Source organism: Phyllobates terribilis, unplaced genomic scaffold, assembly GCF_046119375.1.
Source record: "Phyllobates terribilis strain yellow unplaced genomic scaffold, ASM4611937v1 Scaffold_1__5_contigs__length_1240528914, whole genome shotgun sequence".
NCBI lineage: Eukaryota > Metazoa > Chordata > Amphibia > Anura > Dendrobatidae > Phyllobates > Phyllobates terribilis.
Genome location: NW_027362761.1, coordinates 1,195,877,939 through 1,196,454,654, shown reverse-complemented (window position 1 = coordinate 1,196,454,654; position 576,716 = coordinate 1,195,877,939).

Sequence of the window (576,716 nt, the reverse complement as noted above, 5' to 3'; positions counted from 1 at the left end):
AACTGTAACTCCTGTTGGTGGAGACAATGAGGAAGACGATGATAAGACTCAAATACCTGATTGGAGCGACAACTTTAGTTTTTTGTCAGGGCAGGAACAGGTTGGCTCTGAGGACGACAGGTGTGATAACGCACAGGGTGATGATGATGAGGTCGGAGATCCCACTTACTGTCAACCCACAGTCAGCCAAGAGATGAGGTCAGCAGAGGAGGTGGAGGAAGATGCTAGTGACGACGAGGTCAGGTTGCGCCTTCCTGGACAGAGACGTAGTACTGGAAGCACGTCAACAACTGCATCCTCAAACACAACTCTGCCTCTCACCACAAGTCGTGGTGGCTCTTCAGGTCGCATGGGTGCTAAGCCTTGCATAGCCTGGGCATTTTTTCAGATCGATAAAGATGACCCAACTCGTGTTATCTGTAACATTTGTCAGCAAAAGCTAAGTAGAGGCCAAAAAATACATAGTTTGAGTACTTCATGCATGAACCGGCACATGGACATGAAGCATAAGTTGCAGTGGGAAGCTCAGTGTGCTACAATGCGGCCTAGCCGGCCGGGCCAATCACCGTCTGCCATATCTTGTGCATCCGCGGCCTCTTCATCCTCTGTGACTGGGGGGACAGCAGTCACACCTGTTTTGGGGCGCAGACCTGCCACCTCTTTACCCGCAACAGCCAGCGTGATTGGCAGGTCATCATTTTCTTTGGAGGTGGTAACACCAGCTGGTGTTGAGCGCTGTCCGACATCGATAGCACCACCTTTGGATCAAGGCAACCTAACATGTCCGCCTGCATCTTCCTCACAGACCGGCAGTTTGCCGGGGACACCCTTATCAACCCCGTCTAAGCACAATAGCCAGCCCTCGGTCCCTCAGATGTGGACAAGTAAAAGACCATTTCCTCCTAGCCATGAGAAAGCTAAGAGGTTGAATTTCACCATCTGCAAGCTCTTGGCTACAGAAATTCTGCCTTTCCGCCTGGTGGACACAGAGGATTTTCGAGACCTTATGTCCGTCGCAGTGCCCCAGTACCAGATGCCCAGTCGGCACTACTTCTCAAAGAAAGGTGTGCCTGCGCTCCACCAGCATGTCGCACACAACATCACCGCTTCTTTGAGAAACTCTGTGTGTGACAGGGTGCATTTCACCACAGACACTTGGACGAGTAGGCATGGACAGGGGCGTTACATGTCGCTGACTGGGCACTGGGTAACTATGGTGACAGCAGGACAAGGGGCTGCTGTCCAAGTCTTGCCGTCCCCACGAGTTGTGCGTCAATCCTCTTTATGTCAAAGTTCCTCCACTGCTTCTGCCTCCTCAACCTCCTCTCGGTCTTCCACCTGCACCCAAAGCCTGTCTGGTCATGCCACAAGCTTTCTAACTGCGCAGAAGGGATCCTGCACACCTCCTTACTATGCTGGCAGTAGGGCTCAACGTCATCAGGCGGTTTTTACATTGAAATGTCTGGGAAATGTGAGTCACACAGCTGAGGAGTTGTGGTCAGCTCTGGAGAACCAATTTCATGAATGGTTGTCTCCACTGGACCTGAAACCAGGGAAGGCCGTGTGCGACAATGCTGCAAACCTGGGTGCGGCCCTTCGCCGGGGCAATGTCACACACGTGCATTGTATGGCTCACGTGTTGAACCTGGTTGTCCAGCAATTTTTAGCCCACTATCCCAGACTAGATGGCCTTCTGCAGAGGGCACGGTCGCTGTGTGCTCACTTCCGCCGTTCGCATCCCGCAGCTCAGCGACTTACATCTCTACAGAAGTCGTTGGGCCTGCCACTTCACCGGCTAAAATGCGATGTGCCTACCCGGTGGAATTCAACTCTGCACATGTTGCAGCGACTGTGGCAGCACCGACAAGCCCTGGTGCAATACGTTCTGACGTATAGCCTGGGCCAACGAGATTCAGAGGTGGGGCAAATCACGCTGGAGGAGTGGTCTCAGATCAGGAACCTATGCACCCTTCTGCACAGTTTTGAAATGGCGACGAAGATGTTTAGTGCTGACGATGCCATTATCAGCATGACTATTCCGGTGATTTACATGCTGGAGCACATGTTAAACAGAATTCGGAGTCAGGTGGTGGCACAAGAGGAGGTGGAGGAAGTAGAGGAGGAGGAGTTGTATGCGGAAGGGCTAACATCTGCAAGGTCCAGACGGTCGGCAGCACCAAGGCGGCAGGCATGTGAGGGTGGGGGAGATGGTTTTACCAGGGCGCATGGTAGCAGCCAAACTAGTGAGGAAGGTGCAGGAGCCCAGGAAGAAGTGGAGGACGAACTGATGGAAGACTCATCAGATGAGGGAGACCTTGATCACATTTCTGTTGTGCGAGGTTGGGGGGAGAGGACAGAGGAAGGAAGCATGATTGTTACCTCGCCACCAACACAACAGGGACTTGGTGCTCCTGGATGCGCAACACACATGAGTGCCTTCTTGCTGCACTACCTGCAACATGACCCTCGAATTGTGAGAATTAGAAATAATCCTGACTACTGGGTTGCCACACTGTTAGATCCCCGGTACAAAAGTAAATTTGCAGAAATTATTCCTGCCATAGAAAGGGATGCACGCATGCAGGAGTATCAGCAGAGACTGTTGCAGAATCTTACATGTGCTTTTCCACAAAATACCAGTGGTGCACGTAGTGAATCTCACAGTTCCAACTTGCCAACCGTGGGACCGTCAAGTGTTCAGCACTCAAACCGTAACAGAACCACAGTATCTGCTGGTAACATCAATTTTGCGGAATCATTTCACCACTTTTTTAGCCCATCCTTTGCAAGGCCACAGGAGACAAGAAGTCTGACACATAGTCAACGCCTAGAGACGATGGTACAGGAGTATCTCCAAGTAAACATTGAAGCCACGACTGTGTCACTGGACCCTTGCTCTTTTTGGGCTTCCAATCTGGATAAATGGCCGGAGCTAGCCACTTACGCCTTGGAGATCTTGTCATGCCCCGCAGCCAGCGTTCTGTCTGAACGTGTGTTCAGCGCTGCTGGTGGTGTGCTGACAGATAAGCGCACGCGGCTCTCCACTGATAATGTAGACAGACTCACGTTCATAAAGATGAACAAATCATGGATCCGAAACGACTTTTCTACCCCTGTGTCATCCTGGGGAGAGTAAAAGCTTGATGATTGGTTAAAATCACCCTACCAACCGTTTTAAGCTTTCAAATTACTAATCATGTTTATCTGTATCTTGACTGGAAAATAATTTGGGCTTTGTAGCAGTGTGCAGCACTGATCCTATTAGGCCATCTATAATAAGCTTCACCAGATTTAAAATTAAAAATAATTTTTAGCTGCATCTAGCCCGGAAAATAATTTTGGGGCTCCGAGATGCGCAAGACACATAAGTGCCTTCTTGCTGCACTACCTGCAGCATGACCCTCATATTGTCAGAATTCGAAGTAATCATGACTACTGGGTTGCCACACTCTTAGATCCCCCAAACTTTTCGATCAACCTTTTCATTTTAATAAAGACCAAAAAAATGGTCATTTTTGAAATTATAAGCATTAGCAGGTTGTTAGAAACTGAAATCAAACAGTTTTCAACTCAAAACTTTATTCTAGGTGATGTTACATTTTCACATAGGACCCCTTGTTCGAAAGGAGCTTCTGAACTCTCTCGTCCATTGAATTTGTCAGGTTTTGGATGGTTTCTGCTTCAATTGTTTTGCATGAGGACAGAATACCCTCCCAGAGCTGTTGCTTAGATGTGAACTGCCTCCCGCCATCATAGACACTCCTTTTAATGATGCTCCAAAGGTTCTGAATGGGGTAGAGGTCAGGGGAGCATGGGGGTCACACCATAAGTTTGTCCCCTTTTATGCCCATATCAGCCAGAGATGCAGATGTTTTATGTGCAGCATGAGATGGTGCATTATCATGCAGAAAAATGATCTTGCTGTGAAATACACGGTTCTTCTTCTTGAACCATGGCAGGAAGTGCTGTTTGAGAAAATCCACATACATTATGGAGTTCATCTTTAGCGCCTTCAGGGATCCTAAAGGGGCCGACAATCTCTCTCCCCATGATTCCAGCCCAAAACATTACTCCACCTCCTCCTTGTTGGCGCTGTAGCCGTGTTTGCGTGGGGTGTCCATCAACCAGCCATCCTCCACTCCATCCATCTGGACCATCGAGCGCTGCACAGCACTCATCCGTGAACAAAACAGTTTTGAAATCAGTCTTCATGTAATGTTTGGCCCACTGGAGCCGTTTCTGCTTGTGTGAAGTGGATAGAGGAGGTCGACAGGATGGCATATGCACAGCTGCAAACCTCTGAAGGACCCTGCATCTTGTTGTTCGGGGGACGTTGGAGGCACAAGCAGCTTCAAAAACTTGTCTGCTGCTATGACAAGGCTTTTTTGCCGCTGCTGTTTCAACCTGACGTAATTGCCTGTAGGAAAGAGTCCTCAATTTGCCCTTATCAGCACGCACACGTGTGTACTGTGAATCAGCTACATACTTCTTGATTGCCAAGACACTTCATCCTGATCATCGCACAATGTTGATTGTATTCATGCCTTGACCTAAACACTCCACAATTTGTTGCTTCTCAGCAGCCGACACATCCTTTTTCTTTCCCATTTTGGCAGAAAATGTAGGCTGCTTAATAATGTGAGAGAGCCTTCTTAAGTAGTCTTGCCTTTCATTGGACACACCTGCCAAACTAATTAGCACAGGTGTCTGCAATTGCTTACAGTGATATAAAGAGCCCTGACACACATCACCATCAATGAGTTTAACTGACAAACAAACAAATTCTTCCCTTATCACTCCTAAACACTTTTTGCATAATAATTTGGAACGCGGTGTACATGTGCTTTTCCACAAAACACCAGTGGTTCACGTAGTGAATCTTACAGTTCTAACTTGCCAACCGTGGTCTGTATGGAATTGTTCAATAAAGGGCCCAAAATTAAGATAACATAGATGGGAGAGGTCTCTATGAATAGGAATTCCTAAGTATTTGATACCCTGTGAGGGCCAGGCAAAGGGAAAGTTGGACTGGATGGAATCCTATATGGATTTAGGGAGGGAGACATCGAGGGCCTCAGACTTCGCTGCATTGATTTTAAAATTTGACCATGTAACAAAGTGATCTATTTCAGCCATAACAGCAGGGATGGATATATGTGATTGAGTGATATATACTAGGACATCATCAGCAAATAGAGAGCACTTGTACTCGGTGCCTCCCACCTCAATCCACCTAATATTGGGGTTATGGCGAATTGATGAGAGCAGGTGCTCCGTCACTAGGATGTATAAGAGAGGGGACAGAGGACATCCCTGCCTTGCCCCATTGGTGATTGTGAAAGGTGATGAAAATGTTCTGACGCACCCCCTGGGCCTTGGGACACCCGGAGCCGGACCCTTTTTGGTGGATGCTGGTGGTTGTAGTCTTCGTGGCGGCGATCCGGTTCCGTGGCTCAGGGCGGTCAAACCAGTGGCGGAACTATTTATGTGGTTTTGATGTTTAAATGTCCGACTACGCCACCCGTGGATTGCGGTCAGAGTGAACCGCCGCTACAGGGCAGACCGCTAAGGCTGTTGTTGTGGGTGCAGCAGAGCGTAGCATAACTCCCCACGGGAGGAGTATAGCCTCAGGGCAGTGTATGCGGAGGATGGGGGTGATGGTGCAGGGCAGCAGCAGTAACGACAAGGAGTCAGTGATGCAGTTCAGGGCCTTTACTCACAGTTCTTATTATCCAGACCACGTCTGCAGGTAACGGCTGCCCACGTCGTACTGTGCTCACCAGGTGAGGGGCTCAGACAACTCCCAGATAACTTTGGAGCGCTTCACAGGACCCCCTTTGTGTGTCCTTTGTCTGGCCTTTCTTACCAACACTTCTGTCCGGCTGCCTCGGGCCTCCTCTTGGTAAACTTGGCGCCAGTTTCCCTGACCCTATGTGGTGCCTTCCTAGCGGGTGGAGCAAGGGGCTGCGCCACATAAAATGTCAGAGCCTCCGGTTTCTAGCTGAGGGTCGTTTCCTGCCTCCACTAGTTCGGGGACTGGTCTCCCCCTTTGGCCTGACCCCTCCACGCAGGTGGATTCGGGCGTGCGGTGGCGACTCGCCCGTCCGCACCCCTGGGATCCCTTCATTCCTCGTTCCTGGAGCCTTCTCCGCTCCTCTTCCTTCCTTCTCCCTCTTGCAGGCCTGGGCCTCTGTTACTAGGCCCGCCTCCGGAGCAGAGCTCATGCAGAGCCCCTGCTCCCTGCCACTTCTGCTCAGACTTCTCTGCACTGAACTAAGATGGTGCCCACCTTTTATACTCCCTTCTCAATGCACCCAGGAACTGCTTCCTCCCTGCTCCTGCACTGCAGGGTTCCCCTTCCTCAGTGTTCCCTCCCCCCACTCCAGCCAGGGACAGGGACTGTCGTGCCCATCTCAGGGGCATATTGGTCGCCCTGCCCCACGGCAATGTGGTGTAATGCATGCAGGTGTCGGGTCCTGATCCACACTCCATCCTTATCTGAGAGTGAGATATCACACCTCTGGGTGAGGTGCAATACGTCTGTAGCAACCGAGCCCTCGGTGCTACAGTTCCATTTATCTTCAGCCTAGGTGACGTATTGTGATACAGGGCCGTGATTTTGGCTATAAAAGGGTCCCCTAGACCCCTACCCCAAGCTTTTTAAGAGAATCATATATGGCGTGCCAGGAGACTCTATGGAATGCTTTCTCAGCATCCAACGAGAGTATCTACTTACAAATTTTTAACTGCATCTAGCCCAGGAAATACTTTGTGCCTAGTAGCAGTGTCTGCTAGTCAGCGGATTATCCCGGCTGTTAAGCAAGCTACACCACCTGTAGTTTGGACACTTAATTTTTTCAAAGGAAATGCTTCGGGACCACGGGATACTTAGTGAAGAGCATCAGGAGGCACCCCAAGGCATAGGGGCTGGGACTGGCACTAGGATGCCTTGCGGTGGACAGCCAAGCTCGATCCTTATAAAAGCTTTTTAACTGCAGCAGCTTTAGTGGACGCTACTGGAGCTGGAATTACGCGGCTGCTGGCATGAGACTTGCCCTCCAATAGATCCTTGTAAATGGATTTAAAGTGTATTCATTCAAATTAGAGGGACAATTTAAATTAAAAAGCTTAGAGCTGCCTCCACCACAGGGGGGCTCTCTCGACCCACCAGCGGACAGGCACCAGTATTGGGAGAGGGGGGCTGGCCGTCAGGGTTCACCGCGGCTCTGGCACAAACCCGGCGACACGGAGGTGGCACGGGCAGGAGCGGACTGGCCGTCTCGGCTTCTCACTTTTTGGATTTTAGAAGGGCATGACATGCCTATATCTGTGTCTCCCCCTCCTTTTACTCCTCCACCTCTTTTCTTTTCGCATGACTATATGTACTTGTCACTTTTCCATGTGTTAGTTGTGTCTTCTGAGCAGTTTGTCAGCTTTTGGACACCTTTGAAGGTGTTTTCTATGTGTTTCTATGTGTTTTTGTTTGCCTGCCATTGGTTTTAACGGTGTTCGAAGGTGTTCGACGAACAGTTCGACGAACAGTTCGGCGAACACACGGGTGTTCGACGAACCGAACCGAACTCGAACACTACGGGGGTGGCTCAACACTAATCATCATCATCATTGTCATCATCCTTGACTTAGTTGAAAGATGTCTCAGTTTGGGAAATGTCTTAACCTCCTCTATCTCCTGAGTCCCATCTCTAGATTTGCTGTGACTCAGATTGTCAGTACCACTGCAACTGCCAACACCCCTATCATCACAGCTGACAGTCAACAACACAGATAGGGGTTCGAATTATGTACTCCATTTACTTATTCCCCATTTCATCTGGGCACAAACACTAACTGTTTGTCTCATTCAATAAGTATACTGGAAGAAGTTATTATTGTGAAATATCGTCCTTAGCTCCCATAATGCTGTGGCTTTAAGGACTAAGAGGCAAAAAGAAAGAGGTGAAATTGCCCAATCAACAAGAGTAATTGTTAAGGCAGTGGAGTAAGAGGACTGTGCAGAACAGAATTCAAGCTGAAGGTGTCACTGTCAGAGGTAACATCATCCTGCTTTGATTGCAATGAGTGATGCATTTGCATATATTCCATAAACTTAGTCATCACTAAAGGCAAAAAGAGGCCAATTATGACCTGCATTTGGTAGTATTACTGGCATGTTTTTTTCTCTAATATTATTTTGTCCATTGACACTTTTTCTTTTACCATACATTTTTTGCAATGCAATAATTATTCTTTGTCACTGTTTTCAACCATAATTTTCCATTCCCAAAAAGGACTAAACAAGAAATGCTAAAACTCAGTAAAGTAGCTTGAGACAGACACACTTTATCATGATAGACACTGAGCATAAACTATTTTTCTTCAAGTAATATTGTTGCCTTGCTGCTTCCTTCTGCTTGAAAATTAAAAAATAAATGTGTAATTAATAGCTAGTGGCTGCCAGCTGCACTGTGTTACTGTGTGATCAATCAGCACTTTTACTCCTGCCACTCTTCTCTGTTTCTCACCCAGTTCTATGATTCTCTGTATTATTCTCAGAGTTCTATACTAATCTTCTTTGCTACTTTTCTACAGTTTTATGACTTTTTCTCCCTATTTACATCCCTCTCCCATGGGTTGTAGTGAATATCCATAGTCTTTAATAGCAGGCACACTGACCGCAGAGTGGCAGCAGGAGCCGCGCTGCGGTACAGTGTGCCGGCTATTGAATCGACTGAATTGTCACTGCTCCTCACGCACAGAATCCCGGCGCGGGGAGCAGTGACTATTCCAGCACAGAGTCTCACACTGTGTGAGGGCCATGCATGCCCTGCCATGCGCGGCTCACACAGTGAGAGTGTCGGCAGCAGAGCCAGACAGCGCTGGAGGAGAGAGGAGTTGAGTATGATTGTTTATTTCTTTTGTGGGCAGCATGATGGGGGCTGAGGGGTGACATACATACCAGGATGGGGGATCAAGGGGTGCCATGCATACCAGGATGGGGGATCAAGGGGTGCCATGCATACCAGGATGGGGGTTCAAGGAGTGCCATGCATACTATGATTGAGTATCAAGGGGTGCCATGCATAGCAGGATGGGGGCTCAGAGGGTACCATGCATACCATGATGGGGTATCAAGGGGTGCCATGCATACCAGGATGGGAGTTCAAGGGGTTCCATGCATACCAAGATGGGGGATAAAGGGGTGCCATGCATACTAGAATGGGGATCAGGGGGTGCTATGCATACCAGGAAGGGGTATCAAGGGGTGCCAGGTATGCCAGGATGGGGGACCAAGGGGTGCCATGCATACCAGGATGAGGGACCAACGGGTGCCATGCATACCAGGATGGAGGTTCAAAGGGTACCATGCATGCCAGGATGGGGATGAGGGCCAGGTATACCATGATGGGATGGGGGCCATGTATACCAGGAAGGAGGGGCCATACATACCAAGGTGGAGGATATTAACAGAATTGGGGGATATTACCCCAATGCCAGTGTCAGCAGCAGACCCCTTCCGCATAACAGAGCAAGATGACCACATTTTTTGCTTCAATTTTCTTTCCTATTTTCCTCCTCTAAAACCTATATGCATCTTATGGTCCAGTGCGTTTTATAGTCTGAAAAATACGGTAAATATGTGCGTATATATGTGTGTGTGTGGCACCCCTGAGGGTTCAGTCGCCACAGAGGTACTGCATCTCACCCAGAGGAGTGGTATCTCACTCTCTGGTAAGGATGGAGTACTGCCTGGGACCCAAACACCTGCATCCAACACTACACCACCCCAGACCAGCGGGAGGGGCAAGATGCACTGCTGCACTGCTGAGCCCTGTCCCTAGCTGGAGTGGGGGGAACCATGTAGTGGGTGTGGGTGGAGGAAGAGGCTCAGGGGAGCACTGGAGAAGGAGGATATATAAAGGGAAGCCATCTGGGGAGTTCAGTCAGTTCAGTCAGAGGAGGAGAGTGAAAGGAGCAGGAGCTCTGCAGGATTTCTGCTCAGAAAGAAGAGAGAGACTGAAGAGAGGAGAGGAGCAGGGGGAAGGCTCCAAGAAAGGAAGAGTGGATCCTAGGGGTACGGGAAGTGCTGGAGGCCACCCATATGCCCGAATCTACCAGGAGTGGAAGGATCAGGCCACAAAGGCGGCTGGCCCCTAACTAGTGAGAATTGCAATATTCAACTAGAAACCGGAGGCTTCTACATTTCCAGGGTGTAGTTGCCACAGCCACAATTAATCGCCAAAAAAGTAGCCACATAAGATCCAGGGAACTCCAGGTCGCCCGCCAAGATCTGAGGTTACCGCCTTGGGACACTGTTTGCGAGGCGCAGGTCAGGAGGGTGAGAGCCAGCGCAGGAAGACGACCAGGAGAGGCACACGGAAAGGGGTCCCGCTAAGTGCTCTTGAATTACCAGAGGGTTTGCTGAACCCCTCCCTGAGTAAACACCGGACGATGTGGGTGGTTATGATTAGAGATGAGCGGTGTTCGAATCGAACTGTTCGCCAATCTCAAATTCGAACTGTTCGAGCGGTGTTCGAGCCGTTGGGCGAACACGAACGATTTGAAAAAAATTCGGCTGTTCGAGGTTATGTTCGATAACTGTTCGTGCACCAAAATCATAACTGGATTTTTTCTCAGTAATGCTGAAAATTAATGTTAATACGCAGTTTGAGTGTACAGCGGGGCGGAGGGGGGGCAGGGGATGGATCTCTGCAGAAATAATGAAGATCTCCATTTTTTTTTCTCTTTCCCGCATTTACTGTGGGGAGGTGCAATCTGTCAGCCTATCAGCAGCGCACACACGGAGCGAACTGCTTTTTTTCACACAAGCAAGGGCATGTGTCATTGGCAGTGTATGTCACATGTCCTTGCCCTATAAGACCCAGCCATTTTCCCAGTCGCCACCATTTTCTCACTGCTGCAGTTGCGTGTTAGACGGCACCGCTGTTGCTGTGTGCTCTACACTTTGTTAATTTCAAGTCAATTTTCGCACAAATCTACAGATAGCTTGGGAGTAGGGAATAGTTGTGATTGCAGTCCTTTTAAGGACTAGGTTACATCATTTCCTATGACTTTTATCAGGCAGGTCTGTGCTCTTAAATAGATAGGTTGGGAGTAAAGACTAATTGCAATTGCAGTCCTTTTGAGGGCTAGGTTACATCAGTTCCTATCACTTTTTGCCAGCCAGGTCTGTGCCAGTGCTGTGCAAGTTTTTTTCACAGCATTTGGCTAAATCTAGCAAAGCAAATCCTTTTTGGCCTCTTGCAGTGTGTGTTAGTCAGTGGAGTAGCCTATCTGTGTTGCAAGATATACCACCTGTGTATAGAATACCATTTTTTTTACTGCACCTAGTGAAGTAAAACCTTTTGGGCACAGCATCATTCTATTAGTCCATCTATACTAACCTCCACCAGGCTGCAAATTCAATATAATTTTTTTCTGCATCTAGCTCTGAAAAAATATTTCGTCTTGTAGCAGTGTGTGGGACTTGTTCTATTAATCCATCTATACTAACCTCCACCAGGTTGCAAATTCAATATAATTTTTATCTGCATCTAACCCCGCCAATACTTTTGGGCTAATACCAAAGTTTGGCCACTCAGCTTTGCTCGGTTCCCATCCATTGTTTTTTGTGCAAACAACTCCAGAGTTGTGAATTAGTTAACCACCAAAATGAGTGGAAAAAGGCCTGCTGCTTGTGGAAAGGGGAATAGGCGTGTTGGGAAGGGAAAAAAAGGTGGTGTCCGTGGGGTAGGTGTTAAAGCAACAGTAACATCTGCAGAAGAAAGACCATCTTCCAGCCAAACTAAGATGTCTACTTCTTTTAGCGGACAATGTGATAAGATCCCTTTCTTACGGCCACGCCAATCGCTACAAATTCCAGATGAGGCACAAAAACAGCAGGTGCTTCAACGGATATCAAGTGCTCCTTTAAGTGGGCTCTCCTCCACCTCAACTTCAACATCACAAATACTCCAGTCCTCAGAGGTGTCACCCCAATCACACTTGCTTCCTCACAGCTCCCAAGTCTCCAGCTGCCCGTCTGAGTATGGGGTAGAACAGATGGTTGAGTCTGCAGAGCTGTTTACTCAAACTATAGCCTGGGAATCAGAGGTCGGCTCCAGCGCTTCTGTGAAATCCAGACGAGGAAATGATCTGCACTGATGCCCAGAATCTTTATGAGTCGGATCCAGGACCAGACGCAGAAGGTTATGACCATAATGTTGACCCAAGTTCCCAAACTGTAACTCCTGTTGGTGGAGACAATGAGGAAGACAATGATGAGACTCAAATACCTGAATGGAGCGACAACTTTAGTTTTTTGTCAGGGCAGGAAGAGGTTGGCTCTGAGGACGACGGGTGTGATAACACACAGGGTGATGATGACGAGGTTGGAGATCCCACTTACTGTCAACCCACAGTCAGCCAGTCGATGAGGTCAGCAGAGGAGGTGGAGGAGTATGCTAGTGACGACGAGGTCAGGTTGCGCCTTCCTGGACAGAGACGTAGTACTGGAAGCACGTCAACAACTGCATCCTCAAACAAAACTCTGTCTCTGACCACAAGTCGTGGTGGCTCTTCAGGTCGCATGGGTGCTAAGCCTTGAATAGCCTGGGCATTTTTTCAGATCGATAAAGATGACCCAACTCGTGTTATCTGTAACATTTGTCAGCAAAACCTTAGTAGAGGCCAAAAAATCCATAGTTTGAGTACTTCATGCATGAACCGGCACATGGATATGAAGCATAAGTTGCAGTGGGAAGCTCACTGTGCTACAATGCGGCCTAGCCGTCCGGGCCAACCACCGTCTGCCACATCTAGTGCATCCGAGGCCTCTTCATCCTCTGTGACTGGGGGGACAGCAGTCACACCTGTTTTGGGGCGCAGACCTGCCACCTCTTTACCCGCAACAGCCAGCGTGATTGGCAGGTTATCATTTTCTTTGGAGGTGGAAACACCAGCTGGTGTTCAGCACTGTCCGACATCGATAGCACCACCTTTGGATCAAGGCAACCTAACATGTCCGCCTGCATCTTCCTCACAGACCGGCAGTTTGCCGGGGACACCCTTCTCAACCCCGTCTAAGCACAACAGCCAGCCCTCGGTCCCTCAGATGTGGACAAGTAAAAGACCATTTCCTCCTAGCCATGAGAAAGCTAAGAGGTTGAATTTCACCATCTGCAAGCTCTTGGCTACAGAAATGCTGCCTTTCCGCCTGGTGGACACAGAGGATTTTCGAGACCTTATGTCCGTCGCAGTGCCCCAGTACCAGATGCCCAGTCGGCACTACTTCTCAAAGAAAGGTGTGCCTGCGCTCCACCAGCATGTCGCACACAACATCACCGCTTCTTTGAGAAACTCTGTGTGTGACAGGGTGCATTTCACCACAGACACTTGGACGAGTAGGCATGGACAGGGGCGTTACATGTCGCTGACTGGGCACTGGGTAACTATGGTGACAGCAGGACAAGGGGCTGCTGTCCAAGTCTTGCCGTCCCCACAAGTTGTGCGTCAATCCTCTTTATCTCAAAGTTCCTCCACTGCTTCTGCCTCTTCAACCTCCTCTCGGTCCTCCACCTGCACCCAAATCCTGTCTGGTCATGCCACAAGCTTTCTAACTGCGCAGAAGGGATCCTGCACACTTCCTTACTATGCTGGCAGCAGGGCTCAATGTCATCAGGCGGTTTTTACTTTGAAATGTCTGGGAAATGTGATTCACACAGCTGAGGAGTTGTGGTCAGCTCTGGAGAACCAGTTTCATGAATGGTTGTCTCCACTGGACCTGAAACCAGGGAAGGCTGTGTGCGACAATGCTGCAAACCTGGGTGCGGCCCTTCGCCGGGGCAATGTCACACACGTGCCTTGTATGGCTCACGTGTTGAACCTGGTTGTCCAGCAATTTTTAGCCCACTATCCCGGACTAGATAGCCTTCTGCAGAGGGCACGGTCGCTGTGTGCTCACTTCCGCTGTTCGCATCCCGCAGCTCAGCGACTTACATCTCTACAGAAGTCGTTGGGCCTGCCACTTCACCGGCTAAAATGCGATGTGCCTACCCGGTGGAATTCAACTCTGCACATGTTGCAGCGACTGTCGCAGCACCGACAAGTCCTGGTGCAATACGTTCTGACGTATAGCCTGGGCCAACGAGATCCAGAGGTGGGGCAAATCACGCTGGAGGAGTGGACTCAGATCAGGGACCTATGCACCCTTCTGCACAGTTTTGAAATGGCGACGAAGATGTTTAGTGCTGACACTGCCATTATCAGCATGACTATTCCGGTGATTTACATGCTGGAGCACATGTTAAACAGAATTCGGAGTCAGGTGGTGACACAAGAGGAGGTGGAGGAAGTAGTGGAGGAGGAGTTGTATGCGGAAGGGCTAACATCTGCAAGGTCCAGACGGTCGGCAGCACCAAGGCGGCAGGCATGTGAGGGTGGGGGAGATGGTTTTACCAGGGCGCATGGTAGAGCCAAACTAGTGAGGAAGGTGCAGGAGCCCAGGACGAAGTAGAGGACGAACTGATGGAAGACTCTTCAGATGAGGGAGACCTTGATCACATTTCTGTTGTGCGAGGTTGGGGCGAGAGACAGAGGAAGGAAGCATGATTGTTACCTCGCCACCAACACAACAGGGACTTGGTGCTCCTGGATGCGCAAGACACATGAGTGCCTTCTTGCTGCACTACCTGCAACATGACCCTCGAATTGTGAGAATTAGAAATAATCCTGACTACTGGGTTGCCACACTGTTAGATCCCCGGTACAAAAGTAAATTTGCAGAAATTATTCCTGCCATAGAAAGGGATGCACGCATGCAGGAGTATCAGCAGAGACTGTTGCAGAATCTTACATGTGCTTTTCCACAAAATACCAGTGGTACACGTAGTGAATCTCACAGTTCTAACTTGCCAACCGTGGGACCGTCGAGTGTTCAGCACTCAAAACGTAACAGAAACACAGTATCTGCTGGTAACATCAATTTTGCGGAATCATTTCACCACTTTTTTAGCCCATCCTTTGCAAGGCCACAGGAGACAAGAAGTCTGACACATAGTCAACGCCTAGAGACGATGGTACAGGAGTATCTCCAAGTAAGCATTGAAGCCATGACTGTGTCACTGGACCCTTGCTCTTTTTGGGCTTCCAATCAGTATAAATGGCCGGAGCTCGCCACTTATGCCTTGGAGATCTTGTCATGCCCCGCAGACAGCGTTCTGTCTGAACGTGTGTTCAGCGCTGCTGGTGGTGTGCTGACAGATAAGCGCACGCGGCTCTCCACTGATAATGTAGACAGACTCACGTTCATAAAGATGAACAAATCATGGATCCGAAACGACTTTTCTACCCCTGTGTCATCCTGGGGAGAGTAAAAGCTTGATGATTTGTTAAAATCACCTCACCAACTGTTTTAAGCTTTCAAATTACTAATCATGTTTATCTGTATCTTGGCTGGAAAATAATTTGGGCCTTGTAGCAGTTTGCAGTACTGATTCTATTAGGCCATCTATACTAAGCTCCACCAACTTTCAAATTAATAATAATTTTTAGCTGCATCTAGCCCGGAAAAAAATTTTGGGGCTCCTAGATGCGCAAGACACATGAGTGCCTTCTTGCTGCACTACCTGCAACATGACCCTCAGATTGTCAGAATTCAAAATAATCCTGACTACTGGGTTGCCACACTCTTAGATCCCCCACACTCTCCGATCAACCTTTTCATTTTAATAAAGAACAAAAAAATGGTCATTTTTGAAATTATAAGCATTAGCAGTAGTGTTGAGCCACCCCCGTAGTGTTCGAGTTCGGTTCGGTTTGTCGAACACCCGTGTGTTCGCCGAACAGTTCGTCGAACTGTTCGTCGAACACCTTCGAACACCGTTAAAACCAATGGCAGGCAAACAAAAACACATAGAAACACATAGAAAACACCTTCAAAGGTGTCCAAAAGCTGACAAACTGCTCAGAAGACACAACTAACACATGGAAAAGTGACAAGTACATATAGTCATGCGAAAATAAAAGAGGTGGAGGAGTAAAAGGAGGGGGAGACACAGATATAGGCATGTCATGCCCTTCTAAAATCCAAAAAGTGAGAAGCCGAGACGGCCAGTCCGCTCCTGCCCGTGCCACCTCCGTGTCGCCGGGTTTGTGCCAGAGCCGCGGTGAACCCTGACGGCCAGCCCCCCTCTCCCAATACTGGTGCCTGTCCGCTGGTGGGTCGAGAGAGCCCCCCTGTGGTGGAGGCAGCTCTAAGCTTTTTAATTTAAATTGTCCCTCTAATTTGAATGAATACACTTTAAATCCATTTACAAGGATCTATTGGAGGGCAAGTCTCATGCCAGCAGCCGCGTAATTCCAGCTCCAGTAGCGTCCACTAAAGCTGCTGCAGTTAAAAAGCTTTTATAAGGATCGAGCTCGGCTGTCCACCGCAAGGCATCCTAGTGCCAGTCCCAGCCCCTATGCCTTGGGGTGCCTCCTGATGCTCTTCACTAAGTATCCCGTGGTCCCGAAGCATTTCCTTTGAAAAAATTAAGTGTCCAAACTACAGGTGGTGTAGCTTGCTTAACAGCCGGGATAATCCGCTGACTAGCAGACACTGCTACTAGGCACAAAGTATTTCCTGGGCTAGATGCAGTTAAAAATTTGTAAGTAGATACTCTCGTTGGATGCTGAGAAAGCATTCCATAGAGTCTCCTGGCACGCCATATATGATTCTCTTAAAAAGCTTGGGGTAGGGGTCTAGGGGACCCTTTTATAGCCAAAATCACGGCCCTGTATCACAATACGTCACCTAGGCTGAAGATAAATGGAACTGTAGCACCGAGGGCTCGGTTGCTACAGACGTATTGCACCTCACCCAGAGGTGTGATATCTCACTCTCAGATAAGGATGGAGTGTGGATCAGGACCCGACACCTGCATGCATTACACCACATTGCCGTGGGGCAGGGCGACCAATATGCCCCTGAGATGGGCACGACAGTCCCTGTCCCTGGCTGGAGTGGGGGGAGGGAACACTGAGGAAGGGGAACCCTGTAGTGCAGGAGCAGGGAGGAAGCAGTTCCTGGGTGCATTGAGAAGGGAGTATAAAAGGTGGGCACCATCTTAGTTCAGTGCAGAGAAGTCTGAGCAGAAGTGGCAGGGAGCAGGGGCTCTGCATGAGCTCTGCTCCGGAGGCGGGCCTAGTAACAGAGGCCCAGGCCTGCAAGAGGGAGAAGGAAGGAAGAGGAGCGGAGAAGGCTCCAGGAACGAGGAATGAAGGGATCCCAGGGGTGCGGACGGGCGAGTCGCCACCGCACGCCCGAATCCACCTGCGTGGAGGGGTCAGGCCAAAGGGGGAGACCAGTCCCCGAACTAGTGGAGGCAGGAAACGACCCTCAGCTAGAAACCGGAGGCTCTGACATTTTATGTGGCGCAGCCCCTTGCTCCACCCGCTAGGAAGGCACCACATAGGGTCAGGGAAACTGGCGCCAAGTTTACCAAGAGGAGGCCCGAGGCAGCCGGACAGAAGGGTTGGTAAGAAAGGCCAGACAAAGGACACACAAAGGGGGTCCTGTGAAGCGCTCCAAAGTTATCTGGGAGTTGTCTGAGCCCCTCACCTGGTGAGCACAGTACGACGTGGGCAGCCGTTACCTGCAGACGTGGTCTGGATAATAAGAACTGTGAGTAAAGGCCCTGAACTGCATCACTGACTCCGTGTCGTTACTGCTGCTGCCCTGCACCATCACCCCCATCCTCCGCATACACTGCCCTGAGGCTATACTCCTCCCGTGGGGAGTTATGCTACGCTCTGCTGCACCCACAACACCAGCCTTAGCGGTCTGCCCTGTAGCGGCGGTTCACTCTGACCGCAATCCACGGGTGGCGTAGTCGGACATTTAAACATCAAAACCACATAAATAGTTCCGCCACTGGTTTGACCGCCCTGAGCCACGGAACCGGATCGCCGCCACGAAGACTACAACCACCAGCATCCACCAAAAAGGGTCCGGCTCCGGGTGTCCCAAGGCCCAGGGGGTGCGTCAGAACATTTTCATCACCTTTCACAATCACCAATGGGACAAGGCAGGGATGTCCTCTGTCCCCTCTCTTATACATCCTAGTGACGGAGCACCTGCTCTCATCAATTCGCCATAACCCCAATATTAGGTGGATTGAGGTGGGAGGCACCGAGTACAAGTGCTCTCTATTTGCTGATGATGTCCTAGTATATATCACTCAATCACATATATCCATCCCTGCTGTTATGGCTGAAATAGATCACTTTGTTACATGGTAAAATTTTAAAATCAATGCAGCGAAGTCTGAGGCCCTCGATGTCTCCCTCCCTAAATCCATATAGGATTCCATCCAGTCCAACTTTCCTTTTGCCTGGCCCTCACAGGGTATCAAATACTTAGGAATTCCTATTCATAGAGACCTCTCCCATCTATGTTATCTTAATTTTGGGCCCTTTATTGAACAATTCCATACAGACCACGGTTGGCAAGTTAGAACTGTAAGATTCACTACGTGAACCACTGGTGTTTTGTGGAAAAGCACATGTACACCGCGTTCCAAATTATTATGCAAAAAGTGTTTAGGAGTGATAAGGGAAGAATTTGTTTCTTTGTCAGTTAAACTCATTGATGGTGATGTGTGTCAGGGCTCTTTATATCACTGTAAGCAATTGCAGACACCTGTGCTAATTAGTTTGGCAGGTGTGTCCAATAAAGGCAAGACTACTTAAGAAGGCTCTCTCACATTATTAAGCAGCCTACATTTTCTGCCAAAATGGGAAAGAAAAAGGATGTGTCGGCTGCTGAGAAGCAACAAATTGTGGAGTGTTTAGGTCAAGGCATGACTACAATCAACATTGTGCGATGATCAGGATGAAGTGTCTTGGCAATCAAGAAGTATGTAGCTGATTCACAGTACACACGTGTGCGTGCTGATAAGGGCAAATTGAGGACTCTTTCCTACAGGCAATTACGTCAGGTTGAAAGAGCAGCGGCAAAAAAGCCTTGTCATAGCAGCAGACAAGTTTTTGAAGCTGCTTGTGCCTCCAACGTCCCCCGAACAACAAGATGCAGGGTCCTTCAGAGGTTTGCAGCTGTGCATACGCCATCCTGTCGACCTCCTCTATCCACTTCACACAAGCAGAAACGGCTCCAGTGGGCCAAACATTACATGAAGACTGATTTCAAAACTGTTTAGTTCACGGATGAGTGCCGTGCAGCGCTCGATGGTCCAGATGAATGGAGTGGAGGATGGCTGGTTGATGGACACCCCACGCAAACACGGCTACAGCGCCAACAAGGAGGAGGTGGAGTAATGTTTTGGGCTGGAATCATGGGGAGAGAGATTGTCGGCCCCTTTAGGATCCCTGAAGGCGCTAAAGATGAACTCCGTAATGTATGTGGATTTTCTCAAACAGCACTTCCTGCCATGGTTCAAGAAGAAGAACCGTGTATTTCACAGCAAGATCATTTTTCTGCATGATAATGCACCATCTCATGCTGCACATAAAACATCTGCATCTCTGGCTGATATGGGCATAAAAGGGGACAAACTTATGGTGTGACCCCCATGCTCCCCTGACCTCTACCCCATTCAGAACCTTTGGAGCATCATTAAAAGGAGTGTCTATGATGGCGGGAGGCAGTTCACATCTAAGCAACAGCTCTGGGAGGGTATTCTGTCCTCATGCAAAACAATTGAAGCAGAAACCATCCAAAACCTGACAAATTCAATGGACGAGAGAGTTCAGATGCTCCTTTCGAACAAGGGGTCCTATGTGAAAATGTAACATCACCTAGAATAAAGTTTTGAGTTGAAAACTGTTTGATTTCAGTTTCTAACAACCTGCTAATGCTTATAATTTCAAAAATGACCATTTTTTTGGTCTTTATTAAAATGAAAAGGTTGATCGAAAAGTTTGGGGGATCTAAGAGTGTGGCAACCCAGTAGTCATGATTACTTCGAATTCTGACAATATGAGGGTCATGCTGCAGGTAGTGCAGCAAGAAGGCACTTATGTGTCTTGCGCATCTCGGAGCCCCAAAATTATTTTCCGGGCTAGATGCAGCTAAAAATTATTTTTAATTTTAAATCTGGTGAAGCTTATTATAGATGGCCTAATAGGATCAGTGCTGCACACTGCTACAAAGCCCAAATTATTTTCCAGTCAAGATACAGATAAACATGATTAGTAATTTGAAAGCTTAAAACGGTTGGTAGGGTGATTTTAACCAATCATCAAGCTTTTACTCTCCCCAGGATGACACAGGGGTAGAAAAGTCGTTTCGGATCCATGATTTGTTCATCTTTATGAACGTGAGTCTGTCTACATTATCAGTGGAGAGCCGCGTGCGCTTATCTGTCAGCACACCACCAGCAGCGCTGAACACACGTTCAGACAGAACGCTGGCTGCGGGGCATGAAAAGATCTCCAAGGCGTAAGTGGCTAGCTCCGGCCATTTATCCAGATTGGAAGCCCAAAAAGAGCAAGGGTCCAGTGACACAGTCGTGGCTTCAATGTTTACTTGGAGATACTCCTGTACCATCTTCTCTAGGCGTTGACTATGTGTCAGACTTCTTGTCTCCTGTGGCCTTGCAAAGGATGGGCTAAAAAAGTGGTGAAATGATTCCGCAAAATTGATGTTACCAGCAGATACTGTGGTTCTGTTACGGTTTGAGTGCTGAACACTTGACGGTCCCACGGTTGGCAAGTTGGAACTGTGAGATTCACTACGTGCACCACTGGTATTTTGTGGAAAAGCACATGTAAGATTCTGCAACAGTCTCTGCTGATACTCCTGCATGCGTGCATCCCTTTCTATGGCAGGAATAATTTCTGCAAATTTACTTTTGTACCGGGGATCTAACAGTGTGGCAACCCAGTAGTCAGGATTATTTCTAATTCTCACAATTCGAGGGTCATGTTGCAGGTAGTGCAGCAAGAAGGCACTCATGTGTGTTGCGCATCCAGGAGCACCAAGTCCCTGTTGTGTTGGTGGCGAGGTAACAATCATGCTTCCTTCCTCTGTCCTCTCCCCCCAACCTCGCACAACAGAAATGTGATCAAGGTCTCCCTCATCTGATGAGTCTTCCATCAGTTCGTCCTCCACTTCTTCCTGGGCTCCTGCACCTTCCTCACTAGTTTGGCTGCTACCATGCGCCCTGGTTAAACCATCTCCCCCACCCTCACATGCCTGCCGCCTTGGTGCTGCCGACCGTCTGGACCTTGCAGATGTTAGCCCTTCCGCATACAACTCCTCCTCCTCTACTTCCTCCACCTCCTCTTGTGCCACCACCTGACTCCGAATTCTGTTTAACATGTGCTCCAGCATGTAAATCACCGGAATAGTCATGCTGATAATGGCATCGTCAGCATTAAACATCTTCGTCGCCATTTCAAAACTGTGCAGAAGGGTGCATAGGTCCCTGATCTGAGACCACTCCTCCAGCGTGATTTGCCCCACCTCTGAATCTCGTTGGCCCAGGCTATACGTCAGAACGTATTGCACCAGGGCTTGTCGGTGCTGCCACAGTCGCTGCAACATGTGCAGAGTTGAATTCCACCGGGTAGGCACATCGCATTTTAGCCGGTGAAGTGGCAGGCCCAACGACTTCTGTAGAGATGTAAGTCGCTGAGCTGCGGGATGCGAACGGCGGAAATGAGCACACAGCGACCGTGCCCTCTGCAGAAGGCCATCTAGTCTGGGATAGTGGGCTAAAAATTGCTGGACAACCAGGTTCAACACGTGAGCCATACAAGGCACGTGTGTGACATTGCCCCGGCGAAGGGCCGCACCCAGGTTTGCAGCATTGTCGCACACGGCCTTCCCTGGTTTCAGGTCCAGTGGAGACAACCATTCATGAAATTGGTTCTCCAGAGCTGACCACAACTCCTCAGCTGTGTGACTCACATTTCCCAGACATTTCAATGTAAAAACCGCCTGATGACATTGAGCCCTACTGCCAGCATAGTAAGGAGGTGTGCAGGATCCCTTCTGCGCAGTTAGAAAGCTTGTGGCATGACCAGACAGGCTTTGGGTGCAGGTGGAAGACCGAGAGGAGGTTGAGGAGGCAGAAGCAGTGGAGGAAAAATGACATAAAGAGGATTGACGCACAACTCGTGGGGACGGCAAGACTTGGACAGCAGCCCCTTGTCCTGCTGTCACCATAGTTACCCAGTGCCCAGTCAGCGACATGTAACGCCCCTGTCCATGCCTACTCGTCCAAGTGTCTGTGGTGAAATGCACCCTGTCACACACAGAGTTTCTCAAAGAAGTGGTGATGTTGTGTGCGACATGCTGGTGGAGCGCAGGCACACCTTTCTTTGAGAAGTAGTGCCGACTGGGCATCTGGTACTGGGGCACTGCGACGGACATAAGGTCTCGAAAATCCTCTGTGTCCACCAGGCGGAAAGGCAGCATTTCTGTAGCCAAGAGCTTGCAGATGGTGAAATTCAACCTCTTAGCTTTCTCATGGCTAGGAGGAAATGGTCTTTTACTTGTCCACATCTGAGGGACCGAGGGCTGGCTATTGTGCTTAGACGGGGTTGATAAGGGTGTCCCCGGCAAACTGCCGGTCTGTGAGGAAGATGCAGGCGGACATGTTAGGTTGCCTTGATCCAAAGGTGGTGCTATCGATGTCGGACAGCGCTCAAGACCAGCTGGTGTTACCACCTCCAAAGAAAATGATGACCTGCCAATCACGCTGGCTGTTGCGGGTAAAGAGGTGGCAGGTCTGCGCCCCAAAACAGGTGTGACTGCTGTCCCCCCAGTCACAGAGGATGAAGAGGCCGCGGATGCACAAGATATGGCAGACGGTGGTTGGCCCGGCCGGCTAGACCGCATTGTAGCACACTGAGCTTCCCACTGCAACTTATGCTTCATGTCCATGTGCCGGTTCATGCATGAAGTACTCAAACTATGTATTTTTTGGCCTCTACTTAGCTTTTGCTGACAAATGTTACAGATAACACGAGTTGGGTCATCTTTATCGATCTGAAAAAATGCCCAGGCTATGCAAGGCTTAGCACCCATGCGACCTGAAGAGCCACCACGACTTGTGGTGAGAGGCAGAGTTGTGTTTGAGGATGCAGTTGTTGACGTGCTTCCAGTACTACGTCTCTGTCCAGGAAGGCGCAACCTGACCTCGTCGTCACTAGCATCTTCCTCCACCTCCTCTGCTGACCTCATCTCTTGGCTGACTGTGGGTTGACAGTAAGTGGGATCTCCGACCTCATCATCATCACCCTGTGCGTTATCACACCCGTCGTCCTCAGAGCCAACCTGTTCCTGCCCTGACAAAAAACTAAAGTTGTCGCTCCAATCAGGTATTTGAGTCTTATCATCGTCTTCCTCATTGTCTCCACCAACAGGAGTTACAGTTTGAGAATGAGGGTCTACATTATGGTCAGAACCTTCTGCGTCTGGTCCTGGATCCGACTCATAAAGATTCTGGGCATCAGTGCAGATCATTTCCTCGTCTGGATTCACAGAAGCGCTGGAGTCGAACTCTGATTCCCAGGCTATAGTATGAGTAAACAGCTCTGCAGACTCAACCATCTGTTCTACCTCATACTCAGACGGGCAGCTGGAGATTTGGGAGCTGTGAGGAAGCAAGTGCGATTTGGGTGACACCTTTGAGGACTGGAGTATTTGTGATGTTGAAGTTGATGTGGAGGAGAGCCCACTTAAAGGAGCACTTGATATCCATTGAAGCACCTGCTGTTTTTGTGCCTCATCTGGAATTTGTAGCGATTGGCGTGGCCGTAAGAAAGGGATCTTATCACATTGTCCGCTAAAAGAAGTAGACATTTTAGTTTGGCTGGAAGATGGTCTTTCTTCTGCACCTACCCCACGGACACAACCTTTTTTCCCCTTCCCAACACGCCTATTCCCCTTTCCACCAGCAGCAGGCCTTTTTCCACTCATTTTGGTGGTTAACTAATTCACAACTCTGGAGTTGTTTGCACAAAAAAACAATGGATGGTAACCGAGCAGAGCTGAGTGGCCAAACTGTGGTATTAGGCCAAAACTATTGGCTGGGTTAGATGCAGAAAAAAATTATTTTTAATTTGCAACCTGATGGAGGTCAGTATAGATGGACTAATAGACCAAGTCCCACACACCGCTAGAAGCCCAAATATTTTTTCAGAGCTAGATGCAGAAATTTTTTTTATTCAATTTGCAACCTGATGGAGGTCAGTATAGATGGACTAATAGACCAAGTCCCACACACTGCTAGAAGCCCAAATATTTTTTCAGAGCTAGATGCAGAAAAAAATTATTTTTAATTTGCAACCTGATGGAGGTCAGTATAGATGGACTAATAGACCAAGTCCCACACACTGCTAGAAGCCCAAATATTTTTTCAGAGCTAGATGCAGAAAAAAATTATTTTTAATTTGCAACCTGATGGAGGTCAGTATAGATGGACTAATAGACCAAGTCCCACACACTGCTAGAAGCCCAAATATTTTTTCAGAGCTAGATGCAGAAAAAAATTATTTTTAATTTGCAACCTGATGGAGGTCAGTATAGATGGACTAATAGACCAAGTCCCACACACTGCTAGAAGCCCAAATATGTTTTCAGAGCTAGATGCAGAAAAAAATTATTTTTAATTTGCAACCTGATGGAGGTCAGTATAGATGGACTAATAGACCAAGTCCCACACACTGCTAGAAGCCCAAATATTTTTTCAGAGCTAGATGCAGAAAAAAATTATTTTTAATTTGCAACCTGATGGAGGTCAGTATAGATGGACTAATAGACCAAGTCCCACACACCGCTAGAAGCCCAAATATTTTTTCAGAGCTAGATGCAGAAAAAAATTATATTCAATTTGCAACCTGCTGGACGTCAGTATAGAAGGACTAATAGAACAAGTCCCACACACTGCTAGAAGCCCAAATATTTTTTCAGAGCTAAATGAAGAAAAAAATTATTTTTAATTTGCAACCTGATGGAGGTCAGTATAGATGGACTAATAGACCAAGTCCCACACACTGCTAGAAGCCCAAATATTTTTTCAGAGCTAGATGCAGAAAAAAAATATTTTTAATTTGCAACCTGATGGAGGTCAGTATAGATGGACTAATAGACCAAGTCCCACACACCGCTAGAAGCCCAAATATTTTTTCAGAGCTAGATGCAGAAAATTTTTTTATTCAATTTGCAACCTGATGGAGGTCAGTATAGATGGACTAATAGACCAAGTCCCACACACTGCTAGAAGCCCAAATATTTTTTCAGAGCTAGATGCAGAAAAAAATTATTTTTAATTTGCAACCTGATGGAGGTCAGTATAGATGGACTAATAGACCAAGTCCCACACACCGCTAGAAGCCCAAATATTTTTTCAGAGCTAGATGCAGAAAAAAATTATATTCAGTTTGCAACCTGATGGAGGTCAGTATAGATGGACTAATAGAATGATGCTATGCCCAAAAGATTTTACTTCACTAGGTGCAGTAAAAAAATTGGTATTCTATACACAGGTGGTATATCTTGCAACACAGATAGGCTACTCCACTGACTAACACACTCTGCAATAGGCCAAAAAGGATTAGCTTTGCTAGATTCAGCCAAATGCTGTGAAAAAAACTTGCACAGCACTGGCACAGACCTGCCTGGCAAAAACTGATAGGAACTGATGTAACCTAGTCCTGAAAAGGACTCCAATTACAATTAGTCTTTACTCCCACAATCTATCTATTTAAGAGCACAGACCTGCCTGATAAAAGTCGTAGGAAATGCTGTAACCTAGTCCTTAAAAGGACTGCAATCACAACTATTCCCTACTCCCAAGCTATCTGTATATTTGTGCGAAAATTGGCTTGAAATTAACAAGGTATAGCGCACACAGCAACAGCGGTGCCGTCTAACACGCAGCTGCAGCAGTGAGAAAATGGTGGCGACGGGGAAAATGGCTTGGTCTTATAGGGCAAGGACATGTGACATACACTGCCAATCACACATGCCCTTGCTTGTGTGAAAAAAAGCACTTCGCTCCGTGTGTGCGCTGCTGATAGGCTGACAGATTGCACCTCCCCACTGCAAATGCGGGAAAGAGAAAAAAAAATGGAGATCTTCATTGTTCCTGCAGAGATCCATCCCCTGCCCCTCCCCCCGCCCCGCTGTACACTCAAACTGCGTATTAACATTAATTTTCATCATTACTGAGAAAAAATCCAGTTATGATTTTGGTGCACGAACAGTTATCGAACATAACCTCGAACAGCCGAATTTTTCTCAAATTGTTCGTGTTCGCCGACCGGCTCGAACACCGCCCAAAACAGCTCGAATTTGAGATTGGCGAACAGTTCGAGTAGAACAACGCTCATCTCTAATTAGCAGGTTATTAGAAACTGAAATCAAACAGTTTTCAACTCAAAACTTTATTCTAGGTGATGTTACATTTGCACATAGGACCCCTTGTTCGAAAGGAGCTTCTGAACTCTCTCGTCCATTGAATTTGTCAGGTTTTGGATGGTTTCTGCTACAATTGTTTTGCATGAGGACAGAATACCCTCCCAGAGCTGTTGCTTAGATGTGAACTGCCTCCTGCCATCATAGACTCTCCTTTTGATGATGCTCCAGAGGTTCTCAATGGAGTTGAGGTCATGGCAGCATGGGGGTCACACCATAAGTTTGTCCCCTTCTATGCCCATATCAGCCAGAGATGCAGATGTGTTATGTGCAGCATGAGACGGTGCATTATCATGCATGAAAATGATCTTGCTGCGGAATACACGGTTCTTCTTCTTGAACCATGGCAGGAAGTGCTGTTTGAGAAACTCCACATACATTATGGAGTTCATCTTTACCCCTTCAGGGATCCTAAAGGGGCCGACAATCTCTCTTCCCATGATTCCAGCCCAAAACATTACTCCACCTCCTCCTTGTTGGCGCTGTAGCCGTGTTTGCATGGGGTGTCCATCAACCAGCCATCCTCCACTCCATCCATCTGGACCATCGAGCGTTGCACGGCACTCATCGGTGAACAAAACAGTTTTGAAGTCAGTCTTCATGTATTGTTTGGCCCACTGGAGCCGTTTCTGCTCTTGTATAGTGGATAGAGGAGGTCAACAGGATGGCTTACGCACAGCTGCAAACCTCTGAAGGACCCTGCATCTTGTTGTTCGGGGGACGTTGGAGGCACCAGCAGCTTCAAAAACTTGTCTGCTGCTATGACAAGGCTTTTTGCCGCTGCTCTTTTAACCTGACATAATTGCCTGTAGGAAAGAGTCCTCAATTTTCCCTTATCAGCACGCACACGTGTGTACTGTGAATCAGCTACATACTTCTTGATTGTGCGATGATCAGGATGAAGTGTCTTGGCAATGTTGATTGTAGTCATGCCTTGACCTAAACACTCCACAATTTGTTGCTTCTCAGCAGCCGACACATCCTTTTTCTTTCCCATTTTGGCAGAAAATGTAGGCTGCTTAATAATGTGGGACAGACTTCTTAAGTAGTCTTGCCTTTCATTGAACACACCTGCCAAACTAATTAGCACAGGTGTCTGCAATTACTTACAGTGATATAAAGAGCCCTGACACACATCACCATCAATGAGTTTAACTGACAAACAAAAAAATTCTTACCTTATCACTCCTAAACACTTTTTGCATAATAATTTGGAACACAGTGTACATGTGCTTTTCCACAAAACACCAGTGGTTCACGTAGTGAATCTTACAGTTCTAACTTGCCAACCGTGGTCTGTATGGAGTTGTTCAATAAAGGGCCCAAAATTAAGATAACATAGATGGGAGAGGTCTCTATGAATAGGAATTCCTAAGTATTTGATACCCTGTGAGGGCCAGGAAAAGGGAAAGTTGTACTGGATGGATTACTGTATGGATTTGGGGAGGGAGACATCGAGGGCCTCAGACTTCGCTGCACTGATTTTAAAATTTGACCATGTAACAAAGTGATCTATTTCAGCCATAACAGCATGGATGGATATATGTGATTGAGTGATATATACTAGGACATCATCAGCAAATGCAGAGCACTTGTACTCGGTGCCTCCCACCTCAATCCACCTAATATTGGGGTTCTGGCGAATTGATGAGAGCAGGTGCTTCGTCACTAGGATGTATAAGAGAGGGGACAGAGGACATCCCTGCCTTGTCCCATTGGTGATTATGAAAGGTGATGAAAATGTTCTGACGCGTCCGCTGGGCCTTGGGACACCCGGAGCCGGACCCTTTTTGGTGGATGCTGGGGGTTGTAGTCTCCGTGGCGGTGACCCGGTTCCGTGGCTCAGGGCGGTCAAACCAGTGTCGGAACTATTTATGTGGTTTTGATATTTAAATGTCCGACTACGCCACCCATGGATTGCGGTCAGAGTGAACCGCCGCTGCAGGGCAGACCGCTGAGGCTGGTGTTGTGGATGCAGCAGAGCGTAGTATAACTCCACATGGGAGGAGTATAGCCTCAGGGCCGTGTATGCGGAGGATGGGGGTGATGGTGCAGGGCAGCAGCAGTAACGACACGGAGTCAGTGATGCAGTCCAGGGCCTTTACTCACAGTTCTTATTATCCAGACCACTTCTGCAGGTAACGGCTCCCCACGTCGTACTGTGCTCACCAGGTGAGGGGCTTGGCCAACTCCCAGATAACTTTGGAGCGCTTCACAGGACCCCCTTTGTGTGTCCTTTCTCTGGCCTTTCTTACCCCACCAGTGACCACGCTTCTGTCCGGCTGCCTCGGGCCTTCTCCTGGTAAACTTGGCGCCAGTTTCCCTGACCCTATGTGGTGCCTTCCTAGTGGGTGTAGCGAGGGGCTGCGCCACATAAAATGTCACAGCCTCCGGTTTCTAGCTGAGGGTCGTTTCCCGCCTCCACTAGTTTCGGGGACCGGTCTCCCCCTTTGGCCTGACCCCTCCACACAGGTGGATTCGGGCGTGCTGTGGAGACTTGCCCGTCCGCACCCCTGGGATCCCTTCGCTCCTTGTTCCTGGAGCCTTCTCCACTCCCCTTCCTTCCTTCTCCCTCTTCCAGGCCTGGGCCTCTGTTACTAGGCCCGCCTCCGGAGCAGAGCTCATGCAGAGCCCCTGCTCCCTGTCACTTCTGCTCAGACTTCTCTGCACTGAACTAAGATGGTGCCCACCTTTTATACTCCCTTCTCAATGCACCCAGGAACTGCTTCCTCCATGCTCCTGCACTACAGGGTTCCCTTTCCTCGGTGTTCGCTCCCCCCACTCCAGCCAGGGACAGGGACTGTCTTGCCCATCTCAGGGGCATATTGGTCGCCCTGCCCCATGGCAATGTGGTGTAATGCATGCAGGTGTCGGGGTCCTGATCCACACTCCATCCTTACCTGAGAGTGAGATATCACACCTCTGGGTGAGGTGCAATATCTCTGTAGCAACCGAGCCCTCGGGGTGCTACAGTTCCATTTATCTTCAGCCTAGGTGACGTATTGTGATACAGGGCCATGATTTTGGCTATAAAAGGGTCCCCTAGACCTCTACCCCAAGTTTTTTAAGAGAATAATATATGGCGTGCCAGAAGACTCTATGGAATGCTTTCTCAGCATCCAACGAGAGTATCTAATTACAAATTTTTATCTGCATCTAGCCCAGGAAATACTTTGTGCCTAGTAGCAGTGTCTGCTAGTCAGTGGATTATCCCAGCTGTTAAGCAAGCTACACCACCTGTGAAGAGCATCGGGAGGCACCCCAAGGCACAGGGGCTGGGACTGGCGGTAGGACGCCTTGCACTGGACCGCCAAGCTCGATCCTTATAAAAGCTTTTTAACTGCAGCAGCTTTAGTGGACGCTACTGGAGCTGGTATTACCGTGGCTGCTGGCATCAGACTTGCCCTCCAATAGATCCTTGTAAAAGGATTTAAAGTGTACTCATTCAAATTAGAGAGACAATTTGAATGAAAAAGCTTATACCTGCCTGCACCGGAGGGGGGCTCGCTCGACCCACCAGCGGACAGGCACCAGTATTGGGAGAGGGGGGCTGGCCGGCAGGGTCCACCGCAGCTCTGGCACAAACACGGCGACACGTTGGTTGCACGGGCAGGAACGGACTGGCCGTGTCGGCTTCGCACTTTTTCGGTTTTAGAAGGGCATGACATGCCTATATCTGTGTCTCCCCCTCCTTTTACTCCTCCACCTCTTTTCTTTTCGCATGACTACATGTACTTGTCACTTTTCCATGTGTTAGTTGTGTCTTCTGAGCAGTTTGTCAGCTTTTGGACACCTTTGAAGTGTTTTCTATGTGTTTTCTATGTGTTGCTATGTGTTTTTGTTTGCCTGCCATTGGTTTTAACGGTGTTCGAAGGTGTTCGTCGAACAGTTCAACGAACAGTTCGTCGAACATACGTGTGTTCGACGAACCGAACCGAACTCGAACACTACGGGGGTGATTCAACACTAGTTATGATCTGCAGTTGTGACCAGGAGCAATGTGATAATCGTGAGTAAACCCTGAAGACTGCACCCCACTATCTCTGTGAATTATTGCTGCACCATCATCCCCTGCACCACACTGCACAACAACATGTACCTCATCTATAATCACCACTATTTCCTGCCCTGGAGCTTAGCTCTACCTGTGGAGAGCTGAATCAACTCTGCTGCATTACCAACAGCTCCAGAGGATCTGCTCCACAGCGGCGGCTCCATATAGCTGCATACCACAGGTGGCGTCATGAACATTAAATACAAAAAAACTATAAAATCCCCTTTTATTGACCGCCCTGGTTCACGGACTGGGTCACCGCCACTGTGACATCTCCCCTAGCAACGACAGGCCCGGCCGCCGAGTACCCCACGGCCCAGGGGGCGCGTCATGTGTGTCACATACTCTGTGTATGTAGCATCCACATTTATTAAAACCAGCAGTGCAGACGAGAGTTAATAAAGTGTATACATGTCAGCAATAACCCAATGAACAAGCAAAATGCTGTTCATTCATTAGGCGATTAGATTTTTTATGGCGGAACAAAAATCATTGTTCTCAGCAGATCACCCATGTAAACTGTCGATCTGCTGCTGATTTCATGATTCTGTAGGGGGACTGATTGATCTGTTAGTGATTTTTCTGTCCCAAAATTCTTCATCATTCCATATAAAGAGGCCGGGAAACAAGAGCTGAACAACTTCAATATTGTCGATCACACTCATTGAACTACCCTAACTTAGTTCATGCAAATGCAACCTAAATTTTTGTGTTTGATGATGCAATATGTTACCATTTGGCGTCCCACTTTAAACTTTTGACCAGGAACTCACTTTGTCTAAAACTGGCCCTGCTCACTATCCATATTCACCACACAATGGCTGCAGCATTCCTTGCCTCGGCTTTTATACAGGCTCTAATGATTCCTCCTGATCCGGATTTGTTGTGCTATACCATGTGATGTGATAATGGCTAGTTAAAATGAGGAAGCCTGCCTAGCAGCATTCAAGGTCATAAGATTTTTCTTTAGCTTATGCAATCTTTCACATTATCTAAAATATTATTCAATTTTGGTGATGCTCATCAATTGAATTGCAAATTGTGCAAATTCATTGGGCAGAGCAAATTTAATTCTCATTTAATGGATTCAATCATCTCTAGTATGTACTGTTCAAAAAGGAAATTTATACTTCTCGTTTCAGATTTTCTTCTAGCCATTGTCCAACATAAAGATTTTGCATCCACCTCCTTGCTCCATAAAGTTTCAAAAAGACCTGCACTTTTTAGTAGTTATTGGTGGTTCTTGACCCCTCAGAATAAGTGCCTGCAGCACCCCCTGTTCTGACCTCTACCTCATTTATGTGTATCTCAATAAATTAGGACTAATAATCTACTTAGCGCAACTAAGAATTGTTAGAACCCTCCTGTTTGTTTTTTCCATCTTGTGTTTTGTGGTCACGTGACCATTTGCCTTTATATTCCAGCTCCGCCCTTTTGGCTGTGCTGGACTTCAGTGTTTTACTGTCTCTCTAGCCAGGTGCTTCGGTGCCTTTCTCTGTCAGTTTGCTTGGTCCTTCTGGGACCTCTAGTATCTTTTGTCAGTATGTCTTTTTGTGTTCTGCAACAATTTCTCTGTTTAGGAGGTGTCCCATTTTTGTCCCAGTCCTTAGTTCTTTTAGGGACCCCTCCCCTTATGCTATAGGTCTTCGTTCAGTCTAGCCGAGGACTAAGGCGGGTTTATTCGCTAGGAACAGGCAGCCCGCTACATCACAGGGATTCAGCTTAGTCTTACTGTAGGGACAGCTTTCCCCTATCTTTCCTTAGTACATGTTGCGGATCATAACAAATATATGCTAAACAGACATCATTTACATGAATACAAATAGGAAACCTCCAGGTAAATGAACCCCATAAAATGTATAGTTCTCCTTTCTTCCCATCTAGTTCAGGAATGCTGTGGATAAACATGCCTCTTACAACCCGTACTGGCATAATTGAGAACTACACATGGGTCCACCAGCATGGCTCCAACAAATTCAACTTACATGTTGCACATACATCATTCGTGTGTTTACGCATGGACACCCTCCGCGACCTAACTCTCATCTATTTTATAGTGCTCCCCTTTACCCACCTGGTGCAGTAAATGCTACTCAACAGCAATCCTAACACATCCCATATTGGTATAGTGAAGAACTACACTTGCACCCACCAACATGGCTCCCAAAGCTTGTGTTCCTCAATTCCATTTTATAAGAAACAGGAACATCCTAGAAAGATAGAAAAACACCATTCCTCAAACGGACCTGCCAGCCTGAGGGAAGTTGTTTCCACATGTCACAGAATTCCCAGGTCACCAAAATATTCAACAATTTGTGTTGTGTACTTTGCTAAGAACAGTTCAGAAGCAAAGCCAAGAACAGCCATGATTAAGATATTGAGTCATCACTGACTGTCGAGCCATTAAGATGCTATAATCGAGATGATGATGAGATAATGTAATTGTTAGAACCCTCCTGTTAGTTTTTCTCTATTTTGTGGTCACGTGACCTGCTGCCTATTTATTCCAGCTCTGCCCTCCTGGCTTTGCTGGACTTCAGTGTTACTTTGACTCTTAATCTAGCCAGGTGCTTTGTACCTATCTCTTTAGTTTGCTTGGTCCTTGGACCTCTAAGTACTTTTTGTCTGTTTGTCTTTTTGCTCCGCTACAACTTCTGCTAGGAGGTGTCCAATTTTGTCCCAGTCCTTAGTACTTTTAGGGACCCCTCCCTTATATCTATAGGTCTGCATTCAGACAAGCTGAAGACGAAGGCGGGTCTGTTCACAAGGAACAGGTTGCGCGCTGCATCGTAGGGAATCAGCTTAGTCCTATTGTAGGGACAGTTTTCCTTTCTTTCCTTAGTTCTTGTAGCAGATTATAACAGTAAGTCCAGCCCAATACAAAAGAAACTCTAAGGAAAGAAATCCGGAGATCAGCATGGTGTCTGTTCAGGAATTGGCTCAACGCCTGCAGGGATTGGCTCTTGAGGTGGCCGAGCTCCAGCAACACGTGAGTAGCAGTCCTGGAGCGCATTTTGTGGAACCCAAGGTAGGACTGCCTGATTTTTTTTATGGTAAGCAACAAGATTTTTTTTCATTTAAAAATGCTTGTTTATTATATTTTCGTTTGAGACCCAGGTCCTCTGGGAATGAATCACAGCGCATTGGGTTTATCATGTCACTTTTGCGCAAGGAACCACAGGGATGGGCCTTTTCTCTCCAACTTAATGATCCGTGTTTTAGATCAGTGGAGGATTTTTTTTCTGCTGAGACAGAACTGAGACGTTTGAAGCAGGGGTCAGGTGATGTTGAAAATTATTGTACACACTTCAGAAGGTGGTCTTCTGAAGTGGAATGGAATGATTCGGCGTTAAAATGTTCGTTTCTTGCTGGTCTAAGTGAAAGGGTTAAGGATCTGCTGATTGCTTTTCCTGCACCTGGAACCTTGCAAGAAGCCATGCAATTAGCTATACGTGTGGACAGGAGACTGCGTGCCAGGGTTAATGAGGAGAAAACTCCTGCTATAGCAGCTCCTAGTCATCAGAGGGTCTGCTCGGACGGCGGAGAACCGATGGAGATTGGGGCGATGTAACTCCGCTCTCAGGAAAAAGACCGCAGGTTTTCCAAGGGATTGTGTTTTTATTGTGGTAAATCTGACCATTTTATTAAGAACTGTGAGCTTCGGTTAAACAAAGAAAAAAAAAAAGGTCAGTTACGCCCGTATTGCTTGTTTAAACTCTAAGGGAGTATTTCTTTCAGGGAGTACCTCAGTGCAGGAGGAGTTGATTGAATTTCAGGTATTTGTGGATTGTGGTTCAACACTGAATGTGATTGTTAAGGGATTTTTGGAAAAACTTAAATTAGAATCCAAATCTTTGTCATCTCCTATTTCTGTGGTTGCTGTTAATAACACTCCTTTGAAATGTATTACTCACAAGGTTGCTGAATTTCCCCTCACTATTAATGGTATACACCAAGAGAATTTGGATTTGGTGGTATTGGATAATTTACCTTCTCCAGTAGTTTTAGGTTTGCTTTGGTTAAAACTGCACAATCCTTTACTACTAATGAGATTAAGTCTTGGAGTCCTAAGTGTTATGATAAATGTTGTAACGGTCGCATTGCTGCTGTGGAAAAAGGGGAATTACCTGTACCCATTCAGGATTTTTGGAAGGTTTTTTCAGAGCAGAAGTCGCAAATTTTACCTCCTCATAGGGATTATGATTGCACCATTGAGTTTATTCCGGGAGCTACTCTTCCCAAGAGTCGTTTATTTAATCTGACTATCCCTGAAAGAAAGGCCTTGGAGGAATATATACAGGCTGCTGGTCACATTAGACCTTCTAAGTCACCTGTGGCTGTTGGATTTTTTTTTGTAAAAAAAAAGGACGGCGGTTTACGTCCATGTCTGCACTTTCGTGAAATTAATAAAATTACCGTACGCAATTCCTACCCACTGCCGTTAATTCCAGACTTGTTTAACCAGTTAGTGGGGGCCAAGTGGTTCTCTAAAATTGATCTCCGGGGGGCATACAATTTGTTGCGAATGAAGGAAGGGTTATGAATGGAAAACTGCTTTTAACAGTCCGGTGGGTCATTTTGAGAATCTGGTTATGTCTTTTGGTCTTACTAATGCACCAGCGTTTTTTCAGAACCTTATTAATGACCTCCTGAGACCTTTGATTGGTAAGAATGTGGTGGTGTATTTGGATGACATTTTAATTTATTCGCCGGATCTGGAGTCTCATTGGCAGAGTGTACGTGAGGTATTGCAGTTATTAAGTGACAATTCACTTTTGCTAAGCTGGAGAAATGCGAGTTCGCTGTGCAGAGGATTAGTTTTTTGGGCTACATTATCTCCAGCGAGGGCTTTGAGATGGACCCGGTGAAGGTTCAGGCTGTGCAGGAATGGCCTAGGCCTATTGGTTTGAAATCGATACAGAGATTTTTGGGTTTCGACAATTATTACAGAAAATTCATTAAGAATTTTTCTATAATTGTTAAGCCACTGACCAATCTCACCAGAAAAGGTGCGAATACGGTCCAGTGGACTACTGAGGCCATTGAAGCTTTTGTGTATCTCAAGGAGAGGTTCAGTTCTGCCCCCATCCTTATGCAGCCTGATGAGACCAAGCCTTTTTTGGTCGAGGTCGATGCTTCATCGGTGGGGGTCGGTGCAGTTTTGTCTCAGGAGAACAAGGATTGAGTTCATCCCTGTGCCTTTTTTTCGAAAAAAAATTCTGAAACCAAACTTAATTACGATGTTGGTAATTGGGAATTGCTGGCTATAAAACTCGCATTTGAACATTGGCGTCATTTCTTGGAAGGCGCTAAATTTCCCATTCAGGTCTTCACTGATCATAAGAATTTGATCTATCTAGATGCTGCCAAGCGCTTGAATGCCCGTCAGGCTAGGTGGGCACTTTTTTTTTCGCGGTTTAATTTTTCTGTTACTTACATCCCGGGTACTAAGAATGTTAAAGCCAATGCTTTATCTCGCAGCTTTTCTCCCATGGTTGGTACCGAGGAGGAGGAGAGCATTTTACAGGAAGGAGTTGTGATAGCAGCATTGGACTCCGTTTTGGAAGATGGGATTCTGAAAGCCCAGGAGGATGCCCCATCTAACACTCCCCATGGGAGGTTGTTTGTGCCTAGAACCTTTAGGAAAGATTTGTTTGTTGAGTATCATGAGTCTCAGTTGGCAGGTCATCCAGGAATTTCTGAGACTAAGAGACTTGTAGGTCATAGTTTTTGGTGGCCTGGGTGGCAGAAGGAAGTCATTAAGTGGGTGCGTCAGTGTACTGTGTGTGCTAGATCAAAGGCTTCACATGCTCCTGCTGCGGGGTTGCTTTGCCCTCTGGAGATTCCTAGTGCTCCTTGGACGCATCTTGCAATGGATTTTATTACTGACCTTCCTGTATCCGAGGGTTTCACTGTCATCTGGGTGGTCATGGACCGTTTTAGCAAGATGTGTCACTTGGTTCCTTTCATTAAACTACCCTGCGCTAAGACACTCGCTAAGGCTTTTGTTAAGGAAATTGTCAGGCTCCATGGCGTTCCCACGGACATTGTTTCTGATAGGGGACCTCAGTTTGTGGCTTGTTTTTGGCGTTCCTTTTATGACAGGCAGGGAGTCCATTTGTCATTTTCATCTGGGTATCATCCTGAGTCTAATGGACAGACAGAAAGAAAGAACCAGGATGTTGAACAGTTTTTGCGTTGTTTTGTGGCAGACAATCAAGAGGGGTGGTCTGAGTTTCTGCCACTTGCTGAATTTGCTCTTAACAACTATACATCCTCTTCTGCTGGGTGTTCTCCGTTTTTTTGTTGTACTGGGAGACATCCGTCATTTGGTTCGTTCTCCAAATTGGTGTCGGCTGTGCCGGAGGAGGAGAATTTTTCCGGTGATTTGGAGAGAGTTTGGACTGATGTACGTTGTACCCTTCAAGAGGCTAAAAAAAAGTCCAAGAAGTATTTTAACAGGAAACGTCAAGAGATTTTGTTTACGGTTGGTGACATGGTTTGGTTGTCCTCAAAGAATCTGCGGTTGAGGATTCCTTCAAAGAAATTGGGTCCGAAGTTTGTGGGACCACTTAAGGTGCTTCAGGTGGTGAACCAGTCTGCTGTTAGGTTGGAGGTTCCCACCTCCTGGAAGATTAATCCGGTGTTTCATGTTTCCTTGTTGAAAAAAGCTGATGTATCGGATAGGGATGCCACTGTCACAGTTCCTCCGGTGGTGGAAGACGGTGAATACGAAATTTCTCGTATCCTGAATTCTAGGTGGCATAGAGGGAGATTGCAGTATCTCGTCGCTTGGAAAGGTTTTGGTCCTGAGGATAACTCCTGGGTAAGGGTGGATGATGTCTCTGCTCCTAGACTTATCAGAGCGTTCCACAGGAGGTTTCCTGATAGGCCTGGGCCTGGAGGATCCAGAGGATCCTCATAGAAGAGGGGATACTGTTAGAACCCTCCTGTTAGTTTTTCTCTATTTTGTGGTCACGTGACCTGCTGCCTATTTATTCCAGCTGCGCCCTCCTGGCTTTGCTGGACTTCAGTGTTACTTTGACTCTTAATCTAGCCAGGTGCTTTGTACCTATCTCTTTAGTTTGCTTGGTCCTTGGACCTCTAAGTACTTTTTGTCTGTTTGTCTTTTTGCTCCGCTACAACTTCTGCTAGGAGGTGTCCAATTTTGTCCCAGTCCTTAGTACTTTTAGGGACCCCTCCCTTATATCTATAGGTCTGCGTTCAGACTAGCTGAGGACGAAGGCGGGTCTGTTCACAAGGAACAGGTTGCCCGCTGCATCGTAGGGAATCAGCTTAGTCCTATTGTAGGGACAGTTTTCCTTTCTTTCCTTAGTTCTTGTAGCAGATCATAACAGTAATCAGAAAATGGCACGTGGGTCAAAAATACGACGTATGGCTCCAAGTACCAGATAAAAAATGTAGCGGCAAGGCTAAGCTTTGGTTCAGCAACACAGCCATGGTATTCTCATTCAATAGAGCTAGGCTGAATGAGATGGACTCCTGCTATTCTCATTCTCATGCCATTAAATGAGTTGTCCAGGTCTGTAATATTGATATACCTTTTTACAGGGCTCTTGACTCCTGTCTAATAAATTATTAACTTTTGCAGATAATGGATATAAACAGTATATGGAGCCATAGCAAGATGGCCCCAAACAATGTGTGAGGGTCTTTCTCGAGTACTGCAGGTCAACTTCTTCTGAGATGAATGGTAGCTGACCTTCACTACCCTGAAACAACCAATACTCAATATTTGGAGCCATGCTGTTATGGCTCTGTACATGGTTAGCATCCTTCCACCGCTGTAACCACAATCAATCTAAAATTGATGATCTATCCTAAGGTCAAAAACAAGTTAATCCTGGAAAACCCCTTTAAAACAAGGCTGACCACTGGAAACAGAGAGAATGTCACCCCTTGGGATGGGTGAGTAACAATCTGGATACATGGAAGCTCTTCAACAGACAGCTTCTTTGAGAAAACAATCGCCCTATTTCTGATTGGAATTTTAGCATCTCATTTTGATATTCATTATTGACTTATTTCATGCAGTTTTGGGTTGTCATTATATTATTTTTTAGAGTCGTAATTATTGTCCAATTTCCTGTCATGTTGCTCTCCGTAAAAGTTTTGGAGCCCTGTAAAAGATCTTAAGAATTCATCAGCTCTTCGGTGAACACTTCCTTCGTCTCTGTGGTTCTCGGCCCTGAAGGGTATCTATTTGCATTCTGTGCATTTATCTGACATGCCCTCATTGTCGGCAATGTTACTTGTAAACTATGCTAATTACTGTTCTGATTTCCTCTCCAAATTCAGACACTTTAGTAAATGAGCAAAACTCCGGAATTTAATTCTAATTTGTTTCAGAAGAAAATGCCTACGACGTTCCATCCCCCACTGTGATCTTAAAAGCGAAGCATTGAGGACCAAGCCTTATTTAAAAAAATATATTTGTTCAAGTAAAGACTTTCAAATGTTTTAATAACAGATATTACGAGACTTTTTCTGTGGATATTGCCTGCTGGCTTTTCAAGCTGTGCCTATATTTATGGCACAGTAAAATACAATGAAGTCAAGAGTGCTCTGAATACTAATGGTCTCCAGTTTATTACACCAAGGCTGAGTGCTTCATTTTAATTGCTTAGAAACATTTAATTTGTTAGATGAGGACTCATGTCATTTTCCTCAGGCGCCACTAACTCATATCCACATTGGGACAATCTCACAGCCTCTTGGTAGAATGGAAAACAAATAGTAATATTTCCTTTTTAGTTTTTGTTAAGAATTACTAGAGTCTAGCTGATCGTGTAGTGGAACATTACAGAAATATGTTGGGTCAACCCAAGGCTTTGGCAAGAGCCTTCACCATTTGGGAGGTAAGGAAGAAAAAAGTCAAAAACTTCTGTCCATCTGCCAAATGTTGCAGATTTTTTTTATACTGGAGACCTGACAAAAAGTCATTATAAGTTTCTTCCAATATTTATGGGGGAGAATACTCTATAATATGGCATCTATTGGATTGTTGGCTGTCGATACAAAGTTCTAGAGAGGAACAGTGTGAGTCCACAGACTCCATCGGATGTTGTATAATGGCACCACAAAATTCCAAGGCTGTAATGAGCCATAATATCTCCTTGTTCATGAGCTCTTGAAGCCAACCTCCACCCATGATCTAAATGTGGTCTCTGAGGACTTTATTGAACCCCTTTCAAGTTCTTTAATGCCAACACAATCTCAGAAATGTCAAAGTTCCCTCACTATATAAACAGATGGTAACTTGGAAGTAACCGACTGCTTGTTTAGCAACACGGCACACTGTTAGACTTCTCATGCTTTTTAAAATTGAAAAACGTTCCAAAAATTATCCCGCTCAGGTCCTCATTCATCAAAGCAATATCACTAGAATTCTGGCGTCAGTTGCTTTAAAAAGTCGCAGAATTTTGGCTCAGCATGGAGTTGCTCAAAAACGTTGTCACTTTTGAAGTTTTCATGCCAATGCTTCACCAAAACAGGTGGATCTGGGGTATGATGGGGGGCATGTATTAGATGAGCTGTGGCATTCCCTACAACAGAAATTTTATTTCAGTCACTAACTGGCATACGATTTGTGTTGTGGCATACGGAGGTGCATGGCACTCGTCATATGCTCCTGATTCATGAAGAGTCACCTCTTCTTGTAGAGTCACCTCTTCATGAATCAAGAGCATCTGACTCCAACTCACCCCCCCTCTTGATGAATCGAGGCCTTAGTGTTTTGTGATCAAACACACCATTCGGTCACTTCCTGAAAGTTCATGAGAATGACTGATATTCCTTGCAAACTCAGAATTCACCTGCCTAAGCCTGTGGTCTATGCCAAACCTGATTGACCAAGCATTTAATAAGGTATGCATGCAGGGTCTAGAATTGATGTTGACCTTCCATTTTCAGTTCCATTCTTGTCGCAATGAAAATATGTCTGTGTGTCCTATTAACTTTGGAGGATTCTTTCTGTGGGTAAAATGGTGTCCAGGCCTCGGTAAACAGGGAATCAAGGTCATATTCCTCGAGAAATCACCCTCTTTATCTATGCGAGGATGGAGAGGGTGACGCAATGGAAGAATTAACCATTACAAATAAACTTCTGTTGAAACTAAAACCTTGAAGAAGTGATACCTTCTCAAGATAAGTATTTAAGTGTCACCATCTCTTGAAGATGTGTTCAACAGCACTGAGAAAGATCCACATAACATTGGTGCAGCCTGCGTAACTGAGCAGGAGCCCAATAAGTTAAGGGGCACAATGTCATTTTTTAAACAATTTTTTGCTACCAAGGGCATAAAGCTACTGGTGGATAGCTTGAAATGAATAATTTGGTGTTTTATGATGAGCTATGTGAGGAGGGAACCCATATACAGTCCTTGCACAGAAGCCCTCTACTGTCTGTGTCCATCTCTGTCAAGATCCATCTGTCTGCAAAGCTACCTGATATTTTTTGGCAGTAAATACACTGATTATAAGTAAAGAAACAATACCAGAGAAACAATTCCCAGTTGTGGGCATGAGGACAATCCTGCTCAGGGTTCTACAAGGGAACTTTGCAAGACCCAAAAAGTGATATATTTTGCCCAAAATGAGAACTACATTTAAGAAAACTACAGCCACAAAAGACTAAGATTATTTGTTAACAACAATTTTTTCTTTGTGTCTGGTCCTTCTCAGGGGCTCAATCCTGTACATTGTCCTACTAGGGGATTTCAAACCAAATGATGGATATAAAATTAAATAAACACAAAAAAATAGGTAAAGCTGAGACAAAAACATGTTTTATTCTTTAGAAAAAATCTTTGCTTTTTTTACCCAGCCCTGTGGAAAGTTGGAAATCACCTTAGTTGATGCCCCAGAAAACATAATTTTGTTAATAATAATAGCGTGAGACATAAAGACTTAAAGAAAATTGGAGTCATAATATTGAATCCCATTACCTTTTTTTTGTAGAATTTTTTTCCATTTATTTAAAGCACTATGCACTAAGTCCAATCCTGCACAGGGTCCTCTTGAAGGAATTCACTCCAGTTGATGCTCAAAAACTTAATTTCCTAGAAAATGAAAGAGAAGCCGAGATCAGGTGATTAGGTATCGCCACTGGAGACCTTAGAGTGAAATTAGATGTGATTTGGGTTTCTACACAAAGGGATGAAAGTGTTTCCGGGTGTCCCACAAGGTATGGGAAAGACTTAGTGCAACACAAAGGGAAGAGGGAAAGGGAGCCCAGACTCTAGGGAAAGGGGGGAAGTGGAGACCTCCAAGTCTGGTTTAGCGTCACCTTGTCTCCCTTAACGTCCATGTATTGGCTCTTCACCATTCGCCGCACGTGTGTCTCACCCTGTTTTTCCCTGGTGTATGGCTAAGGGTAGGGAAGGGAGGAGATGAGCACTAGTCGATCTCCACTAAACACTATAGACAATAAGGTTACACAAACAGGGGGAAATTGCTTAGCTTTAGGTGACTCCAGACAAATGTGCACACGTCCTCAAGCTCCAGAGAGGACAAAGTACTTCTCTTGCAAAAGCCTTCACAAGTAGTAATGAATATCGCCAGCACCTACCTTTGAAACACAGCAGGTATTTATACACCCAGGCAGGGTGTTAATTAACCAGAGGAAGGTAGTCATTGGGTGCTAGAGACAGCCTCTAAGATGTCTGTAATGCCAAATGTAGAGATCTCCTGCAACCAACTGCAGGGCGAATGTCTGTCACTTCTGACACACCCATGACACCTGGGCACACATATGGGTAGAGGAAGAACACAGAACTCAATAGATGAGGATGATAATTGTGATGATGATATACACCTGGCACTAATTAAGGATTTGGTTTGACTTCTGGAAAGACAATTGAACTTAATGTTTGAATTTAATTCTACCACTTTAATATTCCTATTTCCAGCTCTGATTTAGTATTTTGTTACCAGAAAGACCAAGGAGTACATGGTACATAGGCAGTTCTTGTATAAGGACATTCTGAAGGGTTGATCTCAGGGTCTACTATTAAGATCAGTCCAATGTTTTGCAAAAGACTTCAACAATACTAGGGCCATCTCATAAGGTTTCAAGGTTATAAAAGGTAGGGGTTACACAAAGGATCGGAATCCAACAGAAAACTGCAACATGAAAAGTCTATTCTCATATACCTCTCCCTCAGATGTGGAGGTTGAACATAATATGAGTTTATTGTTATTGCATGGTACGATTGACGTTATACATCTTTTGATCTGCTCTATGTTCTTTTCTTTTTCACACTGCCACATCCATTTCCACTGCAGCTTTTCTTTTACGGTATATATACTGTATATTTGTAATGTTATTTCATTCATTGTGTGTAAATCCATTTATCTTGCATTTTTGAATCCATTATGAAACAAAAGAATAGCTTGAGTTTTACTCACCTTGCTGGTCAGTTTGCTTTTCCTACAAGAACAGGTGATGCAGGGGCGTATGTAGAAATCATAGGGAACAATAGCAGAAATCCTAATTGCCCTCTCCACCTTAAGAAAAGTAAATAAAGTTAAACGGGGTCACAACTTTACAGCCTTTACAAAGTAATTTTACCCCTATTGAAGCCTCTTAGTGTTCCCACAAGCTATGATGCCTCTTTCATGGCCCCCATGAAGTATGATGCCATCAAATATGCCCAACAAGCACAGTAAGATACCCTCCAGTGAACTATGCCGTAATACCCACAACATGCACAGTATGATGACCCTACAGTACCCCCAAACAAAGTATGATGGCCCCTATAGTCCCCCACACAAAGTATGATGGGCCCGATGCAACCCTATACACAATATGATGGTTCCCACACAGCCCTCTAGACAGTATGATGTCCATCCATACAATATAGGGGCCCTCCATACAGTATAGTGGCCTCCACACAACCCCCCGCACTGTATAATGTGCAAAAAAAGAAGCATGGACCGCACCTCCAAAAAATCATACATTTAATCTAATGCCTCTCGGCAAAAATATATATATAACTGAACACGAGGTTCTTAGTTTAACATTCTGATCAGACTGTATGAAGCCCACTGCCACGTCACGGCAAACCTCGTAGTGGGTCCTAACATTTCCTGCCAGAATGGGAGCATGCGCCAATCACCGCCACTGCATCAATGCACCAGCAGGACGGGCAGCCTGGTGCCTCACAGCACCCATGCTGCAAGACCGAGTCCCCATGACTCCAGGCCACGCCGCCCCACAAGCACTAAACCACAACAACAGGTGCCCCTCCATGCAGTATAATGAACCCTGCACAACCCTGCACACAGTATAATACATCCCAAAAAGCTTACACAAAGTATAATGGACCCCACTCAACCCTGCAAACAATAATATTGGCCCCCCACACAGCCCTCTAAACAGTATAATTGTCCCTCACTTAGCCCTCCAAACAGTATAATGGCCACCACACAGGCCTCTAAACAGTATAGATCCCGATCTGACCACCTTAGACTTTTATCTTTGGGGTCATCTGAAGGCAATTGTCTATGCTGTAAAGATACGAGATGTGCAGAATCTGAAGCAACAGATACTGGAAGCCTGTGCTAGCATTTCTTCTGCGGTGTTGCTATCAGTGTGTCAAGAGTGGGAGAAGACAATCCAACACAATGGGCAGCACTTTGAACACATTTTATAAGTGGTCATAAACTTGTAAATAACTCATGAAAGAATAAAGTTACTTTAAAACCAAGCACACCATTGTTTTTCTTATGAAATTCTCAATAAGTTTTGATGACCCTCTTCCCATTGAAAAAAATAAAGTTGGATCCAAAATGGCCGACTTCAAAATGGCCACCATGGTCACCACCCATCAGGAAAAGTTTTCCCCTCCCATATACTAATGTGCCACAAACAGGAAGTTGATATCACCAACCATTCCCATTTTATTTAGGTGTATCCAAATAAATGGCCCACCCTGTATATCTGCATCTACAGTAACTGTCCTGAAGACTAATCCTTCTGCATATATTCAGTGGTGATAGCAGGAGTAAGGCAGGCAGGCAGTGTATATAGTGCAAGAGGGTCCATAGCACGTTACTGCTCCTACTCTTCTTACATATACTGTATTTGTAGACAAAGCCCCATATATCAGGGGTCAGGGCAAATTTTATTTTTTATCTTAATTCTGGTTATTTGCTTAAAAAGCAATCCAGAGTACACCATTTTTCTGCTCCATTTGTTTGTTAGCACTGCAGAATACAGCCAGATCTGTTCCATATTTCAGCGATAAAAATCCAGAAATTTGAACTGAACGTGGAAAATATTTGCCACCTTTTTCATTCTGTTGCAGTGTGTCGGTCAAGCTATTCACGCTAGGTCTCTGTGAAGAATAGTATTAGTAAATTACAGGCCTGCTATTTAAAACCGTGTTTTTTTTGTCAGACATATCACATATAGCAGTGTTCCAAAATCAGCCATTTCTGCCTTCCATTTCGTTGCAGTGTGTCGGTCAAGCTATTCACACTAGGTCACTGAGAAGAATAATATTATTAAGTTACAGGCCTGCTATTTAAAACCGTGGTTCTCTGTCAGACATGTCACATATATCAACGTTCCAAAATCAGTCATTTCTTGTGAAGGTGGAAAATATTGTCATCCATTTAAAATGCGCCAGGTGTGTGGCAAGGGACGGGGAAGTGGACATGATGGTGCATACAGAGGTCGAGGACGTGGCAGTGGGCAAGCTGAAATTGCGCCACAACAAACACCCACATCTTGTCGCTCAATCTTCCGGTCCAAATTACTAGGGGACCACAGCACACCACTATTTATACCGATACTGAAGAGTCGTGGACAGCTCTGAAAGATCAGGCAGATCTGTGGCTGACACCGCTGATCCTACAGCCAGGCATGATTGTGTGTGACAATTGCCGGAGCCTAGTGGTGGCTTTTGAGGCGAGATGAGCTCTCACACGTACCATGCCTGGCCCATGTGTTTAACCTCGTGGTTCAGTGGTTTCTCAAAACCTACCCGGATCTGCTGGATCTGCTTGTCAAAGTACACCGCATGTGTGCCCACTTTAGAAAGTCAGATACAGCTTCCACCGCCCTTGCTGTGCTTCAGCAGCGTTTGCAGCTTCCAGCTCACTACTGATCTGCGATGTACCCACGCGTTGGAACTCTACATTGCAGATGTTGGGTAGGATTTTTGAGCAGAAGAGGGCAGCTGTTGACCATCAGCATCAACAAGTCCATCGGTATTAAGGTCAGACTCCATACATAAGACCTCAGGAGTGGACATGGATGTCAGACATCTGTCAGACTCCACCAAGATGGTGAGTGGCTACGATGCCATAATAAGTGTCACCATCCCGCTCCTCTGTCTTCTGAAATGCTCTCTGCTCACAATTAAAGAGGATGCATTGCATGCGAAGCACGATGAGATGGAACAAGGAACCATTCAGGGTGATTCTACACAGCCCAACCTCATCTCATCCCAATGTGGATTGGGTGACAATGAGGAAGGGGAGGAGGAGGAAGAAGAACAGGAGCTAGTTTCCTTCACTATAGACGGTACTACTTGCACAACTGTCATACCGTCTGTTCAGTGTGGATGGCCTGAGGACAGGGAGGAGAAGTATGAGGAGAAGAGCATGGTCAGTAATCCTCTTGGTGAGGACATGGAAGTCTTGCTTCTTTGCAGTCTGGCACGCTTGGCTGAGTTTATGTTTCGCTGCCTTTCCCGTGACCCTCGTGTTGTCCAAATTTTGGGTGACAGCCATTACTGGTTGGTGACACTTCTAGACCCACGCTACAAGGAGAACTTTCTGGCTCTTATTCCCGTGCCGGACAGGGCTAATAACATGGGGCAGTACGAGAAGGCACTTGATGTGGAATTTTTTAAAAAATTGGACAACCAAGGAGTACAGGTGAGAGAGACAAAAATACAGTCCAACAGAGGCAGGGGAACACTGTCAAAGTTCTGGGACAGCTTTCTCAGACCCTCCCATCACACAGGCCCTGATGCACGTGGAACTCTCACAAGGAGGGACAAGTTTCGGAAGATGCTGAAGGAGTACCTTGCTGTCCGTACCAACGTCCTCCGTGATTCCTCTGTGCCTTATAATTATTGGGTATCCAAGCAGGACACGTGGCATGAACTGGTTCTCTATGTCTTGGAGGTCCTGGCCTGCCCTGCCGCTAGCATTTTGTCAAAGCGGGTTTTTAGTGCCGCTGGTGGATTTATAACCGATAGGTGCATTCGCCTGTCAACTGAAAATGCTGACAGGCTGACTCTTGTAAAAATGAACTGGATTGGGTCAGACTTCTCAACACCACCGAATGATAGAAGTGTAAAAAAAACCTCAAATACAGTGTCTTTTTTTTGGGAGGTCTAACTCTTCCCATTTACCTCTGTCACGCCCAGACATGGGTATACGCTTCCTGATTTTATCTATTTGTTCTTGTTCTCCTCCTTTTCCTTAAGGCCCTGTCACACTTAGCGACGCTGCAACGATCCCGACAACGATACGACCTGTCAGGGATCGTTGCTGCGTCGCTATGTGGTCGCTGGTGAGCTGTCAAACAGGCAGGCTCACCAACGATCAGGGGAGCAGCGTCATCGTCATCGTGGAAAGAATCTTTCCACGATGCCCTGCTCCTGGTTACGAGCCTGCTGAAGCAGGAGCAGGCTGGTAACTATGGTAAACATCGGGTTACTAGGGGCACACGCGCACCTAGTAACCCGTTGTTTATCATGGTTACCACTCTGCTTACGGTGAGCGGGAGGTTACCGCTCACTTTAGCAGGCTCGTAACCATGATAAATAGCGGGTTACTAAGTGCGCGTGTGCCCCTAGTAACCCGATGTTTACCATAGTTACCAGCCTGATCGCTGCTCCCGCTGGTCACACACAGGGATGTGTGCTGACCAGCGGGAGAGCAACGACCAAAAAATGGTCCAGGACACTTAGCAGCAAACAGCGACCTCACAGCAGTGGCCTGATCATTGCAAAGTGTCACACATAGCGACATCGCTGGTGAGGTCGCTGTTGCGTCACCAAAACCGTGACACAGCAGCGATCTCGCTAGAGATCTCGCTATGTGGGACGGGGGCTTTATACTCATCCTCCACCACAGTATCACCACGATATCTACCATATCACCATATCTATGTCTCTTGCAAAGGACATTGGAGTTCCTCCTAATTTTTGGCAGCCATTGCATTCATTGCATAGGCAAACAGTATGGGAGACCTACTTCCTACTAATGGGAACATTGTTTTCAGGAGGCCCTCTGACCTCTACGTCTCTTGCAAGGGGCATTGGAGTGCCTCCAAATTTTTGGCAGTCGCTGCATTTACTCCATAGGCAAGAAGTATGGGAGAGCCACTCCTTTTTAATGAAAACATTTCGTACTCGTTACTGTAGTTCTATGTGTCTTTAAATTGATAGTGGGGTTTTTCCTAAATTTTGGCAGCCGTTGGACTCGCTGCATACCCTATAACTGTATAGCAGACCCTCTCCTTTCTAATGGGAACATGTCATTACTGTGGTCCTGCTCTATGTGTGTTTAAATTGTTAGTGGGGTTTTTCCTAAATGTTGGCAGCCGTTGGACTCACTGCATACCCTATAACTGTATAGCAGACTCTCTCCTTTCTAATGGGAACATGTCGTTACTGTGGTCCTGCTCTATGTGTCTTTACATTGTTAGTGGGGTTTCTCCCAAATTTTGGCAGCCCTTTCAGTCACAGCATGGGCATTACCACTATAGGAGACTCACTCCTTTATAATGGGAATTTATTTTTTACTGAGACCGTCCTCTATGTCTCTTCAAAGGGGTTTTGGGATGCATCCAAATTTTTGACAGCCCTTGCAGTCACTGCATACGCAATAACAGTATAGGAGACCCACTCATTAATAATGGTAACAACAAAGCATAGCCGACTGCTAGCCCTTTAAGAATAATAAGGCTGTAAAAATAGTGTTTGTGACTTTCTCAATCCCTCCTTCATAGATTAAACAGGATGTGTCTGATGATGTGTCACACACCACTTGGCCAGATAAGGTTGTAAAATGTTAAAATGACATTTCCCAGTGAATGCATTTGTCACGGTTGAAAGCAATACAAAAGTGCAAAAACGCATAAAAAATGCTACTTGTCAACATAGCCCAAGGTGTGGAGGAGTATTTTTGTTTTTGGTTATTTATTTTGCTTTATATACAAGTCATTATCCTGGAATGAATGTTCCTTAACATATTTCCCAGGAAAATCCATTTTGGTTTAGTTTTTGTATGTTTTATTGTGAGTCCGTAAAAGTGGCGTAATACTATGACAACATTGTTGACAGCAGTGACCTGGGAGTCAGGAATGCTTCCAGGGGTCTCCCCATGCTGTTCCCATGTCATTTGAGCACTGTTCCCATCGCTTTGGACAATTTTTAGGCCCTATGCAGACCGCCGGGGGGAGACGCCGGAAAAATGCTCGAGTTTCCCATAGACTTACATTGGGATCGTTACTTGGACTGAGCACCCGAGTATTCCAATGTGCTCGACCCAAGCAACGAGAACTCAAACATTTTAGTGCTCGTTCATCAATAGTGCTCTCTAGTGATGAATGAGCATGTTCACTACTGCTCAGTGCTCGCCCGAGCATCTCACTGCTCGACATGCTCGGCGCTCGCTGAGTATTTCAAGGGGTTGCTAGGCGGGAGCTCGGGTCTCCTCCCAGCATGTTTGGCGCTCTTTAGAGCGCCAATGAACATGCAGGAATTGCCTGCCACTAATTGTAATGCCGCAGCCATGTTGGTTGTGACAGTACAGTGATAGGCTGGCCGCACAGCTTCATCAGGTCTATATAAGACCTGGCACCGCCATGCTCTTCACAGTCACTCCGGATCAGACAGTGTAGGGAGAGCTGCTGCTGTGTCAGGGAGAGATTTGATTGTGTATTAGGTAGTGTAGGGAGAAAAACTGTACATTACACATATCCATCTTAACAAACAGTCCTTCTGAGGACTAATCCATCTGCAGAGATATCAGGCAGGCAGTGTACATAGGCAGGCAATGTATATAGCAGACTGCAGTGCATATAGCACAAGAGGCTCCATTCCAGTTCTGTCTGCTGCTGCTGTTATATTTCTAGAAATAGGCCCAGGTCTCAGGGGCCAGGAATAATTTTTTTGGGGATCTTAATCCTCATTATTTGCTTAAAAAGCAATCCAGAGAACACCGTTTTTCTGCGCCATTTGCTTGTTGGCACTGCAGAATAAAGCCAGGTCCTTTCCATATTAGAGCGCTAGAAATCCAGTTATTTCAAACAGTGTTTTCTCCGTCACATGGATCACATATACGTTTTCAGAAAATACTGCCATTTCTGGCCTCCATTTATTTATTTATTTTTTCAGTGTGTCAGTGAAGTTTTTGACACCGGTTTGCTGTTCAAAATAGTTACCTACAGGCCAGGTATTTAAAACAGTGTTTTCTCGCCGTCACACGGATCACATATACGTTTTTTTTAGAAAATACTGCCATTTCTGGCTTCCATTAAATTTTTATTTCAGTGTGTCAGGAAAGTTTTTGACACCGGTTTGCTGTTCAAAATAGTTACCTACAGGTCAGGTATTTAAAACTGTGTTTTCTCTGTCACACGGATCACATATGCGTTTTCAGAAAATATTGCCATTTCTGGCCTTCATTAAAAATTTGTTGCAGTGAGTCAGTGAAGTAATTGACACCATATTGCTGTTCAAAATAGTTACCTACAGGCCAGATATTTAAAACTGTGTTTTCTCTGTCACACGGATCATATATACGTTTTCAGAAAATATTGCCATTTCTAGCCTCCATGAAATTTTTTTTTCAGTGTGTTAGCAAAGTTTTTGACACTGGTTTGCTGTTCAAAATAGTTACCTACAGGCCAGGTATTTAAAACTGTGCTTTCTCCGTCAAACAGATCACATATACGTTTTCAGAAAATACTGCCATTTCTGGCCTCCATTAAAAATTTGTTTCAGTGTGTCAGTGAAGCAATTGACACCAGAATGCTGTTCAAAATAGTTACCTACAGGCCAGGTATTTAAACCTGTGGTTTGTCCGTTACACGGATCACATATAAGTTCTCTCCAAATTGAGTCATTTGTTGTGAGCGTGGAAGATATTGTCCTCCATTTAAAATGGGCAAGGCACGTGGCAAGGGACGGGGAACTGCACGTGATGGTGATGATGGTGCATGCAGAGGCCGAGGCTGTGGGCAAGCTGAAATTGTGCCACAACAAACACCCACATCTTCTCACTCGGCCTTCCTGTCCCAATTAATGGGGGACTGCAGAACACCACTATTGAACACAGAGCAGTGTGAAAAGGTTATAGGTTGGATAGCAGATAATGCTTCCAGTCACTTAGCCACCACCACCACCTTGTCTTCCATATGGTCAAGTCTCAGTAGCTGTGAGTCTGGACCGCATATTCCTCACCCTGAACCTCCTTCCTCCCACAATGCCGAGTGCCCAGAGACAACTGATCCCACACTTGGACACTCCGAAGAGCTGTTCACTTTCCCATTTAGAGATTCGGGCATCTCGCCTGCTCCACTTGAAGCGGGGGAAGAGGAGATTGCATGTAGCAATGCCCAAATATTTGAGTAGCCACGGTCACACGAAGGCGACGGTGGGAAAGTGTCACAAGAGGTGGACGATGATGAGACACAATTGCCAGAAAGTCAGGAGGAGGACCAGAGAGCGGAAGTGGAAGACGAGGTGGTAGATGATATAGTAACTGACCCAACCTGGCAGGAGGACATGCAGAGTAAGGACAGCAGCACACGGGGGGGAGACAGAGCACCCCAACAGGCAGGAAGAAGCAGTGTGTTGGCTGCAGAAAGAAGGCAGGCAACTTTTCCCCGTAACACCAACACAAAGGAAGTTGCCAGTACAACTGTTAGGTCTTCCCGAGTCTGGTTGTTTTTTAAAGACTCTACCAATAACCCCAAAAAGGAAATTTGCACCACCTGCCAGGCCAGCATCAGCAGGGGTGGCAAAACAACCAGCCTGACCACTACCAGCATGATCAGGCAAATGGCAGCAAAGCATCCGACTTTGTGGGCCGAACCCCAGGGTGCAGGAACAATGTCTGCGGGTGGCATCATTGCTTCTTCCATTGTTGTGCATCAAGCCAATCCCCTGTCCATGGTGCCTGCGAAGATGTCTCCTGCCCTGCACCTGTCATGTCACACTCTCAAGTAGCAGCATCAGGAAGCACGTCCACGTCCTTGTCCCAGCTCAGGGTTCAGTTGTCCATACCCCAGTCCTTAGAACGCAAGCGCAAATACGCAGCCAACGCCCCACAGGCCACACTACTAAATGCCCACATTTCACGACTGCTTGCTCTCGAATTGTTGCCTTTTAGGCGTGTGGAGATGGAAGCATTCCGCAACCAAATTGCAGCGGCCGTCCCTCTGTACTCGGTCCCCAGCCGCCACTATTTCTCCCAGTGTGCCGTCCCTGCATTACACAAGCAGGTGTCCCAAAACATTAGCCGTGCCCTCAACAATGCAGTTACCGGGAAATTCCACCTAACCACGGACACGTGAACAAGTGCTTGAGGGCAGGGACGGTACATCTCGCTGACGGCATGCTGGATTAACATAGTGGAATCCGGGACCCAGTCGAAACTTCGAATGGAACACGTCCTCCGGACGCCGAAGTTTGTGGGCCCTAGGTCAATCAGGCTAGCCCCCACAGTCTACAGCTTCTGTACCTCATGTTCCTCAGCCTCCTCCTCCTCTTCAGCCTCCATCTCCGAAATGACCACATCAGTCACAAGCTTGAAGCACTGCAGCACTGCCTCGGCCAAGCGGCAACAGGCTGTGCTGAAGCTAACATGCTTAGGTGACAAACCGCACAATGCTGAAGAGTTGTGAACAGCTCTGAAAGAGCAGGCAGATCTGTGGCTCACACCGCTGAACCTACAGCCAGGCATGGTCGTGTGTGACAATGGCAGGAACCGGGTGGAGGCTCTGAAGCTAGGTGAGCTCACACACGGACATTGCCTGGCCCATGTGCTTAACCCCATGGTTCAGCGGTTTCCCAAATCCTACCCGGAGCTGCCGGATCTGCTTGTTAAAGTACGCCGCCTGTGTGCCCATTTAGAAAGTCAGCTACAGCATCCGAGGCCCTTCCCGTGTTTCAGCAGAGTTTGCAGCTTCCGGCTCACAGACTGGTATGTGATGTCCCCATGCGTTGGATCTCTACACTGCAGATGTTGGGAAGGATTTGTGAGCAGAAGAGAGCAGTTGTTGAGTACCAGCATCAACAAGGCCGTCGGTATTCAGTTCAGACTTCACACATAAGACCTCAGGTGTGTACATGGATGTCAGACATATGTACCATCCTCCAAAACTTTGAGGGCTCCACCAAGATGGTGAGCGGCGATGACACCATAATTAGTGTCACAATCCCGCTCCCCTGTCTTCTGAAACGGTCTCTGTTCACAATCAAAGAGGACGCATTTCATGTGGAGCACGATGAAATGGAGCAAGGAACCATACAGGGTGATTACACACAGCCCAGCCTCTTCTCATCCCAACGTGGATTGAGTGACAATGAGGAAGAGGAGGAGGAGGAAGAACAGGAGCTAGTTTCATGCGCTATAGATGGTACTAACTGCACAACTGTCATACCGTCTGTTCAGCATGGATGGCCAGAGGACAGAGAGGAGGAGGAGAGCATGGTCAGTCACCGTCTTGGTGAGGACATGGAAGTCTTGCCTGTTAGCAGTCTGGCACACATGGTTGAGTTTATGTTACACTGCCTTTCCCATGACCCTCACGTTCACAACATTTTGGGTGACAGTCATTACTGGGTGGTGACACTTCTAGACCCACGCTACAAGGAGAACTTTATATCTCTTATTCCTGAGGCAGACAGCTCCCCCACTCAAGAGCCACATAGCAGCTGCAAAGTTAGCGCTATCATGAACTCTCCTGAGGTAGAAGCCAGGGCACACCGGAGGATTCTCTGGTGGGACCGTCCAACCCTGCTGAGAAGCAGTCCTGGCTAAGAAAAGTATGGGGGAAGGTTCCCGGACACTCTATGGCTGCTTTTTTAATGCGGATCGTATGTGCTTATGCATGTTACTTCTCAAACCGCATTGTAGATCAGGCCATTGTCCAACTCTGTATTCAAGAAATTAAATGCCCAAAGAAAGATGTGTGTGTGTCAAAGCACCACCGACAAGTGCGAGTTGATGTTGGACGGGCTGCCATTGCTTCTGCAACAAGCTGCATTACAGGACTTCCTGTGAGAAATGACATGCAGGGTAGATTAGGTTTCCCTCTATGCCAGTCCTTTCACCGAGCTAAATACAACTGTCAGCTAAAAAAGTTGTGGACTGGCTCCATACTGTCCCTGGCCACATTCACCTGTCCACATGTTTGTGGTTAGGTGGTCCTTCCCAGTAAGTGCACTGGGGAGGGCACTGGTAATGTTGTGGGACCCGTGCTTGTGGAAGGCGCAGACGATACCGGGAAAAATAGTGGCGGCTGGGGATCGAGTATGGACACCCGGTCACCACCGGCATAAGATTGTGGACAGCTTCCTCCTCCACGAGCCTAAAAGGCCACATTTCAAGTGCAGGCAGCTTTCAAAAATTTGGCAGTATAGTATTGCAGCCTGTGGGAGGGTGAGGGTGGCTGGCTGCATACTTGCGCTTGCATTCCAAGGAAAGGGGTAGGGACAACTGAACGCTGCACGTGGACGGTGATTGTTGCAAGTCTGCAATGACAGGTGCCTAGCTGGAGGCATCTTCGCATGCGCCAAGGATCACTTATGATGGGCACACTTTTAGGCAGTGACCTGGGAGTCAGAAATGCTTCCAGAGGTCTTCCCCATGCTGTTCCCATGTCATTTGAGCACTGTTACCGTAGATTTGGGCAATTTTTAGGCTCTGCAGACCGCCGGGGGGAGCCGCCTGAAAACTGCTCGAGTTTCCCATAGACTTACATTGGGCTTGTTGCTCGGGTCGAGCACCCAAGTATTCCAATTTGTTTGACCCGAGCATCGAGCACCCGAGCATTTTAGTGCTCGCTCATCACTTGTTCTCGCTCATCGCTAATGTTTACCTGAATCTACTGAATCTAGGTGGGTGTTATAAAAAAAAACAACTCATAGCAGGAAGAAGTACAGTGAAAGGTATCTATCACTTAGGCTTACCAAAAGTTAACTCATTAGGTGCCAAATACTTTAAAGCTAAAATCTCCACAACGAAAAGGCAAAATTAAAAAACAAACAAAAAAAAAGCAAACATTGTGGTTCCAGCTCAACATGTAAAATTTGGTGAAAGTTCCCCTTTAATTTATTTATGAATCACCAGTCACTGCATTGTATGGGTTGTTAAAGATACAATGATAACAATTATTTCTTTGTTATTGTCACGATTCCTCATATCAAAGTGTCAGGATACAGTGAATGACAGTTCTTCTGCCCAATCTGGGAATATGGTATGCTGAGTTGTCAGTGTCTTATGTGACAATTTAGCCATCCAATCAGGACCAAGGCGTGCCAGGCCTTTATCCATATGTCTCCTGTTCAGAGTATTTGAATGGCTATTTAGCCAGCTCTCTGCCTTTGATTGCTTCCATTTGTAGCTTTGCTCAAGAGGTGTGCACTTCTTCTGTACTCTTTGTCTGGTATTCTGATTTTTTCTTCTTGACCTTGGATTTGTCTTGACCATCCGTTTGCTTGCCCTTTTTTCGTGATCCTCTACCTTCTTGGAATTCTGACCTCGGACTGTTTCCTGACTATGCCTCTGTCTCACAGCCCTGTTTCTGACATACTCTCTTAGATTTTGATCTCGGACCTCTTGACTACTCAGCCTCACGGTGTGTCCATGAGTTGTGACTAGCATCATAGTTACATACTGCTTTGTGATTTTTGTGCAATAAAATATTAAAAAAACATTTATTGTGATTTTATTTTTTGTTCCACTTTTGGGTAACTTTACTAAAAATTAGTTTGTGTACTATAATTTTGTCTAAAAATAGTAATATTGAGGTTTTATGGGGAAAAAAATCCTCCCATGGACAAAATTCCACTTTCATACATGGAGTACTGGTTTTAAGTTCTAAAAGAGACCTGCTCATAGAAAACGTATAAAATCTTCCCATCAGAACTATGTTTCATTCTTCGTTCTTTCATTTTTTTCCTCTTCTTCTTCTTCCAAATACCCCAACTTTTTTTTATTTTTATGTCAACATAGTAGTATAAGGGCTTTTTTAGAACTTAATGATGACAAGTTGTAGTTTTGAAAGACACCTTTTTGCCATATAATATACTGACAAAATGGGAAACAAATTTCCAAATGTGGTGAAATGGTGCAAAAAAAAACAATTTTGCCATTACTTTGGGAGTTTTGCTTTTATGGCATTCAATTGAGAAGTTAAAATTTCCTGGCAATATGATTCTTCATATCAGTATGATTATGGCAACATCAAACTGGTTTTATTATATTTTGCTAGTTTTAAAAAATTCAGAAACATGTAAAGGAAACTTTTTGTTTGTGTTGCCATTTGGGAGACCAGTAACTTTTATATTTTTTCATCGCTGGAGCTGTTTGAAGGATTGTATTTTGCATGGCAAGCCTTCATTTTTTTATTCCTTTTAATGTACATACACTGTGTTCCAAATTATTATGCAAATAATATTTTCTCAGATTTTCCCAAATTACCTATATGAATTGCAGTCATTGTAATTTTCCAGTCAAATAACTATTAGAGTACAATTGAAAGGTTTTTGTACAAACTGCCTATGATAACAGTATATTTAAAAAAAAATAAAAAACTCAAACTGCACTCAAAATGCATGTTCCAAATTATTATGCACAGCAGAGTTTTCAACCTTTTCATTTTAATAAAGAACAAAAAAATGGTCATTTTTGAAATTATAAGCATTAGCAGGTTATTACAAACTGAAATCAAACAGTTTTCAACTCAAAACTTTATTCTAGGTGATGTTACATTTGCACATAGGACCCCATGTTAGAAAGGAGCTTCTGAATAGTGTTGAGCCACCCCCGTAGTGTTCGAGTTCGGTTCGGTTCGTCGAACACCCGTGTGTTCGCCGAACTGTTCGTCGAACTGTTCGTCGAACACCTTCGAACACCGCTAAAACCAATGGCAGGCAAACAAAAACACATAGAAACACATAGAAAACACCTTCAAAGGTGTCCAAAAGCTGACAAACTGCTCAGAAGACACAACTAACACATGGAAAAGTGACAAGTACATATAGTCATGCGAAAAGAAAAGAGGTGGAGGAGTAAAAGGAGGGGGAGACACAGATATAGGCATGTCATGCCCTTCTAAAATCCAAAAAGTGAGAAGCCGACACGTTCAGTCCGCTCCTGCCCGTGCCACCTCCGCGTCGCCGGGTTTGTGCCAGAGCCGCGGTGAACCCTGACGGCCAGCCTCCCTCTCCCAATACTGGTGCCTGTCCGCTGGTGGGTCGAGCGAGCCCCCCTGTGGTGGAGGCAGCTCTAAGCTTTTTAATTTAAATTGTCTCTCTAATTTGAATGAATACACTTTAAATCCATTTACAAGGATCTATTGGAGGGCAAGTCTCATGCCAGCAGCCGCGTAATTCCAGCTCCAGTAGCGTCCACTAAAGCTGCTGCAGTTAAAAAGCTTTTATAAGGATCGAGCTCGGCTGTCCACCGCAAGGCATCCTACTGCCAGTCCCAGCCCCTATGCCTTGGGGTGCCTCCTGATGCTCTTCACTGAGTATCCCGTGGTCCCGAAGCATTTCCTTTGAAAAAATTAAGTGTCCAAACTACAGGTGGTGTAGCTTGCTTAACAGCCGGGATAATCCGCTGACTAGCAGACACTGCTACTAGGCACAAAGTATTTCCTGGGCTAGATGCAGTTAAAAATTTGTAATTAGATACTCTCGTTGGATGCTGAGAAAGCATTCCATAGAGTCTCCTGGCACGCCATATATGATTCTCTTAAAAAGCTTGGGGTAGGGGTCTAGGGGACCCTTTTATAGCCAAAATCACGGCCCTGTATCACAATACGTCACCTAGGCTGAAGATAAATGGAACTGTAGCACCCTGAGGGCTCGGTTGCTACAGAGGTATTGCACCTCACCCAGAGGTGTGATATCTCACTCTCAGGTAAGGATGTAGTGTGGATCAGGACTCGACACCTGCATGCATTACACCACATTGCCGTGGGGCAGGGCGACCAATATGCCACTGAGATGGGCATGACAGTCCCTGTCCCTGGCTGGAGTGGGGGGAGGGAACACTGAGGAAGGGGAACCCTGTAGTGCAGGAGCAGGGAGGAAGCAGTTCCTGGGTGCATTGAGAAGGGAGTATAAAAGGTGGGCACCATCTTAGTTCAGTGCAGAGAAGTCTGAGCAGAAGTGGCAGGGAGCAGGGGCTCTGCATGAGCTCTGCTCCGGAGGCGGGCCTAGTAACAGAGGCCCAGGCCTGGAAGAGGGAGAAGGAAGGAAGAGGAGCGGAGAAGGCTCCAGGAACGAGGAACGAAGGGATCCCAGGGGTGCGGATGGGCGAGTCGCCACCGCACGCCCGAATCTACCTGCGTGGAGGGGTCAGGCCAAAGGGGGAGACCGGTCCCCGAAACTAGTGGAGGCAGGAAACGACCCTCAGCTAGAAACAGGAGGCTGTGACATTTTATGTGGCGCAGCCCCTTGCTACACCTGCTAGGAAGGCACCACATAGGGTCAGGGAAACTGGCGCCAAGTTTACCAAGAGGAGGCCCGAGGCAGCCGGACAGAAGGGTTGGTAAGAAAGGCCAGACAAAGGACACACAAAGGGGGTCCTGTGAAGCGCTCCAAAGTTATCTGGGAGTTGTCTGAGCCCCTCACCTGGTGAGCACAGTACGACGTGGGCAGCCGTTACCTGCAGACGTGGTCTGGATAATAAGAACTGTGAGTACAGGCCCTGGACTGCATCACTGACTCCGTGTCGTTACTGCTGCTGCCCTGCACCATCACCCCCATCCTCCGCATACACTGCCCTGAGGCTATACTCCTCCCGTGGGGAGTTATGCTACGCTCTGCTGCACCCACAACACCAGCCTCAGCGGTCTGCCCTGGAGCGGCGGTTCACTCTGACCGCAATCCACGGGTGGCGTAGTCGGACATTTAAACATCAAAACCACATAAATAGTTCCGCCACTGGTTTGACCGCCCTGAGCCACGGAACCGGGTCGCCGCCACGGAGACTACAACCACCAGCATCCACCAAAAAGGGTCCGGCTCCGGGTGTCCCAAGGCCCAGGGGGCGCGTCAGAACATTTTCATCACCTTTCACAATCACCAATGGGACAAGGCAGGGATGTTCTCTGTCCCCTCTCTTATACATCCTAGTGACGGAGCACCTGCTCTCATCAATTCGCCATAACCCCAATATTAGGTGGATTGAGGTGGGAGGCACCGAGTACAAGTGCTCTCTATTTGCTGATGATGTCCTAGTATATATCACTCAATCACATATATCCATCCATGCTGTTATGGCTGAAATAGATCACTTTGTTACATGGTCAAATTTTAAAATCAATGCAGCGAAGTCTGAGGCCCTCGATGTCTCCCTCCCCAAATCCATATAGGATTCCATCCAGTCCAACTTTCCCTTTGCCTGGCCCTCACAGGGTATCAAATACTTAGGAATTCCTATTCATAGAGACCTCTCCCATCTATGTTATCTTAATTTTGGGCCCTTTATTGAACAACTCCATACAGACCACGGTTGGCAAGTTAGAGCTGTAAGATTCACTACGTGAACCACTGGTGTTTTGTGGAAAAGCACATGTACACTGTGTTCCAAATTATTATGCAAAAAGTGTTTAGGAGTGATAAGGGAAGAATTTGTTTGTTTTTCAGTTAAACTCATTGATGGTGATATGTGTCAGGGCTCTTTATATCACTGTAAGCAATTGCAGACACCTGTGCTAATTAGTTTGGCAGGTGTGTCCAATGAAAGGCAAGACTACTTAAGAAGGCTGTCTCACATTATTAAGCAGCCTACATTTTCTGCCAAAATGGGAAAGAAAAAGGATGTGTCGGCTGCTGAGAAGCAACAAATTGTGGAGTGTTTAGATCAAGGCATGACTACAATCAACATTGTGCGATGATCAGGATGACGTGTCTTGGCAATCAAGAAGTATGTAGCTGATTCACAGTACACACGTGTGCGTGCTGATAAGGGGAAATTGAGGACTCTTTCCTACAGGCAATTACGTCAGGTTGAAAGAGCAGCGGCAAAAAAGCCTTGTCATAGCAGCAGACAAGTTTTTGAAGCTGCTGGTGCCTCCAACGTCCCCCGAACAACAAGATGCAGGGTCCTTCAGAGGTTTGCAGCTGTGCATACGCCATCCTGTCGACCTCCTCTATCCACTTCACACAAGCAGAAACGGCTCCAGTGGGCCAAACATTACATGAAGACTGATTTCAAAACTGTTTTGTTCACGGATGAGTGCCGTGCAGCGCTCGATGGTCCAGATGGATGGAGTGGAGGATGGCTGGTTGATGGACACCCCACGCAAACACGGCTACAGCGCCAACAAGGAGGAGGTGGAGTAATGTTTTGGGCTGGAATCATGGGGAGAGAGATTGTCGGCCCCTTTAGGATCCCTGAAGGCGCTAAAGATGAACTCCATAATGTATGTGGATTTTCTCAAACAGCACTTCCTGCCATGGTTCAAGAAGAAGAACCGTGTATTTCACAGCAAGATCATTTTTTTGCATGATAATGCACCATCTCATGCTGCACATAAAACATCTGCATCTCTGGCTGATATGGGCATAAAAGGGGACAAACTTATGGTGTGACCCCCATGCTCCCCTGACCTCTACCCCATTCAGAACCTTTGGAGCATCATTAAAAGGAGTGTCTATGATGGCGGGAGGCAGTTCACATCTAAGCAACAGCTCTGGGAGGGTATTCTGTCCTCATGCAAAACAATTGAAGCAGAAACCATCCAAAACCTGACAAATTCAATGGACGAGAGAGTTCAGAAGCTACTTTCGAACAAGGGGTCCTATGTGAAAATGTAACATCACCTAGAATAAAGTTTTGAGTTGAAAATTGTTTGATTTCTGTTTCTAACGACCTGCTAATGCTTATAATTTCAAAAATGACCATTTTTTTGGTCTTTATTAAAATGAAAAGGTTGATCGAAAAGTTTGGGGGATCTAAGAGTGTGGCAACCCAGTAGTCATGATTACTTCGAATTCTGACAATATGAGGGTCATGCTGCAGGTAGTGCAGCAAGAAGGCACTTATGTGTCTTGCGCATCTCGGAGCCCCAAAATTATTTTCCGGGCTAGATGCAGCTAAAAATTATTATTAATTTTAAATCTGGTGAAGCTTTAGTATAGATGGCCTAATAGGATCAGTGCTGCACACTGCTACAAAGCCCAAATTATTTTCCAGTCTAGATACAGATAAACATGATTAGTAATTTTAAATCTGGTGGAGCTTATTATAGATGGCCTAATAGAATCAGTGCTGCACACTGCTACAAAGCCCAAATTATTTTCCAGCCAAGATACAGATAAACATGATTAGTAATTTGAAAGCTTAAAACGGTTAGTAGGGTGATTTTAACCAATCATCAAGCTTTTACTCTCCCCAGGATGACACAGGGGTAGAAAAGTCGTTTCGGATCCATGATTTGTTCATCTTTATGAACGTGAGTCTGTCTACATTATCAGTGGAGAGCCGCGTGCGCTTATCTGTCAGCACACCACCAGCAGCGCTGAACACACGTTCAGACAGAACGCTGGCTGCGGGGCATGACAAGATCTCCAAGGCGTAAGTGGCTAGCTCTGGCCATTTATCCAGATTGGAAGCCCAAAAAGAGCAAGGGTCCAGTGACACAGTCATGGCTTCAATGTTTACTTGGAGATACTCCTGTACCATCGTCTCTAGGCGTTGACTATGTGTCAGACTTCTTGTCTCCTGTGGCCTTGCAAAGGATGGGCTAAAAAAGTGGTGAAATGATTCCACAAAATTGATGTTACCAGCAGATACTGTGGTTCTGTTACGGTTTGAGTGCTGAACACTTGACGGTCCCACGGTTGGCAAGTTGGAACTGTGAGATTCACTACGTGCACCACTGGTATTTTGTGGAAAAGCACATGTAAGATTCTGCAACAGTCTCTGCTGATACTCCTGCATGCGTGCATCCCTTTCTATGGCAGGAATAATTTCTGCAAATTTACTTTTGTACCGGGGATCTAACAGTGTGGCAACCCAGTAGTCAGGATTATTTCTAATTCTCACAATTCGAGGGTCATGTTGCAGGTAGTGCAGCAAGAAGGCACTCATGTGTGTTGCGCATCCAGGAGCACCAAGTCCCTGTTGTGTTGGTGGCGAGGTAACAATCATGCTTCTTTCCTCTGTCCTCTCCCCCCAACCTCGCACAACAGAAATGTGATCAATAGTTTTGAGCCACCCCCGTTGTGTTCGAGTTCGGTTCGGTTCGTCGAACACCCGTGTGTTCGCCGAACTGTTCGTCGAACTGTTCGTCGAACACCTTCGAACACCGTTAAAACCAATGGCAGGCAAACAAAAACACATAGAAACACATAGAAAACACCATGAAAGGTGTCCAAAAGCTGACAAACTGCTCAGAAGACACAACTAACACATGGAAAAGTGACAAGTACATATAGTCATGCGAAAAGAAAAGAGGTGGAGGAGTAAAAGGAGGGGGAGACACAGATATAGGCATGTCATGCCCTTCTAAAATCCAAAAAGTGAGAAGCCGGCACGTTCAGTCCGCTCCTGCCCGTGCCACCTCCGCGTCGCCGGGTTTGTGCCAGAGCCGTGGTGAACCCTGACGGCCAGCCCCCCTCTCCCAATACTGGTGCCTGTCCGCTCTTGGGTCGAGCGAGCCCCCCTGTGGTGGAGGCAGCTCTAAGCTTTTTAATTTAAATTGTCTCTCTAATTTGAATGAATACACTTTAAATCCATTTACAAGGATCTATTTCAGGGCAAGTTTCATGCCAGCAGCCGCGTAATTCCAGCTCCAGTAGCGTCCACTAAAGCTGCTGCAGTTAAAAAGCTTTTATAAGGATCGAGCTCGGCTGTCCACCGCAAGGCATCCTACTGCCAGTCCCAGCCCCTATGCCTTGGGGTGCCTCCTGATGCTCTTCACTGAGTATCCCGTGGTCCCGAAGCATTTCCTTTGAAAAAATTAAGTGTCCAAACTACAGGTGGTGTAGCTTGCTTAACAGCCGGGATAATCCGCTGACTAGCAGACACTGCTACTAGCCACAAAGTATTTCCTGGGCTAGATGCAGTTAAAAATTTGTAATTAGATACTCTCGTTGGATGCTGAGAAAGCATTCCATAGAGTCTCCTGGCACGCCATATATGATTCTCTTAAAAAGCTTGGGGTAGGGGTCTAGGGGACCCTTTTATAGCCAAAATCATGGCCCTGTATCGCAATACGTCACCTAGGCTGAAGATAAATGGAACTGTAGCACCCTGAGGGCTCGGTTGCTACAGAGGTATTGCACCTCACCCAGAGGTGTGATATCTCACTCTCAGGTAAGGATGTAGTGTGGATCAGGACCCGACACCTGCATGCATTACACCACATTGCCGTGGGGCAGGGCGACCAATATGCCCCTGAGATGGGCACGACAGTCGCTGTCCCTGGCTGGAGTGGGGGGAGGGAACACTGAGGAAGGGGAACCCTGTAGTGCAGGAGCAGGGATGAAGCAGGTCCTGGGTGCATTGAGAAGGGAGTATAAAAGGTGGGCACCATCTTAGTTCAGTGCAGAGAAGTCTGAGCAGAAGTGGCAGGGAGCAGGGGCTCTGCATGAGCTCTGCTCCGGAGGCGGGCCTAGTAACAGAGGCCCAGGCCTGGAAGAGGGAGAAGGAAGGAAGAGGAGCGGAGAAGGCTCCAGGAACAAGGAACGAAGGGATCCAAGGGGTGCGGACGGGCGAGTCGCCACCGCACGCCCGAATCCACCTGCGTGGAGGGGTCAGGCCAAAGGGGGAGACCGGTCCCCGAAACTAGTGGAGGCAGGAAACGACCCTCAGCTAGAAACAGGAGGCTGTGACATTTTATGTGGCGCAGCCCCTCGCTACACCCGCTAGGAAGGCACCACATAGGGTCAGGGAAACTGGCGCCAAGTTTACCAAGAGGAGGCCCGAGGCAGCCGGACAGAAGGGTTGGTAAGAAAGGCCAGACAAAGGACACACAAAGGGGGTCCTGTGAAGCGCTCCAAAGTTATCTGGGAGTTGTCTGAGCCCCTCACCTGGTGAGCACAGTACGACGTGGGCAGCCGTTACCTGCAGACGTGGTCTGGATAATAAGAACTGTGAGTAAAGGCCCTGGACTGCATCACTGACTCCGTGTCATTACTGCTGCTGCCCTGCACCATCACCCCCATCCTCCGCATACACTGCCCTGAGGCTATACTCCTCCCGTGGGGAGTTATGCTACGCTCTGCTGCACCCACAACACCAGCCTCAGTGGTCTGCCCTGGAGCGGCGGTTCACTCTGACCGCAATCCACGGGTGGCGTAGTCGGACATTTAAACATCAAAACCACATAAATAGTTCCGCCACTGGTTTGACCGCCCTGAGCCACGGAACCGGGTCGCCGCCACGGAGACTACAACCACCAGCATCCACCAAAAAGGGTCCGGCTCCGGGTGTCCCAAGGCCCAGGGGGCGCGTCAGAACATTTTCATCACCTTTCACAATCACCAATGGGACAAGGCAGGGATGTTCTCTGTCCCCTCTCTTATACATCCTAGTGACGGAGCACCTGCTCTCATCAATTCGCCATAACCCCAATATTAGGTGGATTGAGGTGGGAGGCACCGAGTACAAGTGCTCTCTATTTGCTGATGATGTCCTAGTATATATCACTCAATCACATATATCCATCCATGCTGTTATGGCTGAAATAGATCACTTTGTTACATGGTCAAATTTTAAAATCAATGCAGCGAAGTCTGAGGCCCTCGATGTCTCCCTCCCCAAATCCATATAGGATTCCATCCAGTCCAACTTTCCCTTTGCCTGGCCCTCACAGGGTATCAAATACTTAGGAATTCCTATTCATAGAGACCTCTCCCATCTATGTTATCTTAATTTGGGCCCTTTATTGAACAACTCCATACAGACCACGGTTGGCAAGTTAGAACTGTAAGATTCACTACGTGAACCACTGGTGTTTTGTGGAAAAGCACATGTACACTGTGTTCCAAATTATTATGCAAAAAGTGTTTAGGAGTGATAAGGGAAGAATTTGTTTGTTTGTCAGTTAAACTCATTGATGGTGATGTGTGTCAGGGCTCTTTATATCACTGTAAGCAATTGCAGACACCTGTGCTAATTAGTTTGGCAGGTGTGTCCAATGAAAGGCAAGACTACTTAAGAAGGCTGTCTCACATTATTAAGCAGCCTACATTTTCTGCCAAAATGGGAAAGAAAAAGGATGTGTCGGCTGCTGAGAAGCAACAAATTGTGGAGTGTTTAGGTCAAGGCATGACTACAATCAACATTGTGCGATGATCAGGATGAAGTGTCTTTTCAATCAAGAAGTATGTAGCTGATTCACAGTACACACGTGTGCGTGCTGATAAGGGCAAATTGAGGACTCTTTCCTACAGGCAATTACGTCAGGTTGAAAGAGCAGCGGCAAAAAATCCTTGTCATAGCAGCAGACAAGTTTTTGAAGCTGCTGGTGCCTCCAACGTCCCCCGAACAACAAGATGCAGGGTCCTTCAGAGGTTTGCAGCTGTGCATACGCCATCCTGTCGACCTTCTCTATCCACTTCACACAAGCAGAAACGGCTCCAGTGGGCCAAACATTACATGAAGACTGATTTCAAAACTGTTTTGTTCACGGATGAGTGCCGTGCAGCGCTCGATGGTCCAGATGGATGGAGTGGAGGATGGCTGGTTGATGGACACCCCACGCAAACACGGCTACAGCGCCAACAAGGAGGAGGTGGAGTAATGTTTTGGGCTGGAATCATGGGGAGAGAGATTGTCGGCCCCTTTAGGATCCCTGAAGGCGCTAAAGATGAACTCCATAATGTATGTGGATTTTCTCAAACAGCACTTCCTGCCATGGTTCAAGAAGAAGAACCATGTATTTCACAGCAAGATCATTTTTTTGCATGATAATGCACCATCTCATGCTACACATAAAACATCTGCATCTCTGGCTGATATGGGCATAAAAGGGGACAAACTTATGGTGTGACCCCCATGCTCCCCTGACCTCTACCCCATTCAGAACCTTTGGAGCATCATTAAAAGGAGTGTCTATGATGGCGGGAGGCAGTTCACATCTAAGCAACAGCTCTGGGAGGGTATTCTGTCCTCATGCAAAACAATTGAAGCAGAAACCATCCAAAACCTGACAAATTCAATGGACGAGAGAGTTCAGAAGCTCCTTTCGAACAAGGGGTCCTATGTGAAAATGTAACATCACCTAGAATAAAGTTTTGAGTTGAAAACTGTTTGATTTCAGTTTCTAACAACCTGCTAATGCTTATAATTTCAAAAATGACCATTTTTTTGGTCTTTATTAAAATGAAAAGGTTGATCGAAAAGTTTGGGGGATCTAAGAGTGTGGCAACCCAGTAGTCATGAATATTTCGAATTCTGACAATATGAGGGTCATGTTGCAGGTAGTGCAGCAAGAAGGCACTTATGTGTCTTGCGCATCTCGGAACCCCAAAATTATTTTCCGGGCTAGATGCAGCTAAAAATTATTATTAATTTTAAATCTGGTGAAGCTTTAGTATAGATGGCCTAATAGGATCAGTGCTCCACACTGCTACAAAGCCCAAAATATTTTCCAGTCAAGATACAGATAAACATGATTAGTAATTTTAAATCTGGTGGAGCTTATTATAGATGGCCTAATAGAATCAGTGCTGCACACTGCTACAAAGCCCAAATTATTTTCCAGCCAAGATACAGATAAACATGATTAGTAATTTGAAAGCTTAAAACGGTTGGTAGGGTGATTTTAACCAATCATCAAACTTTTACTCTCCCCAGGATGACACAGGGGTAGAAAAGTCGTTTCGGATCCATGATTTGTTCATCTTTATGAACGTGAGTCTGTCTACATTATCAGTGGAGAGCCGCGTGCGCTTATCTGTCAGCACACCACCAGCAGCGCTGAACACACGTTCAGACAGAACGCTGGCTGCGGGGCATGACAAGATCTCCAAGGCGTAAGTGGCTAGCTCCGGCCATTTATCCAGATTGGAAGCCCAAAAAGAGCAAGGGTCCAGTGACACAGTCATGGCTTCAATGTTTACTTGGAGATACTCCTGTACCATCGTCTCTAGGCGTTGACTATGTGTCAGACTTCTTGTCTCCTGTGGCCTTGCAAAGGATGGGCTAAAAAAGTGATGAAATGATTCCGCAAAATAGATGTTACCAGCAGATACTGTGGTTCTGTTACGGTTTGAGTGCTGAACACTTGACGGTCCCACGGTTGGCAAGTTGGAACTGTGAGATTCACTTCGTGCACCACTGGTATTTTGTGGAAAAGCACATGTAAGATTCTGCAACAGTCTCTGCTGATACTCCTGCATGCGTGCATCCCTTTCTATGGCAGGAATAATTTCTGCAAATTTACTTTTGTACCGGGGATCTAACAGTGTGGCAACCCAGTAGTCAGGATTATTTCTAATTCTCACAATTCGAGGGTCATGTTGCAGGTAGTGCAGCAAGAAGGCACTCATGTGTGTTGCGCATCCAGGAGCACCAAGTCCCTGTTGTGTTGGTGGCGAGGTAACAATCATGCTTCCTTCCTCTGTCCTCTCCCCCCAACCTCGCACAACAGAAATGTGATCAAGGTCTCCCTCATCTGATGAGTCTTCCATCAGTTCGTCCTCCATTTCTTCCTGGGCTCCTGCACCTTCCTCACTAGTTTGGCTGCTACCATGTGCCCTGGTAAAACCATCTCCCCCACCCTCACATGCCTGCCGCCTTGGTGCTGCCGACCGTCTGGACCTTGCAGATGTTAGCCCTTCCGCATACAACTCCTCCTCCTCTACTTCCTCCACCTCCTCTTGTGCCACCACCTGACTCCGAATTCTGTTTAACATGTGCTCCAGCATGTAAATCACCGGAATAGTCATGCTGATAATGGCATTGTCAGCACTAAACATCTTCGTCGCCATTTCAAAACTGTGCAGAAGGGTGCATAGGTCCCTGATCTGAGACCACTCCTCCAGCGTGATTTGCCCCACCTCTGGATCTCGTTGGCACAGGCTATACATCAGAACGTATTGCACCAGGGCTTGTCGGTGCTGCCACAGTCGCTGCAACATGTGCAGAGTTGAATTCCACCGGGTAGGCACATCGCATTTTAGCCGGTGAAGTGGCAGGCCCAACAACTTCTGTAGAGATGTAAGTCGCTGAGCTGCGGGATGCGAACGGCGGAAGTGAGCACACAGCGACCGTGCCCTCTGCAGAAGGCTATCTAGTCTGGGATAGTGGGCTAAAAATTGCTGGACAACCAGGTTCAACACGTGAGCCATACAAGGCACGTGTGTGACATTGCCCCGGCGAAGGGCCGCACCCAGGTTTGCAGCATTGTCGCACACGGCCTTCCCCGGTTTCAGGTCCAGTGGAGACAACCATTCATGAAATTGGTTCTCCAGAGCTGACCACAACTCCTCAGCTGTGTGACTCACATTTCCCAGACATTTCAATGTAAAAACCGCCTGATGACGTTGAGCCCTACTGCCAGCATAGTAAGGAGGTGTGCAGGATCCCTTCTGCGCAGTTAGAAAGCTTGTGGCATGACCAGACAGGCTTTGGTAGCAGGTGGAAGACCGATAGGAGGTTGAGGAGGCAGAAGCAGTGGAGGAACTTTGACATAAAGAGGATTGACGCACAACTCGTGGGGACGGCAAGACTTGGACAGCAGACCCTTGTCCTGCTGTCACCATAGTTACCCAGTGCCCAGTCAGCGACATGTAACGCCCCTGTCCATGCCTACTCGTCCAAGTGTCTGTGGTGAAATGCACCCTGTCACACACAGAGTTTCTCAAAGAAGCGGTGATGTTGTGTGCAACATGCTGGAGGAGCGCAGGCACACCTTTCTTTGAGAAGTAGTGCCGACTGGGCATCTGGTACTGGGGCACTGCGACGGACATAAGGTCTCGAAAATCCTCTGTGTCCACCAGGCGGAAAGGCAGCATTTCTGTAGCCAAGAGCTTGCAGATGGTGAAATTCAACCTCTTAGCTTTCTCATGGCTAGGAGGAAATGGTCTTTTACTTGTCCACATCTGAGGGACCGAGGGCTGGCTATTGTGCTTAGACGGGGTTGATAAGGGTGTCCCCGGCAAACTGCCGGTCTGTGAGGAAGATGCAGGCGGACATGTTAGGTTGCCTTGATCCAAAGGTGGTGCTATCGATGTCGGACAGCGCTCAACACCAGCTGGTGTTACCACCTCCAAAGAAAATGATGACCTGTCAATCACGCTGGCTGTTGCGGGTAAAGAGGTGGCAGGTCTGTGCCCCAAAACAGGTGTGACTGCTGTCCCCCCAGTCACAGAGGATGAAGAGGCCGCGGATGCACAAGATATGGCAGACGGTGGTTGGCCCGGCCGGCTAGGCCGCATTGTAGCACACTGAGCTTCCCACTGTAACTTATGCTTCATGTCCATGTGCCGGTTCATGCATGAAGTACTCAAACTATGTATTTTTTGGCCTCTACTTAGCTTTTGCTGACAAATGATACAGATAACACGAGTTGGGTCATCTTTATCGATCTGAAAAAATGCCCAGGCTATGCAAGGCTTAGCACCCATGCGACCTGAAGAGCCACCACGACTTGTGGTGAGAGGCAGAGTTGTGTTTGAGGATGCAGTTGTTGACGTGCTTCCAGTACTACGTCTCTGTCCAGGAAGGCGCAACCTGACCTCGTCGTCACTAGCATCTTCCTCCACCTCCTCTGCTGACCTCATCTCTTGGCTGACTGTGGGTTGACAGTAAGTGGGATCTCCAACCTCATCATCATCACCCTGTGCGTTATCACACCCGTCGTCCTCAGAGCCAACCTGTTCCTGCCCTGACAAAAAACTAAAGTTGTCGCTCCAATCAGGTATTTCAGTCTTATCATCGTCTTCCTCATTGTCTCCACCAACAGGAGTTACAGTTTGGGAATGAGGGTCTACATTATGGTCAGAACCTTCTGCGTCTGGTGATGGAACCGACTCATAAAGATTCTGGGCATCAGTGCAGATCATTTCCTCGTCTGGATTCACAGAAGTGCTGGAGTCGACCTCTGATTCCCAGGCTATAGTATGAGTAAACAGCTGTGCAGACTCAACCATCTGTTCTACCTCATACTCAGACGGGCAGCTGGAGATTTGGGAGCTGTGAGGAAGCAAGTGCGATTTGGGTGACACCTTTGAGGACTGGAGTATTTGTGATGTTGAAGTTGATGTGGAGGAGAGCCCACTTAAAGGAGCACTTGATATCCGTTGAAGCACCTGCTGTTTTTGTGCCTCATCTGGAATTTGTAGCGATTGGCGTGGCCGTAAGAAAGAGATCTTATCACATTGTCCGCTAAAAGAAGTAGACATTTTAGTTTGGCTGGAAGATGGTCTTTCTTCTGCAGATGTTACTGTTGCTTTAACGCCTACCCCACGGACACAAAATTTTTTCCCCTTCCCAACACACCTATTCCCCTTTCCACCAGCAGCAGGCCTTTTTCCACTCATTTTGGTGGTTAACTAATTCACAACTCTGGAGTTGTTTGCACAAAAAAACAATGGATGGGAACCGAGCAGAGCTGAGTGGCCAAACTGTGGTATTAGGCCAAAACTATTGGCTGGGTTAGATGCAGAAAAAAATTATATTCAATTTGCAACCTGATGGAGGTCAGTATAGATGGACTAATAGAACAATTCCCACACACAGCTAGAAGCCCAAATATTTTTTCAGAGGTAGATACAGAAAAAATTGTTATTCAGTTTGCAACCTGATGGAGGTCTGTATAGATGGATTAATAGAACAAGTCCCACACACAGCTACAAGCCCAATATTTTTTCAGAGGTAGATGCAGAAAAAACATATATTCAGTTTGCAACCTGATGGAGGTCAGTATAGATGGACTAATAGAGAAAGTCCCACACACTGCTAGAAGGCCAAATATTTTTTCAGAGCTAGATGCAGACAAAAAATTATTTTGAATTTGCAACCTGATGGAGGTCAGTATAGGTGGACTAATAGAACAAGTCCCACACACTGCTAGAAGGCCAAATATTTTTTCAGAGCTAGATGCAGAAAAAAATTATATTCAGTTTGCAACCTGATGGAGGTCTGTATAGATGGATTAATAGAACAAGTCCCACACACAGCTAGAAGCCCAAATATTTTTTCAGAGGTAGCTGCAGATAAAAATTATTTTTAATTTGCAACCTGATGGAGGTCAGTATAGATGGACTAATAGAGAAAGTCCCACACACTGTTAGAAGGCCAAATATTTTTTCAGAGCTAGATGCAGATAAAAATTATTTTTAATTTGCAACCTGATGGAGGTCAGTATAGATGGACTAATAGAGAAAGTCCCACACACTGCTAGAAGGCCAAATATTTTTTCAGAGCTAGATGCAGATAAAAATTATATTCAATTTGCAACCTGATGGAGGTCAGTATAGATGGACTAATAGAACAAGTCCCACACACAGCTAGAAGCCCAAATATTTTTTCAGAGGTAGATGCAGATAAAAATTATTTTTAATTTGCAACCTGATGGAGGTCAGTATAGATGGACTAATACAACAAGTCCCACACACAGCTAGAAGCCCAATATTTTTTCAGAGGTAGATGCAGAAAAAAATATATTCAGTTTGCAACCTGATGGAGGTCAGTATAGATGGAGTAATAGAACAAGTCCCACACACAGCTAGAAGCCCAAATATTTTTTCAGAGGAAGATGCAGATAAAAATTATTTTTAATTTGCAACCTGATGGAGGTCAGTATAGATGGACTAATAGAGAAAGTCCCACAAACTGCTAGAAGGCCAAATATTTTTTCAGAGCTAGATGCAGATAAAAATTATATTCAATTTGCAACCTGATGGAGGTCAGTATAGATGGACTAATAGAGAAAGTCCCACACACTGCTAGAAGCCCAAATATTTTTTCAGAGGTAGATGTAGAAAAATTTTTTATTCAGTTTGCAACCTGATGGAGGTCTGTATAGATGGATTAATAGAACAAGTCCCACACACAGCTACAAGCCCAATATTTTTTCAGAGGTAGATGTAGAAAAAAAATATATTCAGTTTGCAACCTGATGGAGGTCAGTATAGATGGACTAAAAGAGAAAGTCCCACACACTGCTAGAAGGCCAAATATTTTTTCAGAGCTAGATGCAGACAAAAAATCATTTTGAATTTGCAACCTGATGGAGGTCAGTATAGATGGACTAATAGAACAAGTCCCACACACTGCTAGAAGGCCAAATATTATTTCAGAGCTAGATGCAGAAAAAATTATATTCAGTTTGCAACCTGATGGAGGTCTGTATAGATGGATTAATAGAACAAGTCCCACACACAGCTAGAAGCCCAAATATTTTTTCAGAGGTAGATGCAGATAAAAATTATTTTTAATTTGCAACCTGATGGAGGTCAGTATAGATGGACTAATAGAGAAAATCCCACACACTGCTAGAAGGCCAAATATTTTTTCAGAGCTAGATGCAGATAAAAATTATTTTTAATTTGCAACCTGATGGAGGTCAGTATAGATGGACTAATAGAGAAAGTCCCACACACTGCTAGAAGGCCAAATATTTTTTCAGAGCTAGATGCAGATAAAAATTATATTCAATTTGCAACCTGATGGAGGTCAGTATAGATGGACTAATAGAGAAAGTCCCACACACTGCTAGAAGGCCAAATATTTTTCAGAGCTAGATGTAGATAAAAATTATATTCAATTTGCAACCTGATGGAGGTCAGTATAGATGGACTAATAGAACAAGTCCCACACACAGCTAGAAGCCCAAATATTTTTTCAGGGGTACTGTAGATACAGATAAAAATTATTTTTAATTTGCAACCTGATGGAGGTCAGTATAGATGGACTAATAGAGAAAGTCCCACACACTGCTAGAAGGCCACATATTTTTTCAGAGGTAGATGCAGAAAAAAATATATTCAGTTTGCAACCTGATGGAGGTCTGTATAGATGGATTAATAGAACAAGTCCCACACACAGCTAGAAGCCCAATATTTTTTCAGAGGTAGATGCAGAAAAAAATATATTCAGTTTGCAACCTGATGGAGGTCAGTATAGATGGACTAATATAACAAGTCCCACATACAGCTAGAAGCCCAATATTTTTTCAGAGGTAGATGCAGAAAAAAATATATTCAGTTTGCAACCTGATGGAGGTCTGTATAGATGGATTAATAGAACAAGTCCCACACACAGCTAGAAGCTCAATATTTTTTCAGAGGTAGATGCAGAAAAAAATATATTCAGTTTGCAACCTGATGGAGGTCAGTATAGATGGACTAATACAACAAGTCCCACACACAGCTAGAAGCCCAATATTTTTTCAGAGGTAGATGCAGAAAAAAATATATTCAGTTTGCAACCTGATGGAGGTCTGTATAGATGGATTAATAGAACAAGTCCCACACACAGCTAGAAGCCCAATATTTTTTCAGAGGTAGATGCAGAAAAAAATATATTCAGTTTGCAACCTGATGGAGGTCAGTATAGATCGACTAATACAACAAGTCCCACACACAGCTAGAAGCCCAATATTTTTTCAGAGCTAGATGCAGAAAAAAATTATATTCAATTTGCAACCTGATGGAGGTCAGTATAGATGGACTAATAGAATGATGCTATGCCCAAAAGATTTTACTTCACTAGGTGCAGTAAAAAAATTGGTATTCTATACACAGGTGGTATATCTTGCAACACAGATAGGCTACTCCACTGACTAACACACTCTGCAATAGGCCAAAAAGGATTAGCTTTGCTAGATTCAGCCAAATGCTGTGAAAAAAACTTGCACAGCACTGGCACAGACCTGCCTGGCAACAACTGATAGGAACTGATGTAACCTAGTCCTGAAAAGGACTCCAATTACAATTAGTCTTTACTCCCACAATCTATCTATTTAAGAGCACAGACCTGCCTGATAAAAGTCGTAGGAAATGCTGTAACCTAGTCCTTAAAAGGACTGCAATCACAACTATTCCCTACTCCCAAGCTATCTGTAGATTTGTGCGAAAATTGGCTTGAAATTAACAAGGTATAGCGCACACAGCAACAGCGGTGCCATCTAACACGCAGCTGCAGCAGTGAGAAAATGGTGGCGACGGGGAAAATGGCTTGGTCTTATAGGGCAAGGACATGTGACATACACTGCCAATGACACATGCCCTTGCTTGTGTGAAAAAAAGCACTTCGCTCCGTGTGTGCGCTGCTGATAGGCTGACAGATTGCACCTCCCCACTGTAAATACGGGAAAGAGAAAAAAAAAATGGAGGATCTTCATTGTTCCTGCAGAGATCCATCCCCTGCCCCTCCCCCCACCCCGCTGTACACTCAAACTGCGTATTAACATTAATTTTCATCATTACTGAGAAAAAATCCAGTTATGATTTTGGTGCACGAACAGTTATCGAACATAACCTCGAACAGCCGAATTTTTCTCAAATTGTTCGTGTTCGCCGAACGGCTCGAACACCGCCCAAAACAGCTCGAATTTGAGATTGGCGAACAGTTCGAGTAGAACAACGCTCATCTCTACTTCTGAACTCTCTCGTCCATTGAATTTGTCAGGTTTTGGATGGTTTCTGCTTTAATTGTTTTGCATGAGGACAGAATACCCTCCCAGAGCTGTTGCTTAGATGTGAACTGCCTCCCGCCATCATAGACACTCCTTTTGATGATGCTCTAGAGGTTCTCAATGGGGTTGAGGTCAGGGGAGCATGGGTGCCACACCATAAGTTTGTCCCCTTTTATGCCCATAGCAGCCAGAGATGCAGATGTGTTATGTGCAGCATGAGATGGGGCATTATCATACATGAAAATGATCTCGATGTCCAGATGGATGGAGTGGAGGATGGCTGGTTGATGGACACCCTATGCAAATACGGCTACGGCGCTAACAAGGAGGAGGTGGAGTAATGTTTTGGGCTGGAATCATAGGGAGAGAGATTGTCAGCCCTTTTAGGATCTCTGAAGGGGTAAAGATGAACTCCATAATGTATGTTGAGTTTCCCAAACAGCACTTCCTGCCATGGTTCAAGAAGAAGAACCGTGCATTCCGCAGCAAGATCATTTTCATGCATGATAATGCCCCGTCTCATGCTGCACATACACAGTTAGTAATGGTGGCATCTTATAGACGCCCTCCATTACTAACCTGGGCTTCATGTCAGCCGTCAATACAGGGCTGACTTGAACCCCCACCCCATTATCCCACTAGCCAGTGCTACAGGGCAGTGGGAAGAGCGAGGCTAAAACGCTAGATTTGGCGCATTTCATGGATGCGCCATTTTTTGGGACTGCTGAGGGTGATATTAATAGCCGCGGAGGGGGTCAGGATCCATTTTTCTGGGGTCCCCCTGTAATCTAGTCAGAAAAGGCTAAACAAACAGCTTTGGGCTGATATTAATAGCCAGGGAACATTGTTGGCTAATGGCTCCTTCCCTAGCTACTAATATCAGCCCCCAGTGGTCGGCTTTCCCTCTGCTGGTTATAAAAATGATGCCGTAGTCCACGCCATTTTTTTTTTAAATTTTAGGCTCTGTGCCCACGATCTGGACGTAGCAGCGCTTTGAAAGCATATTTTTTGCTGCATCCAAAACGTTGCATTCTATTGAATGGAGGTAAATCCACATATATTCACTGAACCATGCGTGTTTACCGCATTCAATACATTCTAGTGGTCAAATTACCGTTGCGGACACTAGCGACTCCGCAAGAGAATTTGACATGCCTCAGTCCTGAAAGACGCGCCACATGCCAGTGTCCACGGGTGATCCGCAGCCTCTGATGCATGCATAGTGGACATGGGATTTCTAGAGATCCCATCCACTATGCTGTAACTTCTGGACGCTGCGGGTTTGACGCTGTATAAACAAGCAGCGGCTCCTGATCTTGGTCACGTACCCAAACTCACCTGCAGAATGTCAATTTCTGTAGCGGACATGCTAGCCTCCACTGCAGATTTTGACCGATTGAAGTGTCATTATATGCGGTGGATCCGCAAATATTAACAACAAAAGTGCGGCATTAGAACACAGCATTTTGGACGCAACAAAAATATTCTGCATCCAAAGCGCTGCTGGTTGCTGTTCATGGGACATAACAGCTAACGAACCAGCTGTGAGATGTTAATTATGGCCAGGGAAAATGTTTGCAGATGGCACCTTCCCAGGCTAAAAATAGCTCACAGCTGCAGCATAAATTACATGAATAAAAATGCTAATGAAGACTGGGTGAATGGGATTAGTTGACACCTAGTTCTTTTGTTTAGTGATGACAAGGTGTCAATCAGACCTTTTCATGACCAAAACAAATTAAAGTAAAGTAAAGAGTTAAATTAGCACACAGACAAAGAGCAAACACTTTATTTGAAATACAGCAGACACATTCTTTAATCATTCAAATTAACCAATATACTCACCCCGGTTCTGATGGTAATCCAAGGTTTAAGCAATATCCTACCAAATAACTTTATTTAGCTCCAAAAAGCATTTATTGATGTACAAAAACGCTTTTAATACGCTTCAAGAAACGCATATAAAAAACGCATCAAGACACGTCAAAAACGCGCCAAAAATGCATAAAAAACGCATGCGTTTTTCCTGCGAAGGAGATCCAGAAACGCTCAGGAAATTTCTGCTTCAAATACGCACCGTGCGCACATAGCCTGAAACACAGTGGATGTGTGGCTGGCATGGCTGTGCAATGACAGTGGCAGCAGAAGTCACACTTTAGAGCGAACTTCTATAGCCAGATCCTGAATGACTGTCAAACCTGACACACCCATGACAATAGCTGTCTCTGTGTTGGAAATAGCCCTCTTCACCTCACCCCCCAGCATGATTCTTCCCTCAAAATGTGCCCTGTCTTATAGTGCTATTACCTTACCAGTGCCCCTACCACCATGGCTTGCTGAGCCAGCAACACAGATTGGGGTGAGAATAGGTTCCTCCATTTCCTCCAATCCCACATTTTCCGAGTACAAACACTGGCTGTTCATCTTTTCCAATAAATCAATTAGAAAACATTTTTTTCTGCTGCAGTTAAAAAGCTTTTATAAGGATCGAGCTCGGCTGTCCACCGCAAGGCATCCTACTGCCAGTCCCAGCCCCTATGCCTTGGGGTGCCTCCTGATGCTCTTCACTGAGTATCCCGTGGTCCCGAAGCATTTCCTTTGAAAAAATTAAGTGTCCAAACTACAGGTGGTGTAGCTTGCTTAACAGCCGGGATAATCCGCTGACTAGCAGACACTGCTACTAGCCACAAAGTATTTCCTGGGCTAGATGCAGTTAAAAATTTGTAATTAGATACTTTCGTTGGATGCTGAGAAAGCATTCCATAGAGTCTCCTGGCACGCCATATATGATTCTCTTAAAAAGCTTGGGGTAGGGGTCTAGGGGACCCTTTTATAGCCAAAATCATGGCCCTGTATCGCAATACGTCACCTAGGCTGAAGATAAATGGAACTGTAGCACCCTGAGGGCTCGGTTGCTACAGAGGTATTGCACCTCACCCAGAGGTGTGATATCTCACTCTCAGGTAAGGATGTAGTGTGGATCAGGACCCGACACCTGCATGCATTACACCACATTGCCGTGGGGCAGGGCGACCAATATGCCCCTGAGATGGGCACGACAGTCGCTGTCCCTGGCTGGAGTGGGGGGAGGGAACACTGAGGAAGGGGAACCCTGTAGTGCAGGAGCAGGGATGAAGCAGGTCCTGGGTGCATTGAGAAGGGAGTATAAAAGGTGGGCACCATCTTAGTTCAGTGCAGAGAAGTCTGAGCAGAAGTGGCAGGGAGCAGGGGCTCTGCATGAGCTCTGCTCCGGAGGCGGGCCTAGTAACAGAGGCCCAGGCCTGGAAGAGGGAGAAGGAAGGAAGAGGAGCGGAGAAGGCTCCAGGAACAAGGAACGAAGGGATCCAAGGGGTGCGGACGGGCGAGTCGCCACCGCACGCCCGAATCCACCTGCGTGGAGGGGTCAGGCCAAAGGGGGAGACCGGTCCCCGAAACTAGTGGAGGCAGGAAACGACCCTCAGCTAGAAACAGGAGGCTGTGACATTTTATGTGGCGCAGCCCCTCGCTACACCCGCTAGGAAGGCAACACATAGGGTCAGGGAAACTGGCGCCAAGTTTACCAAGAGGAGGCCCAAGGCAGCCGGACAGAAGGGTTGGTAAGAAAGGCCAGACAAAGGACACACAAAGGGGGTCCTGTGAAGCGCTCCAAAGTTATCTGGGAGTTGTCTGAGCCCCTCACCTGGTGAGCACAGTACGACGTGGGCAGCCGTTACCTGCAGACGTGGTCTGGATAATAAGAACTGTGAGTAAAGGCCCTGGACTGCATCACTGACTCCGTGTCATTACTGCTGCTGCCCTGCACCATCACCCCCATCCTCCGCATACACTGCCCTGAGGCTATACTCCTCCCGTGGGGAGTTATGCTACGCTCTGCTGCACCCACAACACCAGCCTCAGCGGTCTGCCCTGGAGCGGCGGTTCACTCTGACCGCAATCCACGGGTGGCGTAGTCGGACATTTAAACATCAAAACCACATAAATAGTTCCGCCACTGGTTTGACCGCCCTGAGCCACGGAACCGGGTCGCCGCCACGGAGACTACAACCACCAGCATCCACCAAAAAGGGTCCGGCTCCGGGTGTCCCAAGGCCCAGGGGGCGCGTCAGAACATTTTCATCACCTTTCACAATCACCAATGGGACAAGGCAGGGATGTTCTCTGTCCCCTCTCTTATACATCCTAGTGACGGAGCACCTGCTCTCATCAATTCGCCATAACCCCAATATTAGGTGGATTGAGGTGGGAGGCACCGAGTACAAGTGCTCTCTATTTGCTGATGATGTCCTAGTATATATCACTCAATCACATATATCCATCCATGCTGTTATGGCTGAAATAGATCACTTTGTTACATGGTCAAATTTTAAAATCAATGCAGCGAAGTCTGAGGCCCTCGATGTCTCCCTCCCCAAATCCATATAGGATTCCATCCAGTCCAACTTTCCCTTTGCCTGGCCCTCACAGGGTATCAAATACTTAGGAATTCCTATTCATAGAGACCTCTCCCATCTATGTTATCTTAATTTGGGCCCTTTATTGAACAACTCCATACAGACCACGGTTGGCAAGTTAGAACTGTAAGATTCACTACGTGAACCACTGGTGTTTTGTGGAAAAGCACATGTACACTGTGTTCCAAATTATTATGCAAAAAGTGTTTAGGAGTGATAAGGGAAGAATTTGTTTGTTTGTCAGTTAAACTCATTGATGGTGATGTGTGTCAGGGCTCTTTATATCACTGTAAGCAATTGCAGACACCTGTGCTAATTAGTTTGGCAGGTGTGTCCAATGAAAGGCAAGACTACTTAAGAAGGCTGTCTCACATTATTAAGCAGCCTACATTTTCTGCCAAAATGGGAAAGAAAAAGGATGTGTCGGCTGCTGAGAAGCAACAAATTGTGGAGTGTTTAGGTCAAGGCATGACTACAATCAACATTGTGCGATGATCAGGATGAAGTGTCTTTTCAATCAAGAAGCATGTAGCTGATTCACAGTACACACGTGTGCGTGCTGATAAGGGCAAATTGAGGACTCTTTCCTACAGGCAATTACGTCAGGTTGAAAGAGCAGCGGCAAAAAATCCTTGTCATAGCAGCAGACAAGTTTTTGAAGCTGCTGGTGCCTCCAACGTCCCCCGAACAACAAGATGCAGGGTCCTTCAGAGGTTTGCAGCTGTGCATACGCCATCCTGTCGACCTCCTCTATCCACTTCACACAAGCAGAAACGGCTCCAGTGGGCCAAACATTACATGAAGACTGATTTCAAAACTGTTTTGTTCACGGATGAGTGCCGTGCAGCGCTCGATGGTCCAGATGGATGGAGTGGAGGATGGCTGGTTGATGGACACCCCACGCAAACACGGCTACAGCGCCAACAAGGAGGAGGTGGAGTAATGTTTTGGGCTGGAATCATGGGGAGAGAGATTGTCGGCCCCTTTAGGATCCCTGAAGGCGCTAAAGATGAACTCCATAATGTATGTGGATTTTCTCAAACAGCACTTCCTGCCATGGTTCAAGAAGAAGAACCATGTATTTCACAGCAAGATCATTTTTTTGCATGATAATGCACCATCTCATGCTACACATAAAACATCTGCATCTCTGGCTGATATGGGCATAAAAGGGGACAAACTTATGGTGTGACCCCCATGCTCCCCTGACCTCTACCCCATTCAGAACCTTTGGAGCATCATTAAAAGGAGTGTCTATGATGGCGGGAGGCAGTTCACATCTAAGTAACAGCTCTGGGAGGGTATTCTGTCCTCATGCAAAACAATTGAAGCAGAAACCATCCAAAACCTGACAAATTCAATGGACGAGAGAGTTCAGAAGCTCCTTTCGAACAAGGGGTCCTATGTGAAAATGTAACATCACCTAGAATAAAGTTTTGAGTTGAAAACTGTTTGATTTCAGTTTCTAACAACCTGCTAATGCTTATAATTTCAAAAATGACCATTTTTTTGGTCTTTATTAAAATGAAAAGGTTGATCGAAAAGTTTGGGGGATCTAAGAGTGTGGCAACCCAGTAGTCATGAATATTTCGAATTCTGACAATATGAGGGTCATGTTGCAGGTAGTGCAGCAAGAAGGCACTTATGTGTCTTGCGCATCTCGGAACCCCAAAATTATTTTCCGGGCTAGATGCAGCTAAAAATTATTATTAATTTTAAATCTGGTGAAGCTTTAGTATAGATGGCCTAATAGGATCAGTGCTCCACACTGCTACAAAGCCCAAAATATTTTCCAGTCAAGATACAGATAAACATGATTAGTAATTTTAAATCTGGTGGAGCTTATTATAGATGGCCTAATAGAATCAGTGCTGCACACTGCTACAAAGCCCAAATTATTTTCCAGCCAAGATACAGATAAACATGATTAGTAATTTGAAAGCTTAAAACGGTTGGTAGGGTGATTTTAACCAATCATCAAACTTTTACTCTCCCCAGGATGACACAGGGGTAGAAAAGTCGTTTCGGATCCATGATTTGTTCATCTTTATGAACGTGAGTCTGTCTACATTATCAGTGGAGAGCCGCGTGCGCTTATCTGTCAGCACACCACCAGCAGCGCTGAACACACGTTCAGACAGAACGCTGGCTGCGGGGCATGACAAGATCTCCAAGGCGTAAGTGGCTAGCTCCGGCCATTTATCCAGATTGGAAGCCCAAAAAGAGCAAGGGTCCAGTGACACAGTCATGGCTTCAATGTTTACTTGGAGATACTCCTGTACCATCGTCTCTAGGCGTTGACTATGTGTCAGACTTCTTGTCTCCTGTGGCCTTGCAAAGGATGGGCTAAAAAAGTGATGAAATGATTCCGCAAAATAGATGTTACCAGCAGATACTGTGGTTCTGTTACGGTTTGAGTGCTGAACACTTGACGGTCCCACGGTTGGCAAGTTGGAACTGTGAGATTCACTTCGTGCACCACTGGTATTTTGTGGAAAAGCACATGTAAGATTCTGCAACAGTCTCTGCTGATACTCCTGCATGCGTGCATCCCTTTCTATGGCAGGAATAATTTCTGCAAATTTACTTTTGTACCGGGGATCTAACAGTGTGGCAACCCAGTAGTCAGGATTATTTCTAATTCTCACAATTCGAGGGTCATGTTGCAGGTAGTGCAGCAAGAAGGCACTCATGTGTGTTGCGCATCCAGGAGCACCAAGTCCCTGTTGTGTTGGTGGCGAGGTAACAATCATGCTTCCTTCCTCTGTCCTCTCCCCCCAACCTCGCACAACAGAAATGTGATCAAGGTCTCCCTCATCTGATGAGTCTTCCATCAGTTCGTCCTCCATTTCTTCCTGGGCTCCTGCACCTTCCTCACTAGTTTGGCTGCTACCATGCGCCCTGGTAAAACCATCTCCCCCACCCTCACATGCCTGCCGCCTTGGTGCTGCCGACCGTCTGGACCTTGCAGATGTTAGCCCTTCCGCATACAACTCCTCCTCCTCTACTTCCTCCACCTCCTCTTGTGCCACCACCTGACTCCGAATTCTGTTTAACATGTGCTCCAGCATGTAAATCACCGGAATAGTCATGCTGATAATGGCATTGTCAGCACTAAACATCTTCGTCGCCATTTCAAAACTGTGCAGAAGGGTGCATAGGTCCCTGATCTGAGACCACTCCTCCAGCGTGATTTGCCCCACCTCTGGATCTCGTTGGCACAGGCTATACGTCAGAACGTATTGCACCAGGGCTTGTCGGTGCTGCCACAGTCGCTGCAACATGTGCAGAGTTGAATTCCACCGGGTAGGCACATCGCATTTTAGCCGGTGAAGTGGCAGGCCCAACAACTTCTGTAGAGATGTAAGTCGCTGAGCTGCGGGATGCGAACGGCGGAAGTGAGCACACAGCGACCGTGCCCTCTGCAGAAGGCTATCTAGTCTGGGATAGTGGGCTAAAAATTGCTGGACAACCAGGTTCAACACGTGAGCCATACAAGGCACGTGTGTGACATTGCCCCGGTGAAGGGCCGCACCCAGGTTTGCAGTATTGTCGCACACGGCCTTCCCCGGTTTCAGGTCCAGTGGAGACAACCATTCATGAAATTGGTTCTCCAGAGCTGACCACAACTCCTCAGCTGTGTGACTCACATTTCCCAGACATTTCAATGTAAAAACCGCCTGATGACGTTGAGCCCTACTGCCAGCATAGTAAGGAGGTGTGCAGGATCCCTTCTGCGCAGTTAGAAAGCTTGTGGCATGACCAGACAGGCTTTGGTAGCAGGTGGAAGACCGATAGGAGGTTGAGGAGGCAGAAGCAGTGGAGGAACTTTGACATAAAGAGGATTGACGCACAACTCGTGGGGACGGCAAGACTTGGACAGCAGACCCTTGTCCTGCTGTCACCATAGTTACCCAGTGCCCAGTCAGCGACATGTAACGCCCCTGTCCATGCCTACTCGTCCAAGTGTCTGTGGTGAAATGCACCCTGTCACACACAGAGTTTCTCAAAGAAGCGGTGATGTTGTGTGCAACATGCTGGAGGAGCGCAGGCACACCTTTCTTTGAGAAGTAGTGCCGACTGGGCATCTGGTACTGGGGCACTGCGACGGACATAAGGTCTCGAAAATCCTCTGTGTCCACCAGGCGGAAAGGCAGCATTTCTGTAGCCAAGAGCTTGCAGATGGTGAAATTCAACCTCTTAGCTTTCTCATGGCTAGGAGGAAATGGTCTTTTACTTGTCCACATCTGAGGGACCGAGGGCTGGCTATTGTGCTTAGACGGGGTTGATAAGGGTGTCCCCGGCAAACTGCCGGTCTGTGAGGAAGATGCAGGCGGACATGTTAGGTTGCCTTGATCCAAAGGTGGTGCTATCGATGTCGGACAGCGCTCAACACCAGCTGGTGTTACCACCTCCAAAGAAAATGATGACCTGTCAATCACGCTGGCTGTTGCGGGTAAAGAGGTGGCAGGTCTGTGCCCCAAAACAGGTGTGACTGCTGTCCCCCCAGTCACAGAGGATGAAGAGGCCGCGGATGCACAAGATATGGCAGACGGTGGTTGGCCCGGCCGGCTAGGCCGCATTGTAGCACACTGAGCTTCCCACTGTAACTTATGCTTCATGTCCATGTGCCGGTTCATGCATGAAGTACTCAAACTATGTATTTTTTGGCCTCTACTTAGCTTTTGCTGACAAATGATACAGATAACACGAGTTGGGTCATCTTTATCGATCTGAAAAAATGCCCAGGCTATGCAAGGCTTAGCACCCATGCGACCTGAAGAGCCACCACGACTTGTGGTGAGAGGCAGAGTTGTGTTTGAGGATGCAGTTGTTGACGTGCTTCCAGTACTACGTCTCTGTCCAGGAAGGCGCAACCTGACCTCGTCGTCACTAGCATCTTCCTCCACCTCCTCTGCTGACCTCATCTCTTGGCTGACTGTGGGTTGACAGTAAGTGGGATCTCCAACCTCATCATCATCACCCTGTGCGTTATCACACCCGTCGTTCTCAGAGCCAACCTGTTCCTGCCCTGACAAAAAACTAAAGTTGTCGCTCCAATCAGGTATTTGAGTCTTATCATCGTCTTCCTCATTGTCTCCACCAACAGGAGTTACAGTTTGGGAATGAGGGTCTACATTATGGTCAGAACCTTCTGCGTCTGGTGATGGATCCGACTCATAAAGATTCTGGGCATCAGTGCAGATCATTTCCTCGTCTGGATTCACAGAAGTGCTGGAGTCGACCTCTGATTCCCAGGCTATAGTATGAGTAAACAGCTGTGCAGACTCAACCATCTGTTCTACCTCATACTCAGACGGGCAGCTGGAGATTTGGGAGCTGTGAGGAAGCAAGTGTGATTGGGGTGACACCTTTGAGGACTGGAGTATTTGTGATGTTGAAGTTGATGTGGAGGAGAGCCCACTTAAAGGAGCACTTGATATCCGTTGAAGCACCTGCTGTTTTTGTGCCTCATCTGGAATTTGTAGCGATTGGCGTGGCCGTAAGAAAGGGATCTTATCACATTGTCCGCTAAAAGAAGTAGACATTTTAGTTTGGCTGGAAGATGGTCTTTCTTCTGCAGATGTTACTGTTGCTTTAACGCCTACCCCACGGACACAACCTTTTTTCCCCTTCCCAACACACCTATTCCCCTTTCCACCAGCAGCAGGCCTTTTTCCACTCATTTTGGTGGTTAACTAATTCACAACTCTGGAGTTGTTTGCACAAAAAAACAATAGATGGGAACCGAGCAGAGCTGAGTGGCCAAACTGTGGTATTAGGCCAAAACTATTGGCTGGGTTAGATGCAGAAAAAAATTATATTCAATTTGCAACCTGATGGAGGTCAGTATAGATGGACTAATAGAACAATTCCCACACACAGCTAGAAGCCCAAATATTTTTTCAGAGGTAGATACAGAAAAAATTGTTATTCAGTTTGCAACCTGATGGAGGTCTGTATAGATGGATTAATAGAACAAGCCCCACACACAGCTACAAGCCCAATATTTTTTCAGAGGTAGATGCAGAAAAAACATATATTCAGTTTGCAACCTGATGGAGGTCAGTATAGATGGACTAATAGAGAAAGTCCCACACACTGCTAGAAGGCCAAATATTTTTTCAGAGCTAGATGCAGACAAAAAATTATTTTGAATTTGCAACCTGATGGAGGTCAGTATAGGTGGACTAATAGAACAAGTCCCACACACTGCTAGAAGGCCAAATATTTTTTCAGAGCTAGATGCAGAAAAAAATTATATTCAGTTTGCAACCTGATGGAGGTCTGTATAGATGGATTAATAGAACAAGTCCCACACACAGCTAGAAGCCCAAATATTTTTTCAGAGGTAGCTGCAGATAAAAATTATTTTTAATTTGCAACCTGATGGAGGTCAGTATAGATGGACTAATAGAGAAAGTCCCACACACTGTTAGAAGGCCAAATATTTTTTCAGAGCTAGATGCAGATAAAAATTATTTTTAATTTGCAACCTGATGGAGGTCAGTATAGATGGACTAATAGAGAAAGTCCCACACACTGCTAGAAGGCCAAATATTTTTTCAGAGCTAGATGCAGATAAAAATTATATTCAATTTGCAACCTGATGGAGGTCAGTATAGATGGACTAATAGAACAAGTCCCACACACAGCTAGAAGCCCAAATATTTTTTCAGAGGTACTGTAGATGCAGATAAAAATTATTTTTAATTTGCAACCTGATGGAGGTCAGTATAGATGGACTAATACAACAAGTCCCACACACAGCTAGAAGCCCAATATTTTTTCAGAGGTAGATGCAGAAAAAAATATATTCAGTTTGCAACCTGATGGAGGTCAGTATAGATGGAGTAATAGAACAAGTCCCACACACAGCTAGAAGCCCAAATATTTTTTCAGAGGTAGATGCAGATAAAAATTATTTTTAATTTGCAACCTGATGGAGGTCAGTATAGATGGACTAATAGAGAAAGTCCCACACACTGCTAGAAGGCCAAATATTTTTTCAGAGCTAGATGCAGATAAAAATTATATTCAATTTGCAACCTGATGGAGGTCAGTATAGATGGACTAATAGAGAAAGTCCCACACACTGCTAGAAGCCCAAATATTTTTTCAGAGGTAGATGCAGAAAATTTTTTTATTCAGTTTGCAAACTGATGGAGGTCTGTATAGATGGATTAATAGAACAAGTCCCACACACAGCTACAAGCCCAATATTTTTTCAGAGGTAGATGCAGAAAAAAAATATATTCAGTTTGCAACCTGATGGAGGTCAGTATAGATGGACTAATAGAGAAAGTCCCACACACTGCTAGAAGGCCAAATATTTTTTCAGAGCTAGATGGAGACAAAAAATCATTTTGAATTTGCAACCTGATGGAGCTCAGTATAGATGGACTAATAGAACAAGTCCCACACACTGCTAGAAGGCCAAATATTATTTCAGAGCTAGATGCAGAAAAAAATTATATTCAGTTTGCAACCTGATGGAGGTCTGTATAGATGGAGTAATAGAACAAGTCCCACACACAGCTAGAAGCCCAAATATTTTTTCAGAGGTAGATGCAGATAAAAATTATTTTTAATTTGCAACCTGATGGAGGTCAGTATAGATGGACTAATACAACAAGTCCCACACACAGCTAGAAGCCCAATATTTTTTCAGAGGTAGATGCAGAAAAAAATATATTCAGTTTGCAACCTGATGGAGGTCAGTATAGATGGAGTAATAGAACAAGTCCCACACACAGCTAGAAGCCCAAATATTTTTTCAGAGGTAGATGCAGATAAAAATTATTTTTAATTTGCAACCTGATGGAGGTCAGTATAGATGGACTAATAGAGAAAGTCCCACACACTGCTAGAAGGCCAAATATTTTTTCAGAGCTAGATGCAGATAAAAATTATATTCAATTTGCAACCTGATGGAGGTCAGTATAGATGGACTAATAGAGAAAGTCCCACACACTGCTAGAAGCCCAAATATTTTTTCAGAGGTAGATGCAGAAAAATTTTTTATTCAGTTTGCAACCTGATGGAGGTCTGTATAGATGGATTAATAGAACAAGTCCCACACACAGCTACAAGCCCAATATTTTTTCAGAGGTAGATGTAGAAAAAAAATATATTCAGTTTGCAACCTGATGGAGGTCAGTATAGATGGACTAAAAGAGAAAGTCCCACACACTTCTAGAAGGCCAAATATTTTTTCAGAGCTAGATGCAGACAAAAAATCATTTTGAATTTGCAACCTGATGGAGGTCAGTATAGATGGACTAATAGAACAAGTCCCACACACTGCTAGAAGGCCAAATATTATTTCAGAGCTAGATGCAGAAAAAATTATATTCAGTTTGCAACCTGATGGAGGTCTGTATAGATGGATTAATAGAACAAGTCCCACACACAGCTAGAAGCCCAAATATTTTTTCAGAGGTAGATGCAGATAAAAATTATTTTTAATTTGCAACCTGATGGAGGTCAGTATAGATGGACTAATAGAGAAAGTCCCACACACTGCTAGAAGGCCAAATATTTTTTCAGAGCTAGATGCAGATAAAAATTATTTTTAATTTGCAACCTGATGGAGGTCAGTATAGATGGACTAATAGAGAAAGTCCCACACACTGCTAGAAGGCCAAATATTTTTTCAGAGCTAGATGCAGATAAAAATTATATTCAATTTGCAACCTGATGGAGGTCAGTATAGATGGACTAATAGAGAAAGTCCCACACACTGCTAGAAGGCCAAATATTTTTCAGAGCTAGATGTAGATAAAAATTATATTCAATTTGCAACCTGATGGAGGTCAGTATAGATGGACTAATAGAACAAGTCCCACACACAGCTAGAAGCCCAAATATTTTTTCAGGGGTACTGTAGATGCAGATAAAAATTATTTTTAATTTGCAACCTGATGGAGGTCAGTATAGATGGACTAATAGAGAAAGTCCCACACACTGCTAGAAGGCCACATATTTTTTCAGAGGTAGATGCAGAAAAAAATATATTCAGTTTGCAACCTGATGGAGGTCTGTATAGATGGATTAATAGAACAAGTCCCACACACAGCTAGAAGCCCAATATTTTTTCAGAGGTAGATGCAGAAAAAAATATATTCAGTTTGCAACCTGATGGAGGTCAGTATAGATGGACTAATATAACAAGTCCCACACACAGCTAGAAGCCCAATATTTTTTCAGAGGTAGATGCAGAAAAAAATATATTCAGTTTGCAACCTGATGGAGGTCTGTATAGATGGATTAATAGAACAAGTCCCACACACAGCTAGAAGCTCAATATTTTTTCAGAGGTAGATGCAGAAAAAAATATATTCAGTTTGCAACCTGATGGAGGTCAGTATAGATGGACTAATACAACAAGTCCCACACACAGCTAGAAGCCCAATATTTTTTCAGAGGTAGATGCAGAAAAAAATATATTCAGTTTGCAACCTGATGGAGGTCTGTATAGATGGATTAATAGAACAAGTCCCACACACAGCTAGAAGCCCAATATTTTTTCAGAGGTAGATGCAGAAAAAAATATATTCAGTTTGCAACCTGATGGAGGTCAGTATAGATCGACTAATACAACAAGTCCCACACACAGCTAGAAGCCCAATATTTTTTCAGAGCTAGATGCAGAAAAAAATTATATTCAATTTGCAACCTGATGGAGGTCAGTATAGATGGACTAATAGAATGATGCTATGCCCAAAAGATTTTACTTCACTAGGTGCAGTAAAAAAATTGGTATTCTATACACAGGTGGTATATCTTGCAACACAGATAGGCTACTCCACTGACTAACACACTCTGCAATAGGCCAAAAAGGATTAGCTTTGCTAGATTCAGCCAAATGCTGTGAAAAAAACTTGCACAGCACTGGCACAGACCTGCCTGGCAACAACTGATAGGAACTGATGTAACCTAGTCCTGAAAAGGACTCCAATTACAATTAGTCTTTACTCCCACAATCTATCTATTTAAGAGCACAGACCTGCCTGATAAAAGTCGTAGGAAATGCTGTAACCTAGTCCTTAAAAGGACTGCAATCACAACTATTCCCTACTCCCAAGCTATCTGTAGATTTGTGCGAAAATTGGCTTGAAATTAACAAGGTATAGCGCACACAGCAACAGCGGTGCCATCTAACACGCAGCTGCAGCAGTGAGAAAATGGTGGCGACGGGGAAAATGGCTTGGTCTTATAGGGCAAGGACATGTGACATACACTGCCAATGACACATGCCCTTGCTTGTGTGAAAAAAAGCACTTCGCTCCGTGTGTGCGCTGCTGATAGGCTGACAGATTGCACCTCCCCACTGTAAATGCGGGAAAGAGAAAAAGAAAATGGAGGATCTTCATTGTTCCTGCAGAGATCCATCCCCTGCCCCTCCCCCCACCCCGCTGTACACTCAAACTGCGTATTAACATTAATTTTCATCATTACTGAGAAAAAATCCAGTTATGATTTTGGTGCACGAACAGTTATCGAACATAACCTCGAACAGCCGAATTTTTCTCAAATTGTTCGTGTTCGCCGAACGGCTCGAACACCGCCCAAAACAGCTCGAATTTGAGATTGGCGAACAGTTCGAGTAGAACAACGCTCATCTCTACTTCTGAACTCTCTCGTCCATTGAATTTGTCAGGTTTTGGATGGTTTCTGCTTTAATTGTTTTGCATGAGGACAGAATACCCTCCCAGAGCTGTTGCTTAGATGTGAACTGCCTCCCGCCATCATAGACACTCCTTTTGATGATGCTCTAGAGGTTCTCAATGGGGTTGAGGTCAGGGGAGCATGGGTGCCACACCATAAGTTTGTCCCCTTTTATGCCCATAGCAGCCAGAGATGCAGATGTGTTATGTGCAGCATGAGATGGGGCATTATCATACATGAAAATGATCTCGATGTCCAGATGGATGGAGTGGAGGATGGCTGGTTGATGGACACCCTATGCAAATACGGCTACGGCGCTAACAAGGAGGAGGTGGAGTAATGTTTTGGGCTGGAATCATAGGGAGAGAGATTGTCAGCCCTTTTAGGATCTCTGAAGGGGTAAAGATGAACTCCATAATGTATGTTGAGTTTCCCAAACAGCACTTCCTGCCATGGTTCAAGAAGAAGAACCGTGCATTCCGCAGCAAGATCATTTTCATGCATGATAATGCCCCGTCTCATGCTGCACATACACAGTTAGTAATGGTGGCATCTTATAGACGCCCTCCATTACTAACCTGGGCTTCATGTCAGCCGTCAATACAGGGCTGACTTGAACCCCCACCCCATTATCCCACTAGCCAGTGCTACAGGGCAGTGGGAAGAGCGAGGCTAAAACGCTAGATTTGGCGCATTTCATGGATGCGCCATTTTTTGGGACTGCTGAGGGTGATATTAATAGCCGCGGAGGGGGTCAGGATCCATTTTTCTGGGGTCCCCCTGTAATCTAGTCAGAAAAGGCTAAACAAACAGCTTTGGGCTGATATTAATAGCCAGGGAACATTGTTGGCTAATGGCTCCTTCCCTAGCTACTAATATCAGCCCCCAGTGGTCGGCTTTCCCTCTGCTGGTTATAAAAATGATGCCGTAGTCCACGCCATTTTTTTTTTAAATTTTAGGCTCTGTGCCCACGATCTGGACGTAGCAGCGCTTTGAAAGCATATTTTTTGCTGCATCCAAAACGTTGCATTCTATTGAATGGAGGTAAATCCACATATATTCACTGAACCATGCGTGTTTACCGCATTCAATACATTCTAGTGGTCAAATTACCGTTGCGGACACTAGCGACTCCGCAAGAGAATTTGACATGCCTCAGTCCTGAAAGACGCGCCACATGCCAGTGTCCACGGGTGATCCGCAGCCTCTGATGCATGCATAGTGGACATGGGATTTCTAGAGATCCCATCCACTATGCTGTAACTTCTGGACGCTGCGGGTTTGACGCTGTATAAACAAGCAGCGGCTCCTGATCTTGGTCACGTACCCAAACTCACCTGCAGAATGTCAATTTCTGTAGCGGACATGCTAGCCTCCACTGCAGATTTTGACCGATTGAAGTGTCATTATATGCGGTGGATCCGCAAATATTAACAACAAAAGTGCGGCATTAGAACACAGCATTTTGGACGCAACAAAAATATTCTGCATCCAAAGCGCTGCTGGTTGCTGTTCATGGGACATAACAGCTAACGAACCAGCTGTGAGATGTTAATTATGGCCAGGGAAAATGTTTGCAGATGGCACCTTCCCAGGCTAAAAATAGCTCACAGCTGCAGCATAAATTACATGAATAAAAATGCTAATGAAGACTGGGTGAATGGGATTAGTTGACACCTAGTTCTTTTGTTTAGTGATGACAAGGTGTCAATCAGACCTTTTCATGATCAAAACAAATTAAAGTAAAGTAAAGAGTTAAATTAGCACACAGACAAAGAGCAAACACTTTATTTGAAATACAGCAGACACATTCTTTAATCATTCAAATTAACCAATATACTCACCCCGGTTCTGATGGTAATCCAAGGTTTAAGCAATATCCTACCAAATAACTTTATTTAGCTCCAAAAAGCATTTATTGATGTACAAAAACGCTTTTAATACGCTTCAAGAAACGCATATAAAAAACGCATCAAGACACGTCAAAAACGCGCCAAAAATGCATAAAAAACGCATGCGTTTTTCCTGCGAAGGAGATCCAGAAACGCTCAGGAAATTTCTGCTTCAAATACGCACCGTGCGCACATAGCCTGAAACACAGTGGATGTGTGGCTGGCATGGCTGTGCAATGACAGTGGCAGCAGAAGTCACACTTTAGAGCGAACTTCTATAGCCAGATCCTGAATGACTGTCAAACCTGACACACCCATGACAATAGCTGTCTCTGTGTTGGAAATAGCCCTCTTCACCTCACCCCCCAGCATGATTCTTCCCTCAAAATGTGCCCTGTCTTATAGTGCTATTACCTTACCAGTGCCCCTACCACCATGGCTTGCTGAGCCAGCAACACAGATTGGGGTGAGAATAGGTTCCTCCATTTCCTCCAATCCCACATTTTCCGAGTACAAACACTGGCTGTTCATCTTTTCCAATAAATCAATTAGAAAACATTTTTTTCTGCTGTAGTATCTTCCCTCCTGGGTGATGTGGGTTAGGGGAGTATGGTTCACTCTTTTTACCTGCCACCGGCTCGTGCTAATATCATCATTCTGTATCTTCTCATTCTTAGATGGATATCACAGTGGCTTATGGAGTAGAGAAGTCTAAACCAATTTTCCCCTGCTTTTCCTGTGTTGCGGGGTAGAAAAGGCAGAGGTAGCATGGCTCAGACTTACAACTTTGCTTTCCATACCAGTGCAGCGACTATCCTAGAAGCAAGAGGAAAAGAGCACTAATCTGAGCAGAGTAAGCAGTGGTGGAGAAATTGAGGGCATCAGGAATGGTGACTATTCCTAAGAAATAATTAGTCTATTTTTAGTCCCAGGGTGGAGGGTCACTTTAAATATGTAGAACTCACCCGCTAGCACAGTAAGAGTGCAGCGACATACTGTGTGGTTTTTGCTATTTTATTCAGTAGAGAAACTTATGAGTGATCTGCTTATCAGAACAATCTTCTGCAGCAGCTTTTCCACAGAGTTAGTGAGACACAGGTGATGAGCTGATCCATCACTGCCATCGTTAGTACTCCAAATGAGGTCTGATATTAATGCTGCTAAAGGCATGTAAATAGACTAAGAGTAAATTCTTAAGCCACTTAGATGCAATTTTATACATGAATGAAGGCAAATCCCCTAATAGAGTGATATGCAAATTTTATTAACTTTAAACATGGGCCAAAATTATTATTATTTTTTTTTTTTAAAAGTTTAATTAATCTTGAGGTTTTGTTGTTTCTGAATCAAAATAATATTTTTTTTTTCAAAATTTCAACTTATAACTATAGGCGACTGATTTCAATTGGAAGCAACATGCTGGAATTTCACATATAACGATAGGTAGTGGTCACACATATGATCAATCCTGGTCATTAATGCCAATTAAAAGTCTCAGAGTATGTGGTTTACTTTCCAAAGCCAATTATATTCTTTCTCAATCTAGGCCAGGTGATGAAAATTTCCCAGCTTTACAAAAACCCAGCCTCCTCTAACCTTGTGCTAAAAAACAGCAGCCATTGGTTCCTGTAAGCAGCTGCCTAGCACTCTGAAAATGGTGGAGGCAGAAGAAGGCTGTAAGAAGATAGCAAAGCATTTTCGAGTTGCCCTTTCCTCATTTCAAAATGAAATTATGAAATGGCAGTTAACAGGAACAGTGGAGGTCAAGATAAGGTCTGGAAGACCAAGCAAAATGTCAGTGAGAGCTGCTCGTAGGATTGCTAGAGAGGCAAATAGGAACCCCCACTTAACTGCAAAACACCTTCAGAAACAATTAGAAGACTCTGGAGTTGTGGTACATTGTTCTACTGTTCAGAGACACCTGCACAAATATAGCCTTCACGGAAGAGTCATCAGAAGAAAACCTCTCCTGCATCTTCACCATAAAATTCAGCATCAGAAGTGCAAAAGAAGATCTAAACAAGACTGATACATTTTGAAAACAAGTCCTGTGTGCTGATGAGGTTAAAATAGAACTCTTTGAAAGGTATGTGTGGAGAAAAAAGGGCACAGAATTTCAGGAAAAGAACATCTCACCAACCATTAAGCAATGGAATAGATCAATCATGCTTTGGGGTTGTGTTGCAGCCAATGGCACGGGGAACATTTCACGGGTAGAGGGAAGAATGGATTAATTGAAATTTCATCAAATTCTTGATGCAAACATAACACCATCTGTAAAAAAGCTGAAGTTGAAAAGAGGATGGCTTCTACAAATGGATAATGACCCTAAATGCACATCAAAATCCACAATAGACGACCTCAAAAGGCGCAAGCTGAAGGTTTTACAATGGCCCTCACAGTCCCCTAATGTGAACATCATTGAAGATCTGTGGCTAGACCTCAAAATAGCAGTGCATGCAAGACGCCCCAGGAATCCCACAGACCTGGAAGAATTTTCCAAGGAAGAATGGATGAAAATCCCTCAAACAAGAATTGAAAGAGTCTTGTCTGGCTACAAAAAGCGTTTACAAGCTGTGATACTTTCAAAAGAGGGCGCTACTAGGTACTATCCATGCAGAGTGCCCAAACTTTTAAATCTGCCCATTTTCATTTTCGAAATTTTTAAAATGTAAAATATGATAATATATCATTATTATTTTTTTTGCCTAAAATACAAAGGAAATTTCATCTTTAATTTTAAGCTTTTTAGAGATCATTTCGTCTTCAACTTGCTTAACTGTTCACAATAACATTAAATTTGACCAGGGGTGCCCAAACTTTTACATGCCACTGTAGTAGTTACATTTTTGTACATACAAGTTGTATTATAGTAGTTATATTCTTGTACATAGGAGCAATATTATACAGTGGGGAAAATAAGTATTTGATACACTGCCGATATTGCAAGTTTTCCCACCTACAAAGAATGGAGAAGTCTGTAATTTTTATCGTAGGTATATTTCACCTGTGAGAGACAAAATCTAAAAATAAAAACAAGAAATAAGTATTTGATACAGTAGAAAAACAGAACTTAATATTTAGTACAAAAACCTTTGTTTGCAAGTACAGAGGTCAGACGTTTCCTGTAGTTCTTGACCAAGTTTGCACACACAGCAGAGGGATTTTGTCTCACTCCTCCATACAGATCTTCTCCAGATCTTTCAGGTTTCACTCCTTAGTTGTCTTTGCTGTGTGTTTAGGATCATTTTCATGCTGGAAGACCGAGTCACAACCCTTCTTCAATGCTCTTACTGAGGGAAGGCGTTTGTTGGACCAAATATTGCGATACATGATCCCATTCGTCCGTCCCTCCTTTGTAGAGAAGCACCCCCAAAGTATGATGTTTCCCCCACCATGCTTCACGGTTTGGAAGGTGTTCTTGGGGTTGTACTTGTTATTCTTCTTCCTCCAACTATGGCGAGTGGAATTGTTACCAAAAAGTTCTATATTGGTCTCATCTGACCACACGATCTTCTCCCATGCCTACTCTTGATAATCCAGATGGTCATTGGCGAACTTCAAATGGGTCTGGACATGTGCAGGCATGAGCAGGGGCAATTGCGTGCCCTGCAGGATTTTAATTCATGATGGCGTAGTGTGTTACTAACAGTAATGTTTGAGACTGTGGTCGCAGATCTCTACAGGTCATTGACCAGGTTCTGTGTAGTTCTGGGCTGATTCCTGACCTTTCTCAGAATTATCCTTACCCCACGAGGTGAGATCTTGCAAGAAACCCCAGATGGGGGAAGATTGACAGTCATCAAGCTGCTTGCCTGTTGTCCTGTAGCCCATCCCAGCCTTGTGCAGGTCTACAATTTTGTCCTTGGTGTCCTTAGACAGCTCTTTCGTCTTGGCCATGGTGGAGAGGCTGGAGTGTGATTGAGTGTGTGGACAGGTGTCTTTTATACAGGTAACGAGTTCAAACAGGTGCAACTAGTACAGGTAATGAGTGCAGACTAGGAGGGCTTCTTAAAGAAAACTAACAGGTCTGTGAGAACCAGAATTCTTGTTGGTTGGTAGGTGATCAAATATTTACTTCATGCAATAAAATGCAATTTAATTAATTAAAAATCATACAATGTGATTTTCTGGTTTTTATTTTTAGATTCTGTCTTTCACAGGTGAAGTGCACCTACGATAAAAATTATAGACCTCTCCATTCTCTGTAGGTGGGAAAACTTGCAAAATCAGCAGTGTATCAAATACTTATTTTCCCCACGGTATATTATTGTCCAATCAAGAATAACAATCAAGTTTGTGTTCATCTTCAGGAAATTCACACCATTTGTGATTACATTTGCATCAATCGACAAAACAATGCCCTTTTTTTACATTGCAGAAAAAATGGCACAAGCCACAGAAGACTCACATGACCTCGTGGATGCACAGGCATTCTTTTGTAGAATGACTTGTGTGCATTAAGTTGTTATTTTGCTGCATGATCAACGTTCTCCTGAGATTTAACACATTGACAGATGTCCTGACAATCTCCTTTGGAATTTGTTGGAAGAATTCACAATTTATTGTTCCATCAATTATGGCAAGCCATCTTAGTGCAGATGTAGCAAAACAAGCCCACAACATGATACTATTACAGCCGTGTTTTACAGATATACTGTATGAGGTTTGCATTATTTTTCATTCTCCATACATAGCACTTCTCACTTAAACCAAAAAGCTCTAGTTGGGTCTTGTCCATCCAAAAACATTGTTTCAATAGCTACTGGCTTATCTTGGTGATCTTTATTAAACTGCAGGCTGGCAGCAATGTACAGTACAGACCAAAAGTTTGGACACAGCTTCTCATTTGAAGATTTTTCTGCATTTTCATGACTATGAAAATTGTACATTCACAGTGAAGGCATCAAAACTATGAATTAACACATGTGGAATTATATACTTAACAAAAAAGTGTGAAACAACTGAAAATATGTCTTATATTCTAGGTTCTTCAAAGTAGCCACCTTTTGCTTTGATGACTGCTTTGCATACTCTTGGCATTCTCTTGATGAGCTTCAAGAGGTAGCCACCGAAAATGGGCTTCCAACAATCTTGAAGAAGTTCCCAGAGATGCTTAGCACTTGTTGGCCCTTTTGCCTTCACTCTGCGGTCCAGCTCACCCCAAACCATCTCGATTGAGTTCAGGTCTGGTGACTGTGGAGGCCAGGTCATCTGGCGTAGCACCCCATCACTCTCCTTCTTGTTCAAATAGCCCTTACACAGCCTGGAGGTGTGTTTGGGGTCATTGTCCTGTTGAAAAAAAAATGATGGTCCAACTAAACGCAAACCGGATGGAATAGCATGCCGCTGCAAGATGCTGTGGTAGCCATGCTGGTTCAGTATGCTTTCAATTTTGAATAAATCCCCAACAGTGTCACCAGCAAAGCACCCCCACACCATCACACCTCCTCCTCCATGCTTCACGGTGGGAACCAGGCATGTAGAGTCCATCCATTCACCTTTTCTGCGTCACCCAAAGATACGGTGGTTAGAACCAAAGATCTCAAATTTGGACTCATCAGACCAAAGCACAGATTTCCACTGGTCTAATGTCCATTTCTTGTGTTCTTTAGCCCAAACAAGTCTTTTCTGCTTGTTGCCTGTCCTTAGCAGTGGTTTCCTAGCAGCTATTTTACCATGAAGGCCTGCTGCACAAAGTCTCCTCTTAACAGTTGTTGAAGAGATGTGTCTGCTGCTAGAACTCTGTGTGGCATTGACCTGGTCTCTAATCTGAGCTGCTGTTAACTTGCGATTTCTGAGGCTGGTGACTTGGATAAACTTATCCTCAGAAGCAGAGGTGACTCTTGGTCTTCCTTTCCTGGGGTGGTCCACATGTGAGCCAGTTTCTTTGTAGCGCTTGATGGTTTTTGCAACTGCACTTGGGGACACTTTAAAAGTTTTCCCAATTTTTCGGACTGACTGACCTTTATTTCTTAAAGTAATGATGGCTACTCGTTTTTCTTTACTTTTTTCTCTGCTTTTTTCTTGCCATAATACAAATTCTAACAGTCTATTCAGTAGGACTATCAGCTGTGTATCCACCAGACTTCTGCACAACACAACTGATGGTCCCAACCCCATTTATAAGGCAAGAAATCCCACTTATTAAACCTGACAGGGCACACCTGTGAAGTGAAAACCATTTCCGGTGACTACCTCTTGAAGCTCATCAAGAGAATGCCAAGAGTGTGCAAAGCTGTCATCAAAGCAAAAGGTGGCTACTTTGAAGAACCTAGAATATAAGACATATTTTCAGTTGTTTCACACTTTTTTGTTAAGTATATAATTCCACATGTGTTAATTCATAGTTTTGATGCCTTCAGTGTGAATGTACAATTTTCATAGTCATGAAAATACAGTAAAATCTTTAAATGAGAAGGTGTGTCCTAACTTTTGGTCTGTACTGTACTTTATGGAAAGCAGTAGCTTTCTCCTTGCGACCCTGAAATAATCACCATTGTTGTTCAGTGTCCTTCTGATGTTGAACTTATGAACATTAAAGGGGTTGTCTGATACTTATAAAGCCCTTCATAAATACCACTTTTGTAATTCACTTCATTATTAAATTCACTACTCTTCCCCCTATCCTATTTAATATTGTGCTGTTTTACTTTACTTCCTTTGATGTTTTGGCCTGCACTTCTCTGTAGCATCTATCACACCCCCTGAATCAGAATAGGGGGTGGCGCTAAGCTCACTTACCACAGCTCCTGTCACAGCCATCTCTTGATGACATCCTGGTTCAGTAGAGGTAATCAAGAAGTCGCAGCTGTCACTGTCACTGCTTCTATTAGCACTGCAATTTCTTTCTCTGAACGTCATGAGGGGACGGTGATAGAAGCAATGTGAGTGACACTAGTGTTATCCTCTGATAATGATTTGTTTGAAGGTGGTGAAGCTCACTCCATTTAGTAGATTAGAAACAAACATTGGCCTTCACCTTTCAGCCCCAATACAGGGATCTGCATTTACACAGACCCACCTGAATTATGTCCAGGGAAAAACTGCTGACCGGTGGGGTGAACTGGCAGAGAGAAGAGACATAAAGCCGGGTCATTATTAGAAAAGGCAATAATGGAAACAATTTGGAATACAGGGTTGAGGATAGGAAACAGCAAAAGTCAAAGCCTGGAAGTTAGAGTCAGTATCTAGAAGCAACAATGAAATTATCACCTGAGTATCAGGAAAAGCAGAGTAATTAAGAGATAAACTATAACTGTCAGCTTGCTTCAGATTGCTAAGGGCTTAAATCGGGTGTGGCACTGCCATGGCATCCAGCAGTGAGCTAATTGGAACCTTTCTGAGGATGAACTCACAAGTCCAAGCAATGCTAACGTTTCACTGGAGTATGACCAAGTTGTTCAGCAACGTTTAACCCCTTTAACCCCGTGGGTGGTTTGCACGTTAATGACCAGGCCAATTTTTAAAATTCTGACCACTGTTACTTTATGAGGTAATAACTCTGGAACGCTTCAATGGATCCCACTGATTCTGAGATTGTTTTTTCATGACATATTGTACTTCCTGACAGTGGTAAAATTTCTTCAATATGATTTGTGTTTATTTGTGAAAAAATCGGAAATTTGGCACAACTTTGAATTTTCATGCCCTTAAATCAGAGAGATATGTCACACAAGATAGTTAATAAATAACATTTACCACATGTCTACTTTACATCACCACAACTTTGGAACCAAATTTTTTTTATAAGTTATAAGGGTTAAAAGTTGACCAACGATTTCTAATTTTTCCAACAAAATTTAGAAAACCATATTTTTAGGGACCACATTTGAGGTGACTTTGAGGGGACTTTATGACAGAAAATACCCAAAAGTGACACCATTCTAAAAACTGCACCCCTCAAGGTGCTCAAAACCACATTCAATAAGTTTATTAACCCTTCAGGTGCTTCACAGGAATTTTTGGAAAGTGGAAGAAAAAAAATGAACATTTTACTTTTTTCACAAAAATGTTACTTTAGACCCCAATTTTTTATTTTTGTAAGGGTAACAGGAAAAAGTGGACCACAAATTTTTTTTTTAAATTTCTCCTGAGTAAGATAATACCACATATGTGGTGACAAACCACTGTTTGGGCACACGGCAGGGTTCGAAAGGGAAGGAGCGCCATTTGATTTTTTGAATGTAAAATTTGCTTGAATAATTAGCGGACGCCATTTAGCGTTTGGAGAGCCCCTGATGTGCCTAAACAGTGGAAACCCCCCACATGTGACACTATTTTGGAAACTAGACCGCTCAGGTAACTTATCTAGATGCATGATGAGCACCTTGAACCCCCAGGTGCTTCACAGGAGTTTATAACATTGAGCCGTAAAAATAAAATTTTCACATTTTTCCCACAAAAATGTTTTTCAGCCCCAAATTTTGCATTTTCATAAGTGTAACAGGAGAAATTGTGCCATGCAGTTTGTTGTGCAATTTCTCCTAAGTGAGCTGATACACTATATGTGGGAGGAAACCACTGTCTGGGCGCACGGCAGGGTTCAGAAGGGAAGGAGCGCCATTTGACTTTTTGAATGTAAAATTAGCTTGAATACTTAGCGGGCGGCATGTAGCGTTTGGAGAGCTACTTATGTGCCTAAACAGTGGAAATCCCCCACAAGTGATACCATTTTGGAAACTAGACCCCTCAGGTAACTTATCTAGATGTGTGGTGAGCACCCTGAACCCTCAGGTGCTTCACACAAGTTTATAACATTGAGCCGTAAAAATTAAAAAAATCAAACTTTTTTCACAAAATGATGTTTTAGCCCCAAATTTTTTATTTTCACAAAGGTAAGAGGAGAAAATGGACACCAAAAACTTTTTTACAATTTCCCCTGAGAATGCCGATACCCCATATGTGGGGAAAATACACTGTTTGGATGCACTGCAGGGTTCAGAAGGGAAGGAGGACTGTGTGACTTTTTGGACGCAAAATTGGCTGGAATTGAGAGCGGACGCCATGTCATATTTGGAGAGCCCCTGATGTGCCTAAATTGTGGAAACCCCCCACAAGTGACCCCATTTTGGAAACTAGACCTCTCAAGGATTTTATCAAGGGGTATAGTGAACATTTTGAACCCAGAGGTATGACACAAAAATTGATAACATTAGGTCATCATATTGAATAAGTTGTCATTAGTCTTGAGCGCAAGTGCTCGCTACTTGAGTTTGCATCGGGTACTCGGGTATGCACAAAGTATCGCGGATGCTCGAGTGACATGCTCGAGTCCCCACCCTGCATGTTTCACGGGTGTTAGACACCCAAAAAATCGTGCATGGCAGGTGTAGCACCCTGAGGACTCGGCTGCTACAGGGGTATTGCACCTCAAGCCAGAGGTGTGGTATTCCACTCCCGGGTAAGGATGGAGTGTGGAACTGAGCTAGTAGGCTGCATGCACTACATACATCCCATTTCCGGGGGACAGATCGACGGTACTCTCACCAATATATGTGCAGGTACGATAGTGTCTGTCCCTGGCTGGAGTGGGAGGGGGGTGGAACATCCCAGTAGTGTAGGGGCAGATAGGGGGAGCAGTCTGGGTAATGCTAGGAGCTCATTGGGTGCTGGTCACCTGAGCTCACACATAGAGGGAGTATATAAGGTGGGCACCATCTTAGGACAGGGTCTTTTGTAGAGAGAGTTCAGTCAGGCAAGAGGAGCAGAGCAGAGAAGCTCAGCCAGAAGGGCTGACAGGGAGTTGTGGTTCCGGCTGGGCCCAGCTCCAAGGCCAAGTCTGAGAGAGAGAGAGAGGAGTCAGAAGGACCCAGAGAGAAGAAGAAGGAACCCCAAGACCCCAGAATACAAACAGCAGGGTGAAGGGTTGGCACCCAGGGTACCGGATCCCAAGCTGGCAGAGAGAAAAGCACACCTTAGCCAGAGACCGGCGGTCGTGGGCAGGATCTGCCACGACCCTCACTAAATCCACTAGGAAGGCATACCAAGTATAGGGTCAGGGAACCCAGAGGAGGTGTACCCACCAAGAGACCCGAGGGAGCCGGACATAAGTGGATCCCTAGTGAGAACGGCCAGAAGAGAGGGAAAGTCAGACAGGAGCTCAGGACCACGCTCCAGAATTGCTTGGGGGTTGGCCGAGTCCAGGACCTGGTGGACGCAGCACGGCTCGGGTGGTCGCTTCAGGCCAGAGTGACCATAAGAACACCCGTAAGTAAAAAACCCCTGAACTGCACAGCCCGACTCTGAGTCTTCTTGCTGGATCATCCTGCACCTTCACAACCACCATCCTCTACATCTGACCCCCTGAGGCTATACCCCTCCCGTTGGGGGTTATACTATCACAGCTGCACACACACCACCAGCCTCAGCGGACCCTTCAGCAGCGGCGGCCTTTTGACCGCAAATCAACGGGTGGCGTAGTCGACACTAAAGAACATTTAACAACATCTGTAAAGACTGCCACACACTGAGTTTGACACCCTGGGCACGGACCGGGTCGCCGCCACTCGGAGACTACAACCCCCATCTGATCCGGCTCCGGGTAATCCCCAAACAGCACTGGCCCAGGGGGCGCGTCAACTTTGGCGTAGTCGGCAGGGTCACGTGCCCGCAACAACCGGGTACTGCGTGCCTGAAGAAAAGTTCACATATACCTCAAAAAGAAGTCTCCCGCCAATTCCAGAGGGTCCCCGCCATCGGACGCCATCTCGGATCAGTTCCCGCCATTTGCCCGTCATCTGCAGTCTTTTCCCGCCATCCACAGAGTTTCCCGCCACTGGGAGAAGATTCCCGCCATTTCAGAAGATTTCCCGCCTTGGCAGAGCGGACGCCATTATGGGCGTGCCAGAGGATGGCAAGAGGCCACCTCCCATCGTGGGCCAGGATCGGAAATGGCGCCAAAAGTGGAAACCGCCCCCACCAGCAGAGACTGTGATGATTGATATGTCCATCAGCGTGAAGGAACTGCCCCTGGAACTGGCAATCACAAAGTTGCCCCAGGACCACCCCCAATGTGGGCGGAGACGGAACAAAAGAGCGAAGATGGGAGCAGCCTGGAGGAGTCTGGAGAGAGCGCACCCGGAGATGAGGAGTCTGGAGAGGAGTCCAGAGAGAACGCACCCGGAGAAGGAGGGAGAGTCAGGCAGCACCGACCCTGTGGTCAGGAGCCTGTTGCAAGCCGCCACTCCGGAGGGCCTGCTGGAGATCCTGGCACAGCTTCCCCGAGACCGGGAGCGTGCACAGACCGCGCTGGAGGGCCTCGCACGAAGGATGGCCCGGGTGCAGCAGGAAACGCTGGCGGAGTGGACCCGAGAGATGGCCCTGCAGGCTGGAGCCTGCCAGCGAAGCATGCCACCCGCAGCGAGGAGCAAGTCCACCTCTGAGGACGGCGAAGGAGGGACGACGGCCGGAGATGACGCCGCGGAGGGAGCCGAAGAGATGAAGGCAGGTAATGGGGACGACAATATCCCGTGCCCAGAAGCCGTAAACCTGCCCCAGCTCCCCGTCGCAGAGCCCGAAGCCCCACTCACTGTTCCAGTAGCCGCTGCGTCATCGCTCCAAGCTAGGCCTCAAGCAGCCAGAGCCGCGGCCACGCCCCCTGTGACGTCACGCGCCTCGATCCAGAGCACGGCCAAGCAGGAGACGCCACCGGCCTGGTCGCAAGGCCGAGTGCCCCCGGGCGCCGCAGTACCAACAGCGCCCTCTACCTCCACTGAGCCACCGGCCTGGTTACTGGGCCAAGTAACCCCGGGCGCCGCCGTCTTCACGGTGCCCTTTACGTTCAGGGTGCCCCAAGCCTGGTCGCAAGGCCTGGTAAACCTGGGCGCCGCTACCACCACCGCACCCTCAACTTCCACTGTGCCGCACCTGGGTGAGGACTTGTTTGCCCAGCACACTTGCCCGGATGGGCAGCCCTTTGTGTGGCCACCGGAGTACCACCATCCCCGACTCCGGAAGGAAAGACCCCTGGATGAGCCCCTGATCCCGGCTCCGGCGCCCGCCAAGATCACCCCGCTCTCGTTGGAGGAGACACAGTTTGAGTGGGACCCCGCAGGAGGACGTCGCCACTGATGTACAGTAGGAGCACTGTATATAGTTACCCGTCGGGGTATGAGAACTGTTATAAGTACTGCTGCTAGTTAAAATATAGTCCCCGTTGGGACCAGTGAACTGTTCCCGTGTGTCCCTATCCCCACAGGCTGAGGACTGTGAACAGCCATTCCTTTTCCCCACTGGCCGAGGACTGAGAGCGGCCATATTCCCCTTGTATATAGTTGCGCTTCTTAAAGTGCCCCCTACCGGTTTTATAGGAAACTGTTGTTATTACTACAAGAGACTGTTGCACTTTACCCGGTCACAAGTTGCACCGTGGCCGGAGGAACAAGAATGTTTTATATGAAAAGTTTTATGATATATATATAATGTTTTATATGTTTATGATGTTTTTGAAAAAAAAATTTTTGTATGTTTTTGGATGTTTTTATTCTTTTACAGCCCGAGGACGTGCTGTGATTTAACAGGGGGGAATGTAGCACCCTGAGGACTCGGCTGCTACAGGGGTATTGCACCTCAAGCCAGAGGTGTGGTATTCCACTCCCGGGTAAGGATGGAGTGTGGAACTGAGCTAGTAGGCTGCATGCACTACATACATCCCATTTCCGGGGGACAGATCGACGGTACTCCCACCAATATATGTGCAGGTACGATAGTGTCTGTCCTTGGCTGGAGTGGGAGGGGGGTGGAACATCCCAGTAGTGTAGGGGCAGATAGGGGGAGCAGTCTGGGTAATGCTAGGAGCTCATTGGGTGCTGGTCACCTGAGCTCACACATAGAGGGAGTATATAAGGTGGGCACCATCTTAGGACAGGGTCTTTTGTAGAGAGAGTTCAGTCAGGCAAGAGGAGCAGAGCAGAGAAGCTCAGCCAGAAGGGCTGACAGGGAGTTGTGGTTCCGGCTGGGCCCAGCTCCAAGGCCAAGTCTGAGAGAGAGAGAGAGGAGTCAGAAGGACCCAGAGAGAAGAAGAAGGAACCCCAAGACCCCAGAATACAAACGGCAGGGTGAAGGGTTGGCACCCAGGGTACCGGATCCCAAGCTGGCAGAGAGAAAAGCACACCTTAGCCAAAGACCGGAGGTCGTGGGCAGGATCTGCCACGACCCTCACTAAATCCACTAGGAAGGCATACCAAGTATAGGGTCAGGGAACCCAGAGGAGGTGTACCCACCAAGAGACCCGAGGGAGCCGGACATAAGTGGATCCCTAGTGAGAACGGCCAGAAGAGAGGGAAAGTCAGACAGGAGCTCAGGACCACGCTCCAGAATTGCTTGGGGGTTGGCCGAGTCCAGGACCTGGTGGACGCAGCACGGCTCGGGTGGTCGCTTCAGGCCAGAGTGACCATAAGAACACCCGTAAGTAAAAAACCCCTGAACTGCACAGCCCGACTCTGAGTCTTCTTGCTGGATCATCCTGCACCTTCACAACCACCATCCTCTACATCTGACCCCCTGAGGCTATACCCCTCCCGTTGGGGGTTATACTATCACAGCTGCACACACACCACCAGCCTCAGCGGACCCTTCAGCAGCGGCGGCCTTTTGACCGCAAATCAACGGGTGGCGTAGTCGACACTAAAGAACATTTAACAACATCTGTAAAGACTGCCACACACTGAGTTTGACACCCTGGGCACGGACCGGGTCGCCGCCACTCGGAGACTACAACCCCCATCTGATCCGGCTCCGGGTAATCCCCAAACAGCACTGGCCCAGGGGGCGCGTCACAGGCGATACTCAGTGAATACCCAAGCACCCGATGCAAACTCAAGTAGCGAGTACTTGCGCTCAACACTAGTCACCATATCGTCATTTTTTTTCTTTACTTTTGAAAAAATCTCAACCCCAACACAACCCTAACCCTAGCACAACCCTAACCCTAACCCAACCATAACCCTAGCACAATGCTAACCCTAGCACAACCCTAACTCAAACACAACCCTAACTCTAACACAACCCTAACTCTAGCACAGCCCTAACTCTAGCACAACCCTAACCCTAGAGTTTATTTTTTACACCTTTCCTTGTGCCGTTTAAATGATTAGATGACTTTATTCTTCGGGTCGGTGCGATTACAGCGATACCAGATTTATAGCGAGCTTTTATTATTGACAGCTGTGACACACCAAAAGACCCTTTTTTTTTAGCAAAGACTAGTTTTTGCATTGCCATATTTTGAACACAGGCAGAAGATACTGTTATCGTGCACTGCACATGATCAAAGTATCTGCCTGCTGTCTAATGACCCGGATGTTGTCATGACGACACCCGGGTCACATGACAACCACGGGACCCGGCCACAGGCAGTGCGAGATGACTTTGATCTCATCATTTCGGGGGTTAATGTGCTGGGAGCCGTGCGGAACCGCTCCCAGCACACAGCACTGGCGATTCCGCCCACACAGCCTGTGTGAGGGCGGAATCGCCGATGGGTACCAATACCTATTTGGTCCATAAGGCCCAGGGCGCAGATATGTATTAGTATGTGTCATGTCAGAAAGGGGTTAACTGACAGTAGCAGAAGTAGTAGATGCATGTTGTAACATACCTGGCGGCGTCTTTGCATAGTGGTCCATCTCCCACTGTGCAAGAGCGCGCACTTGATCTCCAGTCCAGTCTGCTAGCCTGGCTTCCCTACATGCTGTCTGCTTGCCTCTGTTTCTGCTGCTTAAGGGCAGCGCCCGATCACTTCCTGCTTCTTATAGCTGCTGCAGGCACACCCCTTGTGCGTCCTCAGCCTATTGCTGTCTGTCACCTGGTATTTAACCCAGCTCCTCCCTGGAATCCATGCCTGAGCATTGTGTTCTGTTAGTTGGCTTCCAGTCACTGATGTGCCAGGTCTTGTCTATGCTTCCTGCCTTGCGGTATCAGTTCCCGTGTCTGAACTGTGTCCTGTCTGAACTATCTTCTAGCCTGTTGTCTTCTGCCTATCCTGCAGGCTGTATTTCCAGGCCAGTGTGAAAACACTCCTAGCCTGTTCTTTCCGCCTTCTAGGGGCCACATACCTAGACCCGTTCCTGTATCTTGCCTGTTCCTGTCTGAACACGCTCTTAGCCTTTTCGTTCCGCCTTCTAGGGGCCGCATAACTAGACCCGCTCCTGTATCTTGCTGCTGTGTCTGTTCTTGTCTGAATACTCTCCTAGCCTGTTACCTGTTTTTCTCTATGTCCGTACCTTCCCTTTTCCTGCAGAATCTGATCCCGTACCTAACTCCTACTCGTTGTCCCTGTACTCCCGTTTGTGAGTTTAGAGTCCACTCGCTACTTCATTGCAAGTATCCTGTGTGTACCTGGTTCTGCCTTTCCCTTCCAGTCTGTTCCGTGTGAACAGAGCCCTGTCCCCTCTGCTCTGCCTTGCTCACCGCTCCGGTGGTTCTTGCCTGCTGTGCCTTGCTGACCGCTCCTGCGGTTTCCGCTCTGCTTTGACCCTTTGCTAGCTGCTCCGGCAGTCTCGCTCTGCTCTGACCCTTTGCTCGCTGCTTCGGCAGTCTCGCTCTGCTCTGATCCTTTGCTCGCTGCTTCGGCAGTCATGCTCTGCTCTGACGCTTTGCTCGCTGCTCCGGCAGTCTCGCTCTGCTCTGACCCTTTGCTCGCTGCTCCGGCAGTCTCGCTCTGCTCTGACCCTTTGCTCGCTGCTCCGGCAGTCTCGCTCTGCTCTGACCCTTTGCTCGCTGCTCCAGCAGTCTCGATCTGCTCTGACCATTTGCTCGCTGCTCCGGCAGTCTCGCTCTGCTCTGACCCTTTGCTCGCTGCTCCGGCAGTCTCGCTCTGCTCTGACCCTTTGCTCGCTGCTCCGGCAGTCTCGCTCTGCTCTGACCCTTTGCTCGCTGCTTCGGCAGTCTCGTCCTGCTCCTCTCTCGCTCACCGCTCCAGGTGGCCTTGTCCTGCTCTTCTCTCGCTCACCGCTCCAAGCGGTCTCATCTTGTTCTGCTCTTGCTCGCCGCTCTGGGCGACCTCACTCTGCTGTTTGTCCACCGCATCTGCGGTTCTGTTCCTGAGTCCCAGTCTGTACTGGGTCCTATCCACTCGGTGCTCCAACCTGTCGTACCTGCCAGTACCTCCCTGCCTGCATACCAGTCGTGCTTACCAGCATCCACCAGTCTGCATATCAGCCGTGTCTGCCTATACCCAGCAGTCTGTGTGCCAGTCTAACCTGCCTGTTCCTGTATTCCCCTGTGTGGGTCAACAGCCGTGTCCGGGGTCTGTCCTGGAGTAGCACCTGGTCCCTCTGCTCGGTTCCTCCTTGGTGCACTGGTGTCGTATGCTGTCTTGCGACCCTGGTCAGATCGGGTGGATACTTAGTTACGTCCCTCCAGGCATTCACTCTCCGGCACGGTCCAGTGGAATCACTACATATACACGCACACGCCACTCAGCCCGGGCGTGTGCATTACAGCATGCTCAGGCCATGGTTCCCGTTGAGCCCCACGGCCTTCGCTCTCTGAGACCTTTTCCAGTGAATACGTGCATCTAGAAGAAATTTATTTATTTATTTTTTGCTACTAGCTGAGTTCCAGGCGAATTTCGCACCCGTTCAGATGGAGCTTTCTGCACCCTTTCCTGCGGATCCGCCACGGTACTATGGGGATCCAAGACAGAGTCCTACATTTGTGGAGCAATGCATGCTACACTTCAAGTTCTACCCTCTTTGTCTTCCCACCGATCGGGCTAAGGTGGGATTCATGATGTCTTACCTAGCGGGTGATGCCTTGAAATGGATCACCCCCCTATGGGACGCACAGGATCCTATAGTCCTGGACATAATGGCCTTCCTGGTGGCCTTTCTAATGGTCTTCGATGACCCTAATCCGGAGGCTCCTGCTGAAGCTTCACTTCCCAATAACCCGGGGCAGCCCCGTTGGGTAATGTGTGTGGGTAGCGCACTAGTCCTCCTGCCCGAAGAGACTACTGCCCACCCAGAATCCACACATGATGACTACGCTCTCCGGAATACTTCTCCCAACCTCAAGAGGCAGTCCAGACGTGCTAGGCGTAGAGGCAAGCAGTCACGCCAGGGTCTGTCCTCCCAAAGACCTCCTGACCCCAACCTTGAAGTCCCTGCTGAAGCTTCACTTCCCTGTATTCCGGAGCAGCCCCAACGGGTAATGTGCGTGGGTAGCGCACCAGTTCTCCTGCCCGAAGAGACTTCTGCCCACCTAGAATCCACACAGGAGGACTTCCTGCACCCGGTATCTGATGCTTCACCCACTTTAACCGGTGAGCCTGTCCAAGGGTACTCCAAAGCAGTGATTCCCTCCGAGTCTGTGCATCTCTACTACCTGGCGGAGGACCCCCTGTTGCCTCCTGAATCCTCCTGGATACCACCTGATGACAAATGGAGAGAGACTTCGCTACACCCTGTACCCGATACTTCGTCCGCTCCTTCCTGTGAGCCTTGACAATGGGTACCTCAAAGCGGTAGTTAACCCCGAGTCTCTACACCCCTCCGACCAGGCGGAGGACCTCCAGTTGTCTCCAGAACCCTTCGGGGTGCTACCTGGTAGCGAATGGACAGAGTCTTCCCTATACTCTGTACCTGATACATCGCCCGCTTCGTCCAGTGAGTCCGACCTAGTGTACTCCGAAGCAGAGGTTATCCCTGAGTCTCTACACTTCTCTGACCAGGCGGAGGACCTCCAGTTGTCTCCTGAAACCTTCGGGGTGCTACCTGATAGCGAATGGACAGAGACTCTCCTATACTCTGTACCTGATACCTCGGCCGCTTCTTCCAGTGAGTCCGACCTAGTGTACTCCGAAGCAGAGGTTATCCCAAAGTATCTACACCCCTCTGACCAGGCGGAGGACCTCCAATTGTCTCCTGAACCCTTCGGGGTGCTACCTGATAGCGAATGGACAGGGACTCTCCTATACTCGGTACCTGATACCTCGCCCGCTTCTTCCAGCGAGTCTGACCTAGTGTACTCCGAAGCAGAGGTTACCCCCGAGTCTCTGCACCCCTCCAACCCGGCGGAGGACTTCCAGTTGTCTCCTGAACCCTCTGGGGTGCTACCTGATAATAAGTGGAGAGAGATTCCTTGTGTGCTGTTCCTGGTACTCCACCCATTTCGTCTGTTGCTGAGGATGGCTGGATAGGAGGTAGCATCCTAGCTACTCAGATGAGACCAGTTTTTCCTGTGGACAGTGGAAGTGATTAGTGTTGAGCCACCCCCGTAGTGTTCGGGTTCGGTTCGGTTCGTCGAACACCGGGATGTTCGAGGAACTGTTCGTCGAACTGTTCGTCGAACACCTTAGAACACCGTCGAACACCGTTAAAACCAATGGCAGGCAAACAAAAACACATAGAAACACATAGAAAACACCTTCAAAGGTGTCCAAAAGCTGACAAACTGCTCAGAAGACGCTTTCTTTAAAAAAGCCGGCCGGCAATTCAGCAGCGGCATACACCGGTACCCGACAATTTAGACAAGAAGGAATAGAGCCTCACACATAGATTAGATAGATAGAAACATGTCAGTCACATATATATGAAGTACAGTGACAGTGTTGCTTACTGTACTTGTCATTTAGTGTAAAGGATTTATTTAAAAATATAATAGTGTTTTCATGCACTGTCTCTTTAAAAAAGCCGGCCGGCAATTCAGCATCTGTACCCGACAATTTATAACAGACAGAATAGAGCTTCACACATAGATTAGATAGATAGAAACATGTCAGTCACATATATATGAAGTACAGTGATAGTGTTGGTTACTGTACTTGTCATTTAGTATTAAAATAAAGGATTTATTATTAAAAAAAATTGGCGTGGGGTTCCCCTTAATTTTAGTCTCTAGCGGAGGTTAAGCAGACAGCTGGGGCAGATGTTTGAAGCCTGGGAAGGGGGTAATACCCACGGAGCTTCCCAGGCTACTAATATGAGCCCCCAGCTGAATACATAGCCTTTACTAGCTATTAAAATGGGGGACCCCCCCAAAAAAATGACGTGGGGTCCCCCCTAATTTAATAGCTAGCAAAGGCTAGGCAGACAGCTGGGGGCTGATATTAATAGCCCAGGAAGGGAGCCATGAATATTGGCCCCCTCCCAGGCTAGAAACACCAGCCGTCAGCCGCCCCAGAAATAGCGCATTCATAGGATGCGCCAATTCTGGCACTTAGCCTCGCTCTTCCACGCTGCCCTGTAGCGGTGGCAGGGGGTAATAGGGCTGGGGTTGATGTCAGCTTATAATGCCAGCTGACATCAAGCCCAGGTTAGTAATGGAGAGGCGTCTATAAGACACCCCCATTACAAACCCCATAGTCAAAGTTAAAAGAAAACACAAACACCCAGAATAAAGTCCTTTAATTGAAATAAAGACACAATCCTTTATTGTTCTAAATTAAACCATACTTACCGTCACGCCCATTCCAGCTGAAGCCAACGATCTCCTGCAATAAAAGAAAAATAATAAAGCAACCTCATCCTTACCATTCCATGGTTCCCACGACAGCTTCAGCTCTGCTACATCGAGATGACAGGCTGGACCGCAGCAGAACGCTGCCATCCAGCCTGTCATCCCGCAGACACTGAGAAGCGCAGGCATGCTTGCGCTCTGCAGTGTCTGGCTGTGACGGCATAAAGATGAGACGAGTTCATGTCCAATGAACTCGGCGCACCTCATGCACGTCACTGACAGCGTGGGAAAAATCTCACGCTGAAGCGCTGAGTGCAGGAGAATTTTCCCACGCTGTCAGTGACGTGCATAAGGTGAGCTCATGTCCAATGAACTCAGCTCACCTCCTGCACGTCACTGACAGCGTGGGAGAATTCTCCTGCACTCAGCGCTTCAGTGTGAGAATTCTCCCACGCTGAAGCGCTGAGTGCAGGAGAATTTTCCCACGCTATCAGTGACGTGCATGAGGTGAGCCGAGTTCATTGGACATTAACTCGGCTCATCTGGATGCCCTCACAGAGAGACACTGTGGAGCGCAAGCAAGCCTGCGCTTCTCAGTGTCTGCGGGATGACAGGCTGGATGGCAGCGTTCTGCTGCGGTCCAGCCTGTCATCTCGATGTAGCAGAGCTGAAGCTGTCATGGGAACCATGGAAAGGTAAGGATGATGTTGCTTTATTATTTTTCTTTTATTTCAGGAGATCGTTGGCTTCAGCTGGAATGGGCGTGACGGTAAGTATGGTTTAATTTAGAACAATAAAGAATTGTGTGTTTATTTCAATTAAAGGACTTTTTTCTGGGTGTTGTGTTTTTTTTAAATACTTTACTAGAAATTCATGGTGGTCATGTCTAATATTGGCGTGACCCCATGAATTTTGGGCTTAGGGCCAGCTGATAATGCCAAGCTGGCCCTAACCCCTTTATTACCCAGTGAGCCACCGCATCAGGGCCCTGGATGAGTTGGGTACAGCGCCAGAAGATGGCGCTTCTATGAACGCGCCATTTTCCGGGGTGGCTGCGGACTGCAATTTGCAGCGGGGGTGGCCCAGAAAGCTTGGGCCTCCCTGCGCTGCGGATTCCAGCCCCCAGCTGCCTAGTTGTACCTGGCTGGACACAAAAACAGGGCGAAGCCCCACGTCAATTTTCTTTAAATTATTTCATGAAATAATTAAGAAAAAAGGGCTTCCCTATATTGTTGTGTCTGGCCAGGTACAAATAGGCAGCTGGTGGTTGGGGGCAGCGCGTTCCTGCCTGCTGCACCTGACTGGACACAAATATAGTGCGAAGCCCCACGTCAATTTTTTTTTAATTATTTCATGAATTTCCTGAAATAATTTAAAAAAATTGAAGTGGGGCTTCGCACTATATTTGTGTCCAGCCAGGTACAGCAGGCAGGAATGGGCTGCCCCCAACCACCAGCTGACTATTTGTACCTGGCCGGACACAACAATATAGGGAAGCCCTTTTTTTCTTAATTATTTCATGAATTTCATGAAATAATTAAAAAAAAAATATGTGGGGCTTCGCCCTATTTTTGTGTCCAGCCAGGTACAACTAGGCAGCTGGGGGCTGGAATCTGCAGCGCAGGGAGGACCAAGCTTTCTGGGCCCCCCCCGCTGCAAATTGCAGTCCGCAGCCACCCCGGAAAATGGCGCGTTCATAGAAGCGCCATCTTCTGGCGCTGTACCCAACTCATCCAGGGCCCTGGTGCGGTGGCTCACTGGGTAATAAAGGGGTTAGGGCCAGCTTGGTATTATCAGCTGGCCCCAAGCCCAAAATTCATGGGGTCACGCCAGTATTAGACATGACCGCCATGAATTTCTAGTAAAGTATTTAAAAAAAACACAACACCCAGAATAAAGTCCTTTAATTGAAATAAACACACAATTCTTTATTGTTCTAAATTAAACCATACTTACCGTCACGCCCATTCTAGCTGAAGCCAACGATCTCCTGCAATAAAAGAAAAATAATAAACCAACCTCATCCTTACCTTTCCATGGTTCCCACGACAGCTTCAGCTCTGCTACATCGAGATGACAGGCTGGACCGCTGCAGAACGCTGCCATCCAGCCTGTCATCCCGCAGACACTGAGAAGCGCAGGCATGCTTGCGCTCTGCAGTGTCTGGCTGTGACGGCATAAAGATGAGACGAGTTCATGTCCAATGAACTCGGCGCACCTCATGCACGTCACTGACAGCGTGGGAAAAATCTCACGCTGAAGCGCTGAGTGCAGGAGAATTCTCCCACGCTGTCAGTGACGTGCATAAGGTGAGCTCATGTCCAATGAACTCAGCTCACCTCCTGCACTTCACTGACAGCGTGGGAGAATTCTCCTGCACTCAGCGCTTCAGCGTGAGAATTCTCCCACGCTGAAGCGCTGAGTGCAGGAGAATTTTCCCACGCTGTCAGTGACGTGCATAAGGTGAGCTCATGTCCAATGAACTCAGCTCACCTCCTGCACGTCACTGACAGCGTGGGAGAATTCTCCTGCACTCAGCGCTTCAGTGTGAGAATTCTCCCACGCTGAAGCGCTGAGTGCAGGAGAATTTTCCCACGCTATCAGTGACGTGCATGAGGTGAGCCGAGTTCATTGGACATTAACTCGGCTCATCTGGATGCCCTCACAGAGAGACACTGTGGAGCGCAAGCAAGCCTGCGCTTCTCAGTGTCTGCGGGATGACAGGCTGGATGGCAGCGTTCTGCTGCGGTCCAGCCTGTCATCTCGATGTAGCAGAGCTGAAGCTGTCATGGGAACCATGGAAAGGTAAGGATGATGTTGCTTTATTATTTTTCTTTTATTTCAGGAGATCGTTGGCTTCAGCTGGAATGGGCGTGACGGTAAGTATGGTTTAATTTAGAACAATAAAGAATTGTGTGTTTATTTCAATTAAAGGACTTTTTTCTGGGTGTTGTGTTTTTTTTAAATACTTTACTAGAAATTCATGGTGGTCATGTCTAATATTGGCGTGACCCCATGAATTTTGGGCTTAGGGCCAGCTGATAATGCCAAGCTGGCCCTAACCCCTTTATTACCCAGTGAGCCACCGCATCAGGGCCCTGGATGAGTTGGGTACAGCGCCAGAAGATGGCGCTTCTATGAACGCGCCATTTTCCGGGGTGGCTGCGGACTGCAATTTGCAGCGGGGGTGGCCCAGAAAGCTTGGGCCTCCCTGCGCTGCGGATTCCAGCCCCCAGCTGCCTAGTTGTACCTGGCTGGACACAAAAACAGGGCGAAGCCCCACGTCAATTTTCTTTAAATTATTTCATGAAATAATTAAGAAAAAAGGGCTTCCCTATATTGTTGTGTCCGGCCAGGTACAAATAGGCAGCTGGTGGTTGGGGGCAGCGCGTTCCTGCCTGCTGCACCTGACTGGACACAAATATAGTGCGAAGCCCCACGTCAATTTTTTTTTAATTATTTCATGAATTTCCTGAAATAATTTAAAAAAATTGAAGTGGGGCTTCGCACTATATTTGTGTCCAGCCAGGTACAGCAGGCAGGAATGGGCTGCCCCCAACCACCAGCTGACTATTTGTACCTGGCCGGACACAACAATATAGGGAAGCCCTTTTTTTCTTAATTATTTCATGAATTTCATGAAATAATTAAAAAAAAAATACGTGGGGCTTCGCCCTATTTTTGTGTCCAGCCAGGTACAACTACGCAGCTGGGGGCTGGAATCTGCAGCGCAGGGAGGACCAAGCTTTCTGGGCCCCCCCCGCTGCAAATTGCAGTCCGCAGCCACCCCGGAAAATGGCGCGTTCATAGAAGCGCCATCTTCTGGCGCTGTACCCAACTCATCCAGGGCCCTGGTGCGGTGGCTCACTGGGTAATAAAGGGGTTAGGGCCAGCTTGGTATTATCAGCTGGCCCCAAGCCCAAAATTCATGGGGTCACGCCAGTATTAGACATGACCGCCATGAATTTCTAGTAAAGTATTTAAAAAAAACACAACACCCAGAATAAAGTCCTTTAATTGAAATAAACACACAATTCTTTATTGTTCTAAATTAAACCATACTTACCATCACGCCCATTCTAGCTGAAGCCAACGATCTCCTGCAATAAAAGAAAAATAATAAACCAACCTCATCCTTACCTTTCCATGGTTCCCACGACAGCTTCAGCTCTGCTACATCGAGATGACAGGCTGGACCGCTGCAGAACGCTGCCATCCAGCCTGTCATCCCGCAGACACTGAGAAGCGCAGGCATGCTTGCGCTCTGCAGTGTCTGGCTGTGACGGCATAAAGATGAGACGAGTTCATGTCCAATGAACTCGGCGCACCTCATGCACGTCACTGACAGCGTGGGAAAAATCTCACGCTGAAGCGCTGAGTGCAGGAGAATTCTCCCACGCTGTCAGTGACGTGCATAAGGTGAGCTCATGTCCAATGAACTCAGCTCACCTCCTGCACTTCACTGACAGCGTGGGAGAATTCTCCTGCACTCAGCGCTTCAGCGTGAGAATTCTCCCACGCTGAAGCGCTGAGTGCAGGAGAATTTTCCCACGCTGTCAGTGACGTGCATAAGGTGAGCTCATGTCCAATGAACTCAGCTCACCTCCTGCACGTCACTGACAGCGTGGGAGAATTCTCCTGCACTCAGCGCTTCAGTGTGAGAATTCTCCCACGCTGAAGCGCTGAGTGCAGGAGAATTTTCCCACGCTATCAGTGACGTGCATGAGGTGAGCCGAGTTCATTGGACATTAACTCGGCTCATCTGGATGCCCTCACAGAGAGACACTGTGGAGCGCAAGCAAGCCTGCGCTTCTCAGTGTCTGCGGGATGACAGGCTGGATGGCAGCGTTCTGCTGCGGTCCAGCCTGTCATCTCGATGTAGCAGAGCTGAAGCTGTCATGGGAACCATGGAAAGGTAAGGATGATGTTGCTTTATTATTTTTCTTTTATTTCAGGAGATCGTTGGCTTCAGCTTGAATGGGCGTGACGGTAAGTATGGTTTAATTTAGAACAATAAAGAATTGTGTGTTTATTTCAATTAAAGGACTTTTTTCTGGGTGTTGTGTTTTTTTTAAATACTTTACTAGAAATTCATGGTGGTCATGTCTAATATTGGCGTGACCCCATGAATTTTGGGCTTAGGGCCAGCTGATAATGCCAAGCTGGCCCTAACCCCTTTATTACCCAGTGAGCCACCGCATCAGGGCCCTGGATGAGTTGGGTACAGCGCCAGAAGATGGCGCTTCTATGAACGCGCCATTTTCCGGGGTGGCTGCGGACTGCAATTTGCAGCGGGGGTGGCCCAGAAAGCTTGGGCCTCCCTGCGCTGCGGATTCCAGCCCCCAGCTGCCTAGTTGTACCTGGCTGGACACAAAAACAGGGCGAAGCCCCACGTCAATTTTCTTTAAATTATTTCATGAAATAATTAAGAAAAAAGGGCTTCCCTATATTGTTGTGTCTGGCCAGGTACAAATAGGCAGCTGGTGGTTGGGGGCAGCGCGTTCCTGCCTGCTGCACCTGACTGGACACAAATATAGTGCGAAGCCCCACGTCAATTTTTTTTTAATTATTTCATGAATTTCCTGAAATAATTTAAAAAAATTGAAGTGGGGCTTCGCACTATATTTGTGTCCAGCCAGGTACAGCAGGCAGGAATGGGCTGCCCCCAACCACCAGCTGACTATTTGTACCTGGCCGGACACAACAATATAGGGAAGCCCTTTTTTTCTTAATTATTTCATGAATTTCATGAAATAATTAAAAAAAAAATACGTGGGGCTTCGCCCTATTTTTGTGTCCAGCCAGGTACAACTAGGCAGCTGGGGGCTGGAATCTGCAGCGCAGGGAGGACCAAGCTTTCTGGGCCCCCCCCGCTGCAAATTGCAGTCCGCAGCCACCCCGGAAAATGGCGCGTTCATAGAAGCGCCATCTTCTGGCGCTGTACCCAACTCATCCAGGGCCCTGGTGCGGTGGCTCACTGGGTAATAAAGGGGTTAGGGCCAGCTTGGTATTATCAGCTGGCCCCAAGCCCAAAATTCATGGGGTCACGCCAGTATTAGACATGACCGCCATGAATTTCTAGTAAAGTATTTAAAAAAAACACAACACCCAGAATAAAGTCCTTTAATTGAAATAAACACACAATTCTTTATTGTTCTAAATTAAACCATACTTACCGTCACGCCCATTCTAGCTGAAGCCAACGATCTCCTGCAATAAAAGAAAAATAATAAACCAACCTCATCCTTACCTTTCCATGGTTCCCACGACAGCTTCAGCTCTGCTACATCGAGATGACAGGCTGGACCGCTGCAGAACGCTGCCATCCAGCCTGTCATCCCGCAGACACTGAGAAGCGCAGGCATGCTTGCGCTCTGCAGTGTCTGGCTGTGACGGCATAAAGATGAGACGAGTTCATGTCCAATGAACTCGGCGCACCTCATGCACGTCACTGACAGCGTGGGAAAAATCTCACGCTGAAGCGCTGAGTGCAGGAGAATTCTCCCACGCTGTCAGTGACGTGCATAAGGTGAGCTCATGTCCAATGAACTCAGCTCACCTCCTGCACTTCACTGACAGCGTGGGAGAATTCTCCTGCACTCAGCGCTTCAGCGTGAGAATTCTCCCACGCTGAAGCGCTGAGTGCAGGAGAATTTTCCCACGCTGTCAGTGACGTGCATAAGGTGAGCTCATGTCCAATGAACTCAGCTCACCTCCTGCACGTCACTGACAGCGTGGGAGAATTCTCCTGCACTCAGCGCTTCAGTGTGAGAATTCTCCCACGCTGAAGCGCTGAGTGCAGGAGAATTTTCCCACGCTATCAGTGACGTGCATGAGGTGAGCCGAGTTCATTGGACATTAACTCGGCTCATCTGGATGCCCTCACAGAGAGACACTGTGGAGCGCAAGCAAGCCTGCGCTTCTCAGTGTCTGCGGGATGACAGGCTGGATGGCAGCGTTCTGCTGCGGTCCAGCCTGTCATCTCGATGTAGCAGAGCTGAAGCTGTCATGGGAACCATGGAAAGGTAAGGATGATGTTGCTTTATTATTTTTCTTTTATTTCAGGAGATCGTTGGCTTCAGCTGGAATGGGCGTGACGGTAAGTATGGTTTAATTTAGAACAATAAAGAATTGTGTGTTTATTTCAATTAAAGGACTTTTTTCTGGGTGTTGTGTTTTTTTTAAATACTTTACTAGAAATTCATGGTGGTCATGTCTAATATTGGCGTGACCCCATGAATTTTGGGCTTAGGGCCAGCTGATAATGCCAAGCTGGCCCTAACCCCTTTATTACCCAGTGAGCCACCGCATCAGGGCCCTGGATGAGTTGGGTACAGCGCCAGAAGATGGCGCTTCTATGAACGCGCCATTTTCCGGGGTGGCTGCGGACTGCAATTTGCAGCGGGGGTGGCCCAGAAAGCTTGGGCCTCCCTGCGCTGCGGATTCCAGCCCCCAGCTGCCTAGTTGTACCTGGCTGGACACAAAAACAGGGCGAAGCCCCACGTCAATTTTCTTTAAATTATTTCATGAAATAATTAAGAAAAAAGGGCTTCCCTATATTGTTGTGTCCGGCCAGGTACAAATAGGCAGCTGGTGGTTGGGGGCAGCGCGTTCCTGCCTGCTGCACCTGACTGGACACAAATATAGTGCGAAGCCCCACGTCAATTTTTTTTTAATTATTTCATGAATTTCCTGAAATAATTTAAAAAAATTGAAGTGGGGCCTCGCACTATATTTGTGTCCAGCCAGGTACAGCAGGCAGGAATGGGCTGCCCCCAACCACCAGCTGACTATTTGTACCTGGCCGGACACAACAATATAGGGAAGCCCTTTTTTTCTTAATTATTTCATGAATTTCATGAAATAATTAAAAAAAAAATACGTGGGGCTTCGCCCTATTTTTGTGTCCAGCCAGGTACAACTACGCAGCTGGGGGCTGGAATCTGCAGCGCAGGGAGGACCAAGCTTTCTGGGCCCCCCCCGCTGCAAATTGCAGTCCGCAGCCACCCCGGAAAATGGCGCGTTCATAGAAGCGCCATCTTCTGGCGCTGTACCCAACTCATCCAGGGCCCTGGTGCGGTGGCTCACTGGGTAATAAAGGGGTTAGGGCCAGCTTGGTATTATCAGCTGGCCCCAAGCCCAAAATTCATGGGGTCACGCCAGTATTAGACATGACCGCCATGAATTTCTAGTAAAGTATTTAAAAAAAACACAACACCCAGAATAAAGTCCTTTAATTGAAATAAACACACAATTCTTTATTGTTCTAAATTAAACCATACTTACCATCACGCCCATTCTAGCTGAAGCCAACGATCTCCTGCAATAAAAGAAAAATAATAAACCAACCTCATCCTTACCTTTCCATGGTTCCCACGACAGCTTCAGCTCTGCTACATCGAGATGACAGGCTGGACCGCTGCAGAACGCTGCCATCCAGCCTGTCATCCCGCAGACACTGAGAAGCGCAGGCATGCTTGCGCTCTGCAGTGTCTGGCTGTGACGGCATAAAGATGAGACGAGTTCATGTCCAATGAACTCGGCGCACCTCATGCACGTCACTGACAGCGTGGGAAAAATCTCACGCTGAAGCGCTGAGTGCAGGAGAATTCTCCCACGCTGTCAGTGACGTGCATAAGGTGAGCTCATGTCCAATGAACTCAGCTCACCTCCTGCACTTCACTGACAGCGTGGGAGAATTCTCCTGCACTCAGCGCTTCAGCGTGAGAATTCTCCCACGCTGAAGCGCTGAGTGCAGGAGAATTTTCCCACGCTGTCAGTGACGTGCATAAGGTGAGCTCATGTCCAATGAACTCAGCTCACCTCCTGCACGTCACTGACAGCGTGGGAGAATTCTCCTGCACTCAGCGCTTCAGTGTGAGAATTCTCCCACGCTGAAGCGCTGAGTGCAGGAGAATTTTCCCACGCTATCAGTGACGTGCATGAGGTGAGCCGAGTTCATTGGACATTAACTCGGCTCATCTGGATGCCCTCACAGAGAGACACTGTGGAGCGCAAGCAAGCCTGCGCTTCTCAGTGTCTGCGGGATGACAGGCTGGATGGCAGCGTTCTGCTGCGGTCCAGCCTGTCATCTCGATGTAGCAGAGCTGAAGCTGTCATGGGAACCATGGAAAGGTAAGGATGATGTTGCTTTATTATTTTTCTTTTATTTCAGGAGATCGTTGGCTTCAGCTTGAATGGGCGTGACGGTAAGTATGGTTTAATTTAGAACAATAAAGAATTGTGTGTTTATTTCAATTAAAGGACTTTTTTCTGGGTGTTGTGTTTTTTTTAAATACTTTACTAGAAATTCATGGTGGTCATGTCTAATATTGGCGTAACCCCATGAATTTTGGGCTTAGGGCCAGCTGATAATGCCAAGCTGGCCCTAACCCCTTTATTACCCAGTGAGCCACCGCATCAGGGCCCTGGATGAGTTGGGTACAGCGCCAGAAGATGGCGCTTCTATGAACGCGCCATTTTCCGGGGTGGCTGCGGACTGCAATTTGCAGCGGGGGTGGCCCAGAAAGCTTGGGCCTCCCTGCGCTGCGGATTCCAGCCCCCAGCTGCCTAGTTGTACCTGGCTGGACACAAAAACAGGGCGAAGCCCCACGTCAATTTTCTTAAAATTATTTCATGAAATAATTAAGAAAAAAGGGCTTCCCTATATTGTTGTGTCCGGCCAGGTACAAATAGGCAGCTGGTGGTTGGGGGCAGCGCGTTCCTGCCTGCTGCACCTGACTGGACACAAATATAGTGCGAAGCCCCACGTCAATTTTTTTTTAATTATTTCATGAATTTCCTGAAATAATTTAAAAAAATTGAAGTGGGGCTTCGCACTATATTTGTGTCCAGCCAGGTACAGCAGGCAGGAATGGGCTGCCCCCAACCACCAGCTGACTATTTGTACCTGGCCGGACACAACAATATAGGGAAGCCCTTTTTTTCTTAATTATTTCATGAATTTCATGAAATAATAAAAAAAAAAATACGTGGGGCTTCGCCCTATTTTTGTGTCCAGCCAGGTACAACTAGGCAGCTGGGGGCTGGAATCTGCAGCGCAGGGAGGCCCAAGCTTTCTGGGCCCCCCCCCGCTGCAAATTGCAGTCCGCAGCCACCCCGGAAAATGGCGCGTTCATAGAAGCGCCATCTTCTGGCGCTGTACCCAACTCATCCAGGGCCCTGGTGCGGTGGCTCACTGGGTAATAAAGGGGTTAGGGCCAGCTTGGTATTATCAGCTGGCCCCAAGCCCAAAATTCATGGGGTCACGCCAGTATTAGACATGACCGCCATGAATTTCTAGTAAAGCATTTAAAAAAAACACAACACCCAGAATAAAGTCCTTTAATTGAAATAAACACACAATTCTTTATTGTTCTAAATTAAACCATACTTACCATCACGCCCATTCCAGCTGAAGCCAACGATCTCCTGCAATAAAAGAAAAATAATAAACCAACCTCATCCTTACCTTTCCATGGTTCCCACGACAGCTTCAGCTCTGCTACATCGAGATGACAGGCTGGACCGCAGCAGAACGCTGCCATCCAGCCTGTCATCCCGCAGACACTGAGAAGCGCAGGCATGCTTGTGCTCCTCAGTGTCTGACTGTGACGGCATCCAGATGAGCCGAGGTCATGTCCAATGAACTCGGCTCACCTCATGCACGTCACTGACAGCGTGGGAAAATTCTCCTGCACTCAGCGCTTCAGCGTGAGAATTCTCCCACGCTGTCAGTGACGTGCATGAGGTGAGCTGAGATCATTGGACATGACCTCGGCTCATCTTTATGCCGTCACAGAGAGACAATGTGGAGCGCAAGCAAGCCTGCTCTTCTCAGTGTCTGCGGGATGACAGGCTGGATGGCGGCGTTCTGCTGCGGTCCAGCCTGTCATCTCGATGTAGCAGAGCTGGAGCTGTCGTGGGAACCATGGAAAGGTAAGGATGAGGTTGCTTTATTATTTTATTTTTATTACAGGAGATCGTTGGCTTCAGCTGGAATGGGCGTGCCGGTAAGTATGGTTTAATTTAGAACAATAAAGAATTGTGTCTTTATTTCAATTAAAGGACTTTATTCTGGGTGTTTGTGTTTTTTTTAACTTTGACTATGGGGTTAGTAATGGGGGTGTCTTATAGACGCCTCTCCATTACTAACCTGGGCTTGATGTCAGCTGGCATTATAAGCTGACATCAACCCCAGCCCTATTACCCCCTGCCACCGCACCAGGGCAGCGTGGAAGAGCGAGGCTAAGTGCCAGAATTGGCGCATCCTATGAATGCGCCATTTCTGCGGCGGCTGACGGCTGGTGTTTCTAGCCTGGGAGGGGGCCAATATTCATGGCTCCCTTCCTGGGCTATTAATATCAGCCCCCAGCTGTCTGCCTAGCCTTTGCTAGCTATTAAATTAGGGGGGACCCCACGTCATTTTTTTTGGGGGGGTCCCCCATTTTAATAGCTAGTAAAGGCTATGTATTCAGCTGGGGGCTGATATTAGTAGCCTGGGAAGCTCCGTGGGTATTACCCCCTTCCCAGGCTTCAAACATCTGCCCCAGCTGTCTGCTTAACCTCCGCTAGAGCCTAAAATTAAGGGGAACCCCACGCCAATTTTTTTAATAATAAATCCTTTATTTTAATACTAAATGACAAGTACAGTAACCAACACTATCACTGTACTTCATATATATGTGACTGACATGTTTCTATCTATCTAATCTATGTGTGAAGCTCTATTCTGTCTGTTATAAATTGTCGGGTACAGATGCTGAATTGCCGGCCGGCTTTCTTAAAGAGACGGTGCATGAAAACACTATTATTTTTTTTAATAAATCCTTTACACTAAATGACAAGTACAGTAAGCAACACTGTCACTGTACTTCATATATATGTGACTGACATGTTTCTATCTATCTAATCTATGTGTGATTCTCTATTCTTTCTATTCCAAATTGTCGGGTACCCTGCTGAATTGCCGGCCGGCTTTTTTAAAGAGACAGTGCATGAAAACACTATTATTTTTTTTGATAAATCCTTTACGCTAAATGACAAGTACAGTAAGCAGCACTTTCACTGTACTTCGTATATATGTGGCTGACATGTTTATATCTATCTAATCTATGTGTGAAGCTCTATTCTTTCGGTTCTAAATTGTCGGGTACCGGTGTATGCCGCTGTTGAATTGCCGGCTTTTCATGTTTCACTGTTGGCACTGTTCCCATCGATTTGGGCAATCACTGTAATGCCACAACCTCCATGGCTGTGGCATTACAGTGAGTGGCAGACAATCCCTGCATGATTGGTGCTCTAAATAGCGCCAGACATGCAGGACACGCTTTTGGTGCACGAACAGTTATCGAACATAACCTCGAACAGCCGAATTTTTTGCAAATCGTTCGGGTTCGTCGAACAACTCGAACACCGCCCAAAACAGCTCGAATTTGAGATTGGCGAACAGTTCTAGTCGAACACCGCTCATCTCTAGAAGTGATCTCCTTGAAGTGAAGGATTGGCCCTCGAATTCCCTGCGGAACATTCTGGCAGGCCTGAAGAAGAGGAGGCGTAAGGGGGGGGTACTGTAACATACCTGGCGGCGTCTTTGCATAGTGGTCCATCTCCCACTGTGCAAGAGCGCACACTTGATCTGCAGTCCAGTCTGCTAGCCTGGCTTCCCTCCATGCTGTCTGCTTGCCTCTGTTTCTTCTGCTTAAAGGCGGCGCCCGATCACTTCCTGCTTCTTGTAGCTGCTGCAGGCACACCCCTTGTGCGTCCTCAGCCTATTGCTGTCTGTCACCTGGTATTTAACCCAGCTCCTCCCTGGAATCCATGCCTGAGCATTGTGTTCTGTCAGTTGGCTTCCAGTCACTGATGTGCCAGGTCTTGTCTATGTTTCCTGCCTTGCGGTATCTGTTCCCGTGTCTGAACTGTGTCCTGTCTGAACTATCTTCTAACCTGTTGTCTTCTGCCTATCCTGGAGGCTGTATTTCCAGGCCAGTGTGAACACGCTCCTAGCCTGTTCTTTCCACCTTCTAGGGGCCGCATACCTAGACCCGTTCCTGTATCTTGCCTGTTCCTGTCTGAACACGCTCCTAGCCTTTTCGTTCCGCCTTCTAGGGGCCGCATAACTAGACCCGCTCCTGTATCTTGCTGCTGTGTCTGTTCTTGTCTGAATACTCTCCTAGCCTGTTACCTGTTTTTCTCTATGTCCGTACCTTCCCTTTTCCTGCAGAATCTGATCCCGTACCTAACTCCTACTCGTTGTCCCTGTACTCCCGTTTGTGAGTTTAGAGTCCACTCGCTACTTCATTGCAAGTATCCTGTGTGTACCTGGTTCTGCCTTTCCCTTTCAGTCTGTTCCGTGTGAACAGAGCCCTGTCCCCTCTGCTCTGCCTTGCTCACTGCTCTGGCGGTTCTTGCCTGCACTGCCTTGCTCACCGCTCCTGCGGTTTCCGCTCTGCTCTGACCCTTTGCTCGCTGCTCCGGCAGTCTCGCTCTGCTCTGACCCTTTGCTCGCTGCTCCGGCAGTCTCGCTCTGCTCTGACCCTTTGCTCACTGCTCCGGCAGTCTCGCTCTGCTCTGACCCTTTGCTTGCTGCTCCGGCAGTCTCGCTCTGCTCTGACCCTTTGCTCGCTGCTCCGGCAGTCTCGCTCTGCTCTGACCCTTTGCTCGCTGCTTCGGCAGTCTCGTCCTGCTCCTCTCTCGCTCACCGCTCCAGGCGGCCTTGTCCTGCTCTTCTCTCGCTCACCGCTCCAGGCGGTCTCGTCTTGTTCTGCTCTTGCTCGCCGCTCTGGGCGGCCTCACTCTGCTGTTTGTCCACCGCATCTGCGGTTCTGTTCCTGAGTCCCAGTCTGTACTGGGTCCTATCCACTCGGTGCTCCAACCTGTCGTACCTGTCAGTACCTCCCTGCCTGCATACCAGTCGTGCTTACCAGCATCCGCCAGTCTGCATACCAGCCGTGTCTGCCTATACCCAGCAGTCTGTGTGCCAGCCTAACCTGCCTGTTCCTGTATTCCCCTGTGTGGGTCAACGGCCGTGTCCGAGGTCTGTCCTGGAGTAGCACCTGGTCCCTCTGCTCGGTTCCTCCTTAGTGCACTGGAGTCGTATGCCGTCGTGCGACCCTGGTCGGATCGGGTGGATACTTAGTTACGCCCCTCCAGGCATTCACTCTCCGGCACGGTCCAGTGGAATCACTACATATACACGCACACGCCACTCAGCCCGGGCGTGTGCATTACACATGTTCAGGCGGAAAAGTAACAGCAGCTTTATTTAGTTTCCATAAAAACTATATAGAGTAGTGAAAATCATGATTACTGCTGGCAAATCCTCTAACTCATTTTTAGCTACAGCAATAAGTTTTTAATCATAAATTATAATCTATACTTAAGAGTTCATTGTTTTAGAGAGACATATCTGTAACTGTTTTCTCTCTGAGAGAATGTTTTTACTTATTATAATGTAGTGTCGTAGTATCTAATTTTATTTCCATAGAAGCAGTTACATCATAGAAGTTATTATCATATTGATACAGTGGTGGCCAAAAGTATTGGCACCCCTGCAATTCTGTCAGATAATACTCAGTTTCTTCCTGAAAATGATTGCAATCACAAATTCTTTGGTATTATTATCTTCATTTAATTTGCTTGCAAGGAAAAAACACAAAAGAAAATGAAGCAAAAATCAAATCATTGTTCATTTCACACAAAACTCCAAAAATGGGCCAGACAAAAGTATTGGCACCCTCAGCCTAATACTTGGTTGCACAACCTTTAGCCAAAATAACTGCGAACAACCGCTTCCGGTAGCCATCAATGAGTTTCTTACAATGCTCAGCTGGAATTGTAGACCATTCTTCTTTGGCAAACTGCTCCAGGTCCCTGATATTTGAAGGGTGCCTTCTCCAAACTGCCATTTTGAGATCTCTCCACAGGTGTTCTATGGGATTCAGGTCTGGACTCATTGTTGGCCACCTTAGAAGTCTCCTGTGCTTTCTCTCAAACCATTTTATAGTGCTTTTGGAATTGTGTTTTGGGTCATTGTCCTGCTGGAAGACCTATGAACTCTGAGGGAGACCCAGCTTTCTCACACTGGGCCCTTCATTATGCTTCAAAATTTGTTGGTAGTCTTCAGACTTCATAATGCCATGCACACGGTCAAGCAGTCCGGTGCCAGAGGCAGCAAAGCAACCCCAAAACATCAGGGAACCTCCGCCATGTTTGACTGTAGGGACCGTGTTCTTTTCTTTGAATGCCTCTTTTTTTTTCCTGTACACTCTATGTTGATGCTTTTTCCCAAAAAGCTCTACTTTTGTCTCATCTGACCAGAGAACATTCTTCCAAAATGTTTTAGGCTTTCTCAGGTAAGATTTGGCAAACTCCAGGCTGGCTTTTTTTATGTCTCGGGGTAAGAAGTGGGGTCTTCCTGGGTATCCTACCATACAGTCCCTTTTCATTCAGACGCCGACGGATAGTACGGGTTCACACTGTTGTACCCTCGGACTGCAGGGCAGCTTGAACTTGTTTGGATGTTAGTCGAGGTTATTTATAGTGTTGAGCCACCCCCGTAGTGTTCGGGTTCGGTTCGGTTCGTCGAACACCGGGATGTTCGAGGAACTGTTCGTCGAACTGTTCGTCGAACACCTTAGAACACCGTCGAACACCGTTAAAACCAATGGCAGGCAAACAAAAACACATAGAAACACATAGAAAACACCTGCAAAGGTGTCCAAAAGCTGACAAACTGCTCAGAAGACACTCTCTTTAAAAAAGCCCTCCGGCAAATTCAGCAGCGGCATACACCGGTACCCGACAATTTAGACAAGAAGGAATAGAGCATCACACATAGATTAGATAGATAGAAACATGTCAGTCACACATATAAGAAGCACAGTGACAGTGTTGGTTACTGCACTTGTCATTTAGTGTAAAGGATTTATTAAAAAAAATATTAGTTTTTTCATGCACCATCTCTTTAAAAAAGCCGGCCGGCAATTCAGCATCTGTACCCGACAATTTAGAACAGAAAGAATAGAGCTTCACACATAGATTAGGTAGATAGAAACATGTCAGTCACATATATATGAAGTACAGTGACAGTGTTGCTTACTGTACTTGTCATTTAGTGTAAAGGATTTATTTAAAAAAATAATAGTGTTTTCATGCACTGTCTCTTTAAAAAAGCCGGCCGGCAATTCAGCAGCGGTACCCGACAATTTAGAACAGAAAGATAGAGCATCACACATAGATTAGATAGATAGAAACATGTCAGTCACATATATATGAAGTACAGTGATAGTGTTGGTTACTGTACTTGTCATTTAGTATTAAAATAAAGGATTTATTATTAAAAAAATTGGCGTGGGGTTCCCCTTCATTTTAGGCTCTAGCGGAGGTTAAGCAGACGGCTGGGGCAGATGTTTGAAGCCTGGGAAGGGGGTAATACCCACGGAGCTTCCCAGGCTACTAATATCAGCCCCCAGCTGAATACATAGCCTTTACTAGCTATTAAAATGGGGGACCCCCCAAAAAAAATGACGTGGGGTCCCCCCTAATTTAATAGCTAGCAAAGGCTAGGCAGACAGCTGGGGGCTGATATTAATAGCCCAGGAAGGGAGCCATGAATATTGGCCCCCTCCCAGGCTAGAAACACCAGCCGTCAGCCGCCCCAGAAATGGCGCATTCATAGGATGCGCCAATTCTGGCACTTAGCCTCGCTCTTCCACGCTGCCCTGGTGCGGTGGCAGGGGGTAATAGGGTTGGGGTTGATGTCAGCTTATAATGCCAGCTAACATCAAGCCCAGGTTAGTAATGGAGAGGCGTCTATAAGACACCCCCATTACTAACCCCATAGTCAAAGTTAAAAAAAACACAAACACCCAGAATAAAGTCCTTTAATTGAAATAAAGACACAATCCTTTATTGTTCTAAATTAAACCATACTTACCATCACGCCCATTCCAGCTGAAGCCAACGATCTCCTGCAATAAAAGAAAAATAATAAAGCAACATCATCCTTACCTTTCCATGGTTCCCACGACAGCTTCAGTTCTGCTACATCGAGATGGCAGGCTGGACCGCAGCAGAACGCTGCCATCCAGCCTGTCATCCCGCAGACACTGAGAAGCGCAGGCTTGCTTGCGCTGCTCAGCGTCTCTCTGTGACGACATCCAGAGGAGCCGAGTTCATGTCCAATGAACTCGGCTCACCTCATGCACGTCACTGACAGCGTGGGAAAATTCTCACGCTGAAGCGCTGATTGCAGGAGAATTTTCCCACGCTGTCAGTGACGTGCAGGAGGTGAGCTGAGTTGATTGGACATGAGCTCACCTCATGCACATCACTGACAGCGTGGGAGAATTCTCCTGCACTCAGCACTTCAGCGTGAGAATTTTCCCACGCTGTCAGTGACGTGCATGAGGTGAGCCGAGTTCATTGGACATGACCTCGGCTCATCTGGATGCCGTCACAGCGAGACAGTGAGGAGCGCAAGCATGCCTGCGCTTCTCAGTGTCTGCGGGATGACAGACTGGATGGCAGCGTTCTGCTGCGGTCCAGCCAGTCATCTCGATGTAGCAGAGCTGAAGCTGTCGTGGGAACCATGGAAAGGTAAGGATGAGGTTGGTTTATTATTTTTCTTTTATTGCAGGAGATCGTTGGCTTCAGCTGGAATGGGTGTGATGGTAAGTATGGTTTAATTTAGAACAATAAAGAATTGTGTCTTTATTTCAATTAAAGGACTTTATTCTGGGTGTTGTGTTTTTTTTAAATACTTTGCTAGAAATTCATGGCGGTCATGTCTAATACTGGCGTGACCCCATGAATTTTGGGCTTGGGGCCAGCTGATAATACCAAGCTGGCCCTAACCCCTTTATTACCCAGTGAGCCACCGCACCAGGGCCCTGGATGAGTTGGGTACAGCGCCAGAAGATGGCGCTTCTATGAACGCGCCATTTTCCGGGGTGGCTGCGGACTGCAATTTGTAGCGGGGGGGGGCCCAGAAAGCTTGGGCCTCCCTGCGCTGCAGATTCCAGCCCCCAGCTGCCTAGTTGTACCTGGCTGGACACAAAAATAGGGCGAAGCCCCACGTACTTTTTTTTTAATTATTTCATGAAATTCATGAAATAATTAAGAAAAAAAGGCCTTCCCTATATTGTTGTGTCCGGCCAGGTACAAATAGGCAGCTGGTGGTTGGGGGCAGCCCGTTCCTGCCTGCTGTACCTGGCTGGACACAAATATAGTGCGAAGCCCCACTTCAATTTTTTTTAATTATTTCATGAAATTCATGAAATAATTAAGAAAAAAAGGGCTTCCCTATATTGTTGTGTCCGGCCAGGTACAAATAGGCAGCTGGTGGATGGGGGCAGCCCGTTCCTGCCTGCTGTACCTGGCTGGACACAAATATAGTGCGAAGCCCCACTTCAATTTTTTTAAATTATTTCAGGAAATTCATGAAATAATTTAAAAAAAATTGACGTGGGGCTTCGCACTATATTTGTGTCCAGCCAGGTACAGCAGGCAGGAGCGGGCTGCGCCCATCCACCAGCTGCCTATTTGTACCTGGCCGGACACAACAATATAGGGAAACCCTTTTTTTCTTAATTATTTCATGAAATAATTTAAAGAAAATTGACGTGGGGCTTCGCCCTGTTTTTGTGTCCAGCCAGGTACAACTAGGCAGCTGGGGGCTGGAATCCGCAGCGCAGGGAGGCCCAAGCTTTCTGGGCCACCCCCGCTGCAAATTGCAGTCCGCAGCCACCCCGGAAAATGGCGCGTTCATAGAAGCGCCATCTTCTGGCGCTGTACCCAACTCATCCAGGGCCCTGATGCGGTGGCTCACTGGGTAATAAAGGGGTTAGGGCCAGCTTGGCATTATCAGCTGGCCCTAAGCCCGAAATTCATGGGGTCATGCCAATATTAGACATGACCACCATGAATTTCTAGTAAAGTATTTTAAAAAAACACAACACCCAGAAAAAAGTCCTTTAATTGAAATAAACACACAATTCTTTATTGTTCTAAATTAAACCATACTTACCATCACGCCCATTCCAGCTGAAGCCAACGATCTCCTGAAATAAAAGAAAAATAATAAAGCAACATCATCCTTACCTTTCCATGGTTCCCATGACAGCTTCAGCTCTGCTACATCGAGATGACAGGCTGGACCGCAGCAGAACGCTGCCATCCAGCCTGTCATCCCGCAGACACTGAGAAGCGCAGGCTTGCTTGCGCTCCACAGTGTCTCTCTGTGAGGGCATCCAGATGAGCCGAGTTAATGTCCAATGAACTCGGCTCACCTCATGCACGTCACTGACAGCGTGGGAAAATTCTCCTGCACTCAGCGCTTCAGCGTGGGAGAATTCTCACACTGAAGCGCTGAGTGCAGGAGAATTCTCCCACGCTGTCAGTGACGTGCAGGAGGTGAGCTGAGTTCATTGGACATGAGCTCACCTTATGCACGTCACTGACAGCGTGGGAAAATTCTCCTGCACTCAGCGCTTCAGCGTGGGAGAATTCTCACGCTGAAGCGCTGAGTGCAGGAGAATTCTCCCACGCTGTCAGTGACGTGCAGGAGGTGAGCTGAGTTCATTGGACATGAGCTCACCTTATGCACGTCACTGACAGCGTGGGAGAATTCTCCTGCACTCACGCTTCAGCGTGAGAATTTTCCCACGCTGTCAGTGACTTGCATGAGGTGAGCTGAGTTCATTGGACATGAACTCGGCTCATCTGGATGTCGTCACAGAGAGACGCTGAGCAGCGCAAGCAAGCCTGCGCTTCTCAGTGTCTGCGGGATGAGAGGCTGGATGGCAGCGTTCTGCTGCGGTCCAGCCTGTCATCTCGATGTAGCAGAGCTGAAGCTGTCGTGGGAACCATGGAAAGGTAAGGATGAGGTTGCTTTATTATTTTTCTTTTATTGCAGGAGATCGTTGGCTTCAGCTGGAATGGGCGTGACGGTAAGTATGGTTTAATTTAGAACAATAAAGGATTGTGTCTTTATTTCAATTAAAGGACTTTATTCTGGGTGTTTGTGTTTTTTTTAACTTTGACTATGGGGTTAGTAATGGGGGTGTCTTATAGACGCCTCTCCATTACTAACCTGGGCTTGATGTCAGCTGGCATTATAAGCTGACATCAACCCTAACCCTATTACCCCCTGCCACCGCACCAGGGCAGCGTGGAAGAGCGAGGCTAAGTGCCAGAATTGGCGCATCCTATGAATGCGCCATTTCTGGGGCGGCTGACGGCTGGTGTTTCTAGCCTGGGAGGGGGCCAATATTCATGGCTCCCTTCCTGGGCTATTAATATCAGCCCCCAGCTGTCTGCCTAGCCTTTGCTAGCTATTAAATTAGGGGGGACCCCACGTCATTTTTTTGGGGGGGTCCCCCATTTTAATAGCTAGTAAAGGCTATGTATTCAGCTGGGGGCTGATATTAGTAGCCTGGGAAGCTCCGTGGGTATTACCCCCTTCCCAGGCTTCAAACATCTGCCCCAGCCGTCTGCTTAACCTCCGCTAGAGCCTAAAATTAAGGGGAACCCCACGCCAATTTTTTTAATAATAAATCCTTTATTTTAATACTAAATGACAAGTACAGTAACCAACACTATCACTGTACTTCATATATATGTGACTGACATGTTTCTATCTATCTAATCTATGTGTGAAGCTCTATTCTGTCTGTTATAAATTGTCGGGTACCGCTGCTGAATTGCCGGCCGGCTTTTTTAAAGAGACGGTGCATGAAAACACTATTATTTTTTTTGATAAATCCTTTACGCTAAATGACAAGTACAGTAAGCAGCACTTTCACTGTACTTCGTATATATGTGGCTGACATGTTTCTATCTATCTAATCTATGTGTGAAGCTCTATTCTTTCAGTTCTAAATTGTCGGGTACAGGTGTATGCCGCTGCTGAATTGCCGGCTTTTCATGTTTCACTGTTGGCACTGTTCCCATCGATTTGGGCAATCACTGTAATGCCACAACCACCATGGCTGTGGCATTACAGTGAGTGGCAGACAATCCCTGCATGATTGGTGCTCTAAATAGCGCCAGACATGCAGGACACGCTTTTGGTGCACGAACAGTTATCGAACATAACCTCGAACAGCCGAATTTTTTGCAAATCGTTCGGGTTCGTCGAACAACTCGAACACCGCCCAAAACAGCTCGAATTTGAGATTGGCGAACAGTTCTAGTCGAACACCGCTCATCTCTAGTTATTTATCCACCATCCGCACAATCTTGCGTTGAAATCTCTCATCAATTTTTCTTTTCCGTCCACATCGAGGGAGGTTAACCAAAGTGCCATGGGCTTTACACTTCTTGATGACACTGCACACGGAAGACACAGGAACATTCAGGTCTTTGGAGATGGACTGGTAGCCTTGAGATTGCTCATGCTTCCTCACAATTTGGTTTCTCAAGTCCTCAGACAGTTCTTTAGTCTTCTTTCTTTTCTCCATGCTCAATGTGGTACACACAAGGACACAGGACAGAGGTTGAGTCAACTTTAATCCATGTTAACTGGCTGCAAGTGTGATTTAGTTATTGCCAACACCTATTAGGTGCCACAGGTAAGTTACAGGTGCTGTTAATTACACGAATTAGAGAAGCATCACATGATTTTTCAAACAGTGCCAATACTTTTGTCCACCCCCTTTTTTAGGTTTGGTGTGGAATTATATCCAATTTGTCTTTAAGACAATTCTTTTTGTGTTTTTTCATTGAAGACAAATTAAATGAAGATAATAATACCAAAGAATTTGTGATTGCAATCATTTTCAGGAAGAAACTGAGTATTATCTGACAGAATTGCAGGGGTGCCAATACTTTTGGCCACCACTGTATATTATATATGGGCATATATATTATGGGGATTATATACTGTATATATCGCTCAGTGTTTGTGTGTGTTTCCTCCGGGTTCTCCGGTTTCCTCCCACACTCCAAAGACTGATAGGGGATGTAGATTGTGAGCCCCAATGGGGACAGTGCCGATAATGTATGTAAAATTGTATGAATTGTAAAGCTCTGTGGAATATGTTGGCGCTATATAAATAAAAAATATTATTATTATATTTTTTTTACTATTAATATTATTAATTTCTTTTCCATTGAGTTCTATTACAGAATACATTTCTGCTTAAGGATCAACAATGAGTAAATATCCCTCCCTATGAAACCTATGAATTGTAATGAGGCAAAATATGGGGGAGATTCTCTTGATGTTGTCTTAGCTAGGTTTGGTCATCTTTTTTCTGATAATTCTTGCTACGACTTACCTGTTTCAGTTATGTACATTTGTGCAGCCTCCAGGTTATGGACTTTTATTGAAGGTCACAAAAGACTTTGGGGGGCATTTCGATATTTAAATCTTATTTTTTTGCTTGACTTCCCCTTTAACTGGGGCTGGTTATAATAGCCACAGTGACAGTGGAAATTGGCTGCATATCAAAGCTCACTGGGTCTCCTGGGTCCCAGAAGCTCCTGCTCCCTCCCAATGATCACATAAACTTTGGAGGATGAAGTGCTGACAGCACTCCTTATTTCTGCATACACGGCACTTGTTCAGCTCTGTGTATACAGCGATCAAGAAGGCAGAGATGGTAATAAATCATCCCTGCCTTCTCGATGGTGATTATGGCTGTTTCTGACAGCCAGATTCCCACTCCTGAAGCTGCACAATCTCATCCATCTGCTCTATAATGTATTGACATTTTAAAATATCACTGCAGAGTAGAATACTGACAGCTAGGACATCTATAATCTATGGGTGGTTCGAAAGTAGTTTAAGAAAAAATCTATGTTATTATTTTTGTCATTTATCAACAATTTGATAGAGGATATTTTAACTGGGTTGACATCTGGATAACAAATTTGACATCTCTTTCACAATAACATTTAGAGATGAGTAAATGCAAAGTGAGTTCAGGTCAAATTTTTTTAAATTTGCTGGTCCTGGTGAATATTTATTTATTTATTTTACTAATTTATATAGCGCTATTAATTCTACAGTGCTTTACAGACATTATCACTGTCCCCATTGGGGCTCACAATCTAGATTCCTCATCAGTATGTTTATTGTAGTATATTGTAGAGGAAACCCACACAAACACGGCGAGAACATGCAAACTCCTTGCAGATGTTGTCCTTGGTGGGATTTGGACTCAGGACCCCAACGCTGCAAAGCTGCAGTGTACTGCTAACCACTGAGCCACAGAGCTACAAACAAATTGCAATCACAAAGACAATCCTGCCATCTGCCACACATTGCAGCTGATTACATCAACCACACAAGGCTCACATGACCTCAGGCGTGACCGAACTGGCTTCCCCGCAATGCTTTGCAGCTATCACATAACATAGCGCAGTCAATGAAGAGGGACTATCATAGTCTGTATAAAAGCTGATAGAGGGAATGCAGCAGCCATTTTAAAATCACTTACGATAGCTATAGGACATCAGATTTGACAGCTTAGCAATGTATATATAGGATGAGAAAGTCCCAAAGAATTGAACAAATGCTGTGGACAGTAATGTGTTGTACAAAAGTAAAGAAGATGAATGTAGTAGTCTGTAAAAAATACAGAGATTCAAATGTGAGAGAGAGAAATAGGGTAGGTGCCAGCAACAGTAGTGCCATACTCAGTGAGATTGATCAATGATATGATGAATTACAATTACACATTTTTTTTCTTCATCCATAATTCACTAGAAACCAGGAGCAAGTCAGCACAATATTTTTTACAGAAAGAAAAATCTGAAATCAGTGTCAGTCTGAGATGGCATACTTCCTTGTCACAAGTGACTACTCATTTTTTCATTCCTTGTGCAAGAATTTTTGTAAAGGGAGGAATATATATATATATATATATATATATATATATATACAGTACAGACCAAAAGTTTGGACACACCTTCTCATTTAAAGATTTTTCTTTATTTTCATAACTATGAAAATTGTACATTCACACTGAAGGTATCAAAACTATTAATTAACACATGTGGAATTATATACTTAACAAAAAAGTGTGAAACAACTGAAAATATGTCTTATATTCTAGGCTCTTCAAAGTAGCCACCTTTTGCTTTGATGACTGCTTTGCACACTCTTGGCATTCTCTTGATGAGCTTCAAGAGGTAGTCACCGGAAATGGTTTTCACTTCACAGGTGTTTCCTGTCAGGTTTAATAAGTGGGGTTTCTTGCCTTATAAATGGAGTTTGGACCATCAGTTGTGTTGTGCAAAAGTCTGGTCGATACACAGCTGATAGTCCTACTGAATAGACTGTTAGAATTTGTTTTATGGCAAGAAAAAAGCAGCTAAGTAAAGAAAAATGAGTGGCCATCATTACTTTATTAAATGAAGGTCAGTCAGTCTGAAAAAATGGGACAACTTTGAAAGTGTCCCCAAGTGCAGTTGCAAAAACTATCAAGCGCTACAAAGAAACTGGGTCACATAAGGACCGCCCCAGGAAAGGAAGACCAAGAGTCACCTCTGCTTCTGAGGATAAGTTTATCCGAGTCACCAGCCTCAGAAATCGCAGGTTAACAGCAGCTCAGATTAGAGACCAGGTCAATGCCACACAGAGTTCTAGCAGCAGACACATCTCTTCAACAACTGTTAAGAGGAGACTTTGTGCAGCAGACTTTCATGGTAAAATAGCTGCTAGGAAACCACTGCTAAGGACAGGCAACAAGCAGGAGAGACTTGTTTGGGCTAAAGAACACAAGTAATGGACATTAGACCAGTGGAAATCTGTGCTTTGGTCTGATGAGTTCAAATTTGAGATCTTTGGTTCCAACCACCGTGTCTTTGTGCGACGCAGAAAAGGTGAACGGATGGACTCTACATGCCTGGTTCCCACCGTGAAGCATGGAGGAGGAGGTGTGATGGTGTGGGGGTGCTTTGCTGGTGACACTGTTGGGGATTTATTCAAAATTGAAGGCATACTGAACCAGCATGGCTACCATAGCATCTTGCAGCGGCATGCTATTCCATCCGGTTTGCGTTTAGTTGGACCATCATGTATTTTTCAACAAGACAATGACCCCAAACACACCTCTAGGCTGTGTAAGGGCTATTTGACCAAGAAGGAGAGTGATGGGGTGCTACGCCAGATGACCTGGCCTCCACAGTCACCAGACCTGAACCCAATCGAGATGGTTTGGGGTGAGCTGGACCGCAGAGTGAAGGCAAAAGGGCCAACAAGTGCTAAACATCTCTGGGAACTCCTTCAAGATTGTTGGAAGACCATTTCCGGTGACTACCTCTTGAAGCTCATCAAGAGAATGCCAAGAGTGTGCAAAGCAGTCATCAAAGCAAAAGGTGGCTACTTTGAAGAACCTAGATGTGAGCCAGTTTCTTTGTAGCGCTTGATGGTTTTTGCAACTGCACTTGGGGACACTTTCAAAGTTTTCCCAATTTTTCGCACTGACTGACCTTCATTTCTTAAAGTAATGATGGGCACTCGTTTTTCTTTACTTAGCTGCTTTTTTCTTGCCATAATACAAATTCTAACAGTCTATTCAGTAGGACTATCAGCTGTGTATCTGACGCGCCCCCTGGGCCTCGCGTGTGTGTGGGGATACCCGGAACCGGACTCTTTGCGAATGCTGAGGGGTTGTAGTCCTCGTGTGTGTGGTCCCATGGCTCAGGGTGGTCAACTCAAATGACGGTCTCTAAACCTAATGTCCGACTACGCCACCCGTGGATTGCGGTCAGAATGAACCGCCGCTGCAGGGCAGACCGCTGAGGCTGGTGTTGGGAGTGCAGCAGGGGATAGTATAACTCCCCATGGGAGGAGTGTAGCCTCAGGGCAGCAAGTGAGGATGTAGGGGGTGATGGTGCGCGGGAGCAGCAGTAACGACACAGAGTCTTGTAATGCAGTCCAGGGTATTTACTCACAGTTCTTTATCCATGTTACTACAGCTGGTCATAACGTCCCACGTCGCACTGTGCTCACCAGGTGAGGGGCTCGGCCTACTCCCAGATAACTTTGGAGCGTTTCACAGGACCCCCTTTGTGTGTCCTTTCTCTGGCCTGTCATACCCCGCCAGTGACCTCGCTTCTGTCCGGCTGCCTCGGGCCTTCTCTGGTAAACCTTGGCGCTAGTTTCCCTGACCCTATATGGAGCCTTCCTAGTGGGTGTAGCGAGGGGCTGCACCACGTGAAATGTCACAGCCTCCGGTTTCTAGCTGAGGGTAGTTCCCCGCCTCCACTAGTTTCGGGGACCGGTCTCCCTCTTTGGCCTGACCCTTCTACGCAGGTAGATTAGGGCGTGCGGTGGCGACTCGCCGGTCCACACCCCTGGGGTCCCTTCGTTCCTTGTTCCTGGAGCCTCCTCCGCTCCTCTTCCTTCCCTCTCCTTCCTTCTGCTTCCTCCAGGCTCTGGCCTTTCTCTTAGGCCCGCCTGCGGAGCAGAGCCCATGCAGAGCCTCTGCTCCCACCTCCTGCTCCCTCTTCTTCACTGTCTGAACTCAGCTTCTCCCCGTCTCTAAGATGGTGCACCCTCTAGGTGCACCCAGGAACTGCCCTCTCCCTCCTATGCACTACAGGGTTCCCCCTTCCTCGGTGTTCCCTCCCCCCTCTCCAGCCAGGGACAGGGACTGTCGTGCTCTACTTGGAGCATATCGGTCGCCCTGCCCCCCGGAAATGTGGTGTAATGCATGCAGGTGTTGGGGTCCTGATCCACACTCCGTCCTTACCTGGAGTGAGATATCGCACATCTGGTTGAGATGCAATACCTCTGTAGCATCCGAGCCCCTGGGGTGCTACATATCCACCTGACTTCTGCACAACACAACTGATGGTCCCAACCCCATTTATAAGGCAAGAAATCCCACTTATCAAACCTGACAGGGCACACCTGTGAAGTGAAAACCATTTCCGGTGACTACCTCTTGAAGCTCATCAAGAGAATGCCAAGATTGTGCAAAGCAGTCATCAAAGCAAAAGGTGGCTACTTTGAAGAACCTAGAATATAAGACATATTTTCAGTTTTTTCACACTTTTTTGTTAAGTATATAATTCCACATGTGGTAATTCATAGTTTTGATGTCTTCAGTGTGAATGTACAATTTTCATGGTCATGAAAATACAGAAAAATCTTTAAATGAGAAGGTGTGTCCAAACTTTTGGTCTGTACTGTATATATATAAATAAATAAGAACAATTTTCAAAGTCCAGATTTTTTCAATTAAATAATTGATCTGACTTTGCAAAGTTATGATTGTTTGTAATATATTGCATTACCTTGTCTTTCTTATTTTTCTCACAACCTCCAGGCTTTCATTTGTCTTATTCACACACTTGCATTGCTGTTTTGATCTACAGGTCTAGCAATTATCTATACTCCAGAGTGAACTTCTCGGCTTCCCTCCTCCATGCTTAGACAGTAAGAGCATTTGTAAATAGTGTCTGAGCATGGGGAAGGGAAGCAGGGGCTCATACCAGACACTAGACCTGTAGCTCAAAACATCTTCTCTAAGCTGCATGAAAAGACAACTGAAACAGGACTTTTAACGTGGAATTTGTGAGAAATAAAGCTGGATAAGGTAAAGGAATATATGTCAAAGAATCATAATTTTTCAAAAGCTGATCAATAATTAAATACAAAATTGTAGATTGTCTTTAATTGTCTATGACTCACCCCCTGGGCCTAGCATACACGTGTAGTGGGTTACCCGGAACCAGGTCTCTGGGGGGGTTTGTAGTCTCCGTGGCGGCGACCCAGTCCCGTGGCTCAGGGCGGTCAAACCAGTGCCAGTCTTTATAGGGTTTTAAGTTAATTGTCCGACTACGCACCAAGATATGATCACGACCGCCGGTCCTTGACTGAAGATTAGTCGCCTCCACCAACTTGGGATCCGGTACCCTGTTCTGCCAACCCGTCACCCGCAATCTCCTGGGCCTTTGGGGTTCCTTCTGCCCTCGTGTCTCTGGGCCTCTCTGGGTGTTGTGTTCCTTTCTTCCTTTCCTTTCTGTTCCTTTCTGTATCTGTCCTCTCTGCTGGTTCTGGCCTCCACTTCAGGCCTGCCTCGTGGAGCTGGGCCCAGACTGAGCCACAGCTCCCTGTCAGCCCTCTTGGCTGAACTCCTTCTCTCCTCCTCCGCACTGTCTGAACTCACTTCTTCTACTCCCAGAACTAAGATGGTGCCCACCTTTTATACCTCCCTCTCTGTGTATGAGCCCAGGTGACTTGCAACCAATGGGCTCCTACCTATGCCCAGAAACCCAACCCCTATCTGCTCCTACATCACTGGGTTTTCCTCCCCACTCCCCACTCCAGCCAGGGACAGGTTCTGTCGTGCCTGCATTACTGTCTAATGGGAGCACCGTTGAGCTGTCCCCCGGAAATGGGGTGTGTGTGATGCATGCAGCTAAACGAGCCCTGGTCCATACTCCATCCTTACCCGGGAGTGGAATATCACACCTCTGGTTTGAGGTGCAATACCCCTGTAGCGGCCGAACCCTCGGGGCGCTACATTCCCCCCTGACAAACCACAGCATATCCTCGGGCTGGAAAAGAGCAAAGACAATTCAAAAACATGCAATACTTTTTCAAAACTTTTCACATTAGAAACCGGCCGGCATTATTCAACTTCCCTTTATGGGAAACACTTTCTCTTTACTAGACATTATACTGCACTTTTAATATTACTGGAACTCTTTTGTCATATAACATTTTCTAGCAGCATATAAAACTATTCAGTATATCAAACTTTTTCAGGTAAAACATTTTTTTTTTTAGTAGATTCTCTTCTTCACTGGCCACTGGGCAACTTGCGACCAGGTGTCCATTTTTCTATTAGGGGAATGTCTGCTCTCAGTCCTCAGCCAGGTAGGGAAGAGGGATGGCTGCTCTCAGTCCTCAGCCAGGTAACAGTTCAATCAGGATCAACTTTGTATCAGCCAAACAGTTCCTTTTACCCTGACGGCAACTATGTACACAGGTTCTCTGCCACTCACTAGTAGCAGTATCCTCCTGATGCTCTTTCCTCATATTGATCTTCAGACCCGTCTGGGTCCTCTGAAGTGTGACTCTCTGCGCCCACCCGGTGGATGTTGAGGGCATACCAGCCCCTTGCGCCGCGGTGCAGTGGGCCTTGCGGCGGGGCCTGGAGAGGGCCGCTGTTGATGACACCCGGGGTCAGAGGGCGCGGGCTGGTGGTGGCAGTGCCCAGGGCTGGAGGTCTCGGCTGCAGGGCTTGTTGCGGGGTCTGGAGCAGGTCGGTGTCTGCAGCGCCCGGTATCGGTGGCTCCACCAGGGGGCCCGGGAGCAGGCTGACGCTGGCAGCGTCCAGGACAGGGAGACTCCTCTTACTTGCTCCCGCGACCGCTCCTGCATCACGCGTCTTCTCCTGGCGCTGGTCGGGACCCGCGACGGCTGGGGCACTGCCGATGCTGGGCAGCTTAGTCTGCTGCCGGTCCGCCATCTTGCTCTCCGTTCCTGATGTCTTCCTCCCCCCCGGTTAACCGTGGCCTACCTTCCGGCGATCCTCTTCTGTAGGCCGCGGCTCCGCTCGCGATGGTCTGCGTTGAGGACCAGGCGTCGCGCGCTGCTGACGTCAGCGCTCGCTGGGCTCCTTCCAGGACCTTGTGCGGCGTCATTGCATGGGGCGGGGCTTCGGACTTCGCGCGTTTTTGACGTCCACGCCCCTCTTCTTCGCGCGCGGCGTCCTGAAGTCCTGAAGATGGCGTCCGATGGCGGGAAAACAGCTGAAGATGGCGGGAAACGACTGAAGATGGCGGGAGACGGCTCAGGATGGTGGGAAAATTCCCTCAGGTAAGTGCAAAGTCTTTTCAGGCACGCAATACCCGTTTGTGGCGGGTTGGTAATGATCCTGCCGACTACGCCAAAACTGACTCGCTCCCTGGGCCTAGTGTGGACGTGTGTGGGATACCCGGAGCCGGGTCTCTGGGGGTTGTAGAATCCGTGGCGGTGACCCGGTCCCGTGGCTCAGGGTGGTCAGGCCGATGGCGGTATTTTGTGGGGGTTTTAGGTTAATTGTCCGACTACGCCATCCGTGGATTGCGGTCAGTGTGGACCGCCGCTGCAAGGTAGACCGCTGGGGCTGATGGTGTATGCAGCTGAGGTAGTGTGACTCCCCATGGGAAGAGTGCAGCCCCAGGGCAGTAAGAGTGGATGATGGGAGTGATGGTGCACGGGCGTCCCAGCACTAGTAGTGCTGGTGCGGCGATGAAGCACAGAGATGTGGGGTTGCAATTCAAGTTCTTTACTCACAGTTCTTTATATTCCAAGTCACTCCACCGACAGTGACTGCCCAAGCCATGCTGCGTCCACCAGGTGCGGGGCTCGGTCAACCCCCAGGCAATTCCAGAGTGTGTCACAGGACTCCCTTCTATTCCTTTCACTGGCCGTGCCCCACCAGTGACACTATGTCTGTCCAGCTCCCGCGGGCCTTCTCTTGGGAGGGCTTCGTGCTCACCTCCCTGACCCTATGTGGTGTGCCTTTCTAGTAGGTGTAGCGAGGGGTCGCACCAAGATATGATCACGACCGCCGGTCCTTGGCTGAGGATTAGTCGCCTCCACCAACTTGGGATCCGGTACCCTGTTCTGCCAACCCGTCACCCGCAATCTACAGTCTATATTATAAACTGTGTGTGCCGCAAACAAATTATTTTATACCTCTAGGATACCAGCCAAATTTTACACATGTACACAGCATACCAATACCATAATTCAGGTGGTGGTTCTTTGAATGCGTGGCTACCAATCTTATCATTTAATTTTTGGGAAGGTGGTTTAATTTGGTTTAAAAAAAATCACAATAGGCGATGTCACAGCCCAACTCCCCCTCCTCCTAAACAATGATTGATAACACCTCTATATACAGTAAATAACATGGGATCCGCTATATACAATAGGTGATGTCACAGCTCACCTCCTGCTCCTGTACAATGACTGATAACACCTCCATATTCAGTAGATAACACAGGATCCACCATTCACAATAGGAGATATCACAGCTCACCTCCTCCTCCTGTACAATGACTGATAGCACCTCTATATACAGTAGATAACACAGGATCCACCATTCACAATGGGTGATATCACAGCTCACCTCCTCCCACTCCTGTACAATGACAGATAGCACATCTATATACAGTAGATAATACAGGATCCACCATTCACAATGGGTGACATCAAAGGAGATATCACAGCTCACCTCCTCCTGTACAATGACTGATAACACCTCTATATTTCTATATACAGTAGATAACAAGGCGATCCACCATTCACAATAGGTGATGTCACAGCTCACCCCCTTCTTCTCCTGTACAATGACTGATAACACCTCTACATACAGTAGATAATACAGGATCCATAAATCGCAATAGGTGATGTCACAGCTCACATCCTCCTCCTGTACAATGACAGATAGCACCTCAATATACAGTAGATAACACAGGATCCACCATTCACTATAGGTGATGTCGCAGCTCACCTCCTCCTCCTGTACAATGACTGATAACACCTCTATATACAGTAGATAACACAGGATCCACCATTCACAATAGGTGATATCACAGCTCACCTCCTCCTCCTGTACAATGACCGATAACACCTCTATATACAGTAGATAATATAGGATCCACCATTCACAACAGGTGATGTCACAGCTCACCTCCTCCTCCTGTACAATGATTGATAACACCTCTATATACAGTAGATAACACAGGATCAACCATTCACAATAGGTGATATCACAGCTCACCTTCTCCTCCTCCTGTACAATGACTGATAACACCTCTATATACAGAAGATAACACAGGATTCCCCATTCACAATAGGTGATGTCACAGCTCACCTCCTCCTCCTCTTGTACAATGACTGATAACTCCTCTATATACAGTAGCTAACACAGGATCCACCATTCACAATAGGTGATGTCACAGCTCACCTCTTCCTCCTGTACAATGACTGATAACACCTCTATATACAGTAGATAACACAGGATCCACCATTCACAATAGGTGATGTCACAGCTCACCTCCTCCTCCTGTACAATGACTGATAACACCTCTATATACAGTAGATAACACAGGATCCACCATTCACAATAGGTGATGTCGCAGCTCACCTCCTCCTCCTGTACGATAATTAATAACTAGTGATGAGCGAGCATGCTTGCTACTGCTCAGCGCTCGGCGAGTATTTCTGGGTTGCTCGGGCGGGAGCTCAGGTCCCCTCCCTGCATGTTTGGCACTCTTTAGAGAGCCAGTGAACATGCAGGGATTGCCTGCCACTCATTGTAATTCCGTAGCCATGTTGGTTGTGGCATTACAGTGATTGGCTGGCCGCACAGCGTCATCAGGTCTATATCTGACCTGGCGCCACCATGCTCATCACAGTCACTCCGGATCAGACAGTGCAGGGAGAGCGGCTGCTGAGCTAGGGAGAGATTTGCTTGTTTCTAGTTAGTGTAGGTATACCACAACATATTCTACACATATCCATCTCAACAAACAGTCTTTCTGAGGACTAATCCATCTGCAGAGATATCAGGCAGGCAGTGTATATAGGCAGGCAGTGTATATAGCACTCTGCAGTGCACATAGCACAAGAGGCTCCATTCCAGTTCTGTCGGCTGCTGCTGTTAGATATTTCTAGAAATAGGCCCAGGTCTCAGGGGCCAGGAATATTTTTCTTTGCATCTTAATCCTCATTATTTGCTTAAAAAGCAATCCAGAGAACACAGTTTTTCTGCGCTATTTGCTTGTTGGCACTGCAGAATACAGCCAGGTCCTTTCCATATTACAGCGCTAAAAATCCAGCTATGTAAAACTGTGTTTTCTCCGTCACACAGATCACATATAAGTTCGCTCCAAATTCAGTCATTTGTAGTGAGCGTGGAAGATACTGTCCTCCATTTAAAATGGGCAAGGCACGTGGCAAGGGACAGAGAACTGGACGTGATGCTGATGGTGCATGCAGAGGCCGAGGCAGTGGGCAAGCTGAAATTGTGCCACAACAAACACCCACATCTTCTCGCTCGACCTTCCTGTCCTAATTAATAGGGGACCGCAGCACACCACTATTGAACACAGAGCAGTGTGATAAGGTTATTGGTTGGATAGCAGATAATGCTTTCAGTCACTTAGCCACCACCACCACCACCCTGTCTTACACACGGTCAAGTCTCAGTAGCTGTGAGTCAGGACCGCATATTCCTCACCCTGATGCTCCTTCCTCCCACCATGCCGAGTGCCCGGAGACAAATGATCCCACACTTGGACACTCTGAAGAGCTGTTCACTCTTCCATTTATAGATTCGGGCCTCTCGCCCGGTCCACTTGAAGTGGGGCAAGAGGAGATCGCGTGTAGCGATGCCCATATATTTGAGCAGCCACGGTCACACGAAGGCGACGGTGGAAAAGTGTCACAAGAAGTGGACGATGATGAGACACAATTGCCAGAAAGTCAGGAGGAGGACCATAGTGCGGAAGTGGAAGACGAGTTGGAGGATGATATAGTAACTGACTCAACCTGGCAGGACGACATGCAGAGCGAGGACAGCAGCACACAAGGGGAGGGAGGCAGAGCACTCCAACAGGCAGGAAGAAGCAGTGTGGTGGCCACAGAATAAAGGCAGGCAGCCATTCCTGGTAACACCAACAAAAATGAAGTTGCCAATACAACTGTTAGGTCTTCCCGAGTCTGGTTGTTATTTAAAGACTCTGCTGATAACCCCAAAAAGGCCATTTGCACCACCTGCCAGGCCAGCATCAGCAGGGGTGGCAAAACGACCAGACTGACCACCCCACCAGCATGATCAGGCACATGGCAGCAAAGCACCCGACTTTGTGTGCCCAACCCCAGGGTCCAGGAACAGTGTCTGCGGGTGGCACCATTGCTTCTTCCACTGTTGTGCATGCAAGCCAATCCCCTGTCCATGGTGCATGCGAAGATGCCTCCTGCCCTGCACCTGTTGTTGCACACTCTCAAGTAGCAGCATCAGGAAGCACATCCACGTCTTTGTCCCAGCGCAGCGTACAGTTGTCCATACATCTGTCCTTGGAACTCAAGCGCAAATACGCAGCCAACGCCCCACAGGCCACACTACTAAATTCCCACATTTCGCGACTGCTTGAGCTCAAAATGTTGCCTTTTAGGCTCGTTGAGACTAAAGCATTCCGCAACCTTATGGCGGCGGCCGTTCCTTGGTACTCGGTCCCCAGCCGCCACTATTTCTCCCGGTGTGCAGTCCCCGCATTACACAAGCACATGTCCCAAAACTTTTAGCCATGCCCTCAACAGCGCAGTTACCGGGAAAGTCCACCTAACCACGGACACGTGGACAAGTGCTTGTGGACAGGGACGGTACATCTTGCTGATGGCACACTGGGTTAACATAGTGGAAGCCGGGAGCCAGTCAGACCTTGGGACAGAACACTTCCTCCCGATGCCAAGTATTGCAGGCCCTAGGTCAATTAGGGCTGACCCCACAGTCTACAGCTCTTGCACCTCATCCTCCTCAGCCTCCTCCTCCTCTTCAGCCACCATCTCCGAAATGACCACATCAGTCACAGGCTGGAAGCACTGCAGCACCGCCTCGGCCAGGCGTCAACAGGCTGTGCTGAAGCTAATATGCTTAGGTGACAAACCACACAATGTTGAAGAGTTGTGGACAGCTCTGAAAGAGCAGGCAGGTCTTTGGTCACACCGCTGAACCTACAGCCAGGCATGGCTGTGTGTGACAATGGCGGGAACCTGGTGGCGGCTCTGAGGCGAGGCGAGCTCACACACGTACCATGCCTGGCCCATGTGCTTAACCTCGTGGTTCAGCGGTTTCTCAAATTCTACCCGTAGCTGCCAGATCTGCTTGTTAAAGTACACTGCCTGTGTGCCCATTTTAGAAAGTCACCTACAGCTTCCGCCGCCCTTGACGTGTTTCAACAGCGTTTGCAGCTTCCGGCTGACAGACTGGTATGTGATGTCCCCATACGTTGGAACTCTACACTGTTAGGAAGGATTTGTGAGCAGAAAAGGGCAGTTGTTGAGTACCAGCATCAACAAGGCCATCGGTATTCAGTTCAGACTCCACACATAAGACCTCAGGAGTGGACATGGATGTCAGACATATGTACAATCCTCCAAAACTTTGAGGACTCCACCAAGATGCTGAGCGGCTCACAATCAAACAGGATGCATTGCAGGTAGAGCACGATGAGACTGAGCAAGGAATCATACAGGGAGATTACTTACAGCCCAGCCTCATCTCATCCCAATGTGGATTGTGTGACAATGAGGAAGAGGAGGAGGAGGAGGAAGAACAGGAGCTAGTTTCATGAGCCATAGACGGTACTACCTGCACAACTGTCATACTGTCTGTTCAGCATGGATGGTCAGAGGACAGAGAGGAGGAGGAGGAGAGCATGGTCAGTCATCCTCTTGGTGAGGACAGGGAAGTCTTGCCTGTTAGCATTCTGGCACGCATTGCTGAGTTTTTTTACGCTGCCTTTCCCATGACCCTCGCGTTCTCGAAATTTTGGGTGACAGTCATTACTGGGTGGTGACTCTTCTAGACCCATGATACAAGGAGAACTTTCTATCTCTTATTCCTGAGGCGGACAGGTCAACAACATTGGGGTAGTATCAGAAGGCCCTTGTTGCGGAACTATTAAAAAAATTCCCATCTGAAAACGCTGGCGGCAAAGGTCACAGTTCTTTGGACAACCAAGGAGTACAGGCGAGAGAGACACAAATGCAATCCAGCAGAGGCAGGGGAACACTGTCAAAGTTCTGGGACAGTTTTCTCAGACCCTCCTATCACACAGGCCCTGAAGTGCGGGGTACTCTCACAAGGAGTGCAAAGTTTGGGACGATGCTGAGAGAGTACCTTGCCGACTGTACCAACGTCCTCCGTGATTCCTCTGTGCCTTTTAATTATTGGGTATCCAAGCTGGATACGTGGATTGAACTGGCTCTCTACGCCTTGGAGGTCCTGGCCTGCCCTGCCGCTAGTGTGGCACCCCAGGGGTCTGGTTCCCACAGTGATAGCAATATTACGTCTGTGAGCAGGTGGGAGGTTTCCTGGTCAGACATCCTATGCATGCCACACCTCCTGCCCAGTCCTGGGAGGGGAAGAACTTCCCCTATATAAAGCTGGGGCTGAGGCAGGGTTAGTGAGTAGAGAGAGAGAGAGCAGAGAACCCAGACAGAGACACAGTCTGGTCTGTAGTGGAGCAGCTATAGGAAAGAAAGATCAGGAGCTCAGTGGGAGCTGTGCTAAAAGAGGTCAGGGCTGGAAGCTGTAGAGCTCGCCCTGATTGAAGAATTCTTACCGGACCCGGAGTCCGAGGCTGTGGGGACTGAGCCATACCCCGCAGCAGAAACCGCCCGGCAGGGGATTTCAGGTCCTCTGGCCAAGAAACCCGAAGGCACGGTCACACGCAAGGGACCAGCACCGCGACGTGGAGCGGAAGCTACCAAAAGGCCCCGAGTCACCGGCCATACGGGTGAGCACCACACGGTACACTCAGGGACGTGGGCTACTTTTACCAGCCTCTAGCAAGGTAGCCAGAAGAGTATGATTAGTTGGGGAGGCCTACAACTCCGCCTGGCCAGGGGAGATCCCATCTGCTCGCGGACTGACCAGGCCCCGATCGCTAGCCAGTACTCCGGGAGGGTCTACCTTTGCCACCAGTAAAGACCCTGAACTACACCGCATCGTCTCCGAGTGTTTCATCATCCACGTCCGCTGCCCTGAGGCCATACCCCTCCCGTTGGGGGTTATACCATCCCCGCTGCACAACCGTATCACCGGCCTCAGCGGTCTGCCCTGCAGCGGCGGTCTCATGACCGCATTCAACGGGTGGCGTAGTCGAACATTCTAACATCTACTGCTAAAGACTGCCACTCAGCTTGACTCCCTGGGCACGGACCGGGTCACCGCCACGAGACTACTACCCCTATCTGATCCGGCTCCGGGTAGGCTCCCGCGTGCGCAACGCTGCGCGACTCAGGCCCAGGGGCGCGTCAACTTTGGCGTAGTCGGCAGGATTTCGTGCCCGCAACCACCGGGTACTGCGTGCCTGAAAAAGAGACTTTTAAACTTACCTGTGGTGAAGATTCCCGCCATCCGACGCCATCTTCTACCTTCTTCCCGCCATCCGTGGAGTTTTCCCGCCGTTGGACGCCATCTTCTGCCTTCTTCCCGCCATCCGTGGAGTTTTCCCGCCATTGGGCGCCATCTTGAGGGCGCCGCGCGGGAAGAAGAGGGGCGTGGACTCCGAAAAGCCCGCGAGAACTGAAGCCCCGCCTCACGTCCGGACGTTGCGTAAGGTCCTGGAAGGAGCCCAGCAGACGCCGACGTCACAGGAGCGCGACGGAAGGTCCTCGACCCTGACGATCCACTGCGGAGCCGCGGCCTACGGAAGAGGATCATCGCAAGGTAGGCCACGGTCCACTAGGGGGGAGGAAGATGTCGGATACGGAGGAGAGCTTCACTGCCGCAGCCACCGCCAGCGCCACCGCTGCTGCGGTCATGCCTTTCACTATGCCCTATATCCCGGGGGCAGCCTGGCTACCCCAGTACTCAGGGGAGTCACATACCCTGAATGACTTTAGAGAAAAGCTGGATAGCCTCTTCCAGGTGTACCCCCTCACAGAAGAGCAAAATGTGAGCATCCTGGTGGCCCAACTAACCGGGGCAGCCCAAAGGGAGGTAAAGTCCTGGCCACCTGGGAGGAGGACTGTCGCAGGGATATTAACCCGGCTGAAGGACACCTTTGATACCCGCACCTCAGCCGAGATTAAGCTTAGATTCTACGGGTGCAAACAGCGAGCACATGAGAGTATAAGAGACTATGCTTTAAACCTACAAGAGGCCCTGAGAGCCATTAAGCAGACCGACCCTGACGGCGTGGGAAACGAGGACAGGCTGTTGACCGAACAATTTATAGAGGGACTATATTGCAATGCCCACCGAACCCAGTTGCGGGCAATGGCCTTACAGGATCCTCATCTGGACTTTACACAGTTCAAGGACAGAGCCATCCGGGTGCTCCGAGAACCGGCACCGGGTGGCGTTGTGACCCACAGGCGCCCTACTAGCGCTTACCACCAGGAGGCGGCGCCCTTGTCGGCAGGGCCTGTGGGGGCTGATGCGCAGGCTTTGAACAATGACCCGGCTCCAGACCTGCACCATCAGGTCCAGGAGCTAGCTAAAAGCGTTGCCGCGCTAACCCGAACTGTGCAGTCGTTACAGGTTTCTGCTCCACGGAAGATCCAGCTGGCATCCGGACCGGAGGACATCCCGTGGCGTCGACCAAGGAGGACCCCACCGGCCAGAGGAAGACCCAGCGACCGATACAACGAGGACGGACAACCCATCTGCCGCCGCTGCAATCAACCCGGACATATGGCAAGGTACTGTCCTTTAAACTGGCACAACCTGGGGTAGAGGGCCAACCCCCAGGCATAAGATCATCAGGCCCATCGAACTGGCGTGACAAATATGTGGGAGGACGTCCAGTCTTGCCTGTGGTACTGGATGGCATTCCTATGAGTGCCCTACTTGACACCGGGTCACAGGTCACCACCATCCCGTACGTGCTCTTCAAGCAGTACTGGAATGACTCGGATATAACCCGCTACCCTGACGACGACTTGAGTATCATCGCCAACAATGGTCAACCCGTGCCACAGATCGGATTCAAAGAGGTGACCATTAAAATCGGTAGAGTCGAACTGGCAGCACAGGGACTGATCATTGTAGACATTGACAAGCGCGAGAGTCACCCAAAGATAACGCTAGGAACTAATGTGATTGAAAATTGTCTTGCAGAGGTGATTTTCATTTTACAGCAGGTTGCCAAGAACGCCAGCTCCGGCCAGCAGCGAGTGCTCCAAAAAGAGATCCGGGCACTGATGCGACGGCAACAGGTGGAACTCTCCGGTGGTGAGATTGGAAGCGTGAGAATGTGTGACCCTTTCCCTATTGCCATGCCCCCAAAAAGTGAAATGATGATTTGGTGCCGGGCAGCTATTGGTCTAAGAGGTAGAGACTACCAAGCAATGGTAGAACCCGTCTACTCAGACAGTAGGCCCACCATTTTGACAGCACGGGGGGTGGTTGATTTACGCCATGGGAGGGTGCCCGTTCGCATAATAAACATCGGGAAGAGAGAAGTACACCTGCCCCGGTATGCCACGCTAGCTAAATTGTTCACCATAAACCAGAATTCTGTACAGGCCGTGAAACCCTTGCCTCCATCTCAACCAGAGGAAGGTAACGGCTCTAAGAAAACAATAGAGGACTGGTGTCAGCAACTACATTTGGGTACTGACTCCACTCCCTCACACCAGAAACAGGGAGTCTATCGGGTGGTTCAAGAGTACGAGAGAGTGTTTAGTAAACACCCGTTAGACTTCGGGCGAGTAAAGGGGGTAGAACACCACATCCCCACGGGAGACCATCCTCCCATAAAGGAGAGATACCGACCCGTACCCCCTGCACACTACCAACACGCCAAGGGGATGCTTAGAGACATGAAGGAGGCTGGGGTAATCAGGGATAGCTGTAGTCCCTGGGCAGCTCCACTAGTCTTGGTTAAAAAGAAAGACAACACTATGAGAATGTGTGTAGATTACCGGAAAATCAACCGTATCACACACAAAGATGCGTACCCCTTACCAAGGATAGAGGAGTCTTTGGCTGCTTTAAAATCTGCTAACTTCTTCTCTACTTTGGATCTCACTAGCGGGTACTGGCAGGTTCCTGTAGCAGAGGCGGACTGGGAGAAGACCGCATTCACCACCCCGATGGGACTTAGCGAGTTTACCTGCATGCCGTTCGGACTCTGCAACGCACCCGGAACCTTCCAACGGTTGATGGAATGCTGTCTGGGACACCGAAACTTCGAGACGGTCCTATTATACCTGGACGATGTCATCGTCTACTCCAAGACCTACGAGGACCACCTGAAACACCTGGCAGAAGTGTTCGAAGCCCTGGCAAACTACGGCCTAAAGGTGAAACCCTCCAAGTGTCACCTCCTGAAACCAAAGGTGCAGTACCTGGGACACGTGGTGAGTGCTGACGGAGTGGCTCCCGACCCTGATAAGATCACCGCAATTAAGGAATTGCCAAGCCCCTCCAGCGTAAAGGAAGTGCGGCAGTTCCTCGGGTTGGTAGGCTACTACCGAAGATTCATTCCCGGTTTCACCAAAAAGGCAGCTCCTATGCAGGACCTCCTGATAGGCCAGTCCAGGAAGGCCAAGAACCAGAAGCCATCCTTCAGATGGGAGAAGCTGGAAGAAGAGTACTTCCGCCAGCTGAAGATGGCCCTCACGGGGGATGAAATCCTGGCGTACCCTGATTACAGCCAGCCCTTTATCCTCTACACCGACGCAAGTAACATCGGGCTAGGAGCCCAGATCCAGCAGGGGAAAGAACGAGTAATTGCTTACGCCAGCCGAAAACTGCGACCCACCGAAAGAAACCCTGAGAATTACAGCTCATTCAAGCTAGAGTTCCTGGCAGTGGTGTGGGCAGTCACCGAACGCTTTAAGCACTACCTCGCCTCTTCCCGGTTCACCGTGTACACGGATAACAACCCGTTGACACACCTGGACACAGCAAGACTCGGTGCCCTGGAGCAGAGATGGATGGCCCGCCTGTCCAACTTTGAGTTCACAATCAAATACCGGGCAGGACTCTCCAATACCAACGCGGATGCCTTGTCCAGAATGCCAAACCTACCGGACGTGGGGGAAGATCCAGAAGAACTGGAGGAAGTTGAACTCCCCGCGTTACACCGTCATGGGACTATCCAGTATTCCCACCGTGTAAGGGGTAAGCAATCCGCTACGTTCAACCCCTTACCTCATTACAACTGGGCGGAAACGCAAGACAGTGACCCCGCCGTCCGACAGGTGAAGGAGATGCTGACTCAGCCAGATGCCCGCCTTGATCCAGACGCTCCGGAAGAGACCAAGCAACTGTGGGCTGAGAAGAGTCGACTGTTCCTTTACAAGGGGAAGTTGTGCCGCAGAATGGTTAACTCCCGGACGCATGAACTGATCTGGCAAGTAGTGGTGCCAAGAAGAGACGCGGCTATGGTACTGGAGGCATACCATGACGGAGCTGGGCACTTCGGATGGAAGAAGCTGGAGTTCCTGCTGCGCGGGCGGTTCCACTGGGTAGGCATGAGGGGAACCATCGAGAGGTGGTGCAGAGACTGTGGACCGTGCCACCTAAGAAGGAAGGACCGTGCCAGCCAGAAGACTCCCTTGCAGCCCATCATCACCCGACAGCCACTGGAACTGGTAGCCCTGGACCATGTGAAACTGGCTCCAAGCAGATCTGGGTATGTCTACGCCCTCACAATCGTAGATCATTACTCCCGGTTCCTGGTGGTGGTCCCGGTCAAGGACTTAACGGCTCAAACAGCAGCTAGAGCCTTCCAGCAGCACTTCTGCCGTCCACACGGATACCCGGAGCAGGTGCTGAGTTCTGTACTCTGTATGGCTGCCGGAAGATAAGAACAACACCCTATCATCCGCAAACCAATGGGCTCTGCGAGAAAATGAACCAGGTGGTGATAGATCTTCTGAAAACATTGCCCCTGGAGGAACGCAGTCTGTGGCCTGAGAAACTGCCTGATCTGGTGGACCTATACAACCACATCCCGGTAGGTTCAACCAACTGTACCCCGGCTTACCTAATGAGAGCAAGACCTGGTAAGCTTCCTGTTGATCTGGAGATGGGAGTCCTGACACCCGAGGACACTTCACCAGAAGCAGACTGGGACGCAGAAAGGCAGCAGCAGTACCGGAAAGTACAGGAGAGCGTGGAGCGAAGTCTCTGTCAAGCTAGAGAAAGACAGGAGAAGACTTACAACCAGTATGCTCCCGCTGTTCCCCTGGTACCTGGAGAGCAGGTCTTGAAGAGGAAGAGACGCCTCCACAAGTTGGATGACCAGTGGGAGAAGGACCCGTACACCGTACTGCCCTCAAGCCATGAGAACCCGAAAGTCTGCATAATCAGTAAGGATGGAGGAGAAACCACAGCCATTGTATCCCGAGATCACCTGAAGAAGTGTCCCGAACAGCTACGAAGCCCTGAAGAAGAACAAGAAGACCCTCGACCCGCAGAGGAAAGGGAAGATATGGTTAGTACTGTGCTCGGAGACTTCCCTCGGTCTTGGACTCAAGTCAATGGCGCAGTTGTGGTACCCATCCTCACCTTCCTCCAACCAGCATCTCCAGTACCTACGGAGAAACAGGTAGAGCTGGAAGAGCAGCCGGTCCAGGAGGCAGAAGACCCCACACAAGCAGACAAGGAGGATCAACCCCCTGCTTATAGTGAGCCTGCCGTACCCCTAGTGAGCCAAAGAGCCCGTAGACAGCTGCCCAGTTTATCTTTGACAGCTCCTACACCTGGTAGCTCCGGACCAGTCAGTCAGCTCCGTAGGTCCACTAGAGCCACTAGAGGCCAGTTGCCCGTACGTTGGAGGATCTAAGTGTTTAGACTGTTTATTTGTATTTACCTGTTTTCTGTTACCTGTAAATAATTGTGTATTTTTAGTTATTCTATAGGTGTCGTTTGTGGATTATCCGGAATCCTTTGTACATATGTTGGAGTGTAACCAGGAATGGACTAAAGACTGTTAAGGACTCGGGGTAGGACAGACCCCTACCTGGTTACGGCTCCCGGTCTCTTGGTGAAATGGACACCTTTGTTTTCTTCAAAGACTGCACCCGGTTGCGGACATTCCGTGACCATCCTATGTGTTTTTCTTTATTGTACTGTTTCTGTTTTTACTTGTTATGTTTTACAAAAAATATGTTTAGTCCCGGAGTACTAAATTTCACTAGGGGGGAATGTGGCACCCCAGGGGTCTGGTTCCCACAGTGATAGCAATATTACGTCTGTGAGCAGGTGGGAGGTTTCCTGGTCAGACATCCTATGCATGCCACACCTCCTGCCCAGTCCTGGGAGGGGAAGAACTTCCCCTATATAAAGCTGGGGCTGAGGCAGGGTTAGTGAGTAGAGAGAGAGAGAGCAGAGAACCCAGACAGAGACACAGTCTGTTCTGTAGTGGAGCAGCTATAGGAAAGAAAGATCAGGAGCTCAGTGGGAGCTGTGCTAAAATAGGTCAGGGCTGGAAGCTGTAGAGCTCGCCCTGATTGAAGAATTCTTACCGGACCCGGAGTCCGAGGCTGTGGGGACTGAGCCATACCCCGCAGCAGAAACCGCCCGGCAGGGGATTTCAGGTCCTCTGGCCAAGAAACCCGAAGGCACGGTCACACGCAAGGGACCAGCACCGCGACGTGGAGCGGAAGCTACCAAAAGGCCCCGAGTCACCGGCCATACGGGTGAGCACCACACGGTACACTCAGGGACGTGGGCTACTTTTACCAGCCTCTAGCAAGGTAGCCAGAAGAGTACGATTAGTTGGGGAGGCCTACAACTCCGCCTGGCCAGGGGAGATCCCATCTGCTCGCGGACTGACCAGGCCCCGATCGCTAGCCAGTACTCCGGGAGGGTCTACCTTTGCCACCAGTAAAGACCCTGAACTACACCGCACCGTCTCCGAGTGTTTCATCATCCACGTCCGCTGCCCTGAGGCCATACCCCTCCCGTTGGGGGTTATACCATCCCCGCTGCACAACCGTATCACCGGCCTCAGCGGTCTGCCCTGCAGCGGCGGTCTCATGACCGCATTCAACGGGTGGCGTAGTCGAACATTCTAACATCTACTGCTAAAGACTGCCACTCAGCTTGACTCCCTGGGCACGGACCGGGTCACAGCCACGAGACTACTACCCCTATCTGATCCGGCTCCGGGTAGGCTCCCGCGTGCGCAACGCTGCGCGACTCAGGCCCAGGGGCGCGTCACTAGCGTTTTATCAGAGCGGGTTTTAGTGCCGCTGGTGGAATTATAACTGATAAGCTCATCCGCCTGTTAACTGAAAATGCTGACAGACTGACTCTTATAAAAATGAACAAAGGCTGTATTGGGCCAGACTTCTCAACACCACCGAATGATAGCAGCGTAACGTAAACTCAAATCCAGTGTCTTTTTTGGGAGGTGTATTCCCATGCACCTCTTCACACCCACACATGGGTATATGCTTCCTGATTTTGGCTATAAGCTCTTGTTCCCCTCCTTCTCCTCATCCTCATCCTGATCCACCATATCACCAGGGTGACCGTGGTCCATGATGCAACACCCACATAATTGTTTTAAAGGGTGTTTATGATGCCCATAAAAAAATTTTTTTATACAGTATGTTCTTGTTTACACCCCATTGTAAATGTATTTCAGCCCATACAATTAGTGCAGGGGCATTTCAGGTATAGGAGACACGCTCCTTTCTAATGGGAACATTCTTTTACTAAGTCTCTTCCAAGGGGCATTGGAGTGCCTCCCAATTTTTGGCAGCCCTAGCATTCACTGCATAGGCCAACACTATGGGAGACCCTCTCCTTTCTAATGGGAATTCGTCGTTACTGTGGCCCTGCTCTATGTGTCTTTAAATTCTTAGTGGGGTTTTTCCTAAATTTGTTCAGCCGTTGGACTCACTGCATACCCTATAACTGTATAGCTGACTCTCTCCTTTCTAATGGGAATTTGTCGTTACTGTGGCCCTGCTCTATGTGTCTTTAAATTCTTAGTGGGGTTTTTCCTAAAATTGATCAGCAGTTGGACTCACTGCATACCCTATAACTGTATAGCAGACCCTCTCCTTTGTATTGGGAACTGTTATGATCTGCAACAAGTACTATGGAAAGAAAGGGAAAAGTTATCCCTACAGTAAGATTAAGCTGAATCCCTACGATGTAGAGGGCTGCCTGTTCCTAGTGAACAGACCCGCGTTAGTCCTCGGCTAGTCTGAACGAAGACCTAATGCATAAAGGAAGGGGGCCCCTAAAAGAACTAAGGACTGGAATAAAAATGGGACACCTCCTGAACAGAGAAAGTTGTTGCAGAACACAAAAAGATAAACTGACAAAAAGGCTTGGTCTCATCAGGCTGCATAAGATAAGGATACTGAACCTCTCTTTGAGATACTTAAACGCTTCAATGGCCTCAGTAGTCCACTGGACCGTATTCGGTTCGGTTAGAGGCTTAACAACTACAGAAAAATTCTTAATGAATTTCCTGTAATAATTGGCAAAACCCCCAAATCTCTGTATAGATTTCAAACCAATAGGCCTAGGCCATTCCTGCACAGCCTGAACCTTCAACGGGTCCATCTCAAAGCCCTCGCTGGAGACAATGTAGCCCAAAAAACTAATTTTCTGCACAGTGAACTCACATTTCTCAAGCTTAGCAAAGAGTGAATTATCACTCAATAACTGCAAAACTTCACGTACACTCTGCCAATGGGACTCCAGATCTGGCGAATAAATCAAAATGTCATCCAAATACACAACCACATTCTTACCAATCAAAGGTCTCAGGATGTCATTAATAAGGTTCTGAAAAAATGCAGGTGCATTGGTAAGACCAAAAGGCATCACCAGATTCTCAAAATGACCTACCGGAGTGTTAAAAGCAGTTTTCCATTCATCACCCTCCTTCACTCGTAACAAATTGTATGCCCCCCGGAGACCATTCTTAGAGAACCACTTGGCTCCCACTAACTGGTTAAACAAGTCGGGAATTAACGGCAATGGGTAGGAATTGCGTACGATAATCTTATTAATTTCACGAAAATCCAGACATAGACGTAAACCCCCATCCTTTTTTAACAAAGAAAAATCCAACGGCCACAGGCGACTTAGAAGATCTAATGTGACCAGCTGCCAGGCTCGTCTGTATGTACTCCTCCAAGGCCTTTCTTTCATTGATAGTCAGATTAAACAAGCGACTCTTGGGAAGAGTAGCTCCAGGAACAAAATCAATGACGCAATCATAATCCCTATGAGGAGGTAAAACTTGCGACTCCTCCTCTGAAAAAACCATCCAAAAATCTTGAATAGGTACAGGTAATTCCCCATTTCCCACAGCCGCAATATGACCGTTATAACATTTATCATAGCACTTCGGACTCCAAGAGTTTATCATATTAGTAGACCAGTCCAGCAAAGGATTGTGCATTTTTAACCAAGGCAATCCTAGAACGACGGGAGAGGGTAAATTATTTAATACAACCAAGTCCAAAATTTCTTGGTGAAGACAATTGATAGTGAGGGGAAATGCAGCAACCTTGTGAGTAATACATTTCAAGGGAGTGTTATCAATTCCAATCACAGAAATATGTGATTACAAAGGTTTGGATTTCAAATTAAGTTTTTCCAAAAACCCTTTATCAATCACATTAAGTGTTAAACCACAATCCACAAAAACCTGAAATTCAATCAAATTTTCCGGCAAAGTAGTACTCCTTGAAAGAAATACTCCTGCAGAATGTAAACAAGCTATACGGGCGTACCTGGCCTTTTTTTTTTCTTACTTAAACGAAGCTCACAATACTTTATCAAATGGTCAGCTTTACCACAATAAAGACACAATCCCTCGGGCGAACCTCCGGTCTCTTTCCTGATCCTCCGCCGTCTGAGCAGATTTTCTGGGGACTAGGACCTGGCATTACAGGAGTCTTTACCTCACTCTGCCTAGATCTCAGCCTCCTATCCACACAAACAGCTAATTGCATGGCATCCTGCAGAGTCTCAGGTGTGGGGAATGCAATTAGCAAATCCTTAACCCTTTCACTCAGACCAGCAAGAAATAGACATTTCAGAGCAGGATCATTCCATTTGACTTCTGAAGCCCACATTGTAAAGTGTGTGCAATAATTTTCAACATCACCTGACCCCTGATTCAAACGCCTGAGTTCTGCCTCAGCAGATGAGATTCGATCAGGATCATCATATAATAGACCCATACCAGAAAAAAATTCTTCTACCGACCTTAAGCATGGATCATTAGGTTGGAGAGAAAAGGCCCACCTTTGTGGTTCATTGCGCAAAAGTGAGATAATAAAACCAATGCGCTGTGATTCATTCCCAGAGGACCTTGGTCTCAAATTAAAATATAACAAACAAGCATTTTTAAAGGAAAAAAAATCTTGCTGTTTCCACAAAAAACATCAGGCAGTCATACCTCGGGTTCCACAAAATGCGCTCCAGAACTGCTACTCACGTGTTGCTGGAGCTCGGCCACCTCCAGAGACAATCCCTGCAAGCGTTGAGCCAAATCCTGGACGGAAGCCATACAGATCCCTGAATTTCATTCCTTTTAGTTTTTTGGGCTGGACTTACTGTTTTGATCTGCAACAAGTATTAAGGAAAGAAAGGGAAAAGCTATCCCTACAGTAAGACTAAGCTAAATCCCTACGATGTAGCGGGCTGCCTGTTCTTAGCGAACTGACCCGCCTTAGTCCTCAGCTAGTCTGAACAAAGACCTAATGCATAAAGGAAGGGGGCCCCTAAAAGAACTAAGGACTGGAACAAAAATGGGACACCTCCTGAATAGAGAAAGTTGTTGCAGAACGCTAAAAGATAAACTGACAAAAAGGTACTAGAGGTCCTAGAAGGACCAAGCGAAGTGACAGAGGTCCCAGAAGGACCAAGCGAACTGACCTTTTAAGAATAGTAAGGGCCGCCTGATGGTCCTATAAAAATAGGCTTTGCAACTTTCAGAGTCCCTCCATCATAAATGACACAGGATGTGTCCGATGTGTCACACACCACATTGCCTGATAAGGTTGTAAAATGTTAAAATGACATTTCCTGGTGAATGCATTTGTCTTAAAAAATAACGTAAAAAAAAACAGTAGGATCTTTCTCAGAGTTGCCAATGTACCCTCAATGTAATCACATTGTTCAACTCCTACACCTCCTCCTCCATCTCCGAAATGACCACATCAGTCACAAGCTGAAAGCACTGCAGCACTGCCTTGGCCAAGCGGCAATAGGCTGTGCTTAAGATAACATGCTTAATGCTTAGGTGACAAACCACCCAGCACTGCAGAGTTGTTGAAAGCTGTAACACAGCAGCCTGATCTGTGGCACTCACCGCTGAACATACAGCCAGGCATGGTCGTGTGTGACTATGGGCGGAACGTGGTGACGGAGAAATGACAGCCGGAGTAGATACGGTTTCCCTCTATGCCAGTCCTTTCACCGAGCTAAAGAATATGGCTGTGGTAAAATACAACTCCCTCTGAGAAGCTGTTTCAGATTGAAAAACATTGGGCCCACCAGAGGATTTAATTCTGAGGGCTAACCTTTCTCCCCCACTCAAGAGCCCAATAGCAGCTGCAAAGTTAGTGCTATCATGAACTCTCCTGATGTAGAAGCCAAGGCACACCAGAGGATTCTCTGGTGGGACCGTCCAAGCCTGCCGAGAAGCAGTCCTGGATAAGAAAAGTGTGTGGGAAGGTTCCTGGACACTCTATGGCTGCTTTTTTACTGAGGTGGAAACCCATGCAAACATGGGGAGAACATACAAAGTCCTTGCAGATGTTGTCCTTGCTGGGATTTGAACCCAGGATCCCAGCGCTGCAAGGCTTTAGTACTAACCACTGATCCAATGTGCTGCCGTTCACCATCTAATATCCAACAGGCTGGAGAAACTTACATCTACTGCCACTTTATCTTCAGCTGCTTAGTGAGAAGCTAATAAAATTTCAGAGAAGGAAATTGGGGATGGCTTCGCTATGTGTACTGGGGGCAGTGCTAATACCATGGCGTTGTAACATAGTTTGCTGGAGGAGGCAAGCAGATTTCCACAAAAAAGTACCAGCAGTAATGTTCAGCGACCCGCGCTTGTAGAAGGCGGAGACAACACCGGGAGAAATAGTGACGGCTGGGGACAGAGTATGAACACGAGGCATGAGGCATGAGGTTGTGAAAAACTTCCGCCTCCATGAGCCTAAAAGGCCATATTTCAAGAGCAAGCAGCTGCCCAGAAATCTGGCAGTTTAGTATTGCAGCCTGTGGGTAAGTGGGTGGGTGGGTGGCTGGCTGCATTCTTGTGCTTGCATTCCAAGTAACAGAAAAGTAAGAAGTTGGTGGCCACTATCATCATCGTGGCCTCACCTCGGCACTATAAATTCTCCTGAAGGAGAAGCCAGGGCCCACCGGAGGAGTCTCCGATTTTCTGGTGGGCCCGTCCAACCCTGCCGAGAAGCAGCACTGGCTAAGAAAAGTGTGCGGGAAGGTTCCCGGACACTCTATGGCTGCTTTTTTATTGTGGATCTTACATGCTTATGTATGTTATTTCTCAAACCGCATTGCAGATCAGGCCATTGCCCAACTCTGTAGTCATTAAATTAAATGCACAAAGAAAGATGTTTGTGTGTCGAAGCACCACCGAGAAGTGCGAGTTGATGTTGGACGGGCTGCCATTGCTTCTGCAACAAGCTGCATTAGAGGACTTCCTGGGAGAAATGACACCCAGAGTAGATACGGTTTCCCTCTATGCCAGTCCTTTCAACAAGCTAAAGAATATGGCTGTGGTGAAATGCAACTCTCAGCAAAAGCTGTGGACTGGTTCCATACTGTCCCTGGCCACATTCACCTGTCCACGTGTTTGTGGTTAGGCGGTCCTTCCCAGTAAGTGCACTGGGGAGGGCACAGGAATTGTTGTGGGACCCGTGCTTGTGGAAGGCGGAGATGACACCAGGACAAATAGTTGTGGCTGTGGACCGAGTATGGATACCCGGTCGCTGCCGCCATAAGATTGTGGACAGCTTCCGCCTCCACGAGACGAAAAGGCCACATTTCAAGTGCAAGCAGCTATCAAAACTTTGGCAGTATAGTATTGCAGCATGTGGGTTGGTGGGTGGCTGGCTGCATACTTGTGCTTGCATTCCAAGGAATGGGATAGGGACAACTGAACGCTGCAGTGGGACAAGGACGTGGACAGTGATTGTTGCAAGTCTGCAACAACAGGTGCATGGTGGTAGGTATCTTCGCATGCACCAAGGATCACTTATGATGGGCACACTTTTAGGCAGTGACCTGCGAGTCAGAAATGCTTCCAGGGGTCTTCCCCATGTTGTTCCCATGTCATTTGAGCACTGTTCCCGTTGATTTAGGCAATTTTTCGGCCCTCTGCAGATCGCCGGGGGGAGCTGCCTGAAAAATGCTCGAGTTTCCCATAGACTTAGATTGGGCTCGTTGCTCGTGTCGAGCACCCGAGTATTCCAATTTGCTTGACCCGAGCAACGAGCACCCGAGCATTTTAGTGCTCACTCATCACTATTGATAACACCTCTACATACAGTAAATAACATAGGATCCATCATTCACAATAGGTGAAGTCACAGCTCACCTCCTCCTCCTGTACAATGACTGATAACACCTCTATATACTGTAAATAACACAGGATCCACCATTCACAATAGGTCATATCACAGCGCACCTCCTCCTCCTCCTGTACAATGACTGATAATACCTCCATATACTGTAGCTAACACAGGATACACCATTCAAAATAGGTGATGTCACAGCTCAGCTCTTCCCCCTCCTGTACAATGACTGATAACACCTCTATATACAGTAGATAACAAGGATCCAGCATTCACAATAGGCAATGTCACAGCTCACCTCTTCCCCCTCTTGTACAACGACTGATAACTCCTCTTTATACAGTAGATAACACAGGATCCACCATTCACAATAGGTAATGTCACAGCTCACCCCCTCCTCCACCTGTACTATGACTGATAACACCTCTATATATAGTAGATAATACAGGATCCACCATTCACAAGAGGTCATATCACAGCTCACCTCCCCCTCCTCCTGTACAATGACCGATAACACCTCTATATACAGTAGATAACACAGGATCCACCATTCACAATATGTGTTGTCACAGCTCACCTCCTTCTCCTGTACAATGACTGATAACACCTCTATATTCAGTAGATAACAGAGGATCCACCATTCACAATAGGAGATATCACAGCTCACCTCCTTCTCCTGTACAATGACTGACAACACCTCTATATACAGTAGATAACAAGGATCCAGCATTCACAATAGGTAATGTCACAGCTCACCTCTTCCCCCTCTTTTACAATGACTGATAACACCTCTTTATACAGTAGATAAGAAGGATCCACCATTCACAATAGGAGCAGCATGGTGGCGCAGTGGTTAGCACTGGAGCCTTGCAGCACTGGGGTCCTGGGTTCAAATCTCACCTAGTACAACATCTGCAAGGAGTCTGTATGTTCTCCCCGTGTTTGCGTGGGTTTCCTCCAGGTTCTCTGGTTTCCTCCCACACTCCAAAGACATACTAGTAGGGAATCTAGATTGTGAGCCCCAATGGGGACAGCGGCAATAATGTATGTAAAGCACTGCAGAATATGTTAGCGCTATATAAAAATAAAGATTATTATATTATTATCACAGCTCACCTCCTCCTCCTCTATAATGACTGATAACACTCTATATACAGTAGATAACACAGGATTTTTCTAACAAAAATAAATAAATAAATGTATAATCCCGATGTAAATAATAGGTCATTTTCTGATGACATTCTGTTTAACCCTTGCAATGCTTAGGGTAATTTCCAATTCAGTGTAAATGTGATGCTCAAGGCAGTGGAAAATCTACATTTAGTACGCTTCTGAACTAATCCTTTTGTAACAGATGAAACTACACTGCTCAAAAAAATAATGGGAACACTGAAATACCCCCTCCTAGATCTGAATGAATGAAATCTTCTCATTGAATACTTTGTTCTGTACAAAGTTGAATGTGCTGACAACAAAATCACACAAAAATCATCAATGGAAATCTCATTTATTAACCAATGGAGGCCTGGATTTGGAGTCACCCCAAAAATTAAAGTGGAAAAACACACTACAGGCTGATCCAACTTTGATGTAACGTCCTTAAAACAAGTCAAAATGAGGCTCAGTATTGTGTGTGGCCTCCACGTGCCTGTATGACCTCCCTACAACGCCCGGGCATGCTCCTGATGAGGCTGAGTATTGTGTGTGGCCTCCACGTGCCTGTATGACCTCCCTACAATGCCTGGGCATGCTCCTGATGAGGCTGAGTATTGTGTGTGGCCTCCACGTGCCTGTATGACCTCCCTACAATGCCTGGGCATGCTCCTGATGAGGCTCAGTATTGTGTGTGGCCTCCACGTGCCTGTATGACCTCCCTACAACACCTGGGCATGCTCCTGATGAGGCTCAGTATTGTGTGTGGCCTCCACGTGCCTGTATGACCTCCCTACAATGCCTGGGCATGCTCCTGATGAGGTTGCGGATGGTCTCCTGTGGGATCTCCTCCAGACCTGGACTAAAGCATCCGCCAACTCCTGGACAGTCTGTGGTGCAACGTGACGTTGGTGGATGGAGCGAGACATGATGTCCCAGATGTGCTCAATCGGATTCAGGTCTGGGGAACGGGCGGGCCAGTCCATGGCTTCAATGCCTTCATCTTGCAGGAACTGCTGACACACTCCAGCCACATGAGGTCTGGCATTGTTCTGCATTAGGAGGAACCCAGGACCAACCGCACCAGCATATGGTCTCACAAGGGGTCTGAGGATCTCATCTCGGTACCTAATGGCAGTCAGGCTACCTCTGGCGATCACATGGAGGGCTGTGCGGCCCTCCAAAGAAATGCCACCCCACACCATTACTGACCCACTGCCAAACCGGTCATGCTGAAGGATATTGCAGGCAGAAGATCACTCTCCACGGCGTCTCCAGACTCTGTCACGTCTGTCACATGTGCTCAGTGTGAACTTGCTTTCATCTGTGAAGAGCACAGGGTGCCAGTGGCGACTTTGCCAATCCTGGTGTTCTGTGGCAAATGCCAAGCGTACTGCACGGTGTTGGGCTGTGAGCACAACCCCCATCTGTGGACGTCGGGCCCTCATACCACCATCATGGAGTCGGTTTCTAACCGTTTGTGCAGACACATGCAGATTTGTGGCCTGCTGGAGGTCATTTTGCAGGGCTCTGGCAGTGCTCCTCCTGTTCCTCCTTGCACAAAGAGGAGGTAGCGGTCCTGCTGCTGGGTTGTTGCCATCTTACGGCCCCCTCCACGTCTCCTGGAGTACTGACCTGTCTCTTGTTAGCGCCTCCAGCCTCTGGACACTACGCTGACAGACACAGCAAACCTTCTTGCCACAGCTCGCATTGATGTGCCATCCTGGATGAGCTGCACTACCTGAGCAACTTCTGTGGGTTGTAGAGTCCGTCTCATGCTACCACGAGTGTGAAAGCACAACCAACATTCGAAAGTGACCAAATCATCAGCCAGAAAGCATTGGTACTGAGATGTGGTCTGTGGTCCCCACCTGCAGAACCACTCCTTTATTGAGGGTGTCTTGATAATTGCCAATAATTTCCATCTATTGTCTATTCCATTTGCACAACAGCATGTGAAATTGATTGTCAATCAGTGTTGCTTCCTAATTGGACAGTTTGATTTCACAGAAGTTTGATTTACTTGGAGTTATATTCTGCTGTTTAAGTGTTCCTTTTATTTTTTTGAACAGTGTATTAACGCTCCCAATGACATGAGCTACCGCTACAACCTGGGCTTTCTTCTATTTAAACCTGATGAGTTATTTTCAAGAAATTCTCAAGATTTTTTTCATTATTAATTTTCATTAATTCTATAAAGGAAAAAAATAGCTAGCTCTTAGAAATCCCGGCATGTAGCAATTAAAAAAAAATCGCTGGAAATTTGTGTGACTGAAGAAGTTTTGAATAGATTTTCAAGTTGTTCAATGCATGGACATGAATGTGACAAAGATCCACAAATGATTTTTTTTCCTTTCTTTCGTGAAACATCATGTCTGGGTTGAAGCTTTAGCATAAGACGTCACTGAAAAACCCCTTTTTTTCTAGTTCTATGCTAAATTTACTTTTCAAGGCATAAATATAATTTATTTTACAGGTTTTAGCAATAAAATGTATGTCAATTTTCTATGTAGATTTACAACAAATAAATGCCCTTTTAAAGGGAACCTGTCAGCATTTTTCTTTGCGCTTGTTCCCTTATAAAAATTATATATTTTTTTGTGAAGATCCCTTATGCCAGTGATGAGAAAACATGTTTGAAAGCCGTATGCAAAGCTTACGAGTTCAGATTTACTATACTAAATACACCAGAATTGAGTTAATTTGCACACAAATAAAACATGTCTTCCATGCCTTGCATCGTATTAATTACGTGATTTAGATCCTTTTACCATTTCAGTAGTAAGGAGGAGAAACAAAAATTTTTATTTAAGTTTTTTTTTATATAAGTTAATTTTCATTTTTTTAAAGTAGTAAATAATTATGAGCGAGTATATTCTGTTAACCCTTTCGGTGAGCATGCTCGGGTGCTCGCCGAGTATCTTCAGCGTGCTCGGATGTTACGTTTTAGTCACTTTCTGCACATGATTTGCGACTGTTTGACAGCTGTAATACATGTGAGGAATGCCTAAGAAACAACCATTCCTCACATGAATTAAAGCTGTCAAACAGTCGCAAATCATGCACACCTGAGTGATCCAAACATAACACCGGAGCACGTTGAAGATACTCGGAAAACAGCCGAGCATGCTCGTAAATCTCGAGTAAGGAGCATGCTCGCTCATCACTAGTAGTAAAAGCTAAAAAAGTTTTTACAGTGCCTTGAAAAAGGATCTCTGCAGCACCTCTAGAGTGACCGTGGGCCTCTTGGCTGCTTCTCTAATTAGTGCTCTCCTTGCTTGGGACGTCAGGTTAGGTGGATGGCCATGTCTTGGTAGGTTTGCAGTTGTGCCATTCTCCTTCCATTTTCGGATGATGGATTGAGCAGCGCTCCTTGAGATGTTCAGAGCTTGGGCTATTTTATTTATAACCTAACCCAACTTTCCACAACTTTATCCCTGACCTGTCTGGTGGGCTCCTTGGTTTTCATGATGGAGTTTATCCCTAATGTTCTCAAAGAAACCTCTGAAGTCTTCGCAGAACAGCGTGTAGTTATTCAGTTATTTTACTTTTATATTTTTTAAATATTTCAAAAACCTTTTGTTTTTTCCTTTACATGTCACAAATATTTGCTACTTTGTGTTGGTAACACATAAAATCCCACTAAAATACATTTAAGTTTATTGGTGTAATGAGAAAAAATGTGGAAATGTTCACGGGGTATAAATACTTTTTCAAATCACTGTACATTTTTGTCACCTACTGAAGGAAGTTAACCACACTCTGTACACTGTAAAAATACAATCCAAGCAACAATAACATTATTTTTCTTTCCATCTCAGGTCCGTAAAGATTTTTTTTAAAAGGTAAATTAAAAGGCTCCATTCAAAACTACATTTCACCCTTTGAAAAACAATTCTTCTTCGTCAGACATGAGCCAATCTCTTGGAGGTAAATAAAATTCACGTGGAATTTCACAAACAATTCAGATTCAGCAACAACGTAACATTTTGGTAATTCCATTTACACAAATCTAACAAAATGGTGGCTTCCTGAATGTCATTTTGCTTGTTTCAAGGTGAAGGTGGCCAGGAAGGGTTACATTTAATATTTCTCTTTCATCTGTATTTTATGACTCAGTCACCATTGCTGTCTTCACTCACTGGACCATCGTTGACGTTCTTCACCAAATGACAATTTTTGCATCTCCTACACTGTTTAGGCTTAAATTGCACCATGCAACATCATGATGGCATAATGCGACATGATAACATTGTGGCACAGTTAATACAGGAAACTCCAAAGATGCCAGGCACAGAAGATGCTTAAGATGACCCAGTGAAGGCTGCACCAGTGACTGGACCAAATAAGTCAACCAGAACTGGAGCAGGGCTCGTTGGCGGAATAAGGAAGGACCAGGTGAGTATAGTCTTTTTCATACATCTGGAGAGACCTGCCAAATTAGAGTGACCTTCTCAATTTAGATTTTGGCACTCAGGACTACATAGGGCTATGTTGAAGAAAAAAAATAAAGTTATGGCTCTTGGGAGACAGGGAATGAAAAACAAGATCAAATAAACTTAAACTAGGTGCAATGGGAAAGGGTTAATAGATAGAAAAGGGGTCATAAAAATCTCAACAACGACAACTAGGCAAGGATAAAAACATAATATACATAAGAACTATGGGTCAATTACCCGGGGAATTCCAACAGTATGATTTAATAGCCATACACACATGCAGGATTAGACAGGCTCAATGGAGTAGCAAAAGATTATCTAGCAAACACAGGCCCTGGAAAAATAACGAGTTGTTAATACAACACAGCCTAAACAAGACTTCATGGAGGACAACCTTGTTTGGAGATGAATTTTGAGCCAATCATTTGCCACAAGTGGCTTTTTCTTAAGGTTTAGACTTAACAAATGTTTTGTATGTCAACAATGGTCACTAGAGAGGAAAATCAAACGTTAGAAAATTTGCTGAAGTCAGAAAATTTAAACAATTTGATTTGTACAATTTGCCCAAGAAATGCCAGATGGCATTTTAAAAAAGTAAAAGATTGCATGAGCTAGAAAAGGCTGACATGACCTCAGGCAAGGTCAGGCTGGGAGGCTTCCCCCTAGGGCCTTGTAGCTATCAAATCACATGGTATAGTACAGCCAATCAGGAAGGACTATCATAACCTGTATAAAAGCTGAGGCATGGGATGCAGCAGCTATTTTGTGGTGAATCTAGGTAGAGAGATGACGTCTCAACTTAGCAATAGACATAGGAAAAGAAAACCTTAAAACACTGAATAAACATTATAGAGTGTGAAAGGACAACAGTGAAAAACAGCTACCTTCCGTTTATTTATTTATTATAATTATACTTTACAATTTTTCTATTCGACAGTAGGAAGGCTGTGACCTTGTACATGGTTGGATACAGTTCTAGGAGATCTTATAGTGATACTCACATCTTTTAATGACAATTACATTTTTCACAATACTTGTGGCTTTCTGCAAATATAATTTTTGGGAGAAATTGAATGGCAAATTTGAATTTCAAAAGTTTCACTCATCATCACAGGCATTTAAAATAATCTTTAGACCGTAGGCTCCATAACCCGCTCATGTCATTGAACTCTTTCTATATGAACAGGTTGTCGTAATTGAAGCCATTACTTTGACTTGCAAAATGATGAACCAAAGTGAAGTCCCTATGACAGACCCGCGATAGCTCATCACTGTGAATTTTTTTCTTCCGCGTGGAACATCTGGGACATTTTATAGACAATACACAGTGGAAATATCGGAACAAAATCATAAAATGACACCTTTGTCTCGGCAATGTCACTGATGAGCACAAAGCTTTTCTAATTTCTATATAATATGGTGGAGGAAGCGCGAGTTGACCTTCTTAAGAGTAAATAAGTTGATTTATGTTTTGTCACTATTAGCCGAAAGTGTCTAGACGAGCCTGATTTATTCATCATTGTAATCGTTAACCTATAGTCTCCGTGCACATGACTTTAGAAAATTCCTCTATAAATGATATTACGGGCACTGTTCCATTATATGAACTCAGGCATTATAGGATAGATTTCTACTGAGCTCGAAATGTTCATTTTGAAACACAGCCATCAGGGGAAATGATATACATCATGAATGGTCATGGTTGAAGTAGAACCATCTGTCCATAGATCCTAACCATTATTTTTCGCCTGACTAAATTGATATTTTTTAGTGATATTATGTTCTGACATATGGTTGTCATAATGGTGTGTTATTTTCTCAGGCTGATCATCTCACCCATTTGTGTTAATATTCCGTATCCTTGGATGAATTTTAGTGTTTGCCGTGACTTAGTGCAGGAAGTGGTTCAACAGTTCAAAAGTTATCTTTTGCAGAACTTTCTGAGCATAAACTATTGAGTGGATTGGTGTTCTTTTTTTTTTTTTTAAAAACGTGGACATTGAAAAGGAGCATGAATGATAATTTTTCTACTATTTTTATTTTTATTATTGGCTTTATTTTTTACCCTAAAAAAATGACCTGTCACAAGGTTAAAAGTGACCACATTTTGGTCTTATTTGACATACAGTTCCAAGGAAATAGGTCTTTTTATTTAGTCCTAATTTTTCTGTTCTTCACCAAGGTCACAGGATTCTCTGGGGCGGTTCTTCAGGCTCCTTAATATTATTACCCTATAAGCAATACCCATTTGGTAAAGTCTGTACAAAATAAATACCGGGGGCACTAACTTAATAGAACCATTTCTCTGGAATTATGTAGCAGATTTTAAAAAAGCAACAAAGTAAATACATAGGTAGCAGCAGGAATAAAATAGAGCAAAAATTGGTCACTTTTGGCCTAGAGACAGGTCTTTTTTAAAGGTGTAAAAAAATGCATAATGTCAAGATCCAGAACTGTCACTACAAAAATGGAAAAAGTCAAACTGTCCACAAAAAGTCATTTTTGGCTTCTTTTAGAGGTTCTCCACTTTGGTCAATTTTCTTCTTTGCTCCGTAAAGTAATATTGGTGGGACAAAGCCATCTCTGCAAGTACTGTAAAAGTTGAAAAGATGACTTAATAAAACAAATGAATCAAAGTAAACAATACATGATAGGAGTGGATAAAAGGAGGGGATAGAAGCGGGATTTAGCTGCAGTTTACCACTAATGTATAATAGTTGCACACATAGAAAAGCTAGGCATAGTATACTCTTACAGAATTTCTGCAAGTGGCGCAAGTGATTATTTAGAAAAATATTGTTGACCATAAATGAACAGGTTTGGGCTTTTATAGGGTTTCTCTATTTTGGTTAATTACTAGTGATGAGTGAGCATACTCACTACTGCTCGGTACTCGCCCGAGCATCTCACTGCTCGAGATGCTCGGCGCTCGCAGAGTATTTCCGGGTTGCTCGGGCGGGAGCTCGGGTCCCCTCCCTGCATGTTTGGCGCTCTTTAGAGAGCCAATGAACATGCAGGGATTGTCTGCCACACATTGTAATGCCATAGCCATGTTGGTTGTGGGCATTACAGTGATTGGCTGGCCGCACAGCGTCATCAGGTCTATATCAGACCTGGCGCCGCCATGCTCGTCACAGTCACTCTGGATCAGACAGTGTAGGGAGAGGTGCTGCTGCGTTAGGGAGAGATTTGATAGTGTATTTGGTAGTGTAGGGAGAAAAACCGTACATTACACATATCCATCTTAACAAACAGTCCTTCTGAGGACTAATCCATCTGCAGAATTATCAGGCAGGCAGGGTATATAGGCAGGCAGGCAGGGTATATAGCAGACTGCAGTGCATATAGCACAAGAGGCTCCATTCCAATTCTGCCTTCTGCTGCTGTTAGATTTTTCTAGACAAAGGCCCAGGTCTCAGGGGAAAGGAATACTTTTCTTTGGATCTTAATCCTCATTATTTGCTTAAAAAGCAATCCAGAGACCACCGATTTTCTGTGCCATTTGCTTGTTGGCACTGCAGAATACAGCCAGGTCCTTTCCATATTAGAGCGCTAGAAATCCAGCTATTTAAAACCCTGTTTTCTCCGTCATACGGATCACATATACGTTGTCAGAAAATACTGCCATTTCTTGTCTCCATTAAAAATTTCCTTTAGTGTGTCAGTGAGGAAATTCACCGCAATTTGCTGGTCAAACTACTTACCTACAGGCCAGGTATTTAAAACTCTGTTTTCTCTGTCACATGGATCACATGTACGTTCGCTCCAAACTCAGCCATTTGTAGTGAGCGTGGAAGATACTGTCCTCCATTTAAAATGGGCAAGGCACGTGGCTAGGGACGGGGAACTGGACATGATGGTGATGGTGCATGCAGAGGCCGAGGACAAGGCCGTGGGCAAGCCGAAATTGTGCCACAACAAACACCGACAAATTCTTGCCTGACCTTCCTGTTCCAATTTCTAAGGGACCGCAGCACACCACTATTGAACCCAGAGCAGTGTCAAAAGGTTGTTGGTTGGATAGCGGATAATGCTTCTGTCAAGGTAAAATATATATTATAGAAAATCAATTAGTGTCTTTTAATAGATTACCTAATCAGTGTGAATCAATATAGCGATGATGGAATAATCTATGTGTATGTACAGTACAGACCAAAAGTTTGGACACACCTTCTCATTTAAAGATTTTTCTGTATTTTCATGACTATGAAAATTGTACATTCACCCTGAAGGCATCAAAGCTATGAATTAACACATGTGGAATTATATACTTAACAAAAAAGTGTGAAACAACTGAAAATATGTCTTATATTCTAGGTTCTTCAATGTAGCCACCTTTTGCTTTGATGACTGCTTTGCACACTCTTGGCATTCTCTTGATGAGCTTCAAGAGGTAGTCACCAGAAATGGTCTTCCAACAATCTTGAAGGAGTTCCCAGAGATGCTTAGCACTTGTTGGCCCTTTTGCCTTCACTCTGCGGTCCAGCTCACCCCAAACCATCTCGATTGGGTTCAGGTCTGGTGACTGTGGAGGCCAGGTCATCTGGCGTATCACCCCATCACTCTCCTTCTTGGTCAAATAGCCCTTACACAGCCTGGAAGTGTGTTTGGGGTCATTGTCCTGTTGAAAAATAAATGATGGTCCAACTAAACGCAAACCGGATGGAATAGCATGCCGCTGCAAGATGCTGTGGTAGCCATGCTGGTTCAGTATGCCTTCAATTTTGAATAAATCCCAAACAGTGTCACCAGCAAAGCACCCCCACACCATCACACCTCCTCCTCCATGCTTCACGGTGGGAACCAGGCATGTAGAGTCCATCCGTTCACCTTTTCTGCGTCGCACAAAGACATGGTGGTTGGAACCAAAGATCTCAAATTTGGCCTCATCAGACCAAAGCACAGCTTTCCACTGGTATAATGTCCATTCCTTGTGTTCTTTAGCCCAAACAAGTCTCTTCTGCTTGTTGCCTGTCCTTAGCAGTGGTTTCCTAGCAGCTATTTTACCATGAAGGCCTGCTGCACAAAGTCTCCTCTTAATAGTTGTTGAAGAGATGTGTCTGCTGCTTGAACTCTGTGTGGCATTGACCTGGTATCTAATCTGACCTGCTGTTAACCTGCGATTTCTGAGGCTGGTGACTCGGATAAACTTAACCTCAGAAGCAGAAGTGACTCTTGGTACTCCTTTCCTGGGGCGGTCCTCATGTGACCCAGTTTCTTTGTAGCGCTTGATGGTTTTTGCAACTGCACTTGGGGACACTTTCAAGGTTTTCCCAATTTTTCGCACTGACTGAACTTTATTTCTTAAAGTAATGATGGCCACTCGTTTTTCTTTACTTAGCTGCTTTTTTCTTGCCATAATACAAATTCTAACAGTCTATTCAGTAGGACTATCAGCTGTGTATCCACCTGACTTCTGCACAACACAACTGATGGTCCCAACCCCATTTATAAGGCAAGAAATCCCACTTATTAAACCTGACAGGGCACACCTGTGAAGGGAAAACCATTTACGGTGACTACCTCTTGAAGCTCATCAAGAGAATGCCAAGAGTGTGCAAAGCAGTCATCAAAGCAAAAGGTGGCTACTTTGAAGAACCTAGAATATAAGCCTTTTTCTCAGTTGTTTCACACTTTTTTATTAAGTATATAATTCCACATGTGTTAATTCATAGTTTTGATGCCTTCAGTGTGAATGTACAATTTTCATAGTCATGGAAATACAGAAAAATCTTTAAATGAGAAGGTGTGTCCAAACTTTTGGTCTGTACTGTATGTATGCAAATGTGTATATGCACATGGATTATGTTAACAGTTAATGAATATATAACTAACAGCTTCTGTTCTAATTTGTAGACACAAACAACTAAATGACTTCCTGGGAATGACGTATGCATGTGCACGGCTGATAACAGAGAGATGCATGTCGAGTTGGATAAGATGGCGCTGCGGGGCGAACTCACCCCCTCCATCTGAATTCCTAAGGCGTTACTCAAACCAAGAGATACATAGATGGACAAATTACAGCGTGCCGAGTTATCAGAAAAGAGCAAAAAAATTTTACTAATCCCACCTAGAAGGAGAATGCTATTTTACCCCATGTCTGCGTAATAAAGTATGCCATTTTGCGTGGCTCAGTTTCTGAGTGAAGTTTTTCAACCAGATTAGCAGATTTGGTTAATTAGCTTCTCTGCATGCACTTAGACATCTTTAATTTGGAGGAGAGCAGTTACCTAGTGTATCTTAAATTGGTGTAATCATCACAAATGGTGCCGTGACTCGGATCACACTCGAGGGGAACTCTAGGTCTCGGGGTGCCCATCACCTGACCACCTACGGATGAGCCGGGGCTGCTCAAAGTGACAGCCTGATCAACTCTCATCACTGAATACGGTAAGTCTGCAGATTTAATGAATCCGTACTACTTACTCATATTTTGAGCGGTCTCTGGTGAGTTTGTGGTGTCTAGATTGGCCCTTAGGGACAGCCCGTGCGACTGGGTGGGTCCCCGCTGTGTGATTCCAAGAACTCTGGTGTGTAGTCGCTCCTGGCTAACTGCTGCTCTGTGTATGAATCTTCCTTAACTTCTGACAAAGATTCTTAGGAGACTGAACACTATTAGGTTCAGTCGCGGCAAGTGATCGAAGATTGGGTAGGACACGCTCACAGATATAACTATATCTTGTGTCCGGAGAGCTGCGGACGAGAGCTCTCCTCCTTTCACCTAGAGCCGTGCGTGACTCCCCCGACGGGAGGGGTGAAGTCAGTGGAACAGCAGCTGAGGCCGGCCGGACTCGTACTGTGCACAAATCAAGGATCTTTGTCAGTTGGAAGGCAGTAGTGATTAATCAATGTTTCCGTGGAGCAGAAAGAGAGTGTCTCCCCCGCAGGAGGGAGAGGATGTGATGACTATCATAGTCGGTCGAGAGGGGAAAAGATAATTTAATAATGCACCAAAAGTGTTTAAGTTTAGAAAAGTTTAGGAAAGTTGCACATGAGATTTGTGATGAAGGATATGTTGAAATAGAAGAGAAGGAAGGAAATATGTAGAGAAAACCAAAAGAGTAATGTCCTTGTGTGGGTTGTACCCGGGGGGGTAGATTACAGTACGAGATGTTGAATGCAGCAAGGAAGATAATGCGCTGTTGGAAATTGAATACATGTGGAAAAAAGTTGCGCTGAGTTTGTCGAAAGAAGGGAAAAAGTATGTGCAGAAACTTAAACAGTTAACTAAAATATGTGAGCTACCAGATAAGGGCCGGTTACAGCTGCTAGAATAGCAAACAGCCTTGGCTTGATACAGAACAGCAGAGAATTTGTCAAAAAAGGGGTGGGTGGAGGAAGAAAATACAGACAATAAGGGAAAGACGCCATGTTATGTGTATTACAAAGATACTGCTCTCCAGCCACTGCCTGATAATGGCGGACAGGGGGGGATGGACCTGTACAAATTCCAGTCAGCAGATTATTGTGTTGCATGTCATGGTCCCCAGGAGGCCCACCCCTTGCTACTACCCAAGCCACTCCTACTGCCCCATCCTCATCTGTTATACCAATGTCCGCCCAAAGTTCCAACCCTTCCTGCAGTGGCCATGTTGCTACACCCATTGCAGCACCTCCGGCCTCTGACCAGAAGTCCCTTTGGTCTCCGCCATCTCTACGCACCCCTCCTGTAGTGTGCTTCCTTCTGGTGGCGGCCATCTTGGCTCATCCAGAATACAGGCAGCAATACACACTACACCCGGAATGTGTATGATGAAGATCCTCATGACCAGTGTGTGACACAACTTAGAGCTACAATCAACAATATTCTGAACTATGTTGGACCAAGGAACCTTACTTCTATTGCTCTTCCTGCTATAAGTTCTGGAATGTATGGATTTCCTATACAAGCCTGTGCCCAAGCAATAGTCCAAGCTATACTGGAGTATAGAAGATTAACTATGTTGGAGGAGATAAGACTAATCCGCAATGACTATCATAAATCTCAAATTCTCACCCGAGCTGTGGAAAGTGCCGCAGCTAGATCAGACTCACTCAGCCGCCAGATGACCTCACAAGATAACCTGAATGAACTATTTCCTAGACAAACAAGCCCACCTCCTGCTATAAGAAAGGAGCATTAATTCCCTGTGTTTCTCCTGCTAATACTCCATTGTTTCCAGTTAAGAAGAAAACTGCAAGAGGAGAACTGGATAAATTCAGAATGGTGCAAGATCTGAGAGCTGTGAATGCAGTTACAATCCTGTAGACCCCAGTGGTGCCAAATCCACATACATTACTCAGTGAAATTCCCCCTGAGGCAACACATTTTACAGTAATAGACTTAGCAAATGCCTTCTTCAGTGTGCCTCTGCATCCAGACTGTCAGTATCTTTTTGCTTTTACACACAGAGGAGTACCATACACCTGGACCGTTATGCCTCAAGGAGCTCAGAACTCGCCTCATCACTTCACACTGGCCTAAACTAACTGTCTCCAACCCTGGAAGAGTGAGAACCCTGAAGTCACATTGATACAATATGTCGATGATCTACTCCTCTGTTATCCAGATGAGCAAACTTGCCACAGGTTCAGCTATTCTTTGCTCCAATTTCTGGCCACCATCGGATGCAAAGTTACTCTGTAAAAGCTACAATGGTGTTGTACCAAAGTTGTGTTTTTGGGTCATTGCATATCCCAAGGTACCAAGCATCTCACTGAAGAGCGGAAAATTGCCATCCGTGACACCCCGTACCCGAAAACTGTCAAACAACTCCAAGCTTTCCTGGGAATGGTCACATACTGCAGGCAGTGGATCCCTAACGCGTCAGCTCTCATGCAACCTCTATATGATTGGGTCCACTCTTATGAGCTTGACCTGCATTTTGACCAAGAAGTTGAAGATGCAATAGACCAGTTGAAAGAACTCATCATTTCAGTCCCTGTGCTGGGGATTACCAACTATGAATTTCCATTCTTTCTATTTGTCTCTGAAGCGTGTGGCCATGCCTCAGGAGTTCAGGCACAAAAACATGGAGGCCGCATGAGACCCATTGGATATTATTCCAGTGAATTGGATCCAGTGGTGCAAACGGCTCAAACCTGTCTCAAAGCAGTGCTGGCAGCTGCAGAACTCCTCCACAGAACAGCAGATGTTGTACTTGGCCATCCTACAACTTTACTGGCCCCTCATTATTTCAAATCTATCCTTGCACAAATCCAGCACAACCATCTATCTATGCAACGTCATGTCAGAATCCAATGTGAGCTCCTTTTACCACAAAATATAGCTCTTCGGTGATGTACTGTCTTGAACCCCTCCACTCTGCTTCCTCTGTCAAGGGGGGACTGCCCTGGAGACTTAGCAGGGTCCTCAGAAGACCATGAATACCCTAATTCGAGTGACCATGATTGCTTTGAGGTCATGAAGGCAGAAACCTTTCACCTACCTACTGTCTCTGAGCAGCCACTGCCTGAAAGTGGATGTGATAATGTATACTGACGGGTCCAGATACGCAGATAAATATGGAACTTACCATACCGGATATGCGGTGGTGTCCCAACCAACGGTTGTTTCTGCTGGACCACTGCCATCTTATATGTCAGCTCAAGAGGCCGAACTGTATGCTCTGACCGAAGCCTGCAACTGTGCAGAGAGTTCAGTGGCCACTATTTACATTGACTCGATTTCCATTTTCCGGATTGCCCACGACTTTGTCCTGATATGGGCCCTGAGGGGCTACAAGACAGCCAGTGGAGCTCCAATCCGGAATGCAGCGGCAGTGAGAAGTCTGCTAGAAGCTGTAAAGTTACCTAGGCAAGTGGCTGTGATCAAAATTACGGCTTATGGGAAGCTGAATTCAGAGGAAGCCAAGGGCTGTCATTACAGCAAAAGCAGCAGCTATGGAACCAATATTTCCAGAGGAAGCAGAGGTGTCGGGGGGTACGGAGGTGTTTGTGCTCACCAGAAGTCAGAGACAACGAGGAGATGAGGAAGAAACGGGAATGAGAAATTTAGGGTTGGAAGATGAAGAGGAGCAAAGACTGGAAGAGAATCCGACACACAGGACTTAAGTGGACCGGCAGAATGTGGTAATGGAAGAGGGAAAACAAGGATTGAAAACAAGAAGTGATTGAAAGTAATCAAGGACCCGCCTGCACTGCAGAAGTTACCAAATCAATCTGGGAGATGATTGGGGCGGATGTGGGCCTGCATACTCCTTATCATCCTCAAAGTAACGGCAAAGTTGAAAGGATGAATGGCACTTTAAAAAAACAAAATTCTTAAAGCCAGTGAAGAATTCTCACTTCCATGGCCGGAGGTGCTGCCTATTGCCCTATACTCAGTCCGAAATACCCCGAGACAACGAAGAGGGCTCACACCATATGAGATCTTGCTTGGGGGGCCATCTACAATGGGTCGATATTACCCACAGCAGCTTAGTTCAGGGAATGATAACCTTGTGAATTTTGTTGTCGGACTTGCTAAAGAGTTAAAACTAACACATGCTACAGTGTACTCTTCTATTCTAGACTCAGATCTAGAACCAACTACTCACAGTATCCAACCTGGAGATTTTGTCTGGATAAAGAACCCACAACCCTGATGTTCCTTTGTCTGATGACAGTAGATGAGGGGGAAGCCTTTGTTACGGTAACACGTGCATTCCAAGCAATTATTACTAAAGAGAATGATATTACAGTTTTCTGGTACAACACTTCCTTGAATGTGGTGACATGAAGATTAGGATTAGATTGGAGGGCAAATAGACTGGGGAATGTGCCATAACTAAAGCAATAATGTCTGTTTACCTTATATCTGAGTCCCAGGAATCCAAAGAGGAAATAGAGGTTGCGTTTACAGGCACATACAGGGCCAAGGGAGAAGTTAACCTCAAAGGTAGTTTTGACCCACATATTTATATTGATGTTCTCGGAGTGCTTAGTGGGGTGCCAGTGTAGCGCCCCGAGGGTTCGGCCGCTACAAAGGTATTGCACCTCTGCCAGAGGTGTGGTATTCCACTCCAGGGTAAGGATGGAGTATGGACCAGGGCTCAGTTAGCTGCATACAGCACACACACCCCATTTCCGAGGGACAGCTCAACGGTGCTCCCACTAGACAGAAGTGCAGGCACGACCGACTATGTCCCTGTCTGGAGTGGGGAGGGGGGTGGAACACCCAGTGCTGTAGGGGCAGATAGGGGTTGGTTCCCGAGCGTAGGTAGGAGCCCATTGGTTGCTGGTCACCTGGGCTCATGGCGAGAGGGAGGTATAAAAGGTGGGCACCATCTTAGCTCTGGGAGAAGTCCTGTCCAGAGAGGAGAAGACAGGGAGTAGAGGCTCTGTAGGAGCTCTACTCCAGGAGGGCCTAGTGAGAGGCCGAGGAGGAGGTGAAGGGGAGCTGTGGTGTCACAGCAGCCCAGCTCCACGAGAAGGGAGGAGAAGAAGGAACAGGAAAGAAGGAGGAGAGACAGAGAAACAGAAGGGCTCAGGAACAAGAAGGTGGAAGGGACCCTAAGAACCCACGAGAATCCAGGGTGCAGGGTCAGGCAGATTAAGGGTGCCGGATACCAAGTTGGTGGAGGAGAAATTACCCTCAGCCAAAGACTGGACGTCGTGACCATTTATTGGTGCGACACCTCATCAAACCTTCTAGGAAGACACCATATAGGACAGCGGAGGATGGGGCCCACGTTTAACCGCACAAGTCCGCGGTAGCTGGACAAAAGTGGGTCACTGGTGAGGCAGGCCAGAGCAAGGATTAAAGGGGGTCCTGAGCCATACTCCTGAGCTGCCTGGGAGTTGACCGAGCCCCTCACCTGGTGGACGCAGCACGGCTCGGGCAGTCATTCCCTGCAGAAGTGACTTGGATATTAACCGTGAGTAAAGACCCTGGACTGCAGTACGTTGTCTGTGTGCTTTTTCGCTCCTCCGGCATTACCGGTACTGGGACTCTCACCACCATCACTCCCACCATCCACTACACTGCCCTGGGGCCGCACTCTTTCCGTGGGGAGTCACACCATTCCAGCTGCATACATCATCGGCCCCAGCGGTCTGCCCTGCAGCGGCGGTCCCTAATAACCGCAATCCACGGGTGGCGTAGTCGGACATTATCTAAGACATCTAAAAGACTGCCACTGGTCTGACCACCCTGAGCCACGGGACCGGGTCGCCACTACTACCCCCATCGTCTCCCTATTGCCCGGTTTCGAGTGCCCCACGGCCCAGGGCGCGAGTCAGCTTTGGCGTAGTCGGCAGGATTTCGTGCCCGCTAACAATGGGTTCTGCGCGCCTGAAAAGAGACTGTTTCATTGTACTAAAGATGGCGCCCGCCCCAGAAGAACGAGCGCCATAATGTGCGCGCCAAAAGACCACAGGAGGTCGTCTCCCTTGGTGGGCCGGGTCCCAGAATGGCGCCAAAGAGGAAGCCCGCCCCCAACAACCATGAGCACGGCTGTAGAAATGTCCATCAACGTGGGGGGGCTGCCCCTGAGAGTGATTGTCAGCAGAATGCCCCAGGACCACCCCCCATGGGGGCGGAAAGAGAAGAAAACTGCGGGGCAGGGGGTGGCCTGGATCAGTCTGGCCAGGCCGCACCCGAAGATAGAGACAGAAACCAGCTCCAGCGCCCTGGCGCGTGGCCTGCTGCAGGCTGAATCCCCATGCAGTTTCACGGGGCTGCTAGCACACCTCCCCAAGGAGGACCCCGAGTATGTGTGGGCTGCGCTGGAGGAGCTGGACAGGAGGATGGTCCGGGCGCAGCGGGACGTGATTGCCGGGTGGAAAGAAGAAATGGTCCGGTGGGCCGTGATCCTGCAACAGGAGGCGCCGTCGACATCCAGCGACACACCAGCCACCGAGGGCAGTGAAAGCAGAGCGGAGGCCGAGGACGACGCCGCGGAGGAGGCCGCGACAGCAGAGGCAGGTAACGGAGACGCCCCTACCCCGAACCCTGGGGCCGCCGACTTGCCCCTGCACCCTGTTGCGGAGCCCAATGTACCTGAACCCGCCATCAACACCGTGCCTCCACCGCTACCAACCGGTTCCCAGGCCATAGACACCACCAGCGAGCCCCGCCCCACGCCGTGCCCTCTGACCCCGGGCATGATCAGCAGACCACAATCGCAGGCCCGGTCGCAAGGCCTAGCGCCCCCGGACACCGCCCGTCGACGGGAGTACTGCTGCCGACAGCTGGAGATGTTCGAGAGAGAGCAGTGGGAGCGGCGCATGAAAAGGAGAAGCTGCAGGTCCAGAGTGCGGAGCAGAAGATGAAGACCCGGCGAGATCCCCGAGCTGCCCGCGGTCCCTGAGTCACCGGGACTGTCGTGAAATTTCACATGGAACATGGCTGGGGTTTCATTAAAGATCCTGAGACTATCAGCGACGTGTTCGTGACGAGGAGGGATGTAGAGAGCCACCTGCCAGAAGGTCATCGAGGGCGGGATCTATATCCAGGGGATGTGGCGTCTTACACCCGGCACCAAGGTGTGAAGGGATGGTACGCCCTCCATGTCCACAGAGTAGTAGAGGAGGAGGAACAGCACTACTCGGACTCTGAGTACCAAGAGGGCCCGGACGGGCCTGAAGACTATGAGGAGCAAGGAGCGGCTGGAGGGTATCGCTACCAGTAAACAGTAGCATACCAGTGTAAATAGTTACCCGTCAGGGTACAAAGGAACTGTTTGGGACTGTTTCAAATTGAGTGTGGTCCCCGCTGGGACTGATATAGGGCTGTTTGACTGTTGCCCTATCCCCTAGGTAACCTGGCTGGGGACTGAGAGCAGCCATCCCTCTTCCCTTTAACAGGCTGAGGACTGTGAGCAGCCATCCCCCCTTTTCAACCGGCCGAGGACTGGGAACGGCCAATCCCTTGTATATAGTTGCGCTTCCTAAAGCGCCCCCTACTGGTTTTATAAAAAGACTGCAATGTCTACCTCAAGATAAATCTGCTGGACTGTTGCACCTTTAAGAAGAAAGAACACCTGGTCGCAAGTTGCACCGCGGCCATGACCCAAGAATCCAAGAATGTGCTTTACTTAAAAATGTTTGACATGAGAAAGTTTGATATGCTGCTAAAATAGTGATGCCAAAGTTTTATAAGAAGTTTTATACAAAAGAGTTCCGGAAGTATTGAAAATGTTTTATTTTTTTTATTATAATGCCTAGTGAAAAGAAAAGTGTGTCCCATAAAGGGGATTGAACAATGTCGTCCGTTTCTGATGTAGAAGGTTATTGAAAAGGTTTTGCATGTCCTGTAATTATCTGTTTTTGCTCTTTTCCAGCCCAAGGACGTGCTGTGGTTTACCAGGGGGGAATGTAGCGCCCCGAGGGTTCGGCCGCTACAGGGGTATTGCACCTCTGCCAGAGGTGTGGTATTCCACTCCCGGGTAAGGATGGAGTTTGGACCAGGGCTCAGTTAGCTGCATACAGCACACACACCCCATTTCCGCGGGACAGCTCAACAGTGCTCCAACTAGACAGAAGTGCAGGCACAACCGACTATGTCCCTGTCTGGAGTGGGGAGGGGGGTGGAACACCCAGTGCTGTAGGGGCAGATAGGGGTTGGTTCCTGAGCGTAGGTAGGAGCCCATTGGTTGCTGGTCACCTGGGCTCATGGCGAGAGGGAGGTATAAAAGGTGGGCACCATCTTAGCTCTGGGAGAAGTCCTGTCCAGAGAGGAGAAAACAGGGAGTAGAGGTTCTGTAGGAGCTCTACTCCAGGAGGGCCTAGTGAGAGGCCGGGGAGGAGGTGAAGGGGAGCTGTGGTGTCACCTCAGCCCAGCTCCACGAGAAGGGAGGAGAAGAAGGAACAGGAAAGAAGGAGGAGAGACAGAGAAACAGAAGGGCTCAGGAACAAGAAGGTGGAAGGGACCCTAAGAACCCACAAGAATCCAGGGTGCAGGGTCAGGCAGATTAAGGGTGCCGGATACCAAGTTGGTGGAGGAGAAACTACACTCAGCCAAGGACCGGACGTCGTGACCATTTATTGGTGCGACACCTCATCAAACCTGCTAGGAAGGCACCATATAGGACAGCGGAGGACAGGGCCCACGTTTAACCGCACAAGTCCGCGATAGCTGGACAAAAGTGGGTCACTGGTGAGGCAGGCCAGAGGAAGGATTAAAGGGGGTCCTGAGCCATACTCCTGAGCTGCCTGGGAGTTGACCGAGCCCCTCACCTGGTGGACGCAGCACGGCTAGGGCAGTCATTCCCTGCAGAAGTGACTTGGATATTAACCGTGAGTAAAGACCCTGGACTGCAGTACGTTGTCTGTGTGCTTTTTCGCTCCTCCGGCATTACCGGTACTGGGACTCTCACCACCATCACTTCCACCATCCACTACACTGCCCTGGGGCCGCACTCTTCCCGTGGGGAGTCACACCATTCCAGCTGCATACATCATCGGCCCCAGCGGACTGCCCTGCAGCGGCGGTCCCTAATAACCGCAATCCACGGGTGGCGTAGTCGGACATTATCTAAGACATCTAAAATACTGCCACTGGTCTGACCACCCTGAGCCACGGGACTGGGTCGCCACTACTACCCCCATCGTCTCCCTATTGCCCGGTTTCGAGTGCCCCACAGCCCAGGGGGCGGGTCACCAGACGAATTCAAGGCCTGAGACCAAGTGAAGGCAGGATTTCAGTCCTTAATACCCATAATAACCGTTAACAAGAACGTAGATTGGATAAATTACATATATTATAACTATCAAAGATTTGTCAATTACACCAAAGATGCCTTACAAGGAATAGCTGACCAACTAGCATCCACATCTACCATCGCTTTCCAAAACAGAATAGCTCTGTATATGTTACTTGCAGAGAAAGGAGGGTTATGCAAAATGATAAATGAGTTTGTAAAGTTAATATCCATCTTTCTGTGTTAGGGGTGTCCCTCAATTACCCAGTCACTAGATCTTTTTAGGGTCTCCACCCCTCTCCTGTAGGTCTTCGTTCGAGTTAGATTTAGGAACGTCGTTGGGTCCGTCTAAAAGGGACGGGGCGCCCGTCACATCGTAGGGTTCCAGAATAGCCTTAACATAGGGTCAATCTGTTCTCCCCCTCTGATTTTTAGCATATGGATATTAAAAGCAAATAATTGATTTTAGGGGGGTTTATCAAGGTAAAATATATATTATAGAAAATCAATTAGTGTCTTTTAATAGATTACCTAATCAGAGTGAATCAATATAGCAATGAAGGAATAATCTATGTGTATGTATGTATGCAAATTTGTATATGCACATGGATTATGTTAATAGTTAATGAATATATAACTAACAGCTTCTGTTCTAATTTGTAGACACAAACAACTAAATGATTTCCTGGGAATGACATATGCATGTGCACGGCTGATAACAGAGAGATTCATGTCGAGTTGGCAAAGATGGCGCTGCGGGGCGAACTCACCCCCTCCATCTGAATTCCTAAGGCGTTACTCAAACCAAGAGATACATAGATGGACAAATTACAGCGTGCCGAGTTATCAGAAAAGAGCAATACATTTTACTAATCCCAACTAGAAGGAAAATGCTATTTAACCCCATGTCTACGTAATAAAGTATGCCATTTTGCGTGGTTCAGTTTCTGAGTGAAGTTTTTCAACCAGATTAGCAGATTTGGTTAATTAGCTTCTCTGCATACACTCAGACATCTTTAATTTGGAGGAGACCAGTAACCTAACGTATCTTAAATTGGTGTAACCTTCACACTTCCAGTCACTTAGCCACCACCACCACCACTCTGTCTTCCACACAGTCAAGTCTCAGTAGCCGTAAGTCTGGACCGCATATTCCTCACCCTGATCCTCCTTCCTCCCACCATGTCGAGTACCCAGAGACAACTGATCCTACACTTGGACACTCTGAAGAGCTGTTCACTTTTCCATTTATAGATTTGGGCCTCTCGCTCAGTCCACTTGAAGCGGGGCAAGAGGAGATCGCGTGTAGCGATGCCCAAATATTTGAGCAGCCACGGTCACATAAAGGTGACCATGGGAAAGTGTCACAAGAGGTGGACAATGATGAGACTCAATTGCCAGAAAGTCAGGAGGAGGACCAGGGTGCGGAAATGGAAGACGAGGTGGTGGATGATATAGTAACTGACCCAACCTGACAGGAGGACATGCAGTGTGAGGACAGCAGCACAAAAGGGGAGGGAGGCAGAGCACCACAACAGGCAGGAAGAAGCAGTGTGGTGGCCGCAGAAAGAAAGCAGGCAACCGTTCCCAGTAACACCAACACGAAGGAAGTTGCCAGTACAACTGTTAGGTCTTCCCGAGTCTGGTTGTTTTTTAAAGACTCTGCCGATAACCCCAAAAAGGCCATTTGCACCACCTGCCAGGCCAGCATCAGCAGGGGTGGCAAAACGACCAGCCTGACCACCACCAGCATGATCAGGCAGATGGCAGCAAAGCACTCGACTTTGTGGGCCCAACCCCAGGGTCCAGGAAGTGTCTGCGGGTGGCACCATTGCTTCTTCTGCTGTTGTGCATGCAAGAAAATCCCCTGTCCATGGCGCATGCGAAGACACCTCCTGCCCTGCATCTGTCGTTGCACACTCTCAAGTAACAGCATCAGGTAGCACGTCCATGTCCTTGTCCCAGAGCAACGTTTAGTTGTCCATACCCCAGTCCTTGGAACGCAAGGGCAAATATGCAGCCAAGGCCCCACAGGCCACACTACTAAATTCTCACATTTCACGACTGCTTGCGCTCGAAATGTTGCCTTTTAGGCTCGTGGAGAAGGAAGCATTCCGAACCTGATGGCGGCGGCCGTCCCTCTGTACTTGGTCATCAGCCGCCACTATTTATCCGGGTGTGCCGTCCCGCATTACACAAGCACGTGTCCCAAAATATTAGCCGTGCTCTCAACAATGCAGTTACAGGTAAAGTCTACCTAACCACGGACACGTGGACAAGTGCTTGTGGGCAGGGACGGTACATCTCGCTAAAAGCACACTGGGTTAACATAGTGGAGGCCGGGATCCAGTCGGACCTTGGGACAGAACACGTCCTCCCGACGCAAAGGATTGCGGGCCCTAGGTCAATCAGGGTTGCCCCCATGTTCTACAGTTCTTGCACCTCATCCTCCTCAACCTCCTCCTCCTCTTCAGCCACCATCTCCGAAATGACCGCATCAGTCACAAGCTGGAAGCACTGCACCACTGCCTCGGTCAAGCAGCAACAGGCTGTGCTGAAGCTAATATGCTTAGGCGAAAAACCGCACAATGCTGAAGAGTTGTGGACAGCTCTGAAAGAGCAGGCAGATCTGTGGCTCACACCGCTGAAGCAATAGCCAGGCATGGTCGTGTGTAACTATGGCCAGAACCTGGTGGCAACTCTGAGGCGGGGCGAGCTCACACACGTACCATGCCTGGCCCATGTGCTTAACCTCGTGGTTCAGCGGTTTCTCAAATCCTACCCAGAGCTGCCGGATCTGCTTGCTAAAGTACGCCGCCTGTGTACCCATTTTAGATAGTCAGCTACAGCTTCCGCCACCCTTGCCGTGCTTCAGCAGCGTTTGCCGCTTTCTGCTCACAGACTGGTGTGTGATGTCCCCACGCGTTGGAACTCTACACTGCAGACGTTGGGAAGGATTTGTGAGCAGAAGAGGGCAGTTGTTGAGTACCAGCATCAACAAGGCCGTCGGTATTCAGTTCAGACTCTACACATAATACCTCAGGAGTGGACATGGATGTCTGACATATGTACCATCCTCCAAAACTTTGAGGACTCCACCAAGATCGTGAGCGGCAATGACGCCATAATTAGCATCACCATCCCACTTCTCTGTCTTCTGAAATGCTCTCTGCTCTCAATCAAAGAGGATGCATTGCAGGGGGAGCACGATGAGATGGAGCAAGGAACCATACAGGGTGATTACACACAGCCAGGCCTCATCTCATCCCAACGTGGATTGAGTGACAATGAGGAAGAGGAGGAGGAAGGACAGGAGCTAGTTTCATGCACTATAGACGGTACTACCTGCACAGCTGTCATACCGTCTGTTCAGCGTGGATGGCCAGAGGACAGACAGGAGGAGGAGGAGGAGGAGGAGATGGTCAGTCATCCTCTTGGTGAGGACACGGAAGTCATGCCTGTTAGCAGTCTGGCACGCATGGCTGAGTTTATGTTACGCTGCCTTTCCCATGACCCTCGCATTCTCAAAATTTTGGGTGACAGTCATTACTGGTTGGTGACACTTCTAGACCCACGCTACAAGGAGAACTTTCTATCTCTTATTCCTGAGGTGGACAGGTCTACAAAAATGGGGCAGTACCAGAAGGCCCTTGGTGCGGAACTATTAAATAAATTCCCATCTGAAAACGCTGGCGGCAGAGGGCACACTTCGTTGGAAAACCAAGGAGTACAGGCGAGAGACACAACTTCAATCCAGCAGAGGCAGGGGAACACTGTCAAAGTTCTGGGAGAGTTTTCTCAGACCCTCCCATTGCTCAGGCCCTGAGGCGCGGGGTACTCTCACAAGGAGTGCAAAGTTTGGGAAGATGCTGAGAGAGTACCTTGCCGACTGTACCAACGTCCTCCATGAATCCTCTGTGCCTTATAATTATTGAGTATACAAGCTGGATACGTGGAATGAACTGGCTCTCTATGCCTTGGAGGTCCTGGCCTGCTCTGACGCTAGCGTTTTATCAGAGCGGGCTGTTAGTGCCGCTGGTGGAATTATAACTGATAAGTGCATCCGCCTGTGAACTGAAAATACTGACAGGCTGACTCTTATAAAAATGAACAAGGGCTGGATTGGGCCAGACTTCTCAACACCACCAAATGATAGCAGTGTAACATAAACTCAAATCCAGTGTCTTTTCTTGGGAGGTGTATTCCCATGCAGCTTTTCACACTTACACATGGGTATATGCTTCCTGATTTTGGCTATTTGCTCTTGTCCTCCTCCTTCTCCTCATCCTCCACTATCATATCACCAGGGTGACCGTGGTCCGTGATGCAACACCCACATAATTTGTTTAAAGGGTGTTTATGATGCGCGTAAAAAAAAATTTTTATGCAGTATGTTCATATATACCCCCCAGGAGTAAATGTTTGTCAGCCCATACACTTAGTGCATGGGCATTACAAGTATAGGAGGCCCGCTCATTTCTAATGGGGACATTTTTTTTATGAGGCCCTCCTCCACGTCTCTTCCAAGGGTCATTGAAGTGCCTCCAAATTTTTGGCAGCCCTTGCATTCACTGCATAGGCCAACACTATGGGAGACTTTCTCTTTTCTAATGGGAATTTGTTGTTACTGTGGCCCTTCTCTATGTGTCTTTAAATTCTTAGTGGGGTTTTTCCTAAAATTGGTAAGTCATTGGACTCACTGCATACCCTATAACTGTATAGCAGACTTTCTCCTTTCTAATGGGAACATGTCGTACCTTGATACTGTGGCCCTGCTCTAGGTGTCTTTAAATTCTTAGTGGGTTTTTTCCTAAAATTGGTCAGCCGTTGGACTCACTGCATACCCTATAACTGTATAGCAGACCCTCTACTTTCTAATGGGAACATTTCATACTTGTTACTGTGGCCCTGCTCTATGTGTCTTTAAATTCTTAGTGGGGTTTTTCCCAAATTTTGGCAGCCCTTGAAGTCACAGCATGGGCATTACCACCCGCTCCTTTATATTGGGAACATTTTTTTTACTGAGACCCTCCTCTATGTCTCTTCAAAGGGGTATTGGGTTGCGTCCAAATTTTTGGCAGCCCTTGCATTCACTGGATACGCAATCACAGTATAGGAGACCCACTTGTTAATAATGGGAACAACAAAGCATCGCCGGCTGATGGCTCTCTAAAAATAGCAAGGGCCGACTGCTGGCCTTTTAAGAATAATAAGGGCAGTCTGATGGCCCTATAGAAATAGGCTTTATGTCTTTCAGAGTCCCTCCATCATAAATAAAACAGGATGTGTCTGATGATGTGTCACACACCACATTGCCAGATAAGGTTGTAAAATGTTAAAATGACATTTCCCGGTGAATGCATTTGTCTTAAATAACGTAAAAAAAACAAAACAATAGGATCTTTCTTTAGTATAAAAAACAGCGTCACCAATTTAACCTCAATGTAATCACATTGTTCAGCTCATGCACCTTCTCCTCCATCTCTGAAATGACTACATCAGTCACAAGCTGACAGCACTGCAGCACTGCCTTGGCCAAGCGGCAACAGGCTGTGCTGAAGATAACATGCTTAATGCTTAATTGACAAACCACCCAGCGCTGCAGAGTTGTTGAAAGCTTTAACACAGCAGCCTGATCTGTGGCTCTCACCGCTGAACATACAGCCAGGCATGGCAGTGTGTGACAATAGGCGGAACCTGGAGACGGAGAAATGACAGCCGGGGTAGATACAGTTTCCCTCTATGCCAGTCCTTTCACCGACCTAAAGAATATGGCTGTGGTGAAATACAACTCCCACAGAGAAGCTGTTTCAGATTGAAAAACATTGTGCCCACCAGAGGATTTGATTCTGAGGGATAACCTTTCTCACCCGCTCAAGAGCCCCATAGCAGCTGCAAAGTTAGCGATATCATGAACTCTCCTGAGGTAGAAGCCAAGGCACACCAGAGGATTCTCTGGTGGGACCGTTCAACCAGGCCGAGAAGCAGTCCTTGCTTAGAAAAGTGCGTGGGAAGGTTCCCGGACACTCTATTTTTACTGAGGAGGAAACACGGGGAGAACATACAAAGTCCTTGCAGATGTTGTCCTTGCTGGGATTTGAACCCAGGATCCCAGCGCTGAAAGGCTTCAGTGCTAACCACTGATCCAATGTGCTTCCTTTCACCCTCTAATATCTAACAGGCTGGAGAAACTTGCACCTACTTCCACTCTATCTTCAGCTCCTTTGTGAGAAAATGTATTTTTGGGCAGCCACTCAGTCTACCAAATAAAATTCCTGAGTAGGAAATTGGGGATGGCTTCGCTACGTGTACTGGGGGCAGTGCTAATACCATGGCGTTGTACCATAGTTTGCTGGAAATATTCCAGGCTGGTAGGAGGCAAGCAAATTCCCACAGAAGAGTACCAGCAGTAATGTTCAGGTCACATTTCAAGTGCAAGCAGCTTTAGAGGACTTCCTGGAAGAAATGACAAGCAGAGTAGATACAGTTTCCCGCTATGCCAGTCCTTTCACCGAGCTAAATACAACTCTCAGCAAAAAAAGTTGTGGACTGGCTCCGTACTGTCCCTGGCCACATTTACCTGTCCACGTGTTTGTGGTTAGGCGGTCCTTCCCAGTAAGTGCACTGGGGAGGGCACGGGTAATGTTGTGGGACCCGTGCTTGTGGACGGCAGAGGCGATACTGGGAAATATAGTGGCGGCTGGGGACCGAGTATGGACACGTGGCCGCCGCCGTCATGAGGTTGTGAAAAGCTTCCTCCTCCACGAGCTTAAAAGGCCATATTTCAAGTGCAAAGAGCTGCTCAGAAATCTGGCAGGTTAGTGTTGCGGCCTGTGGGTGGGTGGCTGGCTGGCTGCATACTTGCACTTGCATTCCAAGTAACAGAAAACTAAGCAGATGGTGGCCTCTATCATCATCATGGCCTCACCTTGGCACTATGAACTCTCCTGAAGGAGAAGCCAGGGCCCGCTGGAGAAGTCTCCGGTTCTCTGGTGGGCCCATCCAACCCTGCCGAAAAGCAGCCCTGGCTAAGAAAAGTGTGGGGGAAGGTTTCCGGACACTCTATGGCTGCTTTTTTAATGTGGATCGGCCATGCTTATGCATGTTATTTCTCAAAACGCATTACAGATCAGGCCATTGTCTAACTCTGTATTCAAGACATTAAATGCGCAAAGAAAGATGTGTGTGTGTCAAAGCACCACCGACAAGTGCGAGTTGATGTTGGATGGGCTGCCATTGCTTCTGAAACAAGCTCAATTACAGGACTTCCTGGGAGAAATGACCCGCAGGGTAGATACGGTTTCCCTCTATGCCAGTCCTTTCACCGAGCTAAATACTACTGTCAGCAAGAAAAGTTATGGACTGGCTCCGTACAATTCCTGGCCACATTCACCTGTCCACGTGTTTGTGGTTAGGCGATCCTTCCCAGTAAGTGCACTGGGGAAGGCACGGGTAATGTTGTGGGACCCGTGTTTGTGGAAGGCGGAGGCGATACCGGGAAATATAGTGGTGGCTGTAGACCGAGTATGGACACCCGGCCGCCGCCGGCAAGAGGTTATGAAAAGCTTCCGCCTCCACAAGCCTAAAAGGCCACATTTCAAGTGCAGGCAGCTGTCAAAAATTTGGCAGTATAGTATTGCAGCCTATGGGTGGGTGGCTGGCTGCATACTTGCGCTTGCATTCCAAGGAATGGGGTAGGGATAACTGAACGCTGCAGTGGGACAAGGACGTGGACGGTGATTGTTGCAAGTCTGCAACGACAGGTGCCTGGCGGGTGGCATCTTCGCCAGCCCCAAGTATCACTTATGATGGGCACACTTTTAGGCAGTGACCTGGGAGTCAGAGATGCTTCCAGAGGTCTTCCCAATGCTATTCCCATGTCTTTTCAGCACTGTATGCATGTGTCTGATGATGTGTCACACACCACATGGCCAGATAAGGTTGTAAAATGTTAAAATGACTTTTCCTGGTGAATGCATTTGTCTTGGTTGAAAGAAATGCAAAAGTGCAAAAACTCATCAAAAACGCTACGTGTGAACATAGCCCAAGTTGTGGAGGAGTATTTTTGTTTTTGGTTATTTATTTTGCCTTATATACAAGTCATTACCCTGGAAAGGATGTTCCTTAACATATTTCCCAGGCAAATCCATTTTGGTTTCGTTTTTGTATGTTTTATTGTGAGTCAGTAAAATATGCTTAATACTCTGACCACGTTGCTGACAGCAGTGATCTGGGAGTCAGATATACTTCCAGGGGTCTTCCCCTTGCTGTTCCCATGTCATTTGAGCACTGTTCCCATCGATTTGGGCAATTTTTAGGCCCTCTGCAGACCGCCGGGGGGAGCCGCCTGAAAAATGCTCGAGTTTCCCATACACTTACATTGGGCTCGTTGCTCGGGTCAAGCACCCGAGTATTCCAATTTGCTCGACCCGAGCAATGAGTACCCGAGTATTTTAGTGCTCGCTCATCATTATTAATTACTGGTTATTAAATGCTTGTCCTTTGGCAAACTCTGATTACAAAATGTCTCCCGGTGGGTGAAATCATACTTATTGTAACTGTTCGGAAACCTTCATTATTGTAAAAAAAGTCATCAAGATTAAAGCTGTAAATGGTGTATAAGGAGGGGAGGGGAAAGGAGGGGGATGCAGCTGCACTCATTAATGTAGAAAAGTAGTACATAAAAAAGCAGACAATGGAATCGAAGAAAAACTCATCTATTGTGTAAATCTAATAATATAGGAAAGTATCCACATATGGACAGGTTTGGCTTCTTAAGGTGTTCTATCCTTTGGATGTTTTTACCGTGTCGGGGGGGGGGGACAAATGGCCGTATTTCTCGTGCGAGGATGGCACCTCAATCCTCGGACTGACTGTCGGCCCTCCTGACCTGAGCGGGACAGCTGCATGAAAATACATGACATTGTCACGCTCAGGTCAGGAGAGGTGCCGAGCCAGTCCATGCACTGCGATGCGATCCTGACACAAGAACTACAGCCATGTGTCTGAACCCTTAGAAGGATCCTTTGCTAATAAGCTGAGCTCCAGGTGTCCCCCTGCTGGAGCTCTAAAGCTCTTTTGAAGCCTTCTCCATAAAAAAAAGAAAAACTGTTCAAGAGTAAAACAATAAATGATAAATGATATATTTGGACAATTTATATTTTGATTCATGTAAATTGAACAAAAAATATGCTCACTGACTTTTCACATATTGCAGAAGAGTGTGTCAGCCACACAAGTCTGACAGGACATCTGGTGCGACTGTGAAGGCTTCCCGATAATGCCTTGCAGATATCACCATATATGGTACAGAGTAGCTAATCATGCCTGTATAAAAGTTAAGTCAGAAACTACAGCAGCTACTGTATTTTGGGTGATTTTAGACTATTGATAGGATTTCAGATCTCACAGCTCAGGAAAACGCATAAGAAGAGAAAGCCCTAAAGCATTAAAAATACTGCAGACAGTAAGGTAAGTACAACTGGAGAACTGAAGAAGATGAGTAGTAGTGCTGAATATTACAGAGATTCAGTAGATAGGAGGAGAGAGAGACAGGGAAGGTGCCCGCTAAAGTGCCAGACTAAGAGTAATTTCTCAGTGATATGGTATAGGAGGCATGTGTCCGGCTGCATTTGAATTATAATCACACATTTTTTCTTCATTAGTAATGCACTAGAAAGCAGCAACAAGGCAGCACAATATAGATTACAGGAAAACAAATTGAAATAGGTGTTAGTCAGAGATGTTGTGTTTTTTTGCATTTCTTGTGCAATCCATATAAAAGAAAGAAAACATTTAAACTTGTGTTCCCCTTTCTCTAGAAATGATTTTTCTATATTGGACAATTTTGTTTATGGGGGCAGGGCTATAAATAGCGATTTGGACTGGCTTTTTTTTCTATTTTATTTTTGCTTTTTTCATCTACTTTTTTCATTTACTTTTTCATTTATTTTACACACTGTGCCCCCTGAAGGTCTCTATAGCCTTTTAAGAGGCATTTTAATACATTGTTTTTATTGCTAATTTCCCCTATTACAGGGCCTGTATATTTTCCCCAGTTACAGAAAAATTTCAGTCTGTTGCCTGCATAGCCGAGCTGACTGGGTCTCCTAGGACCCAGCAGCTTCTGTTCCCTCCCTATACCCAGCGATCACATGACACTAGGTCTAGAGAAGGAATGTTTCTGATATGTATACACAAGTGCTGGCTCAGCATTTTGTAAAGATATAGACATGGTTAAAAGAGAACTGATAACACAGTACTAGGACATCTAGGTGCAGAGAAGTATAACCTGACACAGACCATGAGATCAGTCAACGGCTTTTGCAATGGTAACGCATCTTAATCCACTTAAGTGAGATATACTTAGAAAAGTTATCACGATGGAGCGTTATTTCCACAGTTCAGTTTGGCTACATCTGTATACAGAAATCAAGAAAATAAACTTGGTAATAAACAACTTATCTTTTCTCTGAGAAGTCTGGCTGTGTCTGACAGCCGCCTCCCTGCCCTCACAGTTGCAAGACCTTGTGAAAGCTGCTTACACTGCATTGACATTATAGAACATTAATACAAAGTAATGTGTGGACTACCCGGACATTTATAGCCTATAAGCAGTCTAGAAGCAGTTACCGTATATACTCGAGTATAAGCCAACCCGAATATAAGCCAAGGCACCTAATTTTACCACAAAAAACTGGGAAAACTTATTGACTCAAGCATAAGCCTAGGGCGGGAAATGCAGCAGCTACTGGTAAATTTCCCTATCCTGGTAAGTATTGCCCACTCATCACCAATCCTGGTATGTATGGCACCCCTCATCCCCAATCCTGGTATGCATGGCACCCCTCATCCCCAATCCTGGTATGCATGGCACCACTCATCCCAAATCCTGGTTTGCATGGTCCCCTCATCCCCAATCCTGGTATGCATGGCACCCTTCATCCCCAATCCTGGTATGCATGGCACCCCCCAACCCCAATCCTGGTATGCATGGCACCCCTCATCCGCTATCCTGGTATGCATGGCACCCATCATCCCCAATACTGAAATGCATGGCCAACTCATCCCCAATCCTGGTATGCATGGCACCCCTCATCCCAATCCTGGTATGCATGGCACCCCTCATCCCCAATCCTGGTATGCATGGCACCCCTCATCCCCAATCCTGGTATGCATGGCCACCTCATCCCCAATCCTGGCATGCATGGCCACCTCATCCCCAATCCTGGTATGCATGGCCCCATCATCCCCAATCCTGGTATGCATGGCCCCATCATCCCCAATCCTGGTATGCATGGCCACCTCATCCCCAATCCTGGTATGCATGGCACCCCTCATCCCCAATCCTGTTATGCATGGCACCACTCATCCCCAATCCTGGTATGCATGGCACCCCTCATCCCCAATCCTGGTATGCATGGCCACCTGAACCCCAATCCTGGTATGCATGGCCCCATCATCCCCAATCCTGGTATGCATGGCCCCATCATCCCCAATCCTGGTATGCATGGCCACCTCATCCCCAATCCTGGTATGCATTGCTCTCCTCATCCCCAGCCCTGGTTTGCATAGTCCCCTCATTGCCAATCCTGGTATGCATGGCACCCCTCATCCCCAATCCTGGTATGCATGGCACCCCTCATCCCCAATCCTGGTATGCATGGCACCCCTCATCCCCTATCCTGGTATGCATGGCACCCCTCATCCCCAATCCTGGTATGCATGGCCAACTCATCCCCAATCCTGGTATGAATGGCACCCCTCATCCCAATCCTGGTATGCATGGCACCCCTCATCCCCAATCCTGGTATGCATGGCACCCCTCATCCCCAATCCTGATATGCATGGCACCCCTCATCCCCAATCCTGGTATGCATGGCACCCCTCATCCCCAATCCTGGTATGCATGGCCACCTCATCCCCAATCCTGGTATGCATGGCACCCTTCATCCCCAATCCCGGTATGCATGGCACCCCTCATCCCCAATCCTGGTATGCATGGCACCCCTCATCCCCAATCCTGGTATGCATGGCCACCTCATCCCCAATCCTGGTATGCATGGCCCCATCATCCCCAATCCTAGTATGCTTGGCCCCATTATCCCCAATCCTGGTATGCATGGCCAACTCATCCCCAATCCTGGTATGCATTGCCCTCCTCCTCCCCATCCCTGGTATGCATGGCACCCCTCATCCCAATCCTGGTATGCATGGCACCCCTCATCTCCAATCCTGGTATGCATGACCACCTCATCCCCAATCCTGGTATGCATGGCCCCATCATCCCCAATCCTGGTATGTATAGCACCCCTCATCCCAATCCTGGTATGCATGGCACTCCTCATCCAAATCCTGGTATGCATGGCCCTCCTATCCTGGTATGCATGGCCTCCCTATCCTGGTATGCATGGCCGCCCATCATTGCACACATTAAAAAAAATAAACACTTCTACTCACCTTCCTTCCCTATCCTTCAGAGCTGCATCCTGTCTGTCAGCAGCAGCTCACCTCTGCATCTGAGCAGCGCATGACGTCACTGACATGTGCCCTTAGACACCGAGGTGAACTGCAGGGATATTCACTCCTCTCCATGTCGGGACTATGGGCGTGGAGAGGAGTGAATATCCCGGTTATTTAACAGCGTGCGCACAGTGTCAGCAGCGCCGCTGCGGCTCCGCAATCCTCCATGCCCGCTGCTAAGGAGAAGGGTGTGGAGAAGGGTGAATATGCATTCTCTTTAGTAGTGGGCACAGAGGAACACTGAGCCTAAGCTGTAGCTGTGGCGCTGCTGACACTCTGCGCACACTATTAAAGATATGAATATTCACTCCTTTCCACTCCCATGAGCGTGAAGAAAGGTGAATATTCATTTTCCTTTAGCAGAGGGCACACATGGTAGCTACAGCAGCGGCTACTGTGTGTGCCCCGCTCCTCTGCAGCCGCAACCCCCCTCCACCACTATCCACCACCGGAATGTACACTGCTCAAAAAAATAAAGGAAACACTTAAACAACAGAATATAACTCCAAGTAAATCAAACTTCTGTGAAATCAAACTGTCCACTTAGGAAGCAACACTGATTGACAATCAATTTCACATGCTGTTGTGTAAATGGAATAGACAATAGATGGAAATTATTGGCAATTATCAAGACACCCTCAATAAAGGAGTGGTTCTGCAGGTGGGGACCACAGACCACATCTCAGTACCAATGCTTTCTGGCTGATGTTTTGGTCACTTTTGAATGTTGGTTGTGCTTTCACACTCGTGGAAGCATGAGACGGACTCTACAACCCACAGAAGTTGCTCAGGTAGTGCAGCTCATCCAGGATGGCACATCAATGCGAGCTGTGGCAAGAAGGTTTGCTGTGTCTGTCAGCGTAGTGTCCAGAGGCTGGAGGCGCTACCAGGAGACAGGCCAGTACGCCAGGAGATGTGGAGGGGGCCATAGGAGGGAAACAACCCAGCAGCAGGAACGCTAACTCCGCCTTTGTGCAAGGAGGAACAGGAAGAACACTGCCAGAGCCCTGCAAAATGATTACCAGCAGGCCACAAATGTGCATGTGTCTGCACAAACGGTTAGAAACCGACTCCATTAGGGTGATATGAGGGCCCAATGTCCACAGATAGGGGTTGTGCTCACAGCCCAACACCGTGCAGGACGCTTGGCATTTGCCACAGAACACCAGGATTGGCAAAGTCGCCACTGGCTCCCTGTGCTCTTCACAAATGAAAGCAGGTTCACACTGTGCACATGTGACAGATGTGACAGAGTCTGGAGACGCCGTGGAGAGCGATCTGCTGCCTGCAACATCCTTCAGCATGACCGGTTAGGCAGTAGGTCAGTAATGGTGTGGGGTGGCATTACTTTGGAGGGCCGCACAGCCCTCCATGTGCTCGCCAGAGGTAGCCTGACTGGCATTAGGTACCGAGGTGAGATCCTCAGACCCCTTGTGAGACCATATGCTGGTGCGGTTGGCCCTGGGTTCCTCCTAATGCAGGACAATGCCAGACCTCATGTGGCTGGAGTGTGTCAGCAGTTCCTGTAAGATGAAGGCATTGAAGCTATGGACTGGCCCGCCTGTTCCCCAGACCTGAATCCGATTGAGCACATCTGGGACATTATGTCTCGCTCCATCCACCAACGTCACGTTGCACCACAGACTGTCCAGGAGTTGGCGGATGCTTTAGTCCAGGTCTGGGGGGAGATCCCACAGGAGACCATCCGTAACCTCATCAGGAGCATGCCCAGGCATTGTAGGGAGGTCATACAGGCACGTGGAGGCCACACACAATACTCAGCCTCATTTTGACTTGTTTTAAGGACTTTACATCAAAGTTGGATCAGCCTGTAGTGTGTTTTTCCACTTTAATTTTGGGGGTGACTCCAAATCCAGGCCTCCATTGGTTAATAAATGTGATTTTCATTGATGATTTTTGTGTGATTGTGTTGTCAGCACATTCAACTTTGTACAGAACAAAGTATTCAATGAGAATAATTCATTCATTCAGATCTAGGATGTGTTATTTGAGTTATTTGAGTGTTCCCTTTATTTTTTTGAGCAGTGTATATACAAAAAGTATTTACCAGAGTATAAGCCGAGGGGGGGCTTTTTTCAGCCTAAAACATGGGCTGAAAAAGTCGGCTTATACTCGAGTATATACGGTAATTATAGTGTTGAGTGAGCACAATGTACAGTAAATAAATGGCAATGGCAATAATGGCATAGTGTAAAAGAAGAAAAAAACTATATCAAAGTTGAGAATATGGGAGCCAGTGGAAGCAGAAGCACCACCACCATTGGAACTAGCAGCCAGGCCATAATTAGCCTCTTTATCCCAAGTCTATTCATGAGGAGGAAATTCAGGATGTTATAGAATAATACAGTGCCTACAAGTAGTATTCAACCCCCTGCAGATTTAGCTGGTTGACACATGCGGAATTAACTTGGCATTGTGACATTTGTACTGTAGATCAGCCTGGAAGTGGGAAATGCACTGCAGCAACTTTTTTTTTTTTTAAAAACGTTAAAAGTTAATTCAGAGTGTCATTTATTATTCAACCCCTCAAACCACAAGAATTCTGTTTGGTCCCCCTAAAGTATTAAGAAGTAGTTCAGGCACCAAGAATAATGAGCTTCACATGTGTGGATTAAAGATCTCTTTTGCCAACCTTTTCTGACTATTTAAGACCCTCCCCAAACTTGTGAACAGCACTCAGACATTGTCAACATGGGAAAGACAAAGGAGCATTCCAAGGCCATCAGAGACAAGATCGTGGAGGGTCACAAGGCTGGCAAGGGGTACAAAACCCTTTCCAAGGAGTTGGGCCTACCTGTCTCCACTGTTGGGAGCATCATCCGTAAGTGGAAGGCTTATGGAACTACTGTTAGCCTTCCACGGCCTGGACAGCCTTTGAAAGTGTCCTCCCGTGCCGAGGCCAGGCTTGTCCGAAGAGTCAAGGCTAACCCAAGGACAACAAGGAAGGAGCTCCGGGAAGATCTCATGGCAGTGGGGACATTGGTTTCAGTCAATACCATAAGTAACGTACTCCACCGCAATGGTCTCCGTTCCAGACGAGCCCGTAAGGTACCTTTACTTTCAAAGCGTCATGTCAAGGCTCGTCTACAGTTTGCTCATGATCACTTGGAGGACTCTGAGACAGACTGGTTCAAGGTTCTATGGTCTGATGAGACCAAGATCGAGATCTTTGGTGCCAACCACACACGTGACGTTTGGAGACTGGATGGCACTGCATACGACCCCAAGAATACCATCACTACAGTAAAGCATGGTGGTGGCAGCATTATGCTGTGGGGCTGTTTCTCTGCCTAGGGGCCTGGCCATCTGGTCCGCATCCATGGGAAGATGGATAGCACGGCCTACCTAGAGATTTTGGCCAAGAACCTCCGCTCCTCCATCAAGGATCTTAAGATGGGTCGTAATTTCATCTTCCAACAAGACAACGACCCAAAGCACACAGCCAAGAAAACCAAGGCCTGGTTCAAGAGGGAAAAAGTCAAGGTGTTGGAGTGGCCTAGTCAGTCTCCTGACCTTAACCCAATTGAAAACTTGTGGAAGGAGCTCAAGAATAAAGTCCACATGAGACACCCAAAGAACCTAGATAACTTGGAGAAGATCTGCATGGAGGAGTGGGCCAAGATAACTCCACAGACCTGTGCCGGCCTGATCAGGTCTTATAAAAGACGATTATTAGCTGTAATTGCAAACAAGGGTTATTCCACAAAATATTAAACATAGGGGTTGTATAATAATTGACCCACACTTTTATGTTTAAAATTTAATAAAATTCAACTGAGCAACATAACTTTTTGGTTTGTAAGATTTATGCTTCTGTTCATAAAACCTACTCTCGTTTGCAGTTTGAAGGCTCTAACTTATTTGCATCTTATCAAACCAGCTAAATCTGCAGGGGGTTGAATACTACTTGTAGACACTGTATGTCACACCACTCATCTCAATCACAGCAGGATGATGTTACCTCAGAAAGCAACAGTTTAAGTCAGTGTTCAGCACAGAATAGTCTATCTGATCACAAATGACTGAGGTAAGAGGGATAATTTTTGGATGAATTATTTAAAAGTCTGCCAGTGCCTTGTCTATTTAAATGCTGTTGGTTAACATTGGTTACTATCCGTTTCCTTGGTGTGGTCACTTTGACATTACTTTGACTGCTTTTATGTTAAAGAGTTTGAATGGGGTTGGATATTGTTCTAGGAGACCTCAGCATATTATACTTGTCTTTTCAGGGCAACTGGAGACTTTGTAGTATTGTGATTTTCAGTGAATTGATTCACAGTAAAGCAAATTTTGGGGAAAAGTTCAACTAAATTTAATTTCAAAAGATTCTACTGTATCTTCCCAATAGAAGATTCAAAACTCTACTGCAGGGTTACAAGGTTGATAATCCAGAGAAGATTGACTGCTATAAGGCCACCTCACTGAGACCAATTTCTACTTGATAATAAGGTCCTTTGACAAATTGCTGATCAGAAAGGAAGAATGGAGGATGGAGGTTCTGGAGCTGTAACTGAATCAAGACTGCATGACAATGCGTCAGTTTTCACATTCTTAGACCCCAGCCAAAATGTGATAGAGAAATTGAATTTGGAGAAGAATGAGGACCATCTGGCCTGTCAAGGAGTTATAATAATATAATAATAATAATAATAGTTTATTTTTATAGCGCCAACATATTCCGCAGCACTTTACAAATTTTAGGGGGGACTTATACAGACAATACAGAATAAGCATATCTCATATCGAACGGAGTGAGGGCCCTGCTCGCGAGCTTACAGTCTATGAGGAAGTGGGGGAGACACAAAAGGTAAAAAGTACATATATTGTATAATGCAGCCTTGATATACTGAATAGGATAAATAATAATACATGGACTGGTCGCCAGCCAGTATGTGTGCAGTCCTGACAGAGGCTTTTATGTGCATGGTTGGTTTGAACCCGAAGTTGAAGAAGATTTTAATATGGGGGAAAGCTGGGATGGACAGAGTGTGTTTAGGTGATACGCCAGTCTAAAGAAATGTGTTTTTAGGGTTCGCTTGAAACTGTGGGTATTGGGAATTAATCGAACTGTCCTGGGTAGTGCATTCCAGAGAATTGGCGCAGCACGCGAGAAATCTTGGAGACTGGAGTGGGAAGTTCGGATTATGGAGGATTTTAGTTTCAAGTCATTTGCAGAACGGAGGGCACGTGTAGGGTGGTAGACTGAGACAAGGGAGGAGATGTAGGGGGGTACTGAAGCATGGAGCGCTTTGTGGGTAAGCGTGATAAGTTTAAAACGAACTCTATATTGGATGGGCAACCAATGCAATGACTGGCACAGGGAAGAGGCATCTGAGTAGCGGTTGGCGAGGAATATGATCCTGGCTGCTGCGTTCAGGACGGATTGGAGAGGGGAGAGTTTAGTAAGAGGGAGACCGATTAGTAGAGCGTTGCAATAGTCAAGACGAGAATGAATAAGAGCGACAGTAAGAGTTTTTGCCGAGTCAAAGGTGAGAAAAGTCCTGATTCTTGAGATGTTTTTGAGGTGTAGATGACATGAACGAGCGAGTGATTTGATGTGAGGAGTGAAAGAAAGATCTGAATCAAAAATGACCCCAAGACAGCGGGCTTGTAGCTGGGGAGTAATGGTTGAGCCACAAACGGAGATGGCAATATCGGGCACAGGTAGATTAATGGAGGGAGGAAAGACGAGTAGTTCAGTTTTTGACAGATTCAGTTTTAGGTAGAGGGAGGAGTTAGCCATTTAGCTGATTCAATGCAAGCAACATTTGTATGGTCAGTGACCACAGTGATTTGATGAACTGCTCCCTCCAAAAAAAGCTTATTTAACGGCGAGTACCTCACAATTCCTGACATCATAATTTCTTTCAGCAGATGAATATTTCTTCATGAAAAATGCAAATTAAACAGAGGTTTAGGCCACTGAGATAAAACGGCCCCTCACCTGACCTGAAGCATCCACCTCCACAATGAATGGTTCGTGAAGATTGGGTTGGATTAGAATAGGAGCAGACAAAAAATACTTTTTCAATTTTTTGCAAACATAGAATTTTTCCTCAATCTTTGTAAAACAACATCTCACATGTTCATGATGAGAAACCAAATCAGGCGATAAAATCAAAATATCATCAAGGTAAATAACAATAAATCTCCCAATGCAATAAGAAAAGACATCATTCATAAAGTTTTGAAACACTGCTGGTGCATAGGTTAACCCGAAAGGCATGACAAGATTTTCAAATAGACACTCCGACTGTAAAAACGCCGTTTTCCACTCATCACCCTTCCGGATGCGTATTAAATTGTAAGCTCCTCTAAGGTGCAGTTTAGAAAACTATTTAGCCCCAGTAAGCTGATTGTAAAGGTCGGGGATGAGTCGAAGTGGGTATGTATTCTTAACCGTGATCTTGTTCACCTCTCAGAAATCGAGGCAAGGGCGGAAACCCCATCTTTCTTTTTAACAAAGAAGAATCCAGCCGCCACAGGTGAGGAGGAGGGATGGATATGACCCTTCCATAAGCTTTCATTCACATAACTTTTCATGGCGGTACGATCAGGCCCAGATAAATTATACAGGCAGGCTTTAGGTAATTTAGCACCAGGAACAAGATCAATAGCACAGTCATAAGGATGATGAGGAGGTAATATCTCTGCCTCTTTTTTGGAGAACACATCTCTGAAGTCTTTCAGTCACCCAGAATAGACCTTCCAGACTTGAGGAGCATACTTGCACAGGGTTTAGACATTTCTTATGACATTTGGGGCCCCACTTAACAATTTCCTTCTGACACCAATCAACAACAGGACTGTGAATGACCAACCATAGAATGGGTTGGTAAATACTTGGTTGGGTTGAGTAAATGGGCCTGGAATCCCCCATCACAGTCTCCGCTAGCAGTGAAGGGCTAGGGGAAGTTTTCATACGGCTATTTATCTGACCCTGCAACTGGAACTATGATGATTCCAGATTCTGGCATTCATTAGCCAGATCTTACATCATCTGAGTCAAATTCTCCACCTGGTCGCAGAGTGTGTGAACAGGCTCCATACTGGCAAACAGAATAAAACAAAAACCCATACACAGACAGTTGTAATGCGATGCTGAGTCACTACTCAGGGGCAAGCCATGAGACAGTGTAGTCAGGAGGTCCGAGGTCAGATGCCAGGAGAGCTTGTAGTACAGAGGGGTCTGGGAGTACAGAGGGGTGAGACGAAGGCGTGGTCAGGTAACAGTCTGGGATCAAATGCCAGGAGGGTATGTCAAAACCAGGGAGTACAACAAATGGATAGTCAGAGACCAAGTCCGGGGTCAGATACCTGAAGTCAGAGAGCGTCAAAAGCAGAAGGGATAATTCAAAAGAATAGTCACAACAAAATCCAGAGTCATCAGCAAGATCAGAATCAGACACAGAGCAAGCAAGCACAATAACCTAAAGCAAATCTACAACTGACATCTGCTGCAGGCAGCACGCCAGTTAAATACCCTGCAAATCATTTGAGGATGGGAGGCACCTGAGGAAACACCTGCAGAATAAACCTGATTGAACAGCAGAGTTGTCAATCAAAACACAGCATGCCCCAGGATATGATTAGATGACTGGACTGTCACTCACAAAACTGACAGTCAAGCACACCACATATCCCATAGGGCAGCTGAGCAGTCACTCACAACGTCTCTAGGCCACAGTCAGATGTGAGACCCTGACAGTAAGTAAGGAGCGAGACACAATTATGACATCACAACCAGGGCTGGCGTTAGGGGCAGGCAGACAAGGAATCTTCCTAGGGCCCCCATTCTCCCAGTGGCACGCTGCCCATGAGTCAGGGGGACGCCAGCCCTGGCCCCCCTCCACTCCTTCCGCATTGCACATTCAACTGTATCGATGCCGTTATAGTTGAAAGCAATGATGGAGGAGAGAGCATCATGCGACGCTTCCTCTCCCATCATTCTCCCTCTGCCTGCAGCATGCGCAATTACGTCATTTCATCGCGAGCCACGCTGTGCCAGAAGGGGAGCTGCTGAGATGCGCTGCGGACACCAGGGCAGCGGGGGGAACAAGGAGGAGAGGTGATTATGTATTTATTTTTTTGTAAATCAGTGAGTAAGCGGTCACCATAATACTGCAGGACTGGGTGACTGCATTATTATTATTATTTATTTATATAGCGCCATTGATTCCATGGTGCTGTACATGAGGAGGAGTTACATACCAAATACAGATATCACTTACAGTAAACAAACTTACAATGATAGACTGGCACAGAAGGAAGAGGACCCTGCCCTTGTGGGCTTATATTCTACAGGAATGGGGGAGGAGACAGTAGGTTGGGGGGGTTGCGGTAGCTCCGGTGTTGAGGAGGCAGCAGGGTCATTGCAGGCTGTAAGCTTTCTTGAAGAGATGGGTTTTCAGGTTCCGTCTGACGGATCCGAATGTGGTGGATAATCGGACGTGTTGGGGCACCGAATTCCATAGGATGGGGGATATTCGTGAGAAGTCTTGAAGGCGATTGGGCGAGGAACGAATAAGTGTGGAGGAGAGAAGGAGGTCTTGGGAGGACCGGAGATTACGTGAGGGAATATATCGGGAGATTAGTTCAGAGATGTATGGTGGGGAAAGGTTATGGATGGCTTTATAGGTCAGTGTTAGTAGTTTGAACTGGATGCACTGGGCAATTGCGAGCCAGTGAAGAGATTTGCAAAGGGGGATAACAGAGGAGTAGCGAGGCGAGAGATGGACCAGAGTTAAGAATGGACTGGAGAGGTGTAAGAGTGTTAGCAAGTAGGCCACAGAGAAGGATGTTGCAGTAGTTGAGGCAGGACATGATTATACTATGGGGGGGCCTGCATTATACTATATGGGGGGGCTGGATTATACTCTATGGGGGCCTGGATTATACTCTATGGGGGGCTGCATTATACTATGGGGAGGCTGCATTATACTATATGGGTGCCCTGGATTATACTCTATGGTGGCCTGTGTTATACTATGGGGAGGCTGCATTATACTATATGGGGGGGCTGGATTATACTCTATGGGGGCCTGGATTATACCGTATGGGGACCTGGATTATACGTGATGGGGGCCTGCATTATACAGTACTATAGGGAGGCTACATTATACTATATGGGGGGCCTGGATTATACTATATGGGTGGCCTGGATTATACTGTATGGGGAGGCTGCATTATACTATATGGGCGCCCTGGATTATACTCTATGGTGGCCTGTATTATACTATTGCGAGGCTGCATAATACTATATGGGGGAGGCTGCATTATACTATATGGGGGGGCTGGATTATACTCTATGGGGGCCTGCATTATACTATATAGGTGGCTGCATTATACTATATGCGGGGCCTGCATTATACTATATAAGGGGCCTGCATTATACTTTGGAGGGCTGCAGTACACTCTATGGGGAGGCTGCATTATCAGGAAGGCCACAGAGAAGGATGTTGCAGTAGTGGAGGCAGGAGATGATTATACTATGGAGGGGCCAGAATTATACTATATTGGGGGGCTGGATTATACCCTATGGGGGCCTGAATTATACTCTATGGGGGTCTGCATTATACTATATAGGTGGCTTGCATTATACTATATGGGGGGCCTATATTATACTATATGGGGGGGCCTGCATTATACTATATGGGGGGCCTGCATTATACTTTGGAGGGCTGCATTACACTCTATGGGGTGGCAGCATTATACCCTGGGGGGTGGCTGCATTATACTTTATCAAGGACTACGGGGAGTGCATTATACTATATGAAGGACTATGGAGAGTGCATTATACTATATGAAGGACTATAGAGAGTGCATTATACTATATGAAGGACTATGGGGTGTGCATTATACTATATGAAGGACTATGGAGAGTGCATTATACTATATGAAGGACTATAGAGAGTGCATTATACTATATGAAGGACTATGGGATGTGCATTATACTATATGGAGGTCTATGGGGTGTGCATCATACAATATGGAGGACTATGGGGTGTGCATTATACAATATGGAGGCCTATGGGGTGTGCATCATACAATATGGAGGCCTATGGGGTGTGCATTATAAATACAATCGAAATGTTTCTGTGTGATGGTGCAATGTGTGAGCATTTGGGGCCCCACTTTAAGCTTTTGCCTAGGGCCCCATTTTATCTAAAACCGGCCCTGACCACAACAAGAGGAACCTGCCTACTGAGCAGTACAGAAACCTGCAAAGGGTTTCACAAAGTATTTCATGCTTCATCTAAATAGCATCTAAAGATGCCTAAAGAAACAGTTATTTTTTTTTCTTGGCAATGATTCTCTGCAATAACAACACTTCACCTTGACTATACACCCCTGTATACATATGTGTAAAAGCAGCACATAGAAAAGCTGAGCTCACTTCAAAAATATTTCTATTGTCTTGAAAAACAAAAATATAAAGGAAAAAAGAAAAAAACAACAAGAAAATAAAATATATTTTTCCGTAACAAAGAGCTATCAAAACAAATTGAAATACAGACATGTGACTCCCTTTGACCTACTGTACTTGGTTTGAAGGTACGTGAGTGGGGTTCTGTAATAGCTACATTGGAACTATGTGTGCAGAATGAAAACAAGAGATTGTACGGCCAAATGAAAGACACAGGAATATCAACAGCTGAATCCGGGATATGGAATTGTCCTCCGCTTTCACTGAGATATTGAACAGTTGTAACAGAACAAGAGGTTATTTATTGAAGCTCACGCTGCTCATATAAAGAGTCATCCAGTTGTGACACTTTATCCCCGGATTAGAAATCGAGTGCTTGGAATGAAAAGTGATCATCCGGAGCACCGGGAACGAGTAATACCGGCTCCCCTCACTATGCAAATACCAAAAAAAGATGTACAGGAGATTTTATGAAATTCTGCTTTATTCACAGAATCGATGTCTCTGCGCGTTAATCTGTGTACTCTCATATTTGCCGTGTTATATTTATTGCTGAACGATACAGTCATTATTTTATATGGAGCAATCGTAGCATAGCAGTATATCAGAAAAAGTTGAACTTTTTGGAGTTTAACCCATTCACTGATAAAGGTATATAAAAAATGTTATGACTTTAAAAGGGTCCTCCACCATTACAAAATTGATAGATCATCACTCTCAGATCAGTGGGAGTCAGGACCTTATTGGATGCAGCTCTCACAAGGTTTTCCTGGCACAGCTCGGTAATTTTAGAATTAGCTATATTTGATTTTACAGCTCAGAGCATTAAAGGGAACCTGTCAACGGAGCAGATTGGAAGAGAGGTCACTGATCTGTCTACGTGACATCAGTGGACCGCTATGTGCCGACACACAGGCAGGCATTTAGCAACTACCTACCTGTTAGTTTATAGGCTCACAATAAAAAAATATATAATCCTGGATAACCCCTTTAAGGGCAAGTTTTGCTCTGAAAGGGAACCTGTCAGTGGATATATGCTGCCCAAACTGTAGCATCACAGCCATGTATGCTTGTCTCTGACTGGAGATCCTCTGCCTGTGTGCATGTATAGGCAGAGATTTGTCAGTCAATGTCAACGGGTGGGAAGAAACCACTGAGGACATCCCTGTACAACTATTGCACTGTGCAGCTCAGTCCCTGGCGTCTATAGCACTGTAGCGTTTCAGAGACAACCATACATGGCTGGGATACTACAGGTGATAGATGCTGCCCACAGCTTAGGCAGCTGACAGGTTTCCTTTGAGGGCAATATTTGCCCTTAAAAGGATTATCTAGAATTATATAATTTTTTTTTTGATGAGCCTAAGAACGAACAGGCAGGTAGTTGCTAAATGCCTGCCTGTTGTGACGTCACATTGACAGAGTAGTAAATTCTCTTTTACTTTTCTCAACTACCAACGTCTTGCTGATTGACAGCCGGCTCCCCACTGCCTAACTGACAATTAGTATGATGTCAGCAGTCATGGCCCATCAACAGAGAAGCCCGGACGAAGAGCTTCTCTTTTGATGTTAAGTAGCTGAATTGCCAGCAAGAACAGTTGACTATTCTGAGCCAGGGCCAGGTACAAAAGGATGGTAGTTACCTTTGTTCGTTTTTAGGCCCATAGTTAAAAAAATATGATTGTCATGGCTCAATTTCGGGATTTGATCCTGTAACCTTCTGCTGTGTGGTCGGTTTCCCTCTCATCCAAATGCTGATGTTTTCTTTTGTCTTGGTTTTCTTTTCTTGGTTGGCTTCTCTCCAGGTGTTTTCCATTTTCCCTTTTGGCTTTGTCCTATCACATTTTGAGATGGGCTTTATATGTTCACCTTTCACTCACTTCACTTGCTGGCTATACTTCCATATAGATTGGTGTTTGGAGTTCTAGCTCCTCAGCTAAGGGTTTACCTTTTCTGGTAAGCCTCAGTTGTTTTCCCTACTGCAATCTGTGAGTTTTCCTCCTCAGCACCTTTTTCTTCTTCTCCACGTTTTGGGGTCTGGGAGGTTTCACTTATTCTGTTTGTTTTTTGGATCTCCTTTTTTATCCCTGTCTATCCTTTTGTGAATGTGTTTTAGTTTCTCACCCTGGGTTCTTGTGTCTGCATGATTTTGTCTACCTCTTTTGAATTTATATTGAGGCCTCTCCTCTGGTTCCTCAGGAGGTACGAAAAATGCCTAAACGGCCTTTTAGGGAGCCAGGTCCAAGGAGGTGTATTTAGTTTTTTAGCTAGGGCCTTTTCTAGCCTTTTCTAGTCTGTACAGGGACCAGTTGGGTACAGGTGGAGCTTCTCCCTTTGGTAGCTCTTTCCCTCCTCTGTTAACCATGTGAGTGGTGAGCATGATTATAAAAATAATAGTGTTGGACAACCCCTTTAATGCCAGTACATAAGATAGTGATAGATTTTTATCCTGGTTTTATGAGTATAAGAGAGCTATAAGTGACATCAGGAAAAATGTCCTAGTCTGTTATTGTCACGGGTGTGTCAGAGGTGACAGACAGTCGCCCTGCAATTGGTTGCAGGAGATCTCTATGTTTGGTGTTACACACATCTTCTTAGAGGCAGCTGTCTCTAGGACCCAGAAGCTACCTCCCTCTGGCTAATTAGCTCCCTGGCCTGGGTGTATAAATATCTGGTGTGTCTGAGAGGGAGGTGCCGGCGATATTCATTACTACTTGTGAGGGTTAAGCAAGAGCAGTACTTCGTCCTCTCTGGAGCTTGAGGCCGTGTGTGCATTTGTCTGGAGTCGTCTGAAGCTAAGCAATTCCCCCATGTTTGTCTACCCTTGTTGTTTATAGAGCTTAGTGGAGATTGACTAGTGCTCATCTCCTCCTGTCCCTAGCCTTAGCCATATGCCAGGAAAGTCAGGGTGAGGCACGCGTGCAGCGATTTGTGAAGAGCCAATATAGGGATGGTAGTTGAGACAGGATGACTAGGAGGTCTCCCCTTCCCCCCTTTTCCTAGAGTTTGGGCTCCCTTTCCCTTTTCCATTTGTGTTGCACTAAGTCTTTCCCACACCTGGCATGACAGTTATTTTCATTTTTCCAATGCAGAGCCTTCTGCATGTGATACAGGAGCTTTTCTTCATGATAGAACCCAGAGTGATATATTTATAAGGCTTTTTATTTCTACTTACAAACTAAAATGCAAATCATCCCCAACTCCTAATTAGGACACTTACTGGCTGATGTGTTTATTGCCATCTAGATTAAAGGGGTTTGGCCATTTTATGTTTACGTTCACAAATGTGTTGTATAAAAGCATTCTGTGCCACTTACTATAATACAGTTATTATCAGATTAGCTGCAGTTTCTTCTGAAGCATTGCCCCCTCGTTAGTATAGCACTGATAGAAGAGCATGTGACTAATCACATCCATCATTGTCATTCTTTGATACACACTACAATGCTCCCACACAATTCAGGGATATGTTCTTTTCATTCATTATTGTCTCCCAGGATGTGGTAGACACTATGGGATAATGAGCATGATACAAATGGTAGTTTGGGGGGGGGGGTGGAAAATTCATTTAAATAGCCTAACTAAATTTAATCAGCCGAAATAACCTGTAATTATGGTATTATCACTATTATGACTACCAGTGCAGGACACTAAAACCCTGGACACAAGGATTGAATGTTATCCAATGAATATGGGAAAAAGCAAAATGGACAAAACCTCCCTTCATATTGGATTTCCAACCTCATTCGAAAGTAGAAGGTGTACCTATTTCTCTTATATACCCCATTTTTAAAAAATAAATAAATTAAGTATACTGCACAGTAAACATTGTTGCAGAAAGCCTCTACATATAAATATAGGCTACTATTTTTACCTACACAGAAAATAAACTTAAGATTTACTGGCAAATTCCAAAATCAGTAAAGCTAAATGGATACTCTCCTGGCCTCCATGAAGTGTATGGGAACCAGAGATGGTATGAATTGATTCGCAGGAACCAGTCCAGTGACCATCTTGGTAATATTTAGCTGTCCGTAGGTAGTCATCCGAACCTCCTCCTACTTGACATCATCTACAGCTCTTCTTTTGATTAGCCGATCTAGTACAAGATCTTGTCACAAGTTGATTAGTGCCAGGACGACTAATTAAAAGAGGAGCCAGTGATACCATCAGATATGAGGCGGTTTCAACAACCAAACATTGTGTCATGGGTGTGTCAGAGGTGACAGTCGCCCTGCAATAGGTTGCAGGAGATCTCTACGTTTTGCATTACAGACATCTTATTAGAGGCTGTCTCTCTAGGACCCAGCGGCTATTTCCCTTTAGCTAATTAGCTCCCTGGCCTGGATGTATAAATACCTGCTGTGTTTCAGACAGAGGTGCAGGCAATATTCATTACTACCTGTGAAAGCTTTAACAAGAGCAGTACTTCGTCCTCTTTGGAGCTTGAGGCCGTGTGCGCATTTGTCTGGAGTTCGTCTAAAGCTAAGCAATTTCCCCCTGTTTGTCCACTCCTGTTGTCTATAGTGTTTAGTGGAGATCGACTAGTGTTGATCTCCTTCCTTCCCTTAGTCATACGCTAGGGAAAGACAGGGTGAGGCACACGTGTGGTAATTCGTGAATAGCCAATACAGGGACGTTAGGGGAGACAGAGTGATGCTAGATCAACCTAGGAGGTCTCCACTTCCCCCCTTTCCCTAGAGTCTGGGCTCCCTTTCCCTCTTCCCTTTGGTCCTGTGAATTGACTCGTACCATCACTAATGAGAACCTCTTGATATGCTTGAGGTTCAGACGGGTTTGCTCATACCTTTTCTTCAGTCTCTTTAAGTACTCTATGCAAGTTTAAAACAATTATACAAGTTTAATAAATTAGTATTCAAGTTTAATTAATTATTTCAACATGGTCAGCAAAACTCTGGACAGGCTGTTATTCACATCTCAGCCACTGGGTGGCCACAAATGGACATATGGACATATACCGCATAAACATCTCTCCACAAAGTATCATTATTTTTTTCTTTAAGAAGCTTGTCATCTTGTGCCACTAATCTTATGATATATTGAACCAAGAGGACACTTAAAGTAGCACTCACATCAAAGTTTTAATCCTCTTAATATATTGCAATCATCATATTATATAGCACTGTGTACTTACAATTGCTCATTTTGCCTTTATACCCAGCTAATTCTTCGCTTTTCCATTAGGTCTGTGATATCACATGATTAAAAACTGACTAGCGGAATCTTTCTAAGCTCTATATAGAAACAGGAGGTCAATTTTCCTTGCATGAGTCATGAGTCACTGCAAAAATGGCAGTATGCATCTGGCTAAAATTTAGTTCAGGCTTCACTTGTAGTTCAGTATTTTTAGCAAGTAAAGCACCACTTTTCGGACATTACTTTTCTTTTTCATTTTGCCATTTAATATGATGTATAAAGCAAATACCTTACAAATACAAAGGGAAAGTGAGCTAATATAAGTGATTGAAGCCAACAATTTAGAAGTTAGGAACAACCCTTCCTCACTGACACATGATGTACTATAAAATAGCCACTAAAATGCCATAATGACTTATACGTGTTATTCCGGAAAATTTCCCCTGCGAGAGGAGAATGTCTTTTGAAAGTGGAAGAAATGTTTGTGCAGCATTTTAATTTTCTTACTTCTCGGCATCTTGCGTTATCTCGAGTCTCTTATTTTATCTCATTATTATTTGTGCCGGTTGAAACACCGACCCTATACTCTAAGGAGGACACCGAAATGTTAAGTAAATTAAAAAAAGAAAAAAAGTCATACTAAGGTTTTCTTTTACAAAAGTAATTAGAATGAACTTTACTAATCCATCCAAGATAAGCCCGGCTCTGAATGATGGAGTAATCGAACCTCACGCGAGAAACTGTAAACTTATATGGGAGGACTATTGATTAGGTTAGTAATGTTAGGAGAGCAGATGAGCCCTGGTGCCTATGGGGACTTAATGACTTGTTGCAAAATTGAGGGACCTTTAACAGAACTTGCATCGCAGCCCAGTCTCTTCTAGACACCATGACTTTGGAATATAGTCTAAGACAATTTTCTTCTGCATTGGAGGCTCCATCGCTGAATCCTCCACAGTTGAAGCCGCTTTTACATGCTGTACTACTTTATCCCATAAAACGTTACATCCCTCGTGTCTGCATGAAAACGATCCGGTTTTGCTGTTAATTTTGTTGATTTGCTTTATGACAAAGTAAAGCAACAGGAAGAAAAATCATAGATGTAAATAGAGTCAAAGGGGTTTGTTTCCAAATGAGTCAAGTGGGTGGAGATTTTAAGTTTATTCAGCCAATACTTTGACCAATTGTTACGGGTCCAGGTGGTGGAACCTCTGTGCTTCGGTGCAAGGAGGGACCAGAGGGGCGTTACTAAGTACCTACACGGACCGACCCAGGTCACACGGCGGCTTAGTCGACTCCGTGAACCAGGGAGGGACTGGGCAGGTGAACCAGGTGCCACTCTGGGACCGACCTTGTGTGAGAGCAGGTGACTCCCACGGGTCAGATGACAGGAGCTGACCGGTAGAGCAGATGAGCACGGCAGGAAGGCTGGCGGGTGGTCCGGGTAGATAAGCAGGCGGGTACGGTGGATAGTCAGACAGGTGCTCCGGGTTGGCAAGCTGGCGGGCACGGCAGATTACTTGGCAGGTGCTCTGGGTAGGCAGGCTGGCGGGCACGGCAGGTAACTGGCAGGTGCTCCAGGTAGGCAGGCTGGCGGGCACGGCAGTTTACTTGGCAGGTGCTCTGGGTAGGAAAGCAGGCGGGCACGGCAGGTAACTGGCAGGTGCTCCAAGTAGGCAAGCTGGCGGGCACGGCAGGTAACTGGCAGGTGCTCCAGGTAGGCAGGCTGGCGAGCACGGCAGGTAACTGGCAGGTTACTGGCAGGTGCTCCAGGTAGGCAGGCTGGCAGGCACGAATGTTAGACAGACTGGTGGGCAGGACTGTAAGACAGACTGGCGGGCTGGACTGTTAGACCGACTGGCGGGCAGGTCAGACAGGCAGCGGGACCTGAGGGCTGAGGAAAGTGTTAGCACACAAAACAACAACCTTGCACAGGCACCTCCATTTTGGAGGAGGTGCCTTATACAGGGGAAGTCCTCTGGCCATTGGCCGGGGACTCTTTAGGACGGCGCGCGTGACCCCATAAGCACAGTGTCCGGGAAGCTGCACGCAGTGCGCGCCACATCAGCAGCAGAGGAGCAGGAAGACGCCGGACCGGGACCACGGCGGTGAGGGGAACGGCATCTCTGCCCGGCAGGAGGCAGAGACGCCGATAATACACCAATCACATTAATTGATGCTAAAAGTAGATACTTGAAAGGGCAGTCAGCTGTCGAGAAAGCTGGTGACGTGTATTCTAAGAGAGTCTGACAGAGTAATACCACCAAATATTTTGGGAAGAAATTTGGCTAAAAAATGGAATTTCATAGGATTACAATGGAAATGAGGAAAAGAAAATGCTTGGTGAACTGCGTAGTTTCATATTTTAATTTATTACCTGGTTTGGCGATAGTGTTCAAAAAGAGCAAAAATCACATGAGGAGTTCCACTTAAAGTTAAAGGGTTGCTCCACTATTTTTTATATCTCAAAGAGAGGTCATCAATATTAGACTGAACAATATCAGATTGATCAATATCAAATCTATCTCCCGGCACCCCCACTGATCAGCAGTTTTTGGTGCCGAATTTTAGCACTTGTGGAGCGGAACAGTAATGCTCAGTTAACTGTGTAATGACTTCAGCTGGGTACTGCAGATCCAATAATATTTCTGAGAATAGGGGTGGCTGGGTGGATGGCCACGACACAGTTGACGTCGCTATACTGTTCAACTCTGCAACTGCTTATATCTGGCTGCAGACAGCACATAGAACAGCTCAGTGGGTGTGACAGAACTTGGACCTCCTTCCCAACCTGATATCGATTAACTATCCTTAGGATAGGTCATCAATTTAAAAATAGTGGAGCAACCCTTGGAAGAGAAAGTCAGCTACCGGTGGATATAACACTGAGATAGAGGTAGATTGGGAACCATAAGCAGAATCAACACACTAACTCCACAACACCTCCCCATCAAGGAGTCATGGAGTCAATCAACCCATAAGGAAGTTCTGCTGTCCATGTGTTGTACCCCTCACACCACATCCAGGAAACTTAAGGCCACTCTGTGAGTTATAAGTTATATTCTTCTAACCAATTACTTTAGATGTTAGGGCAACTAATAGGTTGACACATTTAAAGGCTTGGAAGTGTTCCGCACCTAATTGTCAATCTCAGTCAATAGAAATAAAAGTGGTGAGATTTTTAGTATCTACTCACTGACCTTAGTTAAAAAGGGTTTATCTTTGCTAGGTTTGAGCTACTGGACTTCCAATTGACTATTCAATTGTGCTTCCTCGCTACTTGCTCTCTACCATCTTTGCTAGCTCCACTATTGGACCAGGACTTGCCATTTTGAGCTACTCCTTACTCTAACACAAAATTAGTTTTTTTTTCCCCGGTTCATCCAAGTTGCCATTTTATAAAGGACCAGGAAAGAGGTAAAATAAAAAGGACCTTGTTTCTCACCTGTCTAGCCGGCACATCTCGGCATCCATTAGTCCATGCACCAATTTCAGTCCTCTCCTTCACTTTGGCACCATGTGCAATATCTTCTTCTGGCATCTTCACAAAGTACTGAGGCTTCCAACTCCGAGTAAGACTAAGGCACAGACAATGTGCTGAGTAAAGAAAATACATCTGAGTATTATTTTTTTCTCTTTACATAGAGAACATTTATTACAAATCAAATTTCCCAGCCCATTTTGACTTAACTGTTCAATTTGAATTTTGGCAATTAGCTCGTCATTATTGACCTCGCTTTCTTTCATCTACATATTTTTCCCAGTTGAAGAGTCGAGGTTGAGGCATCTAAGTTTTGGAGCAGCTGAGTGACCCCCCCCCCCAAAAAAAAAAAACAAATAACTGGAAATGGGGATCTCATAAGAAATATTGTTCTGTTAGGTTAGATTTATATTTTCACTGTATATTACAGGAATCAAACTGTTACATAATCCAAAAAAAGTGATTAATTTGATTTCAAATATCTATTTTTGGGAGCAAACAGTAACAATACAGATTTGTCTTTCTTTATGGTTACAGACTACAGTTATTATTATAATTTAATGGTCTTCGACTCGATCTTGAGCCATGATGACTTGATGGATGAATGATCTGTAGGAAGATCTGAAGGTAGGGTCTTCTACGCCATTATCTTGATAGTATCAAGCCATCGGGTTGCTGGTCTTCCTCCTCATCTTGTTCCTTCTATTCTTCTGACTATGATGTTCTTCTCCAATGATTGCCCTCTTCGTATGATGTGTCTAAAGTAGGCAAGTTGTAGCTTGGTGATCCTTGCTTCCAGTGACACGTCGGGCTTGATTTGCTCCCAAATTGATTTGTTTGTTCTTATTTCCATCCATAATATCGATAACATCCTTCTCCAGCACCACATTTCGAAAGCGTGGATATTCTTCTGTCTTGTTTTTTATCGTCCAGGTTTCACATCCATATGTTAGCACAAAAAAGACCAAACTAAGCACAAAAACTGTGTCTTCCATCGCTAGTGAAAATATTCCTCGATTTGAAGACCTTGTGCTGTGACTTCATTGTTGATTTTCCCATAGCTATTCTCCTTTTGACTTTGGATGTTGTCGCTGCATCTTGAGTGATCATCGATCCGAGTAAGTTAAACTCGTTTACAACTTCAAGTTTGTCGCCGTCCATCTCCAACTAACCCCATATAGTCAGATCCTGCAGATAATTACTGGAGAATAAATTACTTATAGCAGTTTTTTTTCAATCTGGAAACTCTTACATCTGGATGGGAACTTGGGCTTTATAAACTAAATAGTAGCATGTTTTTATAAAGCTGCTTCATTTTTAATATAGCAAATATATTGAAGCAATAAATCAGTGGTCCTATTCATGCATACTTCCCCCCCTCCAATGCTCTCATTGTATCTTGTCACCTACATTAAAATAAAACACCAGTGAAAAAAAAACAAAAAAACAGAAAATTACATTCCCAGTGAAGAAAAAAAAATACAAAATCGGTTTGTACTTTTAATGCTCCAACTGGGTGCAATAAATCATTAAAAATGTACTGAATACAGTGGCTATTAAAAACTGAAGTAATCAAACTTTTTCCATCGCCAGACTCTCTCTCGAGCTGCTAAATTACATTTTGATAACTGTGAATATCCCGCCATCATCCCGCTGCAATCTCATGGCTGGGCCGCCGTAGACGCCACTTCACGTATAACAATGACCTTGTTTGTATTCCGAGTGCTGTTTAGCTTTAATTATCTGTTCGTCTTTGATTTGTAATGTCGTTTTCAGCAATGGCTTCATATCATTGTAAGGCATCTTCACCATCGCTCTTGAGAAATGAATCTTTTCCTGATTTTCTTTCCAGCGCATTAATTGGAAATTGCTGTATTTAATTTCAGTTGATATTACAATAACCGACTGGCGCCCACACTCGCGCGAGTCTTAATGCATGTAAAATGATTTAAAACCTAACATAGTGCAGTCACTTTCCAATTTCGTGGCAAAGGTTCAGCCTGCGTGGGCTGGAACATCATAAATGACACAACAAAATCATGCTTAATAATTTCTTTCAAGAATTAAATTAGAGTCAGTTTTATCGTTTCGAAGCTTCGGGAACAGTAGAAAAAAACGCCTCCAGGTATTAGAAACTGAAATCACCATGTATAGTATATAAAAATAACCATTTATTTTACACTGTTATATCTGAAAAATGTTCTAACATACGACTCCTTAACCTCTTATGGCTCAGAAGAGAAATCAAATCTGAAAAATCGACATTTTTTCTAAATTTTCCACTTTGAAAATTTTTAATTTTTTCTTTTCTTTCATAATTTTATGTTTCTTTTTTTCTTGGGTGAGTTGGACTTTACGTAAGTGTTTTTTTTTCTGGTACATACACATAGATGTTTAATTTCTAATAACTTTTAATTGTGTAAAAGCTGTTAGAAAAGCAATTTTGCCGTAGCTTTTAGTTTTCCATAGAGCTTGTGCACGAGACCGTGGTTTTGACGGAAAACACTCGTACCCATGTTATTCTATGGACTGATGAACATGTGTATTTATTTTCCTAAGGCCACGGCCCCACTATCAGTATTTGGTCAGTATTTTTTCTCAGGAGTGGGTGATAAATCCAGAATTGGTGACTTGTTTCTATTAAACCTTTTCTCTGATTGTTCCTCGCCTGGTTTTGGCTCCCACTCCTGAGAAAAAATACTAACAGAATACTGAACAAATACTGATAGTGGGGCTGTGGCCTTAGACCAAGTGTCCAAGGAAAAAAGTAGCAGCATGCCCGATTTGCCTCCAATAATCGGTAGGCAGTCACCCATTTACATCTATGGGTCTGTGAAAAAAAATAAGACCACACTGAGATAACATCAGAGCTCTGTTCGATTATTATGGACTGACATAATGGAAAAGGTGGAGAAACTTTAATTTTCTCTCCAAATCCAAGAAAATCAAATTACACTCCGATCAAACTCTGATCGGAGTCTGATTAGCCTAATCGGAGCTATTTTCTCAGATGGAGAGAAAACGGTCGTCTGCACCTGCCCTTATTAATAATGTGGAACCAAATAATGCCAAATAATGTATTTAGATTATTTTTTGGTTTCACTTTTTTTACCACTTACTTTACATTACTTACATTACTTAAACATTTTTATTCTTTTGATTTTTCTTTTTTAATTTAATTTGGGTATTTATAATTTTTTAACTATAATGCTCTAGACTAGAGATTTGTGAATATATTCGAGAGAAATTCAATTCTACTTGAATTTTACAAAAATCCACATTTGCCAAAATGCTGATTTTTTTTTGTAAGTCGCATCCATATGGATTTAGCAATCTGAATAGTAAAGAACAATCAAAAGGATAAAAAAATAAAAAAAAACAATAAAAAAATCCTTATATTCACCTTACTGCTCACTTCTCCAACCCCTATGCTCCTCATCATTATGGCCCTTGTTGCATCTTCTGATTGCCGTCACAGGCAACAAAATACTCAGCTCTGATGAGGCACGGGACGGTTTTGTGTATGCACGCAATGTCTCGCCACACGTCCAGGGCATTTATGCATTAGGTGGTGATATAAAGATGCAATGAAGGCCAAATGGGTGATGGTGAGGAAATTATTATACTTCTTGGAAAAATCCATTCCCTAGCTCATCTTTAATAAGAACCTTATATAATCACCTCTCCTTGGCCATCTCCATTCCTTTCCCGCTGCTGATCGTCTACTGATTGCTTCCCTTGTCTTCTTCTCCTTCAGGCCACTGGTGCTGTCGTTCTTCACTAAATCCCAATTGACCTCAATGAGTGTGACACGTGTCATTGACTTCAAAGAAGAGGATTACTACCCACATGACTATTTTTTTTTTAATCATTCTGAGACCTCTAAATTCACCAAAATGGTGGCCACCATTTCATTTTTATTCACGCACATCAAAATGCAAAAATTTGGATTTTGGTGAATCTAAATTTTTGGGGAGATTTTTAACAAACTACATTAGATATAAACCGATTCACTCATCTCTAATAAAAATGACATGCTACCTGACTTTCGTGAGTACAGCAAACATGAGCATGTATGTGCCAATATAGGCAACCCTTATGGCTGACTTGGAACCTCTGGAGATGTTACATAGCAAGTCCTTTGGATCCTTTGTCGGCATTATGATCGCCTTCATAGTTTAAATGATGAGAATTAAATTATTCTCCAATCTTTTTCTGTTTTGATCATGTGAGCACAACAGAAATATCCACACAATCAACAATGGCATCCATGTACAAGTGAAGGATGCCATTCCGATGATATACTTAATTTTGCATTAATTGGCTAAAATCGCCTCCTACCTCCTATATACACAAATAATGGACTGTTTCGCAGGAACATCTTCAACTTGCTCTCACATGGACTTTCCTACTGTTAGCCCCTGGATGGCCAAGCCTGCATCTACACCTGCTGACATGATATAGTCACCAACTTTGGATATACAATGAAAAAATCACATTGTTATGAATTGTGAAATGGGGCTTTAGTACAGATCTTCTGGTGGTTCCCTTTAAAAAAAATACGTTGAGGAACACTCTACATTTGGTAAGCAAAAGCAATCACCAAGTTGTGAAAGGAATTAATATTTAATCAAACAACAGTAAGAAGTAGATTAATTAAACAGAAGAAGAGCGAGAACAGATTAATTAAATAGATAGTTTGATGTTGTAGAAAGCAAAGAGCCGCACTTTTCATTGTCTCATTTACTGTAGGTACGTAATGGCTGATTGTATTCTCGTTTGTAAAGTTTGCACCTGAAGTATTGGAAGAACTTATTTCAGAGGAAATTAGGGTCATGGGTAACATATATAGTACAGCCACATAATGCTACCCTAGAGTACCAAGACAGTACCACCATTGTAATGACTGTCAGAGGCCACAGGCTCAAAAAGGCTGGTCCGACAGACTTGGCGAAACCAACTCCATAATACCACTGAAAATACTGGGTGATTTCAATTTGTTCTTTGGGTTTGTGTAAGGGCATGTGCACATTTATTTTTTATTTATTTATTTTACTCACTTATATGATGTCTTCTTCAAGCGGGTGAACCAGACGGGTTTTTTAAGGGGGAAACGCTCAAGGAAACTTCCCCGTAGCATCGTTTTCAGTGTTTTTTGGACTTTCCTGAACAGTTTTTCCTCCATGTTTTTGGTTGCTGACAGTTTTTTTTTGCTTCTTTCAGCATTTCCACATCTTTTTTTACTGCCATTTTCTGGTTGTTTTTTTTAACTCCATTTAGCAATGAATGTTAACACAGTGTCTGCAAATTGAGGTTCTGATTTGGCTATTATCCTAAGTCATATTGCACGACTCGTTAATGAGTTGATTGTGACTTGTAGGATTGCTGCTTCAAATAGGTGGCGCTATAAAGTTCAAGGCCTCTTTTTCTCGGAAGAGGCAATTTGCATATTAAATTTCCCAGAGGAGCATTACACGGCGAATAAGCCTCCTTACCTTGGCATGCCAGTGCCAGTGTGTCACTCTCCACAAGGACAAACGTTATCCCTTAGACCATTAGCAGTGAAGAAACCGCGAGCGGCTTTTACTCTCACATCAGTGGTTTCATCAAAGCTTATGTCTGAAGCCCTGGAAAACATGATTCAAGTGTATGCACTCAGGCGGCCATTGACTGTAATGATGCAGACTGAGGCAGACACGTCCTCCTATTTGAGGCAGGATCCAAGACATGGTTGACTGCTACTTGGAGCCTGCAACAAATAGGTCGACATAGCCGAAAATTATGTTCAACAAAGCACACAGTGCCTACATCTGCAACATTACAGTTATTGGCCCCATCTGACCATACATCCACATCCTGATTTCTAGTACTTCAGATGTAAGCCCCGATGGTTGCCACCATCTTCCTGAATTGTATTGAGTAAAATGGTGGGAAAATAAGTACTCATCTCACTGCTTACCTGTCCGACCACCTCAGCCCACCATCCGGTGCTCCGCGCCTCTTTTCAGTTCTCCTTCCACATTCTTCACTCAGTGCCAGAGTGAACCTCAAACTTCCTGACATGTATCATGATGTCACAACATGCATCGCTCAATGCCTGGTTAGTGGCATGCTATGCATCATGATGTCATGCAATTGTGACAGCCATGGCCTACTGAGATGAAGATGAGAGTAGATGCAAGGAGCACCAGAAAAAAGCTGCAGTTGCAAGACAGGTATGTGATGAGGTGTTCCTTTATTGTTTTTCTACCCCGTGTTTATTATGCTCTGGGGTCTGAAGGTAAGATTGGGGAGGCTTGCTGTCTGTTAGTTGAACTGTTCAAGAGGGGAAACATCATGTTGTTGTCACTGATTCTATGGACAAACCCCACTATTGGTGAGCTGTTCCTGTTTGCCCGAATAGACCAGTTGATGTTTGATTAAAAGGGGATTGTTCTGGCTGTCATCCCGATGTAGGCTGAAGATAGACATGACATCTTGGAGTCGGACGGGCTGTAATTTTTGGCACCTGTTGTGCTCTTTTCTCCTGGATTAAGGGCGTTCATTGGTTGGAGGGTCTGACACCCTCAATCAAGCATCAAGCACTATATTCAAGGACAGCAGACATCTTAAATGACTGTATCTTTTATGTATAAAATTGCAGCCACAATAGAGGCCACATGTTCTAAGGGGAATGTACTCCTATCCAAGGACTATTTTCAACAAAATGTTTGCAGTGGTCCTAGATAGTGTTGGGCGAACCCGAACAGTAAAGTTCGGCGTCTGTAACAAACACCTACTGTTGGGTCCCGGACCCCGAACACGGACTTCCTCTGAAAATCCGTGTTACTGTTCGGGCTCGGGTTCGGGTGTTTCCCGCACTGCCACTTGCGTGACAGCGCAGGAAACACAGGTGTCAGCATGATGCCACAGCTGTGACAATAACCAGCGGTAAAAAGCTTACCGCGGGTCATAGGCGCCGGTTGATGGTATTACTACCACCATCAGCCAGCTCCTCCTGCCATTGTAAACAGCAAGCACAGGCACCACTGGATGGGAGCAGAAGTCTGCTGAATGTTAAAAAAAAAAGTTTAAATTAATAAAAAAGTATTAAAATAAAAATAAAACACATTATACTCACCTACACCTTGTCCCCGATGTTCGCCACCCCTGCCAAAAATAAAAAAACACCATATACTCACCTTACACCTAATCCCCGAAGCCCATGATCACCTGTAATGAAAGTAAAATAATAAACCAACCTCATCCTTACCTTTCCGACGCAGTCCAAATAGCGAGGGTCCCACGAAGATTCCATGAACAGAGCGGCCACATTGTATGTGACCGCTCTGTTCATTTGCCGTCAATACACTGACTCAGTGTATTCCTGGCAAATGAGGTCTGCGCATGCGTGGTGAGTATTTTCCCACACTTGTAATGAGTTGAACTCAGATTAATAGCTATATGGGTAGATAGATAGATAATAGATATATGGATAGCTATATAGATAGATAGATAATAGATATATTGATAGATAGTGATATAAATAGATAATAGATATATGGATAGCTAGATATATAGATAATAAATTGATATACTGATAGATATAAATATGTGAGATATATAATCCGTGCTTTGTGTGTGTACCTTACTGTTCATGTAATTTATTAATAAATGAGAAAATTTCTGGAAAAAAAATGCCGTGGGGTCCCCCATAATTTTATTAACCAGCAGAGGGAAAGTGGACAGCTGGGGATGTTTTTAGCCTGGGAAAGGGGTAATACCTATGGAACTTCCCAGTCTTCCCAGGCTACTAATATCAACCCCCAGCTGTATACATAGCCTTTACTAGCTATTAAAATGGGGGACCCCTCAAAAAAATGTGGGTCTCCTTATTTTAACAGCTTTCAAAGGCTATGCAGACAGCTGGGGGCTGATATTAATAGCCTAGGAAGGGGCCATAGATATTGGCCCCCTCTGAGGCTAGAAACAGGAGCCCTCAGCCATCCCAGAAATGGCGCATCCATAGGATGCGCCAATACTGGCACTTAGCCTCGCTCTACCCCCTGCCCTGTATCGGTGGCAGTGGGGTTATAGGGTTGGGGTTGATGTTAGCTTATAATGCCAGGTGACATCAAGCCCAGATTAGTAATGGAGAGGTGTCTATAGGACGCCCCCATTACTAACCCCATAGTGTAAGGAAAATGTAAAATAAAAACACCCCCAACGTGTATAAAATATTTTAGTTGAAATAAAGACAGTATTCCTTTATTATTCTTAATAAAACCATACTTACCATCACGTCCATTCCAGCTGAAGCCAATGTCACCTGTAATGAAAATAAAATAACAAACCAACCTCATCCTTACCTTTCTGCAGTCCAAATAACGAGTGTCCCACGAAAATCCCATTGTATGAGACTGCTCTGTTCATTTGCCGGCAATACACTGACTCAATGTATTGCTGGCAAAACAGGTCACTGCATGCACAGTGAGTATTTTCACACGCATGCAATGAGTTGAACTGAGTTAAACTCTGTCTATGATGTGCTCTCCTGGCTTTTGACCTCGGATCTCTTGACTACCCAGCCTCGCGGCTGTCCATGAATAATGACTAGCGTCACACTATGTAACAGATGTATAAAATCATGTTTTGCTCCCTTCAGAAACACAAAACCGGTTAGACATCATTAGCATATTCTCTAAGATATAGTTATCTAGATAAGATGTGCCACAGAAGCCAAACTCCTTGATGTGTTTGAGATTCAGATGAAAACTAATAATTGTTTATATTTTGCTTAGACGTTATTTATATCGATGTACTATACTATTTTGGTTTGGGAATGGATGGAAGAGGAATGGCTATGTGCCAGATTTTTTACTTAAATACTGCACCCTCCGGGCGGCAAGTCAGACTTTATATCACTACGATATTGCACGTATTTCTTTAATTTCTTATCTTTACCTATCTCTTTTTAATTGTAACTTTAATTCTAAATAAATTTCCTTTTTATTCAATTCAACAGTGAAGACAGGATTTCCTTATCATGCAAAATTCAGTAAAACGGCAACCAGGTGGTCACCATTTTGCTTTACTGTGCAGAGCAAAATGGTGAAAAAAAAATACTCCACATCTTATTTTTACCACCTAGAATAGGCTTCAGACTTCCTGACACAAATCCTGATATCACAACATGCATTCACGATGTCATGAAGTTGTGATGTCATGCACTTGGCACTCAACATCAGAAGCCCGATAGCAAGTGAAGATTGCAGAAGAAAATAGGATTTGATGGCCAGAGTAGTGAGCTGTGGAGGATTGACACGTACTTGGGTAATTGTTGAGGTGAATATTTTTTTTCACTCTGCATTGAATGGCTACCATAAGAATAGAATTTCTCTGCCAACTGAGAAAACTCGAATCTCAGCAGATTCGCTCATCTATGCAAGCGGAAGTTCTTTACTGTTGGGTTCGTTCGGAATTGTAAAGAAGAAAAAAAGATTTGCGGCATGCTCAAATGGATGGCATATTATAAGAGAATTTCTACCTAGGGGAGAAGCCATTTTAAAGGTATCGCGCCAACTCGACAAGCTATCCTGTACTATCCGGCACTCAAGTTGTCATGTTGGTATGCCCCTTCAGGGAACAGAACTGGTCCAGATCAGCTTTAGGTCAAAGTCCCACACAAATAGTAGAAATGAACGGATTAATCCACTGCAGACCAACTTTGATTTGAATTTCCTCAAATTTCCTCAAATTCGCAGGTCCCTGATTTGATCCGGAAAGGTTGCAAATAAAAATGAATGGTGCCATTTCATACACTGCTGAAGATTGCAGAAGCCAGAGAGCAGAGCGATGAAATAAGGTGCTTATCTGTAATCCATGGAAGTTATCACATCATATTGCCCGGCATAACCAATCTATCACAGCCAGTATAAAATATGATTGTCAGCCAAGCAGCACCATTTTAGGATTTTATAGCCTAAGGACAAGAGGTCAAGTCACACCGTACATTCCACATAAAAATCGAAAAAAGCCTAATCTGATTTTGGTGTACTACTGCATTGCTAAAGCAGATTTTCAATGGGACTGGTAGTCTCAGTCTTTGAATAATAATTTAAGATTTAAGTTATATCGGTAGCTGCAGGACCTGCAGAGTCAGTTCAACTGTAAATTGATTGATCTGTAATATGCTGCAGTAACAGCACTTTAATGACAGCATTTTTTTCATTCATCACAAAGTGCAGGCAAGTAGAGCAGTTTAACATCTGTGTCCTAATTTTGGTTTAGAAGAAAAATTCCGAAACCAAGGCTTGTGTGTCACAGAAACTGTGATTTCTGGCTTGTGAGATTGACAACACAATTTTATCACGACAAAAATAAATCTTCATATTAAAGAAATCTAAATTCAACAATAGACCTCACAAAATATGTGTGTTATATTTTTTCTGCACACTTCCTTATCATAGAATGGTAGAGTTGGAGGGACCTCCTGGGTCATCATGTCCAACCCCCGGCTCAATGCAGGATTCACTGAACCATCTCAGACAGATATCTGTCCGGCCTCTGTTTAAAGACTTCCATTGAAGGAGAACTCACAAAATCTAATGGCCTCCTGTTCCACTCATTGATCACCCTCACTGTCAAAAAGTTTTTTTTCCTAATATCTAATCTGCATCTTCTCCCTTTCAGTTTCATCCCATTGATTCTTTTGTTTCCATGTGCAAATGAGAATAAGGATGATCCCTCTACACTGTGAGAGCTCTTCAGATATTTGTAGACAGCTATTGTAGACAGCTTGTAAAAAACACCCAAACACTGTTGCTACCATCTGGTTTCCTCTATCTAGAGACATTGAGGTCACTGTTTACATTAAAGATCATTGGGGTCCTAGGAGACCTCCCAGAGTTATACAAATCTTTTTTTTTTTGCAACTGGAGGTTTTTGCAGTATTGAGAATTGTGTAAGATCAAATTTTGGGGAGAAAATTTAGCCAAACTGATGAGTTTAAATTTCAAAAGATTTACTCATCTTTAGTAAATCCTGCATTTTTACTGCAGCATTTTTTATGCAGAAAATCTGCTGCATTTAACTATCTAAGAAAAGTGAACGTGATTTGATGTAAACTGCATGTGTTTAAAGACACTTTGGACAGTGTGATTTATTTTGTGTGCTTTCTCTCTATTGGCCTTTATTCGAAGCTTAAAGAAAATGTAAAAAATGCAATTGCATTTTTAAGTGCAGAACCAAAGCTTTTCTGTACAAAAAAAATGTAATTAAAAATACTGTTTCAAGTTTGCACTAAAAAAGCATCAAATAAAGGGAAAAACGCTGGAGAAAATGAAGCACAAATGCAATAATCAGAGAAGATTGTTGCTGCCTATTTTGGTGCCGTCAAAGTCAGAAAACATGTGGATACAAAGATGCAGAAAAAAGGCAGCACACGCTATGTGTGAACACGGTAATACAGTGCTAAAAATGTATACATTTTTTGTTTTCCTTTTTTTCCTCCCCTTCTTTCAACTTTATTATTTTATTATTTTTCTGGTCATACAGCCATATGAGGGCTTGTTTTTTGCAGGACAAGTTGTACTTTTGAATGTCTCTATTCATTTTACCATATAGTGCACTGTTCCCAAACTCCAGTCCTCAAGGCCCACCAACAGGCCATGTTTTCAGGATTCCCTTACTAATATTCCATCACCTGCACAGACAAGAATCCATCACCTGTGCAATACTAAGGAAATCCTGAAAACACAACCTGTTGTGGGCCTTGAGGACTGGAGTTGGGGACCCCTGATATAGTGCACAGAAAATCAGGAAAAAAAAATTCTACTGTTTTGAAATAGCAAAAAATGTGCAATTCCACAATTGTTTTTTGTGTTTTTTATTTACCATGTTCACTATACGGTAAGACTGACCTGGCATTAAGATTCCCCAGGTCAGTATGAGTACTCAGATGCAAAACATGTTTAGTTTTTTTTTTATTTAGGTTGTGAAAAAAAATGCAGAAATTTGCAAAAAAAAATGTATTTGCTTTTGTCGAAACCCATAACGTTTTAATTTTTTGGGATCTAGAGCTTTGGTGAGGATTTATTGGTTGCGCCGTGAGCTGAAGTTTTTAGTTATACCACTTTGGGCTAGATACAATGTTTTGATCGCCTCTTATTGCATTTTTTTTGCAATGTTGCAATTGCCAAAAATACAAGAATTCTGGCGTTTTGATTACTTTTCTCATTAAATCGTTTACCGATCGGATTAATTTATTTGTTAGATCGCACATTTCTGAACACAGTCATACCAAATATGTCTATATTTAATTGTTTTATTTTTAATGGGTCAAAATGGGGGTGATTTAAACTTTTGTGGGTTTTTTATTTGTTTCATATTTTTAAAAAACGTTTTTTTAAAAACTTCTTACTGAATTTAATAGTCCCTTAGGGAACTTGAAGCTGCGATCGTCCTATCACTTGTAGTATACATATCAGCATCTTTTTAATTATTTTTTTTCCATTTCTCTAAGAAATATTAAACTCCTTCCCAAAAATTATAAAATAAAAAATGCTAGGTAAGTACACATCCAATAATCACAATTATGTGTCTGGATTTGGGGAATTTTATTTTTTATTTTTTAACACCAATTATTCACCATTCACAAAAAATGATTGCATAAAAAATGCAAAAACTCAGTACAGTTTCTGGTGAGAAGTAAACCTCTTCGCATTGTGGGGTATTTTGTATACTTACAATACTCTACATGCAATGAAGTAGAAACTAATGGAGTGTTAGCTACTAACGAGCTAGAAAAAGTTGTCGCATGGATGAAAGTAAAGCTATGCCTCTGTTTTTTTACAGTTTTCAAAAAAAAGTAAATTCATCTGCAAAAATAACAGACACCATAAGTACAAAAAAAATAATATGTGAATCCAACCTAGTAGATTCTTTTCCTACATCGGAGCTGCATTTCCTTCATGTAAGGCCACATTCAGATGTTCCGATTTTATTCGCGTGCGAGAAAATCGAATTGATTATTTTGATCAGAGTTTGTTCTGACTTTAATCAGAGTCTGCTATAAGTTTGGTATAAGCAACTTGACAAAGCCATGGCAATTATAAGCCCAAAAAGGGAGGGTTACTACTCCACAATTGGTAGTGGGACCTGCCCAGAAGCTGTCAGAGCAGCAAATGAAAAAACGGAGAAAAAGACAGCAATAGAAATAGAAATCTAAAAGTACATTTTATTCAGAATTTATCATTAAAAAGTGTATATATGCAAATACAATACAAAGGAGGTAAGCAAGAAGCACACATAATTATAATTATGAATCTGGACGTATACCAGAAAAGAATATATGATGGAGGTAATTGGGTATGGTGTTGGGAGTATTAATGGGAGACAGTGGAAATCTATATGCACCAAGTCTCAAGTAGTCCACTGGACCCAAGGAAGTATAACACTGCGCCCTGTGGCCAAAATGAGGAAACCTAACACAGATGTATCGTTATCATAAGAATGATATAACAAGTGCAGTGACATATATATTGTGTGCGCAAAAAGGCACTAATGGGGAACAGTGGGGTCAACATGTAGATATATGGTAAAAAAGATAGAGTATGAGGTGCAAAGTAGTAATAGAAAAATCTCCACAAATAGTCCCCACACAAAATCCCAAGAACCTACCCAGTTCTGTGCCAGTAATAGAGAGAGGGTGGTGGGAGGTAGAACAGCGCCCGGCGGTCGTTTTGCGGCAAGACAAGCCGCTTTATCAAGGGCTGAGAGTAAGACAAGCCCTTGATAAAGCGGGTCCAATGGACTGCTTGAGACTTGGTGCATATAGATTTCCACTGTCTCCCATTGGTACTCCCAACATCATACTCAATTACCTCCATCATATATTCTTTTCTGGTATAGGTCCAGATTCATAATTATAATTATATGTGCTTCTTGCTTACCTCCTTTGTATTGTCTTTGCATATATACACTTTTTAATGATAAATTCTGAATAAAATGTACTTTTATATTTCTACTTATATTGCTGTCTTGTTCTCCGTTTTTTCAAGTTTGGTATAAGGTTGAACTTGAAGCTTCTGGGCCCCAACACAAACCCAGCTCTCATTATTCACTTTTATCAAAGTTCTACAGAAGTGAATTGATAGTGAAGCACCTGCACATCCACCTTTCCATTCCAACTATCGAAAAGAAGGGGTCCCTTTCTCAAAATAAATGAGTTCCTCAGAGGTAGGACTTGGATATTTTATATTTATAAAAGTCTGCGCTAGGAATTCACTTTTAAGAATAATCTTTTAGTCTACGGCCAGTAGACACAAGGATATTGTGGTTTGCTTGGCATCAAATGTCATAATCTGAAGGGAGAGCATGAAAATGTGATTATAGTCATATTCATTGCCTTTCATAATAACATCAATACATGTCACCGACTCAGAATAATCTACTGACAGTTTAACAACAAGTGTGTCAGCTGTGAAGAGCATGCTGTATAATTCATGGCTTGAATGCAATATCCTTATGTTATGTGTCCTAGTCACAGATTTTTTTTTTTTTTTTATAGATGGTGAAAATGAGTGAAAATATAAATGAGGTTTAATGGATTATTTTGAATTAGACTGGGAGTTGTAGTTGTGCAGCATCTGGAGAATCCCAGGTCTTTACAAAAACCATCCATAGTTTTCCAATTGAGACACTTATTGGTCTCCGGTAGACCTCCAATAGAGATGCGTGAAGTAATTCCCAAGACCCTAGTCCAGCTGCCAAGTCAGTATACTTTGACCACTGGACCATAGCTCTGCAAACTGTCTCCTACCCAGAAGAGGAGATCGAGATTTGGGTCAGGTAGGAGGAAACTTACAGGGCTCCCATCCAGTGGCCGTGTAATACTTGATCACTGGAATAGGGTGCTTCAAATCAATTTGCTCATCTCTAGTTTCCAAAGAAAAAAATAGTGTAAGTCAGTTGTTGCAAAGCAATAATGCAATAATGAAGAGGGAGACCACTGCTAATCTGCATAGTTCGGAACATTCTGCTATTGTCACTGAATTCCCATCTCTCTGTTTCCTATATATGATGGTAGACTATTAAATTCCAGTAGAAATGTTGAACTCTTTGGAAAATCAAATTCACCAGGTTCGGCGATTTGTAACACTCTGAGGAATATAAAAAACCCTTTTGTATCTTAGGAGTGTATCCAACCCCTTTCAATCTCTTTAACGCAAACACAGCCTTAGTAATTTCAAAGTGACCTCACTATAGAAACGAATTTGAACCTGGTAGTATTCAACAGCCCATTTAATAACAAAGTGCACTAACAGACGTTTCATGTTTTTAAAATTAAGTAACGGTCCAAAAATTATCCCTTTTAGTCATTTGTAATCAGTCAGACCTTTCTGCATAGAACACTGAATCAAACTGACAGTGTTGCTGTCAGAGGTAACATCATCCTGCAGTAACTGAGATGAGTTATGCGCCATATGGTCCATAATTCCCTCTACTTTCTCTTCACTAATAAGCTTGCTGGAAACAAAGGAGGTCAATTGTGGTCAGCATTTGATATTACTACTGCCAGCATGGTTAGTGCTAATGGTGGTGCCTCTGCTGCTGCTACAGTCTCCAAGTTTCTTAGCTGTAATATGGAGTTATTTTTTATTTTTACACTGCCCCGTTCATTGCAATTGCCAATTTCTCTTTTATCGTACATTTTGTACGACGTTGTAATTAACTTTTGCCAATTTTTCAACCCCAATTATATAGTTCTTGCCAAGAAAGGAAATAATATAAAACATTAGGTAGGTTTAGTAGGTGCAAATGCAAAAAGCAAAACATGGTGGTATTAGTATGTAGCATTTATGGTTGTAATATTGGACTAAGAAACCAGGTGAGCAAAAGCAGGCATGCACATTTAAATGTCTACTTTTTTTTTTTTTATATTTCTCTAAAAAACATGAATCCCATTCCCAAAAACTATGTAATAAGAAAAGCAAGGTAAATACACATCCAAAAATCACAATTAAATATCGTGTTGTTTTTTTTAAATTTTCTTTTCTGTTTATAACCCTGTAACCCCAAGGCTGTTGCAACTTAATGACCTGGCCAATTTTTACAATTCTGACCAGTGTCAATTTATGAGGTAATAATGCTGGAACGCTTTAATGGATCCCACTGATTCTGAGAATTTTTTTCGGTTACATATTGTACTTCATGATAGTTGTAAAACTTCTTCAATATGACTTGAGTTTGTTTGTGAAAAAAAATGGAAATTTGGCAAAAATGTTGAAAATTTAGCAATTTTCAAACTTTGAGTTTTCATGCCCTTAAATTAGAAAGATGTCACAAAAAGTAGTTAATAAATAACATTTCCCACATGTCTACTTTACATCAGCACAATTTTTGATTTTTTTTTTCTTAGGAAGCTATAAGGGTTAAAAGTTGACCAGCGATGTTCTTATTTTTCCAATAAAATTTACAAAACCATTGTTTTAGGTACCACATTTGAAGTGACTTTGAGGGGTCTATATGATAAAAAAAAATACCCAAAAGTGACACCATTCTAAAAACTGCACCCCCGAAGTTGCTCAAAACCACATTCAAGAAGTTTATTAACCCTCCAGGTGCTTCACAGGAATTTTTGGACTGTGGAAGAAAAAAATTAACATTTAACTTTTTTTTTTTTTTTTAATTTACTTTAGACCCAATTTTTTATTTTTGCAAGGGTAACAGGAACAAATGGACCCCAAAATTTGTTGTGCAACTTCCCCTGAAAATGTCAATACCCCAAAAGTGGGGAAAAATCACTGTTTGTGTGCACAGCAGGGCTTGGAAGGGAAGGAGCGCCATTTGACTTTTTGAATGCAAAATTTGATTGAATAATTAGCGGCGCCATGTTGCGTTTGGAGAGTCCCTGATGTGCCTAAACAGTGGAAAATCCCCACAAGTGACACCATTTTGGAAACTAGACCCCTCAGGGAACTTATCTAGATGTGTGGTGAGCACCTTAAACCCCAAGGTGCTTCACAGAAGTTAATAACATTGAGCCGCAGAAATAAAAATTGCACATATTTTCAACAAAAATATTTTTAGCCCCAAATTTTTCATTTTTATAAGGGTAACAGGAGAAATTGCACAGTAAAACTTGTTGTGCAATTTCTCCTGAGTATGCCGATACCCAATATGTGGAGGAAAACTACTGTTTGGGCACACAGCAGGGCTTGGAAGGGAAGTAGTGCCATTTGACTTTTTGAATGCAAAATTTGCAGGAATAATTAGCGGACACCATGTTGCGATAAGAGAGCCTCTGATGTGCCTAAACAGTGAAAACACCCCAACAAGTGACACCATTTTGAAACTAGACCACTTGGGAACTTTACTAGATGTATGGTGAACACCTTGAACTCCAAGGTGCTTCACAGAAGTTTATAATGTAGAGTTGTGAAAATAAAAAAAATCAAATTTTTCCCATATAAATTTTCTTTTAGCACCATTTTTTTTATTTTCACAAGGGTAACAGGAGAAAATGGAGCTCAAAATATGTTGTGCAATTTCTCCTGGGCATGCAGATACCCCAAATGTGTGGTAAACTACTGTTTGGGTGCACAGCAGAGCTAAAAAAAGATGGAGTGACAGTTTGGAACCCAGACTTTGATGGAATGGTCTGCGGGTGTCATGTCGCATTTGGAGAGCCCCTGATGTGCCCAAACAGTGGAAAACAAGTGAACCCATTTTGGAAACTAGACTAGAGATGAGCGTTGTTCGACTCGAACTGTTCGCCAATCTCAAATTCGAGCTGTTTTGGGCGGTGTTCGAGCCGTTCGGCGAACACGAACGATTTGAGAAAAATTCGGCTGTTCGAGGTTATGTTCGATTACTGTTCGTGCACCAAAATCATAACTGGATTTTTTCTCGGTAATGATGAAAATTAATGTTAATACGTAGTTTGAGTGTACAGCGGGGTGGGGGGAGGGGTAGGGGATGGATCTCTGCAGGAATAATGAAGATCTCCATTTTTTTTTCTCTTTCCCGCATTTACAGTGGGGAGGTGCAATCTGTCAGCCTATCAGCAGCGCACACACGGAGCGAAGTGCTTTTTTTCACACAAGCAAGGACATGTGTCATTGGCAGTGTATGTCACATGTCCTTGCCCTATAAGACCAAGGCATTTTCCCTGTCGCCAACATTTTCTCACTGCTGCAGCTGCGTGTTAGACGGCACCGCTGTTGCTGTGTGCGCTATACCTTGTTAATTTCAAGCCAATTTTCGCACAAATCTACAGATAGCTTGGGAGTAGGGAATAGTTGTGATTGCAGTCCTTTTAAGGACTAGGTTACAGCATTTCCTACGACTTTTATCAGGCAGGTCTGTGCTCTTAAATAGATAGATTGTGGGAGTAAAGACTAATTGTAATTGCAGTCCTTTTCAGGACTAGGTTACATCAGTTTCTATCAGTTTTTGCCAGGCAGGTCTGTGCCAGTGCTGTGCAAGTTTTTTTCACAGCATTTGGCTGAATCTAGCAAAGCTAATCCTTTTTGGCCTATTGCAGAGTGTGTTAGTCAGTGGAGTAGCCTATCTGTGTTGCAAGATATACCACTGTGTATAGAATACCAATTTTTTTACTGCACCTAGTGAAGTAAAATCTTTTGGGCATAGCATCATTCTATTAGTCCATCTATACTGACCTCCATCAGGTTGAAAATTGAATATAATTTTTTTCTGCATCTAGCTCTGAAAAAATATTTGGGCTTCTAGCAGTGTGTGGGACTTGTTCTATTAGTCCATCTATACTGACCTCCATCAGGTTGCAAACTGAATATAATTTTTTTCTACATCTAGCTCTGAAAAAATATTTGGACTTCTAGCAGTGTGTGGGACTTGTTCTATTAGTCCATCTATACTGACCTCCATCACGCTGCAAATTCAAAATAATTTTTTGTCTGCATCTAGCTCTGAAAAAATATTTGGCCTTCTAGCAGTGTGTGGGACTTTCTCTATTAGTCCATCTATACTTACCTCCATCAGGTTGCAAATTAAAAATAATTTTTATCTGCATCTACCTCTGAAAAAATATTTGGGCTTCTAGCTGTGTGTGGGACTTGTTCTATTAGTCTATCTATACTGACCTCCATCAGGTTGCAAACTGAATATAATTTTTTTCTGCATCTAGCTCTGAAAAAATATTTGGCCTTCTAGCAGTGTGTGGGACTTTCTCTATTAGTCCATCTATACTGACCTCCATCAGGTTGCAAATTAAAAATAAATTTTATCTGCATCTAGCTCTGAAAAAATATTTGGCCTTCTAGCAGTGTGTGGGACTTTCTCTATTAGTCCATCTCTACTGACCTCCATCAGGTTGCAAATTAAAAATAATTTTTTGTCTGCATCTAGCTCTGAAAAAATATTTGGCCTTCTAGCAGTGTGTGGGACTTTCTGTATTAGTCCATCTATACTGACCTCCGTCAGGTTGCAAATTCAAAATAATTTTTTGTCTGCATCTAGCTCTGAAAAATATTTGGCCTTCTAGCAGTGTGTGGGACTTTCTCTATTAGTCTATCTATACTGACCTCCATCAGGCTGCAAATTAAAAATAATTTTTATCTGCATCTACCTCTGAAAAAATATTTGGCCTTCTAGCTGTGTGTGGGACTTGTTCTATTAGTCCATCTATACTGACCTCCATCAGGTTGCAAACTGAATATAATTTTTTTCTGCATCTAACTCTGAAAAAATATTTGGCCTTCTAGCAGTGTGTGGGACTTTCTCTATTAGTCCATCTATACTGACCTCCATCAGGTTGCAAATTAAAAATAATTTTTTGTCTGCATCTAGCTCTGAAAAAATATTTGGCCTTCTAGCAGTGTGTGGGACTTCCTCTATTAGTCCATCTATACTGACCTCCATCAGGTTGCAAATTCAAAATAATTTTTTGTCTGCATCTAGCTCTGAAAAAATATTTGGCCTTCTAGCAGTGTGTGGGACTTTCTCTATTAGTCCATCTATACTGACCTCCATCAGGCTGCAAATTAAAAATAATTTTTATCTGCATCTACCTCTGAAAAAATATTTGGCCTTCTAGCTGTGTGTGGGACTTGTTCTATTAGTCCATCTATACTGACCTCCCTCAGGTTGCAAACTGAATATAATTTTTTTCTGCATCTAGCTCTGAAAAAATATTTGGCCTTCTATCAGTGTGTGGGACTTTCTCTTTTAGTCCATCTATACTGACCTCCATCAGGTTGCAAATTAAAAATAATTTATATCTGCATCTAGCTCTGAAAAAATATTTGGCCTTCTAGCAGTGTGTGGGACTTTCTCTATTAGTCCATCTATACTGACCTCCATCAGGTTGCAAACTGAATATATTTTTTTTCTGCATCTACCTCTGAAAAAATATTGGGCTTCTAGCTGTGTGTGGGACTTGTTCTATTAATCCATCTATACAGACCTCCATCAGGTTGCAAACTGAATATAATTTTTTTCTGCATCTACCTCTGAAAAAATATTTTGGCTTCTAGCTGTGTGTGGGACTTGTTCTATTAGTCCATCTATACTGACCTCCATCAGGTTGCAAACTGAATATAATTTTTTTCTGCATCTAGCTCTGAAAAAATATTTGGCCTTCTAGCAGTGTGTGGGACTTGTTCTATTAGTCCACCTATACTGACCTCCATCAGGTTGCAAATTCAAAATAATTTTTTGTCTGCATCTAGCTCTGAAAAAATATTTGGCCTTCTAGCAGTGTGTGGGACTTTCTCTATTTTTCCATCTATACTGACCTCCATCAGGTTGCAAACTGAATATATTTTTTTTCTGCATCTACCTCTGAAAAAATATTTGGGCTTCTAGCAGTGTGTGGGACTTGTTCTATTAGTCCATCTATACTGACCTCCATCAGGTTGCAAACTGAATATAATTTTTTTCTGCATCTACCTCTGAAAAAATATGTGGGCTTCTAGCTGGGTGTAGGACTTGTTCTATAAGTCCATCTATACTGACCTCCATCAGGTTGCAATCTGAATACAATTTTTTTCTGCATCTACCTCTGAAAAAATATTTGGGCTTCTAGCTGTGTGTGGGACTTGTTCTAATGGTCCATCTATACTGACCTCCATCAGGTTGCAAACTGAATATAATTTTTTTCTGCATCTACCTCTGAAAAAATATTTGGCCTTCTAGCTGTGTGTGTGACTTTCTCTATTAGTCCATCTATCTGACCTCCATCAGGTTGCAAACTGAATATATTTTTTTTCTGCAACTACCTCTGAAAAAATATTTGGGCTTCTAGCAGTGTGTGGGACTTGTTCTATTAGTCCATCTATACTGACCTCCATCAGGTTGCAAACTGAATACAATTTTTTTCTGCATCTACCTCTGAAAAAATATTTGGGCTTCTAGCTGTGTGTGGGACTTGTTCTATTGGTCCATCTATACTGACCTCCATCAGGTTGCAAATTCAAAATAATTTTTTGTCTGCATCTAGCTCTGAAAAAATATTTGGCCTTCTAGCAGTGTGTGGGACTTTCTCTATTTTTCCATCTATACTGACCTCCATCAGGTTGCAAACTGAATATATTTTTTTTCTGCATCTACCTCTGAAAAAATATTTGGGCTTCTAGCAGTGTGTGGGACTTGTTCTATTAGTCCATCTATACTGACCTCCATCAGGTTGCAAACTGAATATAATTTTTTTCTGCATCTACCTCTGAAAAAATATGTGGGCTTCTAGCTGGGTGTAGGACTTGTTCTATAAGTCCATCTATACTGACCTCCATCAGGTTGCAATCTGAATACAATTTTTTTCTGCATCTACCTCTGAAAAAATATTTGGGCTTCTAGCTGTGTGTGGGACTTGTTCTAATGGTCCATCTATACTGACCTCCATCAGGTTGCAAACTGAATATAATTTTTTTCTGCATCTACCTCTGAAAAAATATTTGGCCTTCTAGCTGTGTGTGTGACTTTCTCTATTAGTCCATCTATCTGACCTCCATCAGGTTGCAAACTGAATATATTTTTTTTCTGCAACTACCTCTGAAAAAATATTTGGGCTTCTAGCAGTGTGTGGGACTTGTTCTATTAGTCCATCTATACTGACCTCCATCAGGTTGCAAACTGAATACAATTTTTTTCTGCATCTACCTCTGAAAAAATATTTGGGCTTCTAGCTGTGTGTGGGACTTGTTCTATTGGTCCATCTATACTGACCTCCATCAGGTTGCAAACTGAATATAATTTTTTTCTGCATCTAGCTCTGAAAAAATATTTGGCCTTCTAGCTGTGTGTGTGACTTTCTCTATTAGTCCATCAATACTGACCTCCATCAGGTTGCAAACTGAATACAATTTTTTTCTGCATCTACCTCTGAAAAAATATTTGGGCTTCTAGCAGTGTGTGGGACTTGGTCTATTAGTCCATCTATACTGACCTCCATCAGGTTGCAAATTGAATATAATTTTTTTCTGCATCTAACCCAGCCAATAGTTTTGGCCTAATACCACAGTTTGGCCACTCAGCTCTGCTCGGTTCCCATCCATTGTTTTTTTGTGCAAACAACTCCAGAGTTGTGAATTCGTTAACCACCAAAATGAGTGGAGAAAGGCCTGCTGCTGGTGGAAAGGGGAATAGGCGTGTTGGGAAGGGGAAAAAAGGTTGTGTCCGTGGGGTAGGTATTAAAGCAACAGTAACATCTGCAGAAGAAAGACCATCTTCCAGCCAAACTAAAATGTCTACTTCTTTTAGCGAACAATGTGATAAGATCCCTTTCTTACGGCCACGCCAATCGCTATAAATTCCAGATGAGGCACAAAAACAGCAGGTGCTTCAACGGATATCAAGTGCTCCTTTAAGTGGGCTCTCCTCCACATCAACTTCAACATCACAAATACTCCAGTCCTCAAAGGTGTCACCCCAATCGCACTTGCTTCCTCACAGCTCCCAAATCTCCAGCTGCCCATCTGAGTATGAGGTAGAACAGATGGTTGAGTCTGTAGAGCTGTTTACTCATACTATAGCCTGGGAATCAGAGGTCGACTCCAGCGCTTCTGTGAATCCAGACGAGGAAATGATCTGCACTGATGCCCAGAATCTTTATGAGTCGGATCCAGGACCAGACGCAGAAGGTTCTGACCATAATGTAGACCCTCATTCCCAAACTGTAACTCCTGTTGGTGGAGACAATGAGGAAGACGATGATGAGACTCAAGTATCTGATTGGAGCGACAACTTTAGTTTTTTGTCAGGGCAGGAACAGGTTGACTCTGAGGACGACGGGTGTGATAACGCACAGGGTTATGATGATGAGGTTGGAGATCCCACTTACTGTCAACCCACAGTCAGCCAAGAGATGAGGTCAGCAGAGGAGGTGGAGGAAGATGCTAGTGACGACGAGGTCAGGTTGCGCCTTCCTGGACAGAGACGTAGTACTGGAAGCACGTCAACAACTGCATCCTCAAACACAACTCTGCCTCTCACCACAAGTAGTGGTGGCTCTTCAGGTCGCATGGGTGCTAAGCCTTGCATAGCCTGGGCATTTTTTCAGATCGATAAAGATGACCCAACTCGTGTTATCTGTAATATTTGTCAGCAAAAGCTAAGCAGAGGCCAAAAAATACATAGTTTGAGTACTTCATGCATGAACCGGCACATGGACATGAAGCATAAGTTGCAGTGGGAAGCTCAGTGTGCTACAATGCGGCCTAGCCGGCTGGGCCAACCACCGTCTGCCATATCTTGTGCATCCGCGGCCTCTTCATCCTCTGTGACTGGGGGGACAGCAGTCACACCTGTTTTGGGGCGCAGACCTGCCACCTCTTTACCCGCAACAGCCAGCGTGATTGGCAGGTCATCATTTTCTTTGGAGGTGGTAACACCAGCTGGTGTTGAGCGCTGTCCGACATCGATAGCACCACCTTTGGATCAAGGCAACCTAACATGTCCGCCTGCATCTTCCTCACAGACCGGCAGTTTGCCGGGGACACCCTTATCAACCCCGTCTAAGCACAATAGCCGGACCTCGGTCCCTCAGATGTGGACAAGTAAAAGACCATTTCCTCCTAGCCATGAGAAAGCTAAGAGGTTGAATTTCACCATCTGCAAGCTCTTGGCTACAGAAATGCTGCCTTTCCGCCTGGTGGACACAGAGGGTTTTCGAGACCTTATGTCCGTCGCAGTGCCCCAGTACCAGATGCCCAGTCGGCACTACTTCTCAAAGAAAGGTGTGCCTGCGCTCCACCAGCATGTCGCACACAACATCACCGCTTCTTTGAGAAACTCTGTGTGTGACAGGGTGCATTTCACCACAGACACTTGGACGAGTAGGCATGGACAGGGGCGTTACATGTCGCTGACTGGGCACTGGGTAACTATGGTGACAGCAGGACAAGGGGCTGCTGTCCAAGTCTTGCCGTCCCCACGAGATGTGCGTCAATCCTCTTTATGTGAAAGTTCCTCCACTGCTTCTGCCTCCTCAACCTCCTCTCGGTCTTCCACCTGCACCCAAATCCTGTCTGGTCATGCCACAAGCTTTCTAACTGCGCAGAAGGGATCCTGCACACCTCCTTACTATGCTGGCAGTAGGGCTCAACGTCATCAGGCGGTTTTTACTTTGAAATGTCTGGGAAATGTGAGTCACACAGCTGAGGAGTTGTGGTCAGCTCTGGAGAACCAATTTCATGAATGGTTGTCTCCACTGGACCTGAAACCAGGGAAGGCCGTGTGCGACAATGCTGCAAACCTGGGTGCGGCCCTTCGCTGGGGCAATGTCACACACGTGCCTTGTATGGCTCACGTGTTGAACCTGGTTGTCCAGCAATTTTTTGCCCACTATCCCAGACTAGATGGCCTTCTGCAGAGGGAACGGTCGCTGTGTGCTCACTTCCGCCGTTCGCATCCCGCAGCTCAGCGACTTACATCTCTACAGAAGTCGTTGGGCCTGCCACTTCACCGGCTAAAATGCGATGTGCCTACCCGGTGGAATTCAACTCTGCACATGTTGCAGCGACTGTGGCAGCACCGACAAGCCCTGGTTCAATACGTTCTGACGTATAGCCTGGGCCAACGAGATCCAGAGGTGGGGCAAATCAGGCTGGAGGAGTGGTCTCAGATCAGGGACCTATGCACCCTTCTGCACAGTTTTGAAATGGCGACGAAGATGTTTAGTGCTGATGATGCCATTATCAGTATGACTATTCCGGTGATTTACATGCTGGAGCACATGTTAAACAGAATTCGGAGTCAGGTGGTGGCACAAGAGGAGGTGGAGGAAGTAGAGGAGGAGGAGTTGTATGCGGAAGGGCTAACATCTGCAAGGTCCAGACGGTCGGCAGCACCAAGGCGGCAGGCATGTGAGGGTGGGGGAGATGGTTTTACCAGGGCGCATGGTAGCAGCCAAACTAGTGAGGAAGGTGCAGGAGCCCAGGAAGAAGTGGAGGACGAACTGATGGAAGACTCATCAGATGAGGGAGACCTTGATCACATTTCTGTTGTGCGAGGTTGGGGGGAGAGGACAGAGGAAGGAAGCATGATTGTTACCTCGCCACCAACACAACAGGGACTTGGTGCTCCTGGATGCGCAACACACATGAGTGCCTTCTTGCTGCACTACCTGCAACATGACCCTCGAATTGTGAGAATTAGAAATAATCCTGACTACTGGGTTGCCACACTGTTAGATCCCCGGCACAAAAGTAAATTTGCAGAAATTATTCCTGCCATAGAAAGGGATGCACGCATGCAGGAGTATCAGCAGAGACTTGCAGAATCTTACATGTGCTTTTCCACAAAACACCAGTGGTGCACGTAGTGAATCTCACAGTTCCAACTTGCCAACCGTGGGACCGTCAAGTGTTCAGCACTCAAACCGTAACAGAACCACAGTATCTGCTGGTAACATCAATTTTGCGGAATCATTTCACCACTTTTTTAGCCCATCCTTTGCAAGGCCACAGGAGACAAGAAGTCTGACACATAGTCAACGCCTAGAGACGATGGTACAGGAGTATCTCCAAGTAAACATTGAAGCCATGACTGTGTCACTGGACCCTTGCTCTTTTTGGGCTTCCAATCTGGATAAATGGCCGGAGCTAGCCACTTACGCCTTGGAGATCTTGTCATGCCCCGCAGCCAGCGTTCTGTCTGAACGTGTGTTCAGCGCTGCTGGTGGTGTGCTGACAGATAAGCGCACGCAGCTCTCCACTGATAATGTAGACAGACTCACGTTCATAAAGATGAACAAATCATGGATCCGAAACGACTTTTCTACCCCTGTGTCATCCTGGGGAGAGTAAAAGCTTGATGATTGGTTAAAATCACCCTACGAACCGTTTTAAGCTTTCAAATTACTAATCATGTTTATCTGTATCTTGGCTGGAAAATAATTTGGGCTTTGTAGCAATGTACAGCACTGATTCTATTAGGCCATCTATAATACGCTCCACCAGATTTAAAATTAATAATCATGTTTATCTGTATCTTGACTGGAAAATAATTTGGGCTTTGTAGCAGTGTGCAGCACTGATCCTATTAGGCCATCTATACTAAGCTCCACCAGATTTAAAATTAATAATAATTTTTAGCTGCATCTAGCCCGGAAAATAATTTTGGGGCTCCGAGATGCGCAAGACACATAAGTGCCTTCTTGCTGCACTACCTGCAACATGACCCTCATATTGTCAGAATTCGAAGTAATCATGACTACTGGGTTGCCACACTCTTAGATCCCCCAAACTTTTCGATCAACCTTTTCATTTTAATAAAGACCAAAAAAATGGTCATTTTTGAATTTATAAGCATTAGCAGGTTATTAGAAACTGAAATCAAACAGTTTTCAACTCAAAACTTTATTCTAGGTGATGTTACATTTTCACATAGGACCCCTTGTTCGAAAGGAGCTTCTGATCTCTCTCGTCCATTGAATTTGTCAGGTTTTGGATGGTTTCTGCTTCAATTGTTTTGCATGAGGACAGAATACCCTCCCAGAGCTGTTGCTTAGATGTGAACTACCTTCCGCCATCATAGACACTCCTTTTGATGATGCTCCAGAGGTTCTGAATGGGGTAGAGGTCAGGGGAGCATGGGAGTCACACCATAAGCTTGTCCCCTTTTATGCCCATATCAGCCAGAGATGCAGATGTTTTATGTGCAGCATGAGATGGTGCATTATCATGCAAAAAAATGATGTTGCTGTGAAATACACGGTTCTTCTTCTTGAACCATGGCAGGAAGTGCTGTTTGAGAAAATCCACAAACATTATGGAGTTCATCTTTAGCGCCTTCAGGGATCCTAAAGGGGCCGACAATCTCTCTCCCCATGATTCCAGCCCAAAACATTACTCCACCTCCTCCTTGTTGGCGCTGTAGCCGTGTTGGCGTGGGGTGTCCATCAACCAGCCATCCTCCACTCCATCCATCTGGACCATCGAGCGCTGCACGGCACTCATCCGTGAACAAAAGAGTTTTGAAATCAGTCTTCATGTAATGTTTGTCCCACTGGAGCCGTTTCTGCTTGTGTGAAGTGGATAGAGGAGGTCGACAGGATGGCGTATGCACAGCTGCAAACCTCTGAAGGACCCTGCATCTTGTTGTTCGGGGGACGTTGGAGGCACCATCAGCTTCAAAAACTTGTCTGCTGCTATGACAAGGCTTTTTTGCCACTGCTCTTTTAACCTGACGTAATTGCCTGTAGGAAAGAGTCCTCAATTTGCCCTTATCAGCACGCACACGTGTGTACTGTGAATCAGCTACTAGTGTTGAGCCACCCCCGTAGTGTTCGAGTTCGGTTCGGTTCGTCGAACACCCGTGTGTTCGCCGAACTGTTCGTCGAACTGTTCGTCGAACACCTTCGAACACCGTTAAAACCAATGGCAGGCAAACAAAAACACATAGAAACACATAGAAAACACCTTCAAAGGTGTCCAAAAGCTGACAAACTGCTCAGAAGACATAACTAACACATGGAAAAGTGACAAGTACATATAGTCATGCGAAAATAAAAGAGGTGGAGGAGTAAAAGGAGGGGGAGACACAGATATAGGCATGTCATGCCCTTCTAAAATCCAAAAAGTGAGAAGCCGACACGGCCAGTCCGCTCCTGCCCGTGCCACCTCCGTGTCGCCGGGTTTGTGCCAGAGCCGCGGTGAACCCTGACGGCCAGCCCCCCTCTCCCAATACTGGTGCCTGTCCGCTGGTGGGTCGAGCGAGCCCCCCTGTGGTGGAGGCAGCTCTAAGCTTTTTAATTTAAATTGTCTCTCTAATTTGAATGAATACACTTTAAATCCATTTACAAGGATCTATTGGAGGGCAAGTCTCATGCCAGCAGCCGCGGTAATTCCAGCTCCAGTAGCGTCCACTAAAGCTGCTGCAGTTAAAAAGCTTTTATAAGGATCGAGCTCGGCTGTCCACCGCAAGGCATCCTACTGCCAGTCCCAGCCCCTATGCCTTGGGGTGCCTCCTGATGCTCTTCACTAAGTATCCCATGGTCCCGAAGCATTTCCTTTGAAAAAATTAAGTGTCTAAACTACAGGTGGTGCAGCTTGCTTAACAGCCGGGATAATCCGCTCACTAGCAGACACTGCTACTAGGCACAAAGTATTTCCTGGGCTAGATGCAGTTAAAAATTTGTAATTAGATACTCTCGTTGGATGCTGAGAAAGCATTCCATAGAGTCTCCTGGCACGCCATATATGATTCTCTTAAAAAGCTTGGGGTAGGGGTCTAGGGGACCCTTTTATAGCCAAAATCACGGCCCTGTATCGCAATACGTCACCTAGGCTGAAGATAAATGGAACTGTAGCACCCTGAGGGCTCGGTTGCTACAGACGTATTGCACCTCACCCAGAGGTGTGATATCTCACTCTCAGGTAAGGATGGAGTGTGGATCAGGACCCGACACCTGCATGCATTACACCACATTGCCGTGGGGCAGGGCGACCAATATGCCCCTGAGATGGGCACGACAGTCCCTGTCCCTGGCTGGAGTGGGGGGAGGGAACACTGAGGAAGGGGAACCCTGTAGTGCAGGAGCAGGGAGGAAGCAGTTCCTGGGTGCATTGAGAAGGGAGTATAAAAGGTGGGCACCATCTTAGTTCAGTGCAGAGAAGTCTGAGCAGAAGTGGCAGGGAGCAGGGGCTCTGCATGAGCTCTGCTCCGGAGGCGGGCCTAGTAACAGAGGCCCAGGCCTGGAAGAGGGAGAAGGAAGGAAGAGGAGCGGAGAAGGCTCCAGGAACGAGGAATGAAGGGATCCCAGGGGTGCGGACGGGCGAGTCGCCATCGCACGCCCGAATCCACCTGCGTGGAGGGGTCAGGCCAAAGGGGGAGACCGGTCCCCGAACTAGTGGAGGCAGGAAACGACCCTCAGCTAGAAACCGGAGGCTCTGACATTTTATGTGGCGCAGCCCCTCGCTACACCCGCTAGGAAGGCACCACATAGGGTCAGGGAAACTGGCGCCAAGTTTACCAAGAGGAGGCCCGAGGCAGCCGGACAGAAGTGTTGGTAAGAAAGGCCAGACAAAGGACACACAAAGGGGGTCCTGTGAAGTGCTCCAAAGTTATCTGGGAGTTGTCTGAGCCCCTCACCTGGTGAGCACAGTACGACGTGGGCAGCCGTTACCTGCAGATGTGGTCTGGATAATAAGAACTGTGAGTAAAGGCCCTGAACTGCATCACTGACTCCGTGTCGTTACTGCTGCTGCCCTGCACCATCACCCCCATCCTCCGCATACACTGCCCTGAGGCTATACTCCTCCCGTGGGGAGTTATGCTACGCTCTGCTGCACCCACAACACCAGCCTCAGTGGTCTGCCCTGTAGCGGCGGTTCACTCTGACCGCAATCCACGGGTGGCGTAGTCGGACATTTAAACATGAAAACCACATAAATAGTTCCGCCACTGGTTTGACCGCCCTGAGCCACGGAACTGGGTCGCCGCCACGAAGACTACAACCACCAGCATCCACCAAAAAGGGTCCGGCTCCGGGTGTCCCAAGGCCCAGGGGGTGCGTCAGAACATTTTCATCACCTTTCACAATCACCAATGGGACAAGGCAGTGATGTCCTCTGTCCCCTCTCTTATACATCCTAGTGACGGAGCACCTGCTCTCATCAATTCGCCATAACCCCAATATTAGGTGGATTGAGGTGGGAGGCACCGAGTACAAGTGCTCTCTATTTGCTGATGATGTCCTAGTATATATCACTCAATCACATATATCCATCCATGCTGTTATGGCTGAAATAGATCACTTTATTACATGGTAAAATTTTAAAATCAATGCAGCGAAGTCTGAGGCCCTCGATGTCTCCCTCCCCAAATCCATATAGGATTCCATCCAGTCCAACTTTCCCTTTGCCTGGCCCTCACAGGGTATCAAATACTTAGGAATTCCTATTCATAGAGACCTCTCCCATCTATGTTATCTTAATTTTGGGCCCTTTATTGAACAACTCCATACAGACCACGGTTGGCAAGTTAGAACTGTAAGATTCACTACGTGAACCACTGGTGTTTTGTGGAAAATCACATGTACACTGCGTTCCAAATTATTATACAAAAAGTGTTTAGGAGTGATAAGGGAAGAATTTGTTTGTTTGTCAGTTAAACTCATTGATGGTGATGTGTGTCAGGGCTCTTTATATCACTGTAAGCAATTGCAGACACCTGTGCTAATTAGTTTGGCAGGTGTGTCCAATGAAAGGCAAGACTACTTAAGAAGGCTCTCTCACATTATTAAGCAGCCTACATTTTCTGCCAAAATGGGAAAGAAAAAGGATGTGTCGGCTGCTGAGAAGCAACAAATTGTGGAGTGTTTAGGTCAAGGCATGACTACAATCAACATTGTGCGATGATCAGGATGAAGTGTCTTGGCAATCAAGAAGTATGTAGCTGATTCACAGTACACATGTGTGCGTGCTGATAAGGGCAATTTGAGGACTCTTTCCTACAGGCAATTACGTCAGGTTGAAAGAGCAGCGGCAAAAAAGCCTTGTCATAGCAGCAGACAAGTTTTTGAAGCTGCTTGTGCCTCCAACGTCCCCCGAACAACAAGATGCAGGGTCCTTCAGAGGTTTGCAGCTGTGCATGCGCCATCCTGTCGACCTCCTCTATCCACTTCACACAAGCAGAAATGGCTCCAGTGGGCCAAACATTACATGAAGACTGATTTCAAAACTGTTTTGTTCACGGATGAGTGCCGTGCAGCGCTCGATGGTCCAGATGGATGGAGTGGAGGATGGCTGGTTGATGGACACCCCACGCAAACACGGCTACAGCGCCAACAAGGAGGAGGTGGAGTAATGTTTTGGGCTGGAATCATGGGGAGAGAGATTGTCGGCCCCTTTAGGATCCCTGAAGGCGCTAAAGATGAACTCCATAATGTATGTGGATTTTCTCAAACAGCACTTCCTGCCATGGTTCAAGAAGAAGAACCGTGTATTTCACAGCAAGATCATTTTTCTGCATGATAATGCACCATCTCATGCTGCACATAAAACATCTGCATCTCTGGCTGATATGGGCATAAAAGGGGTCAAACTTATGGTGTGACCCCCATGCTCCCCTGACCTCTACCCCATTCAGAACCTTTGGAGCATCATTAAAAGGAGTGTCTATGATGGCGGGAGGCAGTTCACATCTAAGCAACAGCTCTGGGAGGGTATTCTGTCCTCATGCAAAACAATTGAAGCAGAAACCATCCAAAACCTGACAAATTCAATGGACGAGAGAGTTCAGAAGCTCCTTTCGAACAAGGGGTCCTATGTGAAAATGTAACATCACCTAGAATAAAGTTTTGAGTTGAAAACTGTTTGATTTCAGTTTCTAACAACCTGCTAATGCTTATAATTTCAAAAATGACCATTTTTTTGGTCTTTATTAAAATGAAAAGGTTGATCGAAAAGTTTGGGGGATCTAAGAGTGTGGCAACCCAGTAGTCATGATTACTTCGAATTCTGACAATATGAGGGTCATGCTGCAGGTAGTGCAGCAAGAAGGCACTTATGTGCCTTGCGCATCTCGGAGCCCCAAAATTATTTTCCGGGCTAGATGCAGCTAAAAATTATTTTTAATTTTAAATCTGGTGAAGCTTTAGTATAGATGGCCTAATAGGATCAGTGCTGCACACTGCTACAAAGCCCAAATTATTTTCCAGTCAAGATACAGATAAACATGATTAGTAATTTGAAAGCTTAAAACGGTTGGTAGGGTGATTTTAACCAATCATCAAGCTTTTACTCTCCCCAGGATGACACAGGGGTAGAAAAGTCGTTTCGGATCCATGATTTGTTCATCTTTATGAACGTGAGTCTGTCTACTTTATCAGTGGAGAGCCACGTGCGCTTATCTGTCAGCACACCACCAGCAGCGCTGAACACACGTTCAGACAGAACACTGGCTGCGGGGCATGACAAGATCTCCAAGGCGTAAGTGGCTAGCTCCGGCCATTTATCCAGATTGGAAGCCCAAAAAGAGCAAGGGTCCAGTGACACAGTCGTGGCTTTAATGTTTACTTGGAGATACTCCTGTACCATCGTCTCTAGGCGTTGACTATGTGTCAGACTTCTTGTCTCCTGTGGCCTTGCAAAGGATGGGCTAAAAAAGTGGTGAAATGATTCCGCAAAATTGATGTTACCAGCAGATACTGTGCTTCTGTTACGGTTTGAGTGCTGAACACTTGACGGTCCCACGGTTGGCAAGATGGAACTGTGAGATTCACTACGTGCACCACTGGTATTTTGTGGAAAAGCACATGTAAGATTCTGCAACAGTCTCTGCTGATACTCCTGCATGCATGCATCCCTTTCTATGGCAGGAATAATTTCTGCAAATTTACTTTTGTACCGGGGATCTAACAGTGTGGCAACCCAGTAGTCAGGATTATTTCTAATTCTCACAATTCGAGGGTCATGTTGCAGGTAGTGCAGCAAGAAGGCACTCATGTGTGTTGCGCATCCAGGAGCACCAAGTCCCTGTTGTGTTGGTGGCGAGGTAACAATCATGCTTCCTTCCTCTGTCCTCTCCCCCCAACCTCGCACAACAGAAATGTGATCAAGGTCTCCCTCATCTGATGAGTCTTCCAACAGTTCGTCCTCCACTTCTTCCTGGGCTCCTGCACCTTCCTCACTAGTTTGGCTGCTACCATGCGCCCTGGTAAAACCATCTCCCCCACCCTCACATGCCTGCCGCCTTGGTGCTGCCGACCGTCTGGACCTTGCAGATGTTAGCCCTTCCGCATACAACTCCTCCTCCTCTACTTCCTCCACCTCCTCTTGTGCCACCACCTGACTCCGAATTCTGTTTAACATGTGCTCCAGCATGTAAATCACCGGAATAGTCATGCTGATAATGGCATCGTCAGCACTAAACATCTTCGTCGCCATTTCAAAACTGTGCAGAAGGGTGCATAGGTCCCTGATCTGAGACCACTCCTCCAGCGTGATTTGCCCCACCTCTGAATCTCGTTGGCCCAGGCTATACGTCAGAACGTATTGCACCAGGGCTTGTCGGTGCTGCCACAGTCGCTGCAACATGTGCAGAGTTGAATTCCACCGGGTAGGCACATCGCATTTTAGCCGGTGAAGTGGCAGGCCCAACGACTTCTGTAGAGATGTAAGTCGCTGAGCTGCGGGATGCGAACGGCGGAAGTGAGCACACAGCGACCGTGCCCTCTGCAGAAGGCCATCTAGTCTGGGATAGTGGGCTAAAAATTGCTGGACAACCAGGTTCAACACGTGAGCCATACAAGGCACGTGTGTGATATTGCCCCGGCGAAGGGCCGCACACAGGTTTGCAGCATTGTCGCACACGGCCTTCCCTGGTTTCAGGTCCAGTGGAGACAACCATTCATGAAATTGGTTCTCCAGAGCTGACCACAACTCCTCAGCTGTGTGACTCACATTTCCCAGACATTTCAATGTAAAAACCGCCTGATGACGTTGAGCCCTACTGCCAGCATAGTAAGGAGGTGTGCAGGATCCCTTCTGCGCAGTTAGAAAGCTTGTGGCATGACCAGACAGGCTTTGGGTGCAGGTGGAAGACCGAGAGGAGGTTGAGGAGGCAGAAGCAGTGGAGGAACTTTGACATAAAGAGGATTGACGCACAACTCGTGGGGACGGCAAGACTTGGACAGCAGCCCCTTGTCCTGCTGTCACCATAGTTACCCAGTGCCCAGTCAGCGACATGTAACGCCCCTGTCCATGCCTACTCGTCCAAGTGTCTGTGGTGAAATGCACCCTGTCACACACAGAGTTTCTCAAAGAAGCGGTGATGTTGTGTGCGACATGCTGGTGGAGCGCAGGCACACCTTTCTTTGAGAAGTAGTGCCAACTGGGCATCTGGTACTGGGGCACTGCGACGGACATAAGGTCTCGAAAATCCTCTGTGTCCACCAGGCGGAAAGGCAGCATTTCTGTAGCCAAGAGCTTGCAGATGGTGAAATTCAACCTCTTAGCTTTATCATGGCTAGGAGGAAATGGTCTTTTACTTGTCCACATCTGAGGGACCGAGGGCTGGCTATTGTGCTTAGACGGGGTTGATAAGGGTGTCCCCGGCAAACTGCCGGTCTGTGAGGAAGATGCAGGCGGACATGTTAGGTTGCCTTGATCCAAAGGTGGTGCTATCGATGTCGGACAGCGCTCAACACCAGCTGGTGTTACCACCTCCAAAGAAAATGATGACCTGCCAATCACGCTGGCTGTTGCGGGTAAAGAGGTGGCAGGTCTGCGCCCCAAAACAGGTGTGACTGCTGTCCCCCCAGTCACAGAGGATGAAGAGGCCGCGGATGCACAAGATATGGCAGACGGTGATTGGCCCGGCCGGCTAGGCCGCATTGTAGCACACTGAGCTTCCCACTGCAACTTATGCTTCATGTCCATGTGCCGGTTCATGCATGAAGTACTCAAACTATGTATTTTTTGGCCTCTACTTAGCTTTTGCTGACAAATGTTACAGATAACACGAGTTGGGTCATCTTTATCGATCTGAAAAAATGCCCAGGCTATGCAAGGCTTAGCACCCATGCGACCTGAAGAGCCACCACGACTTGTGGTGAGAGGCAGAGTTGTGTTTGAGGATGCAGTTGTTGACGTGCTTCCAGTACTACGTCTCTGTCCAGGAAGGCGCAACCTGACCTCGTCGTCACTAGCATCTTCCTCCACCTCCTCTGCTGACCTCATCTCTTGGCTGACTGTGGGTTGACAGTAAGTGGGATCTCCGACCTCATCATCATCACCCTGTGCGTTATCACACCAGTCGTCCTCAGAGACAACCTGTTCCTGCCCTGACAAAAAACTAAAGTTGTCGCTCCAATCAGGTATTTGAGTCTTATCATCGTCTTCCTCATTGTCTCCACCAACAGGAGTTACAGTTTGGGAATGAGGGTCTACATTATGGTCAGAACCTTCTGCGTCTGGTCCTGGATCCGACTCATAAAGATTCTGGGCATCAGTGCAGATCATTTCCTCGTCTGGATTCACAGAAGCGCTGGAGTCGACCTCTGATTCCCAGGCTATAGTATGAGTAAACAGCTCTGCAGACTCAACCATCTGTTCTACCTCATACTCAGACAGGCAGCTGGAGATTTGGGAGCTGTGAGGAAGCAAGTGCGATTTGGGTGACACCTTTGAGGACTGGAGTATTTGTGATGTTGAAGTTGATGTGGAGGAGAGCCCACTTAAAGGAGCACTTGATATCCGTTGAAGCACCTGCTGTTTTTGTGCCTCATCTGGAATTTGTAGCGATTGGCGTGGCCGTAAGAAAGGGATCTTATCACATTGTCCGCTAAAAGAAGTAGACATTTTAGTTTGGCTGGAAGATGGTCTTTCTTCTGCAGATGTTACTGTTGCTTTAACACCTACCCCACGGACACAACCTTTTTTCCCCTTCCCAACACGCCTTTTCCCCTTTCCACCAGCAGCAGGCCTTTTTCCACTCATTTTGGTGGTTAACTAATTCACAACTCTGGAGTTGTTTGCACAAAAAAACAATGGATGGTAACCGAGCAGAGCTGAGTGGCCAAACTGTGGTATTAGGCCAAAACTATTGGCTGGGTTAGATGCAGAAAAAAATTATTTTGAATTTGCAACCTGATGGAGGTCAGTATAGATGGACTAATACAAATAGTCCCACACACTGCTAGAAGCCCAAATATTTTTTCAGAGGTACTGTAGATGCAGATAAAAATTATTTTTAATTTGCAACCTGATGGAGGTCAGTATAGATGGACTAATAGACCAAGTCCCACACACTGCTAGAAGCCCAAATATTTTTTCAGAGCTAGATGCAGAAAAAAATTATTTTTAATTTGCAACCTGATGGAGGTCAGTATAGATGGACTAATAGACCAAGTCCCACACACCGCTAGAAGCCCAACTATTTTTTCAGAGCTAGATGCAGAAAAAAATTATATTCAATTTGCAACCTGCTGGAGGTCAGTATAGAAGGACTAATAGAACAAGTCCCACACACTGCTAGAAGCCCAAATATTTTTTCAGAGCTAAATGAAGAAAAAAATTATTTTTAATTTGCAACCTGATGGAGGTCAGTATAGATGGACTAATAGACCAAGTCCCACACACTGCTAGAAGCCCAAATATTTTTTCAGAGCTAGATGCAGAAAAAAAATATTTTTAATTTGCAACCTGATGGAGGTCAGTATAGATGGACTAATAGACCAAGTCCAACACACCGCTAGAAGCCCAAATATTTTTTCAGAGCTAGATGCAGAAAAAAATTATTTTTAATTTGCAACCTGATGGAGGTCAGTATAGATGGACTAATAGACCAAGTCCCACACACTGCTAGAAGCCCAAATATTTTTTCAGAGCTAGATGCAGAAAAAAATTATTTTTAATTTGCAACCTGATGGAGGTCAGTATAGATGGACTAATAGACCAAGTCCCACACACTGCTAGAAGCCCAAATATTTTTTCAGAGCTAGATGCAGAAAAAAATTATTTTTAATTTGCAACCTGATGGAGGTCAGTATAGATGGACTAATAGACCAAGTCCCACACACTGCTAGAAGCCCAAATATTTTTTCAGAGCTAGATGCAGAAAAAAATTATTTTTATTTTGCAACCTGATGGAGGTCAGTATAGATGGACTAATAGACCAAGTCCCACACACCGCTAGAAGCCCAACTATTTTTTCAGAGCTAGATGCAGAAAAAAATTATATTCAATTTGCAACCTGCTGGAGGTCAGTATAGAAGGACTAATAGAACAAGTCCCACACACTGCTAGAAGCCCAAATATTTTTTCAGAGCTAAATGAAGAAAAAAATTATTTTTAATTTGCAACCTGATGGAGGTCAGTATAGATGGACTAATAGACCAAGTCCCACACACTGCTAGAAGCCCAAATATTTTTTCAGAGCTAGATGCAGAAAAAAATTATATTCAGTTTGCAACCTGATGGAGGTCAGTATAGATGGACTAATAGAATGATGCTATGCCCAAAAGATTTTACTTCACTAGGTGCAGTAAAAAAATTGGTATTCTATACACAGGTGTTATATCTTGCAACACAGATAGGCTACTCCACTGACTAACACACTCTGCAATAGGCCAAAAAGGATTAGATTTGCTAGATTCAGCCAAATGCTGTGAAAAAAACTTGCACAGCACTGGCACAGACCTGCCTGGCAAAAACTGATAGGAACTCATGTAACCTAGTCCTGAAAAGGACTCCAATTACAATTAGTCTTTACTCCCACAACCTATCTATTTAAGAGCACAGACCTCCCTGATAAAAGTCGTAGGAAATGCTGTAACCTAGTCCTTAAAAGGACTGCAATCACAACTATTCCCTACTCCCAAGCTATCTGTATATTTGTGCGAAAATTGGCTTGAAATTAACAAGGTATAGCGCACACAGCAACAGCGGTGCCGTCTAACACGCAGCTGCAGCAGTGAGAAAATGGTGGCGACGGGGAAAATGGCTTGGTCTTATAGGGCAAGGACATGTGACATACACTGCCAATGACACATGCCCTTGCTTGTGTGAAAAAAAGCACTTTGCTCCGTGTGTGCGCTGCTGATAGGCTGACAGATTGCACCTCCCCACTGCAAATGCGGGAAAGAGAAAAAAAAATGGAGATCTTCATTGTTCCTGCAGAGATCCATCCCCTGCCCCTCCCCCCACCCCGCTGTACACTCAAACTGCGTATTAACATTAATTTTCATCATTACTGAGAAAAAATCCAGTTATGATTTTGGTGCACGAACAGTTATCGAACATAACCTCGAACAGCCGAATTTTTCTCAAATTGTTCGTGTTCGCCGAACGGCTCGAACACCGCCCAAAACAGCTCGAATTTGAGATTGGCGAACAGTTCGAGTAGAACAACGCTCATCTCTATCAGCTACATACTTCTTGATTGCCAAGACACTTCATCCTGATCATCGCACAATGTTGATTGTAGTCATGCCTTGACCTAAACACTCCACAATTTGTTGCTTCTCAGCAGCCGACACATCCTTTTTCTTTCCCATTTTGGCAGAAAATGTAGGCTGCTTAATAATGTGAGACAGCCTTCTTAAGTAGTCTTGCCTTTCATTGGACACACCTGCCAAACTAATTAGCACAGGTGTCTGCAATTGCTTACAGTGATATAAAGAGCCCTGACACACATCACCATCAATGAGTTTAACTGACAAACAAACAAATTCTTCCCTTATCACTCCTAAACACTTTTTGCATAATAATTTGGAACACAGTGTACATGTGCTTTTCCACAAAACACCAGTGGTTCACATAGTGAATCTTACAGTTCTAACTTGCCAACCGTGGTCTGTATGGAGTTGTTCAATAAAGGGCCCAAAATTAAGATAACATAGATGGCAGAGGTCTCTATGAATAGGAATTCCTAAGTATTTGATACCCTGTGAGGGCCAGGCAAAGGGAAAGTTGGACTGGATGGAATCCTATATGGATTTGGGGAGGGAGACATCGAGGGCCTCAGACTTCGCTGCATTGATTTTAAAATTTGACCATGTAACAAAGTGATCTATTTCAGCCATAACAGCATGGATGGATATATGTGATTGAGTGATATATACATCATCAGCAAATAGAGAGCACTTGTACTCGGTGCCTCCCACCTCAATCCACCTAATATTGGGGTTATGGCGAATTGATGAGAGCAGGTGCTCTGTCACTAGGATGTATAAGAGAGGAGACAGAGGACATCCCTGCCTTGTCCCATTGGTGATTGTGAAAGGTGATGAAAATGTTCTGATGCACCCCCTGGGCCTTGGGACACCCGGAGCCGGACCCTTTTTGGTGGATGCTGGTGGTTGTAGTCTTCGTGGCGGCGACCCGGTTCCGTGGCTCAGGGTGGTCAAACCAGTGTCGGAACTATTTATGTGGTTTTGATGTTTAAATGTCCGACTACGCCACCCGTGGATTGCGGTCAGAGTGAACCGCCGCTGCAGGGCAGACCGCTGAGGCTGGTGTTGTGGGTGCAGCAGAGCGTAGCATAACTCCCCACAGGAGGAGTATAGCCTCAGGGCAGTGTATGCGGAGGATGGGGGTGATGGTGCAGGGCAGCAGCAGTAACGACACGGAGTCAGTGATGCAGTCCAGGGCCTTTACTCACAGTTCTTATTATCCAGACCACGTCTGCAGGTAACGGCTGCCCACGTCGTACTGTGCTCACCAGGTGAGGGGCTCAGACAACTCCCAGATAACTTTGGAGCACTTCACAGGACCCCCTTTGTGTGTCCTTTGTCTGGCCTTTCTTACCAACCCTTCTGTCCGGCTGCCTCAGGCCTCCTCTTGGTAAACTTTGTGCCAGTTTCCCTGACCCTATGTGGTGCCTTCCTAGCGGGTGTAGTGAGGGGCTTCGCCACATAAAATGTCACAGCCTCCGGTTTCTAGCTGAGGGTCGTTTCCTGCCTCCACTAGTTTCGGGGACCGGTCTCCCCCTTTGGCCTGACCCCTCCACGCAGGTGGATTCGGGCGTGCGGTGGCGACTCGCCCGTCCGCACCCTTGGGATCCCTTCATTCCTCGCTCCTGAAGCCTTCTCCGCTCCTCTTCCTTCCTTCTCCCTCTTCCAGGCCTGGGCCTCTGTTACTAGGCCCGCCTCCGGAGCAGAGCTCATGCAGAGCCCCTGCTCCCTGCCACTTCTGCTCAGACTTCTCTGCACTGAACTAAGATGGTGCCCACCTTTTATACTCCCTTCTCAATGCACCCAGGAACTGCTTCCTCCCTGCTCCTGCACTACAGGGTTCCCCTTCCTCAGTGTTCCCTCCCCCCACTCCAGCCAGGGACAGGGACTGTCGTGCCCATCTCAGAGGCATATTGGTCGCCCTGCCCCACGGCAATGTGGTGTAATGCATGCAGGTGTCGGGTCCTGATCCACACTCCATCCTTACCTGAGAGTGAGATATCACACCTCTGGGTGAGGTGCAATACCTCTGTAGCAACCGAGCCCTCAGGGTGCTACAGTTCCATTTATCTTCAGCCTAGGTGATGTATTGTGATACAGGGCCGTGATTTTGGCTATAAAAGGGTCCCCTAGACCCCTACCCCAAGCTTTTTAAGAGAATCATATATGGCGTGCCAGGAGACTCTATGGAATGCTTTCTCAGCATCCAACGAGAGTATCTAATTACAAATTTTTAACTGCATCTAGCCCAGGAAATACTTTGTGCCTAGTAGCAGTGTCTGCTAGTCAGCGGATTATCCCGGCTGTTAAGCAAGCTACACCACCTGTAGTTTGGACACTTAATTTTTTCAAAGGAAATGCTTCGGGACCACGGGATACTCAGTGAAGAGCATCAGGAGGCACCCCAAGGCATAGGGGCTGGGACTGGCAGTAGGATGCCTTGCGGTGGACAGCCGAGCTCGATCCTTATAAAAGCTTTTTAACTGCAGCAGCTTTAGTGGACGCTACTGGAGCTGGAATTACGTGGCTGCTGGCATGAGACTTGCCCTCCAATAGATCCTTGTAAATGGATTTAAAGTGTATTCATTCAAATTAGAGAGACAATTTAAATTAAAAAGCTTAGAGTTGCCTCCACCACAGGGGGGCTCGCTCGACCCACCAGCGGACAGGCACCAGTATTGGGAGAGGGGGGCTGGCCGTCAGGGTTCACCGCGGCTCTGGCACAAACCCGGCGACACGGAGGTGGCACGGGCAGGAGCGGACTGAGCGTGTCGGCTTCTCACTTTTTGGATTTTAGAAGGGCATGACATGCCTATATCTGTGTCTCCCCCTCCTTTTACTCCTCCACCTCTTTTCTTTTCGCATGACTATATGTACTTGTCACTTTTCCATGTGTTAGTTGTGTCTTCTGAGCAGTTTGTCAACTTTTGGACACCTTTGAAGGTGTTTTCTATGTGTTTCTATGTGTTTTTGTTTGCCTGCCATTGGTTTTAACGGTGTTCGAAGGTGTTCGACGAACAGTTCGACGAACAGTTCGGCGAACACACGGGTGTTCGACGAACCGAACCGAACTCGAACACTACGGGGGTGGCTCAACACTAAACTATACCCCTCAGGGAATTTATCTACATGTGTGGTGAGCACCTTGAAGCTACAGATGCTTCACAGAATTTTACAACGTTGATATGTGAAAATGAAAAAATATATATTTTTCCCACAAAAATGTTGTTTTAGCCCCCAATTTTTTAATTTTCACAAGGGTAGCAATTGAAAATGGCCCCAAAATTGGTTGTGCAATTTCTCTTGAATATGCCGATACCTCATATTTGGTCGAAAACTACTTTTGAGGCATAGGGGAAAGTTCAGAAGGAGCGCCATATTGGAGTTCATATTTTGCTGGACTGATTTGAATGAGCCATGTAACATTGGCTGAGCCCCCAAGGTGCCAGAACAGCAGAACCCCCATAAGAGACCCCATTTTACAAAATGCACCTCAATGAACTCATCTAGGTGTGCAGTGAGCATGTTGACAGCACATGTGCCTCACAGAGTTTTATACCATTGGGTGGTGAAGAAAGAATAATTACATTTTTACCACCAAAGTTTTGTTTTCACCCCAGATTTTACATTTTCACACTGAGATATCAGTAAAAATGGCACCAAAATTTATAACACAATTTCTGTTGAATGTAGAAATACCAGATATGTGGCTGTACAGTACTGCTTAGCCACACAGCGAGACTCTGGAGGGGCGGAGCGCTATTTGCCTCCCGGAGCACAGATTTTCCTAGAATAGTTTGTGGACTTCATAAACAGAGCCCCTAAGTGCTAGAAGAGCAGAATCCCCCCTGAAGTGATCCCACTTTGGAAATTATACCCCTTTGGGAATTTATCTACAGGTGTGGGGAGGATTTTAACTACATGGGTGTTTTCAAAAAACAAGCAGATGTTGCTGAGTGAAAATTGCAATCTGCCGTTGTACTGACCAGTACGTTGTAGTACTGGTGTACAGTGGGAACAGAAAGTATTCAGACCCCTTTACATTTTTCACTCTATGTTTCATTGCAGCCATTTGGTTAATTCTATAAAGTTCATTTTTTTTCTCATTAAAGTACACTCTGCACCCATCTTGACTGAAAAAAACAGAAATGTAGAAATTTTTGCAAATTTATTAAAAAAGAAAAACTGAAATATCACATGGTCATAAGTATTCAGACCCTTTGCTCAGACACTCATATTTAAGTCACATGCTGTCCATTTCCTTGTGATCCTCCCTGAGATGGTTTCACTCCTTCATTGGAGTCCAGCTGTGTTTAATTAAACTGATAGGACTTGATTTGGAAAGGCACACACCTGTCTATATAAGACCTCACAGCTCACAGTGCATGTCAGACCAAATGAGAATCATGAGCTCAAAGGAACTGCCCAAGGAGCTCAGAGACAGAATTGTGGAAAGGCACAGATCTGGCCAAGGTTACAAAAGAATTTCTGCATTACTCAAGGTTCCTAAGAGCACAGTGGCCTCCATAATCCTCAAATGGAAGAAGTTTGGGATCACCAGAAGTCTTCCTAGACCTGGCCATCCAGCCAAACTAAGCAATCGTGGGAGAAGAGCCTTGATGAGAGAGGTAAAGAACAACCCCAAGATCACTGTGGCTCAGCTCCAGAGATGCAGTAGGGAGATGGGAGAAAGTTCCACAAAGTCAAATATCAATGCAGCCCTCCACCAGTCAGGCCTTTATGACAGAGTGGCCCAACGGAAGCCTCTCCTCAGTGCAAAACATATGAAAGCCCGCATAGAGTTTGCTCAAAAACACATAAAGGGCTCCAAAATTTTGAGAAATAAGATTATCTGGTCTGATGAGACAAAGATAGAACTTTTTGGTGATAATTATAAGCGGTATGTGTGGAGAAAACCAGGCACTGCTCATCACCTGCCCAATACAATCCCAACAGTAAAACATGGTGGTGGCAGCATCATGCTATGGGGGTGTTTTTCAGCTGCAGGGACAGGATGACTGGTTGCAATTGAAGGAAACATGAATGCGGCCAAGTACAGAGATATCCTGGATTTAAATCTCTTCCAGAGTGCTCTGGACCTCAGACTTGGCCGAAGGTTCACCTTCCAACAAGACAATGACCCTCAGCAGACAGCTAAAATAACAAAGGAGTGGCTTCAGAACAACTCTGTGACCATTCTTGACTAGCCCAGTCAGAGGCCTGACCTAAACCTAATTGAGCATCTCTGGAGAGACCAGAAAATGGCTGTCCACCAACATTCACCATCCAACCTGACGGAATTGGAGATAATCTGCAAGGAAGAATGGCAGAGGATCCCCAAATCCAGGTGTGAAAAACTTGTTGCATCATTCCCAAGAAGACTCATGGCTGTACTAGCTCAAAAGGGTGCTTCAACTCAATACTAAGCAAAGGGTCTGAATACTTATGACCAAGTGATATTTCAGTTTTTCTTTTTTAATAAATTTGAAAAAATTTCTACATTTCTGTTTTTTTTCCAGTTAAGATGGGGTGCAGAGTATACTTTAATGAGAAAAAAAATGAACGTTTTAGAATTTACGAAATGGCTGCAATGGAACAAAGAGTGAAAAATTTAAAGATGTCTGAATACTTTCTGTACCCACTGTATGTTGTATTGCTCAGTAGATTGTGCCCAGCTCATGCTTCTGGAGACATGCACCCATAAATTAGGCGGTCTCTCGTCGCTACAGAAATGCCAAACATGTGGATGCTAATTGTGGCTTAGGCACACTGTGGGGCTCAGAAGGGAGGTGTGCATTAGGATTTGGGAGCTCAGAATTTTCTGAATTTATTTTGGGGGGAAAGGGCCATTTTACTTTTCCAGAGTCTTTGTGCTACCAGTAACATGGAAGTCTCCTATATTTCCGTTAGCAGATGACGGACCTGAGTGGAGACTTGCTATTTTTTGTGGATTGAGTGGAAGCTTTTACTGTGATTCAATATGTTATGTAAAAGGTTCCAATTTATCCTGTGCTCTATGCTGAGCACTGATATTGGGGTTTCCATTTAAATCTCAGAGTGATGTAATTGAGATGAAACTCCAGAGGGATCCATTCACTATAATGAGGTATCAGAGTAACTCTAAACTCCGTCTGGCCTCTGTTTAGCCGCGTAATTTTTTTCAGAGGTTCACAAAACTGTGTCCGACTGTACTTTTATGCACACCTAATAAAAAGACGGACAACGCTGAATCACAGGTCAGAATAAGTGTTGAGCGAGCACTAAAATGCTCGGGTGCTCGAAGCTCGGGCCGAGCTCGCCGTGATACTCGGGTGCTTGACCCGAGCAATGAGCCCAATGTTAGTCTATGGGAGACCCGAGCATTTTTGCGGCGGCACCCCCGGCAGTCAGTAGAAAGCCTAAAAATTGACCAAAACGATAGTGACAGTGCTCAAAAGACATAGGTACAGCATGGGCATCGCCCCAGGAAGCATTTCTGACACCCAGGTTACTGCTGTCAACAAAATAGTCAGAGGTATTAAGCCACTTTTACGGGCTCACAATAAAACGTTCAAAAACGAAACTGAAACGGTTTTCCTGTGAAATATGTTAAGGAACATCCTTTCCAGGGTAAAGACTTGTGTATAAGGTAAAATAAATAACCAAAAACAAACATGCTCCTCCACACCTTGGGCTATGTTCACAAGTAGCATTTTTCATGCGTTTTTGCACTTTTGTATTGCTTTCAACCGTGACAAATGCATTTACCGGGAAATGTCATTTTAACATTTTACAATCTTATCTGGCCATGTGCTGTGTGACACATGCATACAGTGCTGTGCAAATCCTTGTCCCAGAGCAGTGGTCAATTGTACCTCCCCCATTCCTTGCAATGCAAGCGTAAGTATGCAGCCTGCCACCCACCCACCCCCAGGCTGCAATACCATACTGCTAGCTTGCTTGCACTTGAAATTGGGCCTTTTCGGCATGTGGAGGCGGAATCTGGCCACCACGTCATGGCTGTGTCGGCGGCCGGGTATCCATGCTCACTCTCCAGCCGCCCGGCGGCCGGGTGTCCATGCTCGGTCCCCAGCCGCCAGGGGGCGGCCGAGTGTCCATAAACGGTCCCCAGTCGCCCCTATTTCTCCTGTCAACTTCCCCCCACACACTTTTCTTAGCCCGGCCTGCTTTAGGGCAGCATTCGACGAGCCCACCAGAGAGACAGACTCCTCCGGTGGGCCCTGGCTTCTCCATCAGGGGAGTTGAGAGTGCCAAGGTGAGGAGCATAATGATGATAGAAGTTAGCATCTGCTTTGTTTTCTTGGAATGCAAGCGTAAGTGGGCAGCCTGCCACCCACCCACCCCCAGGCTGCAATACCATACTGCTAGCGTGCTTGCACTTCACATTGAGCCTTTTAGGCATGTGGAGGCGGAATCTGGCCACCACGTCATGGCTGCGTTGGCGGTCTGGTATCCATACTCAGTCCCCAGCTGCCCGGCGGCCGGGTGTCCACGCTCGGTCCCCAGATGCCAGGGGGCGGCCGGGTGTCCATACTCGGTCCCCAGCCGCCCCATGGCCGGGTGTCCACACACGGTCCCCAGCCGCCCCTATTTGAAGGACAGCCTAACCACAAACACATGGACAAGTGAATGTGGCCAGGGATGGTCCATCTCACGCCCTCACAGTGGGTTAATATTGTGGAAGACGGGACATAGTTGGACACTGGGATGCAACACGTCCTCCAGACATAGAGGATTGCGGGTCCTTGGTCAATCAGGCTTCAACACAAAGTTCAAAAGGTAGACAGCAGCAGTGGTCGGCCTCCTACACAACGAGTAAATTATTCATGATCATGAGGCCATCCATCTCTTTAGCTTTCTGTTCCTTGGAATACAAGCGCATGTATGTAGTAGCGGCTAGGCCTGAGGTGGTCAGCGTTTTGGCGCATATCCTACGGATTGCTGGATGTTTTCCTGCTACTATGCCAGTTCTATGACTCCCGTTAAAACAAAGCTTCAGGTGATGAATGGTGGATGAGGTGGTGGCAAAGGAGAAAGAGCAGGAGGAACAGGGACCATTCACATCAATATCAGGCCAGTCAACCACACATGTCTTATAGGATATTCTTCTGTACCAAAAGGAGCGGTTCGGCTACACAGTTATAGGGCATACAGTGAGTGCAATGCCTACCAAAAATTTCGAGGCACTCCAATGCCCCTTGGAAGTGACATGGAGGTCAGAGGGCCTTAACTAAACTGTTTTTTCCATTTATAGCAACTGGGTCTCCTGTACACTGTTGGCCTATGCAGTGAATGGACGGCTTTCCAAAAATTATGAGGAACTGCAATGACCCTTGAAACAGGCGTGGATTATAGCATGCTAAAAACCTTATACCCATTATTGGGGAGTGGGTCTCCCTTAGTGTTCGCCTATGCATTAAAAAGCAAAAGCTGACTAAAATAAGGAGGAAATGCAATGCCCATTGGAAGAGTCATGGAGGTTGGAGTTAATTAAAAACAACATTTCAATGCCCCTTGGACGAGCTGTGGAGATCAGAATGGTTTAACAAGACGATTTTAATGCCCCTTGGAAGAGACGTGGAGGTCACAGTAGCTTAAAAAGACGCTTTTAATGCCCCTTGGAAGAGATCTGGTGGTCGCAGTAGCTTAACAAGACGGTTTTAATGCCCCTTGGAAGAGACGTGGAAGTTGCAGTAGCTTAACAAGACGGTTTTAATGCCCTTTGGAAGAAACGAGGAGGTTGCAGTAGCTTAACAAGACGGTTTTAATGCCCCTTGGAAGAGTGGTGGAGGTCGCAGTAGCTTAACAAGACAGTTTTAATGCCCCTTGGAGAAGTGATGGAGGTCGCAGTAGCTTAACAAGATGGTTTTAATGCCCCTTGGAGAAGTAGTGGAGGTCGCAGTAGCTTAACAAGACAGTTTTAATGCCCCTTGGAACAGCAGTGGAGGTTGCAGTAGCTTAAAAAGATGGTTTTATTGCCCCTTGGAAGAGAAGTGGAGGTCGCAGCAGCTTAACAAGACGGTTTTAATGCCCCTTGGAAGAGACGTGGAGGTCGCTGTAGCTTATCAAGACGGTTTTAATGCCCCTTGGATGAGCGTTGGAGGTTGCAGTAGAGTAACAAGACGGTTTTAATGCCCCTTGGAGAAGAAGTGGAGGTCGCAGTAGCTTAACAAGACAGTTTTAATGCCCCTTGGAGTAGTGGTTGAGGTCGCAGTAGTTTTACAAGACGGTTTTAATGGCCCTTGGAAGAGACGTGAAGGTCGCAGTAGCTTAACAAGAGGGTTTTAATTCCCCTTGGAGGAGACGTGGAGGTTTCAGTATCTTAACAAGATGGTTTTAATGCCCCTTGGAAGAGACATGGAGGTTGCAGTAGTTTTACAAGACGGTTTTAATGGCCCTTGGAAGAGACGTGGAGGTAGCAGTAGCTTAACAAGACGGTTTTAATGCCCCTTGGAAGAGACGTGGAGGTCGCAGTAGCTTAAATAGACTGTTTTAATGCCCCTTGGAGGAGACGTGGAGGTCGCAGTAGCTTAACAAGATGGTTTTAATGCCCCTTGGAACAGTGGTGGAGGTCGCAGTAGCTAAAAAATACGGTTTTAATGCCCCTGGGAGAAGTGGTGTAGGTCGCAGTAGCTTAACAAGATTGTTTTAATGCCCCTTGGAGTAGTGGTGGAGGTCGCAGTAGTTTAACAAGACGGTTTTAATGCCCCTTGGAAGAGCGGTGGAGTTCGTAGTAGCTTAACAAGACGGTTTTAATGCCCCTTGGAAGAGATGTGGAGGTCGCAGTAGCTTAACAAGATGGTTTTAATCCCCCTTGGAAGAGACGTGGAGGTTGCAGTAGCTTAACAAGATGGTTTTAATGCCACTTGGAAGAGCGGTGGAGGTCGCAGTAGCTTAAGAAAACGGTTTTAATGCCCCTGGGAACAGCGGTGGAGGTCGCAGTAGCTTAATAAGACGGTTTTAATGCCCCTTGGAGAAGTGGTGGAGGTCGCAGTAGCTTAAAAAGACGGTTTTAATGCCCCTTGGAGTAGTGGTGGAGGTCGCAGTAGTTTACCAATACAGTTTTAATGCCCCTTGGAAGAGACGAGAAGGTCGCAGTAGCTTAACAAGAGGGTTTTAATGACCCTTCGAGTAGATGTGGAGGTTGCAGTAGCTTAACAAGGCAGTTTTAATGCCCCTTGAAAGACACGTGGAGGTTGCAGTAGCTTAACAAGACGGTTTTAATTCCCCCTGGAAGAGACGTTGAGGTAGCAGTAGCTTAACAAGACGTTTTTAATGCCCCCTGGAAGAGACGTGGAGGTCGCAGTAACTTAACAAGACGGTTTTAATGCCCCTTGGAGCAGCGGTGGAGGTCGCAGTAGCTTAACAAGACAGTTTTAATGCCCCTTGGAGAAGTGGTGGAGGTCGCAGTAGCTTAACAAGACGGTTTTTAGGCCCCTTGGAAGAGCAGTGGAGGTCGCAGTAGCTTAACAAGACAGTTTTAAAGCCCCTTGGAAGAGACGTGGAGGTCACAGTAGCTTAACAAGACGGTTTTAATGCCCCTTGGAAGAGACGTGAAGGTCGCAGTAGCTTAAAAAGACGGTTTTAATGCCCCTTGGAAGAGACGTGTGTAGCGTTGGCGTCCCTGCCTCCTTCTAGGCAGGGACGCTGTTCCCCTCACCTCTCCGCTTCGTGCCCGGCGTCTTCCTCCCGCTCTGCTGGCAGCGCACGCTCCTTCCCGGCCACTGTGCTTAGGGCGCTCGCGCGCGTGCTCCCCCTCTCTTAAAGGGACCGCGCGCGCCGTCCTAAGGAGTCCACGGCCAATGGCCGGAGGATATCTCCATATTTAAGGCACCTCCTCCAAAATGGAGGTGCCCGAGCAATGTTGTTGCAAATCCTTCACTCTGCTTCATCCCTCAGGTCCCTTTACCAGTTACCTGCCAGTCACCTGCCAGATTCCTGCTTGTTACCTGCCAGTCACCTGCCAGATTCCTGCCTGTTACCTGCCAGTCACCTGCCAGATTCCTGCTTGATACTTGCCAGATATCCGCTTACCTGCTTGCAAGCCTGCGGTCCGACGGTCTGCCTTCCGACACCTGTCAGTCTGTCTATGGAACAGCCTGCCCGCTCACCTGGGAGCGCTCACCTGCTACCTGCCTGCTAGCCTACCTGGAGGCTCTGCCGTCACTTGCCGTGACCACCTGCCTGTCCAGAGACTCTTGCCTGCTCACCTGGGAGCGCTCACCTGCTACCTGCCTGCTAGCCTACCTGGAGGCTCTGCCGTCACTTGCCGTGACAACCTGCCTGTCCAGAGACTCTTGCCCGCTCACCTGGGAGCGCTCACCTGCTACCTGCCTGCTAGCCTACCTGGAGGCTCTGCCGTCACTTGCCGTGACCACCTACCCGTTCAGAGACTCTTGCCCGCTCACCTGGGAGCGTCCACCTGCTACCTGTCTGCTAGTCTACCCAGAGACTCTCCTTGTCACTTGCCGTGACTACCTGCCCTTCTACCCAGAGACTGTCCCTGTCACTTGCTGTGACTACCTGCCCTTCTACCCAGGGACTGTCCCTGTCACTTGCCGTGACTACCTGCCCGTCTTCCCTGGGAGCCACCCGCTTCCTTACAAGAACCGCCCCCTTGTATAGTTGCTCAGAGGTTCCGCCTCCCAGACCCGTTACAGTTTGCTCGGACCATGGAACCCGGTGGCACCCAAGCTCCCTCGCTCTCGGACCTATGTCATGAACTTTCCCGTCAGAGGTCCCAACAGGAGTCCATCCTGAGTCACCTGCGTGGAGTTAACTCTCGTCTGGACACTCTGACTGCTCCACCAGCAACCACCGCTAGTGTCATGACTCGCAACCCGGCAGCGCCGTTGCTCACCAATACCATGGTATCCTGCCCCGGACCCCGGCTTTCTGCACCTCCTCGCTTCGGAGGCGATCCCGCTCAAGCCCGGGGCTTCTTAAACCAGTGCACCCTGCACTTTGAACTCCTGTCCCACCAGTTTATCTCTGACCGGGCCAAAGTAGCCTTCATTATGTCCCATCTCACGGGGGAGGCACTGGCTTTGCTAAATCCTCTATGGGAGAGACGAGACCCCCTGGTGTCCGACCTGCCAGCCTTTCTCACGGCTTTCCGGAAAGTCTTCGACGAACCCGGACGGAAGACCACATCTGCATCATCTCTGCTACGCCTCCATCAAGGAAATCTCACCGTGGGCCAATATGCCATACGGTTCCGTACCCTTGCTTCGGAGCTGGCCTGGGATAACGACGCCCTGGTGTCTGTCTTTTGGGAGGGTCTGTTCGGCCGTATTAAAGATGAACTCGTCGGTCGGGACATTCCTACCACTCTCGACGACTTAATAACTCTTGCCACCCGGATTGACATCCGATTCCAGGAGCGCGCCAAAGAGGTCACCCGTGAGAGGAGGTTTCCACGTCTAGCTCCTACCTTTCAGAAACCCGTCTCTTCTCCCGCTACTCCCCAGGCGCACACACCCGAACCTATGCAGGTCGACCAGACCAAGATGGTCAAAACCCGTCTAGCATTACGCCGAGCTGAGGGGAGATGCTTCTACTGTGGCAGTAAGGAGCACCGGATCCGTACCTGCCCGGAGAGGTCGGGAAACGCCTGTGTCTAGGATCGCTCAGAGAGGTCGTCCTAGACAAGAATAAACCCTCTCCATCTCTGCTGCTGTCGGTCTCTATCATCTGAGGGGAGAACCGTTATTTTGAACTAGCCCAGCTTGACTCTGGAGCTGCCGGGAATCTCATTTCTCAGTCCCTGGTAGAAAAATACCGCATTCCCACCAAACCTCTGGCTGTACCCTTATCTGTTGCTGCCGTGGATGGGGGCCTCTTACCACATCCCATCCAACTCATCACCGAATTCATTACTCTGCAGGTGGGAATGCTGCACTCTGAGAGCATCTTCTTTCATGTTCTGCCTGGACTCTCTCACGCCCTCTTGCTAGGCCTACCTTGGCTTCAGAGACATGCACCCGTGCTTGATTGGCAGACCGGAAAAGTCCTTCGCTGGGGACAGGACTGCCATATGACTTGTTTAGTTCCCGTCCATCCTGTCCGTCCTTCTCCTACCCCAGCTAATCTACCTGGACTTCCGATTCCTTATTGGTCTTATGCGGACGTCTTTAATAAAAAGGAGGCAGAGACATTACCCCCTCATAGACCATATGACTGCCCAATCGACCTGTTACCCGGCGCTACTCCTCCCCGTGGGCGTATTTACCCATTGTCCGCTGCTGAGACCCGGTCTATGTCTGAATATATTGAGGAGAATCTGCCCCTGGGATTTATCGGAAATCTACCTCCCCGGCGGGAGCAGGCTTCTTCTTCGTTAAAAAGAAGGACGGCTCTCTCCGTCCCTGTATAGACTATAGAGGCCTTAACCAGATCACGGTGAAGAATAAATACCCCCTTCCGCTCATTCCGGAATTATTTGACCGTCTGAGGGGGGCTAGAATCTTCACTAAGCTGGACCTCCGTGGGGCCTATAACCTGGTCCGTATCCGTCAGGGGGATGAATGGGAGACGGCATTCAACACCCGGGACGGCCACTATGAATATCTGGTAATGCCCTTTGGTCTCTGTAATGCTCCCGCCGTCTTTCAAGAGTTGGTCAATGACATCTTCCGGGACCTTCTCTACTCCTGCGTCATGGTGTACCTGGACGACATCTTGGTCTTCTCTCCGGATCTCCAGACTCACCGGAGGGATGTTCGTCAGGTTCTGCTCAGGCTCAGGCAGAACCACCTCTACGCTAAATATGAGAAGTGCCTCTTTGAGCAGACCTCGCTTCCGTTTTTGGGCTACATAATTTCTCAGACCGGCCTACGAATGGATCCTGAGAAACTGTCTGCCATCGAGAAGTGGCCTCGACCAGAGGGGTTGAAGGCTATTCAGCAGTTCCTGTGCTTCGCCAACTACTACCGCCTCTTCATACCGCACTTCTCTTCCCGGACTGCCCCTATCTCTGCGCTCACCCGTAAGGGCACTAATCCCAGAGAATGGCCGCCCGAAGCAGAGGAAGCCTTTCTTTCCTTAAAACAGGCTTTCTCTTCCGCCCCGGTGCTGCATCGCCCGGACGGCAACAAGCAATTCTTCCTGGAAGTTGACGCCTCCTCCTCTGGAGCCGGAGCGGTACTTACCAAAAAATCGTCTTCCGGGAGAATGGTAACTTGCGGCTTCTTCTCCAAACTCTTCTCCTCTTCCGAGCGCAACTATTCTATAGGAGACAGAGAGTTATTGGCCATTAAGCTGGCATTGGAAGAGTGGCGTTACCTGCTCGAGAGGGCTCTTCACCCGGTAATAATTTACACGGACCACAAGAACTTGGCTTACCTCCAGAGTGCCCAGAGACTTAACCCGCGCCAAGCCCGGTGGTCCTTGTTTTTTGCTCGCTTTGATTTTGTTCTTCATTTTCGCCCGGCTGACAAAAACATCAAAGCTGACGCCTTGTCCCGATCCTTCCTGGTGTCTGATCTTGAGGAGGAACCTAAACACATCATCGATCCCGCCAGAGTAATGCAGGTGGCCCCCGTGAGTCTAAATCGTCCCCCTCCCGGTAAGACGTTCGTAACGGTACCTGATCGGGAGAAGATCCTACACTGGGGTCACTCGTCTAAGCTTGCTGGCCACGCCGGTCAGAAAAAGACCCTCCAGCTTATCACCCGGCACTACTGGTGGCCTACCCTGCACAAGGACATAATAGACTTTGTTTCTGCCTGTGTGTCCTGCGCCCGCAACAAGGTTCCGAGACACCTGCCAGCCGGTCGCCTCCTTCCTCTTCCAGTACCTGCTGCTCCCTGGCAGCATATAGCTATGGACTTCATAACAGATCTCCCTGTCTCTGCCGGTTGTATGGTCATTTGGGTGGTCGCTGACCGCTTTTCCAAAATGGCTCATTTCATTCCCCTGCCAGGCCTCCCGTCTGCACCCGAGCTGGCTAAAGACTTTATCCGCCACATCTTCCGTCTTCATGGCCTGCCCCTCCACATCGTGATGGATCGTGGGGTTCAGTTCACCTCACGCTTCTGGAGAACCACATGTAAGCTGCTAGACGTCACCCTGGACTTCTCCTCCACATACCACCCACAGTCCAATGGTCAAGTGGAGAGGATCAATCAGATCCTGACCAGTTACCTCCGGCACTTCGTTAATGCCCACCATTCAGACTGGGTGGATCTCCTGCCATGGGCCGAATTCTCTTACAATAATCACGAGAGCGAATCTTCCTCCAAATCCCCGTTTTTTGTAGTCTTCGGTCAGCATCCTCGGATCCCATTACCCGTCTCCACCTCGGTGGACAATCTGGCTGCGGAATCTCTCGTTAGCAAATTTTCCTCCATTTGGGAGAGTACCCGATCCGCACTCCTTCAGTCGTCCGAGAGGATGAAAAAACACGCTGACAAAAAACGCCTGGATCCTCCACAATTCCGTCCTTAAGATAAAGTCTGGCTCTCGTCCAAGTATGTCCGGCTCAAGGTTCCTTCCTACAAGTTAGGGCCTCGGTTCATCGGCCCACTGGAGGTTATCAAACAGATCAACCCGGTGGCCTATAAATTGAAACTCCCGGCCAACTTGCGTATCCCTAATTCCTTCCATGTATCTCTCCTCAAACCCGTGGTACTTAACTCTTTTTCCAAGTCTACAGGTACGCCTCCTGCTCCGGTTTCCGCTGAAAACGAGTTTGAGGCAGAGAACATTCTGGCCACCAAAAGGGTAAGAGGAAAGACCTTTTTTCTAGTAGATTGGAAGGGGTTTGGTCCTGAGGAGAGAACGTGGGAGCCCCGGGAGAACATCCATGCCCCTCTCATCCTTGGTAAATTTCTGTCTGGCCTAAAAAAGGGGGGCCTAAAGGGGGGGTACTGTAGCGTCGGCGTCCCTGCCTCCTGCTAGGCAGGGACGCTGTTCCCCTCACCTCTCCGTGCCAAGCGTCTTCCTCCCGCTCTGCTGGCAGCGCACGCTCCTTTCCGGCCACTGTGCTTAGGGCGCGCGCGCTCCCCCTCTATTAAAGGGGCCGCGCGCGCCGTCCTAAGGAGTCCCCGGCCAATGGCCGGAGGATCTCTCCATATTTAAGGCACCTCCTCCAAAATGGAGGTGCCCGAGCAATGTTGTTGCAAAGCCTTCACTCTGCTTCATCCCTCAGGTCCCGTTACCAGTTACCTGCCAGTCACCTGCCAGATTCCTGCTTGTTACCTGCCAGTCACCTGCCAGATTCCTGCCTGTTACCTGCCAGTCACCTGCCAGATTCCTGCTTGATACCTGCCAGATATCCGCTTATCTGCTTGCAAGCCTGCGGTCCGACGGTCTGCCTTCCGACACCTGTCAGTCTGTCTATGGACCAGCCTGCCCGCTCACCTGGGAGCGCTCACCTGCTACCTGCCTGCTAGCCTACCTGGAGGCTCTGCCGTCACTTGCTGTGACCACCCGCCTGTCCAGAGACTCTTGCCCGCTCACCTGGGAGCGCTCACCTGCTACCTGCCTGCTAGCCTACCTGGAGGCTCTGCCATCACTTGCCGTGACCACCTGCCTGTCCAGAGACTCTTGCCTGCTCACCTGGGAGTGCTCACCTGCTACCTGCCTGCTAGCCTACCTGGAGGCTCTGCCGTCACTTGCCGTGACAACCTGCCTGTCCAGAGACTCTTGCCCGCTCACCTGGGAGCGCTCACCTGCTACCTGCCTGCTAGCCTACCTGGAGGCTCTGCCGTCACTTGCCGTGACCACCTGCCCGTCCAGAGACTCTTGCCCGCTCACCTGGGAGCATCCACCTGCTACCTGTCTGCTAGTCTACCCAGAGACTGTCCCTGTCACTTGCCGTGACTACCTGCCCTTCTACCCAGAGACTGTCCCTGTCACTTGCTGTGACTACCTGCCCTTCTACCCAGGGACTGTCCCTGTCACTTGCCGTGACTACCTGCCCGTCTTCCCTGGGAGTCACCCGCTTCCTTACAAGGACCGCCCCCTTGTATAGTTGCTCAGAGGTTCCGCCTCCCAGATCCGTTACAACATGGAGGTTGCAGTAGCTTAACAAGACGGTTTTAATGCCCCTTGGAAGAAACGTGGAGGACACAGAAGCTTAACAAGACGGTTTTAATGCCCCTTGGAAGAGAAATGGATGTCGCAGGAGCTTAACAAGACGGTTTTAATGACCCTTGAAAGAGACATGGAGGTCGCAGTAGCTTAACAAGACGGTTTTAATGCCCCTTGGAAGAGCGTTGGAGGTAGCAGTAGCTTAACAAGACGATTTTAATGCCCCTTGGAGAAGTGGTGGAGGTCGCAATAGCTTAACAAGATGGTTTTTATGCCCCTTGGAACAGCTGTGGAGGTCGCAGTAGATTAACGAGACGGTTTTAATGCCCCTTGGAAGAGACGTGGAGGTGGCAGTAGATAAACAAGACGGTTTTTATGCCCCCTGGAAGGGACGTGGAGGTTGCAGTAGCTTAAAAAGACGGTTTTAATGCCCCTTGGCAGAGACATGGAGGTCGCAGTAGCTTAACAAGACGGTTTTAATGCCCCTTGGAAGAGCGGTGGAGGTAGCAGTAGCTTAACAAGACGATTTTAATGCCCCTTGGAGAAGTGGTGGAGGTCGCAGTAGCTTAACAAGATGGTTTTTATGCCCCTTGGAACAGCTGTGGAGGTCGCAGTAGATTAACTAGATGGTTTTAATGCCCCTTGGAAGAGACGTGGAGGTCGCAGTAGATAAACAAGACGGTTTTTATGCCCCCTGGAAGGGACGTGGAGGTTGCAGTAGCTTAAAAAGACGGTTTTAATGCCCCTTGGCAGAGACGTGGAGGTCGCAGTAAGTTAACAAGACGGTTTTAATGCCCCTTGGAATAGACACGGAGGTCGCAGTAGCTTAACAAGACGGTTTTAATTAGAGATGAGCGTTGTTCTACTCGAACTGTTCGCCAATCTCAAATTCGAGCTGTTTTGGGCGGTGTTCGAGCCGTTCGGCGAACACGAACAATTTGAGAAAAATTCGGCTGTTCGAGGTTATGTTCGATAACTGTTCGTGCACCAAAATCATAACTGGATTTTTTCTCAGTAATGATGAAAATTAATGTTAATACGCAGTTTGAGTGTACAGCGGGGTGGGGGGAGGGGCAGGGGATGGATCTCTGCAGGAACAATGAAGATCTCCATTTTTTTTTCTCTTTCCCGCATTTACAGTGGGGAGGTGCAATCTGTAAGCCTATCAGCAGCGCACACACGGAGCGAAGTGCTTTTTTTCACACAAGCAAGGGCATGTGTCATTGGCAGTGTATGTCACATGTCCTTGCCCTATAAGACCAAGCCATTTTCCCCGTCGCCACCATTTTCTCACTGCTGCAGCTGCGTGTTAGACGGCACCGCTGTTGCTGTGTGCGCTATACCTTGTTAAATTCAAGCCAATTTTCGCACAAATATACAGATAGCTTGGGAGTAGGGAATAGTTGTGATTGCAGTCCTTTTAAGGACTAGGTTACAGCATTTCCTACGACTTTTATCAGGGAGGTCTGTGCTCTTAAATAGATAGGTTGTGGGAGTAAAGACTAATTGTAATTGGAGTCCTTTTCAGGACTAGGTTACATGAGTTCCTATCAGTTTTTGCCAGGCAGGTCTGTGCCAGTGCTGTGCAAGTTTTTTTCACAGCATTTGGCTGAATCTAGCAAAGCTAATCCTTTTTGGCCTATTGCAGAGTGTTTTAGTCAGTGGAGTAGCCTATCTGTGTTGCAAGATATACCACCTGTGTATAGAATACCAATTTTTTTACTGCACCTAGTGAAGTAAAATCTTTTGGGCATAGCATCATTCTATTAGTCCATCTATACTGACCTCCATCAGGTTGCAAATTAAAACTAATTTTTATCTGCATCTACAGTACCTCTGAAAAAATATTTGGGCTTCTAGCAGTGTGTGGGACTTGTTCTATTAGTCCATCTATACTGACCTCCATCAGGTTGCAAACTGAATATATTTTTTTCTGCATCTACCTCTGAAAAAATATTGGGCTTCTAGCTGTGTGTGGGTCTTGTTCTATTAATCCATCTATACTGACCTCCATCAGGTTGCAAACTGAATATAATTTTTTTCTACATCTAGCTCTGAAAAATTATTTGGCCTTCTAGTAGTGTGTCGGACTTTCTCTATTAGTCCATCTATACTGACCTCCATCAGGTTGCAAATTAAAACTAATTTTTATCTGCATCTACAGTACCTCTGAAAAAATATTTGGGCTTCTAGCTGTGTGTGGGACTTGTTGTATTAGTCCATCTATACTGACCTCCATCAGGTTGCAAACTGAATATATTTTTTTCTGCATCTACCTCTGAAAAAATATTTGGCCTTCTAGTAGTGTGTCGGACTTTCTCTATTAGTCCATCTATACTGACCTCCATCAGGTTGTAAATTAAAAATAATTTTTATCTGCATCTACAGTACCTCTGAAAAAATATTTGGGCTTCTAGCTGTGTGCGGGACTTGTTGTATTAGTCCATCTATACTGACCTCCATCAGGTTGCAAACTGAATATATTTTTTTCTGCATCTACCTCTGAAAAAATATTTGGCCTTCTAGTAGTGTGTCGGACTTTCTCTATTAGTCCATCTATACTGACCTCCATCAGGTTGCAAATTAAAACTAATTTTTATCTGCATCTACAGTACCTCTGAAAAAATATTTGGGCTTCTAGCAGTGTGTGGGACTTGTTCTATTAGTCCATCTATACTGACCTCCATCAGGTTGCAAACTGAATATATTTTTTTCTGCATCTACCTCTGAAAAAATATTTGGCATTCTAGTAGTGTGTCGGACTTTCTCTATTAGTCCATCTATACTGACCTCCATCAGGTTGCAAATTAAAACTAATTTTTATCTGCATCTACAGTACCTCTGAAAAAATATTTGGGCTTCTAGCAGTGTGTGGGACTTGTTCTATTAGTCCATCTATACTGACCTCCATCAGGTTGCAAACTGAATAGATTTTTTTCTGCATCTACCTCTGAAAAAATATTGGGCTTCTAGCTGTGTGTGGGTCTTGTTCTATTAATCCATCTATACTGACCTCCATCAGGTTGCAAACTGAATTTATTTTTTTCTGCATCTACCTCTGAAAAAATATTTGGCCTTCTAGTAGTGTGTCGGACTTTCACTATTAGTCCATCTATACTGACCTCCATCAGGTTGCAAATTAAAAATAATTTTTATCTGCATCTACAGTACCTCTGAAAAAATATTTGGGCTTCTAGCTGTGTGCGGGACTTGTTGTATTAGTCCATCTATACTGACCTCCATCAGGTTGCAAACTGAATATATTTTTTTCTGCATCTACCTCTGAAAAAATATTTGGCCTTCTAGTAGTGTGTCGGACTTTCTCTATTAGTCCATCTATACTGACCTCCATCAGGTTGCAAATTCAAAATAATTTTTTTCTGCATCTAACCCAGCCAATAGTTTTGGCCTAATACCACAGTTTGGCCACTCAGCTCTGCTCGGTTACCATCCATTGTTTTTTTGTGCAAACAACTCCAGAGTTGTGAATTAGTTAACCACCAAAATGAGTGGAAAAAGGCCTGCTGCTGGTGGAAAGGGGAATAGGCGTGTTGGGAAGGGGAAAAAAGGTTGTGTCCGTGGGGTAGGTGTTAAAGCAACAGTAACATCTGCAGAAGAAAGACCATCTTCCAGCCAAACTAAAATGTCTACTTCTTTTAGCGGACAATGTGATAAGATCCCTTTCTTACGGCCACGCCAATCGCTATAAATTCCAGATGAGGCACAAAAACAGCAGGTGCTTCAACGGATATCAAGTGCTCCTTTAAGTGGGCTCTCCTCCACATCAACTTCAACATCACAAATACTCCAGTCCTCAAAGGTGTCACCCAAATCGCACTTGCTTCCTCACAGCTCCCAAATCTCCAGCTGCCCGTCTGAGTATGAGGTAGAACAGATGGTTGAGTCTGCAGAGCTGTTTACTCATACTATAGCCTGGGAATCAGAGGTCGACTCCAGCGCTTCTGTGAATCCAGACGAGGAAATGGTCTGCACTGATGCCCAGAATCTTTATGAGTCGGATCCAGGACCAGACGCAGAAGGTTCTGACCATAATGTAGACCCTCATTCCCAAACTGTAACTCCTGTTGGTGGAGACAATGAGGAAGACGATGATAAGACTCAAATACCTGATTGGAGCGACAACTTTAGTTTTTTGTCAGGGCAGGAACAGGTTGGCTCTGAGGACGACGGGTGTGATAACGCACAGGGTGATGATGATGAGGTCGGAGATCCCACTTACTGTCAACCCACAGTCAGCCAAGAGATGAGTGTTAGAACCTTGCTGTTAGGTTTTTTTTTCCTTTGCTGGTCTCATGACCTTGTTGGCCTATTTAATCCTGCTCCGCCCTTCTGGCTTTGCTGGACTTCATTGTATATCTACTTTCTAGCTAGCCTGTGCTCTGTATCTAGCTCTGTTAGTTTGCTTGGTCTACGGACCTCTATGTTCTATCTATTTTGTTTGTTCGTCTGTCTGCTACTATTTCTGTTAGGAGGTGTCCCATATTCCTCCCAGTCCTTAGTACTTGTAGGGATTCCCTCCCCACATCTATAGGTCTCCGTACAGACTAGATTAGGAGTTTAGCAGGTCTGATCGCAGGATCAGGTTCCCTGTTACATCGTAGGGATTAAGCTGAGTCCTATAGTAGGGACAGATCTCCTCTCTTTCCTTAGCTTTGGTAGCAGAACATAACAGTAAGTCCAGCCTGCAAATTCTCTAAGGAAAGATTTTTTTTTTTTGTTCCATCATGGTGTCGGTTCAGGATTTGGCTAAACACCTGCAGGGACTCTCTCTGGAAGTGGCCAAGCTCCGTCAGCACGTGAGTAACTGTCCTGGAGCATATTTCTTGGAGCCTAAGGTATGTTTGCCGGATTTATTTTTTGGTGAACATCGAGAATTTTTTTCATTTAAAAATGCTTGCTTATTGTATTTTCGTTTGAGACCCAAGTCCTCTGGGGATGAATCCCAGCGCGTAGGGTTCATAATGTCACTTTTGCGCAAAGAGCCTCAGGAGTGGGCCTTTTCTTTGCAACCTAGTGATACGTGCTTCAGATCAGTGGATAGTTTTTTTTCTACTTTAGGATTATTATATGATGATCCTGACCGTGTGGCATCAGCTGAGACTGAGTTGAGACGTTTAAAACAAGGATCAGGTAATGTGGAAAAATATTGTACTCATTTTCGTCGTTGGTCCACTCAAACAGGGTGGAACGATTCTGCTCTGAAAAGTCTATTTCTTGCTGGGCTCAGTGAAAGGGTTAAAGACCTGCTAATTGCTTATCCTACACCTGAAGATTTGCAACAGGCTATGCAATTAGATATACGGGTGGATAGAAGACTGCGTGCTAGGGTTAATGAGAGCAAATCCTCTGCTATGTCAGTTTCTGGTTATGATAATGTGTGTACTAACAGTGGTGAACCAATGGAGATTGGATCGGTGGCACCTCGCTCTCAAGAAAAAGACCGTCGTTTTTCGGAAGGCTTGTGTTTCTATTGTGGAAAATCTGGTCATTTGATTAAAGGCTGTGAGCTTCGTATGAAGAAAGAAAAAAAAATGGTCAGTCACGCCCGTATTGCCTGTTTAAATTCCAAGGGTATATTTTTAGCTGCTTCCACGATTGCTCAGGAAAAATTAATGGAATTTCGGGTGTTTGTTGATTGCGGGTCTACACTGAATGTAATTGATGGGGGATTCGTGGAAAAACTCAATTTAAAACCTGAACCTTTATCATCCCCCATTGCTGTGGTTTCTGTGGATGGCTCCCCTTTGAAGAATATTACTCTCAAGGTCAGTGAATTTCCTCTTACTATTAATGGTGTTCACCATGAGAAATTGGATTTGGTAGTGTTGAATAACTTGCCTTCTCCAGTAATATTGGGTTTGCCCTGGTTAAAATTTCACAATCCTGTACTGGATTGGTCTACTAGTGAAATTAAATCCTGGAGCCATAAATGTTATGACAAGTGTTGTAACGGGCGTATTGCAGCTTTGGATAGGGGAGAATTGCCTGTTCCTATTCAGGATTTTTGGAGAGTTTTTTCTGAGAAAGAATCGCAGGTTTTGCCTCCCCATAGAGACTATGATTGTTCTATTGAATTTGTCCCTGGAGCGACTCTTCCTAAAAGTCGTTTATTTAACCTTACTATTCCTGAGAGGAAGGCTTTGGAGGAATACATACAGACAAGTTTGGCCGCCGGTCACATTAGGCCCTCTAAGTCTCCTGTGGCGGTTGGATTTTTTTTTGTAAAAAAAAAGGACGGCGGTTTACGTCCTTGTCTGGATTTTCGTGAGATTAACAAAATTACGGTACGCAATCCTTACCCACTGCCATTGATTCCTGATCTGTTTAACCAGTTATTGGGGGCCAAGTGGTTCTCTAAAATTGACCTTAAGGGGGCATACAATCTGTTGCGCATGAAGGAGGGTGATGAATGGAAGACTGCTTTTAACACTCCTGTGGGTCATTTTGAGAATCTGGTTATGCCTTTTGGTCTTACTAATGCTCCTGCATTTTTTCAGAATCTGATTAATGACATCCTTAGACCTTTGATCGGTAAAAATGTGGTTGTGTATTTGGATGACATTTTGATTTATTCGCCAGATCTGGAGTCTCATTGGCGGAGCGTGCGTGAGGTATTACAGTTATTAATGGACAATTCGCTTTTTGCTAAGCTGGAGAAATGTGAGTTCGCTGTACAGAGAATTAGTTTTTTGGGCTACATTATCTCCAGCAAAGGTTTTGAGATGGATCCGGTTAAGGTTCAGGCTGTGCAGGAATGGCCTAGGCCTATTGGTTTGAAATCGATACAGAGGTTTTTGGGTTTCGCCAATTACTATAGAAAATTCATAAAAAAAATTTCTAGTATTGTCAAACCTCTGACTGATCTCTCCAGGAAAGGTGCTGATGCGGTTCAGTGGTCTTCTGAGGCCATTGAAGCTTTTGTGTATCTCAAGGAGAGGTTCACCTCTGCTCCCATCCTTATGCAGCCTGATGTTACTAGGCCGTTTTTGGTTGAGGTTGATGCTTCCTCTGTGGCGGTTGGCACAGTATTGTCTCAGGATAACGGGGATGGATTACATCCCTGTGCCTTTTTTTCAAAAAAATTTTCGGAGACTGAATTGAATTACGATATTGGTAATCGGGAATTATTGGCTATTAAACTCGCATTTAAACACTGGCGCCACTTCTTGGAAGGTGCGGAATTTCCCGTTCAGGTTCTTACGGATCATAAAAATCTGATATATCTTGATGCTGCCAAGCGCCTGAATGCCCGTCAGGCTAGGTGGGCACTGTTTTTCTCGCGGTTTAATTTCTCCGTTACTTACATCCCTGGTACTAAGAATGTTAAGGCGGATGCCTTGTCTCGCAGTTTTTCTCCCATAGTCGGTGCTGAGAAAGAGGAAAACATTTTACAAGAAGGTGTTGTGATAGCTGCTTTAGACTCCGTTTTGGAAGATGAGATTCTTAAAGCTCAGGAGAATGCCCCATCTAACACTCCTCATGGGAGGTTGTTTGTGCCTGGGACCTTTAGGAGAGATTTGTTTGTTGAGTGTCACGAATCTCGGTTGGCAGGTCATCCCGGAATCTCTGAGACCAAGAGACTGGTGGGTCGCAGTTTTTGGTGGCCTGGATGGCAGAAGGAAGTCATTAAGTGGGTGCGCCAATGTACTATATGTGCTAGATCTAAGTCCTCACATACTCCTGCTGCGGGGTTACTTTGTCCTTTGGAGGTCCCCAGTGCTCCTTGGACACATTTGGCTATGGACTTTATAACTGACCTTCCCCCCTCTGAGGGTTTTACTGTCATCTGGGTGGTCGTGGACCGTTTTAGCAAGATGTGTCACTTGGTTCCCTTCGTCAAACTGCCCTGCGCTAAAACTCTCGCTAAGGCCTTTGTCAAGGAAATTGTCAGACTTCATGGCGTTCCTACTGACATTGTTTCTGATAGGGGTCCTCAGTTCGTGGCTCGTTTTTGGCGTGCCTTTTGCGACAGGTTGGGAATTCATTTGTCGTTTTCGTCCGGATATCATCCTGAATCTAATGGCCAGACAGAAAGGAAAAACCAGGATGTTGAGCAGTTCTTGCGTTGTTTTGTGGCAGACAATCAAGAGGGGTGGTCTGAGTTTCTGCCACTTGCTGAATTTGCTCTGAACAATCATACATCTTCTTCTGCTGGTTGTTCGCCTTTTTTTTTGTTGTTCTGGGAGACATCCGTCGTTTGGGTCGTTCTCCAAGTTGGGATCTGCCGTGCCTGAGGAGGAGAATTTTTCCGGTGATTTGGAAAGAGTTTGGACGGATGTGGGTGGTAATCTTCAGGAGGCCAACAGAAAATCTAAAGACTACTTTGATAGGAAACCACAGGAGGGTTTGTTCGCTGTTGGTGACATGGTTTGGTTGTCCTCTAGGAATCTGCGGTTGAGGATTCCTTCTAAGAAATTGGGTCCCAAGTTTGTAGGGCCCTTTAAGGTGCTTCAAGTTGTCAACCAATCTGCTGTTAGGTTGGAGGTTCCTACCTCCTGGAGAATTAATCCGGTATTTCATGTCTCTCTGTTAAAAAAAGCTGTTGTGTCGGATGGTGACGCCTCTGCCTCTGTTCCTCCGGTGGTGGAGGACGGGGAATATGAAATTTCTCGCATCCTTGACTCTAGACGGTATAGAGGTAGTTTGCAGTATCTTGTGGCCTGGAAAGGTTTCGGACCCGAGGATAACTCTTGGGTGAGGTCAGATGATGTTTCCGCGTCCAGACTTATCAGAGCGTTTCACAGGAGATTTCCTGATAAGCCTGGTCCTAGGGGATCCGGAGGATCCTCTTAGAAGGGGGGGTACTGTTAGAACCTTGCTGTTAGGTTTTTTTTTCCTTTGCTGGTCACATGACCTTGTTGGCCTATTTAATCCTGCTCCGCCCTTCTGGCTTTGCTGGACTTCATTGTATATCTACTTTCTAGCTAGCCTGTGCTCTGTATCTAGCTCTGTTAGTTTGCTTGGTCTACGGACCTCTATGTTCTATCTATTTTGTTTGTTCGTCTGTCTGCTACTATTTCTGTTAGGAGGTGTCCCATATTCCTCCCAGTCCTTAGTACTTGTAGGGATTCCCTCCCCACATCTATAGGTCTCCGTACAGACTAGATTAGGACTTTAGCAGGTCTGATCGCAGGATCAGGTTCCCTGTTACATCGTAGGGATTAAGCTGAGTCCTATAGTAGGGACAGATCTCCTCTCTTTCCTTAGCTTTGGTAGCAGAACATAACAATGAGGTCAGCAGAGGAGGTGGAGGAAGATGCTAGTGACGACGAGGTCAGGTTGCGCCTTCCTGGACAGAGACGTAGTACTGGAAGCACGTCAACAACTGCATCCTCAAACACAACTCTGCCTCTCACCACAAGTCGTGGTGGCTCTTCAGGTCGCATGGGTGCTAAGCCTTGCATAGCCTGGGCATTTTTTCAGATCGATAAAGATGACCCAACTCGTGTTATCTGTAACATTTGTCAGCAAAAGCTAAGTAGAGGCCAAAAAATACATAGTTTGAGTACTTCATGCATGAACCGGCACATGGACATGAAGCATAAGTTGCAGTGGGAAGCTCAGTGTGCTACAATGCGGCCTAGCCGGCCGGGCCAACCACCGTCTGCCATATCTTGTGCATCCGCGGCCTCTTCATCCTCTGTGACTGGGGGGACAGCAGTCACACCTGTTTTGGGGCGCAGACCTGCCACCTCTTTACCCGCAACAGCCAGCGTGATTGGCAGGTCATCATTTTCTTTGGAGGTGGTAACACCAGCTGGTGTTGAGCGCTGTCCGACATCGATAGCACCACCTTTGGATGAAGGCAACCTAACATGTCCGCCTGCATCTTCCTCACAGACCGGCAGTTTGCCGGGGACACCCTTATCAACCCCGTCTAAGCACAATAGCCAGCCCTCGGTCCCTCAGATGTGGACAAGTAAAAGACCATTTCCTCCTAGCCATGAGAAAGCTAAGAGGTTGAATTTCACCATCTGCAAGCTCTTGGCAACAGAAATGCTGCCTTTCTGCCTGGTGGACACAGAGGATTTTCGAGACCTTATGTCCGTCGCAGTGACCCAGTACCAGATGCCCAGTCGGCACTACTTCTCAAAGAAAGGTGTGCCTGCGCTCCACCAGCATGTCGCACACAACATCACCGCTTCTTTGAGAAACTCTGTGTGTGACAGGGTGCATTTCACCACAGACACTTGGACGAGTAGGCATGGACAGGGGTGTTACATGTCGCTGACTGGGCACTGGGTAACTATGGTGACAGCAGGACAAGGGGCTGCTGTCCAAGTCTTGCCGTCCCCACGAGTTGTGCGTCAATCCTCTTTATGTCAAAGTTCCTCCACTGCTTCTGCCTCCTCAACCTCCTCTCGGTCTTCCACCTGCACCCAAAGCCTGTCTGGTCATGCCACAAGCTTTCTAACTGCGCAGAAGGGATCCTGCACACCTCCTTACTATGCTGGCAGTAGGGCTCAACGTCATCAGGCGGTTTTTACATTGAAATGTCTGGGAAATGTGAGTCACACAGCTGAGGAGTTGTGGTCAGCTCTGGAGAACCAATTTCATGAATGGTTGTCTCCACTGGACCTGAAACCAGGGAAGGCCGTGTGCGACAATGCTGCAAACCTGGGTGCGGCCCTTCGCCGGGGCAATGTCACACACGTGCCTTGTATGGCTCACGTGTTGAACCTGGTTGTCCAGCAATTTTTAGCCCACTATCCCAGACTAGATGGCCTTCTGCAGAGGGCACGGTCGCTGTGTGCTCACTTCCGCCGTTCGCATCCCGCAGCTCAGCGACTTACATCTCTACAGAAGTCGTTGGGCCTGCCACTTCACCGGCTAAAATGCGATGTGCCTACCCGGTGGAATTCAACTCTGCACATGTTGCAGCGACTGTGGCAGCACCGACAAGCCCTATTGCAATACGTTCTGACGTATAGCCTGGGCCAACGAGATTCAGAGGTGGGGCAAATCACGCTGGAGGAGTGGTCTCAGATCAGGGACCTATGCACCCTTCTGCACAGTTTTGAAATGGCGACGAAGATGTTTAGTGCTGACGATGCCATTATCAGCATGACTATTCCGGTGATTTACATGATGGAGCACATGTTAAACAGAATTCGGAGTCAGGTGGTGGCACAAGAGGAGGTGGAGGAAGTAGAGGAGGAGGAGTTGTATGCGGAAGGGCTACCATCTGCAAGGTCCAGAAGGTCGGCAGCACCAAGGCGGCAGGCATGTGAGGGTGGGGGAGATGGTTTTACCAGGGCGCATGGTAGCAGCCAAACTAGTGAGGAAGGTGCAGGAGCCCAGGAAGAAGTGGAGGACGAACTGATGGAAGACTCATCAGATGAGGGAGACCTTGATCACATTTCTGTTGTGCGAGGTTGGGGGGAGAGGACAGAGGAAGGAAGCATGATTGTTACCTCGCCACCAACACAACAGGGACTTGGTGCTCCTGGATGCGCAACACACATGAGTGCCTTCTTGCTGCACTACCTGCAACATGACCCTCGAATTGTGAGAATTAGAAATAATCCTGACTACTGGGTTGCCACACTGTTAGATCCCCGGTACAAAAGTAAATTTGCAGAAATTATTCCTGCCATAGAAAGGGATGCACGCATGCAGGAGTATCAGCAGAGACTGTTGCAGAATCTTACATGTGCTTTTCCACAAAATACCAGTGGTGCACGTAGTGAATCTCACAGTTCCAACTTGCCAACCGTGGGACCGTCAAGTGTTCAGCACTCAAACCGTAACAGAACCACAGTATCTGCTGGTAACATCAATTTTGCGGAATCATTTCACCACTTTTTTAGCCCATCCTTTGCAAGGCCACAGGAGACAAGAAGTCTGACACATAGTCAACGCCTAGAGACGATGGTACAGGAGTATCTCCAAGTAAACATTGAAGCCACGACTGTGTCACTGGACCCTTGCTCTTTTTGGGCTTCCAATCAGGATAAATGGCCGGAGCTAGCCACTTACGCCTTGGAGATCTTGTCATGCCCCGCAGCCAGCGTTCTGTCTGAACGTGTGTTCAGCGCTGCTGGTGGTGTGCTGACAGATAAGCGCACGCGGCTCTCCACTGATAATGTAGACAGACTCACGTTCATAAAGATGAACAAATCATGGATCCGAAACGACTTTTCTACCCCTGTGTCATCCTGGGGAGAGTAAAAGCTTGATGATTGGTTAAAATCACCCTACCAAACGTTTTAAGCTTTCAAATTACTAATCATGTTTATCTGTATCTTGACTGGAAAATAATTTGGGCTTTGTAGCAGTGTGCAGCACTGATCCTATTAGGCCATCTATAATAAGCTCCACCAGATTTAAAATTAAAAATAATTTTTAGCTGCATCTAGCCCGGAAAATAATTTTGGGGCTCCGAGATGCGCAAGACACATAAGTGCCTTCTTGCTGCACTACCTGCAACATGACCCTCATATTGTCAGAATTCGAAGTAATCATGACTACTGGGTTGCCACACTCTTAGATCCCCCAAACTTTTCGATCAACCTTTTCATTTTAATAAAGACCAAAAAAATGGTCATTTTTGAAATTATAAGCATTAGCAAGTTGTTAGAAACTGAAATCAAACAGTTTTCAACTCAAAACTTTATTCTAGGTGATGTTACATTTTCACATAGGGCCCCTTGTTCGAAAGGAGCTTCTGAACTCTCTCGTCCATTGAATTTGTCAGGTTTTGGATGGTTTCTGCTTCAATTGTTTTGCATGAGGACAGAATACCCTCCCAGAGCTGTTGCTTAGATGTGAACTGCCTCCCGCCATCATAGACACTCCTTTTAATGATGCTCCAAAGGTTCTGAATGGGGTAGAGGTCAGGGGAGCATGGGGGTCACACCATAAGTTTGTCCCCTTTTATGCCCATATCAGCCAGAGATGCAGATGTTTTATGTGCAGCATGAGATGGTGCATTATCATGCAGAAAAATTATCTTGCTGTGAAATACACGGTTCTTCTTCTTGAACCATGGCAGGAAGTGCTGTTTGAGAAAATCCACATACATTATGGAGTTCATCTTTAGCGCCTTCAGGGATCCTAAAGGGGCCGACAATCTCTCTCCCCATGATTCCAGCCCAAAACATTACTCCACCTCCTCCTTGTTGGCGCTGTAGTCGTGTTTGCGTGGGGTGTCCATCAACCAGCCATCCTCCACTCCATCCATCTGGACCATTGAGCGCTGCACGACACTCATCCGTGAACAAAACAGTTTTGAAATCAGTCTTCATGTAATGTTTGGCCCACTGGAGCCGTTTCTGCTTGTGTGAAGTGGATAGAGGAGGTCGACAGGATGGCATATGCACAGCTGCAAACCTCTGAAGGACCCTGCATCTTGTTGTTCGGGGGACGTTGGAGGCACAAGCAGCTTCAAAAACTTGTCTGCTGCTATGACAAGGCTTTTTTGCCGCTGCTCTTTCAACCTGACGTAATTGCCTGTAGGAAAGAGTCCTCAATTTGCCCTTATCAGCACGCACACGTGTGTACTGTGAATCAGCTACATACTTCTTGATTGCCAAGACACTTCATCCTGATCATCGCACAATGTTGATTGTAGTCATGCCTTGACCTAAACACTCCACAATTTGTTGCTTCTCAGCAGCCGACACATCCTTTTTCTTTCCCATTTTGGCAGAAAACGTAGGCTGCTTAATAATGTGAGAGAGCCTTCTTAAGTAGTCTTGCCTTTCATTGGACACACCTGCCAAACTAATTAGCACAGGTGTCTGCAATTGCTTACAGTGATATAAAGAGCCCTGACACACATCACCATCAATGAGTTTAACTGACAAACAAACAAATTCTTCCCTTATCACTCCTAAACACTTTTTGCATAATAATTTGGAACGCGGTGTACATGTGCTTTTCCACAAAACACCAGCGGTTCACGTAGTGAATCTTACAGTTCTAACTTGCCAACCGTGGTCTGTATGGAATTGTTCAATAAAGGGCCCAAAATTAAGATAACATAGATGGGAGAGGTCTCTATGAATAGGAATTCCTAAGTATTTGATACACTGTGAGGGCCAGGCAAAGGGAAAGTTGGACTGGATGGAATCCTATATGGATTTGGGAAGGGAGACATCGAGGGCCTCAGACTTCGCTGCATTGATTTTAAAATTTTACCATGTAACAAAGTGATCTATTTCAGCCATAACAGCATGGATGGATATATGTGATTGAGTGATATATACTAGGACATCATCAGCAAATAGAGAGCACTTGTACTCGGTGCCTCCCACCTCAATCCACCTAATATTGGGGTTATGGCGAATTGATGAGAGCAAGTGCTCCGTCACTAGGATGTATAAGAGAGGGGACATAGGACATCCCTGCCTTGTCCCATTGGTGATTGTGAAAGGTGATGAAAATGTTCTGACGCACCCCCTGGGCCTTGGGACACCCGGAGCCGGACCCTTTTTGGTGGATGCTGGTGGTTGTAGTCTTCGTGGCGGCGACCCGGTTCCGTGGCTCAGGGCGGTCAAACCAGTGGCAGAACTATTTATGTGGTTTTGATGTTTAAATGTCCGACTACGCCACCCGTGGATTGCGGTCAGAGTGAACCGCCGCTACAGGGCAGACCACTGAGGCTGGTGTTGTGGGTGCAGCAGAGCGTAGCATAACTCCCCACGGGAGGAGTATAGCCTCAGGGCAGTGTATGCGGAGGATGGGGGTGATGGTGCAGGGCAGCAGCAGTAATGACACGGAGTCAGTGATGCAGTCCAGGGCCTTTACTCACAGTTCTTATTATCCAGACCACGTCTGCAGGTAACGGCTGCCCACGTCGTACTGTGCTCACCAGGTGAGGGGCTCAGACAACTCCCAGATAACTTTGGAGCACTTCACAGGACCCCCTTTGTGTGTCCTTTGTCTGGCCTTTCTTACCAACACTTCTGTCCGGCTGCCTCGGGCCTCCTCTTGGTAAACTTGGCGCCAGTTTCCCTGACCCTATGTGGTGCCTTCCTAGCGGGTGTAGCGAGGGGCTGCGCCACATAAAATGTCAGAGCCTCCGGTTTCTAGCTGAGGGTCGTTTCCTGCCTCCACTAGTTCGGGGACCGGTCTCCCCCTTTGGTCTGACCCCTCCACGCATGTGGATTCGGGCGTGCGGTGGCGACTCGCCCGTCCGCACCCCTGGGATCCCTTCATTCCTCGTTCCTGGAGCCTTCTCCGCTCCTCTTCCTTCCTTCTCCCTCTTGCAGGCCTGGGCCTCTGTTACTAGGCCCGCCTCCGGTGCAGAGCTCATGCAGAGCCCCTGCTCCCTGCCACTTCTGCTCAGACTTCTCTGCACTGAACTAAGATGGTGCCCACCTTTTATACTCCCTTCTCAATGCACCCAGGAACTGCTTCCTCCCTGCTCCTGCACTACAGGGTTCCCCTTCCTCAGTGTTCCCTCCCCCCACTCCAGCCAGGGACAGGGACTGTCGTGCCCATCTCAGGGGCATATTGGTCGCCCTGCCCCACGGCAATGTGGTGTAATGCATGCAGGTGTCGGGTCCTGATCCACACTCCATCCTTACCTGAGAGTGAGATATCACACCTCTGGGTGAGGTGCAATACGTCTGTAGCAACCGAGCCCTCAGGGTGCTACAGTTCCATTTATCTTCAGCCTAGGTGACGTATTGCGATACAGGGCCGTGATTTTGGCTATAAAAGGGTCCCCTAGACCCCTACCCCAAGCTTTTTAAGAGAATCATATATGGCGTGCCAGGAGACTCTATGGAATGCTTTCTCAGCATCCAACGAGAGTATCTAATTACAAATTTTTAACTGCATCTAGCCCAGGAAATACTTTGTGCCTAGTAGCAGTGTCTGCTAGTCAGCGGATTATCCCGGCTGTTAAGCAAGCTACACCACCTGTAGTTTAGACACTTAATTTTTTCAAAGGAAATGCTTCGGGACTAGTGTTGAGCCACCCCCGTAGTGTTCGAGTTCGGTTCGGTTCGTCGAACACCCGTGTGTTCGCCGAACTGTTCGTCGAACTGTTCGTCGAACACCTTCGAACACCGTTAAAACCAATGGCAGGCAAACAAAAACACATAGAAACACATAGAAAACACCTTCAAAGGAGTCCAAAAGCTGACAAACTGCTCAGAAGACACAACTAACACATGGAAAAGTGACAAGTACATATAGTCATGCGAAAAGAAAAGAGGTGGAGGAGTAAAAGGAGGGGGAGACACAGATATAGGCATGTCATGCCCTTCTAAAATCCAAAAAGTGAGAAGCCGAGACGGCCAGTCCGCTCCTGCCCGTGCCACCTCCGTGTCGCCGGGTTTGTGCCAGAGCCGCGGTGAACCCTGACGGCCAGCCCCCCTCTCCCAATACTGGTGCCTGTCCGCTGGTGGGTCGAGAGAGCCCCCCTGTGGTGGAGGCAGCTCTAAGCTTTTTAATTTAAATTGTCCCTCTAATTTGAATGAATACACTTTAAATCCATTTACAAGGATCTATTGGAGGGCAAGTCTCATGCCAGCAGCCGCGTAATTCCAGCTCCAGTAGCGTCCACTAAAGCTGCTGCAGTTAAAAAGCTTTTATAAGGATCGAGCTCGGCTGTCCACCGCAAGGCATCCTAGTGCCATTCCCAGCCCCTATGCCTTGGGGTGCCTCCTGATGCTCTTCACTAAGTATCCCGTGGTCCCGAAGCATTTCCTTTGAAAAAATTAAGTGTCCAAACTACAGGTGGTGTAGCTTGCTTAACAGCCGGGATAATCCGCTGACTAGCAGACACTGCTACTAGGCACAAAGTATTTCCTGGGCTAGATGCAGTTAAAAATTTGTAAGTAGATACTCTCGTTGGATGCTGAGAAAGCATTCCATAGAGTCTCCTGGCACGCCATATATGATTCTCTTAAAAAGCTTGGGGTAGGGGTCTAGGGGACCCTTTTATAGCCAAAATCACGGCCCTGTATCACAATACGTCACCTAGGCTGAAGATAAATGGAACTGTAGCACCGAGGGCTCGGTTGCTACAGACGTATTGCACCTCACCCAGAGGTGTGATATCTCACTCTCAGATAAGGATGGAGTGTGGATCAGGACCCGACACCTGCATGCATTACACCACATTGCCGTGGGGCAGGGCGACCAATATGCCCCTGAGATGGGCACGACAGTCCCTGTCCCTGGCTGGAGTGGGGGGAGGGAACACTGAGGAAGGGGAACCCTGCAGTGCAGGAGCAGGGAGGAAGCAGTTCCTGGGTGCATTGAGAAGGGAGTATAAAAGGTGGGCACCATCTTAGTTCAGTGCAGAGAAGTCTGAGCAGAAGTGGCAGGGAGCAGGGGCTCTGCATGAGCTCTGCTCCGGAGGCGGGCCTAGTAACAGAGGCCCATTCCTGCAAGAGGGAGAAGGAAGGAAGAGGAGCGGAGAAGGCTCCAGGAACGAGGAATGAAGGGATCCCAGGGGTGCGGACGGGCGAGTCGCCACCGCACGCCCGAATCCACCTGCGTGGAGGGGTCAGGCCAAAGGGGGAGACCGGTCCCCGAACTAGTGGAGGCAGGAAACGACCCTCAGCTAGAAACCGGAGGCTCTGACATTTTATGTGGCGCAGCCCCTTGCTCCACCCGCTAGGAAGGCACCACATAGGGTCAGGGAAACTGGCGCCAAGTTTACCAAGAGGAGGCCCGAGGCAGCCGGACAGAAGTGTTGGTAAGAAAGGCCAGACAAAGGACACACAAAGGGGGTCCTGTGAAGCGCTCCAAAGTTATCTGGGAGTTGTCTGAGCCCCTCACCTGGTGAGCACAGTACGACGTGGGCAGCCGTTACCTGCAGACGTGGTCTGGATAATAAGAACTGTGAGTAAAGGCCCTGAACTGCATCACTGACTCCGTGTCGTTACTGCTGCTGCCCTGCACCATCACCCCCATCCTCCGCATACACTGCCCTGAGGCTATACTCCTCCCGTGGGGAGTTATGCTACGCTCTGCTGCACCCACAACACCAGCCTTAGCGGTCTGCCCTGTAGCGGCGGTTCACTCTGACCGCAATCCACGGGTGGCGTAATCGGACATTTAAACATCAAAACCACATAAATAGTTCCGCCACTGGTTTGACCGCCCTGAGCCACGGAACCGGATCGCCGCCACGAAGACTACAACCACCAGCATCCACCAAAAAGGGTCCGGCTCCGGGTGTCCCAAGGCCCAGGGGGTGCGTCAGAACATTTTCATCACCTTTCACAATCACCAATGGGACAAGGCAGGGATGTCCTCTGTCCCCTCTCTTATACATCCTAGTGACGGAGCACCTGCTCTCATCAATTCGCCATAACCCCAATATTAGGTGGATTGAGGTGGGAGGCACCGAGTACAAGTGCTCTCTATTTGCTGATGATGTCCTAGTATATATCACTCAATCACATATATCCATCCCTGCTGTTATGGCTGAAATAGATCACTTTGTTACATGGTAAAATTTTAAAATCAATGCAGCGAAGTCTGAGGCCCTCGATGTCTCCCTCCCTAAATCCATATGGGATTCCATCCAGTCCAACTTTCCCTTTGCCTGGCCCTCACAGGGTATCAAATACTTAGGAATTCCTATTCATAGAGACCTCTCCCATCTATGTTATCTTAATTTTGGGCCCTTTATTGAACAATTCCATACAGACCACGGTTGGCAAGTTGGAACTGTGAGATTCACTACGTGCACCACTGGTATTTTGTGGAAAAGCACATGTAAGATTCTGCAACAGTCTCTGCTGATACTCCTGCATGCTTGCATCCCTTTCTATGGCAGGAATAATTTCTGCAAATTTACTTTTGTACCGGGGATCTAACAGTGTGGCAACCCAGTAGTAATGATTATTTCTAATTCTCACAATTCGAGGGTCATGTTGCAGGTAGTGCAGCAAGAAGGCACTCATGTGTGTTGCGCATCCAGGAGCACCAAGTCCCTGTTGTGTTGGTGGCGAGGTAACAATCATGCTTCCTTCCTCTGTCCTCTCCCCCCAACCTCGCACAACAGAAATGTGATCAAGGTCTCCCTCATCTGATGAGTCTTCCATCAGTTCGTCCTCCACTTCTTCCTGGGCTCCTGCACCTTCCTCAATAGTTTGGCTGCTACCATGCGCCCTGGTAAAATCATCTCCCCCACCCTCACATGCCTGCCGCCCTGGTGCTGCCGACCGTCTGGACCTTGCAGATGTTAGCCCTTCCGCATACAACTCCTCCTCCTCTACTTCCTCCACCTCCTCTTGTGCCACCACCTGACTCCGAATTCTGTTTAACATGTGCTCCAGCATGTAAATCACCGGAATAGTCATGCTGATAATGGCATCGTCAGCACTAAACATCTTCGTCGCCATTTCAAAACTGTGCAGAAGGGTGCATAGGTCCCTGATCTGAGACCACTCCTCCAGCGTGATTTGCCCCACCTCTGAATCTCGTTGGCCCAGGCTATACGTCAGAACGTATTGCACCAGGGCTTGTCGGTGCTGCCACAGTCGCTGCAACATGTGCAGAGTTGAATTCCACCGGGTAGGCACATCGCATTTTAGCCGGTGAAGTGGCAGGCCCAACGACTTCTGTAGAGATGTAAGTCGCTGAGCTGCGGGATGCGAACGGCGGAAGTGAGCACACAGCGACCGTGCCCTCTGCAGAAGGCCATCTAGTCTGGGATACTGGGCTAAAAATTGCTGGACAACCAGGTTCAACACGTGAGCCATACAAGGCACGTGTGTGACATTGCCTCGGCGAAGGGCCGCACCCAGGTTTGCAGCATTGTCGCACACGGCCTTCCCTGGTTTCAGGTCCAGTGGAGACAACCATTCATGAAATTGGTTCTCCAGAGCTGACCACAACTCCTCAGCTGTGTGACTCACATTTCCCAGACATTTCAATGTAAAAACCGCCTGATGACGTTGAGCCCTACTGCCAGCATAGTAAGGAGGTGTGCAGGATCCCTTCTGCGCAGTTAGAAAGCTTGTGGCATGACTAGACAGGCTTTGGGTGCAGGTGGAAGACCGAGAGGAGGTTGAGGAGGCAGAAGCAGTGGAGGAAAAATGACATAAAGAGGATTGACGCACAACTCGTGGGGACGGCAAGACTTGGACAGCAGCCCCTTGTCCTGCTGTCACCATAGTTACCCAGTGCCCAGTCAGCGACATGTAACGCCCCTGTCCATGCCTACTCGTCCAAGTGTCTGTGGTGAAATGCACCCTGTCACACACAGAGTTTCTCAAAGAAGCGGTGATGTTGTGTGCGACATGCTGGTGGAGCGCAGGCACACCTTTCTTTGAGAAGTAGTGCCGACTGGGCATTTGGTACTGGGGCACTGCGACGGACATAAGGTCTCGAAAATCCTCTGTGTCCACCAGGCGGAAAGGCAGCATTTCTGTAGCCAAGAGCTTGCAGATGGTGAAATTCAACCTCTTAGCTTTCTCATGGCTAGGAGGAAATGGTCTTTTACTTGTCCACATCTGAGGGACCGAGGGCTGGCTATTGTGCTTAGACGGGGTTGATAAGGGTGTCCCCGGCAAACTGCCGGTCTGTGAGGAAGATGCAGGCGGACATGTTAGGTTGCCTTGATCCAAAGGTAGTGCTATCGATGTCGGACAGCGCTCAAGACCAGCTGGTGTTACCACCTCCAAAGAAAATGATGACCTGCCAATCACGCTGGCTGTTGCGGGTAAAGAGGTGGCAGGTCTGCGCCCCAAAACAGGTGTGACTGCTGTCCCCCCAGTCACAGAGGATGAAGAGGCCGCGGATGCACAAGATATGGCAGACGGTGGTTGGCCCGGCCGGCTAGACCGCATTGTAGCACACTGAGCTTCCCACTGCAACTTATGCTTCATGTCCATGTGCCGGTTCATGCATGAAGTACTCAAACTATGTATTTTTTGGCCTCTACTTAGCTTTTGCTGACAAATGTTACAGATAACATGAGTTGGGTCATCTTTATCGATCTGAAAAAATGCCCAGGCTATGCAAGGCTTAGCACCCATGCGACCTGAAGAGCCACCACGACTTGTGGTGAGAGGCAGAGTTGTGTTTGAGGATGCAGTTGTTGACGTGCTTCCAGTACTACGTCTCTGTCCAGGAAGGCGCAACCTGACCTCGTCGTCACTAGCATCTTCCTCCACCTCCTCTGCTGACCTCATCTCTTGGCTGACTGTGGGTTGACAGTAAGTGGGATCTCCGACCTCATCATCATCACCCTGTGCGTTATCACACCAGTCGTCCTCAGAGCCAACCTGTTCCTGCCCTGACAAAAAACTAAAGTTGTCGCTCCAATCAGGTATTTGAGTCTTATCATCATCTTCCTCATTGTCTCCACCAACAGGAGTTACAGTTTGGGAATGAGGGTCTACATTATGGTCAGAACCTTCTGCGTCTGGTCCTGGATCCGACTCATAAAGATTCTGGGCATCAGTGCAGATCATTTCCTCGTCTGGATTCACAGAAGCGCTGGAGTCGACCTCTGATTCCCAGGCTATAGTATGAGTAAACAGCTCTGCAGACTCAACCATCTGTTCTACCTCATACTCAGACGGGCAGCTGGAGATTTGGGAGCTGTGAGGAAGCAAGTGCGATTTGGGTGACACCTTTGAGGACTGGAGTATTTGTGATGTTGAAGTTGATGTGGAGGAGAGACCACTTAAAGGAGCACTTGATATCCGTTGAAGCACCTGCTGTTTTTGTGCCTCATCTGGAATTTGTAGCGATTGGCGTGGCCGTAAGAAAGGGATCTTATCACATTGTCCGCTAAAAGAAGTAGACATTTTAGTTTGGCTGGAAGATGGTCTTTCTTCTGCACCTACCCCACGGACACAACCTTTTTTCCCCTTCCCAACACGCCTATTCCCCTTTCCACCAGCAGCAGGCCTTTTTCCACTCATTTTGGTGGTTAACTAATTCACAACTCTGGAGTTGTTTGCACAAAAAAACAATGGATGGTAACCGAGCAGAGCTGAGTGGCCAAACTGTGGTATTAGGCCAAAACTATTGGCTGGGTTAGATGCAGAAAAAAATTATTTTTAATTTGCAACCTGATGGAGGTCAGTATAGATGGACTAATAGACCAAGTCCCACACACCGCTAGAAGCCCAAATATTTTTTCAGAGCTAGATGCAGAAATTTTTTTTATTCAATTTGCAACCTGATGGAGGTCAGTATAGATGGACTAATAGACCAAGTCCCACACACTGCTAGAAGCCCAAATATTTTTTCAGAGCTAGATGCAGAAAAAAATTATATTCAGTTTGCAACCTGATGGAGGTCAGTATAGATGGACTAATAGAATGATGCTATGCCCAAAAGATTTTACTTCACTAGGTGCAGTAAAAAAATTGGTATTCTATACACAGGTGGTATATCTTGCAACACAGATAGGCTACTCCACTGACTAACACACTCTGCAATAGGCCAAAAAGGATTAGCTTTGCTAGATTCAGCCAAATGCTGTGAAAAAAACTTGCACAGCACTGGCACAGACCTGCCTGGCAAAAACTGATAGGAACTGATGTAACCTAGTCCTGAAAAGGACTCCAATTACAATTAGTCTTTACTCCCACAATCTATCTATTTAAGAGCACAGACCTGCCTGATAAAAGTCGTAGGAAATGCTGTAACCTAGTCCTTAAAAGGACTGCAATCACAACTATTCCCTACTCCCAAGCTATCTGTATATTTGTGCGAAAATTGGCTTGAAATTAACAAGGTATAGCGCACACAGCAACAGCGGTGCCGTCTAACACGCAGCTGCAGCAGTGAGAAAATGGTGGCGACGGGGAAAATGGCTTGGTCTTATAGGGCAAGGACATGTGACATACACTGCCAATCACACATGCCCTTGCTTGTGTGAAAAAAAGCACTTCGCTCCGTGTGTGCGCTGCTGATAGGCTGACAGATTGCACCTCCCCACTGCAAATGCGGGAAAGAGAAAAAAAAATGGAGATCTTCAATGTTCCTGCAGAGATCCATCCCCTGCCCCTCCCCCCGCCCCGCTGTACACTCAAACTGCGTATTAACATTAATTTTCATCATTACTGAGAAAAAATCCAGTTATGATTTTGGTGCACGAACAGTTATCGAACATAACCTCGAACAGCCGAATTTTTCTCAAATTGTTCGTGTTCGCCGACCGGCTCGAACACCGCCCAAAACAGCTCGAATTTGAGATTGGCGAACAGTTCGAGTAGAACAACGCTCATCTCTATTCGGGACCATGGGATACTCAGTGAAGAGCATCAGGAGGCACCCCAAGGCATAGGGGCTGGGACTGGCAGTAGGATGCCTTGCGGTGGACAGCCGAGCTCGATCCTTATAAAAGCTTTTTAACTGCAGCAGCTTTAGTGGACGCTACTGGAGCTGGAATTACGCGGCTGCTGGCATGAGACTTGCCCTCCAATAGATCCTTGTAAATGGATTTAAAGTGTATTCATTCAAATTAGAGAGACAATTTAAATTAAAAAGCTTAGAGCTGCCTCCACCACAGGGGGGCTCGCTCGACCCACCAGCGGACAGGCACCAGTATTGGGAGAGGGGGGCTGGCCATCAGGGTTCACCGCGGCTCTGGCACAAACCCGGCGACACGGAGGTGGCACGGGCAGGAGCGGACTGGCCGTGTCGGCTTCTCACTTTTTGGATTTTAGAAGGGCATGACATGCCTATATCTGTGTCTCCCCCTCCTTTTACTCCTCCACCTCTTTTATTTTCGCATGACTATATGTACTTGTCACTTTTCCATGTGTTAGTTGTGTATTCTGAGCAGTTTGTCAGCTTTTGGACACCTTTGAAGGTGTTTTCTATGTGTTTCTATGTGTTTTTGTTTGCCTGCCATTGGTTTTAACAGTGTTCGAAGGTGTTCGACGAACAGTTCGGCGAACACACGGGTGTTCGACGAACCGAACCGAACTCGAACACTACGGGGGTGGCTCAACACTAGTTTTAATGCCCCTTGGAAGAGCGGTGGAGGTCTCAGTATCTTTAGAAGATGTTTTTAATGCCCCTTGGAGAAGTGGTGGTGGTCGCAGTAGCTTAACAAGATGGTTTTAATGCCTCTTGAAAGAGACGTGAAGTTCACAGTAACTTAACAAGACGGTTTAATGCCCCTTGGAGGAGACGTGGAGGTTTCAGTAGCTTAACAAGACGGTTTTAATGCCCCTGGGAAGAGACGTGGAGGTTGCAGTAGCTTAACAAGACGGTTTTAATGCCCCTTGGAAGAGACGTAGAGGTTGCAGTAGCTTAAGAAGACAGTTTTAATGTCCCTTGGAAGAGAGGTGGAGGTTGCAGTAGCTTAACAAGACGGTTTTAATGTCCCTTGGAAGAGAAGTGGAGGTCGCAGTAGCTTAACAAGACGGTTTTAACCCCCCTTGGAAGAGACGTGGAGGTTGCAGTAGCTTAAAAAGACGGTTTTAATGCCCCTTGGAAGAGACGTGGAGGTTGCAGTAGCTTAACAAGACAGTTTTAATGCCCCTTGGAAGAGACGTGGAGGTCGCAGTAGCTTAACAAGACGGTTTTAATGCCCCTTGGAAGAGATGTGGAGGTCGCAGTAGCTTAAAAAGACGGTTTTAATCCCCCTTGGAAGAGACGTGGAGGTCGCAGTAGCTTAAAAAGACGGTTTTAATCCCCCTTGGAAGAGACGTGGAGGTTGCAGTAGCTTAACAAGACGGTTTTAATGCCCCTTGGAGAAGTGGTGGAGGTCGCAGTAGCTTAACAAGATTGTTTTAAGGCCCCTGGAGGAGCGGTGGAGGTCGCAGTAGCTTAACAAGACAGTTTTAAAGCCCCTTGGAAGAGACGTGGAGGTCACTGTAGCTTAACAAGACGGTTTTAATGCCCCTTGGAAGAGACGTGAAGGTCGCAGTAGCTTAAAAAGATGGTTTTAATTCCCCTTGGAAGAGACGTGGAGGTTGAGGTAGCTTAACAAGACAGTTTTAATGCCCCTTGGAAGAGATGTGGAGGTTGCAGTAGCTTAACAAGACAGTTTTAAAGTCCCTTGGAACAGCAGTGGAGGTCACAGTAGCTTAACAAGATGGTTTTAATGCCCCGTCAGAGAGACGTGGACGTCGCAGCAGCTTAACAAGACGGTTTTAATGCCCCTTGAAAGAGACGTGGAGGTCGCAGTAGCTTAACAAGACGGTTTTAATGCCCCTTGGAAGAGACGTGGAGGTTGCTGTAGATAAACAAGACGGTTTTAATGCCCCTTGGAAGGGACGTGGAGGTTGCAGTAGCTTAAAAAGACGGATTTAATGCCCCTTGGAAGAGACGTGGAGGTCGCAGTAGCTTAACAAGCCGGTTTTAATGCCCCTTGGAAGAGCGGTGGAGGTCGCAGTAGCTTAACAAGATTGTGTTAATGCCCCTTGGAGAAGTGGTGGTGGTCGCAGTAGCTTAACAAGATGGTTTTAATGCCTCTTGGAAGAGACGTCAAGTTCACAGTAACTTAACAAGACGGTTTAATGCCCCTTGTAGGAGACGTGGAGGTTTCAGTAGCTTAACAAGACGGTTTTAATGCCACTTGGAAGAGACGTGGAGGTTGCAGTAGCTTAACAAGACAGTTTTAATGCCCCTTGGAAGAGACGTGGAGGTTGCAGTAGCTTAACAAGACAGTTTTAATGTCCCTTGCAAGAAACATGGAGGTTGCAGTAGCTTAACAAGACTGTTTTAATCCCCCTTGGAAGAGACTTGGAGGTTGCAGTAGCTTAACAAGATGGTTTTAATGCCCCTTGGAAGAGCGGTGGAGGTCGCAGTAGCTTAACAAGACGGTTTTAATGCCCCTTGGAGAAGTGGTGGAGGTCGCAGTAGCTTAACAAGATGGTTTTAAGGCCCTTTGGAAGAGCGGTGGAGGTCGCAGTAGCTTAACAAGACAGTTTTAAAGCCCCTTGGAAGAGACGTGGAGGTCACTGTAGCTTAACAATACGGTTTTAATGCCACTTGGAAGAGACGTGAAGGTCGCAGTAGCTTAAAAAGACGGTTTTAATTCCCCTTGGAAGAGACGTGGAGGTTGCAGTAGCTTAACAAGACAGTTTTAATGCCCCTTGGAACAGCAGTGGAGGTCACAGCAGCTTAACAAGACGGGTTTAATGCCCCGTGGAAGAGACGTGGACTTCGCAGGAGCTTAACAAGACGGTTTTAATGCCCCTTGAGAGATACGTGGAGGTCGCAGTAGCTTAACAAGATGGTTTTAATGCCCCTTGGAAGAGACGTGGAGGTCGTAGTAGCTTAACAAGATGATTTTAATGGCCCTTGGAGAAGTGGTGGAGGTCGCAGTAGCTTAACAAGATGGTTTTTATGCCCCTTGGAACAGCTGTGGAGGTCGCAGTAGATTAACAAGACGGTTTTAATGCCCCTTGGAGGAGACGTGGAGGTCGCAGTTGTTAGAACCTTGCTCTTAGGTTTTTTCCTTTGCTGGTCACATGACCTTGTTGGCCTATTTAATCCTGCTCCGCCCTTCTGGCTTTGCTGGACTTCATTGTATAACTACTTTCTAGCTAGCCTGTGCTCTGTATCTAACTCTGTTAGTTTGCTTGGTCTACGGACCTCAGTGTTCTATTTATTTTGTTTGTTTGTCTGTCTGCTACTATTTCTGTTAGGAGGTGTCCCATTTTCCTCCCAGTCCTTAGTACTTGTAGGGATTCCTTCCCCACATCTATAGGTCTCCGTACAGACTAGCTTAGGACTTTAGCAGGTCTGATCGCAGGATCAGGTCCCCTGTTACATCGTAGGGATAAAGCTGAGTTCTATCGTAGGGACAGATCTCCTCTCTTTCCTTAGCTCAGGTAGCAGAACATAACAGCAGTAGATAAACAAGACGGTTTAATGCCCCTTGGAGGAGAAGTGGAGGTTTCAGTAGCTTAACAAGATGGTTTTAATGCCACTTGGAAGAGACGTGGAGGTCGCAGTAGCTTAAAAAGACGGTTTTAATGCCCCTTGGAAGAGACGTGGAGGTCGCAGTAGCTTAACAAGATGGTTTTAATGCCCCTTGGAAGAGCGGTGGAGGTCGCAGTAGCTTAACAAGATGGTTTTAATGCTCCTTGGAGAAGTGGTGGTGGTCGCAGTAGTTAAACAAGACAGTTTTAATGCCTCTTGGAAGAGACGTGAAGTTCACAGTAACTTAACAAGACGGTTTAATGCCCCTTGGAGGAGACTTGGAGGTTTCAGTAGCTTAACAAGACGGTTTTAATGCACCCTTGGAAGAGACGTGGAGGTTGCAGTAGCTTAACAGGACGGTTTTAATAACCCTTGGAAGAGACGTGGAGGTTGCAGTAGCTTAACAGTACAGTTTTAATGTCCCTTGGAAGAGACGTGGAGGTTGCTGTAGCTTAACAAGACGGTTTTAATGTCCCTTGGAAGAGAAGCGGAGGTCGCAGTAGCTTAACAAGACGGTTTTAATCCCCCTTGGAAGAGACGTGGTGGTTGCAGTAGCTTAACAAGACGGTTTTAATGCCTCTTGGAAGAGACGTGGAGATTGCAGTAGCTTAACAAGACAGTTTTAATGCCCCTTGGAAGAGACGTGGAGGTCGCAGTAGCTTAAAAAGATGGTTTTAATGCCCCTTGGAAGAGACGTGGAGGTCGCAGTAGCTTAACAAGACGGTTTTAATCCCCCTTGGAAGAGACGTGGAGGTTGCAGTAGCTTAACAAATGGTTTTAATGCCCCTTGGAAGAGCGGTGGAGGTCGCAGTAGCTTAACAAGACGGTTTTAATGCCCCTTGGAGAAGTGGTGGAGGTCGCAGTAGCTTAACAAGATGGTTTTAAGGCCCCTTGGAAGAGCGGTGGAGGTCGCAGCAGCTTAACAAGACAGTTTTAAAGCCCCTTGGAAGAGACGTGAAGGTCGCAGTAGCTTAAAAAGATGGTTTTAATTCCTCTTGGAAGAGACGTGGAGGTTGCAGTAGCTTAACAAGACAGTTTTAATGCCCCTTGGAACAGCAGTGGAGGTCACATTAGCTTAACAAGATGGTTTTAATGCCCCGTGGAAGAGACGTGGACGTCGCAGAAGCTTAACAAGATGGTTTTAATGCCCCTTGAAAGAGACATGGAGGTCGCAGTAGCTTAACAAGACGGTTTTAATGACCCTTGGAAGAGCGGTGGAGGTCGCAGTAGCTTAACAAGACAATTTTAATGCCCCTTGGAGAAGTGGTGGAAGTCGCAGTAGCTTAACAAGATGGTTTTTATGCCCCTTGGAACAACTGTGGAGGTCGCAGTAGATTAACAAGACGGTTTTAATGCCCCTTGGAAGAGACGTGGAGGTCGCAGTAGATAAACAAGACTGTTTTAATGCCCCTTGGAAGGGATGTGGATGTTGCAGTAGCTTAAAAAGAAGGTTTTAATGCCCCTTCGAAGAGACGTGGATGTCGCAGTAGCTTAACAAGACGGTTTTAATGCCCCTTGGAAGAGACATGGAGGTCGCAGTAGCTTAACAAGATGGTTTTAATGCCCCTTAGAGAAGTGGTGGAGGTCGCAGTAGCTTAACAAGATTGTTTTAAGGCCCTTGGAAGAGCGGTGGAGGTCGCAGTAGCTTAACAAGACAGTTTTAAATCCCCTTGGAAGAGACGTGGAGGTCACTGTAGCTTAACAAGACGGTTTTAATGCCCCTTGGAAGAGACGTGAAGGTCGCAGTAGCTTAAAAAGATGGTTTTAATTCCCCTTGGAAGAGACGTGGAGGTTGAGGTAGCTTAACAAGACAGTTTTAATGCCCCGTCAAAGAGACGTGGACGTCGCAGCAGCTTAACAAGACGGTTTTAATGCCCCTTGAAAGAGACGTGGAGGTCGCAGTAGCTTAACAAGACGGTTTTAATGCCCCTTGGAAGAGACGTGGAGGTTGCTGTAGATAAACAAGACGGTTTTAATGCCCCTTGGAAGGGTCGTGGAGGTTGCAGTAGCTTAAAAAGACGGTTTTAATGCCCCTTGGAAGAGACGTGGAGGTCGCAGTAGCTTAACAAGCCGGTTTTAATGCCCCTTGGAAGAGCGGTGGAGGTCGCAGTAGCTTAACAAGATTGTGTTAATGCCCCTTGGAGAAGTGGTGGTGGTCGCAGTAGCTTAACAAGATGGTTTTAATGCCTCTTGGAAGAGACGTGAAGTTCACAGTAACTTAACAAGACGGTTTAATGCCCCTTGTAGGAGACGTGGAGGTTTCAGTAGCTTAACAAGACGGTTTCAATGCCACTTGGAAGAGACGTGGAGGTTGCAGTAGCTTAACAAGACAGTTTTAATGCCCCTTGGAAGAGACGTGGAGGTTGCAGTAGCTTAACAAGACAGTTTTAATGTCCCTTGCAAGAGACATGGAGGTTGCAGTAGCTTAACAAGATGGTTTTAATGCCCCTTGGAAGAGCGGTGGAGGTCGCAGTAGCTTAACAAGACGGTTTTAATGCCCCTTGGAGAAGTGGTGGAGGTCGCAGTAGCTTAACAAGATGGTTTTAAGGCCCTTTGGAAGAGCGGTGGAGGTCGCAGTAGCTTAACAAGACAGTTTTAAAGCCCCTTGGAAGAGACGTGGAGGTCACTGTAGCTTAACAATACGGTTTTAATGCCACTTGGAGGAGACGTGAAGGTCGCAGTAGCTTAAAAAGACGGTTTTAATTCCCCTTGGAAGAGACGTGGAGGTTGCAGTAGCTTAACAAGACAGTTTTAATGCCCCTTGGAACAGCAGTGGAGGTCACAGCAGCTTAACAAGACGGGTTTAATGCCCCGTGGAAGAGACGTGGACTTCGCAGGAGCTTAACAAGACGGTATTAATGCCCCTTGAGAGATACGTGGAGGTCGCAGTAGCTTAACAAGATGGTTTTAATGACCCTTGGAAGAGACGTGGAGGTCGTAGTAGCTTAAGAAGATGATTTTAATGGCCCTTGGAGAAGTGGTGGAGGTTGCAGTAGCTTAACAAGATGGTTTTTATGCCCCTTGGAACAGCTGTGGAGGTCGCAGTAGATTAACAAGACGGTTTTAATGCCCCTTGGAGGAGACGTGGAGGTCGCAGTTGTTAGAACCTTGCTCTTAGGTTTTTTCCTTTGCTGGTCACATGACCTTGTTGGCCTATTTAATCCTGCTCCGCCCTTCTGGCTTTGCTGGACTTCATTGTATAACTACTTTCTAGCTAGCCTGTGCTCTGTATCTAACTCTGTTAGTTTGCTTGGTCTACGGACCTCAGTGTTCTATTTATTTTGTTTGTTTGTCTGTCTGCTACTATTTCTGTTAGGAGGTGTCCCATTTTCCTCCCAGTCCTTAGTACTTGTAGGGATTCCTTCCCCACATCTATAGGTCTCCGTACAGACTAGCTTAGGACTTTAGCAGGTCTGATCGCAGGATCAGGTCCCCTGTTACATCGTAGGGATAAAGCTGAGTTCTATCGTAGGGACAGATCTCCTCTCTTTCCTTAGCTCAGGTAGCAGAACATAACAGCAGTAGAGAAACAAGACGGTTTAATGCCCCTTGGAGGAGAAGTGGAGGTTTCAGTAGCTTAACAAGATGGTTTTAATGCCCCTTGGAAGAGACGTGGAGGTCGCAGAAGCTTAAAAAGACGGTTTTAATGCCCCTTGGAAGAGACGTGGAGGTCGCAGTAGCTTAAAAAGATGGTTTTAATGCCCCTTGGAAGAGCGGTGGAGGTCGCAGTAGCTTAACAAGATGGTTTTAATGCTCCTTGGAGAAGTGGTGGTGGTCGCAGTAGTTTAACAAGACGGTTTTAATGCCTCTTGGAAGAGACGTGAAGTTCACAGTAACTTAACAAGACGGTTTAATGCCCCTTGGAGGAGACTTGGAGGTTTCAGTAGCTTAACAAGACGGTTTTAATGCACCCTTGGAAGAGACGTGGAGGTTGCAGTAGCTTAACAAGACGGTTTTAATAACCCTTGGAAGAGACGTGGAGGTTGCAGTAGCTTAACAGTACAGTTTTAATGTCCCTTGGAAGAGACGTGGAGGTTGCTGTAGCTTAACAAGACGGTTTTAATGTCCCTTGGAAGAGAAGTGGAGGTCGCAGTAGCTTAACAAGACGGTTTTAATCCCCATTGGAAGAGACGTGGAGGTTGCAGTAGCTTAACAAGACGGTTTTAATGCCCCTTGGAAGAGACGTGGAGATTGCAGTAGCTTAACAAGACAGTTTTAATGCCCCTTGGAAGAGACGTGGAGGTCGCAGTAGCTTAAAAAGATGGTTTTAATGCCCCTTGGAAGAGACGTGGAGGTCGCAGTAGCTTAACAAGACGGTTTTAATCCCCCTTGGAAGAGACGTGGAGGTTGCAGTAGCTTAACAAATGGTTTTAATGCCCCTTGGAAGAGCGGTGGAGGTCGCAGTAGCTTAACAAGACGGTTTTAATGCCCCTTGGAGAAGTGGTGGAGGTCGCAGTAGCTTAACAAGATGGTTTTAAGGCCCCTTGGAAGAGCGGTGGAGGTCGCAGCAGCTTAACAAGACAGTTTTAAAGCCCCTTGGAAGAGACGTGAAGGTCGCAGTAGCTTAAAAAGATGGTTTTAATTCCTCTTGGAAGAGACGTGGAGGTTGCAGTAGCTTAACAAGACAGTTTTAATGCCCCTTGGAACAGCAGTGGAGGTCACATTAGCTTAACAAGATGGTTTTAATGCCCCGTGGAAGAGACGTGGACGTCGCAGGAGCTTAACAAGATGGTTTTAATGCCCCTTGAAAGAGACATGGAGGTCGCAGTAGCTTAACAAGACGGTTTTAATGCCCCTTGGAAGAGCGGTGGAGGTCGCAGTAGCTTAACAAGACAATTTTAATGCCCCTTGGAGAAGTGGTGGAAGTCGCAGTAGCTTAACAAGATGGTTTTTATGCCCCTTGGAACAACTGTGGAGGTCGCAGTAGATTAACAAGACGGTTTTAATGCCCCATGGAAGAGACGTGGAGGTCGCAGTAGATAAACAAGACTGTTTTAATGCCCCTTGGAAGGGATGTGGATGTTGCAGTAGCTTAAAAAGAAGGTTTTAATGCCCCTTCGAAGAGACGTGGATGTCGCAGTAGCTTAACAAGACGGTTTTAATGCCCCTTGGAAGAGACATGGAGGTCGCAGTAGCTTAACAAGATGGTTTTAATGCCCCTTAGAGAAGTGGTGGAGGTCGCAGTAGCTTAACAAGATTGTTTTAAGGCCCTTGGAAGAGCGGTGGAGGTCGCAGTAGCTTAACAAGACAGTTTTAAATCCCCTTGGAAGAGACGTGGAGGTCACTGTAGCTTAACAAGACGGTTTTAATGCCCCTTGGAAGAGACGTGAAGGTCGCAGTAGCTTAAAAAGATGGTTTTAATTCCCCTTGGAAGAGACGTGGAGGTTGAGGTAGCTTAACAAGACAGTTTTAATGCCCCTTGGAACAGCAGTGGAGGTCACAGTAGCTTAACAAGACGGTTTTAATGCCCCGTCAAAGAGACGTGGACGTCGCAGCAGCTTAACAAGACGGTTTTAATGCCCCTTGAAAGAGACGTGGAGGTCGCAGTAGCTTAACAAGATGGTTTTAATGCCCCTTGGAAGAGACGTGGAGGTTGCTGTAGATAAACAAGACGGTTTTAATGCCCCTTGGAAGGGTCGTGGAGGTTGCAGTAGCTTAAAAAGACGGTTTTAATGCCCCTTGGAAGAGACGTGGAGGTCGCAGTAGCTTAACAAGCCGGTTTTAATGCCCCTTGGAAGAGCGGTGGAGGTCGCAGTAGCTTAACAAGATTGTGTTAATGCCCCTTGGAGAAGTGGTGGTGGTCGCAGTAGCTTAACAAGATGGTTTTAATGCCTCTTGGAAGAGACGTGAAGTTCACAGTAACTTAACAAGACGGTTTAATGCCCCTTGTAGGAGACGTGGAGGTTTCAGTAGCTTAACAAGACGGTTTTAATGCCACTTGGAAGAGACGTGGAGGTTGCAGTAGCTTAACAAGACAGTTTTAATGCCCCTTGGAAGAGACGTGGAGGTTGCAGTAGCTTAACAAGACAGTTTTAATGTCCCTTGCAAGAGACATGGAGGTTGCAGTAGCTTAACAAGATGGTTTTAATGCCCCTTGGAAGAGCGGTGGAGGTCGCAGTAGCTTAACAAGACGGTTTTAATGCCCCTTGGAGAAGTGGTGGAGGTCGCAGTAGCTTAACAAGATGGTTTTAAGGCCCTTTGGAAGAGCGGTGGAGGTCGCAGTAGCTTAACAAGACAGTTTTAAAGCCCCTTGGAAGAGACGTGGAGGTCACTGTAGCTTAACAATACGGTTTTAATGCCACTTGGAGGAGACGTGAAGGTCGCAGTAGCTTAAAAAGACGGTTTTAATTCCCCTTGGAAGAGACGTGGAGGTTGCAGTAGCTTAACAAGACAGTTTTAATGCCCTTTGGAACAGCAGTGGAGGTCACAGCAGCTTAACAAGACGGGTTTAATGCCCCGTGGAAGAGACGTGGACTTCGCAGGAGCTTAACAAGACGGTATTAATGCCCCTTGAGAGATACGTGGAGGTCGCAGTAGCTTAACAAGATGGTTTTAATGCCCCTTGGAAGAGACGTGGAGGTCGTAGTAGCTTAAGAAGATGATTTTAATGGCCCTTGGAGAAGTGGTGGAGGTCGCAGTAGCTTAACAAGATGGTTTTTATGCCCCTTGGAACAGCTGTGGAGGTCGCAGTAGATTAACAAGACGGTTTTAATGCCCCTTGGAGGAGACGTGGAGGTCGCAGTTGTTAGAACCTTGCTCTTAGGTTTTTTCCTTTGCTGGTCACATGACCTTGTTGGCCTATTTAATCCTGCTCCGCCCTTCTGGCTTTGCTGGACTTCATTGTATAACTACTTTCTAGCTAGCATGTGCTCTGTATCTAACTCTGTTAGTTTGCTTGGTCTACGGACCTCAGTGTTCTATTTATTTTGTTTGTTTGTCTGTCTGCTACTATTTCTGTTAGGAGGTGTCCCATTTTCCTCCCAGTCCTTAGTACTTGTAGGGATTCCTTCCCCACATCTATAGGTCTCCGTACAGACTAGCTTAGGACTTTAGCAGGTCTGATCGCAGGATCAGGTCCCCTGTTACATCGTAGGGATAAAGCTGAGTTCTATCGTAGGGACAGATCTCCTCTCTTTCCTTAGCTCAGGTAGCAGAACATAACAGCAGTAGAGAAACAAGACGGTTTAATGCCCCTTGGAGGAGAAGTGGAGGTTTCAGTAGCTTAACAAGATGGTTTTAATGCCCCTTGGAAGAGACGTGGAGGTCGCAGAAGCTTAAAAAGACGGTTTTAATGCCCCTTGGAAGAGACGTGGAGGTCGCAGTAGCTTAAAAAGATGGTTTTAATGCCCCTTGGAAGAGCGGTGGAGGTCGCAGTAGCTTAACAAGATGGTTTTAATGCTCCTTGGAGAAGTGGTGGTGGTCGCAGTAGTTTAACAAGACGGTTTTAATGCCTCTTGGAAGAGACGTGAAGTTCACAGTAACTTAACAAGACGGTTTAATGCCCCTTGGAGGAGACTTGGAGGTTTCAGTAGCTTAACAAGACGGTTTTAATGCACCCTTGGAAGAGACGTGGAGGTTGCAGTAGCTTAACAAGACGGTTTTAATAACCCTTGGAAGAGACGTGGAGGTTGCAGTAGCTTAACAGTACAGTTTTAATGTCCCTTGGAAGAGACGTGGAGGTTGCTGTAGCTTAACAAGACGGTTTTAATGTCCCTTGGAAGAGAAGTGGAGGTCGCAGTAGCTTAACAAGACGGTTTTAATCCCCCTTGGAAGAGACGTGGAGGTTGCAGTAGCTTAACAAGACGGTTTTAATGCCCCTTGGAAGAGACGTGGAGATTGCAGTAGCTTAACAAGACAGTTTTAATGCCCCTTGGAAGAGACGTGGAGGTCGCAGTAGCTTAAAAAGATGGTTTTAATGCCCCTTGGAAGAGACGTGGAGGTCGCAGTAGCTTAACAAGACGGTTTTAATCCCCCTTGGAAGAGACGTGGAGGTTGCAGTAGCTTAACAAATGGTTTTAATGCCCCTTGGAAGAGCGGTGGAGGTCGCAGTAGCTTAACAAGACGGTTTTAATGCCCCTTGGAGAAGTGGTGGAGGTCGCAGTAGCTTAACAAGATGGTTTTAAGGCCCCTTGGAAGAGCGGTGGAGGTCGCAGCAGCTTAACAAGACAGTTTTAAAGCCCCTTGGAAGAGACGTGAAGGTCGCAGTAGCTTAAAAAGATGGTTTTAATTCCTCTTGGAAGAGACGTGGAGGTTGCAGTAGCTTAACAAGACAGTTTTAATGCCCCTTGGAACAGCAGTGGAGGTCACATTAGCTTAACAAGATGGTTTTAATGCCCCGTGGAAGAGACGTGGACGTCGCAGGAGCTTAACAAGATGGTTTTAATGCCCCTTGAAAGAGACATGGAGGTCGCAGTAGCTTAACAAGACGGTTTTAATGCCCCTTGGAAGAGCGGTGGAGGTCGCAGTAGCTTAACAAGACAATTTTAATGCCCCTTGGAGAAGTGGTGGAAGTCGCAGTAGCTTAACAAGATGGTTTTTATGCCCCTTGGAACAACTGTGGAGGTCGCAGTAGATTAACAAGACGGTTTTAATGCCCCTTGGAAGAGACGTGGAGGTCGCAGTAGATAAACAAGACTGTTTTAATGCCCCTTGGAAGGGATGTGGATGTTGCAGTAGCTTAAAAAGAAGGTTTTAATGCCCCTTCGAAGAGACGTGGATGTCGCAGTAGCTTAACAAGACGGTTTTAATGCCCCTTGGAAGAGACATGGAGGTCGCAGTAGCTTAACAAGATGGTTTTAATGCCCCTTGGAAGAGTGGTGGAGGTCGCAGTAGCTTAACAAGATGGTTTTAATGCCCCTTGAAGAAGTGGTGGTGGTCGCAGTAGCTTAACAAGACGTTTTTAATGCCTCTTGGAAGAGACGTGAAGTTCACAGTAACTTAACAAGACGGTTTAATGCCCCTTGGAGGAGACTTCGAGGTTTCAGTAGCTTAATAAGACGGGTTTAATGCCCCTTGGAAGAGACATGGAGGTTGCAGTAGCTTAACAAGACGGTTTTAATGCCCCTTGGAAGAGACGTGGAGGTTGCTTTAGCTTAACAAGACAGTTTTAGTGTCCCTTGGAAGAGACATGGAGGTTGCAGTAGCTTAACAAAACGGTTTTAATATCCCTTGGAAGAGACGTGGAGGTCGCAGTAGCTTAACAAGATGGTTTTAATGCCCCTTGGAAGAGAAGTGGAGGTCGCAGTCTCTTAACAAGACGGTTTTAATGCCCCTTGGAGAAGTGATGGAGGTCGCAGTAGCTTAACAAGACGGTTTTAATGCCCCTTGGAAGAGACGTAAAGGTTGCAGTAGCTTAACAAGACGGTTTTAATGCCCCTTGGAAGAGACGTGGAGGTTGCAGTAGCTTAACAAGACAGTTTTAATGCCCCTTGGAAGATACCTGGAGGTTGCAGTAGCTTAACAAGACGGTTTTAATGCCTCTTGGAGGAGACTTGGAGATTGCAGTAGCTTAACAAGACGGTTTTAATGCCCCTTCGAAGAATGTTGGAGGTTGCAGTAGCTTAACAAGACGGTTTTAATGCCCCTTGGAAGAGCCATGCAGTACAGCATCTTAAAAACATTATTCCCATTATTGGGAAGTGGGTCTCCCATAGTCTTTGCCTATGCCTTCCAAGCAAAAGCTGCCAAAAATTAGGAGGGAGGAACTTGCAATGCTGGCAACACGGACTAGGGTCACCCTGGTGGTATAGTCGTGTTGGAGGCTGAGGATAAGGAGAACAGCAAAATACAGCCGAAATGAGGAAGCGTATACCCATGTGTGGGTGTGAAGCGGTGCATGGGAATACACCTCCCAAAATAACACAGTGGATTTGACTTTATGTTACTCTGCTGTCATTTGGTGGTGATGAGAAGTCTGGCCCAATCCAGCCCTTGTTCATTTTTATAAGGGTCAGCCTGTCTGCATTTTCAGTTGACAGACGGATGCGCTTATCAGTTATAATTCCACCAGCGGCACTAAAAACCCGCTCTGATAAAACGCTGGCGGCAGGGCAGGCCAGGACCTCCAAGGTATAGAGAGCCAGTTCATTCCATGTGTCTGTGGCGCCCCTGAGGGTTCGGCCGCCACAGGGATGCTGCACTTCTCTAATGGAGTGCAATGTTCCACCTCTGAGGTAAGGACAGTGTGATAGTTGTGACCCAACCTTTGCATCCAACACCACACTTCTCCACCAGAGGGAGCTAGTATGCACCAGGTGCTGCTCCCCTGGTTACAGGGAGACTGGGGAACAAAAAGTGGTAGGAACCAGTTAGTGGGTGAGGGTGGAGGACTTACAAGTGAGTTACGCTTCAAATTTCATATTTAATGTAAAGCCATCTTTGGTCTTGGTCTTTTGCTGGTCCTTGATAGTCAAGGTCTTTCGGCTGTTCTCTGTGCTGTCATATACTGTGTGTAAATGTGACCTCCCTCCCGGAGCGCAGATCCTGTGTGGGCCTGCGCCGGCAAGGGACACAGCCCTCGTACCCCGGCCTTGGGATGAGGGGCAGGTTGCAGACCAGGAATGTCTCAACCCGGCCAATGACCAGGACCAAGAAGTGGATTTGACTTTATGTTACTCTGCTGTCATTTGGTGGTGATGAGAAGTCTGGCCCAATCCAGCCCTTTTTCATTTTTATAAGGGTCAGCTTTTCAGCATTGTCAGTTGACAGGCGAGTGCGCTTATCAGTTATAATTTCCCCAGCGGCACTAAAAACACGCTCAGATAACACGCTAGCGGCAGGGCAGGCCTGGACCTCCAAGGCGTACAGAGCGAGTTCATTCCAAGTGTCCAGCTTGGATACCCAATAATTAAAAGGCACAGAGGAATCACGGACTACGCTGGTACGGTCGGCAAGGTACTCCCTCACCTTCTTTTGAAACTTTCCACTCCATGTGAGAGTACCCCGCACCTCAGGTCCTGTTAGCTGGGCGGGTCTCAGAAAACTGTCCCAGAATGTTGACAGTGTTCGCCTGCCTCTGCTGGATTGGTGTTGCGTCTTTCTCGCCTGTACGCCTTGGTTGGTCAACGAACTGTGACTTCTGCCGCTAGCGTGTTCAAATGGGAATTTTTTTAACAGTTTTGCAGCAAGGGCCTTCTGGTACTGCCCCATTTTTGTAGACCTCTCCACCTCAGGAATAAGAGAGTGAAAGTTCTCCTTGTAGCGGGGGTCTAAAAGTGTCACCAACCAGTAATGACTGTCACCCAACATTTTGACAACGCGAGGGTCACAGTTAAGGCAGCGTAATATAAAGTCAGCCATGCGTGCCAGACTGGTAACGGGCAAGACTTCCGTGTCCTCACCAAGATGACGACTGACCATGCTCTCCTCCTCCTCCTCCCCCCTGTCCTCAGGCCACCCACGCAGAACCGACGGTATGAAAGTTGTACAGGTACTACGGTCTACAGCGCATGATACCAGCTCCTGTTCTTCCTTCTCCTCCTCCTCCTCTCCCTCATTGTCCCCCAATGCACATTGGGATGAGATAAGGCTGGTCTGTGTGTAATCACCCGCTGTGGCTTCTTGATCCATCTCTTCATACTCTGGCTGCAATGCCTCCTCTTTAATTCTCTGCAGAGAACGTTGCAAAAGACATACTAGTGGGATGCTGACGCTAATGATGGCGTCATCGCCACTCACCATCTTGGTGGACTCCTCAAAGTTTGTCAGGATGGTACATATGACAGACATCCTGGTCCACTCCTGAGGTCTTATGTGTGGAGTCTGACCTGAATATCGACGGCCTTGTTGCAGCTGGTACTCCACAACTGCTCTCTTCTGCTCACAAATCATTTGCAACATGTGGAGGGTAGAGTTCCAACGTGTGGGGACATCACACACCAGTCGGTGTGCCGGAAGCTGCAAACGCTGCTGCAACACAGCAAAGGCGGCGGAAGCTGTAGCCGACTTGTGAAAATGAGCTGATAGGCGGCGTACTTTGACGAGCAGATCTGGCAACTCGGGGTACGATTTAAGAAACTGCTGAACCACGATGTTAAGCACATGAGCCAGGCATGGTACGTGTGTGATCTCGCCTCGCCTCAGAGCCGCTACCAGGTTACGGCCATTGTCACACACGACCATGCCTGGATGTAGTTTCAGAAGTCTCAGCCACAGATCTGCCTGCTCTTTCACAGCTGTCCACAACTCACAAGCAGTGTGAGGTTTATCACCTAAGCTTATGAGTAGTGTTGAGCGATAACTTCCGATATCAGCAAATATCGGATCGGATTGGATCGGACCGATACCCAAAAAGTATCGGATATCGCTGATTCCGATACCGGAAACCAATGCAAGTCAATGGGACAGAAATATCGGAATGAAAATAAACCCTTTCTTTCCTTGTAGGTTAATTCTACATGAAGGAAAACAACTAAGAATAATGTAGAATGTATTGGGGGAGGTGGGGGAGACAATAAAGGCATAGAGGTTTAGCCCAATCAAATGGAATAGCAGGAATTAATATTTTTTTTAAGACGTTCTGAGTTACGGAAATATTGACTATGTTAAGTATTTTTATATTTTGTCAGATATTTATGTTTCACTACTTCCATGCTCTTCACCTTCTTTTTTACTTCTCCCACACTTTCTCCTTCATCATCCTCAGCATCAGCATCTTTTTCATCCACTTCTTCTTCACCTTCTTCATCTTCTTCTTCTTCACCTTCTTCGTATTATTCTTTTTTTTTACATTCTTCATATTCTTCTTATTCAACTATTATTCTTCTTCATATTCTACTTCTTCATCTTCTTCATATTCTTCTTCTTCATCATATTCTTATTTGTGACAGGCATTCCTGTAGTTGTTATCTATAAAAGGTTGGACATTACACCTTTCGTTCTGCCAGTCACAAAAGATTTACAACAGGATTTGTCCGCGTTCAGTTTGGCCTGCAGCAGCAGGTCTTTTCCAGGGGCACCACGAGGAGGAAAGGACTCACCCCCATACACTGTTTAGTCATCTTCTGCTTATAATTTAGATATTATCTTTTGCTCTGATTTTTAGTCTTATGCTTAATGTTCTTCCGCTTTTTGTTCTGCAGCTTCTTGTACTTCTGCTTCTTGGTTTTCTGTCTCTTGTTCTTCTGTATCTTGGTGGTTGTCTTCTCTTCTTTGTCCTCTTGGTTAACTTCTTCAGGGTCATCTTCTTGGTCTTCTTCGGGGTGGTCTTCAGGGTCGTCGTCTTCGGGGTCCTCGTCTTCAAGGTCGTCGTCTTCGGGGGTCCTCGTCTTCGGGGTCCTCGTCTTCTTTGGGTTGGTCTTCAGGGTCCTCGTCTTCAGGGTCCTCGTCTTCGGGGTCCTCGTCTTCTTCGGGGTGGTCTTCAGGGTCCTCGTCTTCTTCGGGGTGGTCTTCAGGGTCCTCGTCTTCAGGGTCCTCGTCTTCGGGGTCCTCGTCTTCTTCGGGGTGGTCTTCAGGGTCCTCGTCTTCTTCGGATTGGTCTTCAGGGTCCTCATCTTCAGGGTCCTTGTCAGGGAGATCCACAGTGATTACTAAGAACCATTTCAAAAAGCTTGAACTTGGAAATGTAGCAGAAGGTACAAGAAGGCTGAGGAACTACCGAGGACCTGCTGACGGTACTGGAATCCGGATGGGTAGCAGAAGGTACAAGAGCCAATGGAACTAAAGAAGACCAGCTGACGGTACTGGAACTCGGTTACTAAGCAGGAGGTACCTGTGCCAGAAAGCACTACCAAGGACCAGCAGACGTTCGTGGAACTTGGATACAGAGAAGGTGGCACCTAATCCAAAGAGACTGCCGAGAACCAGCTGATGGTACTGGAACCCGGATGGGTAGTAGAAGGTACAAGAGCAAATGGAACTACCGAGGACCAGCTGACGGTACTGGAACCCGGATGGGTAGCAGAAGGTAGAAGAGCCAATGGAACTACCGAAGACCAGCTGACGGTACTGGAACTCGGTTACTAAGCAGGAGGTACCTGTGCCAGAAAGCACTACCAAGGACCAGCAGACGTTGGTGGAACTTGGATACCGAGAAGGAGGCACCTAATCCAAAGGCAATGCCGAGAACCAGCTGACGGTACTGGAATCCGGATGGGTAGCAGAAGGTACCCATGTAAAAAAAATTTTCAAGGCCGTGAGACGGCCGCAGTTACCAAAACCCACAGTCCTACAGGGGGTGCTTGTCCTATTGGCACTATGGAACCAGCCTTCATTGCCATATCCCGCAGCCCACATAGAAGTCACCTAAACTGCAGGCACCATAGAGTCGGCTAACCCGACCGCAACACGACAAGACAACTCATTGAAGGCAAAGTGACGTTGACACTACCCGGAAACAGAAGGCGTGCTGGAACCAGGCTGGGCAGGAGGGAGTACCCGTGCCAAAGACACTGCCGAGAACCAGCTGACGGTACTGGAACCTGGATGGGTAGTAGAAGGTACAAGAGCAAATGGAACTACCGAGGACCAGCTGACAGTACTGGAACCCGGATGGGTAGCAGAAGGTATAAGAGCCAATGGAACTAACTAAGACCAGCTGACGGTACTGGAACTCGGTTACTAAGCAGGAGGTACCTGTGCCAGAAAGCACTACCAAGGACCAGCAGACGTTGGTGGAACTTGGATACCGAGAAGGAGGCACCTAATCCAAAGGCACTGCCGAGAACCAGCTGACGGTACTGGAACCCGGATGGGTAGTACAAGGTAAAAGAGCAAATGGAACTACCAAGGACCAGCTGACGGTACTGGAACTCGGTTACTAAGCAGGAGGTACCTGTGCCAGAAAGCATTACCAAGGACAAGCAGACGTTGGTGGAACTTGGATGCTGAGAAGGAGGCACCTAATCCAAAGGCACTGCCGAGAACCAGCTGACGGTACTGGAACCCGGATGGGTAGTAAAAGGTACAAGAGCAAATGGAACTACCGAGGACCAGCTGACGGTACTGGAACCCGGATGGGTAGCAGATGGTACAAGAGCCAATGGAACTACCGAAGACCAGCTGACGGTACTGGAACTCGTTTACTAAGCAGGAGGTACCTGTGCCAGAAAGCACTACCAAGGACCAGCAGACGTTGGTGGAACTGAGATACTGAGAAGGAGGCACCTAATCCAAAGGCAATGCCGAGAACCAGCTGACGGTACTGGAACCCGGATGGGTAGCAGAAGGTACCCATGTAAAAAAAATTTTCAAAGCTGTGACACGGCCGCAGTTACCAAAACCCACAGTCCTACAGGGGGTGCTTGTCCTATTGGCACTATGGAACCAGCCTTCATTGCCATATCCCGTAGCCCACATAGGAGTCACCTAAACTGCAGGCACCATAGAGTCAGCAAACCCGACCGCAACACGACAGGACAACTCATTGGAGGCAAAGTGACATTGACACTACCAGGAAACAGCTGGCGTGCTGGTACCAGGCTGGGCAGGAGGGAGTACCCATGCCAAAGACACTGCCGAGAACGAGCTGACGGTACTGGAACTCGGATGTGTAGTAGAAGGTACAAGAGCAAATGGAACTACCGAGGACCAGCTGACGGTACTGGAGCCCGGATGGGTAGCAGAAGGTACAAGAGCCAATGGAACTACCGAAGAACAGCTGACGGTACTGGAACTCGGTTACTAAGCAGGAGGTACCTGTGCCAGAAAGCACTACCAAGGACCAGCAGACGTTGGTGGAACTTGGATACCGAGAAGGAGGCACCTAATCCAAAGGCATTGCCGAGAACCAGCTGACGGTACTGGAACCCGGATGGGTAGTAGAAGGTACAAGAGCAAATGGAACTACCGAGGACCAGCTGACGGTACTGGAACCCGGATGGGTAGCAGAAGGTACAAGAGCCAATGGAACTACCGAAGACCAGCTGACGGTACTGGAACTCGGTTACTAAGCAGGAGGTACCTGTGCCAGAAAGCACTACCAAGGACGAGCAGATGTTGGAGGAACTTGGATACCGAGAAGGAGGCACCTAATCCAAAGACACTGCCGAGAACCAGCTGACGGTACTGGAACCCGGATGGGTAGCAGAAGGTACCCATGTAAAAAAAAATTTCAAGGCCGCGAACCGGCCGCAGTTACCAAAACCCACAGTCCTACAGAGGATGCTTGTCCTATTGGCACTATGGAACCAGGCTACATTGCCAGATCTCGCAGCCCACTTAGGAGTCACCTAAACTGCAGGCACCATAGAGTCGGCTAACACGAGCGCAACACGCAGGATAACGCTTTGAAGGCAAAGTGACGTTGACACTACCCGGAAACAGCTGGCGTGCTGGAACCAGGCTGGGCAGGAGGTAGTACCAGTGCCAAAGACACTGCCGATAACCAGCTGACGGTACTGGAACCCGGATGGGTAGTAGAAGGTACAAGAGCAAATGGTACTACCGAGGACCAGCTGACGGTACTGGAACCCGGATGGGTAGCAGAAGGTAAAAGAGCCAATGGAATTACCGAAGACCAGCTGACTGTACTGGAACTCGGTTACTAAGCAGGAGGTACCTGTGCCAGAAAGCAGTACCAAAGACCAGCAGACGTTGGTGGAACTTGGATACCGAGAAGGAGGCACCTAATCCAAAGGCACTGCCGAGAACCAGCTGACGGTACTGGAACCCGGAAGGGTAGTAGAAGGTACAAGAGCAAATGGAACTACCGAGGACCAGCTGACGGTACTGGAACTCGGTTGCTAAGCAGGAGGTACCTGTGCCAGAAAGCACTACCAAGGACAAGCAGACATTGGTGGAACTTGGATACCGAGAAGGAGGCACCTAATCCAAAGGCACTGCCGAGAACCAGCTGACGGTACTGGAACCCGGATGGGGAGTAGAAGGTACAAGAGCAAATGGAACTACCGAGAACCAGCCGACGGTACTGGAACCCGGATGGGTAGTAGAAGGTACAAGAGCAAATGGAACTACCGAGGACTAGAGATGAGCGTTGTTCTACTCGAACTGTTCGCCAATCTCAAATTCGAGCTGTTTTGGGCGGTGTTCGAGCCGTTCGGCGAACACGAACAATTTGAGAAAAATTCGGCTGTTCGAGGTTATGTTCGATAACTGTTCGTGCACCAAAATCATAACTGGATTTTTTCTCAGTAATGATGAAAATTAATGTTAATACAGCGGGGTGGGGGGAGGGGCAGGGGATGGATCTCTGCAGGAACAATGAAGATCTCCATTTTTTTTTCTCTTTCCCGCATTTGCAGTGGGGAGGTGCAATCTGTCAGCCTATCAGCAGCGCACACACGGAGCGAAGTGCTTTTTTTCACACAAGCAAGGGCATGTGTCATTGGCAGTGTATGTCACATGTCCTTGCCCTATAAGACCAAGCCATTTTCCCCGTCGCCACCATTTTCTCACTGCTGCAGCTGCGTGTTAGACGGCACCGCTGTTGCTATGTGCGCTATACCTTGTTAATTTCAAGCCAATTTTCGCACAAATATACAGATAGCTTGGGAGTAGGGAATAGTTGTGATTGCAGTCCTTTTAAGGACTAGGTTACAGCATTTCCTACGACTTTTATCAGGGAGGTCTGTGCTCTTAAATAGATAGGTTGTGGGAGTAAAGACTAATTGTAATTGGCGTCCTTTTCAGGACTAGGTTACATGAGTTCCTATCAGTTTTTGCCAGGCAGGTCTGTGCCAGTGCTGTGCAAGTTTTTTTCACAGCATTTGGCTGAATCTAGCAAAGCTAATCCTTTTTGGCCTATTGCAGAGTGTGTTAGTCAGTGGAGTAGCCTATCTGTGTTGCAAGATATAACACCTGTGTATAGAATACCAATTTTTTTACTGCACCTAGTGAAGTAAAATCTTTTGGACATAGCATCATTCTATTAGTCCATCTATACTGACCTCCATCAGGTTGCAAACTGAATATAATTTTTTTCTGCATCTAGCTCTGAAAAAATACTTGGGCTTCTAGCAGTGTGTGGGACTTGGTCTATTAGTCCATCTATACTGACCTCCATCAGGTTGCAAATTAAAAATAATTTTTTTCTTCATTTAGCTCTGAAAAAATATTTGGGCTTCTAGCAGTGTGTGGGACTTGTTCTATTAGTCCTTCTATACTGACCTCCAGCAGGTTGCAAATTGAGTATAATTTTTTTCTGCATCTAGCTCTGAAAAAATAGTTGGGCTTCTAGCGGTGTGTGGGACTTGGTCTATTAGTCCATCTATACTGACCTCCATCAGGTTGCAAATTAAAAATAATTTTTTTCTGCATCTAGCTCTGAAAAAATATTTGGGCTTCTAGCAGTGTGTGGGACTTGGTCTATTAGTCCATCTATACTGACCTCCATCAGGTTGCAAATTAAAAATAATTTTTTCTGCATCTAGCGCTGAAAAAATATTTGGGCTTCTAGCGGTGTGTGGGACTTGGTCTATTAGTCCATCTATACTGACCTCCATCAGGTTGCAAATTAAAAATAATTTTTTTCTGCATCTAGCTCTGAAAAAATATTTGGGCTTCTAGCAGTGTGTGGGACTTTGTCTATTAGTCCATCTATACTGACCTCCATCAGGTTGCAAATTAAAAATAATTTTTTTCTGCATCTAGCTCTGAAAAAATATTTGGGCTTCTAGCGGTGTGTGGGACTTGGTCTATTAGTCCATCTATACTGACCTCCATCAGGTTGCAAATTAAAAATAATTTTTTTCTGCATCTATCTCTGAAAAAATATTTGGGCTTCTAGCAGTGTGTGGGACTTGGTCTATTAGTCCATCTATACTGACCTCCATCAGGTTGCAAATTAAAATTAATTTTTTTCTGCATCTAGCTCTGAAAAAATATTTGGGCTTCTAGCGGTGTGTGGGACTTGGTCTATTAGTCCATCTATACTGACCTCCATCAGGTTGCAAATTAAAAATAATTTTTTTCTGCATCTAGCTCTGAAAAAATATTTGGGCTTCTAGCAGTGTGTGGGACTTTCTCTATTAGTCCATCTATACTGACCTCCATCAGGTTGCAAATTAAAAATATTTTTTTTCTGCATCTAGCTCTGAAAAAATATTTGGGCTTCTAGCAGTGTGTGGGACTTGGTCTATTAGTCCATCTATACTGACCTCCATCAGGTTGCAAATTAAAAATAATTTTTTTCTTCATTTAGCTCTGAAAAAATATTTGGGCTTCTAGCAGTGTGTGGGACTTGTTCTATTAGTCCTTCTATACTGACTTCCAGCAGGTTGCAAATTGAATATAATTTTTTTCTGCATCTAGCTCTGAAAAAATAGTTGGGCTTCTAGCGGTGTGTGGGACTTGGTCTATTAGTCCATCTATACTGACCTCCATCAGGTTGCAAATTAAAAATAATTTTTTTCTGCATCTAGCTCTGAAAAAATATTTGGGCTTCTAGCAGTGTGTGGGACTTGGTCTATTAGTCCATCTATACTGACCTCCATCAGGTTGCAAATTAAAAATAATTTTTATCTGCATCTACAGTACCTCTGAAAAAATATTTGGGCTTCTAGCAGTGTGTGGGATTATTTGTATTAGTCCATCTATACTGACCTCCATCAGGTTGCAAATTCAAAATAATTTTTTTCTGCATCTAACCCAGCCAATAGTTTTGGCCTAATACCACAGTTTGGCCACTCAGCTCTGCTTGGTTACCATCCATTGTTTTTTTGTGCAAACAACTCCAGAGTTGTGAATTAGTTAACCACCAAAATGAGTGGAAAAAGGCCTGCTGCTGGTGGAAAGGGGAATAGGCGTGTTGGGAAGGGGAAAAAAGGTTGTGTCCGTGGGGTAGGTGTTAAAGCAACAGTAACATCTGCAGAAGAAAGACCATCTTCCAGCCAAATTAAAATGTCTACTTCTTTTAGCGGACAATGTGATAAGATCCCTTTCTTACGGCCACGCCAATCGCTACAAATTCCAGATGAGGCACAAAAACAGCAGGTGCTTCAACGGATATCAAGTGCTCCTTTAAGTGGGCTCTCCTCCACATCAACTTCAACATCACAAATACTCCAGTCCTCAAAGGTGTCACCCAAATCGCACTTGCTTCCTCACAGCTCCCAAATCTCCAGCTGCCCGTCTGAGTATGAGGTAGAACAGATGGTTGAGTCTGCAGAGCTGTTTACTCATACTATAGCCTGGGAATCAGAGGTCGACTCCAGCGCTTCTGTGAATCCAGACGAGGAAATGATCTGCACTGATGCCCAGAGTCTTTATGAGTCGGATCCAGGACCAGACGCAGAAGGTTCTGACCATAATGTAGACCCTCATTCCCAAACTGTAACTCCTGTTGGTGGAGACAATGAGGAAGACGATGATAAGACTCAAATACCTGATTGGAGCGACAACTTTAGTTTTTTGTCAGGGCAGGAACAGGTTGGCTCTGAGGACGACGGGTGTGATAACGCACAGGGTGATGATGATGAGGTCGGAGATCCCACTTACTGTCAACCCACAGTCAGCCAAGAGATGAGGTCAGCAGAGGAGGTGGAGGAAGATGCTAGTGACGACGAGGTCAGGTTGCGCCTTCCTGGACAGAGACGTAGTACTGGAAGCACGTCAACAACTGCATCCTCAAACACAACTCTGCCTCTCACCACAAGTCGTGGTGGCTCTTCAGGTCGCATGGGTGCTAAGCCTTGCATAGCCTGGGCATTTTTTCAGATCGATAAAGATGACCCAACTCGTGTTATCTGTAACATTTGTCAGCAAAAGCTAAGTAGAGGCCAAAAAATACATAGTTTGAGTACTTCATGCATGAACTGGCACATGGACATGAAGCATAAGTTGCAGTGGGAAGCTCAGTGTGCTACAATGCGGCCTAGCCGGCCGGGCCAATCACCGTCTGCCATATCTTGTGCATCCGCGGCCTCTTCATCCTCTGTGACTGGGGGGACAGCAGTCACACCTGTTTTGGGGCGCAGACCTGCCACCTCTTTACCCGCAACAGCCAGCGTGATTGGCAGGTCATCATTTTCTTTGGAGGTGGTAACACCAGCTGGTGTTGAGCGCTGTCCGACATCGATAGCACCACCTTTGGATCAAGGCAACCTAACATGTCCGCCTGCATCTTCCTCACAGACCGGCAGTTTGCCGGGGACACCCTTATCAACCCCGTCTAAGCACAATAGCCAGCCCTCGGTCCCTCAGATGTGGACAAGTAAAAGACCATTTCCTCCTAGCCATGAGAAAGCTAAGAGGTTGAATTTCACCATCTGCAAGCTCTTGGCTACAGAAATGCTGCCTTTCCGCCTGGTGGACACAGAGGATTTTCGAGACCTTATGTCCGCCGCAGTGCCCCAGTACCAGATGCCCAGTCGGCACTACTTCTCAAAGAAAGGTGTGCCTGCGCTCCACCAGCATGTCGCACACAACATCACCGCTTCTTTGAGAAACTCTGTGTGTGACAGGGTGCATTTCACCACAGACACTTGGACGAGTAGGCATGGACAGGGGCGTTACATGTCGCTGACTGGGCACTGGGTAACTATGGTGACAGCAGGACAAGGGGCTGCTGTCCAAGTCTTGCCGTCCCCACGAGTTGTGCGTCAATCCTCTTTATGTCAAAGTTCCTCCACTGCTTCTGCCTCCTCAACCTCCTCTCGGTCTTCCACCTGCACCCAAAGCCTGTCTGGTCATGCCACAAGCTTTCTAACTGCGCAGAAGGGATCCTGCACACCTCCTTACTATGCTGGCAGTAGGGCTCAACGTCATCAGGCGGTTTTTACATTGAAATGTCTGGGAAATGTGAGTCACACAGCTGAGGAGTTGTGGTCAGCTCTGGAGAACCAATTTCATGAATGGTTGTCTCCACTGGACCTGAAACCAGGGAAGGCCGTGTGCGACAATGCTGCAAACCTGGGTGCGGCCCTTCGCCGGGGCAATGTCACACACGTGCCTTGTATGGCTCACGTGTTGAACCTGGTTGTCCAGCAATTTTTAGCCCACTATCCCAGACTAGATGGCCTTCTGCAGAGGGCACGGTCGCTGTGTGCTCACTTCCGCCATTCGCATCCCGCAGCTCAGCGACTTACATCTCTACAGAAGTCGTTGGGCCTGCCACTTCACCGGCTAAAATGCGATGTGCCTACCCGGTGGAATTCAACTCTGCACATGTTGCAGCGACTGTGGCAGCACCGACAAGCCCTGGTGCAATACGTTCTGACGTATAGCCTGGGCCAACGAGATTCAGAGGTGGGGCAAATCACGCTGGAGGAGTGGTCTCAGATCAGGGACCTATGCACCCTTCTGCACAGTTTTGAAATGGCGACGAAGATGTTTAGTGCTGACGATGCCATTATCAGCATGACTATTCCGGTGATTTACATGCTGGAGCACATGTTAAACAGAATTCGGAGTCAGGTGGTGGCACAAGAGGAGGTGGAGGAAGTAGAGGAGGAGGAGTTGTATGCGGAAGGGCTAACATCTGCAAGGTCCAGACGGTCGGCAGCACCAAGGCGGCAGGCATGTGAGGGTGGGGGAGATGGTTTTACCAGGGCGCATGGTAGCAGCCAAACTAGTGAGGAAGGTGCAGGAGCCCAGGAAGAAGTGGAGGACGAACTGATGGAAGACTCATCAGATGAGGGAGACCTTGATCACATTTCTGTTGTGCGAGGTTGGGGGGAGAGGACAGAGGAAGGAAGCATGATTGTTACCTCGCCACCAACACAACAGGGACTTGGTGCTCCTGGATGCGCAACACACATGAGTGCCTTCTTGCTGCACTACCTGCAACATGACCCTCGAATTGTGAGAATTAGAAATAATCCTGACTACTGGGTTGCCACACTGTTAGATCCCCGGTACAAAAGTAAATTTGCAGAAATTATTCCTGCCATAAAAAGGGATGCACGCATGCAGGAGTATCAGCAGAGACTGTTGCAGAATCTTACATGTGCTTTTCCACAAAATACCAGTGGTGCACGTAGTGAATCTCACAGTTCCAACTTGCCAACCGTGGGACCGTCAAGTGTTCAGCACTCAAACCGTAACAGAACCACAGTATCTGCTGGTAACATCAATTTTGCGGAATCATTTCACCACTTTTTTAGCTCATCCTTTGCAAGGCCACAGGAGACAAGATGTCTGACACATAGTCAACGCCTAGAGACGATGGTACAGGAGTATCTCCAAGTAAACATTGAAGCCACGACTGTGTCACTGGACCCTTGCTCTTTTTGGGCTTCCAATCTGGATAAATGGCCGGAGCTAGCCACTTACGCCTTGGAGATCTTGTCATGCCCCGCAGCCAGCGTTCTGTCTGAACGTGTGTTCAGCGCTGCTGGTGGTGTGCTGACAGATAAGCGCACGCGGCTCTCCAATGATAATGTAGACAGACTCACGTTCATAAAGATGAACAAATCATGGATCCGAAACGACTTTTCTACCCCTGTGTCATCCTGGGGAGAGTAAAAGCTTGATGATTGGTTAAAATCACCCTACCAACTGTTTTAAGCTTTCAAATTACTAATCATGTTTATCTGTATCTTGACTGGAAAATAATTTGGGCTTTGTAGCAGTGTGCAGCACTGATCCTATTAGGCCATCTATACTAAAGCTTCACCAGATTTAAAATTAAAAATAATTTTTAGCTGCATCTAGCCCGGAAAATAATTTTGGGGCTCCGAGATGCGCAAGGCACATAAGTGCCTTCTTGCTGCACTACCTGCAGCATGACCCTAATATTGTCAGAATTCGAAGTAATCATGACTACTGGGTTGCCACACTCTTAGATCCCCCAAACTTTTCGATCAACCTTTTCATTTTAATAAAGACCAAAAAAATGGTCATTTTTGAAATTATAAGCATTAGCAGGTTGTTAGAAACTGAAATCAAACAGTTTTCAACTCAAAACTTTATTCTAGGTGATGTTACATTTTCACATAGGACCCCTTGTTCGAAAGGAGCTTCTGAACTCTCTCGTCCATTGAATTTGTCAGGTTTTGGATGGTTTCTGCTTCACTTGATTTGCATGAGGACAGAATACCCTCCCAGAGCTGTTGCTTAGATGTGAACTGCCTCCCGCCATCATAGACACTTCTTTTAATGATGCTCCAAAGGTTCTGAATGGGGTAGAGGTCAGGGGAGCATGGGGGTCACACCATAAGTTTGTCCCCTTTTATGCCCATATCAGCCAGAGATGCAGATGTTTTATGTGCAGCATGAGATGGTGCATTATCATGCAGAAAAATGATTTTGCTGTGAAATACACGGTTCTTCTTCTTGAACCATGGCAGGAAGTGCTGTTTGAGAAAATCCACATACATTATGGAGTTCATCTTTAGCGCCTTCAGGGATCCTAAAGGGGCCGACAATCTCTCTCCCCATGATTCCAGCCCAAAACATTACTCCACCTCCTCCTTGTTGGCGCTGTAGCCGTGTTTGCGTGGGGTGTCCATCAACCAGCCATCCTCCACTCCATCCATCTGGACCATCGAGCGCTGCACGGCACTCATCCGTGAACAAAACAGTTTTGAAATCAGTCTTCATGTAATGTTTGGCCCACTGGAGCCGTTTCTGCTTGTGTGAAGTGGATAGAGGAGGTCGACAGGATGGCGCATGCACAGCTGCAAACCTCTGAAGGACCCTGCATCTTGTTGTTCGGGGGACATTGGAGGCACAAGCAGCTTCAAAAACTTGTCTGCTGCTATGACAAGGCTTTTTTGCCGCTGCTCTTTCAACCTGACGTAATTGCCTGTAGGAAAGAGTCCTCAATTTGCCCTTATCAGCACGCACACGTGTGTACTGTGAATCAGCTACATACTTTTTGATTGCCAAGACACTTCATCCTGATCATCGCACAATGTTGATTGTAGTCATGCCTTGACCTAAACACTCCACAATTTGTTGCTTCTCAGCAGCCGACACATCCTTTTTCTTTCCCATTTTGGCAGAAAATGTAGGCTGCTTAATAATGTGAGAGAGCCTTCTTAAGTAGTCTTGCCTTTCATTGGACACACCTGCCAAACTAATTAGCACAGGTGTCTGCAATTGCTTACAGTGATATAAAGAGCCCTGACACACATCACCATCAATGAGTTTAACTGACAAACAAACAAATTCTTCCCTTATCACTCCTAAACACTTTTTGTATAATAATTTGGAACGCAGTGTACATGTGCTTTTCCACAAAACACCAGTGGTTCACGTAGTGAATCTTACAGTTCTAACTTGCCAACCGTGGTCTGTATGGAGTTGTTCAATAAAGGGCCCAAAATTAAGATAACATAGATGGGAGAGGTCTCTATGAATAGGAATTCCTAAGTATTTGATACCCTGTGAGGGCCAGGCAAAGGGAAAGTTGGACTGGATGGAATCCTATATGGATTTGGGGAGGGAGACATCGAGGGCCTCAGACTTCGCTGCATTGATTTTAAAATTTTACCATGTAACAAAGTGATCTATTTCAGCCATAACAGCATGGATGGATATATGTGATTGAGTGATATATACTAGGACATCATCAGCAAATAGAGAGCACTTGTACTCGGTGCCTCCCACCTCAATCCACCTAATATTGGGGTTATGGCGAATTGATGAGAGCAGGTGCTCCGTCACTAGGATGTATAAGAGAGGGGACAGAGGACATCACTGCCTTGTCCCATTGGTGATTGTGAAAGGTGATGAAAATGTTCTGACGCACCCCCTGGGCCTTGGGACACCCGGAGCCGGACCCTTTTTGGTGGATGCTGGTGGTTGTAGTCTTCGTGGCGGCGACCCAGTTCCGTGGCTCAGGGCGGTCAAACCAGTGGCGGAACTATTTATGTGGTTTTGATGTTTAAATGTCCGACTACGCCACCCGTGGATTGCGGTCAGAGTGAACCGCTGCTACAGGGCAGACCACTGAGGCTGGTGTTGTGGGTGCAGCAGAGCGTAGCATAACTCCCCACGGGAGGAGTATAGCCTCAGGGCAGTGTATGCGGAGGATGGGGGTGATGGTGCAGGGCAGCAGCAGTAACGACACGGAGTCAGTGACGCAGTTCAGGGCCTTTACTCACAGTTCTTATTATCCAGACCACGTCTGCAGGTAACGGCTGCCCACGTCGTACTGTGCTCACCAGGTGAGGGGCTCAGACAACTCCCAGATAACTTTGGAGCACTTCACAGGACCCCCTTTGTGTGTCCTTTGTCTGGCCTTTCTTACCAACACTTCTGTCCGGCTGCCTCGGGCCTCCTCTTGGTAAACTTGGCGCCAGTTTCCCTGACCCTATGTGGTGCCTTCCTAGCGGGTGTAGCGAGGGGCTGCGCCACATAAAATGTCAGAGCCTCCGGTTTCTAGCTGAGGGTCGTTTCCTGCCTCCACTAGTTCGGGGACCGGTCTCCCCCTTTGGCCTGACCCCTCCACGCAGGTGGATTCGGGCGTGCGGTGGCGACTCGCCCGTCCGCACCCCTGGGATCCCTTCATTCCTCGTTCCTGGAGCCTTCTCCGCTCCTCTTCCTTCCTTCTCCCTCTTCCAGGCCTGGGACTCTGTTACTAGGCCCGCCTCCGGAGCAGAGCTCATGCAGAGCCCCTGCTCCCTGCCACTTCTGCTCAGACTTCTCTGCACTGAACTAAGATGGTGCCCACCTTTTATACTCCCTTCTCAATGCACCCAGGAACTGCTTCCTCCCTGCTCCTGCACTACAGGGTTCCCCTTCCTCAGTGTTCCCTCCCCCCACTCCAGCCAGGGACAGGGACTGTCGTGCCCATCTCAGGGGCATATTGGTCGCCCTGCCCCACGGCAATGTGGTGTAATGCATGCAGGTGTCGGGTCCTGATCCACACTCCATCCTTACCTGAGAGTGAGATATCACACCTCTGGGTGAGGTGCAATACGTCTGTAGCAACCGAGCCCTCAGGGTGCTACAGTTCCATTTATCTTCAGCCTAGGTGACGTATTGCGATACAGGGCCGTGATTTTGGCTATAAAAGGGTCCCCTAGACCCCTACCCCAAGCTTTTTAAGAGAATCATATATGGCGTGCCAGGAGACTCTATGGAATGCTTTCTCAGCATCCAACGAGAGTATCTAATTACAAATTTTTAACTGCATCTAGCCCAGGAAATACTTTGTGCCTAGTAGCAGTGTCTGCTAGTGAGCGGATTATCCCGGCTGTTAAGCAAGCTGCACCACCTGTAGTTTAGACACTTAATGTTTTCAAAGGAAATGCTTCGGGACCATGGGATACTTAGTGAAGAGCATCAGGAGGCACCCCAAGGCATAGGGGCTGGGACTGGCAGTAGGATGCCTTGCGGTGGACAGCCGAGCTCAATCCTTATAAAAGCTTTTTAACTGCAGCAGCTTTAGTGGACGCTACTGGAGCTGGAATTACCGCGGCTGCTGGCATGAGACTTGCCCTCCAATAGATCCTTGTAAATGGATTTAAAGTGTATTCATTCAAATTAGAGAGACAATTTAAATTAAAAAGCTTAGAGCTGCCTCCACCACAGGGGGGCTCGCTCGACCCACCAGCGGACAGGCACCAGTATTGGGAGAGGGGGGCTGGCCGTCAGGGTTCACCGCGGCTCTGGCACAAACCCGGCGACACGGAGGTGGCACGGGCAGGAGCGGACTGGCCGTGTCGGCTTCTCACTTTTTGGATTTTAGAAGGGCATGACATGCCTATATCTGTGTCTCCCCCTCCTTTTACTCCTCCACCTCTTTTATTTTCGCATGACTATATGTACTTGTCACTTTTCCATGTGTTAGTTATGTCTTCTGAGCAGTTTGTCAGCTTTTGGACACCTTTGAAGGTGTTTTCTATGTGTTTCTATGTGTTTTTGTTTGCCTGCCATTGGTTTTAACGGTGTTCGAAGGTGTTCGACGAACAGTTCGACGAACAGTTCGGCGAACACACGGGTGTTCGACGAACCGAACCGAACTCGAACACTACGGGGGTGGCTCAACACTACCGAGGACCAGCTGACGGTACTGGAACCCGGATGGGTAGCAGAAGGTACAAGAGCTAATGGAACTACCGAAGACCAGCTGACGGTACTGGAACTCGGTTACTAAGCAGGAGGTACCTGTGCCAGAAAGAACTACCAAGGACCAGCAGATGTTGGTGGAACTTGGATACCGAGAAGGAGGCACCTAATCCAAAAGCAATGCCGAGAACCAGCTGACGGTACTAGAACCCGGATGGGTAGCAGAAGGTACCCATGTTAAAAAAATTTTCACGGCCGTAAGACGGCCGCAGTTACAGGAGCCCGCGGTCCTACAGGGGGTGCTTGTCCTATTGGCACTATGGAACCAGCCTTCATTGCCAGATCCCGCAGCCCACATAGAAGTCACCTAAACTGCAGGCACCATAGAGTCGGCTAACCCGACCGCAACACGACAGGACAACTCATTGGAGGCAAAGTGACGTTGACACTACCCGGAAAAAGCTGGCGTGCTGGCACCAGGCTGGGCAGGAGGGAGTACCCGTGCCAAAGACACTGCCGAGAACCAGCTGACGGTACTGGAACCCGGATGGGTAGTAGAAGGTACAGGAGCAAATGGAACTACCGAGGACCAGCTGACGGTACTGGAACCCGGATGGGTAGCAGAAGGTACAAAAGCCAATAGAATTACCGAAGACCAGCTGACGGTACTGGATCTCGGTTACTAAGCAGGAGGTACCTGTGCCAGAAAGCAGTACCAAAGACCAGCAGACGTTGGTGGAACTTGGATACCGAGAAGGAGGCACCTAATCCAAAGGCACTGCTGAGAACCAGCTGACGGTACTGGAACCCGGATGGGTAGTAGAAGGTACAAGAGCAAATGGAACTACCGAGGACCAGCTGACTGTACTGGAACCCGGATGGGTAGTAGAAGGTACAAGAACCAATGGAACTACCGAGGACCAGCTGACGGTACTGGAACTCGGTTACTAAGCAGGAGGTACCTGTGCCAGAAAGCACTACCAAGGACCAGCAGACGCTGGTGGAACTTGGATACCGAGAAGGAGGCACGTAATCCAAAAGCAATGCCAAGAACCAGCTGACGGTACTGGAACCCGGATGGTTAGCAGAAGGTACCCATGTAAAAAAAATTTTCAATGCCGTGAGACGGCCACAGTTACCAAAGCCCACAGTCCTACAGGGGGTGCTTGTCCTATTGGCACTATGGAACCAGCCTTCATTGCCAGATCCTGCAGCCCACATAGAAGTCATCTAAACTGCAGGCACCATAGAGTCGGCTAACCCGACCGCAACACGACAGGACAACTCATTGGAGGCAAAGTGACGTTGACACTACCCAGAAACAGCTGGCGTGCTGGAACCAGGCTGGGCAGGAGGGAGTACCCGTGCCAAAGACACTGCCGAGAACAAGCTGACGGTACTGGAACCCGGAGGGGTAGTAGAAGGTACAAGAGCAAATGGAACTACCGAGGACAAGCTGACGGTACTGGAACCGGATGGGTAGCAGAAGGTACAAGAGCCAATGGAACTACCGAAGACCAGCTGACGGTACTGGAACTCGGTTACTGAGCAGGAGGTACCTGTCCTAGAAAGCACTACCAAGGACCAGCAGACGTTGGTGGAACTTGGATACCGAGAAGAAGGCACCTAATCCAAAGGCACTGCCGAGAACAAGCTGACGGTACTGGAACCCGGATTGGTAGCAGATGGTACAAGAGCAAATGGAACTACCGAGGACCGGCTGATGGTACTGGAACCGGATGGGTAGCAGAAGGTACAAGAGCCAATGGAACTACCGAGGACCAGCTGACGGTACTGGAACTCAGTTACTAAGCAGGAGGAACCTGTGCCAGAAAGCACTACCAAGGACAAGTAGACATTGGTGCAACTTGGATACCGAGAAGGAGGCACCTAATCCAAAGGCACTGCCGAGAACCAGCTGACGGTACTGGAACCCGAATGGGTAGTAGAAGGTACAAGAGCAATTGGAACTACCGAGGATCAGCTGACGGTACTGGAACCCGGATGGGTAGCAGAAGGTACAAGAGCCAATGGAACTACCGAAGACCAGCTGACGTTACTGGTACTCGGTTACTAAGCAGGAGGTACCTGTGCCAGAAAGCACTACCAAGGATCAGCAGACGTTGGTGGAACTTGGATACTGAGAAGGAGGCACCTAATCCAAATGCACTGCCGAGAACCAGCTGACGGTACTGGAATCCGGATGGGTAGTAGAAGGTACAAGAGGAAATGGAACTACCGAGGACCAGCTGACGGTACTGGAACCCGGATGGGCAGCAGAAGGAACAAGAGCCAATGGAACTACCGAGGACTAGCTGACGGTACTGGAACCCGGATGGATAGCAGAAGGTACAAGAGCCAATGGAACTACCGAGGACCAGCTGACGGTACTGGAACTCGGTTACTAAGCAGGAGGTACCAGTGCCAGAAAGCACTACCAAGGACCAGCAGATGTTGGTGGAACTTGGATACCGAGAAGGAGGCACCTAATCCAAAGGCACTGCCGAGAACAAGCTGGCGGTACTGGAACCCGGATGGGTAGCAGAAGGTACAAGAGCCAATGGAACTAACGAAGATGAGCTGACGGTACTGGAACTCGGTTACTAAGCAGGAGGTACCTGTGCCAGAAAGCACTACCAAGGACCAGCAGACGTTTGTGGAACTTGGATACCGAGAAGGAGGCACCTAATCCAAAGGCACTGCCGAGAACCAGCTGACGGTACTGGAACCCAGATGGGTAGTAGAAGGTACAAGAGCAAATGGAACTACCGAGGACCAGCTAACGGTACTGGAACCCGCATGGGTAGCAGAAGGTACAAGAGCCAATGGAACTACCGAAGACAAGCAGACGGTACTGGAACTCGGTTACTAAGCAGGAGGTACCTGTGACAGAAATCACTACCAAGGACAAGCAAACGTTGGTGGAACTTGGATACCAAGAAGGAGGCACCTAATCCAAAGGCACTGCCGAGAACCAGCTGACGGTACTGGAACCCGGATGGGTAGTAGAAGGCACAAGAGCAAATGGAACTACCGAGGACCAGCTGAAGGTACTGGAACCCGGATGGGTAGCAGAAGGTACAAGAGCCAATGGAACTACCGAAGACCAGCTGACGGTACTGAAACTCGGTTACTCAGCAGGAGGTATCTGTGCCAGAAAGCACTACCAAGGACCAGCAGACGTTGGTGGAACTTGGATAACGAGAAGGAGGCACCTAATCCAAAGGCACTGCCGAGAACCAGCTGACGGTACTGGAACCCGGATGGGTAGTAGAAGGTACAAGAGCAAATGGAACTACCGAGGACCAGCTGACGGTACTGGAACCCGGATGGGCAGCAGAAGGAACAAGAGCCAATGGAACTACCGAGGACTAGCTGACGGTACTGGAACCCGGATGGATAGCAGAAGGTACAAGAGCCAATGGAACTACCGAGGACCAGCTGACGGTACTGGAACTCGGTTACTAAGCAGGAGGTACCAGTGCCAGAAAGCACTACCAAGGACCAGCAGATGTTGGTGGAACTTGGATACCGAGAAGGAGGCACCTAATCCAAAGGCACTGCCGAGAACAAGCTGGCGGTACTGGAACCCGGATGGGTAGCAGAAGGTACAAGAGCCAATGGAACTAACGAAGATGAGCTGACGGTACTGGAACTCGGTTACTAAGCAGGAGGTACCTGTGCCAGAAAGCACTACCAAGGACCAGCAGACGTTTGTGGAACTTGGATACCGAGAAGGAGGCACCTAATCCAAAGGCACTGCCGAGAACCAGCTGACGGTACTGGAACCCAGATGGGTAGTAGAAGGTACAAGAGCAAATGGAACTACCGAGGACCAGCTAACGGTACTGGAACCCGCATGGGTAGCAGAAGGTACAAGAGCCAATGGAACTACCGAAGACAAGCAGACGGTACTGGAACTCGGTTACTAAGCAGGAGGTACCTGTGACAGAAATCACTACCAAGGACAAGCAAACGTTGGTGGAACTTGGATACCAAGAAGGAGGCACCTAATCCAAAGGCACTGCCGAGAACCAGCTGACGGTACTGGAACCCGGATGGGTAGTAGAAGGCACAAGAGCAAATGGAACTACCGAGGACCAGCTGAAGGTACTGGAACCCGGATGGGTAGCAGAAGGTACAAGAGCCAATGGAACTACCGAAGACCAGCTGACGGTACTGAAACTCGGTTACTCAGCAGGAGGTATCTGTGCCAGAAAGCACTACCAAGGACCAGCAGACGTTGGTGGAACTTGGATAACGAGAAGGAGGCACCTAATCCAAAGGCACTGCCGAGAACCAGCTGACGGTACTGGAACCCGGATGGGTAGTAGAAGGTACAAGAGCAAATGGAACTACCGAGGACCAGCTGACGGTACTGGAACCCGGATGGGCAGCAGAAGGAACAAGAGCCAATGGAACTACCGAGGACTAGCTGACGGTACTGGAACCCGGATGGATAGCAGAAGGTACAAGAGCCAATGGAACTACCGAGGACCAGCTGACGGTACTGGAACTCGGTTACTAAGCAGGAGGTACCAGTGCCAGAAAGCACTACCAAGGACCAGCAGATGTTGGTGGAACTTGGATACCGAGAAGGAGGCACCTAATCCAAAGGCACTGCCGAGAACAAGCTGGCGGTACTGGAACCCGGATGGGTAGCAGAAGGTACAGGAGCCAATGGAACTAACGAAGATGAGCTGACGGTACTGGAACTCGGTTACTAAGCAGGAGGTACCTGTGCCAGAAAGCACTACCAAGGACCAGCAGACGTTTGTGGAACTTGGATACCGAGAAGGAGGCACCTAATCCAAAGGCACTGCCGAGAACCAGCTGACGGTACTGGAACCCAGATGGGTAGTAGAAGGCACAAGAGCAAATGGAACTACCGAGGACCAGCTGAAGGTACTGGAACCCGGATGGGTAGCAGAAGGTACAAGAGCCAATGGAACTACCGAAGACCAGCTGACGGTACTGAAACTCGGTTACTCAGCAGGAGGTATCTGTGCCAGAAAGCACTACCAAGGACCAGCAGACGTTGGTGGAACTTGGATAACGAGAAGGAGGCACCTAATCCAAAGGCACTGCCGAGAACCAGCTGACGGTACTGGAACCCGGATGGGTAGTAGAAGGTACAAGAGCAAATGGAACTACCGAGGACCAGCTGACGGTACTGGAACCCGGATGGATAGCAGAAGGTACAAGAGCCAATGGAACTACCGAGGACCAGCTGACGGTACTGGAAATCAGTTACTAAGCAGGAGGTTCCAGTGCCAGAAAGCACTACCAAGGACCAGCAGAAGTTGGTGGAACTTGGATACCGAGAAGGAGGCACCTAATCCAAAGGCACTGCCGAAAAAAAGCTGGCGGTACTGGAACCCGGATGGGTAGCAGAAGGTACAAGAGCCAATGGAACTACCGAAGACGAGCTGACGGTACTGGAACTCGGTTACTAAGCAGGAGGTACCTGTGCCAGATAGCACTACCAAGGACCAGCAGACGTTGGTGGAACTTGGATACCGAGAAGGAGGCACCTAATCCAAAGGCACTGCCGAGAACCAGCTGACGGTACTGGAACCCGGATGGGTAATAGAAGGTAGAAGAGCAAATGGAACTACCGAGGACCAGCTGACGGTACTGGAACCCGCATGGGTAGCAGAAGGTACAAGTGCCAATGGAACTACCGAAGACCAGCTGACGGTACTGGAACTCGGTTACTAAGCAGGAGGTACCTGTGCCAGAAAGCACTACCAAGGACCAGCAGACATTGGTGGAACATGGATAACGAGAAGGAGGTACCTAATCCAAAGGCACTGCCGAGAACCAGCTGACGGTACTGGAACCCGGATGGGTAGTAGAAGGTAAAAGAGCAAATGGAACTACCGAGGACCAGCTGACGGTACTGGAACCCGGATGGATAGCAGAAGGTACAAGAGCCAATGGAACTACCGAGGACCAGCTGACGGTACTGGAACTCGGTTACTAAGCAGGAGGTACCAGTGTCAGAAAGCACTACCAAGGACCAGCAGACGTTGGTGGAACTTGGATACCGAGAAGGAGGCACCTAATCCAAAGGCACTGCCGAGAACAAGCTGGCGGTACTGGAACCCGTATGGGTAGTAGAAGGTACAAGAGCAAATGGAACTACCGAGGACCAGCTGACGGTACTGGAACTCGGTTACTAAGCAGGAGGTACCTGTGCCAGAAAGAACAACCAAGGACCAGCAGACGTTAGTGGAACTTGGATACCGAAAAGGAGGCACCTAATCCAAAGGCACTGCCGAGAACCAGCTGACGGTACTGGAACCCGGATGGGTAGTAGAAGGTACAAGAGCAAATGGAACTACCGAGGACCAGCTGACGGTACTGGAACACGGATGGGTAGTAGAAGGTACAAGAGCAAATGAAACTACCGAAGACCAGCTGACGGTACTGGAATCAGGATGGGTAGCAGACGGAACAAGAGCCAATGGAACTACCGAAGACCAGCTGACGGTACTGGAACTCGGTTACTAAGCAGGAGGTACCTGTGCCAGAAAGCACTACCAAGGACCAGCAGAAGTTGTTGGAACTTGGATACCGAGAAGGAGGCACCTAATCCAAAGGCACTGCAGAGAATCAGCTGACGGTACTGGAACCCGGATGGGTAGCAGAAGGTACCCATGTAAAAAAAATTTTCAATGCCGCGCGCCGGCCGCAGTTACCAAAACCCACAGTACTACAGGGGGTGCTTGTCCTATTGGCACTATGGAACCAGCCTTCATTGCCAGATCCCGCAGCCCACATAGGAGTCACCTAAACTGCAGGCACCATATAGTCGGCTAACCCGACCGCAACACGACAGGACAACGCATTGAAGGCAAAGTGACATTGACACTACCCGGAAACAGCTAGCATGCTGGAACCAGGCTGGGCAGGAGGGAGTACCCGTGCAAAAGATACTGCCGAGAACCAGCTGACGGTACTGGAACCCGGATGGGTAGTAGAAGGTACAAGAGCAAATGGAACTACCGAGGAACAGCTGACGGTACTGGAACCCGGATGGGTAGCAGAAGATAAAAGAGCCAATGGAACTACCGAAGACCAGCTGACGGTACTGGAAATCGGTTACTAAGCAGGAGGTACCTGTGTCAGAAAGCACTACCAAGGACCAGCAGACGTTGGTGGAACTTGGATACCGAGAAGGAGGCAGCTAATCCAAAGACACTGCCGAGAACCAGCTGACGGTACTGGAACCCGGATGGGTAGTAGAAGGTACAAGAGCAAATGGAATTACCGAGGACCAGCTGATGGTACTGGAACCCGGATGGGTAGCAGAAGGTACAAGAGCCAATGGAACTACCGAGGACCAGCTGACGGTACTGGAACTGGGTTACTAAGCAGGAGGTACCTGTGCCAGAAAGCACTACCAAGGACCAGCAGACGTTGGTGGAACTTGGATACCGAGAAGGAGGCACCTAATCCAAAGGCACTGCCGAGATCCAGCTGACGGTACTGGAAACCAGATGGGTAGTAGAAGGTACAAGAGCAAAGGGAACTACCGACGACCAGCTGACGGTACTGGAACCCGCATGGGTAGCAGAAGGTACAAGAGCAAATGGAACTACCGAAGACGAGCTGGCGGTACTGGAACTCGGTTACTAAGCAGGAGGTACCTGTGCCAGAAAGCACTACCAAGGACCAGCAGACGTTGGTGGAACTTGGATACCGAGAAGGAGGCACCTAATCCAAAGGCACTGCCGAGAACCAGCTGACGGTACTGGAACCCGGATGGGTAGTAGAAGGTAGAAGAGCAAATGGAACTACCGAGGACCAGCTGACGGTACTGGAACCCGCATGGGTAGCAGAAGGTACAAGAGCCAATGGAACTACCGAAGACGAGCTGACGGTACTGGAACTCAGTTACTAAGCAGGAAGTACCTGTACCAGAAAGCACTACCAAGGACCAGCAGACGTTGGTGGAACTTGGATACCGAGAAGGAGGCACCTAATCCAAAGGCACTGCCGAGAACCAGCTGACGGTACTGGAACCCGGATGGGTAGTAGAAGGTACAAGAGCAAATGGAACTACCGAGGACCAGCTGACGGTACTGGAACCCGCATGGGTAGCAGAAGGTACAAGAGCCAATGGAACTACCGAAGACCAGCTGACGGTACTGGAACTCGGTTACTAAGCAGGAGGTACCTGTGCCAGAAAGCACTACCAAGGACCAGCAGACATTGGTGGAACTTGGATAACGAGAAGGAGGCACCTAATCCAAAGGCACTGCCGAGAACCAGCTGACGGTACTGGAACCCGGATGGGTAGTAGAAGGTAAAAGAGCAAATGGAACTACCGAGGACCAGCTGACGGTACTGGAACCCGGATGGATAGCAGAAGGTACAAGAGCCAATGGAACTACCGAGGACCAGCTGACGGTACTGGAACTCGGTTACTAAGCAGGAGGTACCAGTGTCAGAAAGCATTACCAAGGACCAGCAGACGTTGGTGGAACTTGGATACCGAGAAGGAGGCACCTAATCCAAAGGCACTGCCGAAAACAAGCTGGCGGTACTGGAACCCGGATGGGTAGTAGAAGGTACAAGAGCAAATGGAACTACCGAGGACCAGCTGACGGTCCTGGAACTCGGTTACTAAGCAGGAGGTACCTGTGCCAGAAAGCACTACCAAGGACCAGCAGACGTTAGTGGAACTTGGATACCGAGAAGGAGGCACCTAATCCAAAGGCACTGCCGAGAACCAGCTGACGGTGCTGGTACCCGGATGGGTAGTAGAAGGTACAAGAGCAAATGGAACTACCGAGGACCAGCTGACGGAACTGGAACCCGCATGGGTAGCAGAAGGTACAAGAGCCAATGGAACTACCGAAGACCAGCTGACGGTACTGGAAATCGGTTACTAAGCAGGAGGTACCTGTGCCAGAAAGCACTACCAAGGACCAGCAGAAGTTGTTGGAACTTGGATACCGAGAAGGAGGCACCTAATCCAAAGGCACTGCAGAGAACCAGCTGACGGTACTGGAACCCAGATGGGTAGCAGAAGGTACCCATGTAAAAAAAATTTTCAATGCCGCGCGCCGGCCGCAGTTACCAAAACCCACAGTACTACAGGGGGTGCTTGTCCTATTGGCACTATGGAACCAGCCTTCATTGCCAGATCCCGCAGCCCACATAGGAGTCACCTAAACTGCAGGCACCATAGAGTCGGCTAACCCGACCGCAACACGACAGGACAACGCATTGAAGGCAAAGTGACATTGACACTACCCGGAAACAGCTGGCGTGCTGGAACCAGGCTGGACAGGAGGGAGTACCCGTGCAAAAGACACTGCCGAGAACCAGCTGACGGTACTGGAACCCGGATGGGTAGTAGAAGGTACAAGAGCAAATGGAATTACCGTGGAACAGCTGACGGTATTGGAACCCGGATGGGTAGCAGAAGATACAAGAGCCAATGGAACTACCGAAGACCAGCTGACGGTACTGGAACTCGGTTACTAAGCAGGAGGTACCAGTGCCAGAAAGCACTACCAAGGACCAGCAGACATTGGTGGAACTTGGATACCGAGAAGGAGGCAGCTAATCCAAAGACACTGCCGAGAACCAGCTGACGGTATTGGAACCCGGATGGGTAGCAGAAGATACAAGAGCCAATGGAACTACCGAGGACCAGCTGACGGTACTGGAACTCGGTTTCTAAGCAGGAGGTACCTGTGCAAGAAAGCACTACCAAGGACCAGCAGACGTTGGTGGAACTTGGATACCGAGAAGGAGGCACCTAATCCAAAGGCACTGCCGAGAACCAGCTGACGGAACTGGAACCCAGATGGGTAGTAGAAGGTACAAGAGCAAATGGAACTACCGAGGACGAGCTGACGGTACTGGAACCCGCATGGGTAGCAGAAGGTAGAAGAGCCAATGGAACTACCGAAGACGAGCTGACGGTACTGGAACTCGGTTACTAAGCAGGAGGTACCTGTGCCAGAAAGCACTACCAAGGACAAGCAGTCATTGGTGGAACTTGGATACCGAGAAGGAGGCACCTAATCCAAAGAAACTGCCGAGAACCAGCTGACTCTACTGGAACCCGGATGGGTAGTAGTAGGTACAAGAGCAAATGGAACTACCGAGGACCAGCTGACGGTACTGGCACCCGGATGGGTAGCAGAAGGTACAAGAGACAATGGAACTACCGAAGACCAGCTGACGGTACTGAAACTCGGTTACTAAGCAGGAGGTACCTGTGCCAGAAAGCACTACCAAGGACCAGCAGACGTTGGTGGAACTTGGATACCGAGAAGGAGGCACCTAATCCAAAGGCACTGCCGAGAACCAGCTGATGGTACTGGAACCCGGATGGGTAGTAGAAGGTACAAGAGCAAATGGAACTACCGAGGACCAGCTGACGGTACTGGAACCCGCATGGGTAGCAGAAGGTACAAGAGCCAATGGAACTACCGAAGACCAGCTGACGGTACTGGAACTCGGTTACTAAGCAGGAGGTACCTGTGCCAGAAAGCACTACCAAGGACCAGCAGACATTGGTGGAACTTGGATAACGAAAAGGAGGCACCTAATCCAAAGGCACTGACGAGAACCAGCTGACGGTACTGGAACCCGGATGGGTAGTAGAAGGTAAAAGAGCAAATGGAACTACCGAGGACCAGCTGACGGTACTGGAACCCGGATGGATAGCAGAAGGTACAAGAGCCAATGGAACTACCGAGGACCAGCTGACGGTACTGGAACTCGGTTACTAAGCAGGAGGTACCAGTGTCAGAAAGCACTACTAAGGACCAGCAGACGTTGGTGGAACTTGGATACCGAGAAGGAGGCACCTAATCCAAAGGCACTGCCGAGAACAAGCTGGCGGTACTGGAACCTGGATGGGTAGTAGAAGGTACAAGAGCAAATGGAACTACCGAGGACCAGCTGACGGTACTGGAACCCGCATGGGTAGCAGAAGGTACAAGAGCGAATGGAACTACCGAAGACCAGCTGACGGTACTGGAACTCGGTTACTAAGCAGGAGGTACCTGTGCCAGAAAGCACTACCAAGGACCAGCAGACGTTGTTGGAACTTGGATACCGAGAAGGAGGCACCTAATCCAAAGGCACTGCAGAGAACCAGCTGACGGTACTGGAACCCGGATGGGTAGCAGAAGGTACCCATGTAAAAAAAATTTTCAAGGCCGCGCGCCGGCCGCAGTTACCAAAACCCACAGTCCTACAGTGGTTGCTTGCCCTATTGGCACTATGGAACCAGCCTTCATTGCCAGATCCTGCAGCCCACATAGGAGTCACCTAAACTGCAGGCACCATAGAGTCGGCTAACCCAACCGCAACACGACAGGACAACGCATTGAAGGCAAAGTGACATTGACACTACGCGGAAACAGCTGGCGTGCTGGAACCAGGCTGGACAGGAGGGAGTACCCGTGCAAAAGACACTGCCGAGAACCAGCTGACGGTACTGGAACCCGGATGGGTAGTAGAAGGTACAAGAGCAAATGGAACTACCGTGGAACAGCTGACGGTACTGGAACCCGGATGGGTAGCAGAAGATACAAGAGCCAATGGAACTACCGAAGACCAGCTGACGGTACTGGAACTCGGTTACTAAGCAGGAGGTACATGTGCCAGAAAGCACTACCAAGGACCAGCAGACGTTGGTGGAACTTGGATACCGAGAAAGAGGCGGCTAATCCAAAGACACTGCCGAGAACCAGCTGACAGTACTGGAACCCGGATGGGTAGTAGAAGGTACAAGAGCAAATGGAATTACCGAGGACCAGCTGATGGTACTGGAACCCGGATGCGTAGCAGAAGGTACAAGAGCCAATGGAACTACCGAGGACCAGCTGACGGTACTGGAACTCGGTTACTAAGCAGGAGGTACCTGTGCAAGAAAGCACTACCAAGGACCAGCAGACGTTGGTGGAACTTGGATACCGAGAAGGAGGCACCTAATCCAAAGGCACTGCCGAGAACCAGCTGACGGAACTGGAACCCAGATGGGTAGTAGAAGGTACAAGAGCAAATGGAACTACCGAGGACCAGCTGACGGTACTGGAACCCGCATGGGTAGCAGAAGGTACAAGAGCCAATGGAACTACCGAAGACGAGCTGACGGTACTGGAACTCGGTTACTAAGCAGGAGGTACCTGTGCCAGAAAGCACTACCAAGGACAAGCAGACGTTGGTGGAACTTGGATACCGAGAAGGAGGCACCTAATCCAAAGGCACTGCCGAGAACCAGCTGACGGTACTGGAACCCGCATGGGTAGTAGAAGGTACAAGAGGAAATGGAACTACCGAGGTCCAGCTGACGGTACTGGAACCCGGATGGGTAGCAGAAGGTACAAGAGACAATGGAACTACCGAAGACCAGCTGACGGTACTGAAACTCGGTTACTAAGCAGGAGGTACCTGTGCCAGAAAGCACTACCAAGGACTAGCAGACGTTGGTGGAACTTGGATAACGAGAAGGAGGCACCTAATCCAAAGCCACTGCCGAGAACCAGCTGATGGTACTGGAACCCGGATGGGTAGTAGAAGGTACAAGAGCAAATGGAACTACCGAGGACCAGCTGACGGTACTGGAACTCGGTTACTAAGCAGGAGGTACCTGTGCCAGAAAGCACTACCAAGGACCAGCAGACGTTGGTGGAACTTGGATACCGAGAAGGAGGCACCTAATCCAAAGGCACTGCCAAGAACCAACTGACGGTACTGGAACCCGGATGGGTAGTAGAAGGTACAAGAGCAAATGGAACTACCGAGCACCAGCTGACGGTACTGAAACCCGCATGGGTAGCAGAAGGTACAAGAGCCAATGGAACTACCGAAGACGAGCTGACGGTACTGGAACTCAGTTACTAAGCAGGAGGTACCTGTACCAGAAAGCACTACCAAGGACCAGCAGACGTTGGTTGAACTTGGATACCAAGAAGGAGGCACCTAATCCAAAGACACTGCCGAGATCCAGCTGACGGTACTGGAACCCGGATGGGTAGTAGAAGGTACAAGAGCAAATGGAACTACGGAGGAACAGCTGACGATACTGGAACCCGGATGGGTAGCAGAAGATACAAGAGCCAATGGAACTACCGAAGACCAGCTGACGGTACTGGAACTCGGTTACTAAGCAGGAGGTACCTGTGCCAGAAAGCACTACCAAGGACCAACAGACGTTGGTGGAACTTGGATACCGAGAAGGAGGCTGCTAATCCAAAGACATTGCCGAGAACCAGCTGACGGTACTGGAACCCGGATGGGTAGTAGAAGGTACAAGAGCAAATGGAATTACTGAGGACCAGCTGACGGTACTGGAACCCGGATGGGTACCAGAAGGTACAAGAGCCAATGGAACTACCGAGGACCAGCTGACGGTACTGAAGCTCGGTTACTAAGCAGGAGGTACCTGTTCCAGAAAGCATTACCAAGGACCAGCAGACATTGGTGGAACTTGGATACCGAGAAGGAGGCACCTAATCCAAAGGCACTGCCGAGAACCAGCTGACGGTACTGGAACCCGGATGGGTAGTAGAAGGTACAAGAGCAAATGGAACTACCGAGGACCAGCTGACGGTACTGGAACCCGCATGGGTAGCAGAAGGTACAAAAGCCAATGGAACTACCGAAGACGAGCTGACGGTACTGGAACTCTGTTACTAAGCAGGAGGTACCTGTGCCAGAAAGCACTAAAAAGGACAAGCAGACGTTGGTGGAACTTGGATACCGAGAAGGAGGCACCTAATCCAAAGGCACTGCCGAGAACCAGCTGACGGTACTGGAACCCGGATGGGTAGTAAAAGGTACAAGTGCAATTGGAACTACCGAGGACCAGCTGACGGTACTGGAACCCGGATGGGTAGCAGAAGGTACAAGAGCCAATGGAACTACCGAAGACCAGCTGACGGTACTGGAACTCGGTTACTAAGCAGGATGTACCTGTGCCAGAAAGCACTACCAAGGACCAGCAGACATTGGGGGAACTTGGATAACGAGAAGGAGGCACCTAATCCAAAGGCACTGCCGAGAACCAGCTGACGGTACTGGAACCCGGATGGGTAGTAGAAGGTACAAGAGCCAATTGAACTACCGAAGACCAGCTGACGGTACTGGAACTCGGTTACTAAGCAGGAGGTACCTGTGCCAGAAAGCACTACCAAGGACCAGCAGACGTTGGTGGAACTTGGATACTGAGAAGGAGGCACCTAATCCAAATGCACTCCCGAGAACCCGCTGACGGTACTGGAACCCGGATGGGTAGTAGAAGGTACAAGAGCAAATGGAACTACCGAGGACCAGCTGACGGTACTGGAACCCGGATGGGTAGCAGAAGGAACAAGAGCCAATGGAACTACCGAGGACCAGCTGACGGTACTGGAACTCGGTTACTAAGAAGGAGGTTCCTGTGCCAGAAAGCACTACCAAGGGCCAGCAAACGGTGGAACTTGGATACCGAGAAGGAGGCACCTAATCCAAAGGCACTGCCGAGAACCAACTGACGGTACTGGAACCCGGATGGGAAGTACAAGGTACAAGATCAAATGGAACTAACGAGTACAAGCTGACGGTACTGGAACCCGGATGGGTAGCAGAAGTAACAAGAGCCAATGGAACTACCGAAGACCAGCTGATGGTACAGGAACTCGGTTACTAAGCAGGAGTTACCTCTGCCAGAAAGCACTACCAAGGACCAGCAGACGTTGGTGGAACTTGAATACCGAGAAGGAGGCACCTAATCCAAAGGCACTGTCGAGAACCAGCTGACGGTACTGGAACCCCGATGGGTAGTAGAAGGTACAAGAGCAAATGGAACTACCGAGAACCAGCTGACGGTACTGGAACACGGATGGATAGTAGAAGATGTTAGAACCTTGCTCTTAGGTTTTTTCTATTGCTGGTCACATGACCTTGTTGGCCTATTTAATCCTGCTCCGCCCTTCTGGCTTTGCTGGACTTCATTGTATAACTACTTTCTAGCTAGCCTGTGCTCTGTATCTAACTCTGTTAGTTTGCTTGGTCTACGGACCGATATGTTCTATATATTTTGTTTGTTCGTCTGTCTGCTACTATTTCTGTTAGGAGGTGTCCCATTTTCCTCCCAGTCCTTAGTACTTGTAGGGATTCCTTCCCCACATCTATAGGTCTCCGTACAGACTAGCTTAGGACTTTAGCAGGTCTGATCGCAGGATCAGGTCCCCTGTTACATCGTAGGGATTAAGCTGAGTTCTATCGTAGGGACAGATCTCCTCTCTTTCCTTAGCTCTGGTAGCAGAACATAACAGTAAGTCCAGCCTGCAAATTCTCTAAGGAAAGATTTTTCTGTTCCACCATGGTGTCGGTTCAGGATTTGGCTAAACACCTGCAGGGACTCTCTCTGGAGGTGGCCGAGCTCCGTCAGCACGTAAGTAACTGTCCTGGAGCACATTTCTTGGAGCCTAAGGTATGTTTGCCGGATTTATTTTTTGGTGAACACCGAGAATTTTTTTCATTTAAAAATGCTTGCTTATTGTATTTTCGTTTGAGACCCAAGTCCTCTGGGGATGAATCCCAGCGCATAGGGTTCATAATGTCACTTTTGCGCAAAGAGCCTCAGGAGTGGGCCTTTTCTTTGCAACCTAATGATACATGCTTCAGATCAGTGGATAGTTTTTTTTCTGCTTTGGGACTATTATATGATGATCCTGACCGTGTCTCATCAGCTGAGACTGAGTTAAGACGTTTGAGACAGGGATCAGGTAATGTGGAAAAATATTGTACTCATTTCCGTCGTTGGTCTACTCAAACAGGGTGGAAAGATTCTGCTCTGAAAAGTCTATTTCTTGCTGGGCTCAATGAAAGGGTTAAAGACCTGCTAATTGCTTATCCTACACCTGAAGATTTGCAACAGGCTATGCAATTAGCTATACGGGTGGATAGGAGACTGCGTGCAAGGGTTAATGAGAGCAAATCCTCTGCTATGTCAGTTTCTGGTTATGAGAATGTGTGTACTAACAGTGGTGAACCGATGGAGATTGGATCGGTGGCACCTCGCTCTCAAGAAAAAGACCGTAGATTTTCTGAAGGCTTGTGTTTCTATTGCGGAAAATCTGGTCATTTGATTAAAGGCTGTGAGCTTCGTATGAAGAAAGAAAAAAAAATGGTCAGTCATGCCCGTATTGCCTGTTTAAATTCCAAGGGTGTATTTTTAGCTGCTTCCACGATTGCTCAGGAAAAATTAATGGAATTTCGGGTGTTTGTTGATTGTGGGTCTACTCTGAATGTAATTGATGGGGGATTCTTGGAAAGACTCAATTTAAAACCCGAACCTTTATCATCCCCCATTGCTGTGGTTTCTGTGGATGGTTCCCCTTTGAAGAATATTACTCTCAAGGTCTGTGAATTTCCTCTCACTATTAATGGTGTTCACCATGAGAAATTGGATTTGGTAGTTTTGAATAACTTGCCTTCTCCAGTAATATTGGGATTGCCCTGGTTAAAATTTCACAATCCTGTACTGGATTGGTCTACCAGTGAAATTAAATCCTGGAGCCATAAATGTTATGACAAGTGTTGTAACGGGCGTATTGCAGCTTTGGATAGGGGAGAATTGCCTGTTCCTATTCAGGATTTTTGGAGAGTTTTTTCTGAGAAGGAATCGCAGGTTTTGCCTCCCCATAGAGACTATGATTGTTCTATTGAATTTGTCCCTGGAGCGACTCTTCCTAAAAGTCGTTTATTTAACCTTACTATTCCTGAGAGGAAGGCTTTGGAAGAATACATACAGACAAGTTTGGCCGCCGGTCACATTAGGCCCTCTAAGTCTCCTGTGGCGGTTGGATTTTTTTTTGTAAAAAAAAAGGACGGCGGTTTATGTCCTTGTCTGGATTTTCGTGAGATTAATAAAATTACTGTACGCAATCCTTACCCACTGCCATTGATTCCTGATCTGTTTAACCAGTTAATGGGGGCCAAGTGGTTCTCTAAAATTGACCTTAATGGGGCATACAATCTGTTGCGCATGAAGGAGGGTGACGAATGGAAGACTGCTTTTAACACTCCTGTGGGTCATTTTGAGAATCTGGTTATGCCTTTTGGTCTTACTAATGCTCCTGCATTTTTTCAGAATCTTATTAATGACATCCTTAGACCTTTGATCGGCAAAAATGTGGTTGTGTATTTGGATGACATTTTGATTTATTCGCCGGACATGGAGTCTCATTGGCGGAGCGTACGTGAGGTATTACAGTTATTAATGGACAATTCACTTTTTGCTAAGCTGGAGAAATGTGAGTTCGCTGTACAGAGAATTAGTTTTTTGGGTTACATTATCTCCAGCGAAGGTTTTGAGATGGACCCGGTTAAAGTTCAAGCTGTACAGGAATGGCCTAGGCCTATTGGTTTGAAATCGATACAGAGGTTTTTAGGTTTCGCCAATTATTACAGAAAATTCATAAAAAATTTTTCTAGTATTGTCAAACCTCTGACCGATCTCACCAGGAAAGGTGCTGATGCGGTTCAGTGGTCTTCTGAGGCCATTGAAGCTTTTGTGTATCTCAAGGAGAGGTTCACCTCTGCTCCCATCCTTATGCAGCCTGATGTGACTAAGCCGTTTTTGGTTGAGGTTGATGCTTCCTCTGTGGGGGTTGGCGCAGTATTGTCTCAGGATAACGGGGATGGATTACATCCCTGTGCCTTTTTTTCAAAAAATTTTTCGGAGACTGAACTGAATTACGATATTGGTAATCGGGAATTATTGGCTATTAAACTCGCATTTGAACACTGGCGCCACTTCTTGGAAGGTGCGGAATTTCCCGTTCAGGTTCTTACGGATCATAAAAATCTGATATATCTTGATGCTGCCAAGCGCCTGAATGCCCGTCAGGCTAGGTGGGCACTGTTTTTCTCGCGGTTTAATTTCTCCGTTACTTACATCCCTGGTACTAAGAATGTTAAGGCGGATGCCTTGTCTCGCAGTTTTTCTCCCATAGTCGGTGCTGAGAAAGAGGAGAACATTTTACAAGAAGGTGTTGTGATAGCTGCTTTGGACTCCGTTTTGGAAGATGAGATTCTTAAAGCACAGGAGAATGCCCCATCTAACACTCCTCATGGGAGGTTGTTTGTGCCTGGGACCTTTAGGAGAGATTTGTTTGTTGAGTGTCACGAATCTCGGTTGGCAGGTCATCCCGGAATCTCTGAGACCAAGAGACTGGTGGGTCGCAGTTTTTGGTGGCCTGGATGGCAGAAGGAAGTCATTAAGTGGGTGCGTCAATGTACTATATGTGCTAGATCTAAGTCCTCACATACTCCTGCTGCGAGGTTGCTTTGTCCTTTGGAGGTTCCCAGTGCTCCTTGGACACATTTGGCTATGGACTTTATAACTGACCTTCCCCCCTCTGAGGGTTTTACTGTCATCTGGGTGGTCGTGGACCGTTTTAGCAAGATGTGTCACTTGGTTCCCTTCGTCAAACTGCCCTGCGCTAAAACTCTCGCTAAGGCCTTTGTCAAGGAAATTGTCAGACTTCATGGCGTTCCTACTGACATTGTTTCTGATAGGGGTCCTCAGTTCGTGGCTCGTTTTTGGCGTGCCTTTTGTGGCAGGTTGGGAGTTCATTTGTCGTTCTCGTCCGGATATCATCCTGAATCTAATGGCCAGACAGAAAGGAAAAACCAGGATGTTGAGCAGTTCTTGCGTTGTTTTGTGGCAGACAATCAAGGGGTGGTCTGAGTTTCTGCCACTTGCTGAATTTGCTCTTAACAACCATACATCTTCTTCTGCTGGTTGTTCGCCTTTTTTTTGTTGTTCTGGGAGACATCCGTCGTTTGGGTCGTTCTCCAAGTTGGGATCTGCCGTGCCTGAGGTGGAGAATTTTTCCGGTGATTTGGAGAGAGTTTGGACGGATGTGCGTGGTAATCTTCAGGAGGCCAACAGAAAATCTAAAGACTACTTTGATAGGAAACGACAGGAGGTTTTGTTCGCTGTTGGTGGCATGGTTTGGTTGTCCTCTAGGAATCTGCGGTTGAGGATTCCTTCTAAGAAATTGGGTCCCAAGTTTGTAGGGCCCTTTAAGGTGCTTCAGGTTGTCAACCAATCTGCTGTTAGGTTGGAGGTTCCTACCTCCTGGAGAATTAATCCGGTATTTCATGTCTCTCTGTTGAAAAAAGCGGTTGTATCGGATTGTGACGCCTCTGCCTCTGTTCCTCCGGTGGTGGAGGACGGGGAATATGAAATTTCTCGCATCCTTAACTCTAGGCGGTATAGAGGTAGTTTGCAGTATCTTGTGGCCTGGAAAGGTTTCGGACCCGAGGATAACTCTTGGGTGAGGTCGGATGATGTTTCCATGTCCAGACTTATCAGAGCGTTTCACAGGAGATTTCCTGATAAGCCTGGTCCTAGGGGATCCGGAGGATCCTCTTAGAAGGGGGGGTACTGTTAGAACCTTGCTCTTAGGTTTTTTCTATTGCTGGTCACATGACCTTGTTGGCCTATTTAATCCTGCTCCACCCTTCTGGCTTTGCTGGACTTCATTGTATAACTACTTTCTAGCTAGCCTGTGCTCTGTATCTAACTCGGTTAGTTTGCTTGGTCTACGGACCGATATGTTCTATATATTTTGTTTGTTCGTCTGTCTGCTACTATTTCTGTTACGAGGTGTCCCATTTTCCTCCCAGTCCTTAGTACTTGTAGGGATTCCTTCCCCACATCTATAGGTCTCCGTACAGACTAGCTTAGGACTTTAGCAGGTCTGATCGCAGGATCAGGTCCCCTGTTACATCGTAGGGATTAAGCTGAGTTCTATCGTAGGGACAGATCTCCTCTCTTTCCTTAGCTCTGGTAGCAGAACATAACAGAAGGTACAAGAGCAAATGAAACTACCGAAGACCAGCTGACGGTACTGGAACCAGGATGGGTAGCAGAAGGAACAAGAGCCAATGGAACTACCGAAGACCAGCTGACGGTACTGGAACTCGGTTACTAAGCAGGAGGTACCTGTGCCAGAAAGCACTACCAAGTACCAGCAGACGTTGTTGGAACTTGGATACCGAGAAGGAGGCACCTAATCCAAAGGCACTGCAGAGAACCAGCTGACGGTACTGGAACCCGGATGGGTAGCAGGAGGTACCCATGTAAAAAAAAATTTCAAGGACGCGCGCCGGCCGGAGTTACCAAAACCCACAGTCCTACAGGGGGTGCTTGTCCTATTGGCACCATGGAAGCAGCCTTCATTGCCAGATCCTGCAGACCACATAGGAGTCACCTAAACTGCAGGCACCATAGAGTCGGCTAACCCGACCGCAACACGACAGGACAACGCATTGAAGGCAAAGTGACATTGACACTACCCGGAAACAGCTGGCGTGCTGGAACCAGGCTGGGCAGGAGGGAGTACCCGTGCAAAAGACACTGCCGAGAACCAGCTGACGGTACTGGAACTCGGATGGGTAGTAGAAGGTACAAGAGCAAATGGAACTACCGAGGACCAGCTGACGGTACTTGAACCCGGATGGGTAGCAGAAGGTACAAGAGCCAATGGAACTACCGAGGACCAGCTGACGGTACTGGAACTCGGTTACTAAGCAGGAGGTACCTGTGCCAGAAAGCACTACCAAGGACCAGCAGACGTTGGTGGAACTTGGATACCGAGAAGGAGGCACCTAATCCAAAGGCACTGCCGAGAACCAGCTGACGGTACTGGAACCCGGATGGGTAGTAGAAGGTACAAGAGCAAATGGAACTACCGAGGACCAGCTGACGGTACTGGAACCCGCATGGGTAGCAGAAGGTACAAGAGCCAATGGAACTACCGAAGACGAGATGACGGTACTGGAACTCGGTTACTAAGCAGGAGGTACCTGTGCCAGAAAGCACTACCAAAGACAAGCAGACGTTGGTGGAACTTGGATACAGAGAAGGAGGCACCTAATCCAAAGGCACTGCCGAGAACCAGCTGACGGTACTGGAACCCGGATGGGTAGTAGAAGGTAAAAGAGCAAATGGAACTACCGAGGACCAGCTGACGGTACTGGAACCCGGATGGGTAGCAGAAGGTACAAGAGCCAATGGAACTACCGAGGACCAGCTGACGGTACTGGAACTCGGTTACTAAGCAGGAGGTACCAGTGTCAGAAAGCACTACCAAGGACCAGCAGACGTTGGTGGAACTTGGGTACCGAGAAGGAGGCACCTAATCCAAAGGGACTGCCGAGAACAAGCGGGCGGTACTGGAACCCGGATGGGTAGTAGAAGGTACAAAAGCAAATGGAACTACCGAGGACCAGCTGACGGTACTGGAACTCGGTTACTAAGCAGGAGGTACCTGTGCCAGAAAGCACTACCAAGGACCAGCAGACGTTAGTGGAACTTGGATACCGAGAAGGAGGCACCTAATCCAAAGGCACTGCCGAGAACCAGCTGACGGTACTGGAACCCGGATGGGTAGTAGAAGGTACAAGAGCAAATGGAACTACCGAGGACCAGCTGACGGTACTGGAACCTGCATGGGTAGCAGAAGGTACAAGAGCCAATGGAACTACCGAAGACCAGCTGACGGTACTGGAACTCGGTTACTAAGCAGGAGGTACCTGTGCCAGAAATCACTACCAAGGACCAGTAGACGTTGTTGGTACTTGGATACCGAGAAGGAGGCACCTAATCCAAAGGCACTGCAGAGAACAAGCTGACGGTACTGGAACCCGGATGGGTAGCAGAAGGTACCTATGTAAAAAAAATTTTCAAGGCCGCGCGCCGGCCGCAGTTACCAAAACCCACAGTCCTACAGGGGGTGCTTGTCCTATTGGCACTATGGAACCAGCCTTCATTGCCAGATCCCGCAGCCCACATAGGAGTCACCTAAACTGCAGGCACCATAGAGTCGGCTAACCCGACCGCAACACGACAGGACAACGCATTGAAGGCAAAGTGACATTGACACTACCCGGAAACAGCTGGCATGCTGGAACCAGGCTGGACAGGAGGGAGTACCCATGCAAAAGACACTGCCGAGAACCAGCTGACGGTACTGGAACCCGGATGGGTAGTAGAAGGTACAAGAGCAAATGGAACTACCGTGGAACAGCTGACGGTACTGGAACCCGGATGGGTAGCAGAAGATACAAGAGCGAAGGGAACTACCGAAGACCAGCTGATGGTACTGGAATTCGGTTACTAAGCAGGAGGTACATGTGCCAGAAAGCACTACCAAGGACCAGCAGACACTGGTGGAACTTGGATACCGAGAAGGAGGCAGCTAATCCAAAGACACTGCCGAGAACCAGCTGACGGTACTGGAACCCGGATGGGTAGTAGAAGGTACAAGAGCAAATGGAATTACCGAGGACCAGCTGATGGTACTGGAACCCGGATGGGTAGCAGAAGGTACAAGAGCCAATGGAACTACCGAGGACCAGCTGACGGTACTGGAACTCGGTTACCAAGCAGGAGGTACCTGTGCAAGAAAGCACTACCAAGGACCAGCAGACGTTGGTGGAACTTGGATACCGAGATGGAGGCACCTAATCCAAAGGCACTGCCGAGAACCAGCTGACGGAACTGGAACCCAGATGGGTAGTAGAAGGTACAAGAGCAAATGGAACAACCGAGGACCAGCTGACGGTACTGGAACCCGCATGGGTAGCAGAAGGTACAAGAGCCAATGGAACTACCGAAGACGAGCTGACGGTACTGGAACTCGGTTACTAAGCAGGAGGTACCAGTGCCAGACAGCACTACCGAGGACCAGCAGACGTTGGTGGAACTTGGATACCGAGAAGGAGGCACCTAATCCAAAGGAACTGCCGAGAACAAGCTGGCGGTACTGGAACCTGGATGGGTAGTAGAAGGTACAAGAGCAAATGGAACTACCGAGGACCAGCTGACGGTACTGGAACCCGCATGGGTAGCAGAAGGTACAAGAGCGAATGGAACTACCGAAGACCAGCTGACGGTACTGGAACTCGGTTACTAAGCAGGAGGTACCTGTGCCAGAAAGCACTACCAAGGACCAGCAGACGTTGTTGGAACTTGGATACCGAGAAGGAGGCACCTAATCCAAAGGCACTGCAGAGAACCAGCTGACGGTACTGGAACCCGGATGGGTAGCAGAAGGTACCCATGTAAAAAAAATTTTCAAGGCCGCGCGCCGGCCGCAGTTACCAAAACCCACAGTCCTACAGTGGGTGCTTGTCCTATTGGCACTATGGAACCAGCCTTCATTGCCAGATCCTGCAGCCCACATAGGAGTCACCTAAACTGCAGGCACCATAGAGTCGGCTAACCCGACCGCAACACGACAGGACAACGCATTGAAGGCAAAGTGACATTGACACTACCCGGAAACAGCTGGCATGCTGGAACCAGGCTGGGCAGGAGGGAGTACCCGTGCCAAAGTCACTGCCGAGAACCAGCTGACGGTACTGGAACCCGGATGGGTAGTAGAAGGTACAAGAGCAAATGGAACTACCGTGGAACAGCTGACGGTACTGGAACCCGGATGGGTAGCAGAAGATACAAGAGCCAATGGAACTACCGAAGACCAGCTGACGGTACTGGAACTCGGTTACTAAGCAGGAGGTACATGTGCCAGAAAGCACTACCAAGGACCAGCAGACGTTGGTGGAACTTGGATACCGAGAAGGAGGCAGCTAATCCAAAGACACTGCCGAGAACCAGCTGACGGTACTGGAACCCGGATGGGTAGTAGAAGGTACAAGAGCAAATGGAACTACCGAGGACCAGCTGACGGTACTGGAACCCGCATGGGTAGCAGAAGGTACAAGAGCCAATGGAACTACCGAAGACGAGCTGACGGTACTGGAACTCGGTTACTAAGCAGGAGGTACCTGTGCCAGAAAGCACTACCAAGGACAAGCAGACGTTGGTGGAACTTGGATACCGAGAAGGAGGCACCTAATCCAAAGGCACTGCCGAGAACCAGCTGACGGTACTGGAACCCGGATGGGTAGTAGAAGGTACAAGAGCAAATGGAACTACCGAGGACCAGCTGACGGTACTGGAACCCGGATGGGTAGCAGAAGGTACAAGAGACAATGGAACTACCGAAGACCAGCTGACGGTACTGAAACTCGGTTACTAAGCAGGAGGTACCTGTGCCAGAAAGCACTACCAAGGACCAGCAGACGTTGGTGGAACTTGGATAACGAGAAGGAGGCACCTAATCCAAAGCCACTGCCGAGAACCAGCTGACGGTACTGGAACCCGGATGGGTAGTAGAAGGTACAAGAGCAAATGGAACTACCGAGGACCAGCTGACGGTACTGGAAGCCGGATGGGTAGCAGAAGGTACAAGAGACAATGGAACTACCGAAGACCAGCTGACGGTACTGAAACTCGGTTACTAAGCAGGAGGTACCTGTGCCAGAAAGAACTACCAAGGACCAGCAGACGTTGGTGGAACTTGGATAACGAGAAGTAGGCACCTAATCCAAAGCCACTGCCGAGAACCAGCTGACGGTACTGGAACCCGGGTGGGTAGTAGAAGGTACAAGAGCAAATGGAACTTCCGAGGACTAGCTGACGGTACTGGAACCCGGCTGGATAGCAGAAGGTACAAGAGCCAATGGAACTACCGAGGACAAGCTGACGGTACTGGAACTCGGTTACTAAGCAGGAGGTACCAGTACCAGAAAGCACTACCAAGGACCAGAAGACGTTGGTGGAACTTGGATACCGAAAAGGAGGCACCTAATCCAAAGGCACTGCCGAGAACAAGCTGGCGGTAATGGTACCTGGATGGGTAGTAGAAGGTACAAGAGCAAATGGAACTACTGAGGACCAGCTGACGGTACTGGAGCTCGGTTACTAAGCAGGAGGTACCTGTGCCAGAAAGCACTACCAAGGACCAGCAGACGTTGGTGGAACTTGGATACCGAGAAGGAGGCACCTAATCCAAAGGCACTGCCGAGAACCAACTCACGGTACTGGAACCCGGATGGGTAGTAGAAGGTACAAGAGCAAATGGAACTACCGAGGAACAGCTGACGATACTGGAACCCGGATGGGTAGCAGAAGATACAAGAGCCAATGGAACTACCGAAGACGAGCTGACGGTACTGGAACTCAGTTACTAAGCAGGAGGTACCTGTACCAGAAAGCACTACCAAGGACCAGCAGACGTTGGTTGAACTTGGAAACCAAGAAGGAGGCACCTAATCCAAAGACACTGCCGAGAACCAGCTGACGGTACTGGAACCCGGATGGGTAGTAGAAGGTACAAGAGCAAATGGAACTACCGAGGAACAGCTGACGATACTGGAACCCGGATGGGTAGCAGAAGATACAAGAGCCAATGGAACTACCGAAGACCAGCTGACGGTACTGGAACTCGGTTACTAAGCAGGAGGTACCTGTACCAGAAAGCACTACCAAGGACCAGCAGACTTTGGTGGAACTTGGATACCGAGAAGGAGGCTGCTAATCCAAAGACACTGCCGAGAACCAGCTGACGGTACTGGAACCCGGATGGGTAGTAGAAGGTACAAGAGCAAATGGAATTACTGAGGACCAGCTGACGGTACTGGAACCCGGATGGGTAGCAGAAGGTACAAGAGACAATGGAACTACCGAAGACCAGCTGACGGTACTGAAACTCGGTTACTAAGCAGGAGGTACCTGTGCCAGAAAGCACTACCAAGGACCAGCAGACGTTGGTGGAACTTGGATAACGAGAAGGAGGCACCTAATCCAAAGCCACTGCCGAGAACCAGCTGACGGTACTGGAACCCGGTTGGGTAGTAGAAGGTACAAGAGCAAATGGAACTACCGAGGACCAGATGACGGTACTGGAAGCCGGATGGGTAGCAGAAGGTACAAGAGACAATGGAACTACCGAAGACCAGCTGACGGTACTGAAACTTGGTTACTAAGCAGGAGGTACCTGTGCCAGAAAGAACTACCAAGGACCAGCAGACGTTGGTGGAACTTGGATATAGAGAAGGAGGCACCTAATCCAAAGGCACTGCCGAGAACAAGCTGGCGGTACTGGAACCTGGATGGGTAGTAGAAGGTACAAGAGCAAATGGAACTACTGAGGACCAGCTGACGGTACTGGAACTCGGTTACTAAGCAGGAGGTACCTGTGCCAGAAAGCACTAACAAGGACCAGCAGACGTTGGTGGAACTTGGATACCGAGAAGGAGGCACCTAATCCAAAGGCACTGCCGAGAACCAACTGACGGTACTGGAACCCGGATGGGTAGTAGAAGGTACAAGAGCAAATGGAACTACCGAGGACCAGCTGACGGTACTGGAACCCGCATGGGTAGCAGAAGGTACAAGAGCCAATGGAACTACCGAAGACGAGCTGACGGTACTGGAACTCAGTTACTAAGCAGGAGGTTCCTGTACCAGAAAGCACTACCAAGGACCAGCAGACGTTGGTTGAACTTGGAAACCAAGAAGGAGGCACCTAATCCAAAGACACTGCCGAGAACCAGCTGACGGTACTGGAACCCGGATGGGTAGTAGAAGGTACAAGAGCAAATGGAACTACCGAGGAACAGCTGACGATACTGGAACCCGGATGGGTAGCAGAAGATACAAGAGCCAATGGAACTACCGAAGACCAGCTGACGGTACTGGAACTCGGTTACTAAGCAGGAGGTACCTGTACCAGAAAGCACTACCAAGGACCAGCAGACGTTGGTGGAACTTGGATACCGAGAAGGAGGCTGCTAATCCAAAGACACTGCCGAGAACCAGCTGACGGTACTGGAACCCGGATGGGTAGTAGAAGGTACAAGAGCAAATGGAATTACTGAGGACCAGCTGACGGTACTGGAACCCGGATGGGTGGCAGAAGGTACAAGAGCCAATGGAACTACCGAGGACCAGCTGACGGTACTGAAGCTCGGTTACTAAGCAGGAGGTACCTGTGCCAGAAAGCATTACCAAGGACCAGCAGACGTTGGTGGAACTTGGATACCGAGAAGGAGGCACCTAATCCAAAGGCACTGACGAGAACCAGCTGACGGTACTGGAACCCGGATGGGTAGTAGAGGGTACAAGAGCAAATGGAACTACCGAGGACCAGCTGACGGTACTGGAACCCGGATGGGTAGCAGAAGGTACAAGAGCCAATGGAACTACCGAAAACGAGCTGACGGTACTGGAACTCGGTTACTAAGCAGGATGTACCTGTGCCAGAAAGCACTACCAAGGACCAGCAGACGTTGGTGGAACTTGGATACTGAGAAGGAGGCACCTAATCCAAATGCACTCCTGAGAACCAGCTGACGGTACTGGAACCCGGATGGGTAGTAGAAGGTACAAGAGCAAATGGAACTACCGAGGACTAGCTGACGGTACTGGAACCCGGATGGGTAGCAGAAGGAACAAGAGCCAATGGAACTACCGAGGACCAGCTGACGGTACTGGAACTCGGTTACTAAGAAGGAGGTACCTGTGCCAGAAAGCACTACCAAGGACCAGCAAACGGTGGAACTTGGATACCGAGAAGGAGGCACCTAATCCAAAGGCACTGCCGAGAACCAACTGACGGTACTGGAACCCGGATGGGAAGTACAAGGTACAAGATCAAATGGAACTAACGAGTACAAGCTGACGGTACTGGAACCCGGATGGGTAGCAGAAGGAACAAGAGCCAATGGAACTACCGAAGACCAGCTGATGGTACAGGAACTCGGTTACTAAGCAGGAGTTACCTCTGCCAGAAAGCACTACCAAGGACCAGCAGACGTTGGTGGAACTTGAATACCGAGAAGGAGGCACCTAATCCAAAGGCACTGCCGAGAACCAGCTGACGGTACTGGAACCCCGATGGGTAGTAGAAGGTACAAGAGCAAATGGAACTACCGAGGACCAGCTGACGGTACTGGAACACGGATGGATAGTAGAAGATGTTAGAACCTTGCTCTTAGATTTTTTCTATTGCTGATCACATGACCTTGTTGGCCTATTTAATCCTGCTCCGCCCTTCTGGCTTTTCTGGACTTCATTGTATAACTACTTTCTAGCTAGCCTGTGCTCTGTATCTAACTCTGTTAGTTTGCTTGGTCTACGGACCTCTATGTTCTATATATTTTGTTTGTTCGTCTGTCTGCTACTATTTCTGTTAGGAGGTGTCTAATTTTCCTCCCAGTCCTTAGTACTTGTAGGGATTCCTTCCCCACATCTATAGGTCTCCGTACAGACTAGCTTAGGACTTTAGCAGGTCTGATCGCAGGATCAGGTCCCCTGTTACATCGTAGGGATTAAGCTGAGTTCTATCGTAGGGACAGATCTCCTCTCTTTCCTTAGCTCTGGTAGCAGAACATAACAGTAAGTCCAGCCTGCAAATTCTCTAAGGAAAGATTTTTCTGTTCCATCATGGTGTCGGTTCAGGATTTGGCTAAACACCTGCAGGGACTCTCTCTGGAGGTGGCCGAGCTCCGTCAGCACGTAAGTAACTGTCCTGGAGCACATTTCTTGGAGCCTAAGGTATGTTTGCCGGATTTATTTTTTGGTGAACACCGAGAATTTTTTTCATTTAAAAATGCTTGCTTATTGTATTTTCGTTTGAGACCCAAGTCCTCTGGGGATGAATCCCAGCGCATAGGGTTCATAATGTCACTTTTGCGCAAAGAGCCTCAGGAGTGGGCCTTTTCTTTGCAACCTAATGATACATGCTTCAGATCAGTGGATAGTTTTTTTTCTGCTTTGGGACTATTATATGATGATCCTGACCGTGTCTCATCAGCTGAGACTGAGTTAAGATGTTTGAGACAGGGATCAGGCAATGTGGAAAAATATTGTACTCATTTCCGTCGTTGGTCTACTCAAACAGGGTGGAACGATTCTGCTCTGAAAAGTCTATTTCTTACTGGGCTCAATGAAAGGGTTAAAGACCTGCTAATTGCTTATCCTACACCTGAAGATTTGCAACAGGCTATGCAATTAGCTATACGGGTGGATAGGAGACTGCGTGCAAGGGTTAATGAGAGCAAATCCTCTGCTATGTCAGTTTCTGGTTATGAGAATGTGTGTACTAACAGTGGTGAACCGATGGAGATTGGATCGGTGGCACCTCGCTCTCAAGAAAAAGACCGTAGATTTTCTGAAGGCTTGTGTTTCTATTGCGGAAAATCTGGTCATTTGATTAAAGGCTGCGAGCTTCGTATGAAGAAAGAAAAAAAAATGGTCAGTCATGCCCGTATTGCCTGTTTAAATTCCAAGGGTGTATTTTTAGCTGCTTCCACGATTGCTCAGGAAAAATTAATGGAATTTCGGGTGTTTGTTGATTGTGGGTCTACTCTGAATGTAATTCATGGGGGATTCTTGGAAAGACTCAATTTAAAACCCGAACCTTTATCATCCCCCATTGCTGTGGTTTCTGTGGATGGTTCCCCTTTGAAGAATATTACTCTCAAGGTCTGTGAATTTCCTCTCACTATTAATGGTGTTCACCATGAGAAATTGGATTTGGTAGTTTTGAATAACTTGCCTTCTCCAGTAATATTGGGATTGCCCTGGTTAAAATTTCACAATCCTGTACTGGATTGGTCTACCAGTGAAATTAAATCCTGGAGCCATAAATGTTATGACAAGTGTTGTAACGGGCGTATTGCAGCTTTGGATAGGGGAGAATTGCCTGTTCCTATTCAGGATTTTTGGAGAGTTTTTTCTGAGAAGGAATCGCAGGTTTTGCCTCCCCATAGAGACTATGATTGTTCTATTGAATTTGTCCCTGGAGCGACTCTTCCTAAAAGTCGTTTATTTAACCTTACTATTCCTGAGAGGAAGGCTTTGGAAGAATACATACAGACAAGTTTGGCCGCCGGTCACATTAGGCCCTCTAAGTCTCCTGTGGCGGTTGGATTTTTTTTTGTAAAAAAAAAGGATGGCGGTTTACGTCCTTGTCTGGATTTTCGTGAGATTAACAAAATTACTGTACGCAATCCTTACCCACTGCCATTGATTCCTGATCTGTTTAACCAGTTAATGGGGGCCAAGTGGTTCTCTAAAATTGACCTTAAGGGGGCATACAATCTGTTGCGCATGAAGGAGGGTGACGAATGGAAGACTGCTTTTAACACTCCTGTGGGTCATTTTGAGAATCTGGTTATGCCTTTTGGTCTTACTAATGCTCCTGCATTTTTTCAGAATCTTATTAATGACATCCTTAGACCTTTGATCGGCAAAAATGTGGTTGTGTATTTGGATGACATTTTGATTTATTCGCCGGATATGGAGTCTCATTGGCGGAGCGTACGTGAGGTATTACAGTTATTAATGGACAATTCGCTTTTTGCTAAGCTGGAGAAATGTGAGTTCGCTGTACAGAGAATTAGTTTTTTGGGTTACATTATCTCCAGCGAAGGTTTTGAGATGGACCCGGTTAAAGTTCAAGCTGTACAGGAATGGCCTAGGCCTATTGGTTTGAAATCGATACAGAGGTTTTTAGGTTTCGCCAATTATTACAGAAAATTCATAAAAAATTTTTCTAGTATTGTCAAACCTCTGACCGATCTCACCAGGAAAGGTGCTGATGCGGTTCAGTGGTCTTCTGAGGCCATTGAAGCTTTTGTGTATCTCAAGGAGAGGTTCACCTCTGCTCCCATCCTTATGCAGCCTGATGTGACTAAGCCGTTTTTGGTTGAGGTTGATGCTTCCTCTGTGGGGGTTGGCGCAGTATTGTCTCAGGATAACGGGGATGGATTACATCCCTGTGCCTTTTTTTCAAAAAATTTTTCGGAGACTGAACTGAATTACGATATTGGTAATCGGGAATTATTGGCTATTAAACTCGCATTTGAACACTGGCGCCACTTCTTGGAAGGTGCGGAATTTCCCGTTCAGGTTCTTACGGATCATAAAAATCTGATATATCTTGATGCTGCCAAGCGCCTGAATGCCCGTCAGGCTAGGTGGGCACTGTTTTTCTCGCGGTTTAATTTCTCCGTTACTTACATCCCTGGTACTAAGAATGTTAAGGCGGATGCCTTGTCTCGCAGTTTTTCTCCCATAGTCGGTGCTGAGAAAGAGGAGAACATTTTACAAGAAGGTGTTGTGATAGCTGCTTTGGACTCCGTTTTGGAAGATGAGATTCTTAAAGCACAGGAGAATGCCCCATCTAACACTCCTCATGGGAGGTTGTTTGTGCCTGGGACCTTTAGGAGAGATTTGTTTGTTGAGTGTCACGAATCTCGGTTGGCAGGTCATCCCGGAATCTCTGAGACCAAGAGACTGGTGGGTCGCAGTTTTTGGTGGCCTGGATGGCAGAAGGAAGTCATTAAGTGGGTGCGTCAATGTGCTATATGTGCTAGATCTAAGTCCTCACATACTCCTGCTGCGGGTTGCTTTGTCCTTTGGAGGTTCCCAGTGCTCCTTGGACACATTTGGCTATGGACTTTATAACTGACCTTCCCCCCTCTGAGGGTTTTACTGTCATCTGGGTGGTCGTGGACCGTTTTAGCAAGATGTGTCACTTGGTTCCCTTCGTCAAACTGCCCTGCGCTAAAACTCTCGCTAAGGCCTTTGTCAAGGAAATTGTCAGACTTCATGGCGTTCCTACTGACATTGTTTCTGATAGGGGTCCTCAGTTCGTGGCTCGTTTTTGGCGTGCCTTTTGTGACAGGTTGGGAGTTCATTTGTCGTTCTCGTCCGGATATCATCCTGAATCTAATGGCCAGACAGAAAGGAAAAACCAGGATGTTGAGCAGTTCTTGCGTTGTTTTGTGGCAGACAATCAAGAGGGGTGGTCTGAGATTCTGCCACTTGCTGAATTTGCTCTTAACAACCATACATCTTCTTCTGCTGGTTGTTCACCTTTTTTTTGTTGTTCTGGGAGACATCCGTCGTTTGGGTCGTTCTCCAAGTTGGGATCTGCCGTGCCTGAGGTGGAGAATTTTTCCGGTGATTTGGAGAGAGTTTGGACGGATGTGCGTGGTAATCTTCAGGAGGCCAACAGAAAATCTAAAGACTACTTTGATAGGAAACGACAGGAGGTTTTGTTCGCTGTTGGTGGCATGGTTTGGTTGTCCTCTAGGAATCTGCGGTTGAGGATTCCTTCTAAGAAATTGGGTCCCAAGTTTGTAGGGCCCTTTAAGGTGCTTCAGGTTGTCAACCAATCTGCTGTTAGGTTGGAGGTTCCTACCTCCTGGAGAATTAATCCGGTATTTCATGTCTCTCTGTTGAAAAAAGCGGTTGTATCGGATTGTGACGCCTCTGCCTCTGTTCCTCCGGTGGTGGAGGACAGGGAATATGAAATTTCTCGCATCCTTAACTCTAGGCGGTATAGAGGTAGTTTGCAGTATCTTGTGGCCTGGAAAGGTTTCGGACCCGAGGATAACTCTTGGGTGAGGTCGGATGATGTTTCCGCGTCCAGACTTATCAGAGCGTTTCACAGGAGATTTCCTGATAAGCCTGGTCTTGGGGATCCGGAGGATCCTCTTAGAAGGGGGGGTACTGTTAGAACCTTGCTCTTAGGTTTTTTCTATTGCTGGTCACATGACCTTGTTGGCCTATTTAATCCTGCTCCGCCCTTCTGGCTTTGCTGGACTTCATTGTATAACTACTTTCTAGCTAGCCTGTGCTCTGTATCTAACTCTGTTAGTTTGCTTGGTCTACGGACCTCTATGTTCTATATATTTTGTTTGTTCGTCTGTCTGCTACTATTTCTGTTAGGAGGTGTCCCATTTTCCTCCCAGTCCTTAGTACTTGTAGGGATTCCTTCCCCACATCTATAGGTCTCCGTACAGACTAGCTTAGGACTTTAGCAGGTCTGATCGCAGGATCAGGTCCCCTGTTACATCGTAGGGATTAAGCTGAGTTCTATCGTAGGGACAGATCTCCTCTCTTTCCTTAGCTCTGGTAGCAGAACATAACAGAAGGTACAAGAGCAAATGAAACTACCGAAGACCAGCTGACGGTACTGGAACCAGGATGGGTAGCAGAAGGAACAAGAGCCAATGGAACTACTGAAGACCAGCTGACGGTACTGGAACTCGGTTACTAAGCAGGAGGTACCTGTGCCAGAAAGCACTACCAAGTACCAGCAGACGTTGTTGGAACTTGGATACCGAGAAGGAGGCACCTAATCCAAAGGCACTGCAGAGAACCAGCTGACGGTACTGGAACCCGGATGGGTAGCAGGAGGTACCCATGTAAAAAAAAATTTCAAGGATGCGCGCCGGCCGCAGTTACCAAAACCCACAGTCCTACAGGGGGTGCTTGTCCTATTGGCACTATGGAACCAGCCTTTATTGCCAGATCCCGCAGCCCACATAGGAGTCACCTAAACTGCAGGCACCATAGAGTCGGCTAACCCGACCGCAACACGACAGGACAACGCATTGGAGGCACAGTGACATTGACACTACCCGGAAACAGCTGGCGTGCTGGAACCAGGATGGGCAGGAGGGAGTACCCGTGCTAAAGACAATGCCGAGAACCAGCTGATGGTACTGGAACCCGGATGGGTAGTAGAAGGTACAAGAGCAAATGGAACTACCGAGGACCAGCTGACGGTACTGGAACCCGGATCGGTAGCAGAAGGTACAAGAGCCAATGGAACTACCGAGGACCAGCTGACGGTACTGGAACTCGGTTACTAAGCAGGAGGTACCTGTGCCAGAAAGCACTACCAAGGACCAGCAGACGTTGGTGGAACTTGGATACCGAGAAGGAGGCACCTAATCCAAAGGCACTGCCGAGAACCAGCTGACGGTACTGGAACCCAGATGGGTAGTAGAAGGTACAAGAGCAAATGGAACTACCGAGGACCAGCTGACGGTACTGGAACCCGCATGGGTAGCAGAAGGTACAAGAGCCAATGGAACTACCGAAGACGAGCTGACGGTACTGGAACTCGGTTACTAAGCAGGAGGTACCTGTGCCAGAAAGCACTACCAAGGACCAGCAGATGTTGGTGGAACTTGGATACCGAGAAGGAGGCACCTAATCCAAAGGCACTGCCGAGAACCAGCTGACGGTACTGGAACCCGGATAGGTAGTAGAAGGTACAAGAGCGCATGGAATTACCGAGGACCAGCTGACGGTACGGGAACGTGGATGGATAGCAGAAGGTACAAGAGCCAATGGAACTACCGAGGACCAGCTGACGGTACTGGAACTCGGTTACTAAGCAGGAGGTACCTGTGCCAGAAAGCACAACCAAGGACCAGCAGACGTTGGTGGAACTTGGATACCGAGAAGGAGGTACCTAATCCAAAGGCACTGCCGAGAACCAGCTGACGGTACTGGAACCCGGATGGGTAGTAGAAGGTACAAGAGCAAATGGAACTACCGAGTACCAGCTGACGGTACTGGAACCTGGTTGGGTAGCAGAATGTACAAGAGCCAATGGAACTACCGAAGAGCTGCTGACGGTATTGGAACTCGGTTACTAAGCAGGAGGTACCTGTGCCGGAAAGCACTACCAAGGACCAGCAGATGTTGGTGGAACTTGGATACCGAGAAGGAGGCACCTAATGCAAAGGCACTGCCGAGAACCAGCTGACGGTACTGGAACCCGGATTGGTAGTAGAAGGTACAAGAGCAAATGGAACTACCGAGGACCAGCTGACGGTTCTGGAACCCGAATGGGTAGCAGAAGGTACAAGAGCCAATGGAACTACCGAAGACCAGCTGACGGTACTGGAACTCGGTTACTAAGCAGGAGGTACCTGTGCCAGAAAGCACTACCAAGGACCAGCAGACGTTGGTGGAACTTGGATACCGAGAAGAAGGCACCTAATCCAAAGGCACTGACGAGAACCAGCTGACGGTACTGGAACCCGGATGGGTAGTAGAAGGTACAAGAGCAAATGGAACTACCGAGGACCAGCGGACTGTACTGGATCCCGGATGGGTAGCAGAAGGTACAAGAGCCAATGGAACAACCGAAGACCAGCTGACGGTACTGGAACTCGGTTACTAAGCAGGAGGTACCTGTGCCAGAAAGCACTACCAAGGACCAGCAGACATTGGTGGAACTTGGATATCGAGAAGGAGGCACCTAATCCAAAGGCACTGCCGAGAACCAGCTGACGGTACTGGAACCCGGATGGGTAGCAGAAGGTACCCGTGTAAAAAAAATTTTCAAGGCCGCGAGCCGGCCGCAGTTACCAAAACCCACAGTCCTACAGGGGGTGCTTGTTCTATTGGCACTATGGAACCAGCCTTCATTGCCAGATCCCGCAGCCCACAAAGGAGTCACCTAAACTACAGGCACCATAGAGTCGGCTAACCCGACCGCAACACGACAGGACAACGTATTGGAGGCAAAGTGACGTTGACACTACCCGGAAACAGCTGGCGTGCTGGAACCAGGCTGGGCAGGAGGGAGTACCCATGCCAAAGACACTGCAGAGAACCAGCTGACGGTACTGGAACCCGGATGGGTAGAAGAAGGTACAAGAGTAAATGGAACTACCGAGGACCAGCTGACGGTACTGGAACCCAGATGGGTAGGAGAAGGTACAAGAGCCAATGGAACTTCTGAAGACCAGCTGACGGTACTGGAACTCGGTTACAAAGCAGGAGGTACCTGTGCCAGAAATCACTACCAAGGACCAGCAGACGTTGGTGGAACTTGGATATCGAGAAGGAGGCACCTAATCCAAAGGCACTGCCGAGAACCAGCTGATGGTACTGGAACCCGGATGGGTTGTAGAAGCTACACGAGCAAATGGAACTACCGAGGACCAGCTGACGGTTCTGGAACCCGGATGGGTAGCAGAAGGTACAAAAGCCAATGAAACTACCGAGGACCAGCTGACGGTACTGGATCTCGGTTACTAAGCAGGAGGTACCTGTGCCAGAAAGCACTACCAAGGACCAGCAGACGTTGGTGGAACTTGGATACCGAGAAGGAGGCACCTAATCCAAAGACACTGCCGAGAATCAGCTGATGGTACTGGAACCCGGATGGGTAGTAGAAGGTACAAGAGCAAATGTAACTACCGAGGACCAGCTGACGGCACTGGAATCCGGATGGGTAGCAGAAGGTACAAGAGCCATTGGATCTACCGAAGACCAGCTGACGGTACTGGAACTCAGTTACTAAGCAGGAGGTACCTGTGCCAGAAAGCACTACCAAGGACCAGCAGACGTTGGTTGAACTTGGACACCGAGAAGTAGGCACCTAATCCAAAGGCACTGCCGAGAACCAGCTGACGGTACTGGAACCCGGATGGGTAGTAGAAGGTACAAGAGCAAATGGAACTACCGAGGACCAGCTGACGGTACTGGAACCCGGATGGGTAGCAGAAGGTACAAGAGCCAATGGAACTACCGAGGACCAGCTGACGGTACTGGAACTCGGTTACTAAGCAGGAGGTACCTGTGCCAGAAAGCACTACCAAGAACCAGCAGACGTTGGTGGAACTTGGATACCGAGAAGGAGGCACCTAATCCAAAGGCACTGCCGAGAACCAGCTGAAGGTACTGGAACCCGGATGGGTAGTAGAAGGTACAAAAGCAAATGGAACTACCGAGGACCAGCTGACGGTACTGGAACCCGGATGGGTAGCAGAAGGAACAAGAGCCAAAGGAACTACCGAAGACCAGCTGACGGTACTGGAACTCGGTTACTAAGCAGGAGGTACCAGTGCCAGAAAGCACTACCAAGGACCAGCAGACGTTGGTGGAACTTGGATACCGAGAAGGAGGCACCTAATCCAAAGGCACTGCCGAGAACCAGCTGACGGTACTGGAACCCGGATGGGTAGTAGAAGGTACAAGAGCAAATGGAACTACCGAGGACAAGCTGATGGTACTGGAACCCGGATGGGTAGTAGAAGGTACAAGAGCAAATGGAACTACCGAGGACAAGCTGACGGTACTGGAACCCGGATGGGTAGTAGAAGGTACAAGAGCCAATGGAACTACCGAAGACCAGCTGACGGTGCTGGAACTCGGTTACTAAGCAGGAGGTACCTGTGCCAGAAAGCACTACTAAGGACCAGCAGACGTTGGTGGAACTTGGATACCGAGAAGGAGTCACCTAATCCAAAGGCACTGCCGAGAACCAGCTGACGGTACTGGAACCCGGATGGGTAGTAGAAGGTACAAAAGCAAATGGAACTACCGAGGACCAGCTGATGGTACTGGAATAATTTCAAGGCCGCGAGCTGGCCGCAGTTACCAAAACCCACAGTCCTACAGGGGGTGCTTGTCCTATTGGCACTAAGGAACCAGCCTTCATTGCCAGATCCCGCAGCCCACATAGGAGTCACCTAAACTGCAGGCACCATAGAGTCGGCTAACCCGACCGCAACAAGACAGGACAACGCATTGGAGGCAAAGTGACATTGACACTACCCGGAAACAGCTGGCGTGCTGGAACCAGGCTGGGCAGGAGGGAGTACCCGTGCCAAAGACACTGCTGGGAAACAGCTGGCTGTGCTGGAACCCAGGGTAACTACTAAAAACTGAGTGGAGCCAGAGGTGTAATTGGAGCAACTTTAAAATCTGTAGTAGTGTGAATGTGAACAGAGCAGGAGAATTTGCCGGACACACAGCTGGGGAACAGCTGACGTTACTGAACCCCAATAACACTGGAGCAAGCGTTGACTGTGCAGACGGCACTTCTGAGCAGCAACTAGCGGTATTGGAGCCCAGGGTAAATACTAAAAACAGAGGAGTCAAAGGTGTAATTGGAGCAAGTTTTAAATCAGTAGTTCAGTGGATGTGGACAAAGCAGGAGAATTTGCCGGACACACAGCTGAGGAACAGCTGACGTTACTGAACGCCAATAACACTGGAGCAAACGTTGACTGTGCAGACGGCACTTCTGAGTAGTAACTAGCGGTATTGGAGCCCAGGGTAAATACTAAAAACAGAGGAGCCAGAGGTGTAATTGGAGCAAGTTTTAAATCAGTAGTACAGTGGATGTGGACAAAGCAGGAGAATTTGCCGTACACACAGCAGGGGAACAGCTGACGTTACTGAACCCCAATAACACTGGAGCAAGCGTTGACTGTGCAGACGGCACTTCTGAGCAGCAACTAGCGGTATTGGAGCCCAGGGTAAATACTAAAAACAGAGGAGCCAGAGGTGTAATTGGAGCAAGTTTTAAATCAGTAGTACAGTGGATGTGGACAAAGCAGGAGAATTTGCCGGACACACAGCTGGGGAACAGCTGATGTTACTGAACCCCAATAACACTGGAGCAAGCGTTGACTGTGCAGATGGCACTTCTGAGCAGCAACTAGCGGTATTGGAGCCCAGGGTAAATACTAAAAACAGAGGAGCCAGAGGTGTAATTGGAGCAAGTTTTAAATTAGTAATACAGTGGATATGGACAAAGCAGGAGAATTTGCCGGACACACAGCAGGGGAACAGCTGACGTTACTGAACCCCAATAACACTGGAGCAAGCGTTGACTGTGCAGACGGCACTTCTGAGCAGCAACTAGCGGTATTGGAGCCCAGGGTAAATACTAAAAACAGAGGAGCCAGAGGTGTAATTGGAGCAAGTTTTAAATCAGTAGTACAGTGGATGTGGACAAAGCAGGAGAATTTGCCAGACACACAGCAGGGGAACAGCTGACGTTACTGAACCCCAATAACACTGGAGCAAGCGTTGACTGTGCAGACGGCACTTCTGAGTAGCAACTAGCGGTATTGGAGCCCAGGAAAAATACTAAAAACAGAGGAGCCAGAGGTTTAATTGGAGCAAGTTTTAAATCAGTAGTACAGTGGATGTGGACAAAGCAGGAGAATTTGCTGGACACACAGCAGGGGAACAGCTGACGTTACTGAACCCCAATAACACTGGAGCAAGCGTTGACTGTGCAGACGGCACTTCTAAGCAGCAACTAGCGGTATTGGAGCCCAGGGAAAATACTAAAAACAGAGAAGCCAGAGTTGTAATTGGAGCAAGTTTTAAATCAGTAGTACAGTGGATGTGGACAAAGCAGGAGTAATTGCCGTCCTCACAGCAGGGGAACAGCTGACGTTACTGAACCCCAATAACACGGCAGCAAGTGTTGACTGTGCAGACGGCACTTCCGAGCGCCAACTGGCAGTGTTGGAGCTCAGGGATAATACTGAAAACAGAGGAGCCAGAGGTGTAATTGGAGCAACTTTAAAATCTGTAGTAGTGAGAATGTGGACAGAGCAGGAGAAATTGCCGTCCGCACAGCAGGGGAACAGCTGACGTTACTGAACCCTAATAACACGGCAGCAAGTGTTGACTGTGCAGACGGCACTTCCGAGCGCCAACTGGTGGTGTTGGAGCTCAGCGATAATACTGAAAACAGAGGAGCCAGAGGTGTAATTGGAGCAACTTTAAAATCTGTAGTAGTGAGAATGTGGACAGAGCAGGAGAAATTGCCGTCCGCACAGCAGGGGAACAGCTGACGTTACTGAGCCCCAATAACATGGCAGCAAGTGTTGACTGTGCAGACGGCACTTCCGAGCGCCAACTGGCGGTGTTGGAGCTCAGGGATAATACTGAAAACAGAGGAGCCAGAGGTATAATTGGAGCAACTTTAAAATCTGTAGTAGTGAGAATGTGGACAGAGCAGGAGAAATTGCCGTCCGCACAGCAGGGGAACAGCTGACGTTACTGAACCCTAATAACACGGCAGCAAGTGTTGACTGTGCAGACGGCACTTCCGAGCGCCAACTGGTGGTGTTGGAGCTCAGGGATAATACTGAAAACAGAGGAGCCAGAGGTGTAATTGGAGCAACTTTAAAATCTGTAGTAGTGAGAATGTGGACAGAGCAGGAGAAATTGCCGTACGCACAGCAGGGGAACAGCTGACGTTACTGAACCCCAATAAGACGGCAGCAAGTGTTGACTGTGCAGACGGCACTTCCGAGCGCCAACTGGCGGTGTTGGAGCTCAGGGATAATACTGAAAACAGAGGAGCCAGAGGTGTAATTGGAGCAACTTTAAAATCTGTAGTAGTGAGAATGTGGACAGAGCAGGAGAAATTGCCGCCCGCACAGCAGGGGAACAGCTGACGTTACTGAACCCTAATAACACGGCAGCAAGTGTTGACTGTGCAGACGGCACTTCCGAGCGCTAACTGGCGGTGTTGGAGCTCAGGGATTACAGTTCAGGTGGTAGAAACATGAACACAACAGGAGACCTGGATACTGTTGCCAACCAATTATTTATTCTGGAAGAGGACTGGCAAATTCATGAGAGATCCGGGCCTTGTTCATTTTGAGAAAAGTAAGCCGGTCAAAGTTATCGGAGGATAGTCGCATGCGACGGTCTGTTAGTACACCACCTGCGGCACTAAAGACGCGTTCCGATAATACACTAGCAGCAGGGCAAGCTAGCACTTCCAATGCATACTGACTAAGCTCTGGCCATGTATCCAGCTTACAGACCCAAAACTTGAAGGGACAAGAGCGGTCTGGGAGTACACTGAGAGGGCAAGACATGTAGTCTGTCACCATCTGACTGAAACGTTGCCTCCTGCTGACTGGAGCCGTCTGTGATGGTGTAGACATTTGTGGCGGCGGGGACGCAAACCTTTGCCACATTTCGACCATACTGGTCTTGCCTTGTGCTGAGGCACTGCTTCTGCTCCCTCTTTGTGCGGAGCTTCCTCCACTGCCTCGACGCACTGAGCTGCTTTGTAAAGCACTAGCAGCACTGCTCTCGGTTGGAATGGAGAACATGATGGAATGCACCAGTGCGTCTTGGTACTCCCGCATTTAACGCTCCCAGTTCAACGGTGTTATGAGGCTTTGTAAGTTGTCCCGGTAGCGAGGATCTAGGAGGGTGGACACCCAATAATCAGCCGAGTTGAGAATGTGGGCGATGCGGCAGTCGTTTCTCAGGCACAGCATGAAATCAACCATGTGCTGCAGACTGCCAACTGGCCAAGAAACGCTGTCCCCTGCTTGAGGCGTGATCTCTGCCTGCTCTGCATCACCCCACCCTCGCTCTAGATACTGACTACTTGTGCACCTCCCTCCTCTGGACAGATGTCTTCCTCATCCATTGACTCCTCCTCATCCTCCTCACAAAGTGTCCCCTGCCTAGGCCTTTGTGAGGAACCACGTTGCGCAGACTGTAGAGAAGCTGATGGCATTTGTGACTCCTCATCCTCCACCTCTTCCAAAACCTCGTCCCTTAGTGCTTGCAGTGTTTTTTCAAGCAGGCAGATAAGGGGGATAGTCATGCTGACTAGTGCATCATCTGCACTCGCCATCCACGTGGAATAATCGAAGGCACGCAAAACGTGGCAAATGTCCTTCATAAAGGCCCACTCAGTGGTGGTGAAGTGTGAACGGCGCGCACTGCGACTTGTTTGCGTCTGCTGCAGCTGGTACTCCATTACTGCTGCCTGCTGCTCACACAACCTCTCCAACATATGTAACGTTGAATTCCACCTGGTGGGTAGGTCACATATGATGCGATGTTCCGGAAGACGTAATCGGCGCTGCAGAGCTGCAATGCGTGATCTTGCGTTGCTGGAACGCCGCAAGTGAGCGCACTCTATGCGGACCTTGTGAAGCAGTGCATCAAGATCCGGATAGTCCCTCAAAAAACTCTGCACGACCAAGTTGAGCACATGTGCCAGACATGGGATGTGAGTGAGGTTGCCTAGGCCCAGAGCTGCCACCAGATTTAGGCCATTGTCACACACTACCATGCCTGGCTGGAGATTCGCTGGCACAAACCACACGTCGCTCTGCTGCTTGATGGCATTCCAGAGCTCCTGCGCTGTGTGGCTTCGATTCCCCAAAGAAATTAATTTTAATACGGCTTGTTGACGTTTGGCCACGGCTGTGCTCATATCGGTCATCATAACAGGTAACCGTTCACGGGTCGATGTGGAGGTAGACCGTGACGGCTCCTGCAGCGCTGATTCAGAGGAACTGGAGTATGAGGAGGAGTCAGTGTGTACAGACTGGATTCCTGCAATCCTTCGAGTTGGCAGAACACGTACAGCGCCACTCTCAAGATCTGTACTCGGCTCCACAACATTTACCCAATGGGCAGTGAGGGAAAGGTATCGTCCCTGTCCATGCTTACTGGTCCACGCATCGGTGGTCAGGTGGACCTTGCTACTGACGGCGTTTTGTAGCGCATGTTTAATTTTTCCCTCCACATGATGTTGCAGGGCAGGGACGGCTTGCCTGCTGAAATAAAAGCGGCTGGGCACGTTGTATTGTGGGACTGCCAATGCCATAAAGTTACGGAAGGTGTCAGTCTCCACCAGCCTGAATGATAGCATTTCAAGGGCCAGTAGTTTAGCAATGCCAGCATTCAGAGCCTGTGCTCGGGGGTGGTTTGCCGAGTATGGGCTCCTTTCCTCCCATGCCTGTGCTAACAATGGCTGTAGACTGACCTGGGAGTGTCAGGATGACTGGGAAAGTGGTGCTGTGGGTGGAATTACACTGTGTCTCTGTACAACAGTGCCAGAGATTCTTCCATGGCGATCCTGTGAGGAAGCCGAACCAGCTGTGTGTGAGCTGGAGGAAGAGGCTACAACACGAGCTGAAGAGGTGGTAGGTGGCGCTGTAGGTTGGCCTAGGTCTTCAGTGTGTTTTTGTAACTCCACCACGTGCTTGGTCCGCACATGTTTCCACATATTTGTGGTATTGAGGTTGCTGACACTTTTCACCTTCTGATTACACAGCTTGAATTTGACAAAGCAAATGTCATCTGCAACTGTGTCAAAAAAGGACCAGGCACTGCAAGTCTTGGGAGCGCCCGCTTTGGATTTTGGAAGAGCCATGCTCCTAATGGGTGCCGAAGTGGAGGCTACAGGCAAGCAAGTCTGCCCCCTCCCTCTCCCTCCTTTTTGGGCTGTTCGGGGAATCTCTTCCTCAGAGCTGCTCCCACCACCTTCCTGTCCCTCACGCCATGATGGGTCAAGGATATCATCATCTACACCACCCTCTTCAAACAACTGCTTCTCCTGGGTAGTCTCGACAGCACAGTACGCACCAGAAAGGGGCACCTGAGTCTCATCATCAGATGCGTACTGAGGTGTGCTGCTGACCATAGGCACTGGCACACCCGCCTCTTCAGATTCAGAGAGACAAAACGGTTGCGCATCACTTCATACTACCTCTTCTTCAAATTCTTGAATTCTGCTTGGCTGGCCCCCTCTTTCCAAGCCAAGAGATTCAGAGAACAGAAGTAGAGATGGCTCCTGTCCAGGGCTCTCTGACTTCCTGGGCAATTTGGCAGGTGGTGAAGAGACAGATGGGTGCTCTTCAGTGCTCAGGACCTGAGAGGATCTGGAACTAATTGAAGTTGATGCGTTAGCTGCCATCCATCCGACAACGGCTTCAATTTGGTCCTCCCGCAGCAGTGGGGTATGGCTAGCTCCTACAAAGCTGCGCATAAAGGACTGTTCCCTGGTAAAACTGGGGGATGCTGAGTCACTGGTGCCCGCAGCAGGCACAGAATCCCCACATCCTCTCCCTGCAGGCACAGAATCCTCACGTCCTCTCCCTGCAGAAACTCCATGCCCACGACATGCCTTACTCCCTGCCTTCTTCATCTTGGTAGACTGATAAAGATAGGCAGAAAAGTACAAAGGGCTTAGTGTGCTTATTCCTGAACAGCTGCTAACAGGTATAAGAAACACTAATTTTATAAAGTGTGGACTAGACTTTAATATGAGCTAATGTGGCCTACACAACTGTAAAGTGGAGTGTTTGGTGAACTTTATTTATGTTTTTTTTGTCACAAAAAGACACTGGATGTGCCCAAAGATGTAATACCGATAGTATCACAAACTTTTTGTAGCTATTACAATGTAGGAAGGTAACCTACAATGCATTAGATGAAGCTACAAAAAATAGGCTAATACTAATCTGGCTGGGGCTGCAGGGCACAATGCTGCAGAAAGGCTCCTCTAACTACTCCTATATAGTGTGTTTGGAACCAATGTAGCTGAATACGGATGGAACCACCACACTAATAGGAGAAATCAGGAAAAATTATGAATTGGCAAAAAAGGACAATGTATGAGGCAGTGACACACACTGAGTGCACTACAACCAGACGTGGCTGAAGTACACACTACAGGGTGAGCAGCACTCACACACACAGACCTTGCAGACAGCGGTGAACAGTACAGATGCAGAGCACTGTGCACTAGCGCTGCAAGACAAAAAAAATTTCTCTATCTACTCCTATATAGTGTGTTTGGAACCAATTTAGCTGAATACGGATGGAACCACCACACTAATAGGAGATATCAGGAAAAATTATGAATTGGCAAAAAAGGACAATGTATGAGGCAGTGACACACACTGAGTGCAATACAACCAGACGTGGCTGAAGCACACACTACAGGGTGAGCTGCACTCACACACACAGACCTTGCAGACAGCGGTGAACAGCACAGAGAACTGTGCACTAGCGCTGCAAGGCACAGCGATTTATAAAGTAGCTTGGGTAAACCAGAATAGACCAAATAGGTAGCTAAAACTGTCCCTCAGAACAACAGCGTCCTATCCCTAACTGAATTCACAGCAGAGTGAGCTCAAAATGGCGGCGGCGGCTTTAATAGTGCATCATGGCATCATTTCAGCAGCCTATCACAGCCATGCCATTAGTTAAGATGCCTACATGCCTAACAGGATGTGCCCACACTTCTTAGGATCCTCATTGGCTGAATAAAATGAAACTGGCTCATTGCATTATGGGAACTTCCGATTCCGCTATACGATATTGTAAAAGTATCGGAATTAAGTATCGGAATTCCGATACCGCGAATATCGGCCGATACCCGATATTTCAGTATCGGAATGCTCAAAACTACTTATGAGTTTCAGCACAGCCTGATGCCGCTTGGCTGAGGCAGTACTGCAGTGCTTCCAGCTTGTATCTGATGTGGTGATATCTGAGATGGAGGATGAACATGAGGAGGAGGAGGAGGATGAGGTGCAGGAGCTGTACACTGTGGGGGCAACTCTGACTGACAAAGCGCCCGCAATCCTCGGTGTGGGGAGGATGTGTTCCGTCCCAAGGTCCGACTGGGTCCCGGCTTCCACTATGTTTACCCAGTGTGCTGTCAGGGAGATGTACGGTCCCTGGCCACAAGCAATTGTCCACGTGTCCGTTGTCAGGTGGACTCTCCCAGTAACTGTGTTTTTGAGGGCACGGCAGATGTTTTGGGACACGTGCTTGTGTAGTGCAGGGATGGCACACCGGGCAAAATAGTGTCGGCTGGGGACCGAGTACCGAGGGATGGCCACCGCCATAAAATTGCGGAAGAATTCCGTCTCCACCAGCCTAAAAGGCAGCATTTCCAACGCAAGCAGTCGTGAAATGTGCGAATTTAGGACTGTGGCCTGTGGGGCGTTGGCTGCGAATTTACGCTTTCGTTCAAAGCTCTGGGATATGGACAATTGAACGCTGCGGTGGGACGTGGACGTGGACGTTGATGCTGTTTCTTGAGAATCTGCCATAACAAGTGAAGACTGAGATGAGGGGGCATCTTTGCATGCAGTATGGACAGGGGATTGCCTTGCACGCACAACAGGGGGTTCTATTACATGCACAACAGCGGAAGAAGCAGTGGTGACACCCGCTGACACTGGTCGTGGACCCTGGTGTTCGCCCCACAAAGTCGGGTGCTTTGCTGCCATGTGCCTGATCATGTTGGTGGTGGTCAGGCTGGTAGTTTTGTCACCCCTGCTGATGCTGGCATGGCAGGTGGTACAAATGGCCTTTTTGGGGTTATCAGCAGAGTCTTTAAAAAAATTACAGACTCTGGAACACCTACCGGTTGTACTGGCAATGTCCCTCGTGTTGGTGTTACGGGGAACTGTTGCCCGCCTTCTGTGTGCGGCCACCACACTGCTTCTTCCTGCCTGTTGGGGTACTCTGCCTCCCTCCCCCTGTGTGCTTGCTGTCCTCGCTCTGCGTGTCCTCCTGCCACATTGGGTCAGTTTCTAGATCATCCACCACCTCCTCCTCTTCCGCTTGCGCACCACGATCCTACTCCTCACTTCGTGGCAATTGTGTCTCGTCATCGTCCACCTCTTGTGACAAATTGCCAGTGTCGACTTCCTCTGGCCGTGGCTGTTCAAATATTTGGGCATCGCTACATGGGATCTCCTCTTCCACCACTTCAAGTGGAGCAGGCGTGGGGCACAAATATGGAAATGGGCCAGTGAACAGCTCTTCAGAGTGTCCAAGTGTGGGATCAGTTGTTGTCTGACGACACTCGGCATGGTGGGAGGAAGGAGCATCAGGGTGAGGAGGAGTATGCGGTCGAGACTCACGGCTACTAAAACTTGACCGTGTGGAAGACAGACCGGAGGTGGTGGTGCCCAGGTAACTGGAAGTATTATCTGCTATCCAATTAATAACCTGTTCACACTGATCAGTTCACAATACTGGTGTTGTAGTGTGGTAATTCGGTCAAGAAGTGGGAGCGAGAAGATGTGGCTGTTGGTTGTGGCACATTTTCACCTTAGCCACGGCCCCGTCCCCTACACGCACCATCACCAGAATGTCCAGTTCCACGGCCCTTGCCACGTGCCTTGCCCATTGTAAATGAAGTAAAATAGCTTACACTTGCACTATCAATGGGAAAAGGGTAATAAAAAGGAGATTAGAACCGTGGAAGAGGAAAACCACAGTTCTATTTCTCTGGCCTACACCAGAATCTTTTAAACAGATATATTTGTGACTGAACAGACAGGGAGACACTATTTTTTTTTTTTTTTTTTTTTACGTAAAACAGGCAAAAAGCTGGATAAGGGTATGAGCCCACGTAGCGTTTTACAAGCGTATATGCTGCGCAGTTTCCGCAGCATAAATGATTGGGAAACGCTTAGTAATCCGCCCCCCATGATCCCCATTGACAAGCCGCAATGTCAATGCCCATGTTGCGGATTTTTCCGCAGCATTTATGCTGAGCTCAAAAATCCGCAGCATGTCCATTAATTTTGCGGACACGCAGCGCAATCGCCGCCATTGACTTGCATTGAAACGCATAATATCCGTGTCAGTACATTTGTACACACGGATATTATGCGTTTCTATGTGCGGATGGTACCCAAGTTTGGAGAAGAGGAGACTCTCAACCAGACCTGGGTACCATAGAAACTGTAAAAAAAAGAATTTAAAATAAAAAATAAAGTTTATACTCACCTTCCGTTGTCCTCCCGGTGTTTTGTCTGCTCCATCCAATGTCTTGCAATGCTCGCGCTGTTGTGAAGTACCTGCCATGACGTCACTGAGTCATGTGACCCATCACATGGCTCAATGACCTCACCGCAGGTCCTTCACACCACCGCGAGCAGTGCAACACACCGGACGCAGCAGAGATAACACCGGGAGGACAACAGAAGGTGAGTATAAACTTTATTTTTTTATTTTTTACCATTCTTATTTTTTTTTTTTAACTAACTTGGTCACACTACTATAAATCCATTCCGGTTGCATGGATTTATATAGTGTGAACAAGTTGTCAAGCACTTTTCCAAGTGATGCTAAAATCGCTTGGAAAAGCGCTTGTTAACCCGCATGCAGAAATGCATGCAAAAACGCTTTACAAACGCTTCTACCTGGCGGGAAAAACGCATGTAAAATCTGCATGCGTTTTTCCTGCCAGGGAGAAGCGTAAAAAATATGCAGCATTTCTGCATGGTGGGCACATAGCCTAATACAGTGATTTGAAACGTGAAACTGCAAAACCACAGTTCTAATTTAGACTTTTTTTTAATAGATATATCTGGGGCTGAACAGTCAGCGACACACTCAAACTGTTTTTTTTATGTAAAAAAGGTCCAAAAGTGGATAAAACAGAGATTTGAACCGTGGAACAGCAAAACCACAGTTATATTTTTCGGGCCTACAACAGACTCTTTTAAACAGATATATTGGTGTCTGACCAGTCAGGGAGATACTATTAAGTTTTTTTTTTACGGCAAAAAATGCCAGAAGCAAGATAATACAGAAATTTGACCCGTGGAACTGCAAAACCACAGTTATATTTTTCTGGCCTACACCAGAATCTTTCAAACAGATATATTTGTGTCTGAATTTGTGTTATAAACCACCAAATATAGCAGAAGCCACGGAAAGTCTATTAATGAGACAAATAGACGAAGTAGCAAAAAATAACGAGGTGATTATTATGGGGGACTTCAACTACCCCGATATAGACTGGGAAACTGAAAGCTGTAGATCTCAGAAAGGAAACAGGTTTCTGTCAATTATCAAAGACAATTATTTGTCACAACTTGTGCAGGAACCAACTAGAGGGACGGCCCTTTTAGACTTAATATTAACTAACAGGCCAGACAGAATAACTGAGGTGCAGGTCGGGGGGCACCTGGGAAATAGTGACCACAACATTATACAATTCCACATGTGCTTCAGTAGGTGCCCAGCAAGGGAGTCACAAAAACACTGAACTTCAGCTAAGAGATGCCCTTCACCTTATAGACTGGGATAGGATCTGCAGTAACAGGAGCACGGATAGAAAATGGGAAATTTTCAAAACAGTCCTACATAGTCACTGTAGAAGGTACATACCTTATGGGAATAAAAGGGCTAGGAATGGGAGGAAGCCAATGTGGCTAAATAAGGACGTCAAGAGGGCAATGAAAAACAAAAAAAGGGCTTTCAGTAAACTTAAAGAAGAAGGCAACGAGGAAGCGCTAATATCTTATAGGGAAAAAAACAAAATCTGTAAGAAACAAATAAGAATAGCAAAAGATGAGACAGAGAGACTAATTGCCAAGGAAAGTAAAACTAATCCCAAACTGTTCTTTAACTATATAAACAGTAAAAGGATTAAAACTGATGGCGTTGGCCCATTGAAAAATAACCTGGGTAAAATCATAGAGGGCGATGAGGGTAAAGCAAACCTACTCAATAGCTTCTTCTCCACTGTTTTCACAAAAGAAAACAATTTATCGGAGGAAATGCAGAGTGATAAAGTAAACCCTCCGCTAAATATCACCCACCTAACCCAGGAGGAAGTTCAGAAACGCCTAAATAATATCAAAATAGACAAGTCACCAGGCCCAGATGACATACACCCCCGGGTACTAAAAGAATTAATTAATGTGATAGACAGGCCGCTGTATCTTATATTCAAGCACTCTTTATGGACAGGGACTGCCCCACTAGACTGGCGCCAAGCAAATGTGGTACCAATATTCAAAAAGGGGTCTAAAAGTGACCCTGGGAACTATAGACCAGTCAGCTTAACGTCTGTTGTGGGTAAATTGTTTGAAGGATTTCTTAGAGATGCTATTGTAGAATATCTTAATGATAATAACTGTCTAACTCCATATCAACATGGATTCATGAGGGATCGCTCCTGATGGCCTTCTACGAGGAGGTGAGCTCACAGCTGGACAGGGGAGAGTCAGTGGATGTTGTATACCTTGACTTCTCCAAAGCGTTTGATACCGTGCCACACAAAAGGTTGGTATATAAAATGAGAATGCTTGGTCTGGGGGATAATGTGTGCAAGTGGGTAAATAGCTGGCTGAGTGATAGAAAGCAGAGGGTGGTTATCAATGGAGTAAGCTCAGGGTGTGTCAGGGTTACTAGCGGGGTGCCTCAAGGGTCTGTCTTGGGCCCTATATTATTTAATATATTTATTAATGATCTAGTGGAAGGGTTGCATAGTAAAATAGCAATATTTGCAGATGATACTAAACTTTGTAAAGTAGTTAATACAGATGAGGATAGGGCACAGCTACAGGAGGATTTAGATAAATTGGGGAGTTGGGCCAAAAAATGGCAAATGGGGTTCAATGCCGATAAATATAAGGTCATGCACATGGGAAAGAAAAACAGCCGTCACCCATACATATTAAATGGGAAACCGTTGGGGAAATCTGACATGGAGAAGGACCTGGGCGTCTTGGTCAATAGCAAATTAAATTGGAGTGCCCAGTGTCAGGCAGCAGCTGCGAAGGCAAATAGAGTCATGGCATGCATCAGAAGAGGAATAGGGGCATATGATGAGAACATTGTTTTTCCTCTGTATAAAGCGCTGGTAAGGCTGCACTTAGAATATTGTGCACAGTTCTGGGCTCCGGTGCTCAGGAAAGACATATTGGAGCTAGAGAGGGTACACAGGAGGGCGACTAAAGTAATAAAGGGAATGGAGGGACTAGAATACCCAGAGAGGTTGTCAAAATTAGGCCTATTTACGTTGGAAAAGAGAAGGCATAGGGGAGACCTCATAAACATGTATAAATACATCAGGGGGCAGTACAGACATCTCTCCCATGACCTGTTTATACAAAGGATGGTGACAAAGACGAGGGGGCACACTATGCGTCTGGAGGAAAGGAGGTTCCTGCACCAGCATAGAAGGGGATTCTTTACGGTCAGAGCCGTGAGACTCTGGAACTCTCTGGGAGAGGAAGTGCTGATGTCCAACTCATTTAATGAGTTGAAGAGTAGTGTTGAGCCACCCCCGTAGTGTTCGAGTTCGGTTCGGTTCGTCGAACACCCGTGTGTTCGCCGAACTGTTCGTCAAACTGTTCGTCGAACACCTTCGAACACCGTTAAAACCAATGGCAGGCAAACAAAAAAACATAGAAATCACCTTCAAAGGTGTCCAAAAGCTGACAAACTGCTCAGAAGACACAACTAACACATGGAAAAGTGACAAGTACATATAGTCATGCGAAAAGAAAAGAGGTGGAGGAGTAAAAGGAGGGGGAGACACAGATATAGGCATGTCATGCCCTTCTAAAATCCAAAAAGTGAGAAGCCGACACGTTCAGTCCGCTCCTGCCCGTGCCACCTCCGTGTCGCCGGGTTTGTGCCAGAGCCGCGGTGAACCCTGATGGCCAGCCCCCCTCTCCCAATACTGGTGCCTGTCCGCTGGTGGGTCGCGCGAGCCCCCCTGTGGTGGAGGCAGCTCTAAGCTTTTTAATTTAAATTGTCTCTCTAATTTGAATGAATACACTTTAAATCCATTTACAAGGATCTATTGGAGGGCAAGTCTCATGCCAGCAGCCGCGTAATTCCAGCTCCAGTAGCATCCACTAAAGCTGCTGCAGTTAAAAAGCTTTTATACCGCAAGGCATCCTACTGCCAGTCCCAGCCCCTATGCCTTGGGGTGCCTCCTGATGCTCTTCACTGAGTATCCCGTGGTCCCGAAGCATTTCCTTTGAAAAAATTAAGTGTCCATACTACAGGTGGTGTAGCTTGCATAACAGCCGGGATAATCCGCTGACTAGCAGACACTGCTACTAGGCACAAAGTATTTCCTGGGCTAGATGCAGTTAAAAATTTGTAATTAGATACTCTCGTTGGATGCTGAGAAAGCATTCCATAGAGTCTCCTGGCACGCCATATATGATTCTCTTAAAAAGCTTGGGGTAGGGGTCTAGGGGACCCTTTTATAGCCAAAATCACGGCCCTGTATCACAATACGTCACCTAGGCTGAAGATAAATGGAACTGTAGCACCCTGAGGGCTCGGATGCTACAGAGGTATTGCACCTCACCCAGAGGTGTGATATCTCACTCTCAGGTAAGGATGGAGTGTGGATCAGGACCCGACACCTGCATGCATTACACCACATTGCCGTGGGGCAGGGCGACCAATATGCCTCTGAGATGGGCACGACAGTCCCTGTCCCTGGCTGGAGTGGGGGGAGGGAACACTGAGGAAGGGGAACCCTGTAGTGCAGGAGCAAGGAGGAAGCAGTTCCTGGGTGCATTGAGAAGGGAGTATAAAAGGTGGGCACCATCTTAGTTCAGTGCAGAGAAGTCTGAGCAGAAGTGGAAGGGAGCAGGGGCTCTGCATGAGCTCTGCTCCAGAGGCGGGCCTAGTAACAGAGGCCCAGGCCTGGAAGAGGGAGAAGGAAGGAAGAGGAGTGGAGAAGGCTCCAGGAACGAGGAATGAAGGGATCCCAGGGGTGTGGACGGGCAAGTCACCACCGCACGCCCGAATCCACCTGAGTGGAGGGGTCAGGCCAAAGGGGGAGACAGGTCCCCGAAACTAGTGGAGGCAGGAAACGACCCTCAGCTAGAAACCGGAGGCTGTGACATTTTATGTGGCGCAGCCCCTCGCTACACCCGCTAGGAAGGCACCACATAGGGTCAGGGAAACTGGCGCCAAGTTTACCAAGAGGAGGCCCGAGGCAGCCGGACAGAAGGGTTGGTAAGAAAGGCCAGACAAAGGACACACAAAGGGGGTCCTGTGAAGCGCTCCAAAGTTATCTGGGAGTTGTCTGAGCCCCTCACCTGGTGAGCACAGTACGACGTGGGCAGCCGTTACCTGCAGGCGTGGTCTGGATAATAAGAACTGTGAGTAAAGGCCCTGGACTGCATCACTGACTCTGTGTCGTTACTGCTGCTGCCCTGCACCATCACCCCCATCCTCCGCATACACTGCCCTGAGGCTATACTCCTCCCGTGGGGAGTTATGCTACGCTCTGCTGCACCCACAACACCAGCCTCAGCGGTCTGCCCTGCAGCGGCGGTTCACTCTGACCGCAATCCACGGGTGGCGGAGTCGGACATTTAAACATCAAAACCACATAAATAGTTCCGCCACTGGTTTGACCACCCTGAGCCACGGAACCGGGTCGTCGCCACGAAGACTACAACCACCAGCATCCACCAAAAAGGGTCCGGCTCCGGGTGTCCCAAGGCCCAGGGGGTGCATCAGAACATTTTCATCACCTTTCACAATCACCAATGGGACAAGGCAGGGATGTCCTCTGTCCCCTCTCTTACACATCCTAGTGACGGAGCACCTGCTCTCACCAATTCGCCATAACCCCAATATTAGGTGGATTGAGGTGGGAGGCACCGAGTACAAGTGCTCTCTATTTGCTGATGATGTCCTAGTATATATCACTCAATCACATATATCCATCCATGCTGTTATGGCTGAAATAGATCACTTTGTTACATGGTCAAATTTTAAAATCAATGCAGCGAAGTCTGAGGCCCTCGATGTCTCCCTCCCCAAATCCATATAGGATTCCATCCAGTCCAACTTTCCCTTTGCCTGGCCCTCACAGGGTATCAAATACTCAGGAATTCCTATTCATAGAGACCTCTCCCATCTATGTTATCTTAATTTTGGGCCCTTTATTGAACAACTCCATACAGACCACGCTTGGCAAGTTAGAACTGTAAGATTCACTACGTGAACCACTGGTGTTTTGTGGAAAAGCACATGTACACTGTGTTCCAAATTATTATGCAAAAAGTGTTTAGGAGTGATAAGGGAAGAATTTGTTTGTTTGTCAGTTAAACTCATTGATGGTGATGTGTGTCAGGGCTCTTTATATCACTGTAAGCAATTGCAGACACCTGTGCTAATTAGTTTGGCAGGTGTGTCCAATGAAAGGCAAGACTACTTAAGAAGGCTGTCTCACATTATTAAGCAGCCTACATTTTCTGCCAAAATGGGAAAGAAAAAGGATGTGTCGGCTGCTGAGAAGCAACAAATTGTGGAGTGTTTAGGTCAAGGCATGACTACAATCAACATTGTGCGATGATCAGGATGAAGTGTCTTGGCAATCAAGAAGTATGTAGCTGATTCACAGTACACATGTGTGCGTGCTGATAAGGGCAAATTGAGGACTCTTTCCTACAGGCAATTACGTCAGGTTAAAAGAGCAGCGGCAAAAAAGCCTTGTCATAGCAGCAGACAAGTTTTTGAAGCTGCTGGTGCCTCCAACGTCCCCCGAACAACAAGATGCAGGGTCCTTCAGAGGTTTGCAGCTGTGCATACGCCATCCTGTCGACCTCCTCTATCCACTTCACACAAGCAGAAACGGCTCCAGTGGGCCAAACATTACATGAAGACTGATTTCAAAACTGTTTTGTTCACGGATGAGTGCCGTGCTGCGCTCGATGGTCCAGATGGATGGAGTGGAGGATGGCTGGTTGATGGACACCCCACGCCAACACGGCTACAGCGCCAACAAGGAGGAGGTGGAGTAATGTTTTGGGCTGGAATCATGGGGAGAGAGATTGTCGGCCCCTTTAGGATCCCTGAAGGCGCTAAAGATGAACTCCATAATGTATGTGGATTTTCTTAAACAGCACTTCCTGCCATGGTTCAAGAAGAAGAACCTTGTATTTCACAGCAAGATCATTTTTTTGCATGATAATGCACCATCTCATGCTGCACATAAAACATCTGCATCTCTGGCTGATATGGGCATAAAAGGGGACAAGCTTATGGTGTGACCCCCATGCTCCCCTGTCCTCTACCCCATTCAGAACCTCTGGAGCATCATCAAAAGGAGTGTCTATGATGGCGGGAGGCAGTTCACATCTAAGCAACAGCTCTGGGAGGGTATTCTGTCCTCATGCAAAACAATTGAAGCAGAAACCATCCAAAACCTGACAAATTCAATGGACGAGAGAGTTCAGAAGCTCCTTTTGAACAAGGGGTCCTATGTGAAAATGTAACATCACCTAGAATAAAGTTTTGAGTTGAAAACTGTTTGATTTCAGTTTCTAATAACCTGTTAATGCTTATAATTTCAAAAATGACCATTTTTTTGGTCTTTATTAAAATGAAAAGGTTGATCGAAAAGTTTGGGGGATCTAAGAGTGTGGCAACCCAGTAGTCATGCTTACTTCGAATTCTGACAATATGATGGTCATGTTGCAGGTAGTGCAGCAAGAAGGCACTTATGTGTCTTGCACATCTCGGAGCCCAAAATTATTTTCCGGGCTAGATGCAGCTAAAAATTATTATTAATTTTAAATCTGGTGGAACTTAGTATAGATGGCCTAATAGGATCAGTGCTGCACACTGCTACAAAGCCCAAATTATTTTCCAGTCAAGATACAGATAAACATGATTAGTAATTTTAAATCTGGTGGAGCTTATTATAGATGGCCTAATAGAATCAGTGCTGCACACTGCTACAAAGCCCAAATTATTTTCCAGCCAAGATACAGATAAACATGATTAGTAATTTGAAAGCTTAAAACGGTTGGTAGGGTGATTTTAACCAATCATCAAGCTTTTACTCTCCCCAGGATGACACAGGGGTAGAAAAGTCATTTTGGATCCATGATTTGTTCATCTTTATGAACGTGAGTCTGTCTACATTATCAGTGGAGAGCCACGTTCGCTTATCTGTCAGCACACCACCAGCAGCGCTGAACACACGTTCAGACAGAACGCTGGCTGCGGTGCATGACAAGATCTCCAAGGCGTAAGTGGCTAGCTCCGGCCATTTATCCAGATTGGAAGCCCAAAAAGAGCAAGGGTCCAGTGACACAGTCATGGCTTCAATGTTTACTTGGAGATACTCCTGTACCATCGTCTCTAGGCGTTGACTATGTGTCAGACTTCTTGTCTCCTGTGGCCTTGCAAAGGATGGGCTAAAAAAGTGGTGAAATGATTCCGTAAAATTGATGTTATCAGCAGATACTGTGGTTCTGTTACGGTTTGAGTGCTGAACACTTGACGGTCCCACGGTTGGCAAGTTGGAACTGTGAGATTCACTACGTGCACCACTGGTGTTTTGTGGAAAAGCACATGTAAGATTCTGCAACAGTCTCTGCTGATACTCCTGCATGCGTGCATCCCTTTCTATGGCAGGAATAATTTCTGCAAATTTACTTTTGTACCGGGGATCTAACAGTGTGGCAACCCAGTAGTCAGGATTATTTCTAATTCTCACAATTCGAGGGTCATGTTGCAGGTAGTGCAGCAAGAAGGCACTCATGTGTGTTGCGCATCCAGGAGCACCAAGTCCCTGTTGTGTTGGTGGCGAGGTAACAATCATGCTTCCTTCCTCTGTCCTCTCCCCCCAACCTCGCACAACAGAAATGTGATCAAAGTCTCCCACATCTGATGAGTCTTCCATCAGTTCGTCCTCCACTTCTTCCTGGGCTCCTGCACCTTCTTCACTAGTTTGGCTGCTACCATGCGCCCTGGTAAAACCATCTCCCCCACCCTCACATGCCTGCCGCCTTGGTGCTGCCGACCGTCTGGACCTTGCAGATGTTAGCCCTTAAACATACAACTCCTCCTCCTCTACTTCCTCCACCTCCTCTTGTGCCACCACCTGACTCCGAATTCTGTTTAACATGTGCTCCAGCATGTAAATCACCGGAATAGTCATGCTGATAATGGCATCGTCAGCACTAAACATCTTCGTCGCCATTTCAAAACTGTGCAGAAGGGTGCATAGGTCCCTGATCTGAGACCACTCCTCCAGCGTGATTTGCCCCACCTCTGGATCTCGTTGGCCCAGGCTATACGTCAGAACGTATTGCACCAGGGCTTGTCGGTGCTGCCACAGTCGCTGCAACATGTGCAGAGTTGAATTCCACCGGGTAGGCACATCGCATTTTAGCCGGTGAAGTGGCAGGCCCAACGACTTCTGTAGAGATGTAAGTCGCTGAGCTGCGGGATGCGAACGGCGGAAGTGAGCACACAGCGACCGTGCCCTCTGCAGAAGGCCATCTAGTCTGGGATAGTGGGCTAAAAATTGCTGGACAACCAGGTTCAACACGTGAGCCATACAAGGCACGTGTGTGACATTGCCCCGGCGAAGGGCCGCACCCAGGTTTTCAGCATTGTCGCACACGGCCTTCCCTGGTTTCAGGACCAGTGGAGACAACCATTCATGAAATTGGTTCTCTAGAGCTGACCACAACTCCTCAGCTGTGTGACTCACATTTCCCAGACATTTCAAAGTAAAAACCACCTGATGACGTTGAGCCCTACTGCCAGCATAGTAAGGAGGTGTGCAGGATCCCTTCTGCGCAGTTAGAAAGCTTGTGGCATGACCAGACAGGCTTTGGGTGCAGGTGGAAGACCGAGAGGAGATTGAGGAGGCAGAAGCAGAGGAGGAACTTTGACATAAAGAGGATTGACGCACAACTCGTGGGGACGGCAAGACTTGGACAGCAGCCCCTTGTCCTGCTGTCACCATAGTTACCCTGTGCCCAGTCAGCGACATGTAATGCCCGTGTCCATGCCTACTCGTCCAAGTGTCTGTGGTGAAATGCACCCTGTCACACACAGAGTTTCTCAAAGAAGCGGTGATGTTGTGTGCGACATGCTGGTGGAGCGCAGGCACACCTTTCTTTGAGAAGTAGTGCCGACTGGGCATCTGGTACTGGGGCACTGCGACGGACATAAGGTCTCGAAAATCCTCTGTGTCCACCAGGCGGAAAGGCAGCATTTCTGTAGCCAAGAGCTTGCAGATGGTGAAATTCAACCTCTTAGCTTTCTCATGGCTAGGAGGAAATGGTCTTTTACTTGTCCACATCTGAGGGACCGAGGGCTGGCAATTGTGCTTAGACGGGGTTGATAAGGGTGTCCCCGGCAAACTGCCAGTCTGTGAGGAAGATGCAGGCGGACATGTTAGGTTGCCTTGATCCAAAGGTGGTGCTATCGATGTCGGACAGCGCTCAACACCAGCTGGTGTTACCACCTCCAAAGAAAATGATGACCTGCCAATCACGCTGGCTGTTGCGGGTAAAGAGGTGGCAGGTCTGCGCCCCAAAACAGGTGTGACTGCTGTCCCCCCAGTCACAGAGGATGAAGAGGCCGCGGATGCACAAGATATGGCAGACGGTGGTTGGCCCGGCCGGCTAGGCCGCATTGTAGCACACTGAGCTTCCCACTGCAACTTATGCTTCATGTCCATGTGCCGGTTCATGCATGAAGTACTCAAACTATGTATTTTTTGGTCTTTACTTAGCTTTTGCTGACAAATGTTACAGATAACACGAGTTGGGTCATCTTTATCAATCTGAAAAAATGCCCAGGCTATGCAAGGCTTAGCACCCATGCGACCTGAAGAGCCACCACGACTTGTGGTGAGAGGCAGAGTTGTGTTTGGGGATGCAGTTGTTGACGTGCTTCCAGTACTACGTCTCTGTCCAGGAAGGCGCAACCTGACCTCGTCGTCACTAGCATCTTCCTCCACCTCCTCTGCTGACCTCATCTCTTGGCTGACTGTGGGTTGACAGTAAGTGGGATCTCCAACCTCATCATCATCACCCTGTGCGTTATCATACCCGTCGTCCTCAGAGCCAACCTGTTCCTGCCCTGACAAAAAACTAAAGTTGTCGCTCCAATCAGGTATTTGAGTCTCATCATCGTCTTCCTCATTGTCTCCACCAACAGGACTTACAGTTTGGGAATGAGGGTCTACATTATGGTCAGAACCTTCTGCGTCTGGTCCTGGATCCGACTCATAAAGATTCTGGGCATCAGTGCAGATCATTTCCTCGTCTGGATTCACAGAAGCACTGGAGTCGACCTCTGATTCCCAGGCTATAGTATGAGTAAACAGCTCTGCAGACTCAACCATCTGTTCTACCTCATACTCAGATGGGCAGCTGGAGATTTGGGAGCTGTGAGGAAGCAAGGGCGATTGGGGTGACACCTTTGAGGACTGGAGTATTTGTGATGTTGAAGTTGATGTGGAGGAGAGCCCACTTAAAGGAGCACTTGATATCCGTTGAAGCACCTGCTGTTTTTGTGCCTCATCTGGAATTTGTAGCAATTGGCGTGGCCGTAAGAAAGGGATCTTATCACATTGTCCGCTAAAAGAAGTAGACATTTTAGTTTGGCTGGAAGATGGTCTTTCTTCTGCAGATGTTACTGTTGCTTTAACATCTACCCCACGGACACAACCTTTTTTCCCCTTCCCAAAACGCCTATTCCCCTTTCCACCAGCAGCAGGCCTTTTTCCACTCATTTTGGTGGTTAACTAATTCACAACTCTGGAGTTGTTTGCACAAAAAAACAATGGATGGGAACCGAGCAGAGCTGAGTGGCCAAACTGTGGTATTAGGCCAAAACTATTGGCTGGGTTAGATGCAGAAAAAAATTATATTCAATTTGCAACCTGATGGAGGTCAGTATAGATGGACTAATAGAACAAGTCCCACACACAGATAGAAGCCCAAATATTTTTTCAGAGGTAGATGCAGAAAAAAATTATATTCAGTTTGCAACCTGATGGAGGTCAGTATAGATGGACTAATAGAACAAGTCCCACACACAGCTAGAAGCCCAAATATTTTTTCAGAGGTAGATGCAGAAAAAAAATATATTCAGTTTGCAACCTGATGGAGGTCAGTATAGATGGACTAATAGAGAAAGTCCCACACAATGCTAGAAGGCCAAATATTTTTTCAGAGCTAGATGCAGACAAAAAATTATTTTGAATTTGCAACCTGATGGAGGTCAGTATAGGTGGACTAATAGAACAAGTCCCACACACTGCTAGAAGGCCAAATATTTTTTCAGAGCTAGATGCAGAAAAAAATTATATTCAGTTTGCAACCTGATGGAGGTCAGTATAGATGGACTAATATAACAAGTCCCACACACAGCTAGAAGCCCAAATATTTTTTCAGAGGTAGATGCAGAAAAAAATTATATTCAGTTTGCAACCTGATGGAGGTCAGTATAGATGGACTAATAGAGAAAGTCCCACACACTGCTAGAAGGCCAAATATTTTTTCAGAGCTAGATGCAGACAAAAATTTATTTTTAATTTGCAACCTGATGGAGGTCAGTATAGATGGACTAATAGAGAAAGTCCCACACACTGCTAGAAGGCCAAATATTTTTTCAGAGCTAGATGCAGATATAAATTATTTTTAATTTGCAACCTGATGGAGGTCAGTATAGATGGACTAATAGAGAAAGTCCCACACACTGCTAGAAGGCCAAATATTTTTTCAGAGCTAGATGCAGATATAAATTATTTTCAATTTGCAACCTGATGGAGGTCAGTATAGATGGACTAATAGAGAAAGTCCCACACACTGCTAGAAGGCCAAATATTTTTTCAGAGCTAGATGCAGAAAAAAATTATATTCAGTTTGCAACCTGATGGAGGTCAATATAGATGGACTAATAGAACAAGTCCCACACACAGCTAGAAGTCCAAATATTTTTTCAGAGGTAGATGCAGATAAAAATTATTTTTAATTTACAGCCTGATGGAGGTCAGTATAGATGGACTAATAGAGAAAGTCCCACACACTGCTAGAAGGCCAAATATTTTTTCTGAGCTAGATGCAGATATAAATTATTTTTAATTTGCAACCTGATGGAGGTCTATATAGATGGACTAATAGAGAAAGTCCCACACACAGCTAGAAGGCCAAATATTTTTTCAGAGCTAGATGCAGAAAAAAATTATATTCAGTTTGCAACCTGATGGAGGTCAGTATAGATGTACTAATAAAACAAGTCCCACACACAGCTAGAAGGCCAAATATTTTTTCAGAGGTAGATGCAGATAAAAATTATTTTTAATTTGCAGCCTGATGGAGGTCAGTATAGATGGCCTAATAGAGAAAGTCCCACACACTGCTAGAAGGCCAAATATTTTTTCAGAGCTAGATGCAGACAAAAAATTATTTTGAATTTGCAAACTGATGGAGGTCAGTATAGATGGACTAATAGAGAAAGTCCCACACACTGCTAGAAGGCCAAATATTTTTTCACAGCTAGATGCAGACATAAAATTATTTTTAATTTGCAACCTGATGGAGGTCAGTATAGATGGACTAATAGAGAAAGTCCCACACACTGCTAGAAGGCCAAATATTTTTTCAGAGCTAGATGCAGATATAAATTATTTTTAATTTGCAACCTGATGGAGGTCTGTATAGATGGACTAATAGAGAAAGTCCCACACACTGCTAGAAGGCCAAATATTTTTTCAGAGCTAGATGCAGAAAAAAATTATATTCAGTTTGCAACCTGATGGAGGTCAGTATAGATGGACTAATAGAACAAGTCCCACACACAGCTAGAAGGCCAAATATTTTTTCAGAGGTAGATGCAGATAAAAATTATTTTTAATTTGCAGCCTGATGGAGGTCAGTATAGATGGACTAATAGAGAAAGTCCCACACACTGCTAGAAGGCCAAATATTTTTTCAGAGCTAGATGCAGAAAAAAATTATATTCAGTTTGCAACCTGATGGAGGTCAGTATAGATGGACTAATAGAACAAGCCCCACACACAGCTAGAAGGCCAAATATTTTTTCAGAGGTAGATGCAGATAAAAATTATTTTTAATTTGCAACCTGATGGAGGTCAGTATAGATGGACTAATAGAGAAAGTCCCACACACTGCTAGAAGGCCAAATATTTTTTCTGAGCTAGATGCAGATAAAAATTATTTTTAATTTGCAACCTGATGGTGGTCAGTATAGATGGACTAATAGAGAAAGTCCCACACACTGCTAGAAGGCCAAATATTTTTTCAGAGCTAGATGCAGAAAAAAATTATATTCAGTTTGCAACCTGATGGAGGTCAGTATAGATGGACTAATAGAACAAGTACCACACACTGCTAGAAGCCCAAATATTTTTTTAGAGCTAGATGCAGAAAAAAATTATATTCAATTTGCAACCTGATGGAGGTCAGTATAGATGGACTAATAGAATGATGCTATGCCCAAAAGATTTTACTTCACTAGGTGCAGTAAAAAAATTGGTATTCTATACACAGGTGGTATATCTTGCAACACAGATAGGCTACTCCACTGACTAACACACTCTGCAATAGGCCAAAAAGGATTAGCTTTGCTAGATTCAGCCAAATGCTGTGAAAAAAACTTGCTCAGCACTGGCACCGACCTGCCTGGCAAAAACTGATAGGAACTGATGTAACCTAGTCCTGAAAAGGACACCAATTACAATTAGTCTTTACTCCCACAATCTATCTATTTAAGAGCACAGACCTGCCTGACAAAAGTCGTAGGAAATGCTGTAACCTAGTCGTTAAAAGGACTGCAATCACAACTATTCCCTACTCCCAAGCTATCTGTAGATTTGTGCGAAAATTGGCTTGAAATTAACAAGGTATAGCGCACACAGCAACAGCGGTGCCGTCTAACACGCAGCTGCAGCAGTGAGAAAATGATGGTGACAGGGAAAATGGCTGGGTCTTATAGGGCAAGGACATGTGACATACACTGCCAATGACACATGCCCTTGCTTGTGTGAAAAAAAGCACTTCGCTCCGTGTGTGCGCTGCTGATAGGCTGAAAGATTGCACCTCCCCACTGCAAATGCGGAAAAGAGAAAAAAAAATGGAGATCTTCATTGTTCCTGCAGAGATCCATCCCCTGCCCCTCCCCCTACCCCGCTGTACACTCAAACTACGTATTAACATTAATTTTCATCATTACTGAGAAAAAATCCAGTTATGATTTTGGTGCACGAACAGTTATCGAACATAACCTCGAACAGCCAAATTTTTCTCAAATCGTTCGTGTTCGCCGAACAACGCTCATCTCTATTCAAGAGAGGCCTGGACGCCTTTCTTGAGAACAATAAAATTACATCTTATGCTTAGTGATAGTTAATTAATCCAGGGATTTAATCTCACTGCCAGATTGGAGTCGGGGAGTGAATTTTTCCTCAATGATGTAAATTGGCCTATACCGCATGGTTTTTTTTTTTGCCTTCCCCTGGATCAAGGCTGCAGAATAGCTGCAGTGCACAGGAAATAGGCTGAACTCGATGGACGCTTGTCTTTTTTCGGCCTTATAAACTATGTAACTATGAACAATCAGGGAGACACTATTACTGTTTTTCTTTACAGAAAAAATACCAAAAGCTGGATAATACAGAGATTTGAACCGTGGAACTGCAAAATCACAGTTATATTTTTCTTGCCTACACCAGACTCTTATAAACAGATATATTGGTGTCTGACCAGTCAGGAGACACTATTACAGTTTTTTTATGGCAAAATATGCCAAAAAAAGGATAATACAGAGATTTCACCCGTGGAACTGCAAAACCACAGTTATATTTTTAAGGCCTACCCCAGACTCTTTTAAACAGATATATTGGTGTCTGAACAGTCACAGACACACTCAATTTTTTTTTTGCGGGGGGGGGGGAATACCAAAAAGTTAATAAGACGCGTATTTGGACAGTCTGACTGAGGAAAAAAAAATACAGGATTTAGATGAAAAAAAAATATATTTTTTTCTGGCTCCTGAGACTGGGGTGATAAGTCTAGCAATTTGACCAACAGGAGCACACAGGGCTGTAATGCAGCGTTTGCTGGTATAACCACTGCGTCTCCTATACAGCCTGCCTGCCTGCCTGATATACCTGGGATGGATATTAGTCCTGAGAAGGACTGTTTGTTTGATCTGGCAGCCTTTACAGACCCTACACTAACTATTTCGGAGTATAAATCTCTCCCTAGCTCAGCAGCACTCTCCCTACACTGTCTGATCCGGAGCGACTCTGTCCAAGATGGCGGCAACCGGTTTTAAATACTCGAGGTGACGTTGTGCGGCCAGCCAATCACTGTAATGCCCACAAACAATATGGCTGCGGCATTACAGTGACTTGCTGGCAATCCCTGCATGTTCATTGGCTCTGTAAAGAGCGCCAAACGTGTAGGGCGGAGACCCGAGCTCCCGCCCGAGTAATGCTCGGTGCTCGCCGAACATCCCGAGTAGCGTGATGCTCAGGCGAGTACCGAGCAGTGTCCAGCATGCTCGCTCAACACTAGTCAGAATGCATCCACAGTGCCTCCATCTGCCTCATTATAGGGAATCTTCTGCTAGGGGCTCTGTCTGAATCATGTATTTCAGAGATTTACACAGAGACCCGGTGTAAGCTCTCAGCGCAGAGGGCAGGATAAATGTGAGCCGAACATTACTGCGATTTTTGGGAGGCAGAATGAACCAATGAGCAGCAGGTGAAGAATTGATTTTATTTATTTTTTACGCTGTTCCTCGTGCGGTATAAGTGATTAGATGACTTTATTCTTCGGTTCGGTGCGATTACAGCGATACCACATTTATATCGGGTTTTTATGTTTGCCTGCTGTCACACACTAAAAGACGCTTTTTTTCTTCAAAAACTAGTTTTTGCATCACCATATTTTGAGAACTATAATTTTTCCATATTTCTGCCCACATAGTCATGTGAGGGCTTGTTTTTTGCAGGACGAGTTGCAGGACGAGTTGACGTTTTTATTAGTACCATTTTTGGGCACATGACATTTTTTTATTGCTTTCTATTCCGATTTTTGGGAGGCAGAATAAACAAAAAACAACAATTCAGGAATTGTTTTTTTTTCTTTAATCTTCGGGTCAGTACGATTACAGCGATACTACATTTTTATAGTTTTTTATGTTTTGACACTTTTACACAATAAAAACTGTTTTGTAGAAAAAAATATTTTTGCATCGCTTTTTTCTGAGACCTATAACTTTTTTCTTTTTCGGCTGATGGAGCTGTATGGCAGCTTGTTTTTTACGGGACAAGACAACGTTTTCAGCTATACCATTTTTATTTACATTCATCTTTTTGATCACGTTTTATTTTACTTTTTGTTCGGCAATATGATAATAAAGCATAGTTTTTTTGCCTCATTTTTTATTTATTTTTTTACGGTGCTCACTAAAGGGGTTAAGTAGTGAGACAGTTGTATACATCGGGTCGTTCCAGATGTGTTGGTGCCAAATATGTATACTTTTATTATTTTGTTTTTTTTCAGAATAATATTTATTTATGGGCATAATATAATTTTTATTTTTTATTTATTATTTTGTGATTTTTTTACAATATTTTTTACAACTTTTTTCACTTTTTTTTACTTTGTCCCACTATAGGAATTCCACTTTCTGCAGGCTGATCGCTGTTATAAGGCATAGCAATGCACAAGCATTGTTATGCCTTATAACTGTCAGTCTTGCAGACACAAAGTAGTTAAGATCATGCACTGTGCATGATCTAACTACCTTGCTAGTGCCTGGTAACCTGGATATTGTCATGATGACATCGGGTCACCACGGCAACGATCGGGCCCCCGCGATGACATTGCAGAGGCACCGATCCAAGAGCAAAGGGGCTTCTCTCCCTCTGCCTGTTCGCTAAATGCCGCAATCACAGCATTTAAGGGGTTGAAGTGCCAGGAGTAGTGTGGGCACCGTTTCTGGGTGTCAGATGTCATAATCAGCTGACACCTGGCGGTGATTATGCGTGCACAGCCATGACGTATCCATACGTCCAAGTTCAGTAAGTATCAGGCGACCGGGGTGTATAGATACATCTAAGGTCATGAAGGGGTTAATTAAAATCAATTATTCCCCCATCATAAAAAATGATTGCATCAGAAATTCAAAAACTCAGTACAGTTGATAATGACAAGCAAACACACCTTCTGACAATAATTTCACTTTTTTTTTCTATTGTGTTGTCTTGCTCCTGCTTTTTAGTGCATGAAGAATTAATTAAAATCATGTGTAATTGTAATTCAAATGCAGCAGGACAGATGTCAGCTCCACCATATCTAATATCAATTACACTGAGCCTGGCACTGCTGCTGGCACCTCTCTTATCTCCCTTTACCAAACTCAATTGAATCTCTTTATCACTCTCAAACTACTGCACTCATCTTCTGTAGCTGTAGTTCTACAGCACATTAGTATCTGGAGTATTTGTCCAATTGGTTTTGGGCTCTTTCTATCTCTATTGCGGAGCTGTGAGATTTGACATCTTCTCACTGTCATGAAATCACCCTAAAATGACTGCTGCATTCCCTGATTATGCTTTTATACAGGCTATGGTAGTCCCTCCTGATTGACTGTGCTAAAACATGAGATTGATGTCATCAATTTTTAGTTTTCATTTGTTAAACAAAACTCAATCCCCTTGACAACAATTAAGAAATAAGAAATGCTAAGCAGGTGTCTGAAATACTAGAGAGGGTTCTGGAAAATTTAAAGTGCATTGAAGATGTCTGAGCAATAGACTCTGCAGACACAAGTCGGGGCTGGAAGAAGTTTTCATGGTTGTCTGCGAAATTAATAGAAATGGGAAAAGGGAATGACTATAATTGAACTTGTGGATGGTCTGCAGTGCACCAGTGTATACAACTGCTATACCGGTACCACTTTATGGTCACCGTATGGCAGTAATATTGCTTTATAAAAAGTCAGGGGAGAATCAGGAGGCTCCATGCACATAAAAAAATATGCTGGTCTCGTCCAAAATTGGTGACCTAAACTGAACTTGGCTCAGTGTGAAAACTGAAAAATCTCAGGATTCTTTTCAATAAAGATTGCAAAGAAGTAATGAAATGTAAATAAAAAAATAAACAATAATACAAAAAATAAATAAAATAATTAAGCAATTTCTGATTTTCTTTCTTTTTTTTATTACACTTAATGAAAACCACAATTAGACAATATCCAGTAAACACAGAAATAACATTTTAGATATAACATTTTATCCACTTAACAGAGGGAAATGAGAGAGAAAGAGTAAAAAAACAAAATAACTATGTTATATAAAAAAGCACCGCTTCCGCCATCCCAGCATATGCCTTGCTGATTATATCATTTCTATCCACTCTCAAGAGTTTATCATGAACAACCTTGACCCAAGTCTCGAAAAATGGACCATTAAGGCTACACCAACACCTGGCAATGATTACCCTGGATAAGAGCAAAAGTTTAATTTTTTTGTTTACATTTTTGTATCCCAATGTCAATCTTATTTGATTCCAGCCACCTACTAAGACCACAGACAAAAGGGGCAGTCAGAACAGAAGTAGTCAGTTTACCTTTAATTTTAGTTATTATTCTGGATGAATAAGCTTTAATAACTAAACACGACCATAACATATGACAAAAGGTTTCCGCATGATTAGCACACCTGCTGCGAAAAGGTGGGGGGCAAGACCCAATTTTAAACAAGAAAGAAAATGAATAATATAGTCAATTTAATCATTCCTAGTGATAGAACCCCTTTAAATTCAGGTTAACAAATACGCCTCTTATTTTTAGTTGACAAGTAATTATGCATTTCGAGAAACAATGAGGCAAATTACTTGAACAAATAATACACAAAATAATCATCATAAATACATAAGAAGTGAGGAGGACGACACCATTGTCCACGATATGCAAACAAAGTAGCCAAAATAAAAAGAGCCAGAAATCATTGTCTGCATTATCTAACCAGACAATAACAACGTGCAAAAAACAGCAGCAGGAACAATTCAGGAGGTAATTAGTCTCAGGGAACGCAGTTATTATATATTTGTTTATTGAAAGTCTATTGTACAGATGAATAAATGAAAATGTGAGGAACAAAATCATTAAAAACATCACAAATGCTCAATGTGAGCTCCTTCTCCACAAAAAAAAAATATACCAAAAAACAAAGATCCTGAAGCAATTTTTTAGCCATTTTACATCTTTTCTCTGCAGTTATTCATTGTTTTTTTAATGTCATTTAATATAATATGGAGTAAAAACAGTTTATTCATTATTAGGTCAATGTTATGTTCTGCAACTTAGAACTAAGGAATAGGAGGGAAAAGCTGTCCCTGCACTGAGACTCAGCTTTACCCTACACTGGGGTGGGTGCCCTTTTCCTTATGAATAGCCCCACCGAAACTCCAGAACTGAACTCAAACGAAGACCTGTAGGAAAGGGAAAGGGGTCCCTAAAAGATCTAAGGACTGGGAGCAAAAGCAGGAGACCTCCTAACAGAAAAGATAGATGCAGAAATGAAAATTAAAGAAAACAAAACTGGTGGAACAAGAAGTCCCAGGATAACTATAGTCAAAAGCAAGAAGAACTAAACAAGGCTACTTAGCCAGAGCACGAGCGTTACAACACTGATGTCCAGCGGGAAATGGGAGCCAGGTGCTGAGTAATAAAGAGTGCAGAGATCACGTGACCAAGAAACCCAGCACCAGAGGAGAAGACTAGAAGCAAGCAAACCACAACAAGATGGCCGATAGTAAAACAACATAGATTCTAACAGTCAAAGCTCGATGCGATCTGTACTTTTAACAAACTCTACATAAATCAATAGTATAAGTGAGTTGAAGAAATATTGTAATATACCTTATCAGAGAATTCTGCTTCTTTTACTACTTGTGGACAATTTCTTCCCCTCCCCACATCGCCCCATGAGCTTACCATCCAGTCTGAAAAAGAGCTCAACTCTCTCTTGCTCGAGAGAAGATGGAAATCCAGCCCAATGAGGTGTCAGATTATATAGTCTATTATATTATTGGAAATTGGAGGGTGAAAAAGTGAGAAAAAAGCAAAGGGAGGCACAGAAATACAGTGCTGAGCTTTCTAGCAAGTCTTTTACCTCACTACAGAGATGGATTCATAACTACACGGCTAAGTGCTGGTTTGCAATTTTTTCAAGCTTCTACTGTTTCTGTCTGTTTCCTAAGAAAGGATGAGCAGTACCTCTATGTGTATTGTAGACATCACAGCAGCCAGTCTCCACCCACTAGGTCAGATTGCAAATTAGAAAGGGAGCTTGCCATGGATTAAACTTGTTAAAAATGAAGGCCAAAAGTCATATAACAACCAAAAAATAATAATTTCTCATGTGTGCATGGAAGCTCATTCTGTAAAGTTACCTGAAATTAACTACCCTTTAAGCATTAGTGTGATCAGATTAATGATAATCTTTTTAATGCAGTCAGAATAAAATAAATTCTATACTTTTATATTTGGAGACCTATGTTCTTTTCAGACTGAATTCATATTCATAAGGATCAGGGCTCCAAATTCCTGGTATCTGTTCATAGAGTTATGAGTTTCGATAAAGCACTTCTGGGTCCCGTCGATGTCACTAGTGGGAGCTACTGTACATATTTAAGAAGATTCCTCAGGTGGGGAAAGCAGGATTCTTTCTCTATGACTTCATCCAATATTTAAAGTGTAACCGTCATTTTTATTTTTTTTCATATATCAACAGTACATGTGAAAATTAGCAACTTTGTAAGATATCTTGATAAATCTGAGAAATCTTGAGAAATCTGTGTCGTTGTCTGCCGGAACTGATCATTCATTCTCAAAATTTGCAATTTGTAGGTGAAATCTGTCTTCAATTAATAGAGTTTCCTTGTACTGAAATAGGAGATGAGAGTTGTTTCCCAAGCTCTTTGGAGACCTGTAACTGTAATTTCAGGAGAACTTGACTCGTCCCCTACCCTCTCCCCTTCATAGAAAATGATAGTTGGCAGTGGTGTACCGTAAATGGCACCACACGGCCACTATGGTGCCCATGAGTTAGGAGGGTCCGGTGCCAGCGCCAACACCAGGTCCCCCACCACCCGTCATCGCACGTTCAACGGCATCGGCATCCTGGATCCAGTATACTGTATGGAGGACTATGAGGAGTGTAGTATACTGTATGGAGGACTATGGGGAAGGTATCACACTGTATGGAGAACTATGGGGAGTGCAGTATACTGTATGGAGGACTATGGGGACTGCAGTATACTGTATGGAGGACTATGAGGACTGCAGTATACTGTATGGAGGACTATGGGGAGTGCAGTATTCTGTATGGAGGACTATGGGGAGTGCAGTATACTGTATGGAGGACTATGGGGAGTGCAGTATAATTTATGGAGGACTATGGGGAGTGCAGTATACTGTATGGAGGACTATGGGGAAGGTATCATACTGTATGGAGAACTATGGGGAGTGCAGTATACTGTATGGAGGACTATGGGGACTGCAGTATACTGTATGGAGGACTATGAGGACTGCAGTATACTGTATGGAGGACTATGGGGAGTGCAGTATTCTGTATGGAGGACTATGGGGAGTGCAGTATACTGTATGGAGGACTATGGGGAGTGCAGTATAATGTATGGAGGACTATGGGGAGTGCAGTATACTGTATGGAGGACTATGGGGAAGGTATCATACTGTATGGAGAACTATGGGGAGTGCAGTATACTGTATGGAGGACTATGGGGACTGCAGTATACTGTATGGAGGACTATGGGGACTGCAGTATACTGTATGGAGGACTATGGGGAGTGCAGTATACTGTATGGAGGACTATGAGGAGTGTATCATACTGTATGGAGGACTATTGGGAGCGTATCATGCTGGATGGAGGACTATGGGGAGTGTATCATACTGTATGGATGCCTATGGGGTGCATCATACTATATGGCGAGCTATGTGAGGCCAATTATATTATATGGAGGGCTATGTGGGGCCCATTATAATATTTGGAGGGTTATGTGGAAACTTTTATACTTTATAGAGGGCTATGTGGGGGCAATTATCCTGTATGCAAGCAGTTGTACAGTGTAAAGGTTTGTGTGGGGTCCATCTTATTGTGTTGATGGCTGTGTGGGTGCGATAATACTGTTTGGAGGGATAGTGGGGGCCATTATACAGTGTGGGAAGATGTGAGGCCATTATACTGTGTGGGCCCAATATACTGTATGGAGGGCTGTATGGGAATCACAGGTGGGGCATAATACTGTGTTGAGGTCACCATACTTTGCTGGTGGATTTAAGGTGGGTACACTAGGGTCATCATCATCTGTGGGGGTATCATATAGTGTTTGTGGGTAGGCATGAGCGAACATTTCAATGTTCGGTTCGGAAAAGTTTGCCGAACAAATTGATGTTCGCCGAATTTATTCGCAGAATGTTCGACGAACATTTCCGAATCCCATAGGAGTCAATGGGGGGACCAAAAAAATGCATATACAACACCTGCCGAAACACATCAAATTAGGTGTAGACACCAGGGAAGTGCCATCAATTGATCCAGAGTACAAGTACTATAATTATTATTACTGTGACAGCGACATTTATTCAGTTGCGCTTTATATGTCAATAGGGGTCACCGACTGGTACAACAGGAGAGAGGACCGTGCCTGCGATGGAGCACTATCACGGACGTGGTTTGTGGAACCACTGTGCCACGGACCCCGGAGAGCCTGCAACTTAAAACTAAGGAATAGGAGGGAAAAGAGCGTGACTAAGCGAGCTATTCACTAGAGCCTCTGATGGTGAGGTTAGACTTGGCTCCGGATGAACGCCAGGTGCCACTCCAGGACAGACCAACGGACGTGCAGCAGCTGGACGCAGTAGGACAGACTAGATGGTGCAGCAGGCAGAGTCTGTATCAGAGTGCAGCAGGCAGAGTCTGTATCAGGAGTGCAGCAGGCAGAGTCTGCATCAGAGTGCAGCATGCAGAGTCTGTATCAGAGAGCAGCAGGCAGAGTTTGTATCAGAGTGCAGTGGGTAGAGTCTGTATCAGAGTGCAGCAGGCAGAGTCTGCATCAGAGTGCAGCAGGCAGAGTCTGTATCAGAGTGCAGCAGGCAGAGTCTGTATCAGGAGTGCAGCAGGCAGAGTCTGTATTAGGAGTGCAGCAGGCAGAGTCTGTATCAGGAATGCAGCAAGGACTGGTACGCAACATTACACAACTTAGACTGCAGAACAGGAAGGTTACACTACAGCCAGCCCAATAGATGGAGACCCAATCAGGATTCCCCACATTTCAAAAAAATTGTGGCAGACACCAGCAAAGTGTCATCAATTTCACTACAGTAGAAATAGTGTAAATAAGACCAACACCTCTTCCAGTACAGCCAACCCAGGAGATGGAGACCTAACCAGGAGTGTTCACATTGCCCTAAATGAGGGCCTAACACCACCGAAGTGGCATCAATGTCATCAGACTACAAATAGTTTAATGCAGACCCAAACCTGTCCCACTACAGCCAACCCAGGAGATGCTGACTCAATCGGAAGTGTTTACATTTTAAAAAATAGGACCTAAGACCACCATTTCCGTGGCCAACAGATTGGATTTGGTGGAGTTCAACCTCTTAGCTTTCTCATGTGTAGGATGAAACAATATTTTACGTGACCACAACATCGGGATTGAGGGCTGGCTGCAGTGCTGAGAGAGGGCAGAGCACGGTGAAACGGACAAACCGATAGACCGTGAGTGAGGTGCAGGCGGAGAAGTTACGGTGGATTGAGAAACGTGTGGTGTGCTCAGACAAACAAACACAGCAGGCATGTTCGCTTCACTTACAGCTGACGGGCTGTCACTTAGCCTAGCTGCAGTGGGTATACAGCTGGTTCTGTCGGACACCTGCGTGACACAACTTGGCATGGTAACAGAGGAGGAAGAAGCAGAAGAAGTGTTTGATGGGGCGGCTGATGGCTGTTTATTGAAAATTAATTTAGAGTTTATCATGTTTGTGTACCTGTTTGGGGAGAATAATATCTGCACCAAATGCTCAATTTCACTAAAGTATAACTATAGAAATGCATGGAGACCAAAACCTCTTCCACTACAGTCAACCCAATGGATGGAGACCCATTCAGGATTTCCCACATTTCCAAAAATTAGCGGCAGACGCCAGCAAAGTGTAATCAATTTCACTACAGTAGAAATAGTGTAAATGAGACCCACATCTCTTCCAGTACAGACAACCCAAGAGATGGAGACTTAACCAGGAGTGTTCACATTGTCCTAAATGAGGGCCTAGCAAACACCACCGAAGTGGCATCAATTTCACTAGAGTATAAGTATTGCAAAGGAGGCCAAAACCAGTTCCTCTACAGCCAACCCAATAGATGGAGACCCAATCATGATTCTCCACATTTCAAAAAATTAGTGGCAGACACTAACAATGTCTAATCAATTTCACTACGGTAGAAACTGTGTAAATAAGACCCATACCTGTTCCAGTACAGCCAACCCAGGAGACGGAGACTTAACCAGGAGTGTTCACATTGCCCTAAATGAGGGCCTAACACCACCGAAGTGGCATCAATGTCATCAGACTACAAATAGTTTAACACAGACCCAAACCTGTCCCACTACAGCCAACCCAATGGATGAAGACTAGTGTTGAGTAGTGTTGAGCCACCCCCGTAGTGTTCGAGTTCGGTTCGGTTCGTCGAACACCCGTGTGTTCGCCGAACTGTTCGTCGAACTGTTCGTCGAACACCTTCGAACACCGTTAAAACCAATGGCAGGCAAACAAAAACACATAGAAACACATAGAAAACACCTTCAAAGGTGTCCAAAAGCTGACAAACTGCTCAGAAGACATAACTAACACATGGAAAAGTGACAAGTACATATAGTCATGCGAAAATAAAAGAGGTGGAGGAGTAAAAGGAGGGGGAGACACAGATATAGGCATGTCATGCCCTTCTAAAATCCAAAAAGTGAGAAGCCGACACGGCCAGTCCGCTCCTGCCCGTGCCACCTCCGTGTCGCCGGGTTTGTGCCAGAGCCGCGGTGAACCCTGACGGCCAGCCCCCCTCTCCCAATACTGGTGCCTGTCCGCTGGTGGGTCGAGCGAGCCCCCCTGTGGTGGAGGCAGCTCTAAGCTTTTTAATTTAAATTGTCTCTCTAATTTGAATGAATACACTTTAAATCCATTTACAAGGATCTATTGGAGGGCAAGTCTCATGCCAGCAGCCGCGGTAATTCCAGCTCCAGTAGCGTCCACTAAAGCTGCTGCAGTTAAAAAGCTTTTATAAGGATCGAGCTCGGCTGTCCACCGCAAGGCATCCTACTGCCAGTCCCAGCCCCTATGCCTTGGGGTGCCTCCTGATGCTCTTCACTAAGTATCCCATGGTCCCGAAGCATTTCCTTTGAAAAAATTAAGTGTCTAAACTACAGGTGGTGCAGCTTGCTTAACAGCCGGGATAATCCGCTTACCAGCAGACACTGCTACTAGGCACAAAGTATTTCCTGGGCTAGATGCAGTTAAAAATTTGTAATTAGATACTCTCGTTGGATGCTGAGAAAGCATTCCATAGAGTCTCCTGGCACGCCATATATGATTCTCTTAAAAAGCTTGGGGTAGGGGTCTAGGGGACCCTTTTATAGCCAAAATCACGGCCCTGTATCGCAATACGTCACCTAGGCTGAAGATAAATGGAACTGTAGCACCCTGAGGGCTCGGTTGCTAAAGACGTATTGCACCTCACCCAGAGGTGTGATATCTCACTCTCAGGTAAGGATGGAGTGTGGATCAGGACCCGACACCTGCATGCATTACACCACATTGCCGTGGGGCAGGGCGACCAATATGCCCCTGAGATGGGCACGACAGTCCCTGTCCCTGGCTGGAGTGGGGGGAGGGAACACTGAGGAAGGGGAACCCTGTAGTGCAGGAGCAGGGAGGAAGGAGTTCCTGGGTGCATTGAGAAGGGAGTATAAAAGGTGGGCACCATCTTAGTTCAGTGCAGAGAAGTCTGAGCAGAAGTGGCAGGGAGCAGGGGCTCTGCATGAGCTCTGCTCCGGAGGCGGGCCTAGTAACAGAGGCCCAGGCCTGGAAGAGGGAGAAGGAAGGAAGAGGAGCGGAGAAGGCTCCAGGAACGAGGAATGAATGGATCCCAGGGGTGCGGACGGGCGAGTCGCCACCGCACGCCCGAATCCACATGCGTGGAGGGGTCAGGCCAAAGGGGGAGACCGGTCCCCGAACTAGTGGAGGCAGGAAACGACCCTCAGCTAGAAACCGGAGGCTCTGACATTTTATGTGGCGCAGCCCCTCGCTACACCCGCTAGGAAGGCACCACATAGGGTCAGGGAAACTGGCGCCAAGTTTACCAAGAGGAGGCCCGAGGCAGCCGGACAGAAGTGTTGGTAAGAAAGGCCAGACAAAGGACACACAAAGGGGGTCCTGTGAAGTGCTCCAAAGTTATCTGGGAGTTGTCTGAGCCCCTCACCTGGTGAGCACAGTACGACGTGGGCAGCCGTTACCTGCAGACGTGGTCTGGATAATAAGAACTGTGAGTAAAGGCCCTGAACTGCATCACTGACTCCGTGTCGTTACTGCTGCTGCCCTGCACCATCACCCCCATCCTCCGCATACACTGCCCTGAGGCTATACTCCTCCCGTGGGGAGTTATGCTACGCTCTGCTGCACCCACAACACCAGCCTCAGTGGTCTGCCCTGTAGCGGCGGTTCACTCTGACCGCAATCCACGGGTGGCGTAGTCGGACATTTAAACATGAAAACCACATAAATAGTTCCGCCACTGGTTTGACCGCCCTGAGCCACGGAACTGTGTCGCCGCCACGAAGACTACAACCACCAGCATCCACCAAAAAGGGTCCGGCTCCGGGTGTCCCAAGGCCCAGGGGGTGCGTCAGAACATTTTCATCACCTTTCACAATCACCAATGGGACAAGGCAGTGATGTCCTCTGTCCCCTCTCTTATACATCCTAGTGACGGAGCACCTGCTCTCATCAATTCGCCATAACCCCAATATTAGGTGGATTGAGGTGGGAGGCACCGAGTACAAGTGCTCTCTATTTGCTGATGATGTCCTAGTATATATCACTCAATCACATATATCCATCCATGCTGTTATGGCTGAAATAGATCACTTTGTTACATGGTAAAATTTTAAAATCAATGCAGCGAAGTCTGAGGCCCTCGATGTCTCCCTCCCCAAATCCATATAGGATTCCATCCAGTCCAACTTTCCCTTTGCCTGGCCCTCACAGGGTATCAAATACTTAGGAATTCCTATTCATAGAGACCTCTCCCATCTATGTTATCTTAATTTTGGGCCCTTTATTGAACAACTCCATACAGACCACGGTTGGCAAGTTAGAACTGTAAGATTCACTACGTGAACCACTGGTGTTTTGTGGAAAAGCACATGTACACTGCGTTCCAAATTATTATACAAAAAGTGTTTAGGAGTGATAAGGGAAGAATTTGTTTGTTTGTCAGTTAAACTCATTGATGGTGATGTGTGTCAGGGCTCTTTATATCACTGTAAGCAATTGCAGACACCTGTGCTAATTAGTTTGGCAGGTGTGTCCAATGAAAGGCAAGACTACTTAAGAAGGCTCTCTCACATTATTAAGCAGCCTACATTTTCTGCCAAAATGGGAAAGAAAAAGGATGTGTCGGCTGCTGAGAAGCAACAAATTGTGGAGTGTTTAGGTCAAGGCATGACTACAATCAACATTGTGCGATGATCAGGATGAAGTGTCCTGGCAATCAAGAAGTATGTAGCTGATTCACAGTACACACGTGTGCGTGCTGATAAGGGCAAATTGAGGACTCTTTCCTACAGGCAATTACGTCAGGTTGAAAGAGCAGCGGCAAAAAAGCCTTGTCATAGCAGCAGACAAGTTTTTGAAGCTGCTTGTGCCTCCAACGTCCCCCGAACAACAAGATGCAGGGTCCTTCAGAGGTTTGCAGCTGTGCATGCGCCATCCTGTCGACCTCCTCTATCCACTTCACACAAGCAGAAACGGCTCCAGTGGGCCAAACATTACATGAAGACTGATTTCAAAACTGTTTTGTTCATGGATGAGTGCCGTGCAGCGCTCGATGGTCCAGATGGATGGAGTGGAGGATGGCTGGTTGATGGACACCCCACGCAAACACGGCTACAGCGCCAACAAGGAGGAGGTGGAGTAATGTTTTGGGCTGGAATCATGGGGAGAGAGATTGTCGGCCCCTTTAGGATCCCTGAAGGCGCTAAAGATGAACTCCATAATGTATGTGGATTTTCTCAAACAGCACTTCCTGCCATGGTTCAAGAAGAAGAACCGTGTATTTCACAGCAAGATCATTTTTCTGCATGATAATGCACCATCTCATGCTGCACATAAAACATCTGCATCTCTGGCTGATATGGGCATAAAAGGGGACAAACTTATGGTGTGACCCCCATGCTCCCCTGACCTCTACCCCATTCAGAACCTTTGGAGCATCATTAAAAGGAGTGTCTATGATGGCGGGAGGCAGTTCACATCTAAGCAACAGCTCTGGGAGGGTATTCTGTCCTCATGCAAAACAATTGAAGCAGAAACCATCCAAAACCTGACAAATTCAATGGACGAGAGAGTTCAGAAGCTCCTTTCGAACAAGGGGTCCTATGTGAAAATGTAACATCACCTAGAATAAAGTTTTGAGTTGAAAACTGTTTGATTTCAGTTTCTAACAACCTGCTAATGCTTATAATTTCAAAAATGACCATTTTTTTGGTCTTTATTAAAATGAAAAGGTTGATCGAAAAGTTTGGGGGATCTAAGAGTGTTGCCACCCAGTAGTCATGATCACTTCGAATTCTGACAATATGAGGGTCCTGCTGCAGGTAGTGCAGCAAGAAGGCACTTATGTGCCTTGCGCATCTCGGAGCCCCAAAATTATTTTCCGGGCTAGATGCAGCTTAAAATTATTTTTAATTTTAAATCTTTTGAAGCTTTAGTATAGATGGCCTAATAGGATCAGTGCTGCACACTGCTACAAAGCCCAAATTATTTTCCAGTCAAGATACAGATAAACATGATTAGTAATTTGAAAGCTTAAAACGGTTGGTAGGGTGATTTTAACCAATCATCAAGCTTTTACTCTACCCAGGATGACACAGGGGTAGAAAAGTCGTTTCGGATCCATGATTTGTTCATCTTTATGAACGTGAGTCTGTCTACATTATCAGTGGAGAGCCGCGTGCGCTTATCTGTCAGCACACCACCAGCAGCGCTGAACACACGTTCAGACAGAACGCTGGCTGCGGGGCATGACAAGATCTCCAAGGCGTAAGTGGCTAGCTCCGGCCATTTATCCAGATTGGAAGCCCAAAAAGAGCAAGGGTCCAGTGACACAGTCGTGGCTTCAATGTTTACTTGGAGATACTCCTGTACCATCGTCTCTAGGCGTTGACTATGTGTCAGACTTCTTGTCTCCTGTGGCCTTGCAAAGGATGGGCTAAAAAAGTGGTGAAATGATTCCGCAAAATTGATGTTACCAGCAGATACTGTGGTTCTGTCACGGTTTGAGTGCTGAACACTTGACGGTCCCACGGTTGGCAAGTTGGAACTGTGAGATTCACTACGTGCACCACTGGTATTTTGTGGAAAAGCACATGTAAGATTCTGCAACAGTCTCTGCTGATACTCCTGCATGCGTGCATCCCTTTCTATGGCAGGAATAATTTCTGCAAATTTACTTTTGTACCGGGGATCTAACAGTGTGGCAACTCAGTAGTCAGGATTATTTCTAATTCTCACAATTCGAGGGTCATGTTGCAGGTAGTGCAGCAAGAAGGCACTCATGTGTGTTGCGCATCCAGAAGCACCAAGTCCCTGTTGTGTTGGTGGCGAGGTAACAATCATGCTTCCTTCCTCTGTCCTCTCCCCCCAACCTCGCACAACAGAAATGTGATCAAGGTCTCCCTCATCTGATGAGTCTTCCATCAGTTCGTCCTCCACTTCTTCCTGGGCTCCTGCACCTTCCTCACTAGTTTGGCTGCTATCATGCGCCCTGGTAAAACCATCTCCCCCACCCTCACATGCCTGCCGCCTTGGTGCTGCCGACCGTCTGGACCTTGCAGATGTTAGCCCTTCCGCATACAACTCCTCCTCCTCTACTTCCTCCACCTCCTCTTGTGCCACCACCTCACTCCGAATTCTGTTTAACATGTGCTCCAGCATGTAAATCACCGGAATAGTCATGCTGATAATGGCATCGTCAGCACTAAACATCTTCGTCGCCATTTCAAAACTGTGCAGAAGGGTGCATAGGTCCCTGATCTGAGACCACTCCTCCAGCGTGATTTGCCCCACCTCTGAATCTCGTTGGCCCAGGCTATACGTCAGAACGTATTGCACCAGGGCTTGTCAGTGCTGCCACAGTCGCTGCAACATGTGCAGAGTTGAATTCCACCGGGTAGGCACATCGCATTTTAGCCGGTGAAGTGGCAGGCCCAACGACTTCTGTAGAGATGTAAGTCGCTGAGCTGCGGGATGCGAACGGCGGAAGTGAGCACACAGCGACCGTGCCCTCTGCAGAAGGCCATCTAGTCTGGGATAGTGGGCTAAAAATTGCTGGACAACCAGGTTCAACACGTGAGCCATACAAGGCACGTGTGTGACATTGCCCCGGCGAAGGGCCGCACCCAGGTTTGCAGCATTGTCGCACACGGCCTTCCCTGGTTTCAGGTCCAGTGGAGACAACCATTCATGAAATTGGTTCTCCAGAGCTGACCACAACTCCTCAGCTGTGTGACTCACATTTCCCAGACATTTCAATGTAAAAACCGCCTGATGACGTTGAGCCCTACTGCCAGCATAGTAAGGAGGTGTGCAGGATCCCTTCTGCGCAGTTAGAAAGCTTGTGGCATGACCAGACAGGCTTTGGGTGCAGGTGGAAGACCGAGAGGAGGTTGAGGAGGCAGAAGCAGTGGTGGAACTTTGACATAAAGAGGATTGACGCACAACTCGTGGGGACGGCAAGACTTGGACAGCAGCCCCTTGTCCTGCTGTCACCATAGTTACCCAGTGCCCAGTCAGCGACATGTAACGCCCCTGTCCATGCCTACTCGTCCAAGTGTCTGTGGTGAAATGCACCCTGTCACACACAGAGTTTCTCAAAGAAGCGGTGATGTTGTGTGCGACATGCTGGTGGAGCGCAGGCACACCTTTCTTTGAGAAGTAGTGCCGACTGGGCATCTGGTACTGGGGCACTGCGACGGACATAAGGTCTCGAAAATCCTCTGTGTCCACCAGGCGGAAAGGCAGCATTTCTGTAGCCAAGAGCTTGCAGATGGTGAAATTCAACCTCTTAGCTTTCTCATGGCTAGGAGGAAATGGTCTTTTACTTGTCCACATCTGAGGGACCGAGGGCTGGCTATTGTGCTTAGACGGGGTTGATAAGGGTGTCCCCGGCAAACTGCCGGTCTGTGAGGAAGATGCAGGCGGACATGTTAGGTTGCCTTGATCCAAAGGTGGTGCTATCGATGTTGGACAGCGCTCAAGACCAGCTGGTGTTACCTCCAAAGAAAATGATGACCTGCCAATCACGCTGGCTGTTGCGGGTAAAGAGGTGGCAGGTCTGCGCCCCAAAACAGGTGTGACTGCTGTCCCCCCAGTCACAGAGGATGAAGAGGCCGCGGATGCACAAGATATGGCAGACGGTGGTTGGCCCGGCCGGCTAGACCGCATTGTAGCACACTGAGCTTCCCACTGCAACTTATGCTTCATGTCCATGTGCCGGTTCATGCATGAAGTACTCAAACTATGTATTTTTTGGCTTCTACTTAGCTTTTGCTGACAAATGTTACAGATAACACGAGTTGGGTCATCTTTATCGATCTGAAAAAATGCCCAGGCTATGCAAGGCTTAGCACCCATGCGACCTGAAGAGCCACCACGACTTGTGGTGAGAGGCAGAGTTGTGTTTGAGGATGCAGTTGTTGACGTGCTTCCAATACTACGTCTCTGTCCAGGAAGGCGCAACCTGACCTCGTCGTCACTAGCATCTTCCTCCACCTCCTCTGCTGACCTCATCTCTTGGCTGACTGTGGGTTGACAGTAAGTGGGATCTCCGACCTCATCATCATCACCCTGTGCGTTATCACACCCGTCGTCCTCAGAGCCAACCTGTTCCTGCCCTGACAAAAAACTAAAGTTGTCGCTCCAATCAGGTATTTGAGTCTTATCATCGTCTTCCTCATTGTCTCCACCAACAGGAGTTACAGTTTGGGAATGAGGGTCTACATTATGGTCAGAACCTTCTGCGTCTGGTCCTGGATCCGACTCATAAAGATTCTGGGCATCAGTGCAGATCATTTCCTCGTCTGGATTCACAGAAGCGCTGGAGTCGACCTCTGATTCCCAGGCTATAGTATGAGTAAACAGCTCTGCAGACTCAACCATCTGTTCTACCTCATACTCAGACGGGCAGCTGGAGATTTGGGAGCTGTGAGGAAGCAAGTGCGATTTAGTTGACACCTTTGAGGACTGGAGTATTTGTGATGTTGAAGTTGATGTGGAGGAGAGCCCACTTAAAGGAGCACTTGATATCCGTTGAAGCACCTGCTGTTTTTGTGCCTCATCTGGAATTTGTAGCGATTGGCGTGGCCGTAAGAAAGGGATCTTATCACATTGTCCGCTAAAAGAAGTAGACATTTTAGTTTGGCTGGAAGATGGTCTTTCTTCTGCACCTACCCCACGGACACAACCTTTTTTCCCCTTCCCAACACGCCTATTCCCCTTTCCACCAGCAGCAGGCCTTTTTCCACTCATTTTGGTGGTTAACTAATTCACAACTCTGGAGTTGTTTGCACAAAAAAACAATGGATGGTAACCGAGCAGAGCTGAGTGGCCAAACTGTGGTATTAGGCCAAAACTATTGGCTGGGTTAGATGCAGAAAAAAATTATTTTTAATTTGCAACCTGATGGAGGTCAGTATAGATGGACTAATAGACCAAGTCCCACACACCGCTAGAAGCCCAAATATTTTTTCAGAGCTAGATGTAGAAAAAAATTATTTTTAATTTGCAACCTGATGGAGGTCAGTATAGATGGACTAATAGACCAAGTCCCACACACTGCTAGAAGCCCAAATATTTTTATAGAGCTAGATGCAGAAAAAAATTATATTCAATTTGCAACCTGATGGAGGTCAGTATAGATGGACTAATAGAACAAGTCCCACACGCTGCTAGAAGCCCAAATATTTTTTCAGAGATAAATGAAGAAAAAAATTATTTTTAATTTGCAACCTGATGGAGGTCAGTATAGATGGACTAATAGACCAAGTCCCACACACTGCTAGAAGCCCAATTATTTTTTCAGAGCTAGATGCAGAAAAAAATTATTTTTAATTTGCAACCTGATGGAGGTCAGTATAGATGGACTAATAGAACAAGTCCCACACGCTGCTAGAAGCCCAAATATTTTTTCAGAGATAAATGAAGAAAAAAATTATTTTTAATTTGCAACCTGATGGAGGTCAATATAGATGGACTAATAGACCAAGTCCCACACACTGCTAGAAGCCCAAATATTTTTTCAGAGCTAGATGCAGAAAAAAATTATTTTTAATTTGCAACCTGATGGAGGTCAGTATAGATGGACTAATAGACCAAGTCCCACACACCGCTAGAAGCCCAACTATTTTTTCAGAGCTAGATGCAGAAAAAAATTATATTCAATTTGCAACCTGCTGGAGGTCAGTATAGAAGGACTAATAGAACAAGTCCCACACACTGCTAGAAGCCCAAATATTTTTTCAGAGCTAAATGAAGAAAAAAATTATTTTTAATTTGCAACCTGATGGAGGTCAGTATAGATGGACTAATAGACCAAGTCCCACACACTGCTAGAAGCCCAAATATTTTTTCAGAGCTAGATGCAGAAAAAAATTATTTTTAATTTGCAACCTGATGGAGGTCAGTATAGATGGACTAATAGACCAAGTCCCACACACCGCTAGAAGCCCAAATGTTTTTTCAGAGCTAGATGCAGAAAAAAAATATTTTTAATTTGCAACCTGATGGAGGTCAGTATAGATGGACTAATAGACCAAGTCCCACACACTGCTAGAAGCCCAAATATTTTTTCAGAGCTAGATGCAGAAAAAAATTATTTTTAATTTGCAACCTGATGGAGGTCAGTATAGATGGACTAATAGACCAAGTCTCACACACCGCTAGAAGCCCAAATGTTTTTTCAGAGCTAGATGCAGAAAAAAATTATTTTTAATTTGCAACCTGATGGAGGTCAGTATAGATGGACTAATAGACCAAGTCCCACACACTGCTAGAAGCCCAAATATTTTTTCAGAGCTAGATGCAGAAAAAAATTATTTTTAATTTGCAACCTGATGGAGGTCAGTATAGATGGACTAATAGACCAAGTCCCACACACTGCTAGAAGCCCAAATATTTTTTCAGAGCTAGATGCAGAAAAAAATTATTTTTAATTTGCAACCTGATGGAGGTCAGTATAGATGGACTAATAGACCAAGTCCCACACACCGCTAGAAGCCCAAATATTTTTTCAGAGCTAGATGCAGAAAAAAATTATTTTTAATTTGCAACCTGATGGAGGTCAGTATAGATGGACTAATAGACCAAGTCCCACACACTGCTAGAAGCCCAAATATTTTTTCAGAGCTAGATGCAGAAAAAAATTATTTTTAATTTGCAACCTGATGGAGGTCAGTATAGATGGACTAATAGACCAAGTCCCACACACCGCTAGAAGCCGAAATATTTTTTCAGAGCTAGATGCAGAAAAAAATTATTTTTAATTTGCAACCTGATGTAGGTCAGTATAGATGGACTAATAGACCAAGTCCCACACACTGCTAGAAGCCCAAATATTTTTTCAGAGCTAGATGCAGAAAAAAATTATTTTTAATTTGCAACCTGATGGAGGTCAGTATAGATGGACTAATAGACCGAGTCCCACACACCGCTAGAAGCCCAAATATTTTTTCAGAGCTAGATGCAGAAAAAAATTATTTTTAATTTGCAACCTGATGGAGGTCAGTATAGATGGACTAATAGACCAAGTCCCACACACTGCTAGAAGCCCAAATATTTTTTCAGAGCTAGATGCAGAAAAAAATTATTTTTAATTTGCAACCTGATGGAGGTCAGTATAGATGGACTAATAGACCAAGTCCCACACACTGCTAGAAGCCCAAATATTTTTTCAGAGCTAGATGCAGAAAAAAATTATTTTTAATTTGCAACCTGATGGAGGTCAGTATAGATGGACTAATAGACCAAGTCCCACACACCGCTAGAAGCCCAAATATTTTTTCAGAGCTAGATGCAGAAAAAAATTATATTCAGTTTCCAACCTGATGGAGGTCAGTATAGATGGACTAATAGAATGATGTTATGCCCAAAAGATTTTACTTCACTAGGTGCAGTAAAAAAATTGGTATTCTAAACACAGGTGTTATATCTTGCAACACAGATAGGCTACTCCACTGACTAACACACTCTGCAATAGGCCAAAAAGGATTAGCTTTGCTAGATTCAGCCAAATGCTGTGAAAAAAACTTGCACAGCACTGGCACAGACCTGCCTGGCAAAAACTGATAGGAACTCATGTAACCTAGTCCTGAAAAGGACTCCAATTACAATTAGTCTTTACTCCCACAACCTATCTATTTAAGAGCACAGACCTCCCTGATAAAAGTCGTAGGAAATGCTGTAACCTAGTCCTTAAAAGGACTGCAATCACAACTATTCCCTACTTCCAAGCTATCTGTATATTTGTGCGAAAATTGGCTTGAAATTAACAAGGTATAGCACACACAGCAACAGTGGTGCCGTCTAACACGCAGCTGCAGCAGTGAGAAAATGGTGGCGACGGGGAAAATGGCTTGGTCTTATAGGGCAAGGACATGTGACATACACTGCCAATCACACATGCCCTTGCTTGTGTGAAAAAAAGCACTTCGCTCCGTGTGTGCGCTGCTGATAGGCTGACAGATTGCACCTCCCCACTGCAAATGCGGGAAAGAGAAAAAAAAATGGAGATCTTCATTGTTCCTGCAGAGATCCATCCCCTGCCCCTCCCCCCGCCCCGCTGTACACTCAAACTGCGTATTAACATTAATTTTCATCATTACTGAGAAAAAATCCAGTTATGATTTTGGTGCACGAACAGTTATCGAACATAACCTCGAACAGCCGAATTTTTCTCAAATTGTTCGTGTTCGCCGACCGGCTCGAACACCGCCCAAAACAGCTCGAATTTGAGATTGGCGAACAGTTCGAGTAGAACAACGCTCATCTCTAGTGTTGAGCCACCCCCGTAGTGTTCGAGTTCGGTTCGGTTCGTCGAACACCCGTGTGTTCGCCGAACTGTTCGTTGAACTGTTCGTCGAACACCTTCGAACACCGTTAAAACCAATGGCAGGCAAACAAAAACACATAGAAACACATAGAAAACACCTTCAAAGGTGTCCAAAAGCTGACAAACTGCTCAGAAGACACAACTAACACATGGAAAAGTGACAAGTACATATAGTCATGCGAAAAGAAAAGAGGTGGAGGAGTAAAAGGAGGGGGAGGCACAGATATAGGCATGTCATGCCCTTCTAAAATCCAAAAAGTGAGAAGCCGACATGGCCAGTCCGTTCCTGCCTGTGCCACCTATGTGTCGCCGGGTTTGTGCCAGAGCCACGGTGGACCCTGACGGCCAGCCCCCCTATCCCAATACTGGTGCCTGTCCACCGGTGGGTCGAGGCCCACCACGGTGGGGGGGGGAGTAACATCTGCAGAAGAAAGACCATCTTCCAGCCAAACTAAGATGTCGACTTCTTTTCGTGGACAATGTGATACGATCCCATTCTTACCGACACGCCCATCGCTACAAATTCTAGATGAGGCACAAAAACAGCAGGTGCTTCAACGGATATAAAGTGCTCCTTCAAGTGGGCTCTCCATCACCTCAATTTCAACATCACAAATACTCCAGTACTCAGAGGTGTCACCCCAATCGCACTTGCTTCCTCACAGCTCCCAAGTCTCCAGCTGCCCGTCTGAGTATGGGGTAACACAGATGGCTGAGTCTGCCCAGCTGTTTACTCATACTATAGCCTGGGAAACGGAGGTCTGCTCCAGAGCTTCTGTTAATCCAGATGAGGAAATGATCTGATCCGATGCCCAGAATCTTTATAAGTTGGATCCAGGACCAGATGAAGAAGGTTCTGAGCATAATGTAGACCCTTGTTCCCAACTGTAACTCCTGTTGGTGGAGACAATGATGAAGACGATGATGAGACTCAAATACCTGATTGGAGCGACAACTTGACTTTTCGGTCAGGGCAGGAAGAGGTTGGCTCTGAGGGCGACGGGTGTGATAACACACAGGGTGATGATGACGAGGTTGGAGATCCCACTTACTGTCAACCCACAGTCAGACAGTCGATGAGGTCAGCAGAGGAGGTGGAGGAGGATGTGACTAGCCCTGGGGATGGGGATGACTCGGTACCCGGGCATTTGCCTGGCCTTGGGGATGTCGCGGTGGTCGGCTCCCTGGCTCGTACCCTGGGGTCTCTCTTTAAAAGGGTGGATAATTGTTAATTTTATAAGAGTTCATGACGCCACCTGTGGTATCTGGTGACAAGCACCAGCGCTGCAGCAGTCCACTGAGGCCGGTGATAAGGCAGCTCGATGGTATAGCTCCCCACAGGTGGAGCTAGGTCTCAGGGCAGCGTATGCAGGGGGAATGCAGGACAGGCGAGACCCAGCTGGGTCAGAGCAAGAACGGGAACGGACACGGTAGTCACTTCAGTACCTTTTACTGGTGGAAATTCAGGCACATCCCGGAGCACTGTAGGGTGAAGGGTGCATATCAGGATCCTCCCCAATGAGCGGGTGTAGGGCCACCTGTTTCTTGCCTCTGCGTAGTAAGTTTCTGACCTGCCTGGAGCTAGGCCTAACTTTGTCTCTGTCCTGCGCTGGCTGACCTTGTGGTAGGGCCTTCTCTTGGAGTTCACGCTCCCAGTATGCGGGGCCTAAGCATCTCCTGGCTCTGTTACATATCAGCACCTTAGCGATCCTGGGACTTGTAGTTCTCCAGGGATTCCGGTTATGCCTTACTGGGTCATAGAGATACCGGTAAGCTCGGATCCTGTGTCCGGTAAATGCTTCAGGGTGAGCTGGTTAAGCTCCTCTGCCCCTTATGTACTAACTCGCCACTCGCCTTCGGCCTACTCGGGCCCTCACTAGGCTATACACACTAACGGCAGCTTGCCGCGCTTCACTGATCTTACGGCACCGGCACACCTTAAGCTCTATCTGGGCTCCCTGAATCTAGCAAGCAGGAGCCTCGTGCTCCACTGCTGAACTATTAACTGCGTTCTCTAGACTAGACTGAGCTCCACTGCAGACTGACCTCTCTTAGGCTTCTCTACTGCAGGAACTCTTCAGAGGAACTGAACTGCCTAGCTCCACCTTCCCTATTTATATCCCTAACGGGCTCCCTCTGCTGGTCTGAGGTGGAAGGTGGAAATGTGTGAATGTTTATGGGGGCCTCTTGTGGAGGATTCCATCAATGCACTCTTGTAGGATCTGTGATACCAAGCGCAGTGGGGCATCACAGATGCTATTGACGACGAGGTTAGGTTGCGCCTTCCTGAACAGAGACGGAGTACTGGAAGCACGTCAACAACTGCATCCTCAACCACAACTCTGCCTCTGACCACAAGTCGTAGTGGCTCTTCAGGTCACATGGGCTCTAAGCCTTGCATAGCCTGGGCATTTATTCAGATCGATAAGGATGACCCAACTCGTGTTATCTGTAATATTTGTCAGCAAAAGCTAAGTAGAGGCCAAAAAATACATAGTTTGAGTACTTCATGCATGTACCGTCACATGGATATGAAGCATAAGTTGCAGTGGGAAGCTCACTGTGCTACAATGCGGCCTAGCCGGCTGGGCCAACCACCGTCTGCCCCATCTTGTGCATCCGCAGCCTCTTCATCCTCTGTGACTGGGGGGACAGCAGTCACACATGTTTTTGGATGCAGACCTGCCACCTCTTTACCCGCAACAGCCAGTGTGATTGGCAGGTCGTCAGTTCATTGGGAAGTGGAAACACCTGCAAGTGTTGAGCGCTCTCCGACATCGAGAGCACCACCTTTGGATCAAGGCAACCTAACATGTCCGCCTGCATCTTCCTCACAGACCGGCAGTTGCCGGGGACACCCTACTCAACACCGTCTAAGCACAACAGCCAGCCCTCGGTCCCTCAGATGTGGAAAAGTAAAAGACCATTTCCTCCTAGCCATGAGAAAGCTAAGAGGTTGAATTTCACCATCTGCAAGCTGTTGGCTACAGAAATGCTGCCTTTCCACCTGGAGGACACAGAGGATTTTCAAGACCTTATGTCCGTCACAGTGCCCCAGTACCAGATGCCCAGTCGGCACTACTTCTCAAAGAAAGGTGTGCCTGCGCTTCACTAGCATGTCGCACACAACATCACCGCTTCTTTGAGAAACTCTGTGTGTGACAGGGTGCACTTCACCACAGACACTTGGACGAGAAGGCATGGACAGGGGCGTTACATGTCGCTGACTGGGCACTGGGTAACTATGGTGACAGCAGGACAAGGGGCTGCTGTCCAAGTCTTACCGTCCCCACGAGTTGTGTGTTAATCCTCTTTATCTCGAACTTCCTCCACTGCTTCTGCCTCCTCAACCTCCTCTCGGTCCTCCACCTGCACCCAAAGCCTGTCTGGTAATGCCACCTGCTTTCTAACTGTGCAGAAGGAATCCCGCACACCTCCTTACTATGCTGGCAGCAGGGCTCAACGCATCAGTGTTTACTTTGAAATGTCTGGGAAATGTGAGTCACACAGCTGAGGAGTTTTGGTCAGCTCTGGAGACCCAGTTTCATGAAAGGTTGTCTCCACTGGACCTGCAACCAGGGAAGGCCATGTGCGACAATGCTGCAAACCTGGGTGCGGCACTTCGCCGGGGCAATGTCACACACGTGCCTTGTATGGCTCACGTGTTGAACCTGGTTGTCCAGCAATTTTTAGCCCACTATCCCGGACTAGATGGCCTTCTGCAGAGTGCACAGTCGCTGTGTGCTCACTTCCACCGTTCGCATCCCGCAGTTCAACGACTTACATCTCTACAGAAGTCGTTGGGCCTGCCAGTTCACCGGCTGAAATGCGATGTGCCGACACGGTGGAATTCAACTCTGCACATGTTGCAGCGACTGTGGCAGCACCGACAAGCCCTGGTGCAATACGTTCTGACGTATAGCCTGGGCCAACGAGATCCAGAGGTGGGGCAAATCACGCTGGAGGAGTGGTCTCAGATCAGGGACCTATGCACCCTTCTGCACAGTCTTGAAATGGCGACGAAGATGTTTAGTGCTGACGATGCCATTATCAGCATGACTATTACGGTGATTTACATGCTGGAGCACATGTTAAACAGAATTCGGAGTCAGGTGGTGGGACAAGAGGAGGTGGAGGAAGTAGAGGAGGAGTCGTATGCGGAAGGGATAACATCTCCAAGGTCCAGACGGTTGGCAGCACCAAGGCGGCAGGCATGGGAGGGTGGGGGAGAGGGATTAACCAGGGCGCATGGTAGCAGCCAAACTGTTGAGGAAGGTGCAGGAGCCGAGGAAGAAGTGGAGGACGAACTGGCAATGGGCATGGAAGACTCATCAGATGAGGGAGACCTTGATCACATTTCTGTTGTGCGAGGTTGGAGGGAGAGGGCAGAGGAAGGAAGCATGATTCTTACCTCGCTACCAACACAACAAGGACTTGGTCCTTCTGGATGCGCAAGACACATGAGTGCCTTCTTGCTGCACTACCTGCAACATGACCCTCGGATTGTCAGAATTCGAAGTAATCCCGACTACTGGGTTGCCACACTCTTAGATCCCCGGTACAAAAGTATATTTGCCGAAATAATTCCTGCCATAAAAAGGTATTGACGAATGCAGGAGTATCTGTTGCAGAATCTTACATGTGCTTTTCCACAAAACACCAGTGGTGCACGTAGTGAATCTCACAGTTCTAACTTGCCAACGGTGGGACTGTCGAGTCTTCATCACTCAAACAGTAACAGTAACACAGTATCTGCTGGTAACAGCAATTTTGTGGAATCGTTTCACCACTTTTTTAGACCATCCTTTGCAAGGCCACAGGAGACAAGAAGTCTGACACATAGTCAATGCCTAGAGAGGATGGTACAGGAGAATCTCCAAGTGAACATCGAAGCCATGACTGTGTCACTGGACCCTTGCTCATTTTGGTATTCCAATCTTGAAAAATCGCCGGAGCTCGCCACTCATGCCTTGGAGATCTTGTCATGCCATGCAGCCAGCGTTCTCTCTGAACGTGTGTTCAGCGCTGCTGGTGGTGTGCTGACAGATAAGCGCACGCGGCTGTCCACTGAGAATGTAGACAGACTCACGTTCATAAAGATGATCAAATCATGGATTCGCAAGGACATTTCTACCCCTGTGTCATACTTGGGAGACTAAAAGCTTGGGGATTTGGTAAAATCACCTCACCAACCGTTTTAAGCAACAGTGGGGCAATTGATGCCACTTAACCCTAGAACGCATGACCATAAAAATCTACACTTTCACATACCTGGGGCCCTTTAGGCCCGTGTGCAAATAACATGGAATAACTCAAACTCAAATGACAAACAACTATATACATGAAGAATACCTAGAGTTTCAAAATTCTAACTAAAGCAATCTTGCAGAAAATAGAAAACAATTAACTGGGCGGGCCTGCAAGGCCACAGGTATGCGTTCCAGGGTGAAGTGGTGTCTGTGCCACAATTTTGGGAGTTCCCTTGCTGTGTCTTACGTGACGTTGGCATCGTCAATTCCAGGTGGGTTGGGTCGCACCCCCCCCTTTTAACTGTAAGAAACTACATACACTATGGCTTGGGGTAACACAGATGGTTGAGTCTGAAGAGCTGTTTACTCAGAGGTCTGCTCCAAATCTTCAGTGTCTGCTAGTCAGCGTAGAATTTTTAACTGCATCTAGCCTAGGCAATACTTTGGGCGTAGTAGCCCAGCTGCGAAGCAAGCTGCACCGCCTGTGTATCTAATAAGAATTTTTAAATTAATCTAGCCTACGCAGACTGTGGGGACCCCCAACCAAACCCAGATGCTCAGCCCCCCTACCGCCCCCCTTTCATGGAAAACTCAATAATGTAACTCTTACAACTGGATGGGTGAGGATCGGTCACAGCTTTATTAACTCTTTATACTCATTCCATTAGAAAGGCATTTTATTTCTAAAATAATTCAGCTTGTTGCAGCATGCCCTGGGTCCCCACTCCGGCAAGTTGGCCAACAAGTGTAACTCTCCAACATGTCCTTTCTATTTCCAGGCCACGGAGGATCCAGCGTACTCGTATGCAGGACTCTGACCCCCACCCATCACTCTTAACGCTTGTTCCACTCCGTCCTGGAGTCCTGACAGGAATATGTCCAGTCCAATATCTATTAAGTGAACACCGTCGGGCCGTATGAGGCCTGCTTTATCTCCTTCCAGTTGTCGGTGTCGTATCACTACACCGCCTCTGTCTCTTCTAAATTTTGCCATCCGAATATTTATTACCCGCCTTGTCCATTCGATGGCCGTGATGTCTCGAGCACCTTGCCATACCGCTATCGGCACAATCTCTGACCATACTATAGCTAATTTTGTGAAAAATTCTCTGAAGCGCTCAGTGTCTAGTTTCATTATTGCCATTAGTTATGCGCTCTTGTGATGACCAAGGTTGTTTCCCCCGGCCTGTATAACTAAGATGACCGGACCTCTTGCCTCTCTCCCTACCTTGATTACCTCCATTAGTACCTGTGGCCATAGCAGGCCTCTAATACCTCTCCAGTTGAAATATGTGTTATGAAACTCTAATTTCCTCCCGCCTGGGCGGACTTTCGCCCTTTTTTGTGCCCAATATATATACGAGTGGCCTATCACTCACACTGTTGGCTTAGCGTCACCTATAAAAGAAACAAACCACGTTAGGATAACAAGTCCGGTCTTATGTATCTCGCCAAACACGTGGATCGCCATCTCCCTATCCTCTGAACTTCTGTTTCTGACAGTCCTGCTCTTGCTGCTTCCGTGGCCGCACCTATGCGGAATGAGTGTGTCCCGTAATCTTTGGGGTGGTTCCCTGCCGATGTTATGCATTTATTAAATATAGCTTGGAACAGGTATCTTGATAATGGCGTTCCATCAATGTGTGATACGAAGAAATTACTTTGTGATCTGATGGTTAGATATGTTTTTACTATTGTTACCCGACTCAGTGTACCGTTTCTGGGTTGTAGAAGTACCCAAGTACCCCTGCCCGCTGGAACCGTTTTCGATTGGTGTATGCGTACACGTATTGCATTATTGGCTATGACTACTTCCTGGTGTAATAAGCGTCCACTGGTGGTAATTTTGGATTGAGGGACTAATTCGCTTATACATAGCGCCCTGAAGAAGGCGATCACAAATGCAGTAGACATTAGTGTTGCTTCAAATTGTGAGTGTCATGTTAATGGTGTTAGGGATAAGATGTGAGAAATCAGTTTTAGTGACACGGGACGGGACGTCTACATTCCTGACTTGGCTGACCCCTTTTCCACCCTTTTATGGATTGTCTGATGATGAATCTTTGTCACATCTCCCCAATTCAGTAGTTGGAAGTGAAATGCTACTCCGGTCAGACACCGCTGCGCTGACGCCCCTGATATGCCCCTCATCATTAGCTGGTGGAGAAATTCTATGGTGACTTGTGATCTGGCTTGTTCACATTGGTCAACCCGTCTGCCTGCTACTAGTCGTGTTCACTCTTCCCATGCCTTACCGTATGCTTGCCACGTTGACGGGGCAACTGACGCTCTGATTAATGGCATCAACTATTCGCCACTAGCTCCCATAGGGAGGGTGGGCAACTGTTGCCCGATGGGTGGGCGTTGTGGAAGAGCTCTGTGAAAATCTGCCAATTGAATTGTTATAAAGCGTTAGCAGCAGCTTTATACCCCTCAGCATAGTGGCTAGCGCGGACCCATACATTGTGTTTTAGGCACAGGAATACTAGCCTGCGTAGTAGGCCTAGCACTGGGAGAGACGATGATGCCATCTTATTAATGCAGTGCGCTAGGCTGGTGTTTTGTGTTATGAAGCGTATATTTTTGTTAGCCAGGCGCGCGCCCCATATTGCTATTGCTACCACTATTGGGAAAAATTATTTTCAGGGCTAGATGCAGCTAAAAATTATTATTAATTTCAAAGCTGGTGGAGCTTGGTATAGATGGCCTAATACAATGAGTCCCACACACTGCTAGAAGCCCAAATATTTTTTCAGAGGTAGATGCAGATAAAAATTATTTTTAATTTGCAACCTGATGGAGGTCAGTATAGATGGACTAATAGAGAAAGTCCCACACACTGCTAGAAGGCCAAATATTTTTTCAGAGCTAGATGCAGATAAAAATTATATTCAAATTGCAACCTGATGGAGGTCAGTATAGATGGACTAATAGAGAAAGTCCCACACACTGCTAGAAGGCCAAATATTTTTTCAGAGCTAGATGCAGATAAAAATTATATTCAATTTGCAACCTGATGGAGGTCAGTATAGATGGACTAATAGAACAAGTCCCACACACAGCTAGAAGCCCAAATATTTTTTCAGAGGTAGATGCAGATAAAAATTATTTTTAATTTGCAACCTGATGGAGGTCAGTATAGATGGACTAATAGAGAAAGTCCCACACACTGCTAGAAGGCCAAATATTTTTTCAGAGCTAGATGCAGATAAAAATTATATTCAATTTGCAACCTGATGGAGGTCAGTATAGATGGACTAATAGAACAAGTCCCACACACAGCTAGAAGCCCAAATATTTTCTCAGAGGTAGATGCAGATAAAAATTATTTTTAATTTGCAACCTGATGGAGGTCAGTATAGATGGACTAATACAACAAGTCCCACACACAGCTAGAAGCCCAATATTTTTTCAGAGCTAGATGCAGACAAAAAATTATTTTGAATTTGCAATGTGATGGAGGTCAGTATAGATGGACTAATAGAGAAAGTCCCACACACTGCTAGAAGGCCAAATATTTTTTCAGAGCTAGATGCAGAAAAAAATCATATTCAATTTGCAACCTGATGGAGGTCAGTATAGATGGACTAATAGAGAAAGTCCCACACACTGCTAGAAGGCCACATATTTTTTCAGAGGTAGATGCAGAAAAAAATATATTCAGTTTGCAACCTGATGGAGGTCTGTATAGATGGATTAATAGAACAAGTCCCACACACAGCTAGAAGCCCAATATTTTTTCAGAGGTAGATGCAGAAAAAAATATATTCAGTTTGCAACCTGATGGAGGTCAGTATAGATGGACTAATACAACAAGTCCCACACACAGCTAGAAGCCCAATATTTTTTCAGAGGTAGATGCAGAAAAAAATATATTCAGTTTGCAACCTGATGGAGGTCTGTATAGATGGATTAATAGAACATGTCCCACACACAGCTAGAAGCCCAAATATTTTTTCAGAGGTAGATGCAGATAAAAATTATTTTGAATTTTCAACCTGATGGAGGTCATTATAGATGGACTAATAGAGAAAGTCCCACACACTGCTAGAAGGCCAAATATTTTTTCAGAGCTAGATGCAGATAAAAATTATATTCAATTTGCAACCTGATGGAGGTCAGTATAGATGGACTAATAGAACAAGTCTCACACACAGCTAGAAGCCCAAATATTTTTTCAGAGGTACTGTAGATGCAGATAAAAATTATTTTTAATTTGCAACCTGATGGAGGTCAGTATAGATGGACTAATACAACAAGTCCCACACACAGCTAGAAGCCCAATATTTTTTCAGAGCTAGATGCAGAAAAAAATTATATTCAATTTGCAACCTGATGGAGGGCAGTATAGATGGACTAATAGAATGATGCTATGCCCAAAAGATTTTACTTCACTAGGTGCAGTAAAAAAATTGGTATTCTATACACAGGTGGTGTATCTTGCAACACAGATAGGCTACTCCACTGACTAACACACTCTGCAATAGGCCAAAAAGGATTAGCTTTGCTACATTCAGCCAAATGCTGTGCAAAAAACTTGCACAGCACTGGCACAGACCTGCCTGGCAAAAACTGATAGGAACTGATGTAACCTAGTCCTGAAAAGGACTCCAATTACAATTAGTCTTTACTCCCACAACCTATCTATTTAAGAGCACAGATCTGCCTGATAAAAGTCATAGGAAATGCTGTAACCTAGTCCTTAAAAGGACTGCAATCACAACTATTCCCTACTCCCAAGCTATCTGTAGATTTGTGCGAAAATTGGCTTGAAATTAACAAGGTATAGCGCACACAGCAACAGCGGTGCCGTCTAACACGCAGCTGCAGCAGTGAGAAAATGGTGGCGACGGGGAAAATGGCTTGGTCTTATAGGGCAAGGACATGTGACATACACTGCCAATGACACATGCCCTTGCTTGTGTGAAAAAAAGCACTTCGCTCCGTGTGTGCGCTGCTGATAGGCTGACAGATTGCACCTCCCCACTGTAAATGCGGGAAAGAGAAAAAAAAATGGAGATCTTCATTGTTCCTGCAGAGATCCATCCCCTGCCCCTCCCCCCACCCCGCTGTACACTTAAACTGCGTATTAACATTAATTTTCATCATTACTGAGAAAAAATCCAGTTATGATTTTGGTGCACGAACAGTTATCGAACATAACCTCGAACAGCCGAATTTTTCTCAAATTGTTCGTGTCCGCCGAACGGCTCGAACACCGCCCAAAACAGCTCGAATTTGAGATTGGCGAACAGTTCGAGTAGAACAACGCTCATCTCTAATGAAGACACAATCAAAATTCTCCACATTTCCCAAAATTTGGTCCTAAAACCTGCAGCTGCAGCAAGAGCAGGCACAGAAAATATATGACAGACAGCAATTTCAAGAGATCAATGCAGCACACTCAAAACGACAAAATCGCCTACTCTGTACAGTCTGCAATTGGGGTGCAAAAGTCCTTGGAGATCCATGACTTGTTCATCTTGATGAAAGTTAGGTGGTCTACACCTTCAGGGGACAGCCAGGTGTACTTTTCTGTCAGGACACCACCAGCAGCGCTGAAGACACGTTCAGAGAGAAAGCTGGCTGCCGGGCATGATAAAACCTCCAAGGTGTGAGAGGCAAGTTCAGGCCATTCATCCATTTTTGAAGACCAAAAGGTAAAAGGGTCCAAACCCTCTCTGATGGTATTGATATTGAATTCTAGATACTCCTGCACCATCCTCTCCAGACGTTCACCATGTGTCAGTCTTGTACTCTGTTGTGCTGGTGCACGAGCTGGTGCAAAAAATGTGTGAAAGGACTCCCAGAAATTGCTTCTGCCACTTACTCTGCTGCTGCTAATGTTTTGGCGTTGACGAACTGAGGGCCGGAGGATGAAAGACTACAGCTGCGATGCACACTGTGTGCCTCACTGTTATCTTGGGGAAAACCTCTATTAAGGTGGCTTAAAAGCTTGTTTCGATACTCCAACATAAGCGGGTCCCTTTCCAGGGCGGGAAACATCTGGCAAAATTGACTCTTATAACGTGGATCTAACAGAGTGGCAACCCGGTAGTCAGCATTATTTTGATTCCTAACTATATGGGGATCATGTTGCAGATAGTGCATCAAGAAGAAACTCATATGTCGGGCTCTTCCAGGAGGTCCAAAGCCAGGCTGTATTGTGGGCTGAGTAACCCTGATACTTGTTTCCTCCATCCCCTCCTGCCAACCACGTTCAAATGAGAGGGAATGATTATCCTCTTTATCCTCTGACAGCTGCTCGCCCATCACCTCTTCCGCCTCCATTAGTTCCTCGGCTCTTACACCTTCACTAACAGTTTGCCTGGTATCACCAAACCCCTTCGATCGCTGTAATCCACTGTCACTAAGCATCCGCCTGTGTGACGACAGTCTGGAAATTTGAGACATTGGTATCCCTTAAGCATCCTCCTCTTCTTCTGGGGCCACTATCTCCTGCCGCAGATTATTCAAAGTTTGCTCCAGCATATATATAACTGGAATAGTGATGCTGATGATGGCATCGTCAGTGCTAACCAGTTTAGTAGCCATTTCAAAACCGTGCAGAAGGGTGCAGAGGTCCTTAATCTGTTCCCACTCCGCAAACGTGATATGCCCCAAGTCAGTACTGCGTTGCTCCAAGCTTTTCGTCATGACATACTATGTCAGAGCTCGTTGCTGCTGTCACAGTCGCTGCAACATGTGCAGAGTGGAATTTCACCATGTCAGCACATCGCAGATCAACCTGTTAGCTGGCACGGACAAAGACCTCTGTATCTATGCAAGTCGATGACATGAGGGGTGCGAACAGCGGAAGTGAGCTTCCGTACTTTGTGAAGCAGCTCATCCAGGCCAGGATAGTGGGGGAGAAATCGCTGTACCACCAGGTTGAGGACGTGAGCCATGCAAGGCACGTGTGCAAGCTTGCCTCGGCCTAGGGCTGCTAACAGGTTCGCACCGTTATCGCACATGGTCTTCCCTGGCTCTAGGTTCAGCGGAGACAGCCATTGCTCAAACTGAGCCTGGAGAGATGCCCACAACTCTTCACCTGTGTGACTGCGATCTCCAAGGCATATTAATTTGAATACTGCCTGATTACGGTGAGCCTTGACTGCGCAGTTCGGAGGTGGTGTGTATTCGCTCTGCACCCTTGGAACACATGTCTCGTTAAGGCAGAGGTTGAGTGCGCAGGTGAAGGCCCTAGAGGAGGTGGAGGATGCAGAAGCCGTGGAGGAAGTGGGAAACACAGAGGTTTCTTCTGCAAGCCTTGGGGATTCCACAATTTGTAGAGCAGCCCCTTCCCCGCGTGCCCCCACAGCCACCAGAGTCACCCAGTGCCCAGTCAGCGAGATGTAACGCCCTTGGCCATGCTTACTCGTCCAGGTGTCTGTGGTCTGTAGATTTAGACAAGGAATGGGTGATGTTGTCTGTGACATGCTGGTGTAACGCAGGCACAGCTTTCTTAGAGAAGTAATGGAGACTGGGCAACTGGTACTGGCGGACTGCGACAGCCATCAGTTTTCGGAAACTGTCTGTATCTACCAGGCGAAAAGGCAGCATTTCCGTGGCCAGCAGATTGGAGACGGTGGAGTTCAACCTCTTAGCTTTGTCATGCGTAGGATGAAATAATCTTTTATGTGACCACAACTGCGGGACCGAGGGCTGACTAAGGTGCTGAGAGAGGGTGGAGTATGGTGAACCAGAAAAACTGGTGCAGCGTGAGTGAGGTGCAGATGTTACGGTGGATTGAGAAACATGTGGTGTGCTTGGTGAAACAAACACAGCAGGCGTGTCCGCTTCCGTTACAGCTGACGGGTTGTCACTCAGCCTGACTGGAGCGGGTAAAGAACCGGAGTTTCTGCGATAGGAGACCTGTGTGACAATACTTGGCACATTAACAGAGGAGGAAGAAGCAGCGGATGCGTTTGATGGGGCAGCTGATGGTTGTTGAGGTGCGCTGGTCCGCATTTCAAAGTTTGCAGATGACGTGAGTTGGCTCATCCTTTGCAGTGACAAAAAAGGCCCATGTTAGGTAACCATTGCTGCCCCTGTGAGCTGCAGACCCGTGGCCGCTGCTGGCCACAGCCACGGTTGTGGCTAAAGATGCAGTGCTCCTCGTGCTTGCATCACTCTGTGTCTGCACCGTAGGGAGAAATGTAACCTCCTCGTCTTCCTCCTCCACCTCCTCAAATGAGCTACTCGGCTGCGTGACTCTGGGTTCACACCAAGTAGGATATTCACCCTCGTCATCATCCAATGTGTTATCCATTCCTCGCTCTCAGAGTGACCCCTCTCCTCTTGTTGCCCTGACAGCACATTACAGTCTGCATGAGCCTCGGGTATCTGAGTCTCATCGGGATCACCTCCCTCCCCTGCAGTTAACGTCTGGTGACGATGGTCAGGAACCTGCTCGGCCCCTACTTTGTCCTGCCCCGAATCCAAGCTAAAAAAATTTTGGGCATCAGTGCAGATGCTTTCCTCCCCTTGACTCTGTGACTGTTTGGAGTACACTTCTGATGCCCATGGTGTAGAATGGATGAAGAATTCTACAGACTCGCCCATCTGTGGTTCGCTACAGTCAGTCGGGCAGTTGGCCAGTTGTGACGCGGGGAAAAGCACGGGTAATTGGGGTGCCACCTCTGTGGACTGTACTGCATGTGATATTGAGGAGGAGGAAGAAAAGAAGAGGCCACTGGAAGCAGAGCTTGCCATCCACTGAAGCACCTGCTCTTTCTGGCCCTTATTAACAAGGTGTATTGCTGTGCGGCTGCCAAAGGAAGGGAGTGCAGTAGGCCGTCCACTAATATAAGTTGTCAGTTGTCTTTGGATAGGACCTGTTTGTGTTGGTTCACTAGTGCTTTCACTAACATTACCACGTAGCCCACGTACACCTTGAACACCAAGCCTATTTCCCCTTCCACCACGCCCTCTCTTTTTCCCCCTCATGTTGGTCAGATACAGTGGTAGGAGCACGCTATTAACTAAAGAAAAATACATTTTTTTCCTGTGCAATAGCTCAGCACACACCTGAATTTCAGCGACACTAAATGACAAGGTAAGATACGGCCTGCCGTATAACGTTACTAACAGGCAAAATAAATTAGTGTGCATGAGGCCGATAAAACCTACAAGATATTCTCCAAACAATTTCAAACTGAGATGTCCCCTGCTGCATTACTTTAGGAACAGAAGAATTTTTTTTTTGATTGTGGATGAGGCCAGTATGACATAGAATATATGCTCCAAAATATTTCAAACTCAGATCTAGCCTGCTGCATCACTTTACTCAGAGCAAAAAATCTTTTTGGGTTACTCTGCATAAGCTCTGCGTCTAGCTGACTTTGACCGCCACTGACGTAGTAGCTGGCTTATAGCACTGCGTGACTTTTGGCACAGGAAAAATATTTTTTGAACTGGGCCTAGTAAGAGAAGTTTTTTTTTTTTACTGTGAAACCAAAACAAGTTCAACACCACTAAAATAGGATCTGCCTTTTAGCAGACTGGATCAACTTTGCCACAGTAAAAAACCTTTGGTGGACTCTGCCTGCCAACCTCAAATATATATAGGTTTGACTGTGCGTACAAGCTGAATTTTACCGCCTCTGACGTAGTATCTGGCTTATAGCACTGTATGACTTTTGGCACAGGAAAACATATTTTTTGGACTGGGCGTAGCAAGAGAGAAAATGAATTTTTTTTACTCTGAAACCAACTGAAGTTCAACTCCACTAAAATAGTATCTGACACTAAAAGAACTTTAGTGCACACAGCTTTCAATATCACAATAACAACAGAAAAAAAAACTGATTTTGTGTTCTGCAATAAGAAGCTCTGCAGACTGTGCAGAGCACAATTTCAACCCCACTAAATGAAAAGGTGCACAGCGGTTGCTTGATCACATTAGCAAGTGCAAAAAAAAGATTCAAGGTATACTGAGACATGGATCTCTATACCAGCGGTGCACAGCACTATTGTATGGCATGGGCCCTCTGTTACTGTCAGAATCTCAGTACTTGCACAAGAACACCAAAAATGTGCTGCACCAGCGGTTGCAGAGGTACATAGGCCGGGAATTATCTACACTGACTACCACACAAGCGGCCATCAATCTAGCTAATATCTCTCATTACACAGGAGAACACTGAGCTGCGTCTGTCTCCAGCAGTGACATGGATATAATGGCACTGAGGGAACGTGGCCTCTTTTTATATTGAGAGGACATGTGATTTCTGCAGCCAATTGCAGAAGCCCTTATGTCTGGAAAGTGTAGATGCTTCCTGCGCTATGATTGGCTGGCCGCTCTTTCCTCAGTTAAAGTTACTGCCCACAGGAAAAATAAAACAGTGCACCGCTGATCTGACCTGTTCTAAGCAATCCACAGCCCCCAAACTCACCTGGCACATGTCACCGCTCATCATACACTTGCACTATGCTAACAAAACTGTTCAAAACGCCATGGTTGCCCTGTATTCGCGGTCCCTCGCAAATTCGTCAAACTTTTCCGATTTTAAGAAAATGTGCTCGCCTTTGCGATCACGAATCCGAATGTGCCATATTCGTGCCGAATTTGAAACTTTGGAACATTCACCGAGCAAATTCGCTCAGCGCTATTTGTGGGGCACTTTTGTTGGCATAATATTTTGTGGCTGTAAAGTTGTGAGATATACTGTTCTGTGAACCCCCCCGATTATTAATTATTTTTATTGGTTGGGGTGGGCTTAATTAGAACTTCTGCTATGGGGGTCACATGATTTCTATGTACCCCCCTGACAGTTGGTGCTTTTAAAACTCTGTCTTCACTGAATACTCATTTTACTCGTGGATTGAGGGAGAAATATCAGTCCAGAAGGAGAAAGTAGTAGAATTCCCTCATGAGATATATTACAAAGTTTTTTATGTTTATGGACACTATTGATTTGTGAAAGAAAAATTGACTTGTACACTTTAAATGTTTTTTTTTTTACTTGAAAATAATAAATCAAATTATAAAAACTAGACACTCCCAAATTCTGTATTCCCTGTTATTCTTACACTGCTCTCAGAAAGGGGCGCACAGAAGATACTACAGAGCAAAATTAATAAAAACTACAAAGGGAGTAGCAACAACAACAAGCTCCATCTAGACGCAGTTGCAGGTGGAACAAAATTTATTAATGAGTTATTCACATTTTCATAAATGGATATTGGGTCAGTAAATGGGTCAGTAAATTGCAAATTACTTATTAAAATTTTCAGCTGTTCTTGAGATGCTAACACTTTTCTCTTGTTTACAGCTCGTTGCGACCAATGCTGTTAGAAACCGCCCAGACCTTATTAGCTCATTTCTATTGGGATTGTGGCACTGTCCTGAACCTGGGCAGGGTCACCAGAGCATATTCGAATCTCCAAATCCCAGCCAACCATGGCATAGTGTTTACAAGCCGGACATCAGTGGTGGTCGGTCTCCTTGGCAATGAGCTGTAGTCAAAAGAAAAGTCTAAATATCTCAAATTTTAAAAACCTGCAAAATGCAGAAGTGCTTGTTTTTACAAGCCCTATGCAAAAATACCCGTCCAGAAAGATAAGAATAACAATTTAACGTTATAACTACCAGGGGATGTGAGAACTTCTAGTACTGCACCCCCCACATCGCGCACAAAATATCTAGGTATGAGACAGTTTTTTGTATTTTCATACAAAGCCTAGATAACTGAGTGACTTCCGACATGCAGAATTCTTAACAGATCCTTCGATAAGCATCAATGGAGACAGAGCAGGCGGCACCTCCGACGATTTGTACTTTTATGCTCCATCTACAATGCCAGGTCTCCATTTCCAATAACATTCTGTAGCTATCCTCTATTATTAATGTGCAGTATATCAGAATGCAGCACTGGAGGGAAGGAAATAATTAATGGATGAAGCATCTCACAGTTTGGGTCTTGCCATGGTCACGTGACTCCCACCGATACTACATTGTTCTCTACATACTTCATCACCGCACGACTAGCGAGGTGAATAAACGGCCATGTAAGCATATCTGAACAGCGTGAAAGGGATTCTCCAAGGTCTGGTCTTCTTATAGCTGCAATTATACAGGAATTTCTTCATATCCTCAGCCGGCGACTAACAAGAAACACTGAATTGTATCGTCGGCTATTGTATGGATTTGTGTTGTGATGATAAAAGATTCCAGGAATATAAAGGTGCTCTCAGATAAAAAGAGAAGTAAAAATAGTACAGCATTTATAATTTATTCATAGGGGAACACTAACTCTAAAAAAATCTGGAAATGAGTGACAAAAATAAACATTGTTCAGGATATTCAGAATATTTGAAAAAAGATAAATTCTGCAGACAATTCAAGGGTTTATTTCCAGCTGGTCGATTCCATTTTTTGGGTGGGAATTAGCCTGGAGGTGGGGATAAGTGAAGAGGATATGGCTTAACTGTTGCACAGCTTCTGGATACCCACAGTTGACAACTTCACAGAGCAGATTACATGGGATAACAAGCTTTTACTTCTCAGAACATGAGGTAAAGAAAAAAAACGCACAGTCACACAGTACTGCACCAGGAAGTAAGAACAAAACAGAAAGTACAAGAGAGACTTTTCTTTTGCAAAGCAGTAAACAAGAAAACTTTACCCAACATCGCCATCCACTGTCAGATCAGCATAAAGTCCTCCTTCACACAAGCAAAGAAGTCCACAACTGTTGCATATACCAACATTAACAATCCCTTGTCCTACTTAAAGGGAATCTATCAGTAGGATTGTCCCTCTTACACCATCTATTTGGACATGTAGATAAAAGGAAGCTGAATGAAATGATACCTTGATATCTGCGATCCGATGTCTTATTCCAGAGAAATCCACATCTTTCTTAATATGTAAATGAGCTGTTAAGATTTATGGGCCGGACATAGATTTCCCTGAGGAGCTTCCTCCAGAGATTATTGGAAATAAAAGCGAATAAGGCTTTATTCATAGGTTGTGTTTTTGCTGCGTTTTTTTAATGGATTTTTTAATGCAAATTTTCAGCTGCGTTTTACAATACCAGCATAGTCTATGAGATTCCAGAAATCTCATTCACACACCTTGGTTTTTATTTGATCAGTATTTTGTGCTTTGCATGTTTTTTTAAAGAATAGAGCATGTTACTTCTTTCAGCGGTTTTTCAGCATTTTTCCAGCGTTTTTCACCGATTGGAAGTAATAGGTGGTGAAAAAACTCTGAAAAAAACGCCTCATGCAAACATAGCTATCAGGTTTTGCTGAATTTTTAGTGAGAAGAAAAAAGTACAGCAGTATGTGAAACTCATTTATTTTTGTGATTTTACCATCTTGTCTTGATCACTTGAGATGGCAGTTGGGATTAGACCAGATTAATTAAATTATTAATGTGTAAAACAGTAAATATTGGCTGAGCCAGGTGTGAAATTGAACAATACCTGTGACCCAGTGAGGTGTGAAATTGAACATCCCTTAGCAATTCAATGGCAGACTATAGAGTGAAAATGAATAGTGTCCTACAAAGTCAAGGCACAGCCAGTGTCTTAGGTAAACTATTCCTGAAAAATGAATCTCCCCCCACTGTTACATTTGTAATTCTAGTTGATATGGCTTCATATATGTGTTGCATTAGTGACATGTGGTCATGCTTCTGTGGTGGAAGCAAAGCTAAACTTTAGGATCCAGAAAAACGCTGCAAAAATAAACCAAAAACGCATAAAAAATGCACTAAAAAACAAGGAAAAAACATGTATAATCCCGAACAAACCTGCCTGGCAAGAGATCAGGTTTTGCTGCAGAAAAAAACGCTGAAAAAATACAATGTTTGAACATAACCTAAATCAAGAGTCAGACTGTCAGTCATTGTTAGCCAAGCCAGTAAAGGCCTTATAGATGAAAGACTAATGACCCGGCCCATTCCTGACCAAAACTAAACCCTACTGAGAACTTGTGGCCCTTCTTAAATGGTAGATTTATGGTAAAGGAAAAAAGTCGCCTCTCTGATCAGTGTCTGCGGCTGTGGATGGTGCTGCCCAAAAAACTGAAAAAACTACATGGATGGAGCATATGTCTGTTGTTGAGAAAAAAGGCGGCCATGTTAATATATTGGTCACTGAGAACTTTTTGAAAAGTCAGAAATGTATTTTTGTTCATTTCGAGCACAATTTACTAAAGTTTTTACAGCAGTATTCTAAACTTTACCGGCCGCTTATCTCTTCAGCCGTCCTACTGCTCCCTGCCCACTTTCCGATACTCCAATGCCCCATTGCACCGCATCTCCGCCATTGTTTACTCTAGGTCGGTGCTTCCATCTACGAGCAGGATCTAGAATTCACCGCACATTCTCCAGAGCCTACGTGCGGACAGCCCGAGCTACTATGAACGCTGGGCCACGACTTCCAGTCACAGAACCCAGAGGTGACTGCACATGTGTAGATAGAGTGGGGGAAATACATATTTTTTTCCCCCATTGATGTTTTTGTAAGTTTGCCCACTGACAAAGACATAAACAGTCTATCATTTTAAAGGTAGGTTAATTTTAACATTGAGAGATAGAATATCCCAAAAAAAGCAAGAAAATCACATTGTATAAATTAGAAACATTATTTTGCATTTTGCAGTGAGAAATAAGTATTTGATCCCCTACAAACCATTATGAGTTCTGGCTCCTACAAACCAGTTAGATGCTCCTAATCAACTCGTGACCTGCATTAAAGACAGCTGTCTTACATAGTCACCTGTATAAAAGACTCCTGTCCACAGACTCAATTAATCAGTCAGACTCTAACCTCTACAACACGGGCAAGACCAAAGAACTTTCTAAGGAAGTCAGGGACAAGATCATAGACCTGCACAAAGCTGGAATGGGCTACAAAACCATAAGTAAGACGCTGTGTGAGAAGGAGACAAATGTTGGTGCAATAGTAAGAAAATGGAAGAAATACAAAATGACTGTCAATTGACATCAATCTGAGGCACCATGCAAAATTTCACCTCGTGGGGTATCCTTGATCATGAGGAAGGTGAGAGAACAGCCTAAAACTACACGGGGGAAACTTGTTAATGATCTCAAGGCAGCTGGGACCACAGTCACCAAGAAAACCATTGGTAACACATTGCACCTTAAAGGTTTAAAATCCTGCAGTGCCCGCAAGGTCCCCCTGCTCAAGAAGGCACATGTGCAGGCCCATCTGTAGTTTGCCAATGAACACCTGGATGATTCTGTGAGTTATTGGGAGAAGGTGCTGTGGTCAGATGAGACAAAAATTGAGCTCTTTGGCATTAACTCAACTCACCGTGTTTGGAGGAAGAAGAAGGATGAGTACAACCCTAAGAACATCGTCCCAACCGTGAAGCATGGTGGGGGAAACATTATACTTTGGGAGTGCTTTTCTGCAAAGGGGACATGACGACTGCACCGTACTGAAGGGAAGAAGGATGGGGTCATGTATTGCAAGATTTTGTCCAACAACGTCCTTCCCTCAGTAAGAGCATTGAAGATTGGTCGTGGCTGGGTCTTCCAGCAAGGCAATGACCCAAAACATACAGCCAAGGCAACAAAGGAGTGGCTCAAAAAGAAGCACAGTAAGGTCATGGAGTGGCCTAGCCAGTCTCCAGACCTTAATCCCATAGAAAACTTATGGAGGGAGTTGAAGCTCCGAGTTGCAAAGTGACAGCCTCAAAATCTTAATGATTTAGAGATGATCTGCAAAGAGGAGTGGACCTTAATTCCTCCTGACAAGTGTGCAACCCTCATCATCAACTGCAAAAAACGTCTGGCTGCTGTAAAGAGTTGTGCCACCAAGTATTAAGTGTTGTTTGCCAGAGGGATCAAATACTTATTTCTCACTGCAAAATGCAAAAAAATGTATCTAATTTATACAATGTGATTTTCTTGATTTTTTGGGGATATTCTATCTCTCAATGTTAAAATTAACCTACCCTTAAAATTATAGACTGTTCATGTCTTTGTCAGTGGGCAAACTTACAAAAACAGCAAGGGATCAAATACTTATTTCCCCCACAGTACCTCTGGGGCTTGCTGAGAACCAGAAGCCCGGCATAGAGTGAACACCAGGGCGGGATAAGTGGTGCGTCGGAGGAGCAAACGACTAAACAGCCCACAAAGAGCTGTGGGAGTGACGGCAGAGGTGAGCAGTGAGGTGAGTAAAAGTGTTTTTTTTTTATATTTTTACATCCTATGTTTCCAATTCTCTTTAATATGGAGAGACCCCAGAGTATAGAAAGGGACATTAATTTTGCAGAAAAAAACTTCCCTGAGAATTGAATTTCCTGGGAAAGTCCACAAAACAGACAAATTAGCAGGTGACAGGCTAGGGGGCACAAAGGACTCTCCTTGCCCTGGTGCTGACCACACCATTGATTCCCCAGGACATATTCTTCTACCAATTTCCACTTCTGATGAATATTCTGATTAAATATATGTGAGTCAATCTTCTTACTATATTACTGTACTTTTACAAATACAACTATATTGATCGAAAATGAATCAGTATCTTTTTCAAGGTTCTATTTCCAATACAATAACATTTCACGATATCACATTGTCAGCGCTCCTCAGTAATTTCTTCAGGTACACAAGATCAGACATTTTCTGTAATTCTTTCCTTCTTGTATAAGCGGACGGCAGTAACGAGACATCAGGAGACACTTTCTATATAATAACATGCTGTGAACATTTGGTTTGCTCATGGAGTGAGAAATGTGACATATACTGTAAGTCTGACATTCCTAATACTATATGATTATGACCCTACAGAAGGAGCATTTCCTGAGCGTTCTCTGCTTTCTTTCTGTATCAGAAATTGGGCAATCACTACATAAATGGGAAAAGAGAATGGTCCAATGGCTCGGTGCTCATTGTGCTGCACAAAGCTACACAACTTCTTTCCCTTCTGACAGCTAAATTGAGGACATCTTATAGCGATTTCAAGTGATGTCTCTAAATTACAATTTGACTTTGATAAAATGTATCAATGTTAATTCAGCTCCACACTAGATACTCACATAATGGAGAAAAACTTTATTCTTACCATAGCACATTGATCTGAACTGTAAGAATACTTCCAGAATGTCAGAGGACTATGATTTATGAGACGGAATGAGGCCGCCGAATGGTGGCTGATCTATCTCTTGATATTGGTATATATGATGTCCCCATACGTGTACCATACACAACCTTACTCTAAGCACAGTATATTGTCAAATAAAGCCACCTCAATAAAATTGCCTACATAATTGTCTATTTTTTGTGCAGTAATCACTTACATGGCAAATATACTATAATGTACCCAGATGTGTCTTTCCTGACTTTTCCTCATATCTAGTGATGAGCAAGCACTAAAATGCTCGGGTACTCGTTGCTCAGGTCGAGCACATTGGAATACTCGGGTGCTCGACCCGAGCAACGAGCCCAATGTAAGTCTATGGGAAACTCGAGCATTTTTATAGGCGGCTCCCCCCGGCGGTCTGCAGAGGGCATAAAAATTGCCCAAATCGATGGGAACAGTGCTCAAATGACATGGGAACAGCATGGAGAAGACCCCTGGAAGCATTTCTGACTCCCAGGTCACTGCTGTTAACAACGTTGTCAGAGTATTACGCCACTTTTACAGACTCACAATGAAACATACAAAAACGAGACCAAAATGGATTTTCCTGGGAAATATGTTAAGGAACATCCTTTCCAGGGTAATGATTTGTATATAAGGCAAAATAAATAACCATAACCAAAAATACTCCTCCACACCTTGGGCTATGTTCATACGTTGTGTTTTTGATGCGTTTTTGCTCTTTTGCATTGCTTTCAACCAAGACAAATGCATTCACCAGGAAATGTCATTTTAACATTTTACAACCGTATCTGGCCATGTGGTGTGTGACCCATCATCAGACACATGCATACAGTGCTGAAAAGACATGGGAACAGCATGGGGAAGACCTCTGGAAGCATCTCTGACTTCCAGGTCACTGCCTAAAAGTGTGCCCATCATAAGTGATCCTTGACGCATGCGAAGATGCCTCCCGCCATGCTCCTGTCGTTGCAGACTTGCAACAATCACTGTCCATGTCCTTGTCCCACTGCAGCGTTCAGTTGTCCCTACCCCATTCCTTGGAATGCAAGCGCAAGTCTGCAGGCAGCCAGACACCCACCCACCCACAGGCTGCAACACTAAACTGCCAGATTTCTGGGCAGCTTTTTGCACTTGAAATGTGGCCTTTTAAGCTCGTGGAGGCGGAAGCTTTTCACAAACTCATGCCGGAGGCGGCCGGGTGTCCATACTTGGTCCCCAGCCACCACTATATTTCCCGGTATCGCCTCCGCCTTCCACAAGCACGGGTCCCACAACATTGATGGACACAAGTCTTTATTCGGCTTTACAAACTATGTTACTATGTTACTATTACCCGTGCCCTCCCCAGTGCTCTTACTGGGAAGGACCGCCTAACCACAAACACGTGGACAGGTGAATGTGGCCAGGGACGGTACGGAGCCAGTCCACAACTTTTTTTTGCTGACAGTTGTATTTAGCTCGGTGAAAGGACTAACATAGAGGGAAACCCTATCTACTCTGCATGTCATTTCTCACAGGAAGTCCTGTAATGCAGCTAGTTGCAGAAGCAATGGCAGCCCGTCCAACATCAACTCGCACTTGTCAGTGGTGCTTTGACACACACACACATGTTTCTTTGCGCATTTAATTTCTTGAATACAGAGTTGGACCATGGCCTGATCTGTAATGCGGTTTGACAAATAACATGCATAAGCATGGCCGATTCACATTAAAAAGCCGCCATAGAGTGTCAAGGAACCTTCCCCAACACTTTTATTAGCCAAGGCTCCTTTTCGGCAGGGTTGGACAGGCCCACCAGAGAACCGGAGACTCCTCCGGCGGGCCCTGGCTTCTCCTTCAGGAGAATTCATAGTGCCGAGGTGAGGCCATGATGATGATAGAGGCCACCTTCTGCTTAGTTTTCTGTTACTTGGAATGCAAGTGCAGGTATACAGCCAGCCACCCACCCACCCACAGGCTGCAAAACTAATCTGCCAGATTTCTGGGGAGCTCTTTGCACATGAAATATGGCCTTTTAAGCTCTTGGAGGCTGAAGCTTTTCACAACCTCATGCAGGCGGCGGCCGGGTGTCCATACTCGGTCCCCAGCCGACACTGTATTTCCCGGTGTCGCCTCCGCCTTCCATAAGCACGGTTCCCACAACATTACCCGTGCCTTCCCCAGTGCACTTACTGGGAAGGACCGCCTAACCACAAACACGTGGACAAGTAAATGTGGCCAGGGACGGTACGGAGCCAGTCCACAACTTTTTATTGCTGACAGTTGTATTTAGCTCGGTGAAAGGACTGGCATAGATGGAAACCCTATCTACCCTGCATGTCATTTCTCACAGGAAGTCTTGTAATGCAGCTTGTTGCAGAAGCAATGGCAGCCCGTTTCAACATCAACTTGCCCTTGTTGGTGGTGCTTTGACACACACACATCTATCTTTGTGCATTTAATTTCTTGAATACAGAGTTGGACAATGGCCTAATCTGTAATGCGGTTTGACAAATAACATGCATAAGCATGGCCAATCCACATTAAAAAAGCAGCCATAGAGTGTCCGGGAACCTTTCCAGACACTTTTCTTAGCCAGGACTGCTTCTCGGCAGGGTTGGACGGTCCCACCAGAGAATACTCTGGTGTGCCTTGGCTTCTACCTCAGGAAAGTTCATGATAGCGCTAACTTTGCAGCTGCTATGGGGCTCTTGAGTGGGGGAGAAAGGTTAGCCCTCAGAATCAAATCCTCTGGTGGGCACAATGTTTTCCAATCTGAAACAGCTTCTCAGTGGGTGTTGTATTTCATCACAGCCATATTCTTTAGCTCGGTGAAAGGGCTGTCATAGAGGGAAACCGTATCTACCCCGGCTGTCATTTCTCCATCACCAGGTTCCGCCCATTGTCACACACGACCATGCCTGGCTATATGTTCAGTGGTGAGAGCCACAGATCAGGCTGCTGTTTTACAGCTTTCAACAACTCTGCAGCGCTGGGCGGTTTGTCAATTAAGCATTAAGCATGTTATCTTCAGCACAGCCTGTTGCCGCTTGTCCAAGGCAGTGCTGCAGTGCTGTCAGCTTGTGACTGATGTGGTCATTTCGGAGATGGAGGAGGAGGTGCATGAGCTGAACAATGTGATTACATTGTTGTTAAATTGGTGACGCTGTTTTTAATACTAAAGAAAGATCTTATTGTTTTGTTTTTTTTAAGTTTTTTTTAAGACAAATGCATTCACCGGGAAATGTCATTTTAACATGGCAATGTGGTGTGTGACACATCATCAGACACTTCCTGTTTTATTTATGATGGAGGAACTCTGAAAGTCATAAAGCCTATTTTTATAGGGACATCAGTTGGCCCTTACTATTCTTAAAAGGCCAGCAGTCGGCCTTAACTATTGTTAGAGAGTCATCAGCCGGCTATGCATTGTTGTTCCAATTATTAACAAATGGGTCTTCTATACTGTTGTTGCATATCCAGTGACTGCAAGCGCTGCCAAATATTTGGACGCAACCCAATACCCCTTTGAAGAGACATAGAGGAGGGTCTCAGTAAAAAAAAATGTTCCCATTATAAAGGAGAGGGTCTCCTATAAGTGGTAATGCCCATGCTATGACTGCAAGGGCTGCCAAAATTTGGGAAAAACCCCACTAAGAATTTAAAGACACATAGAGCATGGCCACAGTAACAAGGTTCGACATGCTCCCATTAGAAAGGAGAGAGTCTGCTATACAGTTAGAGGGTATGCAGTGAGTCCAACGGCTGACAATTTTAGGAAAAACCCCACTAAGAATTTAAAGACACCGCCGCACTCCTCCCCCGGCCTCCGGCAGAACAGAACACAGCAGCTCTGGAGCACGGGGAAGAAAGGTGAGAATAAGTGATTATTTTTTTGTGTGTGTGTGCAGAGTGAAAAGGGATTAGGGGTACCCAACATTCCAGGATTGGGGGATGAGGGAACCATGCATACCAGGATTGGGGGGTGAGAGGTGCCATACATACCAGAATAGAGATGAGGGGTACCATACATACCAGGATAGGAATGCGGTGCACCATGCATACCAGGATGAGGGATACAATGCATACCGGGATTGGGGATGAGGGGTGCCATGCATACTGGGATTGGGGATGAGGGGTGCCATGCATACTAGGATTGGGGTTGAGGGGTGCCATGCATACCGGGATTGGGGGTGGGAGGTGCCATGCATACTGGGATTGGGGGGTGAGGGGTGCCATGCATACTGGGATTGGGGGTGAGGGGTGCCATGCATACCGGGATTGGTGGTGAGGGGTGCCATGCATATCGGGATTGGGGGTGAGGGGTGCCATGCATATTGGGATTGGGGGTGAAAGGTGCCATGCATATCGGGATTGGGGGTGAAAGGTACCATACATACCAGGATTGGGGGATGAGAGGGCCACACATACCAGGATTGGGGGTGAGGGGACCATGCATACCAGGATGGAGGGGTGCCACACATACCAGGATTGGGGGGTGAGGGGACCATGCATACCAGGATTTAGGGGTGAGGGGACCATGCATACCATGACTGGGGCGTGAGGGGTACCACACTTACCAGGATTGGGAGAGTGAGGGGTACTACACATACCAGGAATGGGGGGTGAGGGGACCATGCATACCAGGATTGGGAGTGAGGGGACCATGCATACCAGGATTTGTGGGTGGGGGGACCATGCATACCAGGATTGGGGGGGTGAGGGGACCATGCATACCAGGGATGGGGGGTGAAGGGACCATGCATACCAGGATTGGGGGGTGGGGGGTGTCATACATACCAGAATGGGGATGAGGAGTACCATACATACCAGGATAGGAAGGCGGGCACCATGCATACCAGGATAAGGGATACCATGCATTGGGGATGAGGGGTGCCATGCATACCGGGATTGGGGGTGAGGGGTGCCATGCAAACCGGGATTGGGGGTGAGGGGTGCCATGCTTGTCAGGATTGGGGGTGAGGGGTGCCATGTATATCGGGATTGGGGGTGAGGGGTGCCATGCATATCAGGATTGGAGTTAAGGGGTACCATACATACCAGGATTGGGGGGATGAGGGGGCCACACATACCAGGATTGGGGGGTGAGGGGACCATGCATACCAGGATGGAGGGTTGCCACACATACCAGGATTGGGGGGTGAGGGGACCATGCATACCAGGATTGGGGGGTAAGGGGACCATGCATACCAGGATTTGGGGGTGAGGCGTGCCATACATACCAGAATAGGGATGAGGGGTACCATACATACCAGGATAGGAATGCGGAACACCATGCATACCAGGATGAGGGATACCATGCATACCGGGATTGGGGATGAGGGGTGCCATGCATACCGGGATTGGGGGTGAGGGGTGCCATGCTTGTCAGGATTGGGGGTGAGGGGTGCCATGTATATCGGGATTGGGGGTGAGTGGTGCCATGCATATTGGGATTGGGGGTGAGGAGTACCATGCATACCAGGAAAGGATGGTGGAGACAGGATGGGGGCAGCGCAAATACCAGGAGGGGCGCAGCGCATACCAGCATGGGAGACCATATACCAATAAAAATGCTCACCACCCGGGCGTAGAACAGGCTCAATAGCTAGTACACAGTGTAACACACTGAGCTATTATGGAATGTGAGAACAGGGTGTATTTTGTAGTATACAGGAAGAAAAAGATTTTTCCACCACCAGGAGCAAAACAGTAACAATGCAGTGACATGACAAGAATCTGCATAACTAATCATACGCTAAATAGTTGCAAGTAAAATTAATTTATGAGATAGCCAGATATTTGTCTATGAAATGATGGTAGGTTCACATTCCAAGCAGTAGTGAATGGTGAGATATGGAGCCTGTAAGTCAAAAGTTCAAAACATTGTTACCCTTTTGTTCGTCAGTGTATGTCTGTATGTATGTGCTCTATGTATTCATATGTTTGTATGTGCTCTGTGTATAAATAGATGACTGTAATTATGTGCTCTGTTTATAAATGTCTATGTCTATATACAGTATATGTGCTTTGTATATACATATACAGTGGAGAAAATAAGTATTTGATACACTGCCGATTTTGCAAGTTTTCCAAGAACGGAGAAGTCTGCAATTTTTATTGTAGGTACCCTTCAACTGTGGGTGACAGAATGCTAAAAATATCCCAAAAATTAAGTTGTATGATTTTTACATAATTAATTTGCATTTTATTCCATGAAATAAGTATTTGATACAATAGAAAAACAGAACTTAATATTTGGTACAGAAACCTCTGTTTGCAATTACAAAGGTCAGACGTTTCATGTAGTTCTTGACCAGGTTTGCACTGCAGCAGGGATTTTGGCCCACTCCTCCATATAGATCTTATCCAGATCTTTCAGGTTTCGGGGCTGTCGCTAGCAACACTGAGTTTCAGCTCCCTCCAAAGATTTTCTATTGGGTTCAGGCCTGGAGACTGGCTAGACCATTCCAAGACCTAGAAATGCTTCTTACAGAGCCACTCACCTTCAATGCTCTTACTGAGGGAATGAGGTTGTTGGCCAAAATGTTGCAATATATTACTCCATCCATCCGCACTTTGATATGGTGCGATCGTCCTGTCCCCTTTGTAGAAAAGTACCCCCAAAGGATGATTTTTCCCCCACCATGCTTCACTGTTGCGACTGTGTTCTTGGGATTGTACTTATACTTCTTTTTCCTCCAAAAGTGGCAAGTGGAGTTGATACCAAAAACTTCAATTTTGGTGTCATGTGACTACATGACCTTCTCCCCTACCTCCTCTGGATCATCCAGATCATCCTTGGTAACTTTCAAATGGGCCTGAACATGTGCTGGCGTGAGCAGGGGGACCTTGCATGCCCTGTAAGATTTTAATCCATGACGGCATAGTGTATTACTAACCATAATGTTTGAGACTGTGGTCCCAGCTCTCTTCCGGTCATAGACCACATCCCCCTGTGTAGTTCTGGGCTGATTCCTGACCTTTCATCCTTACTCCACGAGGCGAGATCTTGCATGGAGCCTCAGACCTAAGAAGATTGACGGTTATCGTGTGTTTCTTTCATTTTCTAATAATTGTGCCAACAGTTGTTGCCTTCTCACCAAGCTGCTTACCTATTGTCCTGTAGCCCATCCCAGCCTTCTGCAGGTCTACAATTTTGTCCCTGGTGTCCTTAGATACCTCTTTGGTCTTGGCCATGGTGGAGAGGTTGGTGTGTGATTGATTGACTGTGTGGGCAAGTGTTATTTATACAGGCAACGAGTCTAGGTACATAATCTGTGTATACATGTGTGTATGTATGTGCCCTGAGTATTTACATATGTGTATGCGCTCTATGTATATGTGTGCATGTGTTTTGTGTATACGTGTGTTTGTACATGTGCTCTATATATGTGTGTGTGTATATATATATATATATATATATATATATATATATATATACTAGCTATTGAACCCATTCTACGCCCGGGTGGCGAGCATTTTTATTGGTATATGGTCTCCCATGCTGGTATGTGCTGCCCCCCTCCTGGTATTTGTGCTGCCCCCATCCTGTCCCCACCATCCAATTCTGGTATGCATGGCACCTCTTACCCCCAATCCTGGTATGCTTGACACCCCTCATCCCCAATCCTAGTATGCATGGAACCTCTCACCCCCAATCCTGGTATGCGTGGCACCCGTCATTCCCAATCCTGGTATGTGTGGTACCCCATCTCTCATCCCTATCCTGGTATGTATGGTATCCCTCATCCTGGTATGCATGGGACCCTCACCCACATCCTGGTATGCATGACACACCTCATCCCCATCCTGGCATGCATGGCACTCCTCTATCCTGGTATGCATGGGCCCCTCATCCCCAATCCTGGTATACATGGTACCCTCCATCCCCAATCCTGGAATACATAGCACCCCTCATCGCTATCCTGGTATGTATGGTACCCCTTATCATGGTATGCATGGTACCCTGCATTCCTATCCTGGTATGAATGGTACCCCTCATCCCTATTCTGGTATGCATGGAACCCATAACATCCCTATTCTGGTATGCATGGCACCCCTCACCCCCCAATCCAGGTATGCATGGTCCCCTCACCCCCCAATCATGGTATGCATGGTCCCCTCACCCCCCAATCCTGGTATGCATGGTCCCCTCACCCCCCAATCCTGGTATGCATGGTCCCCTCACCCTTCAATCCTGGTATGTGTGGTACCCTTCACCCCCCCAATCCTGGTATACCTGGTACCCCTCATCCCCAATCCTGGTATACATGGTACCCCTCATCCCTATCCTGGCATACATGGTACCCCTCATCCCTATCCTGGTATGCATGGTACCCTTCATCCTGGTATGCATGGTACCCCTCATTCCTATCCTGGTATGTATGGTACTCCTCATCCCTATTCTGGTATGCATGGAACCCCTCACATCCCTATTCTGGTATGCATGACACCTCTCACCCCCCAATCCTGGTATGCATGGTCCCCTCACCCCCCAATCCTGGTATGCATGGTCTCCTCACCCCCCAATCCTGGTATGCATGGTCCCCTCACCCCCCAATCCTGGTATGCATGGTCCCCTCACCCCCCCAATCCTGGTATTCATGGTCCCCTCACCCCCCAATCCTGGTATGCGTGGTCCCCTCACCCCCCAATCCTGGTATGCATGGTCCCCTCACCCCCAATCCTGGTATGCATGGTCCCCTCACTAGTGTTGAGCCACCCCGGTAGTGTTCGGGTTCGGTTCGGTTCGTCGAACACCAGGATGTTCGTGGAACTGTTCGTCGAAAACCTTAGAACACCGTCGAGCAGGCAAACAAAAACACATAGAAACACATAGAAAACACATAGAAAACACCTTCAAAAGTGTCCAAAAGCTTACAAACTGCTCAGAAGACACTCTCTTTAAAAAAGCCGGCCGGCAATTCAGCGGCGGCATACACCGGTACCCGACAATTTAGAACAGAAAGAATAGAGCATCACACATAGATTAGATAGATAGAAACATGTCAGTCACATATATAAGAAGTACAGTGACAGTGTTGCTTACTGTACTTGTCATTTAGTGTTAAAGGATTTATAAAAAAAAATAATAGTGTTTTCATGCACCGTCTCTTTAAAAAAGCCGGCCGGCAATTCAGCATTGGTACCCGACAATTTAGAATAGAAAGAATAGAGCATCACACATAGATTAGATACATAGAAACATGTCAGTCACATATATAAGAAGTACAGTGATAGTGTTGATTACTGTATTTGTCATTTAGTGTTAAAATAAAGAATTTATAAAAAAAAAATTGGCGCTGGGTTCCCCGTAATTTTAGTCTCTAGCGGAGGTTAAGCAGACGGCTGGGGCAGATGTTTGAAGCCTGGGAAGGGGGTAATACCCACAGAGCTTCCCAGGCTACTAAAATCAGCCCCAGCTGAATACCTAGCCTTTACTAGCTATTAAAATGGGGGACCCCAAAAAAAATGACGTGGGGTCCCCCCTATTTTAATAGCTAGCAAAGGCTAGGCAGACAGCTGGGGGCTGATATTAATAGCCCAGGAAGGGTGCCATGAATATTGGCCCCCTCCCAGGCTAGAAACACAAGCCGTCAGCCACCCCAGAAATGGCGCATCCATATAATGTGCCAATTCTGGCACTTAGCCTCGCTCTTCCCACTGCCCTGTAGCGGTGGCAGTGGGGTAATAGGGCTGGGGTTGATGTCAGCTTATAATGCCAGCTGACATCAAGCCCAGGTTAGTAATGGAGACGCGTCTATAAGACACCCCCATTACTAACCCCATAGTCAAAGTTAAAATAAAACACAAACACCCAGAATAAAGTCCTTTAATTGAAATAAACACACAATTCTTTATTGTTCTAAATTAAACCATACTTACCATCATGTCCATTCCAGCTGAAGCCAATGTCTTCTGCAAGAAAAGTAAAATAATAAACCAACATCATCCTTACCTTTCCATGGTTCCCACGACGGCTCCAGCTCTGCTACATTCACATGACAGGTGGATCGCAGCAGAAAGCTGCCATCCAGCTTGCCATGCCGCAGACACTGAGAAGCGCAGGCGTGCTTGCGCTCCTCAGTGTCTGGCTGTGACGGCATAAAGATGAGCCGAGGTCATGTCCAATGAACTCAGCTCACCTCATGCACGTCACTGACAGCGTGGGAGAATTCTCCTGCGCTCAGCGCTTAAGCAGAAGAATTCTCCCACGCTGGGATGGCATTGAGATGACAGGCCGGATCGCGGCTGAACGCTGCCATCCAGCTTATCATCCTTCAGAGACACTGCGGAGCGCAAGCATGCCTGCGCTTCTCAGTGTCTGCGGCATGGCAATCTGGATGGCAGCTTTCTGCTGCGATCCAGCCTGTCATGTGAATGTAGCAGAGCTGGAGCTGTCGTAGGAACCATGGAAAGGTAAGGATGATGTTGGTTTATTATTTTACTTTTATTGCAGAAGACATTGGCTTCAGCTGGAATGGGCGTGATGGTAAGTATGGTTTAATTTAGAACAATAAAGAATTGTGTGTTTATTTCAATAAAAGGACTTTATTCTGGGTGTTTGTGTTTTTTTTTTAACTTTGACTATGGGGTTAGTAATGGGGGTGTCTTATAGATGCCTCTCCATTACTAACCTAGGCTTGATGTCAGCTGGCATTATAAGCTGACATCAACCCCAACCCTATTACCCCACTGCCACCGCTACAAGGCAGAGGGAAGAGCGAGGCTAAGTGCCAGTGCCAGTGCCAGAATTGGTATGCATGGTACCCTCACCCCCCCAATCCTGGTATGCATGGTCCATTCACCCCCCAATCCTGGTATGCATGGTCCCCTCACCCCCCAATCCTGGTATGCGTGGTCCCCTCATCCCCCAATAATGGTATGCGTGGTCCCCTCACCCCCCAATCCTGGTATGCATGGTCCTCTCACCCCTCAATAATGGTATGCGTGGTCCTCTCACCCCCCAATAATGGTATGTATGGTACCCCTCATCCTGGTATGCATGGTCCCCTAACCCCCCCAATCCTGGTATGTGTGGTACCCCTTACCCCCCAATCCTGGTATGTGTGGTCCCCTCACCCCACAATCCTGGTATGTGTGGTCTCCTCACCCCCCAATCCTGGTATGCGTGGTCCCCTCACCCCACAATCCTGGTATGTGTGGCCCCCTCATCCCTTTCACACTGTACACACATATAAAAAAATAAACACTTATACTCACCTTTCTTCCCTGTGCTCCAGCGCTGCTGCATCCTGTTCTGCCGGAGGCCGGGGGAGGAGTGCGGCGCCGGAGCACCGCGCTGTCCTGCGCCATTTTGCTGAAGACACACTGCAAATGTGTTTTCAGTAAAATGGCGCTGGGTAGCGCTATGTGCATGTGCCGATCCAGCGCCTCACTCTTGCCCTGGTCTCCAGTGAAGAGAGGCACCGCGGCAACACTCTTCCGGATCAGGTAAGTATGTAAGTATGGACAATTGTAGCTTCATCTTTGTGGGAAAAGTTTGGGGACGGCCCTTTTCTGTTCCCCATGATTGTGCCCAGTGCGCAAGCTCCATACAGACATGGTTGGTAGTATTGGTGGTGGGAGAACATCCCCATCCACACAGAGCCCGAAACTCTGCCCTATCCAACATTTTTGGTGTGAACAAGAACAGAAATTGTGAGCCCGGCCTCTTCTCCAACATCAGGATTCCTAATTTCCCCATGCATGGTCCAAAATCTTGTAGAAAGCTGTTATATCTTCAGAGGAACGTCTCCATACTAATACAGTATCTATGGCTGGAAAATGGGAGCTCTTGAAGGAGGGCACAATGTTTTTCCATATAGTACATGTTTTATAATTCACAGTGGTCAAAAGTTTTTAGGTATAAAGTTATCTGTGGAGCCATCTACAGAAAGGGTTGCCATGTCTAAGGGTTAGCAACCTGTACAATGTCACCTTGAATACTCTCCTTAGTAATATCTACCACGTGCATTGGCTAAGTAGGTACTAATTTACAAATTCACCTCATTAAATTTATATTTTCATATTTGCTAAAATTGAAAAAATGAAAATTCCAGTTAATTCAACTTAACATGTTGATCTAATGAAGGAATAATTGCCCAAAATTAAGAGTCCTTCCCGACTCCACATACAGCAATCTGACAAGCTCTCTGGATCAAGCTCTATTGCAAAAATAAATACTCAAAAATTTTAATATTATATTTATCCAGGCCTCCTTGCCCTTTTTCAATGAATCAATCATTACAACATCATGTAGCAAATCTTTCCATTATGTCACCCCTCTTACAGTAAAGAATCCATAGTCTCACTGCTCTTACAGAAAAGAATCCAGAATCTCACTGCTCTTACAGAAAAGAATCACCATCTTGATTATGTCTAAACCTTCTTTCCTCTAAACTTAGAGGATGCCCCCTTGTCTCTTTTGCAAGGCTAGGTGAAAGAAGATTATTAGAAACATTTCTGTACTTTCCCTTCATATATTTATACATTGTTGTAAGATCACCCCTAAGCCTTTGTTTTTTAAAACGTAATACCCTACGTTTGACAGCCTGTCTTGGTATTGTAGTCCACCTATTTCCTCTAATAACCTTGGTCGCTGTTCTCTGCACCCGCTCTAGCTCATCTATGTCCTTTTTATACACTGGATCCCAAACTTGTACACAGTATTCTAAATGTGGCCACACTGGTGACTTGTATAGAGGTAAAACTATGTTCTTTTCATGAGACTCAATGTCTCTTTTTATGCATCCCTTGGCAGCAGCTGCCTGGCACTGGTCACTAAAAACATAATCTCATATTTGAGCAAGGAAATATACATATATATACAATATAGTGAACAATTCCTGACTGAACAAGTAAATTTACACCCTCCTCATAAAGATAATCCACACAATACACAATGTAATGAAAAATCGCTGTATTATAGCATACTGTATATAGATCAACATAATTACCATAAAAAAAGATTAAAAATACCCATTAAAAGCACAGAGGAAGGAGACTTGTGACATAATAATTGTCTCATATAACACAATATAGCTCAATACATATGGTCCAATAATCTCAGAATATACAGGGGGTCCGCAAATTGGAAAATTAATTCATGAATAAATATAATACACAATATAAATCTGCAGAAATAAATTATATATATATGATAATTCACGAATGAATACATATAATAAATACCATGCAATCCTTATTTGGCAGAATGAATACTGAAACCGAACCTTGCCTTTCACACAAAAACTGTAGTCGTGCTGTCTTCTTCACCCACAACCTAAAACTTGTTATCCACTCATCATTATTCTGCCAGCACTATAGATGATGGACCATCCTTTTCGTTCACTTCCCAGCATGCATTGCTTCTTCCATTGTCCAATGGCTTTCCTGCCCTAAACTGAAAGTCCATCTCTCTTCTTGTATGCAGTTTGTAAGAGAGGAGAACAGAAGAAAAGTGACAAAGCTCCGCTCCCCACTTTATGAAGAGAGATAAAAATCCACGCCCACTTTCAGTAAAAAGACAGCAGCCCACCCTCACTTACTTTAAAGAGGCAAAGACCCACCCCCACTTCCTATAGAGATACAAAGACCCACACCACTTCCTATAGAGATACAAAGACCCACCCCCACTTCCTATAGAGATCCAAAGACCCACCCCACTTCCTAGAGAGATCCAAAGACCCGCCTCCCACTTCCTATAGAGATCCAAAGACCCGCCACAACTTCTAAAAAGACAAAGACCCACCCTACTTCCTATAGAGATACAAAGACCCACGTCACTTCCTATAGAGATCCAAAGACCCGCCCCACACTTTCTATAGAGATCCAAAGACCCACTCCCACTTCTAAAAAGACAAAGACACACCCTACTTCCTTTAAGTATACAAAAAACCAACTCCACTTTCTGTAAAGATATAAAGACTGCCCCCACTTCCTGCAGAGAAACAAAGATCCACGCTCACTTCCTGTAGAAAAATAAACACCTTCCCCTACTTCTTATAAAGAAATAAAGACTGGACACTATTTCCTATAAAGAGATGAAGATCTGCCCCCAATTCCTGTAGAGAGACCAGGACCCACCCAACTTCCTGTAGAAATACAAAGACTTACCCACTTCCTATAGAGATATAAAAGCTGCCCTTACTTCTTGCAGAAAGACAAAGACCTACCCTCATTTCCTGTAAAGTGACAAAAACTTCCCCCAAATTCCTGTAAAGAGATCAAGACAAGCCCTCACTTCCTTTAGAGAAATAAAATGCCGCTGACAAGTCTAGATTTATAAAGAGCCACCCCCACTTCCTGTACAGATATATAGACTTCCCTCACTTTCTGCAGATAAACAAAGACCTGCCATCAGCTTGTGTACAGATACTAAAACACATCCTATAGAAATATAAAGAATAGTCCACACTTCCTACAGAGAGACAAAGAATTGTCCCAACTTTCTGTAAAGACCAAGACCCATCCCACTTCCAGAAGAGATATAAAGACATACCCCCACTTCCTGTAGCAATGTAAAACATGCCCCACTTCCCTTAGATAGACAAAAACGGCTCTTAGAAAAAGCCGGTATACCGGCGAAACGCGCGTCAGGGACCGAGTCCCGTCTTCTGATAGTATAGGTGGATAGGGAATTTTGATAATACCAACGAATAACAGTGAATCATATTCTAAGCAACTTTGATTTAAGGTCCTCTGGCTAGCTTGTGATCCATACAGCACATGTGCAGTGATCAGGTGCTCTGTGATCTTAGCGTGGTATAGCTTGCTGACCGCAGTCTTGTGTGTGCGGTACCTTAGAGACTGCATTTTTTAGCTTACCTACAATCATTGCAGTATTGTGCAGTGACCGACTGTCTTGTGGTCTTGGCATAATGCAGCATGCTGACCCCGCAATCTCATGTGTGAGCTATCCCGGAGATTTATGTCAAAGCATTTACCGGCAATTACAGAGCTCAACACCTTAAATATGAGCATATATATATATACATTAAAGTATGATCCATAATTGAGCATCACAACAGGTAGTGTCAGACTATACGAATTGGATATCAGGTGCAGAACATAGCTCACATTTATATGAGCAATCTATGTCAACTGCTTGATAGATAACTGGCAATGAATTTTCATTGGGCTAATTTAGGTGTATAATATACAGCCATAACCCAATTAATAAGGGACTGGGTTAGGCATTTCCATCAATACTTTCTTCAACCTTACTACAGACCGGGTTTTGTGGGTCACTATTTGACAGATGGTGACCCTGCATGCATTTATTAATGCACGTTTTGCACAGATTTATTCATTTTAATAGAAATTTTCAATAAACGTTACATTTTATTTTCCATTCACATCTTTTCTAGTGTTGAGCGAGCATGCTCGACACTCCTTGGTACTCGCCCGAGAATCTCACTACTCGGGATGTTCGGCGAGCACCGAGCATTTCCGGGTTACTCGGGCGGGAGCTCGGGTCTCCGCCTTGCACTTTTGCCGCTCTTTACAGAGCCAATGAACATGCAGGGATTGCCAGCCAGTCACTGTAATGCCGCAGCCATGTTGTTTGTGGGCATTACAGTGATTGGCTGGCCGCACAGCATCACCTCGAGTATTTAAAAGCGGGCACCGCCATCTTGGACACAGTCGCCCGGGATCAGACAGTGTAGGGAGAGTGCTGCTGAGTTAGGGAGAGATATATAGTGCAAAATAGGTAGTGTAGGGTCTCTAAAGCCTGCCAAATCAAACAAACAGTCCTTCTCAGGACTAATATCCATCCCAGATATCAGGCAGGCAGGCAGGCTGTATAGGAGACGCAGTGGTTATACCAGCAAACGCTGCAATACAGTCCTGTGTGCTCCTGTTGGTCAAATTGCTAGACTTATCCCTCGGTCTCAGGTGTGTCTATGACTGTTTAGACACCAATATATCTGTTTAAAAGAGTCTGGTGTAGGCCAGAGAAATAGAACTGTGGTTTTGCAGTTCCGCGGGTCAAATCTCTGTATTATCCTGCTTTTGGCATTTTTTGCCGTAAAAAAAAAACTGTAATAGTGTCTCCCTGACTGTTCAGACACCAATATATCTGTTTAAAAGAGTCTGGTGCAGGCCAGAGAAATAGAACTGTGGTTTTGCAGTTCCATGGGTCAAATCTCTGTATTATCCTGCTTTTGGCATTTTTTCCGTAAAAAAAAACTGTAATAGTGTCTCCCTGACTGTTCAGACACAAATATATCTGTTTAAAAGAGTCTGGTCTAGGCCAGAGAAATAGAACTGTGGTTTTGCAGTTCCACGGGTCAAATCTCTGTATTATCCTGCTTTTGGCATTTTTTGCCGTAAAAAAAACTGTAATAGTGTCTCCCTGACTGTTCAGAAACAAATATATCTGCTTAAAAGAGTCTGGTGTAGGCCAGAGAAATAGAACTGTGGTTTTCCGCTTCCACGGTTCTAATCTCCTTTTTATTACCCTTTTGCCATTGATAGTGCAAGTGTAAGCTATTTTACTTCATTTACAATGGGCAAGGCGCGTGGCAAGGGACGTGGAACTGGACGTTCTGGTGATGGTGCGTGTAGAGGACGGTGCCGTGGCCAAGGTGAAAATGTGCCACAACCAACAGCCACATCTTCTCGCTCCCACTTCTTGACCGAATTACTAGGGAAGCACACTACAACACCAGTATTGCGAACTGATCAGTGTGAACAGGTTATTAATTGGATAGCAGATAATACTTCCAGTTACCTGGGCACCACCACCTCTGGTCTGTCTTCCACACGGTCAAGTTTTAGTAGCCGTGAGTCTCGACCGCATACTCCTCCTCACCCTGATGCTCCTTCCTCCCACCATGACGAGTGTCGTCAGACAGCAACTGATCCCACACTTGGACACTCTGAAGAGCTGTTCACTGGTCCATTTCCATATTTGTGCCCCGCGCCTGCTCCGCTTGAAGTGGTGGAAGAGGAGATCCCATGTAGCGATGCCCAAATATTTGAACAGCCACGGCCACAGGAAGTCGACGCTGGCGATTTGTCACATGAGGTGGACGATAACGAGACACAATTGTCACGAAGTGAGGAGGAGGATCGTGGTGCGCAAGTAGAAGAGGAGGAGGTGGTGGATGATCTAGTAACTGACCCAACGTGGCAGGAGGACACGCAGAGCGAAGCCATCAGCACACAGGGGGAGGGAGGCAGAGTACCCCAACAGGCAGGAAGAAGCAGTGTGGTGGCCGCACACAGAAGGAGGGCAACAGTTCCCAGTAACACCAACACAAGGGACGTTGCCAGTACAACCGGTAGGTCTTCCAGTGTCTGGAATTTTTTTAAAGACTCTGCTGATAACCCCAAAAAGGCCATTTGTACCACCTGCCATGCCCGCATCAGCAGGGGTGACAAAACTACCAGTCTGACCACCACCAGCATGATCAGGCACATGTCAGCAAAGCACCCGACTTTGTGGGGCGAACCCCAGGGTCTCCGACCAGTGTCAGCGGGTGTCACCACTGCTTCTTCCGCTGTTGTGCATGTAATAGAACCCCCTGTTGTGCGTGCAAGGCAATCCCCTGTCCATACTGCATGCAAAGATGCCTCCTCCTCTCAGTCTTCACTTGTTATGGCAGTTTCTCAAGAAACAGCATCAACGTCCACGTCCACGTCCCACCGCAGCGTTCAATTGTCCATATCCCAGAGCTTTGAACGAAAGCGCAAATTTGCAGCCAACGCCCCACAGGCCACAGTCCTAAATTCGCACATTTCACGACTGCTTGCATTGGAAATGCTGCCTTTTAGGCTGGTGGAGACGGAATCCTTCTGCAACCTTATGGCCGTGGCCATCCCTCGGTACTCGCTCCCCAGCCGACACTATTTTGCCCGGTGTGCCATCCCCGCACTACACCAGCACGTGTCCCAAAACATCTGCCATGCCCTCAACAACGCAGTTACAGGGAGAGTCCACCTGACAACGGACACGTGGACAAGTGCTTGTGGCCAGGGACAGTACATCTCCCTGACGGCACGCTGGGTAAACATAGTGGAAGCCGGGACCCAATCGGACCTTGGGACGGAATACATCCTCCCCACACTGAGGATTGTGGGCCCTATGTGAGTCAGAGTTGCCCCCACAGTGTACTGCTCCTGCGCATCATCCTCCTCCTCCTCCTCATGTTCAGCCTCCATCTCAGATATCACCACATCAGTTACAAGCTGGAAGCACTGCAGTACTGTCTCAGCCAAGCGGCAACAGGCTGTGCTGAAACTCAAGCTTAGGTGATAAACCTCACACTGCTTGTGAGTTGTGGACAGCTGTGAAAGAGCAGGCAGATCTGTGGCTGAGACCACTGAACCTACATCCAGGCATGGTCGTGTGTGACAATGGCCGTAACCTGGTGGCGGCTCTGAGGTGAGGCGAGATCACACACGTACCATGCCTGGCTCATGTGCTTAACCTTGTGGCTCAGCGGTTGCTTAAATCGTACCCCGAGTTGCCAGATCTGTTCGTCAAAGTACGCCACCTGTCAGCTCATTTTCGGAAATCGGCTACAGCTTCCACCGCCCTTGCTGTGTTGCAGCAGCGTTTGCAGCTTCCGGCACACCGACTGGTGTGTGTTGTCCCCACACGTTGGAACTCTACCCTCCATATGTTGCAAAGGATTTGTGAGCAGAAAAGAGCAGTTGTGGAGTACCAGCTGCAACAAGGCCGTCGATATTCAGGTCAGACTCCACACATAAGACCTCAGGAGTGGAACTGGATGACTGACATATGTACCATCCTGACAAGCTTTGAGGAGTCCACCAAGATGGTGAGTGGCGATGACGCCATCATTAGCATCAGCATCCCACTTGTCTGTCTATTGCAACGCTCTCTGCAGAGAATTTAAGAGGAGTCATTGCAGCCAGAGTATGATGAGATGGATCAAGAAGCCGTAATGGGCGATTACACACAGCCCAGCCTCATCTCATACCAACGTGCATTGGAGGACAATGAGGGAGAGGAGGAGGAGGAGGAGGAGGAGGAAGAACAGGAGCTGGTATCATGCGCTGTAGACGGTAGTACCTGTACAACTGTCATACAGTCGGTTCAGCGTGGGTGTCCTGAGGACAGGGGGGAGGAGGAGGAGGAGGAGAGCATGGTCAGTCGTCATCTTGGTGAGGACACGGAAGTCTTGCCCGTTTCCAGTCTGGCATGCATGGCTGACTTTATGTTACGCTGCCTTAACCGTGACCCTCGCATTGTCAAAATGTTGGGTGACAGTCATTACTGGTTGGTGACACTTTTAGACCCCCGCTACAAGGAAATCTTTCACTCTGTTATTCCTGAGGAGGAGAGGTCTACAAAAATGTGGCAGTACCAGAAAGCCCTTGCTGCAGTACTGTTAAAAAAATTCCCATCTGAACATGCTAGCGGCAGAGGTCACAGTTCGGTGACCAACCAAGGCGTACAGGCGAGAGAGACACGACTCCATTCCAGCAGAGGCAGGGGAACACTCTCAACATTCTGGGACAGTTTTCTGAGACCCACCCAGCTTACAGGCCCTGAGGCGTGGGGTACTCTCACAAGGAGTGGAAAGTTTCAAAAGATGGTGAGGGAGTACCTTGCCGACCATACCAGCGTCCTCCGTGATTCCTCTGTGCCTTTTAATTATTGGGTATCCAAGCTGGACACTTGGAATGAACTCACTCTTTATGCCTTGGAGGTCCTGGCCTGCCCTGCCGCTAGCGTGTTATCGGAGCGTGTTTTTAGTGCCACTGGGGGAATTATAACTGATAAGCGCACTTGCCTGTCAACTGACAATGCTGACAAGCTGACCCTTATCAAAATGAACAAGGGCAGGATTGGGCCAGAATTCTCATCACCACCAAATGACAGCAGAGTAACATAAAGTCAATTCCACTGTGTTATTTCGGGAGGTGTATTCCCATGCACCGCTTCACACCCACACATGGGTATACGCTTCCTCATTTCGGCTGTATTTTGCTCTTCTCCTTATCCTCAGGCTCCACCACCACTATACCACCAGGGTGACTTTGGTCCGTGTTAACAGCATTGCAAGTTCCTCCATCCTAATTTTTGGCAGATTTTGCTTGGAAGGCATAGGCAAAGACTATGGGAGACCCACTCCCCAATAATGAGAATAATGTTTTAATATGCTTTACTGCATGGCTCTTGTCTGCCAGCATTGCTAGTTCCTCCGTCCTAATTTTTGGCAGCTTTTGCTTGAAAGGCATAGGCAAAGACTATGGGAGACCCACTCCCCAATAATGGGAATAATGTTTTTAATATGCTGTACTGCATGGCTCTTGTAAGGGGCATGAAAACCATCTTGTTAAGCTACTCTGAACTCCACGTCTCTGACAAGGGGCATTAAAACTTTCTCGTTAAGCCACTGCCACCTCCATAACTTTTCCAAGGGGCATTAAAACCGTCATGTTAAGCTACTACGACCACCACCACTTTTCCAAGGGGCATTGATATTGTCTTTTTATTCCATTGCGACCTCCACCATTCTTCCCAGGGGCATTAAAACCGTCTTGTTAAGCTACTGCAACCTCCACGTCTCTTCCAAGGGGCATTAAAACCGTCTTGTTAAGATAGAGCAACATCGACCACTTTTCCCAGGGGCATTAAAACCATCTTGTTAAGCTACTGTGACCTCCACCTCTTTTCCAAGGGGCATTGATATTGTCTTTTCATTCCACTGTGAGCTCCACCATTCTTCCAAGGGGCATTAAAACCATCTTGTTAAGATACTGCAACCTCCACGTCTCTTCCAAGGGGCATTAAAACTGTCTTGTTAAGCTACTGCGACCTCCACCACTTTTCCAAGGGGCATTGATATTGTCTTTTTATTTCACTTCGACCTCCACCATTCTTCCAAGGGGCATTAAAACCATCTTGTTAAGCTACTGCGACCTCCACGTCTCTTCCAAGGGGCATTAAAACCGTCTTGTTAAGCTACTGCAATATCCACGTCTCTTCTAAGGGGCATAAAAACCATATTGTTAAGCTACTGCGACCGCCACGTCTTTTCCAAGGGGCAATAAAACCATCTTGTTAAGCTATTGCGACCTCCACGTCTCTTCCAAGGGGCATTAAAACCGTCATGTTAAGCTACTGCAACCTCCACGTCTCTACTTAGGGGCATTAAACCGTCTTGTTAAGCTACTGCGACCTCCACGTCTCTTCCAAGGGGCATTAAAACCGTCTTGTTAAGCTACTGCCACCTCCACCACTTTTATAAGGGGTATAAAAACTGTCTTGTTAAGCTGCTGCGACCTCCACCACTTTTCCAAGGGCCATTGATATTGTCTTTTTATTCCACTGCGACCTCCACCATTCTTCAAAGGGGCATTAAACCCGTCTTGTTAAGCTACTTTGACCTCCACGTCTTTTCCAAGGGGCATTAAAACCATCTTGTTAAGCTACTGCAACCTCCACGTCTCTTACAAGGGGCATTAAAACCATCTTTTTAAGCTACTGCGACCTCCATGTCTCTTCCAAGGGGCATTAAACCATCTTGTTAAGCTACTGCGACCACCACCACTTTTCCAAGGGGCGTTGATATTGTCTTTTATTCCACTGCGACCTCCACCATTCTTCAAAGGGGCATTAAAAACATCTTTATAAGCTACTTCGACCTCCACGTCTCTTCCAAGGCGCATTAAAACCGTCTTATTAAGCTACTGCAACCTCCACAACTCTTCCAAGGGGCATTAAAACCGTCTAGTTAAGCTACTGCGACCTCCACGTCTTTTCCAAGGGGCATTAAAACCGTCTTGTTAAGCTACTGCGACCTCCACCACTTTTTAAAGTGGCATTAAACCGTCTTGTTAAGCTACTGCGACCTCCACCACTTTTCCAAGGGGCATTAAAACCGACTTGTTAAGCTACTGCGACCTCCACCAATTTTCCAAAAGGCATTGATTTAGTTTTTTTATTCCACTGTGACCTGCACCATTCTTCCAATGGGCATTTAAAACGTCTTGTAAAGCTACTGCGACCTCAAAGTCTCTTCCAAGGGGCATTAAAACCGTCTTGTTAAGCTACTGCAACCTCAACGTCTTTTCCAAGGGGCATTAAAACCGTCTTGTTAAGCTACTGCAACCTCCACGTCTCTTCCAAGGGGCATTAAAACCATCTTGTTAAGCTACTGCGACCTCCACCACTTTTACAAGGGGCATTAAAACCGTCTAGTTAAGCTACTGTGACCTCCACCACTTTTCCAAGGGCCATTGATATTGTCTTTTTATTCCACTGCGACCTCCACCATTCTTCAAAGGGACATTAAACCCGTCTTGTTAAGCTACTTCGACCTCCACGTCTTTTCCAAGGGGCATTAAAACCATCTTGTTAAGCTACTGCAACCTCCACGTCTCTTACAAGGGGCATTAAAACCATCTTTTTAAGCTACTGCGACCTCCATGTCTCTTCCAAGGGGCATTAAACCATCTTGTTAAGCTACTGCGCCCACCACCACTTTTCCAAGGGGCGTTGATATTGTCTTTTATTCCACTGCGACCTCCACCATTCTTCAAAGGGGCATTAAAACCATCTTTATAAGCTACTTCAACCTCCACGTCTCTTCCAAGGCGCATTAAAACCGTCTTATTAAGCTACTGCAACCTCCACGTCTCTTCCAAGGGGCATTAAAACCGTCTTGTTAAGCTACTGCGACCTCCATGTCTTTTCCAAGATGCATTAAAACCGTCTTGTTAAGCTACTGCGACCCCCACCACTTTTTAAAGTGGCATTAAACCGTCTTGTTAAGCAACTGCGACCTCCACCACTTTTCCAAGGGGCATTAAAACCGACTTGTTAAGCTACTGCGTCCTCCACCACTTTTCCAAAGGGCATTGATTTTGTTTTTTTATTCCACTGTGACCTGCACCATTCTTCCGATGGGCATTTAAAATGTCTTGTAAAGCTACTGCGACCTCAAAGTCTCTTCCAAGGGGCATTAAAACCGTCTTGTTAAGCTACTGCAACCTCAACGTCTCTTCCAAGGGGCATTAAAACCGTCTTGTTAAGCTACTGCAACCTCCACATCTCTTCTAAGGGGCATTAAAACCATCTTGTTAAGCTACTGCGACCTCCACCACTTTTCCAAGGGGCATTAAAACCGTCTAGTTAAGCTACTGTGACTTCCACCACTTTTCCAAGCGGCATTGATATTGTCTTTTTATTCCACTGCGACCTCCACCATTCTTCCAAGGGGCATTAAAACCGTCTTGTTAAGATACTGTGACCTCCTTGTCTCTTCCAAGGGGCATAAAAACCATCTTGTTAAGTTACTGCTACCTCCACGTTTCTTCCAAGGGGCATTAAAACCGTCTTGTTCAGCTACTGCGACCTCCTCCTCGTTTCCACGGGGCATTAAAACCGTCTTGTTAAGCTACTGCAACCTCCACTACTTTTCCAAGGGGCATTGATATTGTCTTTTTATTTCACTGCGAACTCCACCATTCTTCCAAGGGGCATTAAAACCGTCTTGTTAAGCTACTGCGACCTCCACGTCTCTTCGAAGGGGCATTAAAACCGTCATGTTAAGCTACTGCAACCTCCATGTCTCTTCTAAGGGGCATTAAAACCATCTTGTTAAGCTACTGCGACCTCCACGTCTCTTGCAAGGGGCATTAAAACCATCTTGTTAAGCTACTGCGACCTCCACGTCTCTTCCAAGGGGCATTAATACTGTCTTGTTAAGCTACTGCAACCTACACGTCTATTCTAAGGGGCATTAAAACCGTCTTGTTAAGCTACTGCGACCTCCAAGTCTCTTCCAAGGGGCATTAAAACCGTCTTTTTAAGCTACTGCAACCTCCACCACTTTTCCAAGGGGCATTAAAACCGTCTTGTTAAGCTGCTGCGACCTCCACCACTTTTCCAAGGGCCATTGATATTGTCTTTTTATTCCACTGCGACCTCCACCATTCTTCAAAGGGGCATTAATCCCGTCTTGTTTAGCTACTGCAACCTCCACGTCTCTTTGAAGGGGCATTAAAACCGTATTGTTAAGGTACTGCGACCTCCACGTCTTTTCCAAGGGGCATTAAAACCGTCTTTTTAAGCTACTGCGACCTCCACCACTTTTCCAAGGGGCATTTATATTGTCTTTTTATTCCACTGCGACCTCCACCATTCTTCAAAGGGGCATTAAAACCATCTTTATAAGCTACTTCGACCTCCACGTCTTTTCCAAGGGGCATTAAAACCGTCTAGTTAAGCTACTGCAACCTCCACGTCTCTTCCAAGGGGCATTAAAACCGTCTTGTTAACCTACCGTGACCTCCACCACTTTTCCAAGGGGCATTAAAACCGTCTTGTTAAGCTACTGTGACCTCCACTACTTTTCCAAGGGGTATTGATATTGTTTTATTATTCCACTGTGACCTGCACCATTCTTCCAATGGGCACTAAAACCGTCTTGTTAAGCTACTGCGACCTCCACGTCTCTTCCAAGGGGCATTAAAACCGTCTTGTTAAGCTACTGTGACCTCCACTACTTTTCCAAGGGGCATTGATATTGTTTTTTTATTCCACTGTGACCTGCACCATTCTTCCAATGGCCATTAAAACCGTCTTGTTAAGCTTCTGCGACCTCCACGTCTCTTCCAAGGGGCATTAAAACCATCTTGTTAAGCTACTGCAACCTCAACGTCTCTTCCAAAGGGCATTAAAACCGTCTTGTTAAGCTACTGCAACCTCCACGTCTCTTCCAAGGGGCATTAAAACCATCTTGTTAAGCTACTGCGACCTCCACCACTTTTCCAAAGGGCATTAAAACCGTCTAGTTAAGCTATAGTGACCTCCACCACTTTTCCAAGGGGCATTGATATTGTCTTTTTATTCCACTGCGACCTTCACCATTTTTCCAAGGGGCATTAAAACCGTCTTGTTAATCTACTGCGACCTCAATGTTTCTTTCAAGGGGCATTAATATCGTCTTGTTAAGCTACTGCAACCTCCGTATCTCTTCCAAGGGGCATTTAAACCATCTTGTGAAGCTACTGCGACTTCCACGTCTCTTCCAAGGGGCATTAAAACCGTCATGCTAAGCTACTGCAGCCTCCACGTCTCTACTAAGGGGCATTAAAACCGTCTTGTTAAGCTACTGCGACCTCCACGTCTCTTCCAAGGGACATTAAAACCATCTTGTTAAGCTACTGCCACCTCCACCACTTTTAAAAGGGGCATAAAAACTGTCTTGTTAAGCTGCTGCGACCTTCACCACTTTTCCAAGGGCCATTGATATTGTCTTTTTATTCCACTGCGACCTCCACCATTCTTCAAAGGGGCATTAAACCCGTCTTGTTAAGCTTCTTCGACCTCCACGTCTTTTCCAAGGGGCATTAAAACCATCTTGTTAAGCTACTGCAACCTCCACGTCTCTTACAAGGGGCATTAAAACCATCTTTTAAAGCTACTGCGACCTCCATGTCTCTTCCAAGGGGCATTAAACCATCTTGTTAAGCTACTGCGCCCACCACCACTTTCCCAAGGGCCATTGATATTGTCTTTTTATTCCACTGCGACCTCCACCATTTTTCAAAGGGGCATTAAACCCGTCTTGTTAAGCTACTTCGACCTCCACGTCTTTTCCAAGGGGCATTAAAACAGTCTTGTTAAGCTACTGCAACCTCCACGTCTCTTACAAGGGGCATTAAAACCATCTTTTTAAGCTACTGCGACCTCCATGTCTCTTCCATGGGGCTTTAAACCATCTTGTTAAGCTACTGCGACCACCACCACTTTTCCAAGGGGCGTTGATACTGTCTTTTATTCCACTGCAAACTCCACCATTCTTCATAGGGGCATTAAAGCCATCTTTATAAGCTACTTCGACCTCCACGTCTCTTCCAAGGCGCATTAAAACCGTCTTATTAAGCTACTGCAACCTCCACGTCTCTTCCAAGGGGCACTAAAACCGTCTTGTTAAGCTACTGCGACCTCCACGTCTTTTCCAAGGGGCATTAAAAACGTCTTGTTAAGCTACTGCGACCTCCACCACTTTTTAAAGTGGCATTAAACCGTCTTGTTAAGCTACTGCGACCTCCACCACTTTTCCAAGGGGCATTAAAACCGACTTGTTAAGCTACTGCGACCTCCACCACTTTTCCAAAGGGCATTGATTTTGTTTTTTTATTCCACTGTGACTTGCACCATTCTTCCAATGGGCATTAAAAACGTCTTTTAAAGCTACTGTGACCTCAAAGTCTCTTCCAAGGGGCATAAAAACCATCTTGTTAAGCTACTGCAACCTCAACGTCTCTTCCAAGGGGCTTTAAAACCGTCTTGTTAAGCTACTGCAACCTCCACGTCTCTTCCAAGGGGCATTAAAACCATCTTGTTAAGCTACTGCGACCTCCACCACTTTTCCAAGGGGCATTAAAACCGTCTAGTTAAGCTACTGTGACCTCCACCACTTTTCCAAGGGGCATTGATATTGTCTTTTTATTCCACTGTGACCTCCACCATTCTTCCAAGGGGCATTAAAACCGTCTTGTTAATCTACTGCGACCTCCACGTTTCTTTCAAGGGGCATTAAAATCGTCTTGTTAAGCTACTGCCAACTCCATATCTCTTGCAAGGGGCATTAAAACCATCTTGGTAAGCTACTGCGACCTCCACGTCTCTTCCAAGGGGCATTAAAACCGTCTTGTTAAGATACTGTGACCTCCTTGTCTCTTCCAAGGGGCATAAAAACCATCTTGTTAAGTTACTGCTACCTCCACGTTTCTTCCCAGGGGCATTAAAACCGTCTTGTTAAGCTACTGCGACCTCCTCCTCTTTTCCACGGGGCATTAAAACCGTCTTGTTAAGCTACTGCGACCTCCACTACTTTTCCAAGGGGCATTGATATTGTCTTTTTATTTCACTGCGAACTCCACCATTCTTCCAAGGGGCACTAAAACCGTCTTGTTAAGCTACTGCGACCTCCACGTCTCTTCGAAGGGGCATTAAAACCATCATGTTAAGCTACTGCAACCTCCACGTCTCTTCTAAGGGGCATTAAAACCGTCTTGTTAAGCTACTGCGACCTCCACGTCTCTTGCAAGGGGCATTAAAACCATCTTGTTAAGCTACTGCGACCTCCACGTCTCTTCCAAGGGGCATTAAAACTGTCTTGTTAAGCTACTGCAACCTACACGTCTATTCCAAGGGGCATTAAAACCATCTTGTTAAGCTACTGCGACCTCCACGTCTCTTCCAAGGGGCATTAAAACCATCTTTCTAAGCTTCTGCAACCTCCACCACTTTTCCAAGGGGCATTAAAACCGTCTTGTTAAGCTGCTGCGACCTCCACCACTTTTCCAAGGGCCATTGATATTGTCTTTTTATTCCACTGCGACCTCCACCATTCTTCAAAGGGGCATTAAACCCGTCTTGTTAAGCTACTGCAACCTCCACGTCTCTTTCAAGGGGCATTAAAACCGTCTTGTTAAGCTACTGCGACCTCCACGTCTTTTCCAAGGGGCATTAAAACCGTCTTTTTAAGCTACTGCGACCTCCACCACTTTTCCAAGGGGCATTGATATTGTCTTTTTATTCCACTGCGACCTCCACCATTCTTCAAAGGGGCATTAAAACCATCTTTATAAGCTACTTCGACCTCCACGTCTTTTCCAAGGGGCATTAAAACCGTCTAGTTAAGCTACTGCAACCTCCACGTCTCTTCCAAGGGGCATTAAAACCGTCTTGTTAAGCTACTGCGACCTCCACCACTTTTCCAAGGGGCATTAAAACCGTCTTGTTAAGCTACTGTGACCTCCACTACTTTTCCAAGGGGCATTGATATTGTTTTTTCATTCCACTGTGACCTGCACCATTCTTCCAATGGGCATTAAAACCGTCTTGTTAAGCTACTGCGAACTCCACGTCTCTTCCAAGGGGCATTAAAACCGTCTTGTTAAGCTACTGCAACCTCAACGTCTCTTCCAAAGGGCATTAAAACCGTCTTGTTAAGCTACTGCAACCTCCATGTCTCTTTCAAGGGGCATTAAAACCATCTTGTTAAGCTACTGCGACCTCCACCACTTTTCCAAAGGGCATTAAAACCGTCTAGTTAAGCTATAGTGACCTCCACCACTTTTCCAAGGGGCATTGATATTGTCTTTTTATTCCACTGCGACCTCCACCATTTTTCCAAGGGGCATTAAAACCGTCTTGTTAATCTACTGCGACCTCAACGTTTCTTTCAAGGGGCATTAATATCGTCTTGTTAAGCTACTGCAACCTCCATATCTCTTCCAAGGGGCATTTAAACCATCTTGTTAAGCTACTGCAACCTCCATGTCTCTTTCAAAGGGCATTAAAACCGCCTTTTTAAGCTACTGCGACCTCCACCACTTTTCCAAGTGGCATTAAAACCATCTTGTTAAGCTACTGCCACCTCCACCACTTTTGCAAGGGGAATTAAAACCGTCTTGTTAAGCTACTGGGACCTCCACCACTCTTCCAAGGGGCATTGATATTGTCTTTTTATTCAACTGCGACCTCCACCATTCTTCCAAGGGGCATTAAAACCGTTTTGTTAAGCTACTGCGACCTCCACGTCTCTTCCAAGAGTCATTAAAAGCGTCTTGTTAAGCTACTGCGACCTCCACCATTTTTCCAAGGGGCATTAAAACCGTCTTGTTAAGCTACTGCGACCTCCATATCTCTTCCTAGGGGCATTAAAACCGTGTTGTTAAACCACTCTGAACTCCACAGCTCTTCCAAGGGGCATTGAAATGTTGTTTTTAATTAACTCTAACCTCCACGACTCTTCCAATGGGCATTGCATTTCCTCCTAATTTTAGTCAGCTTTTGCTTTTCAATGCATAGGCGAACACTAAGGGAGGCCCACTTCCCAATAATGGGTAGACGATTTTTAGTATGCTGTAATCCACGTCTGTTTCAAGGGGCATTGCAGTTCCTCACAATTTTTGGAAAGCCTTTTATTCACTGCTTAGGCCAACAGTGCACAGGAGACCCAGTTGCTATAAATGGAAAAAACAGTTTAGTTAAGGCCCTCTGACCTCCATGTCACTTCAAAGGGGCATTGGAGTGCCTCAAAATTTTTGGTAGGCATTGCACTCACTTGTATGCCCTATAACTGTGAAGCCAAACCGCTCCTTTTGGTACAGAAACATATCCTACAAGACATGTGTGGTTGACTGGCCTGATATTGATGTGAATGGTCCCTGTTCCTCCTGCTCTTTCTCGTTTGCCACCACCTCATCTGTCATTCATCACCTGAAGCTTTGTTTTAACGGGAGTCATAGAACTAGGATAGTAGCAGTAAAACATCCAGCAATCCTCGGAGGAGGTAGGATATGCGCCAAAACGCTGACCACCTCAGGCCTAGCCGCTACTACATACATGTGCTTGCATTCCAAGAAAGCAAAGCATATGCTAACTTCTATCATCATCATGATCCTCACCTTGGCACTTTCAACTCCCCTGATGGAGAAGCCAGGGCCCACCGGAGGAGTCTGGTTCTCTGGTGGGCTCGTCCAATCCTGCCCTAAAGCAGGCCAGGCTGAAAAAAAGTGTGGGGGAAGTTGACAGGAGAAATAGGGGCGGCTGGGGACCTTTTATGGACACCCGGCCTCCCCCAGGTGGCTGGGGACCGAGTATGGACACCCGGTCACCCCCTGGCGGCTGGGGACCAAGCGTGGACACCTGGCCGCCGGGCTGCTGGGGACTGAGTATGGAAACCTCACTGCCGAAGCAGCCATGAGGCAGTGGCCAGCTTCGGCCTCCTCCAAACTAAAAGGCCCCATTTCAAGTGCAAGCTAGCAGTATGGTATTGCAGCCTGGGGGTAGGTGGGTGGCAGGCTGCATACTTGCGCTTGCATTGCAAGGAATGGGGGAGGTACAATTGAACACTGCCCTGGGACAAGGACTTGCACAGGGATAGTTGCAAGTCTGCATCTTCTGATGCGGCAAGCATCACTTCTGATGGGCACACTTTTTGGCAGTGACCTGGGTGTCAGAGATGCTTCCAAGGGTCTTCCCCATGCTGTTCCCATGTCTTTTCAGCAGTGTATGCATGTGTCACACAGCACATGGCCAGATAAGATTGTAAAATGTTAAAATGACATTTCCCGGTGAATGCATTTGTCATGGTTGAAAGCAAAACAAAAGTGCAAAAATGCATAAAAAATGCTACTTGTGAACATAGCCCAAGGTGTGGAGGAGTATGTTTGTTTTTGGTTATTTATTTTACCTTATACACAAGTCTTTACCCTGGAAAGGATGTTCCTTAACATATTTCACAGGAAAAACGTTTCAGTTTCATTTTTGAACGTTTTATTGTGAGCCCGCAAAAGTGGTTTAATACCTCTGACCACGTTGTTGACAGCAGTGACCTGGGGGTCAGAAATGCTTCCTGGGGCGATCCCCATGCTGTCCCCATGTCATTTGAACACTGTCACTATCGTTTTGGGCACTATTTAGACTTTCTACAGACTACCAGGGGTGCCGCCGCAAAAATGCTCGGGTCTCCCATAGACTAACATTGAGCTCGTTGCTCGGGTCGAGCACCCGAGTATCACGGTGAGCTCGGCCCGAGCTTCGAGCACCCGAGCATTTTAGTGCTCGCTCAACACTAATCTTTTCGTCTTTTCCCTTCCCAATTTATACTTGATATAATTATGGTGGTGTACACCAGTGAATGGCAGTCTAATGAGATATGATCTCTATTTCCTTAGAGGCAAAAAGCCACCCCCACGTTCCCTAGAAATACAAAGACCTGCTCTACTTCCTGTACAGATACAAAAACTTCCTATATAAATATAAAGACCTGTCCACACTTCCTGCAGAGAGACAAAGACTCGCTACCATATTCTGTACAAATCAAGACCCGACCCCACTTCTTGTACAGATATAAAGACATTTTCCCCACTTAATTTAGAATGACAAAAATTCACCTCACTTTCTGTAAAGATACAAAGACCTGCACCACTTTCTATAATTTGTCTCGGGATCTCTGCTGCTAGAATATAGATACATTTTGCAAAATACATGGATTTGGCTACACTTTAGAGTGATTTGGAGATTATTGGATAATTTGTATTATGTTTCCTGGAGTTATATGCATGTTTATATACATGTTTATCATGGCATGTGTTACACGCAAGCACAGCCAGTGCAAGTTAAGTCTTATGAGCAACAGGCTCCAGTGACAAACAGTACAGTTTCCTTAGCAGCACAGCAGTTCACAGTCTTCCCAGTAGTACAGGACAGCATAGTTCTAATGCAAAGGAACATTAATGAACATAGCATTCTTTATAGCACAGTGAGATGGAGGGGGGAGGTTTGCTGAGGGAGATGATCCCTGTGACATCATTTCTTCCAGTCCTTATCTTTCTGCCTGACAATACTCTGCACTGCTATTTCAGGAACTCTACTTGACCCGTGCTTAGCTTCACTCCTGACTTGAATCCTTTTCACTTGCAGGGGCGCTTCTTTGAGATATAGAACACACACCACCTTTCTCTTCGGCTCCATCCAGACAGTAAACAACTTCCCCATAATCCCCCTGGGGCTCTGCTAAAACACTCCCTGTCTCCTGTGACTATGTTAACCCCTCTAGTTACAGGATGCTTTTAAAGCACTAGCACTACTTCTGCATGTCACACATGGATCTTATAGATTAATGCTTGTAAAACTTTATGCTGGGGTCACATCCTATTGGTTATATTTGTTTTATTTCAGTTTCCTTTGTCACGGCACTTTGATGTAATTCCATTGTATTTGTAGTTGTGTTGTTCTATATAATTTATGGTTTTTACTTTATTATTTTGTGTAGTTGTGGCATTTTTCTCACCTTTTAGGGGTTTGATTTTTGTGAAAATTTAGGAAACAGCAACATGAACATAGTGCAAATTACCACGGCATTAAACATGAATTCTAAGTTTAACTGATACATGAGCATGTGAAAAAGAAAAAAACAGCCAATGTTTTGATCTGTCCCAAATCATGATAACGATCTTATGTCCTATGGTTCATATTAAATACCGCCACCTGACCGTAGACTTTGGGACGACAATGGCTATGGTCCTCTCTGTCATTTTGCCCGAGCTTTAGTCCGACCAGGTTCCTCTACTGAGAATCCTACAATGATGCCAAAGAAATTGTAGTGCATAGACATTCCTTTGTTCTGTTCACTGAAAATGGCAATAGGGACCTGTTTGTTAAGGCTAGGCTGGAGCCAAAAAAACATGAAATGTAGACCTGAGGATGTCGGAAACCTCTAGAAAAGTTTGGACTCCTCAATATGATCTAGGCCTAAGTTCGCTAAGTCAGAGAAAGTGTTAGACCCTTAGACAAGTGACGCTTTAATTTGTGGGGAAGAAAATGAGTGCACAGCTTAATCATTATTAAAAATCACACAATTTGAAAGGCGTGAGTCAGCCTCCTTGAATATTTTGTACCTATCATGTTTTTAATTCAATGAAATAAAATATTTTTATTACTATATATTTTTCCGATAGTTGCTGGATATTTTTCTACCCTACATTTGTTTCATCGACATGCAGGTTCCTTCCATGCATAGTCCATTACTGTTGTCTTCTGAACTGGTGGGTAAACTGAGTTTTGTCTCCTTTTGTCCTGTAAAAGTTAGATATCGGTTTAGTATCACCAAATTTAATATTGTGAGATAAATCTTCGATTTACAGATAAGTACATGTCTGCCTTTCCTCTTGGCTCAAATGGCATAAATGTTTCCAGCTTTTTTTTTTTTTCTACAGAAATTTGATTTTGCGATACTCTGTTGGGAGATGTTTATGCTCTATGTATATGAACTTATACGGCAGTTGTTATGTGGATTTCAACCAGTAAAAAGTTAAGTGTGGACACATCTGTGTAGGCGCTAATGCCTTTACTGTTTACAAGTTCTTCCCTACAGACTCCTATATAGATGGGTAAAATCATTGAGGGGTATGGTAATTAAAGTTGATGTTTTCTCTAAAGATATGTTAGAAATGCATAATCATCCACATTAACAGAAATAAACACTTGAAATAGATCACTCTGTGTGTAATGACTCTATATAATATAGGAGTTTCACTTTTTGTATTGAAGACCTGAAATAAATTAACTTTTTGATGATATTCTAGTTTAGTAAGAAGCACTAGTATATATTCCTCCATATGTATAAAAAATGAATGGTATAAGCCATTTACAGTGGCAGAATAACTGAAAACAAATAAATTATATCATATAATAATAAACAACCCAGAAACAGTGATTTTTGATGGCATGAAAAAAAATATCAATATTTTAAGGAAAAGCGACAAATAATGATGGTAATTAATTAACAAATGTCACCATCGTAGGAGAAGCTTCACATGAAAGCCACAGACTCATTCATGTGGCTGATGAACTGAATTATCCAGATAATCAACCCATGTGAACCCCATGCTGATGTCTTCCTCAATATTAATGCAAAAAAAATCAAATAAATCAGTATATTCACAGATTTTTATTAGGGCATCAGGAATTTTATGTACAATGAAAATATATGAGGCTTAGCCACTGTGAAAACATGCAAATCTGCTTAATTAATATATTCAGCTTTTCTTCAAGATATACAAAGGGTTTTTTTCTTTTAAAAAAGAATACATTCTATTTTTTTATACATTTTTTTACTTAATTTACTCCCCTAGATGCCACTCGGCTTACCATGTCTGTTTTTGCATGGGCCCCTAGGTTGCATCCACGGAGTAGCTACTGGCTTATGACGTGACTTCCTCTTAAAGCTTTTAATAAGACATAAGAGTTGCAAAAAAAAATCATTGAATTTGAAAAACCACAAAAAATCATGAAAAAGGCAAAAACAGCAAAAAAACAGAAACTCTAATTGCTTTACAGCATGTGAAAGAGATCAACTAACTTCCTACAGCCAACATTACAGGTTGAAAAACAAAGAGCCATACCTGTGTATGAATTAATATCCAAATAAAAAAAGAGGTGCCCCAGAATTTCTCACAAATATCTCTTTACTTATATCAGAAAAGTATAAACAAAAAAAAGATTTTAAAAGCAGAGTAGCTCCATGTAGGGCTAAAAATGTCACATCCAGGGCTGTAAAACATGTGTCATCAAATATATGGATGCATCTATACAGTAAAGTATAGTCTGCAGTTGGTTGCATATGCATCAACTAAACAAAATGATTATAGGTCAACTTACATAGTACTGGAGTACAGCCCTATCTGATGTGTAGGCCAGCACCTAAATACCCGTTTCACCCAGCTTCATCAGGTGGTGTCTATGTGAAACATAGAAAGAAGTTTAAAAAAGAACATCCAGTTTAAAGCTCATACACAGAGATTAAACAAGTACCAAAATAATAAATTATTTAGTACAATTTATTGCCGGTTATAGGAAGTTTCACCCCCAGCAGTTCGCCCCCAGCAATTTGCCCCCAGCAGTTCGCCCCCATCAGTTCGCCCCAGGTACATTTCGCCCCCGCACATTTCGCTCCTATCATTTCACCCCCAGGAAGATTCAACCCCGCACATTTCGCCACCGAACATTTTGCCCCGGGACCGGGACGAACTGGGGGCAATATGTGCGGGGGTGAAATGTGCGGGGGCAAAACATCCTGGGGGCCAAATGCTTGGGACGAAATGTGCGTGGGCGAAATGTACCCAGGGGCGAATTGCTGGGGGTGAACTGCTGGGGGCGAAACATCCAATTCCCTTATGGCCTTGGGTGGCCATGGCACCTGGTGGCTTATTACACTTTGCCTTGGACTAGACAATACTTTTTCAAACAGTTAAATTTATGGTTCATTGAAAAAATTGTCAAAAAATTAAGAAAAAATATGGACATGACTTTTTTCTTTTTCTTTAAATAAATGCTTTATTAAGGAAAAAAAATATATCAAGAAGTACACGATCACTGCAACTGTAAGGACCCACACTTAAAGAGTAGCTTAACTACATGCCCGAAAAGATTGTCTTCCCTCCAGTAAAAAGAAATAAGTTATTACTAGTGTTGAGCCACCCCCGTAGTGTTCGAGTTCGGTTCGGTTCGTCGAACACCCGTGTGTTCGCCGAACTGTTCGTCGAACTGTTCGTCGAACACCTTCGAACACAGTTAAAACCAATGACAGGCAAACAAAAACACATATAAACACATAGAAAACACCTTCAAAGGTGTCCAAAAGCTGACAAACTGCTCAGAAGACACAACTAACACATGGAAAAGTGACAAGTACATATAGTCATGAGAAAAGAAAAGAGGTGGAGGAGTAAAAGGAGGGGGAGACACAGATATAGGCATGTCATGCCCTTCTAAAATCCAAAAAGTGAGAAGCCGACACGTTCAGGCCGCTCCTGCCCGTGCCACCTCCGTGTCGCCGGGTTTGTGCCAGAGCCGCGGTGAACCCTGACGGCCAGCCCCCCTCTCCCAATACTGGTGCCTGTCCGCTGGTGGGTCGAGCGAGCCCCCCTGTGGTGGAGGCAGCTCTAAGTTTTTTAATTTAAATTGTCTCTCTAATTTGAATGAATACACTTTAAATCCATTTACAAGGATCTATTGGAGGGCAAGTCTCATGCCAGCAGCCGCGTAATTCCAGCTCCAGTAGCGTCCACTAAAGCTGCTGCAGTTAAAAAGCTTTTATAAGGATCGAGCTCGGCTGTCCACCGCAAGGCATCCTACTGCCAGTCCCAGCCCCTATGCCTTGGGGTGCCTCCTGATGCTCTTCACTGAGTATCCCGTGGTCCCGAAGCATTTCCTTTGAAAAAATTAAGTGTCCAAACTACAGGTGGTGTAGCTTGCTTAACAGCCGGGATAATCCGCTGACTAGCAGACACTGCTACTAGGCACAAAGTATTTCCTGGGCTAGATGCAGTTAAAAATTTGTAAGTAGATACTCTCGTTGGATGCTGAGAAAGCATTCCATAGAGTCTCCTGGCACGCCATATATGATTCTCTTAAAAAGCTTGGGGTAGGGGTCTAGGGGACCCTTTTATAGCCAAAATCACGGCCCTGTATCACAATACGTCACCTAGGCTGAAGATAAATGGAACTGTAGCACCCTGAGGGCTCGGTTGCTACAGACGTATTGCACCTCACCCAGAGGTGTGATATCTCACTCTCAGGTAAGGATGTAGTGTGGATCAGGACCCGACACCTGCATGCATTACACCACATTGCCGTGGGGATGGGCACGACAGTCCCTGTCCCTGGCTGGAGTGGGGGGAGGGAACACTGAGGAAGGGGAACCCTGTAGTGCAGGAGCAGGGAGGAAGCAGTTCCTGGGTGCATTGAGAAGGGAGTATAAAAGGTGGGCACCATCTTAGTTCAGTGCAGAGAAGTCTGAGCAGAAGTGGCAGGGAGCAGGGGCTCTGCATGAGCTCTGCTCCGGAGGCGGGCCTAGTAACAGAGGCCCAGGCCTGCAAGAGGGAGAAGGAATGAAGAGGAGCGGAGAAGGCTCCAGGAACGAGGAATGAAGGGATCCCAGGGGTGCGGACGGGCGAGTCGCCACCGCACGCCCGAATCCACCTGCGTGGAGGGGTCAGGCCAAAGGGGGAGACCGGTCCCCAAACTAGTGGAGGCAGGAAACGACCCTCAGCTAGAAACCGGAGGCTGTGACATTTTATGTGGCGCAGCCCCTCGCTACACCCGCTAGGAAGGCACCACATAGGGTCAGGGAAACTGGCGCCAAGTTTACCAAGAGGAGGCCCGAGGCAGCCGGACAGAAGTGTTGGTAAGAAAGGCCAGACAAAGGACACACAAAGGGGGTCCTGTGAAGCGCTCCAAAGTTATCTGGGAGTTGTCTGAGCCCCTCACCTGGTGAGCACAGTACGACGTGGGCAGCCGTTACCTGCAGACGTGGTCTGGATAATAAGAACTGTGAGTAAAGGCCCTGAACTGCATCACTGACTCCGTGTCGTTACTGCTGCTGCCCTGCACCATCACCCCCATCCTCCGCATACACTGCCCTGAGGCTATACTCCTCCCTTGGGGAGTTATGCTACGCTCTGCTGCACCCACAACACCAGCCTCAGCGGTCTGCCCTGTTGCGGCGGTTCACTCTAACCGCAATCCACGGGTGGCGTAGTCGGACATTTAAACATCAAAACCACATAAATAGTTCCACCACTGGTTTGACCACCCTGAGCCACGGAACCGGGTCGCCGCCACGAAGACTACCACCACCAGCATCCACCAAAAAGGGTCCGGCTCCGGGTGTCCCAAGGCCCATCGGTGCGTCAGAATATTTTAATCACCTTTCACAATCACCAATGGGACAAGGCAGGGATGTCCTCTGTCCCCTCTCTTATACATCCTAGTGACAGAGCACCTGCTCTCATCAATTCGCCATAACCCCAATATTAGGTGGATTGAGGTGGGAGGCACCGAGTACAAGTGCTCTCTATTTGCTGATGATGTCCTAGTATATATCACTCAATCACATATATCCATCCATGCTGTTATGGCTGAAATAGATCACTTTGTTACATGGTCAAATTTTAAAATCAATGCAGCGAAGTCTGAGGCCCTCGATGTCTCCCTCCCCAAATCCATATAGGATTCCATCCAGTCCAACTTTCCCTTTGCCTGGCCCTCACAGGGTATCAAATACTTAGGAATTCCTATTCATAGAGACCTCTCCCATCTATGTTATCTTAAATTTTGGGCCCTTTATTGAACAACTCCATACAGACCACGGTTGGCAAGTTAGAACTGTAAGATTCACTACGTGAACCACTGGTGTTTTGTGGAAAAGCACATGTACACTGCGTTCCAAATTATTATGCAAAAAGTGTTTAGGAGTGATAAGGGAAGAATTTGTTTGTTTGTCAGTTAAACTCATTGATGGTGATGTGTGTCAGGGCTCTTTATATCACTGTAAGCAATTGCAGACACCTGTGCTAATTAGTTTGCCAGGTGTGTCCAATGAAAGGCAAGACTACTTAAGAAGGCTCTCTCACATTATTAAGCAGCCTACATTTTCTGCCAAAATGGGAAAGAAAAAGGATGTGTCGGCTGCTGAGAAGCAACAAATTGTGGAGTGTTTAGGTCAAGGCATGACTACAATCAACATTGTGCGATGATCAGGATGAAGTGTCTTGGCAATCAAGAAGTATGTAGCTGATTCACAGTACACACGTGTGCGTGCTGATAAGGGCAAATTGAGGACTCTTTCCTACAGGCAATTACGTCAGGTTGAAAGAGCAGCGGCAAAAAAGCCTTGTCATAGCAGCAGACAAGTTTTTGAAGCTGCTTGTGCCTCCAACGTCCCCCGAACAACAAGATGCAGGGTCCTTCAGAGGTTTGCAGCTGTGCATACGCCATCCTGTCGACCTCCTCTATCCACTTCACACAAGCAGAAACGGCTCCAGTGGGCCAAACATTATGTTATGCACACGCCCGGGCTGAGCGGCGTGTGCGTGTGATTGTAGTGATTCCACTGGACCATGAACCGGAGAGTGCCTGGAGGGGCGTGACTAAGTATCTGGCCGATCCGACCAAGATGGCACGACGGCATACGACGCCAGTGCACCAGGGAGAAACCGGGCAGAGGGACCAGGTGCTACTCCAGGTCAAACTCCGGACACGGGGGTTGACCCACACAGGGATTACTGGATCAGGCTGGTTAGGCTGGCGCACAGACTGGAGGGTATAGGCAGGCACGACTGGTATGCAGGCAGGCGGGTAAAGGCAAGCGCAGCTAGAGTGCAGACAGGGAGGCACTAGCAGGTAGGAACACAGGCGGGATAGGACCCAGTACACACTGGGACTCAGGAACAATACAGGTAGAGGGGTAGAGGCAAGCACAGCTAGAGTGCAGACAGGGAGGCACTAGCAGGTAGGAACACAGGCGGGATAGGACCCAGTACACACTGGGACTCAGGAACAGGCAGGTTAGGCTGGCACAGACTGGTGGATATAAGCAAACACGGCAGGTATGCAGATGGGTGGATACAGGCGAGTATGCAGGCAGGGAGGTACTGGCCGAAAGGACGGGCTGGAGCACAGAAAGGTTAAGACCCAGTACAGACTGGGTCACAGAACCGCAGATGCGGTAGACAACCACAGCAGAGAGGGAACGCCCGAAGCGGTGGGCAAGAACAGAGCAGGACAGGACTGCCGGAGCAGCGGGCAGAAGCAGGGCAGGACAGGACTGCCGGAGCAGCGGGCAGAAGCAGGGCAGGACAGGACTGCCGGAGCAGCGGGCAGAAGCAGGGCAGGACAGGACTGCCGGAGCAGCGGGCAGAAGCAGGGCAGGACAGGACTGCCGGAGCAGCGGGCAGAAGCAGGGCAGGACAGGACTGCCGGAGCAGTGAGCAAGGAGTCAGAGCAGGCTAGAACCGCCGGAGCGGTAAGCAAAGGAGTCAGAGCAGACTAGAACCGCCGGAGCGGTGAGCAAAGGAGTCAGAGCAGGCTAGAACCGCCGGAGCGGTGAGCAAAGGAGTCAGAGCAGGCTAGAACCGCCGGAGCGGTGAGCAAAGGAGTCAGAGCAGGCTAGGCTGAGTAGGGGGGACAGGGCTCTGTTCACACGGAACAGACAGGAAGGGAAAGGCAGAGCCAGACACCCACAGGGTACTTGCAGTGAAGTAGCGAGTGGACCACAAACTCACAAACGGGAGTACAGAGACAACAAGCAGGAGTTAGGTACGAGTTCAGACTCTGCAGAAAAAGGAAGGGAACGGACATAGAGGCAAAACAGGTAAAGGATAGGAGAGAGTTCAGACTGGAACTGAGTGTACGGAGGAGACCGACACTGCAGCGGGATACAGGAGCGGGTCTGGGAATACGACCCCCAGAGAGGCAGGACGAACAGGCAAGGAGCGTGTTCAGACAGGACAGACAAGATACAGGAGCGGGTCTAGGTAATCAGCCCCTAGAAAGCGAGAGGAACAGGCTAGGAGCGTGTTCAGACAGGTCAGACAAGATACAGGAACAGGTCTAGGTAATCGGCCCCTAGAAGGCAGGAGGAACAGGCTAGGAGCGTGTTCAGACAGGTCAGACAAGATACAGGAACAGGTCTAGGTAGTCGGCCCCTAGAAGGCAGGAGGAACAGGCTAGGAGCGTGTTCAGACAGGCCTGGAAATACAGCCTCCAGGATAGGCAGACAAGAGAACACAGAACGGGACCTGGCACCTTCAGAGTGCAAGCACACACTGAAAGAAACACTATGCTCAGGCAGGGATAGATGGGCGCAGCTGAGCTATATACCAGGTGACAGACAGCAATAGGCTGAGGACGCACAAGAGGTGTGACCCACAGCAGGTACAAAAAGCAGGAAGTGATCGGGCGCCGCCCTTAAGCAGCAGAAACAGACACAAACAGACAGCATGGAGGGAAGCCAGAGAGACATTCTGGACAGGAGATCAAGTGCGCGTTCTTGCACAGTGGGAGATGGACCACTATGCAAGGACGCCGCCAGGTATGTTACAGTACCCCCCCCTTACGCCCCCTCTTCTTCAGGCCTGCCAGAATCTTCCGCAGGGAATTCGAGGACCAGTCGTTCACTTCAAGGAGATCACTTCCACTGTCCACAGGAAAAACTGATCTCATCTGGTTAGCTAGGATGCTACCTCCTATCCAGCCATCCTCAGCAACAGACGAAACGGGTGGAGTACCAGGAACAGCACACAAGGAAGTCTCTCTCCACATATTTTCAGGTGGCACCCCAGAGGGTACAGGAGACAACTGGAAGTCCTTCACCGGGTTGGAGGGGGACAGAGACTTGGGGGTAATCTCTGCTTCGAGGTACATCTTGTCAAGCTCACAGGAAGAAATAGACGGGTTATCAGGTACATAATGAGGAAAAGTCACTGTCTCTTTGTTATCTGGTGGTACCCCGGAGGATTCAGGAAACAACTGGAGGTCCTCCGCCGGGTCAGAAGAGTGCAGAGGCTCAGAGAAAACATCTGCTTCAGAGTACACTAGGTCGGACTCACTGGACGAAGCAGGCGAGGTATCGGGTACCGAGTATAGGAAAGTCTCTGTCCATTCACCACCAGGTGGCATCCCGAAGGGTTCTGGAGACAACTGGCGGTCCTCCGCCTGGTCAGAGGGGTGTAGAGACTCACGGGTAACCTCTGCTTCAGAGTACACTGGGTCGGACTCACTGGACGAAGCAAGCGAGGTATCAGATCTAGGATATAGGAGAGTCTCTGTCCATTCACCACCAGGTGGCACCCAGAAGGGTTCTGGAGACAACTGGAGGTCCTCCGCCTGGTCGGAGGGGTGTAGAGACTCGGGAGTAACCTCTGCTTCGGAGTACACTAGGTTGGACTCACTGGACGAAGCGAGCGAGGTATCAGGTACAGAGTATAGGAGAGTCTCTGTCCTTTCGCTACCAGGTAGCACCCCGAAGGGTTCAGGAGACAACTGGAGGTCCTCCGCCTGGTCGGAGGGGTGTAGAGACTCGGGGGTAACTACCACTTTGGGGTACCCATTGTCAGGCTCACAGGACGAAGCGGACAAAGTATCGAGTACCGGGTGTAGAGAAGTCTCTCTCCATTTGTCATCGAGTGGTATCCCGGAGGATTCAGGAGGCAACAGGGGGTCCTCCACCAGGTAGTAGAGGTGCACAGACTCTGAGGTAACCACAGCTTTGGAGCATCCTTGGACATGCACACCGGTTAAAGTGGGTGAAGCATCTGATGCCGGGTGCAGGAAGTTCTCCTGTGTGGAGTCTGGATGGGCAGAAGTCTCTTCGGGCAGGAGAACTGGTGCACTACCCACGCACATTACCCGTTGGGGCTTCTCCGGGATACAGGGAGATGAAGCTTCAGTAGGGACTTCAAGGTTGGGGTCAGGAGGTCTCAGGGAGGACAGACCCTGGCGTGACGGCTTGCCTCTATGTCTAGCACGTCTGGACTGCCTCTTGAGGTTGGGAGAAGTATTCCGGAAAGCGTAGTCACCCTGTGAGGATTCTGGGTGGGCAGTAGTCTCATTGGGCTGGAGGACTATTGCGCTACCCACACACATTACCCGTCGGGGCTGCTCCGGGATATTGGGAAGTGAAGCTTCAGCAGGGGCTTCAGGGTTAGGGTCCTCGAAGACCATACGAAAGGCCACCAGGAAGGCCTGCAGGTCAAGGACGACAGGATCCCATGCTTCCCATAGGGGGGTGACCCATTTCAAGGCATCACCCGCTAGGTAGTCAATCATAAAGGCCACTTTAGCCCAATCGGAAGGAAAATAGAGAGGGTAGGCCTTAAAGTGTAGCATGCATTGCTCCACAAATGCACGACACTGTCTTGGATCCCCATAGTAACGTGGCGGATCCGCAGGAACGAGAGCTGATAGATCCATCTGGACGGTGCGTAATTCGCCTGGAACTCAACTAAGGGAAAAAAAAATATTTATTTATTTATTTTAATGCATGTATTCGCTGGAAAACTTCTCAGAGAGCGAAGGCCGTGGGGCTCAACGGGAACCATGGCCTGAGCATGCTGTTATGCACACGCCCGGGCTGAGCGGCGTGTGCATGTGATTGTAGTGATTCCACTGGACCATGAACCGGAGAGTGCCTGGAGGGGCGTGACTAAGTATCTGGCCGATCCGACCAAGATGGCACGACGGCATACGACGCCAGTGCACCAGGGAGAAACCGGGCAGAGGGACCAGGTGCTACTCCAGGTCAAACTCCGGACACGGGGGTTGACCCACACAGGGATTACTGGATCAGGCTGGTTAGGCTGGCGCACAGACTGGAGGGTATAGGCAGGCACGACTGGTATGCAGGCAGGCGGGTAAAGGCAAGCGCAGCTAGAGTGCAGACAGGGAGGCACTAGCAGGTAGGAACACAGGCGGGATAGGACCCAGTACACACTGGGACTCAGGAACAATACAGGTAGAAGGGTAGAGGCAAGCACAGCTAGAGTGCAGACAGGGAGGCACTAGCAGGTAGGAACACAGGCGGGATAGGACCCAGTACACACTGGGACTCAGGAACAGGCAGGTTAGGCTGGCACAGACTGGTGGATATAAGCAAACACGGCAGGTATGCAGATGGGTGGATACAGGCGAGTATGCAGGCAGGGAGGTACTGGCCGAAAGGACGGGCTGGAGCACAGAAAGGTTAAGACCCAGTACAGACTGGGTCACAGAACCGCAGATGCGGTAGACAACCACAGCAGAGAGGGAACGCCCGAAGCGGTGGGCAAGAACAGAGCAGGACAGGACTGCCGGAGCAGCGGGCAGAAGCAGGGCAGGACAGGACTGCCGGAGCAGCGGGCAGAAGCAGGGCAGGACAGGACTGCCGGAGCAGCGGGCAGAAGCAGGGCAGGACAGGACTGCCGGAGCAGCGGGCAGAAGCAGGGCAGGACAGGACTGCCGGAGCAGCGGGCAGAAGCAGGGCTGGACAGGACTGCCGGAGCAGCGGGCAGAAGCAGGGCAGGACAGGACTGCCGGAGCAGTGAGCAAGGAGTCAGAGCAGGCTAGAACCGCCGGAGCGGTAAGCAAAGGAGTCAGAGCAGACTAGAACCGCCGGAGCGGTGAGCAAAGGAGTCAGAGCAGGCTAGAACCGCCGGAGCGGTGAGCAAAGGAGTCAGAGCAGGCTAGAACCGCCGGAGCGGTGAGCAAAGGAGTCAGAGCAGGCTAGGCTGAGTAGGGGGGACAGGGCTCTGTTCACACGGAACAGACAGGAAGGGAAAGGCAGAGCCAGACACCCACAGGGTACTTGCAGTGAAGTAGCGAGTGGACCACAAACTCACAAACGGGAGTACAGAGACAACAAGCAGGAGTTAGGTACGAGTTCAGACTCTGCAGAAAAAGGAAGGGAACGGACATAGAGGCAAAACAGGTAAAGGATAGGAGAGAGTTCAGACTGGAACTGAGTGTACGGAGGAGACCGACACTGCAGCGGGATACAGGAGCGGGTCTGGGAATACGGCCCCCAGAGAGGCAGGACGAACAGGCAAGGAGCGTGTTCAGACAGGACAGACAAGATACAGGAGCGGGTCTAGGTAATCAGCCCCTAGAAAGCGAGAGGAACAGGCTAGGAGCATGTTCAGACAGGTCAGACAAGATACAGGAACAGGTCTAGGTAATCGGCCCCTAGAAGGCAGGAGGAACAGGCTAGGAGCGTGTTCAGACAGGTCAGACAAGATACAGGAACAGGTCTAGGTAATCGGCCCCTAGAAGGCAGGAGGAACAGGCTAGGAGCGTGTTCAGACAGGCCTGGAAATACAGCCTCCAGGATAGGCAGACAAGAGAACACAGAACGGGACCTGGCACCTTCAGAGTGCAAGCACACACTGAAAGAAACACTATGCTCAGGCAGGGATAGATGGGCGCAGCTGAGCTATATACCAGGTGACAGACAGCAATAGGCTGAGGACGCACAAGAGGTGTGACCCACAGCAGGTACAAAAAGCAGGAAGTGATCGGGCGCCGCCCTTAAGCAGCAGAAACAGACACAAACAGACAGCATGGAGGGAAGCCAGAGAGACATTCTGGACAGGAGATCAAGTGCGCGTTCTTGCACAGTGGGAGATGGACCACTATGCAAGGACGCCGCCAGGTATGTTACAGTACCCCCCCCTTACGCCCCCTCTTCTTCAGGCCTGCCAGAATCTTCCGCAGGGAATTCGAGGACCAGTCGTTCACTTCAAGGAGATCACTTCCACTGTCCACAGGAAAAACTGATCTCATCTGGTTAGCTAGGATGCTACCTCCTATCCAGCCATCCTCAGCAACAGACGAAACGGGTGGAGTACCAGGAACAGCACACAAGGAAGTCTCTCTCCACATATTTTCAGGTGGCACCCCAGAGGGTACAGGAGACAACTGGAAGTCCTTCACCGGGTTGGAGGGGGACAGAGACTTGGGGGTAATCTCTGCTTCGAGGTACATCTTGTCAAGCTCACAGGAAGAAATAGACGGGTTATCAGGTACATAATGAGGAAAAGTCACTGTCTCTTTGTTATCTGGTGGTACCCCGGAGGATTCAGGAAACAACTGGAGGTCCTCCGCCGGGTCAGAAGAGTGCAGAGGCTCAGAGAAAACATCTGCTTCAGAGTACACTAGGTCGGACTCACTGGACGAAGCAGGCGAGGTATCGGGTACCGAGTATAGGAAAGTCTCTGTCCATTCACCACCAGGTGGCACCCCGAAGGGTTCTGGAGACAACTGGCGGTCCTCCGCCTGGTCAGAGGGGTGTAGAGACTCACGGGTAACCTCTGCTTCAGAGTACACTGGGTCGGACTCACTGGACGAAGCAAGCGAGGTATCAGATCTAGGATATAGGAGAGTCTCTGTCCATTCACCACCAGGTGGCACCCAGAAGGGTTCTGGAGACAACTGGAGGTCCTCCGCCTGGTCGGAGGGGTGTAGAGACTCGGGAGTAACCTCTGCTTCGGAGTACACTAGGTTGGACTCACTGGACGAAGCGAGCGAGGTATCAGGTACAGAGTATAGGAGAGTCTCTGTCCTTTCGCTACCAGGTAGCACCCCGAAGGGTTCAGGAGACAACTGGAGGTCCTCCGCCTGGTCGGAGGGGTGTAGAGACTCGGGGGTAACTACCACTTTGGGGTACCCATTGTCAGGCTCACAGGACGAAGCGGACAAAGTATCGAGTACCGGGTGTAGAGAAGTCTCTCTCCATTTGTCATCGAGTGGTATCCCGGAGGATTCAGGAGGCAACAGGGGGTCCTCCACCAGGTAGTAGAGGTGCACAGACTCTGAGGTAACCACAGCTTTGGAGCATCCTTGGACATGCACACCGGTTAAAGTGGGTGAAGCATCTGATGCCGGGTGCAGGAAGTTCTCCTGTGTGGAGTCTGGATGGGCAGAAGTCTCTTCGGGCAGGAGAACTGGTGCACTACCCACGCACATTACCCATTGGGGCTTCTCCGGGATACAGGGAGATGAAGCTTCAGTAGGGACTTCAAGGTTGGGGTCAGGAGGTCTCAGGGAGGACAGACCCTGGCGTGACGGCTTGCCTCTATGTCTAGCACGTCTGGACTGCCTCTTGAGGTTGGGAGAAGTATTCCGGAAAGCGTAGTCACCCTGTGAGGATTCTGGGTGGGCAGTAGTCTCATTGGGCTGGAGGACTATTGCGCTACCCACACACATTACCCGTCGGGGCTGCTCCGGGATATTGGGAAGTGAAGCTTCAGCAGGGGCTTCAGGGTTAGGGTCCTCGAAGACCATACGAAAGGCCACCAGGAAGGCCTGCAGGTCAAGGACGACAGGATCCCATGCTTCCCATAGGGGGGTGACCCATTTCAAGGCATCACCCGCTAGGTAGTTAATCATAAAGGCCACTTTAGCCCAATCGGAAGGAAAATAGAGAGGGTAGGCCTTAAAGTGTAGCATGCATTGCTCCACAAATGCACGACACTGTCTTGGATCCCCATAGTAACGTGGCGGATCCGCAGGAACGAGAGCTGATAGATCCATCTGGACGGTGCGTAATTCGCCTGGAACTCAACTAAGGGAAAAAAAAATATTTATTTATTTATTTTAATGCATGTATTCGCTGGAAAACTTCTCAGAGAGCGAAGGCCGTGGGGCTCAACGGGAACCATGGCCTGAGCATGCTGTTATGCACACGCCCGGGCTGAGCGGCGTGTGCATGTGATTGTAGTGATTCCACTGGACCATGAACCGGAGAGTGCCTGGAGGGGCGTGACTAAGTATCTGGCCGATCCGACCAAGATGGCACGACGGCATACGACGCCAGTGCACCAGGGAGAAACCGGGCAGAGGGACCAGGTGCTACTCCAGGTCAAACTCCGGACACGGGGGTTGACCCACACAGGGATTACTGGATCAGGCTGGTTAGGCTGGCGCACAGACTGGAGGGTATAGGCAGGCACGACTGGTATGCAGGCAGGCGGGTAAAGGCAAGCGCAGCTAGAGTGCAGACAGGGAGGCACTAGCAGGTAGGAACACAGGCGGGATAGGACCCAGTACACACTGGGACTCAGGAACAATACAGGTAGAGGGGTAGAGGCAAGCACAGCTAGAGTGCAGACAGGGAGGCACTAGCAGGTAGGAACACAGGCGGGATAGGACCCAGTACACACTGGGACTCAGGAACAGGCAGGTTAGGCTGGCACAGACTGGTGGATATAAGCAAACACGGCAGGTATGCAGATGGGTGGATACAGGCGAGTATGCAGGCAGGGAGGTACTGGCCGAAAGGACGGGCTGGAGCACAGAAAGGTTAAGACCCAGTACAGACTGGGTCACAGAACCGCAGATGCGGTAGACAACCACAGCAGAGAGGGAACGCCCGAAGCGGTGGGCAAGAACAGAGCAGGACAGGACTGCCGGAGCAGCGGGCAGAAGCAGGGCAGGACAGGACTGCCAGAGCAGCGGGCAGAAGCAGGGCAGGACAGGACTGCCGGAGCAGCGGGCAGAAGCAGGGCAGGACAGGACTGCCGGAGCAGCGGGCAGAAGCAGGGCAGGACAGGACTGCCGGAGCAGCGGGCAGAAGCAGGGCTGGACAGGACTGCCGGAGCAGCGGGCAGAAGCAGGGCAGGACAGGACTGCCGGAGCAGTGAGCAAGGAGTCAGAGCAGGCTAGAACCGCCGGAGCGGTAAGCAAAGGAGTCAGAGCAGACTAGAACCGCCGGAGCGGTGAGCAAAGGAGTCAGAGCAGGCTAGAACCGCCGGAGCGGTGAGCAAAGGAGTCAGAGCAGGCTAGAACCGCCGGAGCGGTGAGCAAAGGAGTCAGAGCAGGCTAGGCTGAGTAGGGGGGACAGGGCTCTGTTCACACGGAACAGACAGGAAGGGAAAGGCAGAGCCAGACACCCACAGGGTACTTGCAGTGAAGTAGCGAGTGGACCACAAACTCACAAACGGGAGTACAGAGACAACAAGCAGGAGTTAGGTACGAGTTCAGACTCTGCAGAAAAAGGAAGGGAACGGACATAGAGGCAAAACAGGTAAAGGATAGGAGAGAGTTCAGACTGGAACTGAGTGTACGGAGGAGACCGACACTGCAGCGGGATACAGGAGCGGGTCTGGGAATACGGCCCCCAGAGAGGCAGGACGAACAGGCAAGGAGCGTGTTCAGACAGGACAGACAAGATACAGGAGTGGGTCTAGGTAATCAGCCCCTAGAAGGCGAGAGGAACAGGCTAGGAGCGTGTTCAGACAGGTCAGACAAGATACAGGAACAGGTCTAGGTAATCGGCCCCTAGAAGGCAAGAGGAACAGGCTAGGAGCGTGTTCAGACAGGTCAGACAAGATACAGGAACAGGTCTAGGTAATCGGCCCCTAGAAGGCAGGAGGAACAGGCTAGGAGCGTGTTCAGACAGGCCTGGAAATACAGCCTCCAGGATAGGCAGACAAGAGAACACAGAACGGGACCTGGCACCTTCAGAGTGCAAGCACACACTGAAAGAAACACTATGCTCAGGCAGGGATAGATGGGCGCAGCTGAGCTATATACCAGGTGACAGACAGCAATAGGCTGAGGACGCACAAGAGGTGTGACCCACAGCAGGTACAAAAAGCAGGAAGTGATCGGGCGCCGCCCTTAAGCAGCAGAAACAGACACAAACAGACAGCATGGAGGGAAGCCAGAGAGACATTCTGGACAGGAGATCAAGTGCGCGCTCTTGCACAGTGGGAGATGGACCACTATGCAAGGACGCCGCCAGGTATGTTACACATTACATGAAGACTGATTTCAAAACTGTTTTGTTCACGGATGAGTGCCGTGCAGCGCTCGATGGTCCAGATGGATGGAGTGGAGGATGGCTGGTTGATGGACACCCCACGCAAACACGGCTACAGCGCCAACAAGGAGGAGGTGGAGTAATGTTTTGGGCTGGAATCATGGGGAGAGAGATTGTCAGCCCCTTTAGGATCCCTGAAGGCGCTAAAGATGAACTCCATAATGTATGTGGATTTTCTCAAACAGCACTTCCTGCCATGGTTCAAGAAGAAGAACCGTGTATTTCACAGCAAGATCATTTTTCTGCATGATAATGCACCATCTCATGCTGCACATAAAACATCTGCATCTCTGGCTGATATGGGCATAAAAGGGGACAAACTTATGGTGTGACCCCCATGCTCCCCTGACCTCTACCCCATTCAGAACCTTTGGAGCATCATTAAAAGGAGTGTCTATGATGGCGGGAGGCAGTTCACATCTAAGCAACAGCTCTGGGAGGGTATTCTGTCCTCATGCAAAACAATTGAAGCAGAAACCATCCAAAACCTGACAAATTCAATGGACGAGAGAGTTCAGAAGCTCCTTTCGAACAAGGGGTCCTATGTGAAAATGTAACATCACCTAGAATAAAGTTTTGAGTTGAAAACTGTTTGATTTCAGTTTCTAACAACCTGCTAATGCTTATAATTTCAAAAATGACCATTTTTTTGGTCTTTATTAAAATGAAAAGGTTGATCGAAAAGTTTGGGGGATCTAAGAGTGTGCCAACCCAGTAGTCATGATTACTTTGAATTCTGACAATATGAGGGTCATGCTGCAGGTAGTGCAGCAAGAAGGCACTTATGTGTCTTGCGCATCTCGGAGCCCCAAAATTATTTTCCGGGCTAGATGCAGCTAAAAATTATTATTAATTTTAAATCTGGTAAAGCTTTAGTATAGATGGCCTAATAGGATCAGTGCTGCACACTGCTACAAAGCCCAAATTATTTTCCAGTCAAGATACAGATAAACATGATTAGTAATTTTAAATCTGGTGGAGCTTATTATAGATGGCCTAATAGAATCAGTGCTGCACACTGCTACAAAGCCCAAATTATTTTCCAGCCAAGATACAGATAAACATGATTAGTAATTTGAAAGCTTAAAACGGTTGGTAGGGTGATTTTAACCAATCATCAAGCTTTTACTCTCCCCAGGATGACACAGGGGTAGAAAAGTCGTTTCGGATCCATGATTTGTTCATCTTTATGAACGTGAGTCTGTCTACATTATCAGTGGAGAGCCGCGTGCGCTTATCTGTCAGCACACCACCAGCAGCGCTGAACACACGTTCAGACAGAACGCTGGCTGCGGGGCATGACAAGATCTCCAAGGCGTAAGTGGCTAGCTCTGGCCATTTATCCAGATTGGAAGCCCAAAAAGAGCAAGGGTCCAGTGACACAGTCGTGGCTTCAATGTTTACTTGGAGATACTCCTGTACCATCGTCTCTAGGCGTTGACTATGTGTCAGACTTCTTGTCTCCTGTGGCCTTGCAAAGGATGGGCTAAAAAAGTGGTGAAATGATTCCGCAAAATTGATGTTACCAGCAGATACTGTGGTTCTGTTACGGTTTGAGTGCTGAACACTTGACGGTCCCACGGTTGGCAAGTTGGAACTGTGAGATTCACTACGTGCACCACTGGTATTTTGTGGAAAAGCACATGTAAGATTCTGCAACAGTCTCTGCTGATACTCCTGCATGCGTGCATCCCTTTCTATGGCAGGAATAATTTCTGCAAATTTACTTTTGTACCGGGGATCTAACAGTGTGGCAACCCAGTAGTCAGGATTATTTCTAATTCTCACAATTCGAGGGTCATGTTGCAGGTAGTGCAGCAAGAAGGCACTCATGTGTGTTGCGCATCCAGGAGCACCAAGTCCCTGTTGTGTTGGTGGCGAGGTAACAATCATGCTTCCTTCCTCTGTCCTCTCCCCCCAACCTCGCACAACAGAAATGTGATCAAGGTCTCCCTCATCTGATGAGTCTTCCATCAGTTCGTCCTCCACTTCTTCCTGGGCTCCTGCACCTTCCTCACTAGTTTGGCTGCTACCATGCGCCCTGGTAAAACCATCTCCCCCACCCTCACATGCCTGCCGCCTCGGTGCTGCCGACCGTCTGGACCTTGCAGATGTTAGCCCTTCCGCATACAACTCCTCCTCCTCTACTTCCTCCACCTCCTCTTGTGCCACCACCTGACTCCGAATTCTGTTTAACATGTGCTCCAGCATGTAAATCACTGGAATAGTCATGCTGATAATGGCATCGTCAGCACTAAACATCTAAACATCTGAGACGACTCCTCCAGCGTGATTTGCCTCACCTCTGAATCTCGTTGGCCCAGGCTATACGTCAGAACGTATTGCACCAGGGCTTGTTGGTACTGCCACAGTTGCTGCAACATGTGCAGAGTTGAATTCCACCGGGTAGGCACATCGCATTTTAGCCGGTGAAGTGGCAGGCCCAACGACTTCTGTAGAGATGTAAGTCGCTGAGCTGTGGGATGCGAACGGCGGAAGTGAGCACACAGCGACCGTGCCCTCTGCAGAAGGCCATCTAGTCTGGGATAGTGGGCTAAAAATTGCTGGACAACCAGGTTCAACACGTGAGCCATACAAGGCACGTGTGTGACATTGCCCCGGCGAAGGGCCGCACCCAGGTTTGCAGCATTGTCGCACACGGCCTTCCCTGGTTTCAGGTCCAGTGGAGACAACCATTCATGAAATTGGTTCTCCAGAGCTGACCACAACTCCTCAGCTGTGTGACTCACATTTCCCAGACATTTCAATGTAAAAACCGCCTGATGACGTTGAGCCCTACTGCCAGCATAGTAAGGAGGTGTGCAGGATCCCTTCTGCGCAGTTAGAAAGCTTGTGGCATGACCAGACAGGCTTTGGGTGCAGGTGGAGGACCGAGAGGAGGTTGAGGAGGCAGAAGCAGTGGAGTAACTTTGACATAAAGAGGATTGACGCACAACTCGTGGGGACGGCAAGACTTGGACAGCAGCCCCTTGTCCTGCTGTCACCATAGTTACCCAGTGCCCAGTCAGCGACATGTAACGCCCCTGTCCATGCCTACTCGTCCAAGTGTCTGTGGTGAAATGCACCCTGTCACACACAGAGTTTCTCAAAGAAGCGGTGATGTTGTGTGCGACATGCTGGTGGAGCGCAGGCACACCTTTCTTTGAGAAGTAGTGCCGACTGGGCATCTGGTACTGGGGCACTGCAACGGACATAAGGTCTCGAAAATCCTCTGTGTACACCAGGCGGAAAGGCAGCATTTCTGTAGCCAAGAGCTTGCAGATGGTGAAATTCAACCTCTTAGCTTTCTCATGGCTAGGAGGAAATGGTCTTTTACTTGTCCACATCTGAGGGACCGAGGGCTGGCTATTGTGCTTAGACGGGGTTGATAAGGGTGTCCCCGGCAAACTGCCGATCTGTGAGGAAGATGCAGGCGGACATGTTAGGTTGCCTTGATCCAAAGGTGGTGCTATCGATGTCGGACAGCGCTCAACACCAGCTGGTGTTACCACCTCCAAAGAAAATGATGACCTGCCAATCACGCTGGCTGTTGCGGGTAAAGAGGTGGCAGGTCTGCGCCCCAAAACAGGTGTGACTGCTGTCCCCCCAGTCACAGTTTTGGCCTCTACTTAGCTTTTGCTGACAAATGTTACAGATAACACGAGTTGGGTCATCTTTATCGATCTGAAAAAATGCCCAGGCTATGCAAGGCTTAGCACCCATGCGACCTGAAGAGCCACCACGACTTGTGGTGAGAGGCAGAGTTGTGTTTGAGGATGCAGTTGTTGACGTGCTTCCAGTACTACGCCTCTGTCCAGGAAGGCGCAACCTGACCTCGTCGTCACTAGCATCTTCCTCCACCTCCTCTGCTGACCTCATCTCTTGGCTGACTGTGGGTTGACAGTAAGTGGGATCTCCAACCTCATCATCATCACCCTGTGCGTTATCACACCCGTCGTCCTCAGAGCCAACCTGTTCCTGCCCTGACAAAAAACTAAAGTTGTCGCTCCAATCAGGTATTTGAGTCTTATCATTGTCTTCCTCATTGTCTCCACCAACAGGAGTTACAGTTTGGGAATGAGGGTCTACATTATGGTCAGAACCTTCTGCGTCTGGTCCTGGATCCGACTCATAAAGATTCTGGGCATCAGTGCAGATCATTTCCTCGTCTGGATTCACAGAAGCGCTGGAGTCGACCTCTGATTCCCAGGCTATAGTATGAGTAAACAGCTCTGCAAACTCAACCATCTGTTCTACCTCATACTCAGACGGGCAGCTGGAGATTTGGGAGCTGTGAGGAAGCAAGTGCGATTGGGGTGACACCTTTGAGGACTGGAGTATTTGTGATGTTGAAGTTGATGTGGAGGAGAGCCCACTTAAAGGAGCACTTGATATCTGTTGAAGCACCTGCTGTTTTTGTGCCTCATCTGGAATTTGTAGCGATTGGCGTGGCCGTAAGAAAGGGATCTTATCACATTGTCCGCTAAAAGAAGTAGACATTTTAGTTTGGCTGGAAGATGGTCTTTCTTCTGCAGATGTTACTGTTGCTTTAACACCTACCCCACGGACACAACCTTTTTTCCCCTTCCCAACACGCCTATTCCCCTTTCCACCAGCAGCAGGCCTTTTTCCACTCATTTTGGTGGTTAACTAATTCACAACTCTGGAGTTGTTTGCACAAAAAAACAATGGATGGGAACCGAGCAGAGCTGAGTGGCCAAACTGTGGTATTATGCCAAAACTATTGGCTGGGTTAGATGCAGAAAAAAATTATATTCAGTTTGCAACCTTATGGAGGTCAGTATAGATGGACTAATAGAACAAGTCCCACACACAGCTAGAAGGCCAAATATTTTGTCAGAGGTAGATGCAGAAAAAAATTATATTCAGTTTGCAACCTTATGGAGGTCAGTATAGATGGACTAATACAACAAGTCCCACACACAGCTAGAAGCCCAATATTTTTTCAGAGGTAGATGCACAAAAAAATATATTCAGTTTGCAACCTGATGGAGGTCTGTATAGATGGATTAATAGAACAAGTTCCACACACAGCTAGAAGCCCAATATTTTTTCAGAGGTAGATGCAGAAAAAAATTATATTCAGTTTGCAACCTTATGGAGGTCAGTATAGATGGACTAATAGAACAAGTCCCACACACAGCTAGAAGGCCAAATATTTTTTCAGAGGTAGATGCAGAAAAAAATTATATTCAGTTTGCAACCTGATGGAGGTCTGTATAGATGGATTAATAGAACAAGTCCCACACACAGCTAGAAGCCCAATATTTTTTCAGAGGTAGATGATGAAAAAAATATATGCAGTTTGCAACCTGATGGAGGTCAGTATAGATGGACTAGTACAACAAGTCCCACACACAGCTAGAAGCCCAATATTTTTTCAGAGCTAGATGCAGAAAAAAATTATATTCAATTTGCAACCTGATGGAGGTCAGTATAGATGGACTAATAGAACAAGTCCCACACACAGCTAGAAGGCCAAATATTTTTTCAGAGGTAGATGCAGAAAAAAATTATATTCAGTTTGCAACCTTATGGAGGTCAGTATAGATGGACTAATAGAACAAGTCCCACACACAGCTAGAAGGCCAAATATTTTTTCAGAGGTAGATGCAGAAAAAAATTATATTCAGTTTGCAACCTTATGGAGGTCAGTATAGATGGACTAATAGAACAAGTCCCACACACAGCTAGAAGGCCAAATATTTTTTCAGAAGTAGATGCAGAAAAAAATATATTCAGTTTGCAACCTGATGGAGGTCTGTATAGATGGATTAATAGAACAAGTCCCACACACAGCTAGAAGCCCAATATTTTTTCAGAGTTAGATGAAGAAAGAAATATATGCAGTTTGCAACCTGATGGAGGTCAGTATAGATGGACTAGTACAACAAGTCCCACACACAGCTAGAAGCCCAATATTTTTTCAGAGCTAGATGCAGAAAAAAATTATATTCAATTTGCAACCTGATGGAGGTCAGTATAGATGGACTAATAGAACAAGTCCCACACACAGCTAGAAGGCCAAATATTTTTTCAGAGGTAGATGCAGAAAAAAATTATATTCAGTTTGCAACCTTATGGAGGTCAGTATAGATGGACTAATAGAACAAGTCCCACACACAGCTAGAAGGCCAAATATTTTTTCAGAGGTAGATGCAGAAAAAAATTATATTCAGTTTGCAACCTTATGGAGGTCAGTATAGATAGACTAATAGAACAAGTCCCACACACAGCTAGAAGGCCAAATATTTTTTCAGAGGTAGATGCAGAAAAAAATTATATTCAGTTTGCAACCTTATGGAGGTCAGTATAGATGGACTAATAGAACAAGTCCCACACACAGCTAGAAGGCCAAATATTTTTTCAGAAGTAGATGCAGAAAAAAATATATTCAGTTTGCAACCTGATGGAGGTCTGTATAGATGGATTAATAGAACAAGTCCCACACACAGCTAGAAGCCCAATATTTTTTCAGAGTTAGATGAAGAAAGAAATATATGCAGTTTGCAACCTGATGGAGGTCAGTATAGATGGACTAGTACAACAAGTCCCACACACAGCTAGAAGCCCAATATTTTTTCAGAGCTAGATGCAGAAAAAAATTATATTCAATTTGCAACCTGATGGAGGTCAGTATAGATGGACTAATAGAACAAGTCCCACACACAGCTAGAAGGCCAAATATTTTTTCAGAGGTAGATGCAGAAAAAAATTATATTCAGTTTGCAACCTTATGGAGGTCAGTATAGATGGACTAATAGAACAAGTCCCACACACAGCTAGAAGGCCAAATATTTTTTCAGAGGTAGATGCAGAAAAAAATTATATTCAGTTTGCAACCTTATGGAGGTCAGTATAGATAGACTAATAGAACAAGTCCCACACACAGCTAGAAGGCCAAATATTTTTTCAGAGGTAGATGCAGAAAAAAATTATATTCAGTTTGCAACCTTATGGAGGTCAGTATAGATGGACTAATAGAACAAGTCCCACACACAGCTAGAAGGCCAAATATTTTTTCAGAGGTAGATGCAGAAAAAAATATATTCAGTTTGCAACCTGATGGAGGTCTGTATAGATGGATTAATAGAACAAGTCTCACACACAGCTAGAAGCCCAATATTTTTCAGAGCTAGATGAAGAAAAAAATATATGCAGTTTGCAACCTGATGGAGGTCAGTATAGATGGACTAGTACAACAAGTCCCACACACAGCTAGAAGCCCAATATTTTTTCAGAGCTAGATGCAGAAAAAAATTATATTCAATTTGCAACCTGATGGAGGTCAGTATAGATGGACTAATAGAATGATGCTATGCCCAAAAGATTTTACTTCACTAGGTGCAGTAAAAAAATTGGTATTCTATACACAGGTGGTATATCTTGAAACACAGATAGGCTACTCCACTGACTAACACACTCTGCAATAGGCCAAAAAGGATTAGCTTTGCTAGATTCAGCCAAATGCTGTGAAAAAAACTTGCACAGCACTGGCACAGACCTGCCTGGCAAAAACTGATAGGAACTGTTGTAACCTAGTCCTGAAAAGGACTCCAATTACAATTAGTCTTTACTCCCACAATCTATCTTTTTAAGAGCACAGACCTGCCTGATAAAAGTCGTAGGAAATGCTGTAACCTAGTCCTTAAAAGGACTGCAATCACAACTATTCCCTACTCCCAAGCTATCTGTAGATTTGTGCGAAAATTGGCTTGAAATTAACAAGGTATAGCGCACACAGCAACAGCGGTGCCGTCTAACACGCAGCTGCAGCAGTGAGAAAATGGTGGCGACGGGGAAAATGGCTTGGTCTTATAGGGCAAGGACATGTGACATACACTGCCAATGACACATGCCCTTGCTTGTGTGAAAAAAAGCACTTCGCTCCGTGTGTGCGCTGCTGATAGGCTGACAGATTGCACCTCCCCACTGCAAATGCGGGAAAGAGAAAAAAAAATGGAGATCTTCATTGTTCCTGCAGAGATCCATCCCCTGCCCCTCCCCCCACCCCGCTGTACACTCAAACTGCGTATTAACATTAATTTTCATCATTACTGAGAAAAAATCCAGTTATGATTTTGGTGCACGAACAGTTATCGAACATAACCTCGAACAGCCGAATTTTTCTCAAATTGTTCGTGTTCGCCGAACGGCTCGAACACCGCCCAAAACAGCTCGAATTTGAGATTGGCGAACAGTTCGAGTAGAACAACGCTCATCTCTAGTTATTACGGATGAGCAAAAGTAGTTGTCCATGAATTAAAGTCTCTTGTTATGTTCAAAACATAATTAATGTAAGATATATAAAAAAAAAATTATCTAAAAAAATCAGCTCACCGTCACCTGTCCGGTCCTCGTTGAATCTTTGATCACCACCATGAGCACTGAATACCTGTGCCTGCATAAGGTTATGAAATCATGATGTCACTACATTGTCGTAACCTTGCGCGTTCATGTGCAGAACTGTCCTGGGCATCATCAGAGAAGGAAGATCCAGTTTCGTTCGGAGAAGACTCGAGATTTCAGGGGGAGCGGTGGTGATCAAAAGATGCCACAAGAAATGAACGGGTGATGGTTAGGAGCAGGGGGCCTGGAGAGGTAAGCAATAAAGTTGAGAGTACGTTTTTTGCCAGGATTGAAACTAGCTTTGATCCGAACAGGTTAACCCCTTAAATGCCGCAGTCAATAGCAACAGTGGCATTTACAGTGGGTACGGAAAGTATTCAGACCCTTTTAAATTTTTCACTCTTTGTCTCATTGCAGCCATTTGGTAAATTCGAAAAAGTTAATTTTTGTTCTCAATACTCTGCACCCCATCTTGACTGAAAAAAAAAACAGAAATATAGGCATTTTTGCAAATTTATTTAAAAAAAAAAACCTGAAATATCACATGGTCATAAATATTCAAACCCTTTGGTCAGACCCTCATATTTAAGTCACATGCTGTCCATTTCCTTGTGATCCTCCTTGAGATGGGTCTACTCCTTCATTGGAATCCAGCTGTGTTTAATCAAACTGATAGGACTTGATTTGGAAAGGCACACACCTGTCTATATAAGACCACACAGCTCACAGTGCATGTCAACCCAAATGAGAATCATGAGCTCAAAGGAACTGCCCAAGGAGCTCAGAGACGGAATTGTGGCAAGGCACAGATCTGGCCAAGGTTACAAAAGAATTTCTGCATTACTCAAGGTTCCTAAGTGCACAGTGGCCTCCATAACCCTTAAATGTAAGAAGTTTGGGACCACCAGAAGTCTTTCTGGCCCTGGCCGTCCAGCCAAACTGAGCAATCGTGGGAGAAGAGCCTTGATGAGAGAGGTAAAGAAGAACCCCAAGATCACTGTGGCTGAGTTCCAGAGATGCAGTAGGGAGATGGGAGAAAGTTCCACAAAGTCAACTATCACTGCAGCAGTCGGGCCTTTATGGCAGAGTGGCCCGACGAATGCCTTTGCTCAGTGCAAGACATATGAAAGCCCGAATGGAGTTTGCTAAAAAACACATAAAGGACTCCCAGACTATGAGAAATAAGATTCTCTGGTCTGATGAGACGAAGATAAAACTTTTTGTTTATAATTCTAAGCGGTATGTGTAGAGAAAACCAGTCACTGCTCATCACCTGCCCAATACAATCCCAACAGTGGAACATGGTGGTGGCAGCATCATGCTATGGGGGTGTTTTTCAGCTGCAGGGATAGGATGACTGGTTGCAATTTTGGTTCCATGAATGCGGCCAAGTACAGAGATATCCTGGATGAAAACCTCTTCCAGAGTGCTCTGGACCTCAGACTTGGCCAAAGGTTCACCTTCCAACAAGACAATGAGCCTAAGCACACAGCTAAAATAACAAAGGAGTGGCTTCAGAAAAACTCTGTGACCATTCTTGACTTGCCCAGCCAGAGCCCTGACCTAAACTCAATTGAGCATCACTGGAGAGACCTGAAAATGGCTGTCCACCAACGTTCACCATCCAACCTGATGGAACTGGAAAGGATCTGCAAGGGAGAATGGCAGAGGATCCCCAAATCCAGGTTTGAAAAACTTGTTGCATCATTCCCAAGAAGACTCATGGCTGTACTAGGTCAAAAGGGTGCTTCTACTCAATACTGAGCGAAGGGTATGAATATTTATGACCATGTGATATTTCAGTTTTTCTTTTTTAATAAATTTGCAAAAATTTCTCATTTCTGTTTTTTTCAGTCAAGATGGGGTGCGGAGTGTACTTTAATGAGAAAAAAATGAACTTTTTAGAATTTACCAAATGGCTGCAATGAAACAAATAGTGAAAAATGTAAAGGGGTCTGAATACTTTCCGTACTCACTGTAAGTAGTTAAATAGAAAGCGATCCCTCTCTCAGGTCAAGGTCCCCCACTTTGTGATGACAGTGTGCCTATGAGTTGCAATATGGGGGGCCAAACATTATAACCTGTATCCCCCATGTCTGCCATTTTATTACACCTATTAGACACTTCCTCAGACGGAGATGAATAGAATGACTGCCAGTTTTACACTGACAGACACAATATACTGTATTACGGGTGTATTCTGGACTCATACAAGGTGAAGTCTCAGAGTGAGACTTCAAAATAATAATAATAATAATAATAATAAAAGGTTAAAGAAAAAAATGGATACGAAAATACATAAAAGAATACCTTTCTAACAAATAGTATCCCCAATATAAATTATTTTATTATATAAAACATAATAATTCTAAAAATATAAATAATTGGTGAGAATCTGAACTATAAACTAGTTATGTTATTTAACCCTTAAAATGAACTCCATAAGAACAAAATAAATAAAACAGTAACAATCTTGTTTTTCGTTCACTCCATCTGACAAAGAATGGCATGAAATGATACCAATCAAAATGTCAACTTGTCTTGTTAAAAAACAAACTCTCACACAGCTCTGTCTTCAGAAAATGCAAATTTTCTTTTACAAAATATTACTTTTATTGTGTTATTGTAATAATATATACGGTATATATATATATATATATATATATATATATATATATATATATATATATATACAGTACAGACCAAAAGTTTGGACACACCTTCTCATTTAAAGATTTTTCTGTATTTTCATGACTTTGAAAATTGTATATTCACACTGAAGGCATCAAAACTATGAATTAACACATGTGGAATTATATACTTAACAAAAAAGTGTGAAACAACTGAAAATATGTCTTATATTCTAGGATCTTCAAAGTAGCCACCTTTTGCTTTGATGACTGCTTTGCACACTCTCGGCATTCTCTTGATGAGCTTCAAGAGGTAGTCACCGGAAATTGTTTTCTCTTCACATGTGTGCCCTGTCAGTTTAATAAGTGGGATTTCTTGGCTTATAAATGGGGTTGGGACCATCAGTTGTGTTGTGAAGAAGTCTAGTGGATACACAGCTGATAGTCCTACTGAATTGACTGTTAGAATTTGTATTATGGCAAGAAAAAAGCAGCTAAGTAAAGAAAAATGAGTGGCCATCATTACCTTAAGAAATGAAGGTCAGTCAGTCCGAAAAATTGGGAAAACTTTGAAAGTGTCCCCAAGTGCAGTTGCAAAAACCATCAAGCGCTACAAAGAAACTGGCTCACATGAGGACCGCCCCAGGAAAGGAAGACCAAGAGTCACCTCTGCTTCTGAGGATAAGTTTATCTGAGTCACCAGCCTCAGAAATCGCAGGTTAGCAGCAGCTCAGATTAGAGACCAGGTCAATGCCACACAGAGTTCTAGCAGCAGACACATCTCTACAACAACTGTTAAGAGGAGACTTTGTGCAGCAGGCCTTCATGGTAAAATAGCTGCTAGGAAACCACTGCTAAGGACAGGCAACAAGCAGAAGAGATTTGTTTGGGCTAAAGAACACAAGGAATGGACGTTAGACCAGTGGAAATCTGTGCTTTGGTCTGATGAGTCCAAATTTGAGATCTTTGGTTCCAACCACTGTGTCTTTGTGCGACGCAGAAAAGGTGAACGGATGGACTCTACATGCCTGGTTCCCACCTTGAAGCATGGAGGAGGAGGTGTGATGGTGTGGGGGTGCTTTGCTGGTGACACTGTTGGGGATTTATTCAAAATTGAAGGCATACTGAACCAGCATTGCTACCACAGCATCTTGCAGCGGCATGCTATTCCATCCGGTTTGCGTTTAGTTGGACCATCATTTATTTTTCAACAGGACAATGACCCCAAACACACCTCCAGGCTGTGTAAGGGCTATTTGACCAAGAAGGAGAGTGATGGTGTGCTACGCCAGATGACCTGGCCTCCACAGTCACCAGACATGAACCCAATCGAGATGGTTTGGGGTGAGCTGGACCGCAGAGTGAAGGCAAAAGGGCCAACAAGTGCTAAGCATCTCTGGGAACTCCTTCAAGATTGTTGGAAGACAATTTCCGGTGATTACCTCTTGAAGCTCATCAAGAGAATGCCAAGAGTGTGCAAAGCAGTCATCAAAGCAAAAGGTGGCTACTTTGAAGAACCTAGAATATAAGACATATTTTCAGTTGTTTCACACTTTTTTGTCAAGTATATAATTCCATATGTGTTAATTCATAGTTTTGATGCCTTCAGTGTGAATGTACAATTTTCATAGTCATGAAAATACAGAAAAATCTTTAAATGAGAAGATGTGTCTGTACTGTATATAAATATATATATGCATATATATATAATAATATATACACAGGGGGGAAAATAAGTATTTGATACACTGCCGATTTTGCAAGCTTTCCCACCTACAAAGAATGAAGAGGTCTGTAAATTTTATCATAGGTACACTTCACCTGTGAGAGACAGAATCTAAAAAAGTCCAGAAAATCAAGTTGTATGATTTTTGCATAATTCATTTGCATTTTATTACATGAAATAAGTATTTGATACAATAGAAAAACAGAACTTAATATTTGGTACAGAAACCTTTGTTTAAAATTACAGAGGTCAGACGTTTCCTGTAGTTCTCGACTAAGTTTGCACACACTGGAGCAGGGATTTTGGCCCCCTCCTCCATACAGATCTCTCCCAAATCTTTCAGGTTTTGGGGCTGTCGCTGGGCAACATTGAGTTTCAGCTACCTCCAAAGATTTTCTATTGGGTTCAGGTCTGGAGACTGGCTAGGCCACTCCAGGACCTTGAAATGCTTCTTACGGAGCTACTCCTTAGTTGCCCTGGCTGTGTGTTTCAGGTCATTGTCATGCTGGAAGACCCAGTCAAGACTCATCTTCAATGCTCATACTGAGGGAAGGAGGTTGTTGCCAATATCTCGTCATACATGACCCCATCCATACTCACTTTAATACGGTGCAGTCATCCTGTTCACTTTGCTGAAAATCACCCCCAAAGTATGATGTTTCCCCCACCATGCTTCACGGTTGGGATGGTGTTCTTGGAGTTGTACTCCTCATTCTTCTTCCTCCAAACACGGCGAGTGGAGTTGATATTAAAAAGTTCTATTTTGGACTCATTTGACCACATGACCTTCTCCCGTGCTTACTCTAGATCATCCAGTTGGTCACTGGTGAACTTCAAACTGGCCTGGACATGTGCTGGCATAAGCAGGGGTACCTTGCATGCCCTGCAGGGTTTTAATCGATGATGGCATAGCGTGTTACTAATGGTAATGCTTGAGATTGTGGCCCCAGCTCTCTTCAGGTTATTGACCAGGTCCTCCCTTGTACTTGTGAGCTGATTTCTCACCTTTCTCAGGTTCATTCTTACCCAACAAGGTGAGAGTTTTCATGAAGCCCCAGACTGAGGAAAATTGACAGTCATCTTGTGTTTCTTCCATTTTCTAATAATTGTGCCAACAGCTGTTGCCTTCTCGCCAAGCAGTTTGCCTATTGTCCTGTAGCCCATCCTAGCTTTGTGCAGTTTTGTACCTGGTGTCCATAGACAGCTCTTTGGTCTTGGCCATGATGGAGAGGTTGGAGTGTGATTGATTAAGTGTGTGGACAGGTGTCTTTTATACAGGTAACGAGTTCAAACAGGCGCAATTACTACAGGTAATGAGTGCAGAGTAGGAGGACTTCTTAAAGAAAAATTAACAGGTCTGTGAGAACCAGAATTCTTGCTGGTTGGTAGGTGATCAAATACTTTTTTCATGCAATAAAATGAAAATTAATTATGTAAAATTCATACAATGTGATTTTCTGGATTTTATTTTTAGATTCTGTCTCTCACAGGTAAAGTGTACCTATGATAAAAATTACAGACCTTTCCATTCTTTATACAGTGGTGGCCAAAAGTATTGGCACCCCTGCAATTCTGTCAGATAATACTCAGTTTCTTCCTGAAAATGATTGCAATCACAAATTCTTTGGTATTATTATCTTCATTTAATTTGTCTTCAATGTTAAACGCTAGGTAATCCACCCCCCATTATCCCCAAGGGGATTCCGCAAGTTCTATGCCCATGCTGCGGATTTTTCCGCAGCGTTTATGCTGCGCTCAAAAATCCGCAGCATGTCCATTAATTTTGTGGAAGCGCGGCGTAATCGCCGCCATTGACTTGCATTGAGATGCACATAATCCGTGTCAGTACATTTGTACTCATGGATTATATGCGTTTCAATGTGCGAATGGTACCCATTTCTGGGTACCATTCGCACATTGAAAGAGGAGGAGAGGAGACTCTCATCCAGACCTGGGTACCATTGTACCTGTAAAAAAAAGAATAAAATAAAAAATAAAGTTTATATTCACCTTCTGACGGCCCCCGGTCTCCTTCCCTTTGCTTGCGGGCAGGACTGAAGGACCTGCGGTGATGTCACAGTCATGTGACCGCAGGCCCTTCAGTGCAGTGTCCCGCGATCAGCTGGCAGACAGGAGCGAGCGCAGCTACACACGCCGGGCCATCAGAGGGTAAGTATAGGTTTATTTTTTTATTTTTAATCATTCTTCCGGTCACACTATATAAATCCATGCTGTTTGCATGGATTTATATAATGTGACCTAGTTGTCAAGCACTTTCCAAGTGATGCTAAAATCGCCTGGAAAGCGCTTGTCAATCCACATGCGGAAACGCATGTGAAGAACGCTTCAAATCCGCATGTATTTGGCAGCAAAAATGCATGCACAATCTGCATGCGTTTTTTCTGCCAGGGAGATGCAGAAATGATGCAGAAATTTTCTGCTACATTTCTGCATCGTGGGCACATAGTCTAAACCTCTTCTGGAATCTTCAGCTGAGTTCACACTGACGAAGTTCTTGGTGTGAGTACTGGTTGATACAGAGATTTATAGAAATACTGTCTAAGGAGCCCCACACTTACAGCCCACGTATGGAGTCAGAATAGGTTGTAACTAGTATTGCAAGTCATTAATGAGAATAGAGCTGACCTGCGAGAGAAAGAGATAAAAAGAAAGAAAGAAAAAGAAAGAAGGAGAGATGGAATGAAAAAAAGAAAGAGAAAAATAAAGAAAGAGGATGAAAAAGGAGGAAGAGAAAGAACAAAATAAAGAGGTAGAGAAAAAAGAAATAAAGAATGAAAAAGCAACAAATAGAGAAGGAAATAAAGAAAGAATGAAAGAAAAAAAAAAGAAAGAAAAAAGAGAGAGGTGAGAAAGCCAGAATAAAGAAAGAAAAGAAAAGAAAGAGAAAGAAAGTAATGGAAAAAAGAAAAATGAGAGAATAAAGATGGAGAGAAAGAAAGAAAAGGAGAAGGAAGAAAGGAGAGAGTGTAATAGAAGGAAGAAAGAGGAGGATAGAGAAAGAGATAGAGTGAAGGAAAGAAAGACAGAAGGAAAGAAGGATAGAAAGAGGGGAGAAAGAAAGAGAGAAAAAAAGAATACACAGCGATAGAAAGAAAGACAAAGAAAGAAAGAAGGAAAGAAAGAGTTACGCACCTGTCCCGGATCCGGGCTTTGCGCCCCTCTCATCGGTCTGCTGAACTCTGTTGTGCTCTTTGTCGGGCTTTGCTTATGGCCTGCTGTGATCCCATATGATCATCTTCCTGGGTCTGTATAAGGCTGACAAAGACACACACTTGGGTCTTGATATTAAGACTTCTAAGTGCTATGGAGTCCTATATGCCTGCGGTCTCCAGGACCTCTGCTACTTGTCTGTAGTCACCAGGACTTCTACTACCTGTCTGCGATCTCCAGGACCTCTGCTAGCTGTTCCTGGTCTCCTATCCATCTGTGGTCTCCAGGACCTTCTTCTACCTGTCTGCAATCTCCATAACCTCTGCTATCTGTTCCTAATTCATCATATACCAAGACTTCAGGCTCGGAGGTTACTGTGCTTCATAAGGTCTTGACATTAACATCATGACCTTATGACATGCAGCGACTTACGGTGCCTCGACACAGTCTGAAGTCTTGGAGATGTGGTTTGTGAAGGAAAGAAGACGACCAGATGGTGAGCAACGGAGTTCCCGAAGAGGTAACTGTTAGCATTTTCTATTTACCAGCACTCACCCACCGTCCAGTCCTGTTCTTACCGCAGTTGCGTGTAGCATCTCATCTCTGGCCTCTTCAATATAATCCAGGTCACGTCCTGGTTTATAGTGAAGAGGCCAGAGATGCAGCGTACAACGTTGGAAGAAGATGATGTAAAGGTCATCAGTGAAGTATTAGGTTTATTCTTTTTTAACATCCAACATTTCTAACTAGGGGTTGTACGTAAGTCGGGGACTGACTGTATAAACCATATTTTAATAAGAATGGAAACTTTCAGGCTTGTAATCTTGTAGTATAATTAGACAGAAATGAATGTCGAGAAGCATTTGGTCATTTACAAGTTACTACACTGTGTGCAGAATTATTAGGCAAGTTGTATTTTAGAGGATTATTTTTATTATTGATCAACAACTATGTTCTCAATCAACCCAAAAGACTCATAAATATCCAAGCTTAATATTTTTGGAAGTTGGAGTGTTTTTTTTTTAGATTTGGCTATTTTAGGAGGATATCTGTTTGTACAGGTAACTATTACTGTGCAGAATTATTAGGCAACTTAATAAAAACCAAATATAATCCAATCTCACTTGTTTATTTTCTTCAGGTAAACCAATATCAGTGCACAAAATTTAGAAATAAACATTTCTGACATGCAAAAACAAAAAACACAAAAATTTGTGATCAATATAGCCACCTTTCTTTAGTTGCTTGATCTGTTTTTGATCAGCATTGCGTGCAGCAGCCACCACCGCCTCCCACACACTGTTCCGAGAGGTGTACTGTTTTCCCTCCCTGTAGATCTCACTTTTTATGATGGACCACAGGTTCTCTATGGGGTTCAGATCAGTTGAACAAGGGGGCCATGTCATTATTTTTTCTTCTTTTAGACCTTTACTGGCCAGCTACGCTGTGGAGTAGTTGGATGCATGTGATGGAGCATTGTCCTGCATGAAAATCATGTTTTTCTTGAACGATACCGACATCTTCCAGTACCACTGCTTGAAGAAGTTGTCTTCCAGAAACTGGCAGTAGGTCTGGAAGTTGAGCTTTACTCCATCCTCAACCCGAAAAGGTCCTACAAGTTCATCTTTAATGATACCAACCCATACCAGTACCCTACCTCCACCTTGCTGGCATCTGAGTCAGAGTGGCGCTCTCTGCCCTTTACTGATCCAGCCTCTGGCCCATCAAGAGTCACTCTCATTTCATCAGTCCATAAAACCTTTGAAAAATCAGTCTTAAGATATTTCTTGGCCCATTCTTGATGTTTTATCTTATGTTTCTTGTTCAAAGGTGGTGGTTTTTCAGCCTTCCTTACCTTGGACATGTCCCTGAGTATCGCACACCTTGTGCTTTTTAATACTCCAGTAACGTTGCAGCTCTGAATTATGGCAAAACTTGTGGCGAATGGCATCTTGGCAGCTTCACGCTTGATTTTCCTCAATTCATGGGCAGTTATTTTGCGCCTTTTTTGGCCAACATGCTTCTTGCGAACTTGTTGGCTATTTGCCATGAAACGCTTGATTGTTCGGTAATCACGCTTCAAAAGTTTGGAAATTTCAAGACTGCTGCATCCCTCTGCAAGACATCTCACAATTTTGGACTTTTTAGAGCCCGTCAAATCTCTCTTCTGACCCATTTTGCCAAAGGAAAGGAAGTTGCCTAATAATTAAGCACACCTTATATAGGGTGTTGATGTCATTAGTCAACACCCCTCCTCATTACAGAGATGCACATCACCGGATTTACTTAATTGGTAGTTGGCTCTCAAGCCTATGCAGCTTGGAGTAGGACAACATATATAAAAAGCATCATGTGATCAAAATACTAATTTGCCTAATAATTCTGCACACAGTATAAAGGTATTTCTTTAAAATTGGGCAGAATTTGTACATGTACGATCTCTGTAATATGTTCAATGAGATTTTAAGCCTCGCAAGAGCAAAGTAACATGCTGATGTATAATCAATGGGAAATTAATAATACAAAAAAAATAAAATAAAATATATCTAAAATAAATAAAAAAAAGTTTACAAAAAATAATAAAATAAATAATTGTAAAATAATAATAATTTAAACTTTTCAAAAAAAACAAAACAAAAACAAATCAATAATTATGAAAGAAATAGAAAATAAATAGAATAAAATACAAGATATGAAATACAACTAGAAATAAAACTTATAGAAAGGTTTATGTAAAAAAGATCAAATTCAATATCTGGTCACTACTACAGGAACATACAGCACGGAATGTGTCCTCTTAAAAAACATAGCTTTGGCTGGATTTTAGTGTCGTTCCCAGACCTTGTAATATAGTTACCGTAGGAAACACAGCAATCTTTCGGAGCAGTAAATATCCTTTCGGAATTGAGAACAGGCTGGAGTAAGGCAGAGAATGGTACATTATGACTGCAAAATATGTCACAGGGGATATTTAACACCCAAAGTGAAGAAAAAAATATGGACCCCTGAATGGAAATGCATTAAGGCCTCCTGTTAAGTTGTAATTCTTCAGGAATTCTAATGAATGTTTTATTGGCTCGGTGAATATGTCTTCCTGCCGGAGCATTGTGAAGATAGTGTTGGCTGCAGATTCTACTAGAAGATATATAAGTAGCATAAAATGGTAACACAAGATTCAATGCAATAATGGAATTTTATGAACAGAAAAAGACAGAAAAAATACAGAATATATAATCAGATGAAGTCCCGTCTCCTGTCAATCAACCTTTCAAGAGGTTATCAAGTTTAGACATTAAAAATATGGTCCTCCATTTAGGAAAATTCCAATGTAGATCCACGGTAATAGTAATATCCATAAGACATCACCAACGCCTTTCCACCCTGAGTAACGGTGGGATATGCACCAGAAACGCGTTGGAGATTTTTTTTTTATGGATAATCTATGGATATAGCCATTATTTGAATGATTTTGCAATAAATATTCAAGATTTTATTTCTTTTTGAGTTGCATCTACATTTTTTGGATTTTTGCTAGTCTCACCAAAGGCAGCAGTGATTTTTTGAGCTCCGGAGCTCAAAAGGCATACCTGGTGTGCTGGCTTCTGTCTTTTCTATTGTTCTCATTCAAGATGGAGATCTATTACTGGAAACAAAGAGTTGCTTCAATGATCACTTCTGGCTTATGGCAATGATGTATTACACAGAACATTGTACTGTTTCGTTTTCCAGATTTATACTTGTCAAATCTTATCAGTAAAATATCAATGGATCCCTTAACTTTGGCTGGCACTGCACTAGGGATCCTGACCCATGAGTCTCTTCCCCCATGCCTTTTCCTCTTCTTGTCTACCTTTTCCATGACATTCACGTGTTGATGAGCCAAGAGTGTTTAATTCCCAATTGCCCAACTAGGTGTATCCCGCCCCATCATTCAACAAAACCCTATCTACTCCATCGGCAGAGGCCAAATAATGCAAAGTAATTGGTCTCAAAGGCAGACTTAGAGATGTGATCCCGATTCATCATTTTATTGATTCATTGAAGTCACTTTTCTTTTTTTGTCTTGTGATATTTGCTAACGTTTCTTGCACCAAATTCTTCAAAACGGTGCATGCAGCTCATGAATTTGGTGCAACATCAGAAGTGCCTTTTGTTTTTTTTATTTTTCTTTCTCTATTTTTTGCAACTTTTTACAACCAAAAGTTGTAAATCCTTTAATAAGGGGAAAAATGCACCAAATTTAAAATACCTCTTGAAACTTTACTCCAGGATGGGGAAAATTGCAGTGAGATGTTCCAAAAATGTGACTTTTGCATAAAATTGCATTTCATAAATGTGTCTGGAACATATGGATAAGCAAAGATGTCAAGAAAAAGTAAAAATAGACTTTAAAAAGAGAAAGAACCTTAGAAAGTGTCACAAAACGTAAAAAGACTAAGGCGCAAATACTAAAAAAACTTGTGACATGCAAAAGTAGTGCTGTTGCTTTAAAAGCATTCAGCAACTATTAGAAGTAACACAAGCACATGAGACAGGAAGTGTTGTGCTCCAGAAGCATCCAGCAACTAGAGGGGTTAACACAGTCACAGGAGAAGGAGAGTGTTTTAGCAGAGCCCCAGGGGGATTGTGGGGAAGTTGTTTACTGTATGGCTGGAGCCGAAGAGAATGGTGGTGTGTGTGTTTTGTATCTCACAGAAGCGCCCCTGCAAGTGAAAAGGATTAAAGTCAGGAGTGAAGCTAAGTACAGGTCAAGTAGAGTTCCTGAATAGAGATGAGCGGTGTTCGACTCGAACTGTTCGCCAATCTCAAATTCAAGCTGTTTTGGGCGGTGTTCGAGCCGTTCGGCGAACACGAACAATTTGAAAAAAATTCGTCTGTTCGAGGTTATGTTTGATAACTGTTCGTGCACCAAAATCATAACTGGATTTTTTCTCAGTAATGCTGAAAATTAATGTTAATACGCAGTTTGAGAGTACAGCGGGGCGGGGGAAGGGGCAGGGGATGGATCTCTGCAGAAATAATGAAGATCTCCATTTTTTTTTCTCTTTCCCGCATTTACAGTGGGGAGGTGCAATCTGTCAGCGTATCAGCAGCGCACACACGGAGCGAACTGCTTTTTTTCACAGAAGCAAGGGCATGTGTCATTGGCAGTGTATGTCACATGTCCTTGCCCTATAAGACCCAGCTATTTTCCCCATCGCCACCATTTTCTCACTGCTGCAGCTGCGTGTTAGATGGCACCGCTGTTGCTGTGTGCGCTATACTTTGTTAATTTGAAGCCAATTTTCGCACAAATCTACAGATAGCTTGGGAGTAGGGAATAGTTGTGATTGCAGTCCTTTTAAGGACTAGGTTACATCATTTCCTACGACTTTTATCAGGCAGGTCTGTGCTCCTAAATAGATAGGTTGGGAGTAAAGACTAATTGTAATTGCAGTCCATTTCAGGGCTAGGTTACATCAGTTCCTATCACTTTTATCAGGCAGGTCTGTGCTCTTAAATAGATAGGGTGGGAGTAAAGACTAATTCTAATTGCAGTCCTTTTGAGGGCTAGGTTACATCAGTTCCTATCTCTTGTTGCCAGGCAGGTCTGTGCCAGTGCTGTGCAAGTTTTTTTTCACAGCATTTGGCTAAATCTAGCAAAGCAAATCCTTTTTTTCCTCTTGCAGTGTGTGTTAGTCAGTGGAGAAGCCTATCTGTGTTGCAAGCTACACCACCTGTGTATAGATTACAAATTTTTTTACTGCACCTAGTGAAGTAAAACCTTTTGGGCACAGCATCATTCTATTAGTCCACCTATACTAATCTCCAGCAGGTTGCAAATTCAAAATAATTTTTATCTGCATCTAGCTCTGAAAAAATATTTGGGCTTCGGCTTGTAGCAGTGTGTGGGACTTGTTCTATTAGTCCATCTATACTGACCTCCATCAAGTTGCAAATTCAATATAATTTTTTTCTGCATCTAGCTCTGAAAAAATATTTTGGCTTGTAGCAGTGTATGGGACTTGTTCTATTAGTCCATCTATACTAACCTCCATCAGGTTGCAAATTCAATCTAATTTTTTTCTGCATCTAGCTCAGAAAAAATATTTTGGCTTGTAGCAGTGTGTGGGATTTGTTCTATTAGTCCATCTATACTAACCTCCATCAGGTTGCAAATTCAATATAATTTTTTTCTGCATCAAGCTCTGAAAAAATATTTCAGCTTGTAGCAGTGTGTGGAACTTGTTCTATTAGTCCATCTATACTAAGCTTCAGCAGGTTGCAAATTCAAAATAAATTTTATCTGTATCTAGCTCTGAAAAAATATTTGGGCTTCGGCTTGTAGCAGTGTGTGGGACTTGTTCTATTAGTCCATCTATGCTAACCTCCATCAGGTTGCAAATTCAATATAATTTTTTTCTGCATCTAGCTCTGAAAAAATATTTAGGCTTCTAGCAGTGTGTGGGACTTGTTCTATTAGTACATCTATACTAACCTCCATCAGGTTGCAAATTCAATCTAATTTTTTTCTGCATCTAGCTCTGAAAAAATATTTCGGCTTTTAGCAGTGTGTGGGACTTGTTATATTAGTCCATCTATACTAACCTCCATCAGGTTGCAAATTCAATATAATTTTTTCTGCATCTATCTCTGAAAAAATATTTCGGCTTGTAGCAGTGTGTGGGACTTGTTCTATTTGTCCATCTATATTAACCTATAGCAGGTTGCAAATTCAAAATAATTTTTATCTGCATCTAGCTCTGAAAAAATATTTGGGCTTCGGCTTGTAGCAGTGTGTGGGACTTGTTCTATTTGTTCATCTATGCTAACCTCCATCAGGTTGCAAATTCATTATAATTTTTTTCTGCATCTGGCTCTGAAAAAATATTTCGGCTTGTAGCAATGTGTGGGACTGGTTCTATTTGTCCATCTATACTAACCTCCACCATGTTGCAAATTCAATCAAATTTTTTTCTGCATCTAGCTCTGAAAAAATATTTCGGCTTGTAGCAGTGTGTGGGACTTGTTCTATTAGTCCATCTATACTAACCTCCATCAGGTTGCAAATTCAAAATAATTTTTATCTGCATCTAGCTCTGAAAAAATATTTGGGCTTCGGCTTGTAGCAGTGTGTGGGACTTGTGCTATTAGTCCATCTATACTACCATCCATCAGGTTGCAAATTCAATATAATTTTTTTCTGCATCCAGCTCTGAAAAAATATTTCGGCTTGTAGCAGTGTGTGGGACTTGTTCTATTAGTCCAACTATACTAATCTCCAGCAGGTTGCAAATTCAAAATAATTTTTATCTGCATCTAGCTCTGAAAAAATATTTCGGCTTGTAGCAGTGTGTGGGACTTGTTCTATTAGTCCAACTATACTAACCTCCAGCAGGTTGCAAATTCAAAATAATTTTTATCTGCATCTAGCTCTGAAAAAATATTTTGGCTTCGGCTTGTAGCAGTGTGTGGGACTTGTTCTATTAGTCCATCTATACTAACCTCCATCAGGTTGCAAATTCAATATAATTTTTATCTGAATCTAACCCAGCCAATACTTTTGGGCTAATACCACAGTTTGGCCACTCAGCTCTGCTCGGTTCCCATCTATTGTTTTTTGAGCAAACAACTCCAGAGTTGTGAATTAGTTAACCACCAAAATGAGTGGAAAAAGGCCTGCTGCTGGTGGAAAGGGGAATAGGCGTGTTGGGAAGGGAAAAAAAGGTTGAGTCCGTGGGGTAGGTGTTAAAGCAACAGTAACATCTGCAGAAGAAAGACCATCTTCCAGCCAAACTAAGATGTCTACTTCTTTTAGCGGACAATATGATAAGATCCCTTTCTTACGGCCACGCCAATCGCTACAAATTCCAGATGAGGCACAAAAACAGCAGGAGCTTCAACGGATATCAAGTGCTCCTTTAAGTGGGCTCTCCTCCACCTCAACTTCAACATCACAAATACTCCAGTCCTCAGAGGTGTCACCCCAATCGCACTTGCTTCCTCACAGCTCCCAAGTCTCCAGCTGCCCGTCTGAGTATGGGGTAGAACAGATGGTTGAGTCTGCAGAGCGGTTTACTCATACTATAGCCTGGGAATCAGAGGTCGGCTCCAGAGCTTCTGTGAATCCAGATGAGGAAATGATCTGCACTGATGCGCAGAATCTTTATGAGTCATATCCAGGACCATACGCAGAAGGTTCTGACAATAATGTAGACCCTCGTTCCCAAACTGTAACTCCTGTTGGTGGAGACAATGAGGAAGACGATGATGAGACTCAAATACCTGATTGACGCGACAACTTGAGTTTTTTGTCAGGGCAGGAAGAGGTTGGCTCTGCGGACGACGGGTGTCATAACACACAGGGTGATGATGACGAGGTTGGAGATCCCACTTACTGTCAACCCACAGTCAGCCAAGAGATGAGGTCAGCAGAGGAGGTGGAGGAGGATGCTAGTGATGACGAGGTCAGGTTGCGCCTTCCTGGACAGAGGCGTAGTACTGGAAGCATGTCAACAACTGCATCCTCAAACACAACTCTGCCTCTGACCACAAGTTGTGGTGGCTCTTCAGGTCGCATGGGTGCTAAGCCTTGCATAGCCTGGGCATTTTTTCAGATCGATAAAGATGACCCAACTCGTGTTATCTGTAACATTTGTCAGCAAAAGCTAAGTAGAGGCCAAAAAATACATAGTTTGAGTACTTCATGCATGAACCGGCACATGGATATGAAGCATAAGTTGCAGTGGGAAGCTCCCTGTGCTAAAATGCGGCCTAGCCGGCCGGGCCAACCACCGTCTGCCACATCTTGTGCATCCGTGGCCTCTTCATCCTCTGTGACTGGGGGACAGCAGTCACACCTGTTTTGGGACGCAGACCTGCCACCTCTTTACCCGCAACAGCCAGCGTGATTGGCAGGTCATCATTTTATTTGGATGTGGAAACACCAGCTGGTGTTGAGCGCTGTCTGACATCAATAGCACCACCTTTGGATCAAGGCAACCTAACATGTCCGCCTGCATCTTCCTCACAGACCGGCAATTTGCTGGGGACACCCTTCTCAACCCCGTCTAAGCACAACAGCCAGCCCTCGGTCCTTCAGATGTGGACAAGTAAAAGACCATTTCCTCCTAGCCATGAGAAAGCTAAGAGGTTGAATTTCACCATCTGCAAGCTCTTGGCTACAGAAATGCTTCCTTTCCGCCTGGTGGACACAGAGGATTTTCGAGACCTTATGTCCTTCGCAGTGCCCCAGTACCAAATGCCCAGTCGGCACTACTTCTCAAAGAAAGGTGTGCCTGCACTCCAGCAGCATGTCGCACACAACATCACCGCTTCTTTGAGAAACTCTGTGTGTGACAGGGTGCATTTCACCACAGACACTTGGACGAGTAGGCATGGACAGGGGCATTACATGTCGCTGACTGGGCACTGGGTAACTATGGTGACAGCAGGACAAGGGGCTGCTGTCCAAGTCTTGCCGTCCCCACGAGTTGTGCGTCAATCCTCTTTATGTCAAAGTTGCTCCACTGCTTCTGCCTCCTCAACCTCCTCTCGGTCCTCCACCTGCACCCAAAGCATGTCTGGTCATGCCACAAGCTTTCCAACTGCGCAGAAGGGATCCTGCACACCTCCTTACTATGCTGGCAGCAGGGCTTAACGTCATCAGGCGGTTTTTACTTTGAAATGTCTGGGAAATGGGAGTCACACAGCTGAGGAGTTGTGGTCAGCTCTGGAGAAAAAGTTTCATGGATGGTTGTCTCCACTGGACCTGAAACCAGGGAAGGCCATGTGCGACAATGCTGCAAACCTGGGTGCGGCCCTTCGCCGGTGCAATGTCACACATGTGCCTTGTATGGCTCACGTGTTGAACCTGGTTGTCAAGCAATTTTTAGCCCACTATCACGGACTAGATGGCCTTCTGCAGAGGGCACGGTCGCTGTGTGCTCACTTCCGCCGTTCGCATCCCGCAGCTCAGCGACTTACATCTCTACAGAAGTCATTGGGCCTGCCACTTCACCGGCTGAAATGCGATGTGCCTACCCGGTGGAATTCAACTCTGCACATGTTGCAGCGACTGTGGCAGCACCGACAAGCCCTGGTGCAATACGTTCTGACGTGTAGCCTGGGCCAACGAGATGCAGAGGTGGGGCAAATCACGCTGGAGGAGTGGTCTCAGATCAGGGACCTATGCACCCTTCTGCACAGTTTTGAAATGGCGACGAAGATGTTTAGTGCTGACGATGCCATTTTCAGCATGACTATTCCGGTGATTTACATGCTGGAGCACATGTTAAACAGAATTGGGAGTCAGGTTGTGGCACAAGAGGAGGTGGAGGAAGTAGAGGAGGAGGAGTTGTACGCGGAAGGGCTAACATCTGCAAGGTCCAGACGGTCGGCAGCACCAAGGCGGCAGGCATGTGTGGATGGGGGAGATTGTTTTACCAGGGCGCATGGTAGCAGCCAAACTAGTGAGGAAGGTGCAGGAGCCCAGGAAGAAGTGGAGGATGAACTGATGGAAGACTCATCAGATGAGGGAGACCTTGATCACATTTCTGTAGTGCAAGGTTGGGGGGAGAGGGCAGAGGAAGGAAGCATGATTCTTACCTCGCCACCAACACAACAGGGACTTGGTGCTTCTGGACGCGCAAGATACATGAGAGCCTTCTTGCTGCACTACCTGCAACATGACCCTCGAATTGTGAGAATTAGAAATAATATTGACTACTGGGTTGCCACACTGTTAGATCCCCGGTACAAAAGTACATTTGCAGAAATTATTCCTGCCATAGAAAGAGATGCACGCATGCAGGAGTATCAGCAGAGACTGTTGCAGAATCTTACATGTGCTTTTACCCAAAACACTAGTGGTGCACGTAGTTAATCTCACAGTTCCAACTTGCCAACCGTGGGACCGTCGAGTGTTCAGCACTCAAAACGTAACAGAAACACAGTATCTGCTGGTAACATCAATTTTGCGGAATCATTTCACCACTTTTTTAGCCCATCCTTTGCAAGGCCACAGGAGACAAGATGTCTGACACATAGTCAACGCCTAGAGGCGATGGTACAGGAGTATCTCCAAGTAAACATTGAAGCCATGACTGTGTCACTGGACCCTTGCTCTTTTTGGGCTTCCAATCTGGATAAATGGCCGGAGCTCGCCACTTACGCCTTGGAGATCTTGTCATGCCCCGCAGCCAGCGTTCTGTCTGAACGTGTGTTCAGCGCTGCTGGTGGTGTGCTGACAGATAAGCGCACGCGGCTCTCCACTGATAATGTAGACAGACTCACGTTCATAAAGATGAGCAAATCATGGATCCGAAAGGACTTTTCTACCCCTGTGTCATCCTGGGGAGAGTAAAAGCTTGATGAATTGTTAAAATCACCTCACCAACCGTTTTAAGCTTTCAAATTACTAATCATGTTAATCTGTATCTTGGCTGGAAAATAATTTGGGCCTTCTAGCAGAGTGCAGTACTGATTCTATTAGGCCATCTATACTAAACTCCACCAGATTTAAAATTAGTAATCATGTTTATCTGTATCTTGGCTGGAAAATAATTTGGGCTTTGTAGCAGTTTGCAGTACTGATTCTATTAGGCCATCTATACTAAGCTCCACCAGCTTTCAAATTAATAATAATTTTTACCTGCATCTAGCCCGGAAAATAATTTTGGGGCTTCTAGATGCGCAAGACACATGAGTGCCTTCTTGCTGCACTACCTGCAACATGACCCTCAGATTGTCAGAATTCGAAGTAATCCTGACTACTGGGTTGCCAAACTCTTAGATCCCACACACTCTTCGATCAACCTTTTCATTTTAATAAAGAACAAAAAAATGGTCATTTTTGAAATTATACGCATTAGCAGGTTATTAGAAACTGTAATCAAACAGTTTTCAACTCAAAACTTTATTCTAGGTGATGTTACATTTGCACATAGGACCCCTTGTTCGAAAGGAGCTTCTGAACTCTCTCGTCAATTGAATTTGTCAGGTTTTGGATGGTTTCTGATTCAATTGTTTTGCATGAGGACAGAATACCCTCTCAGAGCTGTTGCTTAGATGTGAACTGCCTCCCGCCATCATAGACACTCCTTTTGATGATGCTCCAGAGGTTTTGAATGGGGTTGATGTCAGGGGAGCATGGGGGTCACACCATAAGTTTGTCCCCTTTTATGCCCATATCAGCCAGAGATGCAGATGTGTTATGTGCAGCATGAGACGGTGCATTATCATGCATGAAAATGATCTTGCTGTGGAATACACGGTTCTTCTTCTTGAACCATGGCAGGAAGTGCTGTTTGAGAAACTCCACATACATTATGGAGTTCATCTTCACCCCTTCAGGGATCCTAAAGGGGCCGACAATCTCTCTCCCAATGATTCCAGCCCAAAACATTACTCCACCTCCTCCTTGTTGGCTCCGTAGCCGTGTTTGCATGGGGTGTCCATCAACCAGCCATCCTCCACTCCATCCATCTAGACCATCGAGCGTTGCACGGCACTCATTGGTGAACAAAACAGTTTTGAAGTCAGTCTTCATGTATTGTTTGGCCCACTGGAGCCGTTTCTGCTTGTGTGCAGTGGATAGAGGAGGTCGACAGGATGGCTTACGCACAGCTGCAATCCTCTGAAGGACTCTGCATCTTGTTGTTCGGGGGACGTTGGAGGCACCATCAGCTTCAAAACTTGTCTGCTGCTATGACAAGGCTTTTTTGCCACTGCTCTTTTAACCTGACGTAATTGCCTGTAGGAAAGAGTCCTCAATTTTCCCTTATCAGCACGCACACGTGTGTACTGTGAATCAGCTACATACTTCTTGATTATGCGATGATCAGGATGAAGTGTCTTGGCAATGTTGCTTGTAGTCATGCCTTGACCTAAACACTCCACAATTTGTTGCTTCTCAGCAGCCGACAGATCCTTTTTCTTTCCCATTTTGGCAGAAAATGTAGGCTGCTTAATAATGTGGGACAGCCTTCTTAAGTAGTCTTGCCTTTCATTGGATACACCTGCCAAACTAATTAGCACAGGTGTCTGCAATTGCTTACATTGATATAAAGAGCCCTGATACACATCACCATCAATGAGTTTAACTGACAAGCAAAAAAATTCTTACCTTATCACTCCTAAACACTTTTTGCATAATAATTTGGAACACAGTGTACATGTGCTTTTCCACAAAACACCAGTGGTTCACGTAGTGAATCTTACAGTTCTAACTTGCCAACCGTGGTCTGTATGGAGTTGTTCAATAAAGGGCCCAAAATTAAGATAACATAGACGGGAGAGGTCTCTATGAATACGAATTCCTAAGTATTTGATACCCTGTGAGGGCCAGGCAAAGGGAAAGTTGGACTGGATGGAATCCTGTATGGATTTGGGGAGGGAGACATCGAGGGCCTCAGACTTCGCTGCATTGATTTTAAAATTTGACCATGTAACAAAGTGATCTATTTCAGCCATAACAGCAGGGATGGATATTTGTGATTGAGTGATATATACTAGGACATCATCAGCAAATGCAGAGCACTTGTACTTGGTGCCTCCCACCTCAATCCACCTAATATTGGGGTTATGGCGAATTGATGAGAGCAGGTGCTCTGTCACTAGGATGTATAAGAGAGGGAACAGAGGACATCCCTGCCTTGTCCCATTGGTGATTATGAAAGGTGATGAAAACTTTCCATTTATCTTCAGCCTAGGTGACGTATTGCGAAACAGGGCCGAGATTTTGGCTATAAAAGGGTCCCCTAGACCCCTACCCCAAGCTTTTTAAGAGCATATATGGCGTGCCAGGAGACTCTATGGAATGCTTTCTCAGCATCCAATGAGAGTATCTAATTACAAATTTTTAACTGCATCTAGCCCAGGAAATACTTTGTGCCTAGTAGCAGTGTCTGCTAGTCAGCGGATTATCCCAGCTGTTAAGCAAGCTACACCACCTGTAGTTTGGACACTTAATTTTTTCAAAGGCGACGACCCGGTCCGTGACCCAGGGCGGTCAAACCAGTGGCAGTCTATGAGTACAGGTAATATAGTCCGACTACGCCACCTGTGGATTGCGGTTAAGAAGAACCGCCGCTGCGGAGCTGACCGCTGAAGCTGATGGTGTGTGCAGCTAGATGATGTGACTCCCCACAGGAGAAGTGTAGCTTCAGGGCAGCGGGAGTGGATGGTGATGGTTGTGGTGCAGGCCGCGGAAGGAATGACTCAGAGTCTTGGCAGTGCAGTTCAGGGTCTTTACTGATGGCAACAACTGGACCCCGCCGGGAGTACTGGTTGGCAATGAAGGCCTGGCCGGTCTGAGAGCAAACTAAGAGTTCCGCTGGCCAGGTGGAGATGTAGGCCTGCCGTTCTGACTGCACTCTTTCTGGCTACCCTGCTGTAGTCGCGTGGTAGCCCGCGTTCCTGAGTGTACCGTGTGGTGCTCAACCGTATGGCTGGTGACTCGGGCCCTTGGTATTCCTCGCTCCTCTGCGGCGGTACCCGTCCCTCTCATGTGACTGAGCCTCCGGGCTTCCTGGGGCCAGAGGACCTGAAATCCGCTGCCGTGTGGTTTCTGCTGCTGGATGTATAATCCCCACATCCTCGGACTCTGGTGTCCGGTCTCTGGTGTCTCCGGCCAGGACGAGCTTTTTACCAGCTCCAGTCCCTGGCTCTCTCTGCTCTGTCTTGCCTACAGGGCTCCTTGCTTGCTGCTCTGTCCCTGTCTCTTGAACTACTCTCCTAACCCTGCCCCAGATCCAGTTTATAAAGGACAGGACCCTCCCCTCCCTAGACTGGGGCAGGAGGTGTTGCATGCTAAAGTGTTTCTAACCAGGAAACTTCTGCTTGCTCTCAGACATGGTATTTCTACCACTGTGACAACCAGACCCCCTGGAGTGCCACATTGCCCCCTGGTAAATTTTAGTACTCCGGGACTAAACACATTTTATGAAAACATACATAACAGGGTATAAGCAATAACACATCAACGTGTCCATGTCACCCAAGATGTACTTTGAGGGACCCGTCCCAAACCGTCCACGTAGGCCCTGGGGTGGCTACAGGGCATCAATGATCCGGAGTTGGACCACGTCTTCAACCACCTCCACGGGTTTTTGTTCTGTGGTCTGGCACAAAAGGGGCACTTTACAGGTGCAGCTCTTTACAAGGTACAGTTCCGTTTATTCATTGTCCATAACCTGTAAGTCCATAAACCCTGTCGGGTAACTAGAAAATACAATTAGTATGCAGGTAACAAACATTAAACATTTCAAAAGTTGCAATATACTGGTATATATACATTATATTTAGATTTTCCAGCGGGCGGGTATTTGACCCCTGGTGCTCCTGGTGGACCTACGCAACACACTGTCTGTTTGTGTCCTTTCTGGGTCCCACTTTTCTACCCTTTGAGTAGTGGGCCCACTACAGGTATTCTGAGGTGTTACTGGCAGGTTGGGCAGCTTTCTACGTGGCCTTTGGCTTACCAGGGGTACGGCAGGCTCGGTACTAGCAGAGGGTTGATTCTCCTGTTCTGCTGTCGAGGAATCTTCTGCCTCCGGGGCCAATTGCTCTTCCAACTCTACTGGATCCTCTGTAGGTTCTTGAGGGGCTGGCTTGAGAAATGTAAGGACGGGTACAACTATGGCATTATTGATTTGTGTCCAGGACCGGGGAAATTCTCCGAGTACCGTGCTGACCATTTCGTCCTTTTCCTCTGCGGGTTGAAGGATATCCTGGTCTTCTTCAGCATGCTGCAGCTGCTCGGGGCACTTCTTTATGTGGTCTCTGGAAACCGTGGCTGTGGTTTCCCCTCCGTCCTTACTTATAAGGTACACCATAGGGTTTTCATAACTTGATGGTAGAACGGTGTACGGTTCTTTCTCCCGCTGGTCATCCAACTTATGGAGCCGCCTTTTCCTCTTTAGGACTTGCTCTCCAAGTGCCAGGGGAACAGCAGGTGCATGTTGATTGTAGGCTCTCTCTTGCCTTTGTCTTGCTTGAGACAGACTCCTCTCAACACTTTCCTGTACCTTGAGGTACTGCTGTTGTCGTTCAGTATCCCAGTCCGCATCTGTTGAGGCGTCCTCTGGTGTCAGGACTCCCATATCCAGGTCAATGGGCAGCTTACCAGGCCTTGCCCTCATCAGGTAAGCGGGTGTGCAATTGGTGGAATTGACTGGGATGTGATTGTACAGGTCCACTAGGTCCGGTAACTTTTCAGGCCACTGACTGCGTTCTTCCAGGGGCAACGTCTTCAGCAGGTCTATCACTACCTGATTCATCTTTTCGCACATCCCGTTGGTCTGGGGGTGATAAGGCGTTGTCCTGATCTTCTTGCAGCCGTACAGGTTGCTGAACTCCTGGAAGACCTCCGCTTCAAAACCCGGACCTTGATCAGTGAGCACACGTTCTGGGTAACCATGCGGGTGGCCGAAGTGCAGCTGGAAAGCTCTAGCCGCTGTCTGAGACGTTTGGTCCTTGACGGGCACTACTACCAGGAAATTGGAGTAGTGGTCTACGATGGTGAGAGCGTAGACATAGCCTGACCTGCTCGGGGACAGCTTCACATGGTCGAGGGCCACCAGTTCGAGTGGCTGCTTGGTGACGATGGGCCGCAGGGGAGCCCTTTGGCTGGCACGGTCCTTCCTCCGCAGGTTGCACGGGCCACAGTCTCGGCACCATTTCTCGATGGCTCTTCTCATGCCAACCCAATAGAACCGTTCCCGCAGCAGGACTTCCAGCTTCTTCCATCCGAAGTGTCCCGCGCCATTGTGGTATGCTTCCAGGACCATAGCTGCGTCTCGTCTTGGGACCACCACCTGCCAGGCCAGCTTGTGCGTCCGGGAGTTAACAGTCCTCAGGCACAGCTTTCCTTCATAGGTGAACAGCTTACTTTTCTCTTTCCATAGCTGTTTGGCCTCCTCCGGAGCATCTGGATCAAGGCGTGCATCAGCCTGCGTAAGTAACTCCTTCACCAGGCGGACATCCGGGTCACTGTCCTGTGTCTCTGCCCAGCTGTGGTGGGGCAAGGGATTGAACGTGGCTTCTTTGGTGGCAGAGTACCTGTCCTTCATGCAGTGGGAGCACTGAGTTATCCCATGATGGTGGAAGGCGGGGATCTCGATCTCTTCAAGTGTTTCTGGATCTTCGTCCCCGTCCGGCAAATGAGGCATTCTGGACAGGGCATCCGCATTGGCATTCTTGCGCCCAGCCCGTTACTTGATGGTGAATTCATAGTTGGACAGGTGGGCCATCCATCTCTGCTCCAGGGCACCAAGTTTTGCAGTGTCCAGGTGTGTCAACGGATTGTTGTTAGTGTACACGGTGAACTTGGAAGAGACAGGGTAATGTTTAAAGCGCTCCGTCACTGCCCACACCACTGCCAGGAACTCTAGTTTAAAGGAGCTATAATTCTAAGGGTTTCTCTCTGTGGGTCGCAGTTTCCAGCTGGCATAAGCGATTACCCATTCTCTGCCCTGCTGGATCTGGGACAGCACCGCTCCTAGTCCGATGTTGCTCGCGTCCATGTGGAGAATAAAGGGCTGGCCGTAATCAGGGTATGCCAGGATTTCATCCCCCGTGAGGGCCATCTTCAACTGGTGGAAAGACTCATCCTCCAGCTTGTCCCACTTGAAGGGTGGCTTCCGGTTTTTGGCCTTCCTGGACTGGCCTATCAGGAGGTCCTGCATAGGGGCTGCCATTTTGGTGAAACCGGGAATGAACCTTCGGTAGTAGCCTACCAACCCGAGGAACTGCCGCACTTCCTTTATGCTGGAGGGTCTTGGCCAGTCCTTAATCACTGTAATTTTATCAAGGTCGGAAGCCACCCCGTCGGCACTCACCACGTGTCCTAGGTACTGCACCTTTGGCTTCAGTAGATGACATTTTGAAGGCTTCACTTTTAAACCAAAGCCTGCCAGGGTGTCAAACACTTCTGCCAGGTGCTTCAGATGATCCTCGTACGTTTTGGAATACATGATGACATTGTCCAGGTATAGCAGGACTGTCTCGAAATTCCTGTGTCCCAGACAGCATTCCATCAACCGCTGGAAGGTTCCTGGGGCGTTGCAGAGACCGAACGGCATACAGTTGAATTCGCTGAGGCCCATCGGGGTGGTGAACCGGGTCTTCTCCTTGTCAGCCTCTGCTACTGGAATCTGCCAGTACCCGCTAGTAAGGTCCAAAGTGGAGAAGAAGTTAGCAGTTTTTAATGCAGCTAATGACTCTTCTATTCTAGGTAACGGGTAGGCGTCTTTGTGTGTTATGCGGTTGACCTTTCTGTAATCTACACACATCCTGATTGTGCCATCCTTTTTCTTTACAAGAACTAGTGGAGCTGCCCAGGGGCTACAACTGTCTCTTATTACCCCAGCCTCCTTCATTTCTCGTAACATTCCCTTGGCATTCTGATAGTGTGCAGGGGGTACAGGCCGGTACCTTTCTTTTACGGGTGGATGGTCTACCGTGGGGATATGGTGTTCTACCCCCTTTACTTGCCCAAAGTCAAGCGGGTGTTTACTAAAGACCCTTTCGTATTCTTGCACCACTCGGTACAGTCCTTGTTTTTGGTGTGGGGGAGTGGAGTCAGTGCCCACATGCAGCTTCTGGCACCAGTCCTCCATTTGTCTCTTGGAGCCGTTACCCTCCGCCTGTTGGGATGGAGGCAAGGGTTCCACTGCCTTTATAGAATTCTGGTTGACAGTGAACAGTTTGGCTAGGGTGGCATACCAGGGCAAATGGACTTCTCTCTCCCCAATGTTTAGGATGCGGACGGGTACCCTCCCATGGCGGACATCAACCACCCCCCGGGCTGTCAAAATGGTGGGTCTACAGTCCGAGAAGACGGGCTCTACCAAGGCCTGGTAGTCTCTACCCCTTAGACCAATAGCTGCCCGGCACCAAATCATCATTTCGCTTTTTGGGGGCATGGCGACAGGGAATGGGTCACTCATCCTCACATTGCCAATTTCACCTCCAGATAGTTCTACCTGTTGCCTTTTCATCAGAGCCCTGATCTCCCTCTGTAGAACCCGCTGCTGGCTGGAACTGGCCGTCTCCGCAACCTGCTGCAATAAGACAATTATTTCTGCAAGACAATTTTCAATAACATTAGTGCCTAAAGTTATCATGGGATGACTTTCACGGTGATCAATGTCAACAATTATCAGTCCTTGTGCTGGCAGTTCGACTTTGCCAACCTTTATGGTCACTTCCTTGAATCCCACCTGAGGCACGGGCTGCCCATTGCTGGCATAAATGCTCAAATGTTCATCCGGACAGCGGGTAATATCAGTCAGTCCAGTACCATTTGAAAAGAATGTATGGGATGGGGGTCACCTGGGATCCTGTGTCCAGCAATGCGCTCATTGGAGAGCCTTCCAGCATGACAGGTAGGACCGGTCGTCCTCCCACATATTTATCTCGCCAGCTTGGTGGGCCTGGTGGTCTTATGCCTGGGGGTTGGCCCTCTGCCCCAGGTTTTGCTCGTTTAAATGACAGTACCTTGCATAATGTCCTGGCTGGTTGCAGCGGCGGCAGATGGGTTGTCCGTCCTGGTCGTAGCGGTCGCTGTTCCTCCCCCTGGATGGTGGAATCCTCCGCTGTCGTCGCCACGGGACGTCCTCCGGACTGGAAGCCAGCTGGATCTTTCCTCTGGGAGAAACCTGCAAGGACTGTACAGTTTTGGTTAGCGTTGCCACACTTTTAGTTAATTCCTGGACCTGGTAGTGCAGGTCTGTGGAGAGAGCATTGTCCAGAGTCTGTGCATCAGCTCCTACAGGCTCTGGGGAAATGGGTGCCACCTCCTGGTGATAGGTGATAGCTGGGCACCGGTGAGCTGTGGCGCCACCTGGTGCTGGTTCTCGGAGCACCCGAATGGCTCTGTCCTTAAATCGGGCAAAGTCTAAATCAGGGTTCTGCAGGGCCATTATGCGCAACTGGGTTCGGTGGGCGCTAGACAGTAGACCTTTAATGAACTGCTCTGTTAACAGTCTATTTTCGTCACGCACACTGTCTGGGTCCACCTGCTTAATGGCTCTTAGCGCCTCCTGTAGGTTCAAAGCATAGTCCCGTACACTGTCCTGTGCCCGTTGTTTGCACCCATAAAATTTCATTTTGATCTCAGCGGTGGTGCGGGTATCAAAAGTGTCCTTTAGACCGGCCAGTATCTCCTTTACAGTCCCTTTTTCTCTGGCTGACCAGGATTTTACTTCTCTTTTGGCTGCGCCGATCAACTGGCCTATCAGGATGCTCACTTTCTGCTCCTCGGACACTGGGTATACTTTGAACAGGCTACTTAGTCTCTCTTTGAAATCGCTCAGGGTGTGCGACTCCCCTGAGTACTGGGGCAGCCACACCACTCCCGGTATATAGGGCATGGTGAATGGCATCACTGCGGCAGCGGCCGCGTTTGGCGGTGGAAGTTCCCTCCATTCCCGGTGTCTTCCTCCCCCCTAGTGAACCGTGGCCTACCTTCTTTCAGTTTTCTTCTGTAGGCCGCAGCTCCGCGGGCGGTGGTCTGCGTTGAGGGCCTGGCGTCGCGTGCTGCTGACGTCAGCGTTTGCTGGGCTCCTTCCAGGACCTGGCGTTGCGTCAGCGCGCGGGGCGGGGCTTCGGACTTTGCGCGTTTTCCGTGTCCACGCCCCTCTTCTTCCTGCGCGGCGTCCCAAAGATGGCGTCCAATGGCGGGAAAATGGCTGCGGATGGCGGGAAACCTTCACCACGGTAAGTAACACAGTCTTTGAGGGCACGCAGTACCTGGTGGTAGCGGGCACGAAATCCTGCCAACTACGCCATTTTTGACTCTCCCCCTGGGCCGTGGGGATACCCGGAGATGGGCCTTGTAGATGCTGGGGGTTGTAGTCACCGTGGTTACGACCCGGTCCGTGACCCAAGGCGGTCAAAACAGTGGCAGTCTATGTGTATAGGTTATATAGTCCGACTATGCCACCTGTGGATTGCGGCTATGAAGAACTGCCGCTGTGGAGCAGACCGCTGAAGCTGATGGTGTGTGCAGCTAGATGATGTGACTCCCCACAGAAGAAGTGTAGCTTCAGGGCAGCGGGAGTGGATGGTGATGGTTGTGGTGCAGGCCGTGGAAGGAACGACTCAGAGTCTTGGCAGTGCAGTTCAGGGTCTTTACTGATGGCAACTACTGGACCCCGCCGGGAGTACTGGTTGGCAATGAAGGCCTGGCCGGTCTGAGAGCAAACTATGAGTTCCGCTGGCCAGGTGGAGATGTAGGCCTGCCATTCTGACTGCACTCTTTCTGGCTACCCTGCTGTAGTCGTGTGTTATCCCACGTTCCTGAGTGTACCGTGTGGTGCTCACCCGTATGGCTGGTGACTCGGGCCCTTGGTATTCCTCGCTCCTCTGCAGCGGTACCGGTCCCTCTCGTGTGACTGAGCCTCCGGGCTTCCTGGGGCCAGAGGACCTGAAATCCCCTGCCGTGTGGTCTCTGCTGCTGGATGTATAATCCCCACAGCCTCGGACTCTGGTGTCCGGTCTCTGGTGTCTCCGGCCAGGACGAGCTTTTTACCAGCTCCAGTCCCTCGCTCTCTCTGCTCTGTCTTGTCTACAGGGCTCCTGGCTTGCTGCTCTGTCCCTGTCTCTGGAACTACTCTCCTAACCCCGCCCCAGATCCAGTTTATAAAGGGCAGGACTCTCCCCTCCCTGGACTGGGGCAGGAGGTGTTGCATGCTAAAATGTTCCTAACCAGGAAACTCCTGCTTGCTCTCAGACATGGTATTTCTACCACTGTGGCAACCAGACCCCCTGGGGTGCCACACATAGAGCTCTCCTTGACGTCTCCAACATCGTTGGTGAGCATCATTTCTGCTCAGCATGAATCAACTTTCATCAGTGAACACCTCTGAACCCCACTGGTCCCTCGTCCAGCTTAGATGACGCCTGTGACTGGTGGTGTGGTCAGGTACCCTTGAAGGATGTCTACAACGCAGACCACAGAGATCTAAATGGTTTTGAATGATCTGATGTGACACATGGGTGCCATGGGTGCTTAAAAGAAAAAAAGTTTTTGGTACCGTGTTAGCCAGTTGAAAAAAGATTGCTCTCAGTAGGAAAAACATGTTAATTTTGTAATTATGATATCTTTTAATGGCTAACAAAAGTAAGATAAATGATGTTACAAGGCAAGCTTTCAAGACAACTTAGGTCTCTTACTCAGGCATGGTATAACAAAATATATGAAGACACACAAATATATGCAGAAAAAAAAATGTAGAGGCATGTCATAATTAAATGACATTTAAATAAACAAATAAATTGAGCATAGAGAGTGATTTCTTAATTGGATTAGATTAGTAGTGTGAAAGTTTTATAGTCCCAAAATATGTATAACATCAGAGGCCTGGTGCCCTCACTGTCTCTGGAGCAGATTCCTCAGATTTTGTAGTGAGACATAAATCCTCTTGACAGATGTATTCCTGTATGGAGGGTGTCAAAGATCCTAATCAGTTTGTATTCCCAAACTCTTTGATGTTTTTTGATTTAAAGGTGCCTTTTAATATGGCAACTGACATATTGTTGATGTTGTGTCTTGGACCACAGAAATGATTGGCTACTGGTACATGGGTTTTATATGTGATCATGTGGCGATGAGACCTCATCCTTGCTCTCAGTTTCTGTCCTGTTTCTCCCACATAGAGACCCCCAATAAGATATATAGTGCACAGAATTAAGCACGCTACATTGGAAGAGGAACATGTATGTCCCGGTATTGCTATATTCCTGCTGTGTGTTGGAAATCTGTATCCTGTGTTTGGTCTCTACATGGGTGCAGGTTTTGCAGCTCTTCACATTGCAAGGAAAAGTTCATCTTGGTGTATCTGAGGGCACTGAACTTCGGAACATGATGTTTCTTAAATTTGGAGGTTGCCTGTAGCACAGCAAGAAAGGGTGTTTGAATACTGTTTTTAGCCGGTCATCCTTGTGTAGGATGTGGTGAAGTTTTTTAGCAGTTTTTCTCAGTACCTCAAGCTGTGGATGGGTAGGTCACCACCAGAGGAGCACGATGATTTTCCTCTTTTTCTCCATACTGAAGTAACTGACTTCTAGGGATCTAATAATCTGGTCATCAATGGAGGTGGGGTGGTAGCCTTGGTTTAAAAATGTCTTTTTAAGTTTTCATCCCTGTCCGTTGGGCTGGAACAGATATGATTTATATCTATGGGCCTGGCTGTAAACGATGGACTTTTTAATGTTATTCGGGTGGAAGTTGTCCCAACTGAGGTATGTGGGACGGTCAATTGGTTTCCGATACACCGGATTGAACCATTTTGAATATTTATCGTGGTATCCAGAAAGTTGATTTCCATTTTGCTCCAATGTTAAGTTTTTGGGGGGTGAAATCTATTGATTTTGTCATGGAATTTTAGAAGTTCTTATTCAGACTCAGTCCAGATTATTAAGATGTCATCAATGTAACGGAAATAGACCAAGGGTTTGATGGAGCACGATGTAGTAGATTGTTGCTTCTCACCTCCCTTAAATGTGCCTGGAGTTGTGTGACATTCATCATCCGGGTTTAGAAGGACATTGTTCACAATGAAGGGGTCATCCGTGTGGGATGTGGCCAAAGGACGTCCACTTCTCTGCTTTTCTGTGACTCTTCCAGTCTCTGTATCTCTGTAGCAATCTGTTGATGACTCTGTGACTCTCAAAGCTCAGTGGCCACTTCCATCTGAGAACATCCTGCTTAAAGCCCTGTAATGGCGAGGTACTGTTCATCTATTGCTAGGTGTCTTCTTGGTCTGATGAGGAGGACTGTTTAATACCAATTGTAATTGAACCTCGAATTTTATTGGATGATTCATTGGTCAAACACCTGTTGTGAATTTTGCCATTAAGCTCCTTGTTAGAAAACAGCAAGTTGGGCAAAAAGTACTGAAACATTGAATAGTTGGACATGCATATTCAAAAGATTTGAGAAGATCACATTAAGTTCACCTGAAAAGGTTAGAGGGCACTTTAGGTTCATCCTGAAATTTCACCCGAAAGCCAAATATCTCAAACTTTTTGTGAGTAGTGTATAGTACCTGTAGAGAACAACACAGTACAAGTGCTAGAAATAAAGAAATGTGCAGCACATATAGCCCCCAATATAAGTCCCAAGGATGCACTAGACTAAGACATGCTGAATTGTCGTGCGCCTCTTAATAAATTTTGTGCATCTTTCAGCTGCCATTTGCTATTGTAAGAAATGCACTCAAATCAGCACCCAGAGTGAATGTCTGTTCTACTTTATGCTACTACCTGGTGTAAATCAAGATACATTTTTTGGGCAAGCTCGGACACAGTTGTTTGAGATGGCGGGGATTTTCGTAAAAAAGCCAAACGTTACATAATTTTACAAAATTTTAATTTTACTCAAGCATTTTGGCAAAAAACAGTTTGATCATTCAGGGCCATAGTGTACCTACTATCAGAATGACGTTAATAATGTTGTATGGCAGATGACTGTCTAAAAGCTACTACATCTGTAAATGTAGTACAGGTAAACAGCAGTGCAGCAAATATACAATGCATATTAAAAAGAGAGCAGTACAGTACATATTGTTCAGGTAGAGTATACTGCAGAAAATGTAAAAGAAGTGGAGAAACGTGCAGCACATGTATAATGATTGGGGATTAAGGAGCAATATAGTACACAAAATGCAGGTAGAAATCAGTTGAAAATATGTAGTGTAAATAGAGAGCAATACAGTACATATTGTTCAGGTAGAGTGTACTACAGAAAATGTATAGGAAGTGAAAAATCGTACAGCACATGTATAATGATTGGGGATTAAGGCGCAGTATAGTACACAAAGTGCAGGCAGAAATCAGTAGAACATATGTAGTGTAATTAAAGAGCAGTGCAGTACATATTGATCAGGTAGAGTGCACTACAGAAAATGTAGAGGAAGTGGAAAATCGTGCAGCACATGAATAATATTTGGGGATTAAGGAGCAATATAGTACACAAAATGCAGGTAGAAATCAGTAGAAAATATGTAGTGTAAGTAGAGAGCAGCACAGTACATAGAATACAGGAAGTTGTATAGTTCATATATTACAAGTAAAGAACAGAGCAATATATATTGCATACATAGTGATCAGTACATTACATACAGTATACAACAGGTTAATACTGTAGTAGTTCCGCACATATAGTGCTAATAGACAGTAATTCAGATCGTGTACTATCAGTAGAGGAGAATGCAGTGTGTGCAGTTTAGCCAGAGTGCAGTACAGTACATGATGTACAGGTAGAGATCATTTCATTATTACAGGTAGAAAGCTGTACACCTAATATAGGTAGAGAGCAGTGCAGTACAGGAGATTATATCTGCACATGGAGAAAATATAGAGAGCAGTACAGTACATATAGTACAGACCAAGAGCAGCACAATACATATAGTTCTGGTAGAGAGCTGTACAATACAAATAATACAGGTAGAGAAGAGATCATTTCAGTACGTGTAGTACATGTATAAAGCAGTGCAGCATGTCACCTCTTATCCTGGACCCGTTCCTGCGATGTCTGCCTCTGTCACCAGGCGCCGCTGTATTCATTCTCTGGGTTGGCTCTGGGGTTAGTGGAGAAGTTGGGATCAGAATCTCTGGGTGGAGAAGGTTGTTTCCCACCAGTAAGGTTAGGATGGCTGGTGCCTGTAGTGGCGTCCAGAATGGGTTTCTACTGGAGTAATCATCTCCCCAAAAAAGTTAAGTAATCAGCGTCCTGCTATGGTCAATAGGACGGTGCCACACCCTACTAAGACTCCCAGTTGCCAGTTATAGTTTTACTAGCCATGGTTCACAACTAGTGTAGAGCATTCCGATACTGAAATATTGGGTATCGACCGATATTCGCGGTATCGGAGTTCCGATACTGAGTTCCGATACTTTTAGAATATCGAAAACCGGAATCGGAAGTTCCCATAATGCAATGAGCCAGTTTCATTTTATTCAGCCAAAGAGGATCCTAAGAAGTGTGGGTACATCCTGTGGCATGTTAGGCATGTTAACGAATGGCATGGCTGTGATTGGCTGCTGAAATGATGTCATGATGCACTATAAAAGCCGCCGCCGCCATTTTGGGTTCACTCTGTTGTGAATTCAGTTAGGGACAGGACGCTGCTGTTCTGAGGGACAGTTTTAGCTACCTCTTTGCTCTATTCTGCTTTACCCAAGCTACTTTATAAAGCTTTCTTTTGCCTTGCAGCGCTAGTGCACAGTGCTCTGTGCTGTTCACGGCAGTCTGCAAGGTCTGTGTGTGTGAGTGCAGCTCACCCTGTAGTGTGTGCTTCAGCCACGTCTGGTTGTAGTGCACTCAGTGTGTGTCACTGCCTCATACATTGTCCTTTTTTGTTAATTGATCAATTTTCCTGATTTCTCCTATTAGTGTGGTGGTTCCATCTGTATCCAGCTAGATTGGCTCCAAACACACTATATAGGAGTAGATAGAGGAGTCTTTCTGCAGCATTTTGCCCTGCAGTCCCAGCCAGATTAGTATTAGCCTATTTTTTGCAGCCTCATCTATTGCATTGTAGGTTACCTTCCTGCATTGTAATAGCTACAAAAAGTTTGTGATACTATCGGTTTTACATCTTTGGGCACATCCAGTGTCTTTTTGTGAAAAAAAAAACGTAAATAATGTTCACCAAACACTCCACTTTACAGTTGTGTAGGCCACATTAGCTCATATTAAAGTCTAGTCCACACTTTATAAAATTAGTGTTTCTTATACCTGTTAGCAGCTGTTCAGGAATAAGCACACTAAGCCCTTAGTACTTTTCTGCCTATCTTTATCAGTCTACCAAGATGAAGAAGGCAGGGAGTAAGGCATGTGGTCGTGGGCGTTGGCGTGGTCATGGAGTTTCTGCAGGGAGAGGATGTGAGGATTCTGTGCCTGCAGGGAGAGGACGTGGGGATTCTGTGCCATATTGAAATTAATTTATTTGGGGAATCGAAGCCACACAGCGCAGGAGCTCTGGCATGCCATCAAGCAGCAGAGCGACGTGTGGATTGTGCCAGCGAATCTCCAGCCAGGCATGGTAGTGTGTGACAATGGCCGAAATCTGGTGGCAACTCTGGGCCTAGGCAACCTCACTCACATCCCATGTCTGGCACATGTGCTCAACTTGGTCGTGCAGAGTTTTTTGAGGGACTAACTGGATCTTGATGCACTGCTGCACAAGGTCCGCATAGAGTGCGCTCACTTGCGGCATTCCAGCATCGCAAGATCGCGCATTGCTGCTCTGCAGCGCCGATTATGCCTTCCGGAACATCGCATCATATGTGACCTACCCACCAGGTGGAATTCAACGTTACATATGTTGGAGAGGTTGTGTGAGCAGCAGGCAGCAGTAATGGAGTACCAGCTGCAGCAGGCACAAACAAGTCGCACTGTGCGCCGTTCACACTTCACTACCACTGAGTGGGCCTCTATGAAGGACATCTGCCACGTTTTGCGTGCCTTCAATTATTCCACGCGGATGGCGAGTGCAAATGATGTACTAGTCAGCATGAATATCCCCCATATCTGCCTGCTTGAAAAAACACTGCAAGTACTAAGGGAGGAGGTTTTGGAAGAGGTGGAGGATGAGGAGTCACAAATGCCATCTGCTTCTGTACAGTCTGCGCAACGTGGTTCCTCACAAAGGCCTAGGCAGGGGACACTTTTTGAGGAGGATGAGGAGGAGTCAATGGAGGAGGAAGACATCTGTCCAGAGGAGGGAGGTACACAATGCTCTAGTAGTCAGTATCTAGAGCGAGGGTGGGGTGATGCAGAGCAGGCAGAGATCACGCCTCAAGCAGGGGGCAGCGTTTCTTGGCCAGTTGGCAGTCTGCTGCACATGGTTGATTTCATGCTGCAGTGCCTGAGAAACGACCGCCGCATCGCCCACATTCTCAACACGGCTGATAATTGGGTGTCCACCCTCCTAGATCCTCGCTACCGGGACAACTTACAAAGCCTCATAACACCATTGAACCGGGAGCGTAAAATGCGGGAGTACCAAGACACTCTGGTGCATTCCATCATGTTCTCCATTCCACCCGAGAGCAGTGCTGCTAGTGCTTTACAAAGCAGCTCAGTGCGTCGAGGCAGTGTAGGAAGCTCTGCACAAAGAGGGCGCCGAAGCAGCGCCTCAGCACAAGGCAAGACCAGTATGGCCCAAATGTGGCAAAGTTTTGTGTCCCCGCCACAAATGTCTACACCATCACAGACGGCTCCAGTCAGCAGGAGGCAACGTTTCCGTCAGATGGTGACAGACATGTCTTGCCCTGTCAGTGTACTCCCAGACGGCTCTTCCCCCTTCAAGTTTTGGGTCTCTAAGCTGGATACATGGCCAGAGCTTAGCCAATATGCATTGGAGGTGCTGGCTTGCCCTGCTGCTAGTGTATTATCGGAACGCGTCTTTAGTGCCCAGGTGGTGTACTAACAGACCGTCGCATCCGGCTATCTTCCGATAACGTTGACCAGCTTACTTTTCTGAAAATGAACAAGGCCTGGATCTTGCATGAATTTGCCAGTCCTCTTCCAGATGAAATAATTGGTTAGCAACAGTATCCAGGTCTCCTGTTGTGTTCATGTTTCTACCACCTGAACTGTAATCCCTGGGCTCCAACACTGCCAGTTGCTGCTCAGAAGTGCCGTCTGCACAGTCAACACTTGCTCCAGTGTTATTGGGGTTCAGTAACGTTAGCTGTTCCCCTGCTGTGTGTCCAGCAATTTCTCCTGCTCTGTCCACATTCACACAACTACTGATTTTAAACTTGCTCCAATTTGGCCTCTGGCTCCTGTCTGTTTTCAGTATTTACCCTGGGCTCCAACACCGCCAGTTGCTGCTCAGAAGTGCCGTCTGCACAGTCAACACTTTCTCCAGTGTTATTGGGGTTCAGTAACGTCAGCTGTTTCCCTGCTGTGTGTCCGGCAATTTCTCCTGCTCTGTCCACATTCACACTACTACTGATTTTTAACTTGCTCCATTTAGGCCTCTGGCTCCACTCTGTTTTCAGTATTTACCCTGGGCTCCAACGCCCCCAGTTGCTGCTCAGAAATGCCGTCTGCACAGTCAACACTTGCTCCAGTGCTATTGGGGTTCAGTAACGTCAGCTGATCCCCTGCTGTGTGCCCGGCAATTTCTCCTGCTCTGTCCACATTCACACTACTACTGATTTTAAACTTGCTCCAATTAGACCTTTGGCTCCACTCTGTTTTTAGTATTTACCCTGGGTTCCAGCACTGCCAACTGTTTCCCAGCAGTGTCTTTGGCACGGGTACTCCCTCCTGCCCAGCCTGGTTCCAGCACACCAGCTGTTTCCGGGTATTGTCAACGTCACTTTGCCTCCAATACGTTGTCCTGTCGTGTTGCGGTCGGGTTAGCCGACTCTATGGTGCCTGCAGTTTAGGTGACTCCTAAGTTGGCTGTGGGATCTGGCAATGAAGGCTGTTTCCATTGTGCCAATAGGACAAGCACCACCTGTAGGACTGTGGGTTTCGGTAACTCTGGCCGGCTCGCGGCCTTGCAACTTTTTTTTTCATGTGTACCTTCTGCTGCCTATCTGAGTTCCAGTACCATTAGCTGGTTCTTTGGAAGTCAATCTTAAATATGTCCCCCTGGGTTCCAGTAACATCAGCTGGTTCCAGGCAGTGCTTTTGGCTTAGGTGCCTCCTTCTCTGTATCCGAGTTCCACCAATGTCTGCTGGTCCTTGGTAGTGCATTCTGGCACAGGTACCTCCTGCTAGTAACCGAGTTCCAGTACCATCAGCTGGTCCTCAGTAGTTCCATTGGCTCTTGTACCTTCTGCTACCCATCCGCGTTCCAGTACCATCAGCTGGTTCTCGGTAGTGCCTTTGGCTTAGGTGCCTCCTTCTCGGTATCCGAGTTCCACCAACGTCTGCGGGTCCTTGGTAGTGCTTTCTGGCACAGGTACCTCCTGCTTAGTAACCGGGTTCCAGTACCATCAGCTGGTCCTCGGTAGTTCCATTGGCTCTTTTACCTTCTGCTACCCCTCCGGGTTCCAGTACTGTCAGCTGGTTTGCAGCAGTGTCGTTGGCACGGGTACTCCCTCCTGCCCAGCCAGGTTCCAGCACGCTGCTGTTTCCGGGTAGTGTCAACGTCACTTTGCCTCCAATACGTTGTCCTGTCTTGTTGCGGTCGGGTTAGTCGACTCTATGGTGCCTGCAGTTTAGGTGACTCCTATGTAGGCTGTGGGATCTGGCAATGAAGGCTGGTTCCATAGTGCCAATAGGACAAGCACCCCCTGTAGGACTGTGGGTTTCGGTAACTCCGGCCGGCTCGCGGCCTTGCAACTTTTTTTTTCATGTGTACCTTCTGCTGCCTATCTGAGTTCCAGTACCATTAGCTGGTTCTTTGGAAGTCAATCTTAAATATGTCCCCCTGGGTTCCAGTAACATCAGCTGGTTCCAGGCAGTGCCTTTGGCTTAGGTGCCTCCTTCACGGTATCCGAGTTCCACCAACGTCTGCTAGTCCTTGGTAGTGCTTTCTGGCACAGGTAGCTCCTGCTTAGTAACCGGGTTCCAGTACCATCAGCTGGTCCTCGGTAGTTCCATTGGCTCTTGTACCTTCTGCTTCCCATCCGGGTTCCACTACCATCAGCTGGTTCTCAGCAGTTCCTCAGCCTTCTTGTACCTTCTGCTACATTTCCAAGTTCAAGCTTTTTTAAATGTTTTTTGGTAATCACTCTGGATCTCCCTGATGATGACCCTGAAGACGACGACCCTGAAGACCACCCCTAGAAGACGAGGACCCCGAAGACGACGACCCTGAATACGACGACCCTGAAGACCACCCCGAAGAAGACGAGGACCCCGAAGACGACGACCCTGAAGACGACGACCCTGAAGACCACCTCGAAGAAGACGACGACCCCGAAGACGACGACCCTGAAGACGACCCTGAAGACCACCTCGAAGAAGACGAGGACCCCGAAGACGATGACCCTGAAGACGACGACCCTGAACACCACCCCGAAGAAGATGAGGACCCCGAAGATGACGACCCTGAAGACGACGACCCTGAAGACCACCCCGAAGAAGATGAGGACCCCGAAGATGACGACCCTGAAGACGAGGACACTGAAGACCACCCCGAAGAAGACGAGGACCCCGAAAACGACGACCCTGAAGACGACGACCCTGAAGACCACCCCGAAGAAGACGACGAATCCGAAGACGACGACCCTGAAGACGACGACCCTGAAGACGACGACCCTAAAGACCACCCCAAAGAAGACAAAGAAGATTACCCTGAAGAAGATGACCAAGAGGACAAAGAACAAGAAGACAACCACCAAGATACAGAAGAACAAGAGACAGAAAACCAAGAAGCAGAAGAACAAGAAGCTGCAGAACAAAAAGCAGAAGAACATTAAGCATAAGACTAAAACTCAGAACAAAAGATATTATCTAAATTATAAGCAGAAGATGACTAAGCAATGTATGGGGGTGAGTCCGTTCCTCCTCGTGGTGCCCCTGGAAAATACCTGCTGCTGCAGGCCAAGCTGAACGCGGACAAATCCTGTTGTAAATCTTTTGTTAAAGGCAGAACGGAAGGTGTAATCTTCAAACGTTTATAGATAACAACTACAGGAATGCCTGTCACAAATAAGAATATGATGAAGAAGAAGAATATGAAGAAGATGAAGAAGTAGAATATGAAGAAGAATAATAGTTGAATAAGAAGAATATGAAGAATGTAAAAAAAAAGAATAATAGGAAGAAGGTGAAGAAGAAGAAGATGAATAAGGTGAAGAAGAAGTTGATGAAAAAGATGCTGCTGCTGAGGATGATGAAGGAGAAAGTGTGGGAGAAGTAAAAAAGAAGGTGAAGAGCATGGAAGTAGTGAAACATAATTATCTGACCAAATATAAAAAAGCTTAACATAGTCAATATCTTTGTAACTCCAAACGTCTTAAAAAAATATTAATTCCTGCTATTCCATTTGATTGGGCTAAACCTCTATGCCTTTAATGTCTCCTCCACCTCCCCCAATACATTCTACATTATTCTTAGTTGTTTTCCTTCATGTAGAATTAACCTACAAGGAAAGAAAGGGTTTATTTTCTTTCCAATATTTGTGTCCCATTGACTTGCATTGGTTTCCAGTATCGGAATCGGCGATATCCGATATTTTTTGGGTATCGGTCCGATCCAATCCGATCCGATATTTCCCGATATCGGAAGATATTGCTCAACACTATTCACAACCATAGCTCCTGATTAGTGTGTTATTCCTTTTCTGACCTCGGCCCATTCTCTGACCATCCTTCTGTCTTCCTTCTGACCATTCCTGCCAACCCACTTCATCGGCCAGCAACTACTCCAAGGATTTAACTCAGGGAACCTGTGTAAGGGTATGTGCACACGATGCAGAAATGAAGCAGAAAATTTCTGCATCATTTCTGCATCTCCCTGGCAGAAAAAACGCATACGGATTGTACATGCGTTTTTCCTGCGGAATACATGCGGATTCACATGCGTTTCCGCATGCGGATTGACAAGCGCTTTCCAGGCGATTTTAGCATCACCTGGAAAGTGCTTGACAACTAGGTCACACTATATAAATCCATGCAAACAGCATGGATTTATATAGTGTGACCCGAGTGAATGGTAAAAATAAAAAATAAATGTATACTTACCCTCTGATGGCCCCCGGTGTCCTGCTTTACACTCCGTTCTCCCTTGCCGGCAACATTGAATTAAAATACCTGCCGACGTCAGCGTCACGTGACCCGTCACATGACTCTGACGTCAGCGCAGGTCCTTCAACTCACTGCAAAGTGCCGGGAACCAAGCAGGAGCGGTGCGCGGGCCGACAGAAGGTAAGTATACATTTATTTTTTATTTTGTTCTTTTTTTACAGATTTTTTAATGGTACCTGGGTGTGGATGAGACTCTCCTCTCCTCCACACCCGGGTACCATCCGCACATTAGAACGTGCCAATAGCGCAAGTACAAATGCAGTCTTGCGGAATTGGCGCGCTCTAATGCAAGTCAATGGCGGCGAAAACGCCGTGCTTATGCAAAATTAATTGACATGCTGCGGATTTTTGAGCGCAGCGTTTACGCTGCGGAAAAATCCGCATCATGGGCACAGCACATGCGGATTTCAATTGGGGAACATTGCTGCCCTTCTACCATGCGTTTTTAATGCGTTTCCGCGGCGTTTACGCAGCTGCAAAAACGCCGCAGAAACGCATTAAAAACGCATCTTGTGAATTCAGCCTTAGTCCACATTCCTGTACAGGTGATAAAGGGTGAAGGTTAGGGCATCATGGGGACTTGAAGGTTAGAGTAGGCAGCGCCAAGCCTCCCCATGGAAGCCATATTGAGCTGGTAAGTGACCACAGATAAAGCCACATTATACGGTACATGCTGTAAATATTCGAACATTATAGTACACAAAGCCTAGAACTAGAACTCAGACAACCAATCAGCGCACACAGTGTAGCAACAATACTACCATGTGTGTGAAGACTTATAGGCATTATACCAGCTGTAAGCAAACGCTTTTATAGTTATGATTCAGGAAAAAAAAACACTAAGTTGTCAATATTGTAACTTCAGGTAGCTGAAGCCTCAGGGACCCTGTAGATCGTAGACATATTAGTACAAAAAAAATGAAAATATTGTTAAAAGTCAAGACGGAAAAATAAACCTCAAAATAGTTAATTCAGCATAGATTTACCCAAGATCTGTGTGCAGTGAAAATTACATTCCACGATGTAAAAAATGATGTGTTAGTAGATGAAAATGTCAAGCAAATGGAAAAGATATATTCCCCGGAGACAAAATAGAAATAGTCCTTGTTTGATTAGAATATTCGGCACAAATAACAATATTTATACCGTCCGTCAGAGTTTCCACATGTAGAATTGCTCCGGTATATAAAAATGAATAATTGTGGCTTTACTCTAAACAAACAAGTGCAATATCTAATTTCATTCACTGACCATTAAAGATCTATTTGTTTCTGGGTCCAGGAATAGCACGAGGCAAAGAAAATGTCTCTTCAGCCTTTAATATTATATATTTTATAGTTTGAGATGTTTCGCTGCACGAAGGGTTCATTTGAGGAAATTTGCCGCAGATTTACAGCTCTATCAAAATGGCAACATAAATACCTACCTAAAAAAAATTGCTTAAATTAAATTTTTTTTTTTTTTTATAAAGCTTTCAGTGATGGTAAATGTAAAAAATTTTCATGAATCTATTCCCTTTCTTACAATGATCTCACTATATGGAGGCTGGAGGTCATGACGCCGCAGAGCTGGAATTGCCGGAAGGCACATGAGTCAGGAAGGACTAGTGCAGCAGAGTATGCAGAAGGGCAAGAAGAGAAAGCATTAGATGCAGTTGAGTTAGATCTTTCGATTGTACAAGAACAGCAGAGACTTATAGGCAAACTGGTACAGTTACACACAAGAATAGCAGAGATGTATAGGCAAGTTGGTATCTTGCTGCAAGAGTGCAGTTAAGCACACAGGGACAGCAGAGATGTATAGGCAAACTCTTATCTTGTAACAACAGTGCAGTAACGAAAGGAATTGCAAAATTGTAAGTTGGTTTCACAGTTGAATTGAAGAAGTGAACATTATCATGTCAGTAGAAAAAACAACACCAAGAATAGCTGTGAGGAGTTAGTTATCTGGAATCTTGATACTGTAGAGTTGAAGGTGTGGGCAACTCCTGTAGAAGCTGAACAGACACTGTTTTTGGACCCTGGCGTTCGGCCCAACTAGTCGGGTGCTTTGCTGTCATGTGCCTGAGCATGCTGGTGGTGGTCAGACTGGTAGCTTTGCTACCCCTGCTGATGCTGGCATTACAAAGGTTGAAAATGACCTTTTTGGGGTTATCTGGACTTTGGAAGACCTAACAGTTAGACAGGCAACTTCCCTCGTGTTGGTGTTACGGTTAACAGTTGCCCACCTTGTGTCTGTGGCCATCCCACTGCTTGTTCCTTGCTGTTGTGGTGCTACACCTCCCTCCCCCTCTGTGCTGCTGTCCTCGCTATGCATGTCACCTTGCCAGGTTGGGTCAGTGGCTTCATCGTCCACCACCTTCTCTTCCACGTACGCACCCTGGTCCTCCTCCTGACTTGGTGGCAATTGTGTCTCATCATCATAATCCACCTCTTTTGACAGTAATTGCACTTGCCCACCGTCACCTGTGACCATGGCTGCTCAAATATTTGGGCATCGCTACATGCGATCTCCTCTTGCCCCACTTGAAGCTGGCCAGACGAGAGGCCTGAATATAAATGGAAAAGTGAACAGTTCTTCTGAGTGTCCACGTGTGGGATCAGTTGTCTCTGGGTACTCGGCATGGTGGGAGGAAGGAGGATCAAGGTGGGGAATATGCGGTCCAGACTCACGGCTACTGAGACTTGACCATGTGGAAGACAACAACCTTTTCACACTGCTCTGGCTTCAATAATTGTGTTCCGTGGCCACCCAGTAATTGGGACAGGAAGGTAGTTCGAGATGATGTGGGTGTTTGTTTTGTTCCCTCAGCAAGCACAGTTTTATCTTGCCCACAGCCTCGGCCTCTGCATGCACCATCACCATCACGTCCACTTCCCCGTCACTTGCCACACGCCTTGCCCATTTTAAATGGAGTGTAATATTTGGCACGCTCCAAAAAATGTCACAATTAATACCGCAGTAATATGTGATCACATCTGATGACCACGGTTTTAGGAAGTGGCCTTATAGATGTGGCATTGGTCAGCGACAAAATGTGAATAGGTTCAACAACACACAGCTGGCTGACTGTAAAGGGAGTATATTTGGCACACTTCACAAAATGTCTTTATTATTACCTCAGTAATATGAGATCACGTGTGATGACCACGGTTTAGGCCAGTAGCCTTGTAGTATAGTATTGGTCAAGGACCAAGTGTGAATAGGTTTAACGCAACACAGATGGCTGACTTTAAATGGAGTGTAATATTTGGCACGCTCCACAAAATGTCACAATTATTACCCCAGTAATATGGGATCATGTCTGATAATGGAAAAGTTTCTCTGCTTCCACAATACAGCAATGCGAATAAAATAAAAAAAAATCTTGCAGTATTCTGCTAACATGGGTATGGAGCAATAAAATGGTGTACTGTATTGCTTTCTAAGCAAATAATCAGAATTAGGAGCAAAAAAAGTAGCCCTGCATATCGAGGGCTACAAATATCTGTAACAGCAGCAGCAGATAAAACGTTCAATGGACCCTATTGCGCTGTATACACTGTCCACAAACCCTGCCTGCCTAACTCCTGCTATCACCAGTAATATATGCAGCTGGATTAGTCCTCAGAAGGACTGTTAGTTCAAATGGATATATATCTTTCTGTGGAATACCTATACCTAACTATTAAACCACCAATTCTGTCCCTCACTCAGCAGAATCTCTCCCTACTCTGCCTGTCTGAAGAGGGTAGACTGTGACGAGCAGGTCTGATATAGACCTGATGATGCTGTGCAGCCAGCCAATCACTATAATACCACAACCAACATGGATACCGCATTACAATGTGTGGCAGGCAATCCCTGCATGTTTATTGGCTGTCTAAAAAGCGCCAAACATGCGGGGCGGGGACCCGAGCTTCCCGGAAATACTCAATGAGATGCTCGGGCGAATACTGAGCAGTGGTGAGCACACTCGCTCATCGCTAATAATTACACACTTGGATGGAATTGAGTGGAAAGTGAAGCTAAACTCCTGGCAAACATGTGGTAGCAGAGTAACCTACTACCTCAATACTCAGGCAGGGTTTAGCTGCCTGAGCTCGCTTTAAAGGGCCTTGGATTATGACATCAGAGGTGTTTGATTGGTTATTAAAGTAACCTGACATGGACTAGCACATAGAGGAAGTGAACGGAACCTGGAGCTGGAGCCGAGACAGATGATTAACGCAAGGAAGAGTCAGGAGGCCACATGCATTTAAGTTAAATGGTCCCTTTTGAAATCAGCTAGATTGTGTATCAGCATATTAACCCATAACAAAGGACACAATATCTCTAGTTTCCAAATTACTTCCAGCAATAAGAGGTAGACCTATTGGATATATCTGGTATAACTATTGTATGTACTATAATTGTCTACTTTCTACACCCTTTAAGCTCAAAGGACAAAAAATTAATGAGTTGGTCTTGATCACTTGGAAATCTTTGCTCTAAGCAACACTTAAGGTATCTCAAAGAATGGTAATGATAGTTATGTGAACTACAGTGGTGGTCAAAAGTATTGGCACCCCTGCAATTCTGTCAGATAATACTCAGTTTCTTCCTGAAAATGATTGCAATCACAAATTCTTTGGTATTATTAACTTCATTTAATTTGCTTGCAAGGAAAAAACACAAAAGAGAATGAAGCAAAAATCAAATCATTGATCATTTCACACAAAACTCCAAAAATGGGCCAGACAAAAGTATTGGCACCCTCAGCCTAATACTTGGTTGCACAACCTTTAGCCGAAATAACTGCGAACAACCGCTTCCGGTAACCATCAATGAGTTTCTTACAATGCATGGTCCCCTAATCCGAATTTTGACTTTATATTATTCACATGACGTCCCCTGGAATATTATCCTCACGTTTATTCCATTTTCCCATCGCTATGCTACATTTCCTTTCCTTTTCACATCCTTCTCTCGTTTTTCCTTCATTGCCCACCATGACGTCCTTAAACTTCATTCTCACGTTCCTTCCATTCCTTATTTTTCTCCCTTCTCACATCCTTTCTTCCTAGCGCCCCTCATCCATTCATATATTCCTTTAGATCCAGTCTTCACTCACCCCAGCACTTCTCACTCTTATACCTTTCTGCTTTATTATTTTTTTTGTCTCTAACAATTTTTCTTTTCTTGCTCACCTACTCTCTTCATCTGAGCTAAAGTTATTTGGCTACTGGTTATGTGCTCTTAGATCATTTACATCTCCGCCCGTTTACCTACTGTTCTATCTATGGTATTGACATGCCCCCCTTGAACTCCGCTACTAACATATGGGGAATTTACAATGGAGAAGCGCGCATACACGCATACAGACCCGTGGACTTCCGGTTTTGCGCACTAGACACTGCATGCGTGCCAGCCGCTATACTCCGGAAGTCAATTTTCATACACGGAGTATTGTAGCGTGCGCATGCGCCGAGCATACTCCACTAATCATGGGGATCCAAAACAGCTGATTGCCAGCCTATAAACAGACAGCACCCTAAATACATACTGCACGCCCCATCGAAGAAGCACATATGCGAAACGGCGGCGTCGGGCGGATCCGTGCGAGGTTGTCTCCATACCTTTGATACATAGTCACATTCATGTAAGTTACTTCTCTGAATCTCTATAATATTGATTGTTTATGCATGATTTAACTAACGCTTATCTGTTTTAAGCACCCTATACCATAATGATAAAAATAATTCGACTGGTAGGAACTTATCTCTACACTTGTAGCTAATATTGTATTATCTTTTCTACCAGCCGTATTAATAATTTTTCTTTTCCTTTCTGAGAATTGTGCAATCTATAGCATATTGTTTTGGCAATTTCTTTACATGATAGACTCTGCACCTCTATGTATCACGAAATCCACACATTCTGTACTGTACACTGATAGCACTTTACATTTATGATGGTAATATTCACCTGATCAACATTTGACCTATTTATACAGTTGCAATTTGCATTATATTACTATATTTACCAGTCTTGTGTTTACATAACTTCCCCTCCCCCTTTTCTGGGAATAGTGCAGTTTATATTATATTGTTATTGTGATTTATTAATTGGAAGACCTCTTGTATGGGATCAATTGGCCACTGCTTTTTTTTATTTGTTTTTACTATCTTTTTAATTTGCGTAATAAAAATTAATAATTTTTAACATTATTTGCCTTACATCCTCTTTTCAAAACCTGGTTCATATAAACGCAGGTTTTTATGGCTATTGAGGCTCTGCTGGAATTGTAGACCATTCTTCTTTGGCAAAACTGCTCCAGGTCCCTGATATTTGAAGGGTGCCTTCTCCAAACTGCCATTTTGAGATCTCTCCACAGGTCTTCTATGGGATTCAGGTCTGGACTCATTGCTGGCCACCTTAGAAGTCTCCAGTGCTTTCTCTCAAACCATTTTATAGTGCTTTTGGAAGTGTGTTTTGGGTCATTGTCCTGCTGGAAGACCCATGAGGGAGACCCAGCTTTCTCACACTGGGCCCTACATTATGCTGCAAAATTTGTTGGTAGTCTTCAGTCTTCATAATGCCATGCACATGGTCAAGCAGTCCAGTGCAAGAGGCAGCAAAGCAACCCTAAAACATCAGGGAACCTCCACCATGTTTGACTGTAGGGACCGTGTTCTTTTCTTTAAATGCCTCTTTTTTTCCTGTACACTCTATGTTGATGCTTTTTGCCAAAAAGCTCTACTTTTGTCTCATCTGACAAGAGAACATTCTTCCAAAACGTTTTAGGCTTTCTCAGGTAAGTTTTGGCAAACTCCAGCCTGGCTTTTTTATGTCTCGAGGTAAGCAGTGGGGTCTTCCTGGGTATCCTACCATAGAGTCCCTTTTCATTCAGACGCCGACGGATAGTACGGGTTGACACTGTTGTACCCTCGGATTGCAGGGCAGCTTGAACTTGTTTGGATGTTAGTCGAGGTTCTTTATCCACCATCCGCACAATCTTGCGTTGAAATCTCTCGTCAATTTTTCTTTTCCGTCCACATCTAGGGAGGTTAGCCACAGTGCCATGGGCTTTAAACTTCTTGATGACACTGCGCACGGAAGACACAGGAACATTCAGGTCTTTGGAGATGGACTTGTAACCTTGAGATTGCTCATGCTTCCTCACAATTTGGTTTCTCAAGTCCTCAGACAGTTCTTTGGTCTTCTTTCTTTTCTCCATGCTCAATGTGGTACACACAAGGACACAGGACAGAGGTTGAGTCAACTTTAATCCATGTTAACTGGCTGCAAGTGTGATTTAGTTATTGCCAACACCTGTTAGGTGCCACAGGTAAGTTACAGGAGCTGTTAATTACACAAATTAGAGAAGCATCACATGATTTTTCAAACAGTGCCAATACTTTTGTCCACCCTCTTTTTTAGGTTTGGTGTGGAATTATATCCAATTTGGCTTTAGGACAAGTCTTTTTGTGTTTTTTCATTGAAGACAAATTAAATGAAGATAATAATACAAAAGAATTTGTGATTGCAATCATTTTCAGGAAGAAACTAAGTATTATCTGACAGAATTGCAGGGGTGCCCATACTTTTGGCCACCACTGTATACACATAATTTGCACCATAAAAAGGTGATCACACGCCAACAATTAACACAATACTGCAAATAATTTTGAAAGGACTAGAAAGTGAAGTACACTACTGTTCAAAAGTTTGGGGTCATTTAGAAATTTCATTATTTTTGAAAGAAAAGCACTTTATTTCCAATGAAGCTAACATTAAATGAATCAGAAATACACTCTATACATTGTTAATGTGGTAAATGACTATTCTAGCTGCAAACGTCTTGTTTTTATTGCAATATCTACATAGGTGTATAGAGGCCCATTTCCAACAACCACCACTCCAGTGTTTTAATGGTACATTGTGTTTGCTAACTGTGTAAGAGGCTAATGGATGTTTAGAAAACCCTAGAAAACCCTTGCACAAGTATCTTAGCCCAGCTGAAAACGGTTTGGCTGATTTGAGAAGCTATAAAATTGACCTTCCTTTGAGCTAGTTGAGAATCTGGAGCATTACATTTGTTTGTTCTACGAAACTCTCAAAATGGCCAGAAAAAGAACTTTCATGTGAAACTCGACAGTCTATTCTTGTTCTTAGAAATTAAGGCTATTCCATGCGAGAGATTGCTAAGAAACTGAAGATTTCCTCCAACGGTGTGTACTAGTCCCTTCAGAGGAGAGCACAAACAGGCTCTAACCAGTGTAGAAAGAGAAGTGGGAGGCCCCGCTGCACAACTGAGCAACAAGACAAGGACATTAGAGTCTCTAGTTTGAGAAATCGACGCCTCACAGCTCCTCAACTGGCAGCTTCATTAAATAGTACATACAACGCCAGTGTCAACGTCTACAGAGAAGAGGCGCCTCCGGGATGCTGGCCTTCTGGACAAAGTGGCAAAGAAAAAGCTATATCTGAGACTGGCTAATAAAAGGAAAAGATTAATATGGGCAGAAGAACACAGACATTGGACAGAGGAAGACTGGAAAAAAGTTTTATGGACAGACGAATCAAAGTTTGAGGTGTTTGGATCACACAGAAGAATATTTGTGAGATGCACAACTGAAAAGATGCTGGGAGAGTGCCTGACGCCATCTGTTAAGCATGGTGGAGGTAATGTGATGGTCTGGGGTTGCTTTGGTGCTGGTAAAGTGGGAGATTTGTAAAAGGTAAATGGGATTTTAAATAAGGATGGCTATCACTCCATTTTGCAACGCCATGCCATACCCTGTGGACAGCACTTGATTGGAGCCAATTTCATCCTACAACAGGACAATGACCCAAAGCACACCTCCAAATTATGCATGAACTATTTAGGGAAGAAGCAGGCAGCTGGTATTCTATCTGTAATGGAGTGGCCAGCGCAGTCACTGGATCTCAACCCCATTGAGCTGTTGTGGGAGCAGCTTGACCGTATGGTACGCAAAAAGTGCCCATCGAGCCAATCCAACTTGTGGGAAGGGCTTCAGGAAGCATGGGGGGAAATTTCTCAAGATTATCTCAGCAAATTAACAGCTACAAGCCAAAGGTCTGCAATGCTGGAATTGCTGCAAAGGGAGCATTCTGTGACGAAAGCAAAGTTTGAAGAAGAAAATTATTCTTTCAAATAAAAATCATTATTTCTAACCTTGTCAATGAACTGGACGATATTTTCTATTCATTTTGCAACTCATTTGATAAATAAAAGTATGCATTTTCATGGAAAACACAAAATTGTCTGGGTGACCCCAAACTTTCGAACGGTATTGTATGTAGACACAATATTGTTAAGTCTTAGCACTGAAATGGTCAAGGAGTAAGACAAGCAATTCACTGTATGGCCAGGAACGGTATCCTGGAGTATAATGGTAAAAGGAAATAAATTACGTTTTAGCAAAAGTCAATATATAATAAATGAGTCGACTGAAGTTACTCTCAGCTGATTATCAGGATGAAATGGGAAGACATCTTAATGAATACAAAACAGAAGAGAACAATAGACAGTAAATAACCTACTCATTGGAAGGAAAGGGTACAAGCAGGGTTCTTCTGGGATTTGGTCTAGGATATGTTTTCTATAATGTCTTCATTAGTGCTACAATAAATGGTCTAGGAAAAATTACATGAACTTCAAAGATGGCAAACCACATGTTGGATGCTGCCAAGTGTTTAATGGGCGAGCACTAGACAAAGTAATCTGAAGATGGAACTTCAAGATTAATAGTAAAGAAAGAACAAGACTAAAACATTATGGCAAAAGAATGAGAACATGTTAGGAAATATTTTATCCATGAAATCGTAAAAGATTTCAATCTTCAAAAATCTCCCCAGGTAAAACTATCCATCAAACGTTTCATATACAACCCAACTTTTTGGTGCATCTTCTCACAAACTTCACTTGGTCCCCAGGAAAAATACCTTACCTTATACTGTTATCCATGAAGAGTACATTAGACGTTGACAAAAGGACTTCTCTCCTGGCCACCTGCTCTACTGACATCCACATTACGTATGTAGGAAGCAGCTCAAAACTGTGAGTATTTTGTCATATCGGAATGAGCGAATCTGTTTAAAAATCAAGTTCGATAGGTCGCTTCAATTTTATTCAAGATGCTGAAGAAGATTGTTTAGCTGAGGACACTTTTACAAACTATACTCTATCAATTTTTATTTTGCAAAAATTTCAGAAGTGGACAACTCCTTTGAGATCATGTGTCAGCTTGACCTGGACTGACTGTTCCTTTAAATCTACAAATTCTATCAGTCTGGAAGAACTGGAGCCCAGTAATACTATTTATTTAGTATAATTTGCAATTTGACTACAAGCAGAGTTTCTTCTGACGCCTTCCATAATCGCATTGGCTCACCCCAAGCATGTAACACTGCGGTGGTAATCATGGAGGAGGGAGAGATGAGACGTTTATACAGCTGATTATGCTCAGTTCACAGAATTGTTAATCAACCTATGCTACATCATAAAAGAGAGAACACTAATAATTGTTACAACTATCAGCACAATTTTCTGCCTGAGCAGCAATCCATTAAAGGCAAAGTTTGGATTGTTACTCACTGTTGATTCTATGTCTCATTTTTAAATGCCAGGAATTTCTGACTTAATATGTAAAATTGACAAATTCCATGTATCATATGTTCATTCTGAACACAGCATTTTTTTTATTTTTTTAGAGCTTCACTCACTATTGGGCATGTAGAGTCACTGCATGCATACAGTACTGATCCTGTATTATACTCCAGAGCTGCACTCACTATTCTGCTGGTGCAGTCACTGTGTACATACATTACATTACTGATCCTGTACTGATCCTGAGTTACCTCCTGTATTATACCCCAGAGCTGCACTCACTATTCTGCTGGTGCAGTCACTGTGTACATACATTACATTACTGATCCTGTACTGATCCTGAGTTACATCCTGTATTATACCCCAGAGCTGCACTCTCTATTCTGCTGGTGCAGTCACTGTGTACATACATTACATTACTGATCCTGTACTGATCCTGAGTTACATCCTGTATTATACTCCAGAGCTGCACTCACTATTCTGCTGGTACAGTCACTGTGTACATACATTACATTACTGATCCTGTACTGATCCTGAGTTACATCCTGTATTATACTCCAGAGCTGCACTCACTATTCTGCTGGTGCAGTCACTGTGTACATACATTACATTACTGATCCTGTACTGATCCTGAGTTACATCCTGTATTATACCCCAGAGCTGCACTCTCTATTCTGCTGGTGCAGTCACTGTGTACATACATTACATTACTGATCCTTTACTGATCCTGAGTTACATCCTGTATTATACTCCAGAGCTTCACTCACTATTCTGCTGGTGCAGTCACTGTGTACATACATTACATTACTGATCCTGTACTGATCCTGAGTTACATCCTGTATTATACTCCAGAGCTGCACTCACTATTCTGCTGGTGCAGTCACTGTGTACATACATTACATTACTGATCCTGTACTCATCCTGAGTTACATCCTGTATTATACTCCAGAGCTGCACTCACTATTCTGCTGGTGCAGTCACTGTGTACATACATTACATTACTGATCCTGTACTAATCCTGAGTTACATCCTGTATTATACTCCAGAGCTGCACTCACTATTCTGCTGGTGCAGTCACTGTGTACATACATTACATTACTGATCCTGAGTTACATCCTGTATTATACTCCAGAGCTGCACTCACTATTCTGCTGGTGCAGTCACTGTGTACATACATTACATTACTGATCCTGTACTGATCCTGAGTTACATCCTGTATTATACTCCAGAGCTGCACTCATTATTCTGCTGGTGCAGTCACTGTGAACATACATTACATTACTAATCCTGTACTGATCCTGAGTTACATCCTGCATTATACTGCAGAGCTGCACTCACTACTCAGCTAGTGGATTTCCTGTATACATACAGTACTGTGCAAATGTTTTAGGCAGGTGTGGAAAAAATGCTGCAGAATAAGAATGCTTCCAACAATAAAAGTGTTAATAGTTTATTTTTATCAATTAAAAAATTCAAAGTGAACGAATAAAAGATAAATCTAAATTCAATCATTATTTGGTGTGATCATCCTTCGTCTTCTAAACAGCATCAATTCTTCTAGGAACACTTGCATGAAGGAGAGCAACAAATAGATTCTTCTAAACATCTTAGTGAACTAAACACTAGAGATCATCAAATATATTGGAATTCTAATTCGGGTTTGACAAATTTTACTCAAGAATTAAAAATTCTTCGGATTTGTCGGGATCTAAAAATGTATAAAGTTCAAGTCAATTTTAAATAGCTTCAAGACGATTTGATCATTTTGTCTTACCACTGATATTCCCTGTGTCCTGGGCCTATTGGACCAGGTACGTACTATTACGCACAATGTGATCGCGCCCGTACAGAAGCTGTGCAGAGCGATCGCCGACGGGTGTCAGTTGATTCTAACAGCTGACACCCGGTACTATGTGCCAGGAACAGTCCCGCACAGATCCCAGCACATTAACCCCCGAAATGCTGCGATCAAAGTCCATCGCAGCACTTCTGGGGCAGGAAGCTGCAAGAGCGTCCCTCTTACCTTGGATCGGGACCCCGCGCTGTTTGCGCGGGGTCTCGATCGTTGCCATGGTGACCCGATGTCGTCATGATGACATCCGGGTCACCAGGCACCAGCAAGTTAGATAGTGCACGATCTATCTAACTTGTGTGTGCAGGGCTGACAGCCTGTATAGCACAGGGATGCTTCTGCTGCATCCCTATGCTATGCAACAGATCAGCCTGCAAAAAATGAACGTCCCATAGTGGGACAAAGTTTAAAAGTAAAAAAACAGTGTCAGAAAGTGAAAAAAAAGTAAAAATATATATATAAAAAAGAAAAAAATAATCAAAAAAAAACCTGTACTCATAAATAAATATAATTATGAAAAAAAATAAAATAAAAGTACACATATTTGTTATCGCCGCATCCGGAATGACCTGACCTATAAAACTGTCCCACTATTCAACCCCTTTAGTGAACAGGGTAAAAAAATAAAAATAAAAAATGAAGGAAAAAATGATGCTTTATCATCATACCGCCAAACAAAAAATGGTATAAAACGTGATCAAAAAGATGAATGTAAATAAAAATGATACAGCTGAAAACGTCATCTTGTCCCACAAAAAACAAGCTGCCATACAGCTCCATTAGCCGAAAAATAATAAAGTTATAGCTCTCAGAATAAAGCGGTACAAAAAAATTCATTTTTCTATAAAATAAGTTTTACTGTTTAAAAGCGCCAAAACATAAAAAAAATATTTAAATGTAGTATTGATGTAAATGTACTGACCCAAAGAATAAAGCTGCCTTATCAATTTTACCACACGCGGAGCGGCATAAAAAAGAACCCAAAACACAAAAATCCCAAAAATCGGAATAGAAAGCTAACAACAATTTGTGTGGTCCATTTTTTCCTGTTACCCTTGCGAAAATAAAAAATTTGGGTCTAAAGTAACATTTTTGTGAAAAAAAGTTAAATGTTCATTGTTTTCTTCCACATTCCAAAACTTCCTGTGAAGCACCTGAAGGGTTAATAAACTTCTTGAATGTGGTTTTAAGCATCTTCAGGGGTGCCGTTTTTAGAATGGTATCACTTTTGGGTATTTTCTGTCATAAAGGCTCCTCAAAGTCACTTCAAAAGTGATGTGGTCCCTAAAAAATGGTTTTGTAAATTTTGTTGGAAAAATTAGAAATCGCTGCTCAACTTTTAACCCTTATAACTTCCTAACCCAAAAACTTTTGGTTCCAAATTTGTGCTGATGTAAAGTAGACATGTGAGAAATGTTTTTTAAAAATTATTTTGTGTGACATATCTCTCTGATTTAAGGGCATGGAAATTCAAAGTTTGAAAATTGCAAAAATCTCTAAATTTTCGCCAAATTTCTGATTTTTTCACAAAGTAACGTAAGTTATATAGAAGAAATTTTATTACTATCATGAAGTACAATATGTCACAAAAAAACATTCTCAGAATCAGGGGGATCCATTGAAGCGTTCCAGAGTTATTACCTCATAAAGTGACGGTAATCAGAATTGTAAAAATTGGCCCGGTCATTTACTTGCAAACCACCTTCATGACATTGACTGTATATATAGGGTCATTATCCAGGTGCAGAATATATTTGAATAGATGTCTGCCTGATGGTATTGTTTGATGGATACGTATTTCCCAGCACTGAGGACATTATTAATCCTGGTCAAATCTCCAATTCAATTTGCTGAAACGCACCCCCAAATTTGCAAGGACTCTCCATCATCTTCACTGCTGCCTGCAGATACTCACTATTATATTACTCATCAGTTTTTTGGCAAACAAATTGGCTTCTGTTATAGAATAATGTTTCAAATTTGAATTATCAGTCCAGAACAACTGCTTATTTTTTTTTGTATCCCAGTTCCCAAGTTTCTGTGCGTAGTTGAGTCACTTGGCCATGTTACCAAGTTGAAGATATGGCTTTTGTGACTTCTACAAAGAGTAGATGAGCATGGCTAGTTCTCACTGTTTGCTGCAAGTTCTGAGCTGATGGCACTGCTGAACATTTTTAAATTTCATTAGGAAAGAAGAATGATATGTCTTTCTTGTACTATGTGTCTTTGACCGACCATTCTGTTTATGGTCCTCAATGTTGCATCTTTCTTGGTGCTTCTTCAAAAGAGCTTAAACGGCACATCCTAAATTTCCAGTCTCCTTTGAATTCTTTGCCTGTGAGACACCTTGCTGATGCACTATAACTACCTTGAGTTTTTTTGCCGTGCTCTGTCTTGCCACAGTATAATGTGTGGCATGAAACTGTCTTTCACAACCTCACCTTTGTAGCCAACTTTGGCTGTCCCTCACCCAACTTTAAGCCTCCGACACAGCTGTTTATGTTTCAGTTAACGACTGTGTTTCATCCTACATATGTAATGATGATTATTATCACTTGTTTGGTATAATTTGTTACTCTAACACCTGACCATAATTATACAAAATCCCTGTGCAAGTGTTCCTAGAAGAATCAGTGCTGTTTTGAATTCAAAGGATGGTGATGACACCAAATATTGATTTAATTTAGATCTTTTTTTTTGTCATTCATTATTTTTCCACTTTGTTAATTGTTAAAAATAAACTATTAATTTTCCTATTTTTAAACTATCTTGCTTTGCAAAAAAAAAAATCCCCACCTGCCTAAAACTTTTGAACTGGACTGTACATCACACCAGAATGTTTTTTTCCAACATTTTGCTGTGATGAGCAACTCACTGTCCAGATATCTGCATTGAGGTCCTGTTCAAGTAAATGGAGTCATCCTCTTAGGTGGCTAATTAGTGGCTTTGTTGTACAATGATCCCAAGCACTGCAGCCACCTCCTTATCAGGATCACAATCGATCCTAAAGTAATGACATATATTGTAGTTGCAACATACCATCATATAATATGGGGATAATTTATTAATTTTGCTACCTATACCCCTAACCTTATTTTTTAAGTTCTGGGGACTTATTACATAATGTTACTGCATTGAGGGAAATATAATGACTGCGCACAGTGCAACCTTTCAGCACTGTGACTGTTTTTCCTGTGTTGCTGAATTGCAAATGCTGCTAAAGTGTCTCCTGGTGATATAAATCGGTGCCCTGGTGATGGTGTTTGCACTTAGCTCTTCTCTTGCCTAATTAGCTGAGCCATAAAGTAGGCATTATTCACAAACTAGACATTTCCACAGGATACTGAGGACACTTCAGCTTCTTGGAAGCCGGTTGGTGCTGATTTCTGCTAGTAAACATGGGCCTATAAGTGCCTGTGCACCGCTGTCTTATTAAGTACTCTCTCGCTACGGTCAACTGCCTAACTGGGAAATCCCATTCTGAAGTGACTCCGAGGATAATGGTGTCAATGCTCCTTCAGCTCCAGCGGGGAGATTAAGTCTTCTTGTATTGTAGCCAAACAATTAGAAACTAAGGTCTTCACGGTAGCTTCGGGCTCCAAATGACAGACTGAATATGTTTTTTCTGTCTGCAGGTTTTGTGCAAATGTCTCAAAATGTCCTCAGCTATCAAGGCATTCATGTACAATAGAACAATTGTTGCTCAAGATGCTCAGGACCAGTGTTGGTACTCGTCGAACTGTATTGGCTCCATCATAGCTTGGCAACAGTCCCGAATTTTCCAGAATTGTCCCAGCTTTCGGAAACCATTTTGACAAAATTGGGGCTGCCTTGGGTGGAGTTTCAACAAGTTCCACCCACATAGGGAAAGTCCAGCCCATGTGGGGACTGGGGCGAGACTTAAACATCCCGACATTGCCAACGTCGATGTTGGGATGTGTCTGGTGTGCGGATTGAAAAGCATGAGCAACGAGGGTGGTGCCTCAAGATGGTGATAGTCGAAACCACTCTCCGACCTAGGCAAGGTTTACATCGGCAGACGTGTTCTCCCGACTAGTGTTATGGGTGCCACACCAGATAGAAAAAAAGAGTCCAATGGAACAAGATGGCAAATTGAAAAAAAACCTTGTGTTTTCTTTCCAGTGATCTTGGTGATTACTTCTGGCAACTTACACAGGATCAAAGAATCAAAACAGCATCAATACATAAGACTGAATATTGATTTGGATACTCCTCCAAGCCATATCTAACTGCTTCTTAAAGGGCTGCATTCTCCAGGGAGTCTTGCTGTTATGTCCTATTCCATTTTGCAGGGTAGCACCCTCAAAATCTGCAGCTCTACTTCATCCACTCAGTAATAAGGATAAGAAAGTGTGAGGATCTGCCGACTTACTAAAGACTATGATACTTTTCCAGCAACGGACCACCATTTTTGTCAATATTATTATCGTGTTTTATTAGTGATTTACTTGTTATGCTTTATATAGTTCTGTTAACTTGTCAGTATGTGCACTAGATTCACTTGTAAAATGTCCAGCATTCCACTAATCTGTATCTCAGGATATCTGTATCTCAGGAGTATCTAACCATTGTTCCAAAAGCCAATAATCTCATTATGTGTGTGTAGATTGTAGACACAGTGGAGCCGTCACCACAGGGGGTCTTACATGTAGTCTCAGATGAAGGCTTCTAGAATATTCTTCATTGTTTTAGCTAACAGTAAATGATTAAGGGGGAGGGTGTGGTCACTTATGACCTAGGAGGGGACTGATCCCAGTGAAAGAAAGGAGAGTTGTGTTTTAGTAGAGAATTGGTGGAAGTATGCCGGAGGGTTAGGATCTGTGGCTGTGGACCTGGAGCTGATGGATGGATGACTTACAGAGTGTTGAAGATCTGTTATCAACTAAAGTGAATAAATGTGCTTCAATTGTGAATATGTCATTTGGATTTAAACTTTATCGAAGGACTGTTGCTACTGGATACTTGTGCTTTCATAGTTTTATCTGTTGTCTGGAGGATCATGGACTGTGGCTACAGACTATACTGGCTGGAAATAAGAAATCTATGGGCCAACCAAAAGTTGGGAGACAGTGGGAATCACCTGATACAAAGCCAGTGGAACTACTGATCCCAGGTTGAGAACTTAAGGACTGAGAGAACTGTATTTTGGCCTTTTATCTGGAATTGCTTTACTACCATGGCTGTGATCAATAAAATATTGTTGCATCGTTAACCTGCCTGGGTGATTACTTACAACCCACAACCTCAGATCTTTACAGAAAGGTTCACCTTGAAAAATCAACTTAAGTTACTATGTGACCTCTGTAGGCATTATACAGTCTACTTTCCTCAGGGTTGTGCAGGAAAATAAACTACATGGTGGAGAACCTTCTGCCACCTGCTGCTACTACATGAGATGACTGATTCTGCCCTGCTTACCCTTGGGCAATGGCCCATTTAGTGAAGGGTTATTGTTAGTGATGAGTGGAAATTCATGGTTTCACACAAATTCTAACATTTTGAGCTTAGATTAGCGGTTCATAAAAATACCTTCCCGGCACCGTTTCCCACACTGCTAAAGAATCAGGGAGCTGGCTATGCATGTGGGTGTAAGCTTTTATGGTCAGTGGGGTCCTCTTTCTCTCCTGTAGAGTTTAAACTCTTATGGTCAGTGGGGTCCTCTCTCTCCTGTAGAGTGTAAACTCTTATGGTCAGCGGGGTCCTCTCTCTCTCTTCTAGAGTGTAAACTCTTTTGGTCAGCGGGGTCCTCTCTCTCCTGTAGAGTGTAAGCTCTTATGATCAGTGGGGTCCTCTCTCTCCTGTAGAGTGTAAACTCTTATGGTCAGCGGGGTCCTCTCTCTCTCTTCTAGAGTGTAAACTCTTTTGGTCAGCGAGGTCCTCTCTCTCCTGTAGACTGTAAGCTCTTATGATCAGTGGGGTCCTCTCTCTCCTGTAGAGTGTAAATTCTTAAGGACATTGGGGTCCTCTCTCTACTGTAGAGTTTAAGCTTTTATGGTCAGTGGGGTCCTTTTTCTCTCCTGTAGAGTGTAAACTCTTATGGTCAGTGGGGTCCTCTCTCTCCTGTAGAGTGTAATGTCTTATGGTCGGCGGGGTCCTCTCTCTCTCTTCTAGAGTGTAAACTATTTTGGTCAGCGGGGTCCTCTCTCTCCTGTAGACTGTAAGCTCTTATGATCAGTGGGGTCCTCTCTCTCCTGTAGAGTGTAAACTCTTATGGACATTGGGGTCCTCTCTCTACTGTAGAGTGTAAGCTTTTATGGTCAGTGGGGTCCTCTCTCTACTGTAGAGTGTAAACTATTATGGTCAGTGGGGTCCTCTCTCTCCTGTAGAGTGTAAGCTCTTATGGTCAGTGGGGTCCTCTCTCTCCTGTAGAGTGTAAGCTTTTATGATCAGTGGGGTCCTCTCTCTCCTGTAGAGTTTAAGCTCTTATGATCAGTGGGGTCCTTTCTCTCTCTCCTGTAGAGTGTAAGCTCTTATGGTCAGCGGGGTCCTCTCTCTCCTGTAGAGTGTAAACTCTTATGGTCAGTGGATTCCTCTCTCTCCTGTAGAGTGTAAGCTCTTATGGTCAGCGGGGTCCTCTCTCTCCTGTAGAGTGTAAGCTCTTATGGTCAGTGGGGTCCTCTCTCTCCTGTAGAGTGTAAGCTTTTATGATCAGTGGGGTCCTCTCTCTCCTGTAGAGTGTAAGCTCTTATGATCAGTGTGGTCCTCTCTCTCCTGTAGAGTGTAAGTGTAAGCTCTTATGATCAGCGTGGTCCTCTCTCTCCTGTAGAGTGTAAGCTCTTATGATCAGCGTGGTCCTCTCTCTCCTGTAGAGTGTAAGCTCTTATGATCAGCGTGGTCCTCTCTTTCCTGTAGAGTGTAAGCTCTTATGATCAGCGTGGTCCTCTCTCTTGTGTAGATTGTGAGCTCTTATGATCAGTGGGGTCCTCTCTCTCCTGTAGAGTGTAAGCTCTTATGATCAGTGTGGTCCTCTCTCTCCTGTAGAGTGTAAGCTCTTATGATCAGCGTGGTCCTCTCTCTCCTGTAGAGTGTAAGCTCTTATGATCAGCGTGGTCCTCTCTTTCCTGTAGAGTGTAAGCTCTTATGATCAGCGTGGTCCTCTCTCTTGTGTAGATTGTAAGCTCTTATGATCAGTGGGGTTCTTTCTCTCTCCCCTTTTCCCTGCATGTATTTTACAAGCAACTACAAGCTTTCAAGTAATGACATTTGTGCAAATTTATTCAAAGCAACTTAATTTTTGGGGGGAAAATTTGCCAAAGTCAGCAAATTCGAATTTCAAGAGATCCGCTCATCTCTAGATATTGTCATCGAGGTTACCATTTGAAAGTTATCTTAGTAGTCAAAAATAAAGTGTGATGGACTCAGTGTCTGGGTTTAGTGCTGAGTCTCCGCTGCTGCTGCTCCTTGCATCCCTTGTCTGGTTTCTGCAGCGCTGGCATCACTTCGAGAGCGCTGCAAACAACGATGTAGAGCCTCTCAGAGCCGTTGAGCTCACTGATTGGCTGCAGCGACAACCCACTTTTAAGAATAGTTTTTGGGGATATAACATGAGCAAAAATAGAAATTCTAAAAAAAAATGTTTTCACTTTTAGGTATCAAAGTGGTCACCGTTAGACGTAAATAACATTTTAATAGCATTTTAATTTTTGCTTGCTATTTGTAAATATTTTATTATATTTTTATTTGTCCCAGTAGGGTACGTTGCCAATAGGGCTCTTAACTATTGATTTAATACAATAGTATATATAAATTATATATTACAATGAATTATGTCTGTCAACAAAATGCTGACATACATCGTAATAGACCTTGCCCCTGGCAGATCACTATAATGGCCATTACGCTGGGGTCATATCTCCGTATTTTCTCTCATTCTGGAGAAATCGGTCCTATTTTCTCTGATCTGGAGAAGATGGATAGAAAAATTCTCCATCCTCTCCATTCTGTCAGTCCATGAAAATCGCACAGCACTCAGATGTCATCCGAGTGCATTCCGATGTTTTCAACGCACTTATTGATTTGCCAGGATTGGAATATCTAATCAAACTCGGGAGGAACAAATATGTTGTAGACAGCGCCATACACTAACATTGGTCTGAGTGCAATTCAATGTTTTGTGCATCTGTGGGAGCACAAAACAGAAGGGTAAAGAGATTTACACAGGAATCCCTTGGGTAGATGAGGTTTGTGTCAAAGTTTTGTTACGTACTGTAGTCAGAAAGTAAATATTCTTTGAAGGTTGTTAATGTTAAAAAGAGTAGAGAAATTAGTATTTTTTAATGATTTTATGTTTATTTTGTATTATATATTATATAAGGAGCTGTGAAGATAATGCTGTTATTGGGAGTAATGGAAGCTGTATTCATCCGTATGCAGTGAGCTCCCTCTAGTGGTGGCCGATATCATTTTTAAAGTGAACCCATCACCAGGTAAACTAACAGCACCCAACTACCCGGCAGAACAAAAAGAAAACCTAATCTAATTCTCCCGCGCTGTATGTTGATCGCCACAGTCCAATGTGATGGTCACTGCTGGTCTGTGCTTGGTGCCTCCTCTCTCCCCGCAGCAGATGGACTTCCTGCCTTGATGGACGTGGATGATGTCTCTTAGATCACCAGAGCCCACACTGTAAATTATGAGTCTTTGTAGTTGAAGCACAGACACGATTCACTTTGACCCAGAAGTGAAGCCGGCACCGAGGTTCATGGTGTCCGTGGTTTGGATATCATGAATGAGCTGACAGGTTTCCTTTATTTGCTACTGCTTTCTTGGTGATACGGCACAATACAACCGTATCCTGCTTACATATACTGCACTTCTCTGCTCTCCTGCACGTATCTGCCCTCCAGCTGCATACACCGCTCCCAGCCCCCGGCTCTACCATTTTGCTTACCTTGCTGTCCTAACTCTCACCGATCCACATACCATCTGGCGAGTCTAGCTCCGTTACATCATCTCCTCCGGTCCGTGCCGCTTACCCTGATCTATGGGCTAGAGAATCCACCTCGCCAAGGGAGTCCATAAGTACTTTATAGTGGTTTTATATGAGCGCTGTATTGTGGTATTATTTGAGTGCTGTATAGTGGTGATATTTTAGTACTGTATGTTGGTATTATTTGGTCACTGTATGTAGGTATTACTTGAGCAGTTTATGATGGTACCAATTGACTATGGTATGTTGGTATTTGAAGGCTGTATGTTGCTCTTCACTGAGTACTGTATGTTGGCATTATATGAGTATTGTATGTTGGAATTATTTGAACATTGTTTATTGATATTATTTGGCCATAGTATAGTGGTATTATATGAGTACTTCATGCTGGTTTTATTTGAGTATTTTATGCTGGCTTTATTTGTGTATTGTTATATTATTATATGTTTGTGTCACTTGAGCACTGTATGGTGTTACTATTTTAGTATTTTATATCGATGTTATTTGAGCACTCTGTATTAGTATTCTATGTTGATATTAATTGATTACTGTGTGTTGGTATTATTTGAGTCTTTCATGGTAGTATTTTCTGTGTAATGAATGTTTGTATTACTCAGTATTCTACATTGGTAATATCTGAGCACTGTATGTTGCTATTTTTTGATCACTGTATGTTGGTATTATATGAGAACTGAATGTTGGTTTTCTTTGATCACTGTATGTCGGTATTATTTGATCACTATATCATGGGATTATTTGAGCATGGTATGTTGGTATTATTTGATCATTGTCTGTTGGTAATATTTCAGCACTGTATGTAAGTTTTCTTTGAGCAATTTATAATTGTTTTTTTTTTTGAGTACTGTATACTCTATATTGTTATTATTTGAGCAATGTTTGTTGGTATTATTTGAGCACTATATGTTGGGATTATTTGATCACTGTATATTGGTTTTCTTTGAACACTGTCTGTTATTATTATTTGATCACTATATGTTGGTATTATTTGATTACTGTATGACTGTATGTTGGATTATTTACGCACTGTAAGTTGGTCTTCTCTGAGCATTGTACGTTGTTATTACTTGATCAGTGTAGGTTGTGATTATTTGAACGCTGAATTTTAGTTTTCTTTGATCACTGTATGATGTTATTTTTTATCACTGCATGTTGGTATTATTTGAGCACGGTATGTTGGTATTATTTTATCACTGTATGTTGGTATTATTTGAGCACAGCATGTTGGTATTATTTGATCATTCTATGTTGGTATTATTTGAGCACGGCATGTTGGTATTATTTGATCATTGTATGTTGGTATTATTTGAGCAAGGTATGTTGGTATTATTTTATCACTGTATATTGGTATTATTTGAGCACGGTATGTTGCTATTATTTTATCACTGTATGTTGGTATTATTTGATCATTGTATGTTGGTATTATTTGAGCACGGCATGTTGGTATTATTTGATCATTGTATGTTGGTATTATTTGAGCACAGTATGTTGATATTATTTGAGAACGGTATGTAGTTATTTTTTGATCACTGCTTGCTGTTATTTTTTGATCACGGTGTGTTAGTATTTTTTGATCAATGTTTGTTGGCATTATTTGAGCACTGTATGTAGGTTTTCTTTGATCACTGTATGATGTTATTTTTTGATCACTGTATGATGTTATGTTTTGAGCACAGTATGTTGTTATTTTTTGATCACTGTATGATGTTATTTTTTGAGCACAGTATGTTGTTATTTTTTGATCACTGTATGATGTTATTTTTTGAGCACAGTATGTTGTTATTATTTGAGCACTGAATGTTTCTTTGAGGCCTGTATGTTTGTATTATTTGAACATTGAATGTTAATTTTATTTAACTGTGTGTTGGGATTATTTGTCATTTACACTTTATATCTATCACTGTACAAATGTTATATATGGGGCCATACTGCAGCATTATACTGTAATGTTTCATTTTTAGCAGCAGTGTTAAATTCTCCTGTTTCCTTCATCTTCTTCAGTTGGAGTTTTTGTCTAATTTTAAGGTTCTAATGACACAATAAATGTAGCAAATGCCATAAACTGATTTACAATTCTAGATGATTAAATATAAATCCATTTATACACCCGTTCACTCGTTGGAGCCGCTTCATCCTTGGATATCATTACATTTAATGACCTGGAATGTAGGAGTTTTACTGCCGGTGCTCAATATTAATTTTCAAGTAAGATTGTTATATTTAAAAATGTATCTGAAATCTGAGCAATGATTGCATCGTCCATACTGTCTACAGGCGAGAGAAGCCTTAGGAGTTATTGACTTTCCGCACCGGCAATTGTTGTTTGCCTGTGAAATAGTGTAAGCGTTAATACAGATTATATGTGATTTACTTTGTTGTTTGTGGATAAAAATCAGTACGGATGTTGTTTTAAAGGGAATGTCCATATCTTAATATTATTCCATTCTTTATAACCAAAATGTTATCCTTAATAATTTCCTGTAAAATCTTCATAAAGGTCAGAGCTCTGTTTTTCTGATACAGAGCTCCAAATGACTTACTTTCCCTAACACATAAATTATTAAAGCTTCCTATATTCACCACTAGGTGGAGCTCACTGCTCATGGATTTATACAGCTCCAGCTGAGCACAGTAATAAGTCTGTCTTCATGTCAGCTCCCCCTAGTGGTAGCTGCAGGTCATCAGAAATGTGTCATTAATTATTTATGGAAGAGTGAAATAACATTTCTTGCTCTTGCATATTAGACCGCTAACTTGTATATATTGTACAATTTTGAAGGGTGTAAAATTATTTAGCAGATAAAGGCAGGTTTGGCTTATTAAGATGGTCACTCCAAACAATGCAGGGGGTAAGGGGAAAATGAAGGTCGAGTCAGCTAAAGACAAGATGTGTCCTGTTTTTTGAACTGTATCATCTTAGATGTTTTTTTCTATCATTATATGTAAAAAATATAAAAAAAAAAATGCTTCTCATTTCTTCCTCTATTTTTTAACCCTCTAGTATCTGACAGAAGCGAAGAAGTGAAAGATATGCCCCAGGATATCCCATCTCCTCATTTTGACAAGTTTCAGGAGCTTTTCCCTGCTGCTTTGTCTTTCATGAAAGATTTAGAATGTTAAAGGGTTGATCCAATACTTAATGTCCTTTATGAATATCTTCTTTTACACCCTAAGCACTTTTGTCATTTCCTTTATTATAAAATACCCTACACTTCTGAGTTAAAATCCTCCCACTTTTCAAAAAGTTTTCCGGAAGCTGGCCGGGACCGACATAGAAATGACATAAGTTGCAAAATTTTTCCACATTTATGCAAAAAGTTGGCGACATTTCAAACAGTTTAAGGCCCCCTTCACACCTGTGTTTCCGGTACCTGATGCTTACATGTCCGTGTTTTCACACAGACCGTGTGTCCATGTGAACTGCACAGAGACATGTCCATTTTTGACCAGCTGCACAGAACACACGGACCTATACAAGTCTATGGGTCCATGTAAAAACACATACCGCACATGGATGACATCAATGTGCTATCCGTGTGACATGTCCCGCAATGTAATGCATTCAAGAGATTACTGATTTTTAAGTGTTAAAAATGTGCAAAGATAGTGAAAGATAGATAGAAAATTAGACAGATAGATAGGTACAGTCATGGCTGAACGTTTTGGCACCCTTGAAATTGTTCTAGAAAATGAAGTATTTCTCCATGAACATTTTTTCAATTACACATGCTTTGTTATACACAGGTTTATTTCCTTTATGTGTATTGGAAAAACACAAAAAAAGTGAGATAAAAAGGCAAATTGGACATAATTTCACACAAACCCCCCAAAATGGGCCAGACAAAATTGTTGTTAAATAACTTTGCTTCAATCATGTGATGCTTGTTCAAACTCACCTGTGACAAGTAACAGGTGTGGGCAATCTGAAAATCCCATCTGAAACCAGAGAATTTTCGGGTTGCTCGGGCGGGAACTTGGGTCCCCTCCCTGCATGTTTGGCGCTCTTTAGAGAGCCAATGAACATGCAGGGATTGCCTGCCATGCACTGTAATGCCATAGCCATGTTGGTTGTGGGCATTACAGTGATTGGCTGGCCGCACAGTGTCATCAGGTGTATATCAGACCTGGCACCGCCATGATCGTCAAAGTCACTCCGGATCAGACAGTGTAGGGAGAGCTGCTGCTGTGTCAGGGAGAGATTTGCTTGTGTATTAGGTAGTGTAGGGAGAAAAACCGTACATTACACATATCCATCTTAACAAACAGTCCTTTTGAGGACTAACTAATCCATCTACAGAGATATCAGGCAGGCAGTGTATGTAGGCAGGCAGGCAGTGTATATAACAGACTGCAGTGTATATAGCACAAGAGGCTCCATTCTAGTTTTGCCTTCTGCTGCTGTTATATTTCAAGAAATAGCCCCAGGTCTCAGGGGCCAGGAATAATTTTTTTTGGATCTTATTCCTCATAATTTGCTTAAAAAGCATCCAGAGAACACAGTTTTTCTGCGCCATTTGCTTGTTTGCACTGCAGAATACAGCCAGGTCCTTTCCATATTACAGCGCTAAAAATGCAGCTATTTAAAACTGTGTTTTCTCCATCAAACGGATCACATATACGTTCGCTCCAAACTCAGTCATTTGTAGTGAGCGTAGAAGATACTGTCCTCCATCTAAAATGGGCAAGGCACATGGCAAGGGATGGGGAACTGGATGTGATGGTAATGGTGCATGCAGAGGCCGAGGACAAGGCCGTGGGCAAGCCAAAATTGTGCCACAACAAACACCCACATCTTCTCGGCTGACCTTCCTGTCCCAATTTCTAGGGGACCGCAGCACACCACTATTGAACCCAGAGCAGTGTCAAAAGGTTGTTGGTTTGATAGCGGATAATGCTTCCAGTCACTAAGCCACCACCACCGCCACCCTGTCTTCCACACGGTCAAGTCTCAGTAGCCGTGAGTCTGGACCGCATATTCCTCACCCTGATCCTCCTTCCTCCCACCATGCCGAGTACCCAGAGACAACTGATCCCACACTTGGACACTCTGAAGAGCTGTTCACTTTTCCATTTATAGATTTGGGCCTCTCGCCCGGTCCACTTGAAGCGGGGCAAGAGGAGATCGCGTGTAGCGAAATATTTGAGCAGCCACGGTCACACGAAGGCGACGGTGGGAAAGTGTCACAAGAGGTGGACGATGATGAGACACAATTGGAAGAAAGTCAGGAGGAGGACCAGGGTGCGGAAGTGGAAGACGAGGTGGTGGACGATATAGTAACTGACCCAACCTGGCAGGAGAACATGCAGAGCAAGGACAGCAGCACACATGGGAAGGGAGGCAGAGCACCCCAACAGGCAGGAAGAAGAAGTGTGGTGGCCACAGACAGAAGGCAGGCAACCTTTCCCCGTAACACCAACACGAAGGAAGTTGCCAGTTCAACTGTTAGGTCTTCCCGAGTCTGGTTGTCTATTAAAGACTGATAACCCCAAAAAGGCCATTTTCACCACCTGCCAGGCCATCATCAGCAGGGGTGGCAAAACAACCAGCCTGACCACCACCAGCATGATCAGGCACATGGCAGCAAAGTACGCGACTTTGTGGGCCGAACCCCAGGGTCCAGGAACAGTGTCTGCGGGTGGCACCATTGCTTCTTCTGCTGTTGTGGATGCAAACCAATCCCCTGTCCATGGTGCATGTGAAGATGCCTCCTGCCCTGCACCTGTCAATGCACACTCTTGAGTTGCAGCATCAGGAAGCACGTCCATGTCCTTTTCCCAGTGCAGCGTTCAGTTGTCCATACCCCAGTCCTTGGAATGCAAGCACAAATATGCAGCCAACGCCCCACAGGCCACACTGCTAAATTCTCACATTTCACGACTGCTTGCGCTCGAAATGTTGCCTTTTAGGCTCGTGGAGACGGAAGAATTCCGCAACCTGGTGGCGGACGTCCCTCGGTACTCGGACCCCAGCCGCCACTACTTCTCCCGGTGTGCCGTCCCCGCATTACACAAGCACGTGTCCCAAAACATTAGCCGTGCTCTCAACAACGCAGTTACCGGTAAAGTCCACCTAACCACGGACATGTGCTTGTGGGCAGGGACGGTACATCTTGCTGACGGCACACTGGGTTAACATAGTGGAAGCCGGAACCCAGTCAGACCTTAGGACGGAACACATCCTCCCGACGCCAAGGATTGCGGGCCCTAGGTCAATCAGGGTTAGCCCCACGGTCTACAGCTTCTGCACCTCATCCTCCTCAGCCCCCTTCTCCTCTTCAGCCTCCATCTCCAAAATGACAACATCAGTCACAAGCTGGAAGCACTGCAGCACTGCCTCGGCCAAGCGGCAACAGGCTATGCTGAAGCTGATATGTTTAGGCGAAAAACCGCACAATGCTGAAGAGTTGTGGACAGCTCTGAAAGAGCAGGAAGATCTGTGGCTCACACCGCTGAACCTACAGCCAGGCATGGTCGTGTGTGACAATGGCCGGAACCTGGTGGCGGCTCTGAAGCGAGGCAAGCTCACCCACGTACCATGCCTGGCCCATGTGCTTAACCTTGTCATTCAGCGGTTTCTCAAATCCTACCCGGAGCTGCCAGATCTGCTTGTTAAAGTACGCTGCCTCTGTGCCCATTTTAGAAAGTCAGCTACAGCTTCCTCCACCCTTGCAGTGTTTCAGCAGCGTTTGCAGCTTCTGGCTCACAGACTGGTGTGTGATGTCCCCACGCATTGGAACTCTACACTGCAGATGTTGGGAAGGATTTGTGAGCAGAAGAGGGCAGTTGTTGAGTACCAACATCAACAAGGCCGTTGGTATTTAGTTTAGACTCCACATATAAGAGTGGAGTGGACATGGATGTCAGACATATGTACATCCTCCAAAACTCTGAGGACTCCACCAAGATGGCGATAACGCCATAATTAGCATCACCATCCCGCTTCTCTTTCTTCTGAAAAGCTCTCTGCTCACAGTCAAAGAGGATGCATTGCAGGTGGAGCACGATGAGATGGAGCAAGGAACCATACAGGGTGATTACACACAGCCAAGTCTCATCTCATCCCAAAGTGGATTGGGTGACAATGAGGAAGAGGAGGAGGAGGAGGAGGAAGGACAGGAGCTAGTTTCATGCACTATAGACGGTACTACCTGCACAGCTGTCATACCGTCTGTTCAGCGTGGATGGCCAGAGGACAGAGAGGAGGAGGAGGAGGAGAGCATGGTCAGTCATCCTCTTGGTGAAGACACGGAAGTCTTGCCTGTTAGCAGTCTGGCACACATGGCTGATTTTATGTTATGCTGCCTTTCCCATGACCCTCACGTTCTCAAAATTTTGGGTGACAATCATTACTGGTTGGTGACACTTCTAGGCCCACGCTACAAGGATAACTTTGTATCTCTTATTCTTGAGGTGGACAGGTCTACAAAAATGGGGCTGTACCAGAAGGCCCTTGTTGCGGAACTATTAAAAAAATTCCCATCTGAAAACGCTGGCGGCAAAGGGCACACTTTGTTGGGCAACCAAGGAGTACAGGCGAGAGAGACACAACTTCAATCCAGCAGAGGCAGGGGAACACTGTCAAAGTTCTTGGAGAGTTTTCTCAGACTCTCCCATCGGACAGGCCCTGAGGCGCGGGGTACTCTCACAAGGAGTGCAAAGTTTGGGAAGATGCTGAGGGAGTACCTTGCTGACCGTACCAACTTCCTCCGTGATTCTGCTGTGCCTTATAATTAATGGGTATCCAAGCTTGATACGTGGAATGAACTGGCTCTCTATGCCTTGGAGGTTCTGGCTTGCCCTGCCGCCAGCGTTTTATCAGAGCGGGTTTTTAGTGCCGCTGGTGGAATTATAACTGATTATAACTGATAAATGCTGACAGCCTGACTCTTATAAAAATGAACAAGGGCTGGATTGGACCAGACTTCTCAACATCACCGAATGATAGCAGCGTAACATAAATTCCAATCCAGTGTCTTTTCTTGAGAGGTGTATTCCCATGCACCTTTTCAAACCCACACATGCGTATACCCACACATGGGTATACGCTTCCTGATTTTGGCTATTTGCTCTTGTCCTCCTCCTTCTCCTCATCCTCCACCACCATATCACCAGGGTGACCGTGGTCCGTGATGCAACACCCACCTAATTTTTTAAAGGGTGTTTATGATGCCCGTAAAAAAAAAAATTTTGATACAGTATGTTCATGTCTACCCCCCCAGGGGTAAATGTTTGTCAGCCCATACACTTAGTGCATGGGCATTACAAGTATAGGAGGCCCACTCCTTTCTAATGGGAACATTTTTTTTATGAGGCCCTCCTCCACGTCTCTTCCAAGGGGCATTGAAGTGCCTTCACATTTTTGGCAGCCCTTGCATTCACTGCATGGGCCAACACTATGGGAGACTCTATCCTTTCTAATGGAAATTTGTCGTTACTGTGGCCCTTCTCTGTGTGTCTTTGAATTCTTAGTGGAGTTTTTCCTAAAATTGGTCAGCCGTTGGACTCACTGCACACCCTATAACTGTATAGCAGACTCTCTCCTTTCTAATGGGAACATATCGTACCTTGTTACTGTGGCCCTGCTCTGTGTGTCTTTAAATTCTTAGTGGGGTTTTTCCTAAAATTAGTCAGCCGTTGGACTCACTGCATACCCCATAACTGTATAGCAGACCCTCTCCTTTCTAATGGGAACATGTCGTACCTTGTTACTGTGGCCCTGCTCCATGTGTTTTAAAATTCTTACTGGGGTTTTTCCTAAAATTAGTCAGCCGTTGGACTCACTGCATACCCTATAACTGTAGAGTAGACCCTCTCCTTTCTAATGGGAACATGTCGTACCTTGTTACTTCGTGTGTCTTTAAATTCTTAGTGGGGGTTTTTCCCAAATTTTGGCAGCCCTTGCAGTCACAGCATGGGCATTCCCACTATAGGAGACCCGCTCCTTTATAATGGGAACATTTTTTTACTGAGACCCTCCTCTATGTCTCTTCAAAGGGGTATTGGTTTGCGTCCAAATTTTTGGCAGCCCTTGCAGTCACTGGATACGCAATAACAGTATAGGAGACACACTTGTTAATAGTGGGAACAACAAAGCATAGCCGGCTGATGGCTCTCTAACAATAGCTAGGGCCGACTGCTGGCCTTTTAAGAATAGTAAGGGCCATCTGATGTCCCTTTAAAAATAGGCTTTATGACTTTCAGAGTCCCTCCATCATAAATAAAACAGGAAGTGTCTGATGATGTGTCACACACCACATTGCCAGATAAGGTTGTAAAATGTTAAAATGACATTTCCCGGTGAATGCATTTGTCTTAAAAAAAAAACTTAAAAAAAACCAAAACAATAGGATCTTTATTTAGTATAAAAAACAGCATCACCAATTTAACCTCAATGTAATCACATTGCTCATGCACCTCCTCCTCCATCTCCGAAATGACCACATCAGTCACAAGCAGACAGCACTGCAGCACTGCCTTGGCCAAGCGTCAACAGGCTGTGCTGGAGATAGCATGCTAAATGCTTAATTGACAAACCGCCCAGCGCTGCAGAGTTGTTGAAAGCTTTAACACAGCAGCCTGATCTGTGGCTCTCACCGCTGAACATACAGCCAGGCATGGTCGTGTGTGACAATGGGCGGAACCTGGGGACGGAGAAATGACAGCCAGGGTAGATACGGTTTCCCTCTATGCCAGTCCTTTCACCAAGCTAAAGAATATGGCTGTGGTGAAATACAACTCACACTGAGAAGCTGTTTCAGATTGAAAAACATTGTGCCCACCAGAGGATTTGATTCTGAGGACTAACCTTTCTCCCCTGCTCAAGAGCCCCATAGCAGCTGCAAAGTTAGCGCTATCATGAACTCTCCTGAGGTAGAAGCCAGGGCACACCAAAGGATTCTCTGGTGGGACCGTCCAACCCTGCCGAGAAGCAGTCCTGGCTAAGAAAAGTGTGTTGAAAGGTTCCCGGACACTCTATGGCTGCTTTTTTTACTGAGGTGGAAACCCAGGCAAACACGGGGAGAACATACTAAGTCCTTGCAGATTTTGTCCTTGCTGGGATTTGAACCCAGGATCCCAGCGCTGCAAGGCTTCAATGCTAACCACTGATCTAATGTGCTGCCGTTCACCCTCTAATATCTAACAGGCTGGAGAAACTTGCACCTTCTGCCACTGTATCTTCAGCTCCTTTGTGAGAAAATGTATTTGGGCAGCCACTCAGTCTACAAAATAAAATTCCTAAGAAGGAAATTGGGGATGGCTTCGCTACTGGTACTGTGGTCAGTGCTAATACCATGGTGTCGTACCATAGTTTGCTGGTAATATTCCAGGCTAGTAGGAGGCAAGCAAATTCCCACAGAAAAGTACCAGCAGTAATGTTCAAGGACCCGCGCGTGTAGAAGACGGAGACAACAGCGGGAGAAATAGTGACGGCTGGGGACCGAGTATGGACACGAGGCATGAGTCATGTGGTTGTGAAAAGCTTCCGCCTCCATGTGCCTAAAAGGACACATTTCAAGTGCAAGCAGCTTTACAGGACTTCCTGTGAGAAATGACACGCAGGGTAGATAGGGTTTCCCTCTATGCTAAATACAACTGTCAGCAAAAAAAGTTGTGGACTGGCTCCGTACCATCCCTGGCCACATTCACCTGTCCTCGTGTTTGTGGTTAGGCAGTCCTTCCAAGTAAGTGCACTGGGGAGGGCACGGGTAATGTTGTTGGGACCCGTGCTTGTGGAAGGCGGAGGCTATACCGGGAAATATAGTGGTGGCCGGGGATCAAGTATGGACACCCAGCTGCCGCCGGCATGAGGTTGTGAAAAGCTTCCGCCTCCACGAGATTAATAGGCTACATTTCAAGAGCAAGCAGCTGTCAAAAATTTGTCAGTATAGTATTGCAGCCTGTGGGTGGGTGGGTGGCTGCCTGCATACTTGCACTTGCATTCCAAGGAATGGGGTAGGGACAACTGAATGCTGCACTGGGACAAGGGCGTGGACGGTGATTGTTGCAAGTCTGCAACGACAGGTGCATGGCGGGAGGCATCTTTGCATGCGCCAAGGATCACTTATGATGTGGACACATTTAGGCAGTGATCTGAATGTCAGAGATGATCTCAGAGGTCTTCCCCATGCTGTTCCCATGTCTTTTCAGCACTGTATGCATGTGTCTGATGATATGTCACACACCACATGGCCAGATAAGGTTGTAAAATGTTAAAATTACATTTCCTGGTGAATGCATTTGTCTTGGTTGAAAGCAATGCAAAAGTGCAAAAACGCATCAAAAACGCAATGTGTGAGCATAGCCCAAGGTGTGGAGGAGTATTTTTTGTTTTGGTTATTTATTTTGCCTTCTATACAAGTCATTACCCTGGAAAGGATCTTCCTTAACTTATTTCTCAGGTTTTTGTATGTTTTATTGTGAGTCCATAAAAGTGGCGTAATACTCTGACAACATTGTTGACAGCAGTGACCTGGAAGTCAAAAATGCTTCCAGGGGTCTTCCCCTTGCTGTTCCCATGTCATTTGAGCACTGTTCCCATCGATTTAGGCAATTTTTAGGCCGTCTGCAGACCGCCGGAGGGAGCCGCCTTAAAAATGCTCGAGATTCCCATAGACTTACATTGGGCTCGTTGCTCGGGTTGAGCACCCGAGTATTCCAATTTGCTTGACCCAAGCAACGAGTACCCGAGCATTTTAGTGCTCGCTCATCACTAATAATAAGTACAGTGATAGTGTTGGTTACTGTTCTTGTCATTTAGTGTTAAAATAAAGGATTTATTAAAAAAAAAAATTGGCGTGGGGTTCCCCGTAATTTTAGTCTTAAGCGGAGGTTAAACAGATGGCTGGGGCAGATGTTTGAAGCCTGGGAAGGGGGTATTACCCACGGAGCTTCCCAGGCTACTAATATCAGCCTCCAGCTGAATACCTAGCCTTTACTAGCTATTAAAATGGGGGACCCCACAAAAAAATGACGTGGGGTTCCCCCTATTTTAATAGCTAGCAAAGGCTAGGCAGACAGCTGGGGGCTGATATTAATAGCCCAGAAAGGGTGCCATGAATATTGGCCCCCTCCCAGGCTAGAAACACCAGTCGTCAGCCGCCCCAGAAATGGCGCATCCATAGGATGCACCAATTCTGGCACTTAGCCTCGCTCTTCCCACTGCCCTGTAGCAGTGGCAGTGAGGTAATAGGGTTGGGGTTGGTGTCAGCTTATAATGCCAGCTGACATCAAGCCCAAGTTAGAAATGGAGAGGCGTCTATAAGACACCCCCATTACTAACCCCATAGTGAAAGTTAAAAAATAAACAAACACCCAGAATAAAGTCCTTTAGTTGAAATAAAGACACAATTCTTTAATGTTCTAAATTAAACTCTACTTACCGTATCGCCCATTCCACCTGAAGCTAATGATCTCCTGCAATAAAAGTAAAATAATAGACCAACCCCACCCTTACCTTTCCATGGTTCCCAGGACGGCTTCAGCTCTGCTACATTGACATGACAGGCTGGATCGCAGCAGAACGCTGCCATCCAGCTTGCCATGCCGCAGACACTGAGAAGATCCTCAGTGAAGCTCCTCAGTGTCTGGCTGTGACGGCATCCAGATGAGCCGAGTTCATGTCCAACGAACTCAGCTCACCTCATGCACATCACTGACAGCGTGGGAGAATTCTCCTACTCAAGCGGTGGCGGCAAATGACGTCACTGCTGGAGCAGGAGAATTCTCCCACGCTGGGACAGCATTGAGATGGCAGGCTGGATGGTAGCAGAATGCTGCCATCCAGCATGCCATCCTTCAGAGACACTGTGGAGCGCAGGCATGCTTGCTCTCTGCAGTGTCTCTGAAGGATAGCAAGCTGGATGGCAGCGTTCTGCTGCGATCCAGCCTGTCATGTCAATGTAGCAGAGCTGTAGCCGTCCTGGGAACAATGGAAAGGTAAGGATGAGGTTGTGTGGCGCCCCTGAGGGTCCGACCGCCACAGGGATGCTGCACTTCTCTAATGGAGTGTAGTGTTCCTCCTCTGAGGTAAGAACAGTGCGATGGTCAGGACCCAACCTTTGCATCCAACACCACATTTTCCCACCAGAGGGGCCTAGTATGCACTAGGTGCTGCCCTCCTGGTTACAGGGAGACTGGGGAACCAAAAGATAGGGGAACCATTTAGTGGGTGAGGGTGGAGGACTTACAATTTAGTTACACTTTAAATTGATATTTATTACATTGCCATCTTGGCTCTTTGTTCTTCGATTGTGATCTCCCTCCCTGAGAGTGGATCCTGTGTGGACCTGCAGTAGATGGAGACACGGCCCTTGCACCTTAGCCTTGGGGTCGAGGGGCAGGTTGCAGATAATGAAGGTCTCAACCCGGTCAAGGACCATAATCAAGAAGGCCCGGAGCTCAAGAGTGTAGCTCCATAGCAAATGGATCCCTGGCCGGATGCAGACGGAGCGGTGTACGCCACCTGTCCTCGCCAACCTAATATATTCAGAGGGATTCCGTCTGCAAAAAGGGGTACCGGCCCCCGACACCTGATCTTGCTACTCCATGTCCTGGTCGGGAAAGCTCGGTAGGCCCAGCGGATCCCACCGGGTATCGGAAGGAGCGGAGCTGCCAACCGTACCCTTGTTCTGAGAGGAGCTCAGAGGGAGACCCGGCCTATTTGCACACACACGGACAGGAAAGGATTCGGTCTGTAGTTCAGGAACACTCTGGTGTAAGGTCCGATTGAACGCTGGACTTACTCAGAGGTTGTCTGACCCCCCGCCCCTGGTGACCGCAGGACTCCGCGGGGAGCAGGGAGTCGCCTTCCTTCTGCCAACTCTAAAGTGAGTAAAGCCTTGGAAGTTCACCCCTATGGCCTCCAGACTGTTTATTCTGCGCTACACCGCACGACGCGGCGCCCGTCTTCCTCTACTACTACCTCCTCCATCCTGTCCCTCTGCCCTGAGGCCTCGCTCAGCTTGTGGGGAGTAGTAATAACTTTTGCCGCCATAACACCATGCCTCAGCGGACTGCGGCGGCGCTGATGGCCTTCACCAGGTGCCACAGGTGGCGTAGTTGTAAATAAGCCACTCAACCTGGATATGCCCATACCATCCTTCTTTTAACTGTGACGGCCCAGAGCACGAGTCGGGTCCTGGCCACGGCTGCACCCCATCTCTCCATCACAGGACCCGACTCCGAGTCCCCCATCTCCCAGGGTAAAGAAAAGGGCTTTTCGAGCAAGAGGCATCACAGACCTGGTGTAGTCGGCAGGATTGCGAGCCCGCAGCAAAGGAAGGAATTGCCCATTGCTACCGGGTACTGTGTGCCTTACACCTTGAGCTGTTGTTTTCCACTTAAAATGGCGCCCGCCTAAGAAGAACAGTCGCCATAATGCTGTGAAAAGACTGTCTTTGAATACCTCCCATCGTGGGCTGGGCTCCCGCCTGGCGCCAAAAATGTGGACTGCCCCTTCCATCATAGACTGTCCGCGGGGTAATGCCCGTCTAATCAGATGGGCTGAACGAAGGCGGGCCTGTCAACATGCCACCCAGGAACCGCCCTGAAAGAGGAGGAAGACGAGAAGGAACAAGGTGCGGCCATTGCAGTCTCAGCATCGCCACCACTGGAAGCAGACATGGACGCTGCGGAGGGAACTCAACAGGAGCCTTCCGCAGCTGGCCTGGTTGCCAGCACCAGTGGAGACAGAGCCAGTAGATACCCACACTTGGGAGTGCCCCGAATTCCCAGCGATGGACCGAGCAATCTGGCCCGAAGGTGCATGGAGGCAGCTGCGCGGTGGCAGGAGGAGCGACGGCGGGAGAATGAAACCCTCCACCAAGTAGTACCACACCAGAAAGAGGAGGTTTCGGAGGGTACCTGCGGCCCAGAGACGGGTGAGTCAGAACCCCTCACCCTGGCTGCTGAGGAAATTGCGCCCCCTCCTGGACTTGTAGTCTGAGTGCCTACTGCCCGGTGCAATGACCTGGGAGCAGGCTCTGGCCTCGGAGCTCCAAGCTTCCGCCATCTCCGGATACCTCCGTGGTCTCCCACCTCCGTTACCGGAAGACCCCGGGCCTGCATGGGAATCTATTGGCACCAACCAGGAAATGCCCGTGGACTAGGGCCTGCTGCAGTGCCCCCTAATACTGCTTCCGAGCCCCACAGTTACCTGCCCGGCGGCGGAAGAGAGGGCCTGGGACAACCAGGGGGGTAACCTGGAAGGCTCCCCCCGGGAGCCCCAGGCCGAAGAGAGGAGAAGGGAGCAGTGCCTCCAACAAATCCTCCAACTAAACCGAGAGCAGCAAGAACGGGAGGTACGGTGTGAGCAGCTCCGTGTTCAGGCCAAAGCTACGAAGTCCAGAGCCCGCCAAAGGGAGGCGTTCCGCCCGAGCCCCCGTGAAGAAGAGCAGGTGGTCCGCTTCCACCAGGAGGGAGGATTGGGCTTCATCAGGAGTCCCGGAAAGAGGCGGGATGTCTTCTTCAATCGTCGTGACGTCGAGCCCCAGCTCAAAAAGGGACACCCTGGCCAGAACCTCACCCCGGGTGATGTAGTGTCTTTCACCAGCCACAGTGGGGTGTGGGGGTGGTACGCCTTGGATGTTCACAGAGTCTCCAGGAGTGAGGCCCCCGTGCACCCACCTGTGGAGGGCCGGTCAGCCTCTGTTGGGAGGAATGAGCCCTTTCCCCGGCGGGAATACATGGACTAAGCAGCCCCCGGCTGCTGTTATAGTTGAGATTAAGTTGTTTTATATTTTTAGTTGATTTACTACCCATTACCAGAGACTTTGGTCCCTGTGGACTACGGCAGGTGGCAGACTTTCCTTGTATATAGTTTGCATCTGTTAAGGTGCTCTACATTGGTTTTATGAAAAACCACGTACATACCTTTTCTACCTCAAGACCTCAGAAGGAAAACCTGTCAGGAGTGGCTTTATTGGAGGTCCAACTCAGGATCTTCATGCCCTGCAGCCACCCCAGGGCCCACGTTGAGGGTTTGGGGCAGGTCCCTCTCACTTCTGAACTGACTCTGCATCTTTGCACTTTAACCCGTCTGTCTGCACAAAATGTCTCTGGAAAACTATAGCATAGTGTTGAGCCACCCCCGTAGTGTTCAGGTTCGGTTCGGTTCGTCGAACACCGGGATGTTCGAGGAACTGTTCGTCGAACTGTTCGTCGAACACCTTAGAACACCGTCGAACACCGTTAAAACCAATGGCAGGCAAACAAAAACACATAGAAACACATAGAAAACACCTTCAAAGGTGTCCAAAAGCTGACAAACTGCTCAGAAGACGCTTTCTTTAAAAAAGCCGGCCGGCAATTCAGCAGCGGCATACACCGGTACCCGACAATTTAGACAAAAAGGAATAGAGCCTCACACATAGATTAGATAGATAGAAACATGTCAGTCACATATATATGAAGTACAGTGACAGTGTTGCTTACTGTACTTGTCATTTAGTGTAAAGGATTTATTAAAAAATATAATAGTGTTTTCATGCACTGTCTCTTTAAAAAAGCCGGCCGGCAATTCAGCAGCGGTATCCGACAATTTATAACAGACAGAATAGAGTTTCACACATAGATTAGATAGATAGAAACATGTCAGTCACATATATATGAAGTACAGTGACAGTGTTGCTTACTGTACTTGTCATTTAGTGTAAAGGATTTATTAAAAAAAGTAATAGTGTTTTCATGCACCGTCTCTTTAAAAAAGCCGGCCGGCAATTCAGCATCTGTACCCGACAATTTATAACAGACAGAATAGAGCTTCACACATAGATTAGATAGATAGAAACATGTCAGTCACATATATATGAAGTACTGTGACAGTGTTGGTTACTGTACTTGTCATTTAGTATTAAAATAAAGGATTTATTATTAAAAAAAATTGGCGTGGGGTTCCCCTTAATTTTAGTCTCTAGCGGAGGTTAAGCAGACAGCTGGGGCAGATGTTTGAAGCCTGGGAAGGGGGTAATACCCACGGAGCTTCCCAGGCTACTAATATGAGCCCCCAGCTGAATACATAGCCTTTGCTAGCTATTAAAATGGCGGACCCCCCCAAAAAAATGACGTGGGGTTCCCCCTAATTTAATAGCTAGCAAAGGCTAGGCAGACAGCTGGGGGCTGATATTAATAGCCCAAGAAGGGTGCCATGAATATTGGCCCCCTCCCAGGCTAGAAACACCAGCCGTCAGCCGCCCCAGAAATGGCGCATTCATAGGATGCGCCAATTCTGGCACTTAGCCTCGCTCTTCCACGCTGCCCTGGTGCGGTGGCAGGGGGTAATAGGGCTGGGGTTGATGTCAGCTTATAATGCCAGCTGACATCAAGCCCAGGTTAGTAATGGAGAGGCGTCTATAAGACACCCCCATTACTAACCCCATAGTCAAAGTTAAAAGAAAACACAAACACCCAGAATAAAGTCCTTTAATTGAAATAAAGACACAATCCTTTATTGTTCTAAATTAAACCATACTTACCATCACGCCCATTCCAGCTGAAGCCAACGATCTCCTGCAATAAAAGAAAAATAATAAAGCAACATCATCCTTACCTTTCCATGGTTCCCACGACAGCTTCAGCTCTGCTACATCGAGATGACAGGCTGGACCGCAGCAGAACGCCGCCATCCAGCCTGTCATCCCGCAGACACTGAGAAGCGCAGGCTTGCTTGCGCTCTGCAGTGTCTGGCTGTGACGGCATAAAGATGAGACGAGTTCATGTCCAATGAACTCGGCGCACCTCATGCACGTCACTGACAGCGTGGGAAAATTCTCACGCTGAAGCGCTGAGTGCAGGAGAATTCTCCCACGCTGTCAGTGACGTGCATAAGGTGAGCTCATGTCCAATGAACTCAGCTCACCTCCTGCACGTCACTGACAGCGTGGGAGAATTCTCCTGCACTCAGCGCTTCAGCGTGAGAATTCTCCCACGCTGAAGCGCTGAGTGCAGGAGAATTTTCCCACGCTGTCAGTGACGTGCATAAGGTGAGCTCATGTCCAATGAACTCAGCTCACCTCCTGCACGTCACTGACAACGTGGGAGAATTCTCCTGCACTCAGCGCTTCAGCGTGAGAATTCTCCCACGCTGAAGCGCTGAGTGCAGGAGAATTTTCCCACGCTGTCAGTGACGTGCATGAGGTGAGCAGAGTTCATTGGACATTAACTCGGCTCATCTGGATGCCCTCACAGAGAGACACTGTGGAGCGCAAGCAAGCCTGCGCTTCTCAGTGTCTGCGGGATGACAGGCTGGATGGCAGCGTTCTGCTGCGGTCCAGCCTGTCATCTCGATGTAGCAGAGCTGAAGCTGTCATGGGAACCACGGAAAGGTAAGGATGATGTTGCTTTATTATTTTTCTTTTATTGCAGGAGATCGTTGGCTTCAGCTGGAATGGGTGTGATGGTAAGTATGGTTTAATTTAGAACAATAAAGAATTGTGTGTTTATTTCAATTAAAGGACTTTTTTCTGGGTGTTGTGTTTTTTTTAAATACTTTACTAGAAATTCATGGTGGTCATGTCTAATATTGGCGTGACCCCATGAATTTTGGGCTTAGGGCCAGCTGATAATGCCAAGCTGGCCCTAACCCCTTTATTACCCAGTGAGCCACCGCATCAGGGCCCTGGATGAGTTGGGTACAGCGCCAGAAGATGGCGCTTCTATGAACGCGCCATTTTCCGGGGTGGCTGCGGACTGCAATTTGCAGCGGGGGTGGCCCAGAAAGCTTGGGCCTCCCTGCGCTGCGGATTCCAGCCCCCAGCTGCATAGTTGTACCTGGCTGGACACAAAAACAGGGCGAAGCCCCACGTCAATTTTCTTTAAATTATTTCATGAAATAATTAAGAAAAAAAGGGCTTCCCTATATTGTTGTGTCCGGCCAGGTACAAATAGGCAGCTGGTGGTTGGGGGCAGCCCGTTCCTGCCTGCTGTACCTGACTGGACACAAATATAGTGCGAAGCCCCACGTCAATTTTTTTTTAATTATTTCATGAATTTCCTGAAATAATTTAAAAAAATTGAAGTGGGGCTTCGCACTATATTTGTGTCCAGCCAGGTACAGCAGGCAGGAACGGGCTGCCCCCAACCACCAGCTGACTATTTGTACCTGGCCGGACACAACAATATAGGGAAGGCCTTTTTTTCTTAATTATTTCATGAATTTCATGAAATAATTAAAAAAAAAATACTTGGGGCTTCGCCCTATTTTTGTGTCCAGCCAGGTACAACTAGGCAGCTGGGGGCTGGAATCTGCAGCGCAGGGAGGCCCAAGCTTTCTGGGCCCCCCCCGCTGCAAATTGCAGTTCGCAGCCACCCCGGAAAATGGCGCGTTCATAGAAGCGCCATCTTCTGGCGCTGTACCCAACTCATCCAGGGCCCTGGTGCGGTGGCTCACTGGGTAATAAAGGGGTTAGGGCCAGCTTGGTATTATCAGCTGGCCCCAAGCCCAAAATTCATGGGGTCACGCCAGTATTAGACATGACCGCCATGAATTTCTAGTAAAGTATTTAAAAAAAACACAACACCCAGAATAAAGTCCTTTAATTGAAATAAACACACAATTCTTTATTGTTCTAAATTAAACTATACTTACCATCACGCCCATTCCAGCTGAAGCCAACGATCTCCTGCAATAAAAGAAAAATAATAAACCAACCTCATCCTTACCTTTCCATGGTTCCCACGACAGCTTCAGCTCTGCTACATCGAGATGACAGGCTGGACCGCAGCAGAACGCTGCCATCCAGCCTGTCATGCCGCAGACACTGAGAAGAGCAGGCATGCTTGCGCTCCTCAGTGTCTCGCTGTGACGGCATCCAGATGAGCCGAGTTCATGTCCAATGAACTCAGCTCACCTCATGCACGTCACTGACAGCGTGGGAAAATTCTCACGCAGAAGTGCTGAGTGCAGGAGAATTGTCCCACGCTGTCAGTGACGTGCATGAGGTGAGCTCATGTCCAATGAACTCAGCTCACCTCATGCACCTCACTGACAGCGTGGGAAAATTCTCCTGCACTCAGCGCTTCAGCGTGAGAATTCTCCCACGCTGTAAGTGACGTGCATGAGGTGCGCCGAGTTCATTGGACATGAACTCGTCTCATCTTTATGCCGTCACAGCCAGACACTGCAGAGCGCAAGCAAGCCTGCGCTTCTCAGTGTCTGCGGGATGACAGGCTGGATGGCGGCGTTCTGCTGCGGTCCAGCCTGTCATCTCGATGTAGCAGAGCTGAAGCTGTCGTGGGAACCATGGAAAGGTAAGGATGAGGTTGCTTTATTATTTTATTTTTATTACAGGAGATCGTTGGCTTCAGCTGGAATGGGCGTGATGGTAAGTATGGTTTAATTTAGAACAATAAAGAATTGTGTCTTTATTTCAATTAAAGGACTTTATTCTGGGTGTTTGTGTTTTTTTTAACTTTGACTATGGAGTTAGTAATGGGGGTGTCTTATAGACGCCTCTCCATTACTAACCTGGGCTTGATGTCAGCTGGCATTATAAGCTGACATCAACCCCAGCCCTATTACCCCCTGCCACCGCACCAGGGCAGCGTGGAAGAGCGAGGCTAAGTGCCAGAATTGGCGCATCCTATGAATGCGCCATTTCTGGGGCGGCTGACGGCTGGTGTTTCTAGCCTGGTAGGGGGCCAATATTCATGGCTCCCTTCCTGGGCTATTAATATCAGCCCCCAGCTGTCTGCCTAGCCTTTGCTAGCTATTAAATTAGGGGGGACCCCACGTCATTTTTTTTGGGGGGTCCCCCATTTTAATAGCTAGTAAAGGCTATGTATTCAGCTGGGGGCTCATATTAGTAGCCTGGGAAGCTCCGTGGGTATTACCCCCTTCCCAGGCTTCAAACATCTGCCCCAGCTGTCTGCTTAACCTCCGCTAGAGCCTAAAATTAAGGGGAACCCCACGCCAATTTTTTTAATAATAAATCCTTTATTTTAATACTAAATGACAAGTACAGTAACCAACACTGTCACTGTACTTCATATATATGTGACTGACATGTTTCTATCTATCTAATCTATGTGTGAAGCTCTATTCTGTCTGTTATAAATTGTCGGGTACAGATGCTGAATTGCCGGCCGGCTTTCTTAAAGAGACGGTGCATGAAAACACTATTATTTTTTTTGATAAATCCTTTACGCTAAATGACAAGTACAGTAAGCAGCACTTTCACTGTACTTCGTATATATGTGGCTGACATGTTTATATCTATCTAATCTATGTGTGATTCTCTATTCCTTCTATTCTAAATTGTCGGGTACCGCTGCTGAATTGCCGGCCGGCTTTTTTAAAGAGATGGTGCATGAAAACACTATTATTTTTTTTGATAAATCCTTTATGCTAAATGACAAGTACAGTAAGCAGCACTTTCACTGTACTTCGTATATATGTGACTGACATGTTTATATCTATCTAATCTATGTGTGAAGCTCTATTCTTTCGGTTCTAAATTGTCGGGTACCGGTGTATGCCGCTGATGAATTGCCGGCTTTTCATGTTTCACTGTTGGCACTGTTCCCATCGATTTGGGCAATCACTGTAATGCCACAACCACCATGGCTGTGGCATTACAGTGAGTGGCAGACAATCCCTGCATGATTGGTGCTCTAAATAGCACCAGACATGCAGGACACGCTTTTGGTGCACGAACAGTTATCGAACATCACCTCGAACAGCCGAATTTTTTGCAAATCGTTCGGGTTCGTCGAACAACTCGAACACCGCCCAAAACAGCTCGAATTTGAGATTGGCGAACAGTTCTAGTCGAACACCGCTCATCTCTACTATAGCACTTTCATAATTTTATAATTTTATACTTTTGTATTTTTATACTGTATGACCTGTTATGCAACGTTTAAGAAGATATGCCTTCCATAAAGGTAAGATAGTTGATGTTTAGATTAAAAAGAAAATTTCCTGGGTGTTTCTCTTTTGCAGCCCGCGGACGTGCTGTGTTTTACCAGGGGGGAAGGTGGCGCCCCTGAGGGTCCGACCGCCACAGGGATGCTGCACTTCTCTAATGGAGTGTAGTGTTCCTCTTCTGAGGTAAGAACAGTGCGATGGTCAGGACCCAACCTTTGCATCCAACACCACATTTTCCCACCAGAGGGGGCTAGTATGCACTAGGTGCTGCCCTCCTGGTTACAGGGAGACGGGAGAACCAAAAGATAGGGGAACCATTTAGTGGGTGAGGGTGGAGGACTTACAATTTAGTTACACTTTAAATTGATATTTATTACAATGCCATCTTGGCTTTTTGCTCTTCGATTGTGATCTCCCTCCCTGAGAGTGGATCCTGTGTGGACCTGCAGTAGATGGGGACACGGCCCTCGCACCTTAGCCTTGGGGTCGAGGGGCAGGTTGCAGATAATGAAGGTCTCAACCCGATCAAGGACCATAATCAAGAAGGCCCGGAGCTCAAGAGTGTAGCTCCATAGCAAATGGATCCCAGGCAGGATGCAGACGGAGCAGTGTACGCCACCTGTCCTCGCCAACCTGATATATTCAGAGGGATTCCGACTGCAAATAGGGGTACCGGCCCCTACACCTGATCTTGCTACTCCATGTCCTGGTCGTGAAAGCCCGGTAGGCCCAGTGGATCCCACCGGGTATCGGAAGGAGCGGAGCTGCCACCCGTACCCTTGTTCTGAGAGGAGCTCAGAGGGAGACCCGGCCTATTTGCACACACACGGACAGGAAAGGATTCGGTCTGTAGTTCAGTAACACTCTGGTGTAGGGTCCGATTGAACGCTGAACTTACTCGGAGGTTGTCGAACCCCCCGTCCCTGGTGACCGCAGGACTCCGCGGGGAGCAGGGAGTCTCCTTCCTTCTGCCAACTCTAAAGTGAGTAAAGCCTTGGAAGTTCACCCCTATGGCCTCTGGACTGTTTATTCTGCGCTACACCGCACGACGCGGCGCCCGTCTTCCTCTAATACTACCTCCTCCATCCTGTCCCTCTGCCCTGAGGACTCGCTCCGCCTGTGGGGAGTAGTAATATCTTTGGCCGCCATCACACCATGCCTCAGCGGACTGCAGCGGCGCTCGTGGCCTTCACCAGGTGCCACAGGTGGCGTAGTCGTAAATCAGCCACTCAACCCGGATAAGCACATACCATCTTTCTTTTAACTGTGACGGCCCTAAGCACGGGTCGGGTCCGGGCCACGGCTGCACCCCATCTCTCCATCACAGTATCCGACTCCGAGTCCCCCATCTCCCAGGGTAAAGAAAAGGGCTTTTCGAGCAAGAGGCATCAAAGACCTGGTGTAGTCGGCAGGATTGCGTGCCCGCAGCAAAGGAAGGAATTGCCAATTGCTACCGGGTACTGTGTGCCTTACACCTTGAACTGTTGTTTTCCACTTAAAATGGCGCCTGACCAAGAAGAACAGGCGCCATAATGCTGTGAAAAGACTGTCTTTGAATACCTCCCATCGTGGGCTGGTCTCCCGCTTGGCGCCAAAAATGTGGACTGCCCCTTCCATCAGAGACTGTCCGCGGGGTAATGCCCGTCAAACTGGATGGGCTGAACGAAGGCGGGCCTGTCAACATGCCACCAGGAACCGCCCTGAAAGAGGTGGAAGACGAGAAGGAACAAGGTGCGGCCATTGCAGTCTCAACATCGCCACCACTGGAAGCAGACATGGATGCTGCAGAGGGAACTCAACAGGAGCCTTCCGCTGCTGGCCCGGTTGCCAGCACCAGTGGAGACAGAGCCAGTAGATACCCGCACTTGGGAGTGCCCCAAATTCCCAGCGATGGATCGAGCAATCTGGCCCGAAGGTGCATGGAGGCAGCTGCGCGTTGGCAGGAGGAGCGACGGCGGGAGAATGAAACCCTCCGCCAAGGAGTAGCAGACCAGAAAGAGGAGGTTTCGGAGGGCGCCTGCGGCTCAGAGACGGGTGAGTCAGAACCCCTCACCCTGGCCGCAGAGGAAATTGCGCCCCTCCTGGACTTGTGGTCTGAGTGCCTACTGCCTGCTGCAGTGACCTGGGAGCAGGCTCTGGCCCCGGAGCTCCAAGCTGCCGCCATCTCCGGATACCTCCGTGGTCTCCCACCTCCGTTACCGGAAGACCTCGGGCCTGCATGGGAATCTATGGGCACCAACCAGGAAAGGCCCGCCATAACACCATGCCTCAGCGGACTGCAGCGGCGCTGGTGGCCTTCACCAGGTGCCACAGGTGGCGTAGTCGTAAATCAGCCACTCAACCCAGATAAGCCCATACCATCCTTCTTTTAACTGTGACGGCCCTGAGCACGGGTCAGGTCCGGGCCACGGCTGCACCCCATCTCTTCATCATAGGACCCGACTCCGAGTCCCCCATCTCCCAGGGTGAAGAAAAGGGCTTTTCGAGCAAGTGGCGTCACAGTTGGTTTATTATTTTACTTTTATTGCAGGAGATCGTTAGCTTCAGCTGGAATGGGCGATATGGTAAGTAGAGTTTAAGTTAGAACAATAAAGAATTGTGTCTTTATTTCAAATAAAGGATTTTATTCTGGGTGTTTGTGTTTTTTTTAACTTTCACTATGGGGTTAGTAATGGGGGTTATAAGCTGACATCAACCCCAACCCTATTACCCCACTGCCACAGCTATAGGGCAGTGGGAAGAGCGAGGCTAAGTGCCAGAATTGGCACATCCTATGGAGGCGCCATTTCTGGGCTGGCTGACAGCTGGTGTTTCTAGCCTGGGAGGGGGCCAATATTCATGGCACCCTTCCTGGGCTATTAATATCAGTCCACAGCTGTCTGCCTAGCCTTTGCTAGCTATTAAAATAGGGGGTACCCCACGTCATTTTTGGGGCGGGTCCCCCATTTTAATAGCTAGTAAAGGCTATGTATTCAGCTGGGGGCTGATATTAGTAGCCTGGGAAGCTCCATGGGCATTACCCCCTTCCCAGGCTTCAAACATCTGCCCCAGCCATCTGCTTAACCTCCGCTAGAGACTAATATTACGGGGGATCCCACGCCAAATTTTTTTTTAATAAATCCTTTATTATAACACTAAATGACAAGTACAGTAACAAACACTGTCACTGTACTTATTATATATGTGACTGACATGTTTCTATCTATCTAATGTACGTGTGATGCTCTATTCTTTCTGTTCTATATTGTCGGGTACCGGTGTTATAACTGTATGCCGCTGCTGATTTGCCGGACGGCTTTTTTAAAGAGACGGGTGCATGAAAAACAGAGGGCACTAGTGTGTTCTGAGTGCCCTGCTATGTTTTTCATGCAACCTCATTTATACCCTGCCTGCCTGTCTGCCTCTATATTCTGCCTGCCTGACGTTTAATTGAGCACTGTTCCCATCGATTTGGGCAATTTTTGACCTTCTGCAGACCGCCGGGGGAGACCGCCGGAAAAATGCTTGAGTTTCCCATAGACTTACATTGGGCTCGTTGCTCGGGTCGAGCACCCGAGTATTCCAATGTGCTCGATCCGAGCTTCGAGCACCTGAGCATTTTAGTGCTCGCTCATCACTAGTGTTATCGGCAAGCAAACTATCCATCAACATATAAATGAAATTAAACGCTATAGCAGAAGACTCAGGAGGACCCCACTGCTGACAGAGATATAAAAAAGCTAGACTGCAGTTTGCCAATATTTACGTGAATATGGAAAAATCCTTCTTGGAAAGCGTATTGTGGACAGATGAGAGAAAGATAGAGATTTTTGGTAAAGCACATCATTCTACTGTTTACCAAAAAACAGAATGAGACCTACAAATAAAAGAACACAGTTCCTACAGTCAAATATGGTGGAGGTTCAAATATGTTTTGGGGTTGTTTTGCTGCCTCTGGGTGCCTTGACTGTGAGCAAGGAATTATGAAATCTGAAGACTACAAAAGGATTTTGGGTCATAATGTACTGCCTACTGTCAGAAAGCTGGGTTTGCATCATAGGTCATGGGTCTTCCAGCAGGACATTGACCTCAAGCATACTTCAGGAAGCAACCAGAAATGGATGGAAACAAAGCACTGGAGAGTTCTGAAGTGGCAGCAATGAGACCGGGCCTAAATCCCATTGATCACCTGTGTAGAGATCTTAAAATTGCTGTTGGGAAAAGGCACCTTCAAATATGAGAGACCTGGAGCGGTTTGAAAAAGATGAGTGATCAAAATTTCAGTTAAGAGGTGTAAGAAGCTTGTTGATGGTTATAGGAAGCGATTGATTGCAGTTATTTATTTGAAAGAGTGTGCAACCAAATATTAAGTTTAGGGTGCCAACAGTTTTGTCCTGCCCATTTTTGGGGCTTTGTGTGAAATTATGTCCAATTTGCCTTTCTTTATTTATTTTTTTTGTGTTGTTCCAAAACAGACAAAGAAAATAAACATGTGTATAACAAAACATGTGTAATTGCAATAATTTTCTGGGAGAAATACTTCAATTTCTGCGGTCTGCAGAGGGCCTAAAAATTGCCCAAATCAATAGGTACAGTGCTCAAATGATATGGAAACAGCATGGGGAAGACCCCTGGAAGCATCTCTGACTCCCAGGTCACTGCTGTGAACAATGTTGTCAGAGGTATTGCGCCACTTTTATGGACTCACAATAAAACATACAAAAATGAAACCAAAATGGATTTTCCTGGGAAAAATGTTAAGGAAGATCCTTTCCAGGGTAATGACTTGTATATAAGGCAAAAAAAAATAACCAAAAACAAAATAAACTTGGGCTATGTTCACACGCAGTTTTTTTTATGTGTTTTTGCTATTTTGCATTGCTTTCAATGGGGAAAAATGCATTCACCAGGAAATGTGATTTTAATATTTTATCACCATATCTGGCCATGTGGTGTGTGAGACATGATCAGACACATCCTGTTTCATTTATGAAGGAGGGACTCTGAAAGTCACAAACACTCTTTTTATAGGGCCATCAGGCGGCCCTTACTATTCTTAAAGGGCTAGCAGTCGACTATGCTTTGTTGTTCCCATTATTAAAGAGTGGGTCTCTTATACTGTTATTGCATATGCAGTGACTGCAAGGGATGGCAAAAATTTTGACGCACCCCAATACCCCTTTGAAGAGACATAGAGGAAGGTCCCAGTAAAAACTTTTTCTCATTATAACATTATAAAGGAGTGGGTCTCCTATAGTGCTAATGCTCATGCAGTGACTGCAAGGGCTGCCAAAATTTGGGAAAAACCCCCAAAACAATTTAAAGACACATAGAGGTGGACCTCAGTAACAACATGTTCCCAATAGAAAGGAGAGTGTCTGCTATACCATTATAGGGTATTCAGTGAGTTCAACAGCTGTAATGTAGGAAAATCCCCAATGACAATTTAAAGACACATACAGCTGGGCCACAGTAATGAGTACTACATGTTCCCATTTGAAAGGAGAGGGTCTGCTATACAGTTATAGGGTATGCAGTGGATCCAACTGCTGCCAAAATTTAGGCAAAAACCTACTAACAATTTAAAGAAACATGGAGCTGGGCCACAGTAACCACATGTTCCCATTGGAAAGGAGCGTGTCTGTTATACAGTTATAGGGTATTCAGTGAGTCCAACGGCTGTGAAAATTTAGGAAAAACCCCAATAACAATTTAAAGACACATACAGCAGGGCCACA